This window comes from Rhinolophus ferrumequinum, chromosome 12 (genome assembly GCF_004115265.2).
Source record: "Rhinolophus ferrumequinum isolate MPI-CBG mRhiFer1 chromosome 12, mRhiFer1_v1.p, whole genome shotgun sequence".
In the NCBI taxonomy this organism is placed as follows: Eukaryota; Metazoa; Chordata; class Mammalia; order Chiroptera; family Rhinolophidae; genus Rhinolophus; species Rhinolophus ferrumequinum.
Window position 1 is genome coordinate 53,823,048 of NC_046295.1, and position 515,434 is coordinate 54,338,481.

Below are 515,434 nucleotides of genomic sequence, written 5' to 3' on the forward strand. Positions count from 1 at the left end.
GGGTGCGGGCTTTGCCTTCTGCTCTCCCATCTTGGCGGAGCCCAGCAGACCCTGGCGCGAGATCAGCTCTGGACTTGCTGCCTACTGGGTCATGGCTGGATTTCATCTCATCTGTGCGCCTGTTCCATCTGACAGTCAGCCGACAGAGATCAGAACATTTCTGAAGCCTGCTGTCTCCCATCTCCTGGGTCACAGGCAGCCCCTTATCGTCATAGTCCCGGCCCTTCACTGCGGCGCACCACACCAGCCTCGGCCGTCTCCCTCACACACTCCCGCGGTCCATGCTGAACAGAGATCCAAGTTCTTGTTCTCCCGCACACGTGCCTTCTTTCCTCCAGGAGTCCGCCCGCGCTGTTTCCTCTGGTTGACATGCCTTTCCCCACCCTTTGCTGCCTGTCCTTTACAACCCTTCCTCCTCCCTGGCTAGGAAGATAAAATCGGCGTCTCCTCTTTGGGCATCCTTTGAGGTGAGCACTTATCATGGGGCCTATACTCATGACTTTGTGCAATCCTTTGGGCTTTAAGGACCCTGAGGGCAGAGGACTGCGTCTGGGTCCTCTGGACATTCCCGGAGACTGGCACAGTGCCCTGCCAGAGGGGTGACCAGGGCACCTTGGGTGCATCTCAGATTCCAAGCAGCGGACTTTGTACATGGGCATCCTCCTCCTCCCGTTTCCGAGTGAATTGCACAGTGCCAAAGCAAGCTTGTCAGAAGGCATCGCTGCTTTCCTGACAGTAAGTGGGGTCATGAACCTAGATCCTTTCGACCAGCCTTTTCTTCTCTCTGGTAAGATGATGGGAGGGGAGGAGAAAAAGATCTCTCTTGAGTGTTTCCCTTTTCCACTACACTTGCAAGTGCTTTTCAGGTAAAATCAGTAACGAGCAGTGAGTGCAGAGAGACCTACACATAGCCCATCAGGGGTAGCGTTGGAGGCGCTGCCCCAGCAGTGGGCACAGAGGTCGGCTGCCACCAGGCAAAGAACCTGCCTGGCTGTCCCTCCGGCCTCCCTCGTCCCTCACATCTGCTCTTTGGGACTGCCGTCATTCTGTGGCTTGGGCTCTGCTTTCTGGAAAACCCAGGCGAAGACGCCCTGTTTTCCATCTCTTAAAAAGCTTCTCCTTAAGTCATTCATCTCATACTGTCATTCCTCCCCAGGTCGTATAAGCTTAGTGATCAAGAGCAGGGCTCAGGGCCCAGCCCTTGTGGATTTGAATCCCAGTCCCACCCCTAGCCAGCTCCATGGCCTTGAGGTTCCTGGGGTGGACACTCTGGAGCAGCTCACTCAACACCATGCCACCCTCCTCGATGGGGAGGCTGGAGAACTAAGCTTTCTGTCCTCTGTAGTCTCCACACTCCTGTGTAGCGAGGCTTCTGGATGAACCAGGTAGATGCACTCTTGTGAGATCTGGAAAATGCAAGTGAGTTGGACATCAACTCACCTCCCCATCGCCTGCCTCCCCATTGGCTGTTCCTGGAGGCAAGCACGTCTGTGGAAATGGGGGGGTCTCTCTGTAGCAACGTTCCCAGGTCCATTCTCCACATCCCTGGGGGTTGAGGCAGTCCCAGAGGCAGGATGGTCTGAATGCTTCCTCTGCACATCCCTGGTCAGAGCAAAATGAACACAGAAATACTTGGAGAAAGTATGAGGCCACACACAGTCAGTTAAGTGACTAGTGAGGATGTAGGGGCAGAGGTTTGCTGGATCGCCCCTATGACCAGCATGACTGCAAAATCACTACAAACAACTTCTCTGTTGTTGATGCAGTGCTCTTCCTTCCATGGAGGGCTGACCTGGAGGCAGATCTTAACTCTATGGTTCTGTCACTGGGTGGCTTTTGGTGGGATACTTGCACGCTCAGTGCCTCAGTTTCCCCATCCATAAAATGGGGGTAGGGGTGGTGGCTGGTTAGCTCAGTTGGTTAGAGCGTGGTGCTAATAACACCAAGGTTGCCGGTTCGATCCCCACATGGGCCACTGTGCACCCTCCTCAAAAAAACAGGGTGGATCAGTCCACCCATTCATGGATATGGAAGTGCTGTGTAGACTGGGGAGTGAAGTAAACCCTGTAAGAGGTTCCGGGTACATGGTGGCATCTGAGTTCTGTCCCCCGGGAAAGCCCACAAAGTCCTCCGTGAAGAAGGTGGAAGTAATCCCTCTGAAGAGATGCTGACTGACCCCTCCCAAGGCTTGGAGGGCCTCAGGGTCACTGGAGGCGGGGTCTCTACACCACTGCCCTCAGGAGCCTTGAACGCCCCATGACTGACAACAGGAACGTCAGAGTCGGCAGGTCCAGGGCCAGGGGCAGCAGAGGAGAACGGCCGGACAGATGGGTCCATTCCCTGTCCTCTGGGTGGTCATGGGACACAGTGAGACAGAAGGAGAGGCGGAAGGATGCAGGCCATCTGGGATGCAGGCCCAACTCTGCCACAGGTTTACTGTGTGCTTTTGGTCAAGTCTCTTCCCTTCTCTGGGCCTCAGTTTCCTTACTTGTAAAACAAGAATTAAATGATCTCTGAGTCATCCCCTATCCCTGAAATTCTGTGGGTCAATGAGAACTCTCCGCTCGTCAGCAATCTACTCCTGCACAAACCCACGACATGAGAAGCCAAAGCAGATTGTTCTATATTCGTTTGGAAACAAGGTCCCTAAATCAATCTCTCCTTCCCCAGATGCTCTCTGTCGTGGTCCAGATCTGCACACCAAAGCCACGAGTTCCAGGTACCTCGACGTCTGATGCAATTTCTCATCAGGCTACAGGAATCTCTTCTTCCAGACCACAGCCAAACAGGGCCATCTGCAATTTGGAGCTGAGAATAAAGCAGCAGAAAGATTGCTGTGTTGTTGTGCGTGGAGAAGAAGTCGGGAACGCCCCCTCAGACTTGGGAGGCAGAGAAGACCTTGGAAAGCCAGGCCCTGCCCACAAGGTGAGTCTGAGAAAAGGGATGGTTTATGTCCCATGAAAGTGATCCTCTTTACAACAGCCTCAGGAGGTAGGTGCCATTTCTGCCGTTTCAGAGGTCAAGAAATCAAGGTTCAGAGAGGTGAAGTCACCTGCCCAAGGTCACACAGCCAGTAGCTGAATCAGGCCTCAGAATATAGTCTGTCTGGCTTTCCACAGTGCTATATGACCTCCTTCCCGCTGACACTGATTTGTTTATAAGCATGTCTCCATTAGTGGAGTGTCCCTTCAAGGACAAGAGCTGGGTAGATTCAGCTCTTATCACAGGGCTCACAGACACAGAAAAGATGTTCAGTAAATGTTGGTGGAGCTGAACTGAATTGAACTGAATTTCCGCTGGAGCCCATCTGACACTTGAAATTGATGGACAGGTGATACCCCGTTAGGGCCACGGTGTATATCGCCTCTGCAAGGGCTCCCAGGGAGTCAGGCAGACAGGCAACTTGGTTTTTGGTCCCAGCAGGGGGCACAAGGTCAGACTCTTAGAAAGAATTAATAATATCCATGGAATTCCCCTGGAACAGTAGGGGGGAATAAAGACTCTTCAAAGAAGGCCTAATAACAAATTTTCTGGATTTTCCAGCTAATTTGAAGGTACCTACTTGGAACATTTTCTTGTCAGAAAAGATTTTAAAATACATTCATTCAGTGTGACATGATAATTGGGCCTCGCTGCCTGATGAATGCCTTTTATCTATTCCTGAGCTATTGTTCACGGGGGATGGAGCTGATGGCCTGGAACGGGCACTTTGTTAAACGCACAAACAGAGCGACTTGCAACGATTCTGACCACCGGGTGCAATGGGGTCTCAGAAAGATGTTGTCGGGGGCTTGCAATGATGAGGGGTCGGAGAAAGAAGGAACTTTAGAGATGAGAGAAGGCGTCTTCCTCATTGCATCCCTGGGGAGATAGAGGCCCAGGGAGGAGCAGGATGTGCCAGGATCACACACCGTGGAAGTGGCAGCGGCAGGGCTTGGACCCGGGTGACCTGGTCCAGGAGACAGCCTGTCTCCCCTGCCTACAAGGCCTGTGTGGAGAGAGACACAACAGCGGACAGTGTATGTCCGTGCAAAGCCGCTCACTCCCCCCTTGAGGCCCTGCCCACCACCCATAGAACACTCTTACTGTTTCATGCTGCGGCTTGGCTGCCAGGGCGGGATGCGTTTCTGACAGTTGACTTTTCTCAGTTATACAATACTGTTATCAAATCAGCTATTTTTATGGCCCATTTCCCTTTCTCTTTCTTTTATCTTTTCCTTTATTTTAATGTCTTTGTCTTATTAAAGGCACATTTCCAGGCCTGGCCATCTGATAACCATTTGCACAATGCTTCTTTCTCACCCTTTCTGAGAAGGAAGGACTTGTTTGGACTTATTATTTATCTTTATCTAATATTTTGGTTTATCTTGATTTATCTATTGAAATTCCTTAGTTTTTCTTTTTTTTTTTTTTTTTTTTTTAACTAGTATCTGTTTTAGGGTATGGTATCTCAGAACCCCTCCATGTTAATAAATTGTTTGCAAAACTGCGGCTTGGGTTTTCCGCTTTGTCAAGCAAGGCCCCTATTTTTCTCTTTAAAAACTCAGTGTTTTATCTGAACTGCCTTTCATTAACATTTAACAAATAAAATAGGTCCATTAGGAGTATGAAGTTGGCATTTCCATTGTTTTCCTTAAAACATACCACAATGTTAATCATTCCTCAAGACATTTCATTTTCGACATAAGTAAGATAACAAAGCTCCAGGCTAGGTGTGCACGTGTGTGCACATGTGTTGGTGTTTAGATGTGTCTATGGTTTCATGCTTGTGTCTATGAGTTCTGACACCGTGTACATGACTGTTTTCCTGCCCATGTATAACTGGCTATGTGTATGTCTAGGTTGACGGTGTGTGAGTGTGTGTGTATGAATGGTGTGTGTGTATGTACAGGTGAATCTGTATGAATCTGAATGTATATGAAAGTGTGCATTGTGTGGCTTCGTGGGTTTTATGGCCATATGACTATATTCATGAGTGTATGTTTTTACACACATGGGCTGATGGGTATATACAATATCTATCCATGTGTGAGTAGGTGCTATGTGTGGGATGATTTGTGGGTTTGTGTGTGTCCCTGTGTCTGATTGTAGGCGCATGTATGGGGATGTCTTTGTTTCTCGACTTGAGTGTTTGCGGGAGGGGAATGACCAGATTCGTGTTCAGGGCCTCCTATACACATGTACACAGTGCCCTCTAGTGGGACTCAGAAGAAAGCACCATATGACTGGGGCAAAAAAAAAAAAAGCAGGGTCTGAATCACCTCCAATTCCAAAATGGTCTGTGGCCACATACAGGGCAAAGTTTCCAAGATGGTCCTTGAGAGGGCAGGAGAGGGTCAGACACCCACTTCACAGGGGCCTCTGTGCAGGGTCCCCCTGCTTTATAATGTGGCAGTGAAAGGACTCATCCTCTGGTATGGAGGCAAGATCAGAGATTCCACTTGTCGGGTCAGAAGGACAGGAGGGAGGCGGTCAGATCACAGTGGGGAGGAACCTTCCTCAGAGGTTCCACGTTTGATGGGGCCCTGCATTCTCCGTGGAATTTCCACTAGAGCCCACCTGACACTTGAAATTGATGGACAGGTGATACCCCATTAGGGCCACGGTGTATCGCCTCTGCAAGGGCTCCCAGGGAGTCAGGCAGACAGGCAACTCGGGTTTTTGGGTCCTATCAGGCTCAGTCAGAACTGCTCAGCTCATGCCAAGTCCTAAGGGTCTAGAAAGAGGATTCTCTTCCCCTGAGATGCTGTATGAGTTTCCTCTTGCTGTAGTAACAAATCACTGCAAATGTAGTGACTTAAAACAACACATTTATTTATTTTTAATTTTTTTTTTAAATTGGGGAATATTGGGGAACAGTGTGATTTTCCAGGGCCCATCAGCTCCAAGTCGTTGTCCTTCCATCTAGTTGTGGACGGTGCAGTTCACTGGCCCATGTGGAAATCGAACCGACAACCCTGTTCTCGCTCTAACCAACTAGCCATCCAGCCGCCCAAAAACAACACATTCATTATCTTAGAGTTCTGAAGGCCAGAAGACTAAAATGGGTTGGTAGGACTATATCCTTCTAAGGGAGAATCTGTTTCCTTGCTTTTTCCAGCTTCTAGCGGCTGCCTACATTCTTTGGCTCATGGCCTACTGCACTCCATGGTCTGGGGCAGTTGTCACGTCTCCATCTCTTACTCTGCCTCTCCTGTCTCCCTCTTTCCAAGACCCTTGTGATTACCACGGTCCCACCCATGTCATCCAGCATAATCTCCCATCTCAAGAGCTGTAACTTAATCACTTCTACAAAGTCCCCTTGGCCGTGTACGGTAACATTCCCAGGTTCTAGGTGTCAGGACGGGGATGCCTTTGGGGGCCCACTATTTGGCCTCCCACAGATGCCCAACCCAGACTCTTTCATCTTCCTGTACTGTCTCCATAGGTTAGGACAGACAGGACTTGCACACACAGGTGGCATTTGTGGAATGTGTGCCCTGTGTCTGACACTGCACTGAACTCTTTATGGACCACCTCATTGGATCCTCCCAATATTTTGCTGTATTGTAACTGTCACTGAGGCCTACCAAGGCTACATAACTTGCCCAGAGTCACAGCTGAAAGATGGAGACAGATTTGGAACCCAGCATGGTTCAACTTCAAAACCATGTTCTTAGTAGATTAGTAGACATTACAATTACTAATTAGTAATTAGTAGACATTACAGGTATCAAACTTCCATTTTTATAGATGAGAAAACTGAAAACTAGAGGCAGGGTATTTGGTGATAGTAATTTGACATGAATCACTGCCTTAAGAAAAATGTATATATATATATATGTCCTTTTAAGGACTGCTGCCATGGATGAACCAAGCAGTCATGGGTGACCGACGATATAAAGATTTTTTTGAAGTTAGGTGTGTTTTTAAAGATTTTTTTAAAGTCAGGTATAATTTACATACAGTCAAATTCTCCCATTTTAAGCGTACAGTTCTATGAATTTTAACAAATGGATATAGTCTTATAACCACCCCACAATCAGGAACAGCACATTTGTGTGATCCCCAAATGTTACCTCAAGCCCCTTTGTAGTGAAACCCCTCCTCTCACCTCAGCTCCTACCACCACTGATCTATTTTATGTCCCTTTAGTTTTTGCCTTTTCTAGAATGTCATAAATGGAAGCATGGATGGCCTTTCTTATTCTTATTTTAAGTTGAGGTATTTACATATAATAAAATGTATGCTTTTGGGTACAGAGTTCTGTGAGTTTTGACAAACATACACAGTCATGTAACCACCACAATCAAGACACAGAACTATTCTATCACCCCCACCCCTAAAATTCCCCTGTGGTGTGCTTGTATAGTCACCCCCTCTCTCTCCATCCTGGCAATCGAAGATCTATTTTCTGTTCCTACAATTTTTGTCTTTTCCAGAATGTCACATAAATAAGGTCACACTGTATGTAGACTTTGAGTATGTCTTCTTTCACTAGTCACAATGCCTTTGAGATTTATCCATATTGTGTGTATCAGTAGTTCATTTCTTTTCATTGTTGAGCAGTATTCCACTGTATGAATGTGCCATAGCTTATCCAAGAAAGACATTTAGGTTATTTCCCAATGTGGCAATTATGAATTATCCTTTGAATGTTCTGCTGGATTTACTTGGCTAATATTTTGTTGAAGCTGCATCTATATTCATGAAGAATGTTGAAGTAGAGGTTTTTTTTCTTTTTTGGGAACGTCTTTGTCAGCTGTTGGTATCAGGGATATGTTGGCCCTATAAAAATGATTAGGAAGTGTGTCCTCCTCTTCTATTTTCTTTAAGAGTTTGTGTAGAACTGGTATTATTTCTTCCTTAAATCACTTGGTATTAGAATTCACCAGTGAAGCCATCTGGGTCTAGAATTTTCTTTGTTGGAAGGTTTTCAATTATGAATTCAATTTCATAGGTTAGTCTCGTTATCCATTTCTTCCCGAGTGAAGCTTTGGTGGTTGTGTCTTCCAAGGAATTTGTCCGTTTCATCTGAGTTATTAAATTTATTATAATAAAGCTGAGGATAAGCCGAAGCTGCAATAACACGAGTGAATGACTCACCTTACAAGAGCATCACAAACAAAGAACAGAAATTCTGGGCTAGGAAATCATCTGAAATTCATGAAAACCTTTATGCTTTTTTGAAATGAGTCAGTTTATTAAATAGTACAATTATGCACAAAGATGTAAATCAAAGTCTTATCAAAAAATTGGAAACCACATAAATGTCCAAGACAGTTAATATGGGATACTCACTTGATAGAATATATAGTATATATTATTTAAACATTGTGAAAATATGCATAGCAAAGCCTGAAAAGACATACCCTAATATGTTAACTCTAGTTATTCGTTGAGATTTTGAGTCTATGAAGTCCTTTTATTCTTCTTTTCTATATCCTGCAAGCTTGCTATCTCATATTTTTTAATGTGACGCAAAGGTGTTAAGAAAAACACCATTTCCTCCCACCTCTAGTGGGACATAACTAGAGTTCCCATCAAACACAGGACCTGACACATAGTAGCCCCTTAATAAATGTAGTAAAAACCGATACCTGAGATTTGAAGGTCCCTCTGTCCTGCGGCCAGCACTGTTGCTTCTGCTGCTGTTGCCGCCATCACTGCCAGCAATCTGGGCCCAGGTCCCACCCTGGCTGTCCCCTGGGGGAGCCACAGCACCTTGGAGCACCCCACGTGTGTGTGCACATACAGTGGCCAGACCAACTACTTGGTGTGCACACTGCCCACTGTCCTCATGGGGCCGAGCCCGTGTGCATGCCCTGTCACCAGCACATTTCCTCTGCTCACGTGCACACTCCATCATCTCATTAGATTTCAATGACAAAACACAAATTCAAAGGTAAAATTATTAAGCATTTCAAGACAATGACAGCCGAACATAAAGCTAAATACCCTGTGCAATTACACAGGTTGCATACCTGTAAAACCAGCCTGGTAAAAACATGGTGGTGTCCCTTAGAAGTCAGGGTGAGTGACAAGGCAGGCCAAGTAGTTGATATGTATAGAATACATGTACCTAAACATACACATACACTCCATAATTACAACTATGCAATTATATATGTTGTGGCAAGTGACAGGAAACAAAACACCACGAGGATAGAGAATATTTCTTGGTTATATTTATAGCTGTATCCCCAGAGGCTAGCCTAGTGATTGGTACTTAGTAACCAAAAAAATATTTACTAAAGGTAGTTATAGAGTAAATATTCTCCGTACCCTCTCTCATTTTCTTGATAACTCCTATACATTCCTCAGTGTCCTCTTCAGAATGCCCCCTCCTCTAGGAAGCATTCTGCAACTCTTCTAGAATTAGTGACTCCTCCTGCGCTTTTATTGCACTTAGTGCAGCCCTCTATTTCAGCACCAAGCTGAAGCATGAGACTAAGACAGCATCTGACACAAATCCTCATAGTTCAGTTAAGTTTCTAATTTTTTCCTTAAGAATTTTGTAACTACCAAAAATCCTAACCCCATCAACTAGGACAAAACAAATTTTTCCATGGCATTTTTCTAAGAAGTGTGTTACTTAGTAATCATCTTTCCTGTCGTTTTCTCCAAATCCTTTTATTTGAGTCCTAAAATGTTCTGCTTCCTTTTTTTTTTTTAAAAAAAAAAAAAAAAAAAAAAAACAACCCTTTTTATTTTGGAATAAATCTGGCTTTACAGGAAAGTTGTGTAGATAGGACAGAGTTGGCAAATAGCCCTCATCCAGTCTCCCTCATTGTTATCATCTTACGTTGCCATGGTACATGTGTCAAAACAAAGAAATTTGACGTTGGTACATTGTGATTAAGTAAACTCCAGACTGTATTTGGATTTCAGCAGCTTTTCCTCTTTGTGCTCCATGATCCAATGCAGGGGACCATGTTGCATGAGTTGTCACGTTTCCACGTGACCTCCTCTGGTCTGTGACAGTTTCTCTTTCCTTATTTTTCATTTCTGAGACAGTCTTGAGGAGTCATAGATGGGTGTCCTATAGAATGTCCTCCAATCTGGGTTTGTCTAGTGTTTTCTCAGACTGGAATTACCGGTTTATGGAAAGAATACCACAGCGGTGAGGCATCCTTCTCGTCACATCGTGCCAGGTGATACCTGACATCCCTGGTGAAGTTCTCCTTGATCATTTGGTGGTGCTTGCCAGGTGTCTCCTCTGAAAAGCAGTTTTTCCCTTTCTGTGCTCTATTCCTTGGAAGCAAAGATAGGATCTAGAATCCTATCTCATGTGTCCCAGAACCTATCACCATGTTATAATTGTTCTTTTTTCAAAAAAAATTCAATGAACTATGATCACTTTAAAATACATTTACTATCAAGCTTTTAAAGGAAATTTACCTGTCAGACCCAATGTTCTGAGAATTACTATAAACAGGCTATGCTGTGTCCCTCAGATTATAAAATATCCCTGATTATGAATAGGTAGGATAAGAGTGTTAGCGAAACCAATTACTGCTGTTTGTCATAAGTTCTGCTCATGTCCCCAACCCTGGCTGCACCTGGCCCCCTAAGACACATGACATAGTCATTTCTAGGCTCCTGATGTGTCCCAGACTTTGTCCTGGGCTCTGTGGCTTGGACCCTAGAGTTGATTTTCTCCCTTTCTTGTACGTGAGGGGGAACTGAAAACCAGAGAGGGAAAGGGCTTGCATGAGGTCACACAGCCTGAGTAGCAGAACTAGGGCTGGCACCTGAGCCTCACTTCCCCAGCATTCACAGCAATGCCAGTGATAATCTGGGGCCTTCCTTCCTGAAATCCATATTCAGCCAGGAGGGACGTCCTGCTTTTCTGCGTGGCCTCCCATTCCCGTCCCAGTGCCCGAGCCCCTACTGCATAATCAAGCCCGGGTCTAGCATGGAGGACCCAGAGGAAAACAATCACAGTCCTCAGGGAATCCTCGTAGGCAGGGTGACAGTTCCACTGAGGGCTCAGAATATGCCGGGCACAGAATATGCCGGGTCCAGTAAATAATTGCTGGATGAATGGATTCGCAGAAACACTTAAATCCACTACCTCTTCCACCTGACGCGGGCCCGTTACCCACCTCAGCGGTAGCATGTTCCAATCCTTGAGAACACTAATTGTCCGGGATCTTTCCACTAGCTTGCGTGCCTCATTGGACTAATGAGCAACTAGCGGCCCCTCCCCTACAAGGACCTACACTCAGAGGGCAGGGACCATTTGGATCCCAGCAGTTAGCATGGCGCCTGGGAGATAGTAAACACTACTAGGTATGCAATGGGCGGGTGAGTGAGTGAGTGAGTGAGTGATACCCAGGCAGGGAGAGGACTGGGCTGTCACACACACGCACAGCTAATCCTTCTCGAACGCAGAGCCCAGATGCAGTTTCCCGTGTTTCTCACCAGCTGCCAGGACATCACATCTGACGCAGGTTTTCAAATAGAAGCAAGAAGCTGAATATTTGAAGCTAAATAAAGCAGTGGGCTGAGCCAATTAATCTTGAAGCAAGCTGCCTCCCCCTCTGCCTGGCCTAGCACCCCAGAGTCCCACAGCCAGACCTGTCCTGCAGCCGACCCTCAGCTTCCAAAATCTGCACCCAGTCAGGGAATGTGGGACTGGGGGCCTCTGGGAGGGAGGTCACTCATGACCTCCTATCCGGATGGCCAGGGGACCTGGCGCTCCTTCCCTAATCCACTCCACTCATGGCCAACACACCCAGATTTTGGTTGCAGAGGTGCAGGGAGGTCTACATGCAGCAGTGGAGAGAAGGAAAAAAGAAAGACCACCCTTCCCCCAACCTGAGTGCCCACTGGGAGCTCTGCTAGGTGCTGGCTTGCTCTACCTGTGCTAGCTTGCTTGTAACTTATGACAAAAGGGTGGGTGTCACACCCTTTTACAGATGTGAAAACAGGGGCTCAGAGAGGTTACTAACTTGCCCAGGCCGCAAAGTCCAGCTGTCCAATCCCAGAGCCTAAGCTCTGGCCTCAGACTGTGGAGAACAGGTTTCCGATCCCAAACTCCTTTGTCTTTCTCACTGCCAGAGTAGTTTCTTTCTTCTCTAGTCCACATAAAATGCCACCAGGATGATTCCCTCATTTGTTTGCTTTCATTTTTAAGGCTAATACTAGCAATGGGGGTGTAGTTATGGAGCTATCAGTCAGTCGTTCACTCCTGGGTGTGAATTACTTCAATCCATTTGCTTCTGACCCCAGTTGAGTCTATCAAAAATAGGGGTGTGGGGGAGAGGTCAAGAGGGTCACATGCTCTCAGAAAAAATGGGAGACAGTTCTTATTTATAGGAGAGCAGAGCGGCCCTCTACATATTTAGTGTATAAACCCATTCTACTCACGGCAGGTCCTTGCCTGGCCCTGGATGTATTTCAGTTTGTAGCCCTTGCTCTACAATGACCCTGCCTAGGGCTTGTCTGGCCTCTGCTTGCATACCCTGCTGATGGGGAACTCACTCCCGCCCAGGGCAGTGCCTTCCATCATGGGACAGTTCTGCTGGTTAGAAAGTGTTTTCTCCAGCTGACCTGAAATCTGGGAGACTCACAGGCTATCACGGCTGGACAAAAGCTTGGAGGTTTCCCAACCAGAAGTCCTGAGCCTTTTCATCCCCGGAGACCCTGGTCATAACCCCTCCCCTTGGGCTCCTTGCTGGGATCTATTGGGGCTGCCTCTCAAGCTGCATTTATTAAGTACTCATCCCAGAGGATGTATTCGGGCAACAGTGTTCTCTGGGATGCTTTAACTCTGAAAGACCTTGGATTGGAAACCAGTGGCCTCCTCTGACCCCCCTGGCTCTGCCGATCCCCAGAGAGGACAGGGAACACACCCACGGCCACCTGGTGGGGAAGCCTTCACAGCTAGCCATTCTTGGACCAGAAACCCACACCCTGATTGGGCTTGGGATGGTCCCATCCAACCTGATCTGAGCAGAGAGAACATGGAACGGGGACAGACGAGGGGAAAACTGATGGAAAACTGATGGCAAGACACAGGGGACCCAGGGCAGTCAGTGTCTCTCAGAGGGTACCAGGAGGAGGTAGCCATGGACACTGGGTCTGGGGACAGAGGCTGGATGGGAGCTGTGTGGGCATGCAAATAGAGGGCATGTCCCTTCATTCCTTCAAACATACCTGCAGGAATAGAAAAGCTAGTGTGGCTAGCACAGTAAGGAAGACAGTGGTATGAGATGACGTATGAAGTCAGATCTTGTTGCACTTTGTAGGTCCTGGTGAAGAGTTTATCTCAGTATGATGGGAAGCCATTGAAGGGTTTAGTTAGAGGAATGGCTTAAGTATAATTTATGTTTAAGAAGATATAGTATTTGGAGAAAGGTCTATAGAGGGGATAAGAGTGAAAGCAGGGAGGCCAGTGAGGTGGATATTGCCATATTCTATGTGAGACATAATGACAGCTTGAACTCTGGTGGTTCACTGAAGATAGACGTGAATGGATGTGGGATATATATTGGAAATAGAACTACTAAGATTTGGTGATGCATTGGCTAGCTGTCTTACTTGTTTGATCTCCGAGGGAAAGTTTTCCAAGTTTCACCATTAAGTTGATGTTTGCTGTTGTTTTTTTAAATAGATATTGTTTGTTAGATTCAGGAATTTACTTTCTATTCCTAGTTTGCTAAGTTTCTCTTTTTTAACATGAAAGGATGTTAAAGCTCATCAAACTTTTTTTTATGTGTTGAGATGTGTATGATTTTTTTCCCTTTTAATGTGTTACTTTGATAAATTCTAAAATGAATTTTCTAATTTTAAATCATTTTGCATTTCCGGAATAAAACCAACATGACCGTGACATATATCCTTTTTACGAAGACACAACAATGCCTGCCGATGCCGCCCACAGCCTCCTGACCCAGACTTCATACTCCCTCCTGCATCTGAGCTCTCACCACCCATGTCTGCCCACTCCCCAGGGTTCCCCCCACCCATGGCTTTCCCACCTCCAGGCCTTTGCTCCCACTGGTCCTTGAGCTGTTCCCCCCACCCGCCCACCTCTCCTCTGCCTCTCAGATGCATCCGCAACCAGCACAGCTGCAGTTTGGTTGTGCCCTTGGATTTGCTGGTCAGCCCGTCAGCTGTGGCTCTCTCAGTCTTTACGATGGCCCTGCAAGCTAAACACTGAGGCTCAGAAAAGGTAGATTTTTAAATTTTAGCATCACAAACGATTACGTGGAGAAATGAGACGAGGACACCAGCTCTCTAGATTTCAAATTCAATGTTCTTTTGAATACACTTCACATTCTACATTTTATGTGAAAAATATTGCAAACTATAGGATATTCCAAAAATATTCCAAACTTGTGTACATGAACAGAAACCACGTGGTTTTCTGTTTTCACTGGATAATTTTTGTTTCCCTCTTCACTCCAATCCAATTCTTTTTTTTTTTTTTTTACGATGAGCGTGAATATTTCTATAATCAGGAAAAAAAAGAATAAACATTAAAGATAAAATCCTTCTCATCCCCCAAAGACCAGTTCAAATGCTGTGTTTAACCTGGAAGAGTAGCTCCCTGGGGATTAGCTGCTTTGTCCTCCAAACCTCAGTTGCCATGTCCTGCACTCCCCTTGCTATGGACTAAATTGCATTCCCCTAAAATGAGTGTGTTGAAGCCCTAACACCCAGTGTGACCGTATTTGAAGATAAGGCCTCTAAGGAGGTAATGAAGGTTCAATGAGGTCATAGGGGTGAGGCCCTGGTCTGAAAGGATTAGTGTCCTTGTAAGAAGGACACCAGAGCACTCTCTCTGTGTCCCCGAGCCATGTGAGGACACAGCGAGAAGGCTTGCAAGCCAGGAAGAGAGTCTTCACCAGAAACCAACTCTTCCAGACCTTGATCTTGGCTTTCTAGCCTCCCGAAATGTGAGAAAATAAATTTATGTTACTTCAGCTGTCCAGTCTGTGGTACTTCATTATGGCTGCCCCAGCGGACTGAGACTCCCCTTCAGCACAGAAGGAAGTGAGCTTGGAGCTGGAGCTGGAGCTGGAGCTGGAGTTAGGGGTAGGGTACTCATGAGAATCCACAGGGGTGCTTGTGGGGAAGGCAAGCTCCCAGACCTGCCCCCAGTCCCGAGATTACAAATGGCCATGGCTGACAATGAACCTGAGACTCTACTTTAACAAGGCCCCCAGGACTTTGAGAGAGGAGGTCTCTCACAGCCCTTTGAGACTCGCTGGCTCAGAGCATCATACAGCTCCTCCCAAACTCCACCCCGTGCCCCATGTCTGGGAAGCCCCAGTGCTGAGCCCCATGTTAGACATCAGGTCATTGTAAGTCGTCTTCTTTTGACCCTTTTCATATTAAAACATGCGAATGCAGAGGTGAACGGGTGAAAATAGGCTGAAAACTTATAAAACTTATAAAAGCCATGTGAGGACACAGTGAGAAGGCCTGAAAGCCAGGAAGAGAGTCTTCACCAGAAACCAACTCTTCCAGACCTTGATCTTGGCTTGGTCTGGAAACAAAATCCATGCGCGCTCCTGGAAGATGGACAAAAGTGCTATAAATTACCCAAAACTTCGCAAAATGCCCCATTGGAGGAACTAAAAATTACCAATAGAGTTAGCCTTTCGAATCCCCCGGTTCTGCATCCACAGATTCAACCAACTGTGGATCAAAAATATTCGTGGGGGAAAACATCCCAGATTGTTTCAAAAAAACAAAAACAAATTTGCCGCACGCTGAGCACTATGTTGAATCCACACAAATGAAGTGATGTGTACGGATACTCTGCTGTAGCCTCTATGCAAACACAGGTTATATACAAGTACTACACCATTTCATATAAGGGACTTGAGCATCCTTGGATTTTGGTATCCGTGGTGGTCCTGAAACCAATCCCCCATGGGTGGTCCTGAAACCAATCCCCCATGGGTACTTAAACGACTGCACTAGAAAAAAACAGAGACTGAGAATATTCATTGTATTCATTAGCTACTGCTGCACAACAGATGGCCCCCAAATTGAACACCTTTAAACAAGTGTCTGAGGGCTGGGAATCCATGAAGGGTTTAGTTGGGTGGTTGTGGCTCAGTCTCTCATGGGGTTGTAATCAAGCTGCTGACCAGGGCTGTGGCACCCGGAAGGCTTGCCTGGGGCCGGTGGACCCACTGCCAAGTGCAATCATGGGGATGTTGGCAGCCTGAAAGGAGGTCTCAGTCTCTCCCAGGTGGGCATCTCCAAAGCTCACATGGCAGCTTGCTTCCCAGAGCAAGAGATCAGAGAGCAAGGCCCACGTCGGAAGCCGTAGGATTGCATAATCTAATGTCAGATGTGACATACCACCATCACTTCTACCAGCTGCTGTTGGTCACACAGACCAACCTGGTCCAATGTGGGAGGGGACCACAACATGTGGGTGGGATGTGAATGCCAGGAGATAAGGGTTGTTAGGAGCCACCTTGGAGGCTGCCTATAACCCTTTTTTTTTTTTTAAACCAAATTGTCATTTGGACCAAATGAATACCAACCAACAAGTTTTCAGCCCAATTGCCTTTAGCTAGATCCCAGGTGGCTTTGGGACCTGAACAGGAGTGGAATGAGGGCATCTCCCTGTTTCCTCTGTGTGGAAGGCTGAGTAATGGTCCCCAAAGGAATCCCGGTCCTAATCCTTGGAACCTGTATTATCTTGGGTGGAAAAGGGTCTCTGCAGATGTGATTAAATTAAAGATCTTAAAATGGGGAGTTGATCTTGGACTATCCAGGTGGGCCCTAAATGCAATCATTTGTATCCTGAAAAAAGAGGCAGATACTATGTTGCTGGCTTTGAAGATGGAGGGAAAGGGGCTGTGAGCCAAGGAAGGCGAGAAAAGCAGCTCTAGAGACTGGAAAAGGCAAAGCCGTGGACTCTGCCTGAGAACCTCAGGAGGGAGTATGGCCCTGCTGACACCTGGATTTGGCCAATGAAAGTGATTTCAGACTTCTGACTTCCTGACCTGTAAGAGAATAAATGTGTGCTGTTTCAAACCACAAGTTTGTGGTGCAGCATATTGGCCGGGGTCAGGGGGACATTCTTCCACACTTCACAGTGGTGATGATGATAAGAATGAAATGATTAAACAGAGTTTGCAAATGTTTCATGAAAAAACAGCTCCACTCAGTACAACTTTTCCTTGGTCGGCATCAGCCGAGATGGGCTTTCGTGGAATCAGTGTGAGATTTTGGCCTGTCAGCTGGAGGACTGTTCTGATCCCTCATTACCCCTCTTCTTCAGTTTTCTTTTTCGCTTGAAAACAAGATTGAATTATCTTTTCTTTCCCTCTGGGTGTTGAGCGTCAGGAAGCCTGTTAAATAAACATCCCTGTGAGAGGTGCTGATCTGTCCTCAGCAGTATGTGATTGTACCTTCAAGGCCACAGATGCAGTAAAGTTCTACTCCTGCCCTGCCCTGCCCTGCCCTGCCCTGCCAGGCTCTCTCTGCCTCTCCCGGGGCAAGTCCTTATGCCTCTCTGGATGTAGTCTCCTGTCCTGTACATTCAGGGAAACAACAATATTGATTTATATTGTTCTCACCATGGTGATCAACCCCTTTGGCTCAGGTTAGAAATGACACTATAGGACTTATTTTTAGCTGAAAAGCACTAGTATTGACATATGGGGGCTTTACGATGAAGTGATCACTTATGAGTTTGTAAGCAGCCAATGCCTGAGCCCCCAAGAGTGCACTTCCACTCTGGCCTCCCAGCCCCTGCCCTAGGACCACACGACTCAGTATCCAAAGGAATAATGCCTAGCTCAGCAGGGAAACACAAGGATGGGACAGAAAAACGACAGCCAGGCTCTATGCTCACTAGTCAGTGCTGAATTTCTGTGAATCGGGGTTTTGCATAGCCCTCCTGGGCCTGGGGCTGGGCCCCTCCATAGGCTCAAGCACCTCCCAGGGTTGCTCTCCCACCCCTTCTACAGCAGAGCCCTAGCTTGTGGCAGAACTAGGAGTACAACTGGGAATGAAGCCATTGCCCAGCCAGGGACATCTGATATGTCGACGCACCCTCCTTTCTAGCAGGTCATCTGGTCCAAGGAGTTGGTCCTGGAAGGACAGACCTGGCAGCTGTCCTCTAGACCCTGTGAAGGAACCTCGCTGGACCAGGTGGGGGCCACATTCCCTAGTTCGTGCCCCTGATTCCTGAGTCATTTTACACTTCCTCACGGACATTCCCAGGCATCTCAGGCCAGGGGTAGAGCTAAGAAGGGCCACTGAGCCAGAGACCCTGGAGCTGCCTCAGGAGTCACCACGGGTGGGGATCCAGAAAGCAGCTCCCTTTCACCAGGCTGCACATTGGCCTTCTGTGTAAGAGTTCATCTGGGTCTGTGATCTAGTTCAATCCCCTCATCATGTGGAGTTAGGCCCAGAGGACTCAGTGAGGCAGGCAGCCTGGGATCCAGGCCTCTGGTCTCCTAGCCTGGGAGACCTACTGTACCTCATATCCTCTCTCCTCTGTAGGTCCTTTCTCCCTGGTATGCAGATCATGTTCCATGATCCATAATCCACGTGAACATATGTGCAATGTGTAGTACCTTTCTTATTCCAAACCCGGGGGCAATTTCACCAACCTGCAGCTGATGCCTTAACCAGGATGCAGCCTATCCAAACAGATTGTTTAAACACCACACCCGATACCAAGTGAAGGATAAATAAGACGGTGCCACATGTGGTTTCTCCTTATGGATGGTAGTCTAAGCCCTCCCACTGACTCCCTGAAGGACCTGGGGATTCCTTTTGCCTCTCTGGGCCTCAGTCTTCCCATCAGTATAATGGTGGTGTTGGACCAGAAGCTCTTTGGGCCCCGTTGCTCCTTGATCTGCCCTCATTCTGTAAGGCCAGGGGCCAGATCAACCATCATGGGACTATGCTCAGGGAGGGGCTGCTCCTCTTGGATAACACACCAAGGCAGACATGTGGCAGGATCTTTGGAACCAGATTTGCAGAGGGAGATTCAGCCCAGGTCAGTCACCTCCAATAGCTTGCCTAGTGCTTAAGAGTGGCATACAAAGCCACACTTCGCAATTGCAGATGTACCACTTATGAGTGAATTGTTTTCTCTTGGAGGCTCCATATCCGTATTTGTCAACTGAAGCTGATAACACTTGTTCTCATAGCAGAGTTGGAAGGGTTTGTCACAGAGGCTCCTAATTATCCTCCAGCATCTGTCTTCCCACTGAGCCACAGAAATGGAGACCCCGAGATGACCACCCAAAATAAAAACTACATTTCCCAGCTTCCCTTACAGCTAGTTGTACCGTGTGACTAAATTTTGGCCAAGGAGAGTGTTTGGGGTAGATTTGGGGACCCTTCCTTAAAAGCAGCTGGCATGAATACTTTGCCGTTTTGTCTCATCCCTCCCTGTATCCTGGTGTCTTAACTTTGGATGTGGTAGCTACCATTTTGGACCACACAGACAACACCCACTGCTCAGGATGACCAAACGGTGAATTGGAAGGGATGTGCATCCGGGAACACCATTTATCACTTCTCTGAACTGCTTACCTCTGGGCTTCTCTTACTTATTTAGAGAAATTAACTCCTGTTTTGTGTAAGCCACTGTTTTTGGAGTCTGTTCCTCAGAGCTAAACTTAATCCTCACTCACTGCCATGGGATCTGATGAAATGAAACGGTTCTTATCTAACCAAGTCACCCTTCTGCCTTAAAGTCCCTCCTCAGGATAGCATGGAAACTCCTTAGCATGACATGTAAGGCCTTTCATGATCCGTTCCCCTCTTACTGCTCTAGCCCTGGCTCTCTTACTGCTCCTTACCCCACCCATCCTACTCCAGGCACCAGCCAGCAGGAGCTACTCACAGCTTCCCACGCCACCAAGCTCCTTCTCATCTTTGGCCTTTTGCACATTCAATTCTGTCTTCCAGAAATGCCACCTCTGCCCCAGCCCTTTTCAGCTTTCAAGACTCAGCTCAAGTATCACCTCCTCCAGGAAGCTTCCCTGATCTTCCCAAGCTTTGTTTTGCTCCACTTCCTGTTCCTCTTTGCTCTTTGGGCTCCTTGGGATGTCCCCATGCTGCATGAGAGAAACACACCAGTCCCCATATCTGTCTGCCTCCGCAGTCTGGGAGCAGCCTGAGGTCAGGGACAGTGTCTGATCCATCTCTGCACCGCCAGGGCCTCTGTTACAGGAGCTGAGTGGAGGGAGGCATGATGGCTGGCAGGTGCTTGCTAATGTGGAAACTGCTGGGCCTTGGCAAAGGGCTGTGCCTAGGAAATCGTGTTTGAACCAGAAAGAACTGACTGGAGATAGAGGTGAAAGACAAGGGCATCCTGAGCCCCTGTTCCCCTCCTCTGGTCACAGAGGAGTCAGACATTGCTGGATCCAAGAAGCCCTTGTGTGTTCCTTGGCAACTCTGTGCTGTGTCATTAACGGTGGGCAGCATTTCAGGCTCGCTCAGTCAGCACATGTGTGACGAGACACTTGGCCGCCACCAACATTTTGTATTTCAACTATTGCCTCATGATGGCACATAACCAGGGATGATAACAGGGTGGGAAAGTCCGTTGACTGGGTTTCACACAGAGCACGCATTTGGGGTGCACAGTTTACGGCCCCAGCGCTCTGCTCACCATGGACATTTTTGAACAGCTTTTCTACAACTTTCTGTGGCCTTGTCTTCTGTTGGCGCTTTTGTCCACCTCATATCTCTTCCTTTTACAGTGGGCAAGACTGCGGCTGAGAGTGAAGAAGTTGCCCAAGGAGGAGAGAGCAGGGACCAGAACCCAGGTCCTGAACCCAGCCCTGTGCCCTTTGTACCACCTCTGCCAGTTTGGTGGTTGCTGTCTAATAATTAACTGTGGGTTAAGATAAAGACACTTTAGTGAAAGCCCTATCACAAGGGTCAATAAAGGGACAGATCCGTTACATAATCTTTGAACCAGGAAGATAGAGTCTGTGGATTTGGGAACATAATCTTTTCTTATTTTTTTTAACTTTTTGTTATGAACAAGCTTCAATATACACCAGATATAGAATAAAACAAATCCCCTGTGCCCATGAGCAGCCAGCGTAAGCACTTACCAACACTCGCCATTCTTGGTAACATAACTTGGAATGGTCTTTCCCGCTAGGAAGCTAGAGGAGACACACACTACAGCCAGGACGAGCTTTTCAAATGAATTCATACCGGATCATGTCAGCCTCGCCTCCTTCTTCCTCAAAACTCTGGTAGGATCCTCTGTTGTAGGAAGAAAGACCAAGCAGAACCCCCCCGCACTCCCAGCCCCAGACAACCTATCTCTGGACTGCTTTTCAGTGAGGGGAAAATATACTTCACTCTTGTTTAAGCCACTTTTATTTGGGGGTTTCTGTTATAGTAGTGGTTCATAAACCTGGCTGCATATTGGAATCCATTGAAGAGCTTAACAAAACAAAACAACAGCAAAACCAGACAACCAGGGGGTTCCAATTCCATGGGACTGGAGTGTTGTTCAGGCATCAGTGTTTTTAAAAGCTGTCCAGGTGATGCTACAGGGAGCCACAGTTGAGAACCACTGTGTAACTGTATGTGTCTGAACTCATTCTAGACACAATGGAATACTGTTGCCCGCATGGCCTGCTCCAGCTAGGCCAGAGGCCAGAAACTCAAATGCCTACAAGCGCTGTCAATGAGTTAATCACTGCATTTGTTTCCCATTTGTTAGCTGTAAGAAATTATCACAAACTTAGTGGCTTAAAACAACACAAATTTATCATCTTACATTTCTGGGGGCACAGAAGTCTAAAATGTGTCTCACTCAGCTAAAATCAAGGTGTTGGCAGAGATGCATTCCTCCTGGAGATGCTGGGGGAAAATTGTCCCCTTGCCTTTTCCAGCTGCTTGCATTCGTTTGAAGTGGGTGCATCACTTCAACCTCTGTTTCTGTCATCACATCTCCTCTGATGTTGACATTCCTGCCTCTCTCTGATAAGGACCCATGTAATGGCGTTGGGCCCAACCACATAATCCAGAATGATCTTCCCACCACCGAGTCCTCAATTGCAGGTGCCCCTGCACTGCCACGTGCTCTGTTTCCTCCCCGGTGTTATTTGTGTGTTTGTGTGAGAGCCTTGACTCTAGTCTGAACTCAGACACTCATCCCCTGTGTGAACTTGGGCAAGTCTCTTTCCCTTTCTGGGTCTCAGTCTCCTCAACGGCATGCTGAGGAGCAAAGGGAGGTAAAGAGCAAAGAAGCCAGGCAGGCAGCCGGGAAACTGAGTTTGTGCAAAATATTCAGGGCTGGTTTGCTTTGACGACATTCAGATTTTGGTCATGTTCACAGACTGTAAACTTTACTTAGAGGTTCACTTCGGACAAAAGGAGGGGGGAAAGGTATATTTTCGTTTGCTTTTTACAAGTATCTTTATTTAAAATTTTCCATTCCCTGTAACTCCCTCAGTATCTTGAGCCCGTCTTCCATCCTCAGTTCAAACGCGGAAAATGGAGGCACCTGTCATGCTCAGTGTAGAATAAACACCCAGTGCAGCTCGCATGTCTTTTTTGTTTAGAATCTGTCTGTTCCGTTCATTATCTCAGAGCCTGGAATCTTCTCCAGTAACTTCCTAAACATATAAGGATCCAAAATACTGAAGTCTAGAAATAGCTTCTCGTCCCCCACCAGCCGGTGTAAATCCATCCTGGGTGACATTCCTTGTTGACAATGAACGGACTGGCTTGTGTTATCTCACCATTTCCCCATCAGTCCTTTTAGTCCAAACACTCACAGTGGCTCCAGGCCCAACCTCCTGACAAAAGCCTGGATCTTTTCTGCAAATTAAAAAGCTGAATCCAAAACAATCCTGCAAAATAGTCCACCCCTCTGCAAAAATAATTTGTGCACCTCCCCCCACCACCCCCAGCCTGCACATTCACCCTTTTTTCCAAACTGCACATGTCAAGAATTGGGGAAAGTTTTAGGTATTTTTTTGTTTTTGGATGCTTTTGCAAATGCCTTGCCACAGGACTACTGTTCTGACGCCAGCCACAGCTGATGAAGTGTCTAGGGTGGGTGTGCTGGATGAAATCTAGAGACAGACAAAACATTCACTGGATAAGTCTGTTTCTGAAAACCATCTGTAATGGGGTCATAGAATCCCCAAAGACCATTTAAACCAGTGCTTCCCAAATATGGTTGCACATCAGAAGCATATGGGGAACTTAAAACAATTCCTGGGCCTCAACCAACACATAATAATTTAGAATCTCTGACGGTAAGACCAGGGAGATTGTAATTTTTTTCTTTTTGAAGCTCTCCAGGCAATTATGACACTCAGCTAAGTCTAGGTCACTCCTTCTCTGGGACTCCCCTCTACAGGATTTTGCCAAATGGTCATCTATCCCTCCTGCACTCCTGCAGTCATGAGGGGCTCACCACCTTTCAAGGCAATCCCTCCCATCCATCCTTAGCGAGCTGTGCTTGTCAGGAAGTTCTCCTCTGCCCCTTGTAACTTCCCCTCTCTTGTCTGGCTCTGCCTTCTAGGACCCTGCAGACCACATCTGCTTTTGCCTTTCAGAGATTTGGAGGGTGCAAACTGTGTCTTGAGTTCCAAGGGGAGGATACCCCCAGTTCCTTCAGCTGCTCCTCATTGGACACAGCCTCCAACTTCTCCCCCATGGGGTCAGTTCCTGTCTGCCACTTGCCTCTCTCACCTTCCAGAACTTTCCAATGCAGTCTGACCACATGAAGACTAACACTTCATCATGGACTCACTCACTACTTCTATAGAGGCCTGTCAATGATTGACCGAATAATCATTCTGTCAACCCACTATGGAGTGCCATGCCAGATGACCAAGGAGTGCTAGGCTGGCTACGTGGTGTCGGGGAGGCGGGAGGTATTACACAGATGCTGGGGAAACCAGAAGAAAACATGAGCACAGACGTGGCAGGATGCAAGACGTAGTGTTATGAGTGAAGAACTAAATTTTGCAGCAAGGACTTTGCATATCCTAAGGATGACATGGTACCAAAAGATTCCGCAGAGATGTAGCTCATGGAAAGAACTATGTGAAGCAGTCAGGTTGAAGCAGGAGAATGTGAACACTCTAAATATGTGAAGAGGTAGGGATTTAATACAGAGAATTGGGCGCTGACGGATGGAACTGCTGGAAGGGCCAGCGAGAAGTAGGCCTTGGGTAGTCCTTCAGGATTGACTTCCAGAACAAGATGGACATGGCCCATCAGCCTTGTCACTATCTGAAGCCACCTCTGGAGCTGTTTAGCGCAAGACACACCCCTGCAGCCATGATTCAAAGAGCAGGTAGCCGGAGTAGAGCTGCAGCCACAGATGCCATCCCACACCCAGGAAGCGAAGGAAGGGACTAAAAAGGCTGTTTGCAGAAAATCCTCACATTTCTGCTACCTTGCCAGTGATGTCCCAAAGGGGCAGGTCCTCCACCTTCCACATCTAGTAGGGGTAATTGGCAGCACCTAGTCCACAGCCAGAACTCTAGGGGCAAACAAGGCTGGAAACTTAGATCTTAGCTTCCTGACCTCTCCTCTCCAGCCAAGAGGGTGCAGTGGAGGTGCAGTGAGTGCGAGATGCCTGTTCAGCATGTCCATAGTAGCAGCCTTTAGAGCAACACCAGACGGTCTAAATGTCCATCAACAATCCCCCTACTGTGGAATTCTGTGCCCCCTTAGGGAGAATGATGTTGTCTCGTAATTAATTAGTGAAATGCGGAAAGGTTCATAATAAATCACTAAGTTAAGCAAAAAAAATAAGAGCAGGCAGTAAAACAGGGATCACCATATAATTTTATTTCAGTTAAAATCATTTTTGAAAAATGCAGAGGAAAAAATACCAGAGAGATGAATGACAACTTTTGGGTGAAAGGATTGAAGGTATTTTTTTTTCTCTATTTCTTCATCCTCTTCTGTTTCGCAATCTTTCTACAGTATGCATATGTTCTTTTTTGTCCTTAGGACCAAAAAAAAAAAAAGCATTTTAAAAATGCACAAATATAAAATCTTCTTAATGGAACTGGAATACAGCAGTGAAGGTGGAAGACAGTCAGAAATTAGTGAACCAAGAGAAAAAAACAGAAGGGACGCCCAAAAGAGGGTAAGGCGAGTCTCGTTCATGGATGACAATCTAACAAGGTGCATGATGCGGGAGGAAGAAATGCAAAATATAATTAGGATCCAGTCTCCGACTGCTGTGTGACCTGAGAAACGCCTGCCCCGTCTGGGTCTTTGTTTCCGCTCCCAAACGCGCGCCTTGCGAGGGAGCGTGCGCTCGCGGAGGCCACGATGCCCTGGCGGTGCAGGGCCCATGGGACAGGGGAAAGGTTGGGGCTCTGCCCCTTCCACTCCCTTCGCGGGAAACCCGGAACCGCTCCCTGGAGGGCGGAGCGGCCGCGGCCAATGATCTCAGCGCCCCACGCACAGGCGGAGCCTCTTTGGCCGCCGACCTCAGGACTGAGCGAGGCGAGAGGCTGGACTAGACTTTGGAGAGCGTGAACCTGCACTGGAGCGTGAGCCTGAGACTGCCACAGGTAACGAGTGCCCTTCTCCCCTGAGACCCCTGGGGCAGGTCGCAGCTCCTGTCCGGTAACGAGTGCCCTTCTCCCCTCAGACCCCTGGGGCAGGTCGCAGATCCTTCCCAGCGATGGAGGTTTCCTCCCTAGGCCTTGGCTTCCCCATCTGGGGGCGGGCCTTTCTGCCCAGCGTGCACTATGGGACCCTCTCCACGCTCCCCATCCCTCCTCCTGCACCAGGGTCCTGAAGTGGCGCCTGTTGGGCTTCCAGGACGTAGAACGCCCTTCCCCTCCCTCCAGGCTTTCCCTGGTTAGCTGGACCTCAACGCTCCCGCCCACCCAGTCCACACCGGCCAACGGCCTCTGACTGTAGCCAAGAGGCCAGGACGCGTGCCCCCTCCCTGCAGGAAGGGTGAGGTGGGTGCCAGCTGGTCCTCAGTCAGCCAGAATGTCTGGTCCTTGGCACATGGGTACTAATACAGGGAACCGAGGAAACACAAAACTAGGGTTGTGGGCTAAGGTTCCCTCCTGTTCTCACTTGCTATGTGTCCTCAGTGAGCTCCCGAACCTCTCTGGTCCCCAGCCTTCTTCCAGTGGGGGTCATCATCTGCTCTGATCAATCCAGGAGTTTCTGTGAGTTAACTGCTGAGATTGCCTGCAAACTGGAAAGCCTGGTGCACCAGTGAGCAGTGATCTTCTATATGCAAGTGGAGGTGCCAGGACAGACCCCATCCAGGCCCCTAGAGTGGGACTAGCCTTAGCTGGGCATGAAGCATTTCCCAGCTTTGGTCTGTGACCACCCATCCTGCCCGTTTAGCCCCTGCACTCCCACCCATGGATTGGTGACTACTCCTTACTCCTACCTCCCCGGGGATCCCTCCCTCCTCAAACCCAGGCCTATTAGACTCAGGGGTGCTTCTGTCCCAGCATGGGGCAGAACCCTGAGCAGAGGGACCCCTGACAGGTCTGCTGGCTCAGCTTCCCCCCAAGAGAGGGCTTTCCTGGGCAGCATTGATTTTATGGAGTTGAGGACCTGGACGGAGTGCTTTTCTGGATGAGTTCTTTGCTCCCCTCCCTGCCCAGGGGCAGAAGGTGGGGAGATGGGGTGGGGTTGGGGAGATAGGGCTGGTGCAATTCCCTTTTGCTGCTGGGTGTGGCAAGACTCAAGTGAGAGCAGAGGTGGAGGGATTGCCATCCTGGCTGGAGTGCATCCAGGAACTTTCTACACCATTTAGATTTCATTAAATACATTTCATATACTGTTTAATTTTTACAGTTGCTGTTTTAATCAAGTCTACACTGTTTTCAGAGTTGTAGGCAACAATAAATAGGCCCTTGTTTTCCCAGCTGCTACAGTCCTGGGAAGCTGAGACCTGTGCCTGGGAGGCTGGGCTAGCCTGGTTTCTGAGGGTGCTGCCAGCTGTGATGTCCTGGGTGGAGTGTGCCAGGCTTTTATGTGCTTGAGCCCGTTCAGCCTCACTTCATGAGGTATTTCACATGTGAGGAAACTGAGGCACAGAGGTGAAGTGAAGCAAGCCCCTGTCTAAGAGAACAACTCTGTCTCTGAGTTCCTTTGTTTCCTACTCCCTTCTTAGGTCAATTAAAAAGCCTTTGTGGAAATTTTAATGTTTCCTGAGTGTATCATTTAACAACTATCTACTGAGCAGCTGCTCTGTAGCAAGCATGATTCCAGGCAGCAGGGACACAGCAATGAACAAAACGGGAAAAACAAATTCCTGCCTTCATGGAGCTGATGTTTTATTGGGGGCGGGTAGGAGGCAGACAATAAACATATAAGCAGGTAAATATACTATTTGGTATGTCAGATGAGGAAAAATAAAGCATAGTACGGGGGATAGAGGGTGCTGGAAGTGAAGAAAGTTGCAGCTTTATAAAGTATGGTCAGGGAAGGCCTTGCTGAGGTGGTGACATTTGAGTCAAGACCCGGAAGAGGTGAGGGAGTGAGCCGGCGGACAGATGGGACATGGTGGAGTTGGACCCGAGAGTTCTTCAGGGCCTTTGTACACCTTACAATCCGTGTTTGTTCCAAGGATACCCCTTTATGCTAGAATCTTGGGACATCTGAGCTGGTGCGCCTTTGGGGACGACCTGGCCCCCTCTCACCTGTTCCCCCTGGTTCCTCCTGTCCCTCTCCAGAGTAGTAAGCATGCTGCGCTTCCTGGTGCCCTGGCTTCGCTGCCTCCGTGGCAGGACCGCCCCGTACTCGTCGGCAGCAGCTCTCCCAAGCCCTATCCAGAACCCAGACATCCACTACAACCAGCTATTCATCAACAATGAGTGGCAAGATGCGGCCAGCAAGAAGACCTTCCCAACAGTCAACCCTGCCACGGGAGAGGTCATTGGCCATGTGGCTGAAGGGGACAGGGCTGATGTGGACCGAGCAGTGAAAGCAGCCCGCGACGCCTTCCGCCTAGGGTCTCCATGGCGCCGCATGGATGCCTCCGAGCGGGGCCGGCTGCTGCACCGCCTCGCCGACCTGGTGGAGCGGGATCGCGTCTACTTGGCCTCCCTGGAGACCTTGGATAACGGGAAGCCTTTCCAGGAGTCTTATGTCTTGGACCTGGATGAGGTCATTAAGGTGTACCGGTATTTTGCTGGTTGGGCTGACAAGTGGCACGGTAAGACCATCCCCATGGATGGTGAGCATTTTTGCTTCACCCGGCATGAGCCTGTTGGTGTCTGTGGCCAGATAATCCCATGGAATTTCCCCTTGGTCATGCAGGGCTGGAAGCTCGCCCCGGCGCTGGCCACCGGCAATACTGTGGTCATGAAGGTCGCCGAGCAGACCCCTCTTTCTGCCCTGTACTTGGCCTCCCTCATCAAGGAGGCGGGCTTTCCCCCCGGGGTGGTGAACATCATCACAGGCTATGGCCCAACAGCAGGCGCAGCCGTCGCCCACCACATGGATATCGACAAAGTGGCCTTCACCGGCTCCACCGAGGTGGGCCACCTGATCCAGAAGGCAGCCGGCGAGTCCAACCTCAAGAGAGTCACCCTGGAGCTGGGCGGGAAGAGCCCTAGTATTGTGTTGGCTGACGCTGACATGGGCCACGCCGTGGAGCAGTGCCACGAAGCCCTGTTCTTCAACATGGGCCAGTGCTGCTGTGCGGGGTCCCGGACCTTCGTTGAAGAATCCATCTATGACGAGTTTCTCGAGAGAACTGTGGAGAAAGCTAAGCAGAGGAAAGTGGGGAACCCCTTTGAGCTGGACACCCAGCAGGGGCCCCAGGTGGACAAGGAGCAGTTTGAACGAATCCTGGGCTATATCCAGCTTGGCCAGAAGGAGGGGGCAAAACTCCTCTGCGGTGGGGAGCGTTTTGGGGACCGTGGTTTCTTTATCAAGCCTACGGTCTTTGGTGGTGTGCAGGATAACATGAGGATCGCCAAGGAGGAGATCTTTGGACCTGTGCAGCCCCTGTTCAAGTTCAAGAAGATCGAGGAGGTGATCGAGAGGGCCAACAACACCAGGTATGGCTTGGCTGCTGCTGTGTTCACCCAGGACCTGGACAAAGCCATGTACTTCACACAGGCCCTCCAAGCGGGGACAGTGTGGGTAAATACCTACAACATCGTCACCTGCCACACGCCATTTGGAGGCTTTAAAGAGTCTGGCAATGGGAGGGAGCTGGGGGAGGACGGGCTTAAGGCCTACACGGAAGTGAAGACAGTCACCATCAAGGTTCCACAGAAGAACTCCTAAGCGTGGCCACCATGAGACCCGACTCCAGGCCCGCGCGTCCACTGCTACCTACCAGTAGGCGCCGAACGTGTTTTAGCCCCTTTATTTGTTCCGAGTGAACTCTTAGAACCTCAACTAAGGAAACGATGGAAACCTGAGCTTCTCTAAAGCAAGGGAGGGGGGCAGGGCTCAGTCCTCTCCCTCTGCGCCCCAGCCCCAAGCCCCTCGGAGGCCCTGAGTAACTTCCATAAAAACTTAGGAAGATAGATTAAAAACCACTGATCTGGACTTTTAGTTCTTCCTGCTGATCCAAGGACTTCCCCATGGATTAACCTGCTGACTTAGTGGATGAACTCACCTCAAACCTGGGAATTTTGATGGATGCCCAACCTTGGCCCCATTCTTGATTGGCTGAACCTAAAAGACAAGGGTGCTTTTTGTTTTCTAAGTAGCCAACAGTTGTTTTGCTACTGATTTTCTTTAATTTGAGGGAAGGAATGGCAAAGAATGCACGTATGTAACCATTCCCTTAAAATAAGCTCAAAACAGCCCACATGTCCAGCAACTACTGACTGAATAAACAGAATGTTTCCATGGAATATTCCTTGTACTATTCAGTCGTAAAAAGAAGGAATAAAGTACTGACACATGCTACAAAAAGGGAAGATCCTTGAAAACATGCTAAATGAAAGAAGACAAGGCCACGTATTGTATGAGCCCATTTATATGAAATATCCGGAATAGGCAAATCCATAGAGACATGTAGATTAGTGCTTGCTGGGCTTGGGGAAGAAGGAATAGGAAGTAACTGCGAATACGTATGGGACTTTTTTTTTTTTGGTGGGGGAGGTTTTGAAATACTCTGGAATTAGATAGTGGTGATGGTTGCATAACTTTGTGAATACTCGTATACTAAAAAGCACTGTATTGCATACTTTGAAAGGGCGAATTTTGATATGTAAATTGATTTCGATTGAAAATTAAAATAAACACACATCCTGTTTGCAAATCAATTTTGTGTCAATATTCTCTTGCTGCCGAATGTTTTACAGGGTCTTGGGGATGGAAGAGATCCAGTTAGTCATCTGGTCAACCCCCAGCCAGGTGCAAAAGTCCCCTCCACAGTATTTCTAGTTTTCTTTTTGTTTTCCCCTGTCTGGGTGACAACGTGCAACTTTAAGACCTACAGAGAAAAGCTCTGGTTCCTCCTGCCTGGAGTAAGTCCATGTCAGATGTCATTTCAAGGCTTCCACTGGCATTGTCCCCCAAACTCTACCAAAACACACCTCCGCTCAAGGCAATCTCAGCATCGGGGGATTCAGAGGTTCAAACCTGAGAGTTCACTATGCTTATTGTTAGTCTTGAGTCTGCAATGGATGGGAGTAACTCCAATCCAGCAGGCCACGACACAGAAGCAGAATGCCAATCCCCTCTCCTCGTGTTCCACCTTTCTATCACCTTGCTCATAAATCACACTTTTAGGTCCACTGTCTTGTGAATGCACACCCCAGGCATCTCGTTAGCATCCTGTAGTCTCACCTAGGCGTCGAGATGATTTTATTCAGTGTCTGATCTTGGAGTCGGCCTGAAACTGCTTCCAGAGGATTCAGGTTCTGTTTAGTCCCCTCATCTCCCCTTCCCAGGACCTCCTTTCTATGCCATTTGTCTAAGGCTGGGGTGACCCTGACTGTCCCCCAAAGTGCACCTTTCATCTACGCCTGGAGACTGTTGGCACTTTGCACAGTAGTGAAAGTTCTCCTGAAATGGGGAAACGGGAGTGAGTAGGTGGGTGAGTGGGCGGGGGTCTCTAATGACTGTCAAGTGACATCTCAGTGTTTGAACAGATCCATTCCTCATTTGCTTCTCCATTCTTCTAAACCAGGAGAAACTTGGTACCGGGTGTCCCCGTATGGGGTGGGACTGGGAAAGGACAATCTTCTAGGTCCCTTATTTCCATTCCTGAAATTCGGAGCCTAAAGAGGCAGACAGGTCCGATTCCTAGTGAGCTCAGCCCCTGGAGCCCCTCTGCACTCATGACATTACGCTGGACGCAGGGCCGTGTGAGCAGGGAGGTGGAGCTGGGTGTCAGTTAGTGCAGACACTGCCTGCAGGCCTTCACTCGGTCACAGGGAGTGCAAGTCGGGGGCACCCACCCATTCAAAAAACTTACATCAAGCTCTATTCTGCCAGGCGCTATCTGTTTCAGGTGCCTTTCCATACCATTGAAGCTTCACACAATCCTACAAAGGAGGCAAAGGGGTTGCCCTTTTGTTTCCCATGAAGTGGAAGCTGAGAGATGTAGCAATGTCGCTCATTTGGACCCAGCACACGCTAAGCCAGACAGGGGGCAAACTGAGAGCACATCTAACCCAACCTCAATGCCTGAAGAGCCCTAGTACTCAGCTTCCTTGCTGGATCCAGCAGGGCTGCTGCAGGGTTACACAGGCACAATGCTTCCCTTGATCAGATCTCAGGTGCCAGGCCATGTAAGAGCTTTGGTTTGGGTTGATTCTACTCTGGGTGTAAGACTGACCTCTGGTGGGCACCTGGTTAATTAATTTACTCAGATCACTTATTGGTTTTTTTGTTCGTTGGTTGGTTGGTTTTTAGAGGCTAAGTAAGGTTCTGGCTCTAGGCAGGTTGTAGGGACAGAGAAGTGAATGAGGTACTCCCTCCCTGCCCTGTAGGAGCTCTTAGTCTGGCGGGGAGGCAACTACAGAACAGGGGAAAAGTGCTCTAATAAGTGGAAGTGCAGAGGACAAGAGATCACAGACAGAGTATCAAGCACCCACAATGTTGACAAGGCCCCCACAATAGTTATTATCTCCTGTAATGCTTCTAATGACCCTCAGGCACTTACTATAATTTCACACCTGGTAAATAAACACAGTGGCCCAGAGATGTTCAGCTAGGAAGTGGAGCCAGGGCGCAAAGTCAGGGCTTCGGACTGTACTCCGCCCGGCTCAGCCCAAGGGAAAAGCCAGGCGGGAGGAACACGGGATCCCACTGGATGAGAGGGAGGTAACCAGGCGGAGATGCAGGAGGAAAGTTCCTGGGAGCGGGAAGGGTATGGAGTTTGTGGAAATGCATGGAAGGTGCCAGGAATGGTGTGAGGAAGAGAGAGGAAGGGAGGCAAGGCCTGGGAGGAGGCAGGCACAGGCTGCACACCTGGCGGGAAAGTCCACATGTTACTTAGCCACGGGAAGCCAGGAGGGTTTTCCAAGGAAAGCGAAAGGATCGTCTTTGGGTTTTAAAGCTGGCTCTGCTCTCGTGTGCAGGATAGGTCGAGGGGTCAAGCTGGGGCCGGAGGCCACTCAGGACACTGCTGCCCAGGCCAGGGATGCTGACCTGACCAGCTGTGAGGACGGGTGGAAGATAGTGGGAGCCGGGAGGTGACGCCATGTTCCTGGCTAGGGTAACCAAGCGGGTGGTGGTGCCGGCACTGCGAAAGGGAACCGAGCTGGAGGAGCAGGTTTGCAGGCAAGGTGGTGAGTTTATTCATGTATTCAATAGGTTGTAATCGAGTGCAGACTGAGAGAAGCCTGGCACACAGTAGGTGCTCTGCAGATGTATGTGGTGGGTGAATTTATGAATGGAGATGAGAGGCTTCTGTCCCCACCACCCCCAGCCCTGCTTCCTAGTAATAACAATTTGTACTCTTCCCTCGACAGCCAGCCACACACACCCTAATACCACAGGGGAGATTTAGGCATGAGGGAGAGACAGCCATAGCGAGAGGAGACACAGGTAACTCTGCCTGCTGGTACCACACACTTCTCAGTCCCTGGATGCAGTCAAAGCTGAACTCAGAGGCAGAGCTGACCGAGTGGACTTCACACTCCAGGAAGAAGAAGTCAGCCCCACTGAGCCTAGTGAGCGCAAGTACCCGGATCCAGCCCTGCCCTGGGATATGGCTTCCGTGCTGAGTTCACTACTCAGCTGCAGACACCAGGGCACTTCAGTTTCCCTTAATTAACGAAAGTACCACATACTAACCATTCTCTGATTTAATGTTCAAGAGGCCCCGGTGAAGGCTGGGAGTGAGGAAATTCATTAGAGGGACTGTTCACTGTCGATTGATTTCCTCATTCTTATTAATTTTTCCTACATCACACATCCCTGGGGGAGATGAGGGGAGGGCAATGTCTTTTTAAAGACATAGGATTAAAGTACCATAAAACCTGAAGGAGAAAAAAATCCATTTTGACTAAAACTCAGGCTTTTTTTATTTAAGGTGGGAAGTGGGTACATTTGGGATTGAACTGGCTTTTGAATTCTCTTCCTTGAGCCCAGTTAGTTGTAACTCAGTTGACAACAGAAGACCGAGATTCAGGCTGCCAACTGCTTACAGCAGCAAGTCCAACCTTCTCTGGTGGCATTTAGGGGTACGGCCTAAGCCCCCACCCCACTTGCCACTACAGCTCCCAGCAGCCACCACTGGTCACCCCTCATAAACTACACTGCACTTTTCCACCCCGGCTCCTTTCACATGCTATTTCCCTAGTCAGGAATCCCCCATTCCCACTCCAATCCCCAGCTCATATGCCTCCTCTTCTCCTCTTCCAGGAAGTCTTCCATGATCTTCCCCAATCTTCCCCCAGCTCCAATCACAAAGCAGACACCTGGTGCTGCCTGGCAGCTATGGGGACAGAGCCAGGAGCGCAGTTTCCAGGCTCTCGCCCTCACGTGGAAAGGTGTTCACTCAGGTAGTAAATGGCCATCAACTGTGATTGGATGGCCATCAGCTGTGGCTAGTTGGCCGTCAGCTGTAACCAGTGAGCCATTGGCCACTAATATAACTGCTGTGGCTACACTAGCAGCAAATGGGGGCTAGCAAGAAGATGGAGGCTGAGCTAGCAAGCGCGGATTGCAGTTAGCAAGTGGGGTTGGTTGGTTGGCAGAGAAGCGGACGGCAGGTTGCGGATCATGTGGATCCTGCTTCCTGTGTCTCCAACACAGCTGCCAGCGAGACTATAGTGGTATGACTCCCCTGTCTATGGCTCCGTGGGTGTTCCTTTTTGTCCTCACCATGTCCTGCGTTCTTGTGTGGGGAGTGGGAGCTGAGACCCCGCATGACACCCTGCACGACACAGGACTACAGTCTCGTCCCACTTCTCCCTACTGACTCTTAGGTAAGTACGAGTCCAAGTCCTACCCACCTTCTTACTGCTGGCGTCTGTCCCCTTCTGGCCTCTGGAGAATGCTACTCCATGTGCATGTGGGAGATGACAGAGGGCATGTCTGAGTGAATTAAATACTAGAATGCTTATACAGTGGGAGACCCGAGTTCAGGGAGAGCTAGAAGGATCAGGCCAGGAGTAGACAATTAGGGCTAGTGAAAAATTGCAAACAAGGTGACCAGGTGGGGCTGTGACCACAGCCCAGGTGTGAGAGGTAAGGAGGATTCGGATTGAAGGAGCTGATATGAACAAGTAAAAGAAACAAAAAGGCAAGATGCATAAGGGATGGTAGAGAAGTATCAATGGGACCTGGACCGCCTTCAGCAGCACTCCAAGGACAAAGAGACCACAAAGACTGTCCTTACAAAACATTTATTTTCAGGGTGCAGGGGTCAGGTGACATCATCACATCTCTGAAAACAGGGTAGGAAACACAGGCTTTGGGGACCCTGTTTCCAAATGGTAACGGCCACAGCACACGCCCTCTAAGCCTCTGCAGCAATCTTGGGGCTCTCACCACTGAAAAGTCATTAGGTTGGAACAATCATGTTTTTGGTTTTGGTGAAAATTTCAGACAGTGTAACATTTATTATTAGTACTTTTTCACACAGTTATGATGCTTCCCCAGCCTCATGCAGTCTTGATGCTCAGCTCTGTCACCACAGGTCTCCGTCTACCCTGCTCTCTGGGTCTACAGATCCAGCTGTCCAATTTTGATCGGGCAAATTTGAGCGGATTCAACTGATTTTGCTAGATGTGCTTATTAGCAGATGTGTGAGCCTTCTCCGAGGCGTGAGCATCCCTATTCCTCCTGACACAGTTTCACCAAGTGTCTTATCAACCATCAAATCACGGAGGAATTAACTGCAGACCTTGGATAAAGAAACCATCGTGGGGTAGCTGGGAGAGGGGTAGGAGTGCTGAATCCAGAAAGGATGTGGGCAGGTCCTATGGACCTCATGTTTCTGGATTCCCAGGCCAGCCTCCTGCGGTGTAGTATGTCAGGGTGATGCCAACCCAGTACTTAAGAGCTGAGCCAGCCAGCCTTAAAGACAGAAAATGCAATTCCAAAAAGCACCCCAAAATGTCATGCCCACCGTGGGCAGCACGAGGATGAGCTTTAAAAGTCGTGATGGGCCTGGATAGGAATCCCGGAACCTGTGGATTGGCAGCGTGCTCCTTACACAGTTATGAGATGATCCTGAGAAGTGGCACACGCTGTGGAAAAGGAGCCAAGGAAGGCCAGGCGCCCTGAGTTCTGGTCCTTCCCAGAGGCCTTCACACCCTGGGCAAGTGCTGTGCTTTCGGAGCCTGGTTTCTTCACCTGTAAAGGGGGAGGGACGTTAATCCTCACCCTGCCTGCTGTCCTGGAGTTGGGAAGTGACCACAGGGGGAAAAGTACTTCATGAACTTTAAGGGCTAGCGACACGTGAGATCCCAATTCTGACTTAAAAAAAAATGTTAATCATCTAGGGGATTTTTTTTTTTTTTTAGCCCAGATATTAAATATTCTCCTCCTTTCTTCATTAAGAAAAGAAAAAAGAAAGAGAGCCTTATTCCTGGGTAAGGTCAAAACATCTCTAAGTAAAACATATTCTACTGCACTCTCATTCCATAGCCTAGAGAGCACATCTGACCCCATTTTGACAATTTGATGTCCAGAAGTCAGGTCTCCACTGCCCATCCAGTTAGAGAATGCTGGGCTTGTTAACAAGTGGATATCTTGGTTCCCAAATGCCCAGCCAAGGGGCGCGAGTCTGGTGAAGTGTCCCATCTGGGACTAGATCTCTTTAAAATGGGAAAACAGAAGGAATATATAGCCAGTTGTCCATACCCTCTAATGAAGCGATGGCATTTATTTTTGAGGGAATACCATTTTAAAAAGAACGTTAAGACCACACTTCCCATAGTTTTTCAATAGGGCCATCTTACTCTAGGATGGCAGGGCTCGAAGGGACTGGATAACATCTGGTCCAAATGCCACAGTCACAGGTGAAGAGACCAAGGCCCAGAGAGGAAAGCAACCTGTCCAGGTCACACAGCAAGTTACAGGTCAGGCAGAGGACAGAGGAAACACCCTCCTTCCTCCTACAACACAAAGTCACAAAGATCCACTAATCAGCCACACAAAAATGAGGTAGAGTCACAGCTGACACATGCCTCATTCAGCCCTTTAGAAGTACAAACATACCACGAAGTGATCTTCCCAGGGAGGGAGTAGTTCAAAAAAAATCCTCACAGAGCAATTCATTTCAAAGGTATAAAAAAGCTACATGCAGCCTGTTTCCCCAGTGTTTTCCCTGCTAAAAACTACATCTGCATATGAAGCTAGTTTGTGTCTAATTTTTAAGAACATACAAAAGGGGTCATCTACATACAGCTTTCCCAGCTCTTCACAAAGCAAAACAATCCGTGACTTAACTTTCCATCATCCTGTGATCAATGTTTCTAAGACCCTAGGAAAAAAGAGGGAAAAGAATTAGCTAAGATAAGCCTGCTCTGTCATAGTCAACTGTGTGTTAAATGGAGAGAGGGGGAAATGGTCCTTAACTTTGAATCTCTCCTAGCAAGGAGTAGTGCGGGGGGTGGAGTAGAGGGGCCCTGTTGGGGCCCAAGCAGTACATGCGTGACCAACAGGTGGACATTTCAGGGAGGCAGATTCCAGCTTAATTTGAGGAAGAACCTCCAACTGCTAGAAAATCCAAAGATGGTTGTCTTGTGGTAGTGAGCTCTGTATCTCTGGAGGTATGCAAGCAAGAGCTAGCCAATAGTGCATGCTGTAGAGGGAACTCAAGAACGGGGCCATGGTGATGGTCTTAATTCTATGGTTCTCTGTGGCTCCCTTTTGAAAACTCATCTATAATAGACTGTATTCATAGACTGGTGTCATTTCTGTTTTTAAAAAATGTATATATATTTATATTTAAAAATTGTGTATATATTTAAAACATGAAACATACACACGTACATATATATGTACATGCATAGATACGTACAAGTGTACAAGTCTACATACATATATATATATAAAAGTCCTAATATTTGACTTTTATTATATATTTATAACAATACATATATACATAAAAAACAAAAAGTATCAGGAGGCAACTTTAAGAGTCATCCCCTAACTGAATTTCTATTTGACGTTTTTTTGGGTTTTATTAAGTTTATTGGGGTGACAGTTGTTAGTAAAATCACATAGATTGCAGGTGTACAGTTCTGTATTACATCATCTATAAATCTATTTGACGGTTTTATACCTTATATTTTTCCCCGTTTCTAGGAACTCTAACTACTTGCATCCACCCATCCTTCAACACTATAGGAAACCTCCATGAAGTCTTCCTTTATTTCCCCAATTCTAAGCAGCTTCTCTTGCCTCAAACTCACACACACTCTATATTTCCTTAATACTGCCTTCTTTGTAGTTTAATGATGTTCACTTTTTGGTTTTCTGTGCATCTCCTACAGACCTGATGTAAGGCCTTGTACACAGTGGTGGCTAAATATGGAATAATATGGATTACAATACCACAGCAAAATCTTTCTGCTTTTCATAAACTATCCAACTTGTTTCTAATTTTTCCTGCTCTATCAAAAACCTGTCAGTAGGGCTTCGTTTTGGCGTCTGTTTGCGACTGTTCCTGCCTCTGATCCTGTAAGTGGGTCATACCCTCCTGCCCTTGGCTTCTTGTGAGAAGAGCAGACTTTTGCCCACCCCACTAATGCCAGGTGGGACTTGCTTTGGCTAATGGACGTACAGCGCATCTGAGCAGAAACTTTAAATGAGATTGTGTGCTTGGCTTGGCCTCTTGCTGGTCCCTTTGCCCTAAGAGTAGACATATTCCACACTGGGGCTGCTCCTCCAGCTGGCCCTCCATATGAGAAGACACATGGAGCGGAATCGCAGCCAACCTGCAGCCATGACATAGAATATGAGCAAGAGATAAATGTTGGTAGCCGTGAACCAGCGAGGTTTGGAGATTGTTCAAGCAGCAAAAGATGGCGAATGAAGGGATTCATTTCTGAAGTTCACAGCCCACCTGTTGGTGGGGGACAGCTGCAATGCCAGCTCTCACCTGGGGTTGAGAGGGACACCTGGCCCAGGGAGACGCAGATGCTCTGCAGATGTGCTGCTAAGCAAGCGGCCACAGTGTTGAGGACAGGCAGGCGTGACCTGGACGTGGCAGAGCTGCCAACAAGGAAGAACCCGGACACAGACAAATGACGCTCACGTTATCTGCTCTGTGGGCACGTTTTCACAGGGGTTCTGTGACAATGACAATGTCTGCTCTCTCGGTGCCCTCTCTAGGGGGACCCAGAGGAAATAATCTGTTCAGCCTCAGACACAGAAGGAAACAACTGGTGCTTTTCACCTTATGGACACGCAGAATGTTCACAGCTCCCGTCACATGCGAGGTGGGAAGCCCAGAGGGACATGTGTATAGAACATACCAGAGAATCTATCTGCTAATGGTAATATGTTCCTACTCTTGTCTCGCATTCCTTTGGTTTCCTCAATTTATGTATTTTTCTTCTTTTTTATTACACATCCTATAAGCCATCTCCGTTTCTTATGACACCGGTATCTAAATTCTGAAAATGAATTAGAAAGTGCACTTACTCCATCACATGCGGTCATCTGGAGCTGGGAAGTAGGGGGCTTTGTACGCATTCAGATCGCTAACTGTCACCGTGCCGTGCGACTGGGCCTCCCCAGCCGTGTTGGTTGAATGGCACTGGTACACTCCCTCATCTTCCTTTTTCAGAGGATTGATCTAGAAATAAAACAGGCAAGTTTATACAATTCTATGTGGCACAGCAAAACCACTTCCTTATTCATCTTAATGATACGTCTGAACACTTCTTCCTTTTCAAAATACCCTAGAGCTCACTTTATTTCTCTTCTTGCCTTGGCTGCCAAGGAAAAAATGAAATTTCCTTCTCAGGAGCCTCTCTATCGTGGCTCTCATTTTAATGTTTCCTCTGCATTCCTGCCTTTGCCTGTGAACTACCTGGTCCACTTACTGAACATGATAGGTATAAATTAGAAGGAAAATACTACAAGTTGAAAGAACAAAAAGCTAGTGCCCAAGGAATGGGTCTCAAGTGCTGCGGGTGGAGGCAGCCTTCACAAATTAATACCAGAGAGAACCTTTTCCTCCACATGTTCTTGTGATAAAGTGGGGAGACGTGAGGGTCACGGCGCCCGTGGCCGCTGTCCAGTCCAAAGCCCTCTTTTTCCAATCGTGGACACTGCGATTGAGAGGTAGACTGACTCGTTCAACACTGCCTCATCACCCCTTTGCTCCTCCATATACACGGCATTCCCTCATCTTAGCGAAACTGCTGACGTGGCACAGAAGAGCCATGAGAGGACACGAATGTGCCATCTGCCCTCATCAGCCACGTGGTCGTGGGCAAGCATATTAGTTTCCTATGGCTACTGTAACAAATTATCACATACTGAATGGCTGTAAACACTACAAATTGATTATCTCCAGTTCCCGAGGTCGGAAGTCCAAATGGGTCTCAGGGGGCTAGAACCAGGGTGTCGGCAGGGCTGCCTTCTTTCTAGTGGCCCGAGGGGAAAGCCCATTCCTTGCCTTTTCCCGTCCATCGGCTGCCTGTGTTCCCTGGCTCGTGGCCCCCTTCCTCCTTCTTCAAAGCCAGCAAGGGCGGGTCATGTGTTTCTCACACTACCTCTCTTTGGCTTGTTCTCTCCTGCCTCCCTCTTCCACATTTAAAGGACTCATAACACTGGGCCCACCCAGATAATCCAGGTTCACTTCCTTATTCAAGTCGGCTAATTAGCAACCCTAATTCCATCTGAAACCTGAGTCCCGTCTTGCCATGTAATGTTAGCATATTCACAGGTTACAGGGATTAGGACACGGATGGCTTTGCAGGGCCACAGTTCTGTCTGTCACTGAAGATCACTTACGCTCACTGGAATTACACTACCTGCCCTGCTTTCCTCACAGTTCTTGTAAGGTCCAGTGAGAAATGGTTAAGAACAGCTTGAAACATGTAACCTGTCATAGAAATATAAAGGGTGCTCTATAAGGGGCAGTCAGTAATAGCCTGTAATCCCAAACAGATGAGCTACTCACCAAAACCCAGGCTGTGGCCTCGTGGTCGGAAGGGCCCCCTCGCACCTGCACAGCTATGTTGACGTGGTCCCCAGGCAGGTCCTCTAGCACCTGGGTGCCCTCAGGAGACTGTGTGACCTTCAGAGAACAGGAAAGCCAGGAGTGGTCTAGCCAGTGTTTCTGGATGCAGACCGCCCCCCAGACTTCCTTGCTGTCTTCATCTTCCCACTGACTCGAAGGCTGAAACCCCAGTACCTCTTATTCCTACTCAAATGTCAGTCACTTTTAAAACCCAAACGTGTGTACAGACAGCATACCCCGATGGGCAGCAAAGGGGTGGACACCACCGCTGTCTCGCACAAGCAGTTCAGAATCGCATGGCCCTTCTCAGGGTGTGGAGACAAAGAGGCAGCATGTGCCGTGATCCCTGCTAGTCTCTCAAAAACTCATCTGGAGGAAGACGTAGCTTTGGAATCAGATTGGGTCACCTGCCACCAGCCAAGTCTTTCTAAAACCTAGATCCAGGGAAGTAGGCTCTAACTTCACTCCCGCTGATCGAGGCTAGATAAACAGCAGAACTTCTTGGAAAGCCAAGTGGCCAAGGGAGCAAATGGCACAGCAAGAAGGCAAACAGATGTGGTATATAAGATATCCTTTTAAAATCCCGAGTCCACATATAAAGACAAACACACGAACATGCTTAAAAGAAAAAAACTCTCTCTCTCTCTCTCTCTCTCTCTCTCTCACACACACACACACACACACACGCACACGCACACACACAAGCACACGCGAGTTCCTGGATATAAATACCTTCCTCCATGTGATGGCCGGGGGAGGCAGAGCCCTCACTTCACAGGACAGGTACACCTGGGCCCCAGTGACGTTGTGAACACTCCGGGGTGGGATGACGACCACAGGAGCTGGAAGATGATGAGGGAACACAACCTTTACCCTGCCAGGTCCCAAGCACCCCACTTCTCGAATCCCCTGCTTGCAGACTGCCTGGTGGGACAGTCTAAAGTGAGGGGTGCCATGGCAGACGAAAGCTCTCCACACCGAGAAAACAAACCCTCAGGCAAGGAATCCTGGATGAGAGCTGGCCTTAGACCTGGAAGGATGCCTACATGTTTCCTCTGCTGCCTTTGTTCTCCCAACAGGACAACAGGGATGCAGAAAGGAAAGGCGACTTCCCAAAGTTACCCAGAATGTCAGCAGCAGAGCTCCTGTCTCGTCACACTTTCTCTCAGGGTCCCAGCTGCCATCTGCTTTCAGCTCAACTACACGACAGGGCGTCGGGAGGGGCTGGTGTCACTTCACCAACGGCTGAGTCCTCAAACAGATGGGCTTTTCTCCTTCCACTGGAAGGGTGAAGGGCGTTTCAGAGAATAATGCCGTGTAGGACAGCTGCAGCCACCCTGGAGCTGAGACCCCATTCGGTCCATTCAAGGCTGCCATTTGCATATCACAGACTCACAGACTCTACATTTGCACCCGCCCCCACCCCCATCCCCAGGGCAAAGCTGCGGACCTGGAAGCCATATGGAGACTGGAATCAGGCATTGTGGATCTAGGCTGCCAGAACATTACAGAAAGGAGAGGGCCGGTGTGGGCTCTCTGGATGGGACGAGAGAGCATACAGGCATCTGAGTTAGAAATTCTTAACTGATACTCCACACTCTGCCCTCCTCCCTGCCTGGCATCTGCTCTGCTCAATCGAGTCCATTGGTCTTGGCCTTTAGCCCTCCATCTGACCCTCAGGGTACGTGCCTCCACATGGAAGCACCCCCCGGTTAGAGCGATGTGTCCTAGTCCAGGACCAAGCGGTCTGCACCTCTTTGACCTGCTGAATCACAGCCTGCCTTGCAGTCCAGGTGCTTCCATCTGGTCTCACCTGCACAAGTGGGCAAGCTTGGTCCACCCGTGCATCTGTTCCCATGGTGTCTTGAGCAAGGTGAAATGTGGAAGCCTGGTGAGGAAAATGCTCTCTGCTTGGTTTGGCTTGTCTGTAAATTGCAGAGAATACCCTGTGCTTTACAGGGCCGTTGAGCTGATGGTACCATGTGATGAGTGTGAAAGCGATGGTTTAAGTTAACACTACATGCAAGTGGGGTCAGGAGCAGGTCTGCTAAACAGATGACTGGATGAAGAAACACGTGACAAAAGAGCAGACACATTCATTCTCCGGGCCATCCAACTGCAGGGTCTCTGGACTCCTGGGGCTTCGCCTGGTGACTCAAGGACAGCCCTGCAGGCCAGCGTTGGAGGGGAAAAGGAGAAGAGAGGGAGACAGAGGCTGGAGGAAAAGGGGAGAGGAATAGAAGTGAAAGGGCACAGAAATGAAACTGCTCTGGCCCCTTCAGACAGACTGGGAAGCAGACCCTGTCAAGCTGGTCCCAAAAAATATCTCTGGGAAATTGTTTTAGAGCCACAGAGACTCTGGAAGGGCCCAACTCCCCACGAGCCTGTGCCTAAGCATCTGTAATGTGCTCATCTAGCCCCCCCCCACTTGCATGCCTCCAATGACAGAGAGCTCACTACCTATGGACCCAGGCCCTTTCATCCTTTGGAGGGCTGTACGGGTAAGAAAGCATGTCCTCACCTGGAGCTAAAACCTACCTCCCAGTAACTCCTTCCTGTTTATCCCAGGATTGCCCTCTGGAGACCTACAGCCCCGTGTGCCCAAAGGCCTCCAGTGAGTTGAATACAGACACTGTCCTCCTTCCTCCCAAGCTGCTTTCTTCCCCCTCAGCCTGGTCAGCCTGCTACTTCACTTGTGCCTATCTGACGCCCTACCCACATCCCTGAAGATAACGAAAGTCCCTCCGATGATCCAAGGTCCTAGGCTTCTAATACTGCCTGCCTGTGGTCCCCAGCCCCCTGCCTGGCTGTCACAAAGAACCACAACACCCCTGCTCTCGGCAGGAGACCCATCTGCGACCGAGGACAAAGAGAGTGTGATTTATTCACACCCTCCTGCCAGTGCTGTCTCCCCTGGAGTCCAAACCAGTCCTCCAATGGCTCAGCTCACCGTGGGAACAATCAGAACCGCGTCTTATTCCAAAGCCCTCAACGGATTCCAAAGGGACACTCAATCAACGTGTTTTACTTTTACTCATGTAAAGTCATAAATTTTAAATGAGATTTCATCAATCCCTTTCAGGCCTAAATGAATAAGCCAGTAAATCACATTTCATCTTTCTCTTTCTTTGCATTTCCCTCTCCCTCTCTTTCAATAACCACAATTAAGGGAGACTGGCTTGGAAAATACTGTCTTTGCCACTGATTTCATGGCAGAAAAATATCATTTCTTTTACAAAAGAGCCCCCGGCTTTCGATGACAAAGTGACATTCAAATTTTTAAATTTACATACAGTACGTCACTTTCTGGTGTACGGTTCTAAGTTTTTACAAATGCATCCAGTCCTATAACCAGTGCTATAACCAAGATATAGAACAATTCCGTTATCTTGAAGATTTTCCTCATGTGTCTCTTTGTCCTAGTAATCTGTTTTTAATTTTAACATGTCCGATTTTAAATTGAAAACATTTTTATCCATAATAGCTCTTTACAATTAGTCCTCCTCATCGGAATAGTAATAATGCTCATAATCCCGCGGCTAACACTGAGTTCGCGGTGTGCTGGGCACTTTTATTAACTAAGCCATTGGCTCTTGCAGCAATCTCACCAGCTGCCAGCCGGGGAAGCTAGCCAGGGTCAGCCAGCCTTAAACGGTGGGCTGTGAGCCCAGGAGTCTGGCTCCGAACTCTGTCCCCCGTTTTACCCTCTCCTTATGCGACATCCCACGTATAGCACGGCTCTTTCATCCTCACATTTATCTCCATTTTACAAATGAGAAAACCAAGGCTCAGAAAGGTGAGGTGCCTGGAGGAGCAGGGGCTCAAACCCAGGCACCCCAAGTCCCTTAACTTCACACTGATTTTTAAAATGAAACGTTTGTTATTCTGTATGGACTCCATTCCAGGAATAGAGAGAATTCTTTAGGGATTGTGTTGGGGGGTCCCCTAGACAACCCTTATGTTCAATGATTTGCTAGAAGGACCACAGGCCTCATCAGAGTTTTACTCACAGCTAAGATTCATTACAGCAAAAGGAAACAAAGCACATGAGCAAAGGGAACAGGCTCAGGGGGCACAGACTGCAGAAACCAGGTGGATGATTCCAAGAGCGGAGTCACACAGGACTCGCTTAATTCCCCAGCAACAAATTGTGACAACATGTGCAAAATGCCATTGGCCAGGGAAACTCACTAGAGGCTCAGTGCCTGATAGTTTTTATTGGGGGCCGGTCACCTAGGCGTCCCCTGCCTACTGTATACCAATATTCCAGACTCCCAGAGGGAAAGGTGTGCAGCACCCTTTGTACAGTTTAGGTACACTGAGCCACTGTTATTAGTTCTGGGCATGGGAACCCTCCCGAAATCCAAGTTTCCAGACACTAGCCAAGGGCTAACCTTGCTAGCAGGCCTAAGGATACACTACTACATCAACTCTTTTCTGTCCAGCCATCACTGCGAGGGAACAGCTCTTGTGAAGAAACCATTAGATGGGGGATGAGTCCTTACCACTAGCAGGGCATTCCCAGTCCTACTGTCCCCAAGGGCTCATGCAAGCGTGGCCCCGGGGTACTCAACGTCGTGACTACCACAGGCAGGAGGAACCCGGCTTCAAATCCTGTCTCTGCCACATCCCAGTGCTGTGACTTGGCCTCAGTTTCTTCTTCTTTAAAATGGGCATGGGAGTCCATTCTCCCTCCCCTTCCCTCCAACTGGCTATTGTGAGGAACAGTTACAAGACCTCTTGTAAATTAAAAAGGCTTCCATGCAGGGAGCTGAGGACATGGCAGGCTGTGCTACCCAAGGATAGTCTCCTCGAAGATGCCTTGCCTGCTTGAGACCCTCTATTGGCCTCTGGTGAGCGAGCCTACCAGGGGCCCGACTCGGAGGCTCCAGAGGCCATGGCTCACAGCCCTTCCTCGGGCGAGCCTGGGGCCTCTCACCTGACGTTTGCCAGAGCTGCCACACCCCTGGAGAGCTAGGGCTTTCCTTTCTATCTGCCTTTAACAAGAGTCACGTGGCTTTCAGGAGGGAGGATGGTGCCTGGTCAGCCCAAGCTGTGAATGTGCCAGCTTTGTCTCGCTCGCCCTTCCTTGCTCCTTACTTCTTTCCTTCTACTCGTGCCAGCAGTAGCCCTGGAAATGCTGGGACAGCACATACCCACCCCTCAGGCCACAGATAATAGTCACCCAGGTGTGCCCCAACAAAGGCAGCACTGTGGGTGGGCAAAATGGTCCCAAGGGAAACCCCAATGTCCGGGGGTCGGTCACCAACCACAGGGGCGTGGACAAGTTGCTGTTTCCTCCTTATCTGCAAATGAAGATGATGAGTTTGGCCCACAGCCTCCAGGGTGAAGGGAGAGAACGGATGTGACTGTGTTATTAACCGTGGGGGTCTGTACCAATGAAAGGGATCGATAGTAGTATTATAGCGTGTGCTGGTCTGTCCCCCTGCCCCGTAAGCTAAGCATGTCCTTGACGGCTGGAATGAATGATCTCCCCAAATGCCACTGAGATTTCTTTAAAGCCAATGGAGCCAGGGAAAGAAAGCATTATCAAAAGTCATCCCCCAGGACCCCACCTGCCTGTAGGACAAAGCGCACCACCAAAGAGTTTCATGATCACCGCACTAACAGCCCCGATAATTTATGCTGATAGTCAGGTTACAATGTGGGATGAGAAACAGCTTAATCCTGCTCCCCGCAGCCTGCACCTCAAACCCCTCCCTCGGCGTGAAAGGCTTTTGAGCACAAGGCCCCCCCTTCTTTGTCCCTCTCACAAAGTGGCATGTGCTGCCTCTCCTGGTTACACACGCCTTGCAAAGACAGATTTCCAAGTGGAGCTGGAATGTCAACTGAGGTGAATTTTCTAAGATTCAGGATCTCAAGAGCGCACTGAAGCTTCAGGGGCTCAGTGTCCTGGTGGGCACTGGCAAGGGACCCTGTTCCTCTCTGATTCAAAACATGACATCCACCTGCTGTCTGCAGGATCCCACCCCCTCACAATGTTAGCAAGTGGTCAGGGTGCACATGTACAACAGGCTCTTAAAATAATGAGAGCAAAGCAGGAACGAGCACGACGCCATGCCACCTTCCAGTTGAGAAACGCAACCGATAACTTAGTACTGAATGAAGTGTCCGCCCTCAGCCTGGCACTCGAGGCTTGCAACGATCCTGCCATCAACTACTAGGGCCTCACCTCCTCCCCAACCATCCACTGGGTAGCAGCCCAGCACACTCTTCACAGGAGACACAGGACCTTCTGCCTCCATGCTTTGGTTCATGCTGTGCCCCCCCCTTCCCCCCTTCTCAGTGCAGGAATTTTATACCCATCCTTCTAGGCTCCTCTCACATGCTTCCCCTTCAGTGAGCTACCTCTGTTCCTCTCAGGAGCCATCACCCAGTGCTAAACAGAGGAACCAGCAACAAGCCTTGGGGGGAAAACAGCATGGATCCAGACAGAGAAACCCTTAAGAGCAGTCAATTTGCAGCACCTTCCTAATCAGTTGCCCGAGGGCCCCATCTGAAAAGAACAAGGAAAACCCAGGCTGGAGCCCCACTTCAGCCAGGAACCAGCCCTCTGGCTCCAGGGAATTCCTTTCTGCTGCCTCAGTTTTCCCTTCTATTACATGGGAGTGAGACTTGGCCAGGGTAGTTGTAAGAATCGAATAAGAAGATAGAATGCGAATGCGATTTCCAACAGAAAAGAATTTCCTATATGGGAACACAGTGGGTCTTCAATAAGTGTGTGTTGATCAGAGGATTACTCTCATTATTAGGCATTTTGGGGCATTTCAGAGCATATGGGGAAGGTAAGCATTTAAGCCTGAAAACTGTTTCCAAATGCCCCGCAGAGGCATGTGTAAGAACACCTCCCACACTGTGCAGAACCTAATATGTATTTACAGAAGCCTCATTCTGTTCAAAGTCAGGAGCTCGAGTATTGAAGGCGTTGGTGAGGAGTGGAGATGGGTGGGTTTATTACTGTATTGAAGCAGAACAGCTGCTGCGCTGACACAGTCTGCTTCCCGTCAACCAGGATCCCCAGGGGCATTGTTAAAAAGTGCTCCTGCTGTGTCCTCTGAATAGGGGATGGCTTGAGGGCAGCACAGAGCGAAGTCCCATCTTTGCCTTCACTAGCTACAAAAGATCCCTTCCCCCGCTCCCCGCCTCCACACCTTCAGGCTTCACCAGGACAAGGCAGGGGCCACACAAACATTTCAGGTCAAAAAGTGATGGGCAAATAGTGCCAGGTCTGTGACAGATGACACAATCTCCGGTGGGGAAGAAGAGGTACATTCTGGAGAGGCTTGAGGCCTGTCACTAATGAGATCATTAAAAGGAGCTTCTGAATTGCCTCCATTTGGTCCCGTGAACATCTTTACGCCCGGGGCCTGCGCCTGAGGGGGGTCTCAGATCCCATAGATCAGAGTGGAGGGGCTGTCACATTTACTTGTCATTTGGTAATTTTCAATGAATTAGGGGTATGGGGTTTCCATCTGCCATCTGGCCTCACTCTGGTAACCATGGCAACCACCACCTGCCAGACTTAACACTATCCTATCCTGTCCTGAAAGAGCATGGAATAGGGTGTCAGGGACCTGGGAGCAGGTTCGGCTTTACTGGTCACCCTGGCTGAGTCCCCTGCCCACCTCCTTCCTCTCAGCCTCAGTCTCCTCCCCATAATAACGGATTTGGTCTAAATATCTTCACGGCATCTCCCTCTTAGGAACAGAACGCCACTCCAGGGAGAAATCATCTGAGATCATCCACACTGGTTAGAGTCTGGGGACCTGGTCAGCATATGTCTCCTGCACGTGGAGTGAAAGTGTTACCTGTCTGGAGACAAAGAGAACTGCCGGTGAATTAAGTGCTGAGGAAAGCAGATTGTAAAAAACTAGTGACAGGAACTAGAAGAAGGAAGGAGACAGAACTGTTGAAATGTGACAGGGCAGAAACAAAGGTTCAAAGTGGAAGGGACCTCAACAGTGGCACCACATGGGCCGACACGGCTCAGAGAGGGGAAGGCATAAGCCCCAGTTTGCTCAGGGAAAGAGCAGCACCCGAAGCACCAGCCTCCATGTGAGTCCCAATCAGGAAGAGCCAAGGGTGACTTTCCTGTGCTCCCAGCTGCCTCAGCCCCCTCAGCAGGCCACACGTGGTTTTCATGTTTCCAGGACGGGAGGCTTCCTGCCCCAGCTCCAACAGCCCATTGGGTCTCCTGGACTTGCATCTACCTGGAATACTTGTGGGGAAATAACACTAGAAACTTTCCAATACCTGTTAAGGTCTATCCCCACCTGCAAGGTTTCCTTGTTGGAGCTGAAGCCACTACAAACTGACTTAGGCATTTAGGTCTAGGCTTGGTCTCCAGGCGTGGGCCAGAACCCCAAGAGGGGTGCCGTGGGACTCCCCAACCGCCAGCTCACTCAACCTAGACTCTCTACTGCCGCTCTAGGCAGCATAGACAGGGGCAGTTCTCCAACACCTGAAGGGCCAGTAGGCATCGCCATACTAATGTTTTGGTTTATTTTTGTTTAATTTTTAAAAATTACATGTAGAGGGTGGGCAGCAATGACACCCATAGAGGACTTTACTGCGACGTTCATGAAATGTAAGTTTCTAGGTCCCCAGCAATGATTAATTTTCCATTCCTTTAAAGTGGGACCCTCCAAACTGTATAAGCCTTAGCCCCACAAAACCTGGTCTGCCCCGATGGCAACATAATCTTTTTAGAGCCTAGGTCTCCAAGGGTCTTACCTTAGTAGGAGGTAAGTAGGAGCTCCCTCAGGACCTCCTTGCAGGGCCCCAGCCCTGGTGCTCGCCAAGTGACTAATGGGTCCTGCCACGTGGAGCTCCTCCTCCGCCGCCAGCATCTCCACCTTCCATCCCTCTCCATTCAAACAACCCATCCCCCAGCCAGGTCCGGTACTGGACCCCCGGAGACTTGAACCCAGTGGGACCCCTCCCCTAAACTCCCAGTTTCGTGGAGGCAAACATGTCAGGCCTGCAATAACTGCATCAGCAAACACTTAAGTACCAAAAGGGACAGGAGGCTCACCAAATTCCGACCAGCTCCGTGGCTGGTGTCTCTATGAGCTTGGTAAGGGATGATGCAGGAGGTGGGTTTCTGCCCCACGCAGTCTCCTTGAGCACCTTACCAGGTAAGAAAAACTGCACCCAAAGGGAAAACTGAGGCCCAGTCAGCGCTGTCCATTGCGGTGCAGGGAGATACTTCGCCCCACACCCCAGAAAGTCGGGGTCCCTCTTTTTCCACCCGCCCAACCGTCTCCACTGTGCGTCGGAAGCCAAACTCACCAAATTCGCAGGGGCCGTCGCGCGCCTTGCGCAGGTGGCCGGGGTGCGCGCGGGGCGCGTGCCGGGCGCGCAGGCGCAGCGCGCAGACGCTGGGGTAGGAGCGGCCGTCGGAGCCGCAGACGGCGCCGCGCTGCGCGCACACGCATAGCCCGGTGCCCTCGGGCGCCGCCCCTGCGGAGCGGCTCGCGCACACCAGCCCGGGGCCACAGCGCGCGCCAGCCTGCCCCCCGCAACTCGCGCCCTCCGCGCCCAAGCAGCGCACGCAGCAGCCGCACTCGTCGCGTGCTGGAATTCCCGGCTCGGGGCAGCGCACGGGCGCTGGACAGCGCTCTGGCCGGCACGGACCGCACTCGGGGCGCCGGCCTCCCGCGCCCAGGAGCCGGAGGCCCGGGGCTAGCGGCGGCAGCAACAGAAGCAGTAGCGGGATGAGCACGGGTAAGCGTGGCATGGTCTGCTTCGGGACGGCGGTGGCGCCTCTGCTTCGCGTTCCGCTTAGAGCGCGCGGCGCCACCACCCCGCCCGCCCCGCGGCCGCTGATTGGCCGGGCTTGCACCGCGGGGCGCCCGCAGACGGCAGCCGAGCCGGGGAGGAGCGCGGCTGGCTGGTCTCCCGGCCGCCCCGGCCCAGCTGGAGCGATGTCCCAAGACCTGCTTTCCAACACCCAGGGACTCCTGGGGAAACTGAGAAGCAGTCGGGGCGGGAACTTGCCCAAGGTCGCTATTGTAGAGCTAGTATTGTATGTACGGTCTCCAGATCCAAGACTGGCTCCAAATATTATGCCCCTTAATCCTCTGAGAAGGATGCGCCATATTATTTTGCATTTAGTAGTTTTCAAAGTTTTATTTTTAAAAAGGAGTATATAATTTAATTTTCAGAGATTACAAATGGATATAACGATGAAAAGAGGGTTTCCCTTCCACCTTGTGTCCCAATACCCCAACCCAGCCTCAAGAGGGCACTCGTTATCAAGTTCTTGGTATATCCAGGAATTCTGTGTGTCTGTCTATAAAGCATGTGTGATTCTGTAGCTCCTCTCTTGAGAAGCGCGCGCGCGCGCACACTCACACACACACACACACACACACACACAGTAGCATGCATTTATTGTACATTACATTTCCCATAGTTCCCTCACTTCTTATGTCTGAAATTGGGTTGCTTGTACAATCAAGGGAGCATTATTTATAATAATTGGCTCCCCCCCCACTTAATGCTACATAAAGTCGGGGTGCATCTCATGGTCAGGACTTGGGGTTGTAATGAATTATAGTAATGTATTTTAGATTGGCCTCAGACTTTTAAACTTTCCACAGTGTTTAATTGCACAAAATTGCAGTGTTTTAACTAGTTTTTGGTCTTTTTGTTACTATAAATAACGCTCTGTTAGATGTCGTGGTGCACCAGTGTCAGCATATCTGTGACTTAGTGGGGAGTGCGTGTTGGAAAGACACAGTGGAACAGGCTCTTGCAGTCATGTATTTGTGTGGTCCCCATGCCTGCCCAGAGCCAGGCTCTGTCGGCCCAGTCCTGGCAGGGGACACAGACAAAAAACCCAAGGGAGCCCTGATTGCTGGAGTTTGATTTGTGGCCAAGTGAAGACAATGGATAGAGGGAGGGACTTCCTGGCTAGGCTTTATGGGTGGCTTTTCCTGCCTTCACCCCCAGCCCTCATTTGTCCCTGCTTTTTTCCTTCCTTCCTTCCTTCCTTCCTTCCTTCCTTCCTTCCTTCCTTCCTTCCTTCCTTTTCCTTCCTTCCTCCCTCCCTCCCTCCCTCCCTCCCTCCCTCCCTTCCTCCCTTCCTTCCTTCCTCTGAACTCCTAGAGATGAAGAAGAAAGCCTTTTGGAGTCTGGGAAGACTCGTTACAGCATTCTTGGGTGCCATTTTGCTTTTCAAGCCCAGGTCCTTCCAAGTTTGCAATCTTTCAGGGGATGTCCTTATCAAAATGAGCCGCAGCAGTTGCCAGTTTACGTGGTGGTCAGTGTGGGGCTGGCTGTTTGGCCTGCTCCAGCTCTTTTCTTATAAGCAGAACCATAGGATGTGTATAGTCAAACTTCGTGATGTGCAAGAGGGTTGTGATGAGGACTAAATATGTAATAATAATCAATATAGCACTCAACATCGCTCTGCAGCTGGGCTGACTTTTCTCCTTATTAACGATTGATTTCAACCAGGAGGCTGCTGTCTTTACCCGGAATGGCTTTTTAAAGTGCTCACACCCTTTGACTTTCTCCGCCCTTCTATGACTCCTAAAGAAATATCACTGTGTGTGAAGATTTCATTCTGGAGTTGGTCACTACAGAAAAAATTGGAAACAGTCTAAATGCCTACTGATAGGCAATGATGATACAAGTGATGGTACATCCAACAATACAGGATTATGTGGGCATTGAAACTGAGGAAGGAGATGTAGGTTAACTGAAATGAAAAGATGTTTCTAATATATTGTTTAGTGACATAGCAATTATAAGTTGCATGTCTTGTGTGATGGCATATTTGTAAATATGTGGTTGTACATATATGAAGAAATTCAAGATTGTAACAAAGCAAGACTTGAAAACAAAAGAGATAAACTCCATGTCAGGGACATCCTTCCTAGTAAGTGCAAACTTTCAAATGGCCATGGCTGTTCAAAGAGGGAATGGACTGCTCCAGAGATAGTAAGCTCCCTGTCAGTGAGGGAGTTCAAGGGTGAGTCTTTGTAAGGAGCAGGGTTGGGCTGGGAATCAAAGCATTAGGGATTGGGTGAAAGGATCTTTCAGTCTTTCAAACGGAGCCACCATTCCCACGGTCCAGAGCCTGACCCTGAGACCCGGGCTGGACAAAATATGGCTCTGGTGAGAAAACAAATGGATACAGCAATGATTTGCCGGCTTTTGATGCATACATTGAGGGAGTAGTAACTGAACAGTGTCATTATCAGGAAATTATTGTGTGCTGATGGCAGGTTGGGATACACCATCGTGGCGGCACATTTACACATGATCTACATGCCTGTGAAGTCATAGGGAGAGCATTGTGTAAGCATAACTCTTTGAGAATTAAAGCAGAAGACTCATTTTCCAACCCTGAGCCTGTGGTATGTGGGCAGAGAAAACATTTCAAAGCTTTGAAGGGGATTGGCATCCATTTGCTTTTTAAAACTGCCCGAAAGCCCCTAGCCCAGTGAGCTCTGGTTCCCAGAGAGCCGGACAGCACCTGTGGGCCCATAGGATTATGGGAAAAAGTGGGGATGAATGATCTCAGTGGGGAAGGAAGTTCAGGCCCGTCTATTGTCTGGCAAGTGTCCAGGCTTTCTGGAAAAGGTGCTTCCTAAACTGAGTCTTGAGGAGACAGTAGGTGTTGTCTGGAAGGAGGTGGAGACAGGAAACAGTGTGCCTGAGGCAGGAACTGTCAGGAGCCAGGAGGAAGCTCAGCCCAGCTGCAGTGCTGTGTGGGGAGTGGAGGCTCAGGAGGTGAGCATGGAGAGGGTGGGGAGGGCCAGCTCACCGGCCTTGCCTGGCCCACGGAAATGGTGGAATCCAGGCTTGGCGCTGGGAGCTCAGGCCTGTGCTGCTGTCTCACAGGCAGACACTTTAAATGTGGAGCGGAAGGGGACAGTGTATACCCACTGGGGAGCCAGAGGATAGTCTGCAGAAAGTGCTTCCTGGTTCTCCGTTCTTCCTTTCGGCATCTCCCCACCTCACCCAACAAAATGCAGGTTTGTGTGGTGTCCAAACCAGAGCAAATCTCCACCTTGTGGACAATTCAGGGATTACAGGTCTAGAAAGGACATAGTTCCTCATTCATTAGTTCAATAAATATTTTCTAAGAACTCAAATGAGCCAAAGTGCTGGGTGGGATAAGGCACTCTCAGTCAGGAGGAAAGAAGAGAAATGCGTACAGATGATCACTGAATGCTCAGAGGTGTGAGTCAGCCTGAAGCAATGGGGCGGGTGAGCAAAGTCAGGGAGGGCTTCACAGAGGGGACGGTGGAGCTGGGTCAGGTAGGGAGAAGGGGTCATTAGAGACCACCTCTGACAGTCTCACCTTACAGAGGGGCTTACTGCAGCACAGCATAGGAAGGGACTTGCTCAAAGTCACGAAGCTCTTCAGGGAAGAGCTGGGGTGGGTTCCTGGGTGTTCCAGCCCAGGGGTGGCCTACATTTCAGTTTAGTTTCCTTCGGTTTAAATGAGTCCCCTCCTGATGCTGTAGAAATGGCCTTTGCAGGGTCCTGCCTGTCCCCGTGCAGCCCCATCCCAGCAATTTGCCTAGCCTGCCTTCTGGTGCAGTAGTCTTTTCCTTCATTCTCCGTGTTTCATCTGTGATCAATTGAAAAGTACCAAAACCCTCCCCAGGGGGGACATTGTGCTTAAGTCAGGATCTTGGCCAACCTGGGAAGAGGGTGCAGGGTGTGCCCCTCAAGTGTCTATCCTCGGGGACTAGCATACTTGGCACACAGGTACTTCGTAAATATTTGTGACATGCATGAATGAGTGAGGGCAGGGGAGGTAGGTGGCGCCTGAGAGGTCTCCTGTGAACCTATCCAGAGTTGAGTCTGGTCTGGGAAGATAAAATGGGACCAGGTCACAAGTCACTGAATGCCCAGCTAAGGAGTTTGTCTTTATTCTGCCAGCAGGGGGTGTCAGCCCTGTTTGTGACAGGACAGGACCTGAATATAGGTTAGTTTCATTCTTCAAAGAGAGGAAAAATGTTCTTACTCAAGGGTCATACCCGCCCAGAAAGTCTTTGATATTACTTAATGGAGAAATTGCACTAGGTCTTCCAGATAGCTGGATTCTTTTGTTTCTCAGTTTAATAATTAAGCCCTATGTCTACAGAATAAATAGAGGCTATCCCGTGATAAGCTCCCAATGAACTGCTGAATTTCCTTCTGTCATGTCCCCGGAACTCTGGACCCTGCTGAGTACAGGGCTCAAGCACAGTAACCCTTCCTAACCTGGGTTCTGGTGTAATACTCGGTCATCTCTTTCCTCACTCTGCCAGCTGACTGCAGCACCAGCCCATGGCTCCTGGAAAGAGGTCTGTAGTGGGGTGCTATAAGGCTCTGCTCTATTCGGTGTTTTATCAGGTGGATGAATTCAGCGAAAGTATTCAAATGCCCCAAAGCTCCAATGAATGTACGTTGAATAGGAGAGGCAACGTTCAAAATTGCTTGCATAGGTTAGAATGGTAGAGAGAAATCAAGTGTTGAAATAGTCTCCAGATACATGTTAAGTTTTATGTTTGGATTCAGCACTCAAATGAGAAGGTGTGAGAGGGAAAATGAAATCTACCGCACAGGGTTGACTCCAGGTTCAAGGGGGTTGTGTCTGGAGCATGGTAGTTCCTTGAAATGGGTCCTTATTCCGGTAGATGAAGTTTTGCTGGACTTCAGCATTTTCTCCCGCTTTAAGGTGGCTGCCCTGGGGCAGTCATTGGCCATTCAAAATGACCCTTCCTTAGTGTGAAGAGAGAAATCGTGGAATTGAGAGTGAAGAGAGAAATTGTGGAATTGAGAGGAAAACCACTATGATAATCCAAGGATTTAAAATATCCTTTTGAAGCCTGGGCAAATGGAGCCAGTAAGCACCAGGCAGATGGGCACTCAAAGAAGAGATAGCATCTCCACGTGCCTGGAAAGAAAAGAGCTTTGCAAGTCTTTTCCCTGAACGGTGTGGCATAGATGCACCAAGAACTGCTTTTTCCAGGGAAGGAGAAGACCTGGTTCTAAAGAAAACACGTTTACAGTGTTTCTTTGTTTCTAGGCATCCAATAAAAGAGTGATGTTGTACCTGAGTTTTCATTTTTCGTTCATTTTTTTCAATTTTGAGAACAAGCATTTATGGGGCCTCCCCCTGCATGCTAGACGTTGTGCTGAATCAGGTCTATCCTGGCTTCTAAGCCACTCTGACCTAGCAGGGGAGTTGAGACTTGGGCACAACTAACGAATGTGACTGTGTACTCGCAGCCATTCCGTACCCGGCAGAGAACAGGCGCCCAATAATGGCTAATGTTCATTGAGTGCTTCCTTTGTCAGGCACCCCCTAAGTGTTTTACGTGTATTAGGTTATTTCCACTCTAGGTCCACTTGTATATATACACTTACCTCAGACAAAACAGGGGATCAGAGAGGTTGACAGTGTAACTTGCCCAAAGTCACACAGCTAGTAAATTGTGGAGGTGGCCCCAAAGGTCCCCACTCTGAACCACTGCACCAGACTGCTTCTCCATAAATACGAACGAAGAAAGAAGGCCTAAATATGTGCCATAAAGAGATGGCAAGCCAAGAGAAATAGGATTCCTCTAGGGTGATCAGGAGACACATCATGCCAGATAGTACACTGGAGGTGGGACTTCATGAACTTAAATGATGGTGAGCGGAAGTGGGGGAACGTGCTTGAGGTAGGACGAAAGGGTTGAGTGGCCTGAATCTGTCAGTTATGGTTCTTGCTTACTGCCTCCATGACTCTCTCCTGCTCCACCAGAGCTGATTAGACCAGAGCTGTTATGGACTGAATGGTATCCCCACAAATTCATATATTGAAGCCCTAATCCCAGTATCTTGGCATGTGACTGTATTTGGAGATAGGGCCTTAAAAAGGGTAATTACGTTAAAATAGGGCCCTTCGGATGGGCCCTAATGCATTCTGAGGGGTGGCCGTATAAGAAGAGGAAAATACGATAGAGGAAGACAGCGAGGAAGGCCGTGTGAGGACACAGAGCAGGCAGTGCTCTGCAAGCCAAGGAGAGGCGCCTCAGAGGAAGCCAAACCTCCTGGCTCCTTGACCTTGGACTTCAGCTTCCAGAACTGTGAAAACATAAAGGTCTGTTGCTTAAGTCACCCAGTGTATGGCATTTTGTTACGGCAGCCCTAGCAAACTAATGCAAGGGGTATGTGTTTGAGTCAAAGACAGAAAGGCATGTGGACTGGCCTATGACGTGCCTGGGGGAAAAGGTAAACTAGGACAGATCTTTTCTTGGTAATTAGAACTGGGGGGAAACCCTGGAAAGGAGCCAGTAAACGTTAGGGGTGGAGTGTGAAAGGATTCCATGAACTAAAGTCAGGATGGTGATGAGTTGAAGCCAAGAGAGAGCAGAAACCAAAAGGAAGGAAAGGGGTTGTGCCATAGAGAAAATGCATTGAAGCAAAAATGCCAAGGGCAGAGAGACAAGAGGAAGAAAGGGGGCGGAAGCATTCCCGAGTGCCTTGAGCTCCCAGCACCTTCCCAGTTTGGGTCCCAGCCCTTGCAGGGTGGTATTAGGAAACCCTCTTCACTCAAGGCAACTTGTTCCTCGTTCCTTAAAGATTTAGAGTAGCACGAAAGGCTATGTTTAGGGATGAAGAAGCAACTTAAAGAAACCCACAGACGTGTAGGAAGCCAGTGGAAATCAGGCTGGAAGGTAGAAGCAACTTCTTGGAAGGCTAGGCTTGGAGAGCTAGGGTGGGGAGTGCAGAGTACGGGAGGATGCACTGCAAAGTGTGAGCTGTGCTTTAGGGAGATGGATGTGTGCACCGAGCCGGGAGACGGGGCCCAGGGCTATTAGAGAGCTCTTATGATCATCCAGACAGAGGTGGAGAGCGCGGGACCTGGGGCAGCAGCAGTGCGAATGGAAAGTAAGGCGTATGGACTAGGCTTAGACTAGAAGCTGTAGCCACCTCCAAAGTGTGTAATGCCTCTAACCTAGTGGAAGGTTATTCCTTATTCATGTAAAGTCTCAAATGGCGATTCCTAGTATCCCTGAGTGTTGATTCAGGGACCCAGGCTCCTTCCAGGTTGTGGCTCCACCATTCTGAGCACCAAATCCAAGCTGGTAGGCGGGGAAAGAGGACGTGAACACGACACACCCACGTCCTGAGCCCTCTGATACATAGGTGAAGGGATGGATCAGAACCGTTGGGAGGCACAATGAATGGAGTGAGAGAACGGGAGGAGCCGCAGACGCCGTGTGGGTGCTAAGAGTGTGGGGGTGCCATTAACCAGCCTATGAGCTGATGGCTACAGTGGACTGACAGAGAAGGACACCTAGGGTCTCGTTCCCATTCTGTCCCTGAAGATCATATGGAACCAGTGTGGCCATTTGGAATCCATAGGCCATTCTGGTAACTGGGAAATCTGATCACATTATCCACTACGTACTTGTAGGTGGGGTTCAGTTTTGAACTTGTCTCCAGCCCCTCCTCCCAGAAAATGGGTGGCCTTGTTTCCAGAGAGAATCTTAAAGCCAGTGGTCCCATTTTCCTAGTTTATTGCCTTGAGGGAGAGTCCTGCTTTATTGCCTATAGTAATTTTTACAGTTAGCCAAAGAGGCCTCAGCTGCTGGGCAAAGCTCTGATAGTTCAGGGGGCCAGTGCTTACAGCAGGGGCCTAAAAGAGGCAGCAAGAGCCCAGGAAAAAGGAAATCGGAGGGAAGTTCCTGCTTGTGCGGCGTGAGCATGGGAGGAAGAGCAGAAGAGCCAACCGTGTTCTGAAACAAGGAAGAAGGCCGCTTGCCTGCTTTCATTTCTCTGGTAAATATTTGACTGGGTGTTTGCCTTTCCTGTGAGTTTTGTGGGCGCTGTGAAGAGAACTGGGCAGAACACCAGAGGATCACACGCAGTCATAACCAAGAGGCTGGAGAAGCTCAACAAACAATCTAGAGAAGCACATTGCTCCCCAGGACTGCAGGCGGTGTTTTCCCACCGAGATGCTGTCCACAAATGAGAGGTAAGTCACAGGACAAGGTTTAAGACAAGTTATGCTGGACAACCACATGTTCTGCAGCCGTTCTTTGATGTTGTTGATTCATGGTAACTGGGAAAAAGGCATGGTTTAGCTCCTTTGTAGGCAGGCTGGCACAGAGGAAGGAACTGTGCGTAGGGTTCCTGGATGAGTGGACAGATTTCTGTTCGTCTTCAGTGTGGAGCCACAGAGTGGAGCAGAAAGAGCCCAGAGATGGTGTTAGAGGACCTGGGTCTGAGTCCTGGCTCTGCAGTTTCCGACAAATCTCAAAGCCTCAGTTTTCTCATCTATAAATCGGGAGTACTAACACCTGTCCTACCTAGCACAAAGGTTTGTGGAAATCCTATGAGAACAAGAATGTGAAAGATCTTAGAGAGCTTTAAAGTTCTGCCCAGATGACAGGAATTAAGAATTCTCACTCAAACATTTACAAGTCTATTATTTAAGAACTGAAAAGGCTGTTCCAAATATACACAAAATAGAAGCATCGCTGTCTGGTGTCGTAATGTATCTGTTAGGGTTGTTGAGGGACACCGTGGAGGACGAAACAGAGAAAAGCAGTCGTGCAAAGATGGACAGGCATCATGAGAGTCACTTGGCAAAGGAGATCCCTGAATCACAGGCACCAGGCAGGAAGGAGGAAGCCTGAGAGCAGTGTGTGGGGAGGGACATGTGACACGAAACAGACTGTAGGTGGTTGGAAGGACAGGCGGACAGAGAGCGGGGAGTCAGCTGCGTGGATAGGACCGCGCACTAGAACGTCTGAGGGAACTGCTCTCTTTTTCCCCCTTTCCAGCTGGGCTCCTTGAGGGACAGGCTACAAGGTTAGCAGGGGCGTTTAGTGGACATCTAGGAAGATCCCTCTAGTGACAAGGTGGAGACTAGATTGGAGGGGGCCATGCTGGAGGTGGGAGACCTGGCAGGAGGCTACTGGGCAGCCCAGGTGAAGATGACCTTGGCCTGGGCTAAGGTGATAGCTGTAGGGATAGAGACGTGTCTGGATTCAGTAGGGATTGGAGAGGTGACTGGGCTTGATATGGGGGTGACTTGGAAAAGAGGGAGTTGAGGATGACTCTGGATCTCTAGCTTTGACTAAAGGGGGGGTGGTGGTGCCATTCCTGAGGTGAGGACCCCAGAGGAGGAACAGGTTGGAGACGGTGTTCGATTGGGACATGTTGGCCTGGAGTGCCCATGGGACATCCGAAAGGAGATGACCAGGAGGCAGGCAACTGACCCCATGGTGTGGACTCAAGAAAAGTCTGTGCTGGTCCCGAAGAACTTGGCCCATCCCGTGGTGCCAGTTGGGACCTCTTGCCCCCTTACACTCGTTTTTAAAAAATAGTTTACCATTTGCTTTTAACACTTTTTATTTATTTTTAAATTGTTTTTTTCAGTTACAGTTCACATTCAACATTATTTTTCAGTAGTTTCAGGTGTACAGCATAGTGGTTAGACGTCTAGATAATTTAGGAAGTGATCCCCCCGATTAGTACCCACCTGGCACTATACATAGGTGTTACATTACTGACTATATTCTCTATGCTGTACTTCCCATCCCCACTCTATTTTGAAATTATCAATCGGTAGTTCTTAATCTCCTTACCTTTTTCACCCCGCTCCTCACTCCCCTCCACACATGACATTCTTTTGGAGTCAGCACGGTGCCCCCATGGCCTCCGTCCCCTCCATCACGCTCGTCTCCATTAACACAGGATGCCTGTCAGGGCCCTTCTCACGGGCCGGGCTCAGGCCTGAGCATGTTCTGATTTGTCGACCAGGGAAGAGGAGTGAGTCCTTGCCCTCCCCGAGGAGCCCAGACTTGGACCCTTCTTCAATGTCTGAATGTAATTTTAGTGTGTGAAAGCGTTTCCTGTTTAGAAAATATAACAAGGGTTCAAATTTCAGCTCTGCTGCCCTCTAGCTGAGTGACTTTGGGCATTTACTTGACCTCTCTAAGCTTCAGTTTTTCTCATCCGTGAAGTGGGAATAATAGTCCATGCAGCCTAAGTTGTGAAATGATTAAGTGAGATAATAACTATAAAGACCTTAGTTCAATGTCTGACACATGGCAAACTTTCAATAAATGCTGCCTGTTGTTATTTTATTAAGGGAAAGAAGTAAAAATGAACATTGCTTTATGGACCATGAAGCATGGCGGGGAGCCTTCTTCAGTTGCCAATTTTTTCCTTGTAGCTCTCGCTGAGCTTTTCCGACATGGGTGAAACACCCCATGCACACCCTCTAAAGGAGGGTACCCACCTGGAGCCTCCCTGTCCAGTAAGCTCGGAATGAACGGGGGCGGTCAAGGCAAAGACGAATAAACAGAGATCTGGGTACAGAGGATGAAACAGGGAGCCCCTGGGAGGAAATGGAATAAAGACAGGCCAGGCACGAAAGGCCACGTAGTACCTCATCTCTGGTCCTCAAAGCTGAAGTTACGACCTGTGTTTGAGTCCTACTGTGGACCAGAGAGAGCCCCTCTCTGAAGATGTAGCGAGACTTGGGGAATGAGAATACTGTGTAAACTAAACTGTAAAGCACTGTTCCTTCCCACCAGGCCCGTAGCTCAGTGCAGGGGGAGATCCCACAGCTTGGCCCTGGTGCAGAGCTCTGCTCCCAATCTGGCTGAGCTGATTCTGTCTCTCTGAGATGGTTAACCAGCTGGCTCACTGGTGGAACCACGGCACCCAGCCAGGGTGTCTAGCTCCTTGGTACAGTGGCTCCTGTGTCTCCATAATGCCAGTGCCAGCCCAGGAGAACGCCCTCAGCGTCTGCTAAGGGCCAGGCTGCTGCTTGGAGTTCCCACTCCCACCTCGTGGAGCAGTCTGGGAGGCAGTGTTGGGAAGGTGGAAGCAGGCCCGAGAACCAGCATGCACAGTGCTTCTCAGTTAACAAAGCACCATTCCTACCCATTCTCTAATGATCTAGGGAAATGATGACACCACACCCATTCTACAGATGAGACAACCAGAGCTTCAGGGGAAAAATGACTCACCCAAGGTCACAAGGTCTGACTCCAAATTTCAGGATCTGCCCTCCATGCACATGTGAGGACCCACAGCAGGATGAAAATACATTCACACCCTCTGAAGGAGGGTACTGACCCAGAGCTGACCTTTCCTAGCTGTACAGCAAGGTCAAAATGGACAGTAGAGGTCAAGAAAATGGAACAAAAACAAGGGGTCTTTGTGACTTTCGTTATAGAACTTACCCCTGATTCTCAGAGTCACAGAAAGTGACAGACAGAGACAAACCAACAGGCAATTAGAGAGAGAAAAACACAGATGACTTTCTGGGAAGACTGTCAGAGGCAGGCCTGAGGGCAATAGAGGACCTGTAAGGTGACAGACAGCCTGTGTGGGCTTTATGATAGTCCTGGACTTAATTTTATTTTATTTAAAAAATGCAAGCTTTTTATTATGGAAGTGTGCAAACTTACATAAAAGCAGAGAGACTAGCGTAAAGAACACTCGTATTGCCATCACCCAGCTGCCTTAGTTGTCAACACATGGCAGTCTTGTTTTGCCTACACCCTCACCCACTCCCCCTCCTCCAGACAGCCTGTCATTTCATCACGGATTTCATTTTTGACGGGAAGTTTGCTTTCCCCCGTGAAATTCTGAAAGCTCTGCACCAATGACCTGGCATACAAATCCACTCTCAGATCTTCATAAGTCCCTGCAAGTCTCGTGTTTTTGTTCTGAGAGCTCAGACCACCCTGGCCATAGGAACAGAAAATCACATTGAAGAGTCATAGAATGTGGCAGTTGGAAATTACTTAAGTGATCAAGTCCTGGCTCCCCAACCCACTAGCTGGGTAAGCTTGCACACGTTTGCTGATCTTTTGGTGCCTCGGTTTCCTCATCTGTGAAATGGGGTGATAATAGTACTTCTCTCATGGGGCTGTTGTGAGGATGAAATTTGTTAATAAAAGTATAACCCTTAAAGCATAGCTTGGCACACAGTAGGCCCTTGAGAGATGTTAGCTTTCCATCCATCCATTTAGGAAATATTAATGAGCACCTGCTATTGCCACATGTCGGGCCAGGAGCCGGGCACATGGAGATGAATGCCCCACGGAGCTCACCATCCAGTGAGGACACCGCCCCACGAAAAGACATTTCCAAACAGTGGGCTGGCTGCCGTGACAGTGGGCTGGCTGCTGTGACAGTGGGCTAAGTTCCAAACAGTGTGGCCTTCTCAATTCACAAGTGACTAAACTGAGACTCAGGGGACCCCTGAGCCACACTTACCAGCAGAGATGGGGCGGACTCAGCAGTGTTTCCTAGCCAGGCCTCTTCTCACGAGGGTCTCAGAGGAGGCTGCTGGCTTGGAATGGCAGTGGGCCATTCTAGGCAAGGGTGCCATGCTTTGGGCCACCCTGCCTGCAGCATGGAAGTGGGAGAGTGGTCATGGGGTCAGGTGTGGGCAGCTGCTCGGGCTACTGCTTAATCAGGTGAAGGACTTCAGTCCACTGTGTGGTCAGGGGCTCCAGGGCTGGGGAGTCCCTGACACCCCCACACCTAGCAGGAAGCCAGGGCTGCCAGGCAGGCTGCCCATGACACGCCCATAACTGGACTCAGGCTGGGGAGGGGTGCTCAGCCTGGAGAAGGGCTGACCCCACGCATTCCAGAGACAGAGGAGTAGACAGGGTCTGGGGTGTAAGGAGGTAGAAACACAGCCAATGAGAGTCCCCTTTCGGCCCAACGAAAGGAAAACCCTTTTCTTTGGTCAGAGCTGTTCAAAAGCAGGGAAAGGATGGGAAAAGAAGATCAATAGTCACTGAGCACTGAGGCACTTTTTCAGGGAAAAAAGAAGTAGAATGATATCTAGTTCCATCACTCAGAGGTAACCATTGTTCGTAAATTGGGGATCATATTTTTTATTGTTTTTTTTACTTAATAGTATATCATAAACACTTTTCCAAGGCATCGCCACTGGAAAGCAGACCTCCTAAATTGGGGGGTGCTGTTTTGCTGCTGCCCTGCATATGTTGTCCACCCTTCAAGAGACCTGTTCCACTACTGGGCCCACCAGGAAGGAGTAGGGGTCTCAGTGGCTTTCTAACTTGGGTGGACTCCGGTGCATGCTTCATCTGTTCACTGCCATGGCTGCTGGAGTGGAAGCGTAGCCCGGGGCACCAGACTCTGTTGCTATGAGCCCTGTATTTAGAGAGCTGCACCATCCACCTTCCTCGAGCTGACCTGTTTCCAGCTGCTACCAGACTAACTCTGGTTCAGCCTCTCCAAGAAGAAGACAGGCTCAGCAGCGAATCTGTGTCGGCAGGGTCACCCATTTAAAAGAGTCCAAGTGGGTATGTATATGCTGACACGAGAAATTTCCCTTCTTTTATTAAATGAACTTCCTTTCCTTTATTGATTAATTGAAGAAATCAAGTTTAGTCTGATCCCATTTTTGCTTAAAACTATATAGGTTATAAACACATAATTGTGGGAGAAGAAAGAATTTTTATTTGCTGCTTTATACATTTGTCAATATTTTGGATGTTTTACAATGAGCGTATATTGCATTCAAAATGTTATACACACATATGAGGGAGAGATTGAGAGAATCTTAGCTTTCTGGTACATACATTCAGGTACCACTCTGATTATTTCCTTAGCTTATATTTTTTGTAAGTAGAATTCCTGGAAATGGAATTGCTATATTTTAAAAGTTCTTGGTGTATATATTACAAAATTAATCTTCAGAATGGCTATATACCAGTTTACACTCTGGCTACTAGTAAGGGAATACCAACTTGTCTTAACCGTCAGTAAGGCTGGGGACTGTTTTCAATAATTCCCAATTTAACAGATAAGGTAGCATTTCGTCTTCATTTCTATTTTCATTACTACTCGAAATTTTAAGCATTTATTGAATATTTGTATTTCTTTTTATTGATGGCGTACTATTATTGGTTGGACATTTTTGTTTTTGTGGTGCTTCTCTTTTAACCTTTATTGCATTTTTTCTCTTCCTGTACTTTATTGGAGCAATTGAATTTTCTTTCATATACACTTTTAAATATTCTAGTTTACATTTTATTTATATTCTTTCTGGTAGTTAACTGTGGATTTTCACATACCTACAATGATATTTTTCTTATAAAGCGTAGAAAGGAAAAACAGATTTGTATATCACCCTCCTAAACAGGAGGGGAACTTGGTCATTGTTTTGCTTCCCTCTGCATCCACACCTGGCCCTACCCACCTCTCCCTCCTGCCATGTGGGATACCATCTGGTATTTCTGTTTCACAATAATCACTTACTTAGATATTTAACTAATTATATATTTTGCTAATTTCTTTGATCATTGTTACTTTTTTCTTTTTTTTCCTAAGGAGGGCACAGCTCACAGTGGCCCATGCGGGGATCGAACCAGCAACCTTGGTGTGATCAGCACCACACTCTAACCAGCTGAGCTAACTGGCCACCCTGATCGTTGTTACTTTTAAATCCTTCTTCTAGATTTGTTTTTCTTATTTGACAGTTTCCTCCAATATTTCTTTCAGAGAGAGTCTTTTGAGTCCTCATGTTTTTAAAAATGGTTTATATATATATATATATAAATTTGTTTATATAGTAAATTTGACTTTATATATTTATATTATAAATAAATATTTTATGTCTATAATATTTATATTTATAAAAATATGTTATATTTATATTATTATATAATTTGTATAAATATAAGTTTATATGATAAATTTATTATATGTGTATATATTTAAAATCCTGTGATCAGTATTAACAGTCAGTTTTGCTAATTTCTTGGCCTACTGTTGCTTTTTGCACCCCTTTACTTCTTCCTACATTTATTCTTCTTGTAGAGAATTTGCATGTGTAATTACCACAGAGAGGTTCTGTATTACTTCCTTTCCTCGGGAGTAAGATCTTCTATTTGTTGAATTTCTGGCTCCCTTTTGTGGTGTAATCTTTCCTCAAATGTTTGATGGTTCTTGATGTGTGCTCATTTTCGTGATGGAGCTTTCCACTGGGATATTTGCTTTGGTGGGAGGGCAGCTGCTGCCACGGCTAGTACTAAGGCCTGCTCTCAGTGCAGCGGGGTGGAGGTGGGATGTCTCAGGAGCTGGTCTTCTGGAAGCCAAAGCTCCTGGCCCCTCCCAGGTGCCACCTGTGTTCTGGGCCTCTCTGTGACCTGTGTGTACTATTGCCAGAAACATAAACTGCACTGCTCCCGGCTGGCCAGCATGGGTGACAGGAACTGGGGTCCCTGGGAGACCCCAGTTTATCATTATGTGATCTGTCGGCGGCCCCATCTTGCTTCAGCTTCTCGCACTGAGGATGGAGAGCACTTCCTGTGTGGTCACACAGTCTGTAGCCATGTTGACTGAGGCTTTTTCTCTTTGAACTAGTCCCAATCACTCTCCATTGTTCAGGATCTTCTTTCTAGTAGTTTCTGTGTCCTTGATAGATTCCCTTCTTGCTTTTAAATATGGCCATGTTTTCTTTCTTTTTAAAAAACTGACATTTTTTCCTATCATTTTGAGGGTTTTGTGTGGGACAGAGAGACTGATGTATGTGCTCAGTTGACCTGCCTAAAAGCAGAAGTCTGGCTTTTACAGTTTTATCACATTTCTGACAGCGTAAGTTCCCCCCCACGACCCCCACCACTTCTAGGATGTTTCAGCTCTACGGTTGCACATAACTGGGGAACAGTGGGATTTTAAAGAATTACGGGGACTTCGCCGTGCTCATGGGCTCCCCAGAGGAGTGCTCTTCCCTGAGATATCTGAGGGAAAAGGAGGAGCTGGCCAGGGAAGGAAGCCCAGATATGGCTGGCTGGATGCACTGGCGTAGGGAGCAGAGGGAGCAAAAACCAGAGGTGGGAGAGTGTGCCAAGTGGTGGAGTGGAAGGCAGAGCATGAGTGCAAAGAGTTGTGGGAGCCCCAGAAAGGAGGAGGCCCCTTTCAAAGAGAAGTCACAGAACTGCTGTCACATGTTTCAGGCATGAGGCCCCAGCAGCAGACTGCAGACTCTGAAGCCTGGAGAGGACAAAGTCCACAGTCTGCCGTCTAGATAACCAGTCTGGCCCCAGCAGGCCAGCAGTGGGTCAGGAGAGGGCTGATACCCCTTGGGCTCTGGTTATGGAAAACTGTGTCCCTGTGAAGGTACTAAAATTGGAATCTCAGGGCTTCTCACTTGCACAGGGCCCTTCCAAGACTCTGGGAGGGTGGGAGGCACCTTAGTTAAGTATTTACATGGTGTTATGTTTTCCTTAAAATGTGAAAAACGTAAGATATTGTTGTAATTACATTTGGAAAGGATTTCCAAATTATATAAGTTTTGGGCTTCACAGAAGCTGAATCTGCCCCTGACTGTGTCATCAAGAAAGGAAGGAGTTAGACACAGTTAGCAGCGCAGTTGATTAGGCTGGAGAAGGAAATCTGCAAGATTAGGGAAGACACACCAGAGGTGAGCACACTGGCTCTGAGAAAGCGAATTTTAAAAAGATCAGGTGATCTTAGTGGGCTGCAACCACACTCCTGCCGGTGATGGTCAAGGCTGAAGGGTCGGTGAGCACCCAGCGACTAGTGATGTCAGGGTGTTTTCTGGCTGTTTTTCAGGACCAGACAGCTGAATGGCACCTGTGTGGGCTCGGTGGACATGGAGCTCTTCCTCCATTACTCCCTCATCCCATCAGTAAGTAAAGGCATGGAAAGGCCGAAGAGGGTGGGAAAGCGGAGCTAGGTTGTTTCCATGTACAGGCTCCCAAGGGGCCCGAATAGGTCAGCAGAGAGACATCAGCTAGATTTCCTTGACTTGCTCTCCTACATTATGCACCAAAAACACAGGCAGAAGACGGCTTTTAATGGCCATATAGCGAGGGACACTGGCTTTTAGAGGCGTCAGAAAAGGCTTTCTTGAGGAAGCAATGATGGAGCTGAGTTCTGTTGGAAGCTGCAGTAAAGAGCATTTCAGGCAGAAGGGAAAAGCACATGTACAGTCTCTGTGGAGGGAAGGAGAATGGAGAGTGTGAGGAACTGAGAAGGCCAACGTGGCTGGAGTGCAGAATTGAGTTGTCGCTGTCTGGGGAGGCAGGCAGAGCCAGCCAGGTGGGCCCTGTGGGCGCTCTGTGTGAAGGAGTTTTGTCTTCATTCTAAGTACAATGGGAAGTAATTGGAGTGTTTCCAGCATGAGGGTGGTATGATCAGATTTATGTCTTGAAGTGATCACTCTGATTTCAGGGTAGGGGCTCAGGTTGGAGGTGGGCAAGAGAGGAGACAGGAGGAGACATTAGGAGATGGTTGCGGGGGTCCCGGTGAGAGGCAGTTGACGGTGGTCAACTCAAGACATTTGGGAGGTAAAAACAATAGGACTGGATAATGGGTTGGCTGGAGAGGTTAGGGAGCGGGAGAGGTTGAGGATGACTCATTTTGTAACTCGCACAGCTGGAAGGATGGTGGTGTCTGTCATTCACGAGGTAAGGAAAATTAGAAGAGATCCAGGTTTGGGGTGGGTGAGGGAATAGAGCAGGGAGGAAAATCATGGGTTCCATTTAAGACATACTGAATTCAAGGAGCTTTCAACACATCACAAAGAAATGCCAACAATGTAGCTGGATGAACAGTTATGGAGCTGAAGATTCAAGTTTGTGAGTCTTCTGGGTATTGGTGGCCATTGAAAGCATGGGCGGGGATGAGATTGCTGAGGAAGAAAGGATCGGGTGATAAGAGGTGTTGTCCTTAGACTGAACTGCGAAGAACTCCAAATCTAGTGGTTGGATGAGGAATGATCCAGCGAAGGACACTGAGAAGTAAGGAGAAAAACCAGAAAAGCATGGTTGATGGAAGCCTAGGGAAGAGTGTTTCTAAGAGGTGCAAGTGGTCATCCCTGCAGAATGCTGCTGAGAGGTCAAGCCAGACTTGCTTGGGCTTCAAGCTTACATTGGATGGAGCAAGAAGATGGTAATTAGTGATTTTGGGCAGAGGTGTTTCCATGGAGTATGGGGGTAGAAGCCAGGTTAGGGGGCTGAAGATCAAGTGAGAAGGAAATGGAGGCAGCAAGTGTAGACAAGTCTCAAGAAGTTTCTTATAAAGGGGGAGAGAAAAAGGGCATCAAGAAAATGACTGAATCCACAGGAAAAAAAAGTGAAGGAGGATTTGCAATATGACATTTTTACAGATGAGGAAACCGAGGTTCAGAGAAGTTAAGTCTTCCTCCCAGCCAGTATGTGGGAGGACTAGATTTGCACTCACGTCTGTTCAGGGCAACACAAAGGAAAGCTCAGTGTAAAACTTTCAGGAAACTCCAGGTATGTGCAGCCAGCTGTCTGCCTCTGGAGTCTGAGGGGCCCAGACATTCTGAGCACTCTGCTCACCCACGTGTTCTCTTTCAGTGCAGGCACCGAGGCCATGCTGGGGAAGAATGTTCCCACTGACGCTCTCATCTTCTCTTCCTGTAGCTTTTCATCATTTTGGTCTTATCCTTTCTCCAAAGACGGGAGCACCGTAGGCAGACAGATGATACTTCTTACCTCCTGACGAACCACTTTGAAATCATCATGTGAGTGGATCACTACAGCTTGGGGTACCCAGTGATTGGGGCCAACACCACCTGTCAGGCCAGGATAACTCCCAGTTACCTGCCCCCCACCTCTACCCTGCCATGGACTGCCCTGCCCTGCCCTGTCCTGCCCCAACCTAACCCAGCCCAAGATCTTGAGAGTTCAGAATTGGCTTCCAAGCCATTACACCCTGGGCACCCAGAGCTGCCCAGAGGTGCTTAAAACACCTCAGGGGGACTCAGGTCACCATGGGAAAGCCTTCCCCCTCAGGACTATGGCTACCTCAGGACGCAGGAGGGAGACAGTCCCCTGTCACTGGCAGTAGCAAGCCTGCTGTTGGGATGGCACCATCGGTCATGCACTAGGAGAACCTGCTGGACCAGAGTGCTTCAGGGCCTTTTCTAGCTCTGCCGTTCTGTCTCTGCATCCCTAATCATGTTTTTCCTTGAGATCTAATTGTTCCTATCTCTGCCTCATCACCCCCTAATAATTAAGAACAATAAAGCAGTTAACATTTATTGCACACTGACTATGACCTAGGCACTGAACCATTTGCTTTGCCCACATTACTTCGGCGAATCCTCTTGCCAGCCTACCATGGTGAAGGTTGTTAGTGTCATGTAATGGATGAATAAACTCAGGCTCAGAGAGCTTAAGTGACTTGCCGAAGGCCACACAGCTAATAAGTGATAAGAGCATTAACCCAGGTTTGGTTGATATTTGCTCTGATTCCCCCAGTGTTACAACCTAAGCAGGCTCAAGCATGTGGACATGCTGAGGCTTCAGCCTTGGGCTCTGGAGAAGGGAGAGGAGGCCAGGATGTCAGGGCTGAGGCCAGGGTGACCTGAGCTGCAGGGTGAGAGAAATCCAACGGCAATGTCCGAGGACCACATATGCAGCTCGAGTCAGCAGACTCATGCTGGATACTACCCCTTGGAGCTGTCAGCCCGCCCAAGTTGCCAGGTCTAAGCCACCTGGGCTGGGACACAGAGAAGGACTGAGGATGGTGGTTCAAGGCGATCAGACTCTGCCCTGGGCATTTGGCATGTTGGACCTGGTGCCGGACTTTTTACGAAGTAGGAGCTTTCCATGAATCATGTTAAACTGCTTTGAATAAAATTGATAATGGCACAATTCGCATGTTCCCTGGCCACTTTCCCATCAAAATCTCTGATTTTCTGAGTAATTTTGGTCCACCATCTTTAGTTATTAATAACCCCTCACATGTACATGGCACTCCACCGTTTATAAAGCAGTTCTTCATTTGCCGTCTACAATGTCTCTCTGATATGAGGAGAGCAGGGGTTTCCATCTCTGTTTTAAAGATAGGGAAACTGAGTCTCACATAGCTTTTAAGTGCCACAGGTGAGATTGATTAGAATTCAGTTCAATAAAGTAAGTGTCCATGAATGTGCAGTGAGCACCTAATCTTTTCAAGATCCTATGCTAGGTCCTCACCCCAGAGGAGTTTATGGTTTACTAAACAAGTGATAACACAAAGGGACGCGTGGTGAAACAGGGACGTGAACTTAGTACTGAGGGGCCCCTGACAAGGCAGCAAGGAGGTGTGCGGAATGGGAGTGGGGGAGTGGAAGGCATTGCAGTAGAGGGGCCTTCTGAGCTGATCCTTGAAGAGAACATGAGAGCCAGATGGGCAGGAAGGTGAGATCCAGGCCCTACCTCCCAGGTCCCTGCCTGTAATGCATTGCTCTCAGTGCTACCCTGAGTTTTCATTTAGGTCTGCTTCAAATGGCACTTCGCTGGGAAAGACTTTTCTTTTTGCAAATGCGATTGCATACTCTGATGTAGACAAATCTCTTTTGGTTAGAAGAAACAGGTATCCAGTAAAGCTTGTTTTCATAAAAGGAAAAGATAGTATTTTTTTATAAAGTTACAGGGATCTCACAGATACTGGCAAGGCCGGCCTCATGGACACTGGTGCTCTTGAGAGGGACATCTCTGGGAGACGGATTCTTTCTCTCTGTTTCTGCTTCTCTGTGCCCCTGGGACTCCCTCAGTACCATTTTACCATTTTCCTCTCTACTACCTGACTTAGAATCTCTGCTTCCTTAAAACCTCAACTTGCCTCTAGCACTGATTCTGATCCCAACTTGGCATGATTTTCCAGAGTAGAATATTAACAGCTAACTGGCTCATATCCTCAGGGTCATAAATCCAAAATATAAGACCAGGCATCTGATTGGCCCATCCAAAGTCAGGTGGTCACCCATAGTCCAATCGACTATGTCTAGGAAGGCATGATCACATGGAACCAGCACAGCTGATGATGCTGAGACCTTCCCAGGGATATTGGAAACCAGAACTCTCATAGATTGTGGCTGGGTGTAGGGCAGGCTTCCCATGGTCTCTTGAGTCATACTGCCTATGTCTCTCAGAGATGAAATTCATTCCATTTTGCTTGTTGTCATGACTACTGGTGTCCTTGCTTGTGTCCTCCTAGACTTAGAGAACCTCAAGGGAAAGACTTTGGTCTTCCTCACTTCCATACCCCGAACCCATGCCTAGCCCCAGAACAGAGGGCCTAAGAAAATGTCAGTTGAAATGAATAGTTCACTCCCCAATAATTCCCCCCTCAGGATGGGATGGAGACTTCGGAGATGAAATGTGGGAATGTCTCAGCGCCACCTTCTGGCCTCATGAGCTGTTTCTCTTGTTCACAGACCTCTGGACTTCCTGGGCACTTTTAGTAACCGATGGTCCTATGGAATCGCCTTCGGGGCCACAGCCAATAAGATCATGTTCTTGTTCTCGGAAGGCTACCAGCCCCTGCAGATCCCGCAGTGGGCCCAAGGTACCAGGGCTGCCTCACACCTGCTGGGAATTTTGCCTCGCCCAGAAAGTCTCAACGCTTTTTTTGGGGGCCTTTCATCCAGTTAGATTCAGAGGTCGTTTAGACATAGTAGAATAAAGGTTTAGAAAGTAGGTTCACCACCACCCATCCTAAAAACCTCTCTTGAGTCATAGCTGTGGCTACCTTCTTGATATCAGTAGGCTAGGCCCTCAATAGGATACTCCTCTAAGAACAGGTCTTATTTGTTTGGCCATTGGTCTAGGGCATCTTAGTTCTCCATGCCTCATGTTCTCCCTGAAATAGCAACTCTAATCTATAGGTTCAACCATCCCTAACATGGCAGCTTCCAAACCTCTCTATCCAGCCAGTTTTCTTTCATGGGCTCTATCCCTTTATGAGCCGATGCCTGCTAATATCTAATTAGTTTTTAGGGAAATGCAAATTGAAACCAAAATGATATATCACCACGTACCTCTTAGAAGTATACAATTTAAGTTTTGACAAGTGTTTACATCTGTGAAATCATCACCACAATCAAGATAATGAATCACAGAAATTTTTTTTTAAGGAGGGCACAGCTCACAGTGGCCCATGCGGGGATCGAACTGGCAACCTTGGTGTTATTAGCACCACGCTCTAACCAACTGAGCTAACCGGCCGCCTGAACCACAGAAGTTAACTTGTTCCTCTTTGTAATGTTTCCTTGCCACCCCATCCTGTCACTGTCCCCATCTCCAGGCAATTATATATAAATGGAATCATACGTACATATGGAATCATTTCATATGTAGGTATGGAATCATACATACAAACATACATACATACAAAATGTACTTGTTTTTTGTCTTTTTTTGGGGGATCTAGTTTCTTTCACACAGCATAGTTATTTTGAGGTTCATACATGTTTAACATGTATCAGAAATTAATTCCTTTTTCATTACTGAATAGTATTGTACTATATGGAGATACCACAGTTTGTTTATCCATTCACCTGTTTTGATTTATTTTCAGTTTTTAGCTTACAAATAAAGCTTCTATGAACATTACACCTCTTTGTATGTAACTAGGTTTCCATTTTTCTTGGGTAAATTCTTAAAAGTGAAATGGCTGGATTATGTAGATCATATAGTAGATTATACTTTTTAAGAAACTGTCAAACTCTTTTCCAAAGTGATTGTTCCATGTTAGATTACCACCATCAGTATATGAGAGTTCCAGTTTCTCTGTATCCTTGGCAACGCATGGTCAGTCTTTTTAATTTTAGCCATTCTAAGAGGCATGTAGTGGTATCTTTTAATTTGCATTTTCGTAATGACTAATGATGTTGAGCATATTTTCATGTGCTTATTTGCTATCTCTATACCTTTCTTGGTGAAGTGTCTGTTCAAATTATGTGCCTGTATTAAGAAAATTGGGTTTTTTCTTCGTATTGAATTTTGAGAGTTCTTTATATAATCTGTATGTAAATCTTTTATCAGATGTATGAATTGCAAATATTTTCTCCCAGTCTGTGGTTTGTATTTTCATTCTACCGACAGTTTCTTTTGTAGAGCTGACGTTTAAAATTTTGATGAAATTCAATTTATTCTTTTATTCTTTTATTCTTATTCTTTTATTCTTTTAGTCATTTCTTCTTTTGTGAATCATGAAACTATGATTCATAAGCAATCATGATGATAAGCAATCATGCTTATAAGAAATGTCATATAAGAAATCTTTGCCTAAGCTAAGGTCATGTAGATTTTTCTCCTGTGTTTTTTTTTTTTTTAGAAGTTTTGTAGTCTTAGGATGTTTTGCATTTAGGCCTGTGATACATTTTGGGTTAACTTTTTTGGATGTAGTATGAGATATGGATTGAAGTTCCTTTTCTTGCCTGTGGATATCCATTTGTTCTAGCACTAGTTGTTACCAAAACCTATTCTTTGCCCACTAAATTGCCTTTGTACCTTTGTGGAAAATCCATTGGCTACATACGTGTGGGTCTATTTCTGGACTCTATTCTGTTCCATTGATCTGCAATGTGCAAAGTTTCCAATTTCTCCACATCCTAGCCAACCCTTGTTATTTTCTGATTTTTTAAATTACAGCCATCATAGTCGATGTGAAGTAGTATCTAATTGTTGTCTTGATTCGCATTTCCCTAAAGACCAATGATGTTGGCGTCTGGCTGGGCCAGAACAACATATACCCTCATTACATCCTCATACTTCCTGTTGGCTTCTTCCCTCCCTTTTTTTCTGGACCCACCAATTCCCAGCTCCGAATGTTCTGTTCTTATTTTGGATTCTTACTGCACTGTTCTGAGAGGGGACTTAGATGTCAATTAGACAGAGTTCATGGGACCCAGATACCTCTAGCATCTTCAGACCTCCCTCAGGTCTGCTGATTCAAACCTATGAACCATGACCTTCAACACCTTGCTCAGTCGCAGCTGTTATTTCAGCTTCAATTTCTTATGAGTAAGTATCTGCTGGCAATTTGGGGTTCCTTTGTTCTCAGGCCTTCAGACATCCCATTGCCTTCCCTCTGCTTCCTCTTACTCAGGTGTTATAATATCAAATGGGTCTTGTCACCTGGAGGTGTTGTAGGTTTTATGTTTGGGTTTTGATTTTGCCGTCTTAGTTGTTCTGTCTGTTTCCGTGACAGCAGCAATTCAAGTAAATGAATAAACTTATGCTGTCGCAGCTTCTAGCCTCATAGCAATTATTTCTTTTATATTGTTTTCTCCTGCTAGTCATCTGCCACTCACATTCACACAAATAACTAACTACCCCAATCAGCCACCTCCTATCCTTTGAGTGAGGAATGTCCTTCCTTCCCTTCTTCTCTCCCTCCTCAAACACCTGCTTATATGTCATGGCCTTGCTAAATGTCACCGGCTCCAGGAAGCCTTCCCTGACACAGAGACCCCAGGTGAGGTCAGTGGCTTTTTCCTCTTGTCCCCACAGCAGGTTGCATGTGCCTCTGTTACCATACGTATCACCACACTCCCCTCCGTATCTCCCCTACTGGACTACAAGGGGCTCAGAGCAAGAAACTTGTTCATTCCTTCTGTGTCCCTAGTGCCTGGCTCAGGACCCAGCTCAAAGCAGACACTTAGTGAGGGTCACCTTGCATGATTAGATTTTATTGCATCCTGTTAGCCTATCTCAGAGCTGATTAGTGGCAGAATTAATGTTATCATTGAGATATATATACACACACACAGTACGTGGTATTACAGTTTACAAGAGGGTTTTGCAAATCACCACTCTTTGTGCTGCTATGGTACACTTGCAGTGCTTTACTCTCAGTGATAATTTTTTGTTCATTTGTTTGTTCATCTGTGTGGTCTGTTTCCAGCCATTATATTGTGAGCTAATCAAAGGTAGGGACCAAGTCTTCTTTATCTCAATAGATAGCCCAGTGCCTGGCGTGGATGGGGTACCAGGAAGGGTCTGTTGCATGAATGAATGAGAGACGGTCCTTCATTCCTCCTTGTGCTAAGCTGGGGCTTGTCTACTCATCTCTTTGGGTCCTGCGGTCCATGACTGCGAGTCAGCACGAAGCCCCACAGCTTCCCTGGGCCTCCCCTGCGCCGGTGAGAGGAACTCACAGCATCTCTGGCCCTGTCTCCCCCAGCCTTTGTGCTTCTGATTGGAGGCATCGAAGTTGGCCTGTCCCACCTCCCCTTCTTTGCCTGCCTCTCATCGGAGTTCCGGCTGGTCAGCTCCATCCTGGGCTTCAGCTACTCTCTGACCTGGTAAGACAGACTTGCCTGCCTGCCCTCCTGCGATTCCTTTGGCCGTGGCTGAACTCTGGACAAAGGGTTGGAGGTGACCTGAGAACTCTCTTTGGGAGGGCACCTTTGCCCAGAACTGAGGCCCGGTGGGGTGGAGTGGCTGACTGGTCCCTGGTCCTACTGCAGCCCCTCCTGGGGACTGCACTGGAGTCTTCTGAAGCTCAGGCCAGCATTCCGTCTGTTCCACATGAGGCCGCTCATGATTCTTCTCAGTCGTCAGAGATGTAGAAGAATTCATTTCTGTAAATTGGCGGGAGTCCCTCAGGTGGAAGCAGGAGTCCTGTATGGTTGCTGCTTCTCTGGAGTCCAGGAGAAAGTGCTGGTGCCTCCGGTGGGCATTCAGGGCCATCTGTCTCTCTCTGCCTCTCCACCACGACCAGCATCTAGCACACGTACCAGTCAGTCGTATAAAACCCCTGCGTCGCTTCACCCATCCACTTATTCACTCAGCACACATGCTGTGACCTCCCCACAGTGAGCCAGGGAATATGCCGGAAAGCAGACGTGAATCAGGCATTCTGGCCTCTTTGTCTCTATGTTGCTCTTCTCCATGTGCATCATCTTCCCCAACCTGGCCCAGTGACAGATGTGCGCTCATCCTTTGTGGATTGTCACCCTCATGGGTGGGAGCTTCCTGGCCCTTTTGTGGAGCTCTGTGCCCTCAGCACTGGCACCACACCGGCATAGAGCTGGCCCCAGGGAATATTTGTGGACTGGATAATCCCACGGACAATTCTATTCTCCAGCCCTGAGAGGCTCATTTCCTTGCTTGTGTCCCCTTTACGGGGCCTGTATCCCCCACAGCATTTTCTGTGGGGCAGGGGCCCCAGGCCCAGTGTGCAAGCCACGACAGGGGGCTCACAAGCCACTGGCATACCAATGGCTGCAATTCCAAAGTTTGTAATGGCTTGCTTTTAAAAAATTAAAAGAGAGAGAGAGGGTATTCCGCCTTACTTGTAGAGTAATATCTTATCAGCCTCTGGCAGACCTTTTGACCAGGAGAAGAAATGGTAGCAGGAACCGCTCAGCAGCTTGGGCACCATGAGTCTGACCCCAGCTTGAACATGACCAGGAGTGTATGTTCAGTGGGGATAAAGCCTTGAAGCTCATTCCCCAGGGAAGTGTTTACAGACAAGGCCATGTCCAGGCAGAAAGAGCCTCAGCCCCAGAGTTAGGAGGCCTGGGTCTTGGTCCTGGTTCTGGGTGTGACTCTGAACAAATCCATCCCCCTCTCTGGGCTTCAGTCCCCCACCTGAGTGATGGGGAAGGGGGATGAAATCTCTCTGGGTGTTCCTGTTCTGCCGTGGCGGATTCTCCTGTGAGGGCTTGTGAAATGAATTTAGTTGCCTGTACTTAGGCACAAGCAGGTGCCTGATCCAGGTGGGACGTGTGGAGGACTGGGAACCAGCCCTCGTAAGGAGGATGGGATGGAGAAGTAACTCTAGGTGGGGGGATCTGGGCTGTTTTCATAGCAGCTGTGCTGGGAGGGACCCCAGTACCCCATGACCTGTTTCTCTCCTGCAGGTTTGCTGTCACCATCCTTCACATCACACAGTGTCCCCATGGGCAGGTGAGTCCCCGCTGAGTTTTGTTTAGCGTATTCGATCCTGTCACATGGTCAGCTCACTGTGTGACCGTGGGCAAGCCTCTGCCACTCTCCGGGCCCCAGCTTCCTCCTGTGTGCAAAACGGAATTCGGAGCCACTCGTGATACTTCCGTTGTATAGCATCTTAGGTGCAGCAGGGTGCTTGTCTACAGACAGATGTTCTCTCAGTTCATGCTCAGAGCAGCCCCTCAAGGTGGGGAAGCTCTCAGAAAACCTGTTTTATAGGTGAGAACACTGAGGCCCACATATATGAAGTAACTCTTAAGAAGCAGCAGATCTGGGAGTCAAGACCAAAGCTCATGTCTTTCCACTCCTTCATGTAGCCTCAGTTTCTTTGTCTGTAAAATGGGAGACCCGGACTAGATGAACCTCTTCCAGCTTTGCCATGCATTGTCCTTCTCAGAATTGGGAGAAACTGGTTCATCTGTTTAGCCCTGTGCCCCAGGAACAGGAGCAAGATGAAAGAGGGGTGTCACCTAGAGGGTGAAAGAGGGGTGTCACTGCACCTAGAAAGGTTTTTAGGCAGGTGGGGGAGCACAAGTTGGCCACCTGGGCCACGGGAGCCTTGTCAGAGCCTTCGAATCTTCCAGAGGTTCTTTTGAAATTCAAAATATTCATAGTTAGTTGGGGGAGAGGGCAGGTTCTTACTTCTTTGCTCAGAGTCACTAACTTTAAGAACTGTTAGGTACTAGTTGTTCTAGACTCAATAGAATCCTCAAGACACTTTGAAGACTGTATTAGTGCTACCCTACTTCACTGGTAAGAAGTGGAGCTAACGTGACTAACTCATTATAAATCATGGACTAGAATCCAGGCTAAGGTAATCATAACGATCTGGTCTCATGTTTTCAAATGTATTCGTAAAAACATTCTTTATAAAAATGAGATATAGGAAAGAGTCTAAAATGTCAAAGATTAGGAGAAAGCTTGAGTAAATTTGGTTCATCTAAATAATGCACTGTTCTGCAGCATTGAAAGTGATGTTGACAAATAATTTGTAACAATGTGGGGGAATGATTAAGATATACACAGACCTTTATGTTTGGTACAATTTCAGTTTATAACAGATAGAGATATTTGGATATAGATACAAATGAAAAACACTGAAATATTGACAGTGGTTATGTCTAAGCTGTAAGCACACGGTAGAGAGGAGGATGACGGGAAGAGATGAGCCTGTACCTCTCAGCATGTCTCTAGCCTGCTCCCTAACATCACAACATTAAGACCCCGATTTCTCGTGGGGCATATGTAATAAAATATGAAGCCAACCAGTAATTTCTGAAAGACGTCACAATATTATTTGTCTTAAAACAGTGATTAAAAAAAAAAAAACAGTGAAAAAAAACAAAAACTTTTCCCCATCAAAATGAAACCAAAATCACAGGAAAAGTAGGAGCTCAGTCTTGAGAGACATTTTGCTGATGGGAGCTTGTTTTGCTTTCAACAGGATGGCAGTTATGGCCCCATCCTTCTCCCTTCTTTCCTCTCTTCCTCTCCCTCTTTCTCCCCTCTCTGCCTCTCCCTCCCTCCCTCTATTTCTCTCTTTCCCCTCTTCATTCCTCCCTTCTCTGTCTCCCCCTCCCCCCTCCCATTATCCCTCCTGTCTTCTTTCTCTTGTGTGTATTTTCCAAAAGGAGCATTTAATACTTCATCGGAAAAAGCCGTGAAAGCCCTTTGTATAAAAGAAAACGGGGGTGCTAAGACTCCAATCCAGGGCTGCTGGACTCCAAGTCCACTGCTTGTTCCAATGCTGTGTGGCTGGGGAAGCAGGATCCCAGCTCTGAGAGCGTGGGTCTCGGTGGGAACCGGCTGGGCAGGCAGACTCCTGCCCACAGCTTCACCAGATCCCTGCCCTCCTCCATCTAGATCTAGTGCCCAGTGGTCTGCTTCTGTTGCAGTTTTTGGGGAGCTACGAGACCCTTGTGTTCTACTGGCCCACACTGCTGTGCCTGTTCTTCCTGCTGGGCTACTTCCTACACTTGTTTGTCAAGTCTCTGCGGGTCCACCTGGGCTGGGAGCTCCAGACAGTGAGTACTAAGTATAAGCACTGTGTGTGTCCTGACAGGTTTAGTCTTCACGACAGTGTTGTGAGGTACCGTGTTTCCCAGAAAATAAGACCGGGTCTTATATTAATTTTTGCTCCAAAAGATGCATTAGGGCTTACGTTTAGGGGATGTCATCTGAAAAATCAGGCCAAGGCTTATTTTCCAGTTAGGTCTTATTTTGGGGGAAACATGGTAGGTACTATTACTCCTCTCATTTTGTATTAGGAAACTTGCACCCAGAGAGGTGATTTATGTTATTCAAGGTCACAGCTTAGTCTGTCGCAGAGCCAGAACAGGAACCTAGACAGTCTGGTTGGTCTGGTTGTTGAGGCTCTCTCTTAACCACCGTTCTTCTTATTCTAATTCCTTGAGGTATAAAGTTAGGTTGTTTGAGATCTTTCTTTTTCTTAATGTAGATATTTACCACTATACACTTCCCTCTTAGAACTGCTTTTGCTACATCCCGTAAGTTTTGGTGTGTTGTCTTTCCATTTTCATTTGTTTTAAGATAGTTTTTGATTTCCCTTTTGATTTCCTCTTTGACCCATTGGTTGTTCAGGAGTGTATTGTTTAACTTCCACTTATTTGTGAATTTTCCAATTTTCTTCCTGTTACTGATTTCTAGCTTTAGGCCATTATCGTCAGAAAAGATACTTGATATTGAAATTTGTTAAGACTTGTTTTGTGGCCTACCATGTGATCTATCCTGGAGAATGTTCCATGTGCTCTTGAGAAGAATATATGTTCTGCTACTGTTAGATGGAACGTTCTGATATGTTTATTTGGGCCATTTGGTCCATAGAATTGTTCATGTCGCCTGTTTCCTTACTGATTTCCTCACTTGATTATCCATTGTTGAAAGTGTGGTGTTGAGGTTTCCTACAATTATTGTGTTGCTGTTTACTTATCCCTTCAGTTCTGTTAATATTTACTTTATTTAGTTGGGTGTGTATATATTTACAATTGTTATATTCTCCTGAGGAATAGAATTTATCATTAGTATACACGTATGTGCTGCCAAAGTGAGCAAACCCCTTTATCATTGACCTTTTTTGTCTCTTTTGATAGTTTTTGACTTAGTCTATTTTGTCTCATTTAAGTATAGCCACTTCTACTCTCTTGTGGTTACCATTTGTATGAAATATCTTTTCCTATCCCTTTATGCTCACCCCATGTCTGTCCTTAAAGCTAAAGTGAGTCTCTTATAGGTAGCCTATATTTGGAATTTAAAAAAAAAAAAATCTATTCAGCCACTCTGTCTTTTGACTGGATAATTTAATCTAGTTACATTTAAAGGAATTATTGATGGGTCAGGACTTAATATTGCCATTTTGTTAATTTTCTGTTTTGTAATTATTCCTTTCTTGCTTTCTTTGTGACGTGGTGATATTTTTTGTAGTGGTATGTTTTACTTTGTTTTTCTTTTATCTTTTGTGTATATAAAATAGGCTAGACTTTTTCTTCATGATTACCATGAGGCTTATATAAAACATAGTTATAACAGTCTATTTTAAGTTAATAACAACTTACTTTAATTATATAGAAAAACTCCATACCTTTACCCCACTTACCCCCATGGGAGAATTTGCAGGCCACGGGGGTCTCTGTGCACTGAACTGTGCCACCTTGGAGGATGGTGACATTTGGTAAAGTGAAACTGTTTTTCTTACCCTCTTCAATGCATCTATTCTCAGAATGTTTGCTTGACTGAGGTCCTGGAACCCCCTAGGTGCACTCCTGGGCTCCCACAAAGGTACTCTCATCTGTGAATGGTTGTCAAAATTGGTGTATCTGAGTGGGCACAGGGCCTGGAACTCCCTATTCCTCCATTTTGCTGACATTACTCACTCAGGATTCTAACCAGATCTTTTGTACTCTACCCAACATCTGCGATATATAAGATTTCATCTCATAGCATGTAAAATTTACGTACTCAATCTATGTAACAAACTAGGTGACTACTGTGGAAAGCTCAGTACACTTGGAGAAAACACTTCAAAACGTACCGTTGAAGTTTATTTCTTTAAATACTGCAAAATAAGAAATGAGCCAAAGAAACTCCTATTCATAAGAAGTAAAAACACTGGGATTTTAGGTGTTCTCATTCCTGAAACATATTTTGAACAATGATGGGAAATCACCAAATCTCAAAGAAGAAAAAGAGCTCACAGGACAATGACTGGTGCAGTTAATAAGCAGACGTCAAGGAAGGCCAGCCCTTTGTCTGATGTTTCATGAAAGCAAATGTTTGGTAAATTGGAGACTTGACCCTGCCCTTCTCTTCAGTAAATTGTAGGTGTCTAGGAATGGCTGAATCCAAAAGAACAAGTTTTACCCAAATTCCTGCCCTCTGTGGTAACAGCCCCTCAAAGAGACAAAAACTAACAACAATTTGTGAGCCAAAACATACACCTCTCTCTTTTCTCACAGGGAGAAAAGCCTTTCCTGGAACTTCACCAGGCAGAGCACGTCAAACAGCTCCTGAAGAGGCGTCCCCTGCAGTAAGCGACAGAGTGACTCGTTCACCTTTGGTGTTCGTCCCAGTCCTGAGGGCACTGTATTAGTCAGGACTCTTGCTTGCTGATAACAGAAATTCACCTCAAATTGGATTAAAGAGAAAAAGGAAACGTATGGCCTTACATAATTTAAAAGTCTAGAGAGAGTCAGTTTCAGACATAGGCGGATCCAGGGGCGTGACTGACATCATCAGAACTAGGTCTCTTTCCCACGTCTCTGCTTAGCTCTGCTGTTACCTGGGTTAGACTCCTTGTTAGGTGGGCTCCCTCCCTATGGTGGTCCCAGGACTCTTTAAGCTTATACCCTCTGGTTTAAACTCACGGGAAGCAGACATTTACTTTTCTAATAATTCAAACAAAACTCCCATGAATATGTTTCATTGGATCAAATTGGACCACATGCCATCCCAGAACCAATTACTGTGGCTAGGGGATTGGAGTAAAGAGATTGTTAATCCTGGGTCACATGTTTACCACTGGAACCAGGAAGTGGTTCAGCCTCACTTAACTACGACAGATGACGGTGGGGGAGGAGTAGATTCCCAGAGAAAACTCCATGTTGTTACCAATAAAAGAGGACATGGCTCTTAGCTAGGCAAAACCACCTGGTCTTCAGTGATCATACAGGTCACCCTACCCCTGCCACTGCCACTACATACGAGGGGACATGCCCAAGAGAAGAGACATGTCTATTTAAGGTTACACTGTGGCAAAGCTAGTATTTTCCTTAGAACTGTGTTTGGCTACAGGTAGCAGAAAACACAAAATAATAGTGGCACAAACAAGAGAGATTTATTTCTCATGTAAAAGAATTCTGGAGGCTGCAGTCCATACTGACCCTGCAGTCCATACTGATCCTGCACTGCTCTCCATGGAAGTTTACCAGTCATTTGTCTTTCTCCTCCAGTATCTTAGTGGTTTCCATCATGAAGGCTGTCCATGGTCCAAGATAGATTTTGGGGCTCCAGCCTGAACCAGCCACTATGACAGCATTTCAGATGGCAGACAGGAGAAAAGAAGGAGGGCAATGGGGTCCCTTCTAGCTGTGTCAGTTCCATCTAAGCCCCCCCAAAGTCCCACACCGTACCTGTGGTCATATCTAATTGGCCTGTGTTTTGTCTTGGTCACTCTTAGCTGTAACAGAGGTCAGGAGCTATAAAGTTTTAGTTTGGTGAACTGCTGCACCAAATAAAACTGAGTCTCTGTTCTTAAGAATAAGGGCAGATGAAAACTGGAAACTACCAGTGCTCTTTCTCTTCACTAAACTGTAAGATGAAGAGGAGGAGATGAGCTTATTTTCATAAGAATCAGGCATTTGTTTACCAACTACAACCTGTCTTTTATTGGTGTTGATTCATTTACAGGGAGGAAAAAAAGTCTTGGTTCCAAACCAGGATATATGAGTGGGACCCCTGCTTTCAGTTCCCAAGCAGAATGATTGGAACCACTGTGTTGGCTTTCATCTGCCTGTACCTTGTAAGTAGATTTGAGCAAATCCTTTTCTATTTATAAATGGGGTGGGGCTAGGATATGGGTTGTTATTAAAAAGCTGGGTCAAAATTTAATCTCTTAAGTCAAACAGGTACAATTCTTTGACCCCTCCATTTTGACTCTAAGTATACTTTTACCCACATGGTGAATATTATTAAGAAACATAATCAGATTATTTATAGGGACTTCTAGTTGCCAACATGTAAAGAGCTTGCAAGATGCCACCCTATCCTAACAACAAGTAAAAATAGGAACAAACTGAAAAATCAACAACTCTTTTTAGATCCGTAAGAGAAGTGAGGTCACAGGGCAAACCATTTGCCTCTAAAATTAGAGAGACAGAAGGTGAATATAGAGAACCACAACGGAATGGAGCAGAAACTCATGGGAACCAGTGCTCATGGGGTAGGAAAATCTGAACTGTTGACAATATAAAACAATTGGATATTTTGGATATCCACAGACTACTTCATCAACAACAGTGGAATACACATTCTTCTCAAGATTTACATGGAAAGTTCACCAAGATAGACCATATCCTGGACCATAAAATACACCTTAACAAATTTAAAAAGCTAGAAATCATGCAGTGTCTGCTCTGAGACCACAATGGGATTAAACTATTAGGTTCGTGCAAAAGTAATTGTGGTTTTTGCAGTTGTTTTTAACCTTTAAAACTACAATTACTTTTGCACCAACCTAATAGAAATCAATAACAGAAAGATAATTAGAAAATCCCCAAATAATGGAAATTGTTTAATTCCACACTTCTAAGTAACATATGGGTCAAAGAAAAAAATCTCAAGAGAAATAAAAAATAGTTTGAACTAAATGAAAATACAACTTATCAAAATATGTGGGAGGCTGCAAAACCCGTGGTTAGAGGGAAATTTATAGCATTGAATGTATGTATTAGAAATGAAGAAAGGTCTAAAAGCAGTAAATTAAGATTCTACCTTAGGAAACTATGAAAGAAGAGCAAGTTAAATACAAAGTAAACAGAAGAATGGATATAATAAAAATTAGAGCAGAAACCTATGAAATTGAACAGGAAATCAATAATCAGTGAAACCAAAAGCTAGTTCTTTGAAACAATCAAAATCAGTAAGCCTCTAGCCAGACTAACTAAGAAAAAATGAGAGAGGACACAAATTACTTATGTCAGAAATGTAAAAGGGAACATCACTACAAATTCCATGGGCATTAAAAGAATAATCAAGGAATAGGATGAACACATCTCAGCCCACAAATTTGATAGGTGAAATGGGGCAATTTCTTGAAAGACACAGTCTACTACAACTCACACAAGAAGAAATAGATAATCTGAACAGGCATATATTTATTAAAGAAATTGAATCAATAAATAATGACCTTTCAAACAGAAAGCACAGGCCCAGATGGGTTCACCGGTGAGTTCTATGAAACATTATGGGAGAAATTGTACTAATTCTCTGCAATCTTTTCAGAAGATAAATGCAGAGGGAATACTTTCAAACTCATTCTGTGAAGCTCACATCATCCTAACCTCAAAGACAGAAACATTACAAGAAATGAATCTACAGCACAATATCTCTCATGAACATAAATGCAAAAATTCTAAACAAAGTATTATCAAATCGAATCCAACAATGTATAAAGATATACACCACAACCAAGTGGGATTTATTCCAGATGTGCAAGGCTGGTACAATCTTAAAAAAACCAATTAATGTAAACAATCACATTAACAGCCTAAAGATGAAAAAAAAATCACACGATCATATCAGCCAATACAGAAAAAAACATTTAACAAAATCCATCACCAATTTATGATAAAAATGTTCAGTAATCTCGGAATAGAGGGGAACTTCCTCAATTTGATAAAGAATATCCACAAAAACTCTGTAGCTTACATCATACTTTATGGTGAGAAATTAGAAGCTTTCCCACCAAGATCAGAAGACAAGGGTGTCCCCTTTTAGCCACTCCTTTTCAACATTTACTGGAAATCCTAGATAATTAATTAGACAAGGAAAGGAAATAAAAGGTGTACTGATTGGGAAGAAAGAAAAATGTTTTTCTTCATAGATGACATGATTGTATATGTAGAAAACCCAAAATAATTGACAAAAAAATAACACAAAAACAAAAAAACAAACAAAAAAAACCAAAACCAACTCCTGGAACTAATAAGCAATTATAACAAGGTTACAGGGTACAAGGTTAATATACAGAAGTCAGCTGCTTTTCTATATAGGAATAAACAAGTGGAATTTGAAATAAAAAACAATGCCATTTACATTAGCACCCTCAAAAAAATTCTTAGGTATAAATCTAACAAACTATGTATAAGATCTATATGAGGAAAACTACAAAACTCTGTTGGAAGAAATCAAAGAACTAAATAAATGGTGATATATTCCATATTTATGGATAGGAAGACTCAATACTGTCAAGATAACAATTCTTCTCAACTTGATCTATTTCAAATTGAGTTGCTCTTTTTGGGATTCAATGTAATCCCAATAAAAATCCCAGAAAGTTATTGTGTGGATATTGACAAACTGGTTCTAAACTTTATATGACGAGGCAAAAAACTCATAATAGCTATTAAAAGAGAAGAAGGAAGTTGGAGGACTGATACGCCTCAATTTCAAGACTTACTATAAAGCTACACTAATCAAGACGGTGAGGTATTGGCAAAAGAATAGACAAATGAATCCATGAAACAGAATAGAGAGCCAAGAAATAGACCAACATAAACCTAGTCAACTTATCTTTGACAAAGGAGCAAAGACAGTAGATCAGAAAGAAAAGATTTTCTTTTCAACCATTGGTGCTGCTCCAACTGTACATACACATGCAAAAAAATGAATCTAGACACAGACCTTATACCCTTCATAAATATTAACTTAAAATGGATCAATCTCCGACCTAAATGTCAAATGCAAAACTATAAAACTCTTAGAAGATAACATAGGAGAAAGTCTGGATGGCCTTGGCTTTGGTGATGACTTTTTAAATACAGCACCAAAGACACAGTCCATGAAAGAAAGAATCAAGAAGAATAAGCTGGACTTCATTAAAATAAAAATTTCTGCGCTGCAAAAGACACTTTTAAGAGAATGAAAAGACAAGCGACACATTGGGAGAAAATACTTGTAAAAGACACATTTGATAAAGACTGTTATCCAGACTGTACAAAGAACTCTTAAAATTCAATAATAAGAAAACAAACAATCTGATTGAAAAATGGACAAAAGACTTCAGTAGACACCTCACCAAATAAGATGGCAAACAAGCACATTAAAAGATTCTCCACAGTTTATATCATCAGGGAAATGCAAATTTAAAAAACGAGATACTGCTACACACCTATTTGGCCAAATTCAGAATACTGACACCACCAAATGCTGGTGAGCATGTGGAGCAATAGGAATTCTCATTCATTTGCTGGTAGAAATACAAAATGGTGCAGCCACTTTGGAAAGACAGTTCTGGGTTCTTAAAAAACTAAATTTACCATATGATCCAGCAATCACCCTTCTTGGTATTTACCCAAATGCATTGGAAATGTATGTCCACACAAAAACCTGCACATGGATATTTATAGCAGCTTTATACATAATTGCCAAAATGTGAAAGCAAACACGAGTCCTTCAGTAGTTGAATGGATAAATAATCTGTGGTACATCCAGACAATGGAATACAATTCTGTGTTAAAAAGAAATGAACTATCAAGCCATGAAAAGACATGGAGGAAACTTATATGCATATTTAAACTGAAAGATGCCAATCTGAAAAGGTGACGTACTGTATGATTCCAACTGTATGACATTTTGACAAGGGCAAAATTATGGAGGCAGTGAAAGATCAGTGGTTGCCAGGTATTAAGGGGAAGGCAGGGATGAATAGATGGAACACAGAAGATTTGTAGGGCACTGAAAATACTTTGTGTGATAGTAGATACGTGTCATTAGACATTTGTTCAAATCCAAAGAATGTACAAGACCAAAAACGAACCCTGATTGTAACTATGCACTTCGGGTGATAATGACATTTCAGTGAGGGATGCTAATAATGTGGGATGCTACGCAAGTGTGGGGACAGTTAGGAACACAGGCTGTCTGCACTTCCCTCTCAGTTTGGTTGTGAGTCTAAACTTCTCTAAAAAAAATTAAGTCTTTAATTAAAAAATTCCACACAAAATCAAACTGATAATGGTTAAACCTGCACATGGTAAAATTTATCATTGACTAAAAATTGATGGGAGAAAAATATATTTGAAAACATTTTGGCACACAAAATTTGACCCAGGAATGTTGACTTAATAGGAATACTTAAAATAAACTTACAGTAGCAGAATTTATAGTCAGCAAATTATGTGGTGAACAAAAATCATGTCATTTAAATATAAACTAATCGATTTTAACAAATAATTTCAGTGAATTAAAAATAACAGTGTATAAGCTTACTGTACTATAGTTCAAAAAAAGGTCAGAACTTAAAATGTCTTATTTCATTGCTTTTATTTGAGTTTGCTTTCTCAATACAAAATTTTTAAATGTTGGCATAATTCAGACTTCAGTCAGTATTCAATGTATATTTTGTTAAGCACAGAATCAAAACATTTCATATGGTCAGAGTTATCTGAGGTAAACTGTCTGGATCAAAATGGAGGGATAAAAATGGCAAGGCCAAACTGTCTTCCGCGCATTTTAAATGTACTAGGATGACACCCGTGTGAATTAGTCCTGTGACTGTTTTCAGGGAATGTCCTGGTTAGGTTATGCTGAAGTGCCACATAAGCCCCTACGTTTTAGTGACTTCGCACTACGTGTAGTCTTGACCACAGAACAATGTTGAGTGGTGTTCAGGATTGGGAGGCAGCAGTCCACTGTGTATTATTCAGTAACCCAGATGCTTCCATCATGTGCTTCATCATCCCTGAGAACCCTCCCAATCTGTACCCAGTCAGCAGAAGGGGGAGGTGCACAGGGAAGTACATATGGAAGGTTTTCAAGGGCCTTCCAAGCACACATCCCTTCCACGCTTCTTCCATTGTCAAGAGCCTTGTCCTGTGGCCACTTCTAACTCAAGGGAGGTTTGGAACTGTAGCCCAGCTTTGTGCCCAAAGAAACAGAGAATGGACTTTAACGGACAACTAGAGTGTCCGGAACAGGGAATGATTCACTTGGAGTTACTGTGTTCCTCACATCTTTACTGATTGTTGGCTGTATGCCATGTCCTGCGCTAAGACCTGGAACAAAGAGAACTGATTCAGGAGTCTTAGGCTGGGAGAGGCCGTATTCTAAGAGAGGGAGATGAGATATGGTGTGAAGTGCCTACCAGCTAAAGAGGGAAAAGGGGAAGGTGGAAGTGCTCTGGAAGTTTAGTGAATTATTCTAGATTGAGAAGCTGCCTGAAGATGATAGCTTTTGAGCTCCACATTCAGAGATGAACAGAATTCAGCTGGTGACGTAAAATGGCAGCAGGAATCCTAGAAGCAATGGCATGGTGATGCGGGGGGTAGATGGCATGATGACAAGATGGTGGGGTGAGTAAGCATGATACGTGTACAAGCAACTGTACCTTCTCTGGTTTGATCGTCACCAAAATGCAAGAAGGGGAGCAATGAGAGATACGGCTGAAGTTGTCCCCAAGGGATAACTTATTCGAAGTTAGGCATTCATGTCACTCTGATTTAATTAAGTTTGAAGCGTTCCTGCATTCCCTTGTGAGGCCTAGTTTTATATGCTGTTGTGTGAAGAATAGAGTTTGGGATGACTCATGTCTCCAAAGTTTGAAGTCACAGTCCCATTCATGTCGGTAGAGCCAGTGTCCAGAGTCTATTTTAGATGAATTCAAAGCATTTTGACCTCAAAACCAAAGAGAAATGTGTTATTCACATACTGAGGTGGACTCAGGTAAGACCGTGAAACATTTGCTCTGTGTCCCCAGTTCATTGTCATTGAGTTCTGCATGTTCCTGTATGTGAGAAACGAGCTGGATGTGTTTGAAGGCAAGTTGGAGAGCTACCTCACCTCCATGAACCACACAGGGACCCTGACTCCAATCATCCTGCAGGTGAAAGAGCTGATGAATGTCACCAAAGGTAAAGCTATCCTTGCACAGGTTGCTGTTTCACTCGGGTGGGTCGCCACCCCACAAAAAGGGACAATTACAAATGCAACTATTAGTGATGTTTTACAAGGAAGGAAGATACCTATGATGTGTATACTCCACAATTTTTCTCTTCCCTGTTACTCACAGGATTGAAACTATTAATACCGAAAGAGAGGATTATGCAGGAAATAAAGTATATCAAGGCTATGTGTGGCTAACATGAAAAAGAAATATAAGCAACATTTTATTTACATAAGAAATGTGTTAAAGGAAGAATATTTTTTTCCCCCAGACCTTTCTGATCTGAGTTTCTGCATTTTGAAAATAGCGATTCTAGTTTATCTTCTGAGGCTTCTCCTATCACTTTTTCTGTTTCAGGAGTCTGGGTGGTGACCATTTTGCCTGCCTCCCTCACGTGTGTGAGCTATCTATTCCACATTTTGGCTTGTTATAGGTAAGAGGGCACTGGGGGTCCTTGGTGTGTCTTCAGCCAGGAAAGCATCTGGCAGAATCTTCTAAGAATGCCCGAGCAGTGCCAGCAGTGCCCAAACTGGAACCAGGAGTGTGTATACAAGGTCCGGGGACAGCAACATCTATTGTTAGTAAGATAAAACCAACTGGATTTCTTGGGGTGCTGGCATTGTGAGGGGTCATAGCCCCTTTTCTTTCCCCTTTCTGTTGTTATAAGCTGGGGCTATCATTAAAAATGGTTTTCTGTTTGTATCAGTTTTAAGGTATTACTACGTAAGTAATTCGTATTCATTGTAGAAAAAAAAGAAAATAGAGCAAAATGAAGAAAACAAAAGCCACATACACAGCTTCAGACATCACATTTAGTCACCATTAGGACTAGGCAACTATATATTATTTTTACAAAATATTTTAAATTTAAGGCTAATCAGACCATCCTATGAGCTGTGGTCAGTAGGGGGCGCTGAGCTGCTTGCCGTCCCCTTCACAGGCCTTCTTTGTGTTGAGCGCTAAGTGTCTGAGGAGCTGTGGTTGTTATGAATATTACTATTTCTCATCTTTTCTCCAGAAAGCACATGAAGAGGTTGTGGGCAGGAAATAAACACTTTCTCCCTTTGAAGTTCCATAATCCTTCCTCATCCGAGAGCGTGGTAAGTCTGTAGACGCCTCTCTCTGCTCTGAGACTAAGTGATTTACCAAAACCTGCTCTCCTGCACCTCGGACAGCGGACAGCGGCGGCGTCCTGGGGGAGGAGAGCCGTGCACTGGGAGCCCAGAGCCCTCTCCTCTGCTGCTGGGCGACTCAGGACCGTCCCCATGCGGCCCTCAGTTGGTGTCCTCATCGGTCAAATGAGGAGAATCAGGACTCTTGCCTCAGTGGGTTGGTGGGTGAGTCTCACATGAGACAGGAATGATGGATACATGTGTCAGAGGCAATCAGGTTTTCCTCCCCTCTGAGACCCCTTTTTCTTTCTCAATCTCAGGTGGCCATTGCAAGGTACTCTGGCTGGCAGATAGCCTACATACTGTGGGGTAAGTGCCATCACACGACCCATTCAATCCAACACACATTTCTTGGGCACCTGTGTGGGTAGGGAGGAGAGGGGAGGCCACGTCAGCCCTAGCTCCTGCTCTCAAGGGACCTACTCGAGGGAAGGGGGAGAATCCCACACGTGAAGGGCATCGTCACCACCGGTCCTGAGCCCACTGGGTGTGTATGCTAAGGCCGGTGGTGACTCAGAGCAGGTGGTGACCAGGGCAGGGTGTGAGTGCATTCTAGTGCAGTTGAATTTGAACTGCACCTGTCAGGGAGAGCAGAAGGCCAGCAGGAAGAAAAGGGAGGGCATGCCAGGCAGAAGAAACAGCGTAAGGAGTGGACTGCAGGCAGAGACGTGGGAGTGGGTCACCAGGGCCCTGGAGTGACCCCGGCCCCCTCGGCCCCCAGGCTACCTCATCATCCACGTGGTGCAGAGCCTGGGTGGCGTGATGTTCATGTACGGCCTGGTGTTGCCCGTCATCCACAACCGGGGCCTGGAGGTGCTCCAAGGACTGGGCATCGGGATGTAAGTGCTGGGAGGGGGGCTGCGTGGCATTGCCCGGGGCCTGGGAATGGTGGGCCCTTGCAGCTGCTGTTCAAAATGCCCCTTTCCCGCTTGGCTCTCACCAACCCCTGGATGTCGGCTCTTAGCTCTGACCCAAGCATAGGCCCAAAATAGCAACTCATTGTGATAGGAGCCTTACAGTTTACCAAATATTTTCACTCTCACTGTTCAGTGCGGTCCTCACAGTTGTGTCTGTGGGGGATACACATATGTCCATTTTATAGCTGGGAAGACTGAGGTTGGGGGAGGTGAAGTGAGAGACAGCACAGTATAGTGGAAGGAGAGGGAATCTGAGCTTAGGTTTTAGATCAGCTTTGTGACTCAGGTAAATTGCTTGTTTGAGCCTCAGTTAACCCATATGGAAGAGAAAAGTGAATGCTGACATTATTGAGAATTCATTATGTGTCTTGTTTCTTAAGGACCCTCTGAGGTAGGGACTTAATATCAGCTCCCTCTTTTTCAGATGAGGAAACAGAGGCTAATTTGTCCAAGGAGGGGGAAGAGGCAGGATTGGGAGCTGGGCCATCTGAAACCGAAGCCTCATTTAACCACTGCTGGACCCTGCCACTCAGTAGTGCTCCCTGGGGACTTCCCTACTCCGAGCTCTGACCTTCCATACTCACCTAGAGCCACCCTTGAGTCTGGGGAAGAGCCTTCTCTGTCCACTCTTGCATGGCCTTCATGAGCTCTTCTAAAAACCCCATTCCTTTCTTTGATTCCCATGCTATTAAACCACTCATCCCAGTTGCCTTCCTGGACAAAAGGACATAATTAAATCCTGGAATTCTGGTCTGGAACAAGAAGACCTGACCATGTGGCTTTGGAAAAGTCATCTCCCCTTTGGGAGCCTCAGTTTTCTCATCTGCACAATGGGAATGAGCGAATGTTCTGTGGGCATAAAGCACAGAGCTCATGCTGCTGTTAGTCTGGCAAGCCATCAGCATCTCACTCCTCTTTCTCGCTGGGCCTTTGAGAAGGGATGGGGAAGAGTGGACAAGGCCACCTCAGGATGGTCTCGCCCTGTGTTTTAGCCTCACCATATCCATCGTCCTGGGACTCATGATCCTGCAAGTATGGATCGCCACCAGCTTCTTCCTGCAACCAAAGATGGACACAGCTGACAAGCAGAAGCCCTTGGCACTCAACAACAGGTGAGGGCAAAGAAGGGAATGGTGAGTGTAGGACTTTGGTCTCAGCAGTCTCTCATTCCTCCCTCCTCATCACTGGCAGGTCCCTGGGCAGACGCTATGCTCTGTGAGGGGTTGGTTCAGGAGTGGGCTCTGGAGCCAAACTGCCTGGATCCAAATTCTGACTCCACCCCTCAGGAGCTATGTGACCTTACTAAATATCCATGAACCTCAGTTTCCTTATTTTACAAATAATTGTGCGTACCTCGAAGAAGTGTTCTGAGAATGAAATGTGTTCACATAAGAACTTAGTACAGTAGTGCCTGGCCTGCAGTGGTCCTCCTTCCTAAGTCATTTATTCAAAGCACTCACTCATAGAGGAAACAACATGGGCACTGAGGATAAAGAGATATCTCCATAGGACCTGCCTGTGAGAAGCCAATGGTCCATGGAGCTGACGGACACAGATATAGGGACAGTAAACTCGGGGGGGCACAAAAGGACAGAAATGCAAGTAATGGAGGAGAGGCAGGGTGGTAGAGGAGAGGCGAGAGTGGTTAATTCCACTGTAGGTGGGACATCTGAGCTGAGGCCGGCATGGTGGTGGGATTCCTACAGGTAGGGGTGAGGAGAGGCCATGGCTCTCAGAGGACAGATGAAGGCAGAAAGCCATGGAAGGGTAGGGCATGTCGGAAGAGCAATGAGAATCTAATATGGTGGCCATGGAGTGGCCTCAGATGGAGGAGGCACAAAGTAACAATGCCAGAAAGGCCCCTCTCAAAGACGGCCCAGAAATTCAATACGCAAAGTTTGGGCTTTATCCCACAGGCAACAGGATACCACCTGGTCAAGTGGTCATTTGGGTAATTTCATCTGGACGACCTGGAGCCGTTCCAGCTGGGGCAGGTCTCTCTTCCAATAGACAGTGGGAAAGTCACAACCTCTGTTCCAACCACAAAACCAGCTGTGGCCACGTGAGATTTCTTATACAAGAAACCTCAGAACCCAAAGATCCCATCAAACATTAAGTTGCCACTAACATTTGCCCTGCACTGTGCTCAGAGCCCTCTACACTCCATCGGAGCCAGTCCTTATGCCAGTGCTGTGAGGTGGGGACAGCCAGCTCCCACTTACAGTGTGACTTACACGGCCAGGAGCCGGGAGATGGAGGATTGGACCACAGGTCTGGGGGCCCTGGAGCCTGCCTGCCCGGCCACCTTCTCACACTGAAAGGGTGCCGCCCCTCTGCCTGCTTCCGTTTGCAGGAAAGTGTTCCACAACTTCAACTACTTTCTGTTCTTCTATAACGTGCTGCTGGGCCTGGGCGCCTGCCTCTCCAGGCTGCTCTTTAGCTGCATCCTGGGCACGTGGCTGATCGCCCGCATTGACAGGACCATCATGCAGAGTGGTTATGAGAGAGCGGACATGGGTAAGTGGCCCGCCACGGTGGCCACGCATCTGGGGAGGGCTGGACTTGCCACCTTTGCGGAAGCTGCCTGGAGGTCGGGTACCAGAGAGAGGCCTCGAGTTCACTCTTCACTTATGCTTAGAGCTTATCTTCCTGGGGAAGCTATAAAGCTGAGTAGGAAACACAAATAAATAAACAGTCAGCCCAATGGTCAGAGGAAATTCAGGCTACTAAATACCTGTGTATTTGACAGACCTCTGAGGTATAATGGCAGGCAGTAAGAGCTTGTGGAATTCTGTCTGAACAGTTAGAAGATAATTTATGAATGCACAGCTCTGCAAAGTTTGAAAAAGGACACATCTCAGAATTACTGGGTATTAGTTGGAAACTTAGTTAAGAAAACAGTCTGTTCAGTTGAAATACTCCAAATCAAAGCCATTTTCGTAAAGCAAAATTCGTTTTTGTTCTGTTTCTGGCCCGTGCCCATTCATTCACTCATCCATTTATCACACAACTAACGGCTTCTCTGTATTGGCCACAGTGGCTCCCAGCTCTTTTAAGCTTCTGGTTCCCCATAAAGTGGACGGATTAGCATGTGATCTCTAGGAACCCTTTCAGCTCTTTATACCTAATTTTCTAGATTCTCAGCAGAGACACGGGCACAGTTTAGGAACAAAGGGACGCTGTAGTTATGTCATAAAAAGCACAGGCTGGGGCCGTCCTGGGATGGATGTGCTGCGTGGCCTAACTTGCCCTCTGGATGTCAGGGTTCCGTGCATGGATTGGCATGCTATATGTGGACCATTATCATACGAACCCCGTGCTCGTCAGCTTTTGTCACCTACTGATCACGGGCCACAGGGAGCGGCGGCTGCAGCAGGCCGTCCAATACGGGCACCTCAGTCAGTCATCAGGTAAGCCTCCTGTTTGGACCCACCCTGGGGTTGGACCCAGGAAACAAGAACCCTAAGGCTTCTCTGGGATCCCCGAGATGTCCCAGGTTTCCCCTGCCTGCTCCCCTTCCTCCACACTCCATGCCTTGGGAAATCTACCCAAGCGATCAGGAGGCTTAGCCCCCAGTCAGCCTGGTGACAGGACCCCTGAAACTTTATGTCCTTGTCTTTCTATCCAGGCTCGTCCCTTGTTCCCAGAAATGAGCTCTACTTCTGCTTTGTCCTCCATTCCCCATTTTTTTGGAGACCCCACCCGTATCCCAGGCTTCAGGCCAGATGCACTCCAAGGTGCACTCAGTTGTGTGTACCACAGCTCTCACGGCCACTACTCCGGCCCCTCAAGCCTCTATCTGTCTACACCCACCCTTATCACTCTGCTCTGCCTTCTGCTGGGAAGCCCCGTTAGCCATGTCCTGTCAGTACCGATCTGGACTGTTCGTCACTGCTCCCAACACGGCAGATTCCCAGCTCTGGGAAAACTCACATCCCTCCCACCACCCTCATGTCCCCGGGAGTCCTGGTGCAGCTTCTTCTCCCACTTTTACGCCACACCTCGTCCCTCCCAAGCAGTTTTTCTTACAGCGTCCAAGAAGGACAGAGACAGCTGCCCTCTCCCCCCAGTCTGCCTGCTCTGATTCTGTCCTAGGTGCCCGCGTCTCAGCTAGGTCCAGGACGAGGTGGCTCCTGCTGCAGACCCTGATCAACAACCCCAGACTGGTCATGCTCAGAAAATCGAAATCAGGACATGGCTCCCAGGAGTTTATCCAGATTCTGCTGACATGCCCGGAGAGCTGACCCTGACTTCCCACACTGCTCCAAGTCCATCCCAGGATGACTGCTCCTAAGAGGAGGCCCAGACTACCCAGCCACTGTCCCTGCAATGTCATGGGATGCACAGCCACTGTCCATGTAGGTGGCGCACAGCACCAGCCACTCAGGGGACAGCACCTGGGCTGAATGATGACCTCTTGCGTCTAATTCACTCCCTTGGTAAAGATCAAGAACTAAAGAGAATCTCTGTTGAACAAACTGCTCAATCATGATTTCTACTCTCCATGGTTAGGAGGCAGCCTTGGAGGGTTCCATGTTGAGAAGCACATAATTTGATCACAGGGCAGAACTTTGTGTCCCTGAAGAAGGTGGTAAAATTTCTATATCAGGAGAGTTTAACCACTTGATGCAATTTTTCTGTGGAAGAAAGTACGGCTTTAATTCAACAGGGTCCTCATTGCTTCCTGCTTTCCAGGCCTCATGGTGATGGAAGAGGAGTCCATGATCCAGCATCCAGTCTAGTAGGGTGACCGGCCACCTGCTGAGCTCTCCCTGCCATGGCCACTGGGATGAGGGACGGATCGGAAATGACCTGGGTCTTGGTCACAGAGAAGATGTACCGATTCACTCTGGCAAGCAGGGATCCCCAGGGAAAACTGCCTGTCTGAGGAGGCAGAGACAGGGTGTGCAGGCATTCCAGGGGATGGACAAAAAGAGCAAAGGGATAGGGGCAGGACAGGTCCAGGCATGTTTGAGGAGGGTGAGTCTTCTGGTGTCTGCTATGCAGGGTGTTGGGGGCTGGTAGGCCACCCACGGAGGCCCAGATGCCAGGCTGGGGAGCCTGGACATTCCTCTTCGTGCAGAGGGCTCAGGACTTACCCGAATTCTTCACACCTGAGCATAAGGTCTCTGATGGCCGGGACCTGTACAAAGTCTGACCATTCAGTCACTCATGAAGCCTGTGTGAGTGCTAGGAGGACCCACCCGCAGCGTGCGGGAAATCCCTGTCCATCTCCAGAGCCATTGGATCTCAGCAGTGATTAGTGAGTACCTGCGTAAATCCAGTTCTGTCGCTAGGTCTGCTTGCCAGGCTGATTCCTTTTAACTTAATCTCCACAACGAGGCTTGTCATTCTGCTTTTAGAAATAGAAAACTGGGACTCAGAGTGTTGGGAGCCCCACACCACTTCCTAGCTGTGTGACATTGGCCAAATTACTTTACCTTTCTGTGCTTCCTTTTCCTTCCATATAAAGAGGGGTAATACCTGCAACACCCCAAATGATTTTAAGGATAGAATAAGTTAACACATACAAACACTCCTAAGCTAGTGCCTGATAAATCCTAAACTCTCAATAAATATATTAGTTATTGCTATTTGTAATGTTACACTTCGTGGTGACCTGACTAATGTCTGCCCTCCTCTCGCTATGCTCAGCTCCATGAAGAAAGGAGCCATAATGGTCTCCCCTGAGGTAGTTTTCTTGCAAAGTACTGCTGATTCTCCTCAGGGCCTACACCCATCAGCCAGCCCTATTTGCTTCTAGACCTATTGGAAGATGGCCAAAGAAGTCACGTTGGCTAGCAAGGGAGAGTGTGGGGGGGGTCTTTCTATGCCAAGTATACGGACTCTTATCCTGGCCAAGCAGAACTCATCGATGATCCATCAGGTCCCAGCTGGGAGGAGTGGCCACGATGTCCATGACAGGCTGGGGTCCTCTAGGAAATTTCTGTCATAAAAAGAATTGTATAAGGAAGTGCAAAGATGCTGGAAATCTTGGTTCATAGGTAGCGTAAGTGTTTGTGGAAAGATGCCCAGCTGTATTCTTAAAAGGTGCATCACACATCTTTCCTCTGGATGTGACACAAGCAGGAAAAGGAATTCAGAGGTCCTGGACAAGGATCCCAGAAGGATTCAAATCTAGGTAAGGGGTGATCGTGGGCCCCTGCTGGGGGACTAAGGATGGGAAATCCCGCCTGCCCTGAGTCCATGTACAGATTATCTTCCTCTGGCCTTGTCCCTTCCATATGCAATGTTGAATCTCCTTCATTGTTTTCCTACTTAGTGCTGATGCAATTCCAGAGATTGAATCCGAAAACCACAAGTTCCTAATATTTGGCCAAAAGAAACCTCAACAAGAGGAGAATATGTTCCCTCTTCCTTCAAGTCTGCAGAAAGGCAGCCGCTGTCCTATTTTTAAAGGCAACCATATTTCAGTGGTTGTTGCTATGCCTGTGAAAGTACCTTCTAGTTCTAAATCCAGGAGTTCTGAGGGGCTAGCTCTGCTCCTCGCCCATTTCCCGATAATGAAATGAACGTGTCCTCTGAGGAAGGGAGACTTGACAGGCTCCTTCATAATCGAGGAGGGGGCTGGCCCTTCTCCCTTCCTTCTCCCATGTACACTCAGCGATATCTTAGTTCAAGGAGGAGTGTGAGAGTCTGCATCTCATTTAAATTAGCATAGGAAGTGAAAGAACCAGACCTCAACTCTCAGGCTGTAAAAGAAAAAGGATTTGAATATAATAATATTCAAATTTAGCATTTACTATGTTCAAAAGATAAATATTGCCCCCCACCCCAATAAGTTAATAGACTGGGAAAGAGCATTCAGGGAGATGGGATGGTGTCATCTCCTATTCTGGCCTTCCTGGAAACCCCAGGAAAAGGCTCACAATGTTCTTCACCTCAGAGCAGGAGGAGCTGACCCAGTGTACCCCGAGTGCCCCAGTTATGTCCCCACTGCTGAACAAGAGGTCGCTTTTGAGCTGGTCTCAGGAGTGTGAAAGCCCCCTAGCCTTAGGAGTGTGATCTGAGTTCTGTGTTGAGGGCCTGGTGGCTGCATAGAAGAGAGGGATTACCTTGGGGGGCCTCCCCCAGGGTCACCCTGCCCCCCCCCCCCCCGCTGCACTCTGTGCTCCAGACAATGTGCTGAGTGCTCGGTCAGTCAACAGTACCCCGTTTGTCCCTGCAATGTGAGTGATCATTTAGCATCATCCATTTCACAGAGGAGGAAACTGAGTCTGTGGAGCTGGGATCTGACTCCCCAATACCACACTTTGCCCAAAGCTTTACTGAGCCCTGAGGATTCAGCCATTGCCAGCCTGGACACTCACTCACCCCTAAGCTCGATGATGGCCAGTTCTTGGCCTTGAGTGTCCTGCTGGCTGGCTACAACTGGGGCTCCAGGGGCTCCTGTCTTGCAAGACAGAGCAGCAACCTGTGAGCCCACTGGGAGTCACACCTCAGGTTTCCCACCCAGTGCCTGCCCACCAGCTCAAGTCTGGGGACCTCAGGGGTAGCCATGCAGTACGGTCTGGGGCTGATAAGGGAGCCATGGCCATATGCTGTCTGGAGCCAGCTACCAGGGAGAGTCTGCCCTCACCCAGCTCCGGCCCAGCCTTACCTCTCATTCTCGCTGAGCTGCTCCAACCAGGCCCCAAATTGCTCCTCAGGCTTGAAGTTGTAGTCATTTGCTGCCGCCTGGAGCAGCAGGCTCTTTCTTGTTACTTTGTATTGTGGAGCCAGAGGGAAGGACAGGCTGCAGATAGGCCCGGGAAGGGGATGCTGCAGAGCCTTGTGGGGAATAAAGGGTGAGGCAGGGGCCGGTCCTGGGTCTTTGCACACATGCGAACCCTTCATCCCTCCAATTCCATCCAGGTCCTAACTGTTCTCAGATGGGGTGCAAGTAGCGCTTCCTCCTGGAAGTTGTCCTTGTTGCCAGTCCCCACCCACAATGTAATGGGTCTCCCACTTCTCTGTTATCAAAGTCTCCCAATAAACAAATGTAAGACGTAGGGGAAGGAGCAAGGAGTGTCTTGCCCGGGGAAGTCTCTGATCTCCACTTCCCTCCCCTCCCCGGCAGTGAGTGTCACAGCTGGTCACCTTATTCCGTGTGGAGCTTGATCTGATTCCCCTGGGAGGCAAATAGCCAAAGTCCACCAGAAAGAGCCCCCAATCCCATAACTGGCCCCCAGCTTTACCTCTTCTCCTGTTGCACTACCACCAGGGCCCTTGAGGGGGCAGGGCACACACAAAACAGGACTAGCGTGTAGGCCAGACTCAAGGCTCCCGGGTGGGGGAAACACGGGAGCTGAGACTCAGGGACCGCTAGCCCCATCCTCTGTGACAACAGACAGGGAGACTGAGGCCCCAGCCACTTATGTGCTGCCTGCCTTGGAGGAACCTGACACCCCTCCCCTCTGTGGGCACAGCCTGAGGAAGAGGTTGAGTCCAGCTGGGACAAAACCTCCTGCAGCTTTGCATTCAGGCAGCTCTGCCACTTCACCAGCCTGGGGAGCCAGCCCAGATGGGTGTCTTATGTGAAGCCTCCGTTCATTCATCCCTAAGATGGGTGTGACCCCCTAGCTGCTGAGAGGCTCTCCTGAGAGGAGGTTGCCACGTGCTGAGAACTCAGGGCTCAGTATGGGGGGCTCTCCGCTACCAAGTCTCAAGACCCGGGTCCCCACTGTGCTGCCCCCAGGCTCACTCGCCTCCACACAATCCCCCATGACAGTGTCCAGCCTTTCCAGGTCAGTGAAGAACATGCCAAGGAAGAGGACCACACCCTGTGCCACCAGGCTGGGAGTGCTGATGAGGCCCTCTCAGGTGCCTGCCATGCCCTCCCCTGAAAACTCCTCCCCCTCAGCCTTCCTGCCTGGCCCACCCCAGGGTTCCCATGTGGAGCAGCCTCCCCTCAATCCTCCCTCCCCTCACCCTCCACCCTCCCGAAACACCAGACTCCTCCTAATCACCTCTCAGGGCCACCTTTTGGCAAATCACAGGTCCTGGGCCCCACCCCACCCCCAAATCTAACCAGCACCCAGCTCTCCAGGCCCTCCTCCTGCTCACTTCTAAGGGAGGATAGCAGACGCTATGGCGACAGGAGGCAGGGCTACAGGAGGAAGGCCCTTCCTCTCTTCCTAGGGAGGCCTCCAGCTGGGAGGGAGGAGCCCCTCTCCTCTGACCCTAGAGCCCCTCCCCCACAGGCACCCACCTGATGCTACTGCTGCCTCTTCTGGGCAACCTGGGTTATTATCTCCAGGATGGCAAACTTGGAAGGCTGCACCTGCCAGGATCCAGGAAGGGTCATTGAGGCCAAACCCGCTCACCCCATTTCCCCCCCAGAACCCGTAACCTCAAACCCTGGACATAGACCCAAGTCAGTACTAATGCTACTCTGTCCTCCGGTGTGCACTGATTCTAGAACAATCCCAGCTCGAACACTCACCCAGTGTGTGGCCTTGGGCCTGTGGCCTGGCCTCCCTGAGCCTGTTTCCTCATCTGGAAAGTGTGAGGAGAATTCCACGTACTTCACAGGGTCTCCTGAGGACGTAGTGTCATATTTCTATCATCACTGTTTTCCCCTCACACCTCCAGGCAGAATGGGGCACGAAGCTCCAGCACATTCCTCCCTTGGACATCACCATTCTGTGAGGCCTGCACCACAGCACTGGCACCCTCCATTTTTCAGATGAGGAGCCAGAGGCCCAAACGGGCAGTGACTTTCTCAGAGGCCCACACAGAAGAGGCTTCTCCCCGCTCCAGCCAGAGGCCATGTCCCAGCTGCCTTCACACTGCCCCAGCCTCACAGGGTCCTCGATGTGCTCTGGGCTCTCGATGTTTGTCCAGGCACCCAGCCAGGCGAACAGTGGATAGAGAAGGATGGGGTGTCTCAGGAGCCTGGTTCTGGGGTCTCTGCACCCCCGGCTGGGCCCAAGGCCATGCCAAAGGCTTCACCTCCCCAAGAAATCCCCCAGGACATTCCCCTTCACAGCAGTCTTTATCCTCTCAGGAAGGGGACTCTGGAGGTATCAACTCTGACAGGGTAAGGGGTGACCAGGGCGTAGGGTGGTATCACTTCACTTCCTCATTTACATGACACTTCTGACTTCCATTCAGGAAGGATCCACTAAGAGTCCATCAGTTCCGCAGACTCTTATAAACCATCTCGGGCATATGTCCTTGCCAGTTAGACACCCAGGTGAAAACCCTGTGATTGGTTAGCAGTGACTGCTATAGGGGCAGAGGGGGAAGTCGCAGGATGCACACGTATCTATCCCTGGCTCAGCCATTCAGACCCAAGGGTAGGCAGCCCATTGGTTCACCTGGCCCGAGGGATTCCGCTGCAGTGCCCACCCCTGGTGCAGGCAGGGTGTCCCTCCCCTTGGGGCATGTAGTGAAGACAGGAGGAGCAGCAGGGGACTGGCTTCCTGAGAACAGTCCCCTGCTAAGGGCAATCTAAGTTGAATGAATCTTAGTAAGGCATGATCTATCTACCCTTCAGGAAACACCTCCAACAGGCTCTCTGAACTGTACTTGACAGCAACCAATATACAAGCTCAGAGAGAGGAGAGGTGACAGGGGGTGAGGAAGGGGAGGTGGGGGCCAGGCTGAGGATGGGGCACTTGTCACTGGTAGTGGACCGGAAGTATGGGCGGAGTTGGGATGTGTGCAGACGGAAGGATCCCAGCAGAGGAGCAGGATGAGGAAGGGCAGGGACAGGGCACGTGCAGGGAGAGTGAGGAGTTTGCTGAAGCAGGGAGACCCCAGGTGGGAAGCAGAGGTGGGGCCTCTGGTCATCCAGGGGTTTGGTAGGGGCTGCAGAGTTGGTGAGGGCCCTCTGAGCAGGAGAGTGGGTGGGTCAGAGCTGTATTTAGGAGGGTTATGTGGCAGTGGTGGGTCGGATGAATGGAACTCAAAGAGTCATATAAATTAGCCTTTTTATTATAACTCTGTTCAAGCCTTGAGGCCTGAATTCTGAGCTCTTCTAAACTAAGAAAGAAGTGGTCTCTTTTAGAGATGTTTTTCACTTCTTATAGTCAAGAGCTACTCTGCTACTTCCCAGCAGAGGTTGGTTTTAACCACGTAAAGAAGATAGGATGGATTTTCTTGATCATAATTAATGGCTCAGAGCTACACCTCCTTTCTCCCGCTAGTTTTCAGCACATTTAGTGTGCTTCTCTGGACCCTCCTGACAGTCCGGAGATATCCCCTGTGCAGAGGAGAAACTGACCTGGAAGGCAGGGGTTGACTAATAAGAGTTTCACGACTCCACGTGGGGCTGGGCTCCCGCTGCTAAGGGCAACCCTCCTCCCTCGGTGGAAAGGAAGTGAGGGCGGGGCCAGTGGGGCTCCCGCCTCTCCACGTTGCCATGGAGACGAAGTTGTCCTGTTGCAGTTGAGGCAGAACAGTTCCTGGCTGACTTGAGTTGTGCTTTCTGCAGATTGAGGTGAGGCCAAGCCCGTGGGCTCAGGGCTTCCTTCCATTCGGCGTGGCGCAGAGGCGATGTCCAGGGTCTGCCCCTGCTCCTTAGTGGGCTGGGGGTGGGCACGAGAGGAGCCTGCTGGGCCTTCTCAGCGCGCAGGCGGCTGTAATTAGAGTGGCTACAGTCAGGTAGCTCCTAACCTCCACTGCCCCCTCCTGGGTTCATACAGGGGTAGGATGGGGTGAGGATGCAGGAACCGTGTTCAGTACCAGGTTTGGGGTTCAAGGCGGGTCTGAAATCCCAGTTGGCACCTTGGGCGCTCTGACTTTTCCCAGAAGAGCTTGGGGGAATGAAGCACAAAACAATAGCCATTTATTATTCTTTGCTTCAGAGTCCCTCTCACATTTGCGTCCTGCACAACTGGGACAGCCAGGCTTCTCCACTAGTTAAGTTCTTGTCTGAGGTTTGTTTCCTTTTGGCTTCTTCGCCCCTACCTTGTTTTTATTTAAAATAAAAACCCGGAGGCTGGAGAGGGGCTAGAGGCTTTCTCCCAGAGCAGAGGGGCCGTGGCCCCAGTGGGTCCCACCACTGCCAGGCTGCCTGCAGGACTTGCTCTTGGGAGGGGTCGGAGGAGTTGATCTCTCAACCTCCAGGTCTTAGTATCAAACTCCAGACATGATTTCTGGACAGCTGCTTCCCCGCAGGGGTGTCCAGCCAGCGGCCAAGATGTCCTCAGTGGGGAACGTGACCAAGGTTCGCAGCGGGAAAGTCTACCAGCAGATCTTTGAGGCTGAGGTAGGCCTCTCCTTCTGTTCCCCTTTTCCTGCTTCCCAAACTTTCCTCTGCTCCCCAAAGTTTGCTGCTCCCCAAACTCTGCTCCTCCCCAAAATTCCCTCCCTCTGAAGGTTTCCTTGCCTGGGAATTGAATGAAATAAGGGCTTTGAAAATTGCTTTGATTTTAAAAATAATAATTCTTAGTTCTTAAAAGGTACGAATATAAAATTAGAATGTCTATTCTTGAAAATTAGAACATTTTAATTAAACGTTTTAATTAAATTTAAATTACTCAGAAATAGCCTGAATTACCCCTAGGGTGCCCTGGGCCTTCTTCCTATGCATACAAGCATTTCTAATTTTTCTGTTTAAAAATTGGGTTTGACTCTACACTAGTGTTTTGAAACCTGCTTTTTCCCTGTTAACAGTATCTCCCGACCTTTTCCACGTCAGTGGGCATTCACATGCTTCTTGACATTTACTGGCTGCCTGCTTGTTGACCTAGGATTTCCCATAATGTACACCTTCTTGACAACCATCTAGGCTGTTGGATTGCCTTGCCATCTATAAAAAGCTGCACAGACAAAACGATATCTTAAGTACACAGACTTAAACCCTTCCTTTGAAATTTCATTCTGATTATTTAAAAGGGATTTGCATTCCTACCTTTGAGCTCTAAATAATGTTCTCTGTAGAAGGCTTGGAAATTACAAAAGGATAACGACACCAAGGAAACAAATTACTCACAGGATCCTGCTCCCTGGACACAACACACCATTCTTAATGTTTCACATATTTTCTCCTGGTCGTTTTTCTAAGCATTTAAAATTTTGAGATCATACTGTATCATTTTGGCTATGCTTTTTAATTTATGCTTGTAGTTGATATGTTTTGTGGGATATCATATCATAAGCATTGCCCCATGTCATAAACAAAATCCTGTCCAAGTCTTATTTTTAATAAATGCCTAGCATTCCATTGTAGGCACAGGCCATGTTTACTCACCGAATCCCCTGTTAGTGGACAGTTCCATTTTTCCAATTACTTGTGATTATAAAAATGCTGGGATGAGCATCTTGGTCCTCATTAAAATTTCTTAAGAGATGCCTTCCTGAAAGTGGCTGGATGACTGTTATGGGGAGTGGAGAACCCTCCTGTGTTATGGGGAGTGGAGAACCCTCCTCTGCCTGGGGTTGAAAGCTTCTCTGCAAAGTGCCATCCTGCCGGCAGGTTCCCACTTAACCTCCTGTGACTGCACAGTCAGCCTGAGGGTGCTGGAGAGTCTGCACTCTGGCCCCCGCAACTCACATCTTTCGTGGATTCAGGTGCAGCTGGTCCACTCCTTGGGGGCCTCCAGGAAGTCCGCCGCAGAGCGTTCCATGACCCTGAAGAATGGCAGCAAGCCCTTAATGAAGAAGGTGGATATTCCTGAGGGGGAGATGATGACTTCTCGGCAGCGGAAGTGGGTGCACAGCCTACCCAATGACTGGAGCACAGAAAACCCTGTTCTCCACAGGTCGGTCCTGCCCTCCAGGCTGCGCGCGCGCGCGCGCGCGCACACACACACACACACACACACTCATGGGGGTGCATCAAAATCTTCAAAAACTCAAAAAGAGCTCACATAAGATGAGTGGCAGATAGGGAGCAAGTCCCTGAAAGGGAGGTAATAACACCTACCTTGCATGATGGTTTGCTTCTCCTCCCCTTCTTCCCCTTACCCTCTCAGTAATTATTGTTTGAGTGCCTAGGTCCAGGTGCTAGGTATGGGAATTCCACCTGCCTCTACAGTAAATAAATAAGCTGGTCCCCCCAAAAGTGGGAAGGCTGTGACGCAGAGGATGAGGTGGTGGGACAGGAGTCAGGAAAGCTCTCTAAGGAGGGGCCTCAGCTGAAACCAGATGGTGAGGGAGGGGAAGTGGGCGAGGTTCTGAGATAAGATGGGTTTGGTCCCCTCCAGAAGGCTGAAGAAGTCAGTGGGCCTGGGGAGAGGGGCCGGAGATGAGCCCTGTAGGCCATAGTCAGTGTTTTGGACATTACTAAAATGATCAGCTGATTTGCATTTTCAAGGCCTTCAGGGTGCTGTGTGCAGAATTTGGGGAGCTGCAAGAGAAGGCAGGAAGGAGGCCATAGCAATCCATGGAAGCTTGATGGGACGGTGAGAGGGAGAGTAGGGCACTTCAGGTATATTTCGGAGGCAGAACCCATGGACCAGGTGATGGATTAGATGGGAGGAGAGATGTCCTAAGAGTTTTAGGTGTCTGGCCAGAGCGATTAGATAGACAGCAGGAGTGCCATTTCCTGAGACGGGAGCAGACGGAGTGGAAGCAGGGAGATCAGGATTTGAACTTGATTCTTGAGCAGACCATTTCCGCTCTCTGAGCTCAGACTCCTCCAGTAGGGAAAAAGGAAAGGGAAGAAAAGCAGGGGCTGCATCTTGCTCGCCGGGTGCTTGGGAGAATGTAGCAGAAGCTGGGCTTCCCTCCTGCTTGTGAAGATCTGTGCAAGCCATAAACCCTCTCGGGTCTGGGACTCTGGGACAGGAAGTCCATCAGTGCTCCTCTACCTGCCTTTGTTTTCCCTTTCAGCCCCTTTGGAGCAGGGGTTGACCCAATGCTGGGTGAACATCTCTTCTCTGACCTGACCTTTGACTTTTCCCAGAGAAAGCTCCTCTGAGGCTTCTGACCCTCAGCACCCTTAACTACCTACAGAAGGGCAAACCAACTGGCTATGCAAGCCCAGACTGGAGGTCAGCATTCTCCAGCCCATGTCTCTGATGCAGGGATCCAGAGGCATAGACGCTGGGGCTGGTCCATGGTCCTCCGCCTCCCAGGAGGTCGGGCTCGCAGCCTGGCTATGACTCTGGCTTCCACAAAGGTCCCAGCCCCGTTGCAGCTGACCTGTTCTCATCCAGGACCAGGGTCTACCAATATCTCCCGGTGCCTCCCGAGGGCCCCCCTTCCCCAAGGGTTTAGCCTGGGACCACCCATCATCTTGATAACCGGATACAGCATCAGGCAGGAGCTTTTGGCACCCCAGGACAGCATTTTTGGAAAGGCACTTCTCATGAAGGGCTCTGGCATGTGCTGTGCTGGTTTCCTATGACAGACAGAGAAGGCCAGCTCTGCCCTAGATGCAGATCCAGAGCACAACTTCCTATGGCCCATGGCAGGAACGGAGATGTGTTATAATCTGCCAGGCCCTGCTACCCTCAAAATGACTGGGGTCACTAACTCAGCATCAGCATCTCTCTGGAGTGCCTTGTTCCCCAGTCAGTCAACTTGTGCGTTCATTCACACAGGGTAGGGCCCCTGGGTAGGTGGAAGAGGAGCCCAGGGGAGGGATAGATGACCACCAGTGTAAACCAAGCCCCCAAAGCCCCTGGGTAAGTGGCCAAAAAGCTGGAGCCGTCAGCAGCTGCCATGGGCAGGGCACTTGGACTCCCGTGGGACTGCCTCAATCCAGAGGCATTTGGTTGACAAGACTGAACGATCCACTTGTGAAGGATCAGCCCGGGCCCTGCAGTCTTCCTCACGGGTCGGTCTGTAGTGAGGAGTACAGAGGAAAATGTCCACTAAGTGCTATACACACAGGGCCCCGAGGAATGGCAGACATCCCTGAGAACTGCTGCATTGCTGCGGTGCTTGCCCTGTAGACAGTGCCTTCAGGGATTTTTATTCCACATCTAAGGTCGTGCTCACCCACCTTGGTCCTCCCTGCTGAGATAGTTTGTCCGGGGATCCAAACTCTCTCCTCCTACACCCAAACCCCATGCACCGTGGACCTGGATGTCACATGTGTTGGTCTGGGAGTTTCAGTTCTGCTTCGTACAGCGACTTCTCTGAGCCTCTTCCCCCATCCTGGACAATGGAGTTACCCCAGCTGCCTCATAGGATTGATTAGCTGCTCGAAGAGCACATGAGCATGCTGAATGCTTAGCGCTGGTCTGGCTTTCCCAGGCGCGCCCCTCTGGTCTTCCATTTTCACCACCCAAACTTGGTTTGCAAGCTCCCTGAGGGCAGGACCCAACCTGTTGTCTAGGATCCCTGGCGTCTGCTCAGGCAGCGTTTGTAGGGAGACTGGCACACCCTTGGGCACTCTGGAATCAGTGCACCCAGGCTATTGGCAATGACCACTGGCCCTCTAAAGACTCTTCCTGGTGCCAGAGCTTTCCTGGATGTGAGGGGGCTGGGGTTTATTGTTCTCCTTTGCTTCTACCTCAGGGAAAAGGAAACAACTAAGAAGGAAAAAGCTCAAGAGAGTGAAAGCACCATTGCTGCCCGAGAAGTACGGGGCCTGATGGACACAATCGGTGAGCGAGCCTACTGTCAGCCATAGGGCAGGCCTGGCCTGGGCCTGGGGGAGAGCCCCGTGGGGACCTCCTTGGAGCTCTACCGGCGAGGTGCCTGAAGCTCCCACTGTGTTCCTCGCTCAGCCCTCTCGCAGTGCAGGGAGCTAGGGGAGCAGGAAGGACTGCCTGAACCGTCTGTATTTACTGATAAAAGCCAGTTGGTAGAGGGTGTTGCTCACTTTATTGCAATTTCACAGGAGGATTTCTCAGTCTACAGTTTCTTCCTTTGTACCACATTGTCTTAATTTGACTTATCCCAATATGGAGGCTCTTTTTCTTCATGACTAAAAAGGTAATACATGCTCACTATAGATTAACAAAGGAAGGAGATAAGCAGAAGGTAAAAACTCCCCTCCTCAACAGCACCTCTTCTCCCAAGAGTGCCCCCCGTCATGAAACCACATGGTGTGGAGCTTCCCACATAGGTCAGGGGGCAGGAGAGCAGAGCGAGCTCGCAGACCCTAGAGCAGAGGGCCCACGTCCAAATCCCTTCTCAGCCATGGACTGCGTTTGTTCTTTAACCTCCGTGCCTACCTAAGTGTACTTACTTGTAAGACGGGGCCGATAACTAATTGAGTTAGAACAATACTTGGTACACACTAAGTGCTACATAAGTGTTGCTTATTCTTATTTGTGTATATATTTCCTTCTCTAAAACTTTTTTTAAAACTTTAATGATCCCATTCTGTACATAGCATTTTGGAACGTTTTGCTAGCATTTAACTGTGTATGTGAGACTTCATCCTCTATAGCATTTATGGATCACCTTCGTCTTGTCTCTCTTTTCTGAAGCCTTTGACACTGCTGGCCTGGTTTGGGAACCTGTCTCCCGAACCAGGGCACTTTCTGCCTTGCTGCCTTTTCCTGGGTGCTCTTTCCTCACCTCAGAGCTCTAAGGGCAGATTCGTCAGCTCTGTTGTTCTCCCCCAGTTCCTGAGAAGATCAGCACCTGCACCCTTCAAGGAGACTACAAGAGGAAGGCCTATGAGAATACCCTGAGGAGCTTCAAGGAGGAGATCGCCCAGATTGGGAGGGTGAGCATCCTTGCTCTCACTCCCTTTCTGTCCCTGGGCCATTCTGAAGGAGGGCTTGTCACTGCCCCCACCCTCCCTTTCCCCCCAGCTCAGAGGTTCTCAGAGGCTCACCATGGTGTTGACAGAACCATAGTAGCCAGGTTTGAGTGGCTCAGTACGAGCACTTGTTACAACATAGCCCTATAAGTCAGGTTCTATTATTATTCCCATTTTACAGGTGAGCCCAGGAAGTCTTGTCTGACTTGGCATGTAAGGGGCTAAGTGGGAACTGGACTCCAGGTCTGACGCCAAAGCCCAACCTTTGATCTCCCTGTTCAATCCTACTCATGAGGGGCCAAATGGCCTGACCCCCCATTGACAACCTGATGCTGCCTGGCCCTTGGTTACTGCCCCCGCTTGGCTTCCTATTTCTCTCCAGAGACCTCATCCCTAGCTACACTGGTCCCAGAATGTCCCTAAACGAGACCCTTCCTGGCCCCTTCGGGTCCTCTCTGAGCCCCAGATTGCAGTCACCACTTTCTTCCTGCGTGTTTTCTGACTCATGTCGTTCCCCTGGATTCCTGGGGCTGGCTCTTATACCCAAAGTTCCCATAGGTGCTCCTCCAGCCAGCTCCTTGCTTTCCTAATATGTCCCACGCTGCTCTGTCTCATCATGAGCTCTGCTACTTTGCTCATGCGACATTACTGAGCCTCAGTCTCTTCATCTGACGTAAACTTGGAATTCTTTCATTGGCTATTTCTTTAGTGAATATTTGTTGAGCCCCAACCATGAACCTGGCTAAATGTCAGCACCTGCTTCACAGGCTGTGACAAGCATCAGATGAGTCTGAGGAGAAGGGCTCAGCTCGGCACAGAGCAGAGCGTCTGGCACGTGGCGTATGCCTCAAATGGTGGCTGTCCTTATGCTGTGGTTGTAAACTAATTAGTAGGTCTTAACTTCTTAAGTCTAGGTAGTGACTGTTATTTTTGAGTATGATTTTGAGAGGACCATGGCTGACACTCTTTCATTACCAGTATGGGGTGGCGGGAGGAGGTTTCCTCCTGCCCCAGGGATGTTGACACCGTAGCCATCACCCTCCCGGCCTATTTTAGGGGATGGAACCTCTCATCTTGGAGACAGGAGCACTTCTTTTGAAAAAGCTGGCTGAGTTTGAGGAAAACATCAACCATCTCTTCAAAAAGGTGGAAAACGACCACAACCTTGAAGACTACACCATCCAAGTAGGGGACTTCTCGTGGGCCGCCTGCCCCACCCTGGCCCTTCTCCTCCCCGCCCTACCCTCTGTTCTCCCAGCCTGACCCGAACTTCTTGGCCTAGACCCTGTTGGAGCTATGGGATCAGGTGGCTGAGCAGTTCCTGCTCCAGAAGCAGAGGATTAAGGAGTTGGATGACACACTGTACTCACTGGAGTTCTCCCGGACAGATAAAGTGAGGTGGCCGATGGAGGGGCTCTTGGTGGTTTTCACTTGTGGGATTTATGAGGCATCATCTGTTTCCTTTTAGTTCTCCAGGAAAAGAGAGAGTCACTAACGATGGCACTTTGTCATTTCTAGCTAAAAAGCGTAATGAAGAAATATATGGAAATCATAGAGAAAACTTCCTACCTCATGCGGACCGATGTGTACAGTCTGATGAGTGAAGAAGCCATGGTGAGTGGTTTTCATGTGCAGGAGGTCAGCCCACAAAGGGGCCTGCTATCTCAGGAATGATGGGCTTCTCCTAGGTAATATTTCCAAATAACTCAGGTTGGCCACTTAGGGTCAGAATCAGAGTCTGTGTTAAGTATGTGTCCACACCTGCAGCTGCTTTCTTTGGGATAAAAAACTAGAAATTCAAGGTTGTTCATGATACCTCCAAAGTCAGAGTTAAGTCTGACTCCTCCGTCGTGTGAAAGGACACTTTTGGCTACTCGGAGGCACATTTTGCTTTCCTGGCTTTCCGGGTCCTGTGCAGAAAGATGGGCAGCCAGATAACGAACGGGCCTCCTGGCAGCACGCAGGAGGGGAAAGGGTGTATAGCGTTTAGATTCACAGATGGGCTGTAGCCCAGGTCTGTGCCTTGGGGTCCTGGACGAAGCACAGACCTCCCTCTTCACTGCCCAGATGTGAAAACTCTGAGATAATTCAATCCCGGCGCCTGGAACTTCCTGTCCATAAAATGGGGGTAATGATACTTGACCGCCAGCGCTTGTGGGGAGGATGATGAAAGAGGGCTCAGCAATGGCAGCTCTCATTTTGAGTCAAGCACGACTTCCTAACTTTTATCTATTTGATCCATTAGAGGAATCAGAATTAGCAGAGTCCCAGTTATGTTTCATTGTCTGACTTTCCTATGCTTATTTGACTCATTAAAACAACTGGCACATGCTCCTTGCCTGCCTGTGCCCACAGGTCATAAACCATGCTCTCCTGGGCAACCGGAGGGCCATCACGCAGCTGTTTGTCAACCTGATGGAGGCCACGCTGAAACAGGAGCTTGAGAGCCACCACCGCTGGCAGGACCTGGTCGATGCTTGGAAGACGCTCAAGAAGGAGGCCCTGGTGCGCAGTTTCAGGTCAGCGCCCGCCTGCATCTCTCCCGCCAGCTCACCTGGACAGCCGGGGTGGGCAAGGCGGGGACATTCTCCCTCCCCCTTTCATGACTTTAAAATGCTGTTGTTTCTGTGGTGGTTAAAGTCATAGGTGCTCTTTTTTTTTTTTAAAGTTAAAATAGATAAAAGTATAAAGAAGAAATTTAAAATCACCACTAATTTCTCACCACAGTGAGAAGCACAGTTGATATTTTGGTATATTTTCTCCCAGGCTTTTTTAGATCAACACTGCACATGTAGGTTTGTATCTTATTTTCTTTATAAGCATTTTCTGAGAACAGTACAAACGGTTTGGAAACGTTAGTCTGATTATCTGCCCAATTTCCACTCTTTACTATTACATGTAGCCCTGTTACTGGGCCAAGGAGAATGGCTGTTCCTCAGGCTTTGACATGTTCCCACTCTGGTAGCAACTCTCACTGCTGGGAGGGAGGGTGAAGAAAGGACCCACCTCCATGCTTCCTTTGCCAGGTGGCACGAGGGTCCTGGACCTTGTGGCCAACAAGCAAGGCTTTCTTTTGCTAAGAAAGGGGCACTTTGGGCCAGGATATCTGAGGACACCAAAGAGTGTCTGTCTCTCTGTGTGCTTCAGGTCTGGGGGTGGTAGGCCCGTCTGTACATCTGCATTTCCCGATGGAGAGCACCAGAGTCTGACACTGGGGATGAAGGAACGTGCACTGGGCGTAAATCCACTTGTACGTTCCCTGGGATCGCGATCTGATGCTTCAACATTCAGAGCCTTTCTCTCTCTTTGCAAAGCAGGCCCCACGATGGGCTGGTGATAGGTTTCAGTGACAACATGATCTGATCTGCAGGCAAAGTGCCTGGTCTGGGACTGGGAGGTTGTTACAAATGTCAACAATCAACAGTAGGGGCAGGAGCTGACGGGCATTTCCTATGAGTCACGCACTGTGCTAAGGGCATTGCTTGCAATATCTTGCTAGGTCCTCCTCATTAGCTCCGTTCCAGAAGAGGAAGCTGAGAGTCAGCGTGGAGGGAATGACATGCCCAAGGTCACAGAGCTGGCAGGCAGCAGTTAGGACCCACACCTGGATCTGGGCCTGCTGGGCCCGTGCTTTAGATTCAGAGCCTCACTGGCAGTCCCTCTGTTCTTCTCCACCCTCCGCTTCCCTCCTTTCCTCAGTGTCCCAGAGGCCCAGGATGAAGAGGGAGGGGCTGGGAGTGGTATAAGGGTGCTGGGATTCCCAGTGTTCTTACCGTGGGTCTCATCCCCTCTCTCATCCGCCCCTCCGCTTCTCTCCATGGTGCCAATGTGTCTGCACATCCAGTGAGTTCATGGCCACTGAGAGGATCCAGGCTCCTCCAGCCGTGAAGGAGAAGCTGGAGAGCATGCTGAAGAACCAGAAGGCCCTGCAGCAGAAGCGGCTGCAGCATCTTCGCAGCATCTGGTACAATGGGAGGGGTCCCTCGGGGAGGTAGGCGCAGTCCCGAGCATGGAGCGTTCTCTCGAGGCATCCTCCAGACCAGGCCATCTCCTGGTTCTCTGGTCCTAGGCTGGCGGCCTGGGCCCACACCCTGCTGTTTCAGTCCTGTGGCAACAAAGAACAGGATACATTTGCTGCAGAAAGAAGTTTAGTGTGACTGTGCCAAAGAGCTTGGAAGGAATCGATGGCAAGGATAGGGGAGGAAGGGGCTGGGTTAAGAGGTTGGACTCTTTTCCTGAGGGCAGTGGGGAGCAGAGGGCTCTATCAGGTTTTCACTTTAGAGGGTGAGTTGGAGGGGTCTGAGGCTGGAAGCCGGGGGTCAGGGAGAATTGCTGCCATCAGACAGGGGACCTGTTAGAGGTTGTGGATAAACCCCCTCAGACCTGGGTCACCCCAGCTCTAATCCCATAATAAGCAGGTTGGTGGGAGGTACACAGAATGTTCTAGACCCTGGAAGCCCACTGCCCGGGGAGCTTATAACATCCATTCTCAACAGCAGGATAGAGCCTGTGTGGTCCTGCAAGCTGGAGACACTTAATGTGTTCTTCCTCTTCCTGGTCCCTCCCACCGTTGGGGGGTGGGGCTCAGGTTGGCCTTGTCTCCCCACCACAGAGCCTACGCTCTTCTAGGATATAAATGACAATCAGAGCCCCATGTGCTCTCCCCATGTCTGGTACCTCCTGCTCCATGTGCAGCCACATTTCATGCAGGTATGAAATTAACAAGGTGGATACAAATCTCAGCACGAGGAAAGTGCTTCTTTTGTTTTTTATAATCCGTCTATTTCGGTCGCTGAGCCGGTTGGTTAAACTGGCACCCGCGCCGTGCTCTGTCTGAACCTCCCCCGGTCCCTATGCTCGTGAACAGCCCTCTGCAGGCTTGTGAGTGGTGATGTGTGTGGAGTGTTGGTAAGGTTCCCAGGGCCCCAAAAGGGAGTTAGCCGAAGTCCAGAGAGAATCCCCAGGACTTTTCTTGGATCCAATAAGCCTATATACGTATAATTTTTAAATTAAATTTGTATTTTGTGGTAATGTTAGATTTACAGAAAAGTTACAAAGATAATACACAGAATTCCAGTATACTCTTCACCTAGTTTCCCCTAATGTTGTCATCTTATGTTACTACTGGACATTTGTCAAAACTAAGAAATTAACTTTGATGCATTACCACTAACTAAACACCAGACTTCTCCGGATTTACCAGTTTTTCCATTAACGTCCTTTTTCTGGTCCAGGACTCAATCTAGGATACCACAGTGCATTTAGTGTGATATTTAAGAGATTATGCTGTATGCACTCTTGTAGCTAGCTTTTGCTCTTTACTGCCTTACTGTAAGAAGGGTGCCCAAGACCATCACAGGTTGCACGTCCTGTCCTGGCATTAATAGCATCTCCCCTTTCACTGTCAAAAATGTCCTGGTTTAGACAACAAATTATATGGTCCTTCTAGCCATATGTGTCTTTCCACATCATTAAACACCACCCAAAATTTAGGGCTTAAAACAGTCATTTCTGGTTTCCTGTGACTCTGTAGTTCACCTAGGTGGTTGCCCTGGTCTGGGCTGGCTTGGCGGGGACTGGATGGTCTAAGATGGCCTCACTCCCACATCCAGACCCTCGGCTGGGACAGCTGAGGCCTCTCTCACTCATTCTCTCAGCCTCCAAGAGGCTAATCCTGGCTCCTAGCTATGGTGGCAATGGCAGAAGAGCTCCCTGCAATGAGAAGGCAAGTGGAATGCACAAGGCCTTTCCCAGCCTCTGCTGTGTCATATTTGTTAACGTTTCATTGGCCAAAGCAAATCTCGTGGCCAACCCCAGATTCAGGGGTGGAGAAATAGACTCCACCTCTCATGGGAAGAGCTAATGATATTTGGTCATTTTTCAATCTGCCACACGTTTTTAATGACTTCACAAGAGGATTCACTGTATTTTATTTAGACAATTCCTTATTGTTGGATATGAAGGTTGTTTGTGATATTTTGTGTATATAAACAGTAATATTAAGTGACTGTCTTAATAGATAACTGTGTATGCATTTTATGTTATTATCTCAGATTAGGTTCCTAGAAATGGCTTCCTTGGTCAAGTGATGTAAGCCATTTGTTTTTTTCCCATTAGGGAAATTCAGTTTTATTTTCAAAGTATCAGACTCGTTAATATGAATAGACTTCATGAGGTGTATGCTTGGCACCAGGAAATCCCTAGCAAGTCATTTTGTTTCTTCAGTATTTACATAGATGTTCCTTGAAGATGCTACCAATTTTGGTAAGTGAACGTTTTATTCAAGCGTGGCTTACTTGTCATATCTTCCTTCCCCAGTGACTTTCTGCCCCCCATTTACAGCAAAACTCAGCTGGCTGAATGGTATTCTTCTCTCAATTCCCTGAATACGGATGTTGGTGAGTGAGGTTTGCGGGATTTCACTCAGGTCTCTCCAGAATTCTGTTCAAGTAGTAGCTTTGTAGCAGCTTCAGCCCGTCGGGCAATCATTTCTCTGAAAGCTTATTGTAAACTGAGGGCAGGGTGGCAAGTTTCTCCTGGGGAAAATGGGATGGGGTGTGGAGGGAAGAGTAAGTTCTGAGGGCTCAAATCGGACCTCCAAGACCTTGCCTGGCAGACCCCTCTTCCTTCCCACGGCCTCCCTAGTCACTGCCCAGCCAGCAGCAATGCCAGCCACACACTCTGACCCCTGTCCCCTGATTCTAGCATGGAGCCAGAGGGATGACTTTTATGACCACCTGTGAGGACAGCTCAAGGGCCAGGTCCTGGGCATTTGAAATTAAGCACATGGTTTTGCAGGCAGAGAGACGTAGGGTTGATGGCCAGCTCTGTGCTTTCCCAGCTTTGTGATATCGGGGAGGTCACGGCCTCTTTTGGCCTCAAATCCCTCCTCTGTAAAATAGGGATCTCAAGAAGAGTAATAAAGCTTCCTACCTTGTGGGGTTGATGTAAGAATTATGTGCGATTTTGTGGTCTAGTCATAGTTCAGCACCTGGCTTACATAAAGAGAGTGCTCAATAATAAATGTAGTGTTTTAAACTTCTCTATAACAAAGGTCCTCAGAGTCTGGCCCATGGGTCACTGCCTGTCTGTAAATAAGTTTCATTGGAACAGAGCAACACTCATTTGTTTGCATATTGTTTCTGGCTGCTTCTGCTCTGCAATAGCGACTATATGGCCGGCAAAGCCAGGGAGATTTACTCTCTAGACTTTTATAGAAAAGGTTTACCAAGCTTTGCCCTAGAAGAGTATTTTTATCTCCTTTGAGACTCACAGCAACCTGCTGAGATCAGTGGCGTCGTTGTCCCCCTGTGGTAAAGAAGGACTCAGAGGTTCAAAGCGGTGAAGTATCCATCCCAAGGCCACACAGCTACTGAAGTGTTACAGTTGGACTTGACCTGGGTACTTTGACTGGTAGTACGCAGCATTGCTCTCAGGGATCTCAGGTGTACAATTCCAAAGGTTATACTACAACGCTGAGGGTAAGAGCCCCGAAACCCCAACTAATAGCAATGACTGCCGTGCATCAGGCATGTCCTAGGAACAGACATGGTGCTGAGCCCTGCTAACCAGCGGGGTGGATCTCCCCTGAGCGCTTCCAGTTTAGAGCCGAAGTCAGACCATGCAGGACGTTACAGCAGGGAGTGGACAGGTGACCAGCTATATGAGCATGTATTAGGTGACACAGCCTGCTTAAGGGGCATACATGACCTTGCCAAGGAAGTAATCATTTGGTTCAGACTGCAAGGCAAGTGAGCCAAGCCCAGGGGAGCGGGGAGCTTTCCAGGTAGGAAGAAGAACGTGGGGAGGCTCAGAGGCGGGACAGAGCTGGGGCCTTCAGGAAACAAAGAAGGTGGCAGCAGAGGCTGGAAGATGCCCACGGGTCAGACTGCACTGGCCACATGGCCGTGGTAAGGCTGGACTCCATCCTCAGGACTGCGGGGACCCAGTAGGAGGGGCTGAGCTGGGAGTGGTGGAGTTAGATGGGGGAGCAGATCCCAGGGGCACAGGCCTGGAAGACCCCAAGGGGAGAGTCCATTACAGTGACTTTGCAAGAAGGGTAGGGATGTGCTGGCCAGGTAAGTGGCTCTGGGGATGGGAGACACCAGCTTTAGAGCTTCTCACCAGTTCCGCTGTATTCTACCCTCCCCAGTGTCTTAAATCTACGCCCAACTGCCACCCACCCTGCCTCACTCCAGCCGTTAAGGAACAACCACCACAAAATCTTTGTGTCGTCTTTCAGTTTCTAACGCTGCCAGAAACATGAAACTTCAGTTGCTTATCTTTCCCACCAAGAGTCATACCGAGTTGATTATACACTGGGAGACAGAGAGAAGGAAGAGGAGAAAATCAATAAGCTTCTGAGTGTCCTGCTAGTGCATTCGCTTCTTAAGGAATTAACCACAGACATGATCTGATCTGTAAATGCTCATTAGTTTGCGCCCTTGTTACTGTTTTATGACTTGGTACTCCCCCCAAAAATGATTTCACCAGCCTTGAAATTGAGTCCAGAATCGGGGTCAGAATGGATTCAGAACAGATAAAGACAACTCCTCACTTGACGGCCTTGCCTTGGGGTGTGGGGAATTTTTTGAGGAGGGAGATTCCAGCCCCTGATCGGAATTGGGACTGCTGATCTCACCGGAATTATCCTCACTCTCCAGGCACTTTGCTGGGGAGAAATGCTTCCCTTAGTGAAGGGGAAACTCCTCTTTCTGATCTCCCCTCTTCCTTCTGGAAGAGCAGCTGACATGTTTTGTTTCTGCCCCTGGAGACGCCTACCACATGGACTGCCTGATGCAGATTCGCCTGCAGTACGAGACGACCTGGCAGGAGTGCCTGGCCCACGTGCAGAAGTGCAAGGTGGGTGTCCCTCCCGGCAGGCCTGAGAGGAGCAGAGGGTACAGGCCTAAAGTCCACTCCCTGGCCTGCCCCTGCCTCTCTCTAGCCTGCATCCTTTGTTTTCCTTCATCACGCGCCCCAGGCCCTCTCTGGCTTCTGGGCATTCTGAAGCTATTCCCTCTGCCTGAACCCCGCTTCCGCGGCGATTCTCACGTCCTCCTCGGGTTGTAGCCCAACATTAACAACCAACTCCAGGAGTCCTCCCTGATCTCACAAAGTTATACACTCTCTGATCACCTCAGATGTCCCCCGTGACCCTCTGTGTCCCTTACAGCGCTTGACGTTATTTATGCAGCGGAGGTGGTACGGGCGTCACTGCCTCGCTTTTGTAAATAGTGCAGTCACTGCCATCAACACCCGCCTTTTCTCTTTGCTAGAGGGTGAGCCAGTGAGTTCACTCACGAACCCCTTCAGTTGCAATGACTGGTTTTCTGGGGTACAAGGAAATATTTTGTCAAAAATGCTCCTTCCCTGCTTCCTCAGTGAAACTGTTTAGATGAAAACCCCCCCAAAACCTAATCATTTTGAAGAGGGTCTCACCTGCCGGCTGTGGCAGTAGGCGTCCCCGAGCTCGGAGGGCCCCACCTGCTGCCTCAAGAAGCTCCTGCTACTCCACCCCTCACGTGTCTGTGCGGCTTTTGCTCGGCCACCAAGTCTCTGAGGTGAGCAGTGCTTTCCAGTGCGATGTACTGTCCGGGCACTGTTGCTTCTGTGGGCTGTGCCATCCACTTGTACACACTGTTACTGAATTCTGCAAGATCCTGCACTGGAGGTGTTGCCAGCCCCGTTGGGAGACAAGAAGACCAAGTTTGCAGATGGCCCAGGAGCTGCCCGAGCCCCCGGGGCTCTGCCCATTTGCTGTGTGGCTTTAGGGACAGCCCCATGCCTCTCAGTTCTTTAGGGGCACCAAACCTCAGAAGTAGAGCCTGGAGGGAGGAAGAGGGAAACTTTGTGTCCTCTGAGAACACCCCTGGCACTCACCAAAGCTTTATGAATATCGAGGAGCCCGCTTTCTAGTTGGCATAATTCAGTTATGGGAAATGGGAGCCTGTTTGACTTGCAGCAAGGCTGAGGCCATGCAGGATGGCAGGCGGTGCCTGGAGGGTAGGATAGTTCTAAGTTCAGGTGTGTGGCCTCCAGCAGGTTCCTTCACTTCTTTGAGCCGTGGTTTCCTCATCTGTTAAAGTAGGGCTAATAAGAACACCTCGGGGGGATTCAGTGAGACATGGGGTGGGGGGAGCACGCAGCACCTGGACGTGGTAGGCAGACTGGAAGATGGACCATCTCCACTGCTCAGAGTTCCCCCTGAGGTTCTCAGGGGTGTGTGGGAGGCAAATCTCAGGGCAAGACCAGGCCCTACGGTCAAGTCCAGACTAGCCCTAAGCCACACTGCCTTGTTGCCCTCCAGAAGCAGCTGCTGGACTGGAAAGCCTTCACCGAGGAGGAGGCAGAGAGCCTGGTGAGCCCGTCCTTCTTCCAGATGGTGGGAGAGCTCCAGAGCAAGATGGAGGAGGAGCTAGAGTTCTTGGATGTGCGTAGGTGGGGACCCACGTGAGTGGGGAGCAGGGTGGGGGTCCCCCAGGGCACTGGGCTGTGAGAAGAATGGGATTCCAGAGGCTTCCAACTTTCCTGTCACTCAGTGTGTCCATTTCCCTCATCGTGGCCAATCCCTCGGAGCAGCTGCTCTGCGCCGGGCACTCCAGGCTCACCCCTGACTCCTTAGGCACCCGCTGAGGAGCCAGTCCTGCTGCATGGGACTCCTTGGGAGCAGTGTTGGCAGTGAACGCTCCCTGAGCCCTTGCTGGTCTGGGTGCTGAAGGGCCACAAGGAGCAATGAGCCCTGCCCCTGGAATCTGGAGTGGGGTCAACAAGCATTTTCTGTAAGGGACCAGATAGTATATTTCAGGTTCTGTGGGATGTCTGGTCTCTGTTAAAAAGTCCCACTCTGCTCTTGTCATACAAAAGCAGCCCTAGGCAATGCAGAAACAAATGTGCATGGCTATGTTTCAATAAAAATCCATTTGTGGACACTGAAATTTGAATTTCATATAATTTTCACATCATTAAATACCTCATTTTGATTTTCTCCCCAGCCATTTAAAAATGTAAAATCTATGCTTAGCTCCCAGGGCCAAGCAGAAAAGGACAGTGGGCCGCCTTTACCTCACAGGCCAAGCTTGCTGAGCCTTAACACTGATGAGAGCATAAGACACACATATTTTTTAAAAGGGAGACAGGTGAGAGGATTTCACAGCAGAGTGTGGTGTTTGGCTCAGATGCTGAGTCGGGAACTCCAAAGAAGGAAAGATGCCCCAGGTCGAGATGGGTATGGCCACCTGAGTGCCCAGGCTGATTTCTAGGGTGGTTCCTCTTTCTTCTAGGGCCCAAACTCCGTTTTCTTTCTGTCAGTGACTTCAGTGGACATGGGAAAGGCCTAGACATGGGACTTTAGGGTCAGCCAGACCAAGGGCTTGGCTGTGGGCAGACTAGAAATGCTGCCCAAAGGAGGGAGGACCGTGAGCCAACGTGAGGCCCAGAAGATGACCTTGAGGGGCCGTGCCCAGGCAGCGGTGGCCAGTCCTTGAGGCCTCCTCTGTCTGGTGAGGGAGCCCTGTGAGTAGGGCCCTCCTCCTTGCCCCGAGGCAGTCAGCAGTCAGGACCCCTTCTCTGGCTTCTACTGCAGAAATCTTTCGAGGCTCTGGCGAAGCAGTCAAAATGGCAGAGCCTGGACCTCTTCAACTACTTCCAGGAGGCCGTGAGGCTGTGGGAAGCACATCAGAGCACGCTGTCTGTGCAGGAGCCGGAGCTTGAGACGCGGATAGAGCAGCAGCGCCAGAAGCACAGCCTGGAGAACCAGGTGTGGCCCCCAGCACCCAGGGCGGCCCCCACAGGGGCTGAGGGACTGAGGGAGGGGCCATACCCAGATCGCTGGCTGCCTGATGGCTCTGCTTGGTGGCCCGTGAACTCAGCCAGCATTCAGATGCAAAAAACAAAACAAAACACCTTTGATCCATACTTCACACTGGAACAAAAGTTAATCTCAAATGTAAAACCTCAAGCTAGAAAACTTGAGTAAATGGGGAAATTGAGGCTCACCTTGGTCGTGGATAGAAGAAATTCTGCTGAGTCAGGTGTGGGCTCTGCAATGGATCCCTGAATCCAAATGTGTCTGTAAGAGTGTGTGCCTGAGAGACAGACCGAGGGAATATACTGTGCACCTACCTCTTGCAGTGTCCCCCTGTCCCCACAGGACATGAGCTGGCCCCTGCCCCACTTGCCTTCACGCAGTCTAGGGAGTGGAGCAGGTCTACTCAGATCTTATTTCAAGTACGACTGGTGAGAGTGAGGAGCAGGTGCCATGTGTAGGTGTGACAGGCCGGGCTGGGTGGGTGTGAAGGACGTGTCCCTGAGGAGTCCCATCTGGGTCTCCATGGGTATAAAGTGGACAGAGAAGAACATTCCAGGCAGAGAGAAGAGCCTGGAGGCCTAGCAGTGCCCTTTTTGTAGAAAGGAGCGTCCTGGGCCTGCCCCAGGGGCCTGGACATCTGTTCCAGTGGCCGCATCTCTGTATGTCACTTACACTCTGTGAGCTCTGGTAACTTGTGTCTGCTTCCTCCTGTTCTGGGGGTGGCTATCAGGCCCAAGAGGCCCATCTCGATGAACTCTTGGACCAACTGAGGCAGCAAAGCAGTGAGAGAACACTGACATCTCACCTGGAAAAGGCCAAAGATTTTCTGAAGAATATGAAACACAGGTAGGCAGACCAGACCCCAAAAGACAGAAGGGGATAACCTGGAATTCCTATGCAAGGTCAGAGGCTGCCTGCTTTGGAGCCCAGGGGTGTGCCCAGCAAGCTCAAGATTAAAATGTTACCTGTAACTTTGGAGAATTTTCTGGTGCTTTGCAGCTCTGCTCTCAGCCAACATAGAAGCTTCTAGGGAGAACTCTTCCTTTTTATGGACATGTACATTTATATATGTGGATATATGCACATATAAAGTGTTTTTTAAGTATAATAAAAGTTCGATCATACTATGCAAATTGTTCTAGAACTGCAGATACATTTCCATTGTTAAATGACCTCATAGAATTCACGAGTACAGTTGTTTCATAATGATTTAATCATCTCCCAATTGATTAGCTTTTTAAAATTGGTTCCAGTTTCTCAATATTAAAAACAATTCTCTGTGAACTATCTTGTATCTTTGTGCCTTGGTGCAACGAATTCTGTTAGGACTATTCCCAGAAATGGAATTACACTGCCAGTGGATTGCAATACTTAGATTCAGAAGTATATCTTGAGGTAAATAAGTAACCCCCTGAGCCTTGGTCTCCTTACCTAGGAAACGGATGAAAGTCTGTGTCTTGGGGTATTAGAGGGTTTGATGGGATAATAGAGGTGAAGTTCAAGGACAGGGTTAGGACAGTAGACAGGAAATGAGAACCCATGTTACAGCGAACACAGGGAAGTCTCTCGTGTGTTTTCTATATGTTATATAAAGAGTATGTATTCCTTGTATGGTCAGAAAAATAGTGAAACACCAAGCACTGTTATTGTAAAAGGAAACCAATACAGCCGCGCTGTGCAGAGCTAAAGGCCAACTTGCAGCCCATCTCAGTGGGGCCAGGGGCATGACTTTTGGCTAGGGTCTCCCACACTCAGCCAAGCCCTACTTAGGTGAATGTTTTAATCACAGGTATGAATGTTTTCATGTCCTCCTGACAAAAGAAGTGATGGAGTACCCAGTGATCATACTGAAAGAACTCAACTCCTACAGCCTCAATCTCAGCCGGCACTTCTATGTTCGTGAAATCTTTGAACAGGTATGGAGAGAGATGTAAAAAGCCCAGCCACTCACCAAGAAGCAATGGATGACTTCTGGTTTTGATTTGCTTCAATTTTCAACACCTCCCCTAACCTGTGTGGAGTTAAAATCTATGTAGGGACATCAAAGATAAGAAGCTGAAAACATCTCTAAAAGAGACCACTTCTTTCTTAGTTTAGAAGAGCTCAGAATTCAGGCCTCAAGGCTTGAATGGAGTTATAATAAAAAGGCTAATTTATATGACTTTTGAGTTCCATTCATCTGACCCACCACTGCCACATAACCCTCCTAAATACAGCTCTGACCCACCCACTCTCCTGCTCAGAGGGCCCTCACCAACTCTGCAGCCCCTACCGAACCCCTGGATGACCAGAGGCCCCACCTCTGCTTCCCACCTGGGGTCTCCCTGCTTCAGCAAACTCCTCACTCTCCCTGCACGTGCCCTGTCCCTGCCCTTCCTCATCCTGCTCCTCTGCTGGGATCCTTCCGTCTGCACACATCCCAACTCCACCCATACTTCCGGTCCACTACCAGTGACAAGTGCCCCATCCTCAGCCTGGCCCCCACCTCACCTTCCTCACCCCCTGTCACCTCTCCTCTCTCTGAGCTTGTATATTGGTTGCTGTCAAGTACAGTTCAGAGAGCCTGTTGAAGGTGTTTCCTGAAGGGTAGCTAGATAATGCCTTACTAACTTTCATTCAACTTAGATTGCCCTTAGCACAGTGTCTTGTACATGTTTCAGACACAATGAATACCGCTGGGTAAAAGCATGAATACCTGGAATGTCCTGGTCTGATTCTCCCAGAATTTGGCTCTTTCTCACCCACCCACCCAGCCGGAGTCCTACATGGCCAGTGCTGAAACTACTTGTGGTTGACACTGAACCTGGCCAAGGCTTTCCTGTATACATGGTGTCCCAGACTCCTCAGAGAATCCCTCCTCTTGACAGGGATCACTGTTCCAATTGCTTGTAAAGGCTCCCTGTGGCCCGTGGGTTGAGGTGGAACTCAAGCTATAAAAGGGTGAGCTCGCCATCTGCCTTTTGAGATCAGTCTGGTTGTCTGGGTTAAAGAATAGGCACTATCATGGTCTCCATGTTATACTGAGGACACTGAGCCCCACAGGGTTTATGGGGCTTGCCCAAGGTCACCCGGCTTATATGGAGCTGGCACTTGAATCCAGACCTGCAAACTCCACAGCTCATGGCACACATCTATGGCACACTGTACCCACAGCTTCATCCGGGGAATTGGGAGAGTTAACTAGGAGGCTCCTAGGTCTTGTAAATCATGTTCATTCTCTGTGTTTGTCAACCCAAAATGAACTGGGCACAGCAGATTCCTGCCCCTTTGTTTGAATGCTTCAATTTATACTTTCTTGCTCTTTGCCCCAGATCACTACCAAAAATGTGTCAGAATGAGATTCTATCCTATTAATGCCCGTTGTGTGACGAAAGGGTTTGCTAGTCTGTTTTGGTGAAGGAAAACTGATTCCTTGGATTGGGAACACCCTGATGACCCCAGTGAAATAAAGATCAACGCCTACCTTAGGCATTGGGGGAGAGGGTGGTCCTTTTACCTGAAAGAAAAGAGATGCTCTCAGATGTGGCCCTCCGGATGAAGGCAGCTCTGCTTACTCAGTGTCCCGTGTTTTTTCCTTGTAGAGCTTGGATGGGGAAGTCATTTTCAAGCTCAGGAAACCAGGTAAACCTTTTATAAGTTAAGGTCATTCTCCCTGACCTCACTCTTATATATATGTGGGCTGGGGCTGCCAATCCAGGCTACGTTGGTAACTTGTTTTTCCTTGTGCTTTGGGGTTGGTCCTCAATAGAAGCACACGAAAAGGAGAGAATGAGAAAACTGAGGAGAAAGCAAAGGGATGGAGTGGAAAAGAGCAAAAGTGAGGAAAGCATAAGTAGAGAGACAAGTTCCCTGAGGTCAGCAGAAGAGATGGAAGAAGAAAAATATGAAGGCAATGCGTTCTCCATAACTGAAGATGTGGGAGTGAGCCAGCAGGAAAAATCTGTGCTGAGTGACGAGATAGATGAGTTGAAAGAGGATTCCATTCAGGGATTAGAAGAAATGCAAGTTGAAGGAGACAGCTCCTTAAAGCCATCTCAGAACCAGGCAGATGTGATGGTTCAGGAAGAGCAGGAAGAGGAGACAGAGGAGGAAGAAGAGGAGGAAGAGAATACAGAGGAGGAGGAGAAGGAAGAACACGAGAGTTTATCTATGGTTGAGGTAGGCCAGGAATAGATTCGTTCTTGGGCCTGGGGAGGGTGTGCTATGTCCACTCTGTGTATTAATATAAGATGGGGTCCCTAGTGGCTCAGACTCCATTGGGATGCATATATGAGGTGTGACAAAAAAATACGATGAATTTTTTTTTTAATTTGTTACAGTAAAAGACACATTGCCATTAATTCCCTTCAAAATACTCCTTCCTCGCTTCAAATACACTTATCCCATCATTCTTGCCACTTTCTGAGGCAGTCCTGGAAGTCCTCTTTCATGAGTGTCTTTAGTTGCACTGTCCTGAATCCATTCAAATGGATGCTTCGATGTCCTGAATCCATTCAAAACGTTTACCTTTCATGGTCTTTTTGTCTTTGGGGAAGAGCCAGAAGTGACACAGTACCAGATCCAGTAAATAAGGTGGATGAGGACACACCGTAATGTTTTTATTTGACAGAAAGTGCCATATCAGGAGCGATATGTGACATGGAGCCTTTCCGTTTTGATAAAAAAAAAAATATAGTGGATGCTGCTGCCGCATGCCATCCAACAGAAAGGCAGGGATCTTCAATACAGGGGAAAGTCGCATCGAAGCTTAGTAACCGTGTGTGACAAGTTTCAACTTGTTCAGTGCAGTCAGTTGGGTGTGAGCTTTGGTTGAGAGGTATGTTTTAAAGTGTGCCATAAATCATCCTCCACCATGACAATGCTCTATGTCACACATCGCTTCTAGTATATGGCAATTTCTTTCAAGTGAAAACATTACGGTGTGTCCTCATCCACCTTATTCAGCAGATATGGCACCATGCGACTTCTGGCTCTTCCCCAAATTCAGAATGATTCAGGACATCGAGGCAGCCACAACAGCGCAACTAAAGACACTCATGAAAGAGGACTTCCAGAACTGCTTCAGAAAGTGGCAAGAACAACGGGATAAGTGTGTTTGAAGCAAGGGGGAGTCTTTTGAGGGGGATTAATGGCAATGTGTCTTTTACTGTAATACATTTTTTAAAATTGAAACATTGACTGTAGTTTTTGATCACACCGCGTATAAATTTTGGAGGGACATCTAACATTCAGCCTATGGCAACTGTGCAGGCATTACTCAGCTCCAGCCAACAATGCTATATGGGAATGAATGTAGGCTCAGAATTGCCAGATTTTCTGATTTTTGAGAGAAATCAGAATTCCAGACTATATGTGGAATTTCCTGATTTTAAAAGCACTATGTGGGCAAAAACAATTACAGGTAAGATTTGGCCCACGGGTTTACAACCTCAGATGTCAGGAACCTGTGGTTGGGATCCCCAGGTCTTCTGATGATGTCAAGTTTAAAATCTCGTTTTCTGCTTAGTCCGAAGCCCAGGAAGAGAGTCTGGGGCCTGTCTCCCATGAGGACATGGAGTCCTTCACAACCGCCAGTGGGAACACTTATTTTGTCTTCCTACCCCTGGAACAAGAAGAGGAAGAGTGCAAGAGGTCCCATTCCAACCTTTCTACCCTTCTCACTGATGATGCTTCCAGTGCCAAGTTTCTAGAACAAGTGATAATTCCCTCCACACTAGTTTTAGAAATTAAGAAACAGTGAGTAGAAAACCCTTTTATTCTCATTTTCTTGTCCTGAGTTTTATTGACAAGGTGAAGTATTATAACAAAAATTGGACTAATTTCAGCCAGTAAAAGGAAATGTGTAGGTAACTGAGGGAAGAGATAAGAGACAGAATTAAAAATAGCAAATGTCCAGGACTTATTCGTAGTCACAGATATCCTCTGTGGGAGTGACCCCTCCACCTATCCCAGGATGCCTTGTTGGCTTGGGCCTTATACATAAGACATAGTATTGTCTCTGCAAGATGTTTCCAGATCCTGAGCCATCGATAATCTTAAGTGTGCCTTCGATAATCTTTTTTCCTTCAATTTTGTAGATATAGACCATAAGTGTGAGTATATCAGTATGGTATTTGGCTCTGATTACATGACACATTTATTGCAGAAAATTAGAAAATCAAAAAAAAAAAAGTAAAATGAAGACTGTAGAAATGGCCCATAATTCTACCAAAGAATTTACCTCCCTTACTCCCGAGTTTCTGGGCCTTCATGTTTGAATTTGGACCAAAAGTGGATATTTGAATTTGGCTTTAGGCGAGCATTTCTATTACCCTTCTGACTATACAATGTCATAGCTAGGACTAACGAGCTAGAGATCACCTGGTTAGTCTACCTCCCATGTTTATACATGGGCAGGTAATAGAAGGAATAAAGTCAGGACTTTGTACTCTTTTCTCCATCACCTCAGCATCTTCTCACCTTGAAAAATGTCTCAATTCGAACCTCATTTTTCTCCTTCTTCTATCACAGGCCATTGTCTGTCCTTTCCATGGCCCATAGAATGAACCACCACAAAAGATCAACGTTCTGGTGTATGTGTAGTGGTGCTTCATTGTGGTTTTAATTATCATTTTCCTGATGAATAATGATGTTGCACACCTTTTCTTATACTTGCTGACCATTTGGTTATCTTTTTGTGAAATATCTAGTAAAATCTTTTGCCATTTTCTTTTTGGTGGATTGTCTATCGTTTTTCATATTAATTTATATGAATTGGTTACCTCTCCTACCAGTGTTTCCCCGAAAATAAGACCTAGCAGGGCAATCAGCTCTCAGGCGTCTTTTGGAGCAAAAATTAATATAAGACCCAGTCTTATTTTACTATAATATAAAACTGGGTCTTTATAACATAATACAATACAATATAATATGATATAAGACCGGGTCTTACATTAATTTTTGCTCCAAAAGACTCATTAGAGCTGATTGTCCGGCTAGGTCTTATTTTCGGGGAAACACGGTAGGTATGATTTGTCAGGTAAAAACATGGCAAATGTTCATCCCCTCTCTGTCTTGCCTTTTTACTCTCTTAAAGGTATCTTTATATGAACAGAAATTCTTATTTGTAATAAGGTCCTATTCATCAATTTTTTCATTAGGGTTAGTGTACTTTGTGTCCTACCTAAGAAAGCTTTATTTGCCCCAAGGTCATGAAAATATTCTGTGTTATCTACTACAAATGTTATTGTTTTGAATTTCCACGATTAGATGTACAATCCGCCTGGAATTAATTTTTGTTTATGGTGTGAATTTATCCATATTTCCCATATGGATACCGAGTTGACTCCAGACTGAGAAAACTCTCCTCTCCCCACTGGTCTGCTGTGCCTGCTTTTGTTCCCTTATGTTTCTATTCTTGCATCACTACCTCACCTTGCTTGATTACTGTAGCTTTATCCTAAGTCTTTTTTTTTTTAATTGAAGTTTATTGGGGTGACAGTTGTTAGTAAAGTTTCATAGATTTCAGGTGTACAGTTCTGTAATACGTCATCTATATCTCACATTGTGTGTTCACTACCCAGAGTCAGTTCTCTTTCCATCACCATATATTTGACCCCATTTACCCTCTTCTAGAGCCCCCCTCCCTCTGGTAACCCCTAAACTATTGTCTAAGTCTTAATATCTCAAAAGTGTAAGTCCTTTGACTTTGGTCTTCTCCAAGATTGTCTTGACTGTCCTTGACCATATTTGTATTTCTATCTAAATTTGAAATCAGCTCATCAGTTTCTATAAGAAAGCATCTGCTGCAAGGTTTTTTTGTTGTTGTTGTTATTGCATTGAATTTACAGATAAATTTGGGGAGAACTAACATCTTAACAATACATAGCCATCTTAATCAATACATAAATTTTAAAAAGGAAGAAGTGATAAGCTAGGAAAAATATTTGCAGCTCACATCACAGTCAAAGGACCTCATGTTCCCAATATCTAATGAACTCCTGTATGAAGAGGTTGGTAATAAAAAATGCAGCTACACAATAGAGAAATGGGCAAAAGATATTAATGGACAGTGTGCAGAAAAGCAAATTAAGTAGTCTAAAACACATGAAAATATGCTCAGTCTCAGTCATAACATGACAAAATCGTGAAATTCAAAAGCTGGACAATACCCTCTGAGGCTATGGAGAAGCAGGAACTATTATTCATTGCTTGGTGGGAGTTCAGGTTGCCTTGCAATGGAAGCAGTTTGGCCATATCTTCAAGAATCACACATGTATTTTAGTCTTTGACAATACATAGCCATCTATGGCTATGTTTTAAGATGTCAGTTCTCCCCAAATTTATCTATAGATTCATTGCAATAATAACAACAACAACAAAATCACAGCAGATGTCTTCTTATGGAAGCTGATAAGCTGATTTCAAATTTATATACAAATACAAGTGACAATTCTAGTTCAGGGAATTTATCCTATAGAAATGCTTCTACACTTGATGTATGTACAAGGTTATGCATTGCAGTCTTTTTTATAAGAACAAATAGTTTGAAACCACCCAGTGTCCTCCTCTAGCAAGGGTATCGCTAATGAATGATGGTCCACCCAGACTAGAAAAATACAATATAGTTGGGAAATAAAACAAGGAAGAAGGAATGAGGGGGGAAGCACTTCATGTAACGATATGGAAAGATCTCTCCCTGGTAACGATTACTATCAGGGATGACCCCCACTCTTCTCTCCCTCAGACTTCGATCTGGCTTTTTTGAGCACTTAGAGAAGTGGTTTGACCAGTGTGCCCTCAATGCCCGGGTCACTTTGGCCACTAAGATTGATGAGCTGGATTCAGAACTGGAGCTGCGTCTGCACCTGCACCAGCCAAGAGCCCAGCGCATTGAAAAGGACATCCACAACTTCAGGGCAGGTACAGACCCTGCCTGGGAAAGGCTGCCCTGCCCCAGACACCCTGATGTCTGTGCCAGTGCAGCTCCACATTCATGAGCTGCCCCAGTTTGCACCACACAACATTTATCATGTTGTCATCGCACCATGGAAGATATGTGCAAGGGTTTGCACCTCCTGTGCAGGCAGAGAAGGTAGTACTCAGAATCCTCATTCAAGACTTTTTAAAATTGTTTTTTTAAAGGAGGGCATTAGATGATGACATGAAGAGTATGGTCCTGTTTTAGACGTGTGGATCCTGGATGTGCTCACACACCTGTTGGATGCACACCTGTATGGCGGATGCTCTAGAAGCAAGCCTGTTACTCAGGAATCAGAGCTGGCAGGCTCAACCATTGTAGCTGTGTGACTCTAGGCAGGTTACCTAACTTCTCTGATCCCTCCCCTCCCTGCAGAAGGGGATGTTGTTGGTAATGATACAGTGAGGAATCATGAATACCTTATACATGTCACAGCCGCCAAAAGTGGTAGCCATTGATTTCAGCTTATAATTTATAACACTTAAAAAAAAAAAGAAGTGCCATTTCTTTCTTAGGCAGAGAGCTCCATTAATAGAGGGACACACTTTTAGTTGAATTCTTCAGTGACCCCTGTTAGGTTTTCACTTGCATCGTACTTCAAGCTCCATCATAGACCTTTAGAGCTTGAAGAGGGTCCCCACACGAGCTCACCCAACCTCCTCCTGCCTGGGGCAGGGAAATGGTTGTGGAATCAGACAGCCTGGCCTGGAGTCCCAGGGCTTGTCGCCTCAGGAGACCTTTTTTGACTTTTGGAACCTCCTTGTCTTCGTCTGGAAAATGTACATGAAATATCAATATAAATAAAGATGCTTTCTAAAGGCTGGTTTCCTTCCCCTTTCCTGGCCCCCGGGGCCCAATGGATAGTGTGGAAACTGAGGCCAGAGAAACAGCATCCTAGAGTCACACCGTTCATTTTTGGCAGAGCGGGGACCACAGCACTTTGACCACTCCCAGCAGTGGGATAGATCGGACGGGGTGATCTGGGGCTGTCCATTAGCTCTCAAGGCCTGTGATGGAGCTCTGGAAGCCAAATCCTGGTTCTTTTTACTCCGCCTTGGAAGTTCATTGGAATTCAGGTTCATTGGAAATGAGTAGCCATTGGTATAAAGGAACAATGTCCCAACTGGCCACTTGCGTACTGGTTGTTTTCTCCCCAAACCTTCTTACCGAGATCCCTGCCCTCCCCAGTACCCACCTCCCCTCCCATCTGCTCCTGGGTCACTCCCCCGGGACTCCCTAACTCCCAGGCTTTGTTCTGCTCAACTGCAGGCAGGATGTCTGCATCCGCAGAGACCTCCCCACCCACAGCTGGGCAGAGCCTCCTCTCCAGTTAGAGACACTGGGCAGTCTCAGACTGGCCTCCTTGAGATCTGTGTCCATTCCTATGCCACGCCCTGGTGAGGACAGTGGGGCAGGGTAAGGGACATTGTCCTGAACGGTCTCTGCTCTGCAGCTGGCCTGGGAGAGGCAGCCGTCTGTCCAGCAAAGGAATGTCCTGAGGTGACTCAGGATCCCAAAGGACCTCGTTTCCCCTCATCCTTTTTGCAGCTGAGCTCTTGCTTCATCAAGAGCGGCTGGACAGCCATTGTGCCGGGGTGACAGAGGCTCTGAAGAAGGAGAGGCTGCTGTTCTATCAGTTCCAAGAGGAGCAAAACACCAGGAGTAAAAACTTCCGCCGCAAGATTTACGACATGGAGCATACCTTCGTGAATGCCACCAGGAGCCAGAAGTAAGGGCTCTGGAGTCCCCATCCGGGCCAGAGTGAGGGGAGGGAGGCCCTCTGACCCAGCACACTGAGGGTTCCACACCGTGTCCCGCACTTCCTTCTAATGCCTCGTTTTCTACTCAGAGAAGATAGACAGTGGTTCTGGTTGCCGGGCACAGTGGTGGGCATGGTGGTGGAGCTCAAGCAGCCTTCTAGGTTGCCCTCCCATGCCCAGGTTACCACCCTGCTCCTCTCACGTCCCCCAGGCTGGTCACTCTCTGTAACACACTGCACCAGGAGCTGCTTAGCTACGTCGATGTCATCCAGTTGTCCCTGCGCAGCTTCCGCCAGTACTTGGAGGAGAACCTGGGCAAGCTTCGCTACACCAACGTTGAGTTTCTCAAGCACTGCAGGTGGGACGCAGCATCTGGGGCCTCTGCAGGCCACCGGCTTGTCTCTTGAGAGTTGGTCATTTCCCCCTTAATTTTTTAAAAAATTAAATTTATTGGGGTAACATTGGTTAATAACATTATTATAAGTTTCAGGTGTACAATTCTATAATACATCATCTGTATATTGCATTGTGTGCTCACCATCCAAAGTCTCCTTCCGCCACCATATATTTGACCTCCTTTACCTTCTTCATCCTCCTTCCACCCCCCCGTCCCCTCTGGTAACCACCGCATTGTTGTCTGTGTCTGTGAGTTTGTTTGTTGCTTTGTGTTCTATATCCCACATGAGTGAAATCATGGATCTTGTCCTTTTTCATCTGACTTATTTCACTTAGCATGATAGTCTCAAGATCCATCCATGTTGTCGCAAATGGCACTATTTCATCATTTTTTATGGCTGAGTGTTATTCCATTGTATTAGGTTGGTGCAGAAGTAATTGCAGTTTAAAAGGTTAAAAATAATTGTAAAAACCGCAATTACTTTTGCACCAATCTAATGTATATGTACCACATCTTTATCCAATCATCCATCAAAAGACATTTAAGTTGTTTCCATGTCTTGGCCACTGTGAATAATGTGACAATGAACATAGGGGTATGTATAAAGATATACATATCTTTATGAATAAGTGTTTTCAAATTTTTTTTGTGGCAAAATATGCATAACATAAAATTGTCCATTTTAACCATTTTCAGGTGTACAGTTCAGTGGCAGTAAGTACATTCACATTGTTATGCTACCATCACCACCATCCATCTCCAGAACTTTTTCATCTTCACAAACTGAAACTGAATCCATTAAACACTAACTCTCATTCTCCTCTCCCCCAGCTTGTGGCAACCACCATTCTACTTTCTGCCTCTGTGAATTTGACTACTCTAGGTGCCTCATTATAAGTGAAATCATACATTTGTCCTTTTTTGTGTCTGGCTGATTTCACTCAGCATAAAGTCTTCAATCCTCATCCATATTGTAGCATGTGTCAGAGTTTTATTCCTTCTTAATGCTGAATACGAGTTCATTGTGCATAAATATGACTTTTTTTTTTTTAATCCATTCATCCCTCAGTGGACATTTGGGTTGTTTTCCTGCTTCTGTCCTTGAGCTACCTGCATTCATTTTTCTTGACCTTGTACTTTTAATCTAAAGCCTTGTCAACCTCAGTATTTGGGATGGGTGGAACATTTCAGGTCTGATCAGTGGCTTTTATTTCTCCCAAATTATCTTCAGATTATTTTCAGAGGGAGGCAACTTTTCTTTGGAAGAAATTGACTCACTGTGTCATCGATTGGAGAAGGAAGCTACCCGGATAGAGTTTGTTGAAAACTTAATCATGATCAACATGGAGAAGATGGAGAGCGAGTACCTGGACCAGGTGGGTGAGCCCCACCCCTGACCTCCAGCCAGACTCTCAGGACACCTGGTTACAAGGTCAAAGGGGCCAGACAAGCCCCCTTTCCAACCATTAATTGAGCCTGTACCCCTCTGCTTCTAAATCCCAAAAGTTCCCAGTTAAGCCCCCCTCCTTTACTTTCTATATTTCTTTACAGGCCAATGATGTCATCAACAAGTTTGAAAGTAAATTCCATAACTTGTCTGTGGACCTTATTTTCATAGAGAAAATCCAACGGGTGCTGACAAATCTACAAGTGAACATCAAGTGTGAGGTAGGACAGATTCATTCTTCATCTGGTGGGTGTTTATCACACACACCTGCACACCAGCACTGTTCCAGGTGCTGGGGTTACTGGTGTGGTCTCTGCCCCAGGGTACTTGCACTCCAGCCAGGAAGACAAAGCTTAAATCATAATAGCCTCTAACTTTCATTGAGTTCTTATGCACCATGCATCCTACTAACTGACTTATTCTGATTAGCTATGTTAGTCCTCAGAAGGATTGTATGAGGCAAGTACTGTTTTTAACCCCCATTTTAGAGATAAAGAAACCAAGGCAGAGAGTAATTAAGTGACTTAGTCAAGAACACAGAGCTCTTAAATGATGGAGCCAAAATATGAATCCAGGTCAAAGATCTCAAATAAACCTAGCTACACACCTCAAGGAATTAGAAAAGAAGAACAAACTAAACCTAAAGTTAGCAGAATGAAGGAAATAAAGGTCAGATCAGAAATAAATGAAATAGAGTCCAGAAAAACAGTAGAAAAGATCAATGACGCTAGAAGCTGGTTTTCTGAAGATAAACAAAATTGGCAAAACTTTTGCTAGACTAACTAAAAACAAAAAGAGACAAGAGTCAAATAAATAGAAGTGAAAGAGAAGACATTGCAAGTGACCCCACAGAAACACAAAGAATCACGAGACTATTGTGACCAATTACATGCCAACAAATTGGATAACCTTTAAGAAATGGATAAATTCCTAATAACATATCTACGCCCTCAACCAGGACTGTGGGTCACCAATTTTATTTTAAAACTTTAAAAATTTTTCATCTATTTGACAGTAAAGAAAAAACAAAAACTTTCAAATTTGCGTTAAGTTTTTGATAAGATTGTGCATTTCATTTTTCTAGTACTTAATCTCTCTCTCAGATAATATGTTTTGTTGAACATTTTCCTGGTCAAAATAAGGAATTCTAAAAACAAATCTCAGAACCTCTGGTTTTTCTAGGTGGCAAAATCCAATTCGCAAACAGATGAATTAAATTCTTCTCTGGAACAGCTTAAAAGCAAGGTAGAAATGTGTCGAAACTCAAGGGGGGATAGAAAGGTAAGTGCTCAATAATTGCTAAGCTATGAATAGTAACGATGCATGATGCTGGAATCATAAACTGGGAATAGACATGTCTGTGGTCAAGATTTCTCCAGCAGCAGAGGGGCCACTGAGCCTTCCTACTTAACCCGTTTTATTCAATGGAATTAAAGAAGAGAAGAGAAACCAGCCACCTCCCCCAGCACCTCCCAGGCAGGCAGCTCTAGTCCAGAGAGAGCTTCTTTTCTTTTCCACTTCAGTGAGTGAGTTCAGGTTTTATTGTTATTAGCAGCGAGAGAACATTTATTTTTCTATCTTTACTGCTTTTTCTTGCGTAGTAACATGTGCTTCTTGAAAAAAGTTCCAACACCCACAAAGCACAGAGTGGAGAACACACATCCCTCGTGTGGTTCTCATTCCCTGCAGAGCCCCTATGACCTCTGTATTTTTGTGCAGATGTTTCTACACTTCCTTTGGAGAGCAGGGAAAACTGGTTAATCAGCGGTGACCCCTTCAACAGACCGGTTAGGGATCGCTCTGCCTCTCCAGGGCAGAGACATTTGTTCTCCCACATTTCCTTGCTTCCTGTCTTCCCTTTCTGCCCATTCCTGGTGCTGTCAGAGTGCTGGGCAGGGTGGGGGTGCGGTAGGGGGGTGGCACAGCCTCCTGGCCAGGTGGGGGGAGCATGAACTTGGATGGACAGGTAATCCTGTGTTGATGGAGGACGCTGGTTGGATGCTTCTGCAGAGCAGTGATCAGGACACGGGAGTGAGGCATCTGCTGCATGGTGAAGGCGGTGGGGACCAGGGACAAAGTGGCCAGAGCTGAGTGCTCAGTGCCACATTGAGGAGGGTCTCTGGCTGCTAAAAGGCATGCAGGTAGGTGGGAGAGATGCAGGGTGCCGAGACTGAGACAGAGAGACTAGTGGCCTGGACAAGGTGCCAGCAGGGACATGTTCCAGCTCCAGAGCTGAGTAGCTGGGCAAGGGCAGGACTCAGAGTGCACTGGGAAGGAAGGCCATCCCAGGCCTGGGTCATCCATTAGGCCAGTGAGCCATTCGAGAAGGAGTGTGAGGGTTGCCGAGTAATGTGTGGGAGGTGTGGTGAAGGGAATATCTTCACGGTACTACCCTGCGCACTTGTGGGCCATGGCCAGTGGGATTGCTGCTCCAGGGTGGTGTGTATTTGACATAGTCACGGACCTGGCCAGATTCCCCCACTAGAAAAGCTATGGTCATTTTACTCCTGCACACTGTCGCCATCTTGGGCTGGAAGAAATCCTAGGGAGCATTCTCTGTTCCCATCACACGGATGGGGAGACTGAATCTAGCAAGTTTAAACCATTTGCACAGGACAAACCTGTAGAACCAGGATTAGAACTCCTGATGCCCCATCAAGTGAAGGACCTGCTGTCTCAGTGCAGGAGCCTGAGAGTCGGCCCAGCGTTCCCCACTCCCCCAGGGCCCGCCCTGCAAGTGAGGAGCGTCCATCAAACCAGCCAGCCCCCATTCCTGAGGTTTAGATGGAATCAGCCTGCCCTCCTGCGGCCTGCTTCCTGTGGCTTTCTTCTTCCGTGTTCTCAATAGACAGTGACAGCAGAAGACCTCCTTGGCTTCGTCCGAACTTGGAAAGAAAAACTGAGCCAGAGGATTCAGTACCTCAACTGCAGGCTGGACAGGGTAACTGTGACTCAAACGGTTTTTACTGTAAGGAACTAATGGGGTGGTGGGAAGTGGTAGGTGAGCTGTTGGGTCTGGGCTCCTAGGAGACCTGCAGGGCTCATCCAAGTCCCCTGGTCTCATGATCGCCTGGCCGCCCTAATCTTCTCACTCCCTGCCCCCGCCCCCATGGTCCATCTCCTGAACTGCAGCCAGAACAAACACTAGGAAAGGCCAGTCTGACCACGCCCCTCTCCTGCCCTCTGGGTGAAATCCAGACCCTTCACTCAGACCTACACAACAGTCTCTGCAGCCCACCCTCCACGGCCTCTCCATCTCTCTGCTTCCTCCTCCCAAAATGTCCTGTCACCCCAGGCCTTCTCTTGTCCCTGGTCTGGCCTGGGTCTCCTGGCCCCAGTGATACCTCCCACTTCCCCGTGAGACCACAGACCATGCAGTGAGGGCTCCAGTTTAGGGACTATCTCCCCTAGACGGGGCGCCCCAGGCTTTGACCCTCCCACCAGGCTTTGAACACCAGAGGCTCTCCACCAACTTCAGGCGGTGGACTGGGATGGAAGGGTATCAGAACCAATGGTGGCATAAATGGGTACCCCTCAAGTTCTACTCCGGCCAGGCTCAGGCCCTGTCTCTCACTGCCATGTTTTGAACCAGCCCTTCCTGCTACGGGAGGCTCTTCACCAGGCCAGCAACACTAAGCCTCCATCGCACCAGCAGTCCTGCGCCTGACACAATGGGACAGGAGTCCAGCCGGATCCTTCCCTTTCACAGGCTACCACTGAGATGAGACTCGGAATAAAAGAGGGAACAGCTTCACGAAGCGCTCCTCGTGGGCCACCCCTACAAACCTTTCTCAAAGGTCCAACTCGAGGGGGCGTTGGCCACTCCCTCATCCACGCATTCATTCATTCACTTGTCCGTTGGTCAGAAGCATGGCCCGGGCACATCCATAGGCCGGCTTTATAGGTCTGTGACCCTCCGTCTCATGGAAGATACTAGAACTTTTTCTTCACAGCACTGGTCCCAATTTTAACCAAACATTTATTTGCAGAAGTACATATGAAATGTCTGTCTCTCTGACTAGACTATAAGATCCATAAGGTAAAGGGTCACATGTTGTGGCCTCTTTACCCCATGTCCCAGGACCTAAGCAGAGCCATGCCGAGAGCAGGAACTCGGGAAACATTTTTGAAGGTTCGCATGCATGTATGAATGAGTAGCCCCCTAAAAAAGATATGGCCGTGACTGTTTTATAGAAGGGAAAACAGAGGCTCAGAGAGGTCAGGCAGCTAGCCTCCCGCTGCAGCACCTGGGCAAGGTGGCCCTGGAATGTGAGCCCAGCCTGCCTGCCTCCCTGGCACCGAGGCTGGAGCCACACACGTGGGCCCTTCTCTCTGGCCTTCAGGACAGCATCTTGACTGAGCTGGGGGTGGAGAGTGACATCCTGGTGTCTTCAGAAGCCCTTGAAGAGGAAGCCAAGGTGGATATGGTCACCCCTGAGTCCTTCGCCCAGCCCAGTCGCATGGGGAAGCCCATGATTGAAGACCCGGCGGTAGGAGTGGTCAAGAAGATCCTGCAGTGAGTGGCGCTGGGGTGCACGGGGTGGCGGTGGGGCGCCGACACCACAGCCTACACCCTGAGCCTTCGGGGACCGGCTTTGGGGTCCCATACCCTGGGTTCCCGTGTGAGCCCACCCCTGAAAGCCTGTGACCTTGAGCAAGGGACTTTTCTCAGAGCCTCAGTTTCGTTCTCTGAAATGGACTCATGGCAGGATGGAGTCACGTGGTGTCGTGTGCTAACTGGGGTGGTGCCCAGGGCTTGGCCTGAGCTGTCCTCATGGTCCCCGGGAACAATGCTCACACCCTTTTCTTTGGTTTCAGACTTCAGGACTCAAAATGCTCCGTGCCCCCATGTTACAAAGGTCAATGTCAGACAGGTAGAGACAAGCAGGCCTGTGGGACTCAGGGTACCGGTGGTGAGGAAGCCAGTGTTGCTACCTGACCCATCCTCACCTTGGGTCCTCTGCTCTTGTCCTGGGCAATTGTCATGTGAAGGCTTGAAGCGACACCGGAACCGGGGAGAACACTCCAGGAAAGCCTTGTCCAGTAACAGTGCCATCTCAGCAGGGAGGTAGGGCTGCCGGGCTGCCCAGGACCTGCCCTCCCCTGACCCCTACCCCGTCTCCCTAGACGGAGGCCAGAGACCACCCTGTTACTTTACCAGAATCTAGCCTCAGAATGTGTTGCCTGTGCTCACAGCTCTGAGAATCCAAGGGACCCAGTGAGGGGCCAGCTCTGATGCTGGCTTTGGTGATACCTATTCATTCTTGCTGAGTCACTCGGCTCACACAGACCTCCTATTTGGGGACCCTGTCTGGGAGTTCATGGGTTTTCCATGGTGATGGCAGGTGGATCTAAGCCCTGCTACCTTCCCACAGACATCGTCCCTGTCAGAATGAGGGACACTGGAGGTGGCTTTCCTTCAGTGACAATGTGGAGCCATTGGAGGAGTCTGGGCTTCTGCATCCTGGCCATGCGCTCTGCCCACTGCGCCCCGTCGGAGTCGTTAGACTCACGGCTTAGTGAGTGTGGGCCCTGGCTGATCCCCAACATGGATATGCCAGAAGGTGGATAATAGAAGCCACGTGGCTGAGCCAACTTTCTGGGTCTTCTGTGAGCCCTTGTTGATGTGGTTTAATTCCTGGTTTTGAGGAAGTGGCAGTGAGGAAACTCCTGCTTTGCATACCCACAGAAGGTCTTTTTGAACATGCATGCCACCTGCAAAGTGGAAACAAATGAAGACCAACCAAACGAGAAAAGCAAAGGCTACTTATCAGAGCTTGCTGCAGCAAGGGAGTCAGCCGCATCACTTGCATTTTAGCGGAGACTCAAAGGCGGGCAGAGGAGTGGGAAAGCTGTGTAATGAAGAAAAGGGGGAGATTCAGGGGTGCCTGATTGGAGGCCATTGGCACAGGGGAGCTGCAGGCAGGCCAGCAGCAGGGTGTCCTATGTGACTGGTTAGGTGAACATATTTGGCTTTCTCTGGTGGGTCCTAAGTTGGAAGCAGGCACAACATTTGGGGAAGTCGTCAGTTATTAATGAATTCTTGGTTATGTGGGGCCGAATGTTACAGGAGTTATTGTTTGGCTTTGTGGATTGTCACTAGGACAACCATCTGACTTCCCACAAGTCTGACGTATAGCACGCTGGCCTCCCGACTTGTTATTCGTAATAAGGAGTTGGTTTCTCAGGCAGGTGGCTCCAGGTTGTGCGGCAGACCTCTATGTATATGTGGTCCAGCCCTCGTCCATTTGTATATTCAGTATGAAATCTATGTTGCTAGCGCTGCCAGGTGAAAATTCAGGACGCCCAGTTAGATGTGAGTTTCAGATACATGACACATACTATTTTTAGTATAAGTATGTCCCAAATACTGCATGAGACATACTAAAAATTCCTCGTTGCTCGTATGAAATTCAAGTTTAACTGGGAGTATTGTATTTTCATTTGAAAATCTGGCAGCCCTATATGTGGCTCAACCTATTTTTCTTTGGGGCCTCCCCACAGAGAAGCAAGGATTCAAGTTTCTGGGATCGAGCGCCTCTACCCCTTGCCCCCTGTCAGTGAGCTCGGGTGGGTTTTAGTGGTAAGGGCTCCATCTCCATAGCATGGTTGTCTCCGGAGCTGCCGAGGAATATAGGGGCATCTTGAAGGATTCGGCCCCAGACATGGATATCAGGTGACCCCACGACCTGGCCCAGCATCTCTAGCAACCCAGGGAAGGGGGAGTGGGGGGTTCCCGCAGGCTCAGATCTGCCTGTACCTGTCCTCAGCCTTCAGAGCACTGACCCACCTTTGTCCCACAGTACCTCACGATACACCAAGCCCAACCGAATGGACAGAAAGTACCAGGTGCTTGGGGACAGGCCACCTCCTCAGGCTGAGTAAGTGACAACACCTTTTCCTTTACCTCCATTTTCACCTCTTGTCTCTATCTGGGGGCAGCTAAACCTGACTCAGTTGAGGGAAAAATAAGAGGTAGGGGGCAGAGCAGGAGGGGTCAGTGAAGGGACAGGTAAGGGTCAAGGTCAGTTTGTCTCAGCCCATTTCACCTGAATTTGGTGAGAATTTTCACCAAAATTTCACATGTTCAAAAACTAAGCGTTTTGTGGTAGCAGAGCACCATACCCCTTTGAGGTTTGGTTTTTGTGTCTTTTTTTAAATGCTTCTCCCTCCCCCATTCCTCTTTTATTTTAATTTCAGTGACTAAAACAAAATCTGTTCCACTTAATATGGCTACATTTCAAACAAAGGAAAATTTCAACTTCAGAAAACTGAAAGTGCAGGTCTACAACCAGTCCTCCTCCCCATAATCAGGGACAGCACCCCGTACTCATTGGTCTTTTTGCCCCAACGGTCCCATCGCCAGGGTTTTGTGAACGTGCAAAGAAGGGTGGCGTTTACAGCAGGCAGTCCAGAAGTCATGTCCAAATCAGCAGGTAGACACTCCCTTGCCTGACACACCCAAAGACATTCCATATCGTTCAAACCTGACTCGCTCTCAGTTTTGCGTAGTTCTGTTGTTTTATCCCATGTGTAGATTTATGTAACCATCACACAATCTAGAAACAGAACTGTTTCATCACCCCCAAGCTCTCCTCCTGCTATTCCTTACAGCCACCCCGCCCCGCCCTCACCATCCCTAGACCTGAGCAACCACTAATCTGTTTTCCACCCCTATAATTTTGCCACTTCAGGAATGTCATATAAATGTTCTCATGCAGTATATGAGCTTTCCGGGGTGGCTTTTTGCACTCAACATAAGGCCACTGAGATCCACCCAAGTTGTCACGTGTATCAATAGATCACTCTTTTGAATGGCAGAGTGGTATGGATGACATCCGTGGCATTGGAGGTACCACAGCTTTTTAGTGATTAAAAAGACAAATCATAGGCGAAACAGAAAATAAATAAATTGAGCATTTATTAAATCTCTGAAAAAGGGGAGACTTTCTTGGCTTTACACAGTGGTTAATTGCTCAGAAAATAGAATCAGAATGGTTATGTTTTTACCCTCACATTGGGGCTAAGAGACTTCTCCCCAAGCCTCAGTCTTCTCTGCACAGTGGGTAGAAGAGAAGCCTTCTCTTAGAGCTGTGGAGAGGAACCAGCAGGTTCCCAAGTGTCACCAATAGGCCTCCCTTAATACAAGATTTTCACACTGAGAAGCACTAGATGAAATTACAAGGAAAAAGATGAAAACACTTGTCAAACAACATTTTAAACTCCTCTGTGTTAAAATGCAATTAAAAGTTAGGTAACAATCAGCCATGAAACAATGGTGGTAAATAAGGACAACAAAGAAAAAGGCCTTTATAAATTGGCTCCCCGCCTCCCCCAGCAAATTATTAGGTTGGTGCAAAAGTAATTGTGGTTTAAAAAGTTAAAAATAATTGCAAAAACGGCAATTACTTTTGCACCAACCTAATACAAAGGAAACCTTGAGAACTCAGTGAGTAGGGTAAAGGGAGAATTTGAAGAGACCATGCCCAAAGCAGGAAATAAAATTAGGAAAAACACATGGAGAAAACACTCTCACTAGAATGCAAAGAAGTGGAAAGGGAACAGGTCCATCCCATATTTTGCCTTTCCAATGAACCAATCGTTACATAGATTTTAATGGAAATTCCCAGTTTATCAAAGGAGGCTGGAGACCTCCCAGGCACTGCAGATGGGAGGTATTAAAGAAACAATTATTCTGGCACTCGTTAAAACAATGAGGAGGACATTAGATGGGACCGTGGCATTAAGTGTGTCCCCCACTGTCGGAACAGGAGAGATGGGGCTCAACTCAGGATACAACAAGGACAGTGGGGATTTATAGCCAATGTGCAGAGTGGGGGTGGGGGTGGGGTCAGTGGATGGAAAATTCAAGGGTAGTGGGATTCCTGCTAAAACTACTTAACAGGATACTTGTTTACAGGCAGGCCGGGGGATCAGCTCTCAAGGGTGGGTTGTCTCCAAACTGACTTAGCAAGCGGAAGACAAGGCCCAAGGATGGGGCCTAGTTGAAACGTGGGCGCAGAGGAGCCTGTCTAAAGTTTGGTCAAGGAGAGAGTCTTTGTGAGTCCCTCCTCTTTCTCAAGGCAAGAAAAGCAGAATGTAAGAGATACATGAACCTAATTCCAAACCTATTTTAAAATCAGCAAAAGGCATTACAATAAAATGTTATCATTTCATTTTTCCTTCTTGTTTTTTAGCATATTTTCAATTTTCTTTAATTATGATGAAGGAATTTTAAAATGAAAGATCAAGTGACCTGTTACATATATTTTAGAAATTGGCTGACAATGGTGTGTTTATAAATAGTCACTGCATCACTTTATAAAAATTATGAAAAATGAAGTGTCCTACAGCTTCATGTAGTTCTAATACATCTGTCCTTTACTTCGCTCTTACTACAGAGTTGGGTGACCTAATTGGACAGGAATATCCACAGGATCTGTGCAAATTGGTTTCATTAAACCCTGTGCAGTTACCTAAGGCCAGAGGTACTAGAAGGAGAATGTTTGGTCCTACAGGAAGTCCTGCTCATTTGATTAATATTTATAAGAAACCATTATTTCTTTTTTCAACCAGTACTGAGGCACAGAGAGGCACAGGCACTGCACTGGGGTTGGGGGTTCCGTGATGAAGAAAAATAGACACACATGGTCCGCGTCATGGTGGGTGTTACCACCTGCTGGGAGAGATGGCAGTTAATCAGCCAGTCACCCAAAGCAACCCCAAATCCCCTTGTTGAGGGGTACTATGGAGCTGAGGGCCCCTCTGGGAGCTTTGGAACGAGGCAGTCGGGAATTGCCACCAAGCCGGGATCTGAGGAAGAGCAACAACAAATGTGACCAAGAGGAAAAGTTAGCAGTGTTCTCTGGAGAAGAATCAGCGTGTGCGAAGGCTCTGAGGACGGAGTGAATGATGACAAGGAGTGATGAGGCCAGAGGAGAATAGGCTTGGAATAGGGGAAAACCCAGCTCGTCACATGCAAGAGGCATTAACCTTGACAAATAGAAATAGAAATTGCCCATTTCTCCATGTTCCTCTACATCTTTGTCCACAGTGGGCATCACATGCTTGGGCATCCCATGAACAGTCCAGCTCCACTTCTGGTTGCACTGCTGAGGCCTTGGAATAGTCTGTCCATTTGGTTTTGTCCACACCAATTAGACCAGGCCCCTCAGGGATTTGTCTCATGTGTGTTGCAGGGACTTTAAAGGGATCATCCTGACCCTCCTCTGGGAGAAAAATGAGCATCTGCTGAATGTCGTGGAGGTGAGGGCAGCTGCCCATAGGCCTCGGCCTTCCCCTCTGCCAGCTGCGGACCACATGTCCCCAGCTGCCTCTGCCTCCCACACCCTGCTGCTAATGGCCTTGTGGGTGAAACCGAGGAAAGGGGATTCTAGCTCCCATGACCATGGCTACCCACCTAAACCTCGTTCATTCATTTACACATTCATTCGGCCACCAAACATTTCTTGGACACTAACCATATGTCAGATACTGGGTGTGCCAAGCGGAACGAGGCCAGTGCTCAGCAGGGGGGTGACAGGCATGGCAGCAACACAGGGAAACGGGCGGGGCGATGGGAGTGGCACCTGGGGTCCTTCAGTGGGAGCTACCTAGTGCCCTGTTCCAGCACACTCAACACAGGGGTGTCTGTGCATTTTCCTGTCTGCCTCCTCCTGGGCTGTGAGTCCTTCAGAGCAGGGCCTCTGCGTCATCCATATTAGTGGCCCACAGCCCAGTACACAGCTTGGTGCTATAGGAAGCTCGCAACCTGGCCATTGAAATGAGATTCCATTTTGGTCTTGAATTTTGCGTTTACTCACTCGTGCCTCACGTAGCCCTATAGTGCCGGCAGTGCTGAAAAGGGCAGGCAGACAGGAAGTCAGCATCGCAGGCATAGGGGACAGCATGAGAGAAGGCTGGGGGTGTCGAGAGCAGGGTGGAGGACGTCAGGAGCGTGGGCCAGAGTCCCATATGCAGGGGCCTTGCCCACACACTGGGGAACCCTCTCTTGCAGGAGTTTTACCGCAAAGAGAAGCGTTCAATCACCAGGCCCGACTGCATGTACGACACCTTCGACCAGTGCGCGGAGAACATCGGCAAGAAGATTCTGGAGTACCAGAGCCAGACCAACAAGTACCACAACTCCTGCCTCATAGGTGGGTGCGGGTAGGGGGTGACATGAAGCCACTGATTGAGCTCGGCCTGGACCTCACGGCCTGGACATTACCCTCCTGACCTGGAAGTCACCAGGGAAGGCAGGGGAGCCTCCCTGTGAAAAACACACATCTTAGAATTAGGTCAAAGCCTTGATCACATTAAACTGGGAGAAACAACGATGGCCTGCGCCCCCCACCCCAAAGTTTCCCTTTTCTTGAGGGAAGATTTGTATCACTAAAAATATTTTGTTTGCTGCAGATATTTTTGACAGCTTCATTGAGATATTCATATAGTACAATTCACCCATATAAAGTGTACAATTCAGTGGATTTTAGTATATTCAGAGTTGTAGAACCATTACCACCGTCAGTTTTAGAATCCCTTGTCCCTCCATCACTTCCCCAGCCCTAAGCAACCACTAAGCTTTCTGTCTCTGTAGATTTTTCTATTCTGGGCTTTCATATGAATGGAATCATGTAGGATGTGGTCTTTTGTGTCTGGCTTCTTTCATGTTGTATAATGTTTTAAAGGTTCATCCAGGGTATATATTAGTGTATCAGCACTTGGTTCCTTTTTCCAGCTGAATCATATTACATTGTACGCATTTACCTCATTTTGTGTATCCATTCATTCACTGATGGACATTTGGTTATTTCCACCTTTTGGCTACTGTGAATCATGCTGCCATGAACAGTCATGTACAAGTTTTTGTGTGGACACATGTTTTCATTTCTCTGGGGTATGTATACCCTGGATGAACTCGGAATGGAGCTGCAGGGTCATATGGTAACTGTGTTTAATCATTTGAAGAATCCTTCCAGAGTGCCTGGCCTATGCTGGGCTATGTTGAACTTGGTAGAAGCAGCCTCCTGGAGAATAGGGACATGAAAACAGGCAGGTAGAATACACCTTGCCGTTTACATTTACTGTAATGACATTAAAGGAGCTGAGAAAACATGCCCACTGGCCTCCCTTTTGCCCATTTCTCCATGTTCCTCTACATCTTTGTCCACAGTCATATCTGTTTCATGCAGTTGTCAGTCCTAATTTTTTCTGCTTCTAAGGCAGGGAACGTGAGGGACCATCACAGGCCTGCTGTATTGGTTGAGGGTAGAAGAGGGAGAGGAATGGGGGATAGCCAGATCTGGGGTCATGACCCAGTACTGCCATCTCCCAGCTGCATGACCTTGACCAAGTCACCTCACCTCTGTGAGCCTCACTTTCCCTGTCTGTAAACTGGGGATAAAGGCAAAACCCACCATGCGAGGCGTTTTTGAGGATGAAGCCCGTTGCATAGACCTGCCATATATAAGAGAAACAGTCTGCCGTAGTTCTCGTTATGTGGTTGGGCAATGACCGGAATTGAGACTACAGACACCATTTTGTTTCTCTAGCTCAGAATTTCCCCCAAGTGAACTCTGTGGGATCCCGTCCTACATGACCCTCCTCAAAAGGAAGTTTCCATGGTCAAGAAATGCAGCAAATTATATCCCTCTCTGGAAGATTCATAGTTCACATGAAAGGGACACTTCCGTTTCCTACAGTTTGTGAGTCCAGTGTCCTGACCAACTTTCCCACTGGAAACATGTGAAAATGCTGGATAGAATTTTTTTGTGATGAACTCTTTTAAATGCATTGAGATAGCTATAAAGTAAGAAACACACAAGGCCTTAAAATTAAACAAAATAAGAACTATAATTGAGCAGTAATTTTGGCTTTTGCCCTAAGGGCTTCACTGACTCCTTGTTTTTGTGGCCTTCAGGGCGTTGGAGACAAAGCCTTAGACCTCCCTAGGTGGAAAGTCTAAAAGGACATATGCCACGTAAAACTGGGACTCCACCTGCCGAGTGAGGTGAATGAGACAAAAACCACCTCTCTCAGCCCCACAACTAGAAGGTCAACTGTTTATTAAAAACCTTGGTACTGGCTAAAGAAGAAGAAAAACTCCAATGAGAATCCATGACTATAAGCCAGCTGTTATGTAGTTTTTAAACCTAAAGTCACACTGAGATAGACCTGAATTCAGCTTTGTTTCTGTGGATCATCCCATAGACCTCTTGCTGATATGTTAGCTAAAAATGATCTTGAATTAGGGAGTTGTGCTCAGATACCTCTTTAGTGGAGACACTACAGATCTCTAGTAAAACCCACCTTCAATTCAGGCCTCCAAGGAGTCCCACAAATAAAATGCCCAGAATAAGAGATCACAGTAAAAACAAACAAACAAACAAACAAAACACAAACACAAGGAAAAAAGGCACCTTGAACATGAGACAGCAGGATGAGGCCAGTAAAAACTTCAGATATTGAACATCTCAAACACAGAATATAAAAGAATGTACTTATTAAAGAGCAAATTGGAAACACGAGTAAGGAGCAAGAGACTAATAAAATGACCAAGTAGATATGAAAGAGAACCAAGTAGAACTCCTCTCTTGGGAAAATAAATAGTTAACATTTAAAAATTATGAATGGCTTTGCTATCAGATTATTCACTGCTGGAGCTGAAATCGGTGAACTGGAAGATAGATCCAAAGAAAAAACTCAAAATACAACACAGAAAAACATAAACATTGGGGAGAGAGGTGAAGAGATATAGAGGAAGGAATACGTCTAACAAATAGCTGTTTAGAGGTCCAAGGGGAGAGGAAACAGACTAGAGTCGAGACAATATTTAAAGAGATAATGGATGAGACAGAACTGCTAAAAGACACAATGCATTTTAAATGAGCTGAAAAATCCTGCAGAGTATAAAAGAGAAGTCCTTTTAACTTGTTTAATCCAGAATTTTCTATTTTCTATGCTGGTTTGAACACAGGATCCCTTTTGATGAAATAGCTCTTACCACATTGAAGACCAAGTCTTTCTCTCTGGGAAACTGCTTTGAGCCTTTGTTAGAGAGATCGCCTCAGCAACTTCTGTTCTGTCCTCTCCCCTGACCCCTAACCCCCAATGTTGACAGAATTACGAGCCCAGATGAGGAGATTTGAGGAGCTGCTGCCCCAGGTATGTTGGCTGGTGATGGAGAATTTCAAGGAGAACCACTGGAAAAGATTTTGCACCTCCATCAGAGAGATCCAGGAACAGTTCTGGGATTATCAGAAGCAACTGGAGAAAAGGAAGGTGAGGGCCCCAGGACCAGCTCTTCCTCTCCAGGACCAGGGGCCCTGGGAATTCAGAAATGGGTGCAGGGCATAGGCAGAACTGAGTCCCAGGGAATGCAATGGGCTAGGCTTGGGATTGTTGGATGAGGGCTGAGGGACACGAGGCATTGGAGAAATGAGAGTGGAGTCAATAGCTTCTTCATAGAAAACATTCAGTACACTCCTTGTTGGATTGAATGGGTGGGTCAGCTGGGTTCTGTGTGGCCCTGGTCATTGAGATCAACAATGATTGTCCACCTGGTCCTTGCAGCCATGGGATGTGGATGCTGTTGATTTCACTGGACTAAAGCCCTGATTGTGCTGCACAGATGCCCTCTCCCTACCCTCAGAGTTGGCTCCAGCCATGCCCCTATCTTGCCTTCTCTGCCACTCCTCTGCCCTTGGCCCTCAGACACCCAGGTCAGAGTACTCCTCAGTCTGGCCATGGCCATAATTAGCAGAGGACATGGGCCAGGGACTTTTTGGTCCTGACCTTGAGATACTGGTATCAAAATCCTTGCTGATTTCTGGATGTTTTGATTGAAGGATGAAAATGCCCAGAGTCTCCATCCAAATCTTGGACACCCTGCATGTTTCCAAGAAATGGAGTCTCTATGTCGAATGGAAGAGAAAAGACAGGAAGATGTGGACACCATGATTAGGGAAACCAGGGAGAAGCTGGAGGTCAGTGGTGCTGTCAACTCCCAGGTCCGGGTGCTGAGCACTGCACTGCCCTCCGGAGAGATTACCCAATTGACAGCCCACCAACAGCACCAAGCGTGGCGCTGGCACCCTGGCCTACGCGGGGCATGAGAGGGGGCAGGTTTTACTGGTGGAGATGATCCTTGTTGGCTGTCTTTAACTTGCCAGTTTTTTTGATTTCTAAATTAATTACAAAATTACTAGTGAGAACTTTTTTTTTCAAGATCCAGGTCTAGTTCTATTTCCTCTTTGGTGAATTGTCCCTTGGCAATTTCTGAATCATTTCTTATCTTCAAGCCAAGTCACCTCTACCTCTTGGGAGAGGCCTCCTGGCTGAGGACCAGATGCCAGTTAACGTGAACACAATGACACATGACTTTGGTCTTGTCTCACCTGCTGGCTCCCCAGATCCACCCTCAGCCTACTTTTGGAGGCGAGTTCCTCTCCCTGCAGCACGAGGTCCCCTGTATTTTCTCCAGGAATCTACTAGGAAGTGTGGCTGCCTTTTCATCACCAGCTTGGCCACCTTCGCTGAGAAGTTCCTGCTGCAATTAGATGAGGTGGTCACCATTGACGATGTCCAGGTTGCAAGTAAGTGGCACCACCGGCCGTGTGCCCTGGCCCCAGGCGGTGGGTGAGGTGCGGGCTGATGGGCCTGGAGGGCTCTGCTTTCCCCCAGTTCCACCAGAATGAAAACAGATTCTCCACTGAGGGGACTGATGAATTTTTGTTTTTGTTTTCATTAAAAGTAACTTTTTTTTTTAATTTAAAAAGCAAATCCCAAAAGGGTCGAAGGTTATATGTAAACAATGAAGCCCTAATAGTAAATCTTTTCATGATTTTGAGATAGGGTCAGCTTTCCTAAGTATGAGATGAGAGCCAGAAACCGTAAAGGAAATGGCTGGTACTTCTCTGTGGCCAAAAGAAAAACAAGGAAAAATATCGAAAGATGAAAAGACAAACGACAAACTGGAAAAATATTCCTAATAACCTAAAGATCAGAAAAAGGCCGAATATACTTGTTGTATGAGTCAAATTTGTAAAAAGAGACAAAGGACAAACATATGCAATTCAAAAGAGAAGCAATTCCTATGGCCAGTAAATGTAAAAGGTGCTTCACTTTACTGATGATAAAAAATGTGGATACAAACATTATTAAGATATCAGCTTTCACCAAGAGCCTTGCAAGGATTTTAAGCTCAGTGGCAACCAGCCCTGGTGAGAATGTGAGGAAGCCCAAGTGCCACAGGGACCCTTGGAGAAGAAGTATGACATCAATACCACTCTCTCGGAGAACCCTCTGTCAGTACCTGTCAGAATTCTCAATGTACACAACTGTGACCTAGCAGTTGTTACCCTGGGAATTCATCCAACAGAAATACTTGCACTCATTTTTCAAAGATATATTTTCAAGCGTATTCGTCACAGCACTGAAATTGCAAAGAATTGGACACTACACTAATATCCAGGTATAGGGGATTGGTTAAATAAACGATGATCCAGATGTACAAGTGAATATTGTACAGCTGTTAAAGTGGGTTCAATAGGTCTATATGTGCCCATGTGGAAAGGGAGCCAGTAATACTGTTATGTGAAAACACAAATTGACAGTCAGCACTTATATATGATACCATTAGAAAAACCACACACATGATATAAACACGCGTAGTCACGTATATATAAATGAATCTGTGTCAGAGAGATAGATAGAGAGACAGAGCCTGAGAGACAGGTACCAGACTGTTGACAGCACTCACCTCTGGTGGCTGGGATTGGGAGACACTTCTAGAATCTTTTCTTTTCCCAGGTTAGGTGATGTTTAAAGTTTTTATAATGTGCGTATTACTTTTATAACTATACAAAGACTCAATCATGTATTAAACGTTATCCATTTATCACGAGTCTATTAAGTAATTAAAACGTTATTTTTACTAAATTTTTTTATTACAAAGACACTAAATATTTATTATAGTACAATAAGAAATTCAGTTTGAATTACAAAGAACATTAAGAATACAGCCTACATATATATGGTATAGTCAACTTTACTGTGGGAGGGGCTCTGCCCTCCCCTGGGAGACTCCAAGTGGGGAGGAGAGGAGTAAACCCTCATTTCTCTAAATTCAGGGGGTAGGCCCCTTGATCTCAGGCTGTGAGTGAGGCCACGGTCAGTAACCTGTCTTTTGCCTGCCAGGGATAGAGCCCCCCAGACAGAAAACATCAATCCTCATCCGGAGGAAACTCACCGGACTCTCCCTGGAGGAAGAGAGTGAGAAGCCCCTGATTGAACGGGGGAGCAGGTGAGAGGAAGAACAGAAGGAATACACGCATGGCTATTTGCTGAGGACGGTGCTGTGGAATAACAGACCTGGTCACCTGGGAATGGCATTATGTTCTAAGCCTCAGTTTCCTCTTCTGTGAAATGGGCACCACAGCCTACCTCACCTGATGTTATGAAGAGAAAGTGAAATGAGATTGTACTTGGAGGGCCCCTGGCACATACTGAAAGCTCAGCAACTGTTAGTTGACATAATAAGGTCCCACAAAGGGGCCCACAAAGAAAGGGAGGCCTGTCCCAGTGTGAGGCACGTTCTGGGTCCCTGGTGGCACTGGTGGCACAGCGAACCACTGCAGTTGTGTCATGTGTGCCAGGAGCTATCAAAGTGCTTGTCCCTGTGTGTCAAGAATATGACTCTGGAAGAAGTAAGGCAGTGATTTGCGGAGCTAAGTTCTAAGCAGTAGCTTTTACAGCACAGTCGGATAAATGGACCAGGAACCAGTGACTGCCACCTGGCTGGCAGACTGAGGAGGAAAGTGAGGCCCAGGAACAGGAAGCAACTAGAGGCATAGCATTCCCCTTCCCCATGCAGAACCCAAGACTGTCTATTCACATGGCTTTCAACAGTGTGAAAATATGAAAAAGAACTTGAAGAAACTTAACATTGACTGCTCAGAAGGTTTTTTTCTTTTAATTAAGACATTTAAAGAAAGGCTAACCTGTCCCCCCAGGGTTAGTGGGTACACTGTGAATGATGAAGCCAAGTCTGTGGGCTTTGACATGCATGTTTGTTTGTAGGAAGTGGCCCGGAATCAAACCCACCGCAGTCACCATCCAAAACAAGATTCTCCTCCGGAAAACTTCATCGATCACCACCACCAAAACCACCTTGGGCCACCTGGCAGCCGTGGAAGCCCGAGATGCTGTCTACCTGGTGAATGAAGGGCTGGGCTGGGATGGAAACATCCAGGGGAGCACAGGGCAGCTCCGTTTGGCTGGCTGGGGAAGGAGGTCTCTTCCTGTCACAGGTGCCCTGACATTTGGCCCTTGGAGCAGATGACACGTCAAGGTGCTCCAGACACAGTGTCAACAGTTAATGTTCTAAAGCAGAGGGTCATGTCCAGTCCCAGTGACAGCGTGGGTCTGATGGCTGAGCCCCAGTGCCGCGGGCACCCAGAGGGACACCCCACCCAGACTGAGGGCAGGGTGAAGGGAGGTTTTCCAGAGGAACAGTTGGGTCACAGCGAGGGGACAGAGTTAGAAGCACAGAGACCCCAGGAGTAGTGGGTACAATAGCTAATAGTTACTGAGTACCTACTATAGCTTCTGTTCTCAACATGAGGCATCTCACTGAATCCTTATAACAACCTCACGAGGAAGGTAGAATTGTCCCCAGGTTACTGCTGAGGACACTAAGGCTTAAAGAAACATGCCCCCCTCTATACCACTGCAGAGTAGCAGAGCTAGGGTTAGAACCCACGTGCCTGTTAGACACTCACGGGGCCTGCCTAAGGAAGAGGCTACTCTCAGATGTCACCTGTGGGACCTCTCAGCTCTGATGATGTGCTGATCTTTGGTCCTGGTGCCTAGAGAGAAACCTTGTCCTGCCCAGAGATAGGCTGACTGATATTGAGAGAGCCTACAGTGCCCAGGGCTGGCCCTTACTGGGCCACCATGTTCAGCCCCAGGCAGAGGGGGCAGCTCTGCCTGCTCAGGGCCTGGAGGACTCAGCCTCCCGAGGAAGCAGGAAGCCTGAGTTCCAGGACAGCAGTTAGGAAGGCGTGCAGAGTCCCGGAGGCCAGATCCTACTCCCTGCTCAGCCTCTTTCTAGCTGGATGACCTTCAGGCAAGGCTCTGAGCCTCGGTTTCCCCGTCTACAGAACAAGGAAAACAGTAGCACCTGCCTGGTCAGTTGTTGAGCAAATCACATGAGAAATGACTTATGGAAATCTTGCCAATGCCTGGGGTGGGTTAAAAACTACCTGCCAGCAAGTTACAGAGTTCTTTTAGGGCACAGAATTCAGAAGTGTCTCCTCATGCAGCGTCCTGCTGCTGCCTTGTTCCCAGAAATATTTAGCATCATTTGAAGAGGAGTTGAAGAAGATCCAGGATGACAACACATTGCAGGTGAAGGCGGCTCAGCGCTGGAAGGACAGCTGGAAGCGCTCCATACACACTATCCAGGGCCTGTACTTGTGACACCTCAACGCACTCCAAATAAAGGCTCATTTTGTATGGATGCCTCCCTTATCCATCCGTCTGTCCTTCCATCCATCTGTCCATCCATCCATCCATCCATCCATCCATCCATCCATCCATCCATCCATCCCTGGTCTGTGTGCAGCACTTTGGCTCCATCAGTGACCAGGACATGATGTAGCACCTGCCCACGTGGACATCAGTTCCAAAGAGGAAGACCGAGGTGAAAGGGAGTTCCACATGGTTCTCAGGGATGGAGGGCGACAGGAATGGCTCACTGAAAACAGAGTCCAGTACTTCAAAGGAAGTAACTTCCAAAAGTCATGCTTGGTACTTCACCTTAGAAAATGAATTAATTAAAACTTATGAGAAAGAATATATTTTACATTTAACTAAATGTGGGCTATAATTGCAACTATGCAGTGATTCCTAGAACCAGTGAAGAATTAAGCCAATGTTGACTGGGTATCTGCCTGGCAACTTGCCTGGCCAAATTACAGCATTTTGGAAAAAATCTTCTAGGCCTCCTTAATTTTCCTTTTAGCCTCTTTAATCCCACAGGACTCAGATCATTCTCTTTGGAAACCTCCATCCTGTGGTCTTTTTTTTTTTTTTGGTCGATTTTTCTCCTCTTCGATTTCTAAGTGGCCCAACCATGCCAAGTCTCATTTGTCATTAACTTTCTATGCCACTTGGACAGGCTGCTAATATTCTTTTCTCGACATCATCAACTCCTGTTTCTTTTACATGGTTGGCATTTTGACTTTGCATCAATTTACGTTTTCACCTGCTTTCTCTCTTTTAGTGACTCATGAGGTAGGCTCCTTATATACTTATGTGGTTTCTTCTCGCTCCTTTTTCTTTCCTCACCCCACCTTCTAGTGCAGTATACATTTTGTACCAGCTGGTTGACTGGCTGTTATAGAACCAGCAATATTTTAGTTGGTTGCTTTGCTTAAAGTATTAGTTACCCGCAGCTCCATGCGCTACCCCACAACTGGGCCCTTAACCAGCTGACAAATCAATATCTGCATCCTTGGAATCATCCTAATGGATGGGTCTTGCCCACGGCTGAGCTGTGGAATGACAGAAGGAATCTCTTCAATAGCCATGACCCTCCCCTCTTGCTTCTATGACCTTTCTCTGCTCAATATCGATTTAAGCTTTTGTTATCCCATTTGCCAGTGTTCAGTGGCTGTGTGGCCTCTTAGGGATCAGTCTCTTGTGGGGATTAGCCCCTTTCAGCTGACTCACCGTGGAGGCCTTTGTGGGGAGATTAGGAAATTTTGCTTAATCAGCACGTCCTGAGCTGTACCACAGCCTGGATTTTAGCGGAGCTCTGGCAATCTCTCCCTTTTGTTGTGTTGTGTTTGTTTTTTTTTTTTCTCCTTACTCAGTTAAAATGAATACAATTGTCTAGAAATTTCTCTGCATTTGTTTGTGAGGCAATAGCTGATGGGAGAGGAAGTGATCGTGATGGTAATGATTAACCAAAAGTAGATCTGTCCAGAGATCCCGTCTGTCATGGGTCCCTCCTGACCTTACGTATGCAGAAATACCAGCGAGGCTGGGTTTCATCCACACGTATCATTTTGAACATGCTGTTGTTTAGCTTCGAAAAGGAGTTAAAATTACTTTCGGTAAAATGATCTGCAATTAAATAACTAAGGGAAAAAAGATGAATAAAATCTATATTTTTTTTCTTTCAAGTTCACAAGAGAGATGAGACATAGAATCACTTCTACATTTTCCTCCACTGTAAATGTTTGAGGAACAAGTCAGGTCCTCTAGGAGCTCAGCTGAAGGAGGAATCACTTTCAGGTGGGGGCTTCAAGGAAGATTTCCAGGGAGAGGAATTCCTCAAGACACTGACTAATGCCACTACCAAGTGCCTGTGCCTCGTTTGCTGGTACATAAGGTGATGGAGAGTTTTGGTTTTGGCTTTCTTTTTGAAGACGATATAGAGAAGAAACAGATGAGTTCAGATGGCAAGTGAGCTGAGGGCGACCAGAAGTCTCTAAAATTGGCTCTCTAAATATGGGAGGGTGGAAGAGACGTTGGTAAAGCTGCCTATGGCAGCTATAAAGTCCAAAAGGCTCTGAGAGGGCGGGCAAGGAGTGTCTCTGTCTTGGGCTGTACCGCAAACCACACACACACACACAAAATCCATCAGGTGAGATGTGAGGAACAGATAGGCTCTGGGAACCTGGGTGCTGTCTCCCTTTTCGTTCTAAGTGGTGCTTGCTGATCTGAGAGAAGGGAGGAAAGGACAGAAATTCAACTCAACCAACAGCTCTGGTCCTGTCTGCCTTGTGTAGGTGTTTTGGTGTTTGTGTCTAATATGGCTGTCTCCAAATAAACACACTAGGTGTGGACAAAAATGCATGAAGGGCTTTAGATGGGGGTTTCACACTTGAAAAACTTCCACCTTTCTCAGCCCAGGATAAGCTGGCAACAAATCCATCTTCCTTCCTCACACCTGAGCCTTGATTTGCCCTCCAAGAGAGGTTATTACGAAAAGGGAGTGCAAAACCTCTGAAACCTTATGACAAATTTTGTATCTATGTATTACTTTCACATATTCTGACCTCCTTCCCCCACAAAAGGTAAGAACCATTGTGCCTAAAGAGTAACCAATTTGTGTCACCTCCGATGTCCCTTAATTCCCCTCAAATCCAATTATATCCAGGGCATGGGGATTAATTCTTGAACTCCCTGGGCCTTAGACCATTCCCAAAGAAAAGAAACGCAACTCCCTAACCTGCCTTTGCTATGTCAGCTACCCAGGGACTTCTGAGAACCCCCTGATATGTCTTAGTCAAAAATCTATCTAGAATGGACACTTTACGCAAGAACATATACGAAGGGCCAATAAACACGAAAAGATACTCAATATCATTAGTCATGGGAGGATGCAAATTAAAGCCTCAATGTGATATCTCTGTATCTCCACTGGAATGGCTAAAATTAAAAAGACTGACAATACTAAGTACTAAAGAGTAATTGGAACAACTGGAACTCTCATACATTGCTGGGGGGTAAGAAGGGAGAGTCCAAAATTGTGCAGCCACTTTAGAGAACAGTTTGACAGTTCTTATAAAGTCAGACATGCACTTATTCTACAAGCAGCAATACCACTCCTAAGTCTTTGTGCAAGAAAAACAGAGGCCCACACAAAGACTTGATCATTTATAGCAGCTTTATTCATAATAGCCCCAAACTGGAAACAAACGTGTACCAACTATGAATGGATAAATTGTGATATATCCATGTATACGATGGCATACTACTCAGCAATGAAAAGGAACAGGCCACTGATCTATGCAACAACATAGGGGACTCTCAAAAGCACTATGCTAAGAAGCCAGACACAAAAGAATACATACTGTATCATTCCATTTACATGACATTCTGGAAAAGACAATGCTATAGTGATAGATCACTGGCTGCCAGGGGCTGGATGTCGGGGGAGGAAATGGACTGTAAAGAGGCACAGGGGAACTTTTGGGAATGGTCACCTAGTTCTGTATCTTGATTGTGGTGGTGGACACATGAGTGAATACATTTGTCAAAATTCATCAAACTGTACATTTAAAATTTTTATTATACGTAAACTATTCATCAGTAAAGCTGATTTTAAAAAAAAACTAGCTGCAGAGCATCAGTTTTGTTTATATATAAAACAGTCTAAACATGGAACCCCTTTGCAAGGATAAAGGATCTTAGACTTGGGGTCAACTCATTGTTTTATGACTTGCTTTGCACATTGGACTCTGGAGTTGTTCCTAATTTCCTACTTCAACTGGCCCTTTTTCAACGGGGAGCAGCTTTTTACATCTTTCCCATCTTAATATGATCTGAGTACTGCAGAGTCCAAATTGGGTCGGTTGTATTTTAGGTGTATTGAATCCACTGCAGTGTGTGGAGCAGATTAGAGGAGAGAGAAGGGAGAGAGAGCTCTGAAACACTGAAATACGGCAGCAGGATGGAGGGAAGGGCCAGGGAGAGACATCTGGGCAGACTTAGGGATGAGATGTGGGAGTATAAAAGAGAACTGTGTTCAAAGAAGTTCCCCAAGCATGGGCTATCAGAGCTTCCATGAGCTCCTTCCAATCTACTAGATCTTTTCACTGAATCGAAAGCTCCTCAAGCACAGGCTTGTGCCTCAACCTAGTTGGCACTCCAACTAAGAGTTATTTAACCGCAGGTGTTCAATTTATACTGGTTGAGTGTCCATTCACCTTCTGACGGACATTTACGTGTTTCCATTTTGAGTTATTTTCCAAAGCTGCTATTTACATTCTTGTCCATTGGGGATGGGGATATGTGCTTTCATTTCTCTTGGGTAAACCGTGGGAATGGAAGTGCTGTGTCATACGGTAGGTTTAGTATATCCATACAACGGGATACCACTCAGCAATAAAAAGGTATGAACTGTTGGTACACACAGTAACATGGGTGAATCTCAACAGACTTATGCTGAGTGAAAGAACTGGGATCCCCCCACCACCAAAAAGACAGCACATACTGTATGAATCCATTTATAAAAAATTCTAGAAAAAGCAAGTTAAATATAGCAACAGAAAGCACATGAATGGTTGAGAGGACAAGGGACAGAGGCACAAGAGATGAGGATTATAAGGGCATGAGGAAACTTTTTGGGGTGATGGATATGGTCATTATTTTTATGGTAGTGATAGTTTCACAGCTGTATACCTACGTCAAAACATCAAATTGTACCTTTTAAACATGTACGGCTTAGAGCATCTCAATTATACCTCAAGGAAGTTGTAAAAAATAAATAGGCCCTCAGTAAATGCATATAGAATGAATGCGGACAGGTATTCAATATTGATTTAAGGACTATAAACCAATATGCTCAATATGTTAGTATAATTTATGTGCAGAAGAAATAAGCGAATAAATATTATGTATTCAATAATTTTAGAATGAATGAATTTGACATATCTATGTCACGCTTATCATGTGCCAGGCACTATCCTAGGCTCTGGGAATAGACTAGGGAACCAGACAAAAATCCTTGTGCTCAAAGAGCGTTAATTTGAGGACAATACACATGAAAAGATAAGTAAAACACATAGTGTGCTCGACAGGTGCTAAAGAGAGAAAAAACTGAGAAGGGAAACAGGAATATACGGGAAGGATGTTGACGTTTTTGAGAGTGTGGCCACCCTCCTTGAAAAGGTGAGGCCTGAGAAAAGACCTAAAGGAAATGAGTGGACCCGGTGGGTGTCTAGAAGAATAAAAAGCAAATGAGCCAGAATTGAATGAAACATCTGATCGGAAGATGAACCAACCAGCAGGAGCACGTTGAGTGCTGGCTGGTGAGGTCGGCTGGGTCCCGGGTCCTCCGGGCCCGCCTGTACTTGCGTTATCCACGAGGAGGCGCTCCTGCGCCCAGCCAGCAGCCGGCTTCGCCGTCGGCCCGTGCGTGGGCACGCGCAGAAACCGCTAGGCGGCGTCGGTTTCCCTTCCCACGCGCGGACGCCGGCGTGGTCCGACGAGGCCTGGGTGCCCGCGCGTGCGCAGAGTCGAGGCCGGGCTGCCCTCGGGGCGGGGCGGAGCGGGGCGGGGCGGAGGCTTGAGGTGATTCCTCAGCCGCGGTGGCGGCTCGGGCTGTGCGGGGAAACCGAAAGTGGGCGGCGGTCGCGGCTGGTGCGCTGGCGGAGACGGCGGCGGGAGCTGGGCCCAGAGGCGCGGGGACGGGCCGTGGGCCCCCGGGACGAGGTGAGCGCAGGTCCTGTCGCTGCGGGCGCGACAGGTGCCGGGCGAAGTCCGACGAGCTTTCGGGCGGGTGCGGCGCACCTGTGTCTCTAGCGGGACAGTGGCTCGGGCGGGACTCGAACGGGCCCGGGGCCGCTTCCCTGCAGCCTCGGGGCGATGCCGTGGTCCCGTCCCCCGGAAAGCGGGCAGGGCGCCGGGGTAGTTGGAGTTCCAGAGCGTTGTGTTTTAAATCTCTGATGGGACCCCTCCTCCGTCCGGTCGGGGCCGGGACGGACGTTCACCGGGAGTCAGCCGGTCGGACCCGCCCGCCGCCTGGGAAACTCGGTGCAGTGGGGGGAAGTACGGCCGTGCGGGTGTGGACAGGGGCGGGAGACGCTGACCGGGAAGTGGTTCCCGGGACCGGCGGGACCGGCCACGGCCGCCGCCTGGAGCCAGAGATGTCAGCGTCCCGGGCTGTTTGAACTCCGGTGTTTTACACCAGGAGCTTTAAGTTCCTTAAAGGCGCGGGCTTCTCTCTATAGACCTGCCCCTGCAGGCCGCTCAAGTAACGCAGGACACAAGACCGTCCGTTCCTCTCAAACCGTGAGCAGCGGGTGGGTACAGAGCCCCAAGCTCTGAAGGAAACACGGATCCGTGAATGAGGTGTGTCTTAACTCTCACCAGGATCCAACAGGATCGTGTTCTCAGCCTCAGCTCCGTGGGAGGAGGCTTGGAGCCCGCACCAGTCTGCTGCCCCATCTGCTGGAGGGGTGTACGAGTTAATACTGTATTTCCATTCATAACCAAGGGTATCGCTCCCAAATAATTTCAAAGAGCAGGAAGAGGAAATACTTATTGTAGAACAAAATCCTGGCCCAAAAGGATTCTGATAACTGCCCTGCAAAACAAACCAAACCACTGATCTAGGTCATATACCCCGCCCCCCACCCCCACCCCCACCCCCACCCCCACCCCCACCCCCACCCCCACCCCCACCCCCACCCCCACCCCCACCCCCACCCCACCCCCACCTTCCATCCCCCACCTTCCATTCCCCACCTTCCATCCCCCAGCCCTCCTACCCACCCCCCATCGTGCAGATGGAAAAATTGCAGAGGAGTGTCCTGTCTAGTGATATGCAACAACTTAATGACAGAAAGTGAAACTTAGACCCAAGTCCCCAGCTGATGTGGGCTGCCTTGATGTGTGTTACTGCCAATAGTGTGGACTTGGCGGACCTGGGTTGGAGTCTCGGCTTGCCTTCTTACTAACTGTGATCTTCAACAGATTACATACTTTCTTTGAGCCTGGTTTTCTATGGATCAAATGGAAATACTTAACTTAGTCTGCAGGCTTTTGTGATATAACTACTGTAAATCCTTTGGCTTCTAATACTCGTCAGGAAATGTCAACGCTTCCTTCCGCCAAACTTCCCATAATTTACATAATGGGATTTCAGTTTCTTGGATGCCCCTGCCTTAAATTCTCTTTATAACATAAAGTGGTGCACGGTGCAGATTTTTGTAGTTCATTCAAACTACACGGTGCAGATTTTTGACATTCATTGAGCATCAGTTAACATGCAAAGTACTATGCTGGGTACAGGGAATTGCTTCTGGGACCTACTGGATTAGAACCCACGTCTCCTGTTCCCAGTCCAGGGCCCTTCCGTGGCACACAGCCTCCTTCTTTGCTAGTTAAATACAGTGAGACTGAGGCAGTGGTTGGTGGTGCCTTCAGATTTCAGTCCCCAGATTGGAAATGAAATGTAATCCCTGCTAATGCCCTTTTAAGTGTACTAGTTGAACATGGCTCAATGAACTATATTGTATTTTGTACCAAGAGATTTAAACTCCTTGAAGGACCTCTCTCTAAATTTTCTGTGCAATGTAATCCAGTTGGAGACTTAATATGAACGTACAGGAAAAATGCTTTATAATCCAACTCTAAGTGCCCACTCTGTTTGATCAAGTGCTATTTTCAAGAACTGAGATTTGACCTAGAGTGAGTGCTTTGCCTCTGGGCACTTTGAGAGTCAGCAGGTAAATACAGGAAGGACAGCCTTGCCTTGGTGCTTGGAGTGAAATCTAATTTGTGTGAATTGGTTTTTCTTTCTTTATGGAAAACCTACTTTCTCTGCACTCGACTCCCACCATTGTGCTTTTAAAAGCTTCATTCTTTTCATTATTTCCCCACTGGGCTAATTTAAAAATTTTTTGTCTTTCAAACAAACTATTTAAACGTAATTTATTTTGTCATTTTTTTTAGCTGAAGATGTGTGTATTTGCTAATTAGCACTTCTGATCAGCACCAGATACTCAGTGTGACCCCAAAGTGAACTCAATATTTTAGCCATGCAGCTTTGTCAGGAGGAAGCAAACCTATGGTTCCCATTAGACCTTTGGACCCTATTTCAAAACTTGAAGAATTCCAAGTTGAGAATCATGGAACTTGTCCACCTTCGTTATCTTCCATATGAAGAAAGAAATTTGGCGTGACTTGCTCACAGGGTTGCAGCTAATTAGTTGCAAAACTAGGATTCCTGAGACCCACACTCCTAACTAAGCTACTTTGCCATCTCTAGTATATAGATTTATAGAAAGCCCTGCTTATATGTTCATAGAATGTCGTTAATGCATGCATAATTTGGAGTTTGAAATTATTATAATAAAGAAAACTGCTTCCTAAAGATACCCTAAGGAAGTATACCACCATCTGAGGGCATTAATTACTATCTTTCCTTTTAAAAAGAGTGAGTAAAGAAGTAATTCAAGTGGTAACAGTAGACAATTGGAGAGAAAAGATAACTTGTTAAACTGTTGCAAGGAGAGAAATGTGAAAGGACCTTTAAAAAGCCTTCCCTCTCTGAGGCTCAGTGTATTGATTCCTAAGATGAGGGGTCTGGGATAAACTAGGTGACGTCTGAAATCTTTTCAGCATATACATTCTGAGTGTAGGGGCGGCTCAGCTTATTGCTAAAAAATAGTGTCTTCAAGGACAAGGGCAGCCAGTGACCACAAGTATATGCCCTGTGGAGATACTGAAAATTGAGTAGCTGACTAAAGAAGGTAAGAGAGATTGCTTGGTGACTTCAATTTACCCTAGTAATTCTTCAGATTTATTTTAGGGGTTTAGTGCCACTCTACAACTCAAATTTATGACATGAAAAATGAATTGAGGAAGATGAACCAAATAGTACAGTTGGAAATAGTTGAGGGAAAAAAAAGAAAAGAGAAACTTAGAGAAGAGAAAGCATAGATGTGAGCCAGATCCGCTTGGCTACCGGTCTTTGGTCACCAGTAGTGAGGAAACTCGGGCAATAGGAAGCAGGTAAAATGCAGATAACTGAGCAAGGGACGATCCATCAAAGGTAAAGGCATGTATCTCAAAGACTCCAAAACCAGGTCCTTCAGAATAAGGCTTTCTCAGGACCATTTTCAGGTGCATTAAAGAGACCAGCTGTGAATTTCCAAGGTACAGTTTTGAGAATTATTTTAGGCTATTGAAATTGTTCAAATCTTGCTTTCCTAAAGGTTGTCATTACCTTCCCCTACTCCTTGCCCTACTTCTTGTACGTTATTAATCGTGTACAAGAACTACTTCTTGTACACGATTAATTATGTAGCAAAGAGAAAAGGGACAGAATGAAAGGATGAAAGGTGTCAATTGCCACCATTGAATTTTTGCAACACTTGGCAATTCTTTTGGAGTTGGAAGCCACACCCTTCAGTCAGAATGTGGCAGATCCCTGTTTCTTGCCACTTTACCGGCTAGTCGCTAAGCATACCTGAGGGTTGCTGTCAGTGTGCCAAATTTACTTCTGAAGCCTACATTTGGAGCAGCTGTCTGAAAGGAAGCCCTAAGTTTGGGAGCCAGAAGACCTGGATTCTGGTTGTGGTTCTGGCCATAAAAGTATGTGAGACCTGGAATATTTCACCCCGGACCTCAGTTTTAAACTGAAGAGTTTGGAGATGGTGTGAAAGTGCCCACTGGCGTTCCATGTGTCTCTCAGCTCCCCGTGCTGAGGTCGGGCCCACCGCCCTCTGCTGCCTTCCTACGCCAGGCAGTGTCCCGGGACATTGTGGGATTACAGTCTGGCAGGGAGTCTCTGCTGCCAGGCTCTTACTGCTGCCAAAGCAGTAAGTGACTTTTTGCCGACTGTTTAGGTGAGACATCTTAGAGAAGATCCAACGGCATTCTTACCAAGCTTGCCAGTTCGTAAGTATGTTAATGAAGCAAGTAAGAAAATCTGGGAAAATTCTAATATTTCAAATTTAGTGCTGTCCTAAAAATTTTGCCAGTACATCAGTGCTGATGTCATTGCAATCTTAGCCATTTAATGCATATATTCATAGGTAGTTTCCTATCCACACAGTGCTTCTAGGAAAATGTTTTTTATTAAGAAACTACTGAATGCCAGGTATTGTGGTTAGCACACATATAACTCTACTTTGGACGCTTGTCATTCAGAAATAGAGGCAAGGAAAGGAGAAGGAAAACGAGTGAGAGGAAGCAAGTGAAAGCCAAGAGCAATATGTTGTAATCTGTTGTGGCCAGTTCCTTCCTTCTTGACTACAGTCTTTGCTAGCTGACCTTGGTCAGGTTTTGAAATAAAAAATACTCGGATTAAATAATTCTCCAGACCCACCTCCGCTTTACTCTGATGTTTAGGATTCTTATTCAGCTCCAGCAGCATCCTTAAGCCCCTTCCTTGTTTAGGGAAACCTTTAAGAATTTTAACCTGAGAACCTGTGGTCTAAAACAGAGATGGCAACCTTATTTCTCCCCACCTAGCCTAACTTACAGCCCACCAGAGCTGGCAGAACATTCGCAGAATAAAAGTAATTTGAATTCTCTTAAACTCTAAATTATATTTGTCACAACATTTTTAGAGAATAGATGTAAGAGGGGAAGAGATTTGGAAGATCAAAATGGCAACTTTAAAAATTTAGGGAGCTACTATAGAGCAACTTCCAAACTTAATTATTTTGGGGAGAGGCCATTGAGACGCTAAGTGTTGAAATTCCCATAACAGGTTTCCTTTTGTTTCTTATGGATGACATCCAAGATGGTAAACTTGATTTTTATAGTTCGAGGAAAGTATTCTTACATACTGTATTTTTTATAAAAGTTTTTTGAGTATAATTGCCATCTTCAGGAAATCTCAAAATATGCCATGATAACCAAGGAATTAACAAAACTTAGAGCATTTTGAAGCAATATAGTAGATTAGAAAATGATAATGATTTTTTAAAGCTTTAGTTGTACCTTTCTTTTTGTTCGAAGCCTAAAGTGATATTGCTTATACGGGAATTGCAAACCAGACTGGAAGAAATTGACGAGCACGAGAACAAGAACTATATCTGAACAAGACAAAAAACCACATTTACCCTTCCAGGTTTTACTGTGCTCAACTGCTCTCCAGCTTTGAGATCCTCAGTCTTACAATCTAAGGGACTGCCCTTCCCTCCAAAAAAATTGTTTGCAAATAGAGAATTATAGTATTCCATGAAAGTAGCATATTTTTAAAAAGGCAGCGGGTAGGAGAAATAGAGGGATACTTAATTCAGATTGCAACCATATGGTCAAACGCTACTTCCCAGTCTTCTCAAGTATAAGGTTCTTTTTGTTATTAGCTTTTTAAAAACTTTGTGATGCCTCACGTACTAGTAGTTGTACTTCTGTCCAGTGGTTGATAAAATTCGTACCTACCAAAAACTGTTGTGAATTCAGTATCGGTATGGGTTTGTGAGTCCCAACAGTTTCTGTACACTGTTTGAAAAACAAGAATATGTGTTAAGTATGAGAACTTACCAGGATTTAAGCATACTTACTGCTCATCAGGAAGTATGGACTCCTTACAGTAATGCAGTGGTCCTAACCTGGGCCCGCTCATGAGAACATTGGCTCAGAGTGGAATGGCCCAGAAATAATGTACCTGATGGTTCTCAACCACAGCTTGGTAACACAATTGGCTGTTTCAATTAGTTTATAACAATCATTAAACTTTGTAAATTTTTAAAATAAACATTATTCCTTTATTAGCTCACATGCATATATTTTAGTGAGGAGGAGAGAAAAGGAGTGGTGTTAGGTAGATGGAGAATTTTTCATTCATTCATTCATTCATTCATTCATTCATTCATTCTGTGTTTATTGAGCTCTCGTTGTGACTTAGGCACTAAGGATTCGGCAATGAACAAAACCTTACAAATCCCTGCTTTCACAAAGCTTACATTCAGGTCGGGGAGACAGATGGTAAAATTAAATGAAGAAGAGTATTCAGTGTGGTGATAAGTATTAAGGAGTAAACCAAGGCAGGGAAGGGGTGTAGGGAGAACTGGGCAGCTAGCAGAACAGTTCTGATTTTGAATAGGATGGCCAAGGAAGGCCTTACTGAGAAGGTGACATCTGAGCAAATACCTGAAGAACGTGAGGCAATGAGCAAGGGCTTCGCACACAGAGGGAATGGCAAGTACAAAAGCCGTCGTGTGAGGATGGCCCAGGCATGTTCCAGGGAAAGCAGGGAGGCCCGCCTGGGGGGAGTGAAGGGAGTGAAAAAAGGGGAAGGAGGAATTAAGGTCAGAGAAGTAGGGTGGGTACAGAGTGTGTGGGGCCCCTTTGACCCCTATGAAAACTTTGGCCTTTCGTCTAAATCAGGAAGCCCCTAGAGGGTTCGGGGCAGAGGAATGAGGTGACAGGATTTATACTCTAAAAGGATCACCCTAGCTGTGATGTGGAGAGTAGATTCTAGGAGGTGAAGTGGAAGCAGAGAGACCAGCTCGGAGGCAGTTGCCCCAATCCAGACAAGAGATGTTGTTAGCGTGAACTAGGGTGATCACCATGGCGGGTGAGCAGTGGGGGAATTGTGGACGTCAGTCGTCCTGCCCGTCTTCATGTATCACGTAGTGGTGGTGATGGTGGTGACGGTGGTGATGGTGGCGGCGGTGGCGGCGCTGGCGGTGACAGGGAGTTGAGAACCACTAACACCAAACCCCTTCATCTTACAGACAAGGAGACAAAGGCCCAGGAGAAGGGATTTGTCCCAGGAAAATAAGTGCTCTTTCCATAGTGGTATTGAACTTAGAGATACAAGCCAGAGGAAGCACAGGCACAACTTCCTGCTATTCCCCATCTCTCCCCCAAATCAAGTCAAAATCAATAAATCAACAACTAGTTGTCAGCAACTTTGCTATTGAAAGAAGTAGTAAACTTCTTTGGGTTTTAACTATGGAGTTTATGATAGTGTTGCATTAGAGACAGTGAAACTGGGAGTTATGTTTGTGGTATGAGCCCGTCTCAGGTCAGACTGGGAAGGGTCATTTAGGAAAAAAACCCAAACAAACAACAATCTAATAAATGAAGATAGGCAAACATGTGGTTACATAGCGTGGGAAAAGTAAAAAATAAGGATGAGCACTTCTGTGCCGCACAGATTAGCAGTCTTTTTTTAAGTTTATTTTATTATCAGTTGCTTACTGTAAATACATACCTTGTATCTACATGAATCGTATCTGAGAGTCTTGGGGCAGGAGGACAGGATAATTAGGAAACAGGCCATAAGATGTCTACTATGTCTTGGCAGAGTCCAGGTTCCAAAAGAAGAAGACACATTTAAAGAGGGTGGGAATTCACTCCTCAGTTTGACATGTAAGATCTTCCATAATCTGACCCCAGTCCTTATTCCTAGTCTGATTTACACTCCTGTCTCTGGTGTGTTCTGGGTTCTAATAAAATCTGCTCCCGCTGGGTTCCCTCTGGGTTCCTGCCTCCAAGTCTCTTTCTCCATGGTGTTTTGTCTTCTATGTTTCTCCTACGTGGAAACCCAGGCTCTCACCTACACTCTCATGGAGAATGACTTGCCTTTTAAAATGCTTGTCACTTTCTACCCTCTGTGTCAGTTAATTGTATTTATATCTCAGTCCCCTGTGCCTCCTACCTAATAAAAATTCAATGAAAATACAAGCATTACAATGGGATACCAAGCAGAATCAGTAACCTCATTTCATAACTGTATTGTTCTTATAAAAAGTCAGAGTTTGAGTTATGTGCAATAATAATAAAATACATTAAACACTATACTAAATAAATAAGGAAATAAAGTGAGATTAGGGAAGTAAGCCTCGGCTTTCCAGCTTTCACTATACTCTGTGGCAATCAGGTTGTTTGGATGGGTGTTTGGGCCTCCCCTTCGCCCCCTTCTACCCCCCTGCCCCCAAGTAAGTGTTCTCTTTGGGAGATCCCGCTGGCAGCTGTTTCAGAGGCAAAATAAGGAAGACAGGGACATTTCAGAGAAACTGCCTGTCTCCAGCTGTCCCTTTGACTTGGAATCCATACCATCCCTATGAGTAGGCCGAGTCTACTGTTGATTTCACACTGTTTTGTTCTCTTCACTCTGCTTACTATCTTTCTTGACTGTTTTATCTATTGTTGTTATTTCTTCAGCGTTTTGTTTTTTGTTTTCATTTTTGTAGTCTTCCACACCTGTAGGCAGGATGATATAATAGAAAGAATGCAGGCTTTGGCACCAAACAGACTTGAACCAAAATCCTGGCTTGCATACATCCTGTGATATCTTGGTTATTTAACTTCCCCGAGCCTTGGTTTTCTCATCTATAGAATGAAAATAATACTTTCCTCCCAGGATTATTATGGATATTACATTTTTTGAAAATAAAATTCTCAGGATGTACACAGAGAAATAAAAATATGTCTACCCAAAGACTTGTACTGTTCAAAGCAACTTTACGTATAATACCCCCAAGTTGGAAGCAACCCAAATGTGTATCAGCATTTGAATGGATAAACAAATAGTGGTGTACCTATACAGTGGAATACTGCTCACCAATAAAAAGGAATGAACTGCTGGTAGGAGCAATAGCATGGATGAAACGCCAAAACACTCGGCGACAATAATCTGTAGTGCCAGAAAGCAGATTGGTGGGCAGACAATGTGTGCATGGGGGAGAGTTGACTGAAAATGGGTACAACTTGAAGGAACTTTGTTTTCAGGTTTATGGAGATATACTTTACACATAGTGAAAGTCACCCTTCTTTTGATTTACAGTTCTTTGAATTTTGACAAAGTTGTATAGCTGTGTAACTATTACCACAGTCTAGATAGAGAATATTTCCATCACCCTCAAAATTGCTTTGCGCTCTCTTTGCAAGCAGTCCGCGCCCTACATCCCCAGTACAAGGCAACTCCTGATAAAATTTCTGTGCCTGTAGTTTTGTGTTTTTGAATGTTACATAAATAGATCCATATAGCATATAATAATGAGTAGGAGTATGGAAGAGAGTGGATATTCTTGCCTTCTTCCGAGTCTTAGGGAGAAATCATTCACTCTTTCACCATTGCATATCATGTTAGCCTTGGGTTTTAACTAGATACTCTTCATCAGGTGAAGGAGGTTCCCTTCTATTCTTATTTTCTTAGAATGATCAGAAACTTTTGTCCAATGTGTTTTTTCATCTATTGATATAATTAAGTAGGTTTTCTCCTTTAGTTTGCTGATACAGTGAATTACATTGATTGACTTATGGATGTTAAACCAACCTTGCATTCCTGGAGTAAATAAATCATAGTTGATCATGATGTGTGATCCTTCTGACATATTGTTGGATTTTATTTGTTAGGAACTTCTGTGTTTATGTTCATGAGGGATATTGGTCTTTTCTTGTAATGTCTTTGTCTGGTTTAGATGTCAGCATAATGCTGGCCTCATAAAAAGAGTTCAGAAGTGTTCCCTTCCCCTCTGTTTTTTGTAAAATTTTGTATAGAAGTGGTATTAATTCTTCCTTAAGTGTTAGGAATAATTTGCCAATAAAGCCATCTGGGCTTTGAGTTTTCCTTGCGTGAAGGTTTTTAATTACAAATTCAGTTTCTCTAATAGATATAGGGATACTAAAGTTATCTTTTTTTTTCTTTTGAGTAAGCTTTGGAATTTGTGTCTCTCAGTGAATGTATCCATTTCATCTAAGTTACCAAATTTAATGGCATAAATTGTTCATAATATTCTTTTAAATGTCTGTAGGATCTGTATTGATGACGTTTTAAAAAATCCTGTTATTGGTAGTTTCTGTCTTTTTTTCCCTTGATTTATTTACCTGGAAGTTGCTCAATTTTATTGATGTTTTCAAAAAACTAGTTTTGTTTTCATAATTTTTTCCTTTTTTCTATTTCATTACTGATCTGTTTCATAATTTCAATACTTATTTTGCTCTCATCTTTATTATTTCCTTCCTTCTACTTACTTTTGGTATAATTTTCATTCTTTTTTCCCTCAAGTTAGTAGATTTATCACTGATTTGAGACCTTACTTCTTTGATTACATAACCATATAATGTTGTAAATTTCCCCTTAAATACTGCTTTAACTGCATCTAGCAAATTTTTACATATTGTGTTTTCATTTTTAAAAAAATATTTTCTGATATTTTTTGGAGCCTTCCTCTTTGACCCTTGGTTATTTAGGAGTATGTCATTAAATTTGCAAATACTTGGGAGTTGTCCACATATCTTTCTCTTATTGATACATAATTTATTTTTGTTTTCTATACTCTTTGTACAGTTTCAGTTATTCTAAATTGGTCAAGGATTGTTTTAGGTCCCAGCATATGTTCTATCTTGCTAAATGCCTTATGTGCTCTTGGAAAGAGTGTATGAGGTGTGATTGAAAAATGCAGTGAATGTTTACATTTAAAAAATTTATTACAGTAAAAGACACATTGCCATTAATTCCCCCTCAAAATACTCCCCCTCACTTCGAACACATTTATCCTATCATTCTTGCCACTTTCTGAAGCAGTTCTGGAGTCCTCTTTCATGAGTGTCTGTACTTCATCTTCCATCATGACAATGCTCCATGTCACACATCGCTTCTGGTATATGGCAATTTCTGTTAAATAAAAACATTGCGGTGTGTCCTCATCCACCTTATTCACCGGATCTGGCACCGAGCAACTTCTGGCTCTTCCCCAAAGTCAAAATGACCACGAAAGGAAAATGTTTTGAATCGATTCAGGACATCAAGGCAGCCACGACAGTGCAACTAAAGACACTCACGAAAGAGTACTTCCAGGACTGCTTCAGAAAGTGGCAAGAATGATGGGTAAGTGTGTTCAAATTGAGGGGCAGTATTTTGAGGGGGGTTAATGGCAACGTGTCTTTTGCTGTAATAAACTTTTTATTTAAACATTCACCGTATTTTTTGATCATGCCTCATATTTATCTAGTCCCTTTTTCTTACCCTTTTATAGATTCTTCTTCCTTTGCCCATTCCTTAAATGACAGCCTTCTATAAAGGTCTACCTTTAACTTTGTTTTTGACTCCCTGGACACCCAAATGCCACGTGTATGCTGAAGACCAACAAATCTCTAACCAGCTCAGACCTCTAACCTAAGGTCCTGGTGAGCATATCTATCTAACTGCCCTGCGAACATCCCAGCCTCCATATGTCCAAAATGAATTCACTCTCTTCCTCTCCTGCAAATCTGCCTCTACCCCGACCTCAGTGTGGGTCATTACTATCCACCATACTTCTAAGCTAGAAACTTGGAACTTCCCTCATCATCCAAAGTTAATAAATTCCTGTTGATTCCACCCCCTAATTACCTCTCAGATCGATCATCTGTTTATTCCCAAGGCCCTGTTTTCAGGTCCTCCACATTTCCAAGCATTCTTAAAGTCAATCTTTCTCCTTCTAACTTATCTTCCCCACTACTGAATAGTGATTTTCCTAAAATGCAGAGCCGATCATTTTATTTTCCTATTCAAAATCCCTCTAAGGTCCCACATTACTTCTGGAGAAAAATGCAAACATATTAGCATAATATAGTAGTCTCTTCTGGGTCTGCCTCTTCCCACCTCTCCTGTCCCTGTGTTTTAGTCCTCAGCTTGGAGTCTTTGTTCAATCACGTCCAGCCACTTAACCGCTAGTGATTCTCAGAACCAGCCGTGTACTTCTCTGTCACCTCTGTGCCTTTTGCACCTTCTGTTCCCTTTACTTGGGGCTGATACCCCTCCCCACCCCACTCTAACACACACTCTCTTCCTCCTTGCCTGACTGACTCCTTCTTGTCCTTCAGGACTCCATTCAGGCCTCCCGTCTTCTGGGAGACATTCCCGATACCTTCCCTCTCCAGGCTTTGTGCCTTTCGGACATCCTCTGTGTTCTCATTGTATTCTATGCTTTTCTCTGCCCTAGCAAGTTATTTCCCTGTATTGTTATAGCACAGAAAGTATTCAGTAACAATTTATGGAATGATCTAGCAAGTGTAATCTCTGAAAATCTATTTGAATTCACAGACTAATGAATCATATCTTGTAACCTTCTACTGTTCTCTTATAGGTGAAGATGCTGGAAGCAGATTTAGTTTCAAAAATGCTGCGAGCTGTTCTACAGTCTCATAAGAATGGAATAGCATTGCCCCGGCTCCAAGGAGAGTACAAATCCCTGACTGGAGACTGGATCCCCTTCAAGCAGTTAGGTTATCCTACGCTAGAAGCCTATCTGAGAAGTGTGCCCGCAGTTGTCAGGATAGAGACCAGTAGATCTGGAGAGGTAAGGAGGTAACTGGGCATGTCAGAAGAGTCAAACCAATTCTTAACTGCCTGTCTGGCACTTCCAATCTCCTAACGGTGAGAGAAGTCAAAGTGAAAAGTGCTGGTTAAGTGGTTTGAGATTGGTAGTGATGGAACAGCATCCACGCACAGCCTAGATGCCAATTACTTTGGTTAACCCCTCAAATTCCTTCCATTGTAAAAATAAGATGTTAACCACATTAAATAAGAAATTTCAAAATGAAAGTTTACCTAGTCTCAACATCCATACAAAATAACTGAACCGGAGACCTTAACTGCTTAAATGTCACACCCACCCCTTATAAACCTGCTACACCTGTTTTTGCCTAGGTCACTAATGATCTCCTGATTGTCAAATCTAGCAGACACTTTTAAATCCTCATCGTTTGACGTCACTCATATCTGTTCTACTATCTGGATCCTAATTGGTCATTCAGCACTTTATTACAGTGCCTTCCCTCCTGTCCACCTGTCTTTAGTCCCTTCTCTCTCTGGCGTGTTCTTGCCTTCACACCAGTATAATCATATTATTCTACAATTTTAAATTCTTTAGTTTCTTTGGAGTAACATTATATATTCATATTCTCTGGAAGAATATTTTACGTATAACAGGCAATTTGGTGATAGTAAGTACATTTTTTTATCGTACATACCGTGACCCAGCAGTTTCACTTCTTGGTATCTGCCCAGTACATACAGTGTAAAAGATATGAACAAACTACCACCTAAAAGACAAACCAAAACACCTACCCCCAAAAAACAGTACGTTTTTCTGAGTACATTTCCATATACATGTAAAGACATAGAACAGGTATGGAGTTTCTCACCAACACTTATAATAGTTGTTCCTCTGTTTGCAGTGGGTAGGGGGAGGCAGTGGATGGAGGAGGAAAAAGGGGCCCAGGATGAGGAGAGTGGTCAAAGGGAAGGTTCACGTAACCTATAATAATTTTTATAAGGAGAAGGTATAAGTTAATTAAATATTATATTAATAATAAAACTTTCTTCAGTATCTCTGATTCTCCCAGACAGATTTAAGCCATCCTTTCTGTCTACTTGGCACCTTGTAATACATCCAATATACTACTTGACACAGTGCTTTCTATTTGCTCTCTTTGTCTCTCTCTTTTTCCTTCATAAGTTTACTGAGGCTGAGAGATTGTTTTTTTCATCCCTAATAGTTGGTGCTTGATAAATATGTGTTGAATGCATGAATGATCAAATGTCTGAATGAATTAATAAATTAATAATGCTTCATATGGTTACTAAGCTATAATTTACTCTTTATTTCTGTATTTTGGACATTTTTAATGTTTCCAGGTTTTGACTATTAGAATAACCCCTACTGTACATATTTGGGTACGTAACTTTTTCTTATTTTGAATTATATTTGTGTAACATTTTCAGGAATAAAAATACTGGGCCAAAGAGTAGGCACATGTTTTGGCTTGTGGTATGAAGCCTCATTCCTTTATGAAGACTTACGCACTAGAATGGGCTTTCAAAATCTTCTAGTCCCAATAGTCTGCATACTTTTTTCAAATATCCTAGATGTCGCACCAACTTTTTAAAAAGATAAAAAGCTGAGCTGCTGCGTTTTAAGCAGGTGCAGAGGGTCCGGGGTCTCTGCTTGCCCTGGACGCTTACACATGCTTGTCAAAGTGAGGCCCCTCCATGGAATCCTATGGCTCCATTGGCCAGTTGGAAAACCCCAGATCTAAGCCCGGTAAAACCCTCCTTTACAGCTGCGAATACTGAGATTACGGAGGTAAATTGATTTGCCCTAAGTCACCCGGCTAATCTGTGCAGTGGCAAGACTATGATTTAGTGGTCTTTGAAAGGTAACACAACATAGCAGTTACATGTACATACTTTGGATTCAGAGAAATAGCCAAGTTGTGTGACTTGGGAAGGTTGCTTAACTTTTTGAGCTTCTGTTTTCCCATTGTATAAAATGGAATAAAATATATCCCACAGATTATATGGGATAATACCTGCAGATCATGGTTTGTTTTGGTTCATTTGTTGATCCCATGGTATCTAGCACACCGTAGATGCTTAATAAATACCTGTTTAAGCAATAAATGAAATTTTCAATTTGAGGAAAGAAGATTATTCAGTGTGCTAGACTGTATTTGATTTCTCTTGTAGAGAACATAATTTTACTCTAACGTTATTAAGGAGAGAGAAACATGAATACTGTGTTTCCCCGAAAATAAGACCTAGCCGGACAATCAGCTCTAATACATCTTTTGGAGCAAAAATTAACATAAGACCCGATATTATATTATGTATTACATTACATTACATTACATTACATTATATCTGGTCTTATAGTAAAATAAGATCGGATCTTATATTAATTTTTGCTCCAAAAGACGCATTAGAGCTGATTGTCCGGCTAGGTCTTATTTTCGGGGAAACACGGTATTTGTGTACAGCTCTATTTGGGACATGGAAACTCACTAAGATCCACTTTTAAAAAATGGCCTCTTGGCACCAGTGAATCTGAGAAATGTTTCTCCTCTCCCTTTGCCTCTCGTTAATAGATGACTTGCTATGCTGTGGCCTGCACAGAAACTGCAAGAATTGCTCAGCTTGTGGCTCGTCAGAGGAGTTCTAAAAGGAAAACTGGGCGGCAAGTTAATTGTCAGATGAGAGTGAAGAAAACCATGCCATTTTTTCTAGAAGGTAAAGATTTTTGACGTACTAAACATTGTAAGCCTGTCTGTGAATACACTGACATATGACATATGGAATTATGGAAATATTGCTTGTGTTCATGATAAACACTTGTATTACTGTTCATATGTCAAGGACGAAATCCTGAAGTTATTATTTCCATTTGAAATTAAGTGAACATGATGAGCATGACTTACTAAATGCAGTGACTTCTCTGTGTGAAATAACTCAAAGTAGATTTTAATTAAACTTATGGCAAAATGTAGTTTTATTCTTTTAGGTTATTTGAGGGAAAGCCTCATCTAGAATGTTGGCTGAACCAAGAACCTATGATTTAATGATTTAATGTCTCATTTTGCAAATCATGCCTTTTAGTATAAATACTCTATTTTCAGAAAAACATGAATTATATAATACACAAAGGTGTTATATAGGCAACCCAGCCTGTGTTTACTGAACACTCATCTCAAGAAGCTTGCAATCAGCTCTAAAACTAAATTCTCAAGAAATATTTCAATGGTAATAGAGTGGAAGCCTAACTGCCACAGTGAGCATTTTGGGTGAGGGAGCAATCATTGTGAGTGAGAATGGCAATGTAGGGCTTTATAGTGGGGAGCCTTGAACCCAGACCTTAAATTAATGGAGAAGAGATGGGAGGACCGAGATGTGGCCGACCGAGTGTGCTGCATTTGTAAGAACATGAGGTAGCTGCCACTGAAGTGTTAATTGATGAGTAGAGGGAAAGTAAATGGCTAGTCTAGGAAATGAAGCCACATTTTGAAGAGCTTCATCTGCTAAATACTCACCAGTCTACTCATCCCTTACTGACCAGTCCTCCAGGGCCAACTTCCTCATGTTCTTACACACTGTTCTGAGAATAGAGACCCACAGAAAACATCTGGACGGGGGAGTGACATAATGAACCTAGGATTCGGGACAGCTAATTGATTCCATTCTGTATGTCTAACTTCATAGGAAAACCAAAAGCAACCCTCAGGCAACCAGGATTTTCTTCGGATTTTTCTGTCAGCAAAAAACCCAATCCAACACTGTTAAGAGACAAAGGAAACTCTCTTGTAGTTAAGTGTGATGTTGAAATGTCACCCTACACGTTACACACAACTGTTGGAAGTGAAGTATTGAAAGATGTTCCCGTGCACAGGCATGTGACCATGTCTCCTAGCAACAGGTATTTTGTTCTTTGTCTGGCTGGAAGGATAACAAATGTTAAAAATGCATGTTCAGGAAAAGAAGGAAATACTTTGTTTTGTCTAATGTAAGTTCATATGTAGTAGAGAAATGCATCATTACTAGTAAGTACACTTTTCCTGGCTGCATGACTGTCATTCTCTGAATATCTCCATTTTATGTTTTCTCCGCCTTTTTGGTAATCTGTCCTTGTGAAATTCATTTTAAAAGCTCTCACAAGTTGTTCTAGGATCTTGTTTCAGCATAACTTACAACTTTTTCTGAACATCTTTCTTATAATTAATTTTGTAAGTTTTAAGTAAAATCTGCTTGATTTGAACATGGCACTGTGCTCCAATGATCATATGATCATACAGTCGCGTAACACATCCAGGCATCAGGATACTAGACTGGCAGTAAGAACACAACCATCAAGTCTTAGTTTGGATGCTGCCTTTCACTAGCCAGGTAAAATAAGTGAAATTATTTCATCTTTTGGGACTGTGGTATCCTCATTTGTCCAATGAAAATGTTAGCTAGGTGATCTCAAATTTTCTTTCTGGCTCTAAATTTTGTGGTTTTATAAGGTAACTCAACTCAGCAAACTACGACCCATGGGCCAAATCCAGCCCATTGCCCATTTTTTAAATAAAGTTTTATAGGAACCCAGCCACATCCCTTTGTTTATACGTTGTCTGTGGTTGCTTTTGCATAACTGCAGAGTTGAATAGTCATACAGAGACAGTAAACAGCTTGGAAAGCCTAAAATATGTACCATGTTTCCCTGAAAATAAGACCACGCCGGACCATCAGCTCTAATGCGTCTTTTGGAGCAAAAATTAATATAAGACCTGGTCTTATATTATATTGATTATATTATATTATATTATATTATATTATATTATATTATACCCAGTCTTTATTTTTTATTTATTTTTAATTTTTTAATATATTTTTTAGACATTTATCATTTATATCCCTCACACAGTGATAACCCCCCTTCCCCCATCTACTACCCCTCTGACATCTCATACAGCCATTACATTTTATATTATGCCCAGTCTTTATAGTAAAATAAGACCAGGTCTTATATTATTATATAGTAAAATAAGACTGGGTCTTATATTAATTTTTGCTCCAAAAGACACATTAGAGCTGATGGTCTGGCTAGGTCTTATTTTTGGGGGAATACTGTATAATACTAAGAACCAGGAAAATGACTTGAATGAGAAGAAACAATCAACAGATACCAACACCAAGATAAATCAAAATGTTGCAATTATCTGACATGGATTTTAAGGCAGCTGTCATAAAAATGCTTTCGGGAACATTGTTTGAAAAAATAGAAATTCACCAAAGGAGTAGAATATAGAAGAAAAGAACCAATTGTAAACTATAGTACTGAAAAATGCAACACTGAAATAAAAAATGCACTGTATTGGTTGGAGCGTGTCCTGTCAACTACAAGGTTGCCGGTTCAACTCCCACCGGTGATGGTGGGCTGCACCCCCTGCAACTGGCAACAGCAACTGGACCTGGAGCTGAGCTGCGCCCTCCACAACTAAGACTGAAAGGACAACAACTTGAAGCTGAACTGCACCCTCCACAACTAAGATTGAAAGGACAACAACTTGACTTGGAAAAAAGTCCTGGAAGTACACACTGTTCCCCAATGAAGTCCTGTAAAAGAAAAAATGCACTGGATGAGCTCAGTATCGAAATGAATATGACAGAAGAAAGAATCTGTAAACTTGAAGGTGGAAAAATAGAAATTACCCAATCTGAAACAGCAAACAGACTTTAAGAAGTCAAACCAAAACAAAACAAAAAAATAGCTTGCAGAGCCTGAGGGACCTATGGGGAAAATAAAAACTAGCAGACCTATGGGGAAAATAAGAAAAATCTAATATTTGTATCATGAGAATCTTAGAAGGAGAAGAGAGAATGGAACTTGACTGAGTATTTGAAGGCACACGGCTGAAAACTTCTTAAATTTGGCTAAGGACATAAACCTACAGATTTAAGAAACAGAGAATCCCAAAGAGGATGAATAGAAAGAAACCCACACCAAGGCACCTCATAATTAAACTTCTGAAAACTAATGACAGAAAAAATCTTGAAAACAGGTGGAGAGAAATGACACATCACCTATAGTGGAATGTCAGTTTTACTGACAGTGGATTTCTCATTCACAACTGTGGACGAAGAAAATGGCACTTTTCTGAAAGAAGAAAAACTCAATCACAAATTCTCCCTGGGGTACCAAAAAAATGTACACAAGTGGACACTTTGGTCAACATTGCTCAAGCAGTAGTTCGCCATAATCAGAAGTGTCTGGACACTGATGGTAACCACTTTGAGCACCTCTTGTAATTGCAGAAGTCAAACGTGCCTTGTATTCATCTTTTGTTATCGGTATATGTTGAATATTACAATTGTAATAGTTTTTCCTTTCTTAAAATGTATATGCATATTTTTGGCTCCCTCTGTATATCATTCTATTTATTCTTACAACATTCACACTCCCTTGCATGTACCAACCACTGCCCTAGACACTGGGAACACAGGTAATTAAATCACTTGGAGTCTAGTGAGGGAGACAGACATGAACACAAATTATTTCTGTGTGTGTGTGTTTCTTTGTCCTCAGATTTGGAAAAATCTCTATATATCCAATATAATTCATATAAAATCATTTTGGTGAGCGTATGAGGTGGGGAATCTGTTTATTTTTTTTCTAAGTAGTTATTTGAGCAATGCCCTGTCTGGTTTGAAATGCCACTTTTATCATGTGCTAAGATATAATGTAAATTAAGTGTTTCTAAGCTCTCTACCACTTTACTTATCTGTCCAACTATTTTAAACGTTGTAACTTTATAATACATTTCAATATCTGGTGATAAAAGTCCCTCATTTTTTAGTTGTATTCCAAAATAGTCTTTATGTTCAATTCTTATTCTTTGCATGATTTTGTTTATTTTATATTGCTTGTTCCTTAAAGGTGATTTATTGAAACTCTGACTTCCAAGTTCTTTTAAAGTCCTAGTTTAAATTTAGCTTTTAATACATTTTTCTCTGGTTGCATATGAATCATGAAAGTTGATTCTAGGTATGTTTTCATTTCTGCTCATTTTGAAATATTTTAATGACTTGTTTTGCTTTTCAGTGCCACAGAAATGAAAAGTATAAAGTTTAAAACTTGGTATTGACTTTGCTATTTGAATTTTAATTTACTTTTTTTTTAATACCTTAGGTTTAGCCCAAAGGCATCCCTTCCACCACCTTTTCAGATGCATCCCTCAAGAACCTGTACTAAGGAAATGAGTGGTATGTTTTCTAAACATTAGCTTCATGATACATCTTGTCTCCTGGAGCCTTCGAGCCCCAAGAAAAATATCTGGTGGTGGCTTTTGACACTCACTCTCATCTTCTCCTACTTGGAGTATATCTTACCTAATTTTAAGTTATGAATTGAAATGATCTAAAGAGGAAATAAATAATACCTCCAAACATATTATTATTCCGACTGGAGGCCTTCCTCAAAACAGACCTATTCTGTTTCATTCCCACGTGTCACCTGCAGAGATACTTGTGTCCCTTCCCTTGTTACCCTATCACTCATTAGAGGTTAAGATTGAAAGTACGTAAATATGTGACCTAAATTCGTAAAATAATTTCAGATACTTTATCATGTAAAAACTGGAACCCTAAACTGTGTAGTGACCACTAATCATTTAAATATGAATGTAAATGATTCCTCAGGTTATAAAATCCAAAAGGGCTGTTAAGGAAACAATTGGAGACATAATAAAGTCAAAGAATCTGAAGATTAGAAATGTACCCACTCTTATCCTTTCTCCTCCAATCAAAGTGTAAATCCCCTGCTTATAGACCCGCCTAAGGGACACAGTGTTTTCAGAATTAGTACTTAGGTTGCATGAAATTAAAATGTGATATTAAATGTTTTGTTGCTTTAAGTATGATTCTTACTGAATTGAAGTCAGAATTTTTTTCATAAGAACACATCTCAATTATTTCTTATAGAAATTAATTGAATAATATGATTTTTGTGTATATCAATTACTTTTACATATGCATTTTCTGAAATATAGTCATGTTTCAGTAAAGTCGTATACCCTTTAGAGGTAAATCCTTTTAAATTAGAGTAAACTTTTTCAGCAACACAAAGGGGACTTGTTTCAGGAGGATTACAATTCACATGGCAGCTGATATGCACTCATTGTTTTCTTAACAGCCCTTTTGGATTTTATAACCTGAGGAGTCACTTATATTTATATTTAGATACTTAGTGGTCCTTGCACACCGTTTAGGGTCCCAGCTTTTAAATGATGGAGTGTCTGAAATGATTTTATGAATTTAAGTCCCATATTTTCATATTTTAAATCTTACCCTCTAATGGGTGAGAGGATGACAGTGAACACAAGTATCTCTGCAGGTGCACACTCGTCCACAACCTCTTCCAACTGCTGGCAGCCTAGGTGACTTCCTTGATTTAACAGAAGGTACAGACGCTTAGATGACTCCATTGGCCCCACAGGGCAGGTGCACTTGCAGACTCCAAACTGTGCATGAACTATTGACACTCTCTTTAAGTGGCATATGGCCACTCCTGAGAAACTCATCTTTTTCTCTCTCCTAGTCCTTTTGTATCATTATTCAGGAAGAGCTTAAATAAATTAGCTCTTCCTTTAGTAGGAAACATGTATGGACATCCTGGGCCCTTCTGTTCCCTGAGCCAAACTGTCTCAGGAAGGCCAGGTCTCGTGCCCTGTAGTGGGTAAGACAGAGTTCGGTGTCCAGCCGTCCTCAAGGAACAGCTCACCCTTTGGTGTCCTGGCCTCCTGAGAGGGCAGTATGCCCAAGCCACAGCCTGTGTGTTTAGACCAGGCAGTTAAAAATAAACTGAAAATTGTTGAGTCTGAGCAAAAATCCTATGATTAAAATATGAACATGTTTTTCTTATGGTTGGTAATTTTTAATGGACTCTGATCAGTATCCTAGTGAAATTTAGAAGAGATTTGGAGTGAATTTCATAGTTATTAAAATATCAGAACTGTCTAGCTATAGTGAACCCTCAAATTTCTTTATTGTCTTAGGATGTTAACTCAGGCATTCTGAGTTTTAAATAAAAAATAAATGTGAATAAAAAAGCTAGTCAGCACTTTATAAATATTCATTCATGAAAGATAAATGATTTGAATTGGGAAGATAAAAATAAATTATAAATAGTTACATTTATAAACAGGGGCTAGGATCAGTATTGTAAGTGGATCGTTTTCTGTGTATTGATAAATTATTTTTCTCATTAATAAAAGGGAAAATTAATCATATCCTAAAACCTGGACAATTTTTTTGGTTTCTATAAAGTGTTCTTCGATCTTACTATTAAGGCATTATCCTCATGCTTTGCGGAATATAGCTTTAAATTCAGCATTACACATATACCATTATTATCTAAAATTTAACCTTTTTTAGTTGCAATGAGAATATTATTGGTTAAATAATAAATTTCATTATTGTTTACGAAGCCAGATCATTCTTATGTGTAAATTAAACTATGAAGCACCCTTGCAAAGTAAAGGGGTTAGGTTCCCTCTGTGGGTGGCTGGTGATCCTGCTGGTTATTTCAGGGTTAAAAATAGAATGAAGTTGTCTTGGTCTGCTTTTCCTAATCCGGTTCCCTTCTAAACCTCTTGACCCCCACAAGCCTGAAGTATAACCAGGCCTAATGACATAAATATTAGGTAAATGAGGATAATCTAAATTGTTAAGCATTTTGGTTAATCCTATCCTTTTTTTTAAATTTAAAGATAATTTAAATCAGAGTGTTGAAAAACCAAATGTCACATCTCCTGCCTCTAACACTTATAAAATGGATGAGGTTCAAAACCGCATAAAGGAAATACTAAACAAGCATAACAATGGCATTTGGATATCTAAGCTTCCACATTTTTACAAAGAGTTATATAAAGAAGAACTTGATCCTGGAATTTTACAACAATTTGAGCACTGGCCTCATATTTGCACGGTAAGTTTCCCTTATTTCTCCTCCTGATGCCCTCTCCCTGCCTCACTTTCAGATTCTGGTATGATTCTTACTGAGTTGAAATCATTTTTTTCCATAAGAACACTTCTCCATGTGTTCCCCATGGTATTAGCTGTATCACCTTTTATCCAGGGAGCATGAAGCACTTTACATAATATTGCTTCGTGAATCTTTATCTCTAAGATTAACACATATAGGTTCTTATTTATAGAAGTGTGTCAAGGGTTAAGGGCTGCATGTATTATAATTGCTGTTTTTATATGTTTTGTTTTAAAGTATTTTAAAAATGCATTTAATATGTATACCATTTTGTATTGAACTGCTACCAATAGATACTGATAGCTTTACCATTTTAGTAATGAACTTACTAAAAATAATAAATAATAAAACTTTTTTTGGATTTGCCTCAAATTTTATATGCTTGTTCCTGAACATTTTTAAAGACATTCAGCTGAACAAATTTTAGTTACTTTGTTGTATATTATACTACGAATACAACTAATATAACTGTATATGTAACTATGTATTAGTCTATATAACTATATTAATATATATAACTAAACTAATATAACTAATACATAACTAAATATATAACATAACATATTTAGTTATATTTTAGTTATTTTAATAATTTATAGAGTACGTTATTTTTATTTTTAAATTAATATAGTTTCAGATTTAAAATTTTTACAAATTTCTTTGGAGAAAAAAATTGGAAAGTGAGCTGACATCAATTTCCATAGCTATTCCTATTTGAGAGTCTATTATTATAATAAAATGATGGATCAGAATAGTTTATTTAGAAATCTTAGTTTAGCCAGAGATAGAAACAACTAGATTCTTAAACCAAAGTAACTTTTAGCTGTTTTGTAATGTTTTATTTACATAGAATATATTCAACAATATAATTATTTTAAATGGTAGCAATAGCAACTAGTTGATGCTTCTAAGCTTGTAGAATTAAATATGCATGACGATTAGTGTCTGTTAGATGGCTTTTATTTCTTTAATATACATTTTGGCCCCAAACCCTGTTGGGCAAAATGTAGGCCACTCCCTCTTTACAAGCACCTGGCCTAAAAACAGCACATGTTTTTGTAACCACTTTTTTTCTCCAGGCCATGACACCCACTCAGGTCGCATGTGCAGGCAAGAAGCATTCACTCATCCATCCATCATGTTTGCTCATTACACCATTTACTGTGCACCTGCAGGTACCAGTCACTGCCTTAGGTGCTAAGAACACAGTAGGGCAATGTGACGGTTTAGATTACGCAGCGTAATGTGGGAGAACAAGAAGAAATATAAAACTCTGGAAATAAGACTGTCTCCCTTCTTATAGTCAAGGATGTTTAATGAACATAAGAATGTTATTCCCAAGGTTGCTATTCAATTCATTTTAGTTTTACTCCTTTCTGGGAAGAATTTTCCCACTGGGTGCAGGTTTAGCAGCATTGATGTATCCCCTCCTCAGACTTCCCTAATTTTGAAGGGGCTTCTGAGGTTACCAAGGATGCTCGATTTGAAGGTTCAGGGCCTGGAGCTCCTTCTTGGAATGCATATGGTTTTATTTTTTTAATCCATAGACATTCATGAACTTATAGCATGTCTTCAACAAATTTAGAGGCTTTTATTTGAATCATCAAGATACACATATAACTCATCAAACTTTGATAAAAAAGACATCTTTGGAGTAAAAATTTTAAAAACTTCAGAAGTTCTTAATGTATTATGTTTCTTTTTATTTTATACTCAATAATTATTATTTGTGTCGTTTAATTTTGGCTTTTTGGGGAAAGCCTTCATCCTTGCTACTCTACATGTTTACAAAGCCCCAGAATTTCTCTTCCTAGGATTGTAGGTGAGAGAGTATCTCTTTGACATTAAAACTTTACCTGAAATGAGTGGCTTCCTACTAAATTTCAGATGCTGAAACAACTGACATTATTTTTTTGGTTGCTGTTTTTCAGCACTGAGATTCACTTTGATGCATGATTATTTTCTGTCCAGTAGTGAGGGTGGAACATAAAGCAGAAATATAATACCCATTTTTTATCTGTAAGCTATGTCTCAACTTTGAGTAGGACTGTTTAAATGCAGTCACTGTCAGTCGTTAGGTATGGTCATTTGTGTCTAGGATGCTGAAAACCGCCAGTCTTCTTGCTGTCTGTTGATATTTTTCAAAAAAAGTATCTTAAACCTCTGAATGTTTTTTTAACAGCCTTCTGGCAAACAGTTTTAAACAGTTGCACCATGGTTTTTTAATCCAGTTTTAAACAGTTACACCATGGTTATTTTCCCTTTGTTCTGACTTTGTCCAGGCTGATGCAACTGTAAGCAAGGTCAGACAGTCTCAAGCACAGTACAGAGAATTTAGGGTAAGAAAAGAAAGACTTGGTAATAGGTATCTCTCTAGATGCTTTGTTGTAACAGAAGAAGAAATCCAAGTGCAGTGTACTTCTTTCTTTAAAAAAAAAGCATCCTATATAAAAAAGATTGAAAAATAAAATTAAAAGAAATAAGAATTACCCATTGTTCTACCACCCAGAGATACGCACTTGCAGGGATTTCCATTTGAATATCAGAATGGGCAGCATCAGCTTCAGACACCTTACTAGCAGCTCTGAAATTTTACCTCCATGGAGGTTCTAATCAGCTGTATGCTCTAAGCTACTTCACAAGGATGCTGGATGACATTTGGCACATGCAAAAGGATGCTTTGAATCTGTTGTTCTTAACCATTTGGATCTCTCCAACAACAAAATGTAGACTGAGAGTTTTGAAAGCTAAAGAGAATATAAAGTCATGCTAACAATGGTGAACCAGTTTCATAGTAATCTTCTTAGGCAACCTGTGGGGAAATGGAAGTTGTGCAGAAGCTGTCTTGGAAAGGCAAAGAGCCCAAGATGGTAAGCCTATAGAGGCCACGGATACTGGAATCTAAGAGTTCTTCCCATTGGGTCCTAGGAGAAGGACAGCAACACCTCTTGGTGTTGGATTACTGAAGAAGTGAAAATAAACAGCAGTGATGCATTCTCAGGCTTCATGGTATGGATATACTCTATATAGCAACGGCAGCAGAAGCAGCAGGGAAAAGTAAATTGAAGACTTGAAAATATAGTCATAATATCTAATTGAAATCCAATTTCTTTTCTGATTTCTCACCAATAAAAAGAAATATGCAATGAACACATTGGAACCATTTTTAAATTTAATTTCTGTGAACATCTGAATAGGAGAAAGACAGACTAGCACGGTGGTGAAATCAGAATAAAGAAGTTGAGGAGGAATGTGCTGTTGCTGTCCTGGAACTTGAAACAGAGAAACAACTAGAGGGCCCTGCAGTGCAATGGAAAGAGTCTGGGCTTTGGAGTTAGATTTTTGCCTTGCCGTTTATTATTAATAGCTGTGTTACCCTCAGCATACAAATCCTCCTCTCAGGGCCTCACTCTGCTCTAAAATAGGACTATTTCTACCCATCTCAGAGGGTTGTTAGAATTAAATGAGACCATCTATAAAAAGCAGCTGCCAGTTACAGTATCAGAAACTTCACAGGTGTTTAGGAAAAGGCAGTTATTTTTTTGAGGGGCAGCCCAGCTTGAATTAAAGCAGGTTAAAACCCACTGGTAAACCAGAGACATGCCCAGCAGGCTCCACAAAGGAACTTATCTCAATGAAAACAAAGGAAAGAGGGAAGAATAAAAGTTTAAACGTAAAAAAATAAGGCGCAATGAACGACTGAAATCAAAGGTATTGAAACTCCAAGATGAGGTGAGTTTCTGCCGTCTTAGCGGAACAGAACCCCCCGCCCACGGCAGGCCGGACGTAATGAGAGCTGGCCTGGAGTACCTACTTAGCCTAGAAGGCACAGTGCACAGTGACAGCCTCAAGCTGGCCGCCAAGCTCATCCCCCAAAGCTCTGCACACATTTCACCAAAAGACTCCATTGTCTTCCTGAAAGAACCTGTGAACAAGGGACTAACCTTGGGTCATGCCGAAAGAAAATGATACGAAGTTTTCCTAATATAAATAGTTGTAGTCAGCATCAGTGAAAAGTCCTTACTCGGAAAAGGGGTGGGAGTGAAAGAGAGTATAAGCCTTGAAATATGTAGAGCGTATTAAACTACTCATCTAAAATAGTGGAGGGCCAGCCCGGTGGCTCAGACGGTTGGAGCTCTGTGCTCCTAACTCCGAAGGCTGCCAGTTCAATTCCCACATGGGCCAGTGGGCTCTCAACCACAAGGTTGCCAGTTCAATTCCTTGAGTCCCGCAAGGGATGGTGGGCTCCGCCCCCTGCAAATACGCTGAGCTCCTGGATGGCTCAGTTGGTTGGGGCAAGTCCTCTCAACCACAAGGTTGCCAGTTCTACTCCCGCAAGGGACGGTGGGCTGCACCCCCTGCAACTAGCAATGGCAGCTGGACCTGGAGCTGAGCTGCGCCCTCCACACCTAAGACTGAAAGGACAACAACCTGAAGCTGAACGGCACCCTCCACAACTAAGATTGAAGGGACAGCAACTTGACTTGGAAAAAAGTCCTGGAAGTACACACTGTTCCCCAATTTAAAAAAAAATAATAATAAAATAAAATAGTGGAGAGATTCTCTGGGTAGATGGTTTGTAAACAGGAGTAATCCTCTACAAGGAACATTTAGCTTTCCCTTTGATTAAATCTCTGTAGAATGTGCCATAAATAGTTGTACTTTCTTAAACAAAAGCAGCTAAAAAAGTATAACCCTTCATGAATATACAGGGTGTAGCATCACCACCATCAGTAAACTGCTACAGAATGGCTGTACTGTCTTGGGTTTGTACTGGATGGTGATCATATAAAATGAAATTTAGAACTTCATTTAGAGCTTCAACACAAAGAACCACTACTGAATGGAAATGAAACTCTGGTTCGAGACCCAAACAACTGCCTTGGAAAACTTTTTGATTTAATTGGACAATACCAATTCTGTTATAGAATCCCAAAGAAAATTCTAATTCCATAAGAGACAGTAAGTTTACTTCAGCGACCCATGCTGCAGTTAGAAGGTCAGGCTTCATAGACTCAGAGGAATTTGGCTTCAAGAACTTTAAGTTTACAGCACAGGTAAATTAGAATGGAAGAAGTTAAGATCTCTTAGAATTGAGGAGAAGGAAGTCTCTGGATATATAGAATGAAGACTTTTTGTGTGTGAACATACAGGGCTTCTGAAGAAGTTGATGTTTTAAGTCCTTGAGTCTCACATCTATCAAACCTCATATGTCTGCTCCAAACTTAAAAAATACCCAGAGAGGTGTGAGAGAAGTATCTTATTCAAGTTGTGATTCCAAATGAGGCAGAATCAAGCTAAACATAATGAACTTGGGGGATAGAAAGTGTAAGGCATATTAGATACCAGAATTTTCTGATGATCACTAAAGGAGATGGCTTGAACTTCATGGTATAGGTAATCTTTTATGTTACCTTTTTGTCCCTCCTCTTGGGGGGTGGGTGAGGGTCCATAGATAGTAAATATATGGGGTTCCAGGTCATGCCAGTTCCCATGGCCTGATGACCTTTTGGGTGGATATCCAAAATCAAAGAAACAACGTAGAGCCATAAATCAAAGGAAACATGGAAAAAAAGGGCAGGATTGTGTCTTCTACACTACAGGAGGCTTTCTACAGAATAAGAGACCTTCTGACCCTCTTCTCAGGTATCTACCTGAATCAGGTAGACTAAAGAAACTAAACACTGTATCAGCACCCTCGTCAGAGATCCGACTGAAATGGTTTCCTTCCTGATTATGACAGGAAGGAGAAATAAAAGCCATGTTTCAAGTAGCTGTTGACTTACCGCAGTCATTTGCGAAGGCCAGAAGACAGCTGTTCTGTCGTGGGGGCTGAGACAGGAGATGAACATGTAAATCTGGTCAGATGTACCAGAGCACAGTGAAGGATAGACATCATGCTCTAAGCCACATTGCGGCGATTCCTTACCTCTGGGGAGATTCTTGTAGGCCGGGGATAAATATAGTAGTAGGTCTCTTTCCTAAGTCCATTTACCAGAAAATTGAGAAGAGACAAAGACACATTTTGTGGAGGACAGATGATCATAGTAGAAAAGCAAATTTTCATTCGTATGAAAAATTTTAAAACAAAGAGTTTAAGTTGAAAAAATTACACTTCTTTTAAGTTTTTAAGTTGTATTTTTAACTCTAACCAATATGAGTTTCATGATTTTTTTCCTTTTGAATTTGAGTAACCCTTCAGCCATTCTCCAAAGATTGGTTAATGAAGTGTGTGGACTGGGCATATTTTCCATATCACTGAACTTATCCATGAATATTTGCCTAACATATTGAAGGACATATGAATCAACTCCAGTTAGTGTCAAGTTCAGTTCCTTAAGTCAAGCCTATGTTTAATCTTAGTAAATGCTGATTGGAATTTAAAGAGGCCAAATCACTGGAAAACAAAATGGGATTTAGGCTCAGAAGTAGTCCTCTTGAGATCAAGAAGAAGCATATTGGAAAGTGCCTATAATTCAGGGAACTGGTCATTTGGAGTTAGAGGGTGGTTATTTACTTTAAACAATCCAAATAAAACTGTTAAGGAAAGAAATCTGTTTTCTAGTCCAGATGATTATCTAGCTATTGTTTGGACTTTGGATAAACTCAGGCTTATTGGTCAAAAATATACTTTATAGATTGACTGGCAAAGCTCAACTTAAATGCTGCAGACACACCGCCCTGGAAGCTTACATTTCAGAAGGTTATAAATAACTAACTTCAGCCTAATCAGAGGTCAAGAAACTTTTTTGTAGAAGGCCAGATAGTAAATTTTTAAGGCTTTGCCGGCCGGCCAAGAGCTATGCCTGTCACCACGGTCTAGCACAACTACTCGGCTCTGCTGTTGCAGTGCAAAAGCAACAGATAAACAAATGAGCACGGCAGTGTTCCACAAATAAATACATACATACATAAATACCTTTATACGGAGTTTCAGTTAATTTTCACATCACAAAATAATTTTTAAAAAAATGTTTTCCACCATTTGAAAATATGAAAATCATTCTTAGATCATGGGTTGTGCACAAACAGGTGACAAGCTGCATTGGGCTGGGGCTTATAGTCTGCTGACCACTTGTCTACAAGTAGAAAGTCTTAGAACGTTGGAAAAAAGTTGCTGTACATCAGTTTCTTCTCTTATATAGAGATGCCATCATGCCATGCCTCTCGGGAATGTTATCAAATAAAATTAGAAACTGGATGAGATACACATGCCAGGCATTTTTGACTCTTGTTCATTGGAGGGGCAATGCTTTCCGCTAACTTTCTACTGTAGTGGTTGTAAAAACTGTACCTTAACTCTGGAGTGTCTTTTTCTAAATAATGGAAGCTGAGGGTTTTCTCGGGATATTGCAGGAAGAAGAGAGGCAGCACTTCAGTTTCATCTAAATATTTCCTAGCTTTCTTCCCAGTGGTTTATTCCTGACAGTTCTGATACTTTTTCACAGCTTCATTCCACCTTGTATTCAGTCAATTTTGTAAGTTGTTGCTTTGGATCTGACAGAGAGAACTAAATGAGATGTGTTGTGTACACATCGGAGCCACTCATTATCTCCTTGAGTTGTTGGAGGCCAGATACCTCACAAGAGAAATTAATACTATTTTATTTCCATTTATTTCTGAAATGTGGCTCATGATGTTATTTGTAGGTGAAGGCAATGCATTAAAAGCTTAGTAGTTGAGAAGAGTGAAATGCACACTTGCGTTCTCTTGATTAATTGGAAAATAGTGTTGCTGTCAAATTCAAAATTAATTAATGTGTTTTCAGGTTGTTTATAGTCGTTGAATTATCTGTCATTGGTTTTATTTAAAATTTTCAGGTGGAAAAACCTTGCAGTGGTGGGCAAGATTTGCTTCTTTATCCAGCTAAGAGAAAGCAGCTTTTGAAAAGTGAACTGGACGCTGACAAAGTGCCTTCATCCCCACTACCTGCTCCAAAACAAGTCACATCGTTAAAAGGATGTCCAACAGTTATGCCAGGAGACTTTAAAGAGAAAGTTGCAGAGCTGCTAGGGAAATACTCAAGCGGTCTTTGGGCCAGTGCACTCCCCAAAGCATTTGAGGACATGTACAAAGTGAAATTCCCCGAGGATGCCTTAAAAAATCTTGCCTCGCTTTCTGATGTGTGCACAATAGACTACATTTCCGGAAATCCCCAGAAGGCCATTCTCTATGCTAAGCTTCCATTGCCCACTGACAAAATCCTGAAGGATGCAGAACAAGCACATGGCAATCATGATATCAAGGCTATGGTTGAACAAGAATATTTGCAGATAGAAAAGAACATTGCCGAAAGTGCTGACACTGTTATGGATACAGTTCCTCCGTTAATCATTCCAACTGAGGCATCCCCGTCTGTGTTGGTGGTTGAACTGAGCAACACAAATGAAGTGGTTATCAGGCAAGTTTTATTTTCTAATTGTTTAGGGTCCTGGTGTACTGTTGTTACTTGGCTGTTCTTCCCATGCCTGGGGGGTAAGGAAGAATAATATATTCTAAGTGCTAAGAGTTATAATGAAGTACAATACTATATTCTTTTTTCATATCTTGCACTTTTCTCTCAACTACAAGAACTTTTTTTGTCTGTATCTCTTACGAGATTGAATTTTTATTTCTTCTTCGTTATGGTTGTATAAGTACATTTGGCTCTCCCAATACATGGTAAGCATCTTGAAATCAGAGTACTTAAAAAATTAATCTCTACATATATTCTTAGTATTTGTTAAATGTTCAAAATATACAACTATTCTTGTGAGAAAAGATTGCTAACAGTTTTAAATATTGGAATGACCATATGGTCTGAACATGAAAAAGATATCTACATCCAAAGCATAATGGTAATGTATAGCATATTAATGTAGAGCATAATGGTAAAAAATGATATCTAGTTCATAGAAAAAGCCAGCTGCCCAGTAGGTAGTTAATGCTATTTAATCTGGGACTCTGTGGCATCTCCTAAAGGTTGAAATAGCTAAACACCACCTTCCTAGTATCATACATCAGATTACTCGCAGACCTTGGACCCAAAGGTGCTCTGGTTCTTGAGCCTTTTGATACCATTGCCTGGAGGAGGAGTCATCGCCCAAGTGTCTGGTGATAACTGGAATTACCAAAAAAAAAACAAAAACAAAAACAAAAAACAGCAACAAAACAAAAACAGAAAACCACAGTCCAGCTCCAGGTGCTTGATATGAACTTTTGGAGAAAATGTAGAATACCCAGAAAATATTGAAAGACTATAATTTGAAGTTTCTGACTCAGGATAAAGAATGGGAACCAGTGTATCTGGACCACTGGAGGCACCAGGTTAGGGTACGACTGTGGCTGGACAAAACAGAAGGCCGAAGCAGAGCAGAGCCCAGGCTTCTACACGTGCAGTGTTCTTATGTTTGGGACTGTTACTCCTCCAGTCAGGGCTGAGCTGGGAAGGCCCAAAGAAAGATGACAAAAAACCAAGTCCTTCAATGAAAGAATAGATCAAAAATATTAAGCTCTTCTATTTCAACAAACTAAGTCTGAATGGATAATGAAATGAGAATCAAGTATCTTGGAATGCTCAAACTAGAAGAATGTATAGAAACTTTAGAGAGGTCTTAATTTTATACAGGGTAGTAAATGTATAAAGCGTTTAGTCTAAGATGTGGTATGGCCTGAAGATATAAATAGATTGCTAAGGGTTAGGGGTCCCACTGTGGTTCACTAATAAATTCAGGTAAAGGAAGGTTGATGAGCCCATTGCTAACTTTTACCATTTGGCATTTAAAAAAAAAAAAACAATCTAAGTCTGCCTCCTTGGCAGGATCCTTTGGTGTCTGTTACCAGTAGGCCTTGGTCTCGTTGTCAGAGACCAGGCACCCAGCACTAGCCTGGATCAGTCATGTGATTTCTGATTTCTTACCAAAGGGTTGGCAAGAGTTTGGGTCAGTTCTAGGACTTCAGTAGGAGGGTTCCAGTCTATTCCAGGATATGAGGATCAGGGTCCCCAGATTCTCTAGATCCCCTTTTCCGGTGTAAGTTGGAATCCTGGAGTCAGCATTGCACATGTTCAGCAGACGGGGAATGTCTGCCGTTAGGCTGATCCTAGGCCATGGGTGTGCGCCCCTACCCTGAAGACAGCAGATTCCAGCTGGGCTGAGACCTGTTCTAGACCTGCATCTCCACCCAGGCCGTCAGTGGGCTGGAAGCTAGGCCTGTGACTCACAAATGGTCCCGAGAGGTGCTGGAGCAGAACCCTTGGGTCACGTATGGGAGTCTCTTGTCTCCGGTCTCAGAAATTAACTTTGTACAACTTTGTACTTACGGCTTACCTAAATTGGCCTGCATGCGTTCATTGCCCACTTGCTCAGGTAATTTGGGGACAATGGATGACCTCATTCTTGCCCCTGCTCACTGTCATACCAACTGTAACAGCATCCCCCTACCCTCGCCAAGCTGTGCAGAGAGCAGAAGTTGCCTGCCGATCTCGTGCTGCTTCTTACCACCTTCCTGCTCCCTGGCAGGAGCCTGTACTAGCAGACTACCAAACCACAGGTTACTGCTCCCAGGCCTGTAACAGCGCTACAGGGAGTTCTGTGAGACTCCGGGTCCCAGGAAATGGGCACCTTTGGGGCAGAATTGCAGATCTACTAGGAGACTATTTAGAGCCAAGAGTGCAGCTACATTCCAGGCAGTACCTTAACATTTGTAAAGCTCAACAAACTTAAATGATAGAGTATGACGAATCTCCTATAGCTGTTTCTGGAGTAAGTGATATGCGTGTAATAATTTGTTTTAAAAATAGCCATTGCCTTAAAAAAGGCAGTCTTTCCATCTGTGTAGGACTTTTTAAAGTGTTTTTTTTTTTTCCTCGTAACAATAGGTTGACTCTGGTGTCTTTTGCCCTGTTGGTAATTTCCAAGAATACATGAAAACACTCCAGAAGGAGTAGTACCTTCATGCTCTATAGGGCCACTTGGGCCCAAGGTAAAAGCTAGAACAACACAAAGAACACTCATGGCAGATCCGCCATCTCCCTGGGCAGGTGACAGCATAGCCTTCTATCTGACAAGTCTCTATCCTCTGGCTGTGACAGCTCCGGTCACAGGAGCCAATCTTAATTCATCAGGTTTTTACATCCTGTAAGGAGACCTTTGACTGAATTGTCTCTGCAGATTGAAGGGCAAAAATACAACAGCCTATTTGTGGCAGAAAGGAAATAGTGTGTTTTGATAACAAACTGGGACAAGGTGACTATAGTTGTCCACAGCAGAAAATTGTAGAAAGAGATAGGAAAGTAACCTGAAAAAGTACTTCTTAGAAAGCATACAATTTAAGAGGCATTTAGCTAGGACAAGTTATCTCTTTTATTACATCTGAGACTGGAACCAAAGGTGGCAGTAGGAAAGCAGTGATATTAATGAATTCCTGTAGATTGCCTCCTTCTGCGTTGCTTCATTTGTGTTCTCTTCCTGTAACTAATTCAGGTATGTGGGCAAAGACTATTCTGCTGCTCAGGAGTTAATGGAAGATGAGATGAAGGAGTATTACAGTAAGAACTCGTCCGTCACACCAGTCCAGTCTGTGCATGTTGGGCAATTGCTGGCTGTAAATGCCGAGGAGGACGCCTGGTTACGGGCACAGATCATCTCAATAGAAGAGAACAAAATAAAGGCAAGCTCTGTGTACTTTGTCATAGCATTATGAAGACAAGCACATAAATTTTCGAATAAAATGTTGCTTCTCATAGTGTATCCTAAGGACACAATGCATAAAGTGTATTTAGTTTTCTCCAGAAGTTGAAAAGATAATATCTATACAAGATGATCACTGTCAGCTTTTGAGTCAGTGGTAGTTACGTTATCTCAGATTCAGTTAACAAAAAATGAGAGAAAGAAAACAAAATTCCCCCCCTGGGAGTATCTATAGCCCAGTATGCAATCAGGAAGAGCCCTTTATTTCCATTCCTGGGGAACATGTAGTAAATACTGATCGGCGCTCTGTGGGCTTTTGGTCAAGATCAGTACTTTGGAGCGAGGGAAGCCACACAGTCAGAGTAGAGGACCTTCCTCCGCTCTCTTCTGCAGTCACCTGAGGAGACCCCCAAACAGGGCTTGGGTCATGCTCTGAGTCTTGGCCTCTGGGTCATCTTGGAAAGGTCAGAGAGCTCCCTCACCATCTCCTTCACCAGCAGGCTCCAGGACTTCCCGACTTGGCCATATTCCTGCTGCTCATCTCTGTCCTGCCACCTCTTCTTTCCCTTAGTGCAGAGACCGAGACCTGGAACTCTCTCTCCTACAAGGCACAGTTTTATCTAGATTTTCTATTTCTATGGCCTCTGTTCCATAACATAAAACCTGTTCCTGAAACTAATATGATATTGTACGTCAACTGTAAGTGAAAAATAAATTTAAAAAAATTTTAAAAATAAAAGCTGCCCCTTATGCCAGTGTCAGCCCCTGGCAAACAATCTCTCTTGTGTCACTAAGTGCAAATAAACATTCCCTGAACCCAGACTTAAGTCAATCGGGTACTCTTTCCTGACACCCCTGCCTTCAAGCACAGTATCAGGAGGTGAGAAAGGGTTGCTTGCTGTTTCTTACCCAGTTTGTTCAGTAGGAGAGGCGCTGCCACCCAGCCACAGAGAAATTTAGGAAATTCCGTAACCACACCTACGAAAATAAAACTTTTAAGCAATTTGATCTGACTTGAAAAATCTGAAAATTGGTACCAGTTTGGGAGGTTTCTTATAAAGTTAAAAACCTAACTCTATGACCATTAAGTATATGCACAAGAGAAAACATAGGTCCACAAAAAGGCTTGTACACACATTTGTAGCAGCTTTGTTATTATAATAATAGTCCCAAATTGGAAGCAACCCAAATGTTCACCAACAGGTGAATGTATGAACACATTATAGTTTATCCACATAATGAAGTACTGTTCAACTATAAAAAGGAATGAACTACTGAAAACACAATCACATGGATAATATCTCACAGACTATCAAGAGAAAGAAACCTGACACAAAAGAGTTACACTGAATGATTCCATATAAGAACGGGTAAAATCTATCTGTAGTGATAGATTCAGATCAGTGTTTGCCTGGGACAGGAGGTAGAGGGAAGTTAATTGCAAAAGGAGGGGCAAGAGGGAAGTTTTTGGAAAAGATGTGGTCTTTTACCTGTTTTTTAAAATTAAAGTTTATTGGGGTCACAATTGTTAGTAAAGTTACGTAGATTTCAGGTGTACAATTCTATAATACATTATCTGTATCTCACATTGTGTGTCACCACCCAGAGTCAGTTCTCTTTCCATCACCATATATTAGACCCCGTTTACCCTCTTCTAGAGCCCCCATCCCCTCTTACCCTTTGGTAACCCCTAAACTGTTGTCTATGTCTATGAGTTTTTCCTTCATTTGTTTGTCTTGTTCTTTTATTGTTTTCAGTTTTATATGCCACATATCAGTGAAATCATACGGTTCTCTACTTTTTCTGTCTGACTTATTTCGCTTAGCATTATAATCTCAAGATCCATCCATATTGTCACAAATGGTACTATTTCATCTTTTCTTACCGCCGAATAATATTCCATTGTGTATATATACCACAACTTCTTTATCCATTCATCTATCGAAGGACATTTTGGTTGTTTCCATGTCTTGGCCACCGTAAATAAAGCTGCAGTGAACATTAGAGCACACTTGTCTTTATGGATAAATGTTTTCAGATTTTTTGGGTAGACACCCAGGAGAGGGATTGCTGGGTCATATGGTAATTCTATTTGTAATTTTTGAGGAACCTCCACACTGCCTTCCATAGCAGCTGCACCAGTTTGCATTCCCACCAACAGTGTATGAGGGTTCCTTTTTCTCTACAGCCTCTCCAACACTTGTTACTATTTGTCTTGTTGATGATAGCCATTCTAAGTGGGGTGAGGTGATATCTCATTGTGGTTTTTATTTGCATTTCTCTGATGAATAGTGATGTTGAGCATTTTTTTCATATGTCTACTTGCCATTTGTATGTCCTCTTTGGAAAAATGTCTCTTCAGGTCCTCTGCCCATTTTTCAATTGGGTTGTTTGTTTTTTTTGTTGTTGAGTTGTGTGCGTTCCTCGTATATTTTGGATATTAGCCCCTTATCGGAGGCGCTGTTTGCAAAAGTCTTCTCCCATTCAGTTGGTTGCCTCTTTATTTTGTCAGTGGTTTCCTTTGCTATGCAGAAGCTGTTAAGTTTGATATAGTCCCATTCATTTTTACTTCCCTTGCCTTTGGAGTCTAATTCATAAAATGCTCTTTGAACTCAAGGTCCATAAGTTTAATACCTATGTTTTCTTCTGTGCAGTTTGTTGTTTCAGGTCTTATGCTTAGGTCTTTGCTCCATTTTGAATTAATTTTGGTACATGATGACAGATAGCAATCCAGTTTCATTCTTTTGCATGTGGCTTTCCAATCCTCCCACCACCATTTGTTGAAGAGGCTGTCTTTTCTCCGTTGTATGTTTTTTGCTTCTTTGTCAAAAATTATCTGTCCACATTTATGTCAGTTTATTTCTGGGTTCTCAATTCTATTTCACTGGTCTGTGTGTCTGTTTTTCTGCCAGTACCATACTGTTTTGATTATTGTTGCCCTGTAGTACAAGCTAACGTCAGGGAGTATGACACCTCCAGCATTGTTCGTTTTTCTTAAGATTGCTTTGGCTATTCGGGGTCTTTTGTAGTTCCATACAAATCTGACGATTTTTTTGTTCTATTTCTTTAAAAAATGCCATTGGGATTTTGATGGGGATTGCATTAAATCTTTATATTGTTTTGGGTAATATGGCCATTTTAACTATGTTGATTCTTCCAGTCCATGAGCACAGAATGTCTTTCCATTTCTTTGTGTCTTCTACAATTTCTCTAAAAAATATAGTTTTCAGCATATAGGTCTTTCACATCCTTAGTTAAGTTTATTCCTAGGTATTTTATTCTTTTTGTTGCAATTGCAAAAGGAACTTTTTTTTTTTTAATTTCTTTTTTCTGAGATTTCATTGTTAGTATATAAGAATACAATGGACTTTTGTACGTTGATTTTCTAGCCGGCAACTTTACTGTATTCGTTTATTGTTTCTAATAGCTTTTTGGTGGAGTCTTTAGGGTTTTCTATATATAGCATCATGTCATCTGCAGAGAGTGATAATTTAACTTCTTCATTCCCAATTTGGATGCCGGTTATTTCTTTCTCTTGCCTGATTGCTCTGGTGAGGACTTCCAACACTATGTTGAAAAGCAGAGGTGATAGGGGACAGCCCTGTCATGTTCCTGAATGTAGAGCAAAGGGCTTCAGTTTTTCATTGTTAATTATGATATTAGGTGAGGGTTTGTCATATATGGCCTTTATTATGTTAAGGTATTTTCCTTCTATACCTGTTTTATTAAGTGTTTTAATCATAAATGGATGTTGTATCTTGTCAGATGCTTTTTCTGAACCAATTGATGTAATCATTTGATTTTTGTCCTTTATTTTGCTTATGTGATGTATCACATTGATAGATTTGCGTATATTGAACCATCCTTGTGCCACTGGGATGAACCCCACTTGGTCGTGATGAATAATCTTTTTAATGCTTTCTTGCATTCTATTTGCTAGAATTTTGTTTAGGATTTTTGCATCTGTATTCATCAGAAATATTGGCCTATAGTTTTCTTTTTGTGTGTAATCCTTACCAGGTTTTGGTATCACGGTAATGTTGGCCTCATAAAATGAGTTGGGTAGTATAGTCTCTTCTTCAGTTTTTTGGAAGAGTTTGAGTAGGACAGGTATTAGATCCTCTTTGAAGATTTGGTAGAATTCACTAATGAAGCCATCTGGTCCCGGATTTTTGCTTTTGGGAAGGTTTCAGATGACTGATTCAATTTTCTTACTGGTGACTGGTCTACTTAGATTTTCCAATTCTTCGTGATTCAGCCTAGGAAGGCTGAATTATATGTTTTTAAGAACTTGTCCATTTCTTCTAGGTTACTGAATTTGGTGGCATATAGTCCTTCATAGTATTCTTGGATGATCCTTTGTATTTCTGTGACATTCGTGGTAACTTCCCCTCTTTATTTCTGATTAGTGTCTTTTCTCTTTTTATCTTAGTGAGTCTAGCCAAGGGTTTGTCAATTTTATTAATCTTTTCAAAGAACCAGATCTTTGTCATGGTAATGTTTTCTATTGTGTACCCTGATTGGGGGCATAAATATTGATGACTGTTATGTCTTCTTGTTGTGTAGTCCCCTTTATCGTTATGAAATGTCCATCATTGTCTCTTGTTACCTTTTTATCCTGAAGTCTGCTTCCTCTGACATAAGTATGGCTGCGGATGATTTTTCTGGATACCATTTGCTTGGCGTGTCAATTTCCACCATTTCACTTTGAGTCTATGTTTCTCCTTGTAGCTGAGATGTGTCTCTTGAAGGCAGTATGTGGTTGGGTTTAGTTTTTTTATCCAATCTGCTACTCTGTCTATGCCTTTTTATTAGTGAGTTTAGTCCATTTACATTTAGGGTGATTATTGATATATGAGGATTTCCTATCATTCTGTCTTCGGTTTTCTGGTAAGACTGTCTCCATTGTTTCTTTGCCTTTTTAGTGTTGTCTGTTATTTCTGTGGGGTGGTATTCTGTGATTTTTCCCTCTGTTTCTTCTTTTATTACATTGTATATTTCAGTTCTGGATTTTTTTCAAGTGGTTACCATTAAGTTTATCTAAAAGAAAGTTTCACATTTAGAGTATTCCATTTTCTTCAGAATGCTTACTTTCTCCGTTCCCATATTCCAGTTCAGGCCTTTATTCTCCCCCGTTTTATGTTTTGGTTGTCACAAATTATCCCTATTTATGCTGGTCTAATAGTCTCCTTCAGTATTTCTTGTAGTGCAGGTCGTGTGTTAGAAAATACCCTCAGCTTCTGTATGTCTGGAAAGGTCTTTATTCCTCCTTCATATCTGAAGGGTATCTTTGCTGGATATATTATTCTTGACTCATAATTTCTCTCTTTCAATAGTTTGAAGATTTGATTCCATTCCCTCCTGGCTTGTAGAGTTTCTGCTGAAAAATCTGATGATAATCTAATGGGCTTTTTTTTTGTAGGTTACCGTCTTCTTTTCCCTGGCTGCCTTGAGGATTCTTTCTTTGTGGTTAATTTTTGACAGCTTCAATACACTGTGCCTTGGAGAAGGCCTGTTGGGGTTGAGGTGTTCTATTTGCTTCTTGGATTTGAGGATCCATTTCTTTCCACAAGTTTGGGAAGTTCTTGTTGACTGTTTGTTTGAATATACTCTGTGTTCCCTTCTTTCTTTCTTCTCCTTCTGGTATGCCCATTATTCTTATATTGCTCTTTCTGATGGAGTCAGAAAGTTCTTGTGGAGTTCTTTCACTTCTTTTAAGTCTCAGGTCTCTTTCTTCTTCCATCCGTGTCATTTCCAGATTTCTATCTTCGATGACATTGATTCTTTCCTCTATCTGGTCAACTCTACTACCTAATCTGGTTGATTCATTCTTCATTTCTTTTATTGAGTTCTTAATCTCCAGAAATTCTATTTGGTTCTTTTTTAAAATTTCAATCTCTTTGGTAAAATGTTCATTTTGTTCTTTGATTGTGTTTCTGAGTTCATTAAACTGCTTGTCTGTGTTTTCTTGCATCTCATTGAGTTTTTTAAGAACTGCAATCTTGAATTCTGTCATTTAAATCACATATTTCCATGTCTTTAAGTTCATTTTCTGGAGACTTTTCATTTTCTTTCTGAGCTGTCTTGTTGCCTTGGTTATTCATGGCAATGAATGACTTATTATTTCTCTTTCTAGACATCTACAGGAGTGGGTTCTACAACAGGTTGATAGAAAGAGGTCCTTCTTTTGTTTTCCAGTAGGTGTGGGCAGAATGCTTTATTTTCTCTACGACTGCAGCCTTTTATTCTCTCTTACACAGTAGTGTTGTATTTTCTCTGCAGTATTCCAGCTTCTCACACAATGGGGCGATTCCCTGGAACACGGGTTTCTCCTCTTTGAACAGTTCGCCTGGGTCATAGGGCGCAGCCTCCGTGTGGGGATGTGGAGAGCTTCTAAAGTTCCAAAGCTCTTCCTGCACCAGATTCAGAGCCCGTATGTTTCAGCAGCTCTGTTTACTCCTGCAGGGATCCGCCCAGATAGGTGGGGCCAGGGGCGGGGTGAGTTGTGAGAGGTGGCCCAGAGCAATGGCGGCGACCACCACCACGGCTGGTCCTGCTTCCACAGCTCCCTCTCCTTTGCCGGAACTAGTTGGGCTGCGAGTCCGTGTCTGCGGTCCACAGTTCTCAGAACTGCAAATATTCTGTTCTTTTGATCTGACTCTGCTACTGTTCCGCTTTTAGCACAGGGCAGGTGGGGGCGGGGCGAGCTCTGGGACGGTAGGGAGGGGGCGGCTAGTCTCAGTGCCTAAGGCTTCCATTCTCTGCGGCAGTGAGGGCTTAAACCACCATTTTCAGCCTTCTTCCCTCAGTCTTTGCTCTGAGGTCTGTGCCGTGAGTGTTGGGTTCAGCCGAGTTTGTTATATGTTGTCCCCTCAGCCTCTGTTATCTTGATTATGGTATTATGTGGGTATCTACCTTTGTCAACACCCATCAAACTATACTTTAAATGGGCATTTTTTAAAATTCAATGTAAATTATTCTTGGATAAAGTTTGAAAAAACAAATCTGAAAAAGCTAAGGACCAAGTTGATAACTGGCCGACAGAGAGCACAGTGCGATTAGCAGCTCAGGTGCCAGTCCCGACTCTGCCTGTTTAATGGTTGTGTGCCCTGGTCAAGTCCCTCCATTCCCCTGGGCCTGCTAAGCAAAGGGGTTGGACTAAATGATTTATAGTCTGAGATCTTGGTCCCCAAGGACTCTCCTTCGCTTTCCCTTCTCTGTATCTGGAATGTCCTTTCTTGGGGACATCACATGTCTTCACTGGCATCTCCTCTGGGAAAGAAAACCACAGAGGGGCCAACCTTTAACACAGGTGTGTTTGGAGGAGTGGGGATGACAAATGTTTGAGAAAGAGTACCAGAACCAAAGCCAGAGCGCCCCTCAGTGGAAGGTCAGGACCCCAGGAAGAGAGATGGCACTGGGGCAAAGAGTGGTGAGGGCAGGTTAGCACATCTCAGAAACCCTCGGGTAGCAGGGCCAGGAAGTCTGTCTAGGTCATTAGGACCCCATCGCTGCTTTCTGCTCACTGAAACCTGAGTGGCCTCTAGTGGATAGGGGATAACTGCCCCAAGCGTTCCAAGATAAACTTCTACTTCCCGACCATTCCCCTGCCCTTAGAAAGGTCAACAAAACTTAAACTATTTGAAGACATAGAGATTTCTTATGAAGAAATGAACTATAAAGAAACTCTAGTGACACATTAACAGTGCGACCATGTTTGCAATAAATAAAGCAAATATTCCACAAGGCTTTCTCGCAGTCTGAAATCTGTAGGGCAAAAATCACTTGTGCCCCCTTCCTTCGTTGCCTCTACTGTGGTAGTTTAAGCTCTGGAGTCATTTAAACCTGAGTCCAAGTCCCAGCTCTGCCATTTCCAGCTGTGTGGCCTTGGAAAAGATATTTAACTTCTCTGATTCCTTACCTGTAAAATCAGATGCTACCATCATCTGCTTGATATACGAGTACTTTTCATTCATTTTTTTTTTACTATTCTGGGGTGGGGGACAAGACAGATCAGTCCTTGTTCTTAAGAAGCTTATCATATTCTAGTGAAAAAAAAACAGATAATGAGCAAGTAAGTACACAAGAAATAAGTGAGACAATTTAAGTACAGTGAAGGAAATAACCACAGTGCTGTAATAGAAAATAACTGTAATAGAAAATAAGCAGGGAGATGTGCTCTGGTTTATTTGCACCAAAAATTGTTCCAGTACCTATGTGGGGAATGGATTGTAGTGGGGCAAAGAAGGAAAGTAAGACCAGTTAGCTACTGCAATAGCCAGCAGCTTGTAAGCTGAATTAGGGTGGCAGTAGCAGAAACAGAAGTAATAGGGCACATTCAGGATGGATTTGGAAGTAGAACTGCGAGGGCACTAGTTCACTAGATGTGGAAGGTAAAAAAGAAGATTCAGGATGGCTGCTGGGTTTGGGAATTGAGCAACTGTGTGGAGAATGGTGCCCTTTATTGAAATTGGAAAGTCAGGGAGAAGAACCAGATTATCAAGAATTTGTAGGCCCTGTTAGGTATGAGAATAGTTGTCACATTTCACATGGATGAGCTTGGAGTTCAGGGAGAAGTCAGAACTGGAGAAATTCCAGGTTGGGAGGCATCAGCATATAGGCGCTACCTGAAGTCATGGGGCCAGATAAGATCACTTAGAGAAAGAGTACTCAGAGAAAGGAGAAGGGGACCTGGAACCAGGCCCTGAAGTGTGCCAGGATTTAGATGGTGGGCATAAGAGGAGCAGAGAAGACTGTAAGAATGGCCAAAGGAGAAAGAAAACCAAGAAGGCAGTGTCATGGAAACCAGAACAAGAAAGTGTCTCATAAAGGAGGGGGTGACCAGCTGAGAGCTGTGTGCTGGTATTAGGAATAAAAAGGGTAGCTTGTCATATCGTACAGTAGTAGTAAGCTCATAAGGCAGCAGCAGTTGTAGCAGTTCTGGCCTGATCTTGTTTCGCACGTGCCCATGAACCAGACAGGGATGAAATTTTCCCTTTATCTGGAGAAACCTCAGCTAATTGGCAAGTCTTGTTTCTCTTGAACGATGCCATGCCTGACAGCGAGTACTGATTCCCTCCCTGCTTTCCACAGACCTTGGTGAGTAAAAGTAACAGGAACATGGGGCCACCCCCTAAGGTTGGCCTGACCCACACCCACATTACTCAGGTGACTCTGAGACCTCCTGCCACTTGGTGGTGCCAGAGAACCAGGAATTGATTGGGGCCTGATGCCAGGATTTATGAACCTCCTGTGCTGATCCTAGGCCGTTAGAGAGAAACACTGCTCACCGCTACTGAACAGAGCAAAGGACACAGGGCACAGGGTGGTTAGAGCCAAACCGGGTGATCCGTTTTATACACTTCAGCTGCCATGTAAATATACGGTATCCTGATTCAAAAAAAAAAAAAAAAAGAAAAGAAAATAAGCTCCAAATGTTTGTTACAAACCCTTTGAAGAGTTTAGAGCAGTTACTCTTTAGTCTGTTCGTGCTAGGAAATATATTCTAAATTTCCCAGGAATCATGATTTTACATGTTGTGTCCTGTTGTCGGATCATGTTATCGCCACTTTAGGTCTGGGAAGAGCACAATCCAAGTTTTAGGTGGCGGTAGCTATGAAAGGAAACAAAAGCTGCCTGAATCCTGAGGTTGTGGGAAGGAAGAACAGGTGCTGATTTGGGACTGGAGCACAGGACCTGTCTGCTGAAACGGGGCTGCCTGATACGGGGACTCTGCCAGAGATAGGCCTCAGGGAGCATTGAGTCAACATACGGACTCTAATTGATGATCCTTTCCCACGTGGGATACACGGGCCCCACCAACCCAGTTATCGGTGGTCAGGGAAAGGTGTTAGTGGTCTCTGCCCTTTTTTCCCTTCAATTCTCTGCTGGGGAGAATTTTTGTTTTGTATGTTTAATACTATAACCAAGGTACTAAGAAGCTGTGAATTTTATTTTCCTGCAGAACGTAGGACTCTCTGTTACTTGGTCTTTCTTTGCTAGGCCTTTGCCCTGGATTTTGTTGTTTTTGTAATAACCATCATCTACTTTAATTAGAGAACATACTAGGTATTCACCACTTTCCCTCAGATTCTTAGTTATCACTAAACCACAGCTTAGTGTTTTCAGATTTTATTATTCTCAAAAAAGTATTTATTCCTTTTCAAATGAAGGTTTTATTAATACTTTAAAAATAATATCCAGGATCTTATTTATTTGTGCTGATGGTGAGGCTGTGCTGTGCAGGTTTCTGTACACACAGAACTCTGTCCGGCCGTACTGAGGCCTTTTATTGACTGAGCTGCATGAAGGCCTAACCTGTCTTTACACCCTGAAGAAAACAAAAACAGAAGCAGAAGTATGTGCTTTTACAGTACAGAGTTCAATGTTTTCCAGCCATGACCTCATTGTTGTCATCGGCAGAAAGCATCTCGGTTCCTGGAAGCATAATAGCTGAGAGCAGCCATCGCACGTGCTGCTTTGGGGATTTAGAATCTGATAAGTGCCACCAGACTGACGCTCTCTAGAAACAAATCCTGCTGCTTGAGGATGCCAGTCCTTGGTGGAAGTGTGTAAATCAAAAGGAATGAGGCGAGGCGGGCGTTATGATGTGAGTGGGAGTGTGCAGCAGTCAGGGCTGGCAGAGCCAGACGGGCGTGCGGCTGAGCAGCAAGGCGGCAGCGTTCAGCAGCCTTCCCTTGTCTCCCCTTTGACAAGGGCGCAGTGGAGGAGTGGGGCCTGGGGCTCAGGAGCTCCCGCTTCCCTCTTCCCAGCCCCAGCCTTTCTCTTCTGGGCTAAGTCGGAGGCACCTCTCCTGGCATTTCCCGGGCAGTGTAGCGCCACTTAACGTGACGACTGTGGAATAAACTGGAACCAATTAAGTGTACCAAGTGATTTTTTAAGAAGGGAGGATAAAGACTTTTATTTGAACCTAAACCTTGTTGTTTTTGTTATCATTAGGTATGCTATGTTGACTATGGATTTAGTGAAAATGTTGAAAAGAGCAAAGCGTACAAATTAAACCCCAAGTTCTGTTCACTCTCATTCCAAGCTACAAAGTGTAAGCTAGCAGGTAAGAGGAACTTTTTTTTAAAGCCCTTTCCATTTTGATACATTATCACCAGTGTAATTTTGGTTAAATCCTAAAATATGCTACGTATCTCAAGGTTTTATAATGGGTTATTTCTTGAAAGGTATAAATTCATGTCTAATGTTGTCTTTATAAGATGTGATCATTATAATACTATTACAATGTTTGTGCTATATTTTTTTGTTATATATAACATGTAATATATTTCATTTTATTACAAACATGTCTATTTGCTATCTTAAAGGGTTTTTTTCGTCGTTGTTGTTACTGGCCTAGTAACAACTGCTAGAGGCCCTTTATCATGGGATTCGATCAGTTTAAGTCATGTTGTTCGACGTATTGTGAAGTGACTCCCAGCTGCGTTCCCACTGAGATGGGCTCTGTGGGTGCTGCTTGTTACCAAGTAACACACCCTCATGTGCCCAAGCGCGAGTTGGCCTACAGGTCATGTGCAGGCTCTGGCACAGTCGATGTATCACTGTTCCTTCCTTTCCTTCTCGAGGAAGCATAAGGAATGCAGGTGTGTGAGAGTGACATTGTAGGGATAATCTGACAGTCTGGAAGCGTTCTAGTGGCCGTATTAGTGAGGAAGAAAGGCATTGAAATGGAGAGCCTGAGCTCAATTCAGAAAGTGATCCAGATTCTGTCATGAAAATTAGCCCTGTGAAGAAAGACCTCCTTCCAAGCAGGGATAAGTCTTTTTGTCAGAGGAGCTGGGTTTGGCTCTATCTGTGAGATAAACCTCAAGTAATTTTGAAAGCCTGTTACAAACCTGTAGGAGTTGGTTTCGAAAAGAACATATCAAGGTCATAGGACAAGATTTTGGATGGTGAAATGAAAGATTTGATAAAAGCGACAAACTTATGTGTCGGGAGAACAGAAAAAGAATCAGAGAAAGGTGGGGCGGCTCAGTTGATTACAGCACGGTGCTCTTAACAATAAGGTTGCCGGTTCTATCCCCACATGGGCCACTGTGAGCTGCGCCCTCACAACTAGAATGAAACAACTGCTTGACTTGGAGCTGATGGGTCCTGGAAAAACACACTTAAAAATAAAGAAAGAAGGAAGGGAAGAATGGAGGGAGGGAGGGAGGGAGGGAGGTAAAGAGGGAGAGAGGGAGGAAAGGAGGGAGGGAGGAAAGAGAGAAAGAGGTAGCTCAGTGGGAGTCTGAGCTTTTGCTTATGGACTAAAAGGGGGAAATACAGCAATGGCCTTATACTACCATTGGAGAAGTGATGAGCTAATTTTAATTGGTTTAATAGATTGAGAGTTGTCATATATATGAGACATGGAATTACAATTTTCAAAGAATTTAAAGAACAATTAGACAATAAAGTTCACCCAATATCATATTAAATTCACCTAATACCATGTTATGTTAAACACTGATCTTTCTTTGATAAATCAGAAAAGTATTTGGTATCTTCATGGTCATTGTGGTGTACTGAAAGAAAGAAAGGAAAAAACAAAGAGAAAGGATGGATGTCTAAATTTACAATGAATGTGTGTTCATTTTATAAGAAAGAAATAATTGTGTATATTTAACTAGAAAATGAAAAAAATCAAAGCTATATGTTTAGGAAGCACATTACAAATACCTGACTGGCAATATGATTGATAGCTTTTTTATGTATTAGTCTTTTTGTTTTAAATATGTGCTTGTATATAAAGTGAAGGCTATTTCTCCTAAGGTAGAAATTCTGATTGATCATCAGTTTTTCTTCTTGTTTTAAGATTGCCTGCCTCGTGTAACCATTCAAAACGGCATTCACATTATAATATATATCTTAAAACCAAAAGGGTGGGTTATATAAAGAAGATTGTAAAACAAAGCTTTCCTATAAAATGTAAGAATTTTGTAGTAGATTCATAGTTGTAATTAATAGCCAGAATAAATACAATCTATCTGTCCATGTTAGCATGATTCTGCTAATTAAGTACAAATTTAAATATTCAATATTTTTCAGGGTTGGAAGTTCTAAGTGATGACCCTGGTTTAGTGAAGGTGGTGGAATCATTAACTTGTGGAAAGATCTTTGCAGTGGAAATACTTGAAAAAGCTGACATTCCACTTGTGATTCTGTACGACACGTCAGGAGAAGATGACATCAATATTAATGCCACCTGCTTAAAGGCCATGTGTGACAAGTCCCTAGAGGTTCACCTTCAGGTACCACTGTGACCACTGCTGTCATCCGTCACACATATTGTAGGAAAGACAGTTACCAGAAAAGAGTGTTACACGTTTTAGGCTCACACTACAGAGAGACAGGTTACATATGTATTGAGAAAAAGGGGGTGGGAGGAGCAGGAATGGGAGAAAGATGCCAACATATAAACAGTAATTGGATTTTTTTATTTTCCAGGTTTTACAATGAGCATATATTAATTTTATATAAAATTATTTTGCAAAGATAATAGAGGAGGATAATGCAAAAGAAGGGAACATTAGGTTAATAAAGATGTTTATTAAATTATTATCTTTAACATTTTTAAAATGTGAAGAATGTAGATATCCACAAAGAAGGAAACCTTTAAATAAATTATAGGGCGGCCGCTCTAAATGATAGAATGAGATACTAAAAATGATCATTTTAAAGGCTTCATAGTAACATTGGGAAAATGTTTGTTTTAATAAGTAGAGCAATGGTGAATTGTCTTTATATTATGATTTGACTAAAAATGGTTAAAATTACACCTTGACTATGATTACAGGTTTTTAAAATTACTGAAATTTATGTGGCCTGTGGACACAGATTAGAAAGTAGGCTGATAATGGGGTTGATTTGGTAAGAGTGTTTTTTTTCATTTCTGTTAATATTGCAAAAATATGTTTTATGTAAAAAATTTTTTTATACATTAATGGGGAGAAAATGAAGTTAAGGATATTCTCAGCCTTTGAGATAATGCAAAGTGGTAATAAATGAGTGTATGCAAAATGCCTACTTTGTGCCCGACACAAATGATATCGGATATTCCTTTTGGAAAGAGGTATCTAAACTAGTTTCTCCCATTGGAGTTATGAATCTCATTCGTTCCTATCTATCCTCCAGCTCAGAGGATTTAAAGTGCAAAGACTTGTAAGAACATATTTAGGCAGATACCCATTAGGTAGGTAATAGCTGTGCTGTGTTCCCAGGCATCCTGATGTGTCCTTTGTTCGTTCCAGGTTGATGCAATGTACACAAATGTCAAAGTGACTAATATTTGCTCTGATGGCACACTCTACTGCCAGGTGCCTTGCAAGGGTCTGAACAAACTCAACGACCTTCTGCATAAGACAGAGGACTACTTCCATTGTAAGGTATGGCGGGGCATCGTCCCCCTCCAGAGTTAGTCCTAAAATTGCAAATAAAAGTGGTCACTAACTTTTGAATAGTTTGAGGTAGAATTTCTAGAATAATGGGTAAGAGCCACAGACTGCATAATTTAAAACAAAATAAAGCAAAAAGAACCCACTGGTTTCTGCGTTGTAAAGTGAGGATAGCAATAGTGTGTGCCCATAGGACTGTCACGAGGAGAGGTCATGAGGCCGCTTAGCACCGTGCCTGGCACATAGTGAGCGCTCAGCAGCTGGTAGGTTTGTTATTTACAAGGTGCAGTTCATGGTCCTGCAGGGCAGCTACCTGTGTGTCTGTCCGCTAGAGCCAGCTGGCTCCTCTGCCTCGGGCAAAGAGGAAAGCATGGGATGTAAGGGAGGAATAAAATTTCTAAGGCATCACTCCCCGAGCTCTTTAACCTACCGCCTCGGTAGATGTGGTTCTACAATTCAAATTTATTAAATACGCTCCTTACCCTTTAATTCTTTTCTGACTTAGGATATGTAGAGGTTTTGTTTTAAGGTTCTAAGGTGATTTTCTTACCTCCGTTAGGACATTATCGTTACAATGCAGAATATGCTGTGGTTTCCAAGTGACTAAACTCTAATGTCACTTCAGCCCTGACCCTCTCGTCCCTGGAAGTGAACCGTTCCCTCTAGCCTGAGCACACTGAGCATCTAGTGGCACGTATGCAGCCCTGTGTTTTATAATAGCTGTGTAAGGACTTACTTGCCTTACTGGAGTGCAGGCTTCTTGAGGGCAGACACCGAGCTTTATCAGGTACTGGCAAGTACCTAATTCATGTGGACACTGTGGTACCTAATTTAGTGTCTCATATAGAACAGGCATTTCAAAGTATTTGCTGAATCAGGTTCAGTCTGTATTCAGACCCCAGCCTAGAACTGAGGCATTAGATCTATAGCTTTACCTCTTTCCGTGTCACAGATGTCGTGGATGTATGTATCTCAAGGTCATTACTTAAGTTTGATTTCCTAGTCTATCTTGGAAAAATCTGAGACACCCTGAGAGGCCGACTCCAGTGACTCATTTGCATGCATATGCTTATAACCTGTGGTGCAAAGCACTCTCGATAGTCCCTAGTGCCCTTGTAGCCCGAGTGGAGACGTTACCTGCAGCAAGAGTGCAGACATTCACCCGGAAGGAGAGAGACCCGCCCCCCCTTTCAGGCTACACCAGAAGCGGCGGATGAAGAACCTCCAGCCATGATGTGTTGGCCTTTCACTGGCGCTGATATCCACATTTGTGTTGATAGCATTTCTTTTGTTTTGGAATTAAAATCTTATCTTTTAATCTAAATGGTAAAAGATAAGAAGCAGAGGCCCTCTGGACAGTTAGCCCAACCTGCTCGCCTGCATCCAGGCTCTGCTCCTCTTTGTCAGACGCATCCTCCCTGTGTGTGTGTAACTGATGGTGCCGGCGCCCGAATGAGTCATACTGAGCTCCACACTCACATTGTTAGACATTGTAACGGGACTGATTTGTGAGCCATGTGCCGGGAAGGAGAGAGGATCACTGCCATCCACTCTCCACACGGGGATGAGGCCCGAGGCAGACGTTCTGTAATCCTCAGGGCATGCCCTGCCTCCACTGATTACATACGGGTGAAACAGCTGGCCTGTAACACAGCGTGTGTGTCTGATGCTGTAGCAATATGCTCTTGGCTCAGAGTAATAAAAGCGCCGTGCCATTCTGTTTTGCAGCACATGACCTCGGAATACTTCGTTTCCGTACCCTTCTGTGGGAAAATCTGCCTCTTCCATTGCAAAGGAAAATGGTTACGAGTAGAGGTAAAATCAGTCACTTGACTTTTTTGTTTTTAACTTATTATGAAATATTTCAGGTGTACAAACAAGGTCTTAAACAATGGAATAAGCACCTACATACTCATCGCCAGTTTGAGAAATAAAATATGACTGATAGGGTCCACGTTCCCTGTCTGTATCCCCTTTCTTCTACTCCCACCCTGGGGGGCTGCCTGCTGACTTTGGTGTTTCTCGTTCCTGTTTGTTTCTTTATACTTTTATTATGTGTGTATCTATACACACACAGTTTTGCTATCTATCTATTTTCATGTATAGGTAGTGGAAATATAGAAATGAATATGTATATAGACTGTAGTAAAAAAATGAATAAAGCATAACTAAATGAATAAATGTTTTAAAAATGTATGTAAATAGTAAAATGTATTGGTTCTTCTGCGACATGCTTTGTCATTTCTTCTTTGTGAGATTCATCCACGTTGACGTGTGCAGCTCTAATTCAGTTGTTTTCACTGCTGTATGATGTAACGGTGTATGAATATGCCAACATTATCACTCTCTTCTCCTGAGGATATTTAGATTGTTTCTAATTTTTTGTTACAAACAATGCTACCATGAGCCTTGCTGCACATATCCCCCAGGGTGCATACTCACTCGTATGTAGGAATGGCATTTCTGGGTGTAGGGATGCATAGCTTCAATTTTGCTAGGTATTGCCTAATTGCTCTCCAAATTGACCCTTTCACTGAGGCTGTAGCCCTTTGAGAGTTCTGGCTCCTTGAGGGAGTCTCAGACCCTCCCTCCCTCCTGCCCAGGTCGGCTTGGGCTTCAGTGTTCACATACGCCTCTATTTCCAGTCCCTAATAATTGTCTTATTTTCTTGCAAGTTAAGTTATGAATTTGAAAGGAAGCTTGTTATATTTTATCATATATTTCTATAATGTTTTCAACAGTGGGTTTTTAATTTTTCTGGTTACTGTTTCTTTTTCCTTCTTTTTTTGGTATCTAGTTTATTCAGTTGCTAAAACTGCAAGTTTGGGCTTGATTTTATTTTATTTTTTTCTGTTTTTCCTTTGTTTCAGAAGATTTTAATCTAGGTACAAGGACCTCTACATCCAGGGGCCCTTGCAGAGTGTGTGTGTATATTATGTATTTTGGGGGTAGGGGAGTATCCATAATTTTCATAAAATCCTCAAAGAAGCCAACCCTAGGAAAGTAAGAACCATTGCTTTAATGATTTTTAAATACTGCATAGCAATATTTTGATAACTTAATTATACTGATTTTCCTTTTATTTAAATAAAATTTGGTCATGTCCGTTTTAACAAAAGGAGCAATTTTGAATTGTTCTTGTCATTAATGTGAATATGTGTCAGAAGGCTGAGATTTGGGGTTGTATGACCAAGAGTTGTCTGCTTAGCTATAAACTTCAAAAACATGATTCGTTAGAAAGAACATGGCATTATTAAAAATTTAAAGCTCTGTGGTGTTTAGTGTATAAATGCACAAATACTTATTTTTTTAACTTTTATTTTGAAATAATTTCAGACTTTCACAGAGTTGCAAAAATAGTTCAGAGTTCCCATATGCCCCTTACTGCCAGTGTTAACATCTTGAGTAACCAATATCAAAACCAGGAAGTTAACGTCAATATAATATTAACTTATCTGCAGAACTTAACATTTCTGAGATTGTCCCTCAAATGTCCTTTTTCTGGTCCAGGATCCCAAGTTGTATTTAGTTTCATGTCTTCTCACTTTCCTCCAGCCTGGCAGTTGTTCTGCCTTTCTTTGTTGTTTGTGGCCTTTTGCAGAGTGGTGGTATTTTGTAGAGTGTCTCTCAACTTGAGTTTCTTCATGTGTAGAATCAGGTTATACTTTTTTGGCAATAATACCTTTCAGTATATGCTCAAATACTTTATATAAATATCTAGTATTACTTTTACTACTATCGAATTGTGTGTTGTCTACCTTTGAAGTAGCAAAAGTGTTCATTCTTTTAGTGATGTGTAGAAAGCTAAGGAAGGAAAAATGATTAATGAAAAGCAGATTCTTTGTTTAAACGATGTATTTCTTCTTGACATGTCCAAGCTTCATTTGGTGCCTATGCATTTTGAACTTATTCCATACATCCAGCCAAATCTATTCCATGGCCATCACTCTCCCTGCCATCACTCCTCCTCCAAACTCATCCTGAGTGGTCTGCATTTACTTTTCTATACCAACTTCCAGTCAGTCCTCAGCCACTGCTGTTTGACTTCTGCCTGCATTCCGTCAGAGAGCCTGTTCTTGCAACAGCACCTTAATCGCACAATCGAATTAGTATCTTCCCGGTCTTATTTTATCAGACCTCTTTGCTGCACCTAACAGTGTTTAAACTTGAGACTGTCTTCTCATTAGGCTACCATGTTACCAAATCCTCCTAATTTTCCTTATGGTGCTCTTTCTCTTATTTTCCACCCAAACCTCCCCCTAAACCTTACTGCGGAAGTGTCAGTGTCCCCAAGTTCTGTCCTGATTCACCACTCTCTTCAGCCTCTGCGTCCTCCTAGGCAATCCCATCTCATAGTTTCAGTTATCGTCTCAGTCATAATGTTTCCTAAATTCGTTTTCCAGCCCTTGATGAGCTTCTGATTCAGGCAAAAAGCCCAGCCTAATGGTCCATCTCACAACTCCCCAAGCTCTACGTGTCTGAAATGAGAATGATCTTTCCCATCCTTGTCTTCCGGTATGCGTGTATTGTGGTGGTGCCTCCGTTCATGCAGTCACTCAGGCTGTTCCTCAGGACGTATCTTTGACTCCTCGATCTTTCTCAGCCCCCAATGCAACTGATCACCTCACGCTGCCAGTTTTACAGCCTTGTCATTTCTTGTCTAGATCACTGCAGTACCATGCCAGCTGGTTCCTTTACCGTTCCTCTGTCTTCCTCCAATACCACCCCACTAGAGGGAGCAACCCAAAGTGCAAATCATAGTAAATAATAATATGTTCAACTTTCAATGAGGCTGTTTCCCAGACACTAAATCTTGTTTTTCTAAACATGAGTGATCTCATGTAATCTTCACAAAACCCTGTTATCCCCATTCTTACTAATGAGGAGAGTCATTCAGCTAGAAAGTGGGAGAGCTGAAATTTAAAACTGAATCTATCGGATTCCAAAACCCTCGCCCGGTCTTACCACCAACAGTACTTGGCTTCTTCTAAAGCTGACCATCTCATTCTTTTACTTAAGACTTGACATTGGCTTCTCATCTACAAGGTAAATTCTAAGTTCTTTAAGACACAATATCTGGCTCCAAGACCTTGCCTTTGCCTGGCTCCCAGCCCCATCTCTTGCCTTGCCCTGAATCTCACTTTATGTTCCAACATAACCAAAATGCTTGTAGACCCCACCTGTAAGAAATATACGAGGTCTGATAGTTAAGTTCGCGAACGCATCCTAGAAAAAGTGCTACATACTTCATTCCTGAATATCACTACGGTCACCTTCGAAGTACTCCCCTTGGGAAGCTAAGCACCGACGCCAGCGCCTAGTCCACCCTTCAAAGCAATTTTGGAACTCTTTCTGGAATGGCCATCAGAGCTGTTGTCGTATTACCCTTGATGTCCTGAATGTCATCAAAATGTCTTCCTTTCAATATTTTCTTTATCTTCAGATAAAGAAAGAAGTCATTGGGGGCCAGATGAGGTAACTAGGGAGGGTGTTCCAATGCAGTTATTTGTTTACTGGCTAAAAACTCTCCCATAAACAGTTCCGTGTGAGCTGGTGCATTGTCGTGATGCAAGAACCATGAATTGTTGGCGAAAAGTTCAGGTCGTCTAACTTTTTCATGCAGCCTTTTCAACACTTCCAAATAGTAAACTTGGTTAACTGTTTGTCCAGTTGGTACAAATTCATAATGAATAATCCCTCTGATATCAAAAAAGGTTAGCAACATCATTTTGACTCTTGATTTGGACTGACGGAACTTCTTTGGTCTTGGAGAATTGGATGACTTCCATTGTACACTTTGACGCTTTGTTTCAGCATCGTATTAGTACACCCATTTTTCATCACCAGTGATAACATAGCCCAAAACATCATGTTGCCTCATCAAAAGGTCTTGGCAAACTTCAACTCTCCTTTGCTTTTGTTCATTGGTGAGCTCCTTCATGACCATTTCTGCACACACCTTTCTTGTGCCAAGATTTCCAGTTAAGATTTTCCTAACTATTTCTCTATCGATGATGACTTGGTCTGCTATGCTTCTCACAGTCAGCTGATGACTTTGACGAATTTTTACAATGTTTTTGTCAGTTCTGCTTGTTACTGGCCACCCTGACCTTTCTTCATCAGTGACATGTTCTCTCCTGTCAGACAAACATTTAATCCATTTGTACACTGCCATTTTCTTCATGGCATTATTTCCATAAACTTGGACTAACATGTCCCTGATTTCACTTCCTCTCTTGCCAAGTTGAACAAGGAATTTAATGTTTGTTCATTGCTCTAATTCAAGTTTCAGACATTATCGCGACTGCACACAAAAACACACAACAACCATAATGAATGCCACTCAGCAAGACACCACCACACGTCGACACGAACACAGTTGTGAGACACTTTTTTTTTTTTTGATACACCAAGGTTATGAAACCTTACCGAGCTGTTGGTACAGTGCTGCCAATGTAAGCGCACAGTGGCGAGTTCGTGAACTTAATTGTCAGGCCTTGTATGTGTCTTTGCCCATCCTCTCCCGTTTGAAATGTCCAGATTAGCCCCTTACTAGACTCCTACCAATCTGGTTTACTCCCATTCATCATTTAAGGTCCAGCTCTGAAGGACATAAATTTGTGAAACTTATTAAATTCAAGTTTGTGAAAAAGGAAATACAAATGTCCAATAGATATGATTATTTCTTAAAGGGACAAAAATTTACACAATTTAAATTATTCAGCCAAAAGGTTTGTTAGATAAGTCACAATATATCTATATGATAGACTTATGTAACCTTAAAATGATGTAGAAGATTAATAACATGAAATATTTTTGAGACATTGGGTAAAAAGTAGTCAATTTGTGAAATAGTATATACTAATATGTTATAATTTTTATAAATATTTTTTTGTAAATGCATGAATAAACAATTAGAAGGATAATTGTAATTTATAATAGATTACAAGTGATTTTTATATCATTCTTTTAAGTACATTTTCTACAATGGAGATATTATACTAAAATAAGAAAAAAAGCAAATTTAAAGAAAAGTACCAATTCTAGGCATTTCTTCCTCCTGAAATCTTGTCCTAACATCTACTTCCTGGCTGGGTCAAGGTACCCATCCTCCATGTTCTCATAGTATATAAATATAAATAAGTATATAAATAAAGTTATCCCATGTATAACTTTATTACTGTCCTTACTGCATTATATTATGATTACATATTTGTGTCATCTCTCACGAGACTGGGCGCTCTTTGAGATGGGGAGTATATCTCTGTGGCCCAGTTATGCCTGGATATAATAAGCATTGAATATATACCATCCATACAAAATACATGTTTAGTATACATACATTTGAATAAATAAATACATTTTAAACTATTGCCCCATAGTACTGTTTGTGTTTATTATATCTTAAGAGAATAAAAAATTATGCAGTGATATTAATAAAGCATTCTCTGGGGCAGTAGAAAAAGGCTTTACTTTCGTATATCTGACTCCTATCCAAGAGTGGCCCAGTTCTTCTTGGTAGTTACCACATTGAATGCACCACCATTCTTCAGGTGGCAGTTAGTGCAGTTGTAAGCATGAAGTCCCTGCCCAGATCACCATCTCCGTGGGGCTCTGGCCAACTTAACTATATTCAGCGATGGCAAATATCACAGTAGCTTACTGAGGAAAACTGTGGGCATTTAAAGGTGTACTCAGTATCTTAAGTGTGATGTTGCCATTTGATCACAAATAGGTAATTATTGCATTGACTCGGTGTGTCATTTCCCCATTTTTGAGTTATTAGCTGGACTGATTTTACCTCTTTGTGACTTTCTCTGTTTCAATTTTTTAGGTAGGACAAATGATAAAAATTATCGTTAGGTTTTCTGACAATGCTGTAGTAGAAAAAATACTTCAAGGAAAATTCTGTCTCTGAATTCACTCCAGTGTTTATTTCCTCATTACTAAAACACAGTAGTTTTTTCCCCCTCACATTTTAATATTTTGGAGAACAGACTGCATCTTATAATCAACAATAATGTATCAACAGTGTCCTAGAATTGAAAACAATCAATATTACTATATTTATGAATTTTACTAATTATTAGTTTAGTGATTATTACTGATGAAATGAATTAACAACTAGATGTTGAAATCAATTCTACTGCAAAAGAATACCTACAGGTACATTTTAAAATAAGAGAGAATTTAATAACACAGATACATTGCTTTTTATTTACAATGTAGAGTTAAACAAAATGTAGTTGCACAGAAGCATTTTGGCCTTTTGGATGTGTTCATAAATTAGCCAACACTTGTCTCATTGCAGATCACGAACGTCCACAGCAGCCGGGCTCTTGATGTTCAATTCCTAGATTCTGGCACCGTGACATCCGTAAAAGTGTCCGAGCTCAGGGAAATTCCCCCTCGGTTTCTACAAGAAATGATTGCAATACCACCTCAGGTACTGTATGTTACAAGCCTGGGAGGTTTGCTGGAAGAGATTTGGATATGTTAGTCATCACATGAGATGCCCCCTTTCAGTTTTGATCTTGATAATGATTGAAGTCTGAGTTTGTAACTAAGTTGGCAGTGATCCAAGTGTGGTGGTCCCCTGGTTTTCAGATGTCAAAATTAGCCAATTTAGATAAGAAGTCCAGTCAGACTTACAGAATATTGTTTGATAAATATTTGTTTTTAAGTATGTTGAGTCATTGGGCTGTGTTTTCCAGTTAGAGGTTTGATTTTTAATAATTAGATGTCATTGCTGACTACACAGCTGCAGGATATTGATGTAAATATTTATTTCCACAGTTCTCAGTTTAATTAGGTAACCATTGTCTTTGGATATCTGTGTGTGTGTGTGTGTGTGTGTGTGTGTATATATATACATATTAATTAAGATTTTATTGGGGAAGGGGAATGGGGGAAGGGGAACAGGACTTTATTAGGGAACAGTGTGTACTTCCAGGACTTTTTTTTTCCAAGTCAAGTTGTTGTCTTTTCAGTCTTAGTTGTGGAGGGTGCCGTTCAGTTTCAAGTTGTTGTCCTTTCAGTCTTAACTGTGGAGGGCGCAGCTCAGCTCCAGGTCCTGTTGCCGTTGCTAGTTGCAGGGGGCGCAGCCCTCCATCCCTTGCAGGAGTCGAACCGGCAACCTTATGGTTGAGAGCCCACGTTCCAACCAACTGAGCCATCCAGGAGCTCAGTGGCAGCTCAGCTCAAGGTGCCATGTTCAATCTTAGTTGCAGGGTGCGCTGCCCACCATCCCTTGCAGGACTCGAGGAGTTGAACCAGCAACCTTGTGGTTGAGAGCCCACTGGCCCATGTGGGAATCGAACCGGCAGCCTTTGGAGTTAGGAGCATGGAGCTTCAACCACCTGAGCCACCAGCTGGCCCTATCTGTTTATATTTAATCATTTTCTTATAAGACCTTTTCCCCATAGAGTTTAGTAAAAAGATTAACGTACCCTTCTTCTGTTGGTAAAAATTCAGATCAGAATTTTGAATTATTTTGAATTAATTAAAATTGTTATGAACTACTTCCTACCTTTTAGGAGAAGTAGGGATTTTGTATAGATGTTAATCAGTTTTTGAAAATAAAACAGTTCAACATTCTGTAATTTCAAAAGGCAACTTGATTTTTTGCCAGATGATATCTTATGCCATCAGAACTCGGTGAATAAAAAGCACTTGACCATAATTAGGATGGCTGTTATAATTTCTCTCACTCCAGTCACTGCTGCCTTTTCTAAAATGACTATTACAGAGAAGCTGTTTAATTTGTGATCAAGCTAATTTTCAAAATCATTTGTACTCTTATTGTTGCTCAGCCATAATACTGAAAATGGTTAGACCTTTATTTAAGTGCTATTTCACTTGATAGCACCTCTGGCCTCTGTGTCACTTGTTAGAACATCCACCAGGGCCAACGTGACCTAGAAAAGTTACCTGGGCTGGAGGGGAAAGGGGGCTCCATCCCCTGCTTCTGACTGTCTGCAAGTCACACATTAGTACCTTTGTGCTACAGCATTAAATGCTACAAGAATTTTTTTCTATTACTCTTACCTAGATTCGCTGTTTGATAGAGGTGAAGTTGGGGGAACCTTACAAGCCAGCGAGGCCAAGCCTCTGGCTAACAACATCCCCCCGAAGAGGTCTAAGAGCAGCAAACTGGTAGACGGCCTGTCGGCCAAAGCTGACCCCTGAATATTGGGTTTGGGCTCTTGGCTTTTACAGTGTTTTAAAATGTGAATTGGTTGCCAGGATTTAAAAATCACATAATTTCACAGAAAAATCCCTACTTCTAGCTCCTCTTGACAAATGAGAAAACCTGGCTGCATTGAGCACTCTCCTTTTTGGGAGCTTGGGAAGGGCATTCTCTTCTGCAAGGCCTTGCTGTCCAGTGCCCCAACGCCATCTGGCTGCTTCACTCCCTCACTGCCTGCCTGGCCCCTGCAGGTATTAGAGTGTGTGACCTGCCCACCTCATCCAGGGGGCACATTGAGAGACTTGGAGTCCCCGAGGGAACAGGGTATAACAGGGAAGATGGGGTGCAGAGAGGAAAGAAGGAATCCAGGAATCCTGGAAGTACGTTTTGTTCCCTTCACAAAATTGCCTGCATCAATTCAAAGGTTTTCATGAGACTGAAAGGAGTCCCTGAAGTCACCTTTTACTCTCTGCTGTAGCCATTCTACAGAAGCTTGTGCAGTGATGGTGGGAGGTAAAAGGCATCCGGGAAAAGAAGCTCTTAGCTAGCTATGGCTTTCAGCTTTTCTGACCCTCCTTAGTTCTCATTACAGCCTCCTTCCCAAGGTCAGCACAAATACCTGTGCCCACAAGATACTCAGGATATGCTCAGTGAAGCACAGAAGCCTCCAAAAAGAATTTTGCAACAAGAGTCAGTTTTCATCCAAATGACACTTCATGGTTTTTAGTTGGGTTTAGAACAGGGGTGTCCAAACTTTTTTCAACGTTTTTTACCAAGGGCCATACGCGGTAAAATACACAAACGCCGGGCCACTCACTCGAGGTGAAGTACGTATTGCCTCACCTGGTTTATTTAAGTAAACTAAATATATTTTTGGAATTTGCTGCGGGCCAATTAACAATGGATGGCGGGCCACAGTTGGCCCTCAGGCCGCAGTTTGGACACCCCTGGTTTAGAGGGAAGAGCTAGATCTAGGTCCCAATCCTGTTCTCAGTTTTGTGATCTGACACAAATTAGTCTCTCTGAGTCCATTTCACCATCTGTAAAATGGGGTCACAACATTGGCCTATCACACAGAAGTATTGGAGGCTGAGAAGTACGTCGAATGTCTCGTGTAAGCCCTGGCTTGTAATAGTATTAGATATAGAGCCAGGAACATAGCCAATGTTCCAACCTGTGCGCTGTGATTGTCGTTATTACTAGCTATTGCTGTTGCTTGCTTTCTATGTTGGCAACATCTGACTTCTAGGAAAATAATATTGACGTTACTCAAGTGCCTATTTTAAGGTAGTATATTCACTTTTCCATCATGTTTTCTTTTCAGGCCATCAAGTGCTGTTTAGCAGATCTTCCACAATCTATTGGCATGTGGACACCAGATGCTGTGCTTTGGTTAAGAGATTCGGTTTTGAATTGCTCAGACTGTAGCATTAAGGTGAGTTATCTTATTGATCTTGATACATTTAGAAAGGGAGCTTTCAGCCAGAAGGGCTCATTTGGTTTTTGTGAAAGAATTTTTCTTAACTGTAAACTGATGCTTTCATATCTGACACATTTTTATAGTCAAGAGATTGGTTTCATGTGTAGCAATATGATATTTCATAGTTTAATTTTTATTTAAGAATTTAACTATATCTCCAGTGTTATTTTTAAACCCTTTATGTAATTTTTCCTTTATTAATAAGGTAAGAGAGATGGTTCCCTGCCCTATTTTGTACCATGATAAGGAATTAAGTCCCCAACAGAGGGACCATCATATATCTCTTGATAAATGTTTCTAAAAATCATTTAAATAAGTCCTCTTTTTTTTCCTAAAGTAGAATGGATTATAAACAAATTAGCTTATAATCTTGGTTTTTGCCTCTTTGCTAAAGCTTACTTAAACTGCTTTATTTCACTAACTTGTTTTTTTCTGCACCTTCATATCAAAAACATTGCTTATATTTTAAGAATAGAAATGTAAGATGATATTTCTCTGTTGTAACTGATGCAGATAATGTTCTTTTATATGAACACTTAACAGTGAAATGTCTTTGAGAAATACCTTCATGAAAATCTCTAAATTTTTCTAGTTCACACTGATTTTCCTATCTTCATAGTCATTTGGGGTTTCTAATGTACAGTTACACATTTAATTCCATCATACCATTTTATAGTCTTCAGTTGCCACATGATAGTGAATTTTGTTTTCTCAGCTACTGTTTTAGCTCCTAAATGCAGTGTATTGGGTACTCAATACCGTGATTCCCCAAAAATAAGACCTAGCCAGACAATCAGCTCTAATGCATCTTTTGGAGCAAAGATTAATATAAGACTTGGTCTTATTTTACTATAAGACCGGGTCTTATATAATATAATGCTGGATATAATATAATATATAATATATAATATAATATAATATAACATAATACCAGGTCTTATATTAATTTTTGCTCCAAAAGACGCATTAGAGCTGATTGCCTGGCTGGGTCTTATTTTCGGGGAAACGTGATATATTTTCAAGTGTTGATTTTTGAAATGGTACTTCTGTATCATCAATATAAAAATGAGGTAGCAGTCAGTACTTCATTAGCACTCCAAAGGATGACTTTAAATAGATTCATCTTGCTAGGGAAAAACAATTTAAATTGCTGTAGAGGAACTGTCTTGCTGGTGTCTCCGTCTTCTTGCCTGTGTTCCTGCCTTTCCTTTCTAGCCCAATTTGATAAAAGATAGATGTCGCTAGAAGTGTCTTTTTTGGGTCATTCCTAAGGTAAACCAGAGGAGCTGATGAGAAGAATTACCAGTCACCCCACCCTTTGGGACACACAGCAGTACACTCCCAGTTACCAGTGTGTGGTATCCCCATACAAACACTCTCCCCACTGGCAGAAAATGGTGGTCAAAGCAGTCAGAAGTCTCCTGGGCAAAAGAGGCAAAACTGTGATTTTGGCCTGGAGCTTTCTTCCTCTTTTCTCCCAAGGTCCCTCTTCTCGCATGTACCTGGAGAAGGGGTGAGGGGTGAGGGCAGATTAGGACCAAAAAAGGAATTTAGATCAGAAGTCCCAAAGGGTATGGTAAATGTCAAAGCTTCTTCCTTCCCTTCCCAGTCCCAGGGTGCACCAGCCTTAAGCAGAATGCTTATAGGACATTTTCTCATTGTCATGTTTATTTTTTATGTTGAAGTTGGATTGAGAAGCACATGGGGATTCATCATACTGTTCTATTTTGAGTGTTTTAAAATGTCATTAATAAAACCTTTTTTAAAATCACGATATATAAAATCACTTTCTCTCAGTAATAATGACCTCTAGCTAGTTATAAAAATATTCAGAGATTTTAGAAGTTAGTAAATGTTTCACTTCCACAAGCTTGCTTCTAAAGTACGTAAGAGCTTATTCATTGCTACAGCTGATAGATAATTCATCTTAAATAAAATGACTTTGGGCTGGCCCAGTGGCTTAGGTGGTGTTGGAGCACTGTGCTCCTAACGCCAAGGTCACCACATGGCTGTGAGCCGCCGACCAACGACTGCCAACCGACTGCCTCAGCTTCAGCTGCAGGGAGTGCAAGGCTCATACCAGCATGGGCCAGGGAGCTGTGTCCTACACAACTAGACTGAGAAACAACGGCTTGAACCGGAGTGGGTGGGAGAGACAGAAGAACGGGAAAAAATAAAAATTAAAAATAAAATAAAATGAGCACGTTGGGTTGCTTGGGTTTTTTTTGCAAAATACTATTGTAATATTTAATGTTAATATTATAACTACCTCTCGGAATTCAGTGTAAATTTGGATTTTTTAAATTGGTTTTTCTTGTTTTCCAAAGGTTACAAAAGTAGATGAAGCCCGAAGGATCGCACATGTTTATTTATTTACTCCTAAGAACTTCCCTGATCCTCATCGCAGTATTAATCGCCAGATTACAAATGCAGATTTGTGGAAGCATCAGAAGGATGTGTTTTTGAGTGTCATATCCACTGAAGCTAGCTCTCCCAAGAGCAAAAGTGGTAACAGTAACACCCCCATTGCGAGCAACACTGGAGAGAATTCCAGAAAGAGCCTCACAGATGTCATCAAAAAGCCCATGGTGGACCACACCAGGTCTTTCTCCATGGAGGAACTGCCACCTCCTGTCCACTTGTCAAAGCCAGGGGAACACATGGATGTGTATGTGCCTGTGGCCTGTCACCCAGGCTACTTTGTCATCCAGCCATGGCAAGAGATACATAAATTGGAAGTTCTGATGGAAGAGATGATTCTGTATTACAGCGTGTCTGAGGAGCGCCACATAGCAGTGGAAAAAGACCAAGTGTATGCTGCAAAAGTGGAAAATAAGTAGGTCCTTGGACAAAGCATTTTATTCTACTTCTAAAAAAAATGTGTAGAGTGATATCAAGAGTCCTTAATCCCTGCAGGGGAACTTTGAACTGCATGAATGGGAATTTTGAATGTGAAATGAGACTCATGAATTATGCAGTTTTCTAATATTTAAAATGATGTCATTTAGCTAAAAATGTAGTGACTACATTCCTGTTAAAATCTAATCTAAAGTGAAGATTTGAATGTTTTTTCTGCTTTTCTATTAGGAAAAATATTCATTCAGAAAACAACAGGTTTTTTTAATTCATAACTTAATTTTAAAAATAAGATGTTTATTGTAGAAAAATTTTTTAAATGCAGAAAAGTATACAAAATTAAAATCAGACAACCAGACATCACCCTTGTTCAACTACTTACGTATTTGTTCTTATTTTCTCTATACATATTTACACAGTTGGGTTATTATTATATATAATCTTGTACTTTTTTTACCTGACATAATCCTGTGAACATTTTTTCATGTGATAAAATTCCTTTGTAAACATTTTTAATGGATGTATAATAGTCCATCATATAGAGAAATTATAATTTACTTATCATTCTCTTTTATTATGTAGGGTTTTTTCCTCCCAAAATTTTCACTGTTATAAATAATGTTGAACATAAATCTTTGTTCACATCTCTGATCACTTACTTATGGGATAGATTCCTAGAAGAGAAATTATTTGTCTGATTCAAGTTTATTCTTGATATATATTGTTAGTTGCTTCCTAGAGAGGCTGTGCCACCTTCTATATGGTGCAACAATGCATATTTCACTATTCTTTGGACTTTGGACAGTGAGAACCATCATTTCTTATATTTGTTTAGCACTTCCATCGTTTTCTAATATTTTCACATTTGCCGTCCACCTCTTCCTTTCCTGAAGCCCTTTTCTGAAGTACATGCTGGTTTCAACCCAGTGAAATCCAAGCATTACACTCCACGCTCTACACTCAGGCCATGGAAGCCCTGGAAAATAGTACAAGTGTCCCTGTCCTGTCCCCGTGGCCAGCTTTCTTAGAGGACATGACCAAGCTTATTTGGTGATATTGAACACAAAGAACACACACACACACACCCAAACTCAGTTTAAAAGGTCAGACTGCTTATTTTTCCTATAAAATGCTTTCATTCTTTCTTAAGATAGCAAGCATAGACATTTATAACATTTGTTATTTTCATGGGAGGAAAAAAACCTAATTTTTAACTCTTAAAAGTGAAAAGTACATTAGTTCTCATTCTGGAAAGCATTCAACTTACATGTTGCAAGCTTCTCATCTTCAAAAAAGCATTTTTACTATGTCAAATTATTGATAACCATAAGCATATGGTTTTGATTCAGTACATAAGCAGTGGGTTTAAGTACAGGAACATTATTTGTGTAAAATGGCCTCAATCAGAACTCTTTGCAGGATAATTTAATCACGGTTAAAACCAAACTACTGTTACCTGTTATTGAAAGGCAGATAAATGATGATTAGTGGTGGGGGGGCGTCTTATGTGGAGGCAAGGGTCGTGTGGGGGAGGAGACCCCGTAACTGGAGACCTATCACATGGGCCTCTGACTCCGCCCCCACAGTGCATCCAACAGTCCTGACCCAGGACTTGGGCTTTAACCAATTAATTTGTTCCCAGATAATCAAGGGAGTCTTATAGATAAGGACAGATTACCTGATTTAAAAAAGAAAAAACTTTATGAACTGAATCAGTGTAAACTGTTGAGAGTTTTTAGCTTGTTTAGAACCCAGGACTATTTACTAAACCTTGTTGCTAACAATGATAAGTTAAGATTTGGGAATTTTGGATACAGTTTTGATCACAGTGGTTTCCAAATGTGTCTTGGCTAAGATACATCTGGAAAACCTATTGAAAATGGAGATTCTCCTTCCTTACCCCAGACACCCTGAATCAGAATCTCTATGGGTTGAACCCCAGAACCTGTGTTTTTAACAAACTCTTCGTGACTTACAAGCAGCCTTGCACTGAAATTGGAAATCTAGTCAAAACAGAAGCCTTTACATAAGCTATTAGTTTTGAAGATTGCAAGCTAAATAGAAGTTCAACACATACGTTTTCTGATGGCTCTCACCTCACTGCTCTGTACCTCTTATTCATAAACTAAAAACACAGCACACCATCATTTGCCCTGTACAATTTAAAGACAGTGCTATTGGTGGAAACCAAATGTTTTCATCCCCTTTTGCAGTTAAACAAATTAACAACCTGCACCAAACTGGCATTTCCACATACGAGAATTTCTCTTTCATTTGGTCTGAAGTTCTTATATTTACACAGCTTATCTTCATTTTAATAATAATTATTATAATAATGATGGCTACCATTTGCCAGCACTTACTGTATGCCAAGTAATGTGCTAGGCACTTTATATTATTTCTGCAAGTGAATTAAAATTAAATATTACAGATGAGATCACTAAAGCTTAGAGAAGTTGAATAAGGAGCCTAGGTGACAGCTGAAAAAATGGCCCTGCTCAGGTGGGACTCCATCTCAGGAGTTTGGCCCCCAAAGCTAATGTATTTCTTATGATATCTTTTTGTGTCCCTTTTGTCTCTGCGACTCATGGATTGTCATTTGCTGCACTTTGAGCTTATCTAAAGGTCTCTGGAGTTTCCCCAAATCATATACAGTGTTTAAAGTTGGCCTCTGTAGCTTTCTGACTGTAGTTCACCTTATAGCAACTGTATAGGTTTCCTGTACCCATTCTCCCCTAGGTGTACATTGGCTGGGGAATCAGTCCAGTCTGCCCAGCCCCAGCCCAGCAGTGTGTTGCAGGAGGGGGCTGTTGTTCCCCTGGGTTTGTGGCTGAGAACCCTGTTTCAGAGGGTGACCAGCCACCTGAGGCAGAGCCCGACTCACACCAGTAGCAGCAGAAATCACTTCCGTAGACACTTTCCTTTTAGACTCTGTGAACAAGCATCCTTTCTTCGGTATAATAACAGTCTTTAATCATGTAATAAAGACTGTAGGACTTTAAAATGGTCCTTCATGCCTGAACTTCGAAGTCTAGGTTTTTCTAATTTTGACGCTGATGTAGGTTCAGAGGGGGAAAGTATATTCGTGTGCATTGCTGGCATTTTGCATACTGGATGTTCCTCCATACTCTCCTAGCCTTTCCAGGTTCTTTATTTTAGGTGGTGGGTTAGATTTTGGTTTTGGTTTTGTTTTTTAATGTCCTTACTTGGCCTAATTAAAATTGTCAACTTCACATGAAAAACTTTTTGTAATCTCTTCCCCACTTCCCTCTCCAGTCCGACTTTCTCTTCCATTCCTCCACACATTCCATTTCCTAGCTATACTGTAGTGTGTGCTCTGCTAGACTCGTGCCCTGTAGAGTCCTCTGTGCTTTTCTTCTCATGCGTGTCTTCAGCCTGGCCTGGTCCTGCCTGCCTCCCTCTTTCCATCTTCCACACATGTACCTTGTCCCAAACATGTGGCCATCCCCCGTCTCCCCGTCAGAGAGAGGGGACCCACCAGTCTTGTCCTGACCACCCTCGATAGCATTTGCTTCATTCTATCTAGTGATGGTCGGTAGGTTGTGTTTCCTTCTCCTTTAGCTCCATGAGGCTGTAAAGGGTGTTGAGTGAGCACATTCTATCAGATGAGCTGGTGGCAAAGCAGAAAATAGTAACCTTGGAAAAAGGAGATACAATCTCTTTGAAAAACTACTACAACGGTATAGTTTTATAGTTTGATGAATAGCGTATCAATTTTTCTTTTTATCATAAAAATGTTACCATTACAGCAGGTATTGACTTTGTGTGTCTTTTCTTCCTTTTTAATCCTTTGCACATCTAGGTGGCACAGGGTGCTTTTAAAAGGGATCCTGACCAATGGACTGGTCTCCGTATATGAGCTGGACTACGGCAAGCACGAATTAGTCAGCATAAGGAAAGTACAGCCCCTGGCGGACATGTTCCGAAAGCTGCCGTTCCAGGCAGTCACAGCTCAACTAGCAGGTAATTCCTGTGGAATGTGAACTCATGCTACAATGTCGTTTGTGTTGTCACTGTGTCCTGGGTACTTAAGGAGCGCAGAGTCATTGGCCTATTGAGGTAAACTTGGTTTTTTTGTACAACTTCCCAACAATAATGGAAATAATTTTTAATGATCTCTCACAGTAGTCATTCCCTCCCACTATATCTGCTGTTTGTTTTTTTCGTATTCCTTTCTATCTCTGGTCTCATGTGTGAATTTATTTCTAAAGCTATAATCTTGGTACAGGGAGAGTATTGCACTCTGCTTTCTTCATTTAGCATTTTTTCCTCCTAATTTTTGGGTGGTAGTTTGACGGCCCTGATAATGATTTTTAATAGCTGCAAAATATTCTGTTTAATCAATAGTTCCCTATTATTGAACATTTAGGTTCTTTTTACTTTTATTGTCTTATTAACAAAAAACCTGCCGCTGTGTATACTAGCCAAAACAAACAAAATCAGTGAAGCAACTGAAATAACCAATAGGAGAAATTGCACAATTAAACATTTCATAATTTACCGCATAAATCATAATTCATCCACATAATGGATTGTCACAGTTAAAAACCATTCCTGGGCTATAGAATATGACCATTTTGGTGGCCAAGTGAGCTTCCAATTGTACTGCAGTGAACAGCATGTGGTGTAGGATTTCACCCCATTGACCGCAGCCTATTGACTATCATTAAAATGTGAGCAGCTTAGCCAATAGGTGGACAGTGGTACTTCTTCGTAATACTGTCCAGTGAGGTTTCTGCTTACCTTCTGTGAAAGCAGTCCACGGTTGGTGGCTTCTCTGTGTGCACTCTATCAGGAGGTCGCGTGAGCGGTTAGAAGAAGCTCCACCCAGAGACCTCCGCACTAGCAGAGGGCGTGGAGGCCAAAAGGGCTGAGGGGTGCAGACACCTCCAGTCCTCTGGGGCTCTCTGTGCCCCCCCTATGCAGGGATATGGGGAGTTGTGACCACATGAGCCACCCTGATTCCTCACCCCCACTTATCCCATACATTCAGTGAGAGAAGTGATTTATCTCAGAAATGAAAGCAATTATGTATATATATATAGATTCTTCATTTAATTGTTGACCAGCTTTTTGGGGAAATAGATATATATTACCTTATTTTTGAGGTATTTGCCAGTTTCTTTGTGTCTCCTACTAGAATTCAAAGGAAACTCCCATGGTAGCTGGATATAAACCCAAAATGCCACATTTTGCACATGACATGCCTTGCCCTTGATCTGCTTTGAACTCAAACCTCTAAATGGTTTCTTCAGCTTTAATAGTTCCATTTTTTTCATTTTTACTTTTTACTGCTTAGATTTTGTTAACAACACATCTTCAACATGACAATCAAAACGCCCAAAGAAGGAGCCTCTGTGAGGCAGGAGTGCCTGACGCCACCATCCTCATCACTAGTATTGGGGCGAAAGACCCTGGTCCTTACTATGTGTGGGAGACTCTGCCAGTCACTTCATTTCACTGAATTCTCCCCCACATTGGGAGGTTTAGGTCCTGTTACCAGCACTGTTATACAGATCAGGGGACAGCAGCTTAGAGAGTATTCTGGGCTTCTCTCGTGGGAAATGCTTCATAATCAAAGAATTTAGCCCACTCAGTATATATGCATAGATAACAGGTCCTTTAAATTATATGTGAAACTCCCAGACCTTCATCACTATGGGACATAATTTATAGTTTATCTAATCTAGTGGACTGAATTTATATTACTTTAATAGTATGTCTTGAAAAATAAACTTCTTTTCTCAGTTTTGTTTTAAAACCTAATTTAAAATTCTCTAACTTGAGCTCTCAAATTTAAAAGTCATGGGGATGCCTGATCACTGCACTGTACACCTGAAGCTGAACAATAATGAATGTCAACTACAATTATATATATATATAATTGTATTTACAAGAAGCGAAGTACAGCAGTAGGAATAGAGACAGTGGAAATGTAATGGCTGTGTGCGATGTCAGAGGGATAGTGGATGGGAGGATGGGGGTTAAAAAAAAAAAGAATAAAGTAACCTTCTATTATCTCCAGTATGGAAGAAGAAAAAAAAAAAGTCATGGGGATTTAGAAATGCATGAGATTTAAAATTCACTTGGTCGAATCAGTTTCTTTTATAAGTGAACCAAGGCCTGAGAGATCAACTGATTTGCTCAAGATCAGACCACTTAATAGAGGAAGAGCTGGAAATAGTAACTGAGTCTCCAGACTTTTAGTCCACTGCTTTTGCCATGATGTTGCATATTATTTTTGAAAGTTATTTTTTATAATTAGTATACTATACATTTTTTTTACTATATGTGTTTCATCAGGAAAAAAGTCTGTAAATAAGAGAAATGTCATTGATATCATTTTATTCCATTTATCTCCATTACCAGTTTTAATCTACATATACTTTACAGAGAAAAGGGCAGTAGTTGTTATAACTTTTTATAACACAGCATTAAATGAAACTGTCTGTAGGTAGAGGTTCACAGAAGTAACCATGTTCAAAATAGAAAAATGATAAGCTGGACTACTTTTTGTTCAGCAGCTTTTTTTCCGTTAGGCAAGTCTAGCCTGGTACATTTAAGCTAACTTGGAATTGACTAAATTGTTTTCCATTATAATGGATCAAAGAAAGGCTCCTTGGACCCCTCACTGCTCTGTGAACACCCTGTCTTTCTCCTAGGAGTGAAGTGTAACCAGTGGTCTGAGGAGGCTTCGATGGTGTTTCGAAATCATGTGGAGAAGAAGCCTCTGGTGGCATTGGTGCAGACAGTCATAGAAAACACTAATAATCCTTGGGACCAGAAAGCAGTGGTCTATTTAGTGGACACATCGCTGCCAGACACAGATATCTGGATTCATGATTTTATGTCAGAGTATCTGGTAGAGCTTTCAAAAGTTAATTAAACACTGCTTCTCAGACCTTGACAATTAATTCAGATTTTGTTAGCAATAACAAAATGTAGTAGTCTTTTTAAAAGATCTTATCTCTGCTACATGGCTCTAACTGCTGTGGGGGATTGAAAAGAATATACTGTTTGATGAAAGATATTTAACAAGTTTTGTTTAACAGAGTTGACTTTTCAAAGAAAATTGCACTTGAATTATTACTATATTAGAATAAAAATGTTTATCAATATAAAGACTGACCACCTCATAATTTCTAGGATTTATGATCTTAAGATGAAGAGTTTCCCTTTCTATTTCCTTGTGGTGCTGGGTTCTTTTCCAGTTAGACTGAGAATTTCGTGACTTAACTCTACCTTGGTGTAGTGGTCTGTTCCAAACCGTGTGAAGACTATCCCGAGTCTTTAGAACATCAGCATTGCTGGGGGTGCTGTTGGAGGAACGGCCAAGCACACCAGCATGACCCTCACCCCAAATCTTGAGTGGCTTCCACTGAAGACCCAGGCATTCTGCAGGCTCCCTATCCAACCTCATTGTCCACCATTCCGTGCACCAGCCACCCTGGCCCTAATCTGGTCCCTGAACCGCATGCATGTTTGTCCAGGATTACTGGTATTCTAAAGCAGGCCTTGCTCCTCCCCTGCTCCAAACTATCCAGTGATGTACCCATACATGTTTGACAACTGGTTCTGGTGTGTGGGAGTGGGCAGAATGAGCCTAGAATTGTCGTGTCTGACGATTCCCATGTTGTAAACTCCCACCATTGTTGAGGTCCAGCTAACAATGTGACATCACTGAATGCGGAGTTGGGAGGAGATGCACCCATGCGGCTCCTGTGAGCCTGTACACCAGTGTCTGTATCCTCCACGACAGACACAAGGGCACCTTGCACATATCAGACACCCAACACGTGCTTGCTAATGGATGGGCAGGATGGACTGACAGAGGGACAGGGTGGAAGGCTTAGCAGTGACCTAAAGATGAGGAGGGGAGGCCCTGGACTAAGAACGGAGCAATGGGAATAAAGAAAAAATATTAAGGGCTTTTTGAAGTGTTTAAATAGAATGATTAGGACTGACATCGTAGATACAGAAGATGAGGAAAAGGAGACAGTGCCAAAGATCAGACCACTTGATAGAGGTTTGAGAGGCGAGGCTGGTGACCCACTCAGTCTGACTGGGAAGCTTAAAATTTTGCTTTTGAACCTGAATTTAAGCTAATAGACCTCTGGGTGAAGATATACATAAACTACTGGAAGGTAGGGAGTGGATTTCAGGGGAGAAGACCAGGCTAAAGATAAAATTCTTGAAATCATTTGCTTATTTTTATTTGAGAAAATCTAGGAAAAGTGAGAACAGAAAGAGGAAAGTGAAGACAAGATGTTTTAAGTTTTTCATGTAAAACATGTTAAAATTATCTTTCTAGCTTTTAAAATTTTATATTTAATATTTAAAGTGATTCAAAATTCAGGAATACCCATGCTAGTGATTTAAATAATTATAAAAATTTTAAATTCCTGACACATAAATGTTTATGTGAAATAAAGTAGTGTAAATGTTTTTTATAATGGTTTCTTTCCCTAAAAAAAAAAAAATCCTCAAATTGTCTACAGGTAAGGAATAGGTAGTTTCTATGTCACTGACTTTAGAAGTGTTTCCATTACTTTTTAAAATGAAGCAATTAAATGTGTTGATGTAACTGAAAAAAATTAATCTGGTGCCAGAACAATCTGACAGACAAACAAATGAAACTTGCCCCCTACCTCATACTATATTCAAAAGTCAATTTCAGGTAGACTGAAAGCCTAATTGTGAAAGACTAATGTAGGAAGATAAAAGAGAAAAATACTTTTATAATCCAGGAGTAGGAAAGATGTCTTTAAACAGGACACACAAAGTGCTAACGATAAAGGAAGAGATTGACAGACTTGACCATATGAAAATGAATACCTGTTCCTCAAAGCCATCATGAAGGTGAAAAGGCAAAGCAGAGTGGAGGAATACATACTTATATAGGGGGAAATATATTGATTATATTCAATAAACAAAAGACTATCCAGAAGCAAAATGGACAACACATTTGAACAAACACTTCACAAAAGAGAAAAATCCAACTGGTCAACAAACATGAACTGTACGGAACCCATTAAGACAGAGGGAAATGCTAATTCAAACCTCAGGGAGATACCATGACTCCTGTACCAGAAAAGCAAAAATGCTTCCATTTTTGTTAATTCCAAGTATTGAAGATGTGTGCACTCTGCAGGAGGAGACTGGCAAAGAACGTTCACAGCAGCACTATTTGTAATAGCTAAAACCTGGAAACAACCTAAGTGTCCATTAATAGTAAAATTGATTTTTAAAAACTGTGGTATATTCATACAATGGAAAGCTCTACAGCAATGAGAGGAAACTACAATCGCATGAAAACTACACAGATTCATCTCACTACAGAGAGTTGAGCAAATGAAGACAAATAATGAAGGAAAGAGGCGAGCACAGAAGTGATGACCATTAGACTCAAGAAAGCGATCATCCGGAGGAGTTGTGACTGGAAGTTTACAAGTCAGCTTCTGGGCTACTGGCAATGTTGTTTCTTGACTGAGTGGTGGTTGCAACAGGTGTTCTCGAGATAGAGATTCTCAAACCTTCACACCTTTGTTGTATGCACTTTTCTAAACGTGTTAAAAATAAAAAAACTAAAATGTCAAATCATTAATTTATTTTTAAACATATGGCACCTACCCCTTGAAAAGAGCATTCTCTTACAGATGTGAGAGTTTTGTAATGGAATACATTTTCATGGAAAACCAAGATTTAAAAAAACATGAGTTCATATTTCTCATTAGTAATCTATACAGAGGGATTAAAAAGAGCTGATGTTATTCGTCCCTACCAGAAACTTTCCCATAAGAAGACCTTACCTTCTGTCCATACAAATTCCTTTCTATGAGCTATTTTTAAACTTAAAACACTTAAAGTTTGGGTTTAAGTGGTTTGTTCTGGAAAACATACTCGCCTTTTAAGAAAGTAGGATCTTTTTTTGTTGTGGTCTTTTGTAAAAATCGTTATTTTGGACATTCCATTCTCTCAGTATAGACACAATGCATTCGACTCTGTTGAAACTGTTCACAAAATGATCGTTATTAAAGCCGGCTCATACCACACTTCCCTGGGCTGCTGGCTAGTTGGAGAGGTCCTTGCTTCAATCAAAGCAGGTAAAGGTGCAGCAGCTGCTTGGTTGGCTTTGCACCATCCCAGGAACTGCAGTTCCTCACATCCTACCCCCCGCAGGAATGAATATCCGCCCACCTTCCCAGATCACTCTACCATCGCTTAAACTCCTCCTGGTACAGGTAGGGAACCCGAGACTCAGATTGGAGAGACCTGCACCTACTTGTCGGTGGAGCCAAGCTTCGGGGAGGCCCAGCCCCTGCCCCGCGCTGCCCACCGCGGGTGTCTCTCCCCGACCAGGGACTGTGCGCTGCGCCTCGGCGCCCCCGAGTGGAGGGAGAGGTAAGGAGGGAGAGGCCGAGGGCTGGGCGGGGCGCGGTGACAGCGCGGAGCGGGCCCCGCCCCTGGCTCCCACCCCCGGAGCCCACAGCGCCCGCCCGCCTGCGGCCGCACGGGAGCTCATCCAGCCCCGCGCTCCGCTCGCCCGCTCGCCCGCGCGCTGCCCACCGCTCGCTGCCCGCGCCGGTCTGCCGGCCGCCTGCGCTCGCCCGGCCGCCGCCTGCGCCCGCGCCAACCCCAGCGGCTCTACCGTCTGGTAAGCCCCCCACCCGGCCAGGGGTCTCTCTCTCACTCGCGGGGCTCCCTGCCCCCGCGCCGGGGCCCCAGCCATATCTGGGCAAAATATTCAGCTGTCGCCGCCGCCGCCAAGAGGGACTGAGCGTGGCTTCCTCTATAAATAGCTGCCGCCTCGGGTTGCCTCCAGGACTGGGAAGCCGGGTCTGGGGGTCCGGTGTCTGGCGCTCGCGTTCGCACCGCTCGGCGCGCATGGTCCTGGCTAGGGCACCCTCCTCTCAGGACCTCAGCACCGCGTCTGTAAACAGGAGAAGGACCTGGGGGCCGTCGAAGAGCAGCGCGGGGTCCGGGGTCCTCCCCGACTAGACTCCAGCGTGGCGGGGCTCCGCGCCCCGGGCGCTCGGTTAGGTACAGGTGCCCGCCGGAGCCCCGCACCGAAGCGCGGCCGCCCCTCCGGCTGCCCAGAATTTGGGGGTGGGAGTGGGGATGTACGTGCTCGGGTGGACGTGGAACTGGGGTGCGGGCTGCGCCTGTTTGTGGCAGGAAAAGTTTCCCAAACTGCGGGAGATAACGAGGTTTCAAGTACCACGATGCACGCGGTAGATCGGAAAGGAGCCTGAGGCAGGAGCTCCTTGGCGAAAGCCCCCTCTGTTCTCTGAGACTCAGTGTCTCCATTGGTAGGGGCGGGATTTGGTGCAGCTAGGAGTCAGAGCCCTGAGAGTGCAGTGGGGTGCGCGCTTGAAGGCTGGCGCTCCCCCCACCTGTTCACCGGCTCCTGGCCTGAGACGCTGGGGCACAGTCGTGCACGTCCGGAAGGGTTGCGGAAACCCGACACTTTGTCAGTTCCTCTGACTCGGGTCGTGTTTTAGGACATCCTAGAACCCTCGGAATAGCCCGGGCCATCCGCCCCCTGGGAAGCGCGCCCCACGTTAATGATGGGCAGCTCTCCCGGCTAGCAACCACCATCTTCGCAAAGCACTGCCAGTGACTCAAACAGCTTTAGACACAAACAACTGGGCAGGGCCATTGGCCCAGCCCAGCCCCTCGCTGGCCTCAGTGTCCCTGCCCATAGGATGCGTATGGTGCGGCCTCGGAGCCGAACAGGCACACACCCGCGTCACCATCACTTCTGCTATTAGTGACCCTGCCTTGGCTTCCACTTTCTCCTTCTCAGACTCTTGGAGATGACCAAGCCCAAGCTTTTTCATGGCCGAATCACAGAACCAGATCCTAACCCAGGTTCCAGGCCCTTACAGGGAGCACTCCCAAAATCTCCATCTTTCTCCCAGTGATGACAGCCATTTTGTTCTTGGGAAGGGCCACAGAGCCCCCCTGTTCAAGGTCAAACGCTGCTGGATGTGCCAGGAGGTCTGCAGCCTCCACCAGCCTTTTTCTTCTCTTTCCTGACCCTTTCTTCTGCTGAGGCAGGTCTTGGGGATCTCTGAGCATCCTACCAGTGCTCTCTCTTCTTTGATCTGCTGCTTCCAGGACTTTCCCTTGCTCAAACAATAGGACCCTCATCCCGAAGTTTCATTTTTGTTTCTACTTTACTTTATATTATACATTTTCTTTGACAACATCTCAAAGCCTCACAGAATTGAAGGGATATGGAGACAAATAGGTTCTCATCAACTCGAGACACATTAACAGGCAGAGAATGAAAGCAAGGAACACCGTTATTTATTTTGGTGTGTTGGTTCCCTTTAAGGAGCCAGTCTTGCAAACCCATGTTTTAGAAGGTCTTGGCCCTTGGGTTCTTCCTAGTTTAAGTGGAAAGTCAGTGTCCTCTAAAAATAACCTCCGCCCACCTTATCAGTGTCTCACACCTTCTCCCTACTCCAGGGTAGGGCTGCTTCCTGCTCAGCAAAAACACAAAAACAGGGGGTAGGGAGTGGCAGCCGAGTAACACAAGGTGGACTTGCCGAGAAGTATGAACCTCTGCCACCCACTTAGAGTGACCTTGAGCAATAAAGGGGTGGGCAGGATGGTTTCTAGTGGCTGTGGAATCAAAAGGGCTTGGAGTTTCCTGGAAGACTTTCTAGCATAAGAAACGTGAAGTGCCAGGATGAAATCTAGGGGAGCTGACTCTGTGAAGAGGAGGAAAAGAGTGGGAGAAAGTGGCTCCCCAAAAGCCAGGGGAGGAGAGAGGTTCGCAGTGCTAGTTGCTGTGCAAACACGGAAGGGATGAGGGCTGGAAAGAGTCCACTAGGACGGGCAGGGAGTCATAGGGGAGTTTGGCTAGGGCATGGCAGAGGGTTCAAAACGGGATCTTCTACTGCCTTCCTGGGGTTAGTGAGCCCACCTGTCCACCTGAGCCTCAGTTTCCTTCTCTGCACAATGGGATAACAACAGCACCCATTTCCTAGGGGTTGCTGTGGGGATTAAGGGGGATGATACAGAGAAAGCCCTCAGCCCAGGGCTTGGTACCTGCAATGGTATTATCAGTGTTCGTGAGGGGAAGAGTCAGAAGCTAGTGCGAACTGAACAAGTGGAGACAGCCTCCAACTCTTTCTAAACGCTTGGATGAGAAATGAAGGGAGAGGGAAAGTAGTAGGAGCTGGGGACGGGGCAGAGAGGGGAGGCAGGTGCTTCTGGGCTGAGGAGTGTGAGAAGAGGCAGAGCAGGACCAGGAGAAAGGAACAGGTGAAAAGAGAATCGAAGAGCTGTGCACATGGGAGGGCCGAGGGGCTTCCTGAATGACCTGCCGAATGTCACAGGCTCTAGAATCACATTCCTCTAGAATCAGGCTGAGCAAAGAAAGGGTAAAATGAAGCCCTTCTGGCTCAGATCCTGTGTCTCCTTGGCAGACTTCAGTATCTGCAAAGCAGGGTGATGATGGGCCATGAAGGGTGGTTTGACTGCCCAGGGGCCTCGTGACCTTGGCTTGCTTATTTCTGAAATGACATCATCTATCAATGACTCCTGCTGAGCCTAGTCATAATGGCCTTTTCCAGTCAATGTTTTGTCTTTTCAGTCTTGCTAATGGACCAGCCAGGCTGCCAACATTTCTAAAGAGGCCAGTTCACTTTTTGCTTAAAGCCAGAATACCAAATAGATCAATTATTTGGCTGGTAGGAGCCATTATCCTTATAAAGCCACAGACCTGTTTCTACAGAAAAAGCACACGGATCAGATGGCATAATTCTAGAATCATTTCCTCTCTTTTGTTTGGTTTTGTAGAATCCTCCTTTGGTTAATCACGATTTTTGCTCTTAATGATAATGAAAGAGTGAGCTCATTTGAAGTCAACCTAGGACATGTCTGGGAGGGTTTCTTCGAAGTTAGGAGGTGCTGGGTCCTTGTCTGATCCGAAAAACTAAACAAGCTCAAGTATTTCTTTTGTTTCTGTTTTTCTTGTATCTTTTTGGGGTTTTTTTTTCTCAGAGAAAAACGGATTTGTGAAAGAGCTACATATTACTGTGCATGAGGAGGAAAGTGGGAAGGAGAGGGAGGCAAGTCCGGCACACGTGTCCCTGTCTCCATTCTTCTTCTCAAGGCTACCACTCACCCCAGGGCCATTTCTGGAGACGACTGTGGTGGGTGAGGAGTTGTGTCCCCTGAGGTATTCACTCTCCATGTCTACGAGAACTGAGAGAAGCAGAAATGCTTCTTAGTCTCTCTCAGCCCCCTTCAGGGACTCATCTCTCCCATCCTTAAATGTAGGTGCCATTCTCAACCCTATTCTCTTTTCACCCCACACCCTCCAACAATCTCATTCACTCCCCTGGTTCTACACACCCCCTATAAACTCACGACTCAAATCCATGTGTCTAGCCTGGACTGCTCTCTTCCTGCCAATCGGGCAAAGCCAACAAAGCATTTTAAAGGCACTTGACAACCAACGGGTCCAGACTTGGGCTCATCACCCTGTCCTCCCCCACTGTCCATTTGGTTAACAGTAACACCATCAGCCAGGCACCGAGCCGGAAACCTCCTTTCCCTCACCACCCTGTCCATTTGGTCGAGTCCTGCCAATTCTATCTTCCTCAGTATCTCTTCTATTCATTCCTATCCCCACAATCACTACCCCAATCCATGACTTTGCCATTTCTCCCTGAGCTATTGTCAGAGCCTTTTTAAAGTCTTTCTGCCTCAAGTCTTTTCTTCTTCTACGTTGCTGTTAAAAGCTCTTTGTGAAATGTAGCTATGACTGTGTTATTCCTCTCCTTTCAGGGACTCCCCATTTCCCACCAGATTCCTTAGCATCGAACACCAGGACCATCTATGATCTGGCACCAAACTATTTCTCCAAAACCATCTCTTGGCATTCCTGCAGATTCTCCTGGCCTTCTGGTCACGGTGGACACATGCCTTCATGCCTCCCTACCTTGCCCCTGCTGTTCCTCTGCCTGGAATGCTGTTCTCTCGCTTCTCAATATAGTGAACTTGTTGCATCCTTTAAAAGCAAAGGTCCTCATTGCCTCACCTGTGCTCCCACAGCCCCCGAATGGATCTCAGGGAGCCACCATAGTGTGTTATAAATGTAGTCATCCACTTACATCCTTATCTCTGACTAGACTGATAGCTCCTTCAGAAAAGAGTTTATGGCTCATTTATTTCTGGTCAGAGCTCAGCATAGTGCAAGCACTTTTATGTTTTAATAAACAACTGACTAATGAATGAATCAGAGAGTAAGCGCGTGAAAGCCCTGTGATAACCTAACAATCACACATCACCAACCAGCATCTATATGTTTTCCCATCTCACCAAACCGTCAACTCCATCGGAGCAGAAGCCACCCCTATTCTGCTCCCCGATGACTCCGCAGCCCCTGTCAAACCCATCACAATAAATAGAGCAAATCCATGATCTCATTTGAAACTCTCAGTAATCCTGTAAGGAAAAGGGCAGGTCTTATTACCCGGTTTTTGTAGATAGGACAGTGAACCCCAATAGGAATTGTTCCGGGTCATCCAGTTGGGGTGTGTATTCCGGAAAAAAACAAATTGCTCTCCAGGGTTTGGTAAATGTGAGAAATGAGAGTCCTTATGTTCTGTACTAATGCTTCATTAACATTTTAATCACTCGGGATCCTGTTAAAGATGCAAATTCCAGCTCAGTAGGCCTGGGAGGGGCCTGAGATTCTGAATTTCTAACAGGCTCCATGTTTCTAGTAAGTTCTAATAAGCTTATTAAATAATAAGTTTAATAATTCCTAATAAGCTCTAATAAACACCTAATAATATGACGCCCACCCTGCATACACAGACAACCACGCTTTGAGCACCAAGATGAACTCTAGTTATCTCAACGTTTTCCCTTGGCCATTGTATTAAGACCGGTTTCTATTAAAATCTACACACAAATTCATTTAAGCCGACTCAAAAGCAGCAGGATCTCTTTCTGTTTTTGAGAGTTTTTTTTAATGAAGCACGTGTGGGCACGCAGAGCGTGATGGGGCACGTAGCGGACGTGCACAGAACAAGGTGGGGCACGTGGGAAAGGTGGGGATGGGACTAGCGATGGGGCACGTGATTGGTGGGAGGGGCACGATGTGGGCCACGTGGCGGGCCACACTGGAGAGGGCAAGGCCCCAGCAACGACTTGGGCATGTCTCTGAAAGGGTCGGGCCTTGTAGCAGTGGGTTATTTCTACCTTCTTCCGCTTTACCTCCTTCTTTCCGTTCTGGAGAAACAGGCCCAGACAGGGCTTTAAAGTCAAAGAACCTCCTCTGAGCTCCAGAACTCCAGGCTCCTGTGTCCAATTGCCTTTTTCGCCGCACAATGCCTACAAATCTGTGTGCACAGAATGAGTGTCTGGCCCGTGCTGGCATGAGCACCCAGATTTCCCCTCAAAACCACTCGGAAGACATGGGAGAGGAGAGCCCTGAAGGAAGACTTCCTCCTTGCAAACCTAGGAAGATTTAAAAAGTGAGATTGGATGCCAGCATTGTATGCCTTTGTTTATGATTTTTATACTGCATTCCACTTACACCATTAAAAGGGTTTGAGGTGGCTTAAAATAAACCTGCACAGGCAACATAACTGGTAAGACTAGAAATTTGAAAAGGACAGGGCAGAAAACCTGAAAATTAGGGTCATAGGACTCTGAGAGTCTCATGAGAAGTAAAGACGCTCTAGAAAAGTGAGTATGTCCATACACCCAACAGTTTGCTTATCATTTCAGTGGGTGTGTGGATCCCCCTGAAGGCGATTTAGAAGCCCAGGGTAAGAATACCCAACACAGAATAAGGAGAGGAAATTATGCCACTGACCTGGCTGAAGATGGCAACTGTATTTGGACCCTCAAATCAGCTCTGAGATGTGTCATGGCAGCCAGGGGGAAATGGAGGACATGTCTTGTCTGATACAGAAGAACACCCGTTTTTCAGGAAAGAGAAATGTTTTCTTGTCCCTAACTCTGTTTGTATATTGTCCTGATGGAACTCTAGATTGGAAGGCAGCTTAGCGCAGTAATTAAAAATGTGGACTCTAGAGCCCACGTCCCTGGGTTCAAATCTAAGGTCTGCAGTTACTGGTTGTGTAAACTCAGGTGATTTATAACTCCCCATGCCTCAGTTTCCCCATCTATAAAGCAAGGCTACTGTGGGAACTAAGTTATTATATGTAAAACGCTTAAGGAAGTACCTGGGAGGTGGCTAGCATGATATAAAATGTGGGCTACTATGGGGAGGCAACACGGAGTATGACGTGTGTACAGCCCTGTTGCCTGCCTGAATTGGAACCTGGCTCTACTACTTACTGGCTTTGTGACCGTGGTCAGTGTCCTGGGTCAAGTAGTGTCCCCACCCCCCGGGTTAAGTAGTGTCTGAGTCATGTCCACCCAGAATCTCAGAATGTGACCTAATTTGGACACAGGGTCTTTGCTGATGTAATTAGTTACGTTGAGGTCCTACTGGATTAGGGTGGGCCCCACATCCAATGACTGGTGTCCTTATAAGAAGAGGAGAGGACCCAGGCAGAGAAGAAGGCCATGTGACAACAGAGGCAGAGATTGGACGGATGCTGGTACAAGCCAAGGAGTGCCAAGGATTGTCTGCGTCACCAGAGACCCAGGAAGGCACAGAACAGATTCTCCCTTAGAGCCTGCAAAGGAACCAGCCCTTCCGACATCTTGATTTCTGATTCCTGGCCTTCTGAATGGCTACAGAAAATTCATGTTGTTTTAAGCCATCTAGTTTGTGGTAATTTGTTACGGTAGCCCTAGGAAGCTAAGACAGTCAGATTAGTGCACTTTGGTTTTTTCACCTGTAAAATGGGAATAAAAAGTACCTACCTCACAGAGTTAATTAAGATCGCATGAAATAATCCATGTAAAGTGCTTATCACTATGCCTGTTATGCAGTATGGACAGAAAAATGCTTGTTATTGTGGGGTGCAGTGACACAAAGGGTGGGCAGGAATAACCTGTTAATAGTAGCCTATCATATGTCTACACTAGAATTTACCCAGTGCCCTGTTGATAACTTTTCTGTGGTTTCCAATATTTTTGCTAATCGAGGTCATAGCCAGGTAATTTGTACATCCATCGTCGCACAGTTCAGTGAGTAAGCTGGTAGGATAAATTCCTGGAAATGGAATTGCCGAGTCAAAGGGTGTGTGCCTTTGGACAGATACGGCTTACCTTGCCTTGACAGAGGGTGTACCAATGGAGGCTTCTCTTCCTTCTGAGAATGCTCGTCTCTTGCACAGCTTGTGAACACTGGGAACGCTCAGACGTTTCCATCTTTGTCAGTCTGATAGAACTGATGTCTCATTTCTCAATTGACTTTTCTGTAATTATGAGCTTCATTATCTATTCATAGATTTATTAGCCACTTGGATTCTTATGTGAAGTGCCTGCTCCTTTCCTCTTCCTAAATTTTCACTGGGCTGTTCTCTCTATATATATTTTTTGTAAGAACTCTTTGTCTATGAAACAAATTAGCCCTTTGTTCAATGTGCAGCAAACATCTTTCCCGTTTTGCCATTTACCTTTTGGCATTGCTCATGCTAATTTCATACTGGTTTTTCAGAAAATACAAAACTGTGCTTCATAAAGCTATATCTTACGTTAACACCTGCTGTGAGGTAAGGGGACAAAGTCTGTGTTTGCAAAATGGAGAAAGAATAGGAGCGAGTTCCCCAAGCTTTTCTACAAGCCAGCTTTCTGCCAGTGGTTTTGACTTATGGTTGTCAAAGCCAGTAACGAATTCTGGGCATTCATTCATTAATTCATTTATTCAACGAACCTGCCTGTAGCACCTGAGAGGTGACTCAGACACCATGATGACCTCAAGCGATGCAAAATGAAAACACACACTGGCCTTTCTCGTTTAATCCATCTGACAACTCTGATGGACATGCGGACTGTCCAGGCCCCGTATGCCCTGGGACAGAGCTCGTAGCAACTGCACAGAGCGATGGAGTCACACACTGGGTTTAGTTTCTCTGCTTTTCCAGAAGGTACTTTCCCATATGACTAAGAGAATGAGATCAGCCAGAGAAAATCAATGTCAACAGGCCAGAAAGCAGTCTTTGAAAGACAGCAGGTCTCTGAGTGCCCATCCTGCCCACTCAGTGGCCCCAAACCTGTTCTTCATAATAGAAGCAGGCCTTCTGTCTCATCTTGTCACCTCCCCAACAGCCACGTACCCACTGTATTTTTCCATGTATATGATGTTCAGGAGTAATCAAAGCTCATCTGAGGTTTGAAAAGTCAGAATAGTAGTTGCCTTAGGGGGATGGGCTGGAAGGGGGTATAAGGAAGCTGGAAATGTCACATCATCTTCGTCTGAGTGGTGTTTACATAGGTGTATGCGTATGGGAAAATTCAGTGAACTGTACTCTTACTCCTGCACTTGACTGTATGTAACCAAATTCCTTACTTAAAAAGAATAAAGTGAAAGAGTGGGAGCCCAGGGCTGAGCTGCAGCATGAAGCCGACCGAGCAAGGCCGTCATCCCCTGGCTTCGGTCGCTGTACTATGATTATTGCAGCTAGGATCACACCATAACTTTGGGGGACAACGCCTCACGCTGTTGACTTACAATGGGGGGAGTCACTTGAGAACTGCCGCATCCTTCTCCTGCTCAGCGTGTCCCCCCAGCTCGTGCTCATGGGCTTGGCTTGTTGGGCTGCAGCATCGTGGGGCTGAAGAAGGGGGAGCAACTCAGCAGCGCGAGCCACGTCTTCCTTTATCTCATCCCCTCTTCGCAGCACCCCTTGAGAGGTACCTGTTGTGCCCTCACTTAAGTGGATCCATGAATCTCAGAGGCCCTTAGGGGCAGGACCGAGGCTGCCCAGCCAGTAAAAGCCAGGGCAGGTCCGTCACCACGCTGTGTGCGACCCCAGTCCAAGCTTTCACTTTTCACCAGGCTGACCCGACAGGAGGCTCATCTGTAAACTAGGGCTGATGGCCCAGCTCGTACCCACTCTGAGGGTGGTTGGTGAAGACACGATGTGTGTGATACCACCCCGGGGATTTTGGTGTGTGTCTTATCCTCCCAACTTAACTGTAAGCTTTCTGAGGGCCAGGGATTCTTTTATTCATTTCTGTCTCTCCCACAAGGGCCCACCATGCCCTGCACAACGTGGGGCCTCAATAAATACTCACTCAATGAATTAGGTTGTGGAAATCGAGATCCAGAGAGGTACAGCACCTTCCTCGAGGTCACACAGCAGGTCCTCAACCAAAGTCAGGACTTGTAACCAGGTCCCCTGACTTCCATCCCAATGCTCCTTCTGCCATTGCCCAATGTCCCCAGCTTCCTATAGACCCCGGGGACTAGAGATTCCAGTGGGTTGGAAGATACCAGAGAGGAAAAGGACCATGTCGGATGAGATAAGGCTGAGCCTGGCCCTGGGACCTTCAGGGTGTGTGTCCTGAGAAGAGGCTGGGAATGGGCGGTAGGCTATGCGGTTGCACAAAGCCCTGCTCTCAGAAGGACCCTGTGCTTCATTGAATGTTCTGCAGACACTTTCTTGAAATTCTTCATTTTATCTTTGGGTTTATATGTTTAAGTGAAGCCCCATGGACAATGGAACATGTACCAGGGCTTGAAGCCTCAGCTCACACGTGGTCCCATCCCCAGCTGCCGCTGTGCTTCCCGGGGATGGGTTATGAGACTCTGGCTGCCTCGCCTCCTGGCACCCCCAGGTCCCGCTAGCCTCCCCGTCCTACCCCTGCCCCGCTATCACTGGGGCTCCCTGCTTTTCCCGCATACATTCAGCTGGCCACTCTGCAGGCCAAACCTCTGCTCCACCCCGTTCCAGGCACCTAGTGTCCTGCACAGAGGTTGCAATAGCCTTGAGATCACCCTGCTCTGTGTGCTGGGGCAGGAGAGAGGCCTGGCTTCAGTTCCCTGCCCCCCCCGACCCCCCACCAGGGCTACAGGGCGTCTGTCCTGCATCTGGCAGGGGAGGGAAACTGGCCGCCAGTGAACTTGGTGTGTATGCTCTGAGTCGAAGCAAACAGACACCTGTGTAAATGGCAACTCTAATAATAAATTAAATATTATAAACTCCATGACAGATCCAAAGAGAGATCATGAGAGAAAGGAAAAACTTTGTGTCTGAGTACCTTGAACGGCACTTTTGTCCTGTCTTTGAACAAAGGACCCCACGGTCTTATTTTGCATGGACCCAGCCAACTCCACAGCCAGCCCTGCCTGGGAGAACCAGCAGGGGAGGCGGCACAGCTCAGGCCTCACGCAGGGGCTCCCTGGGGAAGCGGGAAGGCAGGACATTGGGACCTAGGTGGCTGGGAGAACTTCACCCTCTTGGTCCAGCCCTATCCCTCTCCCTGTCTTTCTGGGTCCCGTCACAGGTGACAACGCACCCCAAGTCACACTCACTTCTTGCCGTGCAGGTGACATGAAACTGCAGGCATGAAAGTGGTTGTTGTTTTATAAGCTGCAAACGTCTCTGCACATTGGAGTGGTTGTTGGTATAATTATTGCGTCACATTTTATGAGGAAGGTACGTGCCCCCAAACTCCGTTACCCACGTGTCTGCCCCTTCTGCACCTCATCACCCTCCCCAGTCGAGGGCCGGTTGGCTTTCTTCCCTTTCTTTGGCCTGGGATAGAATTTGTTCACCCAGCTCCTGGGGGTCTGTCCCAGGGGCTGTCTCCCGACTGACCTGCAGTCATGGCACCTGGACTCGGAGCCAGGCCAGGACTGTGCACTGAGGTGTGGAGCTGGGCAGGTGATTGCCGCCTTCACCCACCCAGCCTGGGGGCTGAGAGGTGTGGGAGCCACAGTCTCCTCTGCTGGGCGGGGAAGCACCGTTTGCACAGGGCTGCACACAGACTGGGAGAGAGGCCACCATTCACCAATAAGGAAATCGGGGGCTTATGTGGAGGGGCAGTGCTCTGAGGACTTAGTGAGACTTCGGGCTGCATGGAGGCGGGTGCCTCAGGCTGAAAGAACTGCTGGAGCACCGCCCAGAGGACTGAAATTTCTGGGGTGCTCAGGGACAAGTGGTCTGGGGAGTTTGCTCTCTGTCTGTCATAATGGAGGCTGTTGGCGGTGGCTTTCAGCTCGTGAATTGCTTTTCACAAAGCTCATTTGCAGGTTGAGTTGAGTGTAGACAGGAAGGTAAGAGAACTGAGGCAGGGAGACCGTTTGGGAGGCTGTTTTGATAACATAGCTTTTAAAAAAGGTAAGCATCCTGAAATGGGAGAGAAGGGACAGATGCAAAGGATGTCAAAGAGAGAGGATTCCATGAGGTTGGCGCAAAAGTACTTGCGGTTTTTGCAACTGTTTTTAACCTTTGAAACCACAATTACTTTTACACCAACCTAATAGTCCCAAACGCGTATGATTCCACTTAGATGAGGCACCTAGAGTCGTCAAATTCAGGGACAGGAAGTAGAACGGTGGTGGCCAGGGGCAGTGGCGAGGAGAGGACGGGGAGTTAGTGCTTCATGGGGACAGAGTTTCAGTCTGGGAAGATGAGGAATTTACGGAGATGGATGGTGGTGATGGTTGCACAACCATGTGACTGTACTTAGTGCTACAGGACTGAACACTTCAAATGGCAAATTTTATATTATGTATATTTTATCATAATTTTAAAAACTATAACGAGAGAGAGAGAGAGAGAGAGAGAGAGAGAGAGAGAGAGAGAGAGAGAGAGAGAGAGAGAGAGAGAGAGGAATGACAGGCATGCAGACCAACCAGAGGAGGGGGAGTGGGAAGGGAAGAGTTCAGGCTGACCCCAGGAGAGGAGCTGGTGGTGGTGGTGAGGTGGGCCGTGCTCAGCGTTGGGCACTTGAGCTTGAAGGACTCCAGGCGAAGTGCCCAGCAAGGAGCCTAAGCTGGAGAGACCATCGGAGAGTCATCAGCTTATCTCTGGGAACAGACCCCACATGGGAGATAAGAACCCCAAGGGGGAGTGTGAGAGTGGGAAGAGGGCAGAGCCCAGGGGAACAGAGGGGCCAGGAAGGACGCATCATCAATCAGACGGAGAAGGAGGGGACGGAAAGGAAGGAGGGAAGCCGGGAGTGTTTGAGCTCTCGCTCTAGTTTGCAAGGAACCAAGGAGTCATTCACAGCACCTGAGTGAAATGAGGGGAGCATGAGGAGAGGAGTGGGCCTCCTAAAGATTGTGGGGGGCCAGGGGCCTCGTGGGGATCCAACATGAGCCATAGCAATCCCGCCCGTGGGAGCAGGGACTGGGCATTTCCGGGGACGTGGTGCTCTCCATCTCTCTCTCAGTCTCGAGAGTCACCCTCCCATGAGGACTCCACCTCCCTGCACGTCTCTTACCTCATGTTCTCAGTCTCCCATGCTCATCATAGTCACCTCTCTTCACCCCCAGCTTCCGCTGCCACCTGCCCCATTCTTATGTCCCAGGTCAATGCTGTTGTTGGGTCCAATTGTATCCCCCCAAAAGACGTACCTGTAAATGTGACCTTATTTGGGAATAGGGTCTTTGCAGATGATCAAGCTCAGATATTGTCATGAGGGTAGGCCTTAATCCAGTATGACTGGTGTCCTTATATAGAGGGACATTCGGACATAGACATGTACAGAACTGGGAGACCGCCAGCTTACGCCTAGGAATGCCTGAAGCTACCAGAGCTAGGAGAGAGGCATGGAAGGGATTCTCCCTTAGAGCCCTCAGGAGGAACCAACCCCGCCGACACCTAGATTTGGACTTCCAGCCTCCAGAACTAACAGACAAATTTCTGCTGTTTAAGGCACTTTGTGGTAGTTTGTGAGGGCAGCCCCACAAAACTAATACAAATGCCAATAAGTAAAGGAACTCATATTCACCCAACTCATCCTTTCTTCTTGTCCCAGGCTACCTCATAGGTCATTGACTGAGCCAGGTACCCACTCTGTCCAATGGGCTGAGGAGAGGTCACATGATATAAAGTGTGGCTGCCCCCATGAGGTGCCCTTGAAGGAGCGCAGGGGAGAGACAGCTCTCTCAGAAGGAACAGGGGACATCGCAGGCACTCTTGTGTCCCTGAAGCCAAGGGAAGAGAGAGGTGCAGGCTTCGGTGAAGAGGGATCATGGTATAAATCTCTTTAGCCAAGTGTTTTCCAAAAGAGAAGGACAAAGACAGGAGATGGGGTTTGAAGAATCAACTCTGTAAATCAACCTTTCTTCGCCCATCGTTAAGACGTTCACTGTGGCTGAAATAAGAAAATGGTATAGCTAGAAAATACTCATTTGAACTTGTGACTCAGCTCCTCCTGACCTCTGGGAAGTACAGTCCATAAATCAAGATGCCACTCCAGCACCTCCTCCCCAAGTGTTCCCCTAGGGGAGGATGCTGGGGAGGCCGTTAGCAGAAGTGACGGGACCCACTTCGGCAAGAGATTTAAAAGCCCGTTTGGTACTCCAGGAGCTTGCCTGTCTTAGAGCTTTTACTTCTGAAACTTCCTAATGGATGGCCTCAGCCCTTGACCCACTAATTTTTACTGTCCAACCCGCCTAGTTTTATTTCCTGGCACAGCTTGTAAATTCTGTTGTGTTTTTTTTTTTTCATATTTAGCAGTGGCTTAAGGCTTCCACTGTTGAGAAGCAGGGTGGCCAGATATGCTGTTAGTGTAATATACACACCAGCTTTGGAAGACTTAAGTTTTTAAATGTGTTTTAAATTTATTGAGCTGCCCTTTCATTTTTCTCACCAGCTCTTCCTCAGACCCAGCTTAGAAAGCAAGTAAGAGAGGCGCTGTTCTGTTTTGGGCAGGCCATGTTGGGGGCCCTGGCAGCTTCACCCCCACCCCCTTCCTCCCTGTCTCTCCCCTCTTGGGCTCCAAGTCCTCCCAGACTTGGTCTGACCTTTTCATTTTAAAGATGGGAAAACAGAGGATTTGAGAAGAGAAGGTACTTGCCCAAAGTTCCAAGGACCCTAGACCCAAACCTGAATGTGCTCCTTCTCTACTAGCACATTCACCAGGCAGAGGGCTAGGCACCGAGACATGAAGGCAAATAAGAGACAGGTCCCTACCTGAGGGTAATTAGGGTCTGCTGAGGCAGATGGGGGAGCAGGTGGAAACTCCAGCCCCAGCATCATCATAGTGGCTCCCACTTGTTGAGTCTGTGTTGACCTCACAATAGCCCCAAGCTTTATACCTTATTTGCTTGTTGCCAATTAATCCTCACAACACCCTAGGAGGTGAGTACTGTGACCCTCTCACTATATGGATAAAGAAACCCAGTCCAGTGATTTTCAACTTTTTATTTTTAGCAGCTGAATCCTTTCTTCAAGAGATATCGTATGTGGAACCCCAAATAAATCAGGACTGAGCCCCTTTGCTTAGCCTCTCCTCCTTAACTCTCGCAGGGACCCTAGAAGGGCTTTCTCAGAGTCTGAGCTCTTTCCTGGGCACAGTTTAAAGACCACCCATGTGATCTAATGCTTGGATGTCTCCAGGAGGGATAGGTTTCATGCAGAATTTCCCAGTCCATTCATGTTCATTTTACAGATGAGCAAACAGAGGCCCAGAGAAGGAGAGGAACTCCTCGAGTGTGCTCTGGGGAGTTACTGCGAGAACTCCTGTTCCAACCAAAGTCATACGAATCTCTCAGGCCTATGTCCATCCATGACAGCTCTTTTATTAGGAAACGAAGACCTTTCATCAACAGCTATAAAATACCATGTCTTCCAAGCTGTATTTTAAGGCCGAGCTTGCAGTGGGCTGACACGGTTTTCACCTCTCTCCCACCCTGTCTCTTCCCCACCTCTAGTTCCCACACCACAGGAGAGTCTTGCTTTAGAGAAAGCATCCCTGGGAGCCAAGTGGATGAGTGTGGCGTGAAGCTGACAGCTTCAGCGTTTACCTTAGGAGCTCTCCGTTCCTCTCAGCTTGTTTAATGCAATGCTTCATCACTTTGTAATCTTCACAGGACTCTTGACATTAGAAAGGGCGTTTTAAATTTTCTGAAATAGGACTTGTGAAATTCAACAGCACCTTGGAGTGTGTTAGTGGATTGTCAACCTCCTCGTAAGCCCTAAGAGGAAGACTGATCCTCAGGAGATTCCATGATTGCACCCTTCAGCATGACCTCTCTGGAGGTGGCCTGCCACTGCGCCCTGTCCCTCGTCAGAGGGCCCCGTAGTTGTTACCTAATTCTGTCCTCCCGCTCCTTCCCAGTTCCCTTTTCCTAAGCTGGCTTTGATACTGATTCCTCTCTCCCCTGTTCTCTCTTCCTGGCTCATCCCTTCTCCAGGGTCCGTGCACGGCTTTTTCTACTGCTTTTGATCTAGTGCAAATCATCTAGGACATGAGTCTGCTGGAAGAGACCACAAACATGGGAAGCTCCCAGGGCCCCCAACTTGTCCTAGCTGGTATTGTCCCTAAATCCCTTCTTGTGTGAGTCTGAGTGGCTCCCTCTTGTGACCCAGAGGTGAGTTGAAAGCTCTTTTCCAAACTTTGGTTCATGAGATTCCAATTCCAGTAGTTGCTCAGAGACATGGTTTCATGGTCAAAAGGACTGGGAAATACTGCTTGTAACCTACCCCTCTTGGAGACATCCAATGTGTGGAAGCGTACCGAAAATTTTGAGACATCCTACCGCTCAGAGTTCTGTGGAACTTCATATAACCCAGAACCTGTTTGAGCACCAAAAATATGTTTTGCAGCCCACCTAAATGATGCTAGGTCAGAGGTGTCTCTGGGAGTTGATTCTGGAAGCCTCCAACCCCTTTGCTAGGATTTCTTTTGGACCCAGGCTGGACACCATCGATCCTCTCCTGGCTCTTCTCAGGAAAAGCCAAATTAGGTTATTCTCTGAGAGCCTACGGGAAGGTTTTTTTCATCTATACCAGAACATTGTCAGCTGCTTGTGCTTTCTTTGGAAGTAAATAGAAATGAATCAAGGGTGGGGGGCATTTATGGTCTGAACATTGCATTCTTGGGGTCTGGTCAAAGGAAGACGTCAGGCCAAACGGAGCCATTCTTAGAGAAAAGGATGGCACCGGGGTTTTCTGTATTTGGGAAGCAAGTTCTTTCCTATCAAGCCAGCTGTCACACACTTGGATTTCTCCTGCAAATATGTCCACAATGCACAAACTCCCATTAATAACACGTATCCTTGCTTTCTGAAGTGGAGGCTTTTTCTGTTAGCTTAAGGAACTCCAGTTTTAGTTTATTGTTAATTACTTCAATTGTTTTTCATTAACAACTAACCCATCTTTTTGATTGATTAGTTGCTTGTCTTTTCCTAGTTCTCGTTTCTCTTTACTCTGGAAAACTCCACCAGTCATTTCACAGATGAGCCATGGGTTTCGTTTGTTTGTTTGCATGGAGGGGTCTAAAAGTACAGACTGATATGAAGAAGATGATACTGATTGTATTAGTTTGCTAGGGCAAACAAAGTACCGCAAACCGAGTGGCTTAAACAGCAGAAATGTATTGTCTCCAAGTTCTAGAGGCTAAAAGTTCAAAATCAAGGTATCGTCAGTGTTGATTCCTTCCAAGGGCTGTGAGGATCCGTTCCAGCCTCTCCCCCAGCTTCTGGTGGTTTGCTGACAAGCTTTGGTGTTCCCTAGCTTGTGGAAGCATCACCGTGATCTCTGCCTTTACCATCTTCACATGGTATTCTTCCTATGTGTGTGTCTGTCCAAATTTCCCCTTTTTAGAAGGACACCGTTCATGTTGGATTAGGGGCCCACCCTTCTCCAATGTGACCTCATCTAAACTTAACTAATTCTATCTGTAATGACCCTATTTCCAAGTAATGTCAAATTCTGACTTGCAATGTGTGCCTGGGCTACCGAGGTACTGGGGGTTAGGACTTCAATATGTGAATGTGGGCGGGGACACAGTTCAACCCTTAATACCAATTCTAGACGCAACACCTCATTCCATTTCACTGCATTTAAGGAAGCCCCGCGCTGATGGCTCACCTTTTAGCTGTCAGCTTCAGAAAGGAAGGCTGATGGCTCAGCTCACGTAGTTTGAGGGACAGGTGGGAACGGGCTCAAACACAGAGATGCTAGCAACTCCTGCAGCAAGCTGACATTTTCCATTTTCCAAGAGAAGAACCCAGAATCTCCTCAGGGCTGTCTGACTGTACTAACAACGGCAGGTAGAGAACTGGAATTCGGTTCATTTCAGGAAAAAAAATCTTCCTGCTTGGCCCTGGGTTGGGCCGTGAGGAGAGCCAATCAAGCAAACCCAGACCCTGCCATGCGGAAGCCGAGGGAGACAGACATGCCAGCTGTGTGGGTGGAGAGGTGTAAACCCAGTGCTAGGGCTGCCATGAGCTTTGCCTAGTGAGGAGACACTAAGGCTTCACAGAGGTGACGTGTGAGCTGGATTTGTCATGTTATCAGTCCAGCGGGAGGACAGAAGGGCTTAAGGCCCTGTTGTGTCTCCCAGGTTAGGCAAGAGGCAATGTGGTCTGATGACGAGGGTCCTGAGTTCAGCCCTAAGCCACCCCTCAGTTTCTTCATTGATAAAATGGTTTTAGTTAAAACACTCAATTTACAGGATGTGGCGTCAGGATCAAATGAATTCACAGGTGTGAAAATATGGTTATGGGAAGTACCAGAGACAGCATCCAGACATAAGTGGTGGGTGTCATATATGGCCTCGGACATGAGCAGTAAGCTTTTCTAGCAAAGCAGAGCAGCTTGGGATGTGGCAGATATGAACTCCGGGCTCCCTGCGCCCACGGGCCCGTTCCTCCCACTGAGCCAGCTCCCTCGGGAAAGAAATGAGGTCTGGATGAGGTAGTCCACTTCTGGTCAGGACATCAGGTGATTCCATGAAAAAGGTGTTGGGATACAATGGTTTGGGCTCGGGAAGCCAGCAGACCTGGGTTCAAATGGTGGTTCTGCCACATCTTGGTAGTGTGATTTGTGTGAGTCACTCAACCTCTCTAAGCTCAACGTCCTCATCTGTAAAATGGGTTATGTTAGAAAATCCTTGTACATTGCTTAACACACAGCTTGATATTAGGTAGTAAGAATTAGCTATTCCTGTTGGCTGTTTTTTGTGAGGATTGAATGAGATGTTTTAGGGAAAGAGCGTGCAGGCAGCAGCTGCTCAGTTATCACCACCACCTCCCGCCCGCCTTTAAGATCAGCTTTGGTAGCGCTTCCAGCATTCATATTTTCTTAGGGGTGTGGGCTGAAGGGCAGAGGGTTGTACAGAAAACTGTTTGAACTACTTATAGAATAAAATAGTGTTCAGACACTCATAAGCCATTTATAATCACCTATTACTCGTAATTAGTTGTCATGCCGGTACAATCAATTGTGATTCATTAAATCACATGCCCTCAGGACTTTTACCTCGCACAGTTTTATTAGTCCAACTTACTGCAGTGTGCCATTATAGTAACTATTATCCTGCCAATTCATAAATAATGCCCAGGCCACCATGGGAATGACAATCACTTATTTGCCCTGACAGAGCAAATCCAAGAAGGGTTTTTCTGAGATCATTCTCTTTCTGGTAGGTCTTCGATCAGCACAGAAACTCGGAAGACAAAGACAGATTCTATAATGTCGTACAGACGAGAACTAGAGAAATACCGTGACCTGGATGAAGATGAAATCCTTGGAGCCCTAACAGAGGAAGAGCTTAGGACCCTGGAAAATGAGCTGGATGAGCTGGACCCTGATGTGAGTAGCGCTAAAGGGGACCATGTTGTCACAGGGGCAGGGACAGCAACCATTCCCATGTTGGGGAGGGACAGGTGCAGGCTTCCTGAAGCTGCCACTTCCTCTTTTCTTCTATGACGATCACACTGGAATAACAGTGCTTTTGTAGGGTGTGTGTGTGTATTGTATCAGTCGGGGTTCGCTAACAGAACCAATAGACGTATATACATATAGAAAGGGATTTATGTTAAGAAATTGGCTCACACTATTATGGAAGCTGACAAGTCCCAAGGTCTGCAGTCGGCAAGCTGAAGACCCAGGGTGGCCCATGGGTTTGTTCCAGTCTGAGCCCAAAGGCCTGGGAACCAGGAGAGCTGATGGTGTAATTTCAGTCCAAAGGTTGGCAGGCTTGAGACCCAGGGAGAGAGAGCCAATGTTTCAGTTCTGCTATTCTTCTTGATATCCCGTTACTTAAGTATTGTGATGTCAAATTAGCAATACTTAATTACTATGATATAAAATCAATACATCTAATGTTATACAATAAGAGAATAAGAGAGGAAAGAAAACAAAGATATTTGCTTAACACTCACACACACATACACGCAAACATATTCATAACAAAATAAGGAGGAAATATGACAATTACAGCCCTTGTTTCTCTAACTGGTCACATGGTTGTAGCTAGTATTTATAACTACCTTCTTCCCATACCTATTCTGTATTCCCTTTGCTTTTAGCAAGCACCTAGCTGGTCATGTTTCTTTGCCTGGTTGGGTTACCCAAACCTTCATCTCGAAGGGTTTGGGTCATTAATCCTGCTGGGATTGTGTTGTGTAGTTTACCATTGGCTGTAATCATGGGGCATGGTAAGACTAAGAAAGCCCTAAGCGATCTCCTGTATTGTAGCCATATACTTCCTTACTTGCATTGTGGAGCCGCAGTCCAATTTCCCCTTAGCCCAGCCAATACAGAAACTCCTTCTCTGTCTATTGATTCAGAGGGGCCCACAGTGGTCAGGTGGCAGGCTTAACTTCCAGTCCAGTGGAATCATTGTTGTATCTCCTGATGGAAGCATTCATCCCTTTAGAACTAAGACCTCTAGGCCAGCAGAGCATAAGGTCACAAAAACAGGAAGCACAAATTTTGCCAGTGAGTCTCTATGGGTCATAGTGAATGGTGTCATTCCATGTCTATCCTTGATTCCTGGACCCGTGAATCCTGGCTGTGGAAGAAGCAGCACCAGAAGTTGCACATTGATTCGGCACATTTATATTCTCCTAGAGAACCTTGCCCCAGCCTGCAAGGTGTTGCCACATAGCTAGCACTTGAACTGAGTCTGCAAAAGCCTGTTCCACTGTTCTATTCAGCTCGCTGTCAGGATGGTGGGAACAGGTGTCATGGACTGAATCAGCTCAGAAATAAAGGACTAGAAGAGTCCTTTTCACTAGTCTGAAGTTTTTATCATTGCATTTCATAGGTGGCACATTTCAGAAGTGTTTTTAATGCTCAGAATTTGCCCCAACCATCAGGATCACAGCATCTAGAGGCGGGAGTCTCCCAGGTCACATCTGTGGTTTGGCCAGCCACTATGGAGCCCTGAGCAGGACTAGAGGGATTCCTAGGTCACCTACTAGACAGGGGCCTTCATCCTGTAGCTCTATCCCAGGTACCCAGGTCAGTGCCCACCCAGCACAGAGAAGGTAGATAATGAATGTTACTGAATTAATTGAATTTTCCATTTGATAAATTTTAAAACTAAAAATGGAACAGTTCATGCCTTTTAAAAAACCTGTCATTGCTCAACTCTAGTTTAATGGTGATCTATTAAAAAAAGAACACTTCTGTACCATTTTCCTAAGCCTCAAGTAATCACAGTGGTGGGAGTGTAAGTTAGCAGGAAGAATACAGGAGTAGACATTAGATGTCCCGGTTTCAACCCTGGCCTTGTTTCTTATACTCCATGCGACCTTGAACCAGTTGCTGTCCTTGCCTGGGCCTCTGGCCCCATCCAGGAAGTGATGGAGTTGATTTGTTCCTTTCAGGGCCACGCTTCCATAAGCTATAACCTCGTCTTGTCTCCAGATTTGGCTAAGTGGCTTCTTTTTCGGACACCCAGAATCCTTGTCTAGGGGTCCTGGGTCCTAGGCCCCGTAGACTGACAGCATGCCGTCATCTTGCTATTCACGACTCACCATGCCCAACCTCACGGAGATGGGGCAGCCCAGGTTGATTCGAAGGCCGTGTTGGTGGGAGAACTTTGGGTTGCTCCTCTTTCCCCTGCTAGTGGCTCCCCATTAGCCTGAGTTTCAGTAAAAACAAGAAACAATCAAGCTTCCAGCTTGATGGCTATAAAATTATTCTGTTCTTATTCTATCCTAGATCACTGCCATGTAGCATGACCAGAACAGTTTTAAAAAGTGAGAACAAAAGGGGGATGTAGCTACTTACAGTCAACTCAGTAAACAGGGCTCAGTTACCTGCCAGGCGCCAGGCCCTGTGCTGGCCACCGACAGGGGAGCCTGGCGGGGGTTCTGTCCTTCAGGTGCTCAGTCCCCAGGAAGCCAGCATAATAATCTGCATTCTAAATGGGAGCAGGCGGGAACTCAAGGAGAGGATTAATTCTTACTGGTGGGAGGTTTCACAGAGCAGGTGATACTGGAACTGGGCCCTGGATTTTTCTAAGGCAAGGATAAAAACAAAGAATTCTAGGCTGAGTAAAGGCCATGAGCAAAGGCTCTTGTATAGAAGGTAGCTGGGGACAGGGAGTCTCAGTGTGGTTTCCGTGGAGGTTAGATGAGCCTGAAGGGGGGTTGGGCTAGATAAAGAAGGGAGGGGTTGCTGAAGAGTTGGGGTTATTCTCAATAGGCCCAGGGAGCCTTTGAAGGGCAGTGACTCAGCGGACAGGTGAACTGGAGGAGATGCCAGGGAGGTGAGAGAGGTAGAAGTGGCTGAGGTGGGAGCTGCCATCGTCCTGCCCAGCTGGTGGTGGGAGAGTTCTTTTCTGAAGATAAGAAAGGGCCCCTGCCCCTCTCCATGACCCTTCCACCCTATTGTAGAATCTTTGCTGTTCCAAGGACTGAGGAGTATAGACCCTAAGCGACCCTGCAGCACTTGCCTCCTCTAGCCATTGGGGCTGTTGGAGTTGCTGTGAGCCGCTGGATAGAAATGAGGTTAGATTAGGCTGTGAATGCATATTGGGGAGGTAATGACAAGTGCCAGAGGGAAGCATCAGCCCTGGGAGTGGAGAGGGGCAGTGGGAGGAGCCCTCTCAGAACAAGAATGGAACCCCTCAGGACTGCTTAATTTCCAGCTGGGAGCTCTGTTTCACTTTTAAACTGGCAAAGGGCTCCCACAGTACCCCACCCCAAATATCAGGGTATCTGGCCCCAACAGCAAGTTCCCAGGGCCTCTATACCTCTCACACAGCCAGCTCCCTTTGAATCTGTTCCCAGGGGATTAACTGGAAGGGATACTTGTGTCCATTGAAGGAATGGAGAACCTAGAGCTCCAAGAGCTGACCACTTGCCTAATGTCACAGGGCCCAGGCATGGAGACTCAGATTTCTAACAGGCTCCTGAGTGCATGTACCTCCCTCTCTGCTGGGAGGAAGGTAACTGTTTATTTGGATTTAGGAGTGAGGCTGGGCAATCTGAGACCTGTGACTCTCACACCATTGTGGTTTCAAAATGGACATTTTCAAAGACCTCTTTCTAAGTTCAAGGAAAAGAAAAGAGAAATCAGAGAGTGGATAGGAGATAACAGAGTCCAGTGGCTTTTTTGTCCCAGCCACACAATTGGCTCCTTCACTGAGATGTCTCTGTTACCTGATTTGCAAGTCAGTATGCAAGTTTTGAAAAGATCGAGTGGGCCTCCCTTCTTTCTGAGAGCACAAACATTTCAGCTTGCGTTTCACCCGCCCTTGGCCCATGTTCTGAAATCACAAAGAAGGGAGAGGCCAAAGGTATGCATGCCAGGAGAGGCCTTGGAGCCGGCTGGCCTGGAGCGGACACAGGGGCCAGCAGGTGTTCAACCCTCCAATTTACACAGCAGGAACTGAGCCCAGTGCAGGGAAGAAACTTACTCTAGGTCACACGACCAAACAGAACCAGACCAGAACCCAGGTCCACTGTCCTCTCTGTTATACCATGTTTCCCCAAAAATAAGAGACCTAGCCGGACCATTAGCTCTAATGTGTCTTTTGGAGCAAAAATTAATATAAGACCCAGCCTTATTTTACTATAAGACTGGGTCTTATATGATATAATATAATACCGAGTTTTAAATTAATTTTTGCTCCAAAAGACTCATTAGAGCTGATTGTCCGGCTAGGTCTTATTTTTGGGGAAACAAGGTACTCTATATGTTTTGTTTAACAAGTGCTTACATGGCACTTTCTGTGTGCAGGCACTGTTCTAAGCACTTGGAAAATATTAACTCATTCAACCGTCATCATATTCCTATGATTCAGACACTGCTATCATCCCCATTTTACAGACCAAAAAGAAAAAGAAAAAGCCTCAGAAGTGAAGTAACTTGTGCATGTCCCACAAGGAAGCGGTGGCTGAGCCGTGACGTCATTCTAGAGTTCACGTCTTAGCCATTCCGCTGTAGACTTAATGGAAGCCCCCCCAGAAGACAGTCTGAGCCACAACTGTGCTCTGGTTTTGTACGAGGGAGGGTTCCATATGCAGAATCATCTTCCTTTCCTTCTGGAAACAATCTGAGATGCAGAAGTTCATGTTCATTCCTGGCTCTGCTTCCAACTTCTTATAGTTAGGCACATGCTGTTCCCTCGTTGGATCTGTTTTCCTGTCTGTAAAATGGATGCAGTTGGCCTAGGTGGCCTCTGACACCCCCTCCAGCTCTAAGCCTCCATGCTTTTTTCCTTTCTTTCTTTCTTTCTTTCTTTCTTTCTTTCTTTCTTTCTTTCTTTCTTTCTTTCTTTCTTTCTTTCTTTCTTTCTTTCTTTCTTTCTTTCTTTCTTTCTTTTTTTTTTAGAGATAGTTGACACACGATATTATGTTAGTTTTAGGTGTACAGCATAATGAATTGATACTTGCGTATGTTATGAAATAATCACCACAATGTCTAGTTAACTTCCATCATCACATATAGTTACAATTTTTTCCCCCTAACCATCTGTGATTTTATGAGCAATTCCTGGCAGCCTTGTTACCTGAATTCAGCTCACACTTCAGGGGGTTATGTTTTCAGTGATGCAATTGTTAAGCTCCAGTATCATGTGACAGAGCGCAGTACAGTGGAGTTGGAAAACATCTTTGTTTGCAGCACAGGATTCCAAGCTTGTGCACATTTGGAAAAAAAAGTCCCCGAAACTTTCTATCTCTCACTCTGCGGCCTGGAAAAACTCGAGCTTATCATGAGATTGTTGCGCTTGGACTCCCGCGGGGGAGGAATGCTCCCTGGGCTAAAAGTATCCGCTGCTGACTGATTCCCCAAGAGGATCTGCCCTTTCTCGTCTCTCTGGAGTTAAGTGGATGCTGCTCTGAAGCTGCGCCAACTCCTGGGTTCAGATTGCCTTTGTACCAGGCAGTGGGGAAAATGGACAACGCCCAGAGATGTTTGAGAATGGCAAGTCACACTGACTTGTGCAGGGAACAGTATACACGTTCTTGTAGGATCAATAGGCAGTTAAAATTTACTGGGTATGCCATGGGCAAAGCCCTGCGTGGATGACCTCATTGAGTCTTCTGAGAGGTTTGGTTATCAGCCCCATTTTAAAGATGGGGAAACTGAGGCTTAGAAAGAGGAAGTAACCTGCGCCGGATGCAACACGGGTGGTGCTGGGATTCCAGCCTCCACAGTTATGATCTAGTAGCCTGTGTTGTTAACCACCTGTGCACACGTGTGGGGTGGGGCCTGGAAGGGAACAGGGTGGGGAGTTGTCAGCAAGTTGTTTTTTTTCAATTCAATTTCCTTTGAAGCTATGTTATTTTTACTCTAAATACTAATCTTAAAAAAAGGAAAGAAACCACCAACACAAAGAAATTAACTATAAATATTGCTTGTTAATGAGGCTTTGGGGAAAAGGAAGAATATTTTTTGAAGTAAATAAAGATAAAAAAAGATCAGTAAAAAAGATCAAAATATTTGTAGGAGAGATGGTAGAGGTAATCCCAACCTGATAAAGAAATTGGATCCTAAGAGTTGACTTCGGAGTCAGCCTTTGGGAATCTGTGACACGCTATAACCAAAAAAATAATAATGGAAAACAACAGTCCCCCTGCAAAGCCTGAAATAATAATAATAACAATAATAATATTAAGACAATAATAGTAATAACTAGTAATCTCTCTTGGGATCTTCTCATATGCCAGGTGCTATGCTAAGTGTTTTGTGAGCATAATCTCATAAAATTTCCACAAGGATCCTATGAGATTGGTCCTCACAGGTTGGGATTAATACCACTCTAAGATAAATGCAAGTGGATGCCCAGAATCACACAGCTACTAAGTGATAGGCTAAAGTCAAGCAAACCTGCTTCCCTTAGCCCATAATGTGTCAAGAGTTCTGAGAACAGGGACCACGACCTGCAGAAAGAAATGACGGAGGAGAAAACCTAGAGCTGTAGACTCTCAGAGCTAGAAGGACACTTAGAGACAATCTAACCCTCTCTCTCCTACCCCCGCATATACATACAGGGAGCAAGTAAAGAAACCCTGATTTCAGGAGTCCCTCTTGGACACAAGTCATTTACTAGGCGCTTTGTGTATTTCATTAAATCCTTATACCAAACCTATGAGGTAAGTATTGTCATTACCATTTTAGTGATGAAAAATCAAAACAACAACAAAAACCCTGAAGCCCAGAGAGTGGAAAGAACTTGTTCAAGGTCACACAGCAAGTCAGCCAGGAGAAGAGAATCTGGGACTTCCTGTCCCACTACATGGCTTCCCACCAGACTCCACAAAATTGTGAAATCCTTCCTACTCATGCCCCGATCATACCCTGTAAGCCAGAGGATGCTGTTGGTCATGAAGGAAGCAGCCACGTTTGGTCCACAGGGCCGTGCTTCTCCCTTGTAACACAAACTGGCAGATTCACAAGCCCAGGATAGAAGTAAACAGTTGAAATGGAAAGAAATAAATCTCTGCTCTAAAAATAGGCATACATCCTTAGAAACACTGCCGGCCGTGCACAGTGCCAAGATGGGCCTGGAGGGGTAGGGGTGAGTAAAGCCAGGTGTCAGCGTGTCCCCACCCCAACTCTGTTTTCTGGCCCCGTGACCACCTCCCCTGCATCCTTCTCCAGCCTCCCTAGAATGCCCTCCTTCCCTCTCCATCGTCTTCCTCCCTGCCTCTGCTTGCTGGGGACCTCTTGGACATGGAGTCCTTCACTCAACTTGGAATCCTCCCATTTGTTAAGGCCGAACCTCCCGCCCCTCCCTTGCAAAGCCTTCCTGGCCCTCCCTCTCGAAGCCCCCATCCCAGCACCTGCCTTACAGAGGACCTTTTTGATTTTGACAGTTTTAATAGGAAACATTTTAAACACATAAAAGAGTACAAAACGTACCTATGTTTCCATCATCCGAATTTAACAAATAAAAAAAATTTGCCTCATTTGATTTAAATCACCCTTAAAAAGAAAAAAAACATTACTATAGATAAAGTTTAAACCCAGTATCTTCCCACGCCCCCCGCGCCCCCTGGGTCTTCTCTCTCTCTTCTACTCTAGTGAGGGTAGGTAATATACATAAAGGGAGGAAGATGGGCCAGTTGTCTGGAGGCACATGGCCCTCAAGGGCCATCTTTTCCTTTTCCACTCTTGAAAGAGAGATGGACATTAGAAAGTTTTCACTCACCACCTAACCTTCCAAGAAGAAAAGCAACAACAGACCCAGTGATAAATGATAACTCTTGGCCTCTGTGTCAGAGACAGTAGGGAGTGGTGAGGACGGAGACAAACAGGAGAGTTTGTGTTTGACTGAAGGGCCCTTGCTATTCAGTTCCACCAACTGTTGACACTGTGAAAGTGCAGGTCTAGTATTGCCACATCACGTAATTTTCAAGAGATCCTGGAAGTCTGAATTTTTATGTGCAAGTTCACCAAACAAACCACGTTTTGACATTTGATTGGACTATAGGCCTCCCAGTTTGCAACTCTGGCACTGTTCCTTCCATAGGATAGGTTTTCGTGTGTGTGTGTGTGTGTGTGTGTGTGTGTGTGTGTAAATATAGTTAGTTATATGAAAAGCACCTAGCCCAGTGCCTGGAACATAGTAGGTGCTTAATAAATCTGTTGAACCTGAATGTGTGATTCGCTTGCTAGAATTTAGGCTTCTTGAGATTTGGAGCCACCACAGGTATAGGGAAATCAGGTATAGTTGTGCAAGTTGTGTAACTCTGCATAACTCCAGGAGACACTGTTCACATAAACCAGGGAGCACATAATACACTTGGAGTTGTGCAGTGCACAACTTGCACGACCAGATGAAACTGCCCTGACAGAGTGTCTGCATAATGTCTATTCCGTTGAATTGAAGTGAATAATTATGCCCTGTGGTGATAAAACTGATTGGCAATAAGTTGCTTCTATATGGAATTCAAACCTTTATTCTGAGGTTTCAAGCTAAAAGGGTTTTGACCTTCATTTTACAGAGGGGGATTCCACAGTCAGAGAGCACCAGTGCCCCGTTTGTGGCCTCACAGCCCTGGGATGAGAACAGAGGTTGTCAATTAGGATGCAGTTTGGATGCAAAGAATGGAGACTCAAAATGACATGACTTAAGCAGTGGTTCATTCATCCCTCAAGTAAAAGTCCAGAGATGGGCAGTCTAGGGCTGGTATGGAGATCAGCTCCCCAAACTTCCCCGAGTTGCAGATTCCATCCAGCTCCTCTGCTTGCCGTCCCTAGGGTGTGACCCACATCTTCATGGTCCAAGGTGGTATCCATGACTGCTGCATTCCAGGCGTCAGAATAGAGGAACGAGGTAAAAAGAAAAAAGGAGAAAAGCCGTTATCCAAGTGCCTTCTAACGAAAGTTACCAGACATTGCCCCTGGACCCTTCTTACTTACATGATTGACGAGAGCTTAGTTTCGCGCATGATTCAACCTAGCTGCCTGGGAAATATAGTCTTTAATCTGAGTGGCCAAATGCTTAATAAAAGAGTAGAGTGCTTCATTACCGAAGAAGGGGAGACATGCTACAAGGGGCAGTTTCGGCTTGCCAGTTTCATGATGGCCTGATGTTCTGCTCTACCGAAAGCTCTGAGGAGGAGTGAGAGGGGTTGGTAGAGATTTAACCAAATCCAAGCTCTCAAAGAAAACATCACAAAAGTCTTACTCTCTAGCTTGGCATTTCCCAAAACCCCAATCAGTGAACCTGGTCCCATTCTGGACACCCCCACCCTGGCACCTTTCATAATGTGTCCCCTCTTCCAAACCTGCTGGGGGCAGCAGTTGGATGGCCCAGCAAACAGCTTGAGGCAGCAGGTGTGAAGTTGACCGGACAGGTGTCCAAGTAATGCCACCCTTTTCCTCGCTGGAGCATCGGTGTTACGTGATTCCGGATGATTCATATCACATTTTCCTAGTGCCCAGTTCTTGGTGCTGGGGATTCAGCAAACACTAACATACACCCCAGCTGGCCTTTGAGGGGCACTCAGTCTCCTCCGGGAGAGAGATACAGCATAAATGTGCTCCGAGATAAATTAGGATGAGCATTACATAAGACCTGGCAAGATGCCTAGGGGAGTTTGGGAAGAGAATTGCCAGATAAATGTGGGGAGCACTGCATGGGCTGAACGGGGTGCCCAAGGGAAGGGCTTTGAAAGACGACTGCAGGGGAGGAGGTGGGGTGGCATTCCAGGCAGAGGGCACAACCTGAGCGAAAGCCTGGCAGTTGGGAGAGCAGGGCGTGGCTGTGGAATGTGGAGTAGCCTGCAATGGCTGGAATACAGCATACTTGAAGCCGGGAACAAATCAGAGTGCTGGAGTAGGTTGGGGCTGGCTGATGACTCTGGTCGTGATTCTGTAGGTCAGTGGAGGTGCTGAGTATTTGTGAGTGTGTTGGCCAGGGACGTGGTCAGATGCCCATGTCGGTGAGGTCTGTCTGGCTGACGGAAGGGGAGGGAGTAGAGGTGGGGTGGCCAGAAGAAGGGAGACCAGCCAGAGGCTGATCTAATGGGACAGCTAGGGCATGAACAGGATGGTGCCTACGGGACAGAGATAGTTCAGAACCCTGCAGCATTGGACTCACCCCAACTCTTTCCCCTAGCAAGCCATGCCCCCTAGTTCTGCCATGCCTTTGTGCTGCGCTTTCTATCCCTCTTTAATACCCCTGTCCTCTCTCCTCTTCACCTGGCCGGTTCCTACCTGGTCCCCTGAACCTGGTCCCATGGAATGCAGCTCAGGCACCTCCAAGAAGTGGGGGGGCGGGGCAGATTAAGCTGCTCACTTGTAGGTGTGTCTCCCCTCTGGCTGTGAGCCCCTGTGGAGCAGGATCATACATTCATTGTCTCAGGGCGCCCTGAGCCTGGCACAGCAGGGAACATGCAGAAAAGGAGGATTAGGAGAAAGCCAGGAAGGGAAGGTTTGGCCCCATCTTGTGCCATGACTGTCAGAGAGAGACAAAGGGTGCTGTTGCAAACAACAGGACCCGCCACCCACAGTTACTGGACTTGGGCCACAAAAGTGCTTTTGGATGTCAGCATGAATGCCCTATGCAGTTGACTGTGCAGCTGAAGTAGCAGCTGTTGGGTTTCAGAATCCTGCAGTGAGATCATGGCGACTAAGCCAAAGGCCTGGATCTTTCTGGAGAGAAAGAGAAGAGTGGGAGATGGTCAGAGTGTGTTGGGGTTGGGGGGGGCATGTTTGGAGAGAGAGGGGCTCTTAGAGGTTTGGGACTTGCTTCTCCCCTGTGACTGGGGAGTGTGGGGTGTGGCCCTCAGCCCCTCCACACTCCCAGGTAACATCCCCCCATATGTGACAAGGAAGCTCGGTTGAAGCCCCAGTGAATGATCTCTAGTGGGATTTGGGAGCTGCCGGTCAGCAGGCCAGAGGCAGGGCACGCTTCATCTGGATGGGACCCCGAGGGACTAGACAGCCACATTTCACACCAGGGGAAACAGACCTGGCAGATACCTGGAAAATAAAAGTCCTCAAGGCCACTTGAAACAAAAGTCGGCTGGGGATTAGGGGAGGGGGGTGAGGGGAACGTCAACACTTTGTAAAAGGTAATTGGGTGAAGGACTGGTCTGTAAAACGTTTGGCCTGACTGACGTGGTGGACGGGCTGCGGGTTGGGTAGGTGTCTAGACCATGCTGCTGCCTTTTGAAATAGGAAGGGGAGAAAAATGGGAATTCCGGGATGTTAAGCCTCCTGGGTTTCTCTTACCCCAGGACAGTAACTGCATGCCTCTGGCCTCAGTTTCTCCACCTGTAAACTGAGACTAGTTTGATAAGGAGGGACGCTCTGGCTTTCTAACCCTTGGAGAGGAAACCTGCTTCATATGGTGCCACATCTGGTTTCCAGGATCTGTTCCTAGAGGAAGGCAGTCAGGTGGGATGGAAAGTTTTCTGTGGCTTGGAAATCAAGAGCCCTGGGCTCTCAGTCCAGCATGTGACCTCAGGCAAGGCCCTTCCCCTCCCTGGCCCTCAGCTGCTCCCAGTATCCGGTGAGGTTTACTACTTGATCCATCATCTTCTAAGGAGTTGTATCTGATTCAGTCACAGGACAGGAACCCAGGACTCTTGGAGCCCGGACCAAAAGGGGTTATTTTACGTTCCCTTGTTTTTAGACATAGCTGACTTATTTGGGAAAAGTGATTAAACTGCTGGTTTTTTGTCACTGTGAAGAATCGGGTTAAAGGACATTTTAAATATGATCAGCCACCAGTCTGAAACACTCATACTGATCCTTGGGCGTACTATTTCCGTACAGCGTCATCTATATATAAGCTCAGGCTTCCTGGCTGTGTGGCTAACAAGCTGTATGATTTTGGTCAAATGAGTTCAGTTTTCTATGCCTCAGTTTCCCCAACTGAAAATGAAAGAATTGGCCCAGAGGCTCTCTTAGGGCTTTGCAGCTCTGAGCTGCCAGGAATCTATGATTCTTTTAATAAATTGTGTGTGTGCCTGTGTGTGTTTCCTGTGTGGGCACGTTTTGTGCGTGTGTGCATGTCTGAACAAGCCTGCAATGATTCTAGCCAGAATGGCTTCTCACGTAGCCCTATCTATAGCAATGATAACGGTGCAGATACTTGATATTTGGCCGTCCTGGCACCTGTTTGTGGGGTGTTGGAGCTCCTAACAGCACAGTTGAGGAGCTGTCAAAGTTTCCATCGTCATTTGGACAACTGGACTCCAGAGTGTGAGTGGGAAAATTAGAGTGAGATGTTAACATGTCAAGCTGCATGTCCCAGTTTTAATTTTACAACATTTAAAAGGACGTAACCATTGGAGAAGCCACGAGTAGGGCACTACAGGAAGAGATTGACTAGTGCTTACCAATGATTACTTCTAAGAACATGTTTAACTTTCAATGTGTTTTTAAAATTAAAAAAATATATATAATTAAAACCCCATGTAGATACCCCTTTCTTCCTCTAGTGCAGAGCCGGATATGGGCAAGACACTCAGTAAGTAGGTGTGGGATAAACGCATGAATATCTTGACTTTCTCTACATGGAATTTGAGTCTGATGAGAACCTTAGGTCAGATAAGGGACAATGGCAGCCGTGGGCTGAGTCTTGCCTGCAGATGTGTATTATTTGGTCTGCACGTTGTTTTTAAAATATTTGGATCATATGTCAATATTGTAAAATTAGTAGAGTTCACATAAAGATGAGCAGATCTAATTCATTGCCCAGATTCTTACATAGCAGTAATTTGCCGGAGCACTGAAAGCTCCGTGAGCCACTGTCCCCACCTCTCCCAAGTATCCAGCAGCTATTATTATAGGCTAAGGTCAGAGAGCATCTCGAAATTCCTTCTCCTTAAAACCAACATTAACTTCCTTGTCGGGAGATGATAAGGAGATTACCCAGGCATTCGTCGCTGTCCTCTTCCCCTGAGTAAATTTACAGTTCTAAGTAAGGACATGAAGACATGCTATATGCCAGAACTTTCTCCCAAGCAGTCTCACCCATAACCAACCTGTCTTTAGAGTGAAGATATAGGTGTAACGTGTGCATATAAATACAGGTTCCCCTAACACAGAACACATGACTTTCCTGATGGAGCCAGACTGATGCTTCCCTGTGAACTAACTATAAAGAAAGCATGTGCCCAGCACATTACTCTGTGCACATTTTAAGATTAGGAGACTGAGACTTAAATTCCTTAAAGGTTAGCTGGTTCCAGTTGCCCGCAGGCACCATGGAATTATGCAACATTCACAGGCAATGTGAAGGCTAGTTACAGACTATTCTTTGCTATTCAGTAAAGTAGACCCCCCTTTAGGATCTTGATTAACCTTAAAAGCTAAAACAGTACATTGTTTCCCACACATGCTGTAATTGAGAATTTTCTCTCATTTTATTCTACTTCCCCCGCTTACCTCCCATTTCCCTGTTACTCCAAATTGGAGAGCTTTTTGTGGGGTTCCAGCCCTGCCTCTTAGCACACCGCCTGGACACATAATACTCACTCCATGGATGCTTTTTGGATGATAAGGAATAAAGAGATGAAGATACATTTCTACTCATACACGTTCATCTGATACTCTCCTGCTCAGAGCTGACAACAAAATGGTTGTGGAAACTCTTTCGTCACCTATTGGATACCTGGGTCTGAGAGTTGGTTTTAGGTTCTAATAGTCATGAGAGGTCCAAGGCAGTGTTTTCTTACCTGTTGAACTCCTCCACAACTACTTCACCTAGTAAGGCACGTCAAGTTGCGAAACAGGACACCATTTTAAATGTGGCCAGCTCTAGCTTGGCCATTCTCAGCATCCCTGTTGGCCACTGGCACACAAAGAGCCTTCTGTCCTTAGCAGTCCATGCCCATTTAGTTTCGTTATTGCGTTAGCCATTTTTATCATTTTTTTCCTAGATAACATATGCCATTTTTAAAAACAGCTTTTTTGAGATACAATTTACATACCATAAAATTCACCCTTTTAAAGTGTGTAACTCAATGTTTGTTTTTAGTGTATTCACAGAGTCATACAACCATAACTGTAATCAATTTTAGAACACTTTCATCATCTCAAAAAAGAAACCCACACCCCTTAGCTCTCACTCCCCATTGTCCTCAACCTGCTCAGTTCTAGGCAACCACTAATCTATTTGACTATTCTGGACATTTCATATAAACGGAGTCAGGCACTATTGTCCTTTGTGACCGGCTTCTTTCACTTACCATGATGTTTTCAAGGTTTTATCTATGTTGTAGCATGTATCAGTACTTCATTCTTTTTATTGCCAAATAGCAGTCTGTTGTATGGATGTACCACATTTTATTTATCCATTCATCATTTGATAGACATTTGAGTTATTTTCACTTTTTGGCTATTATGAATAATGCTGCCATGAACTGCAAAATTTTTGTGAAGACATGCTTTCATTTCTCTTGGGTATATCCCCAAGGGGTGGAATTTCTGCATCATATGATAATGCCATGTTTAAGCTTTTGAGAAACTGCTAGCATGTTTTCCAAAGAGGCTACATCATTTAATATTCCCATCAACACTGAGTGAATGTTCCAATTTCTCCACATTCTCACCAACACTTGTTATTATCTGTCTTTTTTTTTTTGCTATCCCAGTGAGTGTGAAGTAGTATCTTATTCTGTGCTTGATTTTCATTTCCCTGATGGCTAATAATGTTGAGCATCTTTTTTATGTGTGTATTAACCATTTTTATGCCTTCTTTGGAGAAATACCTATTCAGATTCTTTTTAAATCAGGTTATATTGTCTTATATATTTTAGTTGTAAGAGATCTTTATATATTCTGGTTACCAGATCCTTATCATATATATGATTTGCAAAATTTTTCTCCCAATCTATGGGTTGGTTATCTTTTAACTTTCTTGATAGTGTCCTTTGAAGCACAAACATTTTTAATTTTGATGAAGTCCAATTTATCTATTTTTTTCTTTTGTTGCTTATTGTTTTAGTAGTATATGTAAGCAACAGTTGCTTAATGCAGGGCCACAGACATTGATACCTATGTTTTCTTCTAAAACTTTTATTGTCTTAGCTCTTACATTTAGGTCTTTGATCCATTTCGAGTAAATTTTTGTATACATGTCATTTTTGAAAAGGAGTTAAAATGAGAAATAATTAGGAGTTTAAAAAATATGCAACTGTCTTTGGCTTTAACTGAAAATCATGTTATGTTTCATTAACACATATCACTTATGGGAAAAATTTAACTCCTAATGAGGTTGATATTCTCAATATTTACTTAAAAATTCAGTAAGCTAAGATTATTAGAAAAGGCCTTTGACATTTTTGTTTTTAAAAAATCAACTTCTTGCAGTAAAGATTTAAAGAAATAAACCCATATTTTAACATGCAATGTAAGTAATATTTTTAAATACATTAAAAACATCTTTATTCCCCTCTTGTAATGATATGGGCCTCAGTTTTACACAGTGATTCTCAGTCAGGGGTGATTCTACTCCCCAGGGGACATCTGGCAATGTTTGGAGACATTTTGGTTTGTCACAACGTGGGGGTGAGAATGGTACTAGCATCCATTGGGCAGAGGACAGAGATGCTGCCAAACAGTCTGTGATACATAGAACAGCCCCCACCACGAGGGATCACCCAGCCCCAAACATCAATTGTGCCAAGGTTGAAAACCCTACTTTAACTAACTCAGTGGCCTCTGTCAAATATATTTGAGAAGAGATGTGAGTTTGCAAACACTTTTCCTCTCAGTTACAACCTCATGGGTTTCTCCCATCACAATACTGAGCCTTTCAGAGGCCAGAATGTGCCCCAGCTCCTTCCTGCCATCAAAACCCTTTACGGTGACAAAAATCTATCAGGTCTCCTCTTTTGAGGATCATTGGGGAAACACTTGCTTTCAGTGCTTAACTCATTTTATATTTGTATGTTTTCATTTTTTGAATTTTGAGATATATTTGGATAATTCATCCCCTGGTCAGCATTCTTAATTGGGTAACCAAACTGTTGACGTTTATTTTAACAGATTATAGGACACCAGTGATAATAAGCAATGATTTGTGAGTGTTTGGCACTGTGCTAAGCACTCTTCTGCATTATCTGATTTAATTTTCTCAGTAATTCTGAGAGAGTGACTAATATTCCCATTTTACAGCCATAGGAACTGAGGCACAATGAGATTAGGCGACTGGCCCAGGATTGTATAGCTGAAGTCATCACTACTTCAAGTCAGGGCTTAGCCTGATGGGGGTCAACAGAGAAGTGCGGGTATGTCCTAAAGCATTTGGTTACTCGTGAGTAGTCACAGAGGGACAGTTAGGTAGTCCTCTCAATTGAGTCACAGTAAGTGCCCTGCCATGGGAGAGAAGGAGGAGACCCACAGCGCTAGCCCCGGGGAAAGCCCTTCTCACCTAGGACATGCCCAAAGATATGTGGCTCACCTGTGACCATCCCCCATTCCGCATAGCACAGTGGACAGTGTCTGAGGACTGCTGCTTACGGGAAATGGGGATGTTGGTAGCATTGCTTACATTCTTGGCACTCACCCCCAAATCAGTCAAGGCTTGATTTTCTACCCACTGGCCATCCTCTCATAACACGCTCCAATTCCCAAATGTCTCTCCTGACTTGCTACCTACATCCACTTGCAAGGACACCAGCACCACTCCCCGAGTTTCTCACATGTACCATGCGCAGCACTAGGCCAACTCACCTTCCGCTCTCCCAGAGTCGAGGTCACACTCCGGCCCCCGGACCTCACGGGCACTCCTCTTACTGGAACAGCACTGTGGTGTTCAACAAAAGTCAGAAAAAAACCCTACTGCAGTTAAACAGTAGTATTTCCTTCCCAGGCCTTCACCCTCTATGTGCACATAGCACATATCTTCATGTATTTGATATCATTCCCCCCTCGGAGGGGCTTTCAGGAAAGGATTTGCAGTGTGTGTTTAAGTGAAGATACGCATTTTGGTGGTACGAAGATCGGAGATGGAATGGCTCTCCAGGTTAGCCATTTTGGGGTGCGGCAGGAAGTGAGGTAAGATTCTGCTCACATCTGCCTTCCAGTGTCCTCTACTACTTTGAATGAAATAGGGTGGGAAGAGAGCAATGAATAGAAATGAAGATTGCCCTCCTCGTCCAAAGCTGAAGAAGGTTTTTGTTTTAGATATGTCCTGAAACGCCTTGGGCAAATCTTTCCTTGCTCTGGGCCTCAGTTTCCCCTTGAAGGAAAGGTGCATGCACTAGACAATCTCTAAGCATCCCTGCAACAATAAACTTTGATTCTCTAAGGTACTGGGGGCTGAGTTACAGGGAAACCCGTGGGATTCTAGTCCACCCTAATTAGGAATCCGTTTTAGTAGGAAGCCCACCCCAAGAAGCCTGCCCATGTTCGAAGAAGAAAACACAATGATTGGTTGATGCTCTCTTTCTTCAGAGACCCATGTCCAGGGGCGACGTTGAAAATATTTAACAGCCAGCATGGCATGAGCACGGACCATCAGGAGGGTAGAAGGCAGCCGGTAGAGCCTTCCGGGACTGCAGCCTGAAAGCATGTGTCTCCCACCTTGCCCACCTCGCCGTTCTGCCAAGCTTTCCCCACTTGTGTTGTGGGTCTGCCTCTTCCTGTCTGACTGTATCCAGGGCCCTAACTCAAACCCCTTGGCCTTCTTCTCTTCCTGATCACTTTATACACAATAGCTGTAAATATCCTCCTGCATGCAAACACCAGCTTAATCGTATTTGTCACTCAGCAGATGCTCTTGGAGCATCCCTCTGTGCTCAGCCCCGTCTCGGCTGACCCCTCAGACCCTCGCCTTCAAAAAACGTTAAAGGCTGGGAAATTCAGGGAGATTAAGAGACCTGAGTCCTAGCTTGGCTCTGTCCCTCATCTGCTGAGTGAACTTGGACAGGTCCCTGCCCCTCCCAGGTGTCAGATTTCTTACCTATAAATGAGTGACTTGGGTTGATTCAAAGAGCTCTGAGGTCCCCAATGTTTGATGATGAGTTTCTGGAGAAATGCATGTCTTCAGTAGCTGATCTCTCTCTCTCTCTCTCTCTCTCTCTCTCTCTCTCTCTCTCTCTCTCTCACCCTCCCTCCCTCCTCTCTCTCTCTCTTCACCGGTCCCACAACCTCCACTATAGAATGCACTGCTGCCTGCAGGCCTGAGGCAGAAGGATCAGACCACCAAGGCGCCCACAGGCCCCTTTAAAAGGGAAGAGCTCTTGGATCACTTGGAAAAGCAAGCAAAGGAGTTTAAAGACCGAGAAGACCTGGTCCCCTACACAGGGGAAAAGCGAGGTACTGAATCACGTTGCTCTTATGAATACGTCACTCCCCATGCATCGCTGAGTGTCAGCTGTATGCCAGGCCCTCTGTTGATCCCAATGTGACTGGGCCTCCTTGCCCTCATCCCGGCCTGGCCAAAAAACACAAAGCCTACTCCAAAAGCATTGATGACAGATTTAGGGAAGTTTTTGGTAAACCAGACCAGCAAAACTTCCCCTTAAGTCCCGTTTAACTAGGGTTCCTGTTTATTTTTCATACAAGCCTAGATGCTTTTAAAAGTGAGAGAAGTAACTATTAATCATGATATCAGGACGTGAGACCTGAACAAGGCCCGTCCTGTGCAAACCAGGAACAACAAATACCCTCTCTCTACCCTAACCATCCCCGCCCTTTCCCCAAAGTTGCTTTCTCTGGCAATTGTGTTATCCCTTCTTTGGTCTGTCCCTCCAAGACTCTGTCCCAGCCTAAGGCAAGCCATTTAGAAGTGTCTGGGGAGCAGAGAGCACTCCCTGACTATCCAGCCCTTCCAAGGCTTCCTGTTGCAGCTCTAAACCATTCTAATGCCCTCTTCTATCATGCTTACCCTTGCTTAACACACCGCTGCCCCACAGGCCTCCTTTTGTTCTTCAAGCATTCGGAGCTCTTTTCTACCTCAGGACCTTTGCATGTATTCCCTCTGCCTGGAATGCTGGTCCTGCTGTCTGCCTCTATGCTGTCTTCCTCCCCTGTAAGTGGCATCATGGTGAGAAACAGGCTGGAGCAATATGTTTTAAAACCTGCTGTGCCTCCATTTCCTCATTTATGAAATGGGGGTGCTGAAAATAACATCACCAACCACATGAGGTTGTTACAAGGATTGAGTTAAGATATATATAAAGCACTGAGAGCAGCACCTGGCACACAGTGAATGCTATGCCACTATTAGCTATTATTATCCTTTCGGTCTCAGCCGTAATGTCTCCTCTTTCAGGGAAGTCTTTCCTGTCTCCTTGGTTTAGGACGTGCAGTCCCTTCAGCTCCCCGCCTGGTTATTCTCCATCTCAGGAGCCTATGCACGTCTCTCACAACAACTCCCATTTTATCTTTATGTCTTTATTTATCATTTGTCTCTCTCACTGGCCTGTGAGAGACGTGAGGGCAGGGATTCAGGCTTTTTTGACTCACACAGTACCCCCAGCCCCCGGTGGTATACAGTAGGGCCTGGTATACAGTAGGACTCAGGAGAGAGTTGGTGAATGAATGAATGGGTTCAAATTAAACAAATGTGTAATGAAGGCTGTGGGCTATACCCTTAGACTCTAAGCCCCCTGAGTACAAGGACCACATCTGTCTGGTTGATCATTACATCCTCGCACCTAATAAACCCTAGCACATAGTAGGCGCCCAATAAATATTTGTGGAATGAAAGCATTAATTCTGATTACTTAATTAATTAATCACTTGTGTGACTACTTGTTTATTTTCAGTCTCTTCCATTCTCCCCACCCCCAAGAATGTAAACGTGATGAGCCAGGGGTCTGTGTCCGTGGTTTTTATCTCTGTATCCCTGCTGTATTCTTAGCACAATGCACTGCACAGCGCTCCTTGATAAATAATAAAATGAAAGAGCACGCAGGATTAGACAGCGTGGGGATGACGTTGAGCCATCCCAAACCCTGGCATTGGAGCTCAGACCAGATTTTACAGAGAACTTAGAAGGTCAGGGAAGCCCAGGGCAACTGGTTTATAGAACTTTGTTTGAAGGACTCTGGTCTGAGCTGTCCTAGAGGGGGTGGCAGAGCACGTGGGTGGGAATGACTGGCGCCTCGACCACAAGCGCTGGGTGTGCCCGGCTGGGAGTGTGGGCACCAGATGTTTTCAGGCAAGGCACTCGTGCCATAAGGAGTGGTTTCTGTGCAGCACATAAAGGTAACAGAATCTCTGGATCTCATGGGGCCTTCAAACTCCCATTTTCCCACCTACACATTTGAAAACTAGGGAAACCAAGGCTGTGAGAGAGTGAGCAGAAGATCTGGATGGACAGCTGGTGAGTCACGGCTGGCTGGCGTCCCCTTCCTCAGGCACCCACCCCTCTCCCAGGGGAGCAGTCGGAGAGGGGGTGGGGTGGAGAAGAGAATGAGAGTGGTACACAACCGGTACCAACCTGCCCCCCCAGGGCATGCCAGCCTGGCCCAGAGCCGGGAACAGTGCTCCAGACTCCCAGAGCCTGACTGCCTTCGTGAAAAACCAGGCTGATGCAACCAGGTGGCTAGAATTTATTCTATTGCCATATGATGACAATCCTAAAAAGTTCTTCATCCTTATCGTCAGTCACCACCACCACCACCAGGGTCATCACCATGAAGTATTTACATGATAATTGCTGGAATCCTTGTAGGTTGAGTAAGTCAGGGTCTCAGCAGAGAGTATGGGGAAGGAGACCTTCCGGCTTTAACAGGCAGACGCAGGGCCATTCAGTCCAGCCCTTACTGAGAATTCACCCCGCGCTGGCCTCAGAACTAGCCTGAACCCAGCTAGTTCTGAGGGGAAACAGTGCTCTAGTCACCACGAGACCTGACAGAATGTGAAAGGAGCCATACACTCATGCAATGTCCTGAGGAATTTGGACTTCATTTACTCTCATTCCAGTGAGGGGATCAGAATAAAGCTCCTTGCAGGCTATTCTCATTAGAAGTAGATGTGGCGGGAGTATTTCAGCTCTTGCTTCCCGGCAATTGTTGTTAGTTTTGGCTCAAAGAAACTCTTACAAAAATTCTCAAAAAAAAAAAAAAAAAAAAAGAAGTAGATGTGGCTGCATGTGCTAGGGAGAAAGGTAAAATAAGAGAGACTTAATCAAAATGGAACTTTTTCTCTCACTTAGAAGCGGGGCAGGGTTAGGCAGTCCAGGGCTCGTAAGGCATCTTGCCTGGCTTTCGGAATTAAGACCCTTTCCAGTGTTTTCATCTGCCATCCCTGAAATAAGTCCCTGTCCCCGTGGTCCATCTGGCTGCTGAAGCTCCAGTCATCACATCCACATTCCCATTAGTCAGATGAAGGAAGGGGAGAAGTCCAAGTGCCTCCTGTGGTTTCTGAGAGTCACTGGAGGCACCTGCTGCTAGGGTATAATAAACCATGGGGCCTCAATATTTCTTGAATATCCATCTTAGTCATTGCATCTATCATTTTCACAGTTGATTTTCTTTCTAGCCGCTTTATTTCTTTGTATGTTTTTCCCTTTTCCAGATCCACCTCTGGTGGAGGTTATGATACATTTCCCCCCAGGTAATTTTGTTGTGTATTCTGCTTATATAGGTAATTTATCTTTGGTGTAAACAATTTAAACAATAAAACAAAGTAATTCGAAGTAATTCCCTCCACTGAGAGATAGGCACTGATCCCGTTTTAGTGAATATCTTTCTGGACATTTCTCTCTTCACTCCCAACCCCCCCGCCTCTACCATCACCACCCTGGTCCAAGTCACCATCCTCTCTCACCTGGACTCATGCAGGAGCCTCCTAACCAGGTCCCAGCTTCCATCCTTGCCCCCCCCCCCCATCACCTCGGGCTAGTCTCAATCAGTAGCCAATGTGAGCAGGGGTTTTTTCAATTGTGGTAAAATTCGCATAACATAACACAAACCATTTTAAAGTGAACGATTCAGTGGTGGTTAGTACATCCACAATGTTGTCCAGTCACCATCTCTATCTAGACCCAGAACATTTTCATCACTCCAAAATAAAACCCTGTACCCAATAAGCAGTTACTCCTACCCCCCTGCCCCCAGCGCCTGGCAACCCCCAATCTGTTTGTATGGATTTACCTTTATAGTTCCTATCATATAATGTGTGACTCTGTGTGTCTGGCTTCTTTCACTTGGCATATTGTTTTTGAGACTCATTCATTCCCTTTTGTGACTGAATAATATTCTACAATTTATCTCTTCATCCACTGATGGACTTTTTGGTTGTTTCTACTTTTTGGCTACTGTGATTAGTGCTACTATGAACAATTTATGTGCAAGTATTTGTTTGAGTGCCTATTTTCAATTCTTTTGGGTATATGCCTAGGAGTGGAATTGCTGCACCATAAGGTAATATTATATTTAAATGTTTGAAGAATTAAAAAACTTTCCCAAAGCAGCTTCATCATTTTCCATTCCCACCAGCAATATACGTGGGTTCCAATTGCTCCACGTCCTTGCCAACACTTGTCATTTGCTATTTTGAATTTTGGTTTCTAGTATTGTCATCCTCATGGGTGCGAAGTGATATCTCATTGTGGTTTTGATTTTCATTTCCCTAATAACCAGTTATGGGGAGCATCTTTGCATGTGTTGCTGGCCATATGTATATACTCTTTGGAGAAATATTATAAATCCTTTGCCCATTTTATAATTGGCTTTTTGTTGTTGTTATAAAAGGTCTTTATATATTCTGGATACTACATCCTATCAGATACATGATTTGTGAATATTTTCTCCCATTCTGTATGTTGTCTTTTCACTTTCTTGGTAATGTTTTTTGATGAACAAAAATTTTAAATTTTGATGAAATCCAATTGATCTATTTTTTCTTTTGTTATTTGTTCTTTTGTTGTCATATCAAAGAATACATTGCCAAATCTAAGGTCATGAAGATTTATGCTTATGTTTTCATCTAAGAGTTTTATAGTTTTAGCTATTATAAGTCATTGATCCATTTTCAGTTCATTTTTCTAAATGGTGTAAAATAGGGGTCCAACCTCATCCTTTTACATGTGAATATCCAGTTGTCCCAGCACCACTTCTTAAAGAATCTATTCTTTCACCATTGAATGGACTTGAGATCTTTGTCAAAAATAAACTTGCCATAGATGTATGGGTCTGTTTCTGGACTCTCAATTCTATCACATTATTTATATGTCTATTCTTGCGTTAATGCCACACCGTTTAACTTTGTAGTAAGTTTTGAAGTCAGGACTTCTGAGTGCTCCAGCTTGTTCTCCATCAAGATTATCTTGGCTCTTTGGGGCCCCTTGCAATTTCATATGAAATTGGAAATTGGCTTTTCCGTTTCTGCGACAAAAAAAGGTCATTGGCATTTTGATAAGGATTGCATGGTATCTATAGATTGCTTTGGGTGTCACTGCCATTTTAATATTGTCTTCTAACGCTTGAACTCAGGATATATTTCTATTTATTTAGGTCTTTAATTTTTTTCAGCAATGTTTCATAGTGTTCTATGTACAAGTCTTTTACTTCTTGGTTAAATTTATTACTAAGCATTTTATTCTTTTGGATGCTATTGTAGATGAAATTATTTTCTTAGTTTCCCTTTCAGGTTGTTCATTGCTGGTGTACAGAAATACTGTATATTTTTGTATGGTGATCTTGTGTAAGGTTGCTGAATTCACTTAGTAGTTTTTTTCTGGATTCTTTTGGGTTTTCTACATATAAGATTATGTCATCTGTGAGCAGAGATCAGTTTACTTCTTCCTTTCCGTGTATTTCTTTTTCTTGTCCATTTTCTCGGACTAGAACTTTCAGCACAATGTTGAATGGCAGCAGGGGAAGCAAGCGTCCTTGTCCCGTCGCTGACCTTAGGGGCTCCTTTCCTCTTCATTCTGCCCAGCTCAGAGTCCATCATCTCAGGGAGGCTTTCCCTGACCACCCTACCACAAAGAACAGTGCCCACCTCACTGACACCCCAGTCTGGAACTTCCTAGTCTTTTGCTCTGCTTTATTTTTCTTCACAATGCTTAATACCATCTGATATTTTTACATGCTTGTTTACTATGTCTCCTTTCACTACATTGTCCACTGTTATTCTGGCCCCTAGAAAGGGGCCTAGCACGTACAGTGTTTCCCCAAAAATAAGACCGGGTCTTATATTAATTTTTTCTCCAAAAGATGCATTAGGGCTTATGTTCAGGGGATGTCATCCTGAAAAATCATGCTAGGGCTTATTTTCCGATTAGGTCTTATTTTCGGGGAAACATGGTAGGAAACAATAAATATCTATTACATGAATATTTATACTATATACATTTACATACACACACACACATATATGTATAAATGTGTGTCCATAATTTTTCATACATGGACTTAAATTGTTCATGCTATTTTGTAAACTTGCTTTTGCCACATTTTGTCTTGGGCATTTTCCTTCTTACTAAGTGGAGATCTCCATCATCCTTTCTGATAACTGCTAGAACTCTATTGTATGGATGCCCAGAATTTCTTTAGCCATCCCTATTGGCAGACCCTGCAGAGACCATCTTCGTGCATGCCTCTTTGCTCCCTCCTTCAGTTATGAGTCTGACACTTTGAAAATATCATGTCCTATGAGGCAAGGAGACATTTTTTGCTCCTTATTCCTCTTTTAATAATCTGAATGTGTTTTATTTATTTTGTTTAAAGTTGTTGTTAAATTTTTTTCTCCTATTAGAACCCTCGGTTAGGGTGTCTCAGATCCTGGTATTCTATTATTATTATTATTATTATTATTATTATTATTATTATTATTAATCTTTTTCCTACTTATAGGTTGCTTAGATTAATGACCGATGTTTTCAATAGCGAGCAGTCTAGTCTGACCAAGTTATTAAGTTATTCTTTTCAAATGTGAAACATGATTTGTTGGAGATCTTTGATTCCTTTTCTTTGGGGAAGTTTGGCATTGGGTCCCCAGAGGGAGGAACCTCAAGGGACTTTCAGCATCGAGAGATCACAGGGCTCAGGAATGGTCACCTGGGGCCACCGCCAGAGGCTGCCCCAGTGCCACTGCACTCCCTGTAACAAGTACTCGTGTGTTTGCAGGAAAGGTCTGGGTCCCCAAGCAGAAGCCAATGGATCCTGTGCTGGAAAGTGTGACGCTGGAGCCAGAGCTAGAGGAGGCATTAGCAAATGCCTCAGATGCAGAACTCTGTGATATCGCAGGTAAGAGGCATTCCAGAAGCTCCCCCATGTCCTCCAGAAGGAGTTGACCGGCACCTGAATGGATCCTTTGGTGGTTTATTTCAACATGAACACCCTCTGTTTATAACAAGGGCTGGAGGAAACCAAGAATAGTAAAATAGAAGTACATTATCAAAACCAAAATGATGGAAATAGAGATAAAACCATCCAAACCCATCACACCATGGAGCCATCTTTTGTTGCCACGAGACCCCATCCCAGAGGGATGTGGAAGCATCCTGGAGTGCCAGCACGGGCCCTGCACCAGTCACTACATGAAATCCTGCCCATGCCACCTGGGAAGAGAGAATGGCGCGGGGGGAAGACAGAGGGCTATGGGCATCTCAGGTTTGGGAGGTTCACAAAGGCTGGAGCAAATTCATCTGATTTTACAACTTTGCACAGCTCAGAGAACCCCCGTAGCTCATATTTATACTACACTCTCCATGTTCATGTGTATTTCCATATGATCTTCACAAACAGCTGCTCAAACTCCAGAAAGTGTCCTGGTCTTCACAGCCCTTCACCACCTGGCCTTGTCTCCTTATTAGCATCTAGTCCCTGCCCCACACACCATCGTGCCATGCCCACCAAGGGTCAGGCGCTGGCCACAGCAAACACCCTGCGTGCCCCACATTGTGCTGTGTACCCTGGCCAGTGGGGTTGGTGGTCTTTTTCTTCTGCAGACCAGGGGGCTACTGACCATCACCCTGATGATGACAGGAGGATGGATGGGGCGGGGAGAGACTCAAGGCAAGTGGGAGGGGAGAGGAAAAATGGGAACAACTGTGACTCTCTGGCTGTGACAGTGAGGTCGGAGGAGGAGTCAAAGAAGGTTCCAGATTTCCAGCTCCAAAAACTAAGTGGATGTTGGTGCAATTAATGAAGGTGGGTCTGTTAGTCTGTCAGGGCTGCTGTAACAAAACACCACAGGCTGAGTGGCATAAACAACAGAAATTTATTTTCTCACAGTTCTGAAGGTTAGAAACCCCAGATCAAGGTGTTGGCAGGTTTGGTTTCTTCCAAGCTTTCTCTCTCCTTGGCTTGCAGGTGACCACACCTCACTGTGTCCCTCTGTGCCTGTGTCCCCTGGGGTCCCTTTTGTGTCCTAATATCTTCTTATGAAGACGTCAGACAGATTAGATTAGGACCCACCCAAAAGCCTCATTGTAACTTAATCACCTCTTTAAAGACCTTATCTCCAAAGTTCTAGGGATTAGGACTTTAACATATGAATTTTGGAGAGTCACAATTCAGCTTCTAACAATGGGGAAGGAGCAGGTTCGGGGTAATACTGAGTTCACTTGAGGACCTTTGGAGTTTGAAGGGCCCGTGGGCCACCCAGGTGGGGACAGTTGTACGTGAAAGTTTTGAGTTCTGCAAGGGATGCACACTGGAGCCCTTGTGGCATCATTAGCATAGAGATGCGGGCGTGGTTAGCGTTGTCAAGCTCCAGGCAGAGGGCATGGCAGGAATTGGGGCCTAGGGCTCTGCAGGTAAGTGCCTTCGCCAGGGTAGAAACCTTTGAGATGAGAAGTGGAAATAGGGCAAAGCTAGGCTCAATGGGGACCAGTTAGCCACAAATGAACTGGGAACCAAAGGCCAAATCAAAATGGGCAGAACCTAATGCAGGAGCTAGGGAGACCGAACGAGGGTTCGGGGCTGGCCCAAGACTTGAAGGTATGTGAGGCCAGAGGCCAGGTGAGGCCACCAGTGCTAGGGGACTTGGCCAGCTGCAGCTATCTCTTTCCTCATCGCTTCCTCAGGCTTCTTGTGGGTGTTGTGTGTGGGTCTTGATGGCATTTGTTGTGGGGGGGTGGGGAGCAGGAAAGGGATTGACTCTCACCTGTAGTGGGACCATAGGGGGAGGGGCAGCGAGAAGACTCAGGTAGGCAGGAGGGGTGACTTTGGGTGATGGTGGCCAAAGCCAGCTTGCAGGGACCCACTGAGTGCATGAGGACAGCCCCTATGTAGACTGAGTCCAAACAACCTTTTTTTTAGGAGGTGGAAAATGTGGGGAAGAACAAAGGGCTGTGGCTTAATGAGTGAGTGTCAGGGCTGAGAGAGGAAGGTTTCCATTTTCACTATGCAGCACAAAAGCAGCGAGGATCTCACCCAGATGAAAACGGAATCTCACGCAGGGAACTTCACTGGTTTGCTTCGCCGTTCAAGATTTGTTTTGTCAAAAGCCACACAAGTCATGTGACATCCCACATGATGCTCATATATTTTGACTGAACCATTTCCCTGACAGGGGGTCCTCTTGACTTCCGGTTAATCTGTGCAGCAGGGAGGTGGGGAGGTGACAGCGTGGTGCAGCATCTCCACGCTGACTCACCCTGGAGCCGTTTGATCCTGATCCTTCTCCTCTGACCGTCCTCCATGACATCACTCCCCTCATTAGTCAGCTCAGGGATTATCAAATGACTCCACTGTCAGAACCACCAATTCCTGGGCCAAAATAGAACTGCAATATTGGGCTAACTTTCTGTGTTCATTTCTTGAAATTATTCATCTTTATTTTTGTTGGCATGGCTCATTATTATTATTTGTTCATGATACCATACCCTGCCAATGTCCAGAAAGGAAACGGGGCGCTGTAAGTCAACACCAATGTTAACTGGCTAACCTTGGGTGCCTGTCGTCATTTACTGGCCATTTGAAAGGTGGCAGTGTCTCTGGGGGAGGAGGGACTGAGCATTTGTTCATCACCAACTATGTCTCAGGTGCTGTGGGAGTTTATTCCAACCCCTTGCTTTTTATTTATGGACCGCAACAATCCTATGAAGTAAGTTTTATTGTTCCCATTTTATGGATGGAGAAAGTAGGCACGGTGAGGTTAAATGCCTTGCCCATGGGGGCTGAACCCAGGCAGCTTCATTCTAGGGCCCACTCAAAGCATCACCATCCAGTGCGACCTGGATAAAGCTATCCAGCGTGGGGGTGGGGCACAGTGGACACAGACAGTGGGTGAGAGGGGGTGCCAGGTCTCATGGAGTCAGCTGAGGAAGGATGGGGCCACAGTAGGAAAGGCTCTGGATGCCACACTAGGGGAGTGTTGGGAGAGGTGGATGAAAGCAGGAGTGTGGGCAGAGAAGTAGTGGTGTTCAGAGGACAGGGGGATATGAGAGGCAGGCCCCAGGTAAGGTCAGGGGCCAAGGTGGAGCCGTGGGTCTACATGTGAGATGTGGCTCCACCAAGAGACCAGCTATTCTCGGATCAGATGCCACAAGAGACGGAGGCCATGGAGGCAGGACATGTTGTCAGAGTGTTGGGTGTGGCAAGCCTGCCAGAGCCAGAGGTGGAAGGGCCGGGGGTGGTTGGGCCTTTCTCAAGGAGCGAGTGGATGGAGCCATGAGTGTGGATGAGTCATTAGAGAAAGAAAAGTAGGGACAGGAGTACATCCTCGCGAGCTTTCTTGACTCAGCTCCCAGGCAGACCACTTCCATTAACTTAGCCTTCACTGGTGCACTCATCACACGCAACACACACTCAACAGCCATTTATCCTGGCCTCCCTTCTGTGTGCCAGCACCTGCCCTGGTGAAAGAATCCTAAGAAAGCAGCCCAGTGCATGCCCTCCCAGACCCGACGTGAACAAACACTGAGACCAACATGATGTGACAAGTGAGAAAGCATCATAAGGGAAAAAGGACAGAGTGCAGGATGGGCGCTTGGCTAGGTGGTGGGGCCGGGGAGAGAAGGCCAGAAATGGAAGCTGGTCCTCAAGGAGGAGAGGTAGGGGTGGACTACGGGAAGCGTGGGGAGGAGGCAGACCGCGCTGAGTCGCTTGCTTTGCAGCTGCACATACGGCAGGTTTGATACTTGGTGACGATAGGAACATGTAGGAGGACGCCCAGTAGATGTGTCACACTGACTCAGGTGTGACATGGGTAACCAAGGCCTGTGAATTTCTGTTTGTTCATTTGTTTTTATGTCTGTGCATCACGCATGCATTCATTCATTCACTCGTGATGTCGGCGTACATTATTGATCGCCTATACTCGGATGAATCAGACCCAGTCCCCACCCTTGGGGGGCCCAGGATGTGATCAGGAGGACAGATCAGAAGCATGTGAATTTTAACATGAAAAGTGTCACTGCAGGGTGATGGGCAGACAGCACAGGCCTCTGACAGTACTAAGCTCTTGGCATGTGGCCGGGGGTGTAGGTTGGAGGACCCTGGGAGTCATCTGCAAGCACTTGGCATTATCAGTGCCTCCCCTCCCAGTCAGGGACCTGATCCTGGTTTGCCATTAGGGACCCTGCAAGGTGGGACAAGACCCAAGAAGGAATGGGGAGGAGAGAGACTCACCCTTCAGAAGGGCCAACCTCCAGGGCACCCCCACGGGCAGTTGGCAACCCTGGCTCATGTGACTGTCCCAGGCAGTGTTAGCTAGACCACCCAGGCTTCTGATATGCTTTCATGCCCTTAGACTCCTGTTCTACAAGAGTCAGGGTGTGGCTTATCCAGGAGCCATTCAGTTGCACCCAAGTCCTGGGCCAGAGCCAGCTTCTCCCACCTGTTCCTAGCAGGCCTGCTGTCTGCCCCAAGCCAGCCCGAGCAGTTGGCAGCTGGATGAGCCGGGGATGTGTACTGCTATCTCTCTGCATCCTTACGGGAATTATGAACTGAGTGAACCCTGCCAAGGCAGAGAGAGGAAAGAGAACTTGATGTTCTTTTTCAGAGTTCAAAAATAGTCCTTTTTGAGTTTTGAGGAAGATCTAGACTTTAAAAAAAAAAAAAGTCACATTCCCCAGTGCTAAATTCAGCCTTGCTAATATCTACAAAGAATGAAGCAGCAGGCAATGTTGATGTGCTGTTTCCCTCCATCACTTACGTCTGGTGACGTGGGGTGTGCACAACCAAGCAGGGGAAAAGTCGTGATTTGCCGCCTAGGGTTGGCGAAGGCGATGCGGGCTTCAGACCCACCAGGTATTCTGCTCAGCAAAGGAGATTTAACTGGGCCCCTCCCTTCCTCCCTCCCTCCTTCCTCTCTTCTTTCTCACTCCCCCCTTCTTTCCCACTCCCCATCCTTCCTTCCTTCCTTCTTGGAACCCTAATTTCCTCCGAGCAGCAGACTGGTATTATTTCTTCTTAGGCCTGCTATTGACATATATTACCTCCTAGAATACAAGTTATCTGTTTTTAGGATTCTGAAGTAGAGGGGAAGTTTCAGAACTTTAGAACTGCTAGTGACCTAGTACGTGGAGGAGTGGGTGGGAATACTAACTTAGAAGCTAGGAGAATACTCGCTGAACCGTCTTTGACAAATCATTTCCCCTTTGAGCCTGCTAGAAAAGTGTGTGTTGGCGGGGGGGGGGGGGTCGAGAGCACCTGCCCTGCAGGCTTATTATAGAAATCAAACAGGATAAAAAGATGAGATGTCGTGTGGCTGTTAAGTCCTAAGTGAAGGTAAGAGATGATTAGTGTTTAAACACACCCCATTTTACAGGTAAGAAAACTGAGGCCCAGAAAGCAGACGGGACCTGGACAGGGTTACCCAGCAAATTAGTGCCAAGGCTAGACTGGAGCCCAGGTCTCTTTCCTTTGTCCCCTGGCACTTTCTGTAACCTTCTTGCCTTTGTCCTCCTTTCTGGACTGTTATGGGAAGATGTCACCCGAGCACAAAATGCATTTTCCATTTTCCACCTCTCTATTTACTCTAAACAAGACCAGACAGCCCTATGAGATCACATCTTTACTGTGATTCCCAGCAACCTTTGCAAACTGTTTTTCCAAACCTGGACTCCCAGCAGCAGCCTAAAATCACCACTCCCCACTCCCCACTCCCCACGAGGGAGCTCCAGAAGGTGACAAGGTGACACATGGTGATCTAATTCACTGGCTGCTGACTCAGGCCTCAGCTCCCACTGCCCACGTAGCCCCAGCTTAAATTAAAGCCCAGAGAGCTCAAAAAAATGCAGATGCCTCTCTTTCTACCAGTTCTCCTTAGCGATGAGCAGGCAGGTCTAATTTTAGCAAAAAAGTCTTCTAGAATGTGAGAAACAGAAGGGACTTTGAGATCATCTCATCTTGTGGTTCTGAGCTCCCACTAAGCATCAAATCATCCAAGGAGATGAAAAAATATACCTCCAGAGATTTGGATTAGTTGGTCCAGGGTGGAGCATTGATTTGTCTTAAAGTTCCCAGGTGAATCGTACGTCCAGCCATGACCTTGTCTCATCCCTTCATTGGAGAGAAGGCTGAAGCCTAGAGAGGGGTGGGGACTTGCCCAAGATCGTGCAGCACTGGGGGCACAGTCAGGACCTCAGGAAGTTCCTTGGGTCTCCTGACTCTTCCCTAAGGGCTCTCGTGTTTTCTCTCTAACCAGAAATGGCTGGAGGAATAAAAAAAAAAAAATAAGCAGCAAATATTTACCAAAAGCTCATTGTTTTCTGGAAGAGGTAGAAGAAAGATGATATTCTTTCCAGCCTTCAGAAGCCCCCAGTCCAGTAGGGGAAGCACACCCGTACCTAGTGACACCCGGTGCTGTGGGACAACTAGCGAGAGAGAGAGAGAGAGAGAGAGAGAGAGAGAGAGAGAAGACCAGAAAGACACCCTGGCGAAAAAGTGTTATTCTGTCTTGAGGGCTCGGGAGTTAGAGTTGTTAGGTCAAATTCAGGATGTGCAACTGGATTTGAATTTCAGATAAACAATGAATAAGTTTTGAATATACACAGGTCCCAAATACTGGCTGAGACCTACTCATGCTAAAAGCATTCTTCATTATTTATCTGAAATTCCAATTTAACTGGATGTCTTATATTTTTGTGTGCTAAATCTAGCAACCCTACTAGGGGGCATTTCAGCAGTGGACACTGCAAATGAAGAGAGAATCACCAGCAGAGAGGACAGCATTGACAGAAGCAGGAGAATCTACTGAGCAGTGACAGTTTGTGATGCTGGAGCAGAAAGGGTGTGAGGGAGGGCCGGTGAAGCCGAGCTCTGAGGTCACAAGCCACTGTTCCTGCAGCAGCCTCTCAGTTCCCACCATATCTTTCCCTCCCCTGGTAGTCAGTTCCCAGACAGCCAGAGGAATAGTCACAGAACTCGAGTCAGACCAGCTCATGCCCACTCAGGCTTTTAGTGGCTTCCCAGGCTGTACCTGGAAACAGGCATCCAAACTCCTTACGCCTCAACCTAGAAGACCCTGTAAGATCCAGTTGGAATAAAATCTACTCCCAAGGGTTGCTATGAGGATTCAGAGGCATAGAGCCAGGCTGTGTTCTCCACTTTGCCCCTTGAAACTACCTGCGGAGCTTTAAAAAAGGCAGAGGTCTGCCCTCGTCCTCAAGATTGTGGTTCAATTCATCCGGGGTCGGCCTGAGCATCAGGAGTTTCCAAAGATTCCCCAGCAATTCCAGTGCATCCCCAAACCAGAACGGCTGACGTACAGCAGATTCTCTGCTCTGGAGGGAGTGCTCGGTGAGGGGGGTTGTTGTGCTGTCCACCGCCGTCCAACTTCGTCTCTGTCGTCTTCTGCGTGCCCCTCACTCCTGGCCTGCCACAGCCTGCGCTTTCGCACCTGCCATTCCCTCTGCCCAGAACGTGCTGCCTCCCTTCTGTCAACGTGGCCGCACTTACTCATCCCTCCCATCCAAATCCCTCTGTTCCCTTCTCCCGGAACACACTGAACTTTTCCTTTACAGCACTTGCCATACTCTGTGCTTATGTTTCTAATTGTATGGGTATCTGTTAGCGGCTCTCTTCCCGAGTAGACTGTAAGCTACATGGGTAGGGACCCTGTCTTTCTTGTTCCCGCTGTCCACCTAGTCCCTGGAGCTGGACACGGGATGCTGGCACTCGATACATGTTGAAGCAATGAATGAATGAATGAAAGAATGGCTGAGCACCAGGCTCATGTGGTCAGATTTGCATTTCCAGAGAAGTCTTTCTGGCTGCACTGTGCTGAATGCTGTGGGGGTGGCCAGGACACCGGTGACCACACAACGTGGCAGTACAGCCAAGAAATGAAAGGGCTTCCACGAAGACAGAGGTGGGACCCAGGAGAGACACTATGTGGGAGGGTGGGTAGTTGGGAGGGGGTTGTCATTTGAGTGAAGTTCTACCCTGAGGGACAGGTGACAAGATGGAAGGGGATTCAACGCAAGAGGCCACTGCTGGGAAAGTTCTGCTTTGGCCGAGTAGGGTTGGATGTGCCAGTGGGACATGGGGGGGACATCTGTGAATCTGAGGCTGGAAACTAGGCTGAGGATAGAGATTGGAGAGTCACGGAAATAGAGGCAAAGAAGATGTCAAAGTTGTTATGCAAGTGCCTCTTGCCATTTCTGTGCGCAAACGTTTTGGGAGTGTGGAATATCCGTGCCCAGGAGGCTCTCCCATCTGAGAGGGGTGCGTCATGGGCCTCTCCACGCCCCATGTCCCTGCAGCTATCCTGGGTATGCACACGCTTATGAGCAACCAGCAGTACTACCAGGCCTTGGGCAGCAGCGCCATCGTGAACAAGGAGGGACTCAACAGTGAGTACCAGCCCCTGACGCCCGTGCCCACACCCCTTCCCCGCCCCCGGCCAGGACACCTTGGAAGTCTTCACCACTTCTCCTTTCTTCTGCCCACTTATGCTCTCTGGCGCATGGCAGAAGTTTTACATTTTTCTGGAGCCAAATCGACCCACCTTTTCCTTTTATACTCCTGGAATTCGTGTCTTATTTACAAAGGTCTTTTCCATCCCAATATTATAAAAATTGTCCTCCTGTACTTTCTTCTAAAAGTTTTAGAGGTCTGCTTCTTATAGGCAACTTCTGAATCCACCTGGAATTCATGTTTGCATATGCTGTGAGATGAACTCAAACTTTCATTTTTATTTTTTAATGGATACCCCATTGTCCCAACACCATTCTTTGCAGAGTGTGTCTGTTCACCACTGGGTTGGGACTCCCCTGTGATCATAAACTCCCACGCGTCCCCATGGGTCTGTCTCTGGGTGCCTCTTCTGCTGCACGAGTCTCCTTGTCCTTCCCTGGGCCAATATGGCATTCGTTGTCTTAATTGCTCCAGCACATTGTTCCAAGCTGCCATTTTGGCCTCAGAGAGAAATGGGGGGTGCCAAAAGGATAATTAGCCCCACTCCGAAAGGCTTACACATTACTTTCCCATCCGGGCTTCCTTTGATCCTCCAAAGCCCACTGAGCAGTGACTGTTCACATTCTGCAATGAGGACACAGAGTAAGGAATTGGCCCAGTTCTTGCAGGACAAAGACCAAGTCCAAGCAGGGCCCAAACCCTCTTCCCACGTCCCCGAACTCTGCTGCCACTTCCTTCCAGACAGTCCTCGTGTCGACAGAAAGTGATCTCTGTTTCTGTGAGCCATCTCCCTTTTGTGGGTCACTCTAGGTGTGATCAAACCAACACAATACAAGCCTGTGCCCGATGAAGAACCAAATTCAACAGACGTGGAGGAAACACTGGAGCGGATAAAGAGCAACGACCCGACACTTGAAGAGGTTAATCTCAACAACATCCGGGTACGTCCCTGTCCTCTCCTGTCACCTGTGGGATGGAGGAAACCCATGTCTGTGTCACCCTGATGCAGACAGCCCAGGCTTGGCTGTGTAGAGAGACGGGCCTGTTTGGGCTCTGGGTGCTTCTGGATCAGGAATAGGGGCCAAACCTGTAGAGGGGTGGACAGTGTAAACAAGCACCTCTGTGGTCCTAGTTTCTTTCGGAGGACTGACATCAGGCCCTGATGTTTACCCCGAGCCAACCCAGCTTCGACTCGGGAAACTTGCCATGGTATTCAAAACACAGAGCTTCTCTGAGATAAAACTGAGTCACACACACAGGGCTGCACGGGATCTCAAGGCTGGAAAAGCCCAGTGCCCACCAGGCTCGTGGGGTAACCCAGGCCCTGGGAGGGGCCACCCCTGAACCACCACTGCTGCTGTATCCTGCACACATTCAGCCTCTTTCTGCAGCCTCGGGAGGGAGCTGGTGGCCCAAATGTCCGAAGACATATTTCGAGCTGTTAGCTGTATCTCTCCGGACATTTCCTGTGTGACCACCCAGGGCAGAGGAGGACAGATGGACAGGCAGTCCAACCCTGGACAAGCTGCAGGAAAAATTCAGAAGCAGGCCCAGCTGCCTGCCCACCTGCTCAGCCGGAGGCCAGCAGGATTAGTTCTGGGAGGGTGTGGGGGTAAGACAAGAAGCGGGCCCCTCACTCCCCAGCTCCTCTTTCCTCTCTTCTCCTCTTTCTTTTAAGTGGCTGCCAACCCCACAGGACAATCAGATTGGAAACCTGTGCCTGCCGTGTTCTCCTCCACTTGGCCTCGCATGCTGTGCTCCCATGGGGAGCTACAGTGACGCCCTGAAATGAGAGATCCGTTAAAACACAGCCAGTGTCTCTCTCAGGTGCCTCTATTGTTTGCCGTGTGCCCTGTGGGAGACATTGGCACAATTCAGAACTGTGCCCTCTGGCAGTGAATATGTTCTCAGAGGGCATGGGGGTGTGGAAACTGGCCATAGCCCTGCACCTTCACCAGGCCTCAGTTTCCCCTCCGTACACATGGCAGTTGGATTAGATCAGTGGTTTTCACCTGAGGAGATTAAAACATATATGCCAGTGCCCAGACCTACCCTCTCCTGAGATTCTGATTTTATTGGTCTGGGGCAGGCCTGAGCATCAGCACTGTGAGAAAATTCCCCAGCAGCCTCTGATAGACGGTGGGGCTGAGACCCTCTAGGACAGATGTCCCTTAGAGATCACCTGGTACAAGGCCCCCTGCCCTGCCATCTCTGTTTGCCAGAAGCAGGCCCAGAGAGGTCAAGCGACTTCCCCAGAGCCACAGAGTAGGTCAGAAACATTGCCAGTTGCTGGGGGGCGGCCAAGCCCCTCACCCTCAGGCCTGAGCTTTTGGCACAACACTGCTCTGTATCCACTGCCTTGAGTTTTGCTTCTCCTCTGGTTGCTGCGTGCACAAAGAGGGAGTTGAATTTCCTCCCTGAAATTTTCAGGGAGGATTTTCTCAATTTATTTACCAGAAAGTTCTCCCCAAGTCCCAGCCATTTGGGGTGAAGCCAGGGAGTAAGCAAAGCCAAAAACGCTTTTCCCATTTAGCTTTTTGGTCAGAGACTTGCTAGAAATCTGGCTGCATGTGTGAGAGAGTTACCCTCCCGCCCCATCTGTCTGCCCAACCTGCCCCTGGTGGGGCTGCTGGTTACTGCCTGCCTTTCTCTCTGCAGAATATCCCCATACCTACCCTCAAGGCGTATGCAGAAGCCCTGAAAGACAACTCATATGTGAAGAAGTTCAGCATCGTGGGGACACGGAGCAATGACCCCGTGGCATATGTATGTACCTTTCTGTTCTGCTGTATTGAGGGTGAGGGGGCAGACATAGAAACAGAAGGGTTGATGCTTGTGGCCTCAGGCCTGGCCATAGCCCATGGATGAAGAGCCTTGTGTGGTTGGTGAAAGGCACTGGGCTAGAGTCAGGAGAGGACATGGACAGAATAGTTGTTACCTAGTCACCTCCTATACATTATCCTAGTTAATCTCCACAGTCACCCCGATCCCAGAAGTGCAGGTCTCCCCACTTTGCAGATGAAGAACCTGGGGTGCAGGGATCTCGGGCAACTTGCTTTGGCCAGAGTTGCAGAGCAAATGAGAGATGGAGCTGAGATTTAAATGCAAGTCCGATGGATCCTAAAGCTGGATCTCTCTCCGTTCAGCATGTCACATATGGATAAGGGCCTACCCCGCCCTGAGCCTCAGTTTCTCCATATTTAAAATCATTGTCTTCATCAATGGGTTCAGCTGACCAATTTGTTTTTCACCCATGTCTTAAAAATATTCCTGTTCATTGTACTCATTATATTGTACTTATTATAAAGCAGCTATCAATTCTTTAAAAAAAAAAAATCAACACATCTTTATTGAGAGTCTCTCTGTGCCCAGCACTGAATTAGGCTCTGGAACCACAACTGTGACCAAGACAGTCACAGCTCCCATTTGACAATGCAGACAACTAAAGGAGAATAGTACAGTGTGATTACTATACACTAATAGCAAGTACAAAGTACAGGAACTGGCTTACAAGAGATGGTAATTAACCATTTCATAGCAATCAGTTTGTCAATATGCACCAAATAATTTGCTGGGAGTTTGACCGGGATTGCATTGAACCTAAATAGGTCAAATTGGAAAGAACTGACATCTTGACAATATTGCATCATCTTTCCCATGAACATGGACTGTATCTTTATTTATTTAGTTCTTTGATTTTGTTCATCAGAGTTTTGTAGTGTTCCTCATACAGATCTTGTACATATTTTGTTAGCTTTATGCCTGAGTATTTCATTTAAGTACTGCATCTGCTAACAGAAATAGTATTGTGCTTTCAATTTCAAATTCCATTTGTCCATTGTTGGTATAAAGGAAAGTGATTGACTTTTATATATTAACCATGTATCTGACAACCTTGCTATAATCACGTATTAGTTCTAGGAGGGTTTTTGGTTGGCTGTGTTTTTTTGTTGTTGTTCTTTTAGTCAATTTTCTCTGTAGACAATTCTTTTGAATTTTCTCTGTAGACAATAATGTCATCCACAAACAAATACAGTTTTATTTCTTCCTTCCCATTCTATATACCTTTGACTTCTTTTTCTCGTCTTATTACATTAGCTAGATGTTAAAAACGGATGGTGAAAAGGAACATCCTTGCCTTGTACCTGGTCTTAGTAGTGAAGTTTCAAGTTTCTCAACGTTAGGCATGATGTTAAGTGTAGGTTTGATACAGATATTCTTTACCAAGTTGAGGAAGTTTCCCTGTGTGCCTAGTTTACTGAGTTTTTATCATGGATGGGTGTTGGGTTTTGGCAAATGCTCTGTCTGTATCTATGGATATGATCATGTGATTTTTCTATCCTGTTGATGTGATGGATTGCATTAATTGATTTTCAAATGTTGAACCAGCCTTGCATCCCTGGGATAAATCCCAGTTAGTCATGGTAGATAATCTTCTTTTGTACATTGTTGGATTTGCTCTTTTCTTGAGAATTTTTACATCTATGTTCATGAGAAATGCTGGTCTATATTTTTCTTGTATTGTGCCTCGTTTTGAATTAGGATAATGCTGCCCTCAAAGAATAAGTTAGGAAGTATTCCCTGTGCTTCTGTTTCTGAAAGAGAATTGGAATCATTTCTTCCTTAAAATTTGATAGAATTCACCAGTGAACCCATCTGGGCCTGGTGCTTTCTGTTTGGGAAGGCTATTAATTACTGATTAAATTTCTTTAATAGATAATGGCCTATTCAAATTATCTACTTCTTATGTGAGCTTTGGCAAATTGTATCTTTCAAGGGTTTGGTTCATCTCATTGAGACATAGAGTTGTCCATAGTGTTCCTTTATAATCCTTTAAATTCCCACGGGATCTGTAGTGATGTTTCTGCTTTCATTTCTGATATTAATAATTTGTGTCCCCCTCTCTTTTTTCTTTCTTTCTTTTTTTTTTTTTGTAGCTTAACTAGAGGCTTATCAACTTTATTTATCTTTTTAAAGAATCAGCTTTTAGCTTCATTGATTTTTCTCTATTGATTTCTTGTTTTCAATTTCATTGATTTCTTCTCTAATTCTTATTATTTATTTTCTCTACTTGCTTTAGATTTAATTTGCTGTTATTTTTCTAGTTTCCTAAAATGGAAACCTAGATTACTGATTTCAGATCTTTCTTCTTTTCTAATGTATACATTCAATGCTATAAATTTTTCTCTAAGCACTACTGTTACTGTATCCCCCAATTTTGATAAGTTATGTTTTCATTTTCATTTAGTTTAAAATACTTTTTAATTTCTCTTGAGATTATTTCTTTGACCTATTTTTTGTTTGTTTGCTTTAAGAAATGTGTTGTTTAGTTTCCACATATTTGGGGATTTTCCAGTTGTCTTTCTGTTACTGATTTCTAGTTTAATTCCATTGTAGTCTGAGAAACATTGTATGATTTCTATTCTTTTACATTTGTGGTCTATCTTGGTGAGTGTTCCATGGGAGTTTGAGAAGAATGTGTATTCCACAGTTGTTGGATGAAGTAGTCTATGCATGTTACTTATATCCAATTGATTGATGGTATTGTTTAGTTCTATTATGTCCTTACTCATTTTCGACCTGCTGGATCTGTATGTTTCTGATAGAGGGCCGTTGAAATCTCCAACTCTAGTAGTGAACTTGTCTATTTCTCCTTGCAGTTAGTTCTGTTGGTTTTAGCCTCACATAGTTTGATGCTCTGTTGTTAGGTGCGTATACAGTAAGGACTGCTATGTCTTCTTGGAGAACTGACCCTTTTATCATTATGTAATCCCCTTCTTATCCCTGATAATTTTCCTTGCTTTGAAATCTGTGTAGTAGCAATAAATTCTTTTCTGAATTTTAAAATAGGTAAGACAATTTCCTTCAATATTTTTGGAATGATAGAAATAGCTCATAGTCTCTTATTGCTGCCAGCGGGGAACCTCTGGACAATAATCTCTTACCTCAGGAGATCTCCAGTGGATCCTGAGTTTGCCCGTAGAGACATGGCTGACAAAGCCACAGGCCCTATACATTGCTATTTCATGGATCAGAAACCAAAAACATCTATGCTGGCACTCAGCTCAGCTCCACGAATGTTTATGGAACATTGACTCTGTGCCAGGCCAACAGCTGATGTCAGCCCGTTCATACCAGTATATCCATTGTCAAGTACTGAAATGCTCTGGATCAGTTGGTAAATAAGGCTGCCAAGGTTCTGTAATTACCCTTATTGCCTGTCCCAGCTCTTATTCTAATGCCCCCCACCCCCGCCCCATTTCTCCACTCTGGTCCAGCAAACAGAATTGACACCTGGTATGACAGTGCCTCTAGGACCTGCTCAGCCATCAGCATGTCCACTTGGATCAGCCTGGTGCACTTGCCTACTCATTGTTAAATATTGTGATTATCAGACCCAGACAGGCCTTTCCTAGGGAGCAAGAAGAACGCTGTGGAGAGAATACAGATGGAGTCCCTCCCCTCAGGAGGGTCTAACCTTCTCAGGGTCACAGAGACAGCTAACATGCCAGCTAACAGCAGGAGGAGCGGCGGAGGGTTTGTGATGATTTCAACCAGGAGGGCTTCCTGGGAGCCAAGTCTTGTGTAGGGTTTCAGCAAGGACAGGAGGAAGGGCGTTCCTGGCTCAGAGCGATGTTTCAGACAACTGGGCCCGGTACATCCTGGCCTATCAGCTGCTGGTATCTCCTTTCCTCCATGCCACATTGTTTCCATCAACTGCTAATTACCTCATTTCCTTCAGAGGCTCTGATTGTCATCTACACCCTGGCTGAATTCCTCCCAAACGTGCTAGTGGCCACCTGAGCTCCTCTCCTGCCATTTGCCCTGGTCACTTGCCCACTGGGGTGGTTTCCCAGGCTTCCCTCTCTGCTGCTGAGATGAGAACGACAACTCTGTGGAATTTCAATAGGGAAATAGGAGAGACAAGTGGAGAGAGTTTAGGGAGATTGGAACTCCATTAGTCACTCTGTGAATAGCGACTGAAAACTTACTATCTGGGCACCATGGGAGGAAGAAGGTGAATTTTCAGCCCACCAACAGTAGATAGTCTAATGGTAGAGACAATGCCAGTGTGTAAATAATCTAAGTAAAGGAATACAAGTTCACGAGGGAGGTTGTGGATAAATTCTTTGAGGTTCAAGAGTGCAGGCCACAGCTAGCTGGGAATGTCCACACAGGCTCTTAGAGAAGAGGCACCGACAATGGCCTCGAATGGTAGGCATGGCTTGGACAAGTGAAGCAGAAATGAAAGGGCTTTCCGGGTGGCAAGGACTGGATGAGCAAAGGCAAAGTGGAGGGAGAGCACTGGACATGCACGGGAACTGGGAGTAGCCCTATCATAAGGGAGCAACAAGAATTGAGGCTGAACAGCGGAGTAGAACCAGGGAACAGAGACTTTGGATACGGGCGAAGGAGCACGGGCTTCTTTGGTAGGGGTTCGGTAACCATGGCAGGTTGGAGGGGAGGAGAGACACAGAGTTGTGCTTGGTGAAGGAAATCGTGGAGATCTTCTTGCCTGGTCCCTGGCTCAGAAAGCATAAGTGTGCAAGAGACTCTCGCTCCTAGCAAGGCTCCCTCATTATTTTAGGTTCTACCAAAGAGGGGCTCCAGCCTTGCTCAGGGTGACTCACGGGAACCCTCGCTTTTCTCTTGTGGCTCAAGGCCCTTGCTGAGATGCTCAAGGAGAACAAGGTGTTGAAGACACTGAACGTGGAATCCAACTTCATTTCGGGAGCTGGGATCCTGCGCCTGGTGGAAGCTCTTCCATACAACACTTCTTTAGTGGAACTGAAAATTGATAACCAGGTAAGCTGGGAAGGGTCTCCTCCTTCACTACATGATACTGGCCTTTCTGCGCTCTCCTGCATCCTGCTGGATGGAGTCAATGCTGCTGCTGATAAAAGCTCCAGAGCCCAGCTTTACGGGACCTCCGCCGTGCTCACCTTCCTTCTTCATCATTCCCACAAGTGCTCTTCCAGCTTTTGCTTTTGCACCCCTAGTGATGGAGGGCTTACTCCTTACCTCTCTCATATTATCCTTCCTTATATCCTGTAGAAATTAGCTCCCTGTAAGTCCTATTTTGGGGGCTTAATTCTGTTCTGTGCTGCATACAGGACACATCTGTTGCACAGATCTTATAAACCATTGGAGTCTCCCTCACCAGGCTAAGTACCCCATTTTCTTCAGTCACTCCCCACTCAATGGGCTTTTGAATCTCCTTTCTATTGAGGTTATTCTCTGGACAAATTCTAGTTTGTCTCTGTCTTTATGGGGTTATCATTTCTCTATACCTTCTGTGGTACAGTCATTTATTTTCAGCTGAAGCTAATAACAATATCTTGTATATTACATGTGTTGAGGTTCTACTGTGGGCCAGACTCTGTGCTATGCACCTGACACACATCATCCCTGATCTTCTCAGCCACCTGCAGGATGTGGGTATTAGCTCTCTCAGTTTGCAGAAGAGAAAACAGCTCAGAGAGGCGAAGACAAGCAACTTTCTCAGGGCCACCAAGTTCGCACTTTAGGTGGCAGAATTTGAATCCAGGTCTCTCTGACTCTGAAACCCACACTCCTTCTTTTACATCATGTTGCTTCTAATGGTAAAATGCTTTCTTCTTTATGGTGTGTGGATAAGGAATTATTTTTTCCTACATTGAAAATTTTTGCTGAATGATCATATAAATATGTGCAGAGGAAAAACACTGGATGGAGATATAACAACACTGTAAATAGTGGTTATCCCTGAATGAGATTATTTGCACCTTTTCTCTATTGTAGAGTATTACACAGAGAGAGGTACATAAAACTTAAATGCACAGCTTAACCATACCAGGCATGTAACCCCTGTCCAGTTCAAGAACTAAAGCATTACCACCCTCCAGAAGACTTTGACGGTCCCTTCCCAATCATACCCTTCAAAACTTGCTCTCTATTTACCTTCATACCTCCATGCCTTTGCTCTTGCTTTTCTTTCCTGCTGGAATGTCCTCCCCTGCTCCTACTCCATTCTGTGCCTGGAGAATCCTCTTTCCTTCTGGATTCAGCTGAAGCCTCTCCTTTGCCCAGTGGTGTTGTAGAGCCGGCTTGAACCAGCTTGCAAGATCTGATTGCGTGCGTCTCTTCTGAACTCCCTTTCAGTGATGGCATATTGGCACCTTGAAATCGCCCCTTGTAGGAATATTTACACTATGGAAATTGGCAAATCTACAAATCCAACTTTTTTTTGTTTTGAGAGCCACCGTGCATGCCACTGCCTTCTCCATCAGCCTACGTACCTCCTCCCAGCCTCTCCCTCCCTGTGTTCTCCCAGCACCTTGGCTTCCCTGTGAGATTCGCAGGAGCTGGTGCTGTGTCTGAGTCATCTCCATATCTCAGTGCCCCGCTCATCACTTGGCCCCGCAGTGGTGCTTGGTAAGCAGGGCTGCCCTGGATGGTTGTCTATGCTGTTCACTGCACAATGAGGTGGCAGAGGATGAAATCCAACCCACACTTTGCTCTCCAAGCCTTGGTATGGGGCTTGTTCACACAGAGAGGGTACGTTTGTCTAATTCCTATGAAGAGCCTGCAGCAGCCCTGTCATGTGAATTTGCTACACTGGACTCCTTGCAGGTCTCACATGCCAGTGGCCTTGCTGTACATCACCCAGTCCTAGCCCCTCCCACCCCCATCCTCTATGCTCCTCCCTTGGCCCTGCTTTATTGGAGGTAGGAAGGGCACAGCAGGTGGAACAAAGGCATATAGCAGGCTTGACAGCAGCCCTGGGCCAAACCCTGGGATTGGCTAGTCATGTGACTCCAAGTCTGGCAGGGCAAGGAGCCAGGGTCTACCCAGTGTCAGCTGAAACCTGACTCCTGGGGGCAGAATGTTGGCCAAAGATGGCCCAGAGCACTGGCCTCAGGTCATTGTGGTGGCAGCTGTCAGGGACCAAGCTGCTCACCTTCCCTCTCATTACTGCCCCCGCCCCCAGCCCAAAGACTGAGCCAGTGCAGACTGTCACCCTCACCCTGGCTGAAGACCCTGGTGCAAGAACAATCACCTTCCTGAGCCTCAGCACCTCACTTGAAAATAAATGAGTCTCATAATCTCTACTTCTAAGGAGATAACACCATAAACCATGCATTCGTTAACTTTCGTAATTACTCCAAAGGTGATCTAGGGAGTTCACATATTATTCTGAATTCATTTACTGAGGAGGTAACATGAATCCATTATGCCGTTTAATGCTCACATACCCTGTAGGTGGGTATCACAACCCATCTTCATGTCATAGGTGAGGAAACTGAGGCCAAGGCAGGCAATGTAACCCACCGAAGATCACACAGTAAGTAAGTGGCAGAATCAGGATTCGAACCCAGGTCTGTGTGACTCCAAAGTCCCTGAGCTGTGCTTGTCTGGGCTCTTGAACCCTATTGTAGTTTCACATGGACCTCACTTGGCTTTTCTCAGCTGTCTCTTTTCTTTGGTGTGAGGCCAGAGCACGCTCACCACCTGCCACTGCCATCCTGGGAGCCTCTTTTTTGGTTTATCTCAGCATCTAGTGCGTGCCAGCTGCACCCTAGGGCTGTGCTGGGTGCTGTGTGTGAATGAGGCTCTGGCTCTGCCCTTCAGGGATTTTACACTGCATGGGAAGACACACAAGTACAGAAATGATCATCAAAGAAGATATTCCAGCAAGCCACAGACAATGGACCCTGAGGTCCACAGCAGGGAGCAAGCTCTGTCAGGAGCAAACATCAGGGAGGGCTTCTTGGAGGAGACAGTTTTTGCAATACATCTGTAGGGTAGACAATATCTCAGAGGGTAAAGCAGAAGCCATGGCATCTCCAGTGCAGGGAACCACATGAACAAAGAGAAGGAGAAAGGAAAACCATGGAGCCCATCCAAATATGATTAATAGTATCCCCAGAGGAAAGCCAGAAAGGGCATTGGCCAGGGGCTCTGAATGGGGAGGTTGAGGGAAAGTGGGCTGTGAGTTGTCCTGTGTACCAGTCGGAGTTGTGCTCTGGGAACATGGTTCCCATCTGGATTGGGGAGGATTGGGGGCAGGGAGAAGGCATCAGGGCCTGGGAGACCAGCCCTGACAACTTCCCAGATGAAGGGACCTGTGGAGAAATGCTCCCATATGCCTGGAGTCTGGAAATCAGATGGGACTTGGCAGGAGAGGAGGACGGAAGGCTGAGAGGCCCGTCTTGGGGAAGGAGCTCTGCCACCTAGGCTCAGAGGAAGGCCACCCCTTGCCTCTCACAGTACATCCCAGGAGGCCCAGCCTATAGGCTTTTAGGAGCTGTGACAAAAAGGAGGTGGTGAGTGGCATTTGATTTATTCCTCATTCTTGGTTAATCACTGAGGTCTTTGGAGGCTGCAGATTTCTCCTTGTCCCTTGTGCCTGTAACCTGTGTCAGTGAGTCTCTATTCTCCTTTTTCCTTATATGGCCAAAGAAAGGGACTGGGGCATTCTACTCGGATGACAGGGAGCCTCCCAGGCTGGCTCAGGACACAGATTTGGGAACCAGGATCTGAGGCTGTTTGTTTACTCGGCCAGGCTCTCTTTATCTCCAAGCACAGTTCTGTTTCTGCCTTCAGTTGCCCTGAGAAGGCAGTGAGGGTGGGAGGGGACAGAGGGTCCCTGACTTACTGCTGCAGGCACTGAGAAAAGGGCTCGTCCAACTCTCCTTTTACAGGTGGGGAAACAGGATAGAAAGGGGACGGGATGTGCCGGAAGTCACAGATGAAGTCAGTGTCAGACCTGGGCTGGAGCTGAGATGTCCTGCCTTTCAGACAGGCTGCATCTGTGGTTGGACAGGAGAGACCCTCTCAGCCTCCAGGGAGCAGGCTCCACAGATGGGGTTTCTGCAGGCCCTGTCCATCCCAAGCAGGTCAGATCCAAACAGTGGTTCTCTGCCCCTCTCGATTCGCCCTCCTCACTCCCAACAGAGTTCCCTCTAGCAGGCCCTTTTCCCAAACCCTTAGGGCACTGGGCACTCTCCCTGCCCCTCAGCACAGACAAGGCCTGAAATCGTGACCTCCTCCCCAAATGAAGATACGGGCAAGGTCGGGGGGATTGATCAATTCCTCACATTTCATTCCAATATTTAACAGCGAGGATGTGCTTCATATTTTGAAAAGAAGCTAAAAAAAGTGGGTTGTGTTTTCTTGTTTTTCCAGATCAGATTGTTTTCCTAGGGGAAATAAGTTCAGAAAGAAAACAAATGCTATGCTGGAATAGGATCCTGAAGGTTTTCACACAGGGCAATGACCCCCTTCGTTTTAGTTTACGTTCTTATGGCAGCTAGCTAATGCTATTTTAAATGCGGCTGAATATACGTTTGGTTTTGTAAGATACAAGGAAAACACTCTTGAAAACCAAGAGAGCAAGATTTTTGACTCGTGTTCTCTGTTTTGTTTCTTATACGTTTACCTCTTAAGCAGCAGCCCTTGTTCTGTGCATCATTTTTGTGTCTGTAGTCTTGTTGTGTATTGAAGTAATTCAGCCTGGTACTATTCGGTCTCTGTGAGAGGACAGCATGTGTCACTCTCCTTCCCTCTCAATGCCAGTGATGTAATTTTACTGACCTTACTTCTCAGGGGAAAATGAGATAAAGTCAGTAGAAATGAGAGGAAAAAATGACATTAAACAAAAAAATGTTTTTCCTATGCAGATCAGAATGAATCAGAATAAAGATCTATGACAACAACCATCTCACATCATGTCATGTCCCCACTGGAGGCTGCACTCCATTCTGAAATGGCAGGAGCTTTCCAGACAGAAGATGGACTGACTCAGGGATAATCTGTATTCAAATGTCTGACACTTGAAATCAAACAAGAGATCAGATCAGGTCCCAGCTAAGCCCCAGCTCTCTCATGTTCTTGCTGTGTAACTGGGGAAAGTCAATGTATCCATGTCTCAGTTTTCTCATCTATAAAATGGGAATAATACCAACACTCAACCTTAATAAGGTTGTTAGAAGGTTTAATGTGTTGATCCCTTAATGAATACCTGGCATATGGCCTTCTTTCAATAAAAGGGAGGTGATATTTCTATTATTAGTTAGACCCAGTTGGTGGTAGACAGGTGGGGTGGAGAGAACTGACCTCTGAGAGACAGATTCTAGCTCATGCAAGGAACAACTTTTTAACCTCCTTCCTTTCCTCCTTTATTCCCTCACTTCCTTTCCTACTTATGTTTACTTTTATAGGGAAGTGTAACTTACATATAGTAGAGCAAATATGTCTTAAGTGGACAGCTCAGTGGACTTATACATATGTACACCAGTGGAATCTCCACTGAGATCAAGACATAGAATGTCTCCAGCACCCCAGCAGGCTCCTTCATGCCCCCTCCTAATCAATACCCTCCAAATGCAACCGTATCCTGCTTTCTATCACCACAGATGAGTTTTGCCTGTTCTTAAACTTCATACAAATGGAATCACATGCTTGTGCTCTTTTATGTCTGGCTTTTTTTTGCTCAGTAGTATCTGTGAGTGTATCAGTTATCTATAGCTTTGTAACAAATCACCCCACCCCCAACTTAGCAGCTTAAAGCAACAATCAGTGTGTTTTTAGCTCACAGTTTTGGAAGGTCAGGAATCTGGGAGCAGTTTTCTGGGGGGTTCAGCCCAGGATCTCTGATGAGCGTGCAGTCAAGGTGCAATCTGAAGGCCTGTCAGGGCTGGAGGAATAGCTTCCAAGATGGCTCCCTCCATGGCTGCTGGCAAGAGGCCGCAACTCCTTGCCATGTGGACCTCTCTATGGGCTGTTTGAGTGTCCTCACTATATGGCAGCTAACTTCTCTCAGAGAGAGTGACCCAGAGCAGAGAAAGAAGAAAGCCGCCAATGCCTTTTATGAGCCCAGCTTTGAAGCTACACAGTCACTTACTTCTGCCACGTCTCTGTTAGAAGTGAATCATGAAGCACAACCACATTCAAGGGGTGTGGAATTAGGCTGCACTTTTTGAAGGGAAAAGTGTCAAAGAATTTGCAGACATATTTTAAAATCACCAGAGTGAGAATTATCTATATTATTTTCTGTCGTTAAAGATCTTTCTAACCAGCAGAGCTACCCAAGGATGGAGCAGGGTGCCTCAAAGGATGATGCAGTCCCATCACTGAGGCGTGTAAGCAAAACAGAACAATTTGACAACTGTGATATGGAGGGAAGTTTAACATCAGCTAGGGTTTGGGACTCTGGAGTTGAACTAGATAACTCCCAGAGCTCCTTTCTGTTGTATTGTCAAGTGTTCCTAGTTGTCCGTGTCCTGGATCACCAAGCGAAGTCGATGGTTGGCCCTATCAGATGTACAAAGAGAGCTTCTGCTGCCCATGGCACCTTGGCCAGAATGGGGGTCTCAGAGCCAACAGCTCTAGGTCCCAGCTCAATTCCACCTAAGTCGTTGATTGGTTGTTTTGTTAAATAGTAAATCTGATCCTCTTCTCATCAGATTGATAATACTTGGTCATAGTAGAGGTGTGAGGACACGAGCTGTCGGTGTGAGGACACAAGCTGTCGTACACCACTGAAGGCTAGCTACACCAGCATTTGCATCCTTTTGGAAGTGCATTCACAACTTTAATTAAAAAATATGCCCATTTTTCAACGGAGCAATTCTATATCTCCATGTCCAACCTAGAATACTCCACCACCTCCCCTGCAAAACCCACTGCCGTATTGTTTGTAACAAAGAGGAATGAAAGCAAAATAAATATCCATCTGTACCAGGGCATCCCGTGAAGTAGTTCAAAAGAATGAGTTAGTTCCCTGTGTACTGACTTGGAAAGATCTCCAGAAAATGTTAAATGGAAAAGGGAAGTTGCAGAACAGTAAGTATAGTAAGAATCCATTAAAAAAAATTTTTTTTTTAATCTGTATATTCCTGTTATATATTTCAAGCATAGAAAAAAAATTCATAGGAATACACCCCATTGGCCGTGGTGGTTACTTCTGTGGAAAGAGGGTGGGGTCGGGGATAAATGGTGTGAAGGGAAACTTTCACTTTACTCAGTCTGCTTAGTATCATTTGAATTTTTAATACGGAGATATTTATTTACAAATTATTTATTTAATTCTTAAGAAAATCTGAAGGGAGGCGAGAGTTCTTTCCCCAACCCCCTCCCCCTGGCTCTGCCCCCAGAGACCCGTGTTCCTGGCATGAGAGGCCCCTTGGTGATTCCCCAAGAGGCTTCCAATTGCCTTTCACCCCGTGTCGAGGTCGCCTCCTGATTTTTTTATGCCATCCAAGCAAGCTATTCATAGACTCACAGAACGCAGGCCCCAGAGTCCTTAAAGGTCATGGAGCCTAAACTGTCCCCGTTTATGATGACATCTAGGACACCTTACAACACACGGTCTGCCCTTTATTTGCACATCTCCAGGGACGGTCAGTCCACTACCTTAGCAGGCAGTTCCTTCTGTGTGCAGACACTGCTGATGGTTAGATAGCAATCCTGCATGCTGAGGCGAACTCCATCTGCCTGGAGCTGCGCTCATCTCCCCTACTTCTGCCTTCTGAGTTCTCTCAGAGGGCCCCGAGTTCGGTGGGGACTAGCGCAGACTCTGGAGCCAACTGCCTGTGTTCTAATCCTGGTTCTACACCTGACAAGCTCTGTGATTGGGAGGACATTCCTTAATAGTGCTGTTCTCCATGTTCCTTGCCTGTAAGACGGCAGGTACAATATAGTACATGTTCCACAGGTTTATAATGAGGAGGAAGTGAGCTAGCATATGTGAGATGCTTACGACAGTGCCTGGCATAATGATCACTAAATAGTAAGTATTTGTAAAATAAGTAGGAGGCCTGAGTCTTAGTCCTGACCACCTCCCCAGGGCCTCTTCTCTCATCTGTGAGATGACTGAGGCCTTCTAGTCTCAGAGTCCCTGGAGAAAGGGAGGGCCTGAGAACGAAGCACGCATGAAGCTTCTTAAGATGTACGCACATTTTCGGTTTTACTCCTTAATGTGAGAAGAATGGTTTTGGTCCAAGATTAACATGCCAGGAAGACTAGCCATGGTTACCTAATAGGTTCCTGTATCCTTTTGCATACACCCAGACACATCTGCATGTATCTCAGGGATATTGGGTGCTAGTTTGAGAACGTGGGCCTAGAGGATCCTCCAAAGTCCTTCCAGCCCCAGGCCAAGGTCAGGCCTCGGCTCTGTCATTAACCGGAGGGAGCACAACCTAGCTTCCATCTATACATGGGCTCAGTTTACTCATCTCTAAGATGGAGGTGCCAGCTCCTGCCTGCCCTGCTCACCTCCCTGGGATGTAGGGTGATTGAATGGCAGCAGTTTGCATTGGAGTATTTTGTACTCTAGACTAAGCAACATGATGTGCCATCTTTGCAGAAGCAGCCCTGGCAGCCGCTGGTGGCCCCTTCATTCAGAGGAGACCTGAGCTTTCTGAGACTAGCTCATCCTGAGTTCTAGCAGAGCTCTCCCAGCAAGTGATCTCAAGGAGAGGCCAGGCCTCCTGCTAAGTGGGGTGGGCAGGGGACTGCCAGTTCCTTCTTGGGGCCTCAGAAGGTCTCTATACCGTCTGCCAGGCCAAGCCAGCCAAAGTGCAGGGCTGTGCTGAGTCCTCCGAGGACAGGCCTGAGCTCTTCGCAGCACTTTCAGGAGCCTTGCCAGATGGGCTGGTGGAATTTCACCAGTGTCCCTCTGCCTGCCCTAGTCAGCATTCCCAGCCCCTTCTGAGCCCAGACGAGCTCTGGGGAACTCGGAATAACCGGGGAGGAGTTCTCCCTCAAAATCTCAACTGTAGTTCCGTGCTTGTCTCTTTGGATACTAGGTTGTTGTATCTTCTCAATCCTGCTGCACACTGAGCCTGTTCCTATTTCCTCCATTCAATTCAATTCCTTGACCTTGACCTAGAGATACTGGGTACTGTGTGCTATGCAATGGCTCACAGTTTATGGTAGCACCATCCAAAAGAACTTTCTGTGATAATGGAAATATTCTGTATCTGCACTGACCAACATGGTAGCCAGTGGCTACTGCACACTTGATATGTGGCTAGTGTGACTGAGGAACTTTAAATTTTACTTTATTTTAATTATTTAAATTTAAAGTTAAAAAAAGTCTAATTAAAAATGGGCAGGAGATCTGAATAGACGTTTTTCCAAAGAAGACATACACATGGCTAACAGGTGCATGAAAAGATACTCAAAGTCATTAATCATCAGGGAAATGCAAATCAAAACCACAATGAGATATCAGTTCATGCCGCTTAGAATAGTCATCACAAAGACAAGAAATAACAAGGGTGGCAAGGATGTGGAGAAAAGGGAACCCCTGTGCACTGTTAGTAAGAATGTAAATTGGTGCAGCCACTATGGAAAACCGTATGCAGATTCCTCAAAAAATTAAATATAAAACTATTATATCCAAGCCTTGTCAATGCATATATATGTGTGTGGAAAATATAAGTAACTTTACATAAGCATGACCTGTTTCGTCACTTGGTTCTTTTCCCTCTCCTCCGTGTTGTTTCGTGGCCATCTTTCCAGGCCTCTGACCAAACATTTGCATCATCATTTTATAGCTGCCCATGTTCTGTTATAAAGCTGCACTGTCATTTATGTGAGCAACTCCCTGTGGATGACATTTGTTTCCTTTTCCCCACTCTTATAAGTGAGACTGATGGACATCCTCACCATATTCTTCCCAACACTGTGTATTATCAGGTGTTTTTTCCCCCCCTTTAATCTTTGTCAAATGATCACTATAGATTTGGGGGTAGGAAAAAAACCGTTAGTTTGTTTAGGAAGTTTGTTTGTTAGTTTGTTAGTTAAAGTTAGTTTAGGAAGCTAACTCTGGCATTCCCAACTTACTGTGTGACCACGGGTAAATCCTTTTCCCTCTCTAGGCCTCAGTTTCTTCATCTGTAAATTGAAGATTAGTTTAAACGACTGATTATCAAAACTGACTGTATATTAGAATCACCTGGGGAGTTTTAAAAACCACAGACCTGGGACTCGCTCCCAGAGATTCTGATTTGATTAGTCTGGGGGGATAGCCTGAGCGGCAGGAGTTTTAAATCTGCTTGGGACTAGGTGATTCGAAGCTCCTTCCTGCACAGATACCCTAGGAAGGCTGCTGTGGGCCAGTGGAAACCCCTGTTCTTGGCATCCAGTGGCCCTGGGTTTGAATGCCAGCTCATTTCCTCCTGGCTGTGTGACCCTTCACCTTCTCGAAATGTCCACTTCCTGCTCTTGGAGGCGGGGTTTAAATTCCTGCCCACCACTCAGGGTTTCTTCCGCTAGAGCAGGGGTGTCCACACTGCGGCCCGCGGGCCAACTGCGGCCCGTGATCCATTGTTAATTGGCCCGCAGCAAATTCCAAAAATATATTTAGTTTACTTAAATAAACCAGGTGAGGCAATACATAGTTCGCCTCGAGTGAGTGGCCCGGCTGTTTGTGTATTTTACCACAGATGGCCCTTGGTGAAAACCGTTGAAAAAAGTTTGGACACCCCTGCCCTAGACGTTTAGGTTCTGCACAAATGGAATGAGTGGTGACTGTTGTCCTTTTCTTGACCAAAGAGCCAGCCCCTGGGCAACAAAGTGGAAATGGAAATCGTGAGCATGTTGGAAAAAAACACAACGCTCCTGAAATTCGGCTACCACTTTACCCAGCAGGGGCCGCGGCTGCGGGCCTCCAACGCCATGATGAACAACAACGATCTCGGTGAGTGGAAATATACTTCCTCCCCACCTGCCTGTCATCTTGGCACCAGTCCTGGGGGGTCTGGCAGGAGCAGTTCCACTGATAGTCCTGGTGAGCCCCACTGCCGACTTTCACGTTGGTCACGTTTGTTTTCTGTGTTTGTGCCGTCTCCGCCCCAGGCTGTGAGCCCGTCTTAGGGGCCACGGCTGGGCCCTCTCCTCCCCGAAGCAAAGCTCAGCTCAGCTCAGTCCAGGGCTGGGCCCAGAGGGCACCCTCAGTGGAATGAAACCTGGGAGGGCACAGGCTCATGTGAGTCTCCCCTCTTTCGAACACCTTTCTCTGCACTGAGTCCTGGCCAGGTCACAGTTTGGCTCTAGCCCCGATCCTAAAGCCCCCAACCAGCACCACAAACCAAACCCCAAGCCCAGGAGACTTCCCGTGGCTTTGAAGGTAAAAGTTGCAAATGTTGACTTCATAGTAAATAGGTTGCATTAATGTAATCTCCCTTAAAGGCATAGTTTATGTATTTTTTAAAAAGAAAAAGAAAAAAAGAAAATGTCACAGTCTTTCTTATGAGCATGCACCAAACAGGTGCCCGAGTCAGTTGAATGAAAAGTGGGGTCAGTCCTTGACTTGTTGCCAGATGCCAGTTGTCCCCAAGCTCTGTGGGTAGTTATTTATTATGTGTGTTTCTGCTGGCTGCTAAAAGAGCTTGATATAGTATCCAAAAAGAGTGGTCCAATAAGGCTATAGGAAAATAAGAGAAAAACAAAAACGAAACAAGAAAAGAAGTAGGTCTCATATGTTAACGTAATTATTGTGTTTAGATGTGAGCTTCCTAGAGCAAAGGCAAGAGGAAGGCAAACCAAGTGACGTTCTTATGACACAAGAGAAGGAAGCGCAATGAGTTAAAAAAAAGAAAGCTAGCTGCATTCTGGGATTGAGTTATGAACTAACTGTGTTTTCTAAAGGACAGTGTTGTCAGTGAGTTTTTCATCAAATTCAGACCTGCTCTGCACGTGGCTCTTGTTCGCACGTGTTGTTGTTTGTTTTGTTTCTAACACTCAGTAAAATACAAAGAGCCTAATACCTAAGCACATCTCAAAGTTCAGGTATGTCACTTCCTGGAGATGAGTCCGAGGCTGGGTTAATGCGTGGAAGGAAGGCCTGGAAGAATGGAGATAAACGTGTAGGTGTGTGTGCACGTGGCAGGCACTCACAGAACCTTTGCATAGATAACCACAGAGCTACACACACACACACACACACACACACACACACACACACTTTAGATTGAGTTAGGCAATTCAACAAGCATTTGTCAAAGTCCTATGGGGCACTAAGTGTTGAAGATACAAGTTCCTGCTCTTCAGGGTATCACAGCCCAGAGGCCATTCATTCATTACTCACTCCAGATGCCACTTTTTTTCTAGAACTGCAGGTCTAGAAAAGTCCATAAAATACAAACAAACAAATGGTTTACCTGAAGTGCCCTTATTTGAAATAAAATAAGAGCAAACACAAATAGCTAAGAAACATAATTATTATGGTGTAAGAGAAGTCATAGCTACTGTGAATTTTGCTAAGGAAGGCCATCAGTCTAAACTCTGTTGGCCCAGCTGTGATCTGACTTCAGAATGAGCATTTACGAGTAAAAGCTTTGAGTTCTATTCTGATATGCAATCGCCTCACATTTTTTTTTCCTCCCAGCTTAGATTAAGCTTCCTATCTGCCCCTCGGTGCCTATCTTGGGGCTAATCCAGCTTTGGTCTCCAGTGGCAAGGTGGTCTGGAGGTCTTTTTTCTGGGGACAGAAGGTTCCAGATGGCCAGAGATCAAGGGTGCTGTAGGGGATTTCATTAAAATCAGCTGGAGGTTGAATGACATGGTCTTCAGGACTCTCCCCGTCCTGGGAGTCTGTGATTCCAAAATCCAGGCCCAACTTCTATCACCAGGCACTTCCTGAGGTTCTGGCGGGGCCTTGGAGGGCCAGAGCTGGAAGTGACTTCGGGCCATCCCTCCAGCTCCCTTGTGGAGAAAGTGAGGCCTGGGAGGGACTGCCCTTCTAGGCAGTGGCTCAGTCAAGACATACCAGTTGTTAGTTACAGCAAGTGCTTTTAGAGTCTTTTGTGAGCCCAGGATTGCACTCGCTGATTTAAGGGGTAGCAGAAAGACCAGTTCCCTGGCTCTAGGACCTTTACACCTTTTAGGGGAGAAAAGACTCAAACACCTGTCAAAAAATTCAAGAATGCCTGAAAACTCTATGCAAACAAAATGAGGACATGATTCGTGAGGACAGAGGCCAGTCACACAAAGCATCGTGGTTGGGGTGGACATTTAGCCAGCCTCGGAAGGAAGAGATAGGTTATGGAGGAGGTCAGGACGCATTCTTGATGGAGGTACAGCCCAGGTAAAGGCAAGGTGACAGGACCCTGTACTCAGGACAAGAGAGACAGACAGATCTAAAAGGACTGAGGAACTATTATGGGGAGTTAGACCTAGAGCAAAAAAAATAGGAACTCACCAAGAAGGAAGGGAAGGGCTTTTCAAACAGAGGGCACAGCATGGTCAAAGGCAAGAGGATCACAGGTACAGGAGGAGTTCACAGGGAGTGGGGCTGGGTAGAAGTGGAGAGGCTGTGAGCCAGGGGCCTTTATGACCACACTGAGGAGCTCAGGCGGGAAGTGAGGAAAGCAGGCGGGAAGTGGGACCATGGCAGTTTCCTGAACAGGAGTGACAGGTGATAAAAGTGGGCCTCTGGGTTTCTGTGCAGCTGTCCCCTTGGGGTTTCCCACAGAAGGAATTAGAGCAGAATCATTTCTGTGATTACACGTAACAGACTGCTAGTTTTGGTGTTATAGGATTTTTAGCCCACCTGCTAATTTTTGTAAAAGAAACACTTCTGATAGTGCATCATCAGCTTCCCCCTGCAAGAGAGAAATCGTTTCTTTCCAACACAGTATTTTCATCCCACTCTCAATGCTCCAATGAAGCAGACAGCCTTCCGTGTTTTCCAGCTGAATATTTTTATCATAAAACCCTCTTGTGAGCCTTGCCTGGCCGCTGTGCTTGTTAGCAGGGTCTGAGCACAGAGGAGAAGGGAGCCAGCCTCTCCGGGTTCCTTCTCACTCTGACCTGCGTCTGCTGGCTCCTGGCCCAGGGCTGGCTCTCTGTGGTGCTTGGGCTTTGCCTGCTTGTGAGGTGGGTGGGCTCCTCCTTGGGGCATATTCAGTCCCCAAGGTCATGGGTCAGCCAGTAAGTACCTCTGCAGACAGGTGGCCTTCCCAGGACCCATCCTGACTGACGTGTCTGACCATTCCCACCCTATGCACTGAGCTTTTGCCAGAGTGTTCTGTGGGAGCGCCTGGGCATGGTGGAATCCAGGAGGAGCGTGGGTCCCCACCTTGTTTTCCCATGGTGATCTTGTATCTCCACACTATTTATTATGATCAAAGATACTTACAAGGTGCTCACTGTGTGCCAGGCACTGCTTTGAACACTTCCCATCTTACTAACTCCTATAGTGCTGCCAACAACCAGGTGAGGTAGGTGCTCTTATTATCCCCATTCTACACTAAGGAAACGAGGCCTAGAGAAGTGGGTAAGGTTACCCGCAGGCAATGTGCAGTCCCGCCCGAGTCTGTGTTCTCCACCTTCTCTCTGGGTGAGGCCCTGCTAGCCTCATGTCGTGACCCCTCTGACGAGCCATCCTCTTGCCATATTAGTACCAACCAGCCTGAGGAGCGGAAGTGCCTCCCAGTGACCCGGGCAGAAGCATCCCTCTAAGGGCCATTTCTCCTAATGCTCCTGCTACCTCCTTTATCGTTTAAGATTCAGCAGACATGTTACCTGCCCATCCTCGGAGGATCTGACCACTTCATTCATTATGTCTCACACCTGATAGAGACCTGCCGGGATACCTATAATATTTTATCAAACGTATTGTTGGTGTATCTTGGTCCCGTTAGGCAATATCTTCATTTCTGGTTCTTGTGTGTGGCACATCATAGCACTCAGTAAACACAGTTGCATATATAAATGAATGTAAAATGTTTCCCAAAGACATGATGGAGGCATTCAAGCTTGGCAGGAAGTGGTGGAGGGAGCTCGAGCAGCCAACGGAGGTTAGTCCAGACCAGATGACCCAAGAAGCCTTCCGGCTCTGACAATAAACGACTCTCTGGGGCTTGCAATGATAAGCAATGCAGAAGGGTTTGCTTTCACGGAAGTGAAAAATAGATTGAATTGAGGGAGGATATTGGGAGACCTGGCTTATACTCCCAGTTCTGTCTCTTATTCACCATGACTTGGGGCACGTTACTTTCCTCTCTTGGCCTTAATTTCTTTCGTCATTAAAATGGGGAAAAGTAATACCTGAACAAGTGGGTGCCTCTCCCCTCTCCTCATCCAGTCCCTGTAAGGTCAGTGCCAGGGGAACTCTGTACAGATCCAGCCTAGTGTACACAGTAAGGGCATGTAGTGGAGAAAGAAACATGGAATCCCCTTTCTGTACCGAGCCTCGGGCTGAGGACCCTGGTTCCAGTCCTGACTCTGCCGCCACGTCTCAGGACCCTGGCTCTTTTCTTCTCCAGGGGAAAAGGAGCTAATCCTCCTTGTGAGAACCAGATGAGATGTGGACATGTAAACCCTACGTAGACTGGCCTGGATTGTACTGAGGCAGGCTGGACGGAGGTGCCAGCCTTGCTTCTCTCTGGTACCAGCTTTATTGCTTTGAGCAAAAAATGTACTCTCTCAACCCTTCTTTCCTCATTCAACACATGGGAATGGTAACAACACTGATGTTCCAGAATTGCTGGAGGGGCTGCAATGAGGGGTTGAGTGTAAAAGAGGTGTCATAAGGACTGCCTGCTGGGCATGCTTGCACAGCTAATATGGAGATGCTTCAAAGTCAGTTCATGTAAACCCTCTGGTCACCTTGGGCAAACCTCCTCCGCTCTTTGGGTTTTGGTTTCTTCACATCTACCCCCAAGATGTTGGGCATTCTGATAGTTCCAGGAATGTGGCTAGACTGTCTTTTCAACAGGAGATTGCCCACCGATGTGTGTTAACCATTCTTCTGATGGGGTGCAGGGGTGTGCAGGAGCCCAGGCACCAGACGGGGCGACCAGCGTGCCCCATGCGCCCCATCCCGCCAGGTGGTTGTTTTATATGCTCAGTGTCATGCACAAGCTGATTCGGTTCTTGTTGCAGCTCGTATGCATCGACCTGGTGGCCGCAGGTCTACCGGCTCAGCTCGGGAACTGGAAGACGTCTAAGTATAGACAGACTTTTTTCCTCTGGGCAATAGCTTCCGTCTCTGCCACACCAGCAGCCCCGACTGCCACCTACCGGCTGTATAGACTTCTTTGGCCTTTCTCTTGTGGCTGGATCTAGCTTGCTGCTTGACCTTCATCTGCAGACACTTAATTCATTTCAAAACACTCTCCTTTATTACAATTTCAAAGGGAACCCTCTCCCCACACTTCCCCAGACATCCTATAAGCTAACGCCTCCAGCCTGCAACCTCCTGGCTAGCGCTTTCCTCTTTATGGCATTTAACTCCTTTTCGTGAATCAGTGTTTGAGCTTATATTATCTTGCCCCCGGGAAAACGTCAAGAGGACACAGATAATCAGGGAAATCTTAGGGTGGAAATTGTTGTTTATATAGGCAAGAGGCAGGCCAGGAGCTGAGCAAGGGCTGAGGGAAAAGTTTCCAGCGGGTTAAGACCCAGTTTCATTAGGAAGATCAACTGAACTTAATTCTTATCTGACTGGATTAACGAACTTCAACTGCAGGGCCGCTGTACACAAAGGAAAAACAAGGAGCTGGATAAAGGGGTTCTATACCTGTGCGGTCAGCGAATTAAAAGTAATTTATAAATGAATCTACAGTATCGCAGACCCTCATCGGTGAACGCTGACAAACTAGAGGGCTGTTACACAACCCACACATAACTGTCCTTTAAAAACGACTGACTTCAGACTTTGCTAACCCAAAAGTTAACGAGAAGCTTCACAGTGCCTTCTCCCAGTGACAGTGGTGGTTCCTGGTGCAGAGACAACCGGCTGACATCTCATCTCCATTCCTTTCTAGTGAGGAAGAGGCGGCTCGCAGACTTGACTGGGCCCATCATTCCCAAGTGCCGGAGTGGCGTCTAGTGCGCGGCGGCGACGACCACGCCCTTGAACTGGACATGTTCTCCTGATACTCTGTGCTCTGCAGTGGAAACCAGAAGGCAAAATGCCAGCACAAAACCCTTTTGTGGTTCAGTTCTTTATGCACTAAAGGTTTTAGGTTAACTAGTGGTTGTAGTTGAAAATTTTATAAACTATGGCTAATGTGAAGTTTTTCTTTAGTCACAGGAGTTCAGTCTGGTTATTATTTAAAAACTAAGAAGCCCCTAAACCGGCAGATCTTACTGAAGATGATGCTACAGCAGCAGTGACTTAACCCCAAGCGCCTGGATTTGGTGGCCTTGCTGGGTGATGTTTCAGGTGTATTTAAAACGTGTAACACATGAACAAACAGCACACTCTTCCACAAGATTCAGAAGCATTATAAAATACTTTATTACAAATTTGATCTTAACTAACAGTTAGCAAACAGATCATAATTCTTTATTAATCCTCCTTTAAATTTTAAGGACCTCAAGATTAAAGTTGCCAAACTGATTACCAGATCATGAATATAATTGAATATAATTTTGCCCCTAGAGAAAGACAGAAAGACTAAAGCCACCAGAGCTCTGCCAGGAATCACAGAACATGAGATTCCTTTTGCTGGATATGAGGAAATGATAGAAAAGCCAATGGTAAAATTTCAAGTTTCAAAAACCATCCTTTCTTTACCAAGCCCAGGCACCAAACACCTTATGAACAACTGGGATTTAGTTACAACCAATACCAGAGTCAGAAAGAATTCTGTCCTTATCAAATGCCAACTTCTGATGGATTTGAAAACCTATAGCCAAATACTTGAAACCACCTTTCTGTGTTGCGCTGTGGGCTAATGGCTTAAGTGAGGTCAAACATTAGAGAGATACGTTTCTAGTCCACCATGGTTATGCTGACAAACTTCAACTCCCTGTGGTCACACCTATTAGACGAGTCACTGCTAATCTCATGCCTGTAAAAGCTAAAGCCTCTGAAGGCCAGTGGTGAAGATCCAGCTATTAAAGAATTAGGAAACCCTGGCCAAACCATCCCAAGATGATTCTGAAAACGTTAATTTTGGTATTTCTGCCGACTCCTTTTTAACATCATGTGCACCTCTTGGGATCCAGCAAAAAGGTTCAGCCACAGTGCCCTAGTGCCTTTTACTATACCACAGTGCCAGTTAAGCTACCATTTCTGTTGCTTGCGGAATTATTTTCATGATTGGGCAAATCTTATGATAAAGGACAGGCCAAAGAACTGATGAGCACAGACTAAGCTGCAGAGCACTGAGCAGACAGGCTTTTGAGGAAGAAAGAAAAGTCCTGTACACGGAACTGTAATGACGTGGATACTACAGGGTAACCAGAGGTGGAGCCAGGGCCTCGCCACTATGAAAGCGTCTCCTGAGGCTGCAGATGGGCCCAGGAGTGGCACCATGCTGCAGGGACAGCCATCCCCACCGGCTTCTCTGAAACACAACTGCGGCTCTATTCTGCATCACTGGAAACTGCAACATAATATTAAATCTGTTGGTTTATGAATGGCTGCGTATGTGTTTCTTGGTACCTCTGTGACGAGGACATGTGCCCGACCGACATGCTGGCAGGAGGCTGGACAACCACCATGGCAGTGCTGAATGACCACAGAATGTGTCTTATACCCCGAGGTGCTCATCTCAAAGCGACTGCCCAAATGCCAGTGTCAATCGAGCTAATCGGAACCTCTCAAAAAGAGAATACTTGACAGCTAAGAGTGTGGTAGGTGTTGAGGGAAGCAGAGACTATTGGGGGAACTCTCTCGCAGAACCAAATCAGTAAACACTGAAAGTGGGCCACATCTTTAAGACCATCTGCTCCATCAGATGAGCTGGTCTAGACCAGGAGGTGGCAATTTTTTTCTGTAAGGGTCCAGATAGTACATATTATAGGCTTTGCAGTCCATAACGTTTCTGTTGTAAATACTTCATTCTGCCTGCCATAAATCCTACGTAAATGAATAGGTATGGCTATTCCCATAAAACTGTTTACAAAAGTAGGAGGTGGGCCAGACGCTGGAGTCCGCAGATCCTGGTCTAGTGCTCTCGGGCTAACAGACACGAGGTGAGGGTAGGAGTGGATGGCAGGTGACCTAAGGAACCTGGTTCCAAGGAGTATACTTCCGGGGCCACAGCTTTCACATTTTTGCCACCAGAACAGACAGGTGTAGTGACAAGAAAAAAAACTACTACCAGCCTTGCTGCGTGGTACAGAACAGGCATGACCTGGTCACCGGGGGTCCCGTGGCAGCTCTGGGACCCCACACAGCTCACCTTTTTCTATGCTCTAGCATCTTGAGTCAGAATGTGTCAGAAGTGGTCAGTACCCACCTTCTACTCCCTCCCCCTGTGAAGTATAGGTGGCCAGTATGGTGGCCAGTTTGCCACAGTGCTATCGGACAGCATCAGCGCCTCCCGTTTCTGTTGCTGCAGCCTTGATATTCTCCAAAATGGGGTCCCCCAAACCTAGCTTTGTGGCGGCTTAGAGAAATGCTGATGCTGCGGCTCGCACAAGCAGGGCCCATCCACGTCAACATCAGGCCTTGGCTCTGGGCTCACGGGGAGCTGCACCTGCTGTGAAAGTTCGCTGGGGATGCGTGGCCGTCGGGCTGTACACTCGCATTCCTCTTTAAAGCTGTTCTGGGCAGGGCTTGAAGCTGGCCTGTTCCCTTTCTCTTGACATGTGACACAACAGGCTGTGAATCCCTGTCCTTGGCAGGCAGGGCAGGTCAAGACGAGCTGGCGGCACTGGGGAGTCGAGCAGAGTTTATACTGGTCCCATGGGGCTCCACAGTATGAACATTCTGAGGAAGGTAGAAAAGCCTTCGTTACAAACACATGTGTATGTATGCGGAGAGGCACTTTCCAGTTCCTAAATATAACTCTTAGCTCACCAGAACCTAATATGTCCTGTTGCACCTGGGGAAGGTTTCTAAACATTAAGTCTCCTGTCTTCTAACAGAAAATGGTCCCCATCACCACTTTTTTGAGGGAGCTGGCTCCTGGGAATTGTCTTCCTAATTCCCACATTCACTGACCCATTTTCCTTTTTCCCATTTAGAAAACAGGTAGTAACGCTTCTCCTTCGTTAACTATTCCAAAGCGGGCCAACCACCCCTTGTTCAACAGTCTTTCTCCTTTAGCTCTTCCCCTTTTTCAGTGGGAAACAACACACCTTGATGCAGATGATCCCATAGCTACATTCAGCTTCCACAGTCCACACCCCACTTGCCCAGGCCTGAGGGTCTCCTGCTGTTGCCAGCAGACCCCTGACCACGCGGATTCCTACAACTTGCGTTAGCTACCTTCTCAGGTCAGTTTTTCCTGCTGACTTCCTGTTACCATTGATAACCTCATTCTTCTTCAAGTCTCCTTACCTAGCTATCTCAGCTACCTTTGGGCCTTCTCGCTCCCCTCTGTACTCCATCTAGCTCCAAAACATTTGAAGTAGCTTTCAATAAGAGACAAACATAAGACCGTGAAAATGAATTTAAAAATCATTCAAACTCACATCTTATTCATTATGTGAGTGGTAACACCATCTCACTTTCTGATCCCAGGAGTTCTACAAAACTGCAATAGTCACTAGGATTGTCTGCCTGTGACCTTCCTAGACAAGAGTGTGACATCCAGGCGTAAGAGCCATTTTTTCTAAAGGTTTACTTCCATCCTTCTTTACTAAGTGCCCTCATCTGGTACCATGTTAGTGTGGCCTCAAAACTACAGTCAAACCACATACTTCCTGTGACCACCCCTTCCTAAGACTGCCTCTGTCTCTGGCATTGGCCCTCGGTTCAGCTCCCACCTTGGTATGCCCCATCCACAACTCTAAAGTGCATACCACATGCGTCTATATACCATCTAAACTAGAGGTTCTTTTATTTTGTGCCATAGGTTTACTTGGCAGTTCAGTGAAGACTATGAACTCTGTCTTAGAAAAATACTTTTTAAATGCATAAAATAACCTACACAGGATTACAAAGGAAACTATATTATGTAGAAATACAAAATATTAAAGTTATTTTTAAAGTCTGGGATATAATAAGATATTTATTAGTACATTACATAATAAGACTTAGTGGTGGGCCAAATAACTATTTCCATTTTGAAGCAATGATGCACATCAATGCTATTTTGAGATATCTGGACAACTGTAATCTATGAAAATATTGTGATTTCCATTGACAACAAAGTCACAGGTACATCCAGCACTACTGATTTGTTGCTTATAGTCATAACTGAAGGAAATGCTACATTTAGTGAGGGGTTATGAAAATAAAGATAAATTTATTATAATTATTTTCCCATCCAAATTCACAGAATCCCTGAATTCTATATATTGACACCAGGTTAAGATTTAGCCTATTAATTCAACTCCTAGCAGGTAGTCAGAACAAAGGACATTATCTTCATTTTAAAGGACTGGCCTAACTACCGTGTTTCCCCGAAAATAAGATCTAGCCGGACCATCAGCTCTAATGTGTCTTTTGGAGAAAAAATTAATATAAGACCCGGTCTTATTTTACTATAAGTAAAGTAAAACTTTACTATAAGTAAAGTAAAAAAAAACTTATTTTACTTATAGTAAAATAAGACCGGGTCTTATATTAATATAATATAAATAATATAATATAAAATAAAATACCGAGTCTTACATTAATTTTTGCTCCAAAAGACGCATTAGAGCTGATGGTCCAGCTAGGTCTTATTTTCGGGGAAACGCGGTGGTAAATGGTGAGGCCAGGATCCCCATACAGGCTTGCCAACTCCTGATCCCAGGCTCTGTCTGCTGCACCACTGTATCTCCAACGCTATTGGGCAATGGTGGTGCTACTACTTTTTTTCCTATTTTATTCAAGCAATCAGTAGTGGCCTGCCTTCCAGAATGGTTAATACAGAGAGTGTGCCTGATCACAAGTTTAGTGTCTGGGCCCCTGCGGACCTACCTGACACTATATCACTGTTGTAGGACAAGGCATAACGTTCATCAAAAACGAACAACTTCCCTTTGTAAAACCCATCAGGAAACTCTTCCAGGTACCTGTGGATGCCACCCTTGAGCTGGAACACTTCCTTGCACACGCCCTATGTATGGAAAAACAACAGGAAATCTGAGGAGACAAGAATAGACCAGTGAAGCTCCACAGAGGAGTGGCGTGTGGGGAGGAATGCCGAAGGGGTGCTCCTGGCTCCCACTGCAGGACACCGAGAAACTGCTGACCAAGGGGTCAAGGAACCAACTGGCCAGATCTTGCCTACGAGGGGACAGGTGATGACAGTAGTCAGGGCCTTCACACTCTAGATCCTGCGAAGCCCAACTATTTTTGCTGCCCCCTAAATATAGGAAGACACCTGTTGGGATATGCAATGTTACTGAATTTGCTCTTCTCAGGATTAAGCAAAAGGATTAGGAAAAGGGAGATGTTAACTAATCTTTCCCTTAGTTACTTGATGATTCTTAGAGACTGTGAAGTGCTTTTCGCATCTTGAGATTTAAGAACTGCAGATTTTGTACTTATAGACTCTAAGCTGGAAACATACTAGGGGGAAAATAACGTCCTAGCGGGCGGGAGGTAAGAGAGGGAACAAAGGTGGGGGTGGAGAGATCCACACACACTGTAGGTGAGGTCGTCTTCTCTGCCACGCCTGCAGGGCCCCAAGGCTGGTGACTCACCTTGGCTTTGAGGTAGGCTGAACCCCGCTCGCAACGGATGCCCCCAGTGCAATACATCAGGACCCTCTTCTCTCTGAAAAGTTCCAGATTTTTGTCAACGTAGCTGGGGAAGTAACTGAATTTCCTGATGTCTGGGGCTAAGCAGCCCTGGAATCGTCCCTATAACATGGGAGTAGCAGAAGGAAAATGATCAGAAAAGCATACCTGGTAGGAACAAAGGTTCTTTCTGTGTCAAACACTCCAACCTCAGCAAGCAAATACTTGCTAGTTGCTATTCTCATCCCACACTCTGACCTTTCAACTTCAAGATCTGGAACTCAGAAACAAGCCTGGTGGACTGCGGGTCACCTTCCCAGAGTCTTCAAGGGAACTGGAGAAACTTCCCAAAGCAAATTTTACAAGGTCTTTGATACATGTCAAGGGTAGATACATGGGAGCTGGAAAGTATATTATTTGCTAAGATGTCTTTAATTCATACTTTCTTGGACTTTCTCACCAGATCCTGGGTTCAAAGACTTGGGTCTTCTCTGAAGATGCTAGCAGTAGAAAGAGATCCATGTGCCTTGGCCACGGGTGGGCACACACAGTGTCCTCTTTGGAAACATGCTATGTTGTGGGGACTAAATTCTGATTCTTACTTACTATTTTGCTTTCATAGAAGTTTCTGCAGTCCAGTAAGATAGTATCACTTTGTTCTTCATTTGCCTGAGACAAAAACTTTTCTACTTCTTTATGAAATTCACCTGGGGATAAATGGATTCCTAAAACCAAACCAAAAAATTAGTTACAACAAAACACATAAAAAAAACAAAAAAAACCAATTACAGTTGGCCCAGGCTAATGACTTACACGTTGCTTTGTTTCTTTCCACCTAAACTTTTTATAATTATGTCTCAAAATAACACTATCGGATGATCATGCTGAAATAATTTAGTAATTCCAGGTGTCCTCACTCTCCCTCCTCCTAAGATGAGCGCTGTGGAGACCTGGAAGTTTAGAAATAGTCAAAGAAGTTTGCATCCTTATATCTGATCTAACCCAATGAGAAAAGCCAGATACGTGGGATCTAAATTGCCATGTGGGTTTGTTGGTCCATTTTATGGCCAGTCGTTCTATTGTCACTATACCTGGAGGAGCCTGGACATGTATATACTTGACTATAGGCTTTATAAACTGTTCTATACCAAGGTCAAGCACATGTTCAAGGCTAAGAACTTTGGCACAGGCAGGTGTGAGCATAAAGTTGTGGAATAAAGTTGGAATATGTTTTTTAAAAGTACAGCAAGGTAAGAAGGATGTGTCTTAAGTTTGTGTGCATGAGTAAAAGAGAAAAGGGTAGGAGGGGTTGATAGCAGGAATGATATACTTGTATGAGAAAGAAGAGTGAGGGAGAAAAGGATGAAAAGAGGATGGAGGAGAGAAAGGAGACGAAGAAGATAAAATATAAGGAGATTAAAAACGAGAGAACCTGTCTGGTGGGGCCCTTTGTCTTCTCAACTCTCCAGAATAGAAATATTCCTGTATCTTTAGGGGTTCAGCTATATCTCAGTAGACTGTAAGGAACTTTGGTGAATTTGGCGGTGTGGAGTAACCACACCTCATGGGCTTCAGTCACCACTCGAGACACAGCCTGACAGCACCAAAAGAGCCTCTTTCCGCTCAGGAACGAATCCCAACAACCGCCTGGAACTGCTGGGTACCCAGGTGGGGCTGGAGCCCCAGAACACAGCCAAGGAATGTAGATTCTGACCTGCCCAACCTAGGATTGTAGGGAGAATGTAAGAAAGCCAGATTTTATATAAGTAATTGTCACGTAATTACACAGTCACCAAAACAATGGGGTGAAAAGGGAGGTTCAAAACTCTGGTGAGCAGCATGGAAATCTGCCAAGAATTCTACTTCCAGGGAGCCACCGGGAGCCACACCCTTCCCAGTGCTACTATTGCTGCTGCTCTCCTGGCCCTGCGATGGCCTCATTGGACAGTGAGTCATATGGACATGTTTAAAAGAGGTGCCTTCAAACAACTTGGCTCAAATCACAAAAGCACAGTACGGCCTGGAGCCCACTCTCCCCTAACTTCCTGACCAGTGTCCTGTAGGGCCCAGGAAGGGCGGTTTGTCGTCATCCTGCCTCCTGATAAGGTAGGGACACTAAGCTGACACCTCCCCCCTTCTTGGCCCTTCTCACCTCGTGTGTTGAGTCTCTTTTCCCAGATGCTTCTATCTTACTCCCATTTCCCCCCTGGCTTAACTCGTATAGCCTTCTTTTCAGTATTTACGTATTAAAAAATGAACAGCGTCAGTCAGACCTTTTTGCTTCCTGATGAAAGGAGACAATACTCCCTATGAAGTAGTCTTAGAGAAACAAACAGGAGCTCAAACCTGAATCTCATCCAGTCTCGAGATCTGAACTGTCTAGTATGACAGCCACAGGTGACCAGCCACATGCAGCTGAACTGTGACTTGAGATGTGCTATAATAAAGGTGACATAGATACAGGCTATCGAGGACTTAGGATGCAACACAAAGTCAAATCATTTTTTAAATGAGATACACGTTGAAATAATATTTTAGTTCTACTGTGTACGAAATTAATGGTACTTCTTTCCTTTTCCTTTTTATGATGTGGCTACTAGAAAATATAAAACTCCGTATGTGGTTCACATTATATTTCTCTTAGCACTACTCTAAATCTAACTACTAATTTATAGAAAATAGAGGACAGAGGAACATCTCATGTAGATGCAATCAACATTATTCTGATTGTGGGAAACTCTCCGGGCAAAATGATCTAGTTCCTTTAAAAAATAAACTTTAAGAGGAATAAAAAGACGGCGGCAAACCTATTGGTTAAGAGAGACTTAAAGAGACATAGTGGTCAAATGCAGTGAGTGGACCTTACCTGAATCCTAATAGAAACAAACATAAAAAATTATGAGATCGGTGGGAATTTTAAGCACTGAATAGATGTTTGATAATATTAAGGAATTACTGTTAAAAATGTTTTAGGTGTGATAAATGGTTTGAGTTTTGTTTTCATCTTTATCTTTTAGAGATGTCTACTAAATTATTTATGAATGAAATGACATGATATTGGGATTCCCTTCAAAATAATGCAGCATGGGGAAAGGGGACAGGTATAGAGGAAAGTCGGCCATAAATCTGTAATTGCTGAAGCTGCGTGATAGGTACATGGGAGTTCACTCTAGTCTTTTCTCTACTGTTTTTAATGTTTGAATATTTTCATAGTAAAAAGTAAGTCAGAAACAAAAACCCCACCCAATAAATGTCTATCTTTCAACTATCTATGATAACCATGAGGAAAAGGGGAACTAGAACATTCTAGAGCATTTGGAAACAAAGTGCTTTGGTGTTGAAAGCCACTTGCTTCCTGTAGCAAAAAGCGTGTGTGTTTTATTCAGTTGATGAACTATTTACAAATAATAATTACACTCTTCCCAAATTGCTATCTTTGGAAAGAGAAAACAACTTCTTGCCAAATCATTATGAAGAAGAAGAACTAAGACAGGCCATTCTTAGGGGCCAGTCAATTACCACAGCACCAAAGAGAAGACCGATTTTTGAATGACCCAAGTGTTAGCCACCCCACAGCTATTTTAAAGAGAGAACACATCACAAGTCTTGCTGGTCAGTGTCTAACTTTCGCATTTGTCTCTACGTGTTTTATCCATTTGAAGAAAAGCAAATTTTTTCTTCTGAGAGCAAGCATACCAGGCTTCTTGTAGGAGATTTTATTGGGACTGATCCCCATAGGCACGATTTCTTCAAATACACCAACACGCAATTCTGGAAAACAGCAAGCTCCTCCTTCGCTGGTCTAGCCAATGAGAAACAAAACAGGGAACAGCCTTTCTCTCTATGTCCAGGTAGAAGACATTTATGAGCAACATGATTCCCCCGTGTGGTGCCGAGTGCTGATCTGCTCATTCACTAAAAAGGTAGTGATGCCCTGAAAGGGCCAGGTGGTCGCTCTAGTGAGCAAAAGTTTCAGAGTCCAGACTGGGTAACTGTCACATCCTTATTCTGTAAGAAGGGAGAGTACGGTCCAGAGACGGCACTAACTTGCCCAAGACCACAGGGCGACTTAGAGGAAGAACTGACACAAGCATGCTCCTTCTACCACACTGCCCTGGACCCTAATGGGGAAAAGGTATTTATCTGGCACACATATTTCTCTACACTGACCTCCTCCTCATAACCTACAGCAGGAAGAGGCACCGAGGCAGAAGCAATGGCCCAGATCCATTTCATTTCCAGTTTCTCTTACCTTAAAATCATCCTTACACAGATAATCCTTAAATAATGGGCAGGAAAGCATGACTTCCACATACAGTCTGGTCGCCAGTTTGCTCCCCCCAACTGTCCCATTGATTCCTTCTGTAGCAATTCGAACCTGAGACACAAGATAGTGAGAGAAAGGGAATGCAGTCTGGTCTTAGCTTCGTTTAAACCCTCCCAGGGCAGAACTGGCTCATGTGTGTCAATGAGTTTAACAGGAAAAGCAGGCACTACTGTGGCTACTAAAGTGCTGTCACACAAAGATATCCGTAGTTTTCCAAAATGGCACTGCCTACAGATGAGGCACTCAGTTAATGTGTGTGGAACAAGAGAATGAAATGAATGAAACTACTGGAAGCCCCATTTGCTATTCCACTTGTCCAATGGCCAAAGAACTGAATTTTGAGCTTAATCCAGGTCAGCAGATCTAGAATCAAGATTCAGCTTTGCCACTTATTTGCCAAGTGGCCCTGAGAAAATTACTTCTCTGAAACTCAATTTCTTCATCTTGATAAAACAGGGGTAAAAGAGAACCAACAACGAAAAACACTGCTGGGGAGCTAGTGCCCAAGTCCTAAAGCACAGAGCACATCTGAGGGCTGGGAAGGGGAGTGAGGTGAGCACATCTCTGCATGGTGTTTTGGGCAAAGCCCACCATTGCAAACCCACCCACCGGGATACAAGTTCCAGGAGGAGTGTGTGTGTTTTGTTCACTGTTGCATAACCAGTGCCAAGAACAGTACCTGCCACACAGTAGACACTCAATATGTATCTGTTGAACAAATGAACATGTGTCCACATCTGAGGCTTCTCAAACCCTGTATTCTCTTTGAAATGCTTCAATGGTTAGGAGACATTAGAGCCTGGGTTAAGGGCCCTGCCTTACAAAGCAGTGCTCTGGAGGCCCTGCCAAGTTAGTTGTTTTGGTTCTACACAATCCTTTGGAAGAGTTTAAAGATAGATCATCTTAGAAGGAGCTGAGCTCTCCAGAGAAAAGTGCTAAGACAAAGTGCAACACAGTATCATGGTATTCTCTGGAAATCGGCTCTAATGCGTTTTTTGGAGAAAAAAATTTTTATAAGACCCAGTCTTATATTACGTAATGTTTTATTATACTGGTATTACATTATATATCCGGTCTTATAGTAAAATAAGACTGTGTCTTATATTAATTTTTTCTCCAAAAGACACATTAGAGCTGATTGTCTGGCTAGGTCTTATTTTCGGGGAAACACGGTACACATATATAATAACAATGGTACCTCCAGATGTATAGAATTTGAAAAATTTTAAAAGGCCCCTTTTATTCAGGGCCCAGAAGAAGATACTTCATTTATTGCCTCACTTGATTCAATTCTTTAGGGCATGGAAATAAATGGCATTCATTTCACAAGCCAATGACAACTAGCTATCTGGAGTTCCATGATGAGCATTATGGATCAAACCTAGATCTTACTGGCTCCAAATTTTTAAATTTTTTTCCTTTCCAAAGTTTCCAATACATTCCTTCAAATATCTTGAGGCCATAAGGAATGTATAGTAATAGGGATTAGAAGCTTCTTTCCATAATTCCAGAATTTTCAAGTTCTCCTCTTTCTCTACCTAAATGCTAATATTCTGCCAAATCTCCTGCCAGCAAAAAACTATCTGAGTAAACTGGGCATGGATCCTTGAAGCCTAAGATTTTAGACGGAAGATCCAGGCAGGTGCTGCCACATTGTGGTCAGAAACCCTCACTGCTAGTTCACCTTTTGGGTGGATCAAGAATAAGAATCTGCTCCTAAACCAAGGAAAGATATTGGTATCCTTTTTGTACATTCAGGTTTACTGTGAGAATATCCATCTTTCAAGTATTCTCTAAATAGAGATTATGATAAATGTATTCATTCCACAGAAGATTACTAATTGTTTTACTATGTGCCAGAAATTGTGCTAGGAATTAAGGATATAGTGGTTGGAAAAAAAAATAGTTCTTGCCATCTTGGAGCTTACAGATGGAGGTCACACATATTAAGATAAAAGTTACAAATTGACATGTGCTGTAAAAATTACTACAAGATGCTATGAGAGTGTATTTAGAAAAATGAATTTAGATTGAAGGTCAGGAAATCTCTTTGAGGAAGTGTCATTAAAACTGAGAACTGAGGGTTGAGTGAAACTGAGTTTGAGAAACCAAGTGGGTGTGGAAGAGTTCCTTGAAGAGGAGTTTTTTTATAAAAAGGCCCAAAGACACAAAAAAGACTTTGTGGGCTCCAAGAAACTGAAAGCCACCGTTGCTGGAGTGTAACGAGTAAAGAACAGTATCAGATAAGTGGAAAAGGTACGAAGGGGAAAATCACGCAGGAACCTAAAGGCATGTTAAGGATCTGGGTTTTATTCTAAATGCACTGGATAGCCATTGAAAGAGTCTGAGGAGGGAGTGATACGATTTTATGTAACTTTCAATATCATTCTGGCTGCCGTGTGGAGAATGGATGAAACGGCGGACAAGGATGGAAGAATGTAGAGTAGTTTGTAAGCTACTGAAAAGGACTAGGTCTGAGAGCATGGGGGCTTGGTCTAAGGTGGTAGAAGTGGACAGAAATGAATGGAGTCAACGGTTGTTTTAAGGGAAGCTTTCAGTTGTTGCCTTTAGAAATCATACATGTGGAAAATGACGATCAAATGATTGCCTCAGGGAATTAAAGCCTGGGGCATGTGTGGGAAAGGTGAGGTGTAAGACAGTGCCAGAGGGGACTCTCAGAAGGAACCTAGTTCACTTCCTTTTGATTTAAATTTTTAAAAATATAAACTATACACACACATGTATATATGTGATCAAGGATATTAAAAAAAATAATAAAAACAAGAAAATAAAAACCATTCATGAGCCTCTTGTAGAGAAAATCACTGATTAACATTTTGGAATCTACTACCTTCTTCCATCTTTATACACACACACTTGTGGTTTTGTTATAAACATACATTCATTCCTTTATTCAATATTCTCCAAATATTTACTGTCATGTGCTAAGCCCTATTCTAACACCGACAATACATCAATTAAGACATAATCCCTATCCTCATGAAGCTTATATTCTTTATTATGTATAGAAGCTTATACTCTAGCACAGGGGTGTCCAAACTTTTTTCAAGGTTTTTCACCAAGGGCCATATGCGGTAAAACACACAAACGCCGGGCCACTCACTCGAGGTGAAGTACGTATTGCCTCACCTGGTTTATTTAAGTAAACTAAATATATTTTTGGAATTTGCTGCGGGCCAGTTAACAATGGATTGCGGACCGCAGTTGGCCCTCGGGCAGCAGTTTTGACACCCCTGCTCTAGAAGCTTACATTCTAGATTACAGAAGTGTATATTCTACATTATAGGTCATAGCTTATATTCTATATTCTATTCTATGAAATATATTCTATGGACGCTTATATTCTATATTATAATATAGAAGTTTATATTCTAGATTATAACAAATTAAACAAAGGTTATACTTTCAGATAGTAGTAAATTCTTTAAAATTCTCTGAGCAGAAGGGGGTAGAAAGTGATGAGGTTGCAGAGGACAACTTTAGCGTTCTGAGGAGATAACCTTTGAACAGAGATCTGAAGTGAAGAAGGAGCCACGTGAAGATCTAGGGAAAAAGCATTCCAGAGCGAAGGGAAACAACAAATGTCAATACCACAAAATGGTAAAACCCTGACGCAGTCTAGGAAAATTAAGAAGCAACTTGGAATCATAGCTATATGTATAGTTCTGTAAAACGTTTTTTTTTTTCAATTACTAGATGGAAAACATTTCCCTATGCCCGGAGTCAGCAAATATGTCTGCTTTTGCATACAGGTTTATTGGAACATAGGTAAACCCATTCTTTTACATAATGTCCACAGTTGTTTTCATGTTACAACAGCAGGGTTGAGTAGTTTTTTACGCAAAGCCTAAAATAGTTACTAATTAGCTCCTTAAGAAAAAGTTTGCTGACCCCTGGCTTATGCCACTAAATATTCTTCTAAAACACTAAGTTAATAGTTATTTAGAATTCTACTTAAATGCCTAGCAGGATTTGCTAATTGCTAAGAACCCAATAGCGAATGCTTTCCTAACAAGCACAGCCTCTGCAATCCAAGCTGGAGGCCAGACAAGCGCAGTGAAGGATAGGGTGTGGGAGGTGTTACCTTGCCTGTGAGGTGCAGGTGCTGACACAGGGCTGTCTGCCAGGCACAGACCCAGTGGGGATCCTCCAGGTCGCGGTAGCAGTAATAAAGTAGCACTTCCCCTTTGTCACTGCCCTGGCCACTGTAAAAAGAAAACCGCAGGGAAAGAGCATCTGAGTCACTGGCATAAGGAGGCCGTAATTCACAAAGGATACCTCCGCAGAATTAGAGGGAAGGCCAGGATGGAGCACCTCAAGGCTGCCTTTGCTCCAAAGAAGACAATATCTGTACTTTGTAGCTGAGTTAACTGAGGCCAATTCTTCCCAGGTGAGATAGTTACAAAGTAACAGTCAGGACTCAAACACCAGCCTTCTGCAACTAGAACCCATACTCTCTCTACTGTGCTGTCTTATACTAACTAGTGGGGGGACCTGGGTGGGTCTCTTAACATCTCTGAGCCTTGATTTCCTCTTCTGTATAACTGGAGAACTGAAATAAGCTGCATTTCCCAAAGTGTTCTCTGCAGCTGTTCTATGAAACCACGTGTTTGGAAATCCCACAGACAGCATCTCCTTCTGAGTCACAGTGAAAGTCCATTATCCATGGAAGGCTCTGAGAAGTCCTGCGAAAAAGGACATTTTAACCTAGTGCTTCCCAAATCTGTCTTCAGTGTGTCTTTTCAACACTTGATAGCATCTTCCTTCCACAACTAATGTTCACGTACATATTTTAGACAATGCTATAGTAGATGCTAATTAAGGTCCCATCCAGTTCTGGAATCTATAACTCTCTCATCAATACCTTCATCATATTTCAGGGCCTACCGTCCTCCAAAACCTTCTCTAGTCTAAAGCCTATTTATTTTCTTTTCTCTAAACTCCTGTAACACATTATTATGTGACCCTTACAATTTCACTGATAATTATATAGCCTGTCTCACATCATCTGCTAATTGTTTCATGTTTTTTTGTTTATTTCTCTAACTGGAAAGCAAATTCCTTGAAGTGCAGGGCCATACAGAAATGACAAGGCCACATTTGTACAGCACTTTACAGTTTGCAAGTGCTCTTACCATCATCATTTTATATAATTCACACAGCAATACTGTGAGGTAGGGCCGGGCAGGCATTATTGTTCCCATTTCAGAAGTGAGGAAATGAAGGTACAAAGAATTTTAGTCACTAGCTCAAGTCTGACTCTAAGTTCAATTCTCTTTTTTCTATCTGATAAAGGGAATTTGGCACTAAATACTGGGGATAAAAGTGAATCAAACTTGGACATTTTCTATTCACCAAATAGTTGAGGAATTGCTTAAAATTAGAAATCAGTCCTGTAGAATTCTATATTATGATTTGGTAAATTTTTCAAGGCAAAATCTAAATTTCTAATCCTTCTCCTCTCTAAAAGTTAACATCCTTTCTAAAACACATTCAGCTCAGAAAACCACATTTGGTAACAAAAACCCTTTTTTAAGCTCTGACATCATTCATGGTAGAGGAATCATTAATATTTCTGGGCCTTTCCACTTCTCTTTGAAAATAATACAATTTTCTATTCTTTACCTTTCCCTAGAAGATGTAGGATGGTTTCTGAGAAACCTAGCAACACTGCCTGCTGCGTGGGTACGTGGTACTGCGTAGACTATGACCTTCTATTACCCATAGTACATGTTTATCGGCCTAGCTTAGGCCGGTAGAGAAATTCTGTGCCTTTAGGATCTTGCCATTTCAGTGGATGGGTAGTGATAGCCTCATTGTGGCTGGAAAAACATGTTTAAAATTAAACCAAAAGTACAGAATGAAATTCTTACCTTATCAGCTCATCTGGGCTAAAGCAGCTCGTATCAGGGAGCCAAGCGGACATGTCATGGTTTCGAGTGAGGTACTCTATTAGAGGGGTCCTTTTGTCTGCAGATTTAAGACTCTTGGAGGAGCTCATCGTCATAGTCAGCTGCTTTAAAATAGAAGCAGTCTGGTGGCAAATTTCATCAGCATGTTGTGTTGCCACATGTCTATGGATGCTAGTTTGGTCTGTGAAGAGTTGCTGACAGCATTTCCACCATTTTTCTTTACATTCAAAGGAAGGTGCCAGAACTTCTTTGGTTTTGACAAAAAGGGCAAATGCCTGCAATTACACGCCAATGTCACTGTTAAATAACCTTAGGTTTAAGGCTAATGGAAGTCTCAGTGAAATCCCTTCTATTATCTTTCCACAGGGGTTTCCAGTTTTATGTTCTACTATTCTGTAGAACTTCCTGTGAGAGTAACAGTTTTCATAATAACCTTTATACTAGTTGGACCAGATCAGGAGTCTTAGGTAGCAGCTGCCCTAGTGTCTGTTTTCCTTATGACTAGGTCTCCTGGGTTCCTGCGATTCCTCCTGTCACCCTAGGTGGGGAAAGGAACCCAGCCCCTCTGTCTAGGACCGGTCCTCAAGTGCTCCACCAGAAGTGTTCCTGAGCCACACCTGCCTACGATTCTCCTTTGCCTGGCATTGAATTAAGATCACTAGTAATGGCTCTGACTAAACCTTACCTTGAACACGGCAACAGCCTAGTGTCTCACTAACCTTCCACTCCCTGGAGGACAACCTTGATAAGCTACTTCTAGATCTATCTGCGTTAACTACACATGCACAATCCCACAACACCAACAGCAATTTTACCTTTTTCTTTGCGAATGAGTATTTCTTCTTTGTATTGACATCGAGCTCTGCTTTGAGACTACTACTGGGATTGATAACACTTGTGTCTTTTAAATCCAGGTCTGAAAATCGTAAAACACAGGTCTCCAGGTCCTCTCCCTGGTCTGGTGAAGCGGAAGAAGGCATCTGGCTTGGTTGCAAGAATGGAGCAGATTCCTTTCAGTTAACTATCTCCTAGGAAGTGAGCAAGGGAGAAACAACAATGTCCAAGTTTTTGATTACTACTTGAAGTAAACTCAAAGCTAATCAATGATGCAAATGAGCATGGGCCCTGTAGCCCATTCGCTCATTCATTCAACAAATATTTATTTAGCAGGCATTGTTCTTGACACTGGGGATATAGCAATGAATGAAACAGAAAAAGTCTCTGCATTCCAGTGGGGAGAGACAGGAGGTAAACAAATGAATACATTGATTAAAAAATAAGTCAGATGGTAAAAAGGGCTACGGAGACAAATAAGCAGGGTAAGGAACCAGAGTGATAGAGGGGATCTTTAAAACACAGAGAGTAGTCTGAGGCAGTAGCATTTAAGCAGAAACCTGAATTAGGAGGCAAACCATGCAAACATTTAGGGTAAATGATATCAAAAAAGCACAGGTACAATGGAAATCAGCGAAGCTGTGTGCTAGCAACTTCAGTTATAAACACCGTTCTTTTTTGTCCCGTAGATTTTGAGCTGGGCAAATTCCCTTTCGTAGAAGAAATAACTACTGAAACAGCCCCCATTTTAATGAGCCAGAAGAAATATACAAATTGTTACTGTGGCCAGGACTTGTCCAAAGGGACACACTATACAATCAACACACTGCATTCTTGCTTTTATAAAACAAATGTTAACAAGTGACAAAGAGGCAACATAAAACACCAGAAAAGCATGGGCTCTGGATCGCGGTGCAGCTGGGTGCAAATATGTGAACCTGGGCAAGATATTAAACTTCTGAGTTCTACGTCCTTAATTTCTAAAATGCAGATGACAATGTCTACGTTGCAAGGCTGTAGTGAGGACTGGAAAGGACATGTAAAACGTCTGGCACATCCTTAGTTCTCCTACCACTCTTGGCTTATCTCAGACAACACTCTCCCTCAAGTATCCTACTCTGGCCACAGGGCACAAACACGCCATTCCCTCTCCTGCCTCAGTGTCTCCACATACACCTGTCCCACCACCCCAAATTGACCTCCCCTCACTCACAATCCTTTTCAGTTCTTGCTTTAAACTTATATATTCCTAACTATTCTATGTGGGGATTTTGGTATGTGCCCGGCACATAGAAAACAGTACTGCGGCTGCAGGCCTTAATGAAACAGTTCAGGTCCCTGCTCTCTTGTAACTTACATTCCAGTAAGGGACACTAAATAAGTAAACAAATTAAAAAACATGAAAATATCAGTGATAAGAGCTGCTGCTTCTCAATTGCCTTTGGTGGGGCGGATCCTCCATATTGTCCCCAACTTTAAATGTTGAATGACTTTATCTATAGTCACCCTGCAAGTGATCTCATCTACTCCCAAGGACTTAAAAACTTTATTTGCCTCAGAATAACTGTGTAAGGGGAGGGGGATAATATATGTGAAACTAGACTGGCTCTTAGTTGGTAATTGTTGAAGCTGGTTGATAAAGTACATGGAGGTTCATTGTATAATTTTCTCAACTTCTGTAAATATTTGAAACTTCCATTAAAAAAAAGGGAAGCAATCATAAATAAAGGAAAATTTAAGTTAGAATACTATATACTGACTCCAGATTTATATCTCCAGGTGGAGCCCTCTCTCCTGATCTCCAAATTCACACATCCAACTGTCTACTGGATAGCTTCAGCCGGAGGGTTAACAGGCTGTTCAGAGGTAACCGTTCAAAACCAAACTCTTGCTCTTCCCCAGTCTTCCTTACCTCCATAAATGACAATTCTATCCTTCCTGTTACTCAAAAATCTTTGGGCTTCTTCTTGACTCCTTATTCTTTCAACACCATCTTCCAGTCCGTCCGAAAATCTTAGTAACTTTGCTTTTTGAAATACAACCAAATCAGATCACTTCACACCACCTTTACTACAAACTCCGTTCAAGCCACCATCCTTGCCTGACTGAATTATTGCCACAGACTAACTGCCCTCCTCCTGTAGGAGACAGTTACCTTAAAAAATAAGATTAGTCTCCAAAGGCTTCTCAACTTACTCAGATAAGGTCCAAAGTACTTACAAAGCCCCTCCGACCACCGCTCTAATCTCAACTTCTACTACTCTCCCTTTGCCCACCACCTCCGATTGCACTGTTTTCTTTGCCCGTTCTTAGATGGGTCATCGGCACCAAGAAAGCAGGGATTTTCCTTTGTTCACCTCTGCATCCTCAGCATCTAGAACACTGCCTGGCACATAGGAGGTGCTAAATGTCAATATATTTGTTGAATGAACTAAAACATTGGGTAACCAGGGAAGGCTTCATGAAGGACCTGATGTTTGAGCTGGGACCTAAATGACAAGCCATCTATGCAGATTTAGAAGCAGAGATCTCCAGGCAAAAGAAATAGTATCAATTCCTAAAGTGGGAACAAGCTTAACTCATTGGAGGCACCGGAAGAAAGTCCGAGTGGTTGGAGTACAGTGATGAGAGACGAGAACCCTGGAAGTCAGGGTATGAAATCTGCAACGGCAAGTCATGGGAGAACTGGGAACAAAAAGGAGTAACGTCGTCTGATTCTGGATTCGTTCTGAAAGTAGAGCCAGCAGGGTTTAGGGATAGATTGTTATGTAGGAGGTGAAGGAAAAGGAGGAGCCACGAATGACTTCTACCTACATTTTTTAATTAAGCAAGCGGCTGGACGCTGCCGTATATCGAAATTGAGCACCGGTCTGGCCCAACTTCTCCGCCCAGCGTTCCCGAGGAGGCAAAAGCCCCGAAGTGGGAGTAAGATGCGCACGTACCCGCCAGTCCCGATCCTTTCTTACACCTTTCTTCATTGAACCTTCTCCGCCTAATCAGTAACACTGCTCACCACCCTCGAGCCTCCACCCCCACCTTGAGTTTACGTAGCAAAAAAACGCTCGGGACGTCACTTCGCTCCGGAAGTCTTCGAGGATGTGAGCGAAAGGGCCGCCGGGAAAATCATTCCGAGCCCCTGCGGGCGGGTCTGGAGTGGAGGCGGGGACTAGAGCGTCCGTCCTAGACCGCTGCCTCCAGGCGTGGCTCGCAGCCCCGGGCTTCGGTGGGCCGAGGAGGCGGCGCGATCTGCGTGTCCCCGGAAGGACTTACATTGAAAGGTGGGAGAGAGAAGAGGCGGAGGAAGCCCGAGGGGGCGGTGGCGAGCGGCCGGGACGCCCGCGGCCTGAGGAGCTTCTAGCTCTGCCCAACCTGCCGAGCCCACCCGGCCGCCTCCGCTTACGCTTCCGGGAGCCGTCGCGAGCAAGTGCGCCTGCGCGCCGGCCACTCCGCGCGCCTCGCCGCTGTCCTCGGGCCGGCGTCCCCGCGGTTCCTGCGGCGCTTCCCGCCCCACTCGGCTCGTCCGCGCACCGGCGTGCAGCATGTCGCGGCGGCGGCACAGAGACGAGAACGACGGTGAGTGTCCTGGGCCCGGCCGACGAGGCCGCGCCCAGGTGGGTGCCGACGTTTGGCTTCCTTCGTCTTCGAGTCTCGAGGGAAGCCCTTCCCACCCGGGAGCGTTCGGGAGTCGCGGAGGGAAGGGGGGTGGCACCGCGGGAGTGTGGCTGGGCGACTTCTAGAAAGCTCTTACCCCTCGCTCCCGCTCCTTTAGTCGTTGTCCGGTAGGAGGCCTGAGGGGGCCCCAGGCCTCTAACGACCTGTCAGGATTTGGTCCTTGGCACCGCCGAGCAGAGAAGTACGTACTTCTGTGGGTCTGTGCGGCGCCTCTTGGGGACAGTGGCAGGGACCCTCTAGCCTCAGTTTCTCCTTTTGACCCTCCAACTCACCTGGAAAGGGCTCTCCCACACGATTGAAGGAAAGGAACAAAGCCGTGACTGAGAGAGCTGATGAATCGCTTTGTGAGCTCTGCTCCCCTACCGGTCATTGTTGATTTGCCTTCTTTCAAGCTTCAGGGAAAGCTTGTGTGTCTCTTACCCACACCCAAGAGGTCACTGACAAACACATGCGTGTTATGTTAGATTTGCACTGGCCGTAATTGTATTTCCGTCGTGTAAGAGAGTGCTGGGAAACTAACTGGAGAGCTCGCAGAGATTTAGCTCAGGAGTTGCCATGTCCATTTGGATGGTTGTGCTCGTGGGGGTCAGGGTGTTGTCATAAACCAAGAATAATTTTGCTAGTTAAAAGTAGGAAAAGGTGCTTCCACTGCAAAAATCAGTCAAGAACACACATCCACAATAAAAGGAACTAAGAGTCATTCTATTATTAGTATTTTAGTGTATTGTTTGAAAAGAGTGTAGTGTTTAAGAGGCCAGACTGTGGAATTAGGGGGTTTAAGTTCAAAGCCAGACCCTAGCATTTACTTTGTGACCTTGCTCAGGTTCTATCACCTCTTTAAACTTTAGTCTGTAATGTAGAAGTCATATAGAAGGTGATACATACCTCCCCACGGTTTTGTGATGGTTAAGTGAAGTTACGCTTGTAATGAATGGCTCGTGATGATGTTTATTTAATCATCTGTTAATACTTAAGAGGTAAGCATTGGCAGATGTCAATGATGTAAGAAAAATACAGAACAAAAAATTTTAATTGAATTTTCTGCACTAATATTTTTCTCTCCTTGAATGTCGGGGCAGTTAGGGTAGGTAAAACTAAAACAAGTGTATTTAGTTTTAACAACGAAACATCAGATTTCTGTTGGGGCATGTCTTGAAAGGATATTCTAGTCCAGCTTTCTCATCTGACACCTAAAGGTCTAGAATTTTAGTGTAACTGACATGGAGTCACAGCTAGCAGTGCCCAGACACCAGTGAGTGCAAGTTCCAGGGTCCTCTTCACTACCCAGGCATTATGCTTCATGCCTTTTTTTAAAAAAAAGAAACACAGGAGGTTTCTTGTGTACATTTGGGGCACACAAAATACAGTTTTCATATGCTTTGAGTTTGATTAATCAGAAGCTAATACGCTTGAAGTCATCATTTGGTGTTTAAAGAACTTGAGCCTTTTGTTAAAGTTCTTCCATTTTCTTTTCTCACACTTTCTTTTCTCCACTTCTACTTCTCTCTTTTAGAGTATCCCTACAGGGAGAGAAAATGTTTCCAGAGGGCTACCTGGAGAACTGGATTTGAATCTGTAGAAACGCAACTTTTGCTTCGGTTATTGGGATGCTGCTGTAACTTTCTTGGGAGTTACCTTCTTTTAGTACCAGCTGGCAGCTAAATCATTGTCTATTTGGGTCTTGCTGCAGGTACCTCAGAATAAGTAAAAACCAAAAAAGCAAATAAGGAGTTAATTAATCAAAGTTTACTGTGGTGAATGAATAATTTAGTAATGGAAGGGCAATTTATAGTTCCTCTTGGATACTACACTGAATCTGGAACTTTTGTAAATTGCCACAATTTGGGTAATAATTAGCTAGGGTTTACCCTAAACAGTGATCTGAATCAAATATTTTAGATACTTTCCTTTTAGTTGGGCATCTGTTAATTTTTAATTAGAAATATTAGAAGCTTAAATATTATTGAAGGCTATTTTAAAATAGGCTGAATTATTATAATCATAGTTTAATAGATATATCAGAGCATTGCTGGATATTGTCAGCTCTTAGTCAGTCAGTGACTGCCATAACTTTCCATGTGCTTGACTAGATATAATCATTTATTCAACAAATATTCATCAGAGCCAGGCACTGTCCTAACTACTGGCAGTACAGCAATGGACAGTATAAAGATGGAGCCTCCCTTTTACAGACAGGAAACAGTCAAGTAAAATATAGTATAGTATATGGTGATAAGTGTTACAGAGAGAAAGAAAACTGGGTAAAGAGGGTAGAGACTGCTGTGGGGGGGGGGCAGGGAATTACTGTTTTGTATAGGTTGTTCAGGGAAGACCTCCCTGAGAAATGCGTCTGCAGTGGGTAAGGGAGCAAACCCGCCGGCTACATGGGGGAAAGCAGGGGTCTCAGCATAGGGAATCAAAGACCTTAGGGCTAGCAGAATGAGTGAGGCGGAGAGGTAGCAGAGGATCAGCTCGTAGAGGGTAATTTTAAAATTGTATCTGTGTTGAGACGAGTATTTGGGATCCAGGGAGACAGTTAGGATACTATACCAATGGAGTTCCCCGAGAGGTCAATTTATAGACAAGGAAAGGGAAGTGCTAAGTGGAAATTAATGTGCATGAATGCTGGTTCAGTGCTAAATCTAACTTATTTCTTAGAACCTCTTTTAAGAATGTTTCCGCAGCTTTTCAGTTATTATAGAATATGCATAGGGCAATAGCTGTTGAATAGACTGTTTTGTTCTTTTAAGGAAGTATTTAGATTGTCCATCATCTTCCCTAAAAACCCACTTTTAACCCCATTTAAGCTACTTAGAATTAGATCCCTATCCTTTAGACTGTGACTGGTTTTTTTACTTAACTATAGAAAAATAAAATGCATAAAGTGAAGGGATTTGTTACTGTGAGGAAAAGTGTAGTTTGTTTCAGAAGTGATGGTTACCTCTGCTTTACTTAAGTCTGTAGAATTGTGGTACTTTACCTGTTGGTTTTGTTACTTTACTTTCTCTTTTATCTTGTTGGTTTTTGGTTTTGACTTTGTGGGTCTAAAACTTCTTATAGTGTATCTAATTCTAAATAAGGATATAAGATGTAGTACAAAGTATCCATGTAAAATTAGAATCACCTTAGAGGGGAAAAATTATTTGATATATTAAGATCCTTTTAGATGGGTTTAAGAGAGACCTGCTTCTCTTTTCTATAGTCGCCAAGGGAGTCTGAGTAAAGTGGCAACGTAACTTTAATTTACATTGCAAAACTTGTGCATAGTTATATTTTAATATAAAATCTGTTCTTGCTTGGGAGCTACCATAAGTATGTTTTCTTGAGGGTACGTGAAAACATCCAGCTAATTCCCCAAATTTTGTTCTTAATTAGGGTGTTTTATTCTACTTCCCCATGCTCTCGCCCAGGTTCTCTTCTGAGTTCAATATCCTGTGACTGTTCATGAGTTCAGATTGTGTCTATGGTTCCCTCCTCCCTTCATACTCTCTTGAGTATCAGGTGAGAGTGGGGCATCTCTTACTTCTTAATACTTTCTGCCTCCTACCATTCTCCAAATAAAACTTGTTCGATACAGTCAAAATGGGAAGAGAAAAAAGAGGTGTTGTAGTTCAGATATATGACTGTATGCTTGTGTTTTCTAGTTTTTCTTCAGAAATCCTATTCCCCACATCATCATTTTCCCCTTTGCAAGCTTACAGGAGGATCTGGGAGGGTTGCTTTAAAGACTGGGGTATGATTCCAAACTGACACCGGAACGAGCCAGCTGGATAGTCGATTTAGGGAGGTCGTGGAGGTGGGATGTGGAATAAAGGTTGGCAAAGTAGATGGGCCAGAAAGAAGGGGGCAGTGGTTAAGGTTTAAAACAACAAAGTGCTCTCATTCGGCTGGTTTTTCAGTATGTGCATTCTCCCAACCTTACTGGAGTCTGGTTCTGAAGAACACTGTTATTTAGTATTCTGCTTTCCAGAACAGAGTTTCTCAACATCAGCACTGTTGACACTTTGGGCTGGGTTATTCTTTGTGGTCGGGAGTTGTCCTGTGCAATGTAGTATATTTAGCAGAATCCCTAGTCTCTACCCACTGGATGTCAGTCGCACTCCCCAAGTTGGGACGACTCGTGTTGTCTCCAGAGATTGCCAGGTGGCTTCTTCGGGAGCAAAATCTCACCCAGTTGAGAACCATTGCTCTAAGAGAAGGCTGTTTTTAATGTCCTGGCTGATAGCTTATGCAAGCATTGCATCAAATACGCAATTTTTTTAATGATCGAATCTTGGAAATAGAAGACCTTTGTGTGAAAGTTGGCTCTTCAGGTAGTGGAACCTATATATATAGATCCTGTGACGTAGGTTTCATGTGTACTTAAGAATCAAGGTCACTGATCCCACTATGCCACACATGTCTACAACTTTACACAGGCAGTATCTCCAGGGATACATTGCAGTTGTCACACTGCATGCCTGTTGTATTTTTTATGGCATTATCCCTTCAAATCTATTCAGTGGTTATTTAAACCAGATCATAATGATAACTAAGGAACTGGGGAGTCAAAGCAGAGTGCTTTGTTCTGTGGCCTTTTATAATACTTTGATCTGGTCCCACCTGGATAGTAATAGCTTAGTTTTATTCAGCATATGTTCAAGTGGTACATGAAGATCATTTCAGTCATTGGACTTTTAATACCGCAAGCTTAGAATAGCCAAGTGCTGTGTTTTGTGATAACCACCATATATTTCAAGCCATGTTTCAGTGGCAAGTAAGTGATTATGAACTCTGTAAAAACGGTTCAGTTCCTTTGGCTGTGCAAGTCTGGAGAAGATTGAAGTTATATATAACTTGCTCCTGAGTAACCCTATATCCATCTGCAGATTTTCATTATTGATACAGTTCTCCAGCACAGTTACAGACTGTTGCTTCCTCCTCCACATGCCATCCTAAGCTAGTTGGTGGAAGTCAAAAATTGAATTATATTAGAAGACTAGCCAACATTGTATGTAGCAACAGCAGTATGTTCCATACTTAATACTGTTATTTAAAATTTTTAAGCTTTATGTTATTCCACAGCAGGAGGTAAGGTGGGTGTGTTACAGTTTTAAACAAAATGGTAAGAGATCTTTAACAGCCAAGAGTCTGAATAATAGACAGTCCAGTGCTTACGGTTGATTTTTAGCACAACTTCATTTAACTTGAATTCTTTAGGAATCAAAAGGAAAAATAGATTGGTAATGATTTCAGAATAGTAGGTTTGGGGGTTTTTTTTAGTGTTTGAATGATACAGTTTTTGAATCTAATAGGATCAGTAGTTAACGTAGGGAATCGAGACAGTTAAAGCAGAAATCATAAAACATATTTCTTTCCCCCAGCAATTATTTGGTATAGTGCTGAAGATGTTTCTTTGAGTATATGTCTGCTGATTGTAATTCCTGTTGTTTGGAATAATCTGTACCCTAGTGCTGTGTGGGACCAGCACTATTTTTATTCGTTTCAGGTGTACAAATTTAGTTAAGAGCTCAGGCACTTGTAAAGCTAGTGAGGAATCGTAATGTTTTATGCTCCTTTTCCCATCTTTTGAAGTTTTCCTTGTCATACCTGCTACAAAAGCTTTTTTCCCCTAACCTTTCCAACACTTACACCTTGGTTTTGCACCCATTTTTTTTGGCTTACATAGTAATTTTCATTATTACAATAATGAGTACTGCTGGCACTAACAGGTTTTAGGTATTGTACACAGCATTTAACATAAATAATGCCTGCGTCTTGGAGTTATTCTAGTGGTCCTGGGAATGGAGACTATTGGTTAATCCTGCCTAGTCTGAGAAGTGGGACATCAGTTAAGAGCTTCTACTGTGTGTAAAAAGTAGGGCTTCTGGTAGAAAACAGATTATAGTACTAAGAAAAGTTAAATAAAATTTGTGACAATGGATTTATCATGTAATGTCAATTTTTTACATTATTGAAACAGGCGGACAGCCTCACAAAAGGAGAAAGACCTCTGATGCAAATAAAACCGAAGATCATTTGGAATCTTTAATATGCAAAGTAGGAGAAAAGGTATGCACTGAACCAGGCCCGGACTGTGATGGGCTTCCGGTTGTCCTTGACTGTGCTTTGGTTAATTTCATCAGCTGAAAACTTGATGATTTGTTTTAGGCAAAGCTGGCATGGCCAAAGTAAATGCGTATTAAAACCCTTAGGATGCAGATAATCTAAAATTAAATATTTTTGGTGCTTTTCATAGAATATGAGTCTTAAAAGAGATCTTATGGAATAGTCCTCTCAGTTTATAAATGAAGAGCCAAACAAGTCCTGGATACTTGAGGATACCTGGATACTTGCCCCAAGTCACATAGTGAATGAATTCGAGAGTAGAGTCCATGATGTCCTCATTTCTAATACTTATTCTGCTTAGACTGCTTACTTTTAAAATTTCATTCATTCTCTTTTCATGGGTATCTAAAGAACAGTAATTATCTGAATAGATTTATACTAAACCTGTCTTAGTGCCTTCTGCGTGTAAGACTAACTTTTTATGATCACCTAGGAAATTTTAATTCACTAATTGCTACGTACTTAACAGACATTTCATATGCTGTCCTTTGCAGAGTGCCTGCTCTTTGGAGAGCAACCTAGAAAGCTTGGCTGGTGTTCTGGAAGCTGATCTTCCTAACTACAAGAGCAAGATCTTAAGGCTTCTTTGTACAGTGTATGTATGCAAAAGATTTATGAATCCAGGTGATAATGTATTATCTACTCTTAAATGCTTTGGAAAATGTTCACTGTGTTTATGTTCCATATGTGATTAGCTTTTCTTCTGTCAGGAGATTTGTACACATGACATTACTTTTGGCCCTTTGGTGAACTCTTAGCGATAAAGTAAATTTGAGCATTTTCCTTATGTTTTGTTTCTTGGAATCTTAGAATCGTTTGAGTTGACTTTTTCAGTGAGGTAGACATGTTCACATTCAGAGATTTTCTTTTACGCATGTACGTTTAAATATATGTAATAGAATTTAACTTACAGTTCTAACCAATAGTACTAAACAAATTTGAGAACTGGTCACTCAAGTAATAGCCCTTCTTAGAAGACTGAAGAAACTTTTGCAGCTATTGTAGGCATAATCTTTCTGAGTTAGATTAGCTAGAACAAGTATCAGCGTTTAATTTGTAAGGAAACTAAAGTGGGTAAAGTCTCACATGGAAGCATGAAACGGTCTCTCCCAGTGGTAGAATTTGCATTCTAGACTTTTTCATCTCTCAGGTAGACATTGATCACTCTGAATTGTATGCCTTGCGAAGAAGTAGCTATGACTTCTATATAAAGGGATCTTTGTACTTTACATTAAATTATGAATTATCTGGGGCAGCCGGACGGCTCAGGTGGTTAGAGTGTGAGCTCTGAACAACAGGGTTGCCGGTTCGATTACCACATGGGCCACTGAGCTGTGCCCTCCACAACTAGACTGAAGACAACAAGCTGCCACTGACCTACCGCAGAGGCGCCGATGGCTCAGTTGGTTAGAGCACAAGCTCTCAACAACAAGGTTGCTGGTTCAATTCCCGCATGGGATGGTGGGCTGTGCTCCCTGCAACTAAAGATTGAAAACAACGGCTGGACTTGGAGCTGAGCTGCACCCTCCACAACTAGATTGAAGGACAACGGCTTAGAGATGATGGGCCCTGGAGAAACATGCTGTTTCCCAATATTCCCCAATAAAAAATTTAAAAATAAATAATCACCACCCAATGGGAAAAAATAAATAAATAAATTATGAATTATCTGTTAGGTATTTTACATTGTCATTTAAATTATTTTTAAAATAATGTTTTTAATGCCTATAACTCATTTTTGAAATTTAAAAATACATACAAATTGAAACTATCAGTAGATTTTATATTAACCTCTCAAAGTACAAATAATGTAGGTTACAATTTTTAAAAGGAATCTATCTAATATTCAGGAAGATATGTTCTTAGACTAATGAACTACTAAGAAAAATCATTTTGCTGTTGTTATCCATAAGATGTTCTCTGTTTTGAAAGCATTTATTAGACGGAGTAGGTTTATGCTTAAACTCTGATGGAAGCTACGGCTTTTGGGTGAGGGGTTAGGGGTTGCTGTCAATGTAAATATCTTTTTAAAACGTAAATTGCCTCTAATACCCTGCTAGGTATCTTGGGAAAACAGAAAAAATGTATGAGAATCTGAATGATCATGAGTTCTTGTTTGCTTTTCTTTTAGCCTTCTTTTAAAGGCTGCCTAAATAGGAAGCAGCATTTGCTTTTTCCAAAGGTTTATTACTATAATCCTCTTCCCTAATTTTCAGATAACTTTAATGAAAACACACTTGGAGTAAGCAAACTGGAATGCAAAAAAATCTTACTATATCAGAATACCATGTTAAAAATTCAACAACTTCACTGATAGAAACTTAGTTGAAACTAATTTCAGTTCTGAAGTTTTTCTTGTGTTTCTCAAAGTGGAATTCTGATCGTAAGACATTTGGTTAGCAGCTAAGTTAAAAACGCTGAAATGCTGCATCTCCCCCTTAATAATTCTGCATTAAAGAAACTTGTTTCACCCAGTGTTTCCCAGGTATTTTCCCATGGAAACCACTTTCTGTAGAACTGCTATTCAATTCGACTAAACACGTTGGACTAAAAACTGGTCTAGCATTAGTTATATTTATTTTAGTTTGATAATTTCATAATTAGAGTGTTTTACTTTTTTAACTCTTGGATTTACTAACTAGAATTAAAATGAAAAATTGTGGGGGCTATGTCTGCAACTCTACTTAATATTTATGCCTTTTTTGAAGTAGTTTTAAAAACAGCTAAAAGTAATCCTGTTCCAAAGTTAATAAAATGATGAAAGGTTTATATAATACAAAATTCAGCAACTTAACATAATTCTGTTGTTTTGGGATTTTCTTGTTGTACCGGGTTCTCAAATCAGTGCACGTCTGTTACCTGAGAAGTTGACAATTTATACAACATTAGTTGGACTGCTGAATGCCAGGAATTACAACTTTGGTGGAGAGTTTGTAGAAGCCATGATTCGTCAACTTAAAGAATCTTTGAAAGCAAACAGTTATAATGAAGCTGTATATTTGGTAAGTTATTTTTTTAGTACATTATGATTTAGTTTGGAGAAGCAAGGGAGAGGTGAACTACAACCATGTAATTTATCCTTCCTCTTGAAATACAGTTCACCATTTCACCACAACAGCCACTCTTTTGAAACTATTCTCATTGAAGATTCCACAGAGCTCATTTCCAAGTCCAGAAATTTCTAAATCCTAGTCTACCTCCCTGCAGCACGTGACTCTACACTACTTTCTTATCTCTTGGTTTGTGTAGCACCACTTTTTTCAGGACCTCCCACTGCCACCTACCTTCTGTTCCCCTTTTGCCTCTTAAATGTTTGTTTCCCAGGATTCTATCCTCACTTCACTTTTTTTTTAAACTCTCTCTTCTGAAGCATTCCTTTTCTCTCACATCTTCGTAAACCACCTTTATTTTGACAACCCTCCTCTCCCCCAAACCTATGATCTGTATCTCCTGCTTCCCCCTTTCTCCTGTGCTCCATACCTCTGCTCCAAATGCTACCAGGCTCGCCCTAAGGTATCTTGCCCAGAAGTTCCTAAATTAACGCATTATTCATACCTTCTTTCCTTCTGTCACACACAGTAGCTGCTGTCTACTGAACAACCCATCTAGAAACCTGAGCATTAAGTTCTGTCTTCCCTTTGCCCCCTCGTGCTATCAGTAGTCCCTAAGCCTATCAGTTATACCTCCAAAATTTCTCTCCAGCCTGTCCCTTCTTTTTTGTCTCCAGGAAACTATATGCCTTCTTCCTACTGTCTTAGTCTCTAACTGATCTTTTTGCATCCAGATTCTCTCTCTTCTACAGTGGCACCAGACTGGTCTTTCTATAACTAGGTTCTACTCATGTTGGTTACAGGTTATAAACCTCAGTTTCTTTCCATTGTCTACAATTGATGGTCTTAAAAGCCTGGTGCACAAGATGATTGATTGGGTTGCAGGAAGTAAATGTTAGTGGAACTAAGCCTTACTAATACCTAATACATTGATTGGCAGTGGGCCAATGTATATTATAAATAAATACACATGTGTTGGGGTAAGTGATCAAATTCTTTTTTACTGAGTACACAGATCAAAGTGTGGACACCCATTAGGCTCTAAGATTAAGTCCAGTGTCCTTAGCCTCACCTTCTATTTGTTTCTTTATTCTTGCCTCCCATTCACCTTCCAACTGTATCAAAATTACTTGCAGATCCTTAAACACACCTTGTTTTTGAACCCCTCTGCCTGGAATACTCCCCTGGCTCTCCACTTGAGAATACTTGACTCATCCTAGCCCAATTGTCCTTCATGATGCTTCCCCTCCTCCCTTTGTCACTGTCCTAGAGACTTTTTATTTACCTCAGTATAGGAGTCATCATTTTCGGTTGAGATTATGCTTGTCCCACTAGACTATGAGCATATGACAGGGACTTTAATAGTGCTTAGCAGTGGCACACCAAGGACAGCCAATAAATGTTCAGAAGTTTTCATTTCTGTAATCCAGTAAAAATTGTTTCACAGCCAAACAGAAAAGGAGATTCTAGGTTGGTTGAAGTAGCTAGACTATTACAGTCTAGGTTCTTAGTACAGTATAGAATGGACATCTGTAAACGTGCAGATTCCTGTCCTTAAAGTCTCTGTCACATCTATCAGCTCTGCTGCTGTAGCACAGAAGCAGCCATAGACCATATATAAACAAATGAGCATGGCTGTATTCCAGTAAAAGATTACTTGTGGACACTGAAATTCAATGTCATATAATTGGTATGAATCATAAAGTATTCTTTTGGGTTTTTTCCAGGCATTTATATATCTAAAAATTATTCTTAGTTCTCAGGCTATGCAAAAAAAAAAAAAAAAAAAGAGGCAGCAGGCTAGGTTTGGCCCTTGGGCTGTAGTTTTTCATATCTGTGGTTTCAGTCATTACAGGATTGCTTGTTTTATAATTATTATAAAGGGTATTTCAGGTTAATAGGAATTGTTTTCCCCAACAGGTTCGTTTTTTATCTGATCTTGTGAATTGTCACGTCATTGCAGCCCCATCAATGGTTGCTATGTTTGAAAATTTTGTTAGTGTAACTCAGGAAGAAGATGTACCTCAGGTAAGAAAACTCCTTATGCGGAATTTTGTCCATACCAGGAATTTTTCACAGGTAGACCTTAGTAATGAAAAAAATAAATAAATAAGTAGATTGTCACGCTATAAATATCTAAAAGTAAAGTCAACTGGCATACTGGTGGGTGCTCGTGACATCTATATGTTAATTCAAATGATTCTGTCTGGTAAGAATAAAATATCTAGAAATACTCTGAATGAGCCAGATGTCTTACGTAAGCCCTGTCAAGTAGTTTCCATAGGATTTCATTCTAGAATAAATACAACATGAATGAAAATTAACTAGCACATATTTTAAACCTGTCTTTTAAAAACTTCTATAGGTGCGACGGGATTGGTACGTGTATGCATTTCTGTCATCTTTGCCCTGGGTTGGGAAGGAGTTGTACGAGAAGAAAGATGCAGAGATGGACCGCATCTTTGCCAACACTGAAAGCTATCTTAAGTAAGGGCACAGTTCATAGTTCTCTTTGTTGTTTAGGTAAAGGACATCTTCCTGATATTATCATACATGTGTTTAATTTTATCTGTTAGTAATACCATGTCTCAAAAATAAGCAGTCGAGTTCCCTAAGGCTTTTTGTAGGTAATCTCATACCCCTAGTGTTGTAACTTACTGAGACTTCAGAGTAGTCAAATATGTTGCTTACTTCTTCCGTGGGAAGGAGTTGATAACATAGTTGCTTTTGTCATGTTTTGCAAAGGCATAAAACATCTTAACACAGTGGTTCTCAGATGTTAGTGTGCATAAGAATCACCTGCAGTGCTTAAATATGCTCTAACCCCAGCCCCCCAGACCTATTGAATCACAATACGTGAGAGAAAGGTTTGGACATCTGTATTACTAATTTATACCACAGATGGACATCATACAATATAGTTCATGTAAGTTAATCGTAAACCAAGTCCTTAAGGTGTTGGTCCTTAACCTTTACTTCTAACAATAGGTCTTACTGGTAAACTGATGCTTCATCACCCAGCAGCTAGGTAATGGTTTTGTATTCCTTTAAGTTTTTTCAGAGTAATTTTGTTGTAAGTTTCATTTTCTATCTATTCATAGATACTTCTTTGGATGTTGTTAATATCTATTTAGTCAGTTACAAATAAAGCTAAAAGAAGTCCAAAAATAGAAATCTGCTTTTTTATTATGTTAAGCTACCTTTAAATGTGAGATTTTTAAAATGTTTTTATATCTTTGAAAAGTTATACTGGTTTTCTTAAAAAATGTAGATGTTTGCCAAAGAATAAAAATAAAAGAGTATGAATATCCGAGCATTTGTTCTGGCATATGCTCTTTCCCTTTCTTATACACATACGGTAGGACAGTATATATGTTGTTCTTCACTTGCTTTTTTCTGACTTAATATATATTAACTTTAATTTGTTGCATTAAAAACACAGAACTCTACCTCATTCTTTTTAACTGTGTGGTATTCCACTGTTTTAATGTACCATGATTTCTTGTTGGTAGACATTTAGGTTATTTCCAGTCTCTTGCTATTACAAGCAATGTTTCGGTGAATATCCTTATACATGTGCAAATGTATTTGTGGGGAATGTGAATTCTTAGGGGCTGTGTTGAAGTGTCTTTTAACAATTTTAATTTTGATAGATTTAAGCAAATTGCTTTCTAAAGAGATTATACTCTTCCAAATCTTCTAAAGTGATTATATCTATGTCTGAAACTGCATATGTACCCACATTTTGTTAATAGAGTACATTATCAAAATTTTTGATATCTGCCAGTCTGATAGGTAAAAATGTATTTCACTGCTTTAATTTGCATTTTATTAAGAAAGCAACTGAACATCTTTTATCATTTTTATCTTTAGAAGACGCCAAAAGACTCACGTGCCCATGTTACAAGTGTGGACTGCTGAGAAGCCACATCCACAAGAAGAGGTAAATTGATTTCAGTCTCTTGTGATACAAACACAGTCAGCGCTCCAGGAGATTCTTACCTCTGTGGTGTATTCAGATTACGCCTTTTATATACCTTAGCTCAGTTTCCACGTTACATATCATGGGTCTCCCTCCTTATAGCCCTAGGCTTATAGAGGAGCTTTAATAAATGTTAGAATATAATTCAAACATTCCTTGTTCTGGGGATTCCAGATTCATAGAGTTGACATTTTTTCTTCTTTACATGCCCAGTTTGAAAAATGTAAGAGGTAATAGCCTCAGTCAGATAGATGTTATACAGTAATTAAAAGAAAAACTTGGCACCATTCCTTTGTACTGGATTTAATTGCAAGTTACTTTACTTTTGTACCCTGTACTTTAGAAGTGGTGATTTTTGGTTTTGTCTACTCCTGTTATTTCTTCTAGCCTCCAAGTATATATTAATTATGAAAAATTAATGTCTTTAGTATTTAGATTGCCTGTGGGCCCAGATTCAGAAATTGAAAAAGGATCACTGGCAGGAGCGGCACATCCTCAGGCCTTATCTTGCCTTTGACAGCATCCTGTGTGAGGCGCTGCAGCACAACTTGCCTCCCTTCACACCACCTCCTCACACGGAGGATTCCGTGTACCCGATGCCAAAGGTCATCTTCCGGATGTTTGATTACACAGATGATCCAGAGGTATGTGACCAGCTCAAAGGGCCTGTCACAGGGCCTGAGTTGCATTGTACTTGTGGTTTCATCTTGTTTGGATTTGCCTGTGATACATTTTAATTTCGAGTTGTTTATTATCTAAGAGGATCAATAGCAATGAAGTTAACAGTTTTATTCAGTGAAGTTAGCAGTTTAAACAGTATCACCTCATTATGCAAGAAATTATATTTAGCATGTGTATATAGATTAAGAGACAGCACAGCGTGCTATTTAAGAGAGTAGGTTTGAGAGCTACATTGGTTTGGGTTTTAGTCCTGGTTTAGTCAGATCCTAGCTGTGTGATACTGGGTGAGTTATTTACCTCTATACCTTAGTTTCTTAATGGAAGAATAATAATAGTAAGTATCTTATAAAGGGGTAATGAAGATTAAAGTATTAATACACATAAAGTGCTAGAACAACAGTATGTGGTACATGATGGATGCTCAATAATTTTAGCTGTTATTCTTAATAAGGCTATTTTTCAACACAAATACCCACTTTGGAGATTATCCATCTCTCTCTAACCCTTATAACTTGTCTTATTATTCATATTTTTTTATAAATTTTTTTTTACTAAAGTATTTTTAATTTAAAAACCCCAAACATGAGTATAAGCTGACTTAATAGTTTTTAAATATAGTATGTATTCTTTATTATGAAGTCAAGTTGTTGGCACCATTAATACTTTAGTAGTTAAGAAAATGTATAGTTTTGATATGAATATTTAATATAAAATTTACATTTTAACTATGCTTTAATTTATTTTATACTTTTACACTTAAATGACTGTCTTACCTTTAATAGCCAAGCAGCAAGTATGGTTATTACTAGATTTGTTCTGTGTAGAAACTCAGCCTGGCCTAAGTACCATACTTGTTGCTTAGTACATCCCAGTTAGCATAGAGCAGAGTTCTCAGCCTCAGCACATTTGACATTTTGGGCTGGATAATTCTTTATTGTGGAGTGCTGTCCTGTGAATTCTAGGATGCTTAGAAGCATCCCTGGCTCTAGATGCCAGTAGCATTTAGAGGTTAAATTTCAGTTGTGACAACTAAAACTGTTTCCAAAGATTGCCAAATGTCCCCTCTTAGGAGCAAAATTGTCCCCAGTTGATAACCACTGTCATAAGAACCAATATTACCACCAAAGGTCAAATTTCAGTTTTCCTTCTCCTATCTTCTCTTTTCCGTCCTACCATAAATTCCTATGGCCAGTGGAAATTTAGTATATGTATAATCTGTCTCAGGGTAAAAAGTTATCAGAGAATCGGTTATATACTTGTATACAAAATTATCAACTTGCTACCCACTTTGCTATATTCCATATGTAATAAGAAATGCTTTTAATAGACATTGTGTAATGGTCTAATTAGGTATATCTAATTTAAAGTCTAATTTATATTTAAGACTGCTAGAATCTTTGTAATTGGTATTTATTTGTGCAAGGAGAACCAGAGTAGGACCTCAAAATTTGTCTCAAGTATACTGTTTACACTTAATTGGTGGTGCCTCTATAATGTTCCCATCACCCTTTGTCAGAAAAGAATAAAATACAAAATATCTGAGGATTTGTTTTTTTTGTTCTGGCCTTTGAAAAAAGTGTTTATTTTAAAAAATGAGAAATTATAGAGAAGATTAAAAGTCATAATTAAGAGTCCAAAATAGTAAATAAATAAAAACAAACTCTAAACCTCTTTACTGTGCTTTTTAAAAAAAAATTAAACAATATCATGTAGGTAATGTTTTTTAACCTTTTTAAAAATCAAAGTATGGATATATTACAGTGCATACATGATTTTTTATGTATATGTAGTGTTTGAAATAAAATTTTCCCTCTCCATGTTTATTAGGAAGTAATTTGCTCATGTAGTTTTTTAAAAAAATAAACTGGGTAAGACTAATAATATACAAAAAGTATTTTGTTTGTTTCATAGAAGAATTGAGGTGGGCAGTGACAGTATGGTGTGAGATACGTAGCAGAAACACTGAGCTAATACTCTAATTCTGTTGTACATATAAGTGAACACAATAGAGAAGTTTGCTGAAAACAGCTTCCACACTCCTGAACTTTTATACTCAGCACCCAATATAGTGTCTGGAACATTATATGTTCTCAACTGTTTGTTGAATAAATGAAAGAAAACATTTTTTCTAAGTCTGTAGTATATACATTTGGTTTTCTTTCCAGGGTCCTGTAATGCCGGGGAGTCATTCAGTAGAAAGATTTGTAATAGAAGAGAATCTTCACTGCATCATTAAATCCCACTGGAAGGAAAGGAACACTTGGTAAGGTTCTTTTCATGTTACTTTTAGAGCAGAGAAAAGTTAGCAATTTTGATAATTTGGTAGGAGCAAATTATATACTAAGGGTATAAAAGAATCTCTCTTCTTGACATCTCGTCTTGCTAAGACCAATCTGCTTTGCTTTCTTGAAGCTCTTCACCCTCAAAATAGTACTTTCCTAGGTGATTTATAGAACCATAGTGCTTTGTAGTAATGTGCATGTGGAGCTTTTTGTGTGGGTGTTTACAATACGTTGTGGACAAATTAACTTGGATAACAAGCTATTTTTGGTGGGAATATTATGGGAGTAAATGAATACTAATGGTTTTGCTCTGTTTTCTAGCATTGAGACATCTAGCTTTGGAAAAGTTTATTTTTTTTTCTTAAACCTTGGAAAGTTTTGGTGTAAATTTTAAGGTGGAAAGGAATATGTAGTCTTTTGGGAGTGGTTTACCCTATTAAAACTTTTTAAGTTAGTGGATCTTAATATGCTTCCTTAGTATTATTACCTAGACTCCTTTTGAGCTTCAGGGAGTTTTGGATGCATTGAAGAATTTTCTTGTGCTAGACAAAATAATTTGTGCTGTATGAATCTAGAACATTTCAGAAAAGATTTTCTTTTCCTTAAATCTAAACACAGAAACTGCTTAGTTGATTGTTCATGTATCTTTGTATACTTACTGACCTTAAATTACACTTTAGTGCTGCACAGCTGGTGAGCTACCCAGGGAAGAGCAAGATCCCCTTGAACTACCACATAGTTGAGGTATGCATTCCACATGGAGCTTGTTTCTAAGTTTCAGAATCTTTCTGTTGACTTAAAGTATAATCTACTATTGGCTTATTTTTTTTCTTGCTACTTATCAGGTTCTGAAAGTTAACAGAGGAGCGAGGAAATTGCTATCTGTTTTGGTGCTCTGTTAGCCATGTTAGTAAAGAGAAAAGAGGAGGTTGAAACCAGTAGCCAAATGGATTTTTGAGTTGCCTATAAATTATTTATATAGTATGTCTTCATTCATGGATAGTTATGGATAATGTAAGTTACCTCTAGCTCTGTCTATACAATTAACAGATGTATAAGTAGCTTAAATACTTTAAAGTATTGTATTACTTTAGGCAGATAATCTATTTTTAACTATGTTTATCTGGCCTCTTATTACTAGTGTACACTAGCATATTATTCCGTGTCACAAGGTGGGGTTAAGTATGAATCTTTATTCTTGGAAATTAAAGGAGCCAATTATTTTGGAAGTAGGAAGAATAGATAATGCTTTTGATCCCATATTAGGTCATACAGTAAGATGATATTAGTAGTATATTTGAACACCTTATGAGATTTATGCCCCTTAAGCAGTGTTTTCTCTTGACACATGCGTCAGACTGTCGATTGCATGTTCCTTTATGTTAAAATATTCATGAGCATATTTATGATGTATTACTTAAGATCCACTTTTTATTCGTACTGCACTTGTGTGCTTTCTTAAAAATACTGCCTCTGTCCTATAAGCTTAGGCTCTGAATTTGACTCATTGATATGTCAGTTGCAATGCAAAATATAAATCATATCTTTAAATCTGTAAAATGTATAGAAAGTCATCAGAATGAAGTACAGAAGTGTGGGAGTCAGAAGGGATGCAGATCAGATTTTAGAATTCTAAGTAGGTGATCCACAAATTATATAGGGAGGGTGGAAACAAGTTTCTGAACAAGAGGCATGGCAAAGAAGTCTTGGATTATCAAAAAGGTCTGGGCACCAGTTTCAAGTAGAGTGGACTGACTCGACTATTTTCTGTTTCCATCCTCAGAGTCTAATAAGGGTTTTTACTACTTACAAGAATGAAACTGATGGATCTGTTGAGTCCCTCAGTGAATCACCTCCTGTATTTCCAAAGTTGGAATTTAATTGCATGATTCTCTGGGATTATCAGCTAAGCATTAATATTTGCATATTATTTGAGTTATAAAGGGAAGAAATTTTCATTACAGTATATAGACATTCATATTTTAAAGAGCATAATTTTAAAGATTAAAAAGTAATTCTTTTCTCATTATAAATATCATGGAATTAGAGTTTACGTTTAGAATGTTCAGGTCTTTCTAATAGAAGTGCATAGGATAGCTGTTGAATTGAGTTCTGACTTCTGATTCCTTTGTAGGTGATCTTTGCAGAGCTGTTTCAGCTTCCAGCACCCCCTCACATTGATGTGATGTACACAACACTTCTCATTGAACTGTGCAAGCTTCAGCCTGGCTCTCTACCCCAAGTTGTATCCTTTCCTTTGTTTTTAAAGTTGCTCTCTTTGGCCTAGCTTTAAACAATCATTAAATATTTCTGCCTGTGAGTTTAAATCACTTCATGAAAATAGTTTGGCATTTCTTTAACCATATGTGTACCATTGAATCCAGCCATTCCATCCTTAGAGTACTTAAACCCAAGAGACGTGAAAGCACATGTCCTTACAAAGACTTAGGCATTAATGTTCATAGGAAATTTATTATTCCCAAACTGGAAGCAATCCAAATATCCATCAATACTTGAATGAATTAGCAAATTGGGTTATATCTATACAATGGAATACTACATAATAAAAAGGAACAAGTTTCTGATGCTGGCAACAGTGTGAATGAATTGCAGAATAATTATGTTGAGTAAAACATGCCAAACAAATAAGAACTCATATGATTTCATTTACACAAAATTCTATGATAGAAAATGTGAAGTAATCTAGTGACAGCAGACCAATACTTGCTTAGGGACATAGGTAAGGAAGGGGAGAAAGGACAATGGATTCCAAACAAGCATGGGGAATTTTTGGAAGTGATACAAATATTCATTATCTTGATTTCATGAGTATATACAGGTCAAATTTATTGTCCATTATTGATAACCTCAACGTTGATTTTTGGAAAAAAGGACAGTTACATGAAGGAGGTGCTCAACATTATTACCTGTACAGACTTCTAGAAACTGTTACTTATTTTTTCTATCACAACTTATTTTGAAGGAGGGTGGAGAATAGTTTTCCTTATCCTGAAATTCACAGCTTGCACAGGCAACTGAAATGCTGTATATGCGTTTGGACACGATGAACACTACATGCGTAGACAGGTAGAGTCATTGCCTTATTTCTGTACTGGTGGTTAGCAGCTTCTACTCCTGTGCTTTATAGAAGAGCTTGATCAGCAAAACACTTACCTTGTGAAGAATTTCCAAATTGCTTTTTCTTTCTTGCCTCCCCAAAATAATGCTTTCTTTCATAAAACGCACACTTGTTGGGATGTACTATTACACTTTCTAGTCTCGTTGTCAGTATGAAATGATGCCTGTGCCGAGGTTTTCTTTAATTTCACTCCTTGTTTAGTTGTTTGCTGCTTGGCAATACTTACGCTTTTCCCACTGTAATTGGAGGTTTGAGTTTTTAAAACAGGCTTCATGCTACCCCCTGTGTAGAAGTGCAGTCCAATACTTATTTATTATGTACAAACATACACATATTTTTGTTTGTTTATAAGGAGTATCTACTTTTAAAATAACTAGCAACTATGTAACTGCAGCTTCAAGACTTTACATAAACGACCATGTTGGGTTTTTATAGCTGTGATAATTGCACGCCCACTGTCTTCTTTTGGGTGAGGTCCATGTACCATCTTCATTAGCTGGTATTCTGTCTTACTCTGTCAGTTTCCTACATCAGATCAGGACAGATATTGAATATTTCCCCAGTTTCTATGATCTTTCATATTTGTTGTTCAAATTCCGTATCTGAAAATTATCAGTAAGGGCTATTCTGTGTCATTGACCTATTAATTTCAGTGACTAAAATTAATAGACACATGAAGGACATGCTTTAAGAAAGTGTCTTCTGATTTTTCTTTCCCACTGCAATAAAATGACCAGTTGTGTTGAGCATCCCAATTATGCCATTCATTCAGCAAATATTTATTGGGCTCTTAAAAATTTCACAGCATTATATAGTATAGTAAGGTGATCCCTATCTAGTTAGAGAGATCAGATGTATTTTTAGGGGGAAAAGGGCTTTGATGGTATATTTTGGTATATATATATTTTGTCTATGGTGTAAAGGACATGGTACGATGATAAGAGACTATACTTTATTTAGCCATTTATAAAATGCCATTTATAAAATGTTTCATCTGCAAGTTCTTTATAACCTTTTTTTTTTTTTTGCTTGTTTCATTGTCAATTAAATAAGGAAAATAATACATTCCTCTGACGTTATTGTGAGAATTAAATTATAAACATATATAAGGTGCCTGGCACAAAACAGGCATTCAAATTGTATCTTTGTATCTATTATTCACTTAAAGAAGATAGTGCTTTTAGAAGGAGTGAGATAGGAGACTGTTATTTTTTTAAGTAGAAAATGACTTACAGGATTTGCAGAGAAAACTGGCAAAAGATACAGCTGTAGGTAGGAGTGTATGCTTTTCATTTAACTATAAAATAGGGTTTTATTTGTCTAAAGGATTACATAAGTTCCTCTTGTAAACTGCAACCATTCATCTTTTTCTGTCCCTCTCTCTCCCACTTCTCTGTATAGGTTTATTAATTGGTTTTCCCATCATCTAAGTAACTTCCAGTTCCGTTGGAGCTGGGAAGATTGGTAAGTGGTATTATATTTTATCTTTCATTTCTCTACAGTCAATAATAATAATAATCCTGTTGATACTTAAAACTATAACAAAAGCAATCTTCATGGTTTGAAATATATACATACATATATGTGTATGTATATATATGTGTGTGTGTATATATATATGCACGTATATATATATGAATGAAATAATTTAGGTAGGAGGAAACTACTTATAGCTAGGTACAAGTTAATGTAAGTACAGATTCTGTGTAAGAATTTATAAAACTACATTTCCTCATTAGGTCAGATTGTCTTGCTCAAGATCATGAAAGTCCCAAACCAAAGTTTGTAAAAGAAGTTCTAGAAAAATGTATGAGGTAAGTTCTTTGTGTTTTCTTCCTAGCTTAGGTCTCCTAATTTCCGTTGGCGGGGGATGTGGTGGGGGGGGGGGGGCGGTGTTTCCTCTTCTCTGCATTTCTGATATATGTCCAGGATATCATTTTTTTTAATTCTAAGTACCTGCCTCTCTTTCTTACTAGTTTTTAATCAAGATTTAGGCTGAAAAAATTAGGCAACCATGACATCTGGATTCTATGTGAATTAAGCCAAAAAGGTTTTGTTGGTCAAACGTATTTTGAAATAATTTCAAATTTCAGGAAAGTTGCAAAATAGTACAAAACACCGCATCCTATTCACCTAGATTCCCTTGTCATTAGCATTTTACATTTGTTCTAGTGCTCACTCCATTTTCGCTCTCTGCATGTACAAAGGGTGCCAAAAAATATGTCTACATGTTTTAAGAAAGGAAAACTGTATTAAAATTGTAATACTCAATATATACCGATAACAAAAGATGAATACAAGTCATGTTTCACTTCTGCAATTACAAGAGGTGCTCAAAGTGGTTGCCATCAGCGTCCAGACAAATACGATTACGGCGAACTACTGCTCAAGCAATGTTGACCAAAGTGTCCACTTGGGGACATTTTTTTGGCACCCCCGGTAGACACCCATTGCATTGGGTTTTTTCTGAACACCTTGGAAACAGGCTGCAGATATCCGTGTCCCATCAGCCTTTAACAGCCCATTGCATGTTTCCCCAAAACAAAGACGCTCTCAACTAGACCAGCACGCAACGCTCCAAATCAGGAACCGGCTCTGGTGCAGTAGTGTCACCACACAGTCTACAGGCACTGCTGACATGTTGTGAGCCATCCCAACAATGTCTTTTGCGCTGCTGGTCCAGAATCCTATCTGGGAATTCATGCAGCATTTAGTTGTTCTCTTCAGGGTCCTCAGTCTTGAACAGTTACTATTTTTCTATTTTTCGTGTCCCTGTCAGTTTTCAGCACTAAGCCTTACTGTCTGGGTTGCCCTGCCGTGTCCTCATGACCAGACTCAGGTCTGGCATTGTCAGTGCCTTTCTCAGTGCGTCACACCGAGGGCGCCCCACGCCTGGACATGTTAACCTTGATCACCTGGTCATGTCAGCATCTGCTAGGCTTCTCCACCTTCAACTCACCGTTTTTCCCTTGGTCACTGATTATTTTGTGGGAAGCATTCTGAGGTTACGTTCATATACTATTCTTCATCAAACCTCCACTGATCACCCCTACTTTTGTATGCCACCACTATGATTGCCAAGTGACTGTTTCTCATTTTCCATTCTTTCTGATTAGTTGGCATTCTACTGTTAAAAAAAGAGCTTCCTTTTTTCACCCATTTGTTTATTCCTGTGTTTATCAGTGGGAACTAGTGGATTTCTATTTCAGTTGGGTTATAATCTGTCACAGCCTTATTTATGTTGATGCCCAAATTGTCCCTCATTTATCTTTTGGGAGCCCCCTTGTGGTTCCTGTGTCTTCTTTTTTCTTTCTTTTTTAATGTTCCTCCTCCATTCATTGAACATTTCCATTTCTGGCACAAGGTGTTCCAGTCTCACTTTTGTGTTTCCTCGCCCCTCCCCTGGAATCATCTCTCTATTCAAAGAGCCCAAGTTTCTAGCAGTGGAGTGTGGTGTTTAGGAATCAAGATCTGGACACTTGATGAGCTTGTTACTGTTGGGATGCCATTGTTTCTAAGCCCTCTGGAATGACCAACGTAGTGAATATATGCACACACACTCACGTACATGTGTCTGTAACCGTTTTTATATTCACTTAGGTGTGTGTATCCTTCCAGTTCCCATGCTGCATCTCATTTTTTCTAGCATTCCCCTTTACCTTGGTTTCTAACTACGTTTTCAGGCAGTAAGAATCTGGCTCCCGTAATCTCAGTGTGTTTTTATTTACTACAATAGAACTAGCCACCCGACAACGCATACTGTCTCCTTCGCCCCACCATTACCACCCCACATCCTTGGCCACCGGGCTGATGGGCCCACTGGCCCACACCTCAGTGCAAACCATTATGTTTTGAAGAAGGCCAGAGTTTTGGTTTGCTAATATGGACAAAAGCTTAAAGGACTAGTTCTTCTTTTACTCGGTTGTCAGCTGAGTCTAGAGTGTTGGAAATTGTGACTTTCTGGATAAGTTAGATGTTACCAAAGAATGGAACTGATGAGTGATGTTTTCTGAGGCTCTTATTTATATTTGTAGGTTGTCTTACCATCAGTGTATATTGGATATTGTTCCTCCAACCTTCTCAGCTCTATGTCCTGCAAACCCAACCTGCATTTACAAGTATGGAGATGAAAGTAGTAGTAAGTAATAAAAACAATCCCTCTGTCTCTAAAAAGTATCAATGCAAGTATTCTCCAATGTCAGTTATTTAAGGTGGAGAAAGTGAACTTTTTCTTTTCTCGAGTTTATAATTTCTCTGTTTGAAAGGTGATCTGTTACTAGCCACTACTGTTCTATTTGCCCTGTCATTTTGTAGGTTTATTGTAATCTACATTGTTATTACTGGCTTGTAAATTTTTCCTTCAATATTGTTTATGTTATATCCATGGCATTATTTTAAATATGCTGCTAAGCATAGCAAGATGAATTTATAGCCAGAACTTAGTAAAATGGAAATACATATATTTGTCGTAGTGATGGAAAATACTTGAATTATCATCTGATACCAGTTCAGGTTTGGGAACACAGGTGCTCATAGACTGTTTTGACCAGAAATATGCCTTTAGAAGTACATTTTTAAACATGGCTTTTTTACTCTTTGGTCACATCATTTCTGACATTACAAAATAAATCAGAGGGACTATAATTCGGTACGTCATTCTGTGCTTTACACTTAATGAAGGTAAGGTGTACATCGGTGATCGCTGGTAGAGTTAAGTGTGGGGTTTTTCCAAGTTAGTCTTTTCAGATGGCACTACACTGGGCTCCGCTGTGAGCCTTCCGTTTCACGTTGTATTCTGAAACTTGCTCCTTTCCCTTGCCTTCTCATACTGCACTTCTGATTCTCTTCCTACACCTCAGACTACATCTGTTTTCCTTGAAATAAACTCAGTGGGTCCCAGTGCTAAGTACATTTCTTATGTTAGGATGTCACTTAATCCTTAAAACAACGCTGAGAAATAGGTATGTTCATTGTGCCAGTTTTACAATGAGGAAATGGCTTCAAAGAGGTAAAGCCAGAGTGAGATTGCTTCTGAGTGGTAGAGTCCAGGTGCAAATCCAGGCTTACTGACTAAGCAGCCACACTGTTAACCACTGTGCTTTCCTGAAAGAGCAAAACTTGACATGGCACTTACAAGTGCCAAGTTTGGAGTTCGGTCTTGTACGGGCTCAGAATCGTAAGATACAGTCTTTTGATATCAAAGAACTCAGACTTTTGTTGAACCTCGAGCTTTCTTTTATCCGATAGAAACAGCTAAACATTTAGGGACCTCCTAACAATTGTCCCTGCTTTGTTATTTGTCAGTTCTTCCTACATAGACCTCTACTCTAGCCAGGCCTACTTCCTGTTTCGTTTTTTCCATTCTCCTGGATCTTAGCTTTGCCTTTGTGCCGTTACCCCAGGCTGGAAAGCCCTTTCTATCTCCGGTCCCTATTCTCTCTCAAGGGTCTAGCACAAGCTTCACTCCTTTGAATATTTTTTAACCTCTGGCAAGCCAGTTTTGTGTTGCTGTTTGGCTGCTTCCTACGTGAATACCTTGGTTCCCTAACTAAAATGTGGACTTCTTACTAACAGGGATTCTTTTTTCGTTACTTATTTTCTCTCCCACTTTGAAGGAAAAGCACACAGCATGAGGACCTGTTGTAATTTGCTTTATTCATTCCAAGTGTTTGGTAATTCATATTCTATGTCAGGATTGCTTTTTAAATTGTTACCTCTTTGCCTGTCTTCCATTAAAAATCAATTCCCGTTAATCTGGTGACGCCTTGCAGTACATACTAGCACAGATTTTAGAATAGTAAATACGTGGGGTCGCAGCACATAAGCATCTGGCTCACGTGGATTCAGGTGTATGGACTCAAAATAAACTGTCTGAAGTCGGCAGCCTTCACCTTGTTCAAACCCAAATTTAGTTTCCACTATCTCAGAAAAGGGGGAGGAAAAGGGAATTGGCAAAAACGAAAGAGAAATACATTGATACTCAGCTTTTCAGCTTGCAAAAGCCTAGGGATTTGGGGACTGACAAAGGACAATTGTAACTATATCCACATTTCCCTTCACTCCCCACCCCTGAGGAGATCAACACTCCCTGTACTCTGAATTTCAGTTAGCTAAGTGTTCTTAAAGAAGTATGTAAGAATTCTCTCATGGCTTATTTTAGGTGAAAAGCCATTGACCTATTAAATGAAACTTCCACATGTGGTTATCTTTATACAGATTAATATTCTATTCTGAAAGAACTTTTTTTAAGTTTCTCAATTACTTAACTGTTTGCAAGATAGTCTTAAAACCTAATCTACTCTCCCCTCATTCTGTGCTTAGATTCTCTTCCTGGACATTCGGTTGCCCTCTGTTTAGCTGTTGCCTTTAAAAGTAAAGCAACCAATGATGAAATCTTCAGAATTCTGAAAGATGTACCGAATCCTAACCAGGATGATGATGACGGTAAGGGAATGAAATATTTCTTGAGTGGAACTATGTATAGGCCAGGTTAAAGCATAAACATAACTTTGGCAACATGAGCTCCTCTTAAATCTCATTAGATGTTCCTAAAGCAATGTATTTTCTGTGTTAATATTTTTAGTGTCTTCCCCCCATATAGAGAGATGCACGAGGAAATCTGTGGTATTTGTAAACAGATGGATTATATCGAAGAATTAGGGAAACTCCCAAAATATTAAGAATGAGAGTTATGCTTAGTTTTATATTCTGAGTTTTTGAAATCAGTGATGATCTTTTATTGTCTATCAGTACTCAAAGGTCTGACTTACTATTTGGATGTGAACGTGGCATTTGTGTAGCCTTCTGGGGAGGGACCAAGGAATTGCTATACTTAACATTTTTCTAACTTTCTTACTGTGGAATATTTTTCAGATGAAGGATTCAGCTTTAACCCATTAAAAATAGAGGTCTTTATGCAGACTCTGCTACACTTGGCAGCCAAATCGTTCAGCCACTCCTTTAGTGCTCTTGCAAAGTAAGTGAAACAGGAACACCTTTTGTTTAGGGTTTAGAACTTTGCTTGGTAGATACCAATGGAATACAGTGGTACCTCGGTTTTTTAACGTAATCCATTCTGGAAGACCGTTCGAATTCTGAAACATTCGAAAACTGAGGCACAGTTTCCCCATAGAAAGTAATGCAAAATGGATTAATCCATTCCAGACCTTTAAAATCAACCCCTAAAACTGCAGATTTAGCATGAATTTTACTATCTAATGATACCATAGATCCATAAAATTTACGGCATTCGTAGACCGAAATGTTCATCAATGGAGACGTCCGAAAACCAAGGTACCACTGTCATAATTTTTACCTACAATTGTTGAATATGAAGATCTTAATAATAGTATTGTGATATAATTTGATATAGCGGGTTTTGGTCTGTGGTAGCTAAAATCCTGGTCCTGTGGCTTCTGTCAGTCTGTATGTACAGTTTGCATATATACATAGAATGTACATTTTTTTCATATAGACTTTAGAGAAACCAGTGAAAAACTTGGGTCCATAGGACAGTCATATATACAGTCAAGAAGCTCCCACCCTGTCTAGCCATCTTCCAAAGGAAGGTAAGCAGAAATGAGAGCCCACTACATTTTGGGAGCCACCCAAAGGTTGGCATCTGAAGAAAGAATGTGAATAGTCCTCCATCCAAGCAGAGAAACTGGGCTCCTCTTCCCGTCTCAGCTTCCAAGTCCCTGTGTTACTTGCAGGGTTCCCATAGAAGGTGCAGTCAGATACATCACCTATGTTTAGAACCAGTTCCTTATCCCTTATGTAGTCTTAGATACACAGTAAACTGTAGTCCTGAGATAACGATAGTATGTTGTAAATCTCAAGATTTTTGTGACAAATTCCATTCAAACTATGAATTCCTAATCATACCTTTTATATCCTTAATGGTTAACATCTGCTTATTTTGCATTGCAAATTGAATAACATTGAAAAGGCTTTGAAACATTAAAATGCTTAAAGAATAAGCATATATGTGGTATTTTTTTTCCCCCAACTATCAACAGATTTCATGAAGTTTTCAAAACCCTAGCTGAAAGTGATGAAGGAAAGTTACATGTTCTAAGAGTTATGTTTGAAGTCTGGAGGAACCATCCACAGGTAAAAACTATTTAATTAGACATGTTGAGACTCTAATTGTATAAGTATAAAAATAAGGCAATTATTACCATTCTTTTAGTTTGTAAAATATGAAATTTGACTCTTCAATAGAGTGGTTTTAAAATCTGTAATTTGTTTTACTGCTGTGGAAGTGGTGATGCTTAATTTATTCTTTAAAGAGCAAGTATTATGATTTGGTTTGGGACTGTAATATCGTAACACATATCGTAACAATTTTAAATACTTGTTTCTTGAAGATTCTACTAATTGGGTATGAAGTAGTTAAATGTAGTATCAATTTCTACAAACAAGCTCCAGATTTCTCAACCTCAGTTTATTGTTTTTATATGTTATGAAGGCATTAAAATAAATTTCAGAATATATTTGACTTATAAAACACATTTTTAAATTTTAGGAAATGGAATGGATTCAGTGGAAATTATATATTTTTGTATGTATTATCTAAAATTTTTTTAAAAATTCTAAGTGTTTCCATTCAGTTTTTCTTTTTGCTCAATCTTTATTGGTGTTATAGTATTCTTACTACATGTCCTAGAGCCAAGCAGAAGGCAAAATAAATCTTAAGACCTATTGGTCAAATTGATTGTTCCATAGCCACTGAAAATGAATTTCACAACCCTTCTATTTTACTTTTGTAGCAGTGGGGTCATGTGGCCTACATGTAAGTGTGGTTTGCCCTAGTAATTCTTCTCTCATTATAGATGATTGCTGTTCTGGTAGACAAGATGATCCGTACACAGATTGTTAACTGTGCTGCAGTGGCAAATTGGATCTTCTCTTCAGAACTATCTCATGACTTTACTAGGTAATGTGAATTACTTTACAAAGTTTGTATTCTCTAAGAATTGGTTTTCATGTGGTCTCTTATACGAGCTGCAAAATTTTAGTCCAAACCAGGTTGCTATTAATATACTAATGGTCCAGTCTGTGAGGACTAGACTTGGCAAAGATACCTGGACAATGGAAATACAGCCAGGCAGGTGTAGCATCTCTTAGGGACACATATGTAATCGGTTGAATCAGGACTCAAGCAGTCAAGTAGAAATGTTGGTAAAGATCTAGACTCGCAAATGTGTGTCAGGGTCTCAGCTAGACAATGGGACATCGGAAGGAGCTGCAGACGCCACTGGAGACCTGGAATGCGCAGTAGGAACTGGGAGAAACCAAAGTCCCGGTAGATTAAGTACACGTCCTTGGGGATTGAGGAAAGCTGAGCGGGCACCTGGATGCCTGTGGGGAAGGGAGGTCTTCCCTCAGTCATAAAGGTCCTAGATTTATGCAGAAGATTCATTCTAGACCCATTCCCCCTAAAGGAAAGGGACTTTTCATTAAGCTTGGTTCTTATTCATGAAATTAAGTCCCCAGTCTTTATAACTGATCAGGAGTGGGACAGCAGGAATTGACACAAAACAGGAAACAAAGGAAAATTACTTGTAAAGACATAAAAATCCATCACAGTCTTTATCCTCTTCCTTCTATCTGTTATTGGCAGAGGACACTGGTCTGAAATAAACTGAGTCCTTAGGGTGAAAGAGTGGGATCTAAGGTTATCATACCAGCTAAATTGGCATTCACAGATGAAAGCAACGGAAAGACATTCTCAGATTTGCAAACTCTCAGAAAACTGACCACCTAACTGTGTTAGCCATTATCCTGAGTGATTGACACTTGCAACTCATTTACTCTTCACAACACCACTGTACAGGGAGTTACATTATTGTCTGTATTTTACAAAATAGAGAAATGTTGTGGTGCTTAAGTAGCTTGCCCAAAGTCACACAAGTCAGTGCACAGCCAGAATTCAAGCACAGGCATTCTTGAATGGGTACATTGCCCAAGAAGAGTTCCTTCTGTTAACACCAAGCTCAACTGTTTCTAACTGGAAAGCCTCTGACCACCCATTCCAGAGTTAAAGTACTCTGCTCTTTCAGCCTGTCTGCTCACATTCTAGACTTTGAGTTTTGTAAACAAATTATTTTAGTGTCTTCCACTTAAACTATCATCCAGGACAATTTGTAGAAGGAAGTACTCTTCTGTGCTATGCTTGGGGTTAGGAGACCTACTTTATAGACAGAAAAATAGTTAAGAAGCCACTTAAAAAAAAAAAAAAAGAAGCCTTTATGCATCAAACATTTTAAAGCACCTACAAGGTGATCCTGGTACGTTAGCAATTTGTTGGTAAGGTAGCTGACATATAAATATTTCTCGTTCTTAAAAGTCCAGCAGTTGATAGCTATTATCAACTAATGAGTTTCTTAAATGTTCTAAGAGAATAGCTGAGTGTGTGCTAAATAGTATATTATAAAGCATGCAAAATAAGCCTCATTAGGTTTCCATTTCAAGAAAATTCCAATACTTAGTGTTTAAACTTAGAAGAGCAAACATGTATTTTTGTTCCTTATGTTAATGTTTTTTTCTGGTTTGCCATTTCATTCCAATGAATAGGTACACGTGCCTTCCATGTGTATCTAGTAGGGAAATAAGAAAAACGACAAGGACCCAGTACTATCTTCAGGAAGTTCACCTGAGTCTCTTTAGAGATAGATGCTTAAGCATTGCTGGACATACGTATCTGACTAATTCTATTTAGAGCGGAAGGCTACATCAGACCTTAAGAATGTGTAGATTATAAAAGTTGAGAGGTATTATTTTCTGTAAGTGTAGTTTAACATATAGTAGTAACCAAATGCCATTTTACTTTAAGATTATTTGTTTGGGAAATCTTGCACTCCACAATTCGTAAGATGAACAAACACGTTCTGAAGATCCAGAAAGAGCTAGAAGAAGCTAAAGAAAAACTCGCAAGGCAACACAAACGGGTAAGTCTTGTGTCAATTCATAAATGGTCAAAGAAGGGATACCAGAAACTTTTGAGAATATTCAGAGTTCATTACCTTGATGGGAACTAGTTTTTCCTGAGGCCAAATTATGCAGAGCTGTTTGCAGAGAGGAAAAGAAAGGACCTCTGGGGATTTGTTGCACTCTGCAGTTATACAGCATGGTGAACCTGTTTAGGAAGCCACAGACCTTACTTTTCCATAGTTTGCCATTTCCGGATCAGCTTTATGTCACTCCTAAAAGGGCAGGAGAAGACGGAAGAGGGAGAAGATTGTTCATGTTTACCACTTCACCAGAACTACAGGGAGGGATGAGGCACTCCCTGTACTTCTCATAGTAATAAGAAGTTTAGGACTTTGCCATTTTGGGGGGAAGCAGTGAGCTGGCTGTATTCTGTGACTTAGCATTAATAGTACTGGGATTCTTCCTGATGCTGTCTTCCAGTGGTACACATATTTACTTACCAGAGTAGAAGTTGAAAAGTTGAATGAGTTATATGAACTATAGCAAGTTCAAGTGCTTCTACAGTCTCCATACAGACATGCATATATACACGTGATATATGTGTAGAAACATACCTAAAATACTGCAGGGTAAATGGTGTCACCCCATTTTATACATGTATAAATTGAGGCTCAAAGAAGTTAAATAACTTGTGCAAAGTAACATGGCTAATAAGTGACAGAGCTAGGATTTGGCCCAGGTCTGTCAAACTCCAGAAACTTTCCCTCATGACACACCATTCTCTAGATATGTGGTATCTAATACAGTAACCGATAGCCACATGTAACTTTAATTAAAATTAAATGCAATTTAAAATTCAGTTCCTTAGTCACATTAACCATATCTCAAGTGCTCACTAGGCATATGTGGCCAGTGGCTATTGTGGAGGGCAGCACGGATGTATGTAGCAGCTCCCTTATTGCCCACAGATCTGTTGGGCAGCGGCACTCTAGAACTTGGCCTTAATGTCGTGGTAGGAAAAGACGAGCATGTGCCCACTTGCCTAAAACATAATAAGGCAGACCCCACGACAGGTGGTCTGTTAGAGATAAAAGCAGAATTCTGGAAAAAAAGTGGGGGGCTTCTGATCATTTTGTTTGAAGAGTGGAAGAGGCTATCATAGATGAGACCTTACCAATAGAGGGTGATCTACAAGGAAATCAGCTTTTCTAGATGTGGTAATGCCTCCTTTTTTGCTAAAAGGACCTTGGTATGCAACACCCCTAGTCAGGTTCTGGCTCTGCCACTTGCCGGCTGTGTGACACTGGGAAAGAAAGTTATCTCTCAGCCTGCTCCCATATCTGTAAAATCATGCCTTCCTTCTGCCTTAAGAAAAAACAAAAACACCTAAACGAATGCTCTAAGTTCTTCAAGGTGAGCTAGAAGGAAATTGTTAAAGCTTGCTTTGACAGGTATATTGAGCCCATTGTTGCCAGCAGGGTCTTAAAGAATCTGCTGTGAATTACTACATGTCAGTCATGCCATTTCTGCATTATTGCAAGGATGGGCAGCCTGTGGCTCTTGAGCTGTAAGGGCCTGCCCAGTTTTTCAACAATGACCCCTTAGGGCATGAAAGATTAGCAAGCTGCCCCTGTTGTTACTGCTCAAATGGTCAAATAGTGATTTATTAATGAGTGGAAAGCACTGTCAGATTTTTTTTATTGGTCATCTACTTTGTTGAATAAAGAATAGCAGAGCTATAAGAATATACTATCCTCATTATTTGCAAGTTCTATTTTTACAAACTCACCTAATCACTAAAATTTATTTGTAACCCCCAAACAATACACTGCTTTCCCAGTCATTCGCAGACATATGCAGAGCAGTGAGCTTGTTCCCAGCTGAGGTTGAATAAGGCAATTGCCAGCCTTGTTTCAGTTCTGTTACTATATAAAAAAATGCCGTTTGCATTAGTGCCACATTTTTCATGTTTGTGCCTTTTGTTTTCACAGTGTATGCTGGGCTTTTTGTTGGTAATTTCATTGTCTAAAATGGCCCCGAGTGTAGGCCTGCAGGGCTGGCTGTCTAATGTCCTCAGCACAAGAAGGCTGTGATGTGCCTGACGGGAAAAACGTGTGTTAGATAAGCTTCGTCCAGGCATGAGTTACAGTGCTGTTGGTCATGAGCTCAGTGTTCATGAATCAACAATATACACCCAATAAAGGAAGAGGAAATTCACCAATCTGTACATCAAGTACTAAAGCAACATCTGTAGTGTGTGATAAAGTGATGGAAAAGATGGAAAAGTAGCTAAATTTATGGATTTATGAGATGACAACTGATGAAAAAAATGTGGACAGCATTCTTATGATACTGAAAATCAAAGCTATTTATTTAGTCACATTCCTGAGGGTCATGGAAATGTTAAATCCTTCTCAGCTAGTGTTCAGTATAAAGAAATACTGGACTGTATCACTAAACAGAAATATACCTAAAACAAGGTTATATATTGATCAGTTGATGAAAATGTTGACAAGAGGCTCCCCAAGAGCCTAGCCCTGTTTCCCCTCGGAGCAGTGGTTCAGTATTCACTAATTCAGGATTCTCAGTAACTTCAGAAAGTATAACTATGCTGAATAACAAGAGTCAGCTCTATTTTTCATCGTGCTCAAAGCTGTTTTTATTTTAAATGGAGGAAAAAAATAGGACACACATTTCTTCCCTGATTGGGCTATCCTATAAAGGCATAACTCACTTCTGCTTTACAGCAAACACTCCCACTGCCATTATCCAAGATAAGTGCCACTAAATTTCTCTGCCCTGCATAAGTCCCCCTAGGACTTCTAGGAGTATATGTGGTGGTAGGGTACTTTCCCTGTAGAATACAAGTCTTCGGATAGCATTTGACCGGACATAATAAAATTCTTCCCCTCACTTGAGAGGATTTCATACAGTAGAACTCTAAGAGATGTTTTCCTTTCGTTCCCTTGCATCCTGTAGCGAAGTGATGACGATGACAGAAGCAGTGACAGGAAGGACGGGGCTCTGGAGGAGCAAATAGAAAGACTACAGGAAAAGGTGGAGTCTGCTCAGAGTGAACAGAAGAACCTCTTCCTGGTCATATTTCAGGTATCTTGGCGTGGGACATTGATATGTAAAAAGAAACAATACGTTTGTTTTAAAAAATATATTTTTAATTATGAAAGTAATACATTCACATTTATAAAAGAATTAAATATAAAAACTTACAAAGGAAATAAAAACTCACTACTTGAAGGTAACCATATATACCTCCAAATTGTATTGTTTACATAGCATTCCTTGTGAGCATTTCTCCATACTTTAAAAATGGGGATGTTTTTGTTAAGTACTGCTCTCATTCCCAACTGTTGATCATTTTGATGACTGTTTTCCTTCCTGAACATTTTTGTGCATAGATTTCTCTTAACATTTCTGATTATGTCTCAGTGAAGTAAGTAATCTAAACATTAAAGGTCTTCGCATATTGGCAAAAAGAATGTACCAACTCACATCACTGGTCTGCCTTTCTAGACTGACAGTATGTACTGAATTATGAAAGTTAGGAATACACAACACCAAGACAGGGAAACAAGCAATACCTTTGTGGTCTCTTGGTCAAATGTGATTCTGTCTAAAGAATTCGCTGACATCCTTTTAACTTTGTACCCTCTTTCCAGCGGTTTATCATGATCTTGACTGAGCACTTAGTACGATGTGAAACTGATGGGACCAGTGTATTAACACCATGGTACAAGAACTGTATAGAGCGGCTCCAGCAGATCTTTTTACAGGTTTGTGGGAAGCTTGATTAGATAATAAACATCACTATTTTCAGCCACAGAGATGTTCCATTTTTTACAATCACCGAATTTGTCAGGAGATTATATAGTACCTGGAAGCCTTTTAGTTCATATCCATTTGTGCCTACTGTTGCTCATCAGAATATTTAGGCTTAAATTGGTTCTGTCATTCAGACTCCTACCCGTCATTCTTTTTGCTAGAAAGCCCAGGTAAAATACAAAACGTAGAGGGAAAAAATGCTAAAGGGACAGTCATTACATTTAAGGTCCTTAAAATCTCCTGTGCAGATGATTGAGTGCCTCCAGAAGCAAGGGCCAGTTCCCCGAGATCTTTATAGAAAGCAAAATGCAGCACCTGCTCTCTGCCAAATTTAAGTACAAGATTGGTAGGAATGCGGAACTGATTCTTTGTTTTTTCAGACACTTAACACCCCAAATCCTTGTTTATTCTAAAAAGAGTGATTAAATTAGAAGTCATAAAAAGAAAAAATAGTTCTTTAAGCCGCCAAATAAAAATACTCTCTAGATTTTTTAGTTGTTACCAATTGAAATAGCCCCTAGTCCTGTAGAGCTCTCTGGGTACATTCAAGTTATAAGGTGCACATAGAAGAGATCATTTCCTTTTCTGACACTTTTTTCCCACTTAGGCTCAAGAAGTCACTAGTATTTTCAATAAGTCAGATGAGCTATTTTTAAAAGATAAACAAAAATGGAATTTGGGTTTCTTGTGGAATACTTAGAGAATTAACCAGTGATCTGTTAATTTTTTTTCTTTTGCAAAGAGATATTTTAATGTTGTAGCCAAAAACAAAAGGAGATGATTCCGTATTTTTCTCTTACATTTCAGGGACCATGGATTTAATCCTTAACAGTAGCAATGTGCTCTTCTATTCTTATTTGTAACATACAGCACGTTCCCCCCTTTCTTTTAAACTCTTCCTAGGTCATTCCCTGTCTGGGTTACTTTTTAAAAAGTCAGACTTGGGTTCTGTCTTCATTAGGGGAGACCCAGCTTAGCCTGGTAGGTAGTTGTAGCAGCAGGCACTGCTTACCTTGAAGCATTTCATAGAAGCTGCTCAGAACTGGATTTGTTTGTAAAGTCACTGAACATCCTGTTTTCCTCTCCCTTTTCTTAGTGTTGGGCTGTTCAGGGGCCCTTACTCCCATCAGCATGACTGCTTTTCCCTCCGCCTTCCCATTATTGCTTAATGTTGGGGGGCTGTGAGGGGAATGTTCTGCAAGCCTGTTCGTGTGCCTTCTCCTGACCCAGATCCCCCCTCTTCTGTGTCCACAGCATCACCAAATAATCCAGCAGTACATGGTGACCCTGGAGAACCTGCTCTTCACTGCCGAGTTAGACCCGCATATCCTGGCTGTGTTCCAGCAGTTCTGTGCCCTGCAGGCCTAAGTCCTCTCCTTCCCCTCATGTCAAGATTTTTAAAAAAGATCTCAAAATAATTTGTTTTATTTTTGATGGTTTTAAATGCTTGCTTTCTTATAGCATCCTTTCACTTACTAAAGGAAACGGAGAGGACAGTGAAAACTATGGCATTGATTACCTGTAACTGCCCCTAAAAAGCAAATATTCCCTAAGGATGATAATGTGATGATGACCATAGGCTCTATTATACACGTGACAGATACAACTTTTCTCTGACATTTTTTTCTCCTTAAGGCGTAAAAGATTAACTGAGGTATGTGAAACACTAGAGGTCAAGCTGGCAAAGCAGTATATAGAACTGGTGGGTTTATTATCAAGTAGTATAGCTTTTCACAGATGGAGAACCTAACATGGCTGAAATAAAACTAAAAATATGTTTTTTAAACTTTGGTATTTCATGATTTATCATCTCAGTCTACTTTAAAACTGGTGGTTTCTTACTGAAGATATACTTAGGTCCATTTGAAATTTTCAAAATTCTTAAGTGTTTTTTAAGATACTACTTGGCTTTTTTTTTTTTAAGTGTTAGAGTAGCAGTTCCCAAATTTGTCTGAACATAAATCACCTGGGAATCTTTAAAGTTATTTTTTTAATTAATCCACAATCTGGGGGTGGGACACAGACAGCATCAGTGGTTCTTATGGCTCCCAGGTGATCCCCGTATACAGACAAGTTTGGGAACCATTGTCTTAGAGCCCCTGGTCACTTCCTCTAGGAGTAGCTGGATTGGCTAAAACTATACTTAGAATTAGATGTAGGTTTGAATTTTGTTTCTACGGAGCCTGTTTCCTACATGGTACGGGGCTTAACTAACATAACGAGGAGTGCATCTTAAAATTATATACAAGTACAAGGGATTATTTGACACGCCGAATTTCTAGCTTTTTTAGACGTTTTTTCATTAAACCTTAGGAAAAACCCCACAACTGGTAGTATTTCTGTGCATTTCTACAACATAGATATCTTTTTTAACTTATTTACATCGTAAGTTTATGATGCATTAAGCATTATCCATATTAACATATGGTCTCTTTGGTTTACCATAATTTAGTGACTACAGAATTATAGTCTCCTCTATAGGTGGGAATTCCTAGGATTTTTAAATACCATACCATAAGACAAATAATTATTCACAAGATTAAGGTTGCATGGCAAATCCTTAGCAGAAAGGGGACTTAAACCTAGGTTCTTGGTTAAATATTCTTTTGTTTATATTGTTCTTCCGTGTATTGCAAAGTCTGAATAATGATATGTAACTTGATCCAAATTCTAGAATTTCTCGGTTTTCACACCCTTTCTCTGGGAGCCTCTCTTCATGCACAGTGGTCGCTTCTAAAGAGCGTTCACTGGTGTGACCTTGCTCTGTCCCAGTCTGGCAGCTGGGTTATGGAAAAACTGAACTGGAGACAGAATTTTAAAGAAATCAAAGGACAAGAGCAAACGTTCAGCAGTTGCTTTCCCCACTAATGAAGCTTACACAGACAAAAGAATGGCATGTCACTGTACACCCTACCTTGGAATAAATCAACATTCTGTTAAATTGTACTGCCATTTACCATGCTTGTGTCAAAGTGAACATATACTTTTCCTTGATTCTAAACCTCCCAGGAACTATTCAGAGGGTGGTTCATATGAAGTTTATTTGCTTTTCCTAGAAAGTATTTAGTGACCTGTATCATTAATTTATAATTGTACCAGAATATGAAAGATGAGGAAAAAACTCATCAACCTGCGTAGTGTAGATCAGCTGTCATTGACATCTGGATGCCAGGATTGTCTTAAATTGGTGAAGGCAAGGACTGAACAGAAGCATACCTCAGCTAGACAAATCTATACACTGGTCTTGATGACTGTGTGCTCATTTAACAAGTGGCTGTTATGTGCCAAGTTCCACAGATTCACGCTATTTAATCCTCATAACATCTGACAAATGAAAACCCCCATGGAGTAACTTACCCGAGTCCACAGATAGTAAGTGGAATCTGAACCTAAATCCATGTGCTCAAGGGCTCCTTATCTCTCAACGCAGTGATGCTGTTGTCAGCAGCCTGAACCCCTAGTAGTTACTCTGTTCTCATTGATCTGGAAGCTTTTTTTTGGCGCCAGGAAGGTCTTGCTGCCTGTTCAGAATCAATTTTTATTGAGCTGTAATATTTAGCATAGCACGTGAAAAAAATACATATTATGTATAAAACATTTCTGTACTGGATACTTAGAGAACAATTATTAATTATAGTCTCAAGTCTCTCTGGGTTTGACTTGTTTTGACTTTTGCCTTTCTTTAAGCGTAATGTCCAAGAATTGATCTAGAAAGAAAAATGAAAATGTGTAAACTTCCTCTTTCTTCTATTCGTAGCAGTCGGATAAAGTTGTATCAAAGAATAACTTGAAAATACTCAGTTTATCTTAACTTGAAGTTTAAGCACAGACCCTGTAATCAAGCACATGGGATCAATTCCTCTTACTAGCTGTAACTACCTTGTAATCCTTTTGAGAAGAGGGGACATTTTCACTGGCTAAACTTGACCCAGATGTCTGGGGTGATGTAGGGTGTAGGTTATCACTTCTTTCCAAGTGCTAAGCAATCAAAGAAGCAAGTTGTCCTCCCTCCCAGGATTAAGAGAATACCTGTAAGGCACTTAGCACAGTGCTTGCCTGGCAGATGGTAAGCGCTTGGTAAATGTTACCAAGTTACGATAAACTTACTATAAGTACCTTCTCTGATCAACAAACAGTGTAGTTGTTTTTTTCATTTTAATCCAGATTAGAAAAGGCTTATCTAAACACTAACATTAGGGTCTATAGTAGTGAACCCCAGAAACAGAAAACACCATCAGACTCCCACACTCACTGTTTATTCCTGCTGTTAGGATCTGTCCCAGCAGTAGCACCCTGCTCCCTGACTTGGAGACAGAAATAGTCTAGGAGTCCTGACCCAGCCTCTGGGGTGCAGGGTTTACCACCATCCCTGTTGTTTCTTGGGACAGAATCCAGTTCAGCCAGCTTTTGCCTTTACTAAAAGGTCTTCCTCCTAACCCAATCTAGGGTTTGCCTTGGTTTCTTATTTCTCAATTTTAGCTCTAAACTAACACTTTCAAACCTGCTGTACCACTCAGCTCCCACCTCTACTGCAGAAAAAAACGACCCAATATTTTGCCCACAACCAGACCTGCTGGACCTTAAATGAAATTTGCTCTTAAGCCATAACATCCATACTTATTACCAAAGCATTATTTATACAAGTGTTTCATTCATCTATGAAGACTGTGTGTGTGTGTGTGTGTGTGTGTGTGTGAGAATTTCGAACAAGACCAATCTAAATTTCCTTTATCTAAATATAAAAGTCTAAAACAGATCACTTAACTAAAAATCACATTTTCTCGTATGCCAGTTCATGGCCGCACACAGTACACGTCTTCCGGTACATGTCGCCTTCTAGGTTTTCTTCTGGTCCGTACTCATGTTGGTGAGCAACTGTTTGCCTTTGCCATATACTGCTTCTTACCGCTCGCCGTAATTCTAAGAAGAAAAAAGGCAGTTTTTCAGTGGTGCTATTCAGCTGAATCCTGAAAAATGCTTTGGGGGTGGGAGGGGTTTAAACCAACTGTGGTTTACCTTAACTTATTAACAAACGAAAATTGATGATACAAACTTCACTAGGTTGGCCTGGGAAATCATGTCCTTGTTGAACGTGTGTGAAAAGGGAGATTCAGAAACGGTGTGTGGGTTCGAGAGCAGCAAAACAAAAAGATGAGTAAAAGAACAGGGTTTATTCAAGCAAATGATGATAGAAGCTGGGGTGATTGAGGACAAGAAACATTTTTAAGTTCCATATAAGTCAGGAACGACTTCTGTAAGAGGCAAGTCAAGCTTTGCTTGCAAGATAACTAGGAAGCCAAGAACTGATACTATGCTCATGTGTTCATCTTAGAAAAACTGCTTATGCAACTGACCTTAGGTCTATTAAATTATTTATCCTATATAATGAGCAATGTTTTAGGAGAGAAATTGCTAATAATTATTGTAAAGTACAATCTGGATCACAGACTATTAAAAGATAGAAAGAATCATAGTTTTTATTTTGCAGGTAGGGAAACGGAGCAAAGAGAGCATGTAAACCCAGGTCATCTGTTCCAATGTTTAGAACTTTTCCCACCACATCATGTTAAAATGCCATTTTAAAAAGAAGAGTTACATTGGATGCTTTGAAATGCAACTAAATCAATCACATTTTAAAAGTTCACATTGCATACATAATACTTGAAACCAAATGCTTAGTGTCAATTGGAAATTAATAAGCTAATAACGAGTTTCTAGTTTAATGACTAAAAAGCAACACGAACTTTAATTTCTTCTAATCAAACCAATCACAGCCCAGCACTGTCTTCCACAGCAACACCACCTAAGGGAAATGATAGTTACCTTTTATACCAACTGTAAATGTCAACCAAGTAATCACACATTTTCTTTACTCCATTTTAGATCTATGATAAGAAATACCAAAATACTAGTTGAATCTTTGTATTTTCAGCCTTTATTAGATCATGAGGATAAGCAAACAGACAGGGCTCTGTTTCAGGCACTGACTGCTCTAAGCACTTGATAAACACATTTAGTCCTCACAACTGTATGCTGCTTTTCATACCTCTGGTATGTATAAATACACATGTATTTTGTGTAGAAAGCAGAAAATACCTATGAAGACATGATGAAGACATGTCAAAAGGACCCAGGAGATAGCCTGAAGATTCTCCCATTGGCGCAAACCTGAGATAATTTGACCAAGATAATTAAGGACATATGAACCAATAACATTGAGAAGAACAGGAATTAATGACTCCATACCAATAACAAACAAACAAACAAATGGGGGAAATTCAGATGCTGCAGAATGCTGGCTTCCAACTGGTTAAATGCAGAGGGAATGCTGAAGTTAGAAAATTTTTGCAACCATCATTCTCAAAGACTGGTTCAGGCAGGAACCGTCGATGAATGGATGCTAAATTCGAGGGGGAAGTGTTAAGGGATATTTACTTGGTCTTAAAATTTTTTTTTCTTATCAAATCAAAAAAAAAACACCATTGAGAGCAGATGGACATCATACACCTCCAGTATGATGCCCTGAGAAAGACACATCATTTGTATGTTATCCCCAGACTGAAATGCATAACCTGAATCTAACAATCAGGAAAAATCAGAAAAGCCCCAAATGAACAACGTACTTCTAAAATGTCAGGGTGGAGGAAGGGAAGAGACTACTTAAAAAATGTGAATGTCATAAAATATAAAGGCTGTAGGAATAGTCTAGAATAAAAAAAATTTAGACTTAGTACTAAAGCCATATCTGATCCTAGATTGGATCCCATACTAGGATGAAAAATCATACAGGGCATTATTGAGTCAGCTAACAAAACCAGAATATGGATGACAGATTAGATAAAAATATTAACATCACACTTTGATTTTTTAGGAGAACTTAAAAAATACAAACTAGTATTTTTGGGTAAAGGGTGATAAATATATATATATATATATATATATATATATATATATATATATGCAACCTACTGTTAAATGGTACAGGAAAAAAATGTGTGTATAGAGAATGCAAATGGCATAAAGTGTTAACAATAGGAAAATCTGGGTAAAGCATATATAGGTGTCCTTTCTACTATTCATGCAATTCTACGTAAGTATGAAATTATTTACAAATGAAAACAAAAAAGACAAGAGCTAGCTTGAAGGGGCTTCCAATGGCCAAACATTTTGAGCATCAAAATGGGTAATGATAAGAATGGACTGGAACAGTAATTTGAGAATAAGAATCTATGAGTCCAAACGGTAGTAAGAAAAGCTCTTCTTTCCAAAAGAAGCCAAATAATTATAAAAGGTTAACAAGAATAGAAAATCACCATTTATACCCTCCCAATAATAACTGACTCAGGCAAGAAGCATCCCCGTGTACTAAAACAACTGAGTGAAACTTACGGAATGAGGTGTTCACATAGCGTCAGGTTTTGTAGTATTACAGAAGGAAAAGGGTACCTTTACAATGGAGAAATCGGGCAGACGCTGCCTTACCCAAACTATCAAACCAGACATCACTCTTAGAACTGATATGTCTCCTGATGTGACACACTCGATACATCACCCAGGGGAAGTATTCCTACCAAAAATATTTGACCTGAATCTAATCATGAGCGAACAAGCTGCTAATAAATCCAAATAAAGGGACATTCCACAAAACAGGTGGCCTGGACTCTTAAAAATGTCAATGTCATGAAAGATAAAAAGGCTGAGAAACTAAAAGATACTATAGATATGCATCACCCCTACTTAGCTCCTGGATCCAACAACTGAAAAGCTAGAAAGGACATTGGAACAACTGGGGAAAGCTATAGATACATACTAGATAATAGATTATATTACTATTAAATTTATTGAGTGTGATCATTGTTTTTTAATTATGTAGAAGAATGTAACTTTTTAGGAGATGACATGCTGAAATACTGAATAAGAATCACAGTGTCAGAAGGTAACTCTTAAATAGTTCAGCAAAATATGTATGTGTGAGAAAGAAAAAAAGCGTATGTGACAAATTGTCAACATCTGGTGAAATAAAAATTTGTTTAAATCAGGATTAATATATTTTTCACATTACTTCATTTAAGCAACTTAAAACTTTGGAAAGTAGAGATCAACCACCTACTGCTGAGAATGAGAAGAGGATGGCAGAACAGTCAGCGACTTGAGAAGAGTGGGAAAAGATCTGATAGGCCTTGGGAGTGGAGGAAACCTTGGTGGTGGGGCAGGCGGGGCTGTGCCTAGTGGCACTGAAAGCCCAATTTAAGCTGGGAAACAAAACTGTGGTTTACCATGTTACAGCCTCCGAGTCCCACTGGCCTAGACTTTCAGAACACAGAAACCTATGGACTACCTCGCCTGGAAATGTATTAAAGTGTTCATAAAATGTTTGGTCTTGCTACTGATACCTTCAGGGACTGATTATACTTTTTACCCAAAGAAGTTTTCCCCTAAATCCTCGTTGCAGTGAAAAATTTATGCCCCTCTTAACCTTTCATTTTATTTGGCTTAGTATCTTAATTTTGCAAAAGAGGCTACCTGTATTCAAAGAAACCCAATACTATTTATGGGTAAACTTATGTAAGAACTAGTTGAGGGAGACCAGATACTTTTAAAAACTTGATGGGAGAGCAGGAAGTTTTTATATAGGGTGCCCCTTGTTAACTAGAAAAAAAAATCACAAGGAAATGACAAAACATGTGAAGCTTTGACCTTATTTTGTCCTCCATAAACAAGCAGAGTGACAGGGAATGTCCTTCACACTCCCCTGACAACTCAAAGTCCAAAAATAGTCAAATTACATATAACCACAGGCCCAGCATGTACCATGTCCACAAACTTAGAAGGGGCCCCAAAATGAGATTTTCTCACCCACCTCTTTTGGGGGAAAGTGCATAGTAAAAATTGAAGGTTAATTTTCCTTTATTTTAGAAGGCTAACCTCTACCAGTACTAAACAAGAGAAAGCTGAGTATAACTTTTTTTTTTTTAAAGGAGGGCACGGCTCACAGTGGCCCATGGGGGATCGAACCAGCAACCTTGGTGCTACCAGCACCACACTAACCTACTGAGCTAACTGGCCACCCCTTGAGTATAACTTTTTACAGAAACGCCTCACCTCCACCTTATTTGTGAAGAGGAGGCAAGCAAACCCAAAACATTCTGCATATGTGCACCAATTGAAAATTCCTATCCAATATCAAGGCCAACACATACTGCATTTTCTGAAATCCACTTAAACTGAGCAGCTGTGATGCCATCATTTCTACTTCTGCCTCCTCGGATCTAAGGTCTATTAATAATTTGAATTTGCTGACAATATTCTTTCTTGTCCTTTCATCTTGTCTATGTTTATATGTAGCTTATACTATTTATATTTTTAATTTTCTTCTGTAGTAAGATCAATTATTTCTCAAACTGCTAAGGTAGATCATACTCTAAAAGCAGGTAAATATAATCTCTTACCTTTCCATAAAGAAGTAAATTTTGTGTGAGCTTCTTTGTGGATCAAAATCAGAAGACCAAGAGGAACCAGGTTCCAATTTCTTTTCTACTAAAAAACTTTAGACTTGCTTCTACTCCTCTCTGTTCTGAGCCTTCTGAGCAAGCTGCATAGTAAGCTCCTTGTTTCTAACCTTTATAGAGTGTCTACTCCACTCTCAGCCCTTTGTGGCCTAGTCAGGAGGACAGGAACATATCCACCAACTTCTAAAGTAAATCAACAAGAAGAAGCCATAATTAAAGAAGGCATTGCACTGACCTCTGCACATTAAACACGAGGAGACAATGGAGTAATGTTTATACAACTGTTTCACATGCAAAGAAACAGAAAAACATTATTAGATTTGTAGGGAGTTGGAAGATATACCACTCATGTAACCACTTGGAAAAATTTCCTCAAAAGACATTCTTCATCCAAACAAGAAATGAACTGAATTAAAGAAACCAGTCTTAAGAGGTCAAAGAAATAATTCAGGATAAATTCGGATTCTGCAAGGATGAGGAAAATCCATAGTAGTTTATCTGGTGATTAATACAGAAATTGAATATAGTAAGAAAAACAGCCAATTATATTTGAGTTTATATTTATTTTTAAAAATACCTATGAAAATGGTGCAAATCTTTTTAAAAAATGCTGTTCTAATATTTAATCTATATGATTATCTTAATAGAATTTTTATAAGAAAAAGAATAATGAAATGAAACTGCCATAATCTTTAATTGTCAAATTACAAAAATTTAGTCATCTTTTAAAAAAGAAAATTTAGTCACCTTAGATGACATCTTGACCAAACTACAGAAATAGTATCAAAGCAAAACATTACATATAGTCCTCTTTTTTCAAATATTTCATCACTTTGCAGGTACAAATTTCTAATTCCTTTATCCATATATTATCGTCTACACTAAAACACCATCAGGAAAGGGGTTTAAGGAGACAGAGAAGAAAGGTAAGAATGGAGGTGATTCAGATAACGGGTTAACAAAAACCTTAAACTAACATGTAATTAGTTTATAAACATGCCCTCCTCTTTCATATCCCTTACGACGCCTTTTGTTACTTTATCCTTCAAGGTTCTCCTTGATGTTGGAAGAGTGAAAAGGACTATGATAGAACATTGAAAAGATTAAAGGACCAAATTCAAAAGAAGTCTTTCCAAATCTTCCCGACTGGTCCTTGCAGGTATTTTTGAAGACTGTCATACAGCATTGGCTAATTTGGGGAAGTTCTGGGAAATGCTCTTACATGGCATACTTTAGACAGGAAACCTCTCTACAAAGCCATATCAATACCCTCTGATTCTGGAATTGATACGCTAATTATAATCTATATAAGGATGTATATCAGGATGTTTATAATGGGTTTGTCATGATAAACTTTTGATAAACTTCAAACTGTTTCCATTTTTATAAAAAATATTTTTAAAATGTCTATGCATAGACAAGAACTGGAAAAACAGACGTTAAAATGTTACTAATGATTGCCTCCGGGTAGTAACAATCATGGGATTTCTATGTAGCTTTCTAACTTCTTGGTAGTTTTCTAAGTCTTCACTGCAAATGAATTACTCCTGTGATGAAAAGTTTTGTTTGTTTTTAAGACATCTGAGCTATCTTCATTCACCCTCCAAAACCCCTTCTAAATTCTAAAAACAAAAGCACAATTATTTATTATGGCTAAGAGACTCATTTTAAATGGATCAATTTAGCATATATATATATTGCTGCATATACATAAAATACGTGCTATCTCTATACACTTTATTGCACTTTGGGACTCTACAATGACTGTATAAAGAACATTTATGCCCACTTTTTAAGGCTCATTTTAGAGATTTTCTGACACAGCAAGAAGTGCTCCTCTCTGCTCATCACTACCATAGTACTTATCACACTCGGTTCTGGTTTGAAGTTTACTGATGTTTCTCTTCTGATGAACTGTGACTCCAGCATTTGTTAGCACAATGCCTGGAACACAGCTCACATTCACTTACTATTGGATGCAGGGATGGATAGATGGACGAATGAACAGACTTACGCACATAAGCATACATGGTGCACGCATAGACAAATAGAGACAGATGGACAAAAAAAAGGATAGTCACATGGATAGAGAGATGTATGGAGGAATGAATGTACCAATGCAGACTCATTCATGAAAGCCGGGTTCCAGTTCCAACTCTAATAATTACCCATGTAACAGGACACTCTACCTTTCTAAGTCTTCTAGTCATATATAAAATAAAAGCGATTCAACTAGCTTACATTGGAAGGTTCCTCCTAGCTGCTAAATTAGATGACTAAGACTTAGGCATGATTTTTTCATTTTAAGCAATTAGAGAGGTTTGCTGTGGATATTTTTACTTTTTATAACTGTGGTTACATTTAAGATTAAACTGAGGCCAAATCTTTGAGCCGGGATACATCCCGGATCCTACCACTGCCCCTGTATACCAACAGGACTCGCATTAGATGAGGGCTTACATGTTTTTCAGAATTGCAGTACTGTGAGGTGTGGGCTGAGAGCCACCAACACCAACCTGCTGAGGGCAAACTTGAAGTCCTTTTTCTTCAGTCTATGACAGAACACATCCCAGTCTACTGTGAACCTAGCTAAAGGGGCTTTGCCAAGCAGTCAGACACAAACCTTTATGATGTAAATGTAGCCACTTACCTTTTACTTTTTTATCAAACTTCTTCTGTTTCATTTTTTCTCGGTTTTTCTGTCGAACTTCCTTAGCTTCTTCTAATGCTTCCTGACTACCCCAAACTTCAAGAGCCCGCTTCACAATCTACAACACAGAATCCATATTTAAATGAGTGGTGATTCTGAGTGGTAAAATATTATAAAATTAATTATTAAACCCATACGCGCCAAAGAATGATCTAACTCAAGTATAATTTTAGATTTACTTGAAATTTCATATTTTAAATACTGATAAACAACTCTATCAATAGCTCTAGCTAAACCTATGAAACCCTCAGTAAATGCAAATTCGATTATAAATAGAAAAGTTGTCCTCTGACTATAATTGTTTCTAATTCATTCAGCTTTTTCACATGAATCAACAGACGTACATGTAGTCAGTGGGTCTGATGAGTTTTAGCAAGCTCACCCCAAAAATTTTCTGACCAATTAGCCACATCAGGTCTAAGTATGAGGTAATCTCCAAAAATCTCCCACCACAGAAAATCAATCACTACTGATGATCTCCTCCTGAATCAATCAGAGCTTCCATCTAACTGACTAACTTCTGATCTTTAGAATATGCATTTTTAAAAAACTTGAGTAGATGAATGACCTAAAAAGTCTCTATTATATATCTTTACTCTTTATAAAGTTTATTTACATTCAGGAGAATAATATACACACAAAAAATTATGCTCAGAATAGTTCTCACAATACATTGAGACTGAAATAACAACCAATGTAGTCAAACTCAAATTTCTTAACATAATAAACTGACATATTCTTGTTTCCAAAGTTCTAAAATACCACATTTCCCACAATTTAACATCTCTGAAAATGTGGCATCACCAATGTGTTTAATGGTACTTGAGAACTCTGAATCAAAAGTGGTTCAGAAGAATTGGACTCTGAGTATACAGAAGTTTAGGAATACTTTAATAAATCTGTTGTACTTGCACTTTCCTTTTTATGTTTGCACAAGCATAATATATAGCAAAAAATTATAGTAAGTCTAATGGCACCATTTCAGTAAGTATAAAATAAAAGCACCAAGTGGTAAGGAAGCCTTGGGTCAGTTTAATTAGCCCTTTTTTATTTTTAATGGTACATAAAATAATGGTGGTCAATAGTATGTTGTTTAATGAAATTCAGTATATGTTTGGTTTAACAATGTGGTTTCTTAATTTTATTTGAAGATACTAGGATTTTGTAGTATATTTTAACTGAAATTGCTCTAAAGCAATGCCTCCCGATACTTTTTATATAATGGCACAAAAAGAATATTGTATTTGTACCATTCTGGGGTAGAGACAGGAAGCTATTTGTGGCTCAAGGCACCCAGCCTGGGCATGATAGCAGCCCTGGGGATGAGGGTCGTAGGCAGGAAAATGCAGTCTAACTCTTACTCTGTGCTTTTTCAGTTTCTCAACTGTACTTCTAATATCACCCAATAGTAATATATTTGCTCCAAAGTGCTACACCAAAAAGCAAAATAAGAAAACATGTTATTAAATGTCATTATGTAAGACTGTGACTGATATACAAAGCAACAAAATGTAAAGGATCTTTTTAACTCTCTGTAAGCAAAAACAAAACTAATTATAACTAGTTTATTATTAAAATTTCACCTGCCCCAGCATTTAAAATGACTGAATGTAACTTATTAGAGACCTGTAATTTTAAGTAGAGTTTCATATCACCCCATTGTGAATGATGAGGATTCTTCTTCACAATAAACTTAAGAGCTGGTTCTCTTTTTTCTAAATCACAGTCATTCAGAAGGTATTCTTGTTTTGCTTCTGTTTTAGTTATAAGCTTGTGTTTATCATCAGCATCTCTGAAAAAAATTAAGTCCATTATATATGTTAGTTATTTTTAATAAACTAAGTTTTCAAATAGCCCAACAACCTAGGGGCATGCATGCCAAAAGGAACGTATAAAATACTTTCTCCTGCATTCTCATTATCAAATTAGCAGCATAAAAATTCTAACAGAAAAATACTTTTACTAATTCTGAGAAGCTATATTAGCTGCAAATCCATGTCATTTAACATTTTAAGAATTTCTTTTCTACTTATTTAAATTCCCCCTTTTCCACAAAGGATTTGAAATGACTTATAAGAGTACGGCAAATATAAATGAGAACTAAGACTCAATAAGCAAGAAAATATGAAGTAAAACATAAAGTCAGGATGGGAAGGATACAAGGAATATACAGGTCCAGCTGCCCCAACACAGGTTCCGCTTGGCTCTGAGCTTTTCCAAAGCCAAGGTGAAAATGGAGACATAGTCAATTACATAGTTCTTCTCATCTACATGCCAGCTATTGTTCGAGGCACAAGGAATACAGCCAAGAATAAAACAAAGCATTGTTTGTGTGAAGCTTACATTTCAGTAAAGAAGATAGTAAGCAAACATGGTGACAGACAGAAGTGCTATAAAGAAATATAAAGTATAGTAAAGGAATAGAAATTTTCAAATAGACTGGCTAATCAGAAAAGGCCACTGGTAAGGGGTGTGTGACTAGGGCCCTTAAGAAGCCAGAGAACATTCTGAATAGCTAGTGAAAGAACATGATTAGCAGAGAGGAGAGCAAATGCAAAGGCTCCAGGACAGCAGTGTGCTTTGCAACTGGAGCTCACAGCAACAGGCCGGTGTAACTGGAACGCTTAAGTGATGGTGAAGAGTGAGGAGAGAAAATCAGAGATGGGTGGGAGCCTTGTAAAAATTGGTGAAGACAATTTTCTTCTAAATGGATTAGAAACCACTAAAGAGTTTTGAGTAAAATGCTATATGGAGAAGAGACTAATGGTGCAAAAGTGGGGGCAAGAGACTCGTTACAAGATTCTTACTGTGGGGGTCCAGGCAAGAGCTGATGGTGGCCTAGTCGGAGGTAATGGTGGGCGAGAGGATGAGAAGTGGGTGGATTCACGATATGGTTTGAACAGAGAGCCAAACAGATTTGGAATTAAACATGGGATAGTAGAGAAACAGCCAATGAATGAAGCTGGTTTTACTGAAATGGTAAATGCTGAAGAGAAGGTATAGGTCAGGGAAGAGACTTAAAAGTGGGAAGACCTTGAAGAAAGCTAAATAATTTGGAAGTATAAACTAAAAGTAAATTACATTGTACTAAAATCATAACCTTTGAGATGCTGAAAGGAAACAGAATGGAGCACTGTGTTCCTAATTAGGTTTAAATTTAAAAAGCGTACTTTTTCCCAACTACCACCCAACTTTCTTTAAATTGGTACATCAGTTGCTTTCATTTTCTCATGGAAACAAGATCCTCTGTGCTAATCAGTTTCCAAAGCTATCTATACTTAAAGGAGAGCGCTAATACTGGGGACCTGAGCCACTCACTGTGTGCCTCAGTGACACTATGTCAGTGGGAAGAGTTAACAATCCCAACGGGTGCCAGAACACTTTCAGTCACAGACGTGATCACGAGACCAGAAACATCTCCCATTCTCTCTATCTTCCAAGGAGTCTACTCAACAATAAGTCCATGGTGATGGCTCCCAGTGTCTACCGCAGGGATGCTGAAAAGGCAGGTCCTCCAGTCAGGGGAGCAGGAGGGCTGTAGGTCTAAGAAGTGGGAGCAGGGAACAGATAAGAAGGCTCAGTAAGAATCCAAGACAGGATCTTAAAGTGTGAAAGACACCAACACGGGTCTTGGCCAAGGTAAACAGCAGGGGCAGGAGAACCACGTGGAGTGAGGAGGATTATTCTGCGGTGATATAAAAAGAGGATAACGCTAGGAGGAGAAGAAAATGAATGGCAGAACAATGTGACTTTTCCTCATCTATTCCCTTCCCTGACTGTTCAGGACAGTAAAAAAGGAATGGAAAGAGGTGTTCTGAGAGTACCAGAATGGCTGGAGAAGTTTCACTTCCCTCCTCTCACTGAAGGCCCCAGTCTTCTGACCAAGGTGTCAACATACACTGAGACAAATAAGAAACAAGAGGATCCTTAGGGGCTGAAGGAAGAGAAGGGTTAGGAACCTGCCACTGAGAGATGGTGAAAAAACCCGCAGGGCAGCAGAAAGGAAAAGGACATAGCAATGGCAGGAGCTGGGGTATTCCTACCTGTGTGGAATACTGTAACTATGATAAGCACTGACTTCCTGTATTTCTTGGGCAAAATGGAAACCATAGAAATATTAGGAAACTCTCAAAATAAAAATCGTAATTACTAAGAGTATTAAATCCAAATGGATCCAATTATTGTTTTGCCCTAAGCCTATATATATAAACATTAAACTCTAGCAACGAAGAACATTGTCTGAAATATGTACCTGCAGTTATCACAAGTCGCCAAATCAAAGTGGTTCATAAGATAAGAATCCATGAAGTCTCTACCACATTCTTCACATATCGCATAATCAAATTCCATAACAGGTCCTAAAGAAAAGAACATTAATCTTTTAAGTTTCCTTTTTTAGGACTAGAACAATACATTTCCCTTTATCTTATTAGTTTCTCAACATGTATTTCATGCCTGACACAAATACATTTAGATAAGACAAAATTAAAGCTTGATTAAGTCATCTTACATTTATCTAAAACAAATTTTAAGAGGAAAAAAGGAAATAATACAAGGGGGAAAAACTTATCAGTTCATCAATTATTTCTGAACCCAAACCACAAGTGAAGTACTTGTGTTAGTTTTGTATTACTGCTGTAACAAACTACCACAAATTTAGTGGCTAAAATAACACAAATTTAGGATCTTACGGATCTGTAGTGTATAGGTTGACATGGGTCTCAGTGGGCTAAAGTCAAGGAGCTGGCAGGGCTACGTTCCCTTCTGGGGGCTTTGGGGACAATCTATTACCTGGCCATTCCCAGCTCTGAAAGGCTGCCCGCCTGCACTCCTTGACTCATAACATAGAAAAGAGGAAGGAAACAGAAGCGATACTACAGAATTCACTTTCCACTGGGAACCTTTTTCTGTCCCTCCGTTCCATCCCCTACCCACAGAGCAAAGTGCTTCCTCTTCATCTCTCAATCACTAGATTGTAAACTCCAGAACAGAGATTGTATTTAGTTATACATCCTCGACACCCAGCACAGAAACTACTCTAGGTAGAATAAAGCTAGATTTTTTAAGGACTTCAAATAACTAGCTAAGGATTTTTATCCTGTAGAAGTGGTTCTCTCAGCAAGTCTGAAAGTTTTACTAGTAAGTCTTTAGGTTTATTGCTACTGTCAAGCTCCAATTCTGAGACTGCCACAACTGCCAGTGGAGAAAAAAGGGGGTTGTCATTTGTTCACGATTTGTTCATATTCCTACCACTGCCTTCCCTTATCTATTTCCAACACAATAAGGTCAGTCACTATTCCACCTCCCCTTAATCCTACTAATTTCCAAGTGCCAAGAAAAAACAAAATCACTCTTCTTTATGAAATATTAGAGAGGCATAGCTATAGACAAAAGGAAAAACTAAAAATATATTCAAAGTGATATCTTCAAAAAATTGATTACTTGAATGTATTAGAATGGAGAGGAGAAACTGCACTCAGAAATATCAATTAGGAGGCTACTGTATAGCATTATTAATCAAAAGCCATAAAATGTGCATGCATTTTCCTAATTTTAAAAATTCTTTATAAAGAATTTTATATACATTTTATTTATAAAATATATTATGGAAAATTTAAATACACATAATAATCTTTCAACTCCATCACACCCCTTACATTTTCCATTTGGAACTGGCGGTCTACTCTAGGAAGAGCCCTCCCTCTCCCCCATTCATGTATCTATTTATTACTGATATATGAAGATCGGACAATTAAGTTCGCAAACTTGTGCAATGATTTTGCTAACCTTTTTTGATATCAAAGGGATTATTTCTTATGAATTTGTACTAACTGAACAGTTAACCAAGTTTACTATGTGGAAGTGCTGAAAAGGCTGCGTGAAAAAGTTAGACGACCTGAACTTTTCGCCAACAATTCATGGCTCTTGCATCACGACAATGCGCCAGCTCACACAGCACTGTCTGTGAGGGAGTTTTTAGCCAGTAAACAAATAACTGCATTAGAACGCCCTCCCTCCTCACCTGACCTGGCCCCCAGTGACTTCTTTCTTTACCCGAAGATAAAGGAAATACTGAAAGGAAGACATTTTGATGACATTCAGAACATCAAAGGTAATATGACGACAGCTCTGATGGCCATTCCAGAAAAAAGGTTCCAAAATTGCTTTGAAGGGTGGACTAGGCGCTGGCATCAATGCATAGCTTCCCAAGGGGAGTACTTCAAAGGTGACCGTAGTGATATTCAGCAATGAGGTATGTAGCACTTTTTCTAGGATGAGTTCACGAACTTAATTGTTAGACCTCATATCTCATTGTGGTTTGATCTGCATTTCCCTGATGACTAGTGATATTGAGTATCTTTTCATTTATCTGTTGGCCATCTGTCTTCCTTAGAAAAATATCTATTTAAATCCTGTGCCCATTTTTTAATTGGATTTGTTTTTTTGGTTTTTTTGGCTATTAGGTTGTATGAATTCTTTATATATTTTGGATATTAACCCTTTATCAGATTTATGATTTCCAAATATTTTTGCCCATTTAGTAGGATGCCTTTTCATTTTATTGATGGTTTCCTTTGCTGTGCAGAAGCTTTTTACTTGATGTGTTCCCACTTGTTTAGCTTTTTCTTTCATTACTTTTGCTTTTGGTGTCAAATCCAAAAAATCATCATCAAGACCTATGTCAAGAAACTTATTGCCTATGTTTTCTTCCAGAAGTTTTGTGGTTTCAGGTCTTACATCCAGGTCTTTAATCCATTTTGAGTTAATTTTTGTGTATGGTATAAATTAGTGGTCTGCAATTACAAGAACTCAAAGTGGTTACCATCAGTGTAATTTTAATACAATTTTTTCCTTTCTTAAAATGTGTATACATTTTTTTGGCACCCTCTGTATATATACACGTGTAAGTGATTTACCAAAACTTTAACCTTAGATAATAGAGTTATATTCTTTTTTTATACCAGGTCAACCTATCATATACTTTGTAAACCACTTTTTTCCCTCCAAACATAAATAAAAGAATGTCCTAAATTTCATCTATTAGGTTCTAGCCTCTCATTTCAGCCTGGGTTCTAGCCTCTTGTTTCAGCCTATCTAGATAATTTTGAGTATATATTCTATCAGTCAATATATTAGCTGTCTCTGCCCATTATAACACAACAGCGAGTGTTAACCCTAAGTACAGCAGGTCCTTGAATAACATTTTGTTCAAAGTTACTTCATTATAACATTGATGAAATGCCAGAGGAACTTAACTCTTGTTTATATCAATTAGTCTATGGTAAAATTGGTTTTGTTTGATCTCATTTCACTTAAAGTTGCAGAACCTATCAACAGTGTTAATAAGTGAGGAATTACTGTACACAAAACACAAGTTAAATTCATCATTGCCAAATCTGTTTAATTTTTATCCTACCAGCAAAACTTCCAAACTTTATCACTTTTATAAAGCTAACCTGCTCACTAACTAAAATAAGTGTGGCAAATTATTTAACATCAATTTGCAAAGAATTATGCATGTTACTCAAAATAAACAACCTAGGTACCTATTTTTTGAAAATATACTTTACCTGGTTGATGAACAACTTTTCCAATTGTATGTTCTTCTTCTTCTTCCTCTTCCAGAAAGAAGCCTCCTCCTGTGTCAATTGTCTTTGGGGCTGCTTTTACATTAGCCATGCCTACAAAAAATAAGTAAAAGTGGTCAATAATTGAACGAGGTAAACCCATATGATCCCTCGTGTATAAACAGGAACTTTCACTAAATTTAATATATATCAAACAGGACAAGCACTGTCCACTATTACATTTCCATTCAACATTATCTGAAGGTGCCAGCTAGTGCACGATGGTAAGAAATCAAAACAAGCATCAAGGCTGGCAATAGATCAGTCTTTATTCACAAATATATGATTATGTATGTAGAATATCCATTGGAATCTACAATTAGAATTAAGAAATAACACCTAGGAAGAGATGTATAAAACCTCTACACTGAAAACACCAGTAAGAGAAATCAAAGACCTAAATAAATGGAGAAATATACCATGTGCAGATTGGAAGCCTCAATACTGTAAAGATCTCAGCCTCCCCAAATTTATCTCTCCAATATGATCCCAGTCAAAACCTCAGTAGTTGGAGGGATGGGGGGGGGGGGGACCTTGAGGTGGGCGCTGACAAGCTGATTCTCACATTTATATGTAATAATTGGAGGTTTTAAAGATTTACTATAAAGCTATTTACTATAAATTAAGACAGTGTGATACTGACACAAAGACAAACAAAGAGATCAATGGAATAGGAGAGAATCTTGAAATAGACCTACACATATTTGGTCATTTAATTTACAGCAAATGCTCCAAGGCAATTCTGTGGTTAAAAAAATAATAATAATAATAATCTTTTCAGTAAATGACACTGGGATTTATGACAAAAGTGACACTACAAAACAGTGAGGAAAAAATGGTCTTTTCAATAAAGGAACTTTAACCCTACTTCATGCAATATACACCAAAAAACATTTTTTAATGGATCATAATCTTGAATGTGAAACACAATGCTTCCAGAAAAAAAAAAAAAAACACAAGAGAATAACTTCATGAACTTGAGATAGCTAAAACTTTCTTAGTGGCCTAACGTACTAACCATTGGGGAAAAAAAATTGTTAAACTGGTCTTGATTAAAAGAACCTCTATTCATCAAAAGACACCATTAGGAGAGTGAAAAGACAGGATGCAAACTGGGAGAAGCTATTTGCAAGATGCATATCTGACAAAGGATTCACATCCAGAATATGTAATGAAATCCTATAAATAAATAAAAGACAAATTACCCAACTGAAAAAAAAAAAAAAAGGCAAAAGACCTGAATAGGGACTTCACAAATGAGGGTATCCAAATAGCTAGTAAACACATGAAAAAGTTATCATCACTGGTCACTGGGAAAATACAAATTAAAACCATAATAAAATATCACTATATTCCCACCAACAAGGAAAGAGTGACATTAAATGACACATAAGACCAGATGGACTTAAATGATAATTTTAGGATATTTCACCAAAAAGCGGCAGTATATTCAAGTGCACATGGAACACTGTCTAGGATAGACCACGTTAGGCCACAAAATAAGTCTCAGTAAATTGAAATCATACCAAGCATCTTCTCTGGTATGAAACTAGAAATCAATTACAAGAAAAAAACTGAAACACACACAAACACATGGCGGCTAAATAACATGTTACTAAACAATGACTGGGTCAACAATGCAATTAAGGAGAAAATCAAAAAATACCTTGAGACAAATAAAAACACGACAGCCCAAAATCTATGGGACACAGCTAAAGCAGTTCTAAGAGGAAATTTATAGCAATACAGGCCTACCTCAAGAAACAAAAAAAAATATCAAATAAACAATCTAACCTTATACCTGAAGGAACTAGAAAAAGAAGAAAGCCCAAAGTGTGTAAAAGGAAGGAGATAATAAAGATCAGTAGAAACAAAAATAGAGTCTAAAAAGACAATAGAAAAGATGAACAAAAGCAAGAGATGGTTCTCTGAAAAGATAAACAAAATTGATAAACCTTTAGCCAGACTCAAGAAGAAAAGAGAGAGGGCCAAAATAAAATCAGAAATGAAAGAGATACGACAACTGACACCACAGGTATACAAAGAAGTATAAGGAAACACTAGAACAACTATATGCTGACAAATTGGACAAACTGGAAGAGATGGATAAATCGCTAGACACATACAATCTTCCAAGGCTTGAATCAGCAGAAAATTAAGGCTGAATCAGTAACAGAAAATCTGAACAGACCAGTAACTGCTAACAAAATCGAATCAGTAATCAAAAAACTCCCAACAAACAAAAGCCCTGAACCAAATGACTTCACAGGTAAATTTTACCAAACATTCCAAAAAACTGAAAAGGAGGGAAGGCTCTCAAACTCATTTACAAGGCCAGCATTAGCCTGATACCAAAACCAGAGACAATACAAAAAAAAAAAAAAATGCCCAACATCCCTGATGAACAACATAGATGCAAAAATCCTCAACAAAGTATTAGCAAACCAAATTCAGCAGTACATTAAAAAGTTCATACACCATGATTAAGTGGGATTTATTCCTGGCATGCAAGGTTGGTTCAATATTTGCAAATCAATTAATGTGATAAACTATATAAACAAAATGAAAGATAAAAATCATATGATCATATCAATAGATGCAGAAAAAGCATTTGACAAAATCCAACATCTATTTATGATAAAAACTCTCAGCAAATTGGGAATAGAGGGAAAATACCTCAACATAATAAAGGCCATATAGGACAAACCCACAGCTAACATCATACTCAATAGTGAAGAGCTGAAAGCTTTTTCTTTAAGATCAGGAACAAGCCACTTTCACTTTTATTCAACATAGTACTAGAAGTCCCAGCCACAGCAGTCAGACTAGAAATAAAAGCCATCCAAATTGAAAAGGAAGAAGTAAAATTGTCATTATTCACAGATGACATGATACTATATAGAGAGAACCTTAAGATTCCACCAAAAAAACAATTAGAACTAATAAATGAATTCAGTAAAGTATCAGGACACAAAATTAATATTCAGAAATTGGTTGCATTTTTATACACCAATAACAAACTATCAGAAAGAGAGATTAAGAAAACAATCCCATTTAAAATTGCATTAAATAGAATAAAATACCTAGGAATGAATTTAAGGAAGTAAAAGACCTGTGCTTGGAAAACTGTAAGACGCTGAAGAATGAAAGTTAAGATACTAATAAATGGAAGCATATACTATGTTTGTGAATAGAAAGAATTAACATCATTAAAATGTTCATACTACCCAAATCAATCTACAGATTCAATGCAATTCCTATCAAAATACCAATGGCATTTTCACAGAACCAGAACAAGTAACCCTAAAATTTGTAGACCCCACAACAGACCCCAGATAGCTAAAGCGATCTTGATAAAGAAGAACAAAGCTGGAGGTATCATGCTACTTGATATCAAACTATACTACTAGACCATAGTAATCAAAACATCACGGTACTGACATAAAAACAGACACATAAATCAATGGAACAGAACCCAGAAATAAACCCATGCCCACATGGTCAATTAATCTATGACAGGAGGCAAAAATATATAATTGGGTAAAGACAGTCTCTTCAGTAAATGGTGTTGGAAAAACTATAGACAGATACATGCAAAAGAATGAAACTGGATCACTGTATACATATAAGAATAAACTAAAAATGGATTAAGGAGTTAAATTTAAGACCCAAAACCGTAAAACTCCTAGAAGAAAATATAGGCAGTAAACGCTTTTACATCTCTTTTAGTAGTATTTCTTTGAATATGTTTCCTCTGGCAGGGGAAACAAAAGAAAAAAATAAACAAATGGGACTACATCAAACTAAACAGTTTTTGCACAGTGAAGGATGCCATTAGCAAAACAAAATGATAACCTGCTGAATGGGAGAAGATGCCAATAAGGGTTTAATATCCAAAATATATAAGGAACTCATAAAACTTAACACACAAAACGAAACAATCTGATTTAAAAAATGGGCAGAGGACCTGAACAGACATTTCTCCAGAGGACACAGAGATGGCCAATAGACATATGAAAAGATACTCAATGTCACTAATCATCAGGGACATGCAAATTAAAACCACAATGAGCTATCATGTCACACGTGTCAGAATGGCCATCATCAATAAATCAATAAACAACAAGTGTTGGCAAGGATGTAGAGAAAAGCACCTTGTAAATTGGTGCAGCCACTACGGAAAACAGTATGGAGGTCCCTCAAAAAATTAAAAATAGAATTACCATATGACCCAGCAATTCCACTTCTGGGTATTTATCTGAAAAAATCCAAAATACTAATTCGAAAAGATATACACACCCCTATGTTCACTGCAGCATTATTTACAACAGCCAAGATATGGAAGTAACCAAAGTTCACTGACAGACGAATACACAAAGAAGATGTGGTATATGTATACAATGGAATATTACTCAGCTATAAAAAACAAAATCTTGTCATTTGTGACATGGATGAACCTAGTGGATATTATACTAAGTGAAATGTCAAACAGAGAAAGACAAATACCATGTGATTTCACTTAAATGTGGAATCTAAAAAACAAGATAAACGAACAAACAAAACAAACTCATAGATATAGAGAACAAACTGAATGGCTGCCAGATGGGAGGGGGGTGGGGGAATGGATGAAAATGGTGAAGAGATTAAGAAGTACAAATTGCCAATTATAAACAGTCATGGGAAAAGAAATATAGTCAATAATATTATAATAACTATGTATGGTGTCAGATGGCTACAAGACTTAATCAGAGTGATCACTTTGTAAGTTGTATAAATGTCTAATCACTATGATATACACCTGAAACTAATACTGTGTGTCAAATGTAATTGAAAAATTTTAAAAGAATGTTCACAAAAGTTTTCTTCATGATAGCTCCAAACTGCAAACAACCCAAATATCCACCAAAAGGAAAAATGGAAGAATTGTGGTATAATACAAAAAAAATACTATATAGCATATAAATAAACTACCAAAACATGCAACAACATGGATGAATCTGGCAGATATTATGCTGAGCAAAACTATCCAGGCACTGTATGATTCCATTTACATGAGGTTCAAAAAAAGATACTATTACTAATCAAATGGTTAGAACAGTAGTTATGTCTGAGGGTTGCTGATTGACTAAAACGTGGCTTTAGGGAAACTTCTAAGGTTCCGGAAGTGGTGGCTGTATATCCATCCATTAGACTGAGTGTTTTATCTCTGTAATTCTGATAGTTAAACATTCCATGAATATCTACTGGATGGATAGAAATCAATAAATATACCAGAATGATATTGATTTCATGAATCGTGTAGCACATAACTGGAATGACCAAGAGTGCAATGAGAATTAAGAAGAGGGGAAGCTAAAGTAGTCAAGGCTGAAACTAGAGCAAGATCCTGAACAATGCTAAATCATGCCAGTTTTTCTCAGCTGCTATGCCTTGCTGTTTCACCAGGCCCTCAGCACCACTTCTTAGCACCACATTCTAAGCAAGTTCTTCCCCATCTTTTTCATGGTGTATGTCAGAGCACATACAGAAAATGGAAAATTGTACAGTACATTGAAATAAAACTACTGCGAAGATAAAAATCTCAGTACCTACCTAAGTCTTAAAAGCACAGCGGGTTGTATGCAATACTACAACACAGTTCACTTCTTGGGTAACTGCCTAAGAAATCTTACAGAATATTCATTCTACCTTGCTTTCCATGACCAGAAGTTTAATACTAGTTTATACTCTATTTTGCATCCATTCTACATTTAGTACAAATGCTCCTCAGTTTATAATGGGGTTACATCCAGAGAAACCTATCATAAATAGAAAATTTTTTAAGTCAAAAATGCATTTAATGATGTGTTAAATAGTTTTCCACTATCTTCCCTTCCCAAATGCTCACTGTCTTTTTTTCATCCAATACATTTTGTTTCTGTTTATGACTGTGTTTTTTGAATACACATCTCTGCTCTATAGTATTTTAATGTTTACAACATTAAAAAAAGAAAATGCATTTAATACTATACTGTAGAGTATCGGTTGTTTACCCACATGATCACGTGGCTAGCAGGGAGCTGTGGCTCAGCATCCCAAGAGTATAGTACTACATATGGCTATCCCAGGAAAAGATCAAAATTCAAAGTATGGTTTCTACTGAATAACATTCACACCACCGTAAGTCAAATCACTGTAAGTTGGGGACTGTCTGTACAGATCTAGAATCCTTTATAGAATCATAAATATTAATCAATGCAAATGAACAACTTTTTCTCCTGACTCTAGAATGCCTCAAGCTGAAAAAGGAATTAAAACACACACACACAAGCAATAAGGACAAGACCAGAATTATTAAAGGTGGCTGGAATTTGCAGATTCAGTGTATCAATATCAAGACACGCAGTCAGACCCAGACTGGTCACTCTTCCTTACTCTGACTGTTGCAAAAGGATAGTAGATAACACAGCTTTAAACTGTGCTCAACTACTCACACAGTATGGGATTAGCTTTAGGAACACATGTACTTCACGTTATAGAGCTAGCCCTGAAGACCCAAACTATATTTTAGGCACCCTGGGGAAGATTATTATTTGACCACAGTGGAGAATTACACATATTAATACATACACGACAGATACGCAGCGAAGGGCTGCCCTAAGAAAGGAGGAAGATGAAATCCAGACAATAACAGCCTTTCTTCCTAAGGGTAGGAGAGGTGCTTTGTGTAGCAGGGGCAGCTGGTGGCAAGGAAAGGCCCTGAACCCAGGGTCGGATGACCCGAGTTCGAGTCCTGATTAGCCTGTGCACTTACTGAGACGGACCTAAGCAAACCCCGTTTTTCTTGTCCGCAACGACCACCTCACTAACACGGATACCAAACCCTGCCCTAATTTTCCAGGTTAGCTCCGAGAATCAAACATATGAAGCACAACAGAGGCTACTCTGTGAGCCCCGCGAAGGCGGTGGCTACTGTCTCTCTGCTCCTCTTGGTGCCTTGCGCGTGGCAAGCATTGTGCTGGATCCGGAATGTGCCCTCTGAGGACGAAAGAAGAGGCGGGTGCAGATTACTGAGATGGGTTACAGGTCTAAAAGTTTTCTGCAAGCATCATCTCTGGGAATGGTGGAGGCTATCGGAAGAGAACAGACAGGGAGAGCTGCGGCGCGGACGGGCACTAGTGGGCACCTCCAGACGGAGAGGGGGGCTGCACCCCCAAGCTAAAGACCGCAGCTGGACCGCCCAGGTGCAGTGAGGAAAGCCCGGGGCTGGGAGTCCGGAGGCGTAGACGCCACACACGGGACGCGGCACCGCCCGGCCCGCCGGGAGAAGGAAGGGGCAGGCGCCGCCAGGGCCCGAACCTCCGGTAGCCGCAACCTCCGTCGTCGGGTAGGGCCGGGCCGCCAGCCGGGCCTGGCGCAGCATCAGTGCCCGCTGCCGCTTCCGCTCGATGCTCGCCCGCACGGAGGCAGTCAGCTCAGCGGGCTGTTCTGAAACCGCCGGTTCCTGCGAAGTTCCCTGCGCCGCCGCCATCTCCAATTCTGACAACCGTGGCTCAGCACAGCGCACGCGCACTGGCGCCTCGAAGCGTTCCCACAGCCGGGTGGTGGCAGGGCCAGCACCGCCTCCGCGCAGGCTCCATCGCAGGGAGCGCACCTGCGCATTTTGAGGACGACCCGGCGGAAGGGAGGGGCCGTGGGCAGCCTGAGCGCTCGTGGGGGCCGGGAATACCTGCTGGCTGGTAGCCTGGGAGAAAGGTGGGTACAGAGATCAGTTTTTAGGACCTGGTCATCTTTAAAATAATAGTGTCACTTGGTGGTTCAGAATATGGGCTTTGGAGTCAGATCTTCATTAAGTCCTAGCTCTGACATTTACTGTATGCGTGATCTTGAGCAAGTTATTCGCCTGAGTCTAGTTTCTTCAGTAATAAAATGAGGATAATAACGGAACCACTTCTTGGGTTGTTGGGAACATTGGATGTCAAGACTTTCAACACAATGCCTGGCACATAGAAAGCTTCCCAAAATGATGGCAGTTAGTAGGAATAGTAGTGTCAATCAAGAGAGATGAATACGTGATTGATCTGAATTTACTTTGAAGGCATGGCCTAGGGGACGGAGCCTTAGATTGCAAATGAGGACACCCGGTTCATACTCTCACTTGCTGTGTGGTCGTAGGCAAACGCATCACCTATTACCAAGGCTAGTGTGCATGAGCTCAGCTATCTTTTCCATGGAATATTCCTTCAGTTGGATGAGCTGCCACCAGGTAGACAATGGGTTTGGATTGGAGCCAAATCCTGACACCCCAAAAGTGTGGCAAACTGAGCAAAAGAAGCATTGTATGTTTTTACAAAAATGCATTCTTTTTTATCACAAGTAAAATTGAATTGAAACCCGAAAGCATTAAGTTCTAATCATTACATATACCATTTAAACTAGTTCTCAGAACAACCTGACACACTGAGGTTTCCCACTAATATTCAGTGGTTAAGGCTTGAGAAGCACAACCTAGTGGTTCTAATCTATTGATTATACATACATTTAAGCTGGAGAACCTTATATAAAGTAGATAAGTGCTCAGATCTTCTGGTTGAACTAGATATAAAGACCTCAAGACATTCCTATTCCCTTTCCCCTCAGATCCCCCTTTCTCCTTACCCACTGATCTTGTCCAGATGAAAAAATCTCAAATTCATGTAACACCAGAAGCACAAGCAACAAAATTTTTTTAAAAACAGATAAATTGGATAAATTGAAAACTTGTGCATCAAAGAACACTACCAAGAAAGTGAAAAGACAACTCACAGAACAGGAGAAAATATTTGCAAATCATACACCTGAAAAGGGTCTAGTATTCAGAATGTATAAAGAACTCCTATAACCTAATAACAAAAAGGCAACTCAGTTTTTAAATGAGCAAAGGACTTAAATAGATATTTTTCTAAAGAAGATACACAGATGGCCAATGAGCATATGAAAAGATACTCCTCATTAGTCATGAGGGAAATGCAAATCAAAAGCACAATGAGATACCACTTCACACCCAATAAGATGACTAGCATTAAGAAAAAAATAGAAAATAGTGTGTTAATAAAGATGTGGCGAAATTAGAACCCTCATGCGTTGCTGGTGGGGATACAAAATGATGCTGCTATAGAAAACAATTTGGCTATTCTTCGTAAAGTTAAACATAGAATTACCATATGAGTCCCAGCAATTCCGCTCCTGGGTATATACCCAAAAGAACTGAAAATAGGTGTTCAAACAAATACTTACACACAATTTTTCATAGCAGTACTATTCACAACAGCCAAAACCTTGAAACTACCCAAATATCCATCAAATGGTGAATAGATAAACAAAATGTGGTATATCCATACAAAGGAATATTATTCAGCCATGAAAGGAAGTTAAATACAGATACATGCTACAATGTGGACGAACCTTGAAAACACTATACATTTCTTTTGTATGAGACATTCAGAATAAGCAAACTCATAGTGACAGAAAGCAGATTAGTGGTTGCCAGGAGCTGATGGAAGAGGGGACGGGGAAGTGACTGCTTAGTAAGTACGGGGTTTCCTTTGGGGTAACGAAATGTTCTAGAACTAGATCGTGGTGATAGTTGCACAGCACTGTGAATGTACTACAAGTTACAATGGTACATTTTATTCTATAATAAATTTAAAAACAACTCAAATTCTGACTGGACCTAGGCAGGTAATGGAAGTTAATGAACCTGGCCAGGTGTGGGAGTTGGGCAAACTGGAGTGTGAGGGCACCTCTTAAAGGGGGCAGCTACTGCACACAACTCCCGTGGGTAGTTGCCAAGACAGAATCGGGCCCATTGTTGCCAGATTGCCCGATACTTCAAGAACAGTTTGCTTCTCAAACTGTAACGCACACAGGAGTCACCTGGTGATCGTGTTAAAATGCAGATTCTGACTCAGTAGGTCTATAGCAGGGCCTGAGGATGTGCGTTACTAACAAGCTCCCTGGTGGGACTGTAGCTCCACTAGCCACACTGAATAGTCAGGGTCCCGCTCACAGGTTCTCAAACTGTGAAGCACATTGGAAGCATCTGGACAATGTAAATAACACTGATGCTTAAGCCCCACCCACAGAGATCTGGTGTCATTGGTCAGGGATGGGATCTGGGCATCAGGATTTTGTAAAGCACGCTCCCTACCCCCACACTCCCACACCCAGCTCATGCTAACGGGCAGCACATTTTGAAGCAAGAAACTAGATGACCCCTCTAGACTCTACCAGCTCTACTAGTCTCTGAGGCTGTGCAACATTTCCAGAGAACAAGGTAACAGTTCTCCCCCAAGGTAATCTTTTGAGAATAATTAGCCCCTAGAACCTCCTCCCCAACGAAGCATTCCAAGCTCGAACACTGAAGGATGTGGACCACAGCTCAGAGGCTGTGCAGGCCCTGGTGTTTTGTAACTGTTGACAACAGTGTTGGGTCTCTTTTATGGGTAACTCCCTCTCTTTTGACTTCCTGACCTTTGTTAGCAAGTTTCATGTAACTGGGTCTGAATTGTTAGCTGACACCTCAACCAAGCTACAATGAGACTCCTCCTTTAGAGAAAGAAAGAAGAGTACATGCCCCGATCTGTACATCCCACAGAGTGACAGAGGCTATAGGGCTTGTCCAGAGCACGGCAGCATGAGTCATCTCAATGGGGGCACAAAAGGAAAACACACAAGGAGAATAGAGCAGTGGATGTGTTCTTGCCTGGCCCCATTCACAGTCTCAGGGGAAACCCATGACTACATCTATCTTCCTGCTTTGTACCCCTCTCTGTGATCCTCTCTGTACCCAGACCAACTGTGATCCCAGCTGAAAGAGGGGTAATTAACAAAGCACAGAAAGAATGGAAAGCCCTAACCCGAACCTGAAAAAGAGCAGGCAGGTAAGAATGGAAACCAGGAGGGTAATGAGAAATGTGGCTGTGTTTCCTGACAGGGCCTCCTTTCTAAGGGCATTACTGGGATTATTCATGCCGAATGACAGGATGCGACCACATCTGTCTTTATTATCTAGTAAATAGTACATGTGTGGGGCTTTCTTTTTCATTTTTATTTCCCCCAATTCCCTGGGGCTTTATCCTTAATGTGGTCACTTTGAACATCACTGGCGTAAATTCACAAGAGGAGAACATCTGGGGGGAAGAAGCATGCCGAGGGGGCACCGTCTGGGACCAGGAGGCGGCAACTCAGAAATTAGCCCGATCCCGTTGGCGTAAGCTGTATGGATTCAGTAATCCAGGAAATGCAGCCTCTTTTTGCTGTGATTGACCAGCAAAAGGTAAAGGGATTGAGGCAATTTCAACCTCCCTGAACCAAAAGGTAAAGGGATTGAGGCACAACATCATATTGGAAGTGTGATCAATAAAATGTGTGTGCAAAGTGATTTAGAAAACATCTGAAAAGACTCACAAGAATTTTCTTTCCAAAAGCAACAAATAGTGGGAGGGTCCAAATGATTCAACTAAGAATGGTGCCTAGGAAAAATGTGAACACTGGAAGCCAAAATCCTTTGTCACTCATAGACCTTCCCTACTCTGCATTCCCCAGATCCTGAGTATGGCCCAGGGGACCTTGCCTCTTAAGGCCTCTTCCAGGAAACGTGCCCTGACTCCCTCCTCTGGCTGCCATGAACCTCATATGTGGTGGTGCGGTGGCACTTACCACACCAGAGGTGACACCTACCTGATCTCCTTACTAGATCATCAGGCCCTTGAAAGCGGGGACTTGTCTGATTCATCCCAATATCTCCAGGGCCTAGCACGGCGTCTGGCACAGAATAGCTGCTCAGTAAATGACTGTGGAATTAAACAGAATGAATAATACAGAATAAGCCTCGTGGATGCTTCACCAGCACTGAAAAGCTCAAGATCCAAAGCTGAACCCTATGACCACCTTGCTTCTGCTTATACACCTGTGGTGACAGGGAATACTCCACTTCAGAACAGCCTATTCCACTGTTGTCTAGATTGGACCCTTACTTATTGCAATAACAATAATAGTAACATTAAGAATAGCAAACACTCCTCTTGTGCTTACTATATGCGAGGTGGTTTTTAAAACATTTTCAATTTATCAATCTAATTTTCATAACTACACAATGAGTATTGCCATGGATCCCAGTTTATAAATGAGACAACTAAGGCACAGAGATATAAAGTAACTTGTTCAAGGTCATCAGCTGATACGTGACAGAGCTGGGTTCAACCAGGCACAGCCCAGCCCCGGTATCAATAGTCACTAAACTTTAAGTCTGTAAATTAGAACAAGTCTTCCTCTTACTTCTTCCAGTAGTGCTTGTTCTGCCTGAGTTAGTGCAGAACTAGAATCAGAAACCAGATCTTTGCAACACCCTACGTAGCTAACCAAGTGGCTTGAAACCGAGAGGGCTGGCTGGCTGAAGCCTGGTGCCAGAGTTGTTGGCCATCTTGGGTACGGCCAGGGGAGGATGAATGTGGATGAACTCCAGTCCACATAATAGGGTTATAGACTCATGGTTTCCTGTTTCCTTATTACCCCCAATTGGGGTGTTCCTTTCAATTGCCTTTATAATAAATGTGGTTGCAGCTTCCAACCACAAACCACTTATATTTTACTGGCAAGTGCTTTCTCTAATAATTATAGTTCTGTCGAATAGGTGAACTATTTATCACCAGATACACTTGTTTTTACACTTTTTATAATGTTGGATGTCGGCTGCGTGTTTTGGGCCCCCATTCCTTCTCTGGCCCCACCCACTGTCTTAGTTTAGCCTTTACCATTTCTTGCCTGAACCGCCTCTCCACTAGTCTCCCAGCCTCCAAACTGACCCCTTCTGATCCGTTTCCCACATAGCATTGCTGCTTCATCTTCCTCAAGCACAACTTGGACCATGCCACCGCCATTCCTCTGCTCCAAAGTCATTTGTCTGTAGCTAATTCAAAGCCCCCATGACCTGGTGCCAGCAGGCCTTCGGGGGAATCCTCACTGAATTTTATGCTTCAGCCAAACTTTATACTTTAGCCAAACGGGACGTTTGCATTTTCTAGACCTGTCTTGCATCCCTCTGTTTCTGGGCTTTGCTCACGCCATTTGCTCTCTCTACAAATATTTCGTTCATACGATCACTCATTCCCGTGATCTCATTTATATATTCACAGATGAATACACAAAGCATTCATGACAGGTTTTAAAGTGTCTCCCAGCTTTACTGAGATTTAATTCACTTACTGTCAATTCACCCATTCCAAGTGTAACGTTCAATCATTTTCGGTATATTAGAGTTATAGAAGTGTGCAGCCATCACCACAATCAAGTTTAGAACTTTCTCATCACCCCAGAAACAAACCCCATACCCATTAGCAGTCACTCCACATTTCCTCTCAAACCCTCTCAGCCCTAGGCAACCACTAACCTGCTTTTGTCTCCATAGATTTGTCTATTCTGGACATTTCACATAAATGGACTCACACAATGTATGGCCTTTTGTGTCTGGCTTCTTGCACTTAGCATGTTTTCAAGTTATTTCCGCTTTTTGGCTATTATGAATAATGCTATGAACATCCATGTACAAGATTTTGTATGGATCTCTGTTAGTTATCCTTTCTCTTGAGTATACATCTAGGAGTGGAATTTCTGGATCATACAGTAACTATGTGTTTAATATTCTGAGGAACTGCCAGAATTTCCAAAGCAACTGCACTATTTCATATTCCCATCAGCAATGTATGAGGGTTTCAATTTCTCCACATCTTTGCTAACACTTTGTTATAGTCATCCTAGGGGATGTGGAATGGTATCTCACGACGGTTTTGATTTGCATTTTTCATTAATGATTAATGATGTTGGGGTGGGCATCTTTTCATGTGCATATTGGACATTTAGAGAAATGTCTATTCAAGTCCTTTGCCCGGTTTTTTTTTTATAAACAGCCTTTTGTAGCTTTTTTATTTTCTTTTTAACAGGACTTTATTGGGGGACAGTGTGTACTTCCAGGCCTTTTTTTCCAAGTCAAGTTGTTGTCCTTTCAATCTTAGTTGTGGAGGGTGCCGTTCAGCTTCAAGTTGTTGTCCTTTCAGTCTTAGTTGTGGAGGGCGCAGCTCAGCTCCAGGTCCAATTGACGTTTTCTAGTTGCAGGGGGTTAGAGCCCACCATCCCTTGCGGGAGTCGAACCGGCAACCTTGTGGTTGAGAGGACGAGCTCCAACCAACTGAGCCATCTGGGAGCTCAGCGGCAGCTCAGCTCAAGGTGCCGTGTTCAATCTTAGTTGCAGGGGGCGCAGCCCACCATCCTTTGCAGGACTTGAGGAGTTGAACCAGCAACCTTGTGGTTGAGAGTCCACTGGCCCATGTGGGAATCAAACCGGCAGCCTTCGGAGTTAGGAGCATGGAGCTCTAACTGCCTGAGCCACCGGACCAGCCCCTCCTTTGCCCATTTTTAAATTGGGTTATTTGTCTTTTTATTATTGAATTGTAAGTATCCTTCATATATTGAGATATCCCAGGGTTTTTAATTGTTTTCTTTATGCTTTCTCTATTTTCTAAATATTCTACAATGATCATGAATTACCTTGGTAAACAGAACAGAATACATAGCTAATATGTGATACCAACATATATGAAAATATAGGAAGTGTCTTGATCAAATTTATCAAAGACGTTAAACTGAAGAGTGATTAATGTGGTTTTTTGTTGTTGTTTTTACAAAATCAAGATCCATTTCTGGAGGAATGGAGCTATGGGTTAAATATAAAATTAACTGGGATACACGTGGATTTCCACATTTCAGTTCAAAAATTTTGTCAGGGTATTTGACGAAGTGGTCTCTTTCTGCGTATGTGTGTGGAGGGGCGGACGGTGGCATTAGATGACCTTCAGGACCACCTTCAACCTTCAAAGTCTGTGTTTGTCTCTTGAGAAAGGTTAATGAAAAGACAATCAGAAGGTCTCGGTGTCCCACAAACTCAGTAGAAACCAACATGAGACATAACTGATAAAAAGAGATGATGTGATTTGAGGTGAGAAGAACACAGAGTTCCTGAACTGAGGGAAGTGTCCGTCACACTGTTTTGAGCTGCCCAGATCCCATCTGGAGCTTGTGCCCACTTCCAGACACCATCCGTCAGAGCCCTCCGTGTGGTTAGGATGGAGGAGAGGGCTAGGAACCCCAGCATAGGAGTAAAGTGCTGGGAGAGAGGCCAATCCAGAAGATTCATGATCAAGGTGCCACATCTCCAAAGGACTCCTGGGGCAGAGGGCACAAATGTGGGCTGTCAGGCCTTTATGCTCGCACTTAACTGGAGATTCACAGCAGCCACGGGGCTGGATTTCTTCTCACCTCAGACCACCAGACCCCCAGGCTACACGCATGGCCTGCTCCAGTGGCCCCTCATCTCTCTGGAGTTGAAGACAGAAGTGACAACAGGGTAAGAGCCTGACCCAAGGTCCACACTACTGGGACAAGAAGGCACCAAAGACCCTCCAGGGGAGCAAATTCAAAATCCAAGCTCGTAACGAAAACGAAGTTGGGCAGTTGCCTTTTAAATGTATAGAAATATCTTCACCTCCACAGATAAATAGGTTTGCAACATTTTCCTTAAAACTATAACTTAGTCTTTTCTTTTTCCTTTTTTGACAAAGACCTGATAAGAAAAATGTTTTTATGTTTCTTTTTACAACAAAACCCACAAACAGCAGCATGTGTGCAATGAAAAATAGTGTCCTCCGTCATGCTGGTGTCTGGGACGACAGAGAGCTGAGAAGGTGGTGTGACCCCATGCGGCCAAGCCTTCCACTTTGTTAAAGAGGAGCTAAAATTCTGGGTTTTTATGTAAAATCTTCCCATTTCTAAATGTTGACACTGATGTTTAGGAAGCATCATGCAGGCTTGAAATCCTTCTACAACATCTCTGCTGTGTTCTTAGCTCTGCTTGCGGCGCCCCGGGATCGGAGCTCACACCCACAGAAGCAGCCATCTCTTTCTGTGGATCACTCTCACTGCCAGGAATGCTCCTCACCTTAAATTGAAATCGATTTCTTTATAACACACTGGCCCAGCCACCCTGACTTGCCCGGCTTCTGCCATTAGTCCTAACCCTAGTCTCTAGGCCACTCCATTCATTCATTCACACAATCATTCATTCACTCATTTACACACACACACCAGGGGGCTCAGTTGCACAGCATCTGTTGAATATGTTGGATCATGATACGAGTTCCTCATGAGTGGAAAATGTGTTTTGTCTGAGTCTCTTGGAGCCTCCTTCCTACGTGAGGCCTGGAACAGGGAGGCCCAGAGAGCCCTGCCCTGGGAACACTGCAGCCTCCCGATTCCTCTCCTGGATAAAGAAGTTCCTTTCTGGACCTCGTGTGTGACTCTCCTTCTGGGCAGCAGCGTGGCACAATGAGTAGGAACCCAGGGATTTCTGGACCCTACGCAACTCACTGATGTCCTAGCCTAGGCCTCCCCATGTGTTAAGTAGGGGCGGTAACACCCACTTCATGGTGTATTTTGAGGTATTTGAGGGAAAAGTGCTTCATAGTGTCAGCATTCTGAGGAGTGGTATTGGCTCAACGTGGAAGGAATTAGTAGCTTCACGGGGCTAGGTTTGAAACCAGGATCAACAACTTTGGGCAGACTACTGAATCTCAGCGAGCCTCTATTTCGACGTCATCTATAAGACTGCCTGCTCTACAAGCCTGTTCTTTGGATCCCAAATTAGAAATGATGGCGCACATTGAATGTCCTGCACTGGAGGTGCCGGAAAGAGGTAGCTGTTGTTGCTGTCACTGATGGCCAGTAGAGGGCACCAAACTATTCCAGAACTGAAACCCGCCTGGTGGCCTGGCCACAGGCCTAAGGAAGCCTTTATACAAAGGCTGTGGTAGATCAAGCACGAAGGTTTGCGCTGCGCGCGGGCGCGCGCACACACACACACACACACACACACACACACACACACACTTTTTTATTGGAAAATTAGAAATTACACTTCATATTGTACTATGTGGAGGGGGGATCACCTATTAACAAAAGCAGCTCGGAGTAGTGGAAACAGCACCCTAAAGAAGAAGGCTCTCGGAACAGGGGTTCTTGTCTTTTGTCTTGCGTGACCTTGGACAAGTCCCTACCTCTGTCTGGACCCCCTTTTGAAGCCCAAGAGGGTCGGACCAAGTGATCTCTAAAGGACCTTCTAGCTGTCTATGACTAAGATTCTGGGACAAACACATTTCCTGAAACATGTAGGTGGTGGCGGTCGGGATGGGGCGGGGGGTGGACAAAACGACCTGTGGATGCCCTCTGTGGGGCTGGGATTTGATGATTTATACACAGGCAAGGGAAGCCACATGTGCCTAATCCTGGCCTCACAAAGGAGTGCGGTTCAGGTTGTTGGGCGGTGGCGATGTTTTTCTGCAAGTGCACATGATGCTTATCATCTTTTGTGCAAGTTGATGTGGAAGCCACGGAGACCACCCAGCGTGACAAAGAAAGGAATTCTTGTCTGCAGTTGACAGCCCTCAGGTTGACGGCTTTCCATTTGCCCCGGAGGCTGTCACTCGCAGAACAATGGCAACGAGCAGGGTGGCTCTCACCTGAGACTAGCTCTGCCGCCAGGGGGGAGGAGGGTCAGGCCAGGATTGGGGGGTGGGTGGCTGTTGTCTTTCCGCACAGGATATGCGGGCTGTAAAGATCACTCCCGCCTGTGGTAGACGTGCTTGGAGAGGCCGTGGAGGATTATTGTGCACGTGGATGGTGTCTCACGGGGAAAGCAGCAAGCACGTTATATGTTACTCTTCATTTAAAAAATTATAATGAATTACTGATACATACAAAACAACATAAATCGATCTCAAAAGCATTCTGTTGAGTGAAAAGCCAGACACAACAGAGTACATACTGTATAATCCCACTTCTATGAATTTCTAGAGCAGACAAAACGAAGCCACCATGATAGAAATTAGGTCGATGGATGCTTCCTTCGGAGAGGGAAAAGCTGATTGCACAGGGACGTGGACGTTTGTAGGGGACGGAAACATTTATGCTTCACTGAGTGGCGATGACGTGGGTGTACATACATAACCTTTGTAAAACTCTGAACTATACACCTAAAATCACTGCATTTTACTGTTCACAAATTATACTTAACATTGATAAAAACTGAATTGCAAAATACAGTTTAATGACTTTCCTCATTCTCAAAAGAAATACATGTTCACATTAGAAGACAGAAAAAAATGCAGAGATGTTTTTTTTAAAAAAATAAAAATCATTCATAATGCCATTACCCAGAGGTAAATATAGTTATCATTTTGATATTTGAAACAAAGGTGTCAGGCCTTTATTTTCACAAAAATGAAATCATATAGGCTTGTTATCTGCATTATCATTTATTTATGTACTGAATTGACAATACAGGTACATACTTAAAACTTCAAAAGGTACAAAAGGGCATAAATTAAAAAATAAATCTCTCCTAGTTCCCCTCCCCAGAAGCAATTACTCTCACCATTTACATGTATATTTTTCCTAAAGATATGTTATGTATTTACAGTCATATATGCATGTGATGCGCCTTAAGAGAAAAATATGGTAGCATACTGTACACACAATTTACACCTGTATCAACCTGTATTTTTAATATAATATGACAACATGAATATGTTTTCATGTCATTAAAATTTTTCTACAGTCATTTTTAAACAGACTTTTGATTGAAGTAGAACATAAAAACAAACATGCAAAAATTATAAGTGTAAAGTTCAAAGTGTTTCTACAAATTAAATCTACTTTTAGATCCAGTACCAATATAAAACACCAGCACCCCAAAAACTTTTTGAACCCACTCAAAAGTAACCACTATCCTGACTGCTAATTTCTAATGAGTTTTACCTGGTTTTTGAGCTTTATATGATGGAATTATACAGTATTTATTCTTATGTCTGTATTCTTTCACTCAACAGAGTATGAATAGAATTAATTCATGTTGTGGCATATAGCAACACTTCATTCACACTTGTTGCCATATAGTCTTCCTTTGTATAAATATATCACAATTTATTTATCCATTCTGCTGTTGATGGACATGTGGGTTGTGTCCAGGTTTTGGCTAGTACAGGTGTTATGAACATTCTTTATATGTCTTTTGGTGAGCATATGTATACATTTCTGTTGCATACTCGTATATGCTTAGGAGTGCAATTGCTAGGTCATAGAGTATGCATACATTCAGCATTAGCAGAAAAAAAAAAGTCTCCAAAACAGTTGCACCAATTTACACTCTCTTCTGCCGGAGAATTCCAGTACTCTAACATCCTCACCTACAAAATCAGTTTGAATGGCTACATAGCATTTCATTACATGGCTATGCCATACTTTACCTGTTTTCCACAGTTCGGGGATTCCTGACTCTTTTTATGCCATAGACACATTGGCGCTCTGATAAAGCTTGAGGAGCCCTTCTCAGAATATGCCATTGTCAAATATATGAGCTTCATTATTAACTCATGAAATGATAACATCTAGCAGGTCTAATAATCACAGTAACTTCAAAATTCCAAACTGAACATAAACATAAAAATGTTTATTGCCCTTTCGTGTTGCTTTTCCTATGAAATGCATATCTTAGTTTTTGCCAATTTTTAAAATAACCTATTGTTTTCGATTTTTTATATAAGAACTCCTTGTGTATTACAGATATTAATCATCTCTGTGAAATGTTATAATTCTTTCATTTGTCATTTAGCTTTGCCATTTTATGTGGTTTTTTAAAGCTTTTTTTAGTTTTTTTTTTTTAAATTTATTGGGGTGACAATTGTTAGTAAAATTACATAGATTTCAGGTGTACAATTCTGTATCACATCATCTATAAATTACATTATGTGTTCACCACCCAGAGTCAGTTCTCCTTCCATCACCATATGTTTGATCCCCCTTACCCTCATCTTCCACCCCCCAACCCCCTTACCCTCTGGTAACCACTAAATTACGTTCCCCATATGTTTTTTAATAACAGACATTTATTTTTTAAATAACAGGTTTATTGAGAAATAATTCACATACCATAAAATTCACCCTTTTAAAGTATATAATTTAGGTTTTTAGTACAAGTATATTCACAGAGTTATGAAACCATCACCATCATCTAATTTCAAAACATCTTCAACACCCCAGAAAGAAACTTCGAACTCATTACTAGTCATTCCCATTCTTCCCGACCCTATCTCCTGGTACCATTAATCTATTTCTATTTCTATTCTGTATAGACTAATAGTACTTACCTATTCTGGACATTTCATATAAATACATGAACATACATAAAATACACATACACTATGTGATTTTTTTGTGTCTGGCTTCTTTTACACAGCATAATATTTTCAGGGCTTATACAGGTTATAGTATCTGTCAGTACTTCATTCCTTTTTATGACTGAATAATATTCCACTGTATGGGTATACCAGATTACATTTATCCATTTATCAGTTGATAGAAAGTGGGTTGTTTCCACTTCTCAGCTATTATAAATAAGCTGTTAGGAACACTCATGTATAAATTTTTGTATGTATATATGTTTTCATTTTTCTTGGGTATATACCTAGGAGTAGAATTTCTGGGTTATGTGGTTAATTCTATATTTAACATTTTGAGGAACTGCCAGACTGCTTTCCAAAGTGGCTGCATCATTTAAAAATCCCATTAGCAATGTATGAGGTTCTCATGGTTTTTAATACATAAAATTTTTTAATTTTGCATAATAAAATAAAGCAATGTTTTCTTCATGGTTTCTGTCTTTGAGTCATTCTTCGAAAGGCTTTCACTATTCCAAAATTCTAGAAATAGTCATATGTATATACATATGACTATTTTTTCCCCCCATGTTTTTCCTTCTTGTAATTAAAAACTTAAAAAAACCACTTGGAATCTACATTATGCAATGCCAGATCTTCCTACTTCTCCTGCCATTTTGATACACTTCTTAATCCGTTCTGTCTGCCTTATGATTAGTGGCAATGTTTCCCAGATTCTGGCCTCAGTTTTCAGAGGTGTGGTGAATTATTGGAGTCGTTTCTTCAGAAGTTTTTATGGTTGTTTCAGATACTTCTAATCAAATGCCTTTTCTCTTTGAGGCATATAATTTTTAAAGAAAGAGCTCATTTGAATGAATTTTTCAGTGGTACAAATACCATCAGAATTGTAAAAGGCTATGGATGGTGTTCTGGACACACTTTACTTCACGAGTCCTATCTTTTCCTGTTTTGTTGTCTTTAGAGTAGACGGAAGCTCTGTGTTTGGTGAGAAGACAAAGACTAGCCAGATAGATGGTGAAGGGACTAGGAAAGCTAAGAGAAGTTTGAGAGTCTTTGGGGAACATTCATTAGGTTTTCTGGCCTGTCCCATTTTTTTTTCACTCTCTCCACTGCCTAAGAAACAAAAAGTGGACTGTTTCTGCTCATAATGGTGTAACCAAGCCTCACATGTCCAACTTTTCATAGCATTTTTATTCTGTTTTATCCTTACTACAATCCAGGGCTCCTTAGCTCCATTTCACAGATGAATAAACAGAGCCCCCGAGAGGGAGGGTAAACGCTGAAATCATATGGCTAGGACATGGTAGAGCTGCATCTTAACAGTCCAGGACTCCTGACTCAAAGCCTCGAAAACCCCTGTTCTGCAAGGAAGAAGGGTCAAAGGTCCAGGGTGTGTACACATACAGCCCTCAAAAGGAATGTGGGGTTTTGTGGTTTGGGTTTTCTTCCCCTTTCTAAGCACGCTTCGCATGCCAGCAAAGGGTGTGCGTCTGTGTGCTGGGGGGGTGGGAGGGGGTGAGTTGCAGGGTTGCATGTCACTCCTAAGCCATTTTATAAAGGAGGTCAAAGCATGGAAGCTGTGATGAAGATCGCACAAGCCCCTTCTGGTCGCCTAGTGTCTCGTCAGAGCCGAGCTTCTGACTTAAAATGAGACACTAACTGACGGTGGGAACCGGGCTTCACTTCCATGTGACATGACTCATTAAAAGGTTTATTATGATCTGTACGTGTGCTTCAAATTCTTTTGTGACAACAAAGATAAACTCTGCTTCATGGGCTCAAAAATAAAAATTGGAAAGATAAAATCTTTGCATACCTGTGACAAGGCATATCTCAATGTGAAGTGTCCTTTACAGGGGATAAAAAAGTTTTTCTGGTCAAATACTTTGAGCAAGTGCTACAAATTGCACAGCCCTCTTGGAGATTCACAGGGAAAATTAGTATATCTGATGTTCCAAGAAGTAGTGCAAGGATGAGTCCTGTTGAATACTTTACCCTGAGGTTTACCTGATGTCTCTAAACACTGAACTCTTTCCTCAGATAATCCAAGACTTCCTGCCAAGTGACAGCTCCATGGAACCCAGCGCTGCATAGGGCTGCTATAGATCATATACTTCTATTACATGTTTACTAATAACTATCGGAATATTTTAAAGCATTTATACATTCCTCCATTAATTCCAATTTACGACCTTGAACAAAGCTGTTTTTGAGCCTAAATAAATGCAGGTTAAATTCTATTACAACAAATCCTAAGTGGCTACCCAAATTCTTTGACATTTATGCTGTGCTTTTAAATGTATCAAATATTCCTTGTTATAAGTGTACTATTTTCAGAAACAATGCTTTTTTGATCACACAGGTATTTTTATTCTGTAATAAATTTATTGTAATATACTTTCATCTGTATTGCACTCACTGAGTGACTATCTCTATTAATATTCATAAAATATCTTATTTTCAAATTTTGTCAGTATTATATCATCATTAATTTTTATTGAAGTTGCATATGTAAATTTCATGAAATATATAAGCGGATTTTTTCCTTTGGGACATTAAAATATTTCTGAATAGGATCTTCTTTTATTATAAGAATAACTGATGAGCCCTTTTAAAATTTTAGAAAATATAGAAAAGCAGAATAAAGTCCATTATCTATTCTCTTGAATACAACAATTAGTACTGTTTTCATCAAGTCTTTTCTTCTATGCATATACAGTTTTTAGACAGTTGAGATCCCACTGTGTAATGTTGTCTCTTACTTCATTGATTTAACATTATAGCAAGTGTATTAGCATTTGTTTTTTATATTTGATGAATGGATAAATAAAGAAAACAATTTAAGATGAGACTCTGGCTTCCCAGAGATGGTGGTGGTTTTGATTATTTGGTGTCCACAGGAGTGATTACGATATTCCTCATAGAAGCCAGAGAAATGCGGGGCTGTCTTAGATATGACCCTGAGCATCCGTGAGGCCCCATCTTGGTCCCCAGCAGGTCCCCTCCCCATAGCTGTGTCCACTTGGGTTCCCCTACAAGCTCCTCCAAGCCCAGGTGCTGAGACCATCCCTTCCCTTGGTCAGACTTAAGTCAAAGGACCAAGGTTAGGAGGAACAGGTGAATTCTTTCTTTATGTTATGGAGAAAATCTAGATAAATGAACTTCCCTCGACTACCAAGTTTTGCTTTTCCTTTTCTCCCAAGTTGATGAGAATAAGAACAATTGCATGTTGCCTTATAGTTTGAATTCAGGGTAAAATGCATAATTTAATGTGGTCCTTGAGAGCCTTTTACAGATGAGGTAGTTGAGACTCAGGGGGCTTGTGTGATTTGGCCACGACCCCATTCAGCTGGTAAATGACAGATCCAGAATCCCAGCCCTGGTCTCTGGCCCTTCCACTTTTCTGTGCAGATCTGCGCCCCTGCTTTCAGACAGGCATCAAATGCCATGTAAAATGTTAGACAGAAGCACAGCTGTCCTTGGCTGTGTGGAACTGGAAGATATTTCAATCCAACAGAATTACTAGGCTTATTACAAAATCCTTCTAATTCCTCAGTCAACTCATCTGAGCCCTCGTTCTGGGTCTTCTGTTGTTGGGTTTTCATCTGTGGCTGACAGATGATGCACATGCAAAATAAAAACCACGCGGGGCTGGGAGGTGCTTTGGTTTTCATAATGGCCACAGGTGTTCTGGTTTGCCTTTCTGCTTCACCCTTTTTACACTTTGCTAGACGACAAAGACACAGCAATGAAGACTGGTTTGCCTTTCTGAGGTTTTATACACCTAGGCGAGTTTGCTGCACAGGGCAGCTTTCCCTGGCCTGCCTGTGTTTCTCCTGGGAAAGTAGGACTCTCAGAAATAGCTCCAAAACCTTGAATCTGGAGGGTAGTTGAGGTTTAAATCTGAATAAGAAAAGCTATTTATTTATTTATTTAATTAATTTTATTAGAGTGAAGTTAAGAGAGAATTCTAACCAGGTCACGTGTGAGACTAAAGTTGGAATTTGCTGGTGACAGCCAGCGAATAGTGAGAAAGGAAACAAATTGTTTGTATTTGTTTCTTTAAAACAGAAAAACTTCACCACAAAACACATGCCCTTTGCCATTTGGCACTATTACAAATAAATGTAGTTTCCCAAGCCAGAGGCTAATAAGGCCCCAAATAGAACCCTTCAATCTTTTATTCTTGTCCCTCAGGTTTTCCAGAAAGACTGGGTTGGAAGACATGTAATTTCCCAGTCTGGGTCTCAGTTCCCTCTGCTGTAAAATGAAGGATTTTGAACACACAACCCCTGAGGGTCCTTCTAGTATTAGTTTCTATTATTTTTATATACATTCAACTTAAGAAACAGCATGGAACACTTATCCTATGGCAGGTCTTGTTCCCAGCTCGGACAGTACTTTAGCTGCAATTTCCTGCTCGCAAGGAGCCACTGCTGACCAGTGGAGAGACGTGTAACACAAAGCCAAGCCCGGTGACGGACAGTGCAGTGCACCAAAGGAGTAATGGAAGGAGGAGTCTGTCCAGAAGGAACGGCAAGGAAAGATGTTGTGGAGGAGATGGCACTTGACTGGACCTCGAAGGATGAGAAGGATTTCAACACATGGAGATGAGAAGGAAAGGAATTCTCGGCAGGGGAAGAGCATGAGCAGAGGCAAGGAGGTCGCCAAGAGAGAGGCCAGGCCCCATTAGTGTGAGGTGGGCGTGCCTGGGGCACAGCGCCTGAGCAGGGTCATTAGGAGGCCAGGGACACTAAGGCAGGGAATGTGTGGTTCATTGCGTGGGTACTGGGGAGCCATTGAAGACCTAAGGAAGACGTGTAATGTCATTAGACTGTACTTTAGGAATATTAATCTGACAAAATGGGCATATTGATTTTCCTAAAATCCCCCCAGGTGGTAAATAGATGTGCTGAGATTAGATATCACCCAGGCTAACTCCCAAGCTTGTGCATGTCACTCTCCAAGAAGGCCATAGAAACATTCTAGATGAGCTTCAACCCTACAACTGCTGTGTTTAGACACCAGTGTCCCATCGCCCAACCTCAGGGGCCTTTGGTTTTCTCCCCTGTAAAATGGGGGTTATTGTTAACGTTTCCCCCCCTCTAGGACTGCCGGAGGATTAAATGAGATGACGGGGGTGAATCTCACAGCTGAGCTTGGTATGTGGCTGCACAGGGAGTTCCCATCTTGTGAACTAATGTCACTGCTGCTCACGTGACCTGTTGGGATGCTTCTCAGCTCAGCACTGCTCCACTTGGAATCAGCCAGCATGTCTTTTGCTGACATGCCTAAGAGAGAGATGTGCATTTTTGTCATTCTGGGGTTATTTCTGACTCTCTGTCAGTGTTATCTTCTTTAAATGTTGATGGAAAACCAAGGTTACATAACATCAATAAGCCATTTTTTTAAACTCCTAAGAGAAAGCTGTGAGCAATAGGGGGAAACTAATGAGCCTGGGCTACAAAGACAGGATTCTGAAACTTTTCCCATACTGTTCCTTCACCTGCGATAACTTCTGTTCCAAGTACAAAAATTCCAACAGCAACTATGCAATGGGGTCTTCAGTGTAATAGAAAGAACACAGGAGTTGGGAAATTCAAACCTTATTTACACTAACTTTGGCTAGGACTTTTCCACTGGATGAGCCTCAGTGGTGTTTTTTTTCATCTGTAAAATGGGGATAACATTATTTTCCCTACCTTTCTCAGAGTTGTCACGTGGGTTACAAAGAAAGAATCAGGGACCAAACTAAACATTACCTACTCCCTCCCTTATTTTACAGATGAGGAAATTGGGACCCAGAAAAGGCAAGTTACCTGCTCAAGATTACCCAATGAGTCAGTAGCTGCGCTGGGGCTGGAACGCAGCCTTCAAGAGAGACCCCTTTTCTCTATAGCGAACTCAGCCTTTAAAAGAGACCCCTTTTCTCTATAGCAGACTGTTGAAATGTATGTGATAAAAACCGTAATATACTATGGGGAGGCCGGATGGCTCAGCTGGTTAGAACGCGAGTTCTTAACAACAAGGTTGCAGGTTCAATTCCCGCATGGGATGGTGGGCTGTGCCCCCTGCAACTAAAGACTGAAAATGGCGACTGGCCTTGGAGCTGAGCTGCGCCCTCCACAACTAGATTGAAGGACAACGACTTGGAGCTGATGGGCCCTGGAGAAACACAATATTCCCCACTGATATTAAAAAACAAAACAAACAAACAAACAAAAAACCCAGAAAAACATAATATAGTATGTAAATGTCATTTGAGGTCACTTGCCTTAATGCTGGCTAGGCCTTGGTCTACCTGACTGTATCTTTTTCTAAAGTTCTGTCCAGAATGGACACAAGCCCAATTCTCTGCTTTTTGGATTCCGAAGGAAGGGTGTGGAGTATTTGGATTGCCCCTGCGACTATGGGCCTCTGTTCCTTTCCCCTCTGACCACCGCTGCTCACAGCAGTGACTTCACCCACCCCTCCGTGCCCCTTAATCAGGAATGCAGGGAATTAGCCTTGTGCATGAGGCCACTTGACCTTCTGCAGGGTGACATGATGGGGACAGGGAGCAGAGAACCTTTTAATGGCAAATGATTCTTACCTGGATTGGGTAAACATTCTTTAAACGCACACATAACTGTCAAATATTTGTCTCCCTGACTTAGACTTTCTTCTTTCCGAGTTGTATGAAACTGCAAAACAACTTGGGAGGTTTCTAATAAAATGTTTACCACAATCCACAATGAAATGTCTTTTCTTTTTACCTATCATTAAAAATAAAACAACAGCATACGCTATCTGTCGAAACAAGGCTATTTACATCCTGTGGGGGGAAAGTGGTATTTGAATTAGCAAGAACAGGCAGAAAGGAGATCTGGCCATGTTATTCTACTAAAGACTCAACACTCTATTTCTCTTCTCTCATATCTAGAGATATGCGTACCAAGAATAACCAAACAAACAGCAGGATTTAAAGGAATCAATCAGTTTTTACTTAAAACAACTTAGCTGGTCTAGAATGAAGGGATAACTACAGAGAAGTCTCCTGGGAACTAAATACTTCCCTTTACCAGTGTGTTTTGTACTTTCATTTACTAATTAGCAACCTTTCATTTCATCTTGAAGAACGCCTTTCAGCGTGATGATTCTTATTCAACCCAAGCTTTCCCGTGATGGTTGCAAAATGATAATCTTCCAATTCTTGCACTCCCTTTACGTTTCCTCTTCCCTATGTATTCATCCATTTATTACTGATCTATTGATCATCAATACAGATTCATAGATCCCTATTTTTTCAGTGGCTTATTATTCCTTATTTTCTTAATTATTCTGATGATCAAATTATTCCAGATTTGGCTGGTGGGAGTTTCTTGAAGCTGATTCTTATGTCCTTTTGACATGCCCCCCTCATTTTTTTGAGCACTGCCTTACTTTCCAGCTGTACCAAGCTCATCTTGTAAAAGAAAAGCATGGGGATTCGGAAAAAGCAAAGAAAGTGGAACTTACAATCTAATTACAATGAATGTACATTGGCAATTAAAGGTATTAATTTAAAATAATTATTCTAAGTATTTAACACAGAGAGAAATAACTATGCATAGAAAAAAGAAAGGCCTAGAATAAGGTGCTAGAAAATAAAAAGAAACTCTACTGGGATTATGAGAATATTTTTCATATTGATCTTTTTTCTGTATATTCTAGATTTTATGTGGGGAGAATGTATTACTTTTGTACTGGGAAAAATTATGTAAAAGATTTTTTCGTTCTAAGAATAATGGAGTAAGCCAGCTATGAGAACATTACAAAAGGATTAATAAATACATTAACAAACACTAATAAAAATGTACTGAAAACTCTTTATCATCACCATTACACTATCAAAACAAAGCTCTGTGCCACAGACTGATACAGAACCAGGTCTTAGAAAATTTGGGCTCCTAGACCTGGTTCAGCCACATACACCTGGGTAACTTTAGGCAAATGACTTCGTCAATTTTGGCCTCAATTTCTTCATCTGAAAAAGGAGATAATTTCTTCCTAGGAGTGTATCAGCACCATAATGAAACCACGTAGTATATGAAAACTCCTTTAAAACACTACAAAGGTAAATGGTTTTCTTCAAGAGCTTTGAAAAAAACATTTGCTTAATGTTATTGAAAGGTTAAATTTTTAGCAGTTTCCTTTTTACATAAGTGGCAGAGAAGCCCTTTTGGGGTCCCTGTGAGCCCACTGAGTTCCATCTTACAGCCAAAGCAGCAGCATCTTAAGTCACGTTCCTCAGAAGCAACCTGAGGAGAAGGATTTGTGTGAAAGTGATTCATTAGGACGCTCCCAGGCAAACTGGTAAGGAAGGAGGGACGTAGGATCAGAGAGGAAAGGAGGCCCAGCAAGGGCACCTTATCAAAGGAGTCACTCAGAGGATAACTTTGGCTCACCCCTCAAAGGTACTCTGGTGAAAGTCACACCCCAGTGTGGTCCTGGTCAGGGCCAGGGAGTGGGAATATTACTACCTCTATATCCATCGGTTACTGGAAACGGGACTGGGGGTGGGCCATCTCCCTGGCACTGCCAGCTCTCTTGTGTTCAGGCAAAGCAGATTCCAACAGCTCTGACGCCTGTCTTCTGACAAAGAGATAGAGGAGTGGCCATAGGGTAGCTCCGGAATGGTGAAGGGATCCAAGTGGATATGGGTAGAGCACTGACAACTTCAGCCCAAAGAAGGCTGGGACATTCACAACAAAAGAAAGAAAGCGAGAACCAGTGTCACACATAGGACAGGCCTTTGGGAGGTACCACAGTGAGGTACACAAAGACAGGCCCAGAGGGTAAGCGACTTGCCCAGGGTCACACAGGTGTCAGTCAAGGTTCCAGCCCTGGTCTGTCTGTCCAAAGCCTGTGCACCCTCTGCTATGCCATGTCGCTCACTACACCGGGACTAATTCCTTTTCTATGGAGGGCCACCCACAGGGAATCCTTCGTGAGTCAGTGAATCTTACAGACCCCCGCCTTCAGAACTTCTGGAGTCCCATGTGTCCTCAGGATGGCTTTAGGACACAATGGACCCCTTCCTCAGAGTCACCCCTCTCCTCTTGAATTTGTCCAACACAAGGCACCAGAACGGATTGTACCACACTTTATGAACTCCGAAGAGAGGCGCCTATGTCTCAGATACAGGGTGGCCCGTCTCCAGGCTGCAAAGATGTTATTAGTGATTTGGGGAGAGTCAGTTAGATAAACAGGTACCATCTCAAACAAAAGACCTTGTGAGCTCATCTGCTTGTTTCTCCTTTATTGTATTAAAGGCAGTTTCCCCACATCCTGCTTTCTGAACATGAGCAAACATGTGAAGGAGCCAGACACACAGGAGCTCAAGTCACGCAGACCTCACGTCTAGCTAGAGCACAATGGTCCAGAGCCCCAGTTCAATGGCCGGCCCTGCGACACCCCAGCGGAGGCATCTTGGGTAAGACATCATCTCATCAGGTCTGAGCATCCTCGTTCATAAAGTGGTAGAGCCATCCCTACCCCATAATGCTATCGTGAGGCTCTATGACGTATCCAGGGGGCTCCATAAAGTGTCAAGATCAATGTCCATGTAAAGGTACTGGCATCCACATTTGTTCTACCAGCATGGTTTTTATAAAACCAAATGTAGACACTCCCCTTTCTTGGGATCATTGACCTAACATCCTCAGACACCCAGATACCAGCCAAGAGTTAGGTTATAAATTTGTAAGGCCTCTGGGCAGCTGTACCAGGTGACATGAACCCATGCACCTGCCTCACAATGAAGCAAGCAGGCTCCAAGTGTATTTTCTTCTAGGCAAGCCTAACAAGCTTCGTTATTGTGTCTGCTTTCTTAGAGGAGAAGCAAACAAAGACTCAAGAAGTTGGCCCACTGACCCTAGCCAAAAGCAATATTTAACAGCCTGACAGGAGAAATGTCCAAAAGAGTATAAATGACAGGTGTATTCACTTAAAATCATAGTCTGAGGTCGAAAGCCTGCATATTCCAGGAGACCCTGGTGTTGGCAATGGCTCAAGACTGAAGAATCAAGTTGCTTTGTGATCTGTGCTCTCTCTTTAAGAGTGCAGGGACAGAAAACTGTCCAATAACTGAGGAATTAAAACAAAAGCACACTGAAGAATAACAAAACCTAGGATGTTTAAGTTGGTATTTTCTGAAATGAAAACACTTGATGCTGCTGCTGATGAGGTAAAACTGGTTCCAAAAAACCAAAAATTTTATAAATGTCTCAAAATAAAGAAAAGGTAAGGTGAATTTTAATGAAATGAAATATGACATTCTGCATCCACTAATAGTGTACAATTTAAAAACTACAGAAATGTGGGAAATTGCTTATTTTATTATATGAGAAACCACGACGCTAAATTGCATGTACAGACCAAATACAACTGCCCACAACTATATGCCTACGAAAGAGGCTGGAAGGAATGTCACTGTGCTTTCCTTCTTTCCATCCCCTCCTTTCTTAGCACTTTACAGATGGGGAAATTGAGGCCAAGTGGCTGCCCCTGCTGCCGAGAACCTGTTGCTACAGTTTCCACGTGGCCTGCAGGAGCACCTGAAGGGGCAGAGTGGAGGAGCTGGTGACCATGCCACCAGGAGAGCCAGGTCACAGAAGACATCTGGGGCTGGAGTGGAGAGGGCTGCTTCAACATGTGGCTTTGGCATGCATACTGGCATGCATACATGCATATTGAGCAATGGAACCTGCTCCGTGACAGGCCCTGAGGGACAGAGGCAGTCAGACCTGGTGTCCCCACACGCCCCACGCCCCCCAGCCCACCCCCATCATGGAGCATATGGGCGGGAGAGATGGCCTCTGCCTGAAGTGGTCAGGGAAGGCATCAAGGAGGAAGTGGCGTTTGGACCCGGAAGCAGGGTGAGGACACGGGGCATGCTGGAGCCAGTCTGTGCCAGCTCAGGAGAGCAGACTGCTAAATTTTCAGGAATCTTGCATGCCGGTGCTTAGACATAGCCATTATTAAAAATAAATTATATAAACTTACAATTTTATAAACAATATCTGAAAACAAATGTAATACTCAAAACTCATCACATCCTGATTATTTTCCTATTATCTCTGCTCTTGAGGTTTTTACATCTATTACATCAGTGGTGGGAACACTAAACAATGGTGTGCCACGATGCATTTCTTCTCGACTCCACATTCAATGACACCATGCCAGTGGTGTGACACTGGCAATGGTGAGAGAATAACCCCACCATTATGAGAGAATGGGGAAATGCTACAAATCAGGACTTGGTTTAACGTTTTGTTAATTGTCCAGAGTTGAGACTCTGGACTAAAACATGATGAAGAAAATGTTAATAATGCAGATGAAATTTAAAAGTCTCTCAAGCCTATAGTTTCTTTTGTGCTATGAATAGCACCAAATTATGAGTAATTTCTTTTAGTACTTGAAAACTAATCTATACAGCAAAATGTTATCTTTGTCATTGATGAGTGAGTAAAGTTCCAGTATATACCTTCATTTTTCATTTTTGTCTTACTCATTAACATAAATGAAAATATTGGTCAACATTCATGAAAGAACTTTACTCTATAACATGAGTGACTCCTTTGTATTTGCTCGTAGTTTGATTTTGTGATACTTGTTGTTGGTAATAGAACTATAAAAATTGATAGTGTATTTTACAAGGAATAGCAGCATTGAAGTTAAACGTGTATGGAATTTACAATGGAGTATTGTGTATTATTATTTGTAAGTTGCCTGCTACACATTCTTTACACCAGGAAAATGTATAGTAAGCTTACATACAGATATATATGTATAAGTTATATATGCATCCTTTTTTTTAGGAGAGCCTTGTTAAACATTCCAACACACCACTGGTAAGGACTTGGGTAGAAAGACAGGGCAGGAGTGGGTAGAGAAGGATATAGAAGGGATTGTAAAACGGGTTCTACAGCAGAGTGACACTGCAGGAGAGGAAGTGGCTGCTGTCTCCAGGGGACCAGTGTCCTCAATGGCCTAGATTCCTCTGGCCCAGTCCCTGGCCCAAACAGCGTTCCGAAGAAGGAGAAAGCTGGGGGTGGGGCAGCTCCCAACCTTCTAGCGAGCCTGGCTGGAGGTTGTGCTGAGCTGGACCACCCCTGGAGGAAAGCCTTGGGGCCATTGGAGAGAGGGAACCCTGTACACTCAAAGCTTCCCAAGAGTGAGACAGCCAGAAATGGGAGGGCGCAGAGATCTCCTCACTCAGTACCAGCCCTCTTGAGGTCCAAGAGGAGACAAGCCCAAGGCAGGGCCTGGAAGTCTGGGCAGGCTGAGCTGTCTCCAGAAGGCCCTGCATGCCTAATCTGAGACTGTGTTTCTGCCCTTCAAGGACACGCGCTGCAGCCCGATTACATCCTTTTTTCTGCCTGATCCTGCCATTACTCTGAGTCCTAGTGAGACAGGAAACTCCAAAAAGCTCTCTGCCCTTGGCTGTGTATGCCTGTCCTCACCTTCCTGTCACTAGTATGGTTGCCTCCCTGCTTACTTTTATTGTATAGTTTTAAATCTCTGTGTCTATAGTCAGATTTTTCCTTCAATCCCTGCCCTTGTTTTTGTTCTTGATGTTGTTTGTCTCTTTTTCTCCTTAATTATTCCTAAGGCCAGCCTATGTTATATGTTTTTCAAAGAACTGGCTTTCTGTTCTGTTGATCATCTGTACTGGGGATTTTTTCCCCCTTGATTTGTTAATTTCTATTTCAATAATTTCTCATTTTAACTTCATCAGTTTCTTCTTTCTATTTCCTCTGGTTTATTGTATTCTTTTTCTAGCCTCTTGGATTGAAAGTTTAGTGATCCCACTCCTTTTAAAGTTTTCTCTTTTAATAATGAGGACAGTTAAAGCTATAAGTTTGCCTCTGAGTACTGCTTTGGCAATATCTCACAGATCTGATATCCACTCATTCAACAAATATGTATTAAGTACATACTATGTACCAGGAACTAAGAAATGGTACTTTCATCATCATACAGTTCTAAATAGTATAATTTCCATTTGGATTTTTCTTTAACCCAAGAGTTACTCACAAGAGAATTTTTGTTTCCAGGTGTATGGACTTGTGAGCATGAGTTATATTTCAATACTTGAGTTCCAGCTGTTTTGCATTCCGGTCAGTGAATAGGATTTCCTTGATGGCAGCATTTTGGAGTTTATTAAGATTTCCACTACTTGCTATTTTTTTCATAGCATTTAAAAAAAATTAAGTATAATACACACTCAGTAAACTGCATACATATTAAGTGTACAGCTTGATGAATTTTCAAAAAATATTTATATCTATGTCTCCACTATATGGATCAACACATAGAACATTACCAGACCACAGAAGACTTCTTGTCCCCTCCTAGTCAATACCCCTCAGAGGTATCATCATGATTAGTTTATTTCATTGATAAGTTTTTGAAATTTTAATAAATGAAATCACACAATACGTATTCTTTTATGTCTAGCTTCTTTCACTCTACATTATATGTGGAAGATTCATCATGTTTTTGAGTGTAGCAATGGTTTCTTTCATTTTTGCTGAGACATAGTAGTCCATTGTACAAATATATTACAATTTATCCATTCTACTGTTGAAGGACACTTAGGTTGATACCAAGGTGTGGCTATTATAAGCAGTGCTGCTATAAACATTCTTGTGAATGTCTTTTAATACACACATATGCATTTTTATTATATACATATTTATACATAAAACTATATATAACTTATAATTAACTTATAACTAATTAACATAATTTTTGGATTCTGAGTATACTTTTTACTACACCACTTTAAATCAAGGTAGGGTATAAAAATATCTTGTCCTGTGTGACTATGTCAGATAAACCAGGGGCTTTATCTCACAGTAGCATTGCCCCCACATTTGCTCTTCTGTCCCCTTAGTGTTCTAACTTAGAAGAATCCTACACCCCTGGCCTCTCAGACAGTGGTTCCTAAACTTCTGCTTCAGAATCGTCTGGAGCACTTGTTTAAAATGCACAATCCTGTCCCTGCCCCATACCTATCACCCTGGATCCCCAGAAGCAAGGCCCAGGAATCTGCATTTCAGCAAGTATCCCCAGGTCATTCTGTTGCTCATCCAGGTGGAGAAATCCTCCTGGATTCCATGTTTCCAGGAGCTATGGACCAGTGAGGTGAATTATCACCACCCATGCAGCCTGAGTCCTTCCCTGTCCCCTTCTGAGGACAGCAGTTACAATTGGGTTCTCCCCCTGCCCCATTTCCTCCTTGTTCTTTGCTCCTAAAAGCCCAAATAAAGAATGTGAATGGTTTATCAGAACTACCAATAAATCTGAGTAGATCTGGTCCCTTTCCTCACCATACCTATTGGAAAACCGAGGTCAGGGGGATGAAGGGCTTGAAAAGAGTTCACAAGGAGGCAGAGTCAGAAAAGAGCGCTGTCCTTCCTACCTGTACAAGAAGAAAAAGCCCTGCAGAGGGAAATCCTGTAGCCCAAGCCTTCTGAGGGTATCAGTGTTTGGGAAGCGGCCTGTGTTATCATAGAATGAGTGTGGTCTTTGTAATCACACAGAATGGAGGTCGAATCCTAGCTCCTCTCCTGGAAGCAAATACATGAAGGTTTCTGAACCTCAGGTCCCAACCTTGAAAGTGGGATTAGAGCTGATGTTAGGATCAGAGCTAGCACACACGACGTGCCTGGCACATGGATGTGATGAGTAAGTGAATATGCTTATTATTAGGAGAATCTAGGTCACCCAGGAAGCCCTGTCACATTGTCTGGATGTGGGGACAGAGTCCCAGAGAGCAGGTTCCAGGCTCTCGGCCTCACGTGGAGAGGTGCTGGCTCTGGTAGTAGGTGGCCGTCAGCTGTGGCTAATTGACCATCAGCTGTAACCAGTTAGCCATTAGCCACCAATATAACTGCCGCCGCTGCGCTGGGGAGTCAGGAGTCGAGTCAGTGGGTGAGTCGGTCGGTTGGCAGAAAAGTGGACAGCAGGTAGCGGGTCGTGTGAATCCAGCCTCCATTGAGACTATAGTAGTATGACTCCCCTACCTATGGCTCCGTGGGTGCTCCTTTTTGGCCTAGCCATATCCTGCATTCTTATGTGAGGAGCAGGACTAGAGACCCCGCAGGCTGCCCCGCACGACAAATGGCGCAGTGAGCAGGGTCCCCCGCAAGGCACTGGACTATTACATAGGCTGGTGGCAGAGGGAAGGCAGAAGACTGGCTTCCCCAGTGCTTTACCCACTGTCTTTAGGTTCTTCCTTCGTCTTGTGACCTGCATGCCTGAACTCCAGGTTCACCTGGGAGCTGTTGTGCTGGACATACATTTCCTGGGCAGTGATTGTGGGCTGGGTCCTGCGAAGGTTCTGGCCTTGAGGAGCACACGACCTGATAAACAGTAGGTGTGTATATGGAGAGCTGCAGTATGAAGGTCAAGAGAGAGTCTGCTTAAGGAAGTGGAGTTCGGGGCAGGCCCCGGGGCCAAGGCAGGCACAGGCAGGGAAAACACACAGGATGAGTGCAAGCCTGGCCGTTTACGGGTGGGCAAGCAGAGGGGCAGGGACTTGGGCAAACACTTCCAGTGGCCTTAAAACCTGGCTCCCCTGCCTCTCCATCTATTTTAGAGTTTCTCTTTTAGGGAAAGCTGGGTTGATACAGCATCAATAAAGAGCCCAGCAGATATGTAAGAGCTTAGTATGAACTTGTAGGCATAAAGCAAATCAAATATGTTAAGCAAACTGAGAGTCATAAAGTCTTTTGTATGCCTATCCGAGCTAATATTTCACAAAGGACACCCTCCACCCCCAGCAAAGTGCATGCGACTTTGTGTTAATAAGTGGTGTTTACAAAGTATTTTGGTCTCCAAATTATCCACATCTACATGGACATCAGACGCAAAAGCGAGACCTCACCTCAGACAGCACTTTGCTCTTTTCTGGGCCAAGAAACTTGGTGTGTGGGTCCTGAGGGTCAGGAGGCCTGTGTTCTAGCCAATCGGTGCCCGACTTGCTGTGATCTGGGCAATTGTCTGTCCCTCTCTGGACCTCAGCATCCTTGTATATGAAATGCAAGCCTTAGACTAATGGCCTTCCAGGGCTCCTTCAGGTCCAGAGTTCATGGATCCTGCCATCTTTTTTGGATACTTGTAACAGCCCGGGGAGGTAGACATCATCACACCCATTTTACAGATGGAGAGTCAAGGTTCAGAAGAGGGAAGTCAGAAGTCACCAAAGAGAGCGGCTGAGCCAGACCAGAACACTGAGCCCCATGCTTTTCTTGAGTGTGCCTCCTAGAAAGCTATGCGTGTACTGATGTACATGTACATACGTGTGTGTGTATCAGAGTGCATGTTTCCACATGTGCCCCAGAGCTGCCCTGCAGTTGTTCCTGGATGCTGCATGTGCAGACTGGTTAGCTGGGCCTGCCGGTTCCAGGCAGTTCCACCCTGTGAGAGGGGGGAGAAGAGGTAAAAAGGGGAGTGGGGAGGGAGCTACACCTACATTTTTGTGCTGCCCACTGATTTCAGCTGCTGTGTACTTAGCTCAGTCTGAGTGACTCCATACACGGGCAGTGGGCCGGAACGTTCCCCTGCAAGCATCGCAACTGACAAGCTCCTCTCAGAGCTGGGATCCAGGAAGCATTCATGGCCCTTCTTGCACATGCACACAGAAACACAGACAACACACACACACACACACACACACACACAGACATGCACGCACGCACACATAGCAAGTGTTTTCCCCTCTCTGGCCTGAGTTTCCTCATCAGTAAAATGGGAGACAACGCTCTCTGCCTTCCCAGAGGATTCTCTGAGTTCCGAGACGTTGAAGTTGGCTTTGCAAACCGGAAGTAGGATATGGGAAGACCCTACTGAGATGCCACTCAATAGTCTGCCCACACGAATGTCAGAGAACAGGTCCTTTTTCCTTTTCTTTAAATAGTAAAATAAACCACGTGAGCTGTCTTTAAATGAAATTAATTTACTCTGCTTTTATTTTAATACAAAATTGGTGATTTCAACCTTAGAATCACACTGTCTGGTGTGCCCTTCCCCCACCACATCGGGAATGATTTGATTGCAGAGAAAACACCAATTCACAATCCAAAAAGAAAACGATCCAGTGAGGTGGTTAATAGAATGGACTCTAGAACAAAGTTACCTGGGTTCCAATCCCGGTTCTATCACTTGCTTGTGATGCCATGTTGCCTCAGATGTGCTGCTTAATTGCTTTGTGCCCCAGGTTCCCCATCTGTCAGGTGAGGTGACTACAGTACCTATTACAATGGGTCGTCACAAGTGCCTGCACATACCAAACTGCTCGGTAAGAGTGGTTATGATTGGTTATGATTCTTTTTTCTTGGAAGCAGAATACATAGTGATGGACATATTCAAGGTCACCCAGTGATTCACTGCCAGGGCGAAGGCTGGCCTGAGGTCTCCCATGCCCCTTCCAGTCTACTCTACCCTCTGTGGTCAGAGGGAAGGGCAGCGATTCTACCTCAACTCCCTGCCCCAGCCTTGTCTACAGCTCCCATGGGGGGTTTGAATGAGGGAAACTCAAACTCTAGCTCATTAAGAAAAAAAACAGTGGGGCTCTCTGTACCGGTCTCTACCAACACTATCATCAATTTCACTGTCATTTGTGCCTGGAAGACGGGGTCTGTGGCAGAGGGTTTGAAACCCCGAGGGATGTAAGGACCCACAAGTTGATCAGAAAAGGAATACACTAAATGAAAAATTGGGCTCCAATGTCTGTTCTGCCCTGACAAGCTGGCTAACCTAGGCAAGTCACTTTACCTCTCTGAGCCGTTGGAGACAACAACATTTGTTGCAGTTCTTAAAGCTAAAATTCAATATGATCAGAAACGTCCGGCATTCCGAAGGATGTCAACAAAAAGCATTGGTTGGCTTAGTGAAGGTATAAAGCGAGATCACACACGGAGACACTGAGTCCGACCTCCTAAGCTGCTAAGAGCCATCGTTAGAGTTTATTCTTGAAACACTACTTATGGGAGCAATTTTTATTTGCAATTTAAATGCAGCACAAGAAGCCAAGACACAAAAGGTCAAGTTACGGAAGCCGTGTCTGTTCTGGAGGTGGCCGCCCACAAGGTGAGATTGGAGAGGCTTCACCGTGGTGAATGGGTGGAGCCCAGGGTCTGGGGTCAGGCAGACCTGAGTTTGAATCTCTGCTTAGCCACCTACTACAGCAAAATGACCTTAGGTAAGTCCCTCAACCCTCTCAGCTCCCTCATCTGTAAAATGGGCATAATAATTATGGCTCATGTGGCTGTGTGCAGGATAATGTAAGGTGATGCAGTGAAAAGCTCCTGGCATATCGCTCAATAAGTGGAAGACGTTGGTCTTAATTAGGATCCTCTCGGTTTGGGGTGATAGAAATAAAAGTCACATTAGCTTAAGAAAGCATTTTATTGTTTTAAGTAACCAAGAAGGGCAGGGGTGAAGCTGGACTCAGGGAAGTCTGGGACCAAGGCCTCAGACACCAAGACACTGTCTTCTCAGCTTCTCATCTCTAACTCTTGGCTTCATTCCATCCTGACACAGACAGGCTTCTCCATGAGTGAGGACATGGCTCCCAACAGCTCTAGCTTCACATCTCCATCACTCCTCAGGAGAGGATTCTTTTCCACCAGCTAAAAATATCCCAAGAAAGGGCTCTTAATTTGCCTGTCTTGGGTCATATGGTTGTCCCTGGATCAATCACAGTAGCCAGAAGGAAGGAGTCCTCTAACTGGCTCAGCTTGGGTTATGTGTCTAGGGCGTCAAGGATTGTCTTCCTAGAAGAAACAGGAAGGGGCTGCTGTTCCATTTTTTTCTCACAGTCTAAGCACGTGGGTGAAGTAGGGGGACAGTTATATACCCTAGGCGCTGGCGATGGCATGAAGCCACTTCTTACAAGTGCTACATCTCCTAAGTGTGCTTTTGGTGCCATGTTTATCCTAAAACCTACTCTTTGTAGAAACAGCTTGACTTAATACAGCTTAATGCTGCCCAAATCCACGATCTTCAGCGGCTGTTTGCAGAGCTTACGCAGCGCTCACAGCAGCTGAAGCCCAGGCACAGTGGCAGTCTCACTGGAGAGCTCGGCGTGGATTGTTCCCCACCCCAGCCCATCGTCAGCCGCAGCAGGACCCTGGCCTCCGTTTCCCCTACTGAGCCCGGGCTGCAGGGGGCGCTGTACTTAAAGCGAAAAATGAGAGTGCTAGAAGGACCCTCAGGAACCAGGTGGGGAGACTAAAGCCGAGAGAGGGCACAGGGCCTGCCCACCCGAGGGCACAGAAGCTCTGTCGGGAATTGTGTCTTCTTCACCAAACACCCTCAGCCTGTCAGTGTGGTTAATTAATATCGATAAATAGGTGACTGAATGAATGAATGGAGATTTGAATCTAGGCCACTTGAGTCTCAGACCCGTATTATTTCTGCCGTATCATTCTGCTTCCCCTCGAACCTAAAAATCTTAATTTCTAGATCTAAAGTCCTTTCCCATTCTGGGGGGAGGGGTCCTTGGCCAGGATGGGTAGGAGGGGTGAGTGGGTGCTGAGGCGACCGAAATGCTCACTCTCCAGCTGAAGTGAACGAGAAGTGGCACGTGGTATTAGGGTAGACAGATGATGAGGAACAGCTTGGACAGCAGTGAATAGATACTCATCATCCTTTTTACCATTTATCCTGTGTGTGTGTTAGACAGGGCAAGGATTCCATTCCCACCTGCTGGATGAGGAAACTGAAGCTCCAAGAGGTCAGGTGACTTATTCAAGAAAGTGATCCCTGTGGGCAGCTGACGCTTCGTTGTGCTGGGGGCTCGGGGAGCCGGTGTGGTTGTGTGTTCAGTCTGGGCATTATCCCGCCCGAGGGGCGAGCCAGCTAAAGTACGTACCCCCCCACTTGTGTCAGCCGCTGGTTGAGGACTGCTTCCAGGGCTGTTAAATTCCCTAGCATGTCTGACCTGCGCTGGCAATGCCCAACTGGCAGGGAGACCCGGTAGAGTGGTGGGTGCAGAGGGCATGTGGGAGAGGCACCGAAGTGTCTGCCACTGAGGGCCAGCGAGCCCGACTGAACACCTACACTTGAGAAGGGGTCCAAGCTCTTCCACAGTTTGCTACACGATGAGGTGGGGAAGGAGAGGAAAGCCTTTCATTCTTTCCCCTCCCTGCTTTACCACCATGCTTCCTGGCAGCATTGCCTGGATTCCCCTCCCAAATAAACTACTTGCACTCATATCTTTGTCTTAGAGTCTGCTTCTAGGGTAACCCAAACTAGGACAATCGCCCTCTTTTTGAAGACGGTGGCTTGATTGGCTACATAATGACAAATACAGCCTGTAGAAAGTAAGTCCAAGTGTGGTCTAGAATGCCACAATGCCTTCCTACCACTGCTGGCCCCTTTGCTGGCCCCACCCTCACCAGTCCTGCAAGTTTCTCCACCACCCATGAAGGAGGTCATTATCTATGAGGGTGTCACAGGTCATGCTACTGAGAAGCAGCACCATGCAGGGCTGACTCCATCCCTGAGCCCTGGGTGACAGTTTCCCATGGCCTTGACCAGGTGCCAGGGGTTGAGCTGGCACATGCCCTGCCTTCTCAGGCAGGCGGCTGCTCATGCCACACGAGTCCAGCCTCATGTCACCCCATTGCTGGACTGCCACCCAGCTCGAGGATGACCTACACCTGGCCCTGAGGACCAGTCATGGAGCAGGAGAGACCCCCAGAGTCTGGACACCTTGGCTAACCCTCCCCTTGTAAGGGCCATGAGACTTGGTCCAAGGTCATACAATGCATCGGGACTGGAACAGCATGAACCTGGGCATTTCCCGTGTATGTTCAGTTCTACATGTTTGCTTAGTGTGATCAGACTGTAAGCAGAGGGGAGGGGCGCGGGGCAGAAGAGCAGGGGCGCCGCCCCGAAGGCTCGGGAGACCTCAGCTTCAAACCCAGCGGTGTGGACTGTCGGCTGTGTGACCTTGAGCGAGTTACTCAGTTCCATGTGCCTCAGTTTCCATGACTGTGAAGTCAAGGTTCTATTACCTGTCCGACAGTGTTGCTGGGAGGCTTAGCAGAGAAAATCGAGGTGCCTGGCACCTGGAAATAAGAGATGCTCAATAAACATCGGGTGACTCTGAGTCTAAAAGGAGATCTTTCCCATTTTACAGGTACCCATGTGGGTCAAACTCCACAGAAGTTTACATAAAAATGTCATTATCCCTGTAATCACTTCTAGAAAGTTACAGCATTGTCTAGTGCAGAATTTCCAGAGTGTACGCTTTAGAGCACTACTTTTATGTGAGAAAAGCTGCCACGTGAAAAAAGAATTGCACTGCCAAGTACATGTGGAAAGGGCTGCATTAAGGTCGATCACGTTTACGCACTGAAGGACTTTTCACGGCCTCTTTCTTGATGTGCCGTGTGTGCAGCTTTTCCCAGCCTGTCTGACCACATGACTCCTTCTGTCTCCCAGAGCTGGGGGTGCTCCAGGAAACAGTTGCTATGCACTGGAAAGGCCTTTGGCTTTTCTATGTCTGCCACTCACTCTGTGTGTGACCTCAGGCATGTCCCTGACCCATAGGCGTCCCAGTGTCCCAATCGGTAAAATGAGAGCGGGGAATGGAATCCCTAAGAGTGCTCCCAGTTCCAGTATGCTGGGCTCTGGAAGCTCTTCTCCTCCACCATTAGTTCCCCGCTTGTATCCCTAGCACACCTAACTGGCCAAGGACAGTGCTGGGAGAACGGCAGAGGGTGCTGGCAAGCAGTCCCATGGCTGGTCTCATTTCTTACCCTTGAATGATAGGTGGAACTGTGCAGGGCAGGGCCCTACCAGCCTCTTGCCGAGAGAGGAGACAGGGCTGATCTCCTTTTCTCCCTCTTTCTCCGCCCCCGTGCTAGGAGAGTCAGCTGCTGGGAGATTAAGAGTGGGCCTAGCACCCATTGAAGCCATTCAGCAAGACAGGAAGCCAAGAGCTCCTGCCCGGCCCCTCTGCTGGGCAGGTCTGCAGGATTACCAGCATTGTGCTGGGGACTCCCACAAAGGGAGGCCCAGCCCAACAGGAAAGGCCACGTCCCCACAGGAATCTACCTCCTGTGTGGCTCATGGCTGGGGCAGGCTGCTGGGCTGCAGAGCTAAGACAGACGTCTCCCCCTCATGGGGGCAGCCTCTGTGGTGCCCAGTGCTGTCCTTCACCTGTACAGGGGGTGGCTCGGGCCTCCCAGGGGCATGATGAGTGCCATGCCTGACAGTGCCTCCCAAGACAAGGTCCCTGCGTCCACACACAAAGTTTCAGCCTGCGTGCAGGAGTCTTTTCTGGAGACAATGCCGAGCGAGATCTGCACAAAAGGCAGGCGGGCAGGTAGGCAGGCAGGCGGGCGGCAGGCAGGCGGGTGAGGACAAGTTCATCTCTGCGAGGGCCTCTGGGGAATGGGCATGTTCACTTTCTCTACCTTACAGCCACCATCTAATCCTCGACCTGGACAAGCTGGATCTGGCTTTGAAGGCAACTGGAAGACAGAGATGTCACAGTCAGTTGCCGAGGGCTGATGGGCCAGATCTGACTGGACAGGCAGGCTGGGCAGCAGGTCGGTCCCACCCCGGCCACTTGAAGAGATGGGCATCACTGTCTGTGCCACGTGGTGCCCTGAATTCTCTCATTCCTAATTTCAGCCATACCTGTATCCCTCTGTACTATTACTGACCATGCTTTTCTTTTCATCAGCTTGCTTTTTAAATTGAAATAACTTCTTTAGCCCTTTGCTTAGCAATAATATCTGTGAGATCATGGGTCATGCTACATGCTAGTCATTTCTAATACAATAAAAATAATTTCCCAACCATAAAAAAAAATGATTTGCCCCTAAACTGCCTACAGCAGCTAGGGAATCACCAGTGGTAAGTGAAATACTGAGAAGGGGATTAGACCATCTCTAAGACCCCTTCAATTCTTGGGAACTGGGTTTATATGATATTGAGAGTCCTCAATGCCACTGATTCCAAAATTTTCCACAGTCTCCTCAGTCAGACGCTTAGGAGTCGCCCCAAACACCTCCTTCCTTGCTCCCCTGATGTAGTCACTCGGCAGTCCTGCCTCCTGAACACCTGTCCCATCCGGCCTCTCCTGTCCATCCCTGTGCTACAGGCCTTCCTCCACTCTCACCCAAATCCCTGCAGCAGCCTCCTGGACGGTCTTCCCGTCACCCCCCGACTGCCTCCGATCCCCTCTCCACCCGATAACCAGAGTACTCTTTTTGCCATGCATACCTAAAGCTCCTGGAACGCAGTCAACGCTCTATTAATGAGAGCTCTGATAGTAAGGGTACAAATGTAATCATGTCTCTTCACGGCTTAAAAGGTTTCCATGGTTCCCCCATAGACCTCCGGATAAATGGAAATTCCTTAACCTGGTAGGAAAGGCTTTTTCTGATCTGGTTCTTATCCACTCCTTTAGCTGTTTCCCATCACTTCCCAACTCTATCCCTGTGCTCGTGAAACCAGAACACTGAGGTACCCAAATGTGCCCTGCTGTTTCATGCCTCTGCTGATTCTGTCTCCTCTGCCAGGAATGTGCCGCCCTCCCTGACCACCATGTCTTCTTCAGATGTCGAGCCAATTTAGGATCTTACTAAATTGCCTCATCCTCTGTATCAGTTAGCTTTTGCTGCATAACAAACCACCCCCAAACACAGTAGCTTAAAACAAAACAAAACCAAAAAAAAAAAAAACCTTCTGATTAATTCTCACAAGTCTGTAGACGGTTCTTCCGGTCTGGATGACTCAGCCAGGGCTAGGTGGTCTGGGGTGGCCTCACTCACATAAGTAAAGCCTCATCTGGGATGGCTAGACTCTCTCTTGACATGAGTGTATCCTCCAGGAGGCTAGCTTGCACTTATTTACATGGTGGACTCAGGTTCTCAGCAACAAGAGAGAGGGCAAGCCCAAATGTGCAAGTGCTTATGAAACCTCTGCTTTTGCATCATATTTGCAAATGTCCACTGGTCAAAGCAAGGCACAGGACCAAGCGTGGATTCAACAGTTAGAGATTATAAGAGCAGCAAAGTTACACTGCAAAGAGAGTGCACATTAGCATGGGAGATATAATAATTGTGGCTCTTTTGCAAAAGATAACACTTTCCCAACTTTTCTGTGGGAAAAAACTCTTATTTTGTCTTCCTGGTACATATTTCTCCCTTATTCTGGTAACATCACCCTCTTTTCTCTTGAAAAACTATTCCCTCCTCACTTCAATCAAAATCCTTTTTCCAGGCACAGGGATGAGGAAGCTGGTCAATCACAGAGTCTCATCTCTGGCCATCGTGATTGGCCCAAGGGTCAAGCATATGACCCAACATAAGCCAATCATACTTCTTCCCTCAGATTTTTTAAATGGAACTGGGAGTAAAGACCCCTCTCCTCTTCATTGATGGAGCTGGGAAGACAAGCCCAGAACGATCACGAAGCTGCTGCATCTATATCAAACCATAACCCATCCAATATGCTTTGCTTACGTGAACCAATTAATGTCTCATTTGCCTAAGTTGATTAGAATATGTCACTTGAAACCAAAAGAGTCCTGACCACTGCAACTTTCCTGGTCCCACTACTATACCTGGATTCACCTCAGTTATCAAGTGTTGGCTACAGGACATTGGTCAAGAAATGGTAAAGCGGCCAAATGTTGACCTTCAACCACCTGGAAGGACCGTCCACAGCACTGCACCAAAGATATCTCCTTTTCCATGTTTCTGTTCAAAGGAGAATTCTGTTTCAGCTGGGATTCCAACCACGAAATTATTCTTCCAGCCCAAAGAAACAGATTATAACTCTCGCCATTGTCACAGCTCTGCAGAAAACAGATTCGGAGCAAGCCGCCCATATTAGAGAACCACCGCCAGAGAGATAGAGAGGCAGGTGCTGGGACCCTGACAAGTGAACAGAGGATACAGACTTCTCTAGCAAGTGGCCAGAGAGAGAGCAGGAGCTGCTGTAGCGTCCAAGTCTGACCTAGTCTCTGAAGTCACAGTGGTCACTTCTGCTTTTTTCTATTCATTAGAAGTGAAGCACTAGATCTAGTCAGTACTCAAGAGGAGGAGAATTAAGCACCCTTTGGAAGGGAGGAATAGTAAAGAATAGCTTTAGGATGGTGTATCCTAAAACACCATCTCTAATAATGACTAACATTTCTTGTGTGTTTACTATGTGCTAGGTGCTACATTGTGTGTTTTCACAGAGTATTTTGTTTAATCCTTGTGACAACCGTTCAAGGGAGATACTATCCTCAGTGTTTCAGGCAAGAAAATTGAGGTGCTGAGAGATTAAGGAATTTGCTGAAAGTTCCACAGCAAATGACAGAGCTAGGACGGGAAGCCAAGAGTCAGGCTCCGGAGCGTTTGTTCCTAACCACTAAGTTATATAATGAATGAGAGACAGTGGATGATTCTAGAGTTCTCAGAGTGGTGGGCAGGATGGTGACCTCAAATATATATATGCCCACGTCCTAATTTCTAGAACCTATGAGTATTACCTTACCTGGCAAAAGATGGGGTTAAGTTCAGGACCTGGAGAGGAGGAGCTCATCCTGGATAATCCATGTAGGCCTTGCATGCAATCACATGGATCCTCATAAAAGAGAACCAGAGGGAGTTTTGACACAGACAGAAGAGGAGAAAAGGCAGAGAAAAAGGTAACATGAGGACAGAGGCAAAGACGAGTGATGCAGCCACAGGCAAAAAAATGCCAGCAGCAACCAGAAGCTGGAAGAAGCAAAGAACAAATTCCCCTCTAGGGCCTCCAGAGGAAGTGCGACCACGCTGACACTTTGATTTAGGACTTCTGGCCCCCCAAAACTATAAGAGAATAAATTTCTAGAGTTTTAAGCTACCAAGTTTGTGGTACTTTTTGACAGCAGCAATGGGAAACTAATACAGATGGTACAGTGTGTTCTAACTCCCTGCTCATCAGTGTTGCTTTTGATGGTTAGAATGGGGTGTTTCAGAAAGAAACACACATCTTTGCATCATATTATCGTCTAACTGAGCAATGTGTCTTCACACACTAAACAAAGCATGCGCTAAAAATATGTACAGTGACTGAAAGAAGAGCAAGGAACTATCTTCACGTGGAAGTTTCTTGTGTAATCACTGGAAGGAAACTACATCCCGACAGAGAAACAAAGTTGAACATCCTGACCAAACAGGCTGGCATCCAGGAATGAGAGCTCACGTGGATATAGGGCACTAGAGTTCACAAAGTGCTTTACCACCATCCTGTATGTGCTCTAACAGCTCCAGAGAGCCAGGCAGGGTAGACAGTGTAATCTGCATTTCACAGATGTAGAAAATGAGGCCCAGAGAAGTGAAGAGATTGTCTCAAGGTCACACAGCTTCTGAGTGGCAGGGCTGGGTTTTAGTGAGGCTCCAAGAGTGGAGGTCTCCAGAAATGCTGTCTCTGCTTCCTCCAAATGTCTCCTATTGCTCTATAAGGATTTCATGCCCTTATCTCTCCAAGCACACTTTGTTTTGGGAAGCCTTTGGAAGACTTTGTTTTGGGAAGACCCCCTCTCATCCGCTCAGGGCTGGTCTGTGAAAGATGTCCCGCCACGTGTCAGGCCCTGCCCCAGGGGAGACCACGCCTCATCACCCACCCTCATCCCCGGCCTGGTCCTTTAAGTCAGGTCCTAGGCTGGCTGAGAACAGTCGTCTAAAGGAGAGGAGTTGAGGACGGGATTGTGGGGCTCAGCCCCAGCACTGAGCGGAGATCCGGGAGTGAGGGTAACGCCCCAGGCTCTGCTAGGGCGTGGCCAGGGCGCTGTCCGCCCTGCAGTGCTGACCACTCTCCCGTTGCTGGGGAAAATGGGACCCCCAAGGGGAGGGATTTGGCCTTCCCGTCTCCCACCCTTCTAGACCAGCTGTTGAGGGGGGTGAAGACTTTCAGTCAACTGAGGGGCCGGGATGGGAAGGAGACGGGAGGACTGGTTGCTTCTGCTCCCCTCCCTCAGTTTCTCTCCACCCCGTGCCCTTTGGTGCCTCTTTATCCCTAATTCATCCTCTTCCTCTGCTTTCACCTCATTCCAGCCTGCTCGCCATTCCTCTGGAGTCACTTTCTTTCCACCTCCCTCTATCCCTATAACCCTCTGTTTCTTTCCTCCTCTCTCTTTCCTCTTCACTTATTAGCTGTGCAACCACTTGCAAGTTTCTTATCCTCTCTGAGTGGAAGCCCCGACCGCACAGGGTGGTTGTAGAGCTTGGCGGTTGGTACAGAGAAGATGCCCAACCGAAGTGCATTCCCACCACCCATTCCCCTTTCTCCCAGATGGGAAGGAGGGAAGGTGGGGAGCGCACATTTGCTCCCTTCGACCCCCCACCCCCACAACAGAGCCTCAGCATGCTGACTGCTCAACAAGCACTGGAGAAAGGCTTGGGGCACGACCATCCTCCTCCACCTGAGGAGACCTTCACCTGGTCCCGAGAGTCGCTGCATCCAGCAGGGGGGTGGGGTGACAGATGGTCTTTGATGAAGATCTCTAGCGGGGAAGGGAATCGTGTTTACCACATGCCTACTGTGTGCCAGGCAAGGGGTAAGCACTTTACATGCATCAGCACATGTGGCCTTTGTGAGAACCCTATGAAGCAGGTACTATTACTAGAGTAGTAATGAACAGACGAGTAGAGACATTCAGAGAGGTGAAGTGACTTGGTCTGGGTCACACAGCTATTACGTGGTGAAAACAGGTCAGTCTGACTCTAAGTGCTATGCTCTTTTACTTTGTACTGTTGGAAAACTTAAACACATAGAAGTGTAAACAGATTGGTATAATGAACCCCCATGCACCTACCACCCAGCTTCACTGCTCAACTCTTGGCAATCTTGTTTCATCGCTACCCACACCCATATCCTCCTTTCCTTACTTTGAAGCATATATCAGATATTATATAGTGTTGTCCATCTGTCAGTATGTACCTTTAAGAGATAAATTTAATTTTAAAAACATCCAAAGTACAATTACCATGCTGTAAAACTTTGCAATAACGAAAGCTTATCCAATAATAAGTCAGCATTCACATTTCCAATCATTGTCACGCTTTTCTGCGCTCCCATTCTCCCTCTTTTAATAAAGAAAATGATACGTCTTCTGCAAAGCCTCGTCATACTCATCTTATTCAATGCTCATACCGGTCCTTGGAGGACTTTCCTCATTCTGGAAATGAGGAAACTGAGGCTCAAAGAGGAGAATGGACTTGCCCAAGGTCACATAGTAGGTTTAGGGCAGAACCAGGCCCTGGCCCAGGCCCCATGTCTCCCAGCCCTTGCTTCTCTCCACCCCAGGGGCCTCACCAGGGGAGATTTCAGCTGTGAAACTCGGAGGCTCCAGGCTGGCCTAGAGGAGTAGGCTGAGGGACTCTCCCCCCAGTGGCGGCAGGCTGGATCGTGTGCGTTCCCCGCTGGAGAGGTGCGGCCACGCTCAATTCTCTGGGCAATAACAGGACTAATTCTTTGGCTCAGGCTTATTTGCTTTCAGTAGCTCCCGAAAGCCCAGGCAGTGGCTGGGGCTTACCACCCAGCCTCCCAAGTGGCAGGCCTTAAGCCCCCTGCACTATGGCAGATTGGGTGCTGGAGCCCAAAGGGCAGGCACAATAGCCAGATCACTTATCCTAATTCTACTTTTTGCCTAAGTGCAGGAGGAGGGCAAAGGTCCCCCTGTTTTTCTTCTGGGAACCTCCTTGCCTCGCCAGCCCTGCACATGCAGAGAATGCCAAGGATTCCATTCTAAATCTCCCGGCTTTTATGGCTAATTCTTCCATTAGTCTGCAGGCTACAGGGCTAACCCCTCAGCCTGGCATTCAAGGCCTGCAGTTTGCACTGATGCAACCCATCACAGAGAGCAAGGGGACCATGGTACAATTCTAGGGGAGACAAAAGCTTTATGCTAGCTAATTCCTGAAATTCTCCAGTTAGAGCTTCACTTATTTAGCTTCAGACTACATTCTCTGTTAAAATGCAAGCATCGCTCCTGTCAGCAGTGGCCATTACGTCTCTTTCCAGAGCTCAAATTTAATGTCCTAATACGACTACTTGCTACTTGTTTGCCCATAGAGACTGGCATTTCATTTCTCTGTACCTTTGCCATGTTGTTTCCTCGGCCTGGAAACAGACTCAGCTGTGGCATCGCCTCCTCTGGGGAACCTTCCTGGATGTCCCCTCCTCTCAGAACTTTCCCACCCTCCACACTGGGCAAAGGGCTCTTTCATGGGGTAAACCTGACCGTAGACAGCACTTATTTCACTGTATTGTAACCAGCACCCTGGAAACCCCTCAAGGTCAGGGATCAGTGTCATTCACCTCAGTCTTCCCCAGGCATGAACACTGGGCCTGGCATGTAGTAGGATCTCAACTTGGTGTCTTTGTTGGAATACTTGATCTCACTGAACCCTCACTGCAGCCTGCAGGTTAGGCTGCTCGGGAATGATGACTCATCTCATTTTATAGACGTGGCGGCTGAGACACCGAGAGGCAAAGGGACGTGTCCCAGGCTCCCAGTGCTTACTGGGGCCAACGTCCTTACCCATTTCTCCTGCCTCCATGTCCGGCGCTGCTCCTGCTGCTGTCCTCTCAGACCTATCTGGGATTCGCAAGGTAGAGGAGATAGGACAACTCAGAGCAGGAGGCAGTGCCTCTAGGTACTTTGGAGCTAGCAGCGGTGCTCAAACACCTCCAGCAAAACTCCCTGTGGCCATAGGGCAAAGCTCAACTTTCTCATCCGGGTCTCGGGACCTCCTACAACCTCCCCAAGTCCCTCTCTCCAGCCTCGTCTTTCCAACTCCCTCTCAGATGCCTCTGCTCCCCCCACACCTGCCTACTCGCCCTTCTCTGGGCTCACTGCAGTTTTCAGAACCCTGAACTTGGTGCCCAAATTCTATCCCCACCCTGAGACCCCATGGTCAGTGCAACTGGATGAAGAGGTGGGGCAGAAGTTCACAGGAGTCTTCCAAGACCAGGGCGACTAACTAGTGCAGTGCTGAAAACAAGCAGATCAATCAGCATTCCCCACACTGTGTGAATACCAGCATCCTGAGATGCTCACAAGGACTTCTCCATGAAAGAGCCCTATGGACTGTCTAGTAATGATGCTGGTGTGTACTGGCTTCTTATATCCTAGGCACTGTCCAGACTGTTTTGCATGCGATGTTGCATTTCATCCTCACAGCAATGCTCCACTTTTTTCTCTGAACTACAAATGAGGAAAATGCAGCTCAGAGAGGCTGGTGAACTTCCTCGTGGCCATACCGCTAGACAGCGGTAGAACCAGGATTCCAAGCCCAGCCCGTGTTCTTAGCCACTTTGGGAGCCGACCTTTGTCCACCTACTGCATTGTCCCTTGGAAATTCAATATGTAATTAACATATTAAACATGCTGAGGATTCTTTTTTAACTACATATTTCTCATTCTTATTTGAGGCTGGAACAATCCCCTCTCACCGCCACCTTTTGTTTTACTGAATCCTATTCACATCCCACAGAATAAAATGTTTCACTGAGCATAGTTTGTGAAATGCTACACTAGAAAATATGAGCTCCTATTGTGCTAACAACCCGAGACCACAGGGTGGAGAGTTAAAGGAGCCCTGCAGACCTCTGGGCAGAGCTTGCACGTGGGGTCCTGAGGCCCAGGCAGTGGCATTTGCTCTCCCCATCGCACAGTCAGGAAGGGGGAGAGCAGGTCTCTGACTCCCTCCTCAGGACCGAGAAAGGCCTTTACACAAGGCAGGCTGGTGGGGTTGGCAGTTTGCAAACCTCTCAGTAGGTGGAATTCACACATCTTCCTCTAGAGGCCGCATAGGCTTCAGGAGCTGGAAACTGCTGGAAGAAGCACCATCTTATTGAAAAAAATCCTAAGATCCGAGGACCACAAAGCAGGATGGTTCCAGAGATCACATCAAATTTAACTCCTCCAACACAAAGGAACAGCTGGAACTAGAATTCAAGCCTCCTGCCTCCTGCTCCAAGGCTCTGACTGGCCTTTCCTGCAATTGCTGATAGTCTGTCTCCTCGGTGTGGCCAGAGACTCTTCCGAAGCAAAATGTCCAATTTGTACCTGACCTCCTGGCTCCTGACATTTAGGGCGAAAGAAATACTGATTAAATGAACGAATAAATAAAACACTTGATTTTTACCAAAAGCTTTGTTTCTCAGCTTGAGAAACAAATATTTTGTTTCTCAGCAAAATTTTCATGGCTGAGATGAACTTTTGCCTGCTTCTACAAATGACTGTATCCTCAAAGGAGAAACATTTGCTACTAAAGAATAATAGCGACATGATATTGTGCTTAATACATATGTACACACACATCAAACACTGCTCTAAGCATTTTACCTGTATTAACTTATTCAAATCTTACAGTGATCATAAAAAGTAGGTATTTTTATTATTATTATCCCCACTTTGTAGATGAGAAAAAAAGAGGTTAAGTAACTTGTGCAAAGTCATACAGCTAATAAACAATAGAACCAGGATTCGAACCCAGGCACACTAACACCGGAAGTCACGTTCCTAACCATTGTACTGCACCAGCTGTTGAAGGCACTGTCATGATCAAACATCTGCTACGTGTCGGGCTAAAGCATCACTTACATTATCCATAATGCTCAGCGCAAAGCTCTGAGATAATTATTTTCCATTTTACAGCTAGAAAAATGGAGGCTCCGAGGTATAAAAGGACTTACCTGTCTAAAGTCACACAGCTAGAAAGTGACAGAATTGAGATTTGAAGCCATTAAGTCTAGTGATATGCCAGCAGTTCTCTCTCCTGATTTATGGCTTAAAATGCCATATGTAATTTAGTCAAAAGTTAAGTAAAAAAACCAATGCACTGTCACCTTCCATATCATGTGAAATATTTTTCTCCCAATATAGAAATATCTTCCTTCTGTTGGTTGGTTTTGTTCCACGGTTGAGTCCTTCGTTCATTCTCTTGTTCATGCAAATACCTACTGGATTACACACACACACACACCCCACACACACACGCACACGCATCAGGCAGCACCTGGTATGAGGGACATGCAGTAATCATGTCAGATACCGCCTTCATGAAGCTTACACTCTGGGAACGCTGATCATCATTAAACAATCCATTAGCCAATTAAAATAGTGGTAATCGCTAAGAAATTGGGGTAGAGGTACCCTGTGATTAGCTCGCTCAGCGTAGAACATTCTAGTTAATCTGCTGAGTGTTTTGAAAGTAATTATTAAAATTGACGTTTCCATTGCTCCTATGGAATATATTTTTAAGAAGAAGAGCAGGAAAAAAGGATTTCTTGTTTATCTGAAGAAATAGAAAGGAATCACTGATCTAGGCTTATTCCTGGAAAACAAGACTGCTTAAGAGTAGAGAGAAGATAGTCAAGAGTAGTCAAGAGATACTTGACGAGAATGTCTTCTGAGCACCTACGATATGAAGCAACTCTTCGGGGATGCTTTCCCAACAATGCTCTGATGTAGGAGTTATTACCCCAATTTAAACAAGAGAAATTGAAGACACAGAGAGGTTAATCAATTCTTTGAAGGTCAGTCGTACTTCTACCAAGTGGAACTTCTATTCAAGCCCAAGCTGATGTGACAGCAGTGCTCAGAATCCTTCCCCAAACCACACTGTATTTTCTAATCTTAAAAGCTGATCAGCCAAGAGTTGAGACTTCGGACTCTGACCTCATAGGAATGCAAAGTTTTCTTGTCAATACATCTTTCCTCCATGGGGCCCTGGATAAGAGACACTGCATTTTCCGGGAACCAAGAGGATAAAAAAGAGAAGATCACGTATGATGCAAACCACACTTCTTGGGGGAACTGTTAATTACTGGACTGATTGCATTCCTTTCCCCTGAGCTCTAGTTCTTGAACAAAAAGCTTAAATATTTCCTTTATGCAAATGGAGAAACGATTCTCCATCTCTCGAATAAGATGCCCAAGTGGGGTCTTTTCCCTGCCTTTCTGCAACTTAAGCAAACATTTTTCTTCTTTAAGACAATTCCACTTCTTGGTGCAGCCAAACCTTACCCAGAGTTCCTGGCCCCAATTTCAAGAGCAAAACCACGTCATTACTAATCCAGTTTTCTCATAGTTTAAAAGGGAGAATGGGGCTCCATTTTTCATTTGAAGAAAAAAACGGACTCATCTTTCCCGGACTCATCCCGGACTCATCTGATCACCCGCATGGGCCTGACTCCACAAATGCCTTTTGCATCAATGACATACACTTTGGAGCATTTTCCGACATCGAGAATGAGTCCAAGTTTGGAATAGAGAAATGCAGACCCTGCCTTGGCCAACATGCCTTCCTGGAAGCCTGCTCTTGGAAGCCTGCGGCTCCCAGCACCCCCTGGCCCATCTCACCACCGGGCTCTGGGAATCTGAATGTCCACTGAGCTGCAGCTCTTGAAGCAGACATTCTGCCTTCTTGAGAGTGAACAGGGAAGAGGGCACCTGGACAGGCATGTATGAACAGCCCTCCCTGCTAAGGAGCTTGCCTTTCAGGTTTCCTAAGAGCTGATGTGCCCGTGGATTGTATAATGAGGAGGGATTTGTTTGTTGAAGGATCTTTTCAGCTTTATTGCTTAACTCTAAGGTGAGAAGGGGGTGGGGGCAAGATGAGAATTACTCTCCATTGCTTTGCTTTGCTTTCCCAAATAGTCCCAATTTAAGCTTTGTCTGCAGTTGCCCTGAAACAGCAGCCAAGATAGTCTTAAGAACGGGCAGCCAGAAGTTCTAGTCCTGGATTAGTCCCCTAAACTGTTAATGTGACCAGGGGCAAACCCTTCCCTTTCTCAGGGCTAGGATACCCCCTCTGTTCAGGGAGAAAGTGAGTACTTTTATCTGTGTTTCAATTTCCTTATCTGTGCAATGAGCACTGCAGTACATCTAACTTCATGCTCCCGGTTATTAGAAAGATCAACATGGAATAATATAAAGTAAACTAGATTTGAGAACAGACGGCTTAATTTTGACAGTGGATGTGTTAGCATTGTAAAGCGGGGAAAGTTGTCATTGGCTTTGAGATCTCCTTGGTGGTGGCTACCAACTTCCCTGTGCAACAAATAGTATTTATTTTATAACTTTGTATTTTGGAAAACTTTTTGATTTACAGAAGAGTTGCAAAAGATAGAACAGAGAGTCCCCATTTATCCTACACCCAACTTCCCCCGATATTACATAACATCTTATATAACCATCATACAATTATCAAAACTAAGACGTTAACACTGGCACAAAATTGTTAACTGAGCTACAGACTTCACTGAGGCGCCACCGATTTTGCCGCTCATGTCCTCTGTTTAGTCCAAAATTTAGTGGTCATGTCTCCTTGCTCTCTACCAATCTGTGACAGTTTCTCCGTCTTTCCTTTTCTTTCACGACCTCGACATTTTGAAGCTGCTCAAGTATTTTGTAGCATGCCCACAACTCAAGTTTGTCTTACGTTTTCTCACAACAGGACCGAGCTAATGAATTTTTAGGAAGACTATCGCAGAGATGGAGTTCCCTTCTCATTGCATCATATCAGGGATATGCTGTCATGATGTTATTACTGGTGATGCTACATTTGACCACTTGGTTTAGGTGGTGTCTGCCAGGTTTCCCCACTATAATGTTACTATTTTTCTTTGTCCCTACTCTACCCAGAGAGGAGGACGATGGAGCTCAGCCTACACTGTACACGGAGTTCAAGGGGTGAGCAATTAAGCTCCTCCTCCTGGGGGAGGAATATCAAAGAGTATGTGAAAACCAACTGCATTTGGTGGGAGGTCCTTTGAGGCTATACAGACACCTTTCTCTTCCCTACATTTCTGCCCATCAATTTTATCATAACCACTGGGTCTTGAGATTATTATGGGGTGTTCTAATGGGGATTTCCAATTCCCTCATTCCTTCTGTATTTATTATTTGGAATTCTTCTGTCAGGATGATTTGGCTCTTCTTCCTTATTTATTTAATTATTTATTGATCTATTATTTCAACATGGACGCATGGTTTTATTCTTTATTCTTTGGGTTATAATCCAATATTACCTGTATTTACTTTAGCCACTGGAAGGTCTTTCGGGTTGACTCATGTCTTTTTGACATGCCTGACCTTTTCGTTTGAATACATCCTGACTTTCTGGCACTACTTTAGGCTTTAGGATCATCTTGTGTTTCTCGGACTCAGTCCTAGGCCCAGCCATTTTTCTTGGGAGCCCTGGCTCCTCTTACTGGAGAATGGTACATGGGAACCAAGGACTGGATTCTGAGTGTGCTCACTGCTCCTGGGGTATCACGGCTTCCAGGTGCTCTCAGCAGAGAGAACGAGGAAATACAGAGGGACACTAGCCCGTGCATACACACATATCCATACTGTTGCTATATCTACTTGCATGTATATTAGAATAGACATGAATTCATACTGATACCTCCAACTCTAATCTATTCCCACAGAGGTCATTGCAGTTTCCCCCATGCTCATGTGTGACTTCTTCCTCTGAAGTGAGAAACCTGGCTTCCATTATGTACAGTTTACTTACTTTTCGGTTCAACTCTCATATACATGTGCTTTCAGAACACTAACCTCTACTCCTATGAGAAACACATTTCCAACTAGAGCACAGTGTTTATAAACGGCTCTTTTGGTCTTTAGCCAAATACAACGTTTAGTATGTAAAGGAAGGCCTGGATTTAAACCCAGCTCTGCCACTCACGGTCTGTGTCAATGTAAGGCAGACCCTTGATCCCTCTTTCTTCTCAGTTTACCCAGCTGTAACACCAGAATAATAACCTCTGTCCTACCTGCTTCAGAGCTCTGATGGGAAGGGAAGAATTAGAGGAAATAAAGTATAAGAAGGGGCTGAAGAATCACCTAGAACTCCTCAAATGTCTAATGTTACCATAACACCACAGTCGCTGAGTTCCAGGCTTGAGCCCTGCAGATGGCAGCTCCTGTCCTCTGAATCCTGTCCTGCTCTAAGGCACAAATGAGGGTCACAAGTGTCCACTCCTTTCTGCATCCAACTCAGTGAATCTGATCCAAGCCAAGCGGGAGGCAGCCTGGTCTCTGGCTAAATAAACAGGGACACTAAGAGCGTCTGGGTTCTCAGAGACTCTTGCTACCTACTGGGGCATTTCAGCCCAACCAGCCTGGCCAGGGCCAAAGCTCTCCACTGACCTTTGCCCTCAGCTGCCTCTTCGCCCACAAGCAGCAGACTTTCCTTGGGTGCCTCTCCTTTTGTTGGGAAGATCCCCAGCACTCTGGGATGGAAAGCTTTGCTCTCACTGTGTTTTGCAGACTGCCAGGGCCCCTTGCCTTCTCAGTTCTTCCATTTTCCTGTCTATAAAACAAGGGTGTTAAATTAGGTCAGAAGTCACAAACTGGTAGCTGGATCCAGTAGGCACATTGCATTTGGCCCACAGGGCACTTTCAGTATGTTTGTTTGTTTGTTTGTTTTCCAGTAATAGTGCTTATTTTTTAGAGCAGTTTTAGGCTTACAGAAAATTGAGTGTAAAGTGGAGTTTCCTTCCCATATGCCCTCTCCCCCTACCTCCACTAGAGCAGTTTCCTTTATTACTAACATCTTGTATTAGCATGCTACATTGTTTCAATTGTTGAACTTATTCAACAATTAATTAATTGTTATTAATTAAAGCCCATAATTTATGTTAGGGTTCACTCTTTGCAATGTACAGTTCTATGGATTATGACAGATGTATGTCATGCGCTTACCACTACAGCAGCCTAAGAATAGGTTCACTGCCCTAAAAACTCCCCCATCTCACCTTCCCTCCAAACCCCTGACAACCACGGATCTTTTCATTGTCTCTATAGCTTTTGCATTTCCTAGAATGTCATATGCTTGGAGTTATACAGTATGTAGCTTTTTCAGATTTGCTTCTTTCACTTAGCAATATGTATTTAAGGTTCCCCCCGTGCCTTTTCATGGCTTGATAATTCATATCTTTTTATTGCTGAATAATATTCCATGGTGTGGATGTACTACAATTTCTTTATCCATTCACCAGCATGACTTTAAGCTGGACTTATTCACCAATAGTTCAGAATAGAAGGTATTATACTGAAATTCATATTCTCTGCTTCTCTTTAAAAATGGGAAGATTGGGTAACACTCGGTCTGTCTTCCCATGTAGCAACAATCGCCTGGAATTGAACAGCAGCAGGCCTCTTTGGATGGAGATTGGGTTTCCTGCTCATTGTAGTTCCCTCCCATCTTCCTTTTGTAACCTGCCAGGTCCTGGGAAGCATGTGGACTAAGCTTTGCATCTTATCAGAGGAGTGACTTCAGGCAAATTTGCTGATTGTCTCCCATTTGTGCCATTTCCTATTCCTTATTTTCTCTGTGCCTGAGCTCCCTCATCTGAAAATGAGAACCATGTTAATGGCCACTTCCTAGGAATGATGTGACAGTTAAACGAGAAAACCTACGTATGATGCCTCGCACAGTGCCTGGCATATATAGCGCCCGGGCTCAGTCCTACGGTCGGTCGTCGTCATCGTCATCGTCATCGTACCATTGGAACTCATGACCCTGGGGCTACATGACCTCTGCGGGCTCTTACAGCATGAACAGAATATGACGGGTGATTCGCTACCCAAAAGTTGCCGCCAATAAATCTCCAGAAATCATTTTAATCTTTTGATCCCAAAGTAGAATTATGGCTTGGACGGTATAAATTGTAATTAGCTCTCACTATTTATCAGCAAGGGGACTGTGCCCTTTAGAGAACTTTGAGCGTTTTTCCTCATGGAATTTTTATCCCGCTTACCAACGACAGCTGACATGTATGAAGCCCTTTCTCTATGACAAGTGACCCAAATCTTTACATGTGGAATTATGTCACCACTGCTGCTACAGACGAGATGAATGAGGTTCTGAGAGACAAAACGACTTGTCCAAGGTCGCAGTCAATAACTTTTTAAACTGGGACTAAACCCAGGTCTCCTGGCTCCAAGCCTGCTTTACCCACTACATACCCTGCTGCTTTATAGCTGAGGATTCTGCCACAGTGACACCCAGTTTTCCTCCCCACAAAAATCTTCCCTCTCCTTAGCATGTACATATATATTCACACCTCACCCATTCTTTAATTAAATTTTTAAAACTCAAAATTATATATATATATATATATATATATATATATATAACTCAATAATATAGACATATGTGTGTGTGTGTGTATATAATATATCCATCCAACCAATGGAATATTACTGAGCCATAAACAAGAAGGAAATCCTGCCATTTGCTGCAACATGGATAGACCTTGAGGGCATTATGGTAAGTGAAATAAGTTAGAGAAAGAAAAATGCTTTATGATCTCATATACATGTGGGATCTAAAGAAAACAAACTCCTAGAAACAGATTGGTGGTTGTCAAGGTGAGGGGCGGGGGCTGGGGGAAATGAGTGAGGGTGGTCAGTAAAGCACGACCTTTCAGTTATAAGAGTAACAAGTTCTGGGGATGCAACGTACAACAGAGTTAACAACACAGTGCTGTGCATTTGGAAGTTGCTAAGAGAGTAGACCTTAAAGTTCCCCTCACAAGAAAGGCCTGTAACTGTGTGAGGCGATGGATGCTACTGCGGTCATCATTTTGCGATATATACATATATCGAAGTTTAAAAATCATCCCACTTTAAACAGAAGCCTCATTCAGCCTTACAAATCCCTTGATTACGTCAGCAAGGATCTAGAGAAATGTCAAGGGATATTATCGAGAGTGGGGTCCAAGTCTGCCCACCACCACCCCCTTTCTTTGCGGGGCTCCAGCAAACGTCCCCTGTTCCTCGTTTCCTGATGCGACCAGGCTCACGGAGCCTGCACCCAATTGATCTCCTCGGACGAGTCTCTTGCAAGAGGGGGAAGCCCAGTCTGAGGAGGCCAGTGAGGAGCGGGCAAAAAACTAGGCTCAGACCAAAAAATCAAATCCACCCATCCGGATGTCAGCAGGACACATATTTGTGGAATAAAGGAAAGGAGGGATGAACATGTCAATCAAGCCAGCAAAGCATCAGAGCTGGGAATCTACGAGGTCTGGACCCACATCCTGCTTCCCGTCGCCGAGCCGCAGTTTCCTCGACTGTAGACTGAGCAACTGTCACCTGTCATTTGGGAGTTGGAAGGACTGAAGAACATCACACATCCACAGTACCCAGCACACAGAAGCCCTCGGTGATGGCGGACGCTGCCCTTCTGCCTTGTTTCATATCTTCTCCACATGTTCTTTGGCTTCTCTCAGCCCTATAGACACTTATTCCAGGTGATTCTAAAAATGACACCTAAGAATTGTTATAATGTATTTGGGATTTTTAGAAAGCGAAAGGCCCAGAAACCTGAAGTTGTAGATCCCTGGACATATATCTGTGTGTCTCAGCATTCAATGCATTGCTGTGAAGATGGTAGATGCTTAAGAAATATCAGTTAATTTAATGATTTAAAATGTAGACAGTTGAAGCTGGGATCGATGTCATCTCCCTCCAACTCTTAGTAGGCACTTTGACATTTGTGAAATCTCCAGTGCCCCCAACAGCCAAGGAGGTGGTCCAGAAAGTATACATTATCCCCATTTTATGGATGGGAAAACCAAGTCTCTGTGAAGTTAGGCAACTGTCAAAGGTCACAGAAGTCTCCTGATTTGGAATCCAGTGGTCTTATACTCTCATGGGCTGCCTGCCTATCTGTGATTGGAAAGGAAGGGGGTACCCTTGCGTATGCGTCCCAGTAATGTTCCTCTCAACCTCAGAAGCTGAGTTCCAGTGAGGGGAAGCACCTTGCCCACAACAGGAGCCAAGCTGGGACAAAATCTGGGTTCTCCAACTCTTTCCTTTGAGCTCTTCTCATTCTTCTGTTTGCCTTAGATTCAAATGGAAATAGATATAAGGCAGGGTATGCTCAGAACTAACAAAATGAGACACATACTTGAGGTCCTCAGACCCCCGATAAATCCAATTCCCCCAGAGAGTGACCAAGAAAAGAGTCTTCAGGCCCAGGGTTCTACCTGCCTACAGGACGCGAGGCTGGCACGTCTTGCAGGAGGCTGACCCGGCTGCCCAGCTGCTGCCCGAGAGCTCAGAGATGGCATCAAGCCCCAGAGCCCCTGGGCAGAGCCAAGCACGAGGCTCGCGGGGCTACACACAATGTCCTCTCCAACACTGCCACTGACCCAGGTGTCATAGGTGAGTGGATACCCAAGCAGCTGCTGAGAAAGACAGGTGGCCAGGGCTCCAGGGAACACTTGACTTGTCTCTCGGTGGAGCCAGGGACATGCTCCGGTGACACCTGGCTACTTCCTCCCAGGGCGCAATGCTCCAGGGGAACCTGCCTCCGGCCCTAGCAAAGGGGTCTGTGGATCCTGCTCTGAACCGAGCATCAAGAGGGAGCTGCGTAAGCAGTGAGAATTGTGGATAAACTCATGATAATCACATGTAATTATTCCAACAACCCTGGAGCAGCTGTATATTATCTATCCTTAGAGATGAGAAATGGTGGCTCAGAGAGGGGTGGTGACTTACCCATGGTCACACAGACTGTGAGTGACAGAGCTGCGATTGAAACCCAGTTCATTTGCATTCCAGAGCCTATGTTCTTTCTGGGCTGCCGCCTACAGCTTCCTTCTTCCTCTTCAATCTTTCATCCAACAATGACTTATTGAACCCTTTCTATGTGCCAGCCATTGTGCTGAGGGGATGATAAGGGGAGCAAAACAGACCTGGTACCTTCCCTCGCGGTCTAGTGGGGAGGGAAGTAATGAGGAATAATTACAAGCATAATACCTGTCACCAAAGGGGAGTCAGGGCCTCAAGGGAGCGTGGAGCTTATCTGGGACTCAAACAAGGCCTTCCAGAGAAAGTGGTCTTTGAGATAAAATCTGAACGCTGACTGAGAGTTGGCCAGCAAAAAAGTCGGGGGGAGGCGACAGCATGGAATCTGGAGCTACAGGTGGTCAAGGCACAAATCAGAATGAAAGAGAACGGGGGCACTGGCAGCGGAAGCACGTGGTACAGGACCAGCTGAAGAGGGAGGCAGGAGCCTTGTAACATGCCAGGAAGTTTAGACTTGATCCTGAGGACCCTTGAGAATTGAGTTCATTGGGCCTCATTTTAAATCCTGTGGCTTCCTCATCTGCCCTCTAACTGGCTGGGTGAGCAGCTGAGGAGGCAGGAGGGAGGGCCAGCGACCAGACAAGCTGAGGTCAAGGCACAGCGGAGAAAGGACAGGGACAGGCAGAGCCAGGGCAGCACCAGGGACAGCTCTCAGTGGCTCTCAGGACTCCAAGGCTGGCAGAGATCATTCACTCCCTCATTCATTCATTCATTCATTCATTCATTCATTCATTCATTCATTCATTTATTCACTCATTCTACAAATGTTAACTGCAGGCCCTACTGTAAGTTCACTGTTTTGGTATTGGAGGACACATCAGAAAATTAAACAGATAAAATTTCCTGTCCTCCTCGAGATTACTTTAGTAGAGAGACACACGGAAAATGAACACAACAAATAAGACAATTATGTATTATAGTATAGGGTGACATGTATATAGAAAGAATAAGGCAAGAGGCAGGATCAGGAGTGAAGTGAGCAGGGGAGTGCTTGTAACTTTAAATAGGACAAGCAGAGAAGGCTTTACCGTGAACGTGACCTCTGGACAAATAAATGAAGGAGGTGAAGGAAGAGTCAAGGGCATCCATGCGGAAGAGTGTTTGAGGCCGAAGGAACAGCAGGTGCAAAGTCCCTGAGGAGGAAGCCACCAGGTGTGCTGGAGGCTCTGTGAGGAGGCTGGGGAAGGAGAGCAGGAGTGGACGATTTCGGAGAGATGGCAGGGAGGGACGGAGGGAGTCAGAGCACAGACGGCCATTGTACCACTGTGGCTTTCATCTGGGGAATAAGGAGCCACTGGGGAATAGGGAGCAGAGAGGTGACATCATTTGACTTCCATTTTCACAGGAGCCCTATCGCTGCTGGGTAGATATTAGAATGCAGACAGAGAGACCTGCTCGGAGGCCATTGCTGCTTCAGATGAGGTTAAAGCTGTGTTCAGTACAGAAAGCGTTAACAACACCAGTAAAGGAGCCACCAGAGCTGTGCCTGAGGGGCAAGGTGAGGCCAGAATAGAGAGGAACAGGGAGAGCCCACACCCCAGGCTCCCAGGACAGAGGCTCAGCACCTGTGGGCGTCTGAGAAAGCCGGAAGCCCAAAGGGGAAGATGGGCACAGAGGAGTCCATACCCTTAGGAGGAGACCCTCGCTGCATCCTGCCTTCCCCATCGCATTTTATAGGCTCTTCTTCCTTGGGTTTCTGAGTACTGAATGAATCTCCTGCACTGAGTCTCGCGTTCTCCAACCTACCCTCCATGCTGTCTCCAGAGTGCTCTTCCCAAATGCATCCTGGACACCGCCATTCCAGCACACAAACACCTCCAGTGGCTCCCTTTGTCTGTAACCTGCGGCTCCCCCATGATCTGTCACCACCCTCACTTCCCAGCCTCATCTCTCAGTATTTTCCATCACACACTCAATATTCCAGCCATATTCAACTCCCTGCCTTACACTGTTTTCTTCACTTGATACATCTTCACCATGGAGATCCTCCCTCAGGAAGCCTTCCCAAGCTGGACGGACGAGCTCACTCCCTCCAAGAACCTGAACAGCTGTGGACCAGCTACCGTGTTTCCCCAAAAATAAGACCCAGCCGGACCATCAGCTCTAATGCGTCTTTTGGAGCAAAAATTAACATAAGGCATGGTATTATGTTATATTATATTAGACCCAGTCTTATAGTAAAATAAGAACTTATATATTATATTATATATTATATTATATTGTATTGCAGTATATTATATTATATTATATTATATTATATTATATTATATTATAGACCCAGTCTTATAGTAAAATAAGACCAGGTCTTAAATATTAATTTTTGCTCCAGAAGGCGCATTAGAGCTGATGGTCTGGCTTGGTCTTATTTTCGGGGAAACATGGAACCTTATTTCTCCCAAGGGCCCAGAGAAGGGGAGCGGCGTGGGAAAGCTGAGTGTGTCTACAGTCAGCACTGGAGCAGAATGGTCAGGGTGAGTCCTGCAGCTCCCACCCAGGAGGGAGCAGGGCCACGCATCCGAGGGTGGCCTGACGCACATTTGGTCATGATTCTTCGAGGCAGAGTGTGGAGGGAGCCTCCTATGGATTATGGGCCAATTATACCCTTGAGCAAACCACTCTCCCAACAAGGCAAAAAGAGAGAGGTAAGCACCTACTGCGTGCCAGGCACGTTACGTACATTGTGTCCACTCCTCTCAGCAACAGCTGAGGTGGGAGTTATTATCTCCACTTTTCAGACCAGGAAAATGAAGTTCAGGGAGGTGAAGCTACTTGTCTCAAGTCACTTGGTTAACAGTGGTGGAGCGGAGATTTGAAAGCAGGTCTGTGTGCTGACAAGACCCGGCACCGGCAGGGCTTTGTGGTACAGGTGGCAATGCCCTGGGCCTTGAAAGCTAGGTAGGCTTTGTACACATAGAGGGAAGGCTTGATGGGGTAAGGAAAAAAGGGCATTTCAGGCAGAGGGAATAGATTACCGAGGGGGAGGGTAACCGTGCACCTCTGGGTTTAAAAAGACTTATCTTTGCTTTAGAAAAGAGAGAGGGAGAGAGAGACTATGTGCTGGGGGATAGAGATATGTCTGAGAAGGCCCGTTGGGACCAATTCGTGAAAAAGAGCCTTGAATGCCAGGCTAAGGCAGAGGATGGGGGTAAGAAACCGCCCCTTCCTGTTGCGCCCAGAAAGTTTCCAAGGTAGTAAGTAGACTCAGTGGACAGGGTTAGAGTAGAACCCAACAACACAGAAGGAAAGGGCTTCTGGTACCATCTAACCAAGCAATTTGGGCAGCCTTTAGGAAGAAAGAAAGACAAAACCAAAAATGACCCTGCCAGGCTTTGCTTGGTGGTGTCTATCAGGGAGTTTTACAAACAGACAGGCTTGTGGATAAAAATATAATGCTCACCATTTAAATAGCTTTATTTCTCAACAGCTGCACTAAATCCCTAAGTCTCCCAACACAAAGGAGGGGGTAACAGGCATCGCAGCTCCTTGCAGAGGACAATACCCCAATCTGAGGGCACCTTGAACCCCAGCTCAGACCCAAAGCGAGAAGTGGGGCCCCATTATTGAGGGGTGGCTTTGGAAGAATCTGCAGGGCAGAGTGGCTACTGGTGGGGAAGTCTGTCTTCTTAGACCTTGGTCCCACCTTAACCCTGACACTGTGGCCTGCAAGGAAAATATTTGGAGACCTCTTGGGGCTTGAGGAACGGACCTCAAAGGGTCTCAATTGCCCACCACTCTCAGCTCCGTGTTGGGCTTCCGTCTGCTTTGCTCTGCTCATCTGCCATGGGATATACCTACCAGTGCAGGGCCTCCCTGTGGGGAGCTCCCACCCTCAGACCCTCCTCAACACTCACAACCCACCCACAAGGCTGTGTCTGTCTACCAGCCTCTGCTGAAGGTCGGAGACAACCATGGAATTGCAGCCATAAGACGGGACTCCAAAGAGAACTTTTCCCAGAGTCTGAAAGGAAGAAATATCAACCCTCCACAAGGGGGTCTCCTCATGCTTCCTGCCTTGCAGACCACTTCCCTTTCCCTTCTCTGAGCGAGGAACCCCTTTGTTGGTCCTTCAGCAGGGGGACTCCACCAGTTAGGAAAAGCTCAATCCTGATCACGGGGATGGGACAAACCCAAAGTGAGAGCAATCCACAGGCTATAGGAACCCTCCAGCAATATGTCTCCCCAAGTCTGAGTCTAGAATAACCACACTGGGCCCCGGCAGAACAAGCCTGGGGCAGGCTTGGGCGCTCAACAGACGGTATCCACCATTATGAGCTAAAAATGCCCACTCATTCTTCCCGTAGTCTTCCAAATAGTAATGTTTGGAACAAACACACACACACTTTTCCAAAGTTAAACAATAATTCTCAAAGCCAGTGCAGGCTCTAGACTACTAGAAGAAAAACATTTTTCTAAATCCACGTACTCTGCACGGATTCCTCTGCCCACAAGAAGATCCATCTTACATCACTATGCAAAGCAGTATCATGTCCTGCTTTTTGCTCAAGCCACTGGGAAGTGAGTTTCTATCACTTGAAACTGGAAGAATCTTGAGGAACGTACTTCTCTCTTATTGGTTAAGAAGCTTTCACCTGCAAATAACAGAAATTATTATCATCTCACAAAACAGAAATGCTAGAGATAAGACAGCCTTCAGGGTGGGTGGATTCAGGGGTTCAAGGGTGTCTTCAAGGCTCTTTCAAGCTCCCCACTCTGCCTAGAAACTGCCTAGAGATGACCACGGCAATTTCAGATAGCACATCCGTATGACATCATCCACATGACATCACCCTGAGGATGTAGAGGGCCCAGCGTTGACTAGTACGTCTTTTCTCAGGGGTAAGGCAAGGAAATTTCTTCTAGCGTTTCAATCAAGCATGTATCTCCTGTGCTTCATTGGCCAAAATTGGATCTCGTGCCTTTACTTCAGTGAGTTGGGCAGGGACAGTGGCAAGTGACATGGAATTCTCCTTGAAGCTGGGCCACCTCAAATCCTTAGGCAGGACGTTTTCTCCCACTAGTCTTTGCAAGAGGATAGTGGTCAGTGAAGACATGCACACATCATGTCCAGAACCAACCTTGAGGTGTGCGTGTCTGCTCCCCTAATGACTTTGAGAAAGGCTCTCCCAGCTGGTGTGGGGGTGGGGCTGGAGTGAGGTGAGGCCTCAGGCAGGAATGCCAATTAGGAAGTCAGTCTCAGGCTGTCAGCCCAAGACCTCTGAAACAAGGAGACTGCTCAGCCCAGTAATGCGGAAGCCCGAGTCATGAGCAAGTTTCCGGCAGGAAGACTGAAGACGAGAAGGGGGTACCAAGGAGGACGGCAGGGCCCTGAGCCCGTCAGTGAAGAAAAGTAGGGAGCTAAGACTCCACTAGTAAGGTACAGAGGGAGGAGACCCCCAAAGCCGTCCCCTGAGGTGTCCTGAATGGTGCCAGGCAGGTTGGACAGGCAGGCCCCTCGCCAGGCCTGCCCCTGATGGCCTCTCCCCGGCAGATCAGCAGCCATTCCTTGGGTGATGAGCAGGGAACCGGATTTGATTCCTGCCACTGGCCCTCCTCCATCCTCACTCCAACCTTCACTCTCCAAATATGTTGAGCTGCTTCTAGCCTTCAGACTTTGCCAATGCCGCTCCCTCACCAGGAAGGCTTTTTCTTGCCCAGAATGCCCCACTTCATGCAGCCTCTGCAGCCCCAACTGAGTGAACGGCTGCTTCCTTTTACTCCCACACAGCTGTAGAGCTGCATGCCTCCCCTTGGGTTGTAATTCCTATCCCCATGCCAGTCTGTCCGTCTCCCAGAAGGAGCTGTGAGCTCGTCAGGGGCAGGGACCACATCTTGTTCGTCTTGGAGCCCTCGACAGTGTCCAGTCAGTGTAGGGCCACAGCCCCTGCTTAGGAAGCAAGGACAGGGATGGTGGGAAGGAGGAAGGTTCCGCTGCTTTCTCTAGAGCTGAGCTGTCCAATATGGTAGCCCTAGCCACATGTGGGCATTTATAATAAATGTAAAAGAATTCAATCTAAAAATTTAGTACCTCAGGTACACTCGCCACTTTTCAAGGATTCAACAGCCACTTGTAGCTAGTGGCTACTGATTGGACAGTGCAAATACAGAGCGCTTCCGTCACTGCATAAAGTTTCCGTGGACAGTGCTGTTCTAGCAGGGAAAAACCATCTTCTACAAACTCCTTTCTTCTCCAATCCAGCACCTAGCACAAAGCCAGAAACATCGTCCTTTCTCCTCTCTCCTTCCTCTCTACCCATCTTTCTCCACCCCACTCTCCTAATCCCCCCACAGCGTCAGAAGAAGAATTCACAGTGGATTCAGAGTTCACAAAGCCTTTTTACAGTCTGTGTATCTGTGACCCTTCACTATAGTCCTGGAAGGTAAGCAGGACAGAGATTACAATTTTCATTTTACAGGTGAGGAAACCAAAGCTCAGAGAAGGGAAGACACTTGCCCAGGGTCAGCCAGCTGGCAAACGATGCCTTCTGGGTCAGACCCTAGATAGACTCCAGCGTCTTCTTTTCCTCCAGTGCCATGTCACCTTTCACTACGCGCCCTTCAACCTGCTGTCTGATGCTCTGATCCCTTCAACACTATTCCCACCAAGTGTTTATCCAGCTTCTGCTGAAGTGCTCCCTGTGACACGAGCCTCACAACTGTGCCCTCCATCCTTAGACAGCTCTGCTAGAAAACTCTTCTTACGCTGAGTCAAAATCAACCTTCTTGTAACTTCCCTGTCCTGAGACCTTAGAAATCATGTGATACAGCCACTAAAATGCCCTCGATATGTTAGCTTATAGCCTCTGCTCAAGAGAAGACACTAAAAATGAGGTCACCTGACTCCTAAAGCAAACATGACTTTGAGCAAGTTATGTTCCTCTCTGAGCCTCCAAGTGCAGCTCTGTCTCCCTGGCTAACTCGGGGTCAGGATGAAGTGAGGTGCCCCCGCCAGGGTGCAGCCTGCAGGAGCACCTGGTGAAAGCCTGCTCCTGGGGCATCACCGAGCGGCTCACGGTGAGCTGTGGCCATCATGGCAGTCAATGAAAACAACATAATAACAATACCTACTGTTTCCAAATACCTTTTCTGGGCCAATCCTCAGTAACCTTTGAGGAAGCTGTCAATTTCCCCAACTGCAGATGAAGAAACTGACCATGAAGCAGGGAGCAAAGGTGACATGCCCAAGTCACTCAGTTAGTAAGCCAAGATGCCAGGACTGGCGCCCAGGTCTGCCTGAAGCAAAATTTTGTTTCCTGAAACCAAGCTGTGAACTAGGGTATGGGAAGCTTTTGGCATATCTTCCGTCCCAATACAGGGACTACTGCCACAGACCTGGCCCATGGCTACTGTGTGCATGGTATGGCGGAGGAGCTCTGGACTGAGTTCTGGTCCCCTCTCTGCTGCAAAAATGACTGCATGATCTTAGGCTATGGCTTCCCCTCATTGGCCTCAGTTTTTCCATCTATATAGTGGGGGTGCTGGAAGTCAGCACTCTCAGGGTTTTCTGACTAACTCTCTGAGATTGTGCAGACAGTAGCAGGAACTCAGAAGAGGAAAATTGTCCTAAATGGGAACAGTGTACTATGTTCCTCCATCCCTTAATAACCACTACTAATTAGTTAATCCACACAACAGCAGAGTGAGTTATCAGGTATTATTATCCTCCATTTACAAGCAGGAGGTTGAAAGAGAGAGGGATTGGCCCCAGGCTCAGGGCAAGGATGGGATCAGTGAAAACCCGGAGACACTACAAATTGCTCTAGAATTGGGGGAGAGGGCAGTAGAGGGATGAGGGAGGTCTCCAGGGGGAAACCACACATTCCTGATCCTCGTGGAGTTGAAGTCCCTTCAAGGGCATCTGAGCCAGATCTCTCCTTGCACAGATGGGCAGATGGAGGCCCAACAAGGGGGAGAGACTGGCGCAAGGTGACACAGCCAGAGTTGCAGACCAAGAGTACACAATGCCATGGGTTCTCAGCTGAGGCTGCTCTGATGGCGGCTGGAGGGTTGGTTCCTAAGAGCTGGGCTCCCTCTATGGCCCTCCCTGAATTCCTAGAGAAAGCAGCCAGCAGTAAGCCCCTGGGGATTATGTGTGTACTAATGGCCTGTGACAAAGGCAGCAGGATAAACTCACTGCTCTGCAGACTAAACAAGGTACAAGAAGTGCAGTCAAACAAAAGCTGAGGTTTTGTGTTGGCCTGACTGGTGCGCTAAAGCCGCCGGCCTCTTGGGAGGCGGGCCCTGTGTCACTGCCCAGAATCTCCTCTGGTGGCCTTTTGCCACCAAAGGCTGGATGGAAACATGTCCACAACACACGCCCATCCCTGCTTGTAGCATAGGATGCAATTTCATCACATTGCCCCCAAGATGACGAAATTGAAGGCCAGAGAAGGGAAGACGATATTATACTTGTCCCAAGTCACATGGCAAATCAGACAGGAGGCTGGGACCCAAGGCCTCCTGACTCCCCACTCCACCACGGCCTCCCAAATTCTTTCTTAGTGTTGAGACAGGAACACTGGGACAGAGGGAGATGCAATACTCCAGTTTGTATCCAGAGTAAAGTCCTAGCTGATGTCTCCCTGGAGAGCACGAGTACAGGCTTTGGCAGCACAGAGGCTTCAGTTCAAGTCCTGCTTCTGCCTCTTTCTAGGCCCATGGCTTTGGCAAATTACTTCACCACTCTGAGCCTCGGTATGCTTATCTCAAAAATGGAAGAAAGGACAGCACCCCCCTCATAGAGTTATTGGCATGATTAAATGAGTTAATGGAGGCAGCACGTTTTGCTCTGTGCTTGGCATACAGTAGGCCCCCAATCACTGTGACTGCTATTAGCAACGCTGGCACCAAAATCCCGGATGGCCCAGCGCAGGGCCCTCAACCTCTCCAAGCCTCACATTCTTCTCTCTCAAGTGTCACAAAAATTTCTTCTAACTCCAGGGCTCTGTGGTCTCTACCACCAGTGTTCCTTAACCCAAATGAAACAATGAATTCCAGAGTCAAGGAAATGGGCTGGGAGCCTCTGTCACTTCCGTTTCCCTTGCTAGGCCAGGCTGCCGGCCCACTCTGGGCTCCACACACCTGCTCCAGGATGTTCTGGACAGAAGACAGTCTGTCCATTCCCAGAGGTGCTGCTGAGTAGCTCTCGGTGCTGTTCCAAAGGTCTGTGTGTGGTTGCAAATTATGAGAACCTGGGACTTGGAGATTAGGGCTGAGAAAGAGGGTCAGGATATTTGGGGACTGCACGAGAGAGCATCGCACCCCTCTTCCCTAAAAGTGCTGCCCTAAGGGTGCAGGAAGACAAATCCTCCCTTCCTTGTTTTAGGTCAAAACATCTGGAGACACAGGCATTCTCCTACCTCCACGAGATTTAGGAGTCGTGTCAATCCACCCCCTGAGCCGTGTGTCAAAGAGGCCCTCTCCACAGTCCTAACTGCAGGGATTGTTCTGCTTGTACATTGCAGAGCTCCCTTCTGCAAAATGAGACCGTTCTGACTTCAGGCCTGGGGCCATTTCTCACTCCTTCCCTTCTGGTTCCTAACAGGAGCAAGAAGAGATCTGCCTCATAGGGATTAAGGTGATACTGTTCCCTACCAGCGAGGGAGGTGGCAACAGGACGTGTGAGGAGATTACATACCTGCCCCGCTTACCTGTCTGTGTGTCAAGTTTAAGCCCCTGGAGGGTTTGTGTAATACTGTTTAGGGATCTTAAAAAATAGAGACCCTATTTGTGGGATTATAGGGTGTGGAGACATTCTCGCCTTTCACATCAAGGCTTCGGATGGCTGCCAACACAGCTCAGTCCTGCCAGTTGCTGAGCCCTGCTTTGCACACAGCAATTTATTCCAGTCTATTAAAAATGAGTCACATCCCAGGAGCCCCTTATCTTTAGAGCACATTCTGCCATTGACCAGTGTGGACTCAAAGTAATGTTTCCAGACACAAGTGTAGTTGAGAAAATGCTGGGTTGCGTTAAAAAGTATTTGCCCCTCCAGTACATGCTGTGTGACCTTAGGCAAGTCATCTTCCCTCTCTGGGCTTCCATTTCCTAACCTGTTACCAAAGCATCATAACTTCCAGCCACATCTGCTGTTCATGGTTAGGTGAAGATGCTTTCTGAAATGTATATTGTGGCACAAATTCAAGGACTTATCATTGTCAAATCTGATAGAGTTATTTGACTCTTTAGTATATGCATAAACTTTGATAAAAATAAAAACTTGTTTTAAATGATATGTTGATAGCTGTTTTACAATTTAGTTGAATAACTAAATAACTAGAGAAAAATACATAGAAATTAATCAAAGCAATTATTAACTCCAGGAAAACTAAGAAGACATACAAGAAGAGAAACACAGTATTTTACCTGGCTTAGCATTAAACAATATTTACGCAGTCGTTGTAAGGAAAACACTGAATATTGATTGAACCAAACATTGTGATAGTATAATGAGAGGATGAAGGGAGGGAAGTTGGAGAAGGTTAAAGAGGGGAAACCCTCTTCTATAAAAATAGGAAGCCGATAGAGGATGTCTAAAACTGATAGATCTAGAAATAACAGTATAAGCATATCAATTAGAAATGCAGGCATAAATAGCAGAAGAAACAGCTAAAGAAGTGGACTGTAGTTGTTTGGAGGAAGAAGCCCTGGAAAATGAGAAAGGATGAGGAAGGAAGTTATTTTTCATTATAAATAATTATTTTAGTTTATGTGACTTTTCGAGTTATGTGCATATATTCTTGGATTAAAATGAAAATTACTGTAAAAAAATAAAACTAGAAGCAAGTGATCACTATAAGGAGGCTAATTGAGGTTCCAGAAAAGGAAGAACTTTCTAATATCTAATCTATCTAAAAGTGGAACTGGATGCCCTTACAGAAGTACTTAAACAGAAACTGTATGTCCATCTGTCAGAAATACGGTAGAGGATTCCAGCTTTGTTTGGGAAGTTCGATTAAATAAACTTAGGGATCTCTTTCCAATTCTAAGATCCTTTCCAGTTCTATGCTTCTATGGAAGCTGGGATGTTATTGTCATTTATCTACTAAGTAATTCATTTATTTGTGCATTTAATAAGCATTTCCTTAGTACCTATTTAGTTGCTGGTGCTGCACCCGGTCCTGGGTTGGGGATAGGGGAACCACGCTAGATATGACATGTCTGCCTACAAGAATCATTGAAGGTCAGTGCTAGAAAGCTCCTCAGCATTTATCTGATCCAACCCCTCATTAGACAGAGAAGGAAACTGAGGTCCAGAGAGAGACAGACACTTGCACAATGTCACACAGCATTAGTGGCAGAGTCAGGCTCACATCTAGCCTTCCTGATTCCTCTACTGGTTCTTTTCCTCGCCACATCTCCTCTGAAGAGCACTTCCTCAAAAAAAATTCTAACAAAAATGAATCTGATTCTTCGTGGTATTTTACCGATCTCTTGTAGACATCATGGTGTAATGCATCTTAATATTTTAATTGTAGCAAGCTTTGGCTTCCTGGACATCTGCTTCAGAAGAGCAGGTGGTGAGCTTTCTGGAGACACCCAGTCAAAGTTCACTGAACCCAAACCTCCAAGTCATTCACCAGAAAGACTAAACAACAGAAAGAAAACTAATTGGTATTGCTTTGTCTCACCATCTCGTGAGATGCGTGAGAACCCGTAGGTAGAGCGTTACCGCCTGTGTCATGGGTAAAATCCCAAATCATTTTGTGGAGTTTGTTATTGTTCCAACAGCTATGAGAGCCAACATCTGCATGTACCAACATCTCTTTGTAGTATCACTTCCTGGATCCTTTTTGCTTGATTTGGTAGTCCTGTCTGTCACTTTGAAAAAAGTCCCACATCTCATTGAATTTCAGTTTTCCCTATCCATTTTTTGTTTTTTTAAATAAGAGTCACCGTAAATATTAGATGATACCAGTGGTTCTCAACCAGGGCAAATTTGCCCCCACCCGCAAGGGACATTTGGCAATGTTTGGAGACATTTTTGGTTGTTACAACTGAGGTGGGGTGCTACTGGCATCTAGTGGGGTAGAGGCCAGGGCTGCTGCTAAACGTCCTACAGTGCACAGAGCAATCCCTCCCAACACGGAATTATCTGGTCCAAAGTGTCAATACTACTGCTATTGAGGCTCTTTGACTACAGGTGACCAGAACCCAACTCTAATTTGCTTAAGCAAAAGGAGAAGAAGAAAAATAAAAAAAGAACAGGGTGGTTATTGGAAGGATATTATCATTGCTTAAAAAAAAAAAAAAGTAAGAGCTCAAAAAAAAAACAAACAGATGGATACATCTTGGCAACTAGAATAAGTAATTCATCTCGCCTCTGGACTAACTCTCCCTTTTCTCTGTCTTCCTTCTGTTATTCTTTCCATGTGACACAGAACTAACCACGCTAGCTCTGAACTTATATGTTCACAGCTTCACAAGCAGAGAGGAAAAGGTCCTTTCCTTTCCCAGATCCACTACCACAAATCCCAGGGAAGGATTCTTGTTGGTCAAGCTTAGGTCACACGCTCATCCCTTAAACCAATGACTATGGTCAGAGAGAGTGAAGTCCTGTACAATGATTGGCCTGGCCTGCACCACATCCCCACCCCTGTGGCCAGAGGAATGAACTGTGTTTCCTGAAGTGGGAGAAGGGGTTCTAGATAGACACAAACAATAGCCACCACCGCATAGAATAATAGAGAGGGTGATGGACTAAGAGTTAAACATCTGGATGCTATTCTTGGCTCTGCCTCTAACTTGCTGTGTGACCTTGGATAAGTCCCTTTCTCTTTCTGGGCCCGTTTCTCATCTGTACAATGAAAGGGTGAACCAGAAGTCAAAAGGATCTCCCATCTCTAACATTTGATAATGTGTGGTTGGTTATTAAATATTATTTACCACCCCACCAATGATGACATTTAAAACTACTTGCTTTTAGATTGCTGGTTCAGGACACAATACAGTCTAGAAATATCTAGAAATTTTTCATATTTAGTTTTCTTATCTTTTCCAACTTTTTAATGATAATGAAAACAGCAGCAGATATAATGCTTTAGCATCTATTCATATTTTCAATATGGACCATGTACTTCTTTATGTTTCTCAATTATTTCATAATATTCAACCCTATGGGGAAAACATGTAGACCCACAAAACCACTTACACATTGGGTTTTCTTTAAAAAAATAAATAAATTATTACTGAATAACTTAAGAAGGACTAAATAAATGAATAAAATCTGCTTTGAACTTGGCATATACATTTTACCTCATGGCTTACTGTAAAATGTATATAATCAAAAGAAATAGATGGTATTGGGAAATCCCCAACAACATGAAAGAGAAGGCAAAGATTTCAATAACACCAATCTATCATTCATTCAACAAATATTTCCTGAGCGCCTACTATGTGCAAGACACTATTCAGTGATCTACCCTGTGTAACGAACATTCTAACGATTGAAGAAGGATTTCTTAAATCCTAGCCCATCATCAACAAGAAAAAGTCCCTATCTCTCAACCCCCTGCCAACTTCTCCAGCTCCAAGATAACTCCCACTCCTATACCCTACACCTCACCAAACAGAACTGCAAGTGTTCAAGCAACTCAAGGCTAAGTTCTCCAAGGTGTACCCAACACCTGAAGGTGTTCAGCTTAAGCCAGAGCCCACAAGGTACCATGTGGCAGTGGGTTGGCAGGAGGTGGCAATAGGCATTCTAACATCACAGGAGCTTGGTAATGTATGTTCACTCTGCTCCCAGTGGGCTGTCCACATTTTGCTGGCCTCGAAGGAGACTGTGGACACCTGGAGGATGGCTGAGTCTCCTGCAACCAGCTTCGAGCCAAAATTCAGAGGATGGCCAGACCCCTTGGGGAGGAGTCAAGTGCATTTAAAGGGGCTAGCAGACCTTTGGCTCTGTGCTCCATGTAACTACTGTAAGAGGCCCCCAATAAACTGTGCCTCCCGGTATTCACATGCTTACGTAGTACCCTTTCCGTGAACCTGGACTGGTCCTGAGACTCACTTGTAACCAAAGAATATGGCAGAAGTGATACTGCATGCCTTCAGAAGCTAGGTCAGAAAAAGCTTTCCAGCTTCCACCTGGGTCTCTAGAACACTCTCTGAGAGTCCTGGGCTACCGTGTAAGAAGCCTTGTGACTGCTGTCCGTGGATAAGCCAAGTGCAGACACTCCGGTCAAGAGTCCCAGCAAAGCTCAGCCTTCCAGCCATTCTCGCTCAAGTATCACATATATGAACAAACTGTCTTGTATCCTCCAGAGCAGCCATCTACAAGCTGAATACCAAGGGACCTCAGTCAATGCCACCTGGAGCAAAAGAATCGCTCAGCTGATCTTGACCCAAATTTCTGATCCACAAAATTGTGAGACATAATAAAAATGTTTTTGTTTTGTTTTGTTTTGTTTTTTTTAAGGAGGGCGCAGCTCACAGTGGCCGATGCGGGGATCGAACCAGCAACGTTGGTGTTACCAGCACCACGCGCTAACCAACTGAGCTAACCGGTCACCCCAAATCGTTATTGTTTTAAGCCACTAAGTTTGGGGGTAATCAATATGCAGCAATACAGAATCCGCATGTCATCTCTGGAGGGTGCTTGAGAATAATCTCATAATTCCAGAAATAGGTAAGTAAAGGTAAAGAATCAAGTACTTATCCTGCCTTTCTTTATGAACCGTACTCCAGAGTAGCCAAATAGTTGAGGAGCTCGAGCTCTTCTTTACAGACGAATTACAGCTAGTAAATGAAGAAGGAATATCAGAATTTGAATGTCACCATTTTGAAACTCCTGATGAAATACTAGCACGAGGCAATGATCATCCACGACTGCTAAAATCATCAGGCAAAAGGCCAGGGAGGGACATCACAGTGATGGATCAGGCTGAAAACACCTCACCCCTCTCATCAGTATCTCCTTAATAAGGCAAGATGAGAGAAAACCAGTCTTTATGTGCCTCCTGATGTGAGGCAACAAGAAGTACACGGCACCAACTCTGAAACTCTCCTGCCCCGAGTCAAACCTGAACCTGGGAGTACTTCTAGATTTCATCCCAGGGACCAGAGGAACAGTTAAATGATCCCCTGGAGATGTAATCAGCAAAATCCGAAACATGGAACACTCTACAGGACAAACAACCAAGTTTCTTGAAAATATTACTTTTTAATAAAAGAAGAAGGGGAACCTATTGACTAAAAGAGACTTAGGAGACATAGCAACCTAATTCAATGTATAGACTACCTCTGGATTCTGATTATATGAACACTGACTGGCTGTTTGATGATATCATGAAATCATTTTAAATTTTCAGGTGTGATACGATATTGTAGATAATTATTTTAAAGGGCCTTTATCATTTAGAGATAAAAGATCCATATATTCCAGGTATACCTGGGATTTCCTTCAAAACAATCCAACGGTAAGGGAATAGGAGTGGATAGGGTATAAATGAAACAAGATTAGCTATATGTTGACCTTATGAAAGCTAGATCATGGAAGTTTAATATACTAATATCTTTACTTTTTTATATAATTTAAATTTTCATTTAAATAATTAAAAACAAATTGCTCAAGCCAACAAAAAGGGGAAAGGTGCTTCCAGTGATGCATCGCTGAGTGATCTGAGTGCCAGAGAGACAGTCCTTAACTCCCCTTCTCACCGAACCCCCCTGCACTTATAGGACTAGAAACCGAAAGAGGCATATGAAGTTACATTTTAAGGATGCATAATGGAGAGGAGTTTGGAGAGGGAACAAAATTATTAAGGAGGATTATACTGTCACCACTCGACACAATGGGGATTGCTGCTTTTAACTGCTTTAAACAAGTCTTACTTCATACCAGAGCTTCGACTGAAGAAGGCGTCGCCATGGGAAGTGGATCCTGCCCAGGAGATCAAATCTTTCTTCCTGGCTGGGTCTTTGAGTGCGTGCTCCTTCCCTACACAGCAAAAGAATGGAGGTGGTTCTTAGAATGCACTTGAAATTCTTTGTACCTCTTCATGATGTCCCTGCAGCCAGGCGTCTTGGAAGGCCCAGGAATGAAGGCGCCTCTGGATAAAGTGGCTGTCCTGCCTGAGGGGCTGGGGGACCAGGTCAAGTTTCTGCCTTTCTGTGAGTCTCTACTTCCTCCAGATGCAATGAGGAGCAGTATAGCACCTGGTCAGCTAGTGGCCTCTGGACACAGCTGGTTCTGCAATCACCAGCTATGTGACCTTTTGCCTTGCTGCACCCCTGAAAACAAGATGGATTGCTAGCAGCTCTACTGGAGCCACCTGTAAAAATTCAGCCAGAGTTCACACTCTTTCTGCATCTGCTCAAACTGGTACCATCTGATCTGGAAATATGGTCTCCATATGGGCCACCAGTTTCCATCAGCACTCAAAGCATATAGGCTTCATCAAGTTGGACTAAGTGTTCTTCCTTGAACAGGTTATCCAAGATTCCTACCTAAGAAAAGAAACAATGCTAGCTCTTTATCCACAGAAATATTTTTATAATCTAAAAAAAAGTAATATTTTTATAATCTTTTTATAATCTAAAAAAAAGTAGGTATAACTGCCAGCTCACATTGTTATTAAAAGGATAAAATTAGATAACGTATGTAAAGTACTCAGCACAGGTCCTAGCATAGAGTCAGCTCTCATTAAATAGTTATTACTATTATGTATTTCTCCAAAAAGTGTGGACAATTTTTAAGGGCCCTCCTAATTCTAATGTTTGAGGAGACATTCACGATACAGCACATGTTTCATGCCATGCCCTATACCAGGTGTTAAGGTAGAGACATACCTGGCAAGGGAGTTGGGGGCACGCTCAGCATGGAAGGCAAAAAACTCTGCATACTCAAAATCACTCTTAACATTCCTCCACCAGTAACCGACCTCCCATTCGTCTGCTCCTCCATTCAGAGGTACTGTCAGAGGTGTTGCTGGAGGGGAGCTACATAGTTGGAGCCATGGAGTGACCGTAGCTGAGGGAGCTTTCAGAACATGGCATCTTGTCTCGTCCCAGGACCTGGAAGGTGAAAGCCTCAAACTCGCCTCCATTCAGAGTAAAGCTGGGCTCCCTCCTTTGCCTTTGAGCCCTCAGCCCTAGTGCTGGATGAGGAAATGGAGAGCAGCTTAAGTGGTTACCATCCATCAAGTTCAATGTCACCATGAGATGGCCATTGCTCAATGACCAGGAGCATGCGGGGAGTAGGCTCTCCACACCTCCTGTTCTCATCGTTCTACACAAATGTGCAGAACACCTTCCATGAGTAAGGTGTCGTACTGAGCATTGGCAGGAGTGGAGTAAGCCGAAGGTGGAGTTCCCCAGGACTGGACAGACACAGACCCCAGGCACTGAAAAGCATGGTCAACAGGGCCACAGCAAGGGCCAGAGATGGTCTTTGGGGGACTAGGGGACAGGAAGAGTACCCCCACCTTCCTAAGAGGTGATATTAGACCTTTGGAGGATAGAGACCATCTGAGGGGCAAAACACTGGGGAAAGGGTTCCCTGGGATGAGGAGACAGCATGAGGCAAAGTCTAGAGACAAAGAAAAGTTGGGCTGTGTCTGAGTAACAGCAGTCTATGTAACATGGTTGGTTGAAGGAGGAAGTGAGGCTGGAGAAGTCAGTGGGGCCAGGTGGCAAAGGGTCTCAAGGTCAGGCCGCGGAGCGTGGCCTTTACTGTGTAGGCAGCAAGAAAGGACTGGGGCTGGCCTTGGAAAGAGGACGCCAGCTGGGTGGGAAGCTCTCCTCCCACACCTGCCCACACCCTCGCACGGGACTTGCACAGCACCCTCCCAGGTTTGAAAAGCCCCAACAACAAATCTTTCGGCCCCAAAATCAATCCTTTCCATAGTGCCCTGGAACGGGGAGCTTGGTAAGGATTGCGCCAGGTGGCCCCCTGGGAGTGACTCAGTGTGTGTTTCTGTTTCCCTGGCTGCCCTCTGCTTAAAGTGCTTGGAAAAGCCAGGAATATTTTGTCTAGGGAGACAACTGGTACGGTGGAAAGAGCTCCTGCCCTGACTCTGCCTCTTGCCTCCCACATGACTTCTTCCCTTCTCTAAGCCTCAATTTTATCTTTTAAATGAAAACAATGCTGCCAAAACTGACCTCACAGGGTTACTGGGAAAATGCATTAATTCAATCAACAGAGCTGCATTGAGGAGGAGGGCGTGTGACAAGTGCTGGGATATGGAGTTGAACAGGATAAAATCCCTGCCCAAATTACAGAAGTCCTATGCATCAACAACTAGGGATCAAAGAGAAAGGCATCCCAAGACTGTAAGGCATACAGCATCACCAGGTGGATATTTTTAATGGATATGGAAACACAAGACAACAAAAAGCTGCAATAGGATCTAATCCAGAAAGCAATGGGAATGGAACATTAACCAGGGTTGTTTTGAATCCAGATCCCTTACCTCTTAAGCATGGAGTTCAGAACTGCTCTCCTAATTCAACTTAAAGCCACTGGGTGTTCTGGCCATGCCTCCTGGCACACAGCCAGTAGCTAAAACCACAGCAGTGGATGAGACTGCCCAAAGAAAGTCTGTGGAGTGACAAGATCCTGAAGAACACTGACATGTCAGGAAAGGACAGAACAGGAGGAGCCCACGAGGAGATAAGTAAGAGTACAATCAGGAAAATTCAGTGTTGTGCGTGCCAAGGGAGTAGTGCCAAAAGGAAAGACTCGTCAATTGTCAAACGCATCCAAGAGGTCAAGTCAGATAAGGACTGAAAAGCTTCCAATGGGTTTGGCTAGTAGGGGTTGTTGGTGTCCTTAGGGAACCTGAAGGTGAGGGCAGGAGGCAGAGAGCAGAGAGTGGAGGAGTGAGCAGGCAGTGAGGAAGCGGGAATGATGAGTGGAGGCCTCTCTGAAGAAATTTGGATAAGACTGGTAAACCAATTGAAAGGCAGATACAGGAAAGAAAGAAGATAATTGTTGGAACAAGGTCCTGGAGAGAGCTGGAGGGGGTGATGATGAGGCAAATGGACAGATGTGCCTTGAAAATAACGAGCGATGCTCTAGAAGTACAGAGAAACAGAGATGCTGGATCTGAGGGTAGGAAAGTGTGAAGACTGGAAAGGTCGCTTTGATGGCTCCACTGGCTCCATGCAGCAGAACCTACAGATAGGGCTGTGGCATGAAGAGTCATTAAAAGAAGTGGGAAGATGAGTGAAAGGTTTGACAAGTGGCATGAAGAGCCTAGCTGAGATTGATCACCTTGTACTTGTTGCTATGTGATAATGAGTAGTTCACTCATCCATTTATTAATTCACCCGTTTGTGGTCACATCAATGATTGTTGGTTCCCACTGGTAGTATGAATCAGTTATTTAATTTTGGCCATAAAGATCCACGTCAGAGTCTCAGGAAGCTCAGAGCTCCAAGTTGTCATCAAGGATCATGACTCCATATGGCCACACCTACTGAATGATCTCATCCACCACGGCTTCCACTAGTGGGTGGATGCTCATGACCTCTAAAGTTCTAACCCCCGTCCAAAACTCTTCCTAGGCTTTAGACCAGCATACACCCAATAAATAGCTCAATCTCAACATATCCAAATCCATACTCACCATCTTCACCCCCAAACCTGCTCCAGCAGGGGAGTGGATCTCCCCAGACAGTCTGTGCCCACAACGATATCAGATTTCCTTTTCAACACCTACTTCTTTTTTTGGTTCTAAAAATGCCGTCTCTAAAAGTTTCCCCTTGAGGCCAGGAATCATGACTTTCAGGGGCTACGCAGAGCCCTCCCCACTTCTAGGCTCCCCCACCAGACTGCACACTCACACCATGACTCACTGTAGACCATTCCAATTAATCAGCAATACGCAGCACTGAAAATTTCCTCCTGACACAGACCTGCCACCAGCTCAGGGGTTCTGCCAAAGAACGGATCAGTACTTGAGATCAGGGAACAGAACAAATAGATTTAAATTCACCGTCATCACCTTATCTTGGCAAACTGTGTCCTACATCCCAGAGCCAAGCTACAGACGCAACTCCACTGTAAAGCAAGTTAGACCACAGCCCAGCTGGAATAACAAGTGGATTTTATCCTCTCTGACAGCTCTGATGGATTAATGATGGCTGCCTGAAGTTACAAAGGATTGTGGAAACCTGACCAGGCTTATCAGGAAAAAGTGTGCTGATCAATTGGTCATGTCTGCCATAGAGACAGACATGAGATGGGAGGTAACACCAGTTATGAGAGAACTTCACATGTGAAAAAGGTTCATTAGACAACAAGCCTCACTAGACCACAATAAAAGTCTTTCAAGTCTTAATACCGGTGATGGAGCACATAATTGTTTTATGTTAGCATCTTTATCCATTTATTCTTTTGTTCATTTAGAAATATTTATTGAATGTCTACTATTTACCGGATTCAGGCGTAGGCTCTAAGAGTACAGCTGTGAATAAGACAAAAAGATTCTTGCTCTCACAGGGCTTTCATCCTAGCAGGATGTGCAACAAATGAGAAAATGTTAGAGATAAATGCTATGCAGATAATCAAAGCAGGATGATGTGACTCAGATTATCTGGATGACCCCTTTTGACTGGGTGTCAGGAAAGGCTGTGGGATGATCTGGAGAAAGAGAGTTCTAGGAAGGGGGAACAGCTTATGCAAAAGCCTTAAGGCAGGGCATAATTTGTGTTCAAGGGATGGAAATGGGCCGGTGTAACTGATGAGGAAGAGACTGGTTCAAAAAGACACTGGAGAAGTAAACAGGAGCTGTATGTATCACCTACAGCTTTGTAGACCACAATAAGGAGTTTAGACTTTCTTCTCTGTGTTTTGAGAAACCAATTAAGGGGTTTAAGAAGAATAGTTGGCATGATCTGATTTATACTTTTAAATAATCACTCTGGCTGCTGAGTGGAAAATCGAAAGTAGGAGAACAGGACAGAGGCAGGGAGACCAGTTAAGAGAGTTGATGCTGATTAGGACTAAGGTAGTAACAGTGATGAAAATGAGGAGTTTCGGATTCTTGATTAGTTGTAGAGGGATATTCAACAGGACTTGGGTAGAGGGCTGACAAAGTCAAGAAACCAAAGATACATCCAAGGTTTTAGGCCTGATAATCTGTGTGGTTGAGTATTATTTACTGAAATAGGGAAGGCTGAGAGAAGAACAAATTCAAGGGTGGGAGGAACCGAGAATTTGATTTGGGACAAGTCAAGTCTGAGAAACCTATTAGACATTCAAATGGAGATATTCCATACGAAGCTGGACATTTATGAGTCAATTCCCATGAGGTAGACAGAGCTGGAGAAAGAGTTCCGGGAGGCACTGCTGCATAGAATGTATTCAAAGCTTCGGATGGCAGGAGATCACCAGCAGAGAAGATGTAGCTAGAGAAGGGTATCTATTGTCAAAGGCTAGAGCACTCTGACACTTGGAAGTAAAGCAGCAAATGAAGCCACAAACTAAGTACATCACAAAGGACAGCCAAAAGCATATAATATTCAGAAGCCAAGTGAAGAAAGTCGTTCAAGAAGGGAGTGGTCAAATGCTGCTGAGAGATCAAGTAAGGACAGAGAAGTGACCACTGGAGGTCATTGGTGACCTCATCAAATACAGTCTCAGTGGAATGGAGGAAAGAGAAGCCCAGTTGCAGAGGGCAGAGTAGAGAATGGGAGGTGAAGAAGTAGAGGCAAATGACAAGTCTGTGGAAAGGGCTGCTGTGAAAGAGAGCAGGGAAGTAGGACACCATGGGGTAAAGGAAAGGCTCTGCAAACAGTTGAGATAATAGAATAGGTATGTATTTTGTTGGAAATGATCTGAGTGGAGAGAAAGAAATGGGAGAATTGGAAACACAAGAGGCCAGAGGATCCAGCTGATGAGTGGAAAGGGTAAAAGCAAGGACACTTCCTCTCTGGCCATATGAAGGCAAGCAGAAAATAGGTAGACAAATTGGGAAGAATTGGGAGGTGTGGTAGGAAGACCAGGGTGTTCCTGTCTAACTGCTTCCATTTTACCAATGAAATAGGAGTTTAGGTCATCAGGTGGGGGTGGAGGAGGCGCATGAAGTGGATGGCCCCTCCTGAGAGGCCGCCCCAGCGAGTGGGGAGGAAGGAAGTAAAGATGTAAAATAATTGTGTTGGGGAGTGGGAAGGGAACACCTAGAGAAGGGTGGTGGGGCTGCTGAACAGGATTGAGTGTTCATTTGAGATTTGTGGTAATAAGTTTAAAGCAAGACCAATTGGTCTAGGTACGTGTTTTCTGCCATGAGGTTTATGTTTAACTTCAGACATGTAGTAGACAGATCTGTAGGCCTAAGTCGAGAGCAAATCTGAAGAAAGAAGAGTGGAATAAGGGAATTGAAAGTGTTTGAAGAGTAGTTAAGATGATGAACAACAGAAATAAGCTTGTAACAAAAGGAAGTGAGAACATGAGGGTAATGACAGAGAGTGGAAAAGTGGGAGTCTTGATAACATAGAGTGAAAATATTACTCTCTAAGAGCTGGCAGTCAGGCAGCAAGAATTCTCTCTTACTCAGGGAAGTGTTGACCTTTATATTCTACGAAAGCCTTCAACTGACTGGATGAATCCCATCTACATTAGGGAGAGCAATCTGCTTTAGTTTGTCTAAAGATTTAAATGTAAATCTCATCCAAACCACCCTCACAGAAACATCAGAGTAATGTTTAACCAAATGTCTGGGTACCCTGTGGCCCAGTCAAGTTGACATATAAAATTAACCATCACAGTGTCCATATCTGCACTTTTAAGTACTTCAATTAGAATACTTAATGAGAAAAGAGGCAGACCTAATCTCCAAGTGTTAACTGAAAATGAAATATCACAGCCCTGAAAGAAGAAAGCTTTCAGAAGTTTGAGGAGAGAAAGGTTGTGGGAGATTGGAGACATCTCCCACACACAGTAGTATAGGCATGACAGAATCAAAAGAACCTAACAGGTCAACCCCATAGTATCATTGCAAATGGCCTTTTAGTGTCAGCAAGAAAAGAAATCCATCACACTGAACACATTAGTTTGGATTTTGATGGGTTTTGTAGTATCATACTTAATTAGTATTTTTTTGTTTTATTATTTATAAGGAGGTTATACCTAATTTTATATCAGTACACATTCAAATTACATGAAACTAAAATATACTTAAGTCAGTCCTGGGGGAGTCGGTGAGATTTTTGTCCTTTTCAATGGGTCCATTTGATTATTATTCTTAGTTTGAGAAACACATATATAATGTTAAAAGGTTTTCTGGCCCCTTTTAAGCGGATGTCTTGAAGCATTTCATTTGTAGAATTCATGGAACTGCGTATTTTAGAGGTTTTTTAAATAACAAATTGAGAATAATATGTACCATGTGCTACACTGAATTTGGAAAATGTCGAGAGATGCATTGTATCTCTGCTCAGATATATATATAAACACAAAGAATTTTAGCAAATAAAAGCCTCTGAGAAATCCAACAGGAAAAGTTGTCAAATGTTGTTTCACTCAGTGTTTCTCAAGCTTATTTGAGCAAAGAATAGTTCTACTGCAGCAACTATTAATATTCTCAGGAATAGCTTTCTTTGAAAAACCAGTTTGAAAAACACTATCAACATATACAGATATTCAACATTTTTGTGCCAAGGACCTCCCCTCCCCCAGCAGTCTAGCAAAGCTTATGGACATATTAGAATAATGTACTGAAATAAAAATATAAAGGATTTTATATGCATAAAATGAAATATAAAGGATTATAAAGCAAACTAATTATACTAAAATACAGTTTTCAAAATAATTTTAAAACAAATGGGAGTGCCTGTAGGAGAGGAAGTCAAGGAGAGAAAAAAATATATAAAAAAATAATGGCCAAGGACCACATATTATATGACTACATTTATATGATTATATTATATGTCCAGAAAAGGCAAATCTATAGAGACAGGAAGTAGATTAGTGGCAAGGCGGTTGGAAGGTGATGGCTAAGAGCAGGGCTTCCCTTTAGGACAATGAAAATGCGCTTAAATTGATTGTGGTGATGGTGTGCATCACCCACCTACACAACAATATATATTTAATCGTATACTTTTAATGTATTAACTATATGGTACGCAAATTATATCTCAATAAATCTGTTTTAAAAATAATGGTCAAAAATTTTCCAATTATGTTGAAACTATAAATGCACAGATCCAAGAAACCCAATGTATCCCCAACAAAAGAAACATAAAGAAAACTTCACCAAGGCACATCATAAGCAAATTGTTCAAAACAAATGATAAAGATGTTGAAAGCAGTCTGAGAGACACAGTATATATAGTGCAAACAAGATATAAATGACAGATTTATTGTTGAAAGCAATGTAAGGTAGACGACGGCAAAGTCTTTCACATACAAAAGAAAAAACTGTCAACCTAGAATTCTACACACAGTGCAATTATCTTTCAAAAGCAAAGGCAACACAGTAAGATAGCTCTTCACACCCATTAGGATGATCACTATCCAAAACATGGAAAATAGTAAGTGTTGGCAAGGATAGGGAGAAATTGGAACCCTCTTGCCTTACTAGGGGGAATGTAAAATGATGCAGCCATTATAGAAAAGTTTGGTGGTTTCTCAAAAAAATTAAACATGAAATTACTGTATGATCCTGTAATTCCACTCCTAAGTGTATACCCAAAATAACTGAAAACAGGTGTTCCAACAAAAACCTATACACAGTACCTATAGTCAACAATAATGTGTCATACACTTAAAAATTTCTTAAGAGGGTAGATCTCATATCAAGTGTTCTTATCACAATAAAATAAGTTTTTAAAAAACTTAAATATGAATGTTTATACCAGCACTATTCATAATACCCAAAAGGTAGAAACAACCCAAATGTCCAACTGATGAAAGGATACACAAAAGATGGTATATCCATACAAGGGAATATTATTCAGACACAAAAAGGAATGAAATACTGATACATGTTATAACATGATGAACCTCAAAAACATTATGCAACATAAAAGAAGCCAGTCATAAAGGACTACATGTTGCATGATTCCATTTATTCCACATTCCATTTATTCCACATTCCATGAAATATCCAGAATAGGCAAATCTATAAAGACAGAAAACAGATTAGTGGTTGCCAGGGGATAGGGGAGGGGGAAACGGGAAGTGACTTCTTAATGGATATGGGGTTTCCTTTTGGGATGATGAAAATATTCTGCAACCACAGTGGGGACGGTTCACAATCACAATCATTGGGAATATAGTAAACACCACTCAATTGCACATTTTAAAATGGTTAAAATGGTGAATTTTATGTTTCGTGTATTTTATCACAATTTAAAGGACCACAATGAGATATACCATACAACAATTAAAATTATTAAAATTAAAAAAACTAAAGGACTAACCATACCAAGTGTTGGCAAGGATGTAGTGGAACTAGAACTCTCCATCATATATCACTGATGAGAATGAATGTTACAATCACTTTGAAAAACAGGTTAGTGGTTTCTTAAAAAGTTTACCATACACCAACTACCATATGATCCAGCCACTCCTGTCCTAGGTATTCCCAGAGAAATGAGAGGACATGTCCACACAAAGACTTGTACACAAATATTCATAGCAATTTTAATATAATAGCCAAAACTGGAAACAACCAAAGTCCATCAACGGACGAATAGATACATGAATTGTGGCATATCATACAATGGAATACCACTCAGCAATATAAAAAGAATGAGTTCTTGACACATGCAACAAACCGGAAGAATCTCAAAAGAATTATACTAAATGATAAGAAGCCAGACAAAAATTAATACATACTGTATGATTACATTTATATAAAATGTTAGCAAATGCAAATTAAGCGATAGTGACAAAAGCAGATCAGTGGTTGCCTGATGACTAGGTGATAGGGTGGGTTTGGTGAGGAGGAACAGGAAGGAGAGATTTCAAAAGGATACAGGAAAGCTTTTGTGGGTAAGGGATATATTCACTATCATGATTGTAGTAGAGGCTTCACAGGTATATACATACGCCAGAACTTATAAAATCATACAACTTAAATATGTGGAGTTTATTGTATTTTAATTGTATCTCAGTGAAGCTCTTAAAAACATTTTTAAAGTATGTGTGATAAGAGATGTTTAGGGAAGAAAATATAAATTAAGCTTATATTTTCTACTATCGTGTTTTCCCGATTAAGACCTAGCCGGACCATCAGCTCTAATGCATCTTTTTGCAGCAAAAATTAATATAAGACCCGGTATTATAGTGTATTAATTATATTACATTAGACTTGGTATTATGTTATATTATACCCGGTCTTATATTATATTAAAATAAGACCAGGTCTTATATTAATTTTTGCTTCAAAAGACACATTAGAGCTGATGGTCCAGCTAGGTCTTATTTTCGGGGAAACACGGTAGATTGTGCAGTTATAATTTTTGTCTTTAAAAATTTTAAATCTTGGGCCGGCCCAGTGGCTCAGGTAGTTGGAGCGCCAAGCTCCTAACGCTGAGGTCGCTAGTTCAATTCCCACATGGACCAGTGAGCTGTGCCCTCTACAACTAAGATTGTGAACAACGGCTCTTCCTGGAGCTGGGCAGCCAGAGGTTGGCATGAGCTGCTGTGGGCTGCTGTGCTGCCGTGGGCTACCGTGTGCTGCCAGGAGTGGCCGGTGGCCAGTGTGAGTGGCCAGCAGCCAGAGAGAATGGGTGGCAGCCATCGTGAGTGGCCGGGAGCTGGCAAGAGCTGCCGTGAGCTGCTGCGAGCAGCCAACCATCAACCAGCGACAGACTGCCTCAGCGTTGGGGAGTCGGGGGACCGCAAGGCTCATAATACCAGCAGGGGCCAGGGAGCTGTGTCCTACAACTAGACTGAGAAACAACGGCTTGAACCAGAGTGGGGGGGGAGGCGGAAGAAGGGGGAAAAAATTTAAATCTTGCTCCAAAAGGGGAAAGTTACGTTTTAAAAATTGACTAAGTATTCAGTGTGTTATATCGATTGTTCTATCAATGACTGTATTGGTCAGAATAGGCTAGATTAAGCTACAGTAACACATAACCCAAATCTCAGTGGGTTAATACCACCAAGGTTTATTTCTCATTCACTCTACACATCCATACCAGCTGATAAGGGGTTATTTTCACGGTAGTCTCCCTGAGACCCAGGCCAGTAAAGCTCCAGCGTCTTGCAATGTGGCCTCCTTGGTCAGTGCAGCTGGAGAAGAGAGAACTAAGGAGTCAAGCACCTGCAAGTCGATGCTCCAGCCCCCAAGTGCCAACACCACTTCAAATCATACTGATTGGCCAAAACTAGCCTTGTGACCGTGCTTTACTTCAAGGAGCAGGAGAGTATATGCCTCCATGTTCCCAGAAGTAGAGAAGTAGATATTGGTGAACATTAACAATCACCATAATTACCTGTGAAACTAAAAATTATTTCCACACCAACATATGACAAAGGATTTGAAACCAAATGTACTCAAAGAATGTGAACTATGAGCCAGAGATTCCACCCAGAAAAGGTGGGAGAATTCTAACTCCATTCACATTCAGAAGTCCCGTTCTCTCAATACGTTCCCTGAACAGAGAGCCAAAGTTCAGGATAACCCAGGGACCGCTGGGTGGCAATTCTATCTGACTTTTAAGTCTCTTAGTTGCCTAGAAATCAGCTCTCTTACACTTGCTATGCATACCATCAAATACGTCCACCACTCACTCATTCAGTATCTGCCCTCTATGCCCATGTGTTGAAGAATCAGGCGGGGCCTACACTCAATAGGTCTAAATAAGGTGCTGTGGGAACACAGAAGAGGGAGCAATTAATTTTTAAAAATATTTTAAACTCTGATGTGGCCACTTTTCGTGTGCTTTTGTGATACAAATTAGGTCCCCAACTTGCCAACTCTGCCGCTTACCAGCTTCTTGGCCATAGGCAAATCCCTTCACCTTTCTGAGGCGCGGTTTCCTCACCTGTAAAATGGGAATAATAATGCTTACCTCCCGGGATTGTTGAGAGAACAAGAATGAGATCATGTCTATGGAAATGCTTTGTAAACTGTAAAGTTTTGTATCAGTCCAAGTTATCGTCACCATCACCATCATCATGGCTGTCTTGCACTGTCTAGAAGGGGAGCCCCAGGGTTGGGGAAGGCCCAGAGGAAAGAGGGACTCCCACTCTAAACCTGAGACTCTGCTGGAGTCAGGGCCTCTCTCTAATTAACTCTTCCTGGCAGAAGTTCCTTGCTGGACATGTTTGCCTACCAGCGAAAAGCCAGGAGAGGCTTCCAGGGGCCGCCCACCGGCCCTGACACACCGGGGAGGAATGATGATTCACCAGCCCTCTAACAGCCTCGCTGACAGGCCTCTTGGCCCAGCCCCTGGCAGAGGCTGAAGAGGACTGGCAAGGGTGCAGTGGGGCCATTAGGTTTTTAAGAGGAGAAAGATGGGAAGAGGGAGGGAAAGGAAAAGGAGAGCGAAAGGAAAAGAAAGGCACAAAAAGGCAAAAGAAAAGAGATGGAGAAAAGAAAGTAGAATATGCTTACCAAGGGCTGGGGGGCAAGGGGTGGCGGAGTAGTTATTCAATAGGTAGAGCTTCAGTTTTACCAGATGGAAAAGTTCTGGAGATTGGTTGCACAATGTGAATATACTTAACACTACTGAACTGTACACTTAAAAATGGTTACGAGAGAGTAAATTTTATGTTGTTTCTTTACCATAATTAAACAGAATTTACAAAATTATGTTTAAAAGTGAAGAAATGAAATGGGAAGGAGAAGGGAGGGAGAAAGGATGGGAGAAAAGGAAGAAAGGAGGGAGGGGAGAGAGGAAGGAAGGAGGTAGGAGGGAAGGAGGAAGAGATGGAGGAAGGGAGAAAAGGAAAGAGAAAGGAAGAGAAGGATGTAGGGAGCCAGGAAAGAAAGGAAAAAGGAAGGATGTAGGAAAGAGGAAGGGAGGAGGGAAAAATGGAAGGAAGGAGGAATGGGAGGCATGAAGGAGAAACGAAAAAAGATGAAGAAGGGAATAAAGGGAAGAAATGAAGACGAAAAGAAGGGCAAGTACCGGGGAATAGAAGGCCTTTCGGCAGACCACCTGGCAGCGCACGGGCAGCCCCGCCCGTTTCTCCCCGGGGTAGCCCAGGGGCCCAGGACGGAAGGCTGAGGGCGGGGCCGCTGTGATTGACGTCATCGCGCCGCGCCGCCTCCCTGCCTTCCGGTCCCCGCGTCCTGGAATTGTGCAATCCGGGACCAAGCTGGTAGCTGGCCCCGGTGGTGGGTACCGCTCTCCTTGGGTGGCTGCGAGTCCCTTGGCCTTTGGCCTTCTGCCCGGCCAGCCCCGCGGGCGGCGGCGGTAGCGGCAGAGCGATAATTGCCCAGAGACGCAGCACTTATCTGGGCCGGTTGTGCAAGGCGCGCGGGAGTGAGGGCCCCGGGCGGCGGCTCTCACGCCTCAGCGGCCAAGCATGCGCGCGGGGGCGAGGGGCAGGTGGGGGTCCCAGGGGGCGCCTCCGGGTATTCCCGCCGAAGACGCTGCCCGCTCTGCGGGAAAGAGCCGCCGCGTGACCTCACGATCGTGGCTGAGGTTGGGGAAGACCTGGGTTCCCAGCCTAGCCCTGGCACCTGGCAGGGTGTGTGATGGATGGGCAAGGCACTTCGTTTCTGGGCCCAGGCCCCTCTGTACTAAGACTACAATTACTACCTCTCGTGGTTGTGAGGCTTAGAAATAACGCCGGTGAGGCCTCGAGCAGTGCCAGGCACATGTAAACGTGATGCGTGGTGGCCATTTTCTTATCACACACCCCATGAGCTCACGCTAAGATCTATGTGCTAGGCTGGGCCACACACTCACAAGCAAGACCTAGGTTCAAATTTTGTCGGCCGCCGACTTGCTGGATGACCTCGGGAAATTTGCCTTTCCTCTCTGGTCTTCAGTTTCCTCTTCTGAAATTGGATGATGAAGTCTCCACCTCACCAATCTGTTGGGAATATTGAATGAGCTGACCCTTGAGAAAATGTGAGGGACATAGCTCCATCAGGCTCTATGAACTTCTGTCCTTGAAAAATTCCTTCCCTTGGCTTCCATGACAAGACACTCCAGGTTTTCTTCCTGCCTCTCTGGCTACTCCTTCCCACTCTTTGCAGGCTCCTCCTTACATACCCCTTATGAGTTGATGTCCCTTGGGGTTTTCTCGTAGGCATCCCTCCATTCCTTGATGAGGGGTGACTGCATCCTCTCCAGGACTTCAGGTCCCAGCAGCCATGTGCACCCCAGACCTCTCTTCTATGGATCCAAATATTTAGATGATACACTCGGATGGGTCCCACAGAAACCTCACATTCGACATGTTCCAAGCTGGACATACCATCTTCCTATCCCAAAACCATAGGACAACGTCTAGGTTCTCCATCCTCCCCATGTAAGAGAGAAACCTAAGAGCCATCCTTAAGGTTTCCCTCTTTCCCATCCCCTACTATCCAAACAATCACTAAGTTCTGTCTTTCCTACCTCTTTAATGTCCCTCAGTCTTTCTTTTCCATTCCCACTGTCAGTATTCTAGTCTTAGCCACTGCCATATTGCTCACATCGGGCCATATTGCTCACTTTGGGGATTGCAACAGCCTCCTAATTTCTCACTCCAGTCTTGCCCCCTACAATCCACAATCTACACTGAAACCAGAATAACCTTCCTAAAACAGAAATCTTACTATCTCCACATGTTACTCGCCAGCCCTCCAAACTCAACCACATGGAACTTTTTTCTGTTCTCAGAGTGCCATGCCTCTGGGCCATCTCACGTGCTGTTCCCCCTTTCTGGAGCACATATTCCTGCTTTGTTTGGCTTACACCTACTTGTCCTATAGATTTCCACCTAGACATTTCCTTTGTATAGCTTTCCCTGACCTCCCCAAACCCTTAACTAACAGGCACTCCTATTTGCTCTTAAAGTGGGAAAAACATAAACTTGTTTTTGGTGGTTTTTTTTCAATTTTTTATTTTTCCTGGGTAACTGCATTTTTTCCAGGACCCATCAGCTCCAACTCAAGTCGTGGTCCTTCATTCTAGTTGTGGAGGGGGCAGCTCGCTGGCCCATGCGGCACTCTCTAACCAACTGAGCCAACAGGCCGCTCCATGATGAATTTCTTTTGATACAAACTTTCTAGAAAGCAAAAGGAAATGTGTGTCAAAATCTTTTAGTAAGTCCATATCCTTTAACCCAGCAATGCCTCTTTTGAGAAATTAAAGAAAACTTTAAAGATGTCCTCCAATATTTAAGGACACTGATATTCATCAGAGTGAAAAACACAAACAACCAAAAAGTCCAATAAGAGATCGGTTAAGTAAATGTTATACCCATATAAGGGACTACTATGCAGCCATTAAAAATGTAGGAGAGTATGTAATAATAAAGGAAAATTGTTTGTGATATAATGTTAGGTGGGAAAAGAGGGTTGTAAAATGTGAGATATGTCCTGTATGGATCTAATTTTTTAATTAGAATTCACACATAAAAAAGTATCTGTAAGGACATATGCCAAAATGTTAATAGTGTCATCTCTAGGTGATGGGCTTATCGGAGATTTTCATTTTCTTCATTTTGCTAATGTGTGTTTTCTCCCATAATCCTGTATTTGCTCTCTAATTATTTTTAAATAAAATAAATGACTTTTTTAAGTAAAATAAATGTTTGTTGACTGATTGGATATTTTTATCCAGAGGCCTGAGCCAACCTGGCTGGTACATTTGGTCCTTTTGGAGCTCCTTGCCAACGTGAGAGGGGAGGGGCCTAAACACTGGAACAGAATGCCTCTCAGCAGTGCCCAAATCACATACGTAGCAAAGTCAGCGGGAAAGAAAAAACAGTTGCTGTGTTGGTAGCAATGGATACTGGAGGAATTTTCATTCATTGAAGAACCTGGTTTGGGAATTTCTAGACTGGTAGTATTCAGTGAGGCCTTAGGAATGTTCAAATTCCACCCCCTCATCTTGGAATCGCGGAACTAAAACTCCAAGGATGATCGGTAACTTGCCAAACCTGCCAGATCACACAAGAAGGTAATGGCAGAGCTGGAATTTGAACATGTTTCCTCACTCCCTGATCCCTACTCATTCCATGTTTCCACCCCATCCCCAGCAACTGACCCCGAGAATCCCTAAACACATACACACACAGGCAACCTGCTAGATTTCCATCCAAAGTTCATACATCCAGAAAGCAGATCTCCCTTGGATTCACTTCTTACCATAGGGATCTCTCTTACTAATCCTTGAAAAGCTGACCCACCTAAATCTCCCACCTAGCTCTGTTCTAAAGAATGTCTACTTCTGCACTGATGATATTCCAAACACCACCGTTTTCTGTAAAGACCTTTCTCTGTGGCAAGTGCTTTTCCATAACATATTCTTTCTTTATTTTTATATGTTTTATTTTCGCAATAGTTCTACAGTGTAGGTATTACAGCAGATCCTCAAATCACATCATTTTGTTCAACGTCATTTTGTTATTACACTGATGGATATTTTAGAAACTCATTTAGATCAATTAGGCTATGGTAAAATTGGTTTCATTATATATCATTTCACTGAAAAGTCTCAGAACCTATCAATGATGCTAAGTGACGACTTACTGTACTGTGCTTTTGCCCTATGAGGAAACTGAGATTCAAGGAGGTTCAATAACTTTCTCACGGTCACAGCCACTAGTGCCACAGCTGGGATTCAAACTCCCACTCTCAGGAGACCGTGCCCTGTACCAGTGTGGCCTGTTTCCCTGGTCTACACTTCCACACCAGAGCAGATGTCTGTTTTAAAGTTTGCTGAGAGACGTTTTTGAGACTCACAGCAAATGGGAGCTAAAGAGAACTCAGAGATCCTCATTTCACATTTTGTTCATTCATCAAACCATGTTGTTCATCAAACCATGTTGTACAGAGTGGTTTACACCATGAACCTAAAGTGGTTTACACAAAGAACCTGAATATGAAACCCGGCTCTGCCACTTACTAATGGTGTGACTTTGAGCACGTTACTTTTGACCTCTTTGTGCCTCAGATCCCTCATCTGCAGACCATGGATGATAATGATTCATAGAACTGTTACAAGTATGAAGTGAGTTACAACATTAGTGTGCAGAAAACAGCGCTTGGCATACATCATCATTACTATACTATTATCACACTAATAAGAGTTTATGATGCACCAGGTGTTCAAATAGTGAACGGGAATACAAAGATGACCTAGACATTGTCCGCTCTTCAAGGTACTTGTGGTATGGAAACCATATATAATTACAATTTAGTAATGTGGTAAAATCACTAACATAGGTTTGTGTGGACACTCTGAAAGTGGATGTGATTCATCCTGAGCCCAGGTATCCTGAGCCTCTTTCTATCCCACCTCATGGATTGGGAATTTGCCCATGGCACATACACACGTGACCTAAAGTCTTTCCACATGGCATCAAAAAGAGGCTCCCAAGGCCACGGCTGCCTCAGCTGAACATGTTATTAATGTGTATAGATAGGCAATAAACAGTTGCTGAATGAGTCAATGACTCGAAGGCATTGGTGAGAAGACAAACTTCCCTTTGCCTCTCACCTCCTCAAAGTGCAGGCAGGAGGCTGTGGCGTAGGGCAAAGCATTGGTGAGCCCTGGGGGACAGCTGGCCCCCTCCTCTTCATCCTCAAAAAAGGTGTTTCATTGGGGCACTACCATTCACTGGCTCCTTCTTTGCCACAGCTATTTCTGATGCCCTCAAGGGAAATTTTCAGCTCACTCAATGTAATCACTTCCACAATTATGTATTATTTATACGTAACCAACTCTATAGAGAGGAAGGTGAATCAGCCCCAATCCCTGCCCTCAGGGAGCTTGCATTCCAGTAGAAGAACTAAACCATGACAAATTGCTATCCTGCACAGTAGAAAGTTCTGGGGGCCCCAAGAAAGGGATGGACCAAACACAACTAGAATCCACATGATTAAGAGCTTCACAGACAGTGCGGCAGGCTGAATAACGGCCCAGTAGATGGCCACATCCTAAGCCCTGGGAACTGAGAGTGTCACTTTATAATGCAAAGGGTCTTTGCAAGTGTGAGTAAATTAAGCATCTTGATATGGGGAGACAATCCTGGATTATCCAGGTGGGCGCTAAGTATAATCACAAGTATCCTTATAAGAAGGAGGCAAAGGGAGATTTGACCACAGAGAAGGACAAGTGATGATGGAAGCAAGAGGTTAGAATAATTCCAGGAAGGGGTCATGAGCCAAGGAATGTAGGCTGCCTCCAAAGCTAGAAAGGGGAAGGAAATGGATTCTATCCTAGAACCTCCTGAAGGAACCAGTTCTGCCAACACCTTGAATTTAGCCCAGTGAAAATGACTTCGGACTTCTGGCCTCTGCAACTACATAAGAGAATAACTTTGTGTTGTTTAATGCCACCAGTCTGTGGTGATCTGTTTCAGCAGTCATAGAAAACTAATGCAGATAGATTGATGACCATATGTTAGGCATTCTAATTGGGTTTTATACATGAACTCTGGAGCCAGACTGCCAGGGTTCAATTCCTGGCACCACCATTTTTCATCTGTGTGGCTTTGGTCAACTTACCTCTCTGGGTTTCAGTACCCTAGTTCATAGAAGAGAAAGAATGCGTAGTACCTCCCTGCCCCCCATAGGAGCGGTGTGAGGAATGATGTGTAGGAGATATTACTAAGGCTCACCATATCTGGTTCTCCTTTCCTTCCATGGGAGTCTACGCTTCCTGCCCCCTTGCAGTAAGCTGGCACCACATGACTAGTTCTGGCCAATGAAATGTGAGCAGTGCAAAGCCCCTGTGGGACCTGAGCCACATGACTGCTGATTCACACGTGCCCGTGGGCATGTCACAAGCGCTCTTAGACTGCGATATGATGCAGCTGTCCAATGTTCCTTTCAATACTCACTCTCTAGGACTTTGAGCATCAAGAGGTTAAATGGACCATAAATGAGAGGAGGAAAGAAGAGATTTAAAAGGAGTGGTGGGGACAGTGTGAAACACGTGGGGTATGTGTGATATGGGCTCCCCAAGGCAGAGACGCACACCTCCAAAGGAGGCACTGTGATGAACTTAGTTACCATCATGGTTAACTTAATAATAGCAAATGATACTGGGCTTCCATCTAAAGTTTCTTTTTAGAACAAATTTATGTTTTTTAAAAGTGAGCTGATTTAAAGAAAAAAACATTGATTAAAAAAATACTCAAGATCCTCAAACTCACAGGTGGTTTGTAGATATGGCAAAAGTTATACAGGAGGAACCAAAAGACTAAAATATTGGCAACTTTCCTGGAACAATAAAAAGAAAATGGGCTTTGGAATCAGACAGGCCACGGGTTGAATCCAGTTCCTCCACTTACTGGCAGTGTGACCTCAATCAAGTTACTCAAGTTCTCTGAGATTGTTTCCTTATTATTTTTTAATGGAGATCATTATTCCTACTTCACAAGGTGAGTATACGGATTATGACTTACTTTCACCATGGCTGACCTTATATTCTTTCTTCTTATTGTTGCCTGTAGCTCTTGACCCAATTTGTAAATTGGGGGCCAATCCAAACCACATACCCAGAGGCCTGGCCAGGCTTTGGGGAGACAGAGCCCAGTAGGGCCAGTTTCCTGCTCTCTAGGAGCTCCCAGACTAGTGGGGCAATGGACATTCAAAAATCTACAGTCCGCAGCCAAAATGGGAGACAGGCAGATACAGTGGCATGGAGGCACTGAGATGGCTCCAAGGAGAGCCAGGGGTGCCAGAGATGGGTCTCGAGCCATGAGTAAGATTTCAACAGGCAGATGTGGGCAGGGAATACACACTAGGTTGCCTCACCGCTCAAAGCCTCAGTTTCCTCTTTTGTAAAATACAAATAATACCACCTACCTTTTGCTGTGCTACTATGAGGATTACGTGGGATAAAGCCTGGGAAGCACCTCCCACAGTGTCTAGTTCATACTAGGCACTGGATAAATGGAGGCAATCACTTTACTATTATGTGGGATTAATAAAACCCCAGTGGGTGGCCCCCTTCCATAATAGACTTATCTTCTCCTTCCCTGTGACTCACCCCCAAGAGCCCGCCCAGCGGTTGGGATGTCCCAGGCTCCTGGGCAAGTTGCAACTATCAAGCTCCCTAGAGTAAAGTCTTTATTCAGAAGAGATCAATGCTCAGGAGCGCTCATCTCATCCCATGTCCCCATTTTGCCAACACAGACCTCTGGGTCCCCAAGAGAGGAAACACGATTTCCCCCCTAGTGTCAGAGCTGGGCCTCAAGTCCAGATTTCCACCATCTAAGAAGAGAAAGACCTTACTTCTGAGTCAGCTCACATCCTCTCAGCCTTGTCCTTCAGAGCCTACGATGCAGGAGCACAGAGAGACCTGTTGGAAAGAAGCAGGGGCGTGAGGTGCTGGAGACCTGGGTTTAAATCCACCCAGTTGCTGTCTGAACCAGGGTCATAGCCCTTTCCTGCTCTAGGCCTCTGTGTCCCAAGACTGGGTGGGGTGGGCTGATGTTTACACCTAAGACGATGAGGATAGAGCAGACACCGGCAGGGTCCTGGCGGGCCCTCCTGGGGGCCACCATGAATCCTCTGCGTGTGGGAGAATTGTAGAACATTCAGTGCGTGCAGTACGTGTCCCAAAGCGAGGGCGGGTCAACCACACATTCCCTCCCCTTCCTTCTACTTCTCCCCAAGTGCCTAGCACTATGTCTGACACATTCTGTCTCCACCTCAAGGTCAAACATGTGTCCTATAAGTTCCTCTTCCTGAGGAAGGTCCACACTCCCAAGGAAGATACCAGGACATTGTGATTTTTTTTAAAGCTTTATTGAAGTGTAATTTATGCACCATAAAATTCACCTATTGTAAGTGTATAACTCAATGATTTATAACAAATTTACAGAGCTATGAAACCATCACCATAGTCCAGGTGTGGAACATTTCCATCATCCCGCTAAGATCCCTCATGCCCACTGCTCCCCATTTCCATCCCCAGCCCCAGACAACCATTAATCTGCTTTCTGTTTCTACAGATTTGCTTTATCTAGATATTTCATATAAATGGACTCATATAATATGTGTCTGACTTCTTTTACTTAGCATAACTTTTTTTTGGAGAATCATCCATGTTGTAGCATGTGTCGGTATTTTGTTCCTTACCTCATTCAGTTCATATCCCTGGCACCCTACGAGTGCCTGGTACAAAGTAGGTGCTCAGTTAGGGGCTGAAGAATCTCACACAACAACCAAAGGCCCTTCAAAATGAGGGCAGCTACACACCAAAGAAATTCCAGTAAACCCCGAAGCAGCTGTGGACAAGCAGCTGATCCCCATGCCTGCTGCCAATGATGTGAATACACCGATTTGTGTTTAAGCTGGTGATTGAGCACCAGTTGAACTGTCATGCCCTCAGCTTCAGAGGGGTGCTGCATCCCAACTCCCTATTTCGAATTTGCCCTTATTTGCCCCCCATCCTGGCCCTGGAAGCCATGGTGACTCACTGCTCTGCAATTAACTCTCCTTCTTTAGCCCTGAATTGCCTGAACTAGTTGGAGAAGAATGACACTCCAGATACAACTAGTCTCCTACTTTTACTGTAGAACTTTCTCTCTCTCTCCCTTCAACTTTGTCAATTTTTGCTTTATGTGTTTTGGGACTCTATTTTCAGGTGTGTATGTTTAAATTGTTACATAACTTAATGCTTATTGATGGATTGAATTTTTATCAATATATATTGTCCTTTGTCTCTTGCAACCTTTTTGACTTAAAATCTATTTTGTCTCCAAAGCAGAGGCAGCAAAAGCAAAAATAAACAAGTAAGACGATATCAAACTAATAAGCTTCTGCACAGCAAAGGAAACCATAAAAAGAATGAAAAGGCAACCGATCAAAAGGGAGAAAATATTTGCAAACTGTGTATCTGATAAAGAGTTAATATGCAAAGTATAGAAAGAACTCACACAGCTCAATAGCAAAAAACACAAATAACGCAATATTTTAAATGGGCAAAGAACCGGAATAGGCAGTTTCACAAAGAAGACACACAAAGAGGCATATGAAAAGATGCTCAGCATCACTAATCTTTAAGGAAATGCAACTCAAAACCACCTGTTAGGATGACTATTATCAAAAAGTCAAAGGATAACAAGTGTTGGTGAGGATGTGGAGAAAAGGGAAACCATGTGCACTATTGGTGGGAACGCAACTTGGTACACTTGATTGTGGAAAATAAGATGGAGGTTCCTTAAAAAATAAAAAAAAAAACAGAACTACCATATGATTCAGCAATCCCACTTCTGGGTATATATGCAAAGGAACTAAAAACACTATCTCAAAGAGACATCTGCACTCCCATGTACAATACAGCATTATTCACAATAGCCAAGATATGTAAGCAACCTAAATGTCTATAGACGGATGAATGGGTAAAGAAAATTGTACACACACACACACATATGTGTATGTGATCAAACAATACGGTGAATGTTTAAATAAAAAAAATTATTACAGTAAAAGACACATTGCCGTTAATCCCCCTCAAAATACTCCCCCTCACTTCAAACACAGTTATCCCATCAGTCTTGCCTCATCTGGCTGTTCATTTATAGCCTGCATAATAAACTGTACATTTATTACATATTTATGGAGGTACTCATCTGTATTATGTACTTATGTATTTTATGTGTTTATTATGTATCAAGTATAGTATCTCTGGAGTTTTGTGTATTGTTCTAGCAAATTATTGAACCTAAGCGGGATAGGATTATGAGAACCCCTGACTTTGTAGCCAAGTTGGACAGAAGTATAGGTAACTAGGGACTCACTATTTGCAACTGACATCTGAGTGAGGGCAGTCCTGTGGAATTGAGCCCTTAACCTGTGGAGTCTGACATTAGCTCCTGGCAATCAATGTTAGATTTGAGTTGAATTGTAGGACACCTAGTTGAAAAAGTAGTGTTGGAAAAGACACCACATACTTGGTATCAGGGGAGGAAAAAAAACCCTCCTTCCCATTTTGCAGATGAGGACCTTGAGACTTGGAGAGGGAAAGCAATCGTCCACAGTCACATCGTTGGCAAGGGCTGACCCAGGGTCTGCTGCACTAGGTTAAAGTCCTAAGTTTGCTGTTAGCTCCCTTATCTACACATGTGAGGTAGGATTTAGGGTTTCCAGGCAGGAATTCCTGCCCGTTCTCAGGAATTTTTTCCACTTCCCCGTTCCCAAATCCCAAGATATAAACTGTTTTCTGTTCTCCACGATGAATCATTTCCACAAAGTGACGGCCGATACTACCAACCACCTGGGTTCAAGGAGCCAATTTTCCCGATTTCCCGACCAACTTTTCTTGGGATTAGGGAATGGAAAAGCAAAAAAATTTCTGGAGAACGGGTGGGAATTCCCGTCCAGAAACCCTAGCGATAAATAGGAAAAATGTCTAAGAAATACACTGTGAGTAGTACGTTTATTTCCCATTGTGGATATTACTGGGTTCAAGAAGCTGATTTTCCTGATTTCCCGACCAACTTTTCTCAGGATTTGGGAATGGGAAAGCGAAAAAAATTCCTGAGAACGGGCGGGAATTCCCGCCTGGAAACCCTAGTGGGATTAGAGATCCCTTCTGTCTGCCCTCACAGAGTGGCTTCAAGGAGCCATTCAGATGATGGCTGTGGAACCACTTTGTAAATTCGGGAGACAATAATTAGAGTACGAAAGGATCCCATGTGGATTCAAATCCCAGCTTCATAGGTTTCATTTCCTGGGTGACCATGAATGAGTTAACCTCTCTGGACTGGAGTCCTCACCTACAGAATGGGTAAATACCATTGGCCAGTGCGGATTTAATTAGATATCAGATGGCAGGCATTCAGCGCACTCCCTGACACAGGAGGCTCTAGTAAATAGTATCTCTTAATAATAGCAGAATGTTAAATCCAGAAACTCACTCACCATAGCATTTTTTAACCAAAAGACAGGAAGACATAGAGTCAAAGCCAAATTGATATCAAGGAATATGATTTACATGGAAATAAGAAAATTCTGGATAAACAAAACTTGCCAGGCCAGGTACAAAAAATAAGATCCTGAGGCTCTGATATTTTTAGAAGCCACTTTGCCTGTCATTGTTGTTTCATTTCCCTAGCTCTCTGCGGGGATGGGTTTTTAAATAATTTGACTGCTGATGTTCAAACAAATCCTCATTCAAGGAGACCAACAAATGCTCTCCATTCATTTTTATTCATTCAATTATCAGTCCATTTAATAGCTATTTACTCAGTGCTTTGGGCCAGGCACTGCCGTAAGTGCTGGTGAGACAGTGGCCACCCAGACCCATTACTGGCATCAAGGAGCTTCTAGTCTCGTTCAGAAAACAGACAAATCAATCACCAGTTACAGGAACGGGACAGCTTCCCTGAAGAGGTGGCACATGAAGAGTGACTCTGTGAAAGGTGGGGAAGAGGTGAGGGCAGGTCGGGATCAGGTAAGAGAAAAGCCAGAGAGATGTTTGGGAAAAAGGGCATGATGACTCTTCCCCACTCCCTGTCCTGCCCCCTTGTTGTAGCTCAAGCAGATGTTTAATCTGCTGCAAATTTCCAACACCGTCCTTCTAAATCAGGGCTCTTCCTACCTTGCCAGGCTCCTCCTCCACCACACTTAATTGGTGTTCCTTAAGAGATTACAATAAATAAAACAAGATGTAATGAAATCTGTAAAGAGATAACTTTCTAGAGATGAAAAATGACCTCCGTGGGCACTGAATGGCTTTATCATGTCCTTGGCAAAATCAATGAAAGGGGCTCCATTTAAATGTAGTCTGGAAAGCAGAAGCATAAGTAATAAAAAGAGAAAAATCTCCATGGACAGAAAAAAGGTAACGCAAAAGAACAAAACTCAGTCTGACTTGAAACTTCTATCTGCAAAAGTAGTGTGAAAGATAATAAAGTAACAAATAGAGTTTTGAAAGTAAAAATGTTGTGAACCAATAACTTTACAGAAGACTCAGTTGACTTTCACATAGAAAAGGAACAGAGAAACTTGGAAAGGTAGTACTACTTAAAAGAAAGAGGGAGAGGACATAGAGCCCAAGGGATGTCCAAAGATAAAGTTTCAATAAAAATTAATATCTCAGTCAGAAATGTAACACATTAAAAAAAAAAACCAAGATGGCTGATCAGTACCACAATAACTGCAGACTTAAGCTATTTAAATTATCAGTATAATTATGTATTAAGAAATAAGAGTGTTAAAAGTATGAACACAAGGCCATAAAGATAACTAAGCATTTATAGAATGCTTCACCCAACAGTATCAGAACACATATTATTCTCAAGCTCATATGGAACAATTACCAAGGTAGACCACATTCTAGGCCATAAAACACATCTTAACAAATTTAAAAGAATAGAAATCATACAACATATGCCTCAGATCACAATATAATTAAACTAGAAATCAATAACAGAAAGTCCCAGCTAATGCAATAAGACAAGAAAGGGAAATAAAGGTACACAGGTTGGGAAGGAAGAAATAAAACCATCTTAGTTCACAGACGACAGGAATGCCTATGTAGAAAATCCCAAAGAATCAGCAAAAAGAAAAAACTCCTGAAACTAATAAGCAATTACAGCAAGGTTGCAAGATACAAGGTTAATATACAAAGGTGAATTTGACATTAAAATACAATACCATTTACATTAGCACCAAAAAAGAAATATTTAGATATACCTCTAACAAAAAATGTACAAGTTCTATGTAAGGAAAATTATAAAACTCTGATGAAAGAAATCAAAGAAGAATTAAATAAATGCAGATATAGTCTATGTTGATGGTTAGGAAGACTCAATGTTAAGACGTCAGTTCTTTCCAACTTAGTCTACAGATTCAACACAACCTCAGTCAAAATCCCAGCAATTTATGTTGCAGATAATCACGAACTGATTCTAACGTTAATATGGAGAGGCAAAAGAACCAGCATCGCCAACACAATATTGAAGGAGAACAAAGTCAGAGGACTGACACTATTCAACTTCGAGACTCACTATAATGCTACAGGAATCAAGACAACGTGGTATTGGCAAAACAAAACAAAGCAACAAACAAACAAAAAAACACATATACCAATGGGATAGAAATAGACCCATACGTATAGTCAAATTATCATTGATAAATAAGATAAGGCAACTCAATGGAGAAAGAATAGTCTTTTCAACAAATGATGCTGAAACAACTGAACATTCACATGCAAAGAGAGAGAGAGAAAGAGAGAGAAAGAAAATCTAGACAGACCTTACATCCTTCACAAAAGTTAAAAATGGATCATAGACCAAAACGTAAAATGCAAAGTTATAAAACTTCTAGAAGATAATACAGAAGAAAATCAAGGTGACCTTGGGTTTGGCAATGACTTTTTAGATACAAAACCAAAGACATGATCCATGAGAGAAAAACTGATAAACTGGATGGACTTCATTAAAATTAAAAATTTCTGCTCTGTGAAAGACACTGTCAAAAGAATATGAATACAAGCCACAGACTAGGAGAAAATATTTGCAAAAGATATATCTGACAACAGACTGTTATCTAAAATAAACAAAGAACTTTAAAAACTCAATAAGAAAATAACTCAATTTTTTAAATGGGCAAAAAATCTGAATAGGGGCTGGCCCGGTGGCTCAGGTGGTTGGAGCGCCATGCTCCTAACGCCAAGGTCACAGGTTCAATTCCCACATGAGCCAGTGATCTGCGCCCTCTACAGCTAAGATTGTCAACAACAGCTCTGCCTGGAGCTGGGCTGCTGTGAGTGGCCAGAGGTTGGCGTGAGCTGCCGTGGGCTGCCAAGTGCTGCCATGAGCAGCCAGCAGCCAGCGTGAGTGGCCGGCAGCCAGCGAGAGCTGCCGTGAGCCGCTGTGAGCAGCCGACTGACAGCCTCAGCTGGGGGTTGCGCAAGGCTCATAATACCAGCATGGGCCAGGGAGCTGTGTCCTACACAACTAAACTGAGAAACAACGGCTTGAACCGGAGTGGGGTGAGGAGACGGAAGAAGGGGGGAAAAAAATCAACATCCACTTTATGACAAAATTTCCTAAAATCTAAGTATAGAGGGAAATTTCTTAACCTGATCATTGCCCCCAAAAACACTACAACAAAGTATAATATTTCATTTTGAAACATTAAAACATTCTTTTTAGAGACCAAACTGATGCCCAGTATCATCCCTTCCACTCATCATTGTATCAAGAAAACAATAGGAAAAAAAGAAATGTTTTATATATATTCAAAAGGAAGAAAAAAAAGTGTCATTACTCACAGATTACATGATTATCTACATTGAAAACCCCAGAAGCTTAGGATAAATTATTAGATTTTTAAGAGAGTTTAAAACAGCTGCTGGATACAAAGCCAATGTTTAAAAAAAAATCATTGTTTGTATTTGTAGCCATCAGCAACAAACAAGTAGAAAATTTAAGACAATTTAAGCACAGCTGACATTTCCTAAACCAGACAGAGAAAGACAAATACTGTAGGATCTCACTTATATTTGGAATCTAAGAAAGCCAAACTCATAGAAACAGAGAGTTGATTGGTGGTTGCCAGGGGCTGGGGGTTGGTGGAAATAAGGAAATGTTGGTCGGAGAGTACAATTTTCTATTTATAAGAGAAATAAGTCCTGGGGATCTAATACTCAGCTTGGTGACTCTAGTTAACAATACTGTATTATACACTTGAAAGTTGCTAAGAGAGTAGATCTTAAATGTTCTCACAACAACAAAAAAATGATAATTATCTGAGGTGAAGGATGTGTTAACTAACTTTATTGTGGTAATCATTGTGCAACATATACGTGTATCAAATTATCACATTATACACCTTAAACTTACAAGATGTTATATGTCAATTTTACCTCAATGAAGCTGGGGGAAAAAACAGCTAACATTTCCAACTGCATCCAAAAAAAGGACAAAGTATTAGAAATAATTTTAATAAGACTTTTACGGAGAAAGATAAAAAACTTTATTACTAGACATTAAGGGAAACCTAAGTTAAAATGATAAATAAAACATGTTCATGAATTGGAAGGCTTAATATCATATACACTTTCAGCCCTAGTCACCAATGTATGAGAAATACAGAAGCTAGAGAAACATGTTAATCTACACCATAAAAACATAACACAAAATGTGGAAAACTCTACAAGACCAACAACCCAGTGTCTTCCACGAATAAATTCCAAAGGAAAAAAAAATGAAGAATGGAATGGGAATTTATATGTTAAATGAGACTTAAGAACCAATCAAAATCAATCCCGAGGGTTCTTACCACAATTTTTAAAAATTTTAAAAATCCCAAACAAAATGTAAAAATAAAACAAATACATTTGACTGAAAATCTGAACCGTCATTTTTAACAAGCCATCGAGTTGCCCTTGATGATATTAAAAAATTATTATTATTTTTTGTACAACAATAGTATTGGGGTTTTGTTATCTTTTAGAGATATATACTGAAATACTTACAGATGAATTTACATGATATCTGGAATTTGTTTCAAAATAATCTGATAGAGCGGGGAGATGGGGATATGGGTGAGACAGAATGAACAGGACTGATGATGGGTGTTGGAGCTGCCCAATGGCTACATGGAGGGACATCAGACTATTTGATTTTGTAGATGTTCAAAATTTCAAATTTTTAAATTAAATTAAGTCTATATATGAAATATACATAAAATTTCCCTAATTCATTTACAGATTCAATACAATCTTAATCAAAATCCTAACAGGAGGCTGATTAAATAAATGTAACATATATGTTAATAGAATATGAGGCAGCCTTTAAAATGATGCTCTTGAAAAATATTTAAAAACATAGAAAGTTGTTTGTATATATTGTTAAAAGGCAGATTATCCGGCATAAGTGTAGTAAATGGCCATTTATGTAAAAAACAGACCAACTGAGGACCAGAACTGAGATAAGAAATTTCTGGAGAAGGTTAAATATCATAAGGGTTAATTTAGGTGAGTGAGTCAACCTTCACTATGCATCAGAATCACTTGGGAGAACTTTAAAAATATACAGATGCCCAACTCCCACACCAAAAGTTTCAATTTCAACTAGCCTGAGATAATGTCCAAGCATCAGTAGATTTTAAAACTTTACTTGGTGATTCTGATGTTCAGGTCTGAGTCAATGATTTAGATTCACAAAGAGAAGCACGGATGGATGGATGGATGGATGGATGGAGAGGAAGGAAGGAAGGAAGGAAGGAAGGAAGGAAGGAAGGAAGGAAGGAAGGAAGGAAGGAAGGAAGGAAGGAAGGAAAGAAAAGAGGGAGGGAGGGCGGGAGGGAGGGAGGAAGGAAGGAAGGAAAAGACAAGACAGATCTGTAGGTCTGAAAAAAGGGAAGAGGGAGGGGGAAAATGGAGAAGGAGGGAATTTGGAATGACACCACCAGATCAGAAATGAGCCATGACTCAATCTGTGATTGAACAAAGAAGAGAATGAAACAAAAGTAAATGTGGAAAAATAAAATAGTGAACGTGTCTAGCTAAATACAATTAAATTTGCAAGTTGTCTATTCTTTTATTTATTATTTTCATTTAGAATCCTTCCCCCTTACTCACTTCACAAGGATATCTGTGATGTCTTAAAAGTTAAAGAACGGGGAACGACTACTTAATGGGTAAGCAGTTCCCTCCTGGGGTGAAGAAAACATTCTGTAACGAGATAGTGGCTATGGTGGCACAGCGTAATGAATGTACTAAATGTCACTAGTGGTAAATTTTGTGTTATGTATATTTTACCACAGCAAAAAAATACATTAAAGAAAGACTGATCAAAGACTACGACGATGACCAATTAAAAGGAGCAGAGGACGTACCGGGCAATTGGGATGAGTTAATTAGTGCCTCCCGCACTAAATTTGTTCCCAGTCTCCTAGCAGTTATGGCAAAAAAGAAATCTGGCAGGTTATCGGGTACTCTGTGTATGTTTGGGGCTCTCTGTATATCAGGGTCTCCGTCTATTTTCTTTTGCATAGTCCCTGTATCACATGCCCAGCAAGTGCAGGAGTGAACGTGGGAGTCCTTTGGAAGGTTTGATTCAGTGAAGAAAGGATTTGCTGTGGCTAGGACAGGCAAGTCAGAGCTCAGCTCCTTCCCCACGGGAGTGCATGGCATCTGCTCAGAGCTTGTCATCAAACTGCTCCGGAAGAATAGCAGCTCCTGCCACTGCATGGCCTCGGCCTCGGCTGCTGGGTCTGAATGGCTGTTTGTTCAGCCTGAGCCTGGCAGAATCAGCCCTGACAGTGATGGCCAGGTCGGTATTATGTAAGGGGGGGAGGAGGGGACCGGGCTTACCTGTCCATAGACAGACAAAGCAGATGATTTGACAGGCAAAAAAACAGCCAGCCTCTTCACTCCCAGGCAGCCAAGGGGCTATTCAAAGCCGGGGCCCGGAAGATTTTCATGAGGTGCTGACATACGAAGCCGGAATGCAGCAGGAACGAGGCAGAACTGACACCCCATGCACTCAGGCATGGCAGGCGACTCTGGGTATCCAAACTGGGCCTTTAGGAGCTTTGAATAGGCCCCACCCTTGAGAGAGAGAGAGCAAGAGGTTTGGGGGAGAAGACCCCAACTCAGCAAACCTCACCTTTGCCACCACCCTTATTATCAGTCGACTGTGGAAAGCCGTCCAGGCCTTTGTGGAAGCACAGACTAGAGTGCAGAGAGCCAGGAGTACTTGGCTCCTCAGTTAGGGATCAAGCTGCTGACATCAGGGCCGGTAGGGGTAGCAAAGGGACATATACGAGGGCCCACCGCATGCCAGGCACCAGCGAGGGGCTCCCCCCTCAGGTACTCATTTCACCCTCACAGGAGCCCTATAATGTTAAGTACTTGTTATCTCTATTTTGCACGTGAGAACGGTCCAAGAGTAACTTGCCCAAAGTCACACAACTGGAAAGTAGCAGAGCTGGGATTTAAACCCAGATCTCCTCAGCACCCAAACCCATGCTCTTTCTACCTATATTGAGCCAGCTCACAAGGACCTGGAATCACACCGTATTTTCCATCAAAGTGGCTTTGGCACTTTTCTAGCTATGTGACCCTAGTTGCATCCCTTCCTTTCTTAGGGCCTCCGCATCCCCATCTACAAAGTGAGGGGCTTGTGATAACTGACACAGGCAGATGAGGACACTTGGCTGTTCACTGGTGTTAGGTGAGCATGCCTGAGCTTCATCACCACACTTCTGCACTGTTCTGAAAAACTACCCTCACCCCTGAAGGAGGTCACCAGACCTACAAGAATGACACTTTATCTGGTCCCCTCTTAGAACTCTGAAAGAGCACTCTCTGCCCAATGTCATGAGCAACTTGAGAGCAGAATTGCACCCAACAATGTCTACCCCCCAAATAGTCAGCACAGAGCCCCGTACTTAGTAGGGACTCAATAAATGCTGTTGAATGAATGAAAACACAAATGAATGGTTTGTCATGAGACACATCACATGTGATGAAAAGAACTAGGCATCAGAAGACCTGGTTCTTGGCTTCGCCACTAACTCACTATGTGGCCTCAGGCCACTCACTGGCCCTCTCTGGACCTCAGTGACCCCATTTATAAAGTAAGGGGGGGGTGAATTGGGTACTCTCTAGAGGCCCATGTCATCTCTGATTAGCAGGGTTAAGGAGAAAGATCACATTTTCTGCAGCCCACCAGTGCCCTCCCCATAAAAAGCTGACACTATATTATGGTCACATTTGAAATAGTCAGGGAACATTCTAAATTCATGGCATATCTGTAACCCTGATTCCATCAGAAGCAGACAATCAACAGTCAGATCCTTCAGTCTATGGAACACTCACTCATTATGTGCATAAAATGTTACAGTTTGCAAAGCACTTTCCCTCCTTTCTCGCAATTAAACCTCAGCATAGCCCTATGAGGGGAACAGAACAGATGTTACCATCCCTTTTACTGACCAACAAAACTGAGGTCACAAGGATGAGGTGACCTGCCAAGGGCGGGGGGTGGGGGGGGAGGTATATCTGAGAGAAAAGCAGCAGAGCTGAGATGTGAATCCAAAACCAACTCCGGACCCCAACTGCTGCCTCCTTCCTTTACGACTTGGTGTTAAAACTTGAAACAGTTTCACATCTAAGATGTACTTGTCTAGGGGTGTTCTATAAGGGGGTGCCGACTGGATAGAGGACATCCTGGGCTGGGCCACCAGTGATCTTTGCATTATGGGACAGAAATCATTCGTGGAGGTAGCCAGGCAAAGACGTACTTCCTTTCACTGACTGAGGTTGATCTTACAGAGGTCACTCAATCCTGTTAGACTTGGGGAAGGGGGAGGTTTTGCAACACAGCTCAATCTCCAAAGAGAACCCAGACTACCACAGCTAAAGACCTGACGAACTTACTCAATGAGGTCTTATGGGCCCTGAAGTAAAAGGACACTGTAAGGCAGAGTTGGACGCATAACAACACATGAATATACTAGGGTACTGAGACAAAACGCCACAGGCTTTGGAAGGAAATAGAGGGAGATTCAAATCCATCTCAGGTATATGGACTTGGCCAAATGTTACCTAAATTTTCAGATCTCAATTTCTAAATCTGTAAAATGGGACAGTTCTGAGAATTGATTAGTGGCTCCTATTCAAAGCCTGATACAGGTACATTGCTTAACAAATGTTCCAGTTCCCAGAATTATCAGGAAAATTCAAACTCCTCCAGCAAAAGAACTAGAGCCTATCAATTGGTTTAAGATCCACTACCTTGTTCAGAACAGTAATTCTTTCCAGTCCCTTAATGTGATATTTTTTCTGTCTTCTTTTCCAACCCTTTGCTCTTTCATTTCTTCTTCTCTCCAATTTTCCTATATCCGGCACTGCTTCAAAACAACTTTAAGCTCAAATGGGTCATTTCTGCTAGCCACACCCAGCTAAGCCACACCCAAATTCCTGACCCATTGAAACTGTGAGATAATAAATGTTTGTTGTTTTAAGCCACTAATTTTGGGATAATTTGTTACATAGCAATAGATAATAATTATATTATTAGTCATGAGGGAAATACAAATTAAAGCTACAATGAGATACCACTATACACTCACTAAAAATTTAACAGACTGAATATATCAAGTGTTGATAAGGAGGTAGATAAACAAGAACTTTTATATACTACAGCCACTTTGTGAAAACAATTTGGCAATTTCTTAAAAATGTATACATACACCTACCATGTGACCCGGACATTCCTCTCTTATGTATTTACCCAAGAGAAATGAAAACATCTGTACACAACTATTCATAGCAGCCTTGTTTGTAATAGCCAAAAATAGAAACAACCTCAATATCCACCAACAAGTGAATGGATAAACAAATTGTAGTGTATCCATATAGTAGAATCCTATTTAGCAAAAAAGGAATTGACTATGGTATCCACATGGATGAGAATCAAAATAATTATGCTAAGTGAAAGCAGTCAGACTAAAAAAATACACTGTGTTATTCTACTTATATAAAATTCTATAAAATGCAAACTAGTTTATAGTGACATATCAGTGAATGCCTAGAGATAGGGGTAGGGAAGTTGAATCAATCACCAGGGGTGTGAGGAAAATTTTAGGGGTAATGGATACGTTGATTATCTTGATTGTGGTGAGTTCCAAGATGTCCTTGGAGACAATTTGGTAGCACTAAATAAAGAACCACAAAAATGTCCTGGCCCCATAAGTCTGACTCTTAGGAATTTATCGTAAGGACATTTCAAAAAAAGTAAAAAGCTCTTTATTCAAACATATTCAAAGCAGCCTCACTTACATCAAAGATATCGGAAATCACCTAATCTCCCAACCATCATGAATTGCTCAACTAGACCCTTTCATTCACACTTACAGATGAAAAATGGTGTCATGCAGGGTCTCAGCTCCCGCTCCCCGCACAAGAACACAGGACATGGCGAGGCCAAAAAGAAACATCAACAGAGCCATAGGTAGGGGAGTCATACCACTATTTCTTGCTGGCAGCTGGGTTGGAGACACAGGAAGTAGGAACTACACGATGCGCAATCTGCAATCTGCTTCTCTGCCAACCAACCAACCTGCCGGTGTAGCCACGGCAGTTATATGAGTGACTAATGGCTAACTGGTAACAGCGGATGGCCCACCAGCCACAGCAGATGGCCATCTGATTACAGCTGATGGCCATCTAATAACCCAGCCAGCACCTTTCCACGTGAGGCCGAGGGCCTGGAAACTGCTCTCTGGAACTCTGTCCCCAAAAATGGGAAATAAGGGCAAGATGTAGTTATATTTACAAAACAGTGCACTGTGTATAAAGACTACGGAGTTGTACATATATTGTGGTTACACTAATGTAAACATAGAGATATGTGTGTAAGGACACAAAGAAGAAAAAAAATAGAACATAGAAAACCTAGTAGATGAATGATAGGTAATTGGCATGTGGGTAACTTTTTTCTTCCTGTTTTGTCACCTGTAATGTTACGATGTTTTCATAACAGTTTTTAAAATGGCTTCTTGTTGGTTTTGGCTCAGTCTCCCAATGTAGTGATTATTCCAAGTCTTGCATCTGTCAGCTACCAGAATCAGCACCTTAGCATGGGCAGCCACAAAAGCCCAATCAGCTTGCCTTCTATGTTTTCTTTTAAATCAGGGGTGTCCCAACTGCGACCTGTGGGCCAACTATGGTCCGCAATCCATTGTTAATTGGCCCGCAGCAAATTCCAAAAATCTATTTAGTTTACTTAAATAAACCAGGTGAGGCAATACGTCCTTCACCTCGAGTGAGGGGCCCGGCTGTTTGTGTGTTTTACCGCATATGGCCCTTGGTGAAAAACATCGAAAAAATTTGGACACCCCTATTCTAAATCATTGATAAAATGGTGAATGGCACTAGGCTGTGGTGTGAAGGATACACTCTTTTCTTCTCTTGGTGGATATCTTCCGTCACTGTTAGTCTGTTTAGGTTTTTTCAATACCATAAATGACAGGAACCTGTTCCCAAGGGAAGAGTACTATGTAGGAGGCTTGCATAGTGAACCTGGAGGAAGTGGAGCTTGGACCATTTACTCATTGGCTAAAGCCAATGTCAATCAACTCTGGCAAGCAAATTACCCTGACAATCAGAGGCAGTTCTACAAGCTACATATAGGAAACAGTAGGTGGTCTACGAGAAAGTTAGAACTTCAAAAAAGAACTGATAGAAGCCTTGCAAGATAATGGAGACCACTTGGCAGCACTACATTTATAACCATAAAAATGTTCCTGGCCCCATAAATCTCACTCTTAGGAATTTGTCTTAAGGATATTTCAAAACAAATAAAAAGCTCTTTATACAAACACATTCATAGCAGCATCACCTATGTCAAAGATACTGGAAATCACCTAATTGCCCAGCTACCGTGAATGGGCAGAGGCTTCACTATTGTTATTCTACTGATCCAGCACCAAGTTCCAGCAGTCTGTTTGGTCCCACCACATGGAACCAGTTTGGCCTGGCCAGGTGTCAGAGAAGACAGAGGAGCCACCTACACCACCCCCTAAGGGTGAGGCTCCCCAAAGGGACCCCAGCAGCAGTCTCTCACCTCTTCCCTACTCCTGGAGTATCAGAAGGGCAAGCCCAGAGCCCTTAACCCATCCTATGGCTGCTGGAGTCCCACCCTATGGAGTGGTAACACGGATGGCCTCAGGATCTAAGAATATGCATCTGACTAGGACCGGCCCAATGCTGAAGCTTTCCCCAACCCTCCTGCCAAAAAGTTGAGCCAGATCTGCCTGGGCAGAAATCAGGGCTGCATGCAGACCCAAGGCCCTAAGTTTCCAAGACACTATGGAGTGAGGCTGCCCCTGAGACCCTCAGCCCCAGTGAAGCAGGGCAAGGTGGCCAAACTGTCCCTCTAAGATGGCCCAGATTCATCCCAAAGGCCTCTGACCTTGGATAAAATATGCTATTCTGAGTCTGAACTTTCCCTCATGCTCTGTTTATCGCTTATGAGACCCCTGCTTCTGGGCTTTTGCAGCTGCCCACCTGCCTAGATGGCATATCCAGTCATCATGCCTTCCAGATCCAGTTCTCTGCCCGTTCTCCTGGCTGTATCCCCCCATGCCCAGTTAGTGACAGGCCTGAGACTTGCCCCCAGGTCTCCTGATATGTTAGTGTATTTAATGTATGTGAAGTGCTTAAAACAGTGTCTGTACATAGAAGAGTTTTTTATGTGTTTGCAGTTAATTTTAGTAACCATCACAACTGTCTTATGGCAACACTATTAATTTTATAGATTGAAAAGTTGAGGATCAGAGTGGGTAAGTGGCCAAAGGTCCCACAGCTAGGAAGAGGCAGAGAAAGAAACTGACCCAGGACTAGGTGACTTTAAGTAACTGGGTCTCAAGGCCACATTGTGCCTTGTGCCAAGCCCTATGCAGGTGACCCAGGTGCCCAACTGCATGAAGCCACAGTTCCTGCCATTGAGGAACTCCCAGAGAAGAACAGATAGTCACGTAACCAAATCATTATACCACAAAATGTGTGATAAGTGCCAAAATCCAAACACGCTGGGGCATGCTCACAGAGGGAGTGTTTGACCTACTCAGGTAGATCAGGGAGGACTTCCCAGAAGAGGAGACATCTGAGCTGAGGTGGGGAAGGAGCCACCTTTTCCAGGCTGGGGTTATGAACTTATGCAAGAGAACTAGAGAACACTTGGTGGGGAATTCTCTGAAGCTGGGGACAGGGAAGGCTAAGGGTAGGAGGAGGGGTGGGACAAGGCCACATTGTATAGGGAGGACACTGAACTGCCAGGCCAAGGAAAGTGCACTTGATCTTGCCTTGGATGGAGGAGATTCACTGAGGGCCTTTGAGTAGCCACGTGGCCCAGTTTGTGCAGAGACAGACAGGGAGCACCCTCCTGGGGAGGACTGTTTGCAGCCGTAGACTTTCCCATAAGGCTAACACAGTGTAACCCCGTGTCACCTCTCCCTGGGACAGGCTCAGCAGAGCAGAGTTTAGCCAAGTGCGCCCAGAGGTGTTTGGGCAGAAAGGCTGAGGATCACGACGCCCACTTGCTCCAGTGTCCTCTTGGGTGGACATCGGTCTGTCCCAGCCTTGCCACTGTCCACACCAGCCTCCGAGAATGTGGGCCTCGGCTGGAGTGTGCAGCCTGCTCCCTTCCCACCAGCGGGCTCTCTCTGGGAGTGACTCTGGGGAGACAAGCCCAGAAAGGAGGACATGTGCAGGCTTATTCATACACAGAGGTGAAAAGACTGATGGTGAGACCTAGACACACACACACACACACACACACACACACACACACTCAGGACTCCAGAAAAAGAAAGGAGACCCCAAAAGGTCCAAAGGAAAGGGGCCAAAGGAGAGATGAGCCACCCTACCTCGCTTCTGGGGTACAAATGTCTTCCAGCTCCTGGCACCATGGGCTCTGAGCAACTGGCCAGCCTGGCTGGGGTCGGTCATCAGGGGAACTGCCTGTGCCACGTGCCAAGCTCTAACCGACCCCATCCCCATCCTGGCCCCCACCTCGGGAGCCTGGACTGAACTTCAGGGCCAGCTGCCCAGACGGCTTCAGTGCCAGTCAGAGGAGGCATCCGGCTCCGAATCAGAGGCCTGGGCTCCACGCCAACCTTGGCCTGGAGAGAAGGGACAAGTCACTGTCTTCCTCTACCTCAGGTGGTTGAACTAGAACCCAGTTTAGTGCATTTCCCCTTTTAGGGACAAAGGGGAGTAAATCACTGGCCCTTTTGAGATTGTCTTGCAAACCAGAACTCTATCGCTCCACAATCTTCCGTGCAAATTCTGGGCTTCTGGGAGTCCCAGAGCTGTGTAGAGCTTGGAAAATCCAAGAAACCCTAACGCCCCCGACTATCTCAGAGAGCTGCCCCTGACTGAGCCCACTGTTTCAGAGTCTAACCAACATGAGTCTGCTCGCTGGGCTGGGAAGACCTGGGGTCCCACACTCTTCACCACCTCCGCCCGGGGTCACGACTTTCCTAGGAGTGGCCACCGCCACCGCCGAGTTCTCTCGCGCCTGGTGGCCGGGCTGAGTCTGAGCCGAAGAAGGTCGTGCCTTAGGCTCCTGGGTCCCCAGCTCTGGAACGCACGCTGAACGAAGGAGAAAGCTAACCTGAGGGCGGAGGAGAGCGGGAGGGCAAGGCGAAGGCACCGGTTCAGGCCCGGCTCTGTCCCTGACTCGCTGTGCGCGGGACAAGTCCGCGCCCTCTCAGATCCCTCTTGCCCTTTTCACCACCGCCACGGAGCTCCTGGAGGTCCGCGCCGGCTCCTGAGCTCCCCGCTCCCCGCTCTGGGGACTTGCTGGGCTCTGGAGAAGGGGTTGGGAGCAGAGAATAACGCTAGGTGCTTCCACGAAGTGAGCTGGGAGGCAGGTGGCAGGAAAGAGAAGGCGCCCCTCTTTGGGCCCCAGTTCCTCTGTCCAATCTCAGGAGTGATGATAATTCTCTCTTCAGTGTTTAAGTGAACCAATGGCAAGAAAGCGCTCAAAGCCGAGTTGCCGGGACGTAGCTCCCGGGATCCCAGCTCGGTGCTGGGAGCAGAAAGAGGCCAAACCCGCGCGTGGGCCTTTAAGACTGGACCCTCCCCTCCCCCGCTAGGCCGCATAAAACATTTTACTTCAATCAATTGCTACTTCTCCCAGGGTGGGTATCTCATCTCCACCCATGCGTGGGACCGACTTCAATTTTCCCCAGCAGCTTGTCTGTTTTCCACGTCCAAGTTTCGCCCTGAAAACAATTTAAAAGACGAAGAAACCAATCATGTGTGGGCGATGCACCCACTCCAACCTCGCGACTCCCTTGAAGAGGGAGGACAGGTTGTAGATCTCCCACTTAACAGATGGGGAAACTGAGGCCTAAGGGCAGCGGATGCATCAAGGCTGCTAGACCAATAATGAGCTAGCCAGAATCGGAGCCCTCACTCTGCGGTGATGCTGCAATCGCTGGCAGTGCTGTGACACGGGATCCCCTTTGTGGCAAGATATTGCTCTGATGCTCTCTGAGGCCATACAGCCACTGACCTTGACTGACTGTCCCAGAGTAACCCAGTCACTGTGCTGCCGCTATACCAAGATTCTTGGATCTGAATTGCAAGCTGGAGTTTCCGTTGTCACTCAGTAAGGAGAGTGACATAAGCCAGGCCATTAAAGCCACTAACTAGGCTTTGAGAACTCAGGCAAAGAAGAGAGGCCATCAGAGCCAGGAGGTAAGGAGCCCCAAGACCTGAGTTTCCCTTTCTCCGCAGAACCTTCTCTGCAAGACTTTAAGCCAGTCCCTTGGCAGTCTGGGCCTAGTTTCCTTCCAGCTCTAATTCCCAAGGTTTCCTTAAGGAGAAGAGCTAGGTGGTTACCTCTACATGAAGGGGCATCTGGGTCAAGGAATAGCGAGGAATTTTCCATGACTCCTTGAATCACCTCCTTTATATTTACAAACTCTCCCAGGGCACTTCAAATCTCAGCAAAGATGTTAATAGGGAAAAAGCTGCCCGTGTCACCTACAGATCACCAGCACTCCTCCCCTTGCCTCCCCCACAAATATACAAAAAATAGCCTGCACAGGGGCATGTTTTTCCAAAGGGTTCTGGGGATACACTCAGGGCTGAAGACTGGCGAAAAGCGGATGGAAATCATCCAGCACCCGCCCACATCAATGCTAACCACCCCTGCTGGACTAGGAGAATGATTTCCTAGGGGCTGGAACCAACCCAATAGCTTTCAAATGGTTCTCAATTGCGTCTGTTATCCCTACAAATGTTAAGCAGCAAGGCACCAGAGGGGAAGACTTGACCAGAGAAAAGCAAGAAAATGCCTAGGCACCGAAGGGATCTTTGTGTGGTTTTGATCAAACCGGATGAAGTGTCCCAGTTCACTCATCAAATCGTTTCATTCAAATTTTACATCATGGCTTCACAGAACCTTCAAAGTACAGAATTCTGAAATGTATTATTAGAATAAAACATTTATGCACTAGAATCTTTAGGATCCTTTGTTCATGAAAGTCTTAGAACCTTAGGAATTCTAATCTCAGGATGCTAACTCTTGGTCTGGTACCCAGCTGCTCGTTAGCAGCAAAAATTGAGGAAAAGGAACCGGAATTCCAAAAGAATGGGTCCACAGACAAGAAACAGTAAGGATTAAGAAATCCTGAGACATGGAGGCTTCTAACCATAGTCACTGGAGTTTAAAAGTAGAGAATCATAAAGCCATGGAACTGAATCAAAGTCATGACCGATCAAAGTCACGGGTCATGAATATTATAAGACTTGTTAGAATTCGATTATTTCAGTTACAGAACGGTAGATTCAATACTAAGCTTTGGGGATTAAGGAAGAAGAGAGTTGTGGATTTATAGGGCCCAAATATTCCAATCAGACATTCTAGACAGAGATTCAAATTAAGTAATATACCAGGGGTGCCAAAAAATGTATACACATGATTTGTATTCATCTTTTGTTATTGGTATATATTATTACAATTTTAATGTAGTTTTTTCCTTTCTTAAAATGTGTATACATTTTTTGGCACCCTCTGTATATCTTAGAGCTGCAAAAATTTCTAAAAACTTGAGAAGCTGCAGCTCCCAGTAGTGGCATCATATTTTCAGGCACAAAAATCTTAGTCCCAGCGTCTTAAAAAGTGAGGAATACGCTTTTATACTTTGACCAGAAGCTTAAAGTAATAGGAATCTGTCACAGTCAAAGAATTTATACTTCTGATCATGGAATCTTAGAATTACAGAATCACATTCTTTGATTTATGGAATCACGTTAGGATACGTGGTCCAAAATTTAAAATTTGGAACTCTTAACTTAGTATCTTGGAAACACAGAGAACCACAAAATCAAGTATTAAAAGATTGCTATGATGCCATCTGGTTAAAACAAAAAATCTTTTTAACTTTTTGTTCCCCTTTGGAGAAACATAACTGGATGTAACCTGGATTTTCGCATCTTCGTTACTTTGAAAGAAGGACACTGGAAGTTTTGTTGGGCGAGTGAAAAGCCCTTCTCCATTCGTTGTAGCACGCATCCGCTGAGGAAGGTCTTCAGACAAACCGTTCAATCGCTTCCACACCCGGGTCGGCGGATCGAGGATCTGAGCTCTTTGCCTCTTTTTTCCGAAGGCAATTGCCCAATGCTTGACGGAGCTGAGCCTGCCCCCAGCTCATCGCCACGAAGGACGCGACTAAAATCCCCCAAGGCCGTATGGCCCGCGTTCCCGCGGCTCTTTCCGCTCCATCCCGCCCTGCACCCGCAGCCCCGCGGAAAGCTGTGTCCGGGCTGGAGCTTCTGCAGTCCGTACGAAGGCCTGGAATCCTAAAGGTAGGAAGGGGCCTCCGAGAGCCGCACATGCCCTCCCACCCCCAATTCACAGAACAGAAAACTGAGGTCCTGCGACGCGGAAGGTCTCCCCGTGAAAGTCCACAAAGCGAACCCAGGCCGGCGGGGCTGTCGCCGCAGGCAGTCTCGGGTTTCCCGCCTTCGGGGGCCTGGTAGGAAACAACACTCAGAAACCGGACACCCGCGAAGCAAACGGGTCCCTTCTGCCCGCCCCTTCCCCGGGAGACGCGCCCACTCGAAGCACCCCCCCCATCCCAACCCCCGCTCTGCCTTCATCTCTCGCAGCCCTCGCTCCCTGCTGCGGGAAGAGGCGGTTCGGCTGTCCCTGGGATCTTGGGAGCCACTTGGAGCCTCCCTGACCCGTGCAAACAGGAGGAGGAGGTGACCACGAGTGGGCCGAAGCCTAGCCTTCGTCCTCTTTAAGCTGTGCGCCCCTCTCCATCAAACATACAGAGAGGGAGGGGTCCCGAGTCATCCAAAGACCGATGATTGCAGCTGGGGGCGGCCTTTCCCTAAATATCGTCAACTGAAGGGCTCTAGAGATGCAAACTCTCCGTACAGTCGAGGAACCGGACCCAAAGAGGGAAAGTGGCTGTCTCCAGCACGAAGCCGGGAAGCGCAGTCTAAACAGACTCAGGTGTGAGGCTCCGCTATGCGGCGAAGTCTCGGTGTGGCTATGGCAAGTCAGCTTCCCTATCGGACCTAGGAATCCTCGTCTGAAAGATGAGGGACTGAATGGGGAATTGGCAGGCCAGCCTTGACTGGGGTTTGCAAATCATCCTTGAAAGACCTTAGGAACCAGTCACCTGGCAAGTCTTTTCCCTTCCCTGTTCCCCACCCCACAAGCACCAAGCGTTCCCTCGGCCGGGTCTCACCTTCTCCGGACAAAAAGTGAAGCAAGCCCTTCCTTTCGCCTGCGGGGCCCAGCCCTCTTCAGAGGTGCGGAAAGTCCGGAATCGCTGGGTTCGGGCGCCAAAGTCTCCTGAGACAGTCCCTGACTCTCCCGGCCTCAGTCTCCCCGTCGGCGCGCAGAGGAGGCCGGCCCGGGGGATCTCCAAGCACCCTCCCCGCTCTGACGTTGTGGGACTCCCGCCCGCCGCCACAGCTGCTCCTACCTGGGGAGGTGCGTTGGGGCCCAGGGGGCGGGCAGTCGGGGGGCGGGCGGGGAACCGGCGCCGCCCCAAGCTTGCTGGCGCCTTTAAGGAGGAGAAGCGGGCGGAGGGAGGAGCCGGTCCGGGTATGTGCAGGGGAGCGCCTCGCCAGCGGTCTCGGTGGTGGAAGCCAACGCTGCAGAGAGGGAGTCGCCGGCCGCCCCGCCTGGCCCGCGCTGCGACCTAGCGGCCGGCGTCTCGCCTCCTTGCCCTCCGTGCCATCCGCAGCCGGGGCCGCCGGGGCGCAACTTAGGCGGCCCCTACAGAGTGCCCACGTCGTCAATAACTGCTCTCTTCTGGCCTTCGGGCCCACAACCTCCTCTGCGCGCACGACTTCGACGGTTATACTCAGATCAGCGTCAAGCCCAGACCCGCTGCAGGTGCCTCAGTCACGGGACCTCTTCCGGACCCCTTGACCGCCTGGCACCGGCGCGCAGAGGACCCTTCAGCACACGACGGGGGCTTAGTCCCGGTCCCAACGCCACTGCCCGCGCCTGGCCTCGAGCTCCAGAACACGAGCAGAGCCGTCGGTGGGCGGGACACTCCTTAGCCTCTGTCTCCAGTGAGCCAGCCCGGAAACCACGGGCGCCAAGTCTCCAGCGCGCTCCCGCCGGGGAAGCTTTGCTCCTGGTGCCAGCCCGCGAGGATCCCCCGAGCTCTCCGCAGAGGGGCCCAGCGTCCGTTCCCGTGACCCTGTGTGCCAGGCCCCGCAGCTCTCAGACTCGCCCCGGATCCTCGACAGCAGCGGGCGGCGGGGACGCGGGTCGGCTGCACCATGACGGCCGAGAGCGGGCCGCCGCCGCCACCGCAGCCAGAGGCACTGGCCGCAGTGAAGGAGGAGCGAGGTGAGGTAGGGGCCGGGGTCCCCGCGGAGGCCGGGGGCCGCGGCGCGGGCGGTCGGCGGAGGAAGCGCCCCCTGCAGCGCGGGAAGCCGCCCTACAGCTACATTGCGCTCATCGCCATGGCCATCGCGCACGCGCCAGAGCGCCGCCTCACGCTAGGCGGCATCTACAAGTTCATCACCGAGCGTTTCCCCTTCTACCGCGACAACCCCAAAAAGTGGCAGAACAGCATCCGCCACAACCTCACACTCAACGACTGCTTCCTCAAGATCCCACGGGAGGCCGGCCGCCCGGGCAAGGGCAACTACTGGGCGCTCGATCCCAATGCCGAGGACATGTTCGAGAGCGGAAGCTTCCTGCGCCGCCGCAAGCGCTTCAAGCGCTCGGACCTTTCCACTTACCCGGCCTACATGCACGACGCCGCCGCCGCCGCTGCTGCCGCCGCCGCCGCCGCCGCTGCCGCCATCTTCCCGGGCACGGTGCCCTCTGCGCGCCCGCCTTACCCGGGCGCCGTCTATGCAGGCTATGCTCCGCCGTCGCTCGCCGCGCCGCCCCCGGTCTACTACCCCGCGGCGTCGCCGGGCCCGTGTCGGGTCTTTGGCCTGCTGCCCGAGCGACCGCTCACCCCGGAACTAGGCCCTGCCCCGTCGGGGCCCGCGGGTTCCTGCGCGTTTGCTTCGGCCGGCGTCTCTGCCACTACCACCGGCTACCAGCCCGCCGGATGCGCGGGGTCCCGACCTGCCAACCCTTCCGCCTATGCGGCCGCCTACGCGGGCCCCGACGGCGCATACCCTCAAGGGGCCAGCGGCGCTCTCTTCGCGGCGGCGGGCCGCTTGGCTGGGCCTGCCTCGCCCCCCACGGGTGGCAGCGGCGGCGGTGTGGAGACGGCAGTGGACTTCTATGGGCGCACATCGCCAGGCCAGTTCGGAGCCCTGGGGCCTTGCTACAATCCTGGTGGGCAGCTCGGAGGGGGCACTGCAGGTGCCTACCATGCTCGCCACGCGGCCGCTTATCCTGGCGCGGTAGATCGGTTCGTGTCTGCCATGTGAGCCGAGCATATGGTCGAAAATTCATAGATGCCTCGCCTGTTTACACGAACAAAGTATCCCTGATACCTGATGTCAGGACTGGAGAGAGGACTGACTTGAAAGCCACATGGAAGGGACCATGAGCGGGCAGGAGAGGCGCAGCCTCCTGTTTCACCGGGTACACACCCGGTTCGCTTTGTACATGGGAGGAAATGGGGTGAGGCTGCTGCGGCCCACGGATTGGGACAAAGGACCCTCAATGAGGGGAAGCTCCAAAGAACATGCCTTTCTGACATTCTACCTGAGAGGGTCTTAGGCGATAAAGGAGGTGCAACTTAATGTCTACACCAAACTCGAGGATCCGAATTGTGGGGAATCACATGACTTCACTCTTCACGGAACTGCATGAAACTGGGGCCTTTTTTACACGGTTCAGCCTTCCTGTGCCTTTGACTAAGTTACTACAATAAAAGGCTCCAATAGCGCCTTCTTTCTTAAGGTGAGGAAGACAAGTTTGCAAAAGAAGTAGTTTCTTGTTGTTTTCTTTTGTTTTTTAATTGGAGAAATTTTCTGCTTCTCTTGACCTGGGGCTGTTTTCCCTGCCTCTGAGAATGCAGACCGGGCTCTGAGTCTGGACTGCGAATCAGCTCCGTAGTGTGACCCAGTCCTATCACCCATAATCCTAGATTCTCCATCTGTTGTACAAGAGGGCTGCAGGAATAGAACCCCCATCCCGATATGTTGTTCTTTAAGGGCCCCATCTTCGTGGATGCTGCCCTGTATATTTGGCAGAATCCGTGGACCATCCATGGCCTAACTATATTCCAGGGAATCAGAACAGAGCTCATGGCAAGCTTCTAATCTGAAGCCTCTGGGTTAGCTCCAGGCACCGATTATATTATAATTTCTTGACTCTTTTGAGCATGATATGCTAATCACTTGGCAGCTGTTTCTACTGGGTCCTAAATGTAGTTGCCAATGAGGTAGGTAGAAACACATTTGTCCATTATGCACTCTTCACCACTGGGTTTAAAGAGATGACAGGACTCAGGGGAGTCCATTGATGACAGCGTTCAGTTTATCCAGCTGGCTCTTCCTACCTCAGCAGCCTCCCCATGCAAAAAGGAAAGTGAAAAATAAATGAGAGTACTCAGTGAAGTAAGCTTTAGAAAGAAACTGGATTTTTAACTGTTTTGTATCCGTTTGTTCTAAGCAGAAAGCTGACCCAAAATCAGAGAAAATCCAACCACTTTCCCACCTTTCTCTTTAGAAATCTTGTAAGTTTTGATTCTGAAGTGAAAATTTCTAGCATTAAATATTTCAGAGTCTCAGTGTGCAGATTTCAGATAAACCTGAGTGTTCAGGTGAACTGTTTTAATAAATATCTTTGACTGATTGTGCTCTGGCAAAAGAAACCCAGCCTCTTTCTACGTAGTTAACTTGCTAGGGAAGGGTTGGGGGTGTGTGAGAAAGAAGACTGAAAACCATTGGTATTTTTAATTTTTAATTTTGGGGATTGTGCTGTCCAGTTCACAGACGTGTGAATGTGATTCAGTCCAGGCGGGTATTTGTCTAAATCAGCTGTCCAATAGAAATGTAATACAAGTTACGTGTTAATTTTTTCTAGTAGCCACATTAATAAAATAAAAAGGAAAGTGAGATTAATAATACATTGTATGTAACCCAATATATATCCAAACTATCATTTCAACATACAATCAATGTAAAAATTGTTGAGATACTTTACTTTTTTCATACTAAGTCTCCCAAATCTGAAGTGTATTTTACACTTACAGCTCATCTAAATTTGGATTAGCCACATACCACACACATAACAGTATGTGGCTGTATTGGACAGTACAAGCCTAGATGCCGGTCCTTCCTGACTTTGGTGGTGGTAAATGACCATTTGGAGGCAGAAGACAGCTGGAGCACTGACCCTGCTGCCAGTGGGTTCAGATTCGAATCCCAGCCTTGTGACCTTGGAAAAGTCTAGGTGTTGGGTGGCATCTCCATATGGATCAGTACAGGTATGAAATTCAAAGGATCTCCATGCACAGTTAGACAGTATGGCTCTTCGAGGCAGAAGCCACCATCCCTTTGACTAGTTGGCAGTAGCCGGAAATTGAGAGCCCTCCACCCATGGATTTGTCCTTGGCTGGCAAGAGCCCAGCCAGGGGATTTGGGCTGGAGGATGATCTATGTGCCTGGTTGGTACAGCAGTGTACATACACTTCAGTTTTTTTAATTACCAAGTCCAGTGCTTTGATAATGCCATTGATCTCCGCTAGTGTCCCCATTTGGGAATGGGAATGTGTGACCCCCTACCTCACAGAGACCTCCTGGAGTGAAAACAAGACAAGAGAGGTGAAAAACACTTTGTAAACTGTAAAGCTCTGGGCACAGGAAGGAGGAAAGGCTTTGAAATAAAAAAGCACCGCCTTATCCCGAAGCCTTCTGAAGTATCTTGATAAAGCCCCAGGAAGAAGAAAGATAGGGTGGGAAGGTACACGCGTCTTCGTTCCTCACGCTCCCTATGCACAAGGACGGACGACAGGTGAGAGATTATGCCAAAAGCGGAGATCTGTGCCGGGAGAGAGAGGACACGGCAAAGAGGGGGCTTGGTGTGTACAGGGGGAGCGGACAGAGACGAGGAGAGTCGCGAGGGTTGGGACCAAGGTGTTGAAGCCAGGGCGTCAGCCCTCCCTCCGGCCAGCGACACCCAAAGCTCTCGCCACCTAGGCCTGGCCAGAACGGACCTTGCGCAGGCGGGCGAGCGGCTCTGGCTTCAGCCACGGCCCCTCCAGTCGGCGTGACTAAGATCCTGAGAACATTCCAACTCCAAGAATCCCCAAACCGCGGCACACGACCTCCCCGTTCCCCATCTGGGGGCTCAGAGACGGGAGGTGCGTTTCTCTGTATTTTCTTCTTCCCATTATGAAACCAGGAAAATCGTTTGCCCCTCTCTGGGCCCCGCACCCCAGCGTCGTGTGCAGGCGCCCCCGGGCCGTGGATAATGAGATGCGTTCTTCCCTAATTGCCCAAGGCTCGTTAGAATTCGCCCCAGAGCTGTAACATTTATTTTCGTTCAAATTAACCTTGCTTGCAATTAAGCTTAGGAAACCAGCAACAAAAGCACAATTGGCCTGAAGTTTACTACCAAACGGATTAGGGCACCTCGTTCCCCAATTGAAAGGGAAAGATTCTTGTCCCCACGGCAGAGGTGTTGGGGAGCAGGAAGCTGCAGGGGTGGTTGTTGGTGATGAAGACGTTGGTGCTCCTCTTCATCTCGGTTATTCTGTGCCCAGAAGAGTAAGGGTAACTTTGTTGAAATGAATTCCAGCGATTTGAACTAAACCGGTGACATGAAGCTGCTGTATGTAGTTAGTTTACCCAGTACATTCATAAACATAATCTCCTTTACTAAGAACCTTGTGAGAATTTTCTTTCATTAAAATTAATTTTCTTCTTATTACAAAAGTGGCATATGTTCATTATTAAAAACATACAAGTTAGAAAGAAAAAAAAATCAAAGGAACCCGTAGTTCGCCCAGAGAAAGCACAGCCAACACTTCAGTGATTACTTTTTCTAGTCTTTGTTTTTGTTTTTCCTATTAGAAGGCCTGAGTCTGAACTTCGTCACTGAAATGCTGTGCGATCTTCCGCACTGGGTAGGCCTCAGTTTCACCATCTACAAAACGAGGTGGCAGGTCCCCTTTCACCTTCACATTCTATTATTCTTCCTGATCATTTGAATCCAGGATGCACTTCTCCAAGGACCAGGAGAGAGGCTTAGCGGCTGGGAGGCGCACCCTCCCAGCCGTTTTAGGCAAGAGACTGAAGCCCGGAGGCCTTGCAACTCAGTGTGGGCCATCGAGCAGCTACACGGGCATCCCTGGAAGCTGGCTAGAAATGCAGGATCTCAGGCCCCAATCTCCAATCTACTGGACCAGAACCTGCATTTCGGCAAGACCCTCAGCTGACTCATATGCTTTGTGTAAAGAGGCAGAATTTTAGGGGAAAATGTAGTATGTTGTTGAGATCAGAGACCCCAGAACAACTTCCAGGAGCTTCCTGTTTCTGCCCAAGGACACCAAACAGCGATACACTGCTACCTTACGGCTCTGACTGCAGAGGTGAGAGAGGGCTAAGAGCAAGGTGTACCTTCTGAGTCTTGCAATCCTAGCCTGCCGTGTGCATCTCATACTGAGATGTCCCCAGCCTTACAGTGTCTGTGACAATAACATTCAATGAGAGTGTATCTGAAAGCATCTTGAAAGCTGGGGTGCCAGTTAGAGACAGGGCAGGAACCCAGCTTCCTGACTCCAAGCTGAGGCACTTTGGGGACCTTGGGTTCTGGTCTCTGTACCTTTCCTAAGCGGCGGTCATTTGCCCAAGCATGGACTAAACTTGGCCTCTGATCCCTCAGCCCCAGCCCCAAGTCTGGGGTAGTTGGGGATTTAGAAGAAAAATAAAATTCTCTTCTCAAGACAAAATAGCCAGCTGGAAGGGACCCCATCTCTGAGTCCATCTGGACTGCGGGATCCTCTAATAGAGCATTTTAAGGGCCCCTTGCACAGCCCAAGATCCTGGGCACCCTAATGAATCCTTCCCTACACACACCTTTCTGGAGAACTTGGTTTCTGTGTTCATTCTGTTGCTGAGAAGTACTGACTCCTGGGTGGGGGTTGGCATGACAAGGTAACTGGGGGAAAATGTCCCTGACGAAAAGCAGTTCCGACAGAGGGCATGTACCATGACGAATGATGCCGGAGCCCAGAATGGGGAAGCATTCTTTCCAGGATCACATAGCAACTCACTGGGAGAACCAGGACTCTCATCTCAGTGCTCATGAGTTCTCAATAATAGGAATAAATGGGACGACTGTGAATGTGTGTGGGGCTTCTCTAGAGCTAATGAAGGGACACATGACTTAGCCAAGACCTCATAGCTGTAAGTGTCCATGCCAGACTAGAACCTATGCCACCCCCAAGGGAGGTTGCATTTGATTATCATCTTAATAAAAAGCAATGTGGAAATGCAAGTAGTCACATGTAGCGGGGTGAAGGTGGAGGTTGGGGTGGAGTGCAGTTTGGGGGACTTCTCTGTTAGGGCCTCCTCTGTATAGATGGGCAAACTGAGCCCGTGACTTGTTTAATCAATAGCTTAGAACAACCCAGAGGGAAAGGCAGTGTGGACTGGTGCTTCGCAGCCCAAACTGAGCAGTGAACTAAAGAAAAAACTGGGTAGACAGGCAGGGTGGAGTGAGAATAGGAGGTCCTTAATGAGTTTGCTGCCTGGTCTCTCCCTGTCCCCTGCCTCTCTCCAGCATCTTCTCTTCCTGTCTGAGGCCAAAGCCAGCCTTTGCAGAGCTCTTGGAGTGCCCCTCCCCGCTCCCAGGAAAGGATGACTGCTTCCTATGGAGCTCCCCAGACCCTTCTGCTAGTCCCACAACCCCTCTCCTGAGAGCTGAGGCTCAGATTTCCAGCTCAGCCCAGAAGGGTTAACCAGGTGCAAAATCACGTAGTCAGGGATCAAAGTCAGCCCCTTCCAGGGTGAGGAAGGGATTGGGTAGCCAGAGTCAGGGTGGATCTCAGCTTTGATGTAGAGCGCCAGCTTCTCTCACTATCTGAGGACCTCAAGCCGCTTCTCCAGGAGTGTGGGCAGAGCAGACCCCAGCCATGGTTTTGCAGGCATGGAGGCACTCAGCAACCAGAGCTAAAGTGTGAAAACCACAGCTTCATAGAGCCCAACTCTTGCCCCTGCTCTCAGTCCCCAGCAGCCAGCCAGGGTCTCCCCAAGGGTGTTCCTGCCTCCTCCCTCCATTTTGCCCCACTGCTACTTCCTGAAGCTGACTGCCAGCCTTAGGGAACAGACTCCCTGCTGTCTGCAGCAGAAACTCCAAACTCCTCCCTGATACTCGGGACCCTCCATGATCCTATGCCAACCCTGTTCCCAGCCTCATCTCCCATAGCTGCCCTTACTACACCCCTTGGTTCTACCCAACTTACCATTTGCTATTCCCCAGACATCCCTATGTGTTCCTGTCATCAGGAATTTGCTCTATTACCTCTCCAGGAACCAACTAATCCCATCTTGCACCTCCAAGGACACCAACCCAGTAGGAGGCTCCATCATCTCTCTCCTGGATCACAGCACCCGCCCCCAGCAGGGCTCCCTGCTCCCTCCACTGCACCCCTCAGTCAGTCGTTCCCTGCACAGCAGCCAGGGTGTGATTCAGCGCAAACATCAGTGGGTATGTCGCTCTCACAGAGGTCCAGACCTCAGGACCAGGGAGTGACATTAGGAGCATGGCATGTCTGTGGGCTGCCCTGTGAAGGGTTTCTTACATGATGAGAAAAGTATATTTGAGTCATTGAGGTTTCCCCCTACGATGTAACACTTTCCTTTTACCCTCAATGTTCATCAGAGCCTCATACATCTAGTCAACCTTGTGTGAAGTGGGAGGTCTGTTCACATTTTTCACTGAAGCTCAAGAGAAAGAACGGTGTCCTATCATGGGGCTTGGGAACAGGGGTCTTGAGAGTAGAGCTGAGAGTGACAGATGGAACATGCTGAGGCCAACCATCCAGTGGGCAACTCTGGACAGAAATGAAACAATACATCCTCTTTCTGGCATATGCAAAAGAAGGTGTGCCAGACATGGTAGTTATCTACTCTGCCATCTTCCCTCTTCTGCTCACAGGGCCCTGATTTTATCCAGGTTTCAGTTTGCCCTGTATTTTGGGGGGAACTCTCACCCCTTGGGGTATCCCTTGGCTTAATCTAAACTTGTCTAAGGTAAATGTGGTGATCATTCCATCACTCTTGCCAGTGATTATTTAAAAATGGGCGCAGGATACTTTTCAGGGCAGTGAGATGTCCAGAAAAGTTGACTGGTGGCTTCTGGGAAGCATTTCTTTGTTCTTACAAAGAGGGGAAGAGAAACAGCCTTTTTCTTCCTCTGAATGTTGTTTGCCTGTGACTCCTGGAAGTGTGGCAGCCATGTTGGACCAGAGGGTGCCAGCCTAGGAGAACAAACCAACCTGCTGAGGATGGCAGAGCAGAACGGTGGGAAGAACCTGGGTGCCTGATGCCATTACTGAGCTGCTGAAAGTACCAACCCCACAATGATTCATTCATTATACCTGTGGGCACCTATTAGAGAAAACGAATATCCCTAAGTTTAAGCCTCTTTTCCTCGGGCTTTCTGTTATTTGCAGCCAAATGCCTCCTGACTGATATAGAAGATGACTTTTATAGGGCAGGACCAAAAGGGATTCCTGGTTTATTTCCTTTGTGATTCTTATAAATAAATGGGCAGCTAAAAGGTTATCTAGTCCTACCCCGCGTTTCATAGAAGGAGAAACCAGAGACCTGGGAACGTAACTTTCTATGGTTGCACAGTGAGCTAACCTCTTAGAGTTAACCTCCTCACAAGTGCCCTGGGAAACAGGTCTCAGGTGCATTTTTTTCAGATGGGGAAACTGAGGTCCAAGAAGCGAGGACAAGCTCAAGGTCATGTGTGACATTTGCATGGGAGGAACTCCACCCAGGTGTCACAACATACTCAGCAAAATGAATCTGAAGTCTGAGGGTTTTTCCTGCCGGGATCGGAGAATCGGGAGAGTTGTGTGTACGTGTTGCCTGGAGTTCCAGGGAAATCCTCTCTCTTTGGGCTTCTGAGTACCGTGGATCCTCCACAGGCCCCTGACTCATCTCCATAGGGCATGTGGGCTTTAAAGATGATGTTCTGAAGTGTGTGGATCGGGCTGCTTCAGATCCTACAAAGTAGGATGGTTGGTGCCAACGCTGAAGGGGACTGGCCGTGGCTTAGGACAAAGTCTACCATTGTGGGATGGTGCCTTCTGTCGCCCCACCCCAGCCCTCCTAGCTTCCGCAGGCCTTGGCCCCACCAAAACAAAAGCTGCAGGAGTAGGCTGTAGGTTACAGAACACCTGGGAGAAGCTATGGGCAGCTGGGTAATTTCCAAATTAATTGCAGGAGAAACCTAACAAAACAATCTGCAGGCTCAAGCGTCCCGGAGGCTCTGGGAGCTCTGCCGTGAGACTGACAGCCTGGAATCCAGCAAGTACAATGCCTCTGACCACAGACAGGAGGGCCCTTCCTTCTTGGGGGAGGAGGGCTGACTTCCTTCCAACAGGGGCCAGTCTGGGCCTGCAGCTGCCCGATAGGAGAGCAAAACCCCAGAACTGAAACAGTCTTGCCACCCAAATCCCAAACTACAATTAACATAAACAGCTTTCCCGAAACATTATTGCAGGGTTGGCTGGCCCGGTGAATTATATGCCCTGGCACACACCTCGCTTCTTTGCAAGGGGCTTTCAGGTCTCATTTTGAAAATTTCCCCCTGAATTCATCCTTAGGAAACCTGGGCTGTCCCCACTGCCCTAGCAGACTACACACACATACACGAAATGAATCTGGAGTCTATGCTAAATTATTAATGGTCAAATCACCTTTGTTTGGTACTTTCTCCGGTTTTCCAGGAGGCTGCCTACCTTCGTCAGAAAAGCACTGGTTTGAATCCTGGCTCTGGTACCCGGGCAAGTCTCAGCTTCAACTTCCCCAGCAATAAAATGGGCACGACACTGCCTTCCCTCTCTAGTACCAATCACAATGGCTAACATTCAGTGAACTATGTGGCAGGCACTGTTTAGTGCTTTTCAGTCTCTAAAAACTCCCCTGGGATGTAGTGACCACAAACTAGGAAATGGTGGGAATAGACTTTGAAGCCGGGCTGTCGTGCACCAGAGCGTCTAGGTCATGACAGTGCATCACGAGGCTCTCAGAGAGTCACGAGGCTAGAAGTCAAATGACTCAGGGTCTCACCCTCCCAAGCCACTAACTTTGTATGCAACCTTGGGTGTGTTCCTTGCCTTCAGTGGTCTCATCTGTACAGTGGGTAGGTGTGTGGCTGGGAGCAATCAGATGGCCTCCAGTGTCCCTTTGGCATAACGTTTAGTGAGTCTGTGTCCCCTCCCTTGGCTACCAGCATGAGGATGGAATAGCATAATGTAAAAGTGCTTACTTCCAAGCCCTTCTCCCAAAGTTAGTAAGACGGAGGAGGTTTTACTGCACTCATGTTTATAGCATGGAGAGCTGAAGCCCAAAGAGGTGTCATCAGCAAGTAGGGTGAAGCCTACACGAGACTCTTGACACCAGGCTCTGACCCGGTGCTCTCACCTGTTACACTGTATGAAGTTTTGCAAATGAATGAATGCCTACAGCACATGACTGGACCAGGCATAAGCTGGGCCTGGCGTTGTGCCTTGCCTACAGTGGGTGCCTAGAATATGCAGCTCTAGGAAAGGGGCTTGGCAGCAAGAAGGGTGAGAGTCAACCTCCACCTTGGTTATTCAACCTGGGTTCAGGGGGACTTAGGATTGGCACCCACCCAGATCTGGGCCTAATCTTATAGGCTGCTCAGCCCCAGGGCG

General features: G+C 44.5%; 10 protein-coding genes and 1 non-coding gene across 25 annotated transcripts; 7 read left to right on the forward strand and 4 right to left on the reverse strand.

Annotated features, from left to right (window-relative positions):
- Positions 1 to 25,348: 25,348 nt before the first annotated feature.
- Positions 25,349 to 30,197, forward strand: ALDH1B1 (aldehyde dehydrogenase 1 family member B1). Its single transcript, XM_033123756.1, has 2 exons — positions 25,349 to 25,502; positions 27,642 to 30,197. Exon 2 carries the CDS (start codon positions 27,652 to 27,654, stop codon positions 29,203 to 29,205), a length of 1,554 nt encoding a protein of 517 aa, XP_032979647.1. The 5' UTR covers positions 25,349 to 25,502; positions 27,642 to 27,651; the 3' UTR covers positions 29,206 to 30,197.
- Positions 30,198 to 34,727: 4,530 nt separating this feature from the next.
- On the reverse strand, positions 34,728 to 50,297 carry IGFBPL1 (insulin like growth factor binding protein like 1). Of its 3 annotated transcripts, XR_004424717.1 has the most exons (6): positions 49,850 to 50,297; positions 41,270 to 41,379; positions 40,478 to 40,594; positions 38,989 to 39,142; positions 36,297 to 36,820; positions 34,728 to 35,688 (listed from the first exon to the last, which is right to left on the reverse strand). XR_004424717.1 is itself a non-coding variant. In XM_033123778.1 (5 exons), the coding sequence occupies exons 1-4, from the start codon at positions 50,295 to 50,297 to the stop codon at positions 38,993 to 38,995; spliced, it is 825 nt and encodes a 274-aa protein (XP_032979669.1). In that variant the 3' UTR covers positions 34,728 to 35,688; positions 38,989 to 38,992. The 3 variants fall into 3 exon arrangements, 2 of the variants coding, with proteins under 2 accessions (XP_032979669.1, XP_032979668.1); XM_033123778.1 differs by lacking the exon at positions 36,297 to 36,820; XM_033123777.1 differs by having other exon boundaries at positions 34,728 to 36,820.
- LOC117032342 (stimulated by retinoic acid gene 6 protein-like) lies at positions 50,158 to 97,153 on the forward strand. 3 transcript variants are annotated; one of them, XM_033123774.1, is made up of 18 exons: positions 50,158 to 50,284; positions 67,142 to 67,217; positions 68,980 to 69,080; positions 71,763 to 71,893; positions 75,515 to 75,635; positions 77,199 to 77,244; positions 79,182 to 79,310; positions 81,759 to 81,829; positions 83,209 to 83,320; positions 89,276 to 89,429; positions 89,819 to 89,894; positions 90,480 to 90,561; positions 90,894 to 90,942; positions 91,355 to 91,472; positions 92,543 to 92,662; positions 93,904 to 94,067; positions 94,814 to 94,960; positions 95,646 to 97,153. In XM_033123774.1, the coding sequence occupies exons 2-18, from the start codon at positions 67,182 to 67,184 to the stop codon at positions 95,792 to 95,794; spliced, it is 1,806 nt and encodes a 601-aa protein (XP_032979665.1). In that variant the 5' UTR covers positions 50,158 to 50,284; positions 67,142 to 67,181; the 3' UTR covers positions 95,795 to 97,153. The 3 variants fall into 3 exon arrangements, with proteins under 3 accessions (XP_032979665.1, XP_032979664.1, XP_032979667.1); XM_033123773.1 differs by lacking the exon at positions 50,158 to 50,284 and adding an exon at positions 58,154 to 58,535; XM_033123776.1 differs by lacking the exon at positions 50,158 to 50,284 and adding an exon at positions 66,646 to 66,989.
- A 6,075-nt stretch (positions 97,154 to 103,228) lies between these two features.
- Positions 103,229 to 153,092, forward strand: CCDC180 (coiled-coil domain containing 180). Of its 4 annotated transcripts, XM_033122116.1 has the most exons (37): positions 103,229 to 103,767; positions 105,072 to 105,262; positions 107,970 to 108,058; positions 109,028 to 109,131; positions 110,224 to 110,352; positions 110,450 to 110,560; positions 110,686 to 110,781; positions 111,523 to 111,686; positions 113,012 to 113,131; positions 115,486 to 115,565; positions 117,941 to 118,029; positions 119,477 to 119,599; positions 120,752 to 120,925; positions 121,707 to 121,822; positions 122,766 to 122,892; positions 124,558 to 124,597; positions 124,725 to 125,134; positions 126,483 to 126,712; positions 129,702 to 129,877; positions 131,484 to 131,664; positions 131,907 to 132,053; positions 133,324 to 133,468; positions 133,644 to 133,760; positions 134,722 to 134,820; positions 136,388 to 136,480; positions 137,883 to 138,055; positions 138,358 to 138,413; positions 138,532 to 138,607; positions 140,343 to 140,420; positions 143,739 to 143,805; positions 144,557 to 144,698; positions 147,662 to 147,822; positions 148,389 to 148,526; positions 149,024 to 149,135; positions 150,739 to 150,844; positions 151,621 to 151,756; positions 152,890 to 153,092. In XM_033122116.1, exons 1-37 carry the CDS (start codon positions 103,648 to 103,650, stop codon positions 153,019 to 153,021), a joined length of 4,848 nt encoding a protein of 1,615 aa, XP_032978007.1. In that variant the 5' UTR covers positions 103,229 to 103,647; the 3' UTR covers positions 153,022 to 153,092. The 4 variants fall into 4 exon arrangements, 3 of the variants coding, with proteins under 3 accessions (XP_032978007.1, XP_032978008.1, XP_032978009.1); XM_033122117.1 differs by lacking the exons at positions 138,358 to 138,413; positions 138,532 to 138,607; XM_033122118.1 differs by lacking the exons at positions 143,739 to 143,805; positions 148,389 to 148,526; positions 149,024 to 149,135; ... (1 more) ...; positions 151,621 to 151,756; positions 152,890 to 153,092 and having other exon boundaries at positions 147,662 to 147,780.
- Positions 153,093 to 158,479: 5,387 nt separating this feature from the next.
- On the forward strand, positions 158,480 to 229,046 carry TDRD7 (tudor domain containing 7). Its single transcript, XM_033123753.1, has 17 exons — positions 158,480 to 158,769; positions 171,099 to 171,311; positions 173,881 to 174,022; positions 174,989 to 175,202; positions 178,455 to 178,528; positions 181,033 to 181,250; positions 189,128 to 189,708; positions 192,770 to 192,956; positions 203,936 to 204,047; positions 206,033 to 206,235; positions 207,235 to 207,369; positions 209,107 to 209,193; positions 215,690 to 215,824; positions 218,892 to 219,002; positions 221,375 to 221,883; positions 225,727 to 225,887; positions 228,587 to 229,046. The coding sequence occupies exons 2-17, from the start codon at positions 171,105 to 171,107 to the stop codon at positions 228,808 to 228,810; spliced, it is 3,300 nt and encodes a 1,099-aa protein (XP_032979644.1). The 5' UTR covers positions 158,480 to 158,769; positions 171,099 to 171,104; the 3' UTR covers positions 228,811 to 229,046.
- Positions 229,047 to 232,458: 3,412 nt separating this feature from the next.
- TMOD1 (tropomodulin 1) lies at positions 232,459 to 311,787 on the forward strand. 3 transcript variants are annotated; one of them, XM_033122507.1, is made up of 10 exons: positions 232,459 to 232,578; positions 251,425 to 251,590; positions 269,812 to 269,968; positions 276,736 to 276,855; positions 285,267 to 285,356; positions 286,231 to 286,361; positions 288,079 to 288,186; positions 293,083 to 293,226; positions 303,967 to 304,111; positions 310,185 to 311,787. In XM_033122507.1, the coding sequence occupies exons 2-10, from the start codon at positions 251,471 to 251,473 to the stop codon at positions 310,247 to 310,249; spliced, it is 1,080 nt and encodes a 359-aa protein (XP_032978398.1). In that variant the 5' UTR covers positions 232,459 to 232,578; positions 251,425 to 251,470; the 3' UTR covers positions 310,250 to 311,787. The 3 variants fall into 3 exon arrangements, with proteins under 3 accessions (XP_032978398.1, XP_032978399.1, XP_032978401.1); XM_033122508.1 differs by lacking the exon at positions 232,459 to 232,578 and adding an exon at positions 248,341 to 248,364; XM_033122510.1 differs by lacking the exons at positions 232,459 to 232,578; positions 310,185 to 311,787 and adding an exon at positions 309,329 to 310,139 and having other exon boundaries at positions 251,446 to 251,590.
- Positions 311,788 to 311,938: 151 nt separating this feature from the next.
- Positions 311,939 to 331,106, reverse strand: TSTD2 (thiosulfate sulfurtransferase like domain containing 2). Of its 4 annotated transcripts, none has more exons than XM_033122506.1 (10): positions 331,029 to 331,106; positions 327,066 to 327,278; positions 326,212 to 326,525; positions 324,423 to 324,543; positions 320,243 to 320,368; positions 319,687 to 319,792; positions 316,597 to 316,715; positions 315,955 to 316,113; positions 315,227 to 315,365; positions 311,939 to 313,084 (listed from the first exon to the last, which is right to left on the reverse strand). In XM_033122506.1, exons 2-10 carry the CDS (start codon positions 327,228 to 327,230, stop codon positions 312,747 to 312,749), a joined length of 1,587 nt encoding a protein of 528 aa, XP_032978397.1. In that variant the 5' UTR covers positions 327,231 to 327,278; positions 331,029 to 331,106; the 3' UTR covers positions 311,939 to 312,746. The 4 variants fall into 4 exon arrangements, with proteins under 4 accessions (XP_032978397.1, XP_032978396.1, XP_032978394.1 ...); XM_033122505.1 differs by lacking the exon at positions 331,029 to 331,106 and adding an exon at positions 330,355 to 330,490; XM_033122503.1 differs by lacking the exon at positions 331,029 to 331,106 and adding an exon at positions 330,027 to 330,174.
- NCBP1 (nuclear cap binding protein subunit 1) lies at positions 330,380 to 368,350 on the forward strand. 3 transcript variants are annotated; one of them, XM_033122500.1, is made up of 23 exons: positions 330,380 to 330,657; positions 336,719 to 336,807; positions 337,359 to 337,459; positions 339,710 to 339,866; positions 341,835 to 341,942; positions 342,280 to 342,401; positions 343,788 to 343,857; positions 344,325 to 344,540; positions 346,743 to 346,840; positions 347,540 to 347,603; positions 348,994 to 349,104; positions 349,882 to 349,946; positions 351,400 to 351,462; positions 351,738 to 351,812; positions 354,033 to 354,136; positions 356,320 to 356,442; positions 356,872 to 356,974; positions 358,017 to 358,110; positions 358,833 to 358,936; positions 360,836 to 360,950; positions 363,913 to 364,041; positions 364,611 to 364,724; positions 366,028 to 366,201. In XM_033122500.1, exons 1-23 carry the CDS (start codon positions 330,624 to 330,626, stop codon positions 366,139 to 366,141), a joined length of 2,373 nt encoding a protein of 790 aa, XP_032978391.1. In that variant the 5' UTR covers positions 330,380 to 330,623; the 3' UTR covers positions 366,142 to 366,201. The 3 variants fall into 3 exon arrangements, with proteins under 3 accessions (XP_032978391.1, XP_032978392.1, XP_032978393.1); XM_033122501.1 differs by lacking the exons at positions 330,380 to 330,657; positions 336,719 to 336,807 and having other exon boundaries at positions 337,357 to 337,488; positions 366,028 to 368,218; XM_033122502.1 differs by lacking the exons at positions 330,380 to 330,657; positions 336,719 to 336,807; positions 337,359 to 337,459; positions 339,710 to 339,866 and having other exon boundaries at positions 341,932 to 341,942; positions 344,417 to 344,540; positions 366,028 to 368,350.
- A 187-nt stretch (positions 368,351 to 368,537) lies between these two features.
- On the reverse strand, positions 368,538 to 392,189 carry XPA (XPA, DNA damage recognition and repair factor). Its single transcript, XM_033122511.1, has 6 exons — positions 391,959 to 392,189; positions 384,564 to 384,674; positions 381,245 to 381,350; positions 378,619 to 378,784; positions 376,933 to 377,050; positions 368,538 to 369,693 (listed from the first exon to the last, which is right to left on the reverse strand). The coding sequence occupies exons 1-6, from the start codon at positions 392,128 to 392,130 to the stop codon at positions 369,545 to 369,547; spliced, it is 822 nt and encodes a 273-aa protein (XP_032978402.1). The 5' UTR covers positions 392,131 to 392,189; the 3' UTR covers positions 368,538 to 369,544.
- Positions 392,190 to 460,001: 67,812 nt separating this feature from the next.
- On the reverse strand, positions 460,002 to 460,075 carry TRNAT-GGU (transfer RNA threonine (anticodon GGU)). Its single transcript has one exon. It is a non-coding gene; the product is annotated as a tRNA-Thr (tRNA).
- Positions 460,076 to 504,847: 44,772 nt separating this feature from the next.
- Positions 504,848 to 509,094, forward strand: FOXE1 (forkhead box E1). The gene has a single exon (XM_033122264.1). The coding sequence runs from the start codon at positions 504,879 to 504,881 to the stop codon at positions 505,992 to 505,994; it is 1,116 nt and encodes a 371-aa protein (XP_032978155.1). The 5' UTR covers positions 504,848 to 504,878; the 3' UTR covers positions 505,995 to 509,094.
- Positions 509,095 to 515,434: the final 6,340 nt, after the last annotated feature.

Coding starts and splice junctions, on each gene's coding strand:
- ALDH1B1 (XM_033123756.1), top strand. CDS start 27,652: ATGCTGCGCTTCCTGGTGCCCTGGCTTCGCTGCCTCCGTGGCAGGACC.
- IGFBPL1 (XM_033123778.1), bottom strand. CDS start 50,297: ATGCCACGCTTACCCGTGCTCATCCCGCTACTGCTTCTGTTGCTGCCG. Junction 40,595..41,269: donor CGGCCATCACATGGAGGAAG/GTATTTATATCC, acceptor TGTTCTCTGAAG/GTCACACAGTCTCCTGAGGG. Junction 39,143..40,477: donor AGGCCACAGCCTGGGTTTTG/GTGAGTAGCTCA, acceptor TTTTATTTCTAG/ATCAATCCTCTGAAAAAGGA.
- LOC117032342 (XM_033123773.1), top strand. CDS start 58,516: ATGCTGTCCACAAATGAGAG. Junction 69,081..71,762: donor AACCACTTTGAAATCATCAT/GTGAGTGGATCA, acceptor TCTTGTTCACAG/ACCTCTGGACTTCCTGGGCA. Junction 81,830..83,208: donor CTGAAGAGGCGTCCCCTGCA/GTAAGCGACAGA, acceptor ATTCATTTACAG/GGAGGAAAAAAAGTCTTGGT.
- CCDC180 (XM_033122116.1), top strand. CDS start 103,648: ATGATTTCTGGACAGCTGCTTCCCCGCAGGGGTGTCCAGCCAGCGGCC. Junction 113,132..115,485: donor CAGCATCTTCGCAGCATCTG/GTACAATGGGAG, acceptor TTCCTTCCCCAG/TGACTTTCTGCCCCCCATTT. Junction 136,481..137,882: donor TCAACTGCAGGCTGGACAGG/GTAACTGTGACT, acceptor TCTGGCCTTCAG/GACAGCATCTTGACTGAGCT.
- TDRD7 (XM_033123753.1), top strand. CDS start 171,105: ATGCTGGAAGCAGATTTAGTTTCAAAAATGCTGCGAGCTGTTCTACAG. Junction 192,957..203,935: donor TAGAAGAGAACAAAATAAAG/GCAAGCTCTGTG, acceptor TGTTATCATTAG/GTATGCTATGTTGACTATGG. Junction 206,236..207,234: donor CCCTAGAGGTTCACCTTCAG/GTACCACTGTGA, acceptor TGTTCGTTCCAG/GTTGATGCAATGTACACAAA.
- TMOD1 (XM_033122510.1), top strand. CDS start 251,471: ATGTCGTACAGACGAGAACTAGAGAAATACCGTGACCTGGATGAAGAT. Junction 269,969..276,735: donor CTACACAGGGGAAAAGCGAG/GTACTGAATCAC, acceptor GTGTGTTTGCAG/GAAAGGTCTGGGTCCCCAAG. Junction 286,362..288,078: donor TTAATCTCAACAACATCCGG/GTACGTCCCTGT, acceptor TTCTCTCTGCAG/AATATCCCCATACCTACCCT.
- TSTD2 (XM_033122506.1), bottom strand. CDS start 327,230: ATGCCTTCTTCCGCTTCACCAGACCAGGGAGAGGACCTGGAGACCTGT. Junction 319,793..320,242: donor TGTGTAAGGATGATTTTAAG/GTAAGAGAAACT, acceptor CTCATTGGCTAG/ACCAGCGAAGGAGGAGCTTG. Junction 315,366..315,954: donor CAGCCTACCTCAAAGCCAAG/GTGAGTCACCAG, acceptor TTCCATACATAG/GGCGTGTGCAAGGAAGTGTT.
- NCBP1 (XM_033122500.1), top strand. CDS start 330,624: ATGTCGCGGCGGCGGCACAGAGACGAGAACGACG. Junction 347,604..348,993: donor TGAACTACCACATAGTTGAG/GTATGCATTCCA, acceptor ATTCCTTTGTAG/GTGATCTTTGCAGAGCTGTT. Junction 356,975..358,016: donor TCCTTTAGTGCTCTTGCAAA/GTAAGTGAAACA, acceptor AACTATCAACAG/ATTTCATGAAGTTTTCAAAA.
- XPA (XM_033122511.1), bottom strand. CDS start 392,130: ATGGCGGCGGCGCAGGGAACTTCGCAGGAACCGGCGGTTTCAGAACAG. Junction 384,675..391,958: donor GGAGGTTGCGGCTACCGGAG/GTTCGGGCCCTG, acceptor TATTTTTTGTAG/GCATGGCTAATGTAAAAGCA. Junction 381,351..384,563: donor AAAAGTTGTTCATCAACCAG/GTAAAGTATATT, acceptor TCTTTTCTTTAG/GACCTGTTATGGAATTTGAT.
- FOXE1 (XM_033122264.1), top strand. CDS start 504,879: ATGACGGCCGAGAGCGGGCCGCCGCCGCCACCGCAGCCAGAGGCACTG.